Source organism: Meleagris gallopavo, chromosome 4, assembly GCF_905368555.1.
Source record: "Meleagris gallopavo chromosome 4, MGAL_WU_HG_1.1, whole genome shotgun sequence".
Classification (NCBI taxonomy): domain Eukaryota; kingdom Metazoa; phylum Chordata; class Aves; order Galliformes; family Phasianidae; genus Meleagris; species Meleagris gallopavo.
This window is the reverse complement of record NC_139407.1, coordinates 18,420,152-18,926,616: the sequence shown is the minus strand read 5'-3', so window position 1 is coordinate 18,926,616 and position 506,465 is coordinate 18,420,152. Positions and strand designations below refer to the sequence as shown.

Sequence of the window (506,465 nt, the reverse complement as noted above, 5' to 3'; positions counted from 1 at the left end):
TTCATAGACATCGCTGGTCTAGAAGTGAGCTCTTAAAATTTAAGCAATAGCAGATTTTTCCAGTGCCTCACAAATTGGACACTTATGATAAATGCTTGATAGGCAGTCGTTTAACGAAACAGAGCTTCCTTTGTCCTATTTCTGCATTTGATGGGATACATGGTACTGAAAACATGCACAACAATAACAGGCTTCTGGAGACAAAGCAGAATATCTGCAAACATTTGTTATCATGTAGCATAAAGCTATTCCCGTCGCCGCTCACGCTGACTTCATCCACACAGATGTGGACCATAGCATCAGCTCTATCAAAGTTACAGGAACAATAAACTCAGCCCTTTTAGTTCATGCTTACTCAGTCATACATTCTTTATAATTCTACAAAGAGATTTCTATTTAAAGCAGAGTTGTTTTTTTGTTTTGTTTTGTTTTGTTTTCCAGGACAATGCTATGTTGCCATCACAGGATTTCAAGGTGCTTAGATGCAAATTGAGTAAAACCAAAAGCCCTGTGTTACTTGGCTTGGCACATCTAATTGTGCCCACTGCTATACAGGCAGTACCAGGTCCATTCCCCATCACTCCTGTTTGTGCCAAAAATTAGTCATCTAAGCTTTAAAAGCATCCAACCTTTTGCTTCCTCACTTTGACCACACTGCGACATCAGAGAGCAGTGCTCAGATGAAGACTCGTGTGTGACTCATTTCCTTAAAACACTCTTTCTCCATTTCACGTGTAGGGACTTGTTGAAGAAAAGAAAAAGGAGAAAAAAAAAAGGGCTAAGGCAGAGAATAAGCTTTGGAAGGGAAGTTGTATGTTGGAAGGATTAAACAAATCCTGGCTCACTAATACCCTCATCCCATCCTTTTCTGCCTCAACACCTGTCAGTCATTTCCCTGTTTTCTGGCTGACCTCAGGACCCAGCAGGCTCTCCTGCAGCTGACTACTGAGAACAATCCCACCCCAGATGAACAGCACTATTGATCTTAGCAAAGGTGATCCCATCCAAATGACTGGCTTAGGCCAAGGACCTGACACATGACTCTTTGAGGGCAGAGCTGACACGGACCTGTCCCGCATCCAAAGAGACCTAGCATTTAAGTCAGTTACGCAATATTCAAAGCTACAAGCCATGACCAACTGTTTCTGCTGCTTTCCTTCTCTTTCCATTGGGCCAGGCTATTTTTAATGTCTGGGAGAGGATTCAAGTCAATTGAGGAAAGAGGAGAAAGAAAAAACCAACCACTTCTGTGTATATTTGTACAACAAGCAGTTTTTCTTTTTTTTTTCCCCTCCTGGTTTATTTTTACACGCGATGTGTATCCTGCATGGGACTTTTCTTCCAAGTTTTTTTGGCTTTTCTCCTTCAAAAGAAGCCAATGAAAAAAATCCTCATCGTTGTGGCTGATAGCTATCAAATTGGAGACAAGATAAAAACCAGAAGGGGTGATACAGCTCTGAATACACACACAGGAGTGCTGCGCCCCAGAGCTGAGCTAGTGTGCAAAGCAGGGTGCTGGCCAGCAGCCCTCTGGCATTCAGCCATAGCTCTACCTTTGACTCTGTACTGCTATCTTCCTCTACAGAAAAAACATTTTAATAATATCATAATTAATTTTTAACATTACATTTATTAACATTTTATTTAGCCAGTTTTATTTAGCTGGCAAAAAAAAGCCCAAGTTTCATCACTCTAAAGCGGAAGCCATACATTCATTTTTCAAGCACATGCTGACCACTCTCCTGCATAGGAGACCCAGACTCGAAGTCACACTGGACACAAGCTGCCTTAACACATTCTTAGATGACATTTTAAGCATCATTTAAAGCACAGGAAAAGAATAATAATTTAAAAAAAGGAACTGTTTAAATCAGCTACACAAAGGTAAGATCTGTTCAGATAAGTGTAAACGTGACTGCAGAATGTTCTTTGGTCTTCTTTCTATCAAATCTGAAAAATTATTTTTAATTGATTCTTGAAGCACTTTTGAAGTTCAATAAATGCTTCAGAAATCAGTTGGGAGTCCACAAATGTTAATAGTATTTAGCTCATTTCAATAAAAATGGCCTCATTAACATGCCAGCTGCTGAAATGTGTGATACCAACTGTGTCCTTCTGCTGGCCTGCAGGGAAGCATTCCCACTCACCACTCAGTTCTATTCTAAAATAAATTATTTACGAAACATTCCTATTTTATTGTATGCCTCCACTCAGACTATAGTTACTTCAGCACTGTCCCATCCCCCAAATGTCTGTAAAAGCTCCTTTGAACAAAGTGAGCTTGGCCTGTCTTTCCTCATGGATTTTTATTTTTTTTTTTCATAGATCATAGAACTGTTTGAGTTGGAAGGGACCCCTAAAGGCCATCTAGGCCAACCCCCTGCACTGAAAGGGATATCTACAGCTCCATCAGGAGCTCAGAGCCCCTCCAGCCTGACCTGGGCTGTCTCCAGGGATGGGGTATCCACTGCTTCTCTGGGCAACCTGTGCCAGTGCCTTAAAAACCTTCTAAAACACATCTTCCTTATGTCCAATGTAAATCTCCCCTCTTTAAGTGTGAAACCATTTCCCCTCATCCTGTCACAGCAGACCCTGCTAAAGAGTCTGTCCTTTTCCTTCTTACAGCTTCCCTTTAGATACTGAAAGGCCACTCTCAGGTCTTCCTGGAGCCTTATCTTCTCCAGACTGTACAGTCCCAGCTCTTTCAGCCTGTTATCATATTCTTTCTCAGTAGTCAAGTAGAAGCTCATCCACCTTTTCATGAATCTACATGGGAGGAGACAGGTGAGCTCCACTCCTTTTCAGGCACAAGATGCTCTTCATTATGACTCTGCTCCATTGAAATAAAGAACCTTTTCTGAGCTCTGCCACTGCCAAGCTGGTCCACTTGTAAGTCCCTGACCCACAGCTCAAAAATCTGAGTGGCATCACTGCCTCCAGAGACGCGGTTGGCTGACACAGAGGATACCCTGCACTTTGGCTCTATAAGCACTTTCTGTAACAGTGCTCTGAGGACATGGCTACCATGTATAAAATTGCTGTCATTAGGTTGCAATGCAAGTAGTACTGTGTTAGTATCTCCAGAGAAAATATGATCCTTTGTTTGATGAAGTAGGATGATAAGACAAGATAGGAGGAGAGGGAATGGCCTCAAGTTGTGCCAGGAGAGGTTCAGGTTGGATATTAGGAAAAAAATTTTCCAAAAGAGTGGTGAGGCATTGGAATGGGCTGCCCAGGGAGGTGGTGTACTCACAGTCTCTGAAGGTGTCAAAGCAATGTGGAGATGGGGTACTTATGGACATGGTTTAGTGGGCAACGTTGGTAGTAGGTGGATTGTTAGACTAGAAGATCTTAGAAGTCTTTTCCAACCTCTGTGATTTTATGATTCTAAATACCATTCAGGCCAACAAGATGGACAAAATGTAAATCAAAGTGTTGCCAACAGGTGGTAATGCCAAAAAAATCCTACATTAATATACAGTTCTAGGTTGAGTTAGTTTTTCATGCATACATCTAAGCTCAAGACCAACAGCACACACTGGCCTTTAAGAGTTATGTTTTGTTATCAGGACATAGTGTGTGCTTCCCATTCATTGTCTATATTTTTGAGCCATTGTGGAGGTGGGGACACAGGAGGCCTTTCCAGTCCCAGGACAGGCAGGGACACACTGGGTGATCCATGCCACTCTGCGGGCAGCCTCAACAACAGAATCACTTATTTAGAGTCAACCTTTCCCATGAAATCATTGATGCTTAAACCACTCCGCCACCCCTCAGAAAGCCTCAATGACATCCTAGAGGATACATACCATGGCCCACCAGCAGGCACACACAGAATCATGGAGTCATCAAGGTTGGAAAGACCAATAGGATCAGCTAGTCCAACCATCAGCCTATCCCCACCTGCCCACTAAGCCATGTCCCTCAGTGCCACACCTACACAGTCCTTGAACGCCTCCACAGATGTTGACTCCACCACCTCCCTGGGCAGCCTGTGTCAATGCCCCATATCTAGCTGGCAGTCTGAATGAGCAGGCAGCTGCCTTCTCCTTCCCCTCCCTCCTCTGTTTTATTTCGGGTCAAACGTACTTCGCTGCAGAGGTCAGAGTGTGGCAGCACAGCCGCAGCTGAGGCCATCCCAAAGGGAGGAGGTAGCACACAGAGCTTTTGAAGAGATGATGAGAGAGTGGTGTAATTAGGACTTTTTCTTTTTTTTTCTTCCCCAATTTTTCTGTCAAATTTGCATTTTAAATTACTTCTTGCTATAATTGTTTCATCTTTCTTTTCACTACGACTTCTATAACGTTTGTTATTATTTCCCAAGGATCTTTAGAAATAGTAAAGGACTACAATACAAAAACAAAGCAAAACAAACAAAAAAATAGTTTTATATCAGTATGCCTTTTTTCCCTAAAATATTCCTTTGAGATTAACTATTAGGAAGGGAAAAAAGATAAGTCAGCAAGGAGAGTGTGACACTGACAGGGATTTTGCCATGAGGAGAGGCCTGTAGGTTCTGACTCATCACCCTAACCACTGCACAAGGAGCATAGCAGCTTTCATCCCCACAGGGGGGAAACCCCAATTACTCATCTCTTTCCCCTGGGGCTCATGGCTGGGCCCCAGCTCTAAACCCAATTATCCCCAGGCCCAGTGAGCAAAGACACCTTGACAGCTCTGCTGTCAGGAGAGATTAGCTTGCTGAGGAATGGCTCCAGGACCCTGTTGTCCCCCTGGCTCCAGTTGCAAAAAGTCAGGCAGCTCTGTGGTAGCTGAGGTTCAGTGCCCAGTGGGGCTGTGGTGGTACTGAGCATCCACAGCACACAACAGGAGAGACAGCAGTGGTGAGAAGATCTCCTCAGCTGCCTTGATAAACCAGAAAAGCACATCTGGATCTCTCCAGCAAACAGGGAAGAAAAGCTATTCAAAAGGAAGATGCACTCAAATCTACAATAAAATAACACTGCCACTGTTGTCAAGCACCTGAATGGCGATGTGGATGTTGCAGGAGTCTCTGTTAGACTTAATTCTGCTGAGCACTGCTTGAGTACATGGTGCAGCTCACATTGCCACCACATGCCCTGACTGCCAACAGCTTGAAAGAATCAAGGTCCTAACCATCGTGGGCCTAATGGGCAAACTTCTGCGAGCTGCAAAATCTGAGTTGTGAAAAGGATGGAGACTTTGTGCTTGAGAGTCATCTCTCATATATCACATTGATTTTCCTCTTAGTACCCTCGTCTGGATGCTAAAGCTAGGTGATTGCACTGGTATACAAAACCAAATGCAAGCAGCTTTAAGTAAGAGGGCACCAACTTATGCCCCATCAGGAAAGTATTGTGTGGATTGATTGAAATAGCCACCCCAAATTTGATCCGAGTTAAGCAGATGTCAATTGAAAGTATCTCCCTTAAAAAACAAATAGACCAGTGTCTGGAGTTTTTGGGACTGTTATTGCCCAGCACATCTCCTCCCACAGCTGTGCCTCTGCAGAGATGAAGCCTGGCTGGACACATCCGTCCTAGCCAGCACAACAAGGCTAACTAGGATGTCTCAGCAAGCTGCTGCGTGCTGTTTTCAGCTAGTTTGTGGGATTTTTCTTAAACAATCTTAAAACAATCTTATCAGTTTTATATGCACCGTGTTCCTGGCAGAGGGGGAGGGAAGCAAGACAGGGGTTTTCCCTCCCTCTACGCAGCAGTTTCACTATTTTTAGGTGTTGTTGTTTAAACAAACAAAGTCTTTTAAGGCAAGAAAAAGAAGAAATAGCTCAGTAAATCAGTGCTTTATTTTATGACACTGGCATCATGAAGCTTAAAACGATGTCCTTAGGATACTATTAATTAACAATCCAGCTCCTCTGGCTTCACTGTGGTGGGATGACACTTGGCAGAACAGAGAGGCTCCAGATGGAGGAAATTTTCTGCATCAGATAAGACCTTGAGTGACAAGCCCTTGTCACTCACATTTAGGGCCAAAGACTAAGCCACTTGTTCTGTTGCAAATCAGCTAAAAATACCCCAAATGCAACCCTTTTTCTTCTTAAAGCTACCTGTTGCATCAGATGTACTCCTAGTCCAACTATCTACTGATTTTGGCATAAAAAGCACTTTAATTGAAAGGAAAAAGTACCAGCATTGAAAAATAAGGCAGGAAAGGATGAACTGCAGCCACAGCCCAGCTTCAAACACATTCTCTTAAAAGTTGCACAAACCCAGCAGAGAGTCTGCAAGCTGGGTGAAATTTTAAACTGAGCAACTTTTTCTCCTGCAAAAACTGTGATTTATTCCCTATTCTAAGTTCCCTTGAGAAATGAGCTCTTGTGGGTTTGATGCCAAGTACACAGTACTAATAATATCAAACCAAAAGCCACAGAAAAGACATCAGAGCTCTCTACAAAGCCCCAGATCACTGGGCTGGAGGCATCCTAGCACCTGGAAGGCTTCTTGAAGCAGAGAAAGTTAATTGTAAGGTCTGTGCAAAAGAACTGCTTTCAGCAAATTAAAATGAAGGACATATAACAAAAATATACAGTGTGCCCATCAGTTCATCACAGCAAACCTGAACAAGAAGGGCAACCTTCTGACACTGCCTTGACCAGTGCTTTAGTACTGCAGGGATGCATACACCTTTGGCCTCCTCCACTGGTCCCATAGCCCTGGGCATTCTCAGTGCCCATGCTTAAACTCACCTTACAAGCAAATACATTTAAAGGAGCAAAAAGCCATCTCATTCCTCTCATCCCAGAACTTCTTCCTGGCTTACTTATCCTCATGGTGAGAGACCACAGCTCATGTTCCCTCTTGTAACTCTGAAGATAGGAAGCCAGTTGTTAGCCCAAGATGTAAATCATTGGCCACGAGGCTACCTAGCCTACTTCCTCTCCTGAGGGATGTCCAACACTCAGCCAGCCTTAAAATCCCTGTTCACATCTTTCTGCTCACAGCTGCCCCTTCTCTCACCGTCACCATTAATTAGGCCGCAGCAATGACTTGCACTCTTTCCTCAAAGTTATAGAGTTTGCTATGTTATTGGAATGGCCTTTTATTAACTGATTAAGATTAAGCACTTCATTTTGCCTTTCTAAATCTATACTCCGTATCTTCTCATGGTTTTAAAATGCCTGCCAGGATTAAACTTAAGACTTTTGTCCATTGGGTCCATTAAAGCTGCTGCAATTTGAATCTGTGCTTTTTGATAAGACAAGAGGATACCGCATAAATCACCACAGTTTATTATTTTTAAACAAACCCCCTCATCTACACAAAGGAAAGGATAATTTGAATTTTAGATTTTAAATGTCGATCTCACTTGTGTCTCCTTCTACTGCAGATAGTGGTGTTACCCTTACTGTCTAATTAAGGAAGAGATGGATTAAGCAGTAGATTTATCACCTACCTTGGAAATTACCATAGCCATTATTATAACAGTAATGTCTACATCCTGCAGGATCTGAAAGTACGTAGCCAGCTAAATAAACCCTTTTTCCTTTGCTCATGCATAACAGCAGTAGCATCTGGAACATCTCCAGGCTAAAATGCAGACCTGGATTCAGCCTAATGCACATCTGTGTTAGATGTAATGTGAGCAGCCCTCCTTCCTCCAACCTGTGATGGTGTAATGCAGAGGCTTAAGAGTGTATGAAAACAAAATGGAACAACAGTACTCCACACCCAAATAATTTATATATATAGCACTTATCTATAGGAGGATAATTTTAGGAATCCAAATCTACTGCTAAGTTATTAAGTACCTCCTGCAGATGTTGCTGAAGCACTATGTACATCTTTTTAATAGCTTATAGCTCCCCAGGAGCCTTCATCTCTGCTTCTGGAGAGAGCAGTGATAGAGCAGACCATTTTGGTGCCTTACATGCACCAAAACCCAAGTAGTACGTAAAAAAGTAATGGCAGGTAAGTGCTTTTGTGTCTGGATAGGACAGCCCTGCACAGGCAGCTCCTGTGCAGAGGGGAGTTCTGGGAGGGCTTCCTACTGACTTATTATTCCTCATCCTTCAGGCAAGGAAATACATCTTTGTCTGCTGCTCTGCAAAATTTGAATTGCTGATTCATTTCCAAGAATCCTTGCAGTAACTCCTCAAGTCAGCACCTGCAGCTACTTTTGGACAAATACTTAGGCTAGGATTAAAAGCACAAAACTCACCCTCAGAGCAACAAACCTCCATAGCACCGGTAGCAAGCAAGCTTAAGACTGACAAGGTCTCTGGGGCACAGGCAGCCCTTGCTCAGCCAGGCTGACCTCAGGGCACACTGAGACAACTCCATTAGGAGTGCAGTGCACCAAACCTGTTCACTGCACCTGGAGGAATAGATGTTTAAGAGGAAGAGAAGAACACAAACCTTACATTTCATGTTCTAAAAGTTGATGAATGAAGAAGAGAACTGGGTTTTTAGCAGGGCATGGGATTGAATGCACCCTCAGTAAGCTTTCAGAAGTCACCAATCTGTGTTTGTGCAGTTTACACACCTGAGGGACAAGGTGCCATCCAGAAACACCTAGATGGGTTCAAGCAGTGGGTTCAAGTGAACCTTGTGAAGCTCAACAAAGCCAAGTGCAAGGTTTGGACCTGGACTGTGGCAACCCCTGCTATCAGTACAAGGTGGAGGATGTAAGGATGAAGCACAGCCCTGCCAAAAAGGACTTGAGGGTAATGGTTGATGGTAAGCTGGATGTTAGCCAGCAGTGTGCACTTGCCCAGAAAGCCAACAGTGTCCCAGGTTGCAAAAACAAAAGCATGGCCAGCAGCTCAGGGAGGTGATCCTGCCCCTCCACTCTGCACTGTGAGACCTCACCTGGAGCATTGTGTCCAGATATAGAGTTCGTGCAGGAGAGTCGTAGATCTGTTGGAGTGCATCCAGAGGAGGGCCACAAAAATGATCCAAGAGATGGAACACCTCCCTGTGAGGATAGGCTGAGAGAGCTGAGGCTGTGCAGCATGGAGAAGAGAAAGCTCTGGGGAGACCTGAGAGGCAGCCTTTCAGTATCTAAAAGGAGGGCTGTAAGAAAGAAAGGGACAGACTTTTTAGCAAGGTTTGCTGTGACAGGACAAGAGGAAATGGCTTCACACTTAAAGCGGGGAGATTTAGTTTGGGCATTAGGAAGAAGTGTTTTAGAAGGCTTGTGAGGCACTGGCACAGGTTGCCAGACAGGCGGTGGATACTCCATCCCTGGAGACAGCCCAGGTCAAGCTGGAGGGGCTCTGAGCTCCTGATGGAGCTGTAGATATCCCTGTTCAGTGCAGGGAGTGGGACCAGATGGCTGTTAGGCATCCCTTCCAACTAAGATGATTCTATGATTCTATGTAAACCACAGCACTTCGCAGTTGTAGCCAGCTTTATTGTGTCATATATTGATTTGGTGGTTCTTGCAGGCCAGGAAGAAGATTATATGGTAAAAATTGCCATACTTACAAAACAGTGCATTAATTGCTGTGATAATTTGCACCAGCTTGGAGTCTCCCCTGGGAGCTGTGTTTACCACTCAGCTCTGTGCGCACATCATGGCGGCCTCTGACAGACCTGGGGCCTGTGGTGCCCCATCCTGCCCTTCTGCCTTTCCATTCCTCTAACCAGGTCCATGTCACTCCAAGAAAAAATTTTAAAAGGCATGGGGAGCAAAGAAGAAAGCATCCCCAACACAGGCCCTGCTATGGGGATTGCTGTTTGTGCACTTCACAAAACACACCCTTGCTGGGGCTGATGGAAACAATATAGTGAGTGCATTGAAGCAGCGAGGTCAGAGCGTTGCTCTTCTCTTCCCTTTTGTTTAAAGCATCTACGAAGAGGCTGCTATTTTTTTTTTTTTTTCCTGCCACAGTTTCGGCTTTCTCAAGAGCTGCAGGACATGGCCAGGGTCAGGGCAGACACAGGACAGCACCTCTGGGAGGGAGCAATGCTCACCGCAAGCACCAGGGGCTGCTCTCAAAAGATCTGGGTGTGAGGGGGATGTTGTCTGCTGCAGGGCCATAAAATTGGTTGCAACAAGTTTGGGATTTATTAGGGTGGCCTCATCCTAAAAGAAAAAAAATCAGTCCTGTTCTTCCATACAACGAAGACAGGATGAGTCCTCACTGAACCAGAGAGATATTTGTACAGAGAAAACTCAATTTCTAGCATAAAACATCTGCAGTTTTGGTAAGTTTTGTAGCATGCATAGATACCACAATTATAATTATGTTATACCTACCTGAAAAAAGATTAGATCAGTCTGTAAAAATGCTTCAACCATATCCCTGGTTAATTTCAGTGCAGCTCAAATTTCCTGCACCAGTCTGCTAATGGAAATGCTGGTGATATTTTGCTGTAGAACACAGCTTGCAGTGGCTCACTGTCACACATAATACCCATAATGTCCGTTTCCATACCAATCTTTGTAGAAGCAGCAAGTTTTCATTGAAGTGTCTGTTCCCTCACACAGAATCCCATGAAATAAAACAAAGGCATCTTGAAAAGACCCCAGCTCTCTTTGATTTGACAGTTCCTCATAAACTTTAATGAGGATGACTCTCACCCAGACTGTAAAACAAGCCAATGTGCTGTGAAGTTTAGTTACTGGGGGCAGCAACACAAGCCACCAAACCTATGAATGATAATACAGTTGGCCATCAATTAAACTTAGTAGTTAAAAACAGCATTAAGAACCCCTTTTGACCATTAAGGATATTAGTTCTTCCTCATCAGAAAGTCCTACTGACCTTCAGAAAGGGAAAGCATCCTGCAAATGTTCCTGCTGTGGCCAACCCCTATCTTCCCCACCCTGGATTAGAGCAGAGCAGTACCAGTTCCCATTGGCACCTGCTGGACATCACATCCCACACGCAGTGACCCATGCCCACCTGTTCCGCTGCCCATGAGGCAGCCCCCCTACTGCTGGAGGTACAGATCCTCTGCTTCCATCAGGTCAGCTAAAGGAAATGTCTCATGGAAAAGACCATTTCCCTGTGTCCAAAAAAAGGCTTTGGCTGGGTAAGATACATCTGTGGTAAGTCTGTCCAATGGATGCAGAAATTTGCTAAACGTTTCCATCTGCTATAGAGTCTGGCCATCAATTTGTCCTTGTAAATTCCTAAGTGGCATTGATTTTCCAATGCTAAAAAAAGGGAAATGGTGTTTGTGGGGATACTTAAGCCCATAAATACCACGCAGCCATGCATACACACACTCAGAAAAAAAAAAGCATGGCACGTAGTGCAGAAGCTTGATGTTGCCAATTAGTAAGAGGATTTTAGGAGTGCTCACAAACTCTTCATGAAAATAGCCTTGTAGGCAGGCTGACATCACCCAGATGTTTTTAATTACATCGACTCTGGGACTAATTTCTTTGCTTATCTGTTACTGCCCTCCAGCACTGGTTCCTGTTGATTAAATCTGCCTCAGAAACAGAATACAACTTTCCTTCTGGACACAAAATGGCTGGAGATCTTCAGTTTCCTGGTTATTGTGTGTTAACGCTTCACTGCATTTTCACATACACTAATGATGCAGTGTGACATGAATAAGGGAGATCAAATGCAGAGAGTATCACCTCCTTCACCTCATCTTGGATCAGTTCATTTTCTTCTCTGTACTCAAAAATGGCCCTGAATGCACCCTATCTGCCCATCACTGCACGCCAGAAGCCAGTGGCTGCAGTTTACAGAGGTGACCAGGACCCACGCCTTCATGCTGAAGGGCAAGATCACCTTCAGCTACAAGGCCCTCTCATGACGGGCAGCAAAAGTGGCTGAACAGACAGTCCAGTATGAAAGCAAAGGCAACAACAGCAGAGAGCAGCTCATGGCCCCTGCAGCACCCCAGCTTTTGGGCTTATTAAATTAAGGTCTGCTTATTCTTTGTAAATCTCTGGGAGGACATCAAATCAAAGACCTGCTCTCAAGAAGTGTTTAAGGTTATTAACTTTCTTTGGCTTCAATGGAGATGTGCACAGTGCACGCTGTACACATGTGGTATCCAAGCAGCCTAAAGAAAGCCACTGGGAGCAACATCCCCTGTCTGCAGGCAGGCCCTTTGTTCAACACCTAACACAGGTCATGGTGCTGCCTGTATCTCCACCGCGTCCCAAGAAATCCCTTTCCATAGTAACATTATTAGCTTTTATGGACTTCCCTTTATGTATTTGAAGTGAATGTAGGTCCACTAATGACTATAATTGTTCCAGGCATCCATTAATTTTGATTTATTAACTTATTCAGTTTCCCATATTGTAGTCTTGCCCACTCTATGAGGAATTTACTGTTTTAATATTGTGGGTCAATACTAATCATATAATCTGTAAGTTGTTTAATTAATAACAATTAGTACCTCCCATCAAGAGCTCATTTTCCTGCATGAACACCATTAATGTGATTTTCTGAATAAATCTACCTGTTCCCTCCCCCGGTGGTCTAGTCAACTTGCTTCTATAGAAAAGGTGCTTTAAACAGCTTACCATCTTCCATGATTTTATCAAGTATCTTGTCATATTTGCTTTTCCTGAAGCCTTGGGCACTTCACTGAGTAATATCATGAAAACCTGTGTTCCAACATAACAAAAAATGCTACGTAACAGGAAAAGCCTTTGCAAGCATGAACAGCAGTCTCAAAAAAAAAAAAAAAAAAAAAAAAAAAAAAAGGAAAGACAGAAAGTAGTAAGGACAAAAGAGATGTAAATATTATGCCCTAACTTCAGTGATTTCAAGCTGACTTCTGTTTTTCTGAGCCCACCATTATTTTCTGACATTAGCCATTGGCATTACTGTAGTGTTTAGCAAGGAGTGCACCAGTAGGAGAGTATTAATGGGACAAGGGAAAACTAGAAGAAGGTGGATTTAGCCAGTACATAAGAAAGAAGTATTGTACAACAAGGCTGGCAAGGCACTGGCACAGGTTGCTCAGAGAGGCAGTAGATACCACAGCTCTGGAAACTGCCAAGGTAAGGCTGGAGGGACTCTGAGCACCTGATGGAGCTGTAGGTGTCATTGCAGGGAAGTTAGACCACACATCCCTTCCGACTCAAACAGGTTTATGATTCGATGATTCTATTTAAGTTTCTCCTATAAAGATCTCTGCAAACCCTCTACATCATGGTCAGCACAAAAATAAACAGCAGGATTTAATATTCAAGTTAATTAATGTCTATTTACAATTACTCTTCTCCTAACTTTTTTTTCTTTTTTCCTGGAAAGAAGTTAAGCCTAACTTCACCAATTAAGTTGACTTTGCTAACTCCTAACCAAAACTCCACCAAGAATATTTTCACATGCACTATTATGCTCCTCCACCTACTGCTGCCTGTGGTTCCTCTAGCTGTTTTCTTGTGTACATTTTTAGCAGCAGAGGTGAGGGCACCAGTTACAAAGTCTTGTTGGAGGACGTGTGCTACCCAACTGACACAGAAAGGGACCACTAGAAGAAAGTCCATCAGCAACAAAGAAAGCAAAATCAAAGAAAAAAGACCATGATAACCAAAGTGACTGTTCCTCATCCCACTTCCTACCAACATTTCACTATGAAGAGGACACTCAACAGATGTCACCAGCTCAAGCCACTTGCAAACCACACACTGCTTTTGGTGTTGCGTCAGCACAATGCAGGACTTTCCAGGTGGCCAGCAAAAAGGCTCACGGGCAGCACGGAGAGCAGCTCCCACGCTCTCATGCCTCCCCAGCCAGCACTGGAAACATGGTTACCCTGATGTGTGGTGTGGCCTCCAGCCCAGCAAGCAAAACAGCGTGGGAAAAGAAACACTGATATTCTTATTTTTATACTGATAAGTGACACAAAAAGGTGAAGTGAGAGCTTGAACCCTGACTGTGACAGATGTGAAGTGGCCTTGCTGGCTGCCCTCCTTGTGGTGCTCCCCTGTGCAGGAGATCTGAGCCCTGTATGGTTCCCTGCAGCCCCTCACTTTCTCCCTTTCTTGCTGGGGCTGGTGTCCGTGCTAGCCAGCTCTTCCCAAAGGAGTGAGAGGCAAGCCAGCAATTAATGCAAATACACAAGGTTTCAGAAAAATGCCAGATGTGGGAGATAGCATTAAGTAACCCCAGGAAGATTTAACTCTGTCCAAAAGATGTTTACTCCAAGATAGCTGGAAAAGGTGTTACAATACAATCCTTGGCAGTTGCTTTATCTTAATCTTCCATGTTAAAAATTAAAGACTGTATTAATACAATGTCAGACTTACTTAATAGTACTCTTTTATCAAGCTGATATGATGGTAGCTAATTATTAAATGAGTTAATGTATGTCTTGTTATTTAATCTACCATGACTGATAATGAACTGTGTCAAATACTTATTAGACACTCATTCCCTCTACACCTAGCTGACACTAACATGGCTCACAATTAAACACAACTGCTCCTTCACTGCCAGGCACAATTACGCCATCAAACATTATCCCACTCGCTATTCTTCGGTCTTAAGTAGGAGATGTCATCCTCCATTTGTCTGGTCCCAGAAACCATCCAAGAAAGGAGAAAACAAGAGGAAGTCTAACGCGAATTGGTCAAACTGGGTTAGATATGCTCAGAGGTAGCCAGAATAATTGGTTAAAGATCAGTGGGAGCCACCTCCTCACAAAAGATGGTCACCCTTTGGTGGCTGTGTGCTGCTGCTTCTTCACAGGGGGTGGCTGTCCATTTTCTGATGGTAATTCCAGGCCTCTGATAGTGAAAGGAAATCTCAAGCTTGGTAATGCATTATCCTAATTGAGTTTCTTGAGGAGGTGCTGAGATGATGTCCAGACTAAGACAGGAAATGGCTCACTTCCGAAGGGCATGGACTCATGGGGACACGAGATGAGCTCTCCTTCTCCTTGGGCAGCAGGGGCCTTGGGATGACCCCGAGGATGAGTTTTTTGCCACATTGACCAACAGCAGGTCTCCTTGACTGAGCTGGGTCAGTTTGCTCTGCAGCTTGTCAGGGGCACACTGGCAGTGGTTGCTAAGTCCGATGCCAGGGGCTGGAAGCAGTGCCACCTGACTACATGATACCCAAACTCTTGTCATGCAGCGGAGACTATCCTCCACAGCCCTGCTGCTCTCAGCCACCAGAGGGTCCCGCCTGGAGCTTTGTTCTCTGCTCTAGTTCCCAGGACGCTGCAATTTCATGTGGGCATGGATTTCAGCCATCTAGTGTTCAAGTAGCCTTCTATCGTGCTCTTTTTGGACATTAGAATTAGGATGCATTTACACCCTTCCCTAGCAGAAATCTCTAAAATTTCTTGCAATCACCTTGAAACACAAATACAGTGGGGAGATTTCAGCCACAAAGAGAATTTTCTCAACAACCGTGTGGGTTATACTGCTAGTTTACCAATCTGCCCACCATTCTGTCTTTGTTTCAGGGAACTGAACCTGGGATATCAAACCATTGGCTTCATTGCTTAGTTATAGGACAGGTTCCAGCCTGCATCCACTTCCAATACTCCTGATCAGGCGAACGTTCCTGCTAGCAGCCTTCATTGCAAGTCAGCTTGCTAAGTGTGTGGGGTATATGGGGTTTAGCAAGGCATTTATATCTCTGTTTCTACCAATGGAAAGTGTTCCAGTGGGTTTTCATAGCAATCTGAAGGCTGGAAAAATAAAGTTTTGAGTTATTCACACACCATTCTCACCTCTCTGGGGAAGTTTGTATAGCAAATGGTAGAATTAGGACAAATCTTGAGCCAGGCTTTTGGCCCCAAACTTGCAATAAGGGCTTGCAAGATGCCATGGCATTTTGAATTTATTTTTTACTGAGGAACATAAAGAATGAAGCAAGAATGTATTTCATTTTATTTGCTGATTTACTTAGGGAAAAGAGCAAAACTCGGAAAGTGTAATACTAAAAAGAAACCGTAACTTCAGTCCAGAAAAAGTCACTGGAAAAGATTTAGTCCTAAAAATGAAAGTCATTTGTTTGCTCATCAAGAAGTGAATTGAAAATAAATTAAAATACAGCCTGTAGTCGAACTTCTTCCCACCTGCTTGTGAACGCCTAAGGGAAATTACCTGCAAATGCAGAAATTGTTATAAAGATCAAACAAAGGCACTTATCTATAATTACTGGACTTATCTGTTTGTCTCAGGACTGTCAGCAACAGCTCCCTTTGTTAGGAATAAATTTGGTGCCGTGATTTGTATTTTTCTATCTCTTCCACCAAGATCATTCAGGAAAGGTTCCGTTTATAATAGAAAGCGGTTTCCTTAACTTTACTAAATAAAGGCAGATTGAAGAGTTCTGGCTAGGTAAATGAGGGAGAGAAAGAGAGCAAGAATAGCCAAGAGCTCTTCAGAGGAGATATTCTTTTCTTTTAATGACTTTACAGTTGGCCTTGTGAGTATCTCAAACAGTTTGGAAAGTCTCTTGGGAAACATATTTCTGCCATGTCCCGGCTCTCTCCCTACCTATTCAGTAACTAATAATTAAAGTTTAAAGCATTCACAGAAGAAACTTCCTGTTGCTAAGACCCCGCAGGGTCCTGCCAACTTGACAAGCCAAGAGCGCACTGATGGTACAGCATCAAAGCCAGAGGATAATTACCCAGTTTATAGGAACTGAAGGAAGTGGGTGCCCCTACTAGCTTGTAATCATTTGCCCTTGGCCAGTGTCCATGAGGATTTGTCTTCATCACATGCTCTCAGGTTTACAGCCTCCTCCAGGGAGGAGCCATGCCCATGATGGTGGTTGCTCACGCTTTGCTAATTGTTGGAGTCAAGGAGGCAACCTGCAATGAGGATCTTGCAGATGGGTGAGCAGCTCAGAGAACTGAGTGCAGAGGAGCTGGAAGGACCACGGGACGCCAAGGGGATGGGCTGGAAATGGCCAGGCAGGTAAAGCACGTGGCATAGAGATCAGAGCTATGCGTCCTAAGCCATGAAGATGTCACATCAGACAGGACGTAAACACAGGAGGAATTAGGGTTAATTGCTAATCACCAGGAGATATATCCATTACACGTAAGGGAAAAAAAGCTCTATCTGCAGGGCTCCTAAAAAAATCAATTACTGGAAAGGGCCTGCTGCAGCCCTTTGGAACTGCTGTTGGCTTAACCGATTATTTCTAATTTAACACAAGCCATACACTCCTCACAATTCCATCTGCCCACTTCACAGAGGTCAACCTGAAGCCTGTGCCTGGATAAAATATTCAATGAATCCCAAATCAGCTATGCTGCTGCTTTCAGAGAGAGAAGTTTCACTTTAAGGTATTTCGGAGGACTTGCTTATGCCTTGAGGTGCAATGCAGAGTTTGTTTTCCAACTCTCTGTGGAAGAGTAGATCCCAGGGAACACTCCATCGATTGTCCCTTTCACATCCCAGGATGGCTGCTCCTTTCTTCCTCCTTTTTCCAAGGTCCAAGCTCTGCTCACCTTCCTTCCATGGTTCTGCTCTCACAGTATGTGCCCAGGGCCAGAAAATGAGTGTGTTTGGTAAGAAAATGGGTGTCCGAGGTCCCTGTCCCATCCCAGCCAGGTGCTGCTCACCAGGCTGCCTGCAATACCCTCCTGCTGCAACTGAAACCCTCTTTTGATGCAGCAGCATCAAAACATTGGATGCAGCTGCACAAAATCTGTGGCATCCCACAGCACGTCCCGCTCTGATGAAAACCATAAGCCAAGACTCTGGGGTAGTGGTTGCTAGCTGAACTCCAGCTGTGGAGGTCTCCCATCATTTTTTCCATACCCGGAGGCACAGATGGGTCGGTCCTGAGAGTGAGCAAGGTGCTGGGGGGGAAATAACCCCTAAATCTGAGTAACAAAGGGAAGGGATTAAATATGCTTTGCAGCTCTGCTCAGCATCGGCCTTCCAACAGCACTGCTCTTCAAAACCGAGCAGCAGGGTGGGTTTTAGCAATGCAATGCTACTCTCAGCCTCTTCCACCTCATTCTTACACTTGCACTACTTGGAAAGGAAGCCACCAGGGAAAAAACAATATGAGAATAAAATCTGGATCCTGATGGCTCTTGCAACTTCACAGGCACAACTGGTATTCCTTTTTAAAATGCTAAGTGCACACTTGCTCAGATAAATGTGTATCTGAACACACAGGCGATTATCCTATTTTCATATAATTAATTTTTTGGAGCTTGCATGTGCATTTCCTGCTTGTTTGACCATGTTATAATTAATTAGCATTAATTATATTAGATTACACCTTTAGAGTCTACATGCACATTCAATTAGGAAGGCAGGCTTTTTACAGCGCTCCTATTTTCAGAGGGGAGAAGTGGGCATCCATAAGCTGAGAAAGAAGCAGGGGAGGCAGATTGCACATCCACCTGTGAGGATAACTACAGAAAACTATTGCCCAAAGTATTCTATAAAAATGCAAAGGTGTCCACTGAGCAGTGTGGGGCTCCTTGAAGCCTGATGCCCACTCCTCCTTTCCAGGCACTGACCACTTCCAGCATTTTGTGGTGCTTCAGTTTGGGGCATAAAGAAGAGTAAATTGTAAAGCAATGAGCACAAGCAGCTGAGATGGTAGAGGAGGAGGAGAGAGGTGGCCAGGTCCAGCCACAGCAGGCAGTGCCCTGAGGCTGAAGCTTTTGAAGTATCGGCATGGGCAGATGAATCATCTGGGGATTGAAAGAAAAGAAAATAGAAAAAAGCAAAAAGCTGTCTAGGCTGAGAGTGTGCAGATGAACATTGTGCTGATGCTGGGGATGAATCATCCCCACCTGCCCTGACTCAGAAAAGGGATGGCTGCATGCAGAGCAGAACAGGCAATGCCCGCGCTCTAGCTAAAATCCTGTGCATCCATACAGATATACTGTTATATGAGTACATATACATTTCTCCTGTTTCTGATAGTGCTGGCAGTGCTGCTGCCTTCCAGCTTTGGGGTTTGAAACTGGGACATACCCCCCAGCTCTTTGCAGCAGCACTAGGACACTTCGATTTCACCACCTCTTTTTCAGATGTTGTTGTTCTTTGCTGCTTTCCTGGAGGAAAGGCATGTAATTTCTGCAGCTTTTCCTTTTCCACTCCTGTTTCCCCTTCTACCTTATGAACTACCGCCTTGCTAAAGCTGGCAGGTGATTTCTCCTTGGTCAGAGCTTGGCAAAGGGGGACCCTTTGTCATGCCCAAGAGGACTCTGCCTCATCCCACCATTTCTTGTTAAGGGGACCGTGAGCGCAAAGCAAAAAGCGGAGGAATTGAAGAAGACCAACTCTGCATTCACAGTACAGCAACACTTCCTCCATACCTCTCCTTCCCTAGGCAGGTTTGGTTTATGCTTGAGCCAGACCAAAGCTCACCAGCAGCTCTTGTAAGCTATGAAAGGCTGAGGTGCAGATGGAGATGAAGGAAAGAAGGAAAAACAAACCCATCCCCAATGTTCTCTCTCAAACAGAAAAAGAAAAGCCAGAAAAAGCAAAACCCCTAACTCAAACACTCTCATACATTTTGGAATGAGAGTTTAAATGTCTGTCAGCCTATCTGCCAATAGCAGAAAGCAGACTGCAAATGTAAAGGGATACAATCGAGACAGGTGATTGCAAGGATAGCACCAGAAGGCTTCGTCTTGGGACTACTGGCACCCCCAGCCTGCAGTTGTTTGGGCTGATTTGGCTTTGATATGCAGAGAACATCACTTTCTCTATAGAACTATAGCGAATTATAGAGATTTTGGTGATTTTACCGATTATGTCATGGCTGTTTTTTTCATAAATACATATTCCCAGTGTCTTAATGTTAAATAAATATGTCGAGGAAATGAACAACAATAAAAATCAAGTCTCTGGATCACACACTCAACAAAATGGGCATTATATAGGCAATTTCCTACGCAGCAGCATTACTGTGGAATATGCAATGGAGGTGATAGGCTTCCATGCTGTCTAATGGCAGCAGAAAGCACCAAAAGGTGAGAGGGGATTCTGCTGCATCCCTCCGAGGGGAAGCCTCTCTCCAAACTGAAGAGCCCAGATGTTTCAGTGGAAAGCCTTTCTCCACCCTTGGGATTTGATGGACAAGCCTGCCAGCAGCAAGTGCTGAGAAGAAGAGAGTCTGCTGATGGAATAAGAGAAGCATCCGGACAAGAATCTCAGACACAGAGTTTGGATTTTGGGTGGTCTGTGTGGAGTCAGGATTTAGACTCGATGATCCACGTGGGTCCCTTCCAACTCAAGATATCCTATCATTCTATGATTATCAGCAGTGAAAACCTGAGCATCGTGCTGGCCACACCTCAGCTTTGCTTTTTTATCTGTTTGCCTCTTATGGGGCCCACACCAGGACATCGTGGACCACACTATGATTTCAGGGGTCACGATGAGGTTTTGGGGCTGGCTGGTATGGAGAGGGCATCTCCAGCCCAACACCTGTACTGCTGCAGTGAGCCATCAGCCTCCAAGACTTCATGTCTCCTTCAACAGCAAAGAGGCATCAAGTGGCACCAGGTGTGTGCTCAGGTTTTCCCATCTGCTGCTGGCAGCCTTGCATACCCAGAGGTATATGGCCTGTAGGGGTGGCCACTGTCCTTCCTTAAGCTCAGCCCTCAGCCCCAGCTCATCCCCCACACAGAGGCCCCAAGCTGCAGAGAGGCCCAGCCCCAGCCAACGCTGGCTCCAATGCCGCTTCGTTCCCGTTAATGCAATTACAGCAGATTAATATGGGTGAGTAGATGTGAAAGACAAACACACCTCGCTGTTCCCGTGCCGCCCGCGTTTATTAATTAGAGCCCTGCCCTTTTCAGAAACCGGCTGCTCTCCTGACCCCCCATTCTAAACCTTCCCTGCCTTGAAATTATAAATAAGTGAAACTTCTCTGCATCTCTCAGGGGTAGGCAAGTATTTTTGAGCCCAGAAAAATGGCCAGGAAATGATGGCAGTCTGCTCCAAGCCTTCCCAACCTGTTGCTGTCACCTGGACGTGCCCCCCACAGAGGCACAGCCTCCCAACAGTTATGGAGGGTTGCCGCCTCCCTGTGTATCACCTGTTGCAATCTAACTTCTTTCATCTTTCTCCATATACATGCATTTTTATTATATTGAAGATATTTTACATACTTCTGAAGCTTGCTTTTGCTGGACTGCCACCTCTGTAAACCAAAGCCACTCCTCAGTTTACAGCCTGTCATGCTTTAAGATGTATTTAATAGCTCAGGTTCAGCCCATTTCTCAGCATCCTGTAACAGAAACGCTGGGAATACTGCCCATGGCTGTGTGCGTATGGCCCAATAAGAGGCACATCTCTCTCTCTGCACCCTACGCATGGTACCCCAGCTTTTAGTTTACATTCATTCTCCGCTTGGGACCGCTCTGGCAGCCCCATCTGCTCTACTGGATTTGCTCACTTTCCCTGTGCCCTTCCCACCTGCGCTGCCCCCCACACCCCTGCAGTGCCACTCACTCACTGTGAGAGAGCTCTGCAGCTCTGCCAGGACTCTCAGTGCTTCCTGTTTATTTTCCATACCTCTGGCACGGTTTCTGAAAGAAATAAAACCAAATCTGTTTATCTTTTCTAAATCCCTCTGCCGATAAGGGTATTGGTGATCTTATTTACTAATGGAAAAGCACAGCAATGCAGGACAAGAAGGGAAAATTTCCTAGAGCAGATCAGTGACGTGACTGTTGGCCACAGGTGGCATTCAGGGCACGAGATGGAGCGGCCCTGAAGACCACTGCAGGCTGTCTGACAGCAGGAGCAGGGAGAGTCGGCTTCAGCCCTGAGCAGCAGCCGGGATCTGCGCATACTGTTGAGAGCCCTTTGCTGTGAGCAGCCTTTAGCTCCTTTTGGAAGAAAGGTGACTGAGATCAGAAAGCTGACTGAGACTGCTCCTCAGGAGAACCAGGCTACCCCCAGAACAGGGCAGGGAAGCTGCAAAAATAAGAGAGAGAAGGCAAAACATAGAGCAGCACACCAGCCTCCAACAGGAAGCACTACAGAAACGCACGTGTCTCCCACCCTCCTACATGCGGACGCGTGGGTTCCCTCAAGCAACAGAGCCGCGACAGAGCAGCGAGGCATTGCCCAGCAGAGCAAACGCTGCAGGGATGGGAAGGGACGGGACCACATCCTGCTGAGCTGCACCTTGCAGCAGGGCAGTGAGTGACCCTCCCCGCACACGCGGGCTTAGGGAGCTGGCCGCCTGGGAAGAGCGCTGCGAAGGTGCACAGAAGCCTGTGGCAAATCTGGGAGAGACCTTCCTCGGTCTCTGCGTTGTTCCCAAAGGAGACGGTCCAGGCTTTTGGCACGGGTTCGGGTTGCTGAGGGCAGCGGCACGGGAGCCAACGCAGCGGGCTCTATGTGGGAGCTCCACGCACTGCAACAGGGGACAGAAGAGCTGGCCAGCTCCTCTCCTGGTGCCATGAGCAGGGGCATGGAGTGCGAGCACTGTGCGGCCGGGGGGCATCTGCCTGCTCACAGTAACTTGAAGCAGAACCAACCCCAGCAGCAAGCTCACAACGCGGAAAGCACGGCGCTTTGCGAGAACTCGGGCTTCCTAAAAAGCACTGTGTCCTCTGTGAACTGTAAAAGACCAACGGGACGTGACACCCTCACGCCTCACTGCACGGCTGGCGCTCCACTTCCCCGGGGGGAGGGTAAGGAAGGGGGATCAGCCAGCCCTCAAAGGCCCCAGTCACCCCCACTACACCAGTGTGGGGAGGGCTGCTGCAGGTGGGCTTGGGGACACAGAGGCGACATTTTAGGGGGCACCTCTTACTTGTAGGGGGAATGGTGGGGCTATTGCCCTCCGGTGGGGCTCTCCCAAAGGGAAAAATCGGGCGTATATGTCAGTCGGGGGCGCGGGGCTCAGCAGCAGCGCTGCAGGGTGCCCGCACGTGAGTTGAGGGCACAGGGCTTTCCTCTGAGGAAACGGGGGGCGGGGGAGGAGGGGATTTACTGCTGATTTATGGGGAAAAGAGGGAAAAAGAAGAAGAAAAAGAGGGAGAGAGGGGAAGAAAGAAAAAAAAAAAAGGGAGAGAAAAAAAAAGCAGCAAAAGGCGTTTCAAAGAATAGCGCAGAGCGGCTCCACAGCGGTGGCGCTCGGCGGACGGGGGCCGGGGGCGCTCGGGCTGCGCGGGGTCGGGGCGCGGGGGTGCGGCGCGGGGCGGCGCGGAGCGCGGGGCGGGCGCGGCGCCGACGTCAGGGCGCCGCGTGCATATTGATGCGGGGGCCCGGCCGCTTTCGTCAAGGAGCAGAAGGAAGCAAGATGGCGGCCCTGTAGGAGCGGGGAGCGCGGCGCCCGGCTGTGCGTGCTGGATGTCGGCAAGGCTGAGGGACGCGGCGGAGGTCAGAGCGGCACCCCCGCCACCGGCGGCTCTCGCCGGCTGCCCCGCGGCTCCCCGGGGAAGGGCGGGGAGGACGGCGGGGGTCGCACCGCGCGCCCGCGGGTGGGTGGGCGCCGCGGCCCCCCAATATGGCTGACGGCTGACAGAAGCGGTGGGGCCCCCCACTCCGCCCCGCCGGGCCCCGGCTTCGGCCCGCCGCGCCGTCCCCGCTTTTTGTGCGAGCGGGGGGCGCGGGGCGGCGCTGCCCCGGGGGATCGGCGCGGCTCGGGGGCTGCGGGCTGTCGGCGGGGGGGCGTCGGGGCCGGCTTTGTGCCGCTTCCCGGCCCCGGCGGACACAAAGGCGGGCACAGCCCCGCGGGGACGAGAAGAGGAGGGGGGGCGCGGGCCGGGGGGGCGGCGGAGGGCAGGGGAAACGAAACCGGGGCCGGGGGCGAGAGGAGCGTGTGAGTGTGCGTGTGTGTGCGTGAGGCTGGCCGCCGGGCCTTCCCTTTTTTCTTTCCCTTTTCTGGTTTTTTTTTTTTTTTTTCCTTTTTTTTTTTTTTTCCCCTTCGTGCCCCCCTCTCTCACCTCTTCCACCGGCGGGTGACAGCGCGGTGCTCCGCGGCCGCCCTCGCAGCGACGCTCGGGATTGGGGCAGAGCTGCTTGCCCCACTGCGGGGCGGTTTCCCTTTCGGGAGGGCGATGCGAGGGGCAGCGTGCCGCACCGCGCCGCTCACACGCGCTGTTTCCACGCACGCGGGCGGCAGTGAGAGCGGCGCCGCGCCGCGTTCCCCGTGGCGCTCGTAACGCGGCACTGAGGAGTTTCAGAGCGGAGGAGAGGCTGCCCCGGTGAAAGCAGGTCGGCGGGGGTCGTTTACCGGCTGATGAGGCCGTGCCGCTCGCGTGCTGACGGCGGACTGCCTCTCTGAGGCGGGGGTGCGCGTATCCTCAGCGGGCGGCCGCTTTTCCCGCGGCTGTGAGGTGCGCGCGGGACGGGACGCGCTCGGGGTGGCCGCGGGCGTCCAGCCGGGAGAGCCCCGCGCTCCGGGGCTGTAAATCATCCTTCCTTATCTCCGGGAGCCGGGGCAATTTGCCTAAGCGGTGCGCGGTAGCCGCCTTAGCTCCCGTCCTTCGGGCTGCCCCTGCTTTTCCCAATCGCCTTGGTGTGCGCGTTTCGGGTTTCTAGGGGCTTTTCTTTTCCTCGTTGCCTCAAAACCTGCTTCCTCTCACCCTTCCACGTCAAGGTAAGCCTGTGCTGTTTATATACAGTTCACCATTTGCGCGTGATGACTAAGAGCAGTCGTGCAACAGGTTTTGATAGACTGTGGTGCAGAACACTGCCTCTTTCAGCTCTTTCCCTCTCAGACAGGCGGCACCGAACTGTGCTGCCCTCCAACACCTCCCAGGCTCCGGTTCTCTGGTGCTGAGTACTTGGTGCTTTTCTAAAGACTCAAATAAAACTCCATACAAAACATCAATGCTATTTTGCTACATCTGTGTTAAAGACAGTTAAAGACAGAGTGAGACCTGTCTCACTCTGCTCAGAAGTTGTGTTGTTTGCATTGTGCTTATTTCTGTTCTGTCCCCAAAATGCTGGTAAATCCAGCAAGGCAAGGGCTCCTGGTCTATCTGATCTGTTGCTGTGAGCACTAAAAATGAATATAGGTGTCTTGCATTCTTCCTGTAGAAAAAGCCCTTTGGAACCAATGTAAATAAATCACTGTGGGGCATTGTTCTGAATCCTTTCCTTAGTGCTGTGGAAAGCACAGTGTGAGCCCTACTAGTAGGTCCAAGAGGGATTTAAATCTGGTGTTAGGAAGAGAAGAAAGGGAGGGCAAAGATGTAAAAAGTTGAGTGTTAAGGTACTGGGACTAAGCTGCTGCTCACCGAAAAGAAGAACTCAGAAGTCATGTTTCACAGGTAATAGTTCTGTATTGGTCTGGGGAGTGATGCTGAGAAGCTTTGCAAATGTTTCCAGGGACCCCAGAAACCGGTCTAGCGTTTCCTGATGACAATGGGTTAACAAGTACTCAAGAGAAGAAAAGGTTGAACAGGAGGCACTGGGGCTCCTGAGTTTGCTGAGCTATCACTGCTTGCGGTAAGGTTTTTAACTGAGGCTTTGGCATCACTGGTTCCTGGCTTTTTGCCAGGGAGACTGGGATTGTTTTGATGCAGAGTGCATGGTCCTAGACTTTGGTGTGTCAACGTTGTTTAAAGAACACAAACACTGTGCCCACTGAGGAGCGGTATTATGACGGACAGACTTCCAAGGTCTCGTGCTGGCACCAGCACTGCGTTGGGTAACAGAAGTAGGAGGCTGTCGATGTTTGGGTTTCTGCATGCAGAGTCAGGAGGCTCTCTGGCTGCTGCTGGCACCAGAAGGGACCATTCTCTTATCCTGCGTGTTTCAGATGTGCTGGGATGTGGTGTCCCATATGGTTCTTTTCTAGATTAGCAATGGCCAAGTGGCTCTAAAGGAAAAAAACCATGCTTTGGAACAAATCTGCTGTTTGGATGTTGAAAAAATTGTGGAGTTTGGGTTGCAGTGATATTACCGACCCAGCAGAGTGCTTCTTACAGAGCGTGGCTGAGCTTTAAATCACCTGCTCTGTTTCGTTCCGACTTGTAGGCATTGGGCTCCTGTAGAAATGAGATGGTGGTTTTTGCGTTGTCTGCTTTTCATGGTGGAATTTCAAAGGAGCTGTCAGACCTGGCTTATCAGGGTGAGCCTCCTGCCTCACTCAAGGAGCACTGCACAGGAGCTGGAAGCATGGTAGCTGCCTCTGTGAGCCAGCTTCACAACTGGAGCCTGAATGTGGTGGGACGAGGTTGCCAAGTTTCAAGTAGAGTTGGTGGTTATCTTGGAAACAGTGCTGGGGAACACAACCACAAATGATTTTGCCAAATAATATACAGTATTTGTTTAGTCCAGCTCTCAGATTGCTGCTAAGGCAGTCAGCCAGCAGCAGTGAGCATTGTGACATCACTTTGAAAGGCAGCGTGCTGGTTCTGAAATGGAGTGGGATGTACTATGATTCATGTTTTATTTTTTTTTTTTAAAGCTGTAGTCTGAATAGAGATAAAGCATATGACTGCATCATGGCTGAGAGCCAAAAAGGGAATTATATGAATCAATCACACTTGCAGCATTTTTCCCATCTCATTCTCCGTAAGGCAGTGAGTACCTTCTTACTCATGTAATGATATTGTGTAGGAAATGTATCCTTTTAAACACTGAACAAGTAACTAGTAACAAGTTGCCACAGTTCAAGCTGGTATGCTTTCAGATCGTCACTGATTGCATGTGCAATTTGAATAGCTTGTCCCTATATCCTAGGCAATGAAGTGTTAGAAATGGAAAGTACCATGAGTAATCATCATCTCAGTCACCCATTGAAAGGAAATCACTTCTGCCTTCCCTGAGGGCAGACAAGCCTCTTAAAAATGGAGAGGAAAAAAACAACCACCCATTTCTCAAGGAATTGCTCAGTGTGTGGAGGCGGAGATGGAGGGGTTAAGGAATAAAATGGTGAAGCTCCAGCATTAGCTGGGCTAATCCCAAGGCCAGCTGATGACTGACCTGGAAAGTTGTTTGGATTAGAGTACTGGGAGTATGTCTCGTGCTATGTAGCAGGGGCTGACAGAAGGTAGAGAAAACCAAGGCTGGAAGCGTAGGAATAGCTAGCAGCTAACTTCGTCCGCATCTCTCTCAGTGCTCATGAAACAAAGGAACAAAAATGTCCTGCCTGGTAAGAGCATCAGAAAGCACTACTAGTTGTTGATACTAAAGGATTGTAAATCTGGTGGCACCAAAAAGAGTTGCTGTACTTTGAAAAAGTGGTTAACAATTAAAAGACTTAAAAGATTTAAATTGCTGGCTGTCTTTTCATGGATGCTTGTTCATCTCTGTCAAACACCTTCTAAAAAGCTGAATCATCTCAGCAACCCAAAGAGAACTCTGGCTCTCCTTCAAAGCCCAAGTTTCTGGAGGGTAGGGGGTGTGCCAAGTTGGAGTGTTGTTGCCTTATAGCATACATATGATGAGAAACTCCAATAGGATTATTCTCACAAATAAAGGCTTGTAGCATTGAGGCTTCGGTTTGACCTAATTCTTATGTGTTTGTGCCTCTAGAAACAAGCAACAAGCTAACCTTGTATAAAAATAAATGAATAAAATACATACAGCATTTCTATTGCAATCTGTAGAAGAACAGACTTATCCTATACTTGAACTGAACAAGATGGGATGGAAATGCTGAGTTTTCCTAACCAAGTAAAGCTTGGCTTTTAAGATAGTTTCTCCTGCTACTAGTATATAAAAGGTCTGTTTCTTCAGAAATGTATCTGAATGCTGAAACAAGAATTCCATGATGAGGTAAAGGCTAGTGCTTCCACAGTATGATTCTGTATGATTCCATTTACCAGAGAAACTTTCCAAGCTTTGCTATCAAGATGGAACTCTGGAAAAGCTTCTATGGTCCTGGATGAGAATGTGATTTTTGTTCGTTTGTTTGTTTTCTTTTTCTTAGTTGTAAAAAAAGAAATGAAAAGGGAAATCTGATTTCATAGAAAGCATATTGTATTAGGAAAAGTGTTTGTGTTCCTCCCATATGGGGGAGCAAAGCAGTGAGTTAACATAACCAAGAATAACTCGATAACCACAAGGTACCCATTGGAAACCCCTTCCTCGGGTACAGGGCAGTACCCTGGGCCTTTTCTAGTTAATTATGATGATGCAATTTAGGCAACATGAAATACCCTCATGTGTTTTATAGCATCACTTCTGACCTCTAACGTATTTCAATGACTTCTGCATTCTTTACTTTTCATGAGCTATGCTATCTTGAATTTTACATTTTGGTGACTAAAATATAAGCAATTCTTCTGCTTAATCTTCCCTCTAATAACGCATGAAGAGCCCAAGCTCTGTCTTCCAAGTGTCCTGGCACGAGCTGCTCCAAGTCCTGTCGCGCTGGGGAAGGATTTGGCGCCAGTGCAGTGATGCTGCCGCCTACCCAGTGGGTAGGTGCTGAGGTCGGCGATGGCTCCACGCGGCCGTGCGCACGTGGCTGAGTGTTTACAAACAGTGTCCCAGCATCCTGGGTAGCTGCCCTGACGCAGCCCGGAGTTCTAGGAACATCCCCGCTCCTCGCGGGAGCAGGGGGAAGAAATCCAGCGTGCGGAGCTTAAGAAAACATTGTAGCTGTTTTTTTGGCTGGGCTTGCTGCCTCTGTGTTCCATTCTAGGTCGTTGGCTCCTTTCTCCAATGCCCCCGTTTTCCCCTGCACTTGAACGCGTTGGAATGGGCTGACCCAGAGTACGAGACATGGTTAAGGGAACTGTTACCAAGGTTTCAAATGATTCTTCTCCCTTCCCTTTTCAGAAGCTTATGAGGAATCCATTCCCAAAAGCTTTCAGGACAAACAGCTCTTAGCGGTACATGAATCCCACTGTAAGTTGTTAATATATTTTTTTCATTAATTAGGCATGACTCCCTGCCTGCTCAAGTAGTAGCACTTTAATTTTTTTTCAAGAGGAAAAAAAAAAAAAAAAGAAATCATGAATGCTACTAATTTTATAAGTAAAATCAAATAGTTGAAAGTCTTTATTACTTAATGAGATGTGTTGACACAAAGAGGTGTCGCTATTACAAAAGCCGATACCACTGCAAGGCAAGTTTGAGATCTCCATTAGGCATAAGAAGCTCAGTGGAGATTTCAGCACTTGCTCAACCAGAAGAATCATGCCACCAATCTGCTGGGATTTTTTTGTTTTAAAGTGTTGGTAATTATCGGGGCTGTCTTGCAAGATGGCTTCAGGAAGCACAGACAAAAATGCATCTCATTGTCCAGAAGCACCCAGCTGGCAATATTCCTGGTGCCATCTCCTGTGGACCTAGCCGAAGCTGTCAGACAGGTTCTGATCGGAGGAGACTATTCACACCCGTGCCATGTGCACTGTATTTCATCCTGTGCACGTTTTTCAGGCTCCCTCGTGCAGGTTTGCAGTGAGCGCTTGGGAGGGCATATAGAGTACATCATTCCCTTTGCAAAATGTATCCCAAGAGCTGTTTCTTTTCCGTACAGAAAGGTTGGTACAAATGTCTCTTCCTTATTCTGAGTTTGTCTACACGAGTCACTGCATTCACTATCATACAACAGAGTTTGAAGGCCAGTGCATTTGTGACACGTGACTTTTGACATTAGTTGTATGTTTGCGCGAGTTGCTTCATTTCACACAAGCATTGATTATGATCAGCGTATTTTGTTACTGTGCTCCACTGATTTCTTTCTCTTCAGTCCTCTTCTTTGCTGGGCACAATGCTTTGTGTCACATCCAGCATGTGCTTTTATTTCACAAGCTCTTTACCTTCTTTTGTTTTCTTCTCTGACTTTTTTGACCCACAGTTGCCATTACTCTTGCAGCCACTGTGCTAGCAGAAGGCAGCGAGCCAAAATAGAGAACAGATAAGAGAATATATGAAAAAGGCATTTCTGAGTTTGCATTACTTGTTCCTCCTCTTGCCACTTTTAGCCCTGTTAGGGGATCAAAGGGCAAACATTACCCCTGTTCCTGATGCTGACACTGGAGTTTTGCCCTCAACTTCAGTGTCCTTTAATCACCTCCCTCCCTATTTGTTCCTTTGCACTATACACGAGTGTTCATGCAGCACTCACCCTTGCGCTCCCGATACTTGTTTCATTTTTGTTTAACTTGTTTGTTCTCTTGGTGCTCCTTCACTTGTGTCTGAAGTCACGTACTTTGCAGTTATCTAATTTTTATGCTTGTCGAAGGACATACAACTCCTTCTGTTCTTATGTAAGCAGAAAGGAGAAAAGAACAACTGCATATTTCCTCCTGTGCAAAAGCAGCATTACTGACCTGGTAAAACAAGGAGATTGAGCTGCTGCAGGAAAGTTGGAGTTGCCAAAATCACTAAAGTTCACACAAATGAAAGATTTCCATGAATGAAGCTTAAAGTGAGTGTTTGGCCTAATAAGAGGAGTGCAGTTCACCTCTGAAAGAGAACACATGAAAGCTGGAGGATTTATTGGACCTTCTTTTCCCTGGGACTGGGGGATGTGGGGATGTGTGTGTGTATTAAAGACCCTCATGTTTTGTTTATTGATTTGTGTTTATATAAGATGAGCCTTTCATTCCCACTCTGCTCCTTTGCTGTCTTTTCCGTTTTGCTTTCAAGGTGAGCAACTGGGAAAGGCTGGATTTAACCCCTGTGTATGTCCTGTAACTGGCAGACATTTTGGAGAGAAAAAAAAATCAGTGCTAGTGAGTCCACATTTCACACAGTCAGGAGCGACTGAAAAAGTGAGCCAAGAGGGCAGTGCACTCTTGGTATTTATAAACATGAAAAATGCACAAAAGAGAAAAATGGTATTTCTGCTTTTCACCGTTTCTGTGCCACTCTCCGTTCTTTCATTGGAGCATTTGTGCTTTTTAAAAAAGTCTAGACCTGAGCTCTTCCGCTTCTGCGTAGTTCTTATTGCACAGAAGAACCTTTTGAAGGTGCGGGAAAGAAGTGGGAAGAATAAGAACTATGCTGATGCATTTCCTTTCTCTCCATTATTACATGTAGTGCCTGAGAAGTGGAAGAGGTTAGGTAGGGGAAAATACATCTTATGCAATTTTCCACTGTGCTTGTGTTGTGCAGTTGACAATATGTTAGGTACAGGTGGCTTTTTTCTTCCCCCGCCCCCGGTGCTGTCAGCTGACTTGTGATCCTGAGAACTGATGGCAGCCCCTGTGCTTTGCAGAGCTGTAACAGTTGCCCAATGCAGATACAGTGGCAGGAATATCTCCTTGCACTGTAGCAACTGAAAAAAAAAAAAAAGTCTGGGGGTTCTCTTCACCCTTTTGATGGTAAGGGGAAGGAAATGGGTGGGAAAGTGCATACAGAGATGGATTTATTTATTTATTATTATTAAAAAAAAAAAAGTTTCCAAACCATTTGAAAGTTAACAAGTTTCCTAGAAAATACATACCCTAACTGATGGGGTGAAAAGAAGTTCTGCTTTTGGAAGGGTGAGTCTGTAACTACCTACTGAACAGCTGCTTTTTCTTGAAGCAACTGCTACTGGCTGCTTGGAAGTGCTTTGTTGGGCAAGCTGCAGCATGAGTTGCATTTGGGATGGCAAATCTGATGCTTCTAAATACAAGGAGAGCGGATAGAGTGAAATTAATTATTGCGCATTAGGAGGCACCTCATATCCCAGCCACAAAACAGAGTCCCATTGCGCTCGGGGCTGTACAAACATAAGCAGCAAAAGGGAACAAAAGTGACTTAACTCGATGAAGGAGGCAGCGACAGAAAAAGGAAGCCTGGCAGTGCACGAGGGCCAGAATGTCAGGATGTCAGAATGTCATTTGTTTATAAAGCAAAGCAGAGGCAGACAGCTGGCTTCCAAAAACCTAAATATTTGCAGTAAATAAAGCTAAGCTGCTATTGTGCCCTGCTCTGTGCGTGCGTATGAAGAGAAGTCCCTAAACAGCACTGCACAGTCTTTTTGCTGGGGTACTATTAATGAGAAGGCAAAACATGCACGGAGTAAGAGAAAGTGTGTAAAATTATTAAGCAACAACTGAGAGCCAAAGCTCACAAAATGTGGCACAAACTCTGCTGGAGTCATTCATGTCAGTACTTTAGAAGAAAACCTAAAAGACATACAGGAAAGCTGTGGTGTAGCTGGGAAGTGAACCCGTATCTCCTATGCCCCAGTGCTCTACCCATGATACCCTCCTTCCTGCTCATTCAGAGCTTTACAGATAGTTTTCTCTGCTTACTAAGATAACAGAAGTATCAATTCTAAGAAACAGAAACTCGAATCAGAAACAAGCGGCTTTTCACTTTCTTCAGAAGCTGTTTTTCAGTAACATTTTCTGTTAATTGACAACACATTCGGTTTTTTAGTTTTGGTGTTTTTCTTCCGTTGTTGTTGGTTTGTTTGTTTGCTTTACTAGCCAAGCCTCAGAACCTTTAAAGCAGCAGCACTTGTCCTGCACAACCCAGCAAATTCTACCTTGAGAACTTCATTCATCTCCTCAGGAAAGAGGACTGCTTTTGTGCAGTGCTTTGTCCTGTGAAACCCGTGAGTGAAGTGAGAAAAGGTGCAGAGAAGGGTGTTAGCAGCCTCACTGGTGCTGCAGATGTTTCCATGCACCTCCAAACAAACAAGCAGAATATCACAATGAGCTAATTTATAATTAAAAATAGTATGTTGCGTCGGTTAATTGCAGTGTGTGGGACGGAGTTGTGTAATGCCATTTCAGTAAGTAGGTACTCCAGTAACTCCCATTAACCTTTAGTACCCCTGATCCTCCTATTCATTCAGGCAGGATTTCCCACAGTTTGCAAACTGCCCTATCTGCCAGCCCCAACCTACCACACGAGTCCCGTTTTGATCTGCTTTATCAACTAATGGCTCATCAGAGTTCACAAATCCTCACACTGACCTCATACTTGGTAAAGGAGCTCAAAGAAGAATTAAAAAAAAAAAAAAAACACAAATGTAATTTGCTGCCAGAAAGCCTCTCTGCATAGACCTGTGTTGGTGACAGAACCCTAGGAGCATTTGGAATTTTCCATGCAGCAGCCTTGAATTGAAGATGGTAAATCGTAATGCTGTCCTTTTGTCGTTGGAAGTTCTTTGCCGTGAGCAGCCTTAGCTCAGGCTCCCCATTTTGGTCCATAGCAAACTGAGCCAGGAGCCTGCCCCGGAGAATTTCAGTGCCTTCAGAGACTCATGATATGAGCCATGATGAAGTGCTTTCAGAAATAAAATCCGCTGGGTAATTTAGCTCGGCAGCGTTCCCTTGGATGCTGACAGAAGCGGTTGACCATGAAGGACAGATGGATTTTCCTCACCATGTTTACAGATCCAGCCGTGCGGCACGCTGCCCCACAGAAAGATGGGCAGGTAGCACAGGGGGTTGCCTGCTCACTCCCCCCAGTTCTCTCTCATCGTCAGGCAGTTTTGAGGTTTGGCAGCTGGGTCCCACGTGGCTCACGCACGTGGTGGCGGTGTTTACAAACACTGTGACAGGCTGGAGGGTGCCACACGGCTGGGCCTCACTGCCGCAGCACACCATGTGCCAGCCCATTTCTCTCCTGCAGCAGTCATAGCAAAATGCAGCTCTGACGGAGGCCACTGGTGCCTCTGGGTTTGCTCGTTTTATGTTTAGGCAATGTACAGTCCAACGTCTTAGAGCAAGGTTGTCCACAGAGAGTCAAAAATAGAAACTTTATTGCTTGATGGAGTAGTAGCGCTGGAGAGCGCTAGCTAGACGCACATGCAACAGTGAGGAAGGTACTTTTCTGCTTTCCAGAGACGTTGCTCAGGAATTGGGTAACACAGTAGGGCAGAGTTTCAGAAAGGAAATGAATGAGTGCCTTTTCTTCTTCCCCTTAACGAGCCTGGGTCCTCTTTCCCTCCAGACTGAAGGGACAAGTCTTGACAAAATGCAAGGTGCTTGGAGCAGCCGGTGTTTGAACCCACAGTTGCGGTATCCTTAGGAGAGGACTGCTTGGTTTTGCTTTGTTTTTTGCAGGCCAATGGCATTCAGCAAGAAAGAGGTTTGGACAGCTGTGCGTTGTGGTATTAAATGGCCTCCCATAGCTGGGTCACACAGAGACAAAGCATGCTTATTTCTAGGCTCAGCTGAAATGTATTGACTTACTTTTTGCCTCTCTCCTCGTGAGTTCAGAGTTCAAGGACTCTTGTATCTACTGTACCTTGAGTTCAGATAACCAGATAGAACACACAGACAGAAACAAACAGAAAAGCCTGTTCTCTTCAAAGGCAGACATTTTTCCACACCGGTTCCCCTGTTGTGTTTCGGGGTGTGCACTATTTGTTCTTCCCCTTTTGTTTCACTCCCTCCTGGCCCCCTCTGCAGTGCTGCACGCTTGCCCGCTCACAGCCGCCGCCGGCTTGCCGGCCTGAGAAGTGCAAACTCAGCAGGGGCTGGTAACACTTTAACTCTTTGTCCTATTCTCAGCTCTCCCAGCAAAGGTCAAAGCAAACAAGACTTACAGCTGCACTTGAAACGGTAGAAGAGGGAGGGACATCTGCCATGGGCTGTTCCCCCTCCTGCCTGGTTCTACTCCAAGCACGTGAAGTGTGCGGCCAGGGTGAGATGAAACTTTCCATAGCCTTTGGGAATCGTATCTGCTAATTTCTCCCAAAGAGGAAATGAAAGACTCATGACTTTTGTTTGTGCTGGCCATATCTGGCTTTGTGCAACCTCTGCTGATAAACAGGAATAATTTAGGCGTTACTTCCCCAAATGCCTGAAACACGGTCTTAGTTTCATTGGTGCAAAGCCAGCAAAAAGCTATTACAGACACGACGTCTCAGTTATCTGTCCTTGAAGTCATTTCAGAAACATTGGCAATGTGCCCCTATACAATTCTCTTCCCTAACAGCCATAATTTTGCATTGTGTTGAGGGACCACGCTGGTCCCTCAGTTTCATTGAGGGCAGAAATTAGTTTTGTTTGCCGTGAGAATGTTTCAAAGCCTTGCCATTTGCTCACCGCCAAGCAAAGGAACGTGCCTTGACACCACCAACGCTAGCACGGGCCCACCTGTGCCACACACAGGGAGAAGGTTCCCGCTGTGCCCTCCTGCCAACCCACCAGCCCATCCCACGTGGCCGCGAGGGCAGCGTGCCGGTCAGAGAGTTGGCGCAAGAGAGTTGGCGCAGGCCGGCTCAGTGACATCGATCTGGCGCCAAGGTTTGCCTCTCCGCCTGGCGCCCTGGCCGGTTTTGATGCTTCGCCACGTGCGGACACACGTGGTTTCAGTGTTTACAAACATGACCCCAGAAGTCTTACGGGCGGTGAGGAAAGAGCCAGCAAATGCCGCATGGTCTGCGTGAGGCTGACCCGGCCTGCTGGCGCCAGCAGTGAGCAGCAAGGCGTGTGTACCGAGCGCAGCCTCTGTGCACACACCACACACACAGACGATTTTGCTTCCAAATTGTTTTGAAATATCATTGCCACCATGAGAGAAGTTTCCGCCATAAACTAAAAATAGTTACTATTAGCTAGCAGGAGCAAGCAAGTGATTCAGAGACTCGAGGATAGAAGCGACTGTGTTCTTCAGCACCGTAAGTTTGTTTCTTTGCCGAACTGACTCAGAAAGTAATTTCAGTGGTAAGGAAGTGCAAAACTGACTTACTTTGGCTAAAATAAAAGAACACTGCTTGAACGTGTGCTCCTGATTGACAGTTCCACTTTTATTCCTTTATTAACACTTGCACTCAGGCACTAATGAATGCTTTGCAGTTGGGAATCGATCGTCTGTTTAGGAAAAAGGTGGCTTAGTAGTTCCAAGTGACACACTTTCTACAAAATGTAAATGCCACTGCAAGGCTGACTTGATTTTTGGCACAGGCCTTGAAAGAGAAATGCATAGCTGAAATATCCCTCTAGCAAACCAGGCATTACACTCAACTGCCAGATGTCCACATTTCTTTTCTATATGTACTTTCTTAAGCACTGCTGGATATAGTAAGTGTTTATTAAAAAATAAAATCTATTTGTCTTTTCCTTATCCTTGAAGTTCTTCAAAGAAGTTTGTATTATACTCCCAATTACTTGAAAACAGTTTCTTTTCTAGAAGTTAGCAATTTATTGTAAAATGGAAGTACATAGTCAAATGATTTGTTCTTGACAGGCTCCAGTGCTCTTGAAGTTCTCTCAGAAAAACATGTATGTGGAGGAAGACAGGCTATACAACTGTGACTGGTTGTCAAAGATAAACACAGCTTTCTTGCAAAAGCTGCTAAACTAGCAGAAATAACCCATGTTTATTAATAAATCACTTCCAATTTTTACTTTTGGAATCAAACAAGTTACTCCCAGCTTTACAGAAGCCTACTAAATGCTGAAGGATTGTTTGTTTTTTTTCTTTCCAGACAGAATGGTTGACCTTTCTGAAGTAGACAAGGTAGTAGAAAAATCATAGTTCTATTTTGTACTTGTTACTATGATACATCTTGATGTTTGTAAATATCGTAATGGCAGAGCCCTTAGGAAAGACACACTATGAGCTTCTCGGTGCTCTCTTCCAAAATGCTTCAATCCCATTACTGAATGCAACTTCTGCAAGTATAAAGCCAGCCCAGAGTCTTCACCTTTTCCATCCATACCCATAGCAGCTCTGCATTAGTCATCAAAGCCACTGCAGATATTTTTTGTTATTTAGACAACATAAAGCAAAGAGGCCAAAGCATACTTGCTCTGGGCTGGTCACTAGCTCCTTTCATGCACTCCAGTAGCTCTCACCAGTGCAGGTGAAGTGCTCTACAGCTCTGGCCCTGGCTCAGTACTTGTTTTTGCCATCTCCTAGCTAGCTGAATGTTGCATTCAGCATGTGAGCAAATGCATTTCTGCCAGTTACTGATGGCTTTTCTCTGCTAAACTTCTGAATGTTCATTATGATGTTCATTACAGTGTGTACAATGGATCTAGAAATAAGCATGGAAGTACTGAAAACAGGTCACTGCCGTGTTACTATTTTAAGAGTTCCTTGTTGCATATTTTCTGCCTGAGGAAAGAAAATACACCTTACAATGAATCTGTATGAGTATGGTCAGTCTCAGAGAAAGGAGACCCAACAGTCTTACTGTAAAACCTCTAAATATGTATAGGTTTTTTCTGGGTACATCATAGTACATCTTCTGGAGTCTTTCTCCAGAAGTCCTGAAGCATTTTTCAAGATGTTCTGAATCAGAAAGCATTGAGGTTTACAAGGACTAGTTTATTAGTATTTATGATGGCTGTGGGCTTTATCAGAACATTTGACTTCACCAGGGAGAGGGCTATACAGATACACAAATAATGCATCTAGTGCATCTTTGACTCACAGATCCTTCTTGCTATTACTGTTAATGATATTTTCTTAAATTATAAGACCCTCTTTCAGTGAAGAAAATATAATGAAAGAAATGCTGCTTATGATGAAGATTATTTTATTCAGTACTTTCAAGTTGGAGGCAGGAGGTAAAAGAATACTGTAAGATTTGCCATTGTATGCTACAGGGTGAGTAACCACCATTGTGTCAGTTTAGATGAGTATCTCAAAATAAATACAGACTCTGTCATGAGTTTGTCCTCTAGGTAAAAAAGCAATGGAAATCTTGTTTAACAAGTTCAGCAAAAGGCACGCCTAAAATTTAATTATGCCTTCAAATGCATAGATACAATTCTTAGTAAAGAGTTTTGCCCAGCTGCCAGGGAACAGTCTCAGGACTGTAATTTTTCTTATATGTAGAGCATTTACTAATAGATAATCATGTCAGTTCATAGTTATGGGAAAAGAATTCCTCAATGAAACAACTACTACCAGCCACAGCTTTCTCTGCCGTGGGTGTGGTATGAGAGATTCCTGACCATATTATAACTTTCTGCCAAACTCCTCTTCCCTACCACCAGCAAAGCCAATCTACCAAAAACCAAGAGAATATGGAAAAGAGATGAAAAAACACCTGTGGTATTTACGACAGGGGTTTTCCACTAATATCTTTTAATAGGATGGGGGCTGGGAATCTTGGATAGGATCTGAATTGCTCTATCAAAATTTGCAGCACCAGATGGAGCAGAGGGAGGACTCCTTGACTCAGGAGGGCAGAAAGGGACCACATTTTCCCTCTGTTTCCTTTACTAATTGTTTTCTCAGCAGAACAAAGTTCCTTAGCAGACCAATAGCTTATTATTTTTGCACATGGAGAGGAGAATACACAGGACACCTGTTGGCCAATACATTAAATTATGTTAACAACTGCCTGTAGCATTTGAAGGCAAGGTAGGAACATCAACAAACCTGCAGAGTATCTGCTCAGTACAAACCACAGGCACAAAATGCTTTCCAGAACTGCTTAAAAAAAACAAAAACAAAAGCAAAAAAAAAAAAAAAAAAAAAAAACAACCTTCCCAAAAGGTGTATGAAATAGCCAAGGAAAAGCCCATTTAATCCTTCTCCTTTCCCCCAAGCCAGATGAATCATAAGTCTCTTGCTTTTGATAAGTAAATACTTGGACAATTTTGTCTTGAAGACCTCTACTACCAGAGATCCTATATTATTCCAAGTCTCCTCTTTTTGATCAACTTTCTTCTTTCTGGACAGATACAACATTCCAGCTGAGGCTGTGCCAAGGCTGAGAAGACAAGTAACTTTATGCCTGACCAAGGTGCAGAAATGGGACCATAGCCTGGACAAAAATTGTCTTTTTTTCTCAGAAGTTTTTGACATCAGCTGTCCAGCTTGATATCCACTGTAACTTCCAGAACAGCTACCCAGGCAGTTTCTGACTCAGTGTCTGCACTTAACACTGTTCCTGCCTTTTGAGATACTGCCCTTGAATTAACAACACAAGAAACCCCAGAACTTCAGAAGGGAGATTACCTTGTGACAGCAGATAAATTCTGTCATCAAGTAGGAGGAAATGAATACAGGATGAATTGCAAAATGTGCCATTATGCACTTTTGTTAGGGTCTGTTGACTCACTAGGCTGTACATTTCTTGAGCAAAGACCACGTCTTCATTACATTCATTGCTGCTATTTCATGCATAGCAAAGAGCTCTCTTGCAGAAGACTATCTAATTCCCTCCTGCAGACTTAAAATGAAGAAGCTGGCCAGTGATAAGACTCATGATAAAGGGGTAACACTATATAAGCTGGAAGCCAAACCAATGGGTTGTTTTGTTACACTGCTCTAAGAGGGTCCCTGCCTCTATCAGGCATTAGGTGGTCAGATGCATTATTGTCTTCCAGCAACCTCTTTTTCTCATCCTTTTCAGTTTCAGTTTATGCCATACCCATAGCCTTACTTCAGTGTCATTCCTACCCCTTTTATCTTTCTCCTTGAGTCCCTGTGACATCAAACACCTTCATGGGCATTGTGTCTTTGCCACAGACTGATAGATTGTCTTGATGGATATATTACTTCAGACCAAACCTCCGCCCCTGAATTCTCTCATTAAGACCAAATCCTTCCAGTGATAGCTTTACTTGTTCATGTTGTTTATTCTTAGTTGGGAACTGGAGTTGGACTTGATGATATTTATGGATCCCTTCCAACTTGGGCTATTCTGTGATTCTGTGATCTAGGCAGTACTGTGAGCAGCTGAGTGTAGGTACTTGCACTACAGGGCACCAGTAAAGAGAGGTGGGAAAAACAGATGGTTTTACATTAAGCTGATGGTTCTTAATCATAGTGTGACGTATGGTTTCATTATGCTATACTGAATGGAGATAGAAGCGTACTTTGGAGAACCTGAGCACTAGAAAAGATTTTTTTCTTTTGCTCAAGTGCCAGAGGTCTGTGGTTTTGCAATGGAAAGATCTGAATTCTCCTCTTTTGGTCCAGTGAAACTTTCAGATGAAACTGGCACATTCTGCACATTCTCATGCATCTCTGCTTTGATTACAAGAGCCTGCTCTGGGTGTGGGCCTCAACATGGGCAGCAGGGAACTAGGGAGGAGCAAGTGGAGCCCAGCAAAAATAATATGAGGGTGAACTCTGGGTGCCATGCACGAGCAGAGAGAGAGCTAGCAGAGCTTTCCCTTCAGCTGTGCTGTTACAGTTTGAAGGAAGAGAGTATTTGGAGAAGTAAAAACTGACATTTTTCAAACTGCTAAAAGGAAGCAAGTATGATCTGTTGTGCGCAGTCCAAGGACCTTGCTGTTGCTGATGCAGGTTCCTCTGAAGTGGCAGGCATTTTGATGAATTAGGGCAGCATCCAGCATCCAGGCTCTCACTCCTAGGCATGCTTTGGGAGCTGTGAGCTGCAGGTGGTAGAACCCTTTACCATTCATACCTTCCTCCAGGCATCTGTCCTTTAGAGACAACAGTAAAACAGTGCTTGTTCCAGTGTGGTGCTTCTCAGCTGCTGCTGGCTATTCCCCTCTGCTCCTTCCTCTAAAGACTTCTCCACAGCACTTGGGAGAGTACTGCTGCCAAAGCAGGGCAAAGAAACTCTGTTATTAGGGTGAGCATGCTCAAAGCAATCACCTACTCCAAGAAACTGTTTTCTTCAGTTGTTTGTTTTTGCAGCACCCAGAAAGTTGTAGTTTATGCCACCAGCAGCTAGTGTGGTCACTTAAACAGTTATTTCTAAAGCAGTGGCACGAACTGTTAAATTATCTAAAGCAAGCAAGCCAGTGTCGTGTTTTTTTTCAAAGATTAGATAGAAGGAACAGGAAAAAGTTCTCTCCTGTCATTCTCTCCTTTTGTTTCTTGTTTAAATGTTTAATGAACATGTGATATTGTTTTAAGCTAGTCCTGATGGTCTTGTGAAGTTAATATTTAAAGCAGATGGCTGCAGTGCTTTAATAAGACGGTTGCTATAGAAACACAGTGCTGGGAAAGCAATAGTTTCTGTAGCGCGTGGTTTCACTGAACATTTTAAAGGCTCTCAATCTCCATGTAGCAGGCCCGAAGAGGACTAACCAAGAAATGGAAAGGGAAGACAGTATGCCTGCGTGGAGTATTTACTTCAGCTGGGTTCCTCTTAGAGCTAGCTGGATAGCTGACATTTTTGTGGCTTGCTAAAGAGCTGTTTGAAACAACAAGAAACATGAGAAGAGAGATAAGCAAAAATATTGATGGGGGAGGACTGTGGGCAGGAGACAGATCATTGCAGTTATCTCTCCTTTGGAAGGTGAATTGGACGCAGACATTAACACAAATGAATTTAGAAGCACAAAACACCCGCAAACAGTTCGCCAAAACACCCAAATATTTACTTTGCAATCCTCATGCTTTTTGTTTACTTCATCCTTGCATATCCTTCTAACCTTGCCTACCAACAATGTTGCAGCCTAAAACATAGAGAAGGACACATCCTGTACTTTCAGGATTTTGTTTCTTCATTGCTGCTTCTGGTTTTCTTTATTCTGCCAAAACTGTTTTAACCTGAAAGTACCTAAATTCCTCTGTGTGCGCTGAAGAATGTTATAGGCTGTGATGCAGACTTTAGAATCTTTTTTAAAATGTTGATTGCATATATAGCTATGAATTTTCGGTATTTAGGAGGAAAAATGGCAGTCTTTGGGAAGGGATACTGCTTCTTCAGTGCAGAAGTGGACAGGAAAGTGTAGTCTCATGTGATCGTGGCTTTCCCTCCAGGGAGTTAAGTAGTTTTCAGAAGTTGAGTGCATACACAGAGATACTGATTGTAGAACCATGAAGCAAGGAAAGTTTCAAAGCAGTCATGAAAAAAAAAAAAGAAAAAAAAAAGTAAAAATACCGTGGAAACATTGTAATCTGATGTAAAGATAGCACTTGTGAGAAATAGCCATCCTTTCATAAAATCTGGCATCTTGTTGGATCGCAAGTCTTGTGGTATAGCCAGCAATGGTGCTGACCTGGACTAGGTTCAGAGGGAACTGGAGACAGCTTGGTTATTTTCTTTGCTTCATCCTTTCTCTTGTTTCTTTCTGTTCTCCTAAACTCAGCAGATGTTTGTGCTTGTGTGGTTTTGCTTCCCTCTACACTTTAAAGCATCTTCTCTAACTTCACTTAATCTGGGTGGAAGGAAGGATTGGGAAGCAAGAAAGGAAGAAAGAAATAGGAAGAAAAAGAAAAAAGCTGTGATAAACACTCCAATAATGGGGTTTTCCTCTATCCTGAGACTTAATCTGTTTCATCAGTGCCTATTTTTCTACGGTCATATCTGATTCCTGTATGGGCTTTTCCTGTGACTTAAAACTTTAGGAGGAGGAAAACCACATATAAAATACCTCTCACTTTTCTACTTTGTCACCACAGTCCTCACCACCATCATCCTCTACACATAGCCAAAGTGCACCTTGCCTACTTTGTGCCCTCCTTTAACGTCCTTCCTTGGCATTTGAACAAATGTTACTCTTCACTCCCCCTCATAGGGCTTGGTTGTGTTTTCCTCTCTCCTCCTCTGCTGTCTTCCAGTGAATAGCACTGCTTTGCAGGAGAGGCTGAACAAATTGAGAAACTGGAGGGGTGTCTTCTGCCCTGCTTTTCATATCCTCTTCTTTGGTTTGGGATCACCGATAGTGCAGCAGTAGGGCTATGGACAAGTACTCTGATATAAGCCCTTACGTAATTCTTCAGTACAACATTCACGCTCCATGGATGAGGCAGCTCAACCTCACACCTAATCCACATGCACTTACACTAAACACAGACACAGAGCACAATAACAGACATAGTATCTCTGCCTCTATTTTCATAACAGGAATATTTTTAGGCATGACAGATATTATGAAGGAACTCTGCCCAGCTGCATTCAGGATGGATGAGGCATGCTATTTTAGGTTATTACATAGCAGTTCTCAAAAAAGAAAGTTTCATAGCAGGCAGCCAAATGTTGGCAGGGAAACCATTCCCTAGGACACTGGGAGGAGGACCACGAGGGGAGCGGGTGACCCGGTGGCTCCACGTGGATATAGCATCAGTGGCCTCAGGAGGGCTTCCCCCATCCTGGAGCACCTGCTGCCAGACCCCGTGGCTGCTGCCCTGGGTAGGATTGCAGTCCTTGCTCTGAAAAGCTTCTCATCTTTTTCTCTCCCTTAACTGTAAACCTGATGAGGAGCATTTTTTCCACAGTGATGATGAGTTGATCTGACATACAGTTCCACTGACTGCAGGGCAATCACATGTGGTTTGAACTGTGTCTGTGTAAGAAGCTCACAGTGTAGCCTTTTGAGAAGGAACAGATAACAGTAAGGGGAATCAAAAGCACATCATGTGTTGTTTCAGAGTCTGCTAGAAGGAAGCCCCTTGCACAGCTGATGCCTGAAGACATTCTTGCAGTAAATAAACAGCAGATGAAATCATTGTCCTGCATAATTTGTTAATTAGTTGTAAGTGAAAGTACTGGTGGAGGTGCAAAACTCAGGACCTGACTGAGTGAGTCAATGTACTGTGGAGAAAATCCTTGCACCTTTGAGCTTCAAATACTGCTTTTGTGGTAAATACAAGAGACAGAAGAGGCACAGAGCTCTGTATAGAAAGGTAACAACAACAAAAAATCAGACTTAGCATGGCTTGCAGTTGTAACACATTGCCACTTGTCTGCTGTGTATGGGCTTATCACTCACTCTCACAGAAGCAGCAAAAAGTCCAATGATTGTAACCCCTGGGAGCACCAGTGTGCTGATTATCTCATAATGTTCTGCATGAGTGCTACGAAGCTGGAAACATTTGACGTTGGTGCAGTCATAACTAAACGTGATCCCATAGCAGTCAGCAGAGCTGTTTGTGGGATGAGCTCATCCCCTGTATGAGTAAGGGGCTCGTCACTCAGCCGGTAGCTGCTGTGGGAAACCTCTGTGGGCTAAGCTGAAAGCTGTTGAGAAGTGGTGGCATTTAAATGGCAGACACGGCAGTTCAAGAACACGGGGAATGAGAAACTCTGCTTCTAACATTTCCTGGCACATGACAGTTTTGATAAGGGGATTACTCTAAACAAAATTCTCAGTCTCGAGTGCGTTCATCGCTTTAATTAGACCTAGCGTAGATGGAAATTTACAGTCTGCTTAAGCTTCTATTTAAATCTCTCTTCTATGTTCCCTTTGCACACCTGTCTGAAATAAAGTTGGAGTGGAAAGAATAACCTCGTGGTACTCTTTCAGCTTCACTCTACCAGAGAGGTGCCTGCGTCTGGGTAAGCTGCTGGTATTTAGTATTTAGGACAATTTTTCTACTATATAAGTGGCATCTGTGTGTAAGCATGCCTTTGTGCGGGTGTAGTGGGCAGCCAAAGTAAGGGGCTATGTGAGGGGGCTGTAACCTTAGGAGCATGAAGACCATCCACTAACTAAGTTCCTTGAAGTTGCCATGATAATGTGCTACTGGTATATAATCCTGTGTCAACTCTGTCTGTAAATTACATTTTCTCACATAGAAATATGCCACTGACTCTTCTGAAACCACGTATTTGAATGCTACAAGCTTTGAATGCTACTTCTGATAGGCAGGACTGCCCTTGCAGTGAAAGTGTGAATATTGACTCCTTAACGCGATTTCACATTGACTGCTAACACGGTTCATCACTTTGTCTAATCTTGAAAACCCATATGCAGTGGGGCCGAAGCTCTGTCCTCTTAAACAAAGCTTCACCCTGCAGGGGTGAAATGAAAGGCCCAAGGTGGCAGCGGGCAGCTGGTGGAGCAGGGGGGGCTGTGTGGCTGCACCACCACAGCCCTGACCCAACCAAGGGACCGCAGCCCACTGCCGCTGTCCTACATTGTAGGCACTGTATACATGCTGACACTCTTTTTGTACATAAACTCCAAAAAAACCTTCTCACAAGAAGACGTAACCACATTAGAAGTCTCTTGAATCATCCAAAAAAAAAAAGAAAAAGAAAAACAAAAGAAAACAAAAGAAAAAAAAGAGCACAGTCCTTAAGCACCCCCACCACACTCCCTAAAAGTAGTGCTTTTTATGACTTAATTGTAAGCCCACAGGAGTGAATGAAGTAGATCTGATTTCAGTGATCTTGGAGTCAAATCATTAAGTTTGATTAAGCAAGAGCTACATAAGCATACAGATATGACTTAATTGGAAAGCTTCCTTTACAGTCCCACCTGAATTATACCTGCAGTGAGGAAAGCAAGCCCACCAAATTTCTGGATCAATGTTTCTGATGATCTCTGTTCTAGCAGCAAACTGCCTTGGGTGCTGAGTGATAATCTCTTTTTCTCTGCTTGCTGACTTCCCTTCCCCCTTCCCTTCCCCTTATTTACTCTGTTCTTTTCCTATCAATACGTGCCGCAGTACTGTACGTGCAGTTACATTACTGTTTATCTGATGGAGCTGAAAGCCTAGATCTTTCTCTATAATTTCTGTGAGCCAAACTTTAAAAGCCTCTCCCTCTCCTCCCCCTCCCAGATCCCTTCAGGGGAGAAGCAATATGAACAAGAATACGCACAGATCTCTTGAGAATACAAATTATGTTCTGAACAGAAAGTTGGCTCATGCATGTCAATTACTTGTTATAAAGAATAAAACGTTCACCTATATTTAACCTTTAGAGGGAATGGAAAAAATAAAGTTATTGCTTTTTCTGTGCTATTTACTAAAGTGGCAACTGGCAGGAAGAACTGCGGAGGGAAAAAAAGTTGCTTGGGAGGATTGTGGGAGAGTAATTCCAAGCAGGCAGCGAGGGAGAAAGTCTCACAGAGAAAGACAAAATTGATTTGTTGCCAGGGTGTGCAGCATGGGAAAAAGAGACATGCTCAGCAGTGGTGCTTAATTGTCCTTTTTATCCTCAGTGCACTTTTTGTAGCTAGGCAGAAAAAAAACCCAACCCAGTCCTGAGTCAACTAATGCAAATGTGCAAATACAGAGGAGTTTCAGCCTGCCTGTCCCAATGGCCATTTCAGCTCCTTTCTTATATGTGTTAATAAAACACCTGTAGTTTGGGTCACTAGGACATGGGCCATGGATTATTTGTTTCAGGAAAGCTTGTTTCTTGTACATCTGCTAGTTAATGTCTTTTTAAAAACTCTGTAGCTTCATTTGAGGTTGTATGTATTTATTTGCTAACTGCAAACTTTTGTGCTCTCCTGAGAGTTCTCGGTGTCTTCAGGAGAAGATTATATTGGCCTATAGTAGCAAAGCTGTAAATCTGCCACTCTAATAAGATAGAATTAGCATATTCTGTGACTTCAACATCTAGCAAGGTAATAATTAGAAGGAGACAGGGAATAAGAAATTGGTCAGTAATAAGTGTCATGTGCAAGGTAGTGAAATGTGGTGCCAAAAGAAATCCGGCGAACAAACTTTTTAGTGAAGATGCATAAATGTGAGAACCCAAGCTTAAATTCTTTTTTTTGCCCACTGCTCTTGAAAAACGGGACCCTGTGCAGTTCTGCCCTCTGCTCAAGTCAGTTTAGCTCCAGAGCACCAGGGACAGCAGGCACTCCTTCATACCAGTGTGCTGTCCTGTTGACTCCCTCATACATAACTGTTTAGAATATCCACTGCATTTTATCTAAAGTAAATCTCTTAGGGCACACTTTAAGCAGAAAGTGGCTTTTTTTTCTTTTTTTTTTTATCTTTTTTTTTTTTTTTTTTTTTTAATACACACAGCAGAATTATTATTTGCATAGACCTCTCTGGCTTCTGTGTACAGGTGTGGATTAATACCAGGAGCCAAATGCTTATCTGTGCATGGCACCTATCCAAGTGGGAAGCTGCCACGTAAGTTGTTCAGCACCCAGGTCCTGGTCTGGTGATGTGCGTGTGCCTCAGGAGGCACAAGGGGCAGCTTGGCCCCGAACTTGTGCAGACACACTGCTGAGAGAGGGTCTGGTGGCTGTAATACTATCTGTGGTAGCAGTCAGGTGATGGGGATGTGGCTGGTGCTGCTTGGGTCTTAAATACTGCTCTTGATTCCTGCTCACCCTCCAGAGGGGAACGCAGAGCAGTTGGTGCAGCCATCCAGCCAGACCCCCAGGGTATCGAGGGAGGTAGGCACTGCTGTAAGTCATTCCTGGTTTGTTTGGGGAGGGAGGTGTTAAATGAGGGCATTTCCTTCTTCGGGAAATGGGTACATGCAATAGAAAGTTATTTTTAGTCCCTCTGCTTCAGGAGCTGATACACAGAGCCCTGACCTGCCTGCTGATAACGCATTACCTCATTTGCAGCTCTGCTGCTGACACGCACTCGCTGTGTCCTTGCCTGAACCTGGCAGGCCCCATGTGGTGCGGTTGTCACAGCATTGTTTGAAGAATGGAACTGCGGCAACGAGGTTGCTACCTGCTCCAAGCAACGCAGGAATCCAAGCAAACCCAGTGCAAATGTATCTTAGCAGTAGCAGGTTCATGTTTATGTTGAGCCAGAACTATCTGGAACCGTAGCTTTGTGCAGCATGGAACAACCTTGTTGCACTACTGCCATCACTCAGGCCTCAAGCCCAAACTCTACAGATGTAAATCAGCACGGCTCTGCTGAAATCAGTGGAGCTACCCCATCTCCAGCAGTGCGACATCTGCCCTCGGCTGCTCTGTCTCTTGCAAAACCACCAGACATTCTGGCCAGAGCAAACAGGCTATGTCCGGCACGCCGCTTGCTTCCTTAGAAAGCTGGGCGCGGATGGCCAACAGGCTGCCTCCCTCTTGCACCAGTGCCAGCGGCTGCCTGCGCGGCACCGGGCCCATCCGTGCACGGGCCGGCCGCTCCCCTCGGCGCTGCCCGCCTGCCTTTCCATGAATTGGCGCAGGGCCGCAAGGCCGCGTGCTGATGGGCTGGAAGCCTCCCGCCAGGACCACGCGTCACCGCCGTGGCACGCTCGACATCCCTTGGCCTGCGGCCCATGATCTGCAATTCCGAGTCAACACTCAGACGAGGCTCGTCACCCAGCTGACAGCATAGTGACCTTACTCCATGACACAGATTCAGTTCCACGGGTCACAGGGAAGGTATCGGATAAGCCGTTAAATAATTTTGAATGGGAATTTGTTCCAGCGATTAGAAATTAGCTAGGTGAGTGACATCATCCTAACCTCTTCTACCGGGTCACCTGTATTTTTGGATATGTCGTCACCAAAGACCTTTACATTGTCACATGTGTCACTGTTACTATTAGGTCACACCACAGTAGTCTAGAATAGGTAATCCACAGAAAGCCAAATCTTATACTTTTGTTTGTGAGATGGCATTAAAAGAAAGAAAGCAGAAAGTCTTGCTTCTCCACAGTCTCCTTTCTTGGCTACATAAACTTTGTTTCACCTCTTGCTTGCTCTGTTCACTTTCTATAAGCTGTAAAGCATCACTGCTTTATTTCAGAACTTGCTTTCATAAACTTTTTCTTCTTTTTCGTCCATAACCACTTTTTTCATATCTAACCTTCCCCACTGCACATTCTTGCTCATCTGTTCCTGCCCTCCTTAGAGATCCTTCTTTTCATCTTACTGCTTTATTCCCTGTGGCCAAAGAAGACCAGACATTTGATATTTGTAATCTAATCAAGCGCTGCATCTGTATCTGGACACGAGCAGCACTTTCCTCGCTCAGTTCTTTGCAGCCCTATGTGTTCTGTTCCTGTGACTGCTCATCTTCCATTCACATCCCTCAAGCCTCTTTTTTCAGTTCCTGTCACCAAACTTTGCAACCACCTTCAACTGTTTCCAAAACAGTTCCCTTCCTAAATTAGAAATTAGGAAAGGACTTCCCCCAGCACACTCCCAGTTTCCGGGCCTTTTTGGTTCAGAGGCTCTCAAGCCTTTCATTTTAACATGTTTGAAGTTATTCTGTGGGAAAAATTGTTGCCCAGCACAAAATCATCATCGTGCAGCTGCACAGCTCAACCTGCATCAAGGCAACCCAGCATTGTTCTCAACTGCAACACCTCTCAGCGCTCTCCATTTCTGCAGCATTGCTCTGGGTGCATGTCTGATTTACCTTCCCTAATCCATCAGCTGCCAGAAAGCTGTCAATCCAAAGCATGGCTTTTTCCTGCCAGCACTGCATGACAGCTGGTTGTAACTTCTTACCTTCTCACCTGTCTCAATAACCTCAGACAGGGAGAATCTCTCACCAACCTACTCCCATTGCCTCCTGAGGAGCGCACCATGCAGTCCCTATCCACCCTACAGAGTTCAGGAGTTGATGGAACAAACTGTTCTCCAGACTTGCTTAGGAATTACGCTTCCCTGTTGTCTCCTCTCCACTCACAGCTCTTACGGACAGTGCTCCCTAGCTTCTCCATCTGACTTGCAGTCAAGCTTTCTGCCCTTTTGCACACTTTTCTTTCACCCATGAATATCAGTGACCATTCTGCCTGCTGTCATGAACTACTACCACCATACATCCATCTGGGACTAGCAAAATACATGTTAAGCTGCTTGACTAGCAAAATGAAAGAAATGAATAGTAAGTGATGATACCATGCCTATGTACCCATGCACTCCTCACAAAGAGTCGGAGGCAGCTAGGTTTAAGCGGTGTGGCCGTCAGTGCTCCTACTGTTTGTGACAAGCGAAAGTCGGGTGGAGGAGGAAAGCCCTGTAAACATTCCCAGCGAGAGAATGGCCGATGCGTAACTTCACATGTAATGAAATGCCAGACATTCCTCATGGGAGAGAGCCCTTGTGTGTGTTCCAGCCATGGGAAAAGCTTCTGCTGAAACTTGCAGTCACCAAGGAAAAGCAAATCCTAAGGATCCACAGGCTCCATGAGCTTTGCTGCCCTAAGAACAACCTGGCTGGAGAGAGTGTTGTGGGGCCCAAAGTGGGAGTGGTCACCATTCCATCCCAAATCACTCAGCATTTGCTTTTAAACTCAGAAAGAAGTAGTTCACAGTACTGTGTTCTGAAACTCAGAGTACAAACAGCAAGAATTAGACGATTTCTGTGAATGCACAAGCTAGCAAGAGTTATTTATTTCTTAGGTTAGTGTTGGGGACTAACAGCCCTCCAAGAGATTGAGGATGGAGACAGGTAGTGGTTGTGGAGAAGCCATCAGCCTCCCGGTGCATTGATATGCTGACCCTCGTGCACTTCTACTCTCTTCCAGTAACAAGTCTTTGTATAACCTTCTCACTGCAGAATAACCTATGTAATGGGAGATTTACAATAAAAGCATTTATTCAGTGGAGACAAACTGTGAGGTTCTGAGCACATAGTACATGAGGACATAGTATTCACACAGAGATAACTACCATAAAAGGGAAGAAAAATGACTTCAGATAATGCTCAAATGATTTAGAATAACCTATGCAAAGCTGGAGGAGGGAAGGAAAGCACATGTCTGAAGACATTTGGGAATATTCTGGCTTGCACACAGCGTCACGCTCACTAATACAGTGACTCACATTGCTATATATAGCTCCGTGTATCCCAAAGCCTGTCAAGGTGTTCTGAACAGTTTACATGAATCAAACCCCAAGAAGTGAAGATCGCTCCTTTCACTCCCTGCCCTTTCCTTACCCCAAACAAAAAGTAGTTAACCATTTCGGAGCAAGACAGGTTTCTAGGTGAGTAATCAAGTTATTCTGTCCTTGTGCACTGAGGTCTGGCTGCCAGCATACGGAGATGGTTTTACATCAGGAAATGTGAGTCCTGCTTTTCCTTGTAACTCTGAAATGAGTCCCCCTGTGTAGTGAGGGAGGTCCAACAGCACAGCTCCAGGTGCGTTTGCTATTGCCCGATCTGAGTCTGTAAGGCTGCTCCTGGCGGCTGTCCACATATTGCTGGGATCTTGTGGAGGTCAGCAGCAGTTCCACAAGTGGCAGAGGAGATAGCTGACCACATGCCAGATGTGTTGGAGAGCTGGCTGCTGTGGTGGGGTGAAGCAGGGCTCAATGCCTAGCGGGGAGGACCTGTTAGCATCTGGTCTGTGCCCGCCCAACCTGCGTGCCTGGCTCCTGCTGGATCGGGCCCTAGGACCGTCCCTGCAGGGGCACTGAGAGGTTCAGCAGCTACTCCTGTAATTCTCGTAAGTTTTTAATTATATTAACTACTGAAACACTTTCACAAATCCCTACAAGATACCCAAGACCCGCATGACTATGTGGTTAAACACTGTTTCATCTGCTCATCTCTTGAGCCCTGTATTGAGTTGTATTAAGGTTTCCCAAGCAGCTGCCAGGAAGAACAAAATCCAGCTGTTGCCTGATGAGCTCAGATCAGTGTGGAAATCGTTCTGCTGCCAGTTGAGCCGTCACCTCGTTGTTGCTTTCTCCTTCTGCATTAGCTGGTTTTCCCCATTACACAACCCACTTAGTCTTCCTGAATTGACGCTACTCCCATTCCTTGCATGTTTCCATGCTTACGCTGCGGTCGCCCATGATGTAATGAGGCGCTGTGCCGGTCTGGCACCAGGCTGCTGCTTGCGGAGGCTGCGGAGCACAGTCACACAGCTGGGCAGCTGGACCGAGGGGTTCCCCAGCACAGACCCAGCTCTGTGCTGCCCTCAGCTTGCTCAGCCGCTCTTTACTTGCACAGTGAATGTCCAGAGGACTTCAGGACAACAGAAGCAGGGCTTCTTCCTTGAGCATATTTCTTCCTTTTGTCCTATAATTCCAAGTTGTTGGGACCAGCCCACCTTTCCCCTTTCACGACTTCCTCTGGTTTCCATCTTCCTAGCACAGCGAGCTGCCATCGGGGTGTGGGGGAAGAACAGGACAGCCTTGGTGGTATTCTGTCAGACAGAACTGCTCCTGAAGCACTCTTTCCTTTCTTTATTGTTGTCCATAAAATAATGAAAGGAAAAACGTGCCTAAGTTAACTTGTTGAAGGAAGGAAGCGGGGCAAGAGACTTGTTTTTAATTAGTCATTTTGTGAACATTTGTGCAAGGACGCAGACTGCTGCCAAACAGCATCTCAATTAGCACAGCCCCGTGGGCAGACCTTGGCTAGAGTCGCAGCTTTCAGCCGTGGCAGGGGGAGAAGGCAGAGGGGGGATTTGTTTACTGTAGTTTGCTGCCTGCTCCTCTGGCTTTGCCGGGAGAGAGGACTGGGCCAGTGGGCACTGTCTGACTGGAAACAGTGACCACCCGTTCAGTAACCCTGGCTGGGACTCTGCCGGACACAGAGCTGCTTCTAGCGCAGTAGGGCAAGAAAGGATCCAGGAAAGTGCCAGGGCACCACGAAAATGCACACAAAAGCATTTTTTGTCACTCTCTGTTTTTATTTTGCAAAGCCAACTGCATGTGCCAAGTTCCCTGAAGTACAGTGGGTTATTTTTGAAGGAGGGGTTAATGGGAGGAATTGGGACAAAGAAATAGTTTTTCCTCTATAATAAAAAAAATAAAGAATTGAGGGGGAATACTTTTTTCCTGCTGAAAAACAGATCTGCCCCCAGGCTTCAAAGAGCACAGGATGGTTTAACACTGGCAGGTTTCAGCCTTTTAATCAGGCAGCAATCCGGAGCTGTGCATCGCGGGAACTCCCCGAGGAGTACGGCAGCATTTCCCAGCACGCTAATTGTCGCGTAAGGCGCCCGGTAGCTTCTGCTGGGGGGCAGGGGGAGGCGGCGAGGAGATTAAAATGATGATTCAATCAGCAGGCTCACAGAAATCTGCCTAGTGACAACTCTTTTTTTTTTTAAGACTCGGGCTCTGTGCCGTAGTTACAAAGGAGGACTCTTAATTAAAATTAGCAGGCAGATGAAGCGTTTGAATGGGCATCTTTCAATTCTTTTCAGCTCACAGTAAACCCTCTTCTCCTTTTCTGTCTTTTCTCACAGCTAGCAGCTTAGGTTTGCTTCAACAGTTTCACTTGTCCATTTTCTTTCCATCACAAAAAAATTCCCTTAAATTATACTCTCTCTGGGATGTGATGCAAATAACTCACATTTCTATGATTCCTTTCAGCTACGAGCTATTTAAGAGGCAGCTCTGCTTCTTATCAGCCTGTGAGATAGCCTGTGTATCGCTCGCTATCCCCTGGCTACAGCCCACAGAACGGGACAGAAGCAAGCCAAGGGTCTGCACCAAAATCAGCCTTTGCTGGGTTGCATGTGGTTTATTTGCAAGTTTATCAGATCAGAACAGGAATCTTGTACAGCCCTGGCTCCAGCTGCTTCTGTTTCTGACACCTGTTGACAGTTAGGGATAAAATTTCCTGCTCTGAGAGAGGCAAACAAGAACTCGGACTATGCAGATCATACAGCATAAACAAGTGCTTGGGCATTTCTGTATATGCATATATATGCATCTACGCATGCAAGATTCTACTCTTAGTCGCAAAAACCATGTCAGACCGCATGAATTCATGCTATTGCTGTATAAATAAGGCTAATTAACAACTTAATTTGTGCTCTCTGTCTTGTCTATCCCATTAATTGTGCATGAGAGCAGGAAATGGCCATTGCCTGCTTTCTCCAGAGAAACGACACGGGTTTGTTGTTTTTTTTTTCCACTGTGTCACATCCTGAAACCACATTGTCCTAGCAGAGAAGACAACAAAGAAAGCACGTATTGCTGAGCTACTGGCAGCACTTAAAGAACAGACCAACAGAACTCAGTTCTGATGGTGACCATCGCATGATTGAGCAAAGCACAAAGCCAGGTAACTTGGCATTAAAGCCTCCAACATTGCTGGCATTTGGAACAGCTTTGGGTTCAGCAACTCGCCATGTGTGTCCTCTGCCAGGCATAGCAAGCTGGCTTGCTTCATTTCTTGCTAGGATTTGAAATTAAAGTGTAGATTCAAAGCAGATGGGGATGTTTCTGCAACAGCTGAATAGAAATGCACAGAAATGAAGACAGCTCCCTCCCCCTCCCAGCAAAGTCAGCGATCACTCGCTCAGACAAAGGCCCATTCTTCTGCAAGCACATAACATTATCTCTGGTGACCGTCTGAATTTATGGACTACTGGGGCATTCGGTGCAGTGCTAGGAACCCCGAGGTCAGCAGCCCGGTGCTGCTGGCAGTGCACCCTGTGGGAGGAACAGGGTGACCTCCCTTCAGGAACTCCCTGAGCACTTGTTTTCCATACAAATAAAAGAGAAGGGAAAACAACAACAACACACGATATCAGCAAACAGCGAATGACTTCCTAGATGGCCTCTGCGGCATCCAGCCCAACCTGCCCTGCGCTGGAGCTGCTCAGCACAGCCTGGATTAAGGCTAGTGAGCAGGGACAGCTGCTCAGCCCGTCCCTCTCCCGCACTGACCTTGCGGAGGGAATCCCTCCCTCTTTTATCCTCAGATAAACTCCTGTCGGCCGCACTCAGAATAACTGTGCCAACCCTCAGGCACGGCGCGCCTGCAGCTGTCACGCAGCGGTGCGGAGTGCTTTGTTTGCAGCGGGGAGCTGCAAGTCATTACCTGCCTGCAGCAGGATCTATTCAGGGCATTGGTGCCTCAGAGATTTCTCAGCCCGGGTGAAAGGTTTCCTGCATTTGCATTTTTCTTCTCTGTTAAATGAACATTTCATTGGATGATTAGAAAAAAAACCACCCCATTCTTTCCCTAGAACAGAAATTTCAATCTGAACACTGATCTCTGCCACTTCATCCTTGGTGAGCACATTTTCCTTCTCCAGACTTTGGATCCCCTCACAGTTCTCTCTTTTCTTAGAGTTTTTCAGTGCAATTGGTCTCAGCAGTGATACTGTGCATTTTCTCCTTCCCCTGGAAAACATCTCCCCCAAATGGCTTCTGGCTGTTCCTCCCCCCCCTCCTTAAATAACTCACCTTTTAGGAAAACACAGTTCCCTCTCCTTGTGATACCATCCTAATCTCCTCAGTGCACAGCAAGAACAGGAATTTCTACTTCTTGGGAAGACACCCATACACTCAAGGAGAGAAAAGCTCAAAATCATAGAATCACCAAGGTTGGAGAAGACTTCCAGGATCATCCAGTCCAACTGTTCACCAATATTTCTACACTAACCATGTCCCTCAGGACAACATCTAATCATTTCTTGAACATTTCTCCAGGCACAGTGACTCCACCACCTCCCAGGGCAGCCCCTCAAGGTCAGCTGTGAAAAAGATTCTGTGTGTCTGCAACTCCCGTACCAATGTAGAAGGATTCCTGCTCTCTGTCTGAACTGAGCACTAATACAGGGCTTACCTTTGGAAAAACAAGCATTCTGCTCCACTCGCATAGCCCACTACTAGCTGAAGTTACTGCTTTTCATTATGACAGATGTTTCTGTTGCTACATTTCTAAGACACTATAGCTACAAAATAATCCCTCTCCCTCACCCCCAAAAGATGGTCAGGATTATGGTTTTAAAATTCATAAGAACGAACAAAAAATGCATACAGAACTTTTGCTGCAGGACAAACAGTATGAGCACAAGATTTGCCTATATTTTCTTCCTTCCTCAGCAGCTCTTAATGTTGAAATGAAAACAATAAAATCAATTCAACTGCGAGGACTGCCGAACTGAGGAGAGAGATTTCTGCCCTTCCACTGCTGATTTGGTTTCCAGCTATAAAACATTCTGCAATTCTGCTCGTAAGACAGACCGACTGTGGTCTGCAGTTGTGTGAGATATGAAAATGCAGACTTATGGCTTTGGGGTGTCCTGTAGGAGTAGCCCTTCTATAGAAGACTTTGCAGTGCCAAATCCTCAGATGCTGAATCCTTACATGCAGCAAGGCAGCCACAGATCCACGGGTGGATTTGGGAATACATTTCAGGAGTACCATTGTACAGGACTTGGGACTGCAATGTAGCCACGTGGTGCATGTTAGTTTTAAATGAAGAAATGTACAACTTCTAATCTGCCATATGCCATGACTCTAACTATGCTTGGTGCCATGACTAAAACATAACAAGTGAGAGAACTGTGCAGCTCTTCCCAGCAGGTGATCTATGTGACAGCATGGCTTTGTCAACCGCACTTTCCAGTTAGGGTGAAAGAGAGGATTGATCTTTGCTCTTTGGACAGGTCAGGTACTTAATACTATGCATCATTTTTTCTTCAGTTAGAAATTACAAGTTTATTTTTTCCCCTTTGAGAAGATGTGAAATATAGAAAATCGATCTTGAAATTAAATGTTTACCAAAAAGAAAGAAAGGAAGAAAGAAAGAGAGAGAAAGAAAGAAAGAAAGGAAGGAAGATAGAAAGAAAGAAAGAAAGAAAGAAAGAAAGAAAGAAAGAAAGAAAGAAAGAAAGAAAGAAAGAAAGAAAGAAAGAAAGAATGAAAGAAAGAAAGAAATGAAAGAAAGAAAGAAAGAAAGAAAGAAAGAAAGAAAGAAAGAAAGAAAGAGAGAAAGAAAGAGAGAAAGAGAGAGAGAAAGAGAGAAAGAAAGAAAAAAGCTTACAGAAGAGTTTCCCTTCAAGCAAAGAACACAAAGAATGCAAATAAACATCATCATGCAAAGAAGGGCTCAGTATTACAAAAGAAGAGCACAGTGGGAGTTACTGGGGCATGACCAATATGAAAAATACCACCACAGCCTACTTTTCCTGTTATGGAAAGCAGCACCTCTAAGTTACTAGAGTCTGTAATGCTGCTGGGTAAAATCCTGCCTCTAGTCTAGCCAATAGGAGCTTTCCTGGCCACAGCAACAGATGCTACATTTTATGGTCTGCTTTTCCGTGTACACATAAATAATAGCATAAATAGAGCAATAAGTCACTTTGCACTTATTTAAGTAGCTGTGTGTTATGTGAAAGCTACCTAAAGCGAAATCTAAAACAACGGCAAAGCCACAAATGAAGTGCAAAGGGTTAACAGGAGCTGTTACAGCTGCCCCCTCTTCAGTCAGACTATCAAAAATCCACTAAAATCTCAAGTCAGCAAAGTTCGTTTGACACTGAGAAGTGTAGCTATTTCTTCTACAGTGTATATGACTAGCTCATCCCTGAATTTCTGGTCAGAAGAAAATCCTACATGCTGTGCTACATGCTGTATGCTTTCCCATGTAGAGCTGCACACAGTCTGTGGGCAGTGCCTTATGCATGCGCAAGCTGTAGTTCAGGCAGGTAGGTGCACAGGCTCTGCTCCACATGCAGGGCCATCCTTCTGATTTAGGTATGTAGAATGAGAACCATGCAGGTATAGACTCCCCTCATACTCATCAGATGCCCAGAGAGGCACTAACATTTAGCAGATTTTGTTCTCCAAATGCTGGGTTTTCTCAGCATCATTGGTGGTGACCTGTATGAGCAAAATGATTGGCTAGGGCTGGTGCCTGCCCTGTTCCAGCTGCAATGCAAAACAAAGGCTAAGAGTGGTTACGTGTGACCGCAGCATCCCAGTGATCCAGGGCTCTCCAGGGACAGCCAGCCTCAGAGCAGTGCCTTCAGAAATCCTGCAGCTGGTACCCAGGGTCAAATGAGCACATCTCGCAGAATCATAGCGTGGCTTAGATTGGAAGGGACCTCAAGGATCATCAAGTTTCAACTCCTCTGCCACAGACAGTGCTGCAGCTGCTAGATCAAGTAAATGTGGAGTTGCTCTGCACTGGAAGATTGGGAGGGTCATGTGGGAGAGTTCCTCTGAAGATTGATTGGGATCAAAGTATTTCAATTACTTGAAAATGAGTGCTGTAGTTGCAAAGCAAGAGCTTAAACTTTCAATTAAGAAGGGAGGCTTTTCTCATCAGCTGTCTCTGCAGGAATTAGCTGGATTCTCCTGTCTTCACTGGGCCTTTGAATTGCTATTAAAATTCTAAGCAATAGACAAACAGAGAGCATAGAAATAAAATGCTGCAATCGTTTCAACCAGAACTTCATTACGGTCCTCCTCTGACTCCTTGTTACTGACAGTGTTCTTCTGTAAGCATCCCTTTGCTGGTTTTCAAAGGAAAGCTTTTTATAACACATAAAAACAGCACCAGCTGTTAGTTTCATCCCTAGCCCCAGGTACTTGCTGTTTCCCAGTTTATATCATTTCCTGTGGCTGCTTGTTCCAGGGAGGCTGGCCTGGATGGGAGCTACGCACTGAAGGGATACCTGGGCTGGGTCAGCCAGCCAGCCCCAGTCCTCTCAGCCCCAGGACTAATTTCATAGTCTGTCTCGAGCTGCAGGTTCTCATTTCTGTGCTGCCTTCCTTCAGCTTCGGCTTCCTGTAGCCCCGTGGAACGCATTCCCCCATCCCCATCCACTTCCTCCTGTTACCTTGTCACGGAAAACCTCTCTCAAAACCTCTTCTTCTTCCTTGCTGCTATTTTAAGTCCACAAACTTTCCTCCAACACAAACACAATAGACTGAGAGTTATTACTGCTGACCAGATATTTTCATCTTTTTTAGCAATGTCCTTTGTAATCCTGATCAGACTTTTCAGCATTCAACAGATGCGAGCTCTATCCAATGGGTCCCTTGTAAAACAGAACGCAAATCCCTTCCCACCATCTGAAGCAACAACAGTGCTTATCAACATCTAATTATTTGCCTGATAGCCAGTTTGGTCAAACCAGATTTAAAACACTAACATCAAAGAACACCTCTTAGTCTGTCATGGACATGTTGCTCTTCTGCAAAGCCGCTCATCTTGTTGTAAAGCAGTCCCTCAGCCATCAGCCCACAGTACAAGGCTGCTTCTAGCAGGATCTCAGTGTCCTGAACTCACTGGCAGTAGCACTGCTTGAGTTAAAGTGGTCTGGTTTTCTGGCTTAGCTTTTTGCTGATTTCTGAGTATCCTCTTTTACAATAGCCTCCTTCAGGCAATGGAGGCCAAAGCAAAATTTAATCTTGAGAGTGTATAACAAAAGAAATCAGTCTGAATTACCAGAAGATCATTAAGTAGTAGCAGCTGTTTTGAGACGTTGAATATTTTCAATGAAGCCAGAAGAGCTAAGGCACAGTCTCATATTTTATGCTGCCTAGTTATATTGTGGTGTGTGAGGGATGGGACACAAAAGAACAAACAAGTATTTTAACTGGAGCAGCCAGTGTTCTAGTCATACAAGTCACTCGTCCAGGTTTTCCTGCAATCTCATTTTTAATTCTAATCGTAGGTGCAACTAACATTCCAGAACATTATGGACTTGTGGGAACGGGTCCTCCTGTGGAGGTGTATATCTGAACAGCAAACACAGGCACCTGACCTCAGCATGCTTGCCACTCTTCTGAGGAACAGCGAAGATTTAAAATGCTTCTATTAATTTTCATTGTCTGTAGTGAAGATGTTTACCTTAGCTGAAAAAAGTTGCAAGCTACGATAAATGAGTTCCATTCAAAGTAGTCCAGTATCTCAGATCTGTACGTTTTCCCAGCTTTCTAAAAGAGGCCAAGCATGCACTGCACCATAGCGAGCTCTTTGCCCACACTGCTGCTTTGTGCACTAAAAGCATGGCTATGTTATGGATGGACAATAATCAATTAGTGAAATGCTATCTCGTGACTGGGAATTTGAGGCAGGCTTTGCAGGAACTGACAACGCTTCCTTTAACTTACCCGTTCCTCTGTAGCTCTCTGTATCCCCAAATATCAAAGGTCTTTCATTAGTCTCAAACTCTCTCAAACTCGCTTGGCTACTGGCTACAGGAAGCCCATGAACTGATGGGAGCCGACAGTAGCTGATGGCAAGTCGCCAGAATGAAGAACGACCAACTGTTTTCAAAGCTTTGAAAATATTTGAAAAGGAGCGACAGGGAGAGGAGTGTTGAAGTTCCCTTTAGGACTGTTCAAATACCGCTCTTCCAAGCGTCAGCTGCGTGTATCTAAGAGTCTTAACAAGAGTTAAAACACAATCTGCTGGGTTTTTTCCTTCTCTTTCAGCTTGGCGGCAGAGAATTTTCTGTCTCTTCGTGTTGCATCTTGCCATAAAGAGGAAAATTTAAACAGGAGAAAGAATGTGCTTTGAATTATTGGAAATTAAAGGAAAGTGGGAACAGCAGCTTATTCTGGCACTCCAGCCCTTTCTCAGTACAGTAATCTCAAATTTTTATGCAATCCTATAAGCTGGTAGAAGGGGGAAGCCTTCATGGTAGAACTCTGCTTTTAGACAGGAATCCTGCTTGTGAAATCTCAACTTGCTCCTGGCTTCCAATATCCCTGAAGCACAGGAGAGACATTCGACAGAAAGGCAAATGTAGTAGGCCTCCCTGCAGTAAGCCTTCTTCTCTAGAAGCTCTCTAAATGCTTCTTGCCACAAAATGAAGTTACTTGCATACTGTCCATTGACTTTTGAATGTTAAGGAGCTTTTAATGGCTATAGATAAAATATGAGTTCTGTGGAAATGAGGATATAGCAGTACAAGAAGGAACTCTCAAATTGCCCTAGTTTTGTGTAAGAACAAACTAGAGCCCATAATTTGATCCCCAGGACGGATTAGTAGCAGCCTTGTAAAGAAAAAGCTAAAAACTCTTTCTAAACAGTAGAAAGATAAAATTAGAATGATGTGGTGCGGGGGTGGAATTACTGTAGCCAGGAAGGCAACTACAGAAAATCTGTTTTCCAGGCCAGCCTGAAGATGCTAGGCAACTACTGGCATGGCATGCAGCGGGTGTCTCTTCCCTTACAATTTGTTTGGGTCCCAGGCCATTTTATCTAAGACTGGTTGATGACCAAGATCTTTCCAAACTAGCCTGTTGGGTATTCAGAAGCAAAGCTCCATCCCAGCTCTCCATCTCCAGCCCACAGCCAAACAGGATGGTGGCTGTATCCATGCCAGGCATTTACATGCTCAGAGCTATGGAAAGGCAGCACCAGCTCCCATGTTTCTCTTCCAGAGCTGAGCTTTTATCAGGGTGAGATCTTCCACTGCTCCCGGGTCATCAGCTGGCTACAGTCATGAAAAACACCTTGCCTTTCATCTCTTGTACATCTGGAGAGGCAACTGTAGCTGTTTTCCCCGATGTAGATTTCAGCATGATAATCCACACCATTGTTGCCTGGAGATTGCAGTAACCCACATGAAAACTTCTCCTGAAGACCACACACAAATGCAGAGAGAAGCTGAATGGCAACTGTAGCTCCAGGCAGCATCTTCTGATAGACCTCTAAAAATGCATAAGATTCTTATCTTCTGTGGTGCCTCAGCAGCAGTGTAAATCAGGAGAGATGTTTGTGCCAATAGTTTGTGGACTGTAATGTACTGAAGTCAGAGGCTTCAAGGAAGGTCTTTAAAAGTCTTTAAGGAAGCAGCCTCTGGTGTAAGGTACTGCTTGAAATAATGAATTGGTTTTGTTGATTTCAATGAAATTTACACCATCCCTCTCATGCTGAGGGAATAAAACTGAGACTTTAATTGCCAAAGGAGAGCCAAGCTAATTCACACTGGATTCTAAATGGTCTACAGGCTTGTATTATAGCTGCTTATATATCAGATGTTGTCAGCTAGGGAAAGTGTAGCAAAATGTAGCATGTGCATGAGCACTCCAAGGAACAGACCCTTGCATTTTGCTGCGTGACCTTGTCGTGTCTGGTTGGGGAACAACTGCTGTGCTGTGATGCAGTTGGGCAGGAGATCAGGTGGCACAAACTGGGCTGTTTGTTTTGATTGAAGGGGGAGCGTTGATAAGCCTTCAGTGGCACAGGGAAAACAGCCATAGCACAGGAGGAAAAACTGTCCTGCAAGTCACTGATAGACAGGAAGAGAGTTTGAGTTTGTTTTAAATGAGAGAAGCTCTCTGATACATAAGGTCAATGAAGCACTGTGTGTAACTGGGTTATCAAGGAATCTGCATTGTTTGAGACCTCTGAGAACACACTGGATTGGGCTAAAACAGGTCTGGCCGGTGTTGTCTAGGGTGGAGGAATGGGGCTCCTGAGGCTCCTCACAAACCTGCTTCTCCCATATGCTTATGAGTCATTGGTTTGCGTATCATACAAGGCACAGAGGAGAAAGAAAACATTACACGTGGGCAAGAAAACTCAGTTTCCAATCTAATCACACAGTGATTAGAACAGCACAAGATCCTTCCAAAGCATGTACCCTTGTTTTGGCTCGGCTCCTCAATCATCTCCATCTGGAAGCAAAGCCGCAAGTGAAGCAGGAGCCCAGCAGCACTGGCACGCAGCATCTTACAGATGGACACACCGACATCTCATGGCTGTCTGCCCAGGGATTCCCAGCACTGGCCTTTGGCACACTGCGATAAAAGAGGAGTGCTTGGAGTTACAGGCTGCCACGAGTGAGCCCAGCAAAAGGGACGAATGCTATGCTTTGTCACCTGAGGGCATCTGTTGGAGCAGTGGTTGGAGGAACTGCCCCCACTATGGTCACTACACTCTCCCTGGCCACAGCGTCCTCGAGCACGGTCTTCACCTCCAACTTTTGGAAGAAAAATTTAAGATAACTGCACTTCAAGTGATCTTTAAGGGTCTCTTCCTACTCCAAAGACTCTTTAATTGTATGATTCATCCAAAGTTCTGTTTTCAGCAAAACCAGGAGACCCAACTGGATTTCCTGATTGAAGTTCAAAGGTTGATGGAAAGCAGAGCTGTGTAAACGTGTTTTCTGAGGACGCTGCTGCCTACAACACTTTTCTCTCTTCTATTGCTTTTCTTCTCCCCAGATGCCAAGCAGGACCATTTCTGTTCTCATTTTCCATTGTTACTGACACACCACAATGAAATACTGAAATCTGTAGCAGGTCTTTAAGTCTATCAGTGTTTTTTCCTTTGGATCCTTTCTTCTTTGAAGAAAGGGGTGAAGAAAGCCAAGAACATCTCACCCATTGCTTCTGGTTTCCAAGGAGGATGCACTATTTAGCAGGGCTGTGATGAAATCATTATGGACAATCAACCTTCAGCTGCTGTCAGGAAGCGATCAACTAAAGAAATCCATGCTACATCCAGGTCTGAAGCCAGATGGACAAAGATCACAGAAACTGGAAGATAGTGATGACGCTGACCTCTCGGTAACCTTCCCTAAACGGCAGGTTGATAACATCAAGTGTGTCTTGAAGAGCAGTTCAGCCACCAACGCTTGCTTGTTTTGGCAAGCTCTCATGCTCGTAGAGGCACGCTGACTGCAGAGTTCAGCCAGAGCAGCATCAGCACTTAGCTATTGCTTTCGGATAGTTGATATTCTTCAGCCACAAGTATCAGCATTACCACTTGACACATGGGGTAGCTGAAGTACCCAACAGAAAATCATCTCTCGCATTGTACCATGTTTCAAGAAATAAATTCAGTGCCTATACACTTGATAACTTTACCCACTCTACCTTGCCAGCCGTAGCTTGACATATCTAAAACTAGCACAACTGGCTGAGGTAAAGGTAGAAAAAAAGAGACTTTGCTTTACTTTCTTACCCCAATATTTCTCTTGATGTTGAATGGAAACACCTCACTTTGAGCATGCTTACGTGAGCATCCCCAGCTTTGTGGTGCAATGTGATGGTCTGCCAGCACACACCAATCATATACACCAGATCTAAACCACAGAAACATGGTTCCAGCCAGCAGGAACAAGAGAAGGTAGCAGCCTTGACCTCAGTGTTCTGATTCTTGCAGCAGGAAGGTCCTTTTGTCTCTTACACTCAGCCTGCTTCTGAAGATCAAGCTTTTGGGAAACAGTTCCCATCTAGTGATACTGGGTTGGCATGGCAAGTGACTGGGAGCGCTGCATGCTTCTGTTAGAAGCACTGCTTGGTACCATCAGGTGCAAAGCTTGTCTGAAGTATTAATGAGAAAAAATAGGAACAGGAGAGCTATGTGAGGTGACATTATAATTCCTGTTTACTCACATTTCGTATTCCTGAATTAATTCCCTTCACATAACTGTTTTTTTCTACTCATACTGTTGAGGCATTTAATTGTCACTCTTCTTGATTTTATGCAATTGTCAGGGAGTGCAGTTTTTCATGCCTGTGTAGGCATTATGCAGTATCCAGTCTTGGTGATGGGCATATAATAGGGCAGGGGGAAATCACTGTGCAGACCAGTTCAGCTTTACTCTCTTGCCCTGTTTTAAGGTCAAAAATCAAACTGATTCAAGAGCTTCTGCATTAGATCATTGCACCACTGAAATGCAGGTACTGGTGTCGATAAATTGAAGAGGGTTAGCACTAGTTGGTTTAAAAATGCATGAATTATGAGACTTCTGGCTTGGATAAGATTTAATGAATTATTAATCCTCATATTTCACAAATCCCATGCCCTTCATTCCCTTATGTCTGTTTATATCTATATTCACCAGTCACCATTTCCCCCGTAAATTAAGGATAAATTAACTATAAATGAGGTAACACATTTTTACCATCCCACCTTTTCTTTCCTGTTTGACACAGATTATTTGTATATCTAAATACCAGAGAAGACAATTACATTCATGTAATATGACCTCCTGCAGAATGCACTCACAGAGCCTCACCCAGTATTTTCTGGATTAACCCCACAACTGCTACATAAATCTACAGTGAGAAAACAAGATGTATATTCATTTTAGAAAGAAATGTGATCTTAACTCAAAGGCTTAAAAGGACAGTGAACGCACTGCATCCCTAGACAAGTTTTTTTCCAAAGCATTTTTAATGCATTGAATAAATACACCATCCAAATGAAGAGACAGCTGAACGTGGGGCAGAAAGACCCCAGTGTCAGCCACAGAGCGCAGCCGACAACAGGCTGCCTTTGTCCTACTGGGGCCTCCTCAACGTCTGTGTTGAGGTTGCACTGCATTCCTCTGCTGCCACATTGCAGTGAGAAAGCACTGGTGCTGGTAGGGAGGACAGCAAATCCTTAGGGAACACCTTCTTCACGGGCCAACATGGCATCTGGGTTTTTATGGCATGGGATTTATTACAAACTACCAGCAATGCTGGCTTGGGAAGAAGGTGTTCTGTGAAGGACAAAGCCCCAGAGTGTGGGCAAGTTGGTGTTCCTGGTCTTGTCTTCCACATAGGTCTCCATGGGAAATCTTGTTTTGCTTCTCAATCTATAAGCACAGTGCACCATAAATGCAAAACATATACAAAACTCATTAAACTATACAAACAGTTTCCATATGTGCAACAGTAATAATGAAAATGTCTCCCTAATAAGAAATCTGGATGTGTTGCATCACCCATAAGGGATCTGAGTTAATGGCACATTGTTCCTCCTCTAGTGACCTTTGTTGCTCACTTACAAGTACTAACCCAAAGCACAGCTGAAGTGACTGATAATTAACAAGGCCAGAGGAAAATGACATGTCATAATATCCACACAGCTATAAATCATGGGGCTGAGCATCACAACCCCTTACACATCCAGAATTAGAAAGAAAAAATTCTGGTGCCAAGATAACCAGCAGGAATATTGCATGTATACAAGCCCAGAAATTTTCAGTTTTTAGTGCTGAAGTTTTTACAGTGTTTTGCCTGCAGTCTAATGGATTGTACTTGGGCTGGTACAGAGGGAGGTGGTGGAGTCGCCATTCCTGGAAGTGTTCAAGAGGTGTCTGGATGAGGAACTACGAGATATGGTTTAATAGCTTGTGGTAGCAATGGTGATGGGAGGATGGTTGGACTAGATGATCTTGTAAGTCCTTTCCAACCTTGTGATTCTGTGATTCTATGATTCTATGATTTTATTTATTTCTCAGAAGGCATCAAGGCAGAACTTGGGGTTACAGGCTTCTCAGAGTTAAAACCTGAGGCATATCCTATTTGTCTGCCGACTGAGCTTTTTGATATTGCTGTGTATGAGTGGTCGTATGTAGGAAGTACTTTGCTTATGCCTTTTCTCAAGTTTTCGTTCATTCATTCTCAAATCAGGGGAAAAAAAACAAAACTCTATGCTTCAGAAGCTTTTCCACTCAGCAATTCAAGCTTTAGACCTCTTTGCCGACAGCATGATCTTCTCAGGAGGCAAGTAAGCAGGGCATAGCAGTACATAGCAAATTAAGCCAGTAGTGAAGCCAACTGTTGTACCCAGATGACAGGAGCAAGAGGGTGTAATGAGAAAGTACCAAACTGCACTTTAGCAAGACACAAAGGTAAATTCACTTCCCTTGTGTATTCCTGCCCAGCTGTGCAGAATTCTGTGCTGCCCTGCAGCACCTCTTTGTCCATTCGATCAACTGAGCTGCTTTGCACTCACAGACTCCTGAGGTATGAGCGCTACTCAAAACGAGGTATGAATCTCTGGGTCTGGTTTAAAGTAAAGATTTTTCAGGAAAGAAAATCAGTGTAGCTATGAGTACTTCTGTTGCCATGTGGATAACAGCACCTTACACAGCTTTTCTGTTTTGATGTGTTGATAGAGGTAGCAGAAATACACCAAAGTTGCCCATAAACCAAAGAAATCTCTAACTCTCTTTCAGTGCCTGGTTTCCAATTTGCACCCCACATGTGGGGAGAAATAAATGTATGTACGTGGCTTGTATTTGAGAAAGTCAAGCAGCAGTGGACTGAATTATAACCTGAATGCATATCAGTGGAATGAGATGCTGATCCATTTGCACAGTAATGTGCTATATTTAAGTCACGCATCGTGGCATCTTCAAAGAGACCAGTCATAATTATGATGGATTAGACTGCAGAGTCAGTCCTAGATGCAGTAATTGTTTCACAGATGCTGCTGATGTGACTTGAATTTCTAATGAATTATAGCTGAGGAAGAATACGTATTGCTGCTAAATGGCCTGAATAAAGTACAGTTATGGGAAGAGAGAAATGCCTAACTGCTGTGCTTAGGGAAAAGCAGGTTTCCTTGGAGGGGCAGACCTGTCACCCCACACCGATTGTGAGGTGCAAAGAGCTCGTATGAGTGCAAAGACTTCGTATGGACCCCAGGCCTGCTGAGCAGCAGCACCAAGACATCTTTACAGCGCCCTAGGTAAAACCAGTAAGAAAGGCCCAGCTGCCACGTGCCAGTTTTAAATTACGAATAATTGCTGTGATCTGTAACTGCTTGAGCAAGAATTGCACCAAGATGCAGCTCGAGAGGATTGCGAATAATGCAGACAGAGGACAAAGCGTAACAACCCTAGCTGCACTTTGAAGAACATAAACGTGGCATTTTTTAATGAATGAATTAACTTCCTATTTTGAAGAACCAAGTACTTATGTTGTCTTTCACAATGCCTAAGGTAATCCCTTCTATGCTGGAGATGAGCAGAACTCAGGAGAATGGGTTGGCTCACACTGTGAGGCTTTTGCCAACACTGGGAATGATCATCCTTGCCACCTACGGAAAATAATGTTGTGGGTTTTAGGGACGGCACGCATCTCAGACTCCCTTTTGAAGCACAGATGCACTTCTTGAGGGCATCAGAGCAGTCAGGTAGCCCCTGCTTGGAAGCAAAAGGTGGGCTTACCTGTGCATAAGGAACTGAGAAGAAAGATTGTCCGGGAACATTCAGGGAGAATTAAGCTGTAAACCATACAATACTCTAGAACACAACAAGCTAGACTAAAAAAAGAAACAAAATTTGTTTCTTTTCTAAAAAAGAAACAAATATTTTAGAAACAGTTTGACAGCATGGTGTTAATTACCAGAGTTCCTTTTATTTCATTTCATACTTGTGCAGTAGAGCAGTCTACACGCTCGTGTCTGAGCTGCGGGTCAGCTACAGTTCCTATCTATGAAAGGTGTGAAGGCAAAGAATGGTTTTCAAATTAGGCTGACGTTTTATTTTTGAGATACTGTGGGATCCTAATTCTGCTGCCTCTCCTGGAATGACACATCAAAGGGATCCTTTTTGCGCTGCTTTCCTCGACAAAGAGGCAAAGGCTCGTGTCTCAGGGTACTTTAAAGCTAGCTGGGGAGATATAGTGGAATACATGTAGAAGGGAAGAAACCTGCCTTACCTTGTCAAGAAAATAGAGAAGATGCTCAAATATTCCATCTTCCTCTTGCATCTCCTTATTCGTATCTTCCATTTCAAAACCTCTTTTTTAAGTACTGTTATTTGCAGAGAGAACCTCTTCTGTCACACAAAAGATAAATTCAATACAGAAGAAGTGAACTTTGGAAGGTGAAAAGGAAGTGTAAGACCTGGTTTGGGACAAGGATGAAGTGGATCCACGTTGTCATATGGGTGCTTGCCAGTCAAAATTTATGTTTAAATTGTCCTGATACCAAGATTGGAGCCACAAGCAAGGATGTTTCTGCTGGAAATAACCAATCTTGTGAAATACTACTACTTTAAAAAGCACTTTAGAGTCATATTGATTGAGCAAAGGAATACTGCACTGAGAATCATATAAATTAGATCTTCTTTAGGTGGTTGTTTTTTTTTTTAACATTGGTGTAAGATAAATACATGAGCAGAGCAATGTGATGACAGAAGTTTTTGTTCTTGGGTAGTGGCAAAACAGCCACGTGCCATGCTTGTGTTGACTTTGCAGTCCAGCCAGGCATGACCTGGTAATGGGGAAGCCTTCCATACCCCTCGATGCAAACTAAGTATAAAGCCTTCAGGGCAAAGGCATGCACAATTCAGATTTTCTCTGGAGCCTCACATCTGGAAAACCCTCTGCCAGTCTGTCTTCTGTCATTTGTGACTGTTTGAGAACCATAAAGCCAACAAAGAATAAATTACATGCAGAGTCAAACAATGGCTTTATCAGTGGGATTGTGCATCTTGGGAAGATCCATGTGAACAGGATTAGATTGTCATTCTATGGAATTTATTCACTGTACATTGTCAGTACTGTTATTCAAAGAAAAACTCAATTTTATAAATAAAACACATAGTTTAAAGAAGAAAATGGGACTTTTTGTCCAAACAAAGGAAAAATCCTAGTTCCACAGCTATGGGGCTCAGTTCAAAACCCAAATGCAGAGTTTAAGCCATGCCTGATGTCTATAGCCTAAATTTAAAAGGATATCTGAAAAAAAAATACAATTTCCTTCAAACTTTTCAGAAATCTCTTAATTTGTTTCTGTCAACATTATCCAGACATTGAAGTGTAAGAACTCCTACAGATACCAACCTGGCAAGGTTTTGTCTTGCGTGTGGATTTTGCCACTTGTGTATGCTTTTGGAATGCTAGTTTTACAAGGCCTTGTCAGACAGCTGAAGACTGAAGAAGGGAGGTTTTCCTCTCTAATTGGCAAGCTTGGTGGCAATAATCCCTGAAGTCACACAAAAGGGGTTTGGCACACATCATCAAATAACAGGATTAACACCAAGTCTGGGAACCAGGGTTTCCGCGTGACTTTTCTGCCTTACCGAGGAGAATGGGTGACAACAGAGGAGCCGATGCAAATAATTCAAAAGCAGATAATACTTTTTTTCACCATTATGAGAGATGTTTTGGTGAAATATTTGTTTGTGTGCTCAATGGTGGTAAGGAACCGCACTGTATTTTCTCTCTTTTCATCCTGAAGAATAAACCCGCAAGGGGAAAGGGAAGGCACAAGGCTGCAAAATCTGATAGGGTAGCAAACCTCCCCAAGGTGTGCCTGCGATCTGCTGCTGTGTGTGGAAACCAGTTGGGATGAAGGTGTGGGAATGCTGTGGGAGTTGCTGGCATTCTGCTATCCTGAGTGAACCTGCAGCTGACCTGGGCTTTCCCCATTTCTTCTCTCTTGCAGATACGTTCAGAGGGCAGCCTTGTGGATGGCCCCGGAGCAGGCCAGATGGAACAGGACAGAACCAACCATGTTGACGGCAATAGATTGAGTCCATTTTTAATATCACAATCTTCTCACATTTGCCAGGCAGAGCATTCTGCAGTGAAGCTACAGAACGGAAGTCCAGCAACAGAGAGGCCTGAGGTCGAAGTCAATGGCGACCACAAGCGGCTGTTCAATAAGAGCAACTACGGAGAGCCCCACACAAAGGGAAGCCCAAACCACCGCATTAGCCCTGACCTTTTACAAGAGAAGAAAGCATGCTCCAAATATATGCAAAATGGTGGGATAAAACGCACTTTTAGTGAGCCCTCTCTGTTTGGACTTCAACAGAGCAAGAAAGTGAAACAAGACAAAGAGGTAAATGGAGAAAAAGCTGAGCCAGAGGATAACTATGAAAAACCAAGCATCTCCAATTGCTACAGTGAGAAGAAATCTGAGATGAGACAAGAAAATGAAGCTTCGGAGTTGATGCCGTCTACAAGATACAACAGTGGTGGTTCAGAAGACCCTCGTGAACTCCTGATTCAGGATGAGCAGGAGCGGGAAAACATTAATTGCCACAACAGGGACATTGTCTTACTACTCAAGAACAAGGCGGTGCCAATGCCTAATGGTGCTACAGTTTCTGCCTCTTCCATGGACAGCATGCATGGTGAACTCCTGGAGAAAACACTGTCACAATATTATCCAGAACATGTTTCCATAGCAATGCAGAAGAACACATCTCATATCAATGCCATTACCAGTCATGCTACTAATGAGTTGTCCCACAAGACAACGCATTCATCCCATACCTCAGGGCAGATCACTTCCCCACAGACCTCAAACTCTGAGCTGCCTCAAGTGCCAGCTGTAGTGGTTACTGAGGTCTACGGTGCTGACGATTCCAGTAAGCCACCTGTATTGCCAGGTAGCTGTTCACTTCAGAAACCAGAACTACAGCTACAGCAGCAGACTCCAGGCTACGATACACACCGATTACCTGTAGGAAAAAGTGCTGTTCATGGAAGCGTAGGGCAGGTTCCCAATCAAGACCTCTCTCTAAGTTCCAGCAGTAACCTGCAAGCTCAGAACACTGCACCGGAAAGGTTTTCTGAGCAAGCAGAAAAAAATGGTGCTTTCTTTACACAGAACTCAATGTTTCACAAAGATTCCTCAACTCCTCCTGCTCCAGAAATGAACAGTGCATTGTCCATCATGGTGCGAGAAGGACGCCATTCCTATGACAACAGATGCGATGAAACTCTTCCTGGAGAGATCAAGAATGAAGGGCAACAGCAGGGACCAATGCCAGAAAGTCCCAGCCTCAGCCAACAGCAACTTCACCTCCAGCAAAGACTTCCGCAGCAGGTGCAAACGTCGCAGCACGAAGTCAGCCAGAGTGATCCCCGAGCTGCTGCAGCCACCTCCATTCAGCAGCACCCAGAAGAAATGCCGCCGCCGCCATCAGAGCCTCCCCTCCAAAACCTGCGTGCATGCGGAAGCGATGGTGAGTTGCCTCAACTGTGTCAGCGTTTCCCAGGACAGAGAGAACCTGAGATTCCTCCTGACAAAGAAAAGGACCAAGTGAAAGAGTCTGTGCAACAGCCTCAACGTTACTCAAAGCCAGCCTGGATAGAATTGGTTTCCACGCCGTTCCGGCATGGAGAGCTTCCCCACAAGCCCAACGAAGCATTACTGAGATCAATTCTTCAGTACCGGGCAAATACATCCAAAGCAGCTTATATGAAACAGTATGCTGGAAGTCCTGATGCATTAAAGGGGCCGTCAGGACAGCCCCAGAGCCAGAAAATAATGCAACAAGAACAAATTCCCCCTCAGTACAAAAATGAGAGCTCCCAGCTGCAGCCGCATCCCACAGCTGACCCACAGCTGCTGTTCCAAAAGCAGTCATCGCAGCCACAGCTCACAAAGATGGATTCCTTGCTTAAGCCCCGAGTGCAGCAGCACCCTCCACAGCAGCTCCATTTCCAGCAACACCCTGAACAACAAATTGAACAGCCTTTAGGGGCCCCGCTGAAACAGCAGCACTTGAATCCCCAGCCAGGGGAAAGCGAACAGTTCTTGCATTCACACATTTTGCAACAGATGCTCCAAAAGCAGACACAGCAGACACAGATGCCATGTAGTCCGCAGCTAACTCCAAACCAGCAACAGGCTCTGCAAATGAAAAGTAAAGAACCGCCCCAAACTATTCCCCACTCCCAAAACAATGCAGAGCAGCAGCCAGACAGGACATCCTTCAGTCAGCCTAAAGCAGATGAGTGCTTTCAAAGTGGGAATAAGTACATGAAACCAACTGCATTCCCACTGCATAGCCTTCAGCTAGGGCTAGAGCAGGTACAGAGCATGAACAACAAAACTCCCCTTTACAGCCAGAAAACGAGTGCTGGTCTGCAGCATCCCTGCCCAAACAATGTGCACTTGATATCAGAGAAGAAGGAAAATGCCACCAATCTTGAACACTTTGGAGCAAACAAAGCGCGTGACTTGCAACACATGCAGTATTTCTCAAATAACTTGCCCCCCAAGCAAGATGTGAATCACTGTTTTCAAGAGCAAGAGCAACAGATGCAACAAGCTTCAGTTATACAGCTGCCACAAGGCTATGGTGGTAGCCTCAGTCAAGATCCCCCGAGCCAACAGGCCGCACCGATGCCCCAGCGGTACTTACCGCACAGCCAGCAAACTCCTGCACACTCACAAGATCAGAGAGGCTGTCATTTGCAAAGCCAAACCCCAAAGGATTTTCACAAGCACGCCGCTCTAAGGTGGCATCTCTTACAGAAACAGGAGCAACAAGCATACCAGCAACCCAAAACCGAGTCTGGCGCTGGTGCAGCACGCAAGCCTATAAAAATTGAGGCTGGCGCGAAGTCTAACATTTGCATGCGCCTATCAGCTGGGCAGCTGGAAAACAAAATGTGGAAAAAACCAATTAAACAAGAGAATCAGCACTTCGGCTGTGAGAACATACAACAAAAGAGCATCATTGAGACAATGGAACAGCAGCTAAAACAGATACAGGTCAAATCACTGTTTGATCACAAGACTTTTACTGTCAAGTCGCCTAAACATGTGAAGGTTGAGACAGCAGGCCCTATTACCATCCTATCTAGAAACACCAGTGCTGCAGAATTTGATACTCACACCCCAATCTTAGAACAGCAAGCAAATGTGTCTGCTGAGAAAACCCCGACCAAAAGAACAGCTGGAACTGTTCTCAATAATTTTTTAGACTCACCTTCCAAGTTATTGGATACTCCTGTAAAAAATTTATTGGACACACCTGCCAAAACCCAGTATGATTTCCCATCTTGCAGCTGTGTTGGTAAGTGCTGAGAGATGTACTAAAGACATAGTTGTTCACAAGAAAACCAGCCTTGGTTTCAGATTGCAGGGTTAGTTGGATGTTTCTCTTGGAGGTGGACTTTTTGGTGTCTTGTTTGTTTGTTTTTGTTTTTTTTTTTTTTAGAACAGCAATTAGTAGGGATTTACAAAAAATTTTTCTACACTGCTTTTACAGTCAGAATGTGTGTGGACAGTCATGTATTCCCTCAACTTCCATTCTCCTTGAGCAGCAGACGTAATGACAACACGCTGATAAAAAGCGGGTCATAACATTACAATCTAATTATTTGTCAAGGTTAGATATGGCATTTACAAAACATGTCTCGGGTCCAAACCTTATGATCCTTACTCCATTTTTTGCTCTAACAGCGAGACTGTTGAAGTTTGCCCCAGTAAAACCTAAGCAAAGAGGGGAAGACAGACTATTCCTCACTTGTTGCATGAGTTTACCATCCCCCTCACTTACTTGTCTACTGCAAAGCTAAAGAGAACAGCAGCTCAAAGAAGCCATACAGGCAGCAATGAAAGAGCAGCAAGGAGACCCTCAATATTTCTTCCCAGCATACCCAGTCCCTGCAAGCTGGAAGAATAGAGCTGAGGGAAGAGAAGCAGAGCGTGAGGCATAGCCCCATAGCCTGAGCTTCCATGCACTTACACTGCACATGGCCAAGTGTGACAGGCACGTCCAGGCCCTACAGCTGGAGGAATTACTCAGACCGAAGCAAAAGATACAAGTGTCTCAGCAGCAGCCAAGAAAAAAGTAAAAGCTTTGCTGTAGTTTCATGTACTGGTCCTAACAGCTTGGAATTGCATATCAACTAAAAGAGGCTGAGTTTTGGCTTCTGCAAAACTGCCAGATTTAAGAACTGCCTTTTCAAATGCTTGAGATGATACATAGAAGCAAAAAGGAGGTAATACCTTTCCAGAGCTCCTTGTTATTGCTATTTCTTTTTGCTTTAGAAGAAACACCCTACAGCATGTAGCTTTTTTTGAAAACTCTGAAGCTGTTTTGTTTTGAAGACCATTTCTCCAATGTAGTTGGCAAAACTTTTTTTCTGGCAATTATTTCATTCTTCCGGGTTTTGTCTTTTTTTCAGCCTGCTAACTGCTAACTAAGCAAGAAGAGCTTATTTTTCACTCATGTTTTAATTCTTAGCTTACCCCTTAGGAAATAAAGGAGCACAAAAGCCAGATCCTGTCCTCTTTGAGGAACCTAGTGCCACAGAGCAACTGGTAGAGCTTATTGCTCTTTCCTACCAGTATTTCTTCATTAAGGAGGTGCAAGTTACACCATTTCCCCACTGACACGTCCAGGCTTACAGCATGCCTTCGTTGTGCTCCCAGAATCTGTCAGCAGCATCACCTCACTCAGCCTTTTGGAGAAAACAGCACAGAAAGTCACCCCTCAGCCACATCTGCACACTCTACTGGCTGCCCCTGAACCCAGGCAGTGCCCGGATACTTCCTTCTGGCTACTGCACCTTGCCTCCCAGTGTCAAAACCAACATACAGCTGATATTGCCAGTGCTGGCATAGCCTTACGCATACACAGAAACCTGAGGCACCATTCACAGTATGCAAGCAGTCTGACTAAGCCTTGCGCAGGATTTCTTTCAGCAAACATGCTTTCTTCATTTCTGTAGGTGGCAGAAATTCTGTGTAGCCTTAATGGCACTTTCTGGAGCTGCAAGTTGCTGCGTAACACGTCTGCTGAAAAGCAAGTACTGTACAGCTCACTAGTGTCAATATTTACCATTGTTATCCTATTTATCCTCCTTTCTAGATATTGTGAGAGGAGGAAATGGGAGAAGGAGAAACAATTGATCAGTGATAACAGGAAAATGGCCTTTTGAATCTCAGCATGAGATTCAAAACATGCTGAGATATGTGCAACAACTGCTTGTGCTAGTAAAAAGCACACAGTCTATATCACAGCTATTTGCAGAGTTAGCTGTGTGCTTTGTGTGTTTTGTATGAATTGCACGTGCATACTTTAAGACGTAAGTGTTTGCAAATGGACCCGAGAAGCGTACAGTAGTTTTCTAACCGGTTAAATGCAAACCTTGCAATGTTACTTTTTTACATTAAAGAATGAGGCTTCAAAGTAATAACCTTTATTTTGTTTTAAACAGAGCAAATTATTGAAAAAGATGAAGGTCCTTTCTATACCCACCTAGGAGCCGGTCCTAATGTGGCAGCTATTAGAGAAATCATGGAAGAAAGGTAATTAGTGCAAAGGCACAGGGCAGATTAACGTTTATCCTTTGGTGGATGTCAGAATTTTTCCAGCTTTTGCACATAAAGAAATAAACAATTGCAAATCAAGTAATTACTTGTAGGCTTAGCGACTCCAGTGTTGCCAACATGACGCACTGTGCTATTCACCAGAGAGTCACAATATTTGACAGGGCTAATAGTCTGCTGGCTGGCATGGGCTGCGCACTTGGAGACAGGCGCCAGCAAACCCAAGCAGGAACAAGTATGCACCAGCCTGCCAAGCCAGGCAGTTGGCAGTGGCTGCAGGAACAGGCACAGACCTGGTGTTCCCTCTGCTGCGAGAACGCCAAGGTGGAAGTGAGACGGAGAGCAGGATACCAAACTGCACAGTTGTCTCTTTCTTTCTGTCCCAGCTGTTAAGTATAGGCACAACCCTAAGGGGCTAAATCTAACTCTGTTACTTCCAGAGAGGTGAAACAAAGTTATTGATAGGATCTCAGCCCAAGAATCAATAAGTGGTTTTGTGACAAAACATTCCCTCCCTTGGAGTATTGCACAAAAACAGCCTTATCTCGATTGTGGATAATCCCCATATCATGTTGCATCCCTTAATAGATAAATAGCACAAGTACAAAATCCACCAGCATTTCTAAAGTATTTAAATTTAAAACTGTCACACACAAAAGTGACCTTGGCACCGTGAATTCTGCATTAGCTGTAGATTTTTGGGAAGCATAGATGATAATGGCCAGATTTTTAGAGGTATCTGGGAATTCGGTTCCCTCGTGAACAAACAAGGAAACAAAAAAACCTCCTCAGTAAAGTCTGAGACAGATGGCAATTTGATCTGTTAATACCTTAAAACTCTGAACATCGAAAGCAAATAGATGTCTTTGCGGCGCTGTGTCTTGAGCTAAGAACAGCCTCTCAGCGGGGTCTGCTAGCTTGTACTCACAGAGCATGGACCACTAGGGCACATTAAATCCCAAGGATTATCTTTTAGTGATTAGCCCTAAAGTCCTTTCTCTTAGCACCTCTTCCCTATAACTCCTGTCCTCGGCCCAGCACTTGTTTTCAGCTCTGTGAGCAGTTGGAACACGTAAGCTGCATAAATCAGCTTCTTCTTGCAAAGGAGGAGTGAGCACTGACCCTCCTGGGAAGCTTCTTACAATTTGTTATCTCCAAAGCTCTGACTGATTAATTCTTTAATATTCACAAACAGTAAATAAAATTGGAAAGTCGTTCATGTCATCACATCAATTATTAGAGATGAAACATTTTTCATTTCTTGACTTTAGAATATGATGTTTCATCCTTAATACTGACCTCGTCTTACCTCCCTCCCCATTAATTTCATTTCATGTTGGCAGAAGGAAATCCTGAGAGATTACAGATACCATGCATATATACTTGGCCAGGCTCAGTAGAGTGTAACAGCAATGAGCCGTGGCTGGTTTACAGCTGTTCATATGGCATCAACCGTGTGATGCCATGACAGAAGAACTCCAGAGCTCCTTCTGATATTGAAAAAAACACTCTAAAGATTCTCTCAAACACATGTGTGCAGTTGGAGACATTAAGCACAACTTAAGCACTTTTAAACTGGCTTCCTGCAAATATGAATCGACTTTTAAGGTATTAGCACTGCCAAACAAACCAGGATTTGAGTTTATTCTTATAGTTGATATTTTAATTAAAACAAATTTCCTGCAGAATCCATGGTGGATACGTGCTTTCTTCTCCCACTTCTTACTTCATGGTCAGTGAATTCTGTTCTGATTTTGGCCTGAAAGCAGCCATGAGGCACAAATCTCTCTGTGACAGCTGAAAAGATTTGAGATGAGGCCTATTTCGTTTGCAGGGTGCAATGTACAAGACAGATCTCTAGTGGCATCCACACAGTTGTCCTGCAGTCCAGATTAGCAAACCAATAGAAAATGTTAAGATTAAAACGTATTTTTTTTGTGGCTAATTAAAGAAACGAGTGTATGCTAACATCCAAGACCAAGTAGGAAAAAGTGATCTAACAGCTGCCTGCAGAACATGCATAGTACAACTTGATATTATTTGTATAATTTCCTGTGACACTGAAATTTCACAATGAGATCACATCTAAAAATAAGTATTTTTCATTTCCTTTACAGGACAGAAGTTTAAATACAAGTATTTGATCTTAAATATGTCACCAAGATTTTAGGGAAAAAACAGAGGGATGAAAGGTCAAAAGTTCTCAAGGCAGCATTAAATGGCTGCACAGTGAGAAGAAGCTAGCTTGATTGCTGCACAGGTAACAGGCAAAGAATGAGAAGATTATGACTTAGTCCCCACATATGGTTATGTTAAAAAAAAAAAAAAATTATCACCAATGGGAGCAGCGGGATTGAAAAAAGGGAGCTGGAGGTGGAATTTGCCCAGTCTTTAAAATGCAGCCAAGCCAGCATCACAGCTGGATCTGCAACATGGATTGCAGCCCTCGAGGTGTCTGATAGACAGGTTCCTTTCAGAAGGCTCACTTCAGCCTGGCATGCTCCTCCCTTGGCTCTGCAGGTGGGGCACCCCAGCTGCAGCAGCCCTGGGGGGAGAATAAGCTCGGAAACACTCAACAGGTCTGATGATCTTTGCTAACATGAGTCTTGCTTTGCTTAGCATTTGCTATATATTTCCACTTGGCCCATCACAGGATATAAAAGGTGTCATTTGTCTGAGCAAAGCATGACCTGCCTTTGGGGATAGGCCCTGACAGCATCAGCACCTTGACTGAATGCTAGAGTCGAGCTTGCCTGCTTTGTTTTCAAAAAGGCACCCACAAATGGCATCATCTGGGGGCACCTCATGATCCTAATTCAGTACAAAAGTCAGGCAGAAGTAAATAAGTAACAATTTATGACCAAATGATAAAGTAAAAGAAATAGATATGAAGCAAATTAATCATAGCTTAACTGATTCATACTGTATCTATGCCAGAAACAAGCACAGAAAACTTAATAGAGTGACTACTGCATGCCAGCTGTTCCACGACAATTATATAAATTTCAAAGTCATCACTTTAAATTTAACCCAGAAATTGAAGAAAAACAAAATGAAACAAAAAGAAAAACAAAAATTCCCAAAATGGAGAGACTTCAAGTCCACTTTTCAGGATGTCATTATCTGTAACAATTTTTTTAAGGAAACAGTAAAAACTTTTGTTTGGGAATATTAATGTGATATGGATGATTTTTACTCAGCTGTGATGTATGAAAGCCATTTGCCTCTTTCAACGTATCGATCCACCGCCACAATAAAACCAGCAAGATAAACTGCACTGCACACCCTTCCCCGTAACTCACAGTATTTATTTTTTAAGATAAAACTGGCAAATGTGCCCACATAGAACGAGGTTAATCTGCTTACTATGCATATTTTTGTCTGTTTAAGATTTGGACAGAAGGGTAAAGCTATAAGGATTGAGAGAGTTGTCTACACTGGGAAAGAAGGCAAAAGTTCTCAAGGATGTCCAATTGCTAAATGGGTAAGTGATGTCCACAGATGTTAACGCTCATCCAGTTTGGCATGGTGGTACATGTAAGCAAACAGCAGTGATGGCCTTCTGTTAGCTGACACTGGGAAACCTAAAACAGCTCATTGCAGGAGGCCTACAGCCTGCTCCCACCGCTGTCTCACACTGCATTTGCTCAAGCTGTCTGGAGAACAGCAGGAATAAAATGTGGCCCAAGGGTATGAAAACCTGAGAAGGAAGGCAGTTACATTTGGATTTAAGATTCACAACATCAGATGTTCTCGCTGCTATTTAATTTTAGCTTACAAATAAATCTGGGAAGTACACTGCTGTGATATTTTTAAAATATGCTCCCAGTTCAAGAGGCATTAGTACACCCTCTTAGCAAACACTGTCTTGCTTTGGCACAAATTACTGAGTGGTTTGGGTAGGCTAGGGAAAGACAGGATGAGGAAAAACTGATCCGTGATTATAGTCTTTATGCATGCCAGCCTGCACCTTTATAGAAATACCCGCAGTGGCACAAGCACTGAGAAGCAGGAACACTTTTCTTTGAGCAGTGTCTGCTGCTTTCCTCTCATTGATGTAATGTTTCCACGTAGTAGGGGCAGGCGAGGCCACACAACTGGGTGCGGATTACAAGTTTAGCCATTCAAGTAAGGAAGGAAAAGAGAGACAGCTCCCACGTCAGGCTGTTTGGTCTCTTCCTCCTGCCCTAAGTGCAGCTCTGCACACGTAGGCACCTCACTCCTGGCTTTCTTTTGCCCTCTAATCAAACTGGGTCACTTGTACCACTGTGCCGATCCAAGAGGATGTTTCTGCTAAATCAGAAAAGCTGTTTTCCACCACTGCGGCTTCACAGAATCACAGAATCACAGAATTGTAGGGGTTGGAAGGGACCTCTAGAGATCATTGAGACCAACCCCCCTGCCAAAGCAGGTTCCCTACACCAGGTCGCACAGGTAGGCGTCCAGGCGAGACTTGAATATCTCCAGAGAAGGAGACTCCACAACCTCCCTGGGCAGCCTGTTCCAGTGCTCCGTCACCCTCACCGTGAAGAAGTTCTTACGCACATTTGTGCGGAACTTCCTATGCTGTAGCTTGCTGCCCTCTCCGAGTCAGATTCATTAAACAGAAAGGGTTATACTGGCTTATACTACCAGGTGGGAAAAATGGTGTGTTACCAGAAACAAAGAGGAAGACAGAAGTAGAAGTAACCTTGCACGCACATGAATGCTGTGGTTCCCTATTCTCTCACTCCTCACATTAAGAAACGCTTTGTTTGTGTTGGGGCTCTGGGGCGTGTGTTGCTGTGTATGCAGGTAGTCCGCAGAAGCAGTCAGGAGGAAAAGCTGCTCTGCCTGGTGCGTGAGCGGGCGGGCCATACGTGTGAGACGGCGGTGATTGTGATCCTCATCCTGGTTTGGGAGGGAATCCCAACCAGCCTGGCTGACAAGCTCTATTCCGAGCTCACCGACACTCTGAGGAAGTACGGCACGCTCACAAACCGGCGCTGCGCCCTGAATGAAGAGTAAGTGACACAAAGGGTGTGCTCACTGACCTGCAAACCCACCTCCAGCCTCAGAGCTGGCACCCCTCCTTGCTCCTTTACCGTAAATGCACGTACCTGCCAAGCTATTTCAGGCAGTCTGAAAGCCCACAAGCCTTCAAAGAAAAGCAAAGTAAATGTTTTGAAAATCAGGTGAAAAAAAAAAAATCTCAGAGGTGTGAAGCTTCTCAGTGTGGAAAATGGAAGAAAAATGATTTAAAGGAAGATCTCAGCTGCGCCCAAGAAGGCAGATAGTTCTGCCTTGAAATGAAAACTAGATGCATTAAATCATATGATTTGCTTACAGAAGCTAGCCTGAACCCAAAGTAATAGCACATTTTCCATGTCTTTCTGACAGTGAAGAACACATAGATTAAAATAACCTAGTTACCATTGTATTTTACTTACTTTGGCTGCATAGGTACAGCCATGTTTCAGGAGTCTTTTGCCAAACCCTCGTCAGAGAGCTCTGCAGCCTTGCAGTGCCATCTGCATGTACTCCTTTGAGGTACTGTTGATACCAGTATTTATTAGGGCACCACAGAAACATCCCCTCTTTTGCACAAATCCAGGTTTCTCACATAAGTATATAAAGCTTATAGTCTTTGCTTTGCAACCATGAAATTTCTCATTGCGATGAATTCCTCTGTTGTAGCACATGTGTCTCTTTATTTCTTCATTATTTATGGGTGGAAGAAGATCGAAGGCCGGTGATCCCCACGGCACCGGCAGAACTGACCTGCCTGCTGCTAACAGCCATATTCTCTTTTTCTTTAGACGGACTTGTGCATGTCAAGGGCTGGACCCTGAAACTTGTGGTGCTTCATTTTCCTTTGGTTGCTCCTGGAGCATGTACTACAATGGTTGTAAGTTTGCCAGAAGCAAGATTCCAAGAAAGTTTAAGCTGATGGGGGATGATCCTAAAGAGGTTGGTGTCCATTTCTAAAATGAAAACCCCTCATTTGCAATGAAATGCTTTCTATTGCTCTGCAAATAAGAGATACATTACGAGAGGCCAAGGGCCAGAGCCCTGCTTGAACTGCATACATGTAGGGTAATTGAACAACTGCCAGTAAAACTGATTGATTCCCATCACTGAGCCAGCTGAATTGACTGTCTAAATTTTGACAGCTGATAAAAGCCCTGAGACTTGAAACCATGTTTGCAGGCTTTCACAATTAGAAGAAAGGGCATGGCCTGAATAATTATGGCTGCTTGGGGCCTGCAATTGGGCATTCCCTAGTGGCAAAGCGGAAGGGTTACCAACTGAAGGCATATAGCATTGCAACTGGAAACCAGAGCAGATCGCATGGAGGCTAATATGATGAAACTCTGAAATTACAATAGGAGTAAGAGGGTAGGAAGACTACATACAACCTTGCCCCTCTGATAGTTTCCAGACAGGGCTCTGTGTTACAGCAAACAGGCAACTGTTTAAAATGAGTCAAACAACATTGACCTTAGCTGGGGCACAGGATACCTTTGAAGTTATGATTGCAGTGAGTGCTGGACACCTCCACGTGTCTGGGAGCTTCCAATGGTCTCATCTGTTTTTCAGCACGCCTGTGCAAATTTAGTTCTAGGACTGCTGCTCATAAACTGATGCATAGGTCCACAGCTTTCACTCTATTCCGGCATCTTATGTAAACCCAAGCATTTCTTGTACGTGATCAGTCAGGCATGTTTGCATCCCATGGGCTGGTGATCATAATCACCATATACCTTTCCTTCCTCCTGTCCCCTATCTCCCTAAGAATGATAAAATAGTTCTCCTTCAGTCAGACTGTGGCACAAAGCTTTCTTTATCATAGCCTGCAATCCTAAACCCCCTACATTTTCTAAGCTGGATACCTGGCCAGAGCCCACCAGGGCACTCTTCCAACTTGCATTCTTGGATTTACTTCCCATGCTAGCCAAGACTGGGCAGAAAAGACAGTTTTGCCCTCTAATCTTGGCCTCAAAGTCAGAGGCAGTCAAGGCATGCATCCAGACCAGTCTGGACCACAGCATAGATACTGTTTACAGACAATATAGATGGCACAAACAGTATCCTCACCAACAAAAAACTTGAAACTACACTTAAAAATGGTAACCTTCCTACCATACAGAAGCTCCAAGTTTTGGCAGCAGCCACAAGGTTGCAACAAGATATCTTTGATGATTTTACAGTGTCATTTTGGAGTCCCAAATTCCAGTTTTATGAGGAGATACTAAATTTCAAAGCACTGAATATTTCTCTCTGACAAAGCCATAGGTTTTTCACAGCTCTTCTCACGTTGATGAGAAATACAAACTCCTAAAAGTGAGTACACCACTCCATTATGCCACTATTCTTCATGAGATTTAAGTGAAAAATCATGGCCTCATGAGTGAGGTTGTGAATTCAGGATCCTCCTCCTGACAGAATGGAAAGCAACTCTGGAATTTGCTACTGGAGTACAGCGTTTTTAAAAGGCTCTTCATTTTGAAAGTGTGTACCTCTCCTAACAGAAAGGAACACAGTCATTTCTACCTCCACAGCACTGACTGCTAGATACATCCACAACTTGGGATTGCTTAAGGATTGGAAACTTTTGAAGTCTGAAATATCACAGTAATTTTAAATTATTGCACAAAAAGATAATTTAAATATGTTGAAGTACTGTTATCACAGTGTGCAAATCCCTTAAGTTAGCCAGATTAACTTGATGGAGCATTCAGATATTATTTCTCTCAAGTTTTCTAAAGGGTATTATTTTCCCAAAACTCCAGTAGAGAAAATAATGAGGATCATTGCATTTCGACCTAAAACATCTTCATGTTGAAGAATGTGATTCTTTTTAATATAAACCAAATTAAGATTATAGTATGTGATGTCCTCTTGCAAGGATCACACTACACTACTAGCATGCCACTTTCAAGACTGTGAAACAATATCATTAAAAAGGAGATTCATGATAGAGATTGTCTAAACCATAGTGACAATGACCTAGGCCTTTACACATCTATCACTGCATTGTAAGAAACCTTAACATTTTAGGTCCCATACATACAGTATGGGAATGTCATTGAGCTGTATTTCATCTTCTAACAGGAAGAAAAACTAGAATCCCACTTGCAGAATCTGTCAACCCTGATGGCACCCACCTACAAGAAGCTTGCACCCGATGCATATAACAACCAGGTATGGTGGGGAAAAGGGGAACCAAAGCAGTCACACAACCTGACTTTAACTACACTTCCCACAGTGCTTCATCTTTGAGCCAAGTCATTTATGTACATTTTGTACCAGCATTCCTTTGACACTGGGCTAATGGAAGCAAAAAAAATCCTCAGCTCCTCTTGAAATGCTTTCATAAGTAAAACCAAATGAATCTTAACTACTAACTACAGCTAATCTTTTCACCTATGTAAATGCAGCAAGATTACTACTGAGCAGAAATCCTGAGCTCTGCAACACAGGGTTTCTCGACTTAGAATGATTCACCAGCCAAACTTGCAAAACAGCCATAAAGATGGTGCAAGGCTGGCTGTAGCATCAGATGGTACTGCATTATATTGCAATAGAGTCTTGAAACCAGTTTCAGGTCTGCTCTCTCAAGTGGCTATTATAGATATGCTTTTAAAACAAAGCTTCCTAATGGAATGCACTCAGCTCTGCATATGCACACAAGCGCCTGCACCAGCATTCTCGCACATGGGGCTAGTTTATGCAGTGTTCTGTTGGGCCATATACATAGATGCTAGCACAGTCAAAGCTGTATGAGGTTCCCAGGTGTGATTGCCTCCCACCTCCATTCCTTTACCAAACATCTTCCAGATATTTGCACCAAAATTTGATAGAGCCTTTGAAATGTGTAACGGTTGGCATTCATTTTCATTGTTCAGGCTCACTACCATTACAAACATTCACAAAACATACAGCCTCCAGGCTATCAGCATAATTGCAAACTGTGACACCTTTCTTTTCCACTGACAACATTAAGCCCAGTCAAAACACTTACTTGCTGTCGCAATCAGCATAGAACAGATTTTCAGCTGTAATGGAAGAAGTAAGCTATAAAAAACTGTCCATTTTTACTAGCAGTTACAATTACTCTTTTTCTGCATATTTAACAGCAATCAGACAAGGTAAGCAGGTTTAGCACAGACTGATGCGATTTCATTTACCTGATCAGATAATGCTTGGAGACTCATTATGGAGGAAATTGTGGCCATGTGCCCACTATTGCAGTTATCTCTCCAAACATCTGAGACATTCTGCAAGAGAAGAAAGGTGGAGGAAAAAGAAAAAATGAGGGGGTGGTGAAAAATAAAATGTCTCTTTGCTTGGGCTGCTTTCTTTTCCCATGAAAGCTCTCTAGAAATTTTTTCTTCATATAAACCGTGGTTATGCTTGTCACTAGTTGACAATACATGCTTTTACAAGTTTCAGCTTTTACCTTAGATAAGAAGTACCATGCATGGCCTGGGCCATCTCAGGAGTTCCATGTAAGCCTTACATTTTTGGGAAAGACAAGATGAAGATACTGTCAGAGAGATGATAAAGGCCTAGATCGTATTGCACTGCAGTTGCAGTGAAAGGTGGAGAAAACCAAATTGCCTTAATGCTAATTAGAATTCCCAAATTTGTTTTCATCCCAGTTTGGATTATAGCTTGGATTAAAATCTAGAATTGGTAAATTTTTTCAAACTGGACCCAGCAGAACATCTCATAGAACCTTCACATCAATATATTTTAAACATACCCTTTAACGCTAACCAAATTATAATGCGGACAACATTTCAAGCCACTCTCATTTGATTCCAAAGAAGTTTACATGTTTCAAGTTCTGTTTAGATTTTGTTTTTAGATTCCAGTGAAGGGAACATTCCGAATACTAAAAACAAAATTGCTGTGAGCAAAGTGGACATCTATTTAATAAACTTGGATCAAGACTTGGCAAAATTTCTAATTTCACATCAACTTAAAATAGGATCCATTAAGGTCCATCAAGTGTAGTTCTTTTGTATTCACTTGAAAGGCTCAGGAATTTCAGCAAGGCATTTTACAAATGGAGTTTCATTTTTTATTTACTAAATAAGATACGAAATGGTCATTTGTAAGACTTGATGTTTGATTACCAAGTCCTTTCCTTTTGCTTAGGACTTAATGTTGCATAATAAGATATTTGTAAAGCTTCGTAACAGTGAGTACACATATAAAAAATACTGTTTTGACTGCGTTATCTTTTTGGTCAGGGCTTAGTACTGTACTAACACTAATGAAATTTACTTTCAGTGAGCCAAAATAGTACAAATAGAAAAGCAAGTTATTATTTTTCCTGAAGTCATTCTGAAGTCAGTTTTCTCAAGTAATTTTCTTGTAATAGCTTGGTATATTTCCAGTCTAAACCTACGTATCACTCTTACAGTTCCAGACACCAAAACCATACACTGTATTTGTCATGTAGAAACACAAACCACTGGCAGAGAATTAGAAGTAATATGCAAGGAAAAGTATTATTGGCCAATTTTGCAATCACAGCAGAGTCAGATTGGAGCAGGGAATCAAGCAGCAAGGAGCAAAGTAGACATCATATGAAATTATCACAGAACTGCTTATTTGCCTGAGATCTGTACGTCACCACCTCAGAGGTGTCAGCAGACTGGCATGTTGCTCAATGCTAAGTCCATGAATTGTGGTGCCAGGGCAGGCTGTGGTGATACCTGTCATCTCTTCCCAGATCGAGTACGAACACAGAGCGCCTGAGTGTCGCCTGGGTTTAAAAGAAGGCCGCCCATTCTCAGGGGTCACTGCCTGCCTGGACTTCTGCGCTCATGCTCACAGAGACTTGCACAATATGCAGAACGGGAGTACACTGGTAAGTCAGCAATGCACATAGCCTCCTTATCCCAGCAGTAATTTCATACATTTAATTCATTATCTTCAGTCTCTTTAAATTTATAATTACATAAGGTAGACTGCTAAAAAAAGAAACATTAAGTATTAACTGAGCTATCTTATTACCCCCTACATCATTTTTCATTTAACTGAATGAGACTTATGATGTACTAAAGAAAGGTTTAATGCAGAACCAGTAAAAGAGAAACCATGGAGACAATGGAAAGAAGACTCTATCAGGCCTGAAATGCCTGTTTCAGTGTTCCTGGCACAAAATGTTGTATATTTGTCATCTTGATTTTTTTATTTTTTTATAATCCAACTACTTTGGATTATATCTTCCACTCCATTAAAATGGAAAAAAAAATAGGGTGGCCAGCAGGCTGAGGGAGGTGATCCTCCCCTCTGCTCTGTTCCACTGAAGCCACATCTGCAGTTCAAGAAAGACGGGGAACTGCTGGAGAGAGCCCAGTGGAGGACCACAAAGATAATGGGGGCCTGCAGCATCTCACATACAAAGCTGGGGCTATTCAGCCTGGAGAAGACAGATTGGAACTTAGAAATACTTATAAATGCCTAATGGACAGGAGTCAAGTGGATGGGGCCAGGCTTCTTTCAGTGGTGCCCAGGTGCAGGACAAGGCGCAAGAGGCACAAACTGGAACAAAGGAAGTTCCACGTGAACATGAGACAATAACTTTTTTACTTTGAGCATGGAAGAGCAGTGGAACAGGCTGCCCAGAGAAGTTGTGGAATCTCCTCTGGAGATATTCAAGATCTCCCTGGATGCTTTCCTGGGCAACCTGCTGTAAGGAAGCTGCTTTAGCAGTAAGTTGCACTCGATCTCCAGAGGTCCCTTCCAACCCCTGCCATATGAATCTGTGAAACAAATGATTTTTTTCCACGACTTTCTTCTAAGTAGACTTTTCAAAGCTGTGGATTTCATTCCTGCTTGGGATGAGGATAAAGTCTGCAAGTCTTACTATCGTTTGTAACATGCACGCTCACTTTACACTTTTCCATTCTGAACTCCAGCATTTATAGCAAAGGTTCCACAAATGATAACAGAAAAACTGGCTGTTTTTCAATGCATACTGGGTGATTTCTGTTCCCTGCATAATCTCTCTGTTGACCATACAGTCAGAGTAAACATGAGGCAAAAACAAACTTCAGGTCTGAATAATCTTCAGTTGTGATTTGAAGTAATTCACAGTGCAGCTCCTATTACCAAAGAGATTATCTATTTTCTTTTAATACCAACGAAATTTGCCCTGTTTCCAGTGTCTGACTTAATTGAAAAGTCAACCACCAACAACAGAATATGTATTTTTAGCTGAGCTTTCTTCATAAGATTGGCTGATTCCATTATTTTACTGCAGAGTATGTCTGTATCAGCATCTTTTTCTCCACTGAGATATTCCCAATACTCATTTTAGCTGGAGCTAACACAATAAGCATGCTACAACATACACGGTGCTAACTTCCCAAAATCTTTATGCCGCATTAACATGACTTGCTGCTTTGCAAATCATCCTAAGGGGGAATGAAGCACAATGGCAGAATGTTATATGTCCCACTACCTCTAATAAGGTACCTAGTTAACCTATTGGAGTAAAAAAAATTTTCATCTGAGCACAGTTTTCACTGCTTTAGCTCCCTGATGCTATGGACCACACTGTTTCAGTTTAGGTGATACGCATCTATAACTGCTCCTTTCAGCACAGGTACAAGAAACATAGATATTTACACTTTGTGTTTCTATTTACGCTGTCCAACAGAGCAATGGAAGAAATGAAATTGCAGACTTCTTGTGATAATGTGTAAATTGCACAAAAAGAAAGCTTACAAGTAATTTGCCAGATGCTGATGCTGACAGTGCCAGGGCAAGGTAAAACACACAGGCTAGCATTTCAGGCAACTCGTAAGACTGGTTTGAGAGTTACTCTAATACTCCTTTCTGACAGGTTTGCACACTAACTAGAGAAGACAATCGTGAAATTGGCCAAACACCTGAAGATGAACAGCTCCACGTGCTCCCCTTATACAAAGTCTCTGATGTGGATGAGTTCGGAAGCACTGAAGGCCAGGAGGAGAAGAAGAGGAATGGCAGCATCCAGGTCCTTACCTCCTTTCGTCGAAAAGTAAGGATGTTAGCAGAGCCGGTTAAGACGTGCCGGCAAAGGAAGCTAGAAGCAAAGAAAGCAGCTGCAGAAAAGCTTTCCTCCTTGGAGAATGGGTCTAGCAAAGCTGAAAGAGACAAGTCTGCTGCAGCTCGCAACAAACAAGGCAACTCTGAGGCAGCAGGTCATGCAAAGCAGCTAGCAGGTAAGCACGTGAATCTGTTCATGTGGTAAGTGGTAAGCTTCCTAGAAATTACAGCCATTTACAGTGAACCTCAAGAAAAGTATTTGTTCTCAGCACATGAACATTTTAAATAAAAAGCAAACAGAATTCTTGAATGTAAATATCAATATTGTATATTTATAAATGCTAGAATGCCAAATTGTGGTCAACTCTGGAGAATGAAAGAAAGAAAGAAAGAAAGAAAAATAGACATACCAAAAAAAGACATCACAGAAGAAATCCTTTACTGTTGAATAGCTAATCCCTGTAGAAGTCACGTGCTTCAGCAAACCCTGCTTGCCATCCAGTGTATTGCAAAGCACCTTTAAACAACTACTGGTACTAAAAGCCATGAAGAGAAGAGTGTGATATTACTGCCAAAGAGCAACCTACAATACTCACTGTTGCTGCTATTAAAGCGATCCTCGTAATTGGAGTGGATTCTAGCCTAACCTAACAACTTTACCAAAGTTTATATACTTTGCTTTGAGACTAAAAAGCAGAGTGGGTGTTTTCATAGTGGACAAAACACAGTTAACAATTGCTGGCAGTTCTCATCACTAGATTTTAGAATCCTGGGCAGAGGTATTCATGACTATTATTACAGTAAATTCCACCGAGAGGAATAAAGAGAGAAACACAAGGCTATCCAGAAGGTCACTGAGATACCTATGAATAGAAGTCAGCTGCCCTGTGACCCAGGGCAGGGTTTTAACCATTAAATTATACTTGAATGAATGATGTATTTTTCCTCATGTCTTCAGTTAACCTCACTGAACTGTTATCACTGTCAGTGAATGTCACCATTGTTGTTTTTTACATAAAGCTGGAGAGATATTTTTGAGACAGCTCTCTTAATGCAGATGTAGAATAATTTATTTATTTATTCTTGGGGAAAAGGTCACCTTGTGCGTGGCTATTTGTGAGCACTTTGATGCTCCATTTCACGCACTACTTAAGTGATGATTCAACTCTTCAGACTTTGTGCTTGTGACTCTGAACAGATTGCACAGTCCTCTTTTCCCCATTTCAATTAGCATCTGATCTCACTGGATGCATGCCAGAAAAGAAGAGTAGCCTTAGTATTTTTTCAGCTTCTTAAAGCATGGTATTTGATGTATCATATGATACACTTTTCTTAAAAATATCAGATATATTTATCGAGAAGAGTGTATGAAGTTTGCATTTTAAAAAAAGAAAAAAGCTTGTTTTTTTCTTTTCACATCTACAGATCTTTTACGTCTTTCAGGACCAGCGACACAACAACAGCAGCAGCATCCACAGCGTACTCTCCCTAACAACCCTCAGTCAAATGCTATTAACACTTACTCGGGTTCAGGTTCTGCAAATCTGTATGTAAGGTTGCCTAATCCAGTCAGTGCTTATCCAGGCTCTTCATACACTTCAGATCCCTATGGAGGGTCTGGTCCCATGAACCTCTATACCACCTCATCACAGCCTGCGGGGTCTTATTTGAATTCTTCCAGTCCGATGAACCCTTATTCTGGATCATTAAATCAAAATAACCAGTGTCCACCCTATCAATGCAATGGAAACATACAGATGGACAACTGTCCCTCTTACTTGGGCTCTTACCCTTCCCAGCATCAGCACATGGACTTGTATAATTGTCAGAGCCAAGACCCTATGTCCAAACTAAGCCTACCACCCATTCAAACATTATACCAGCATAGGTTTGGAAATAACCAGAGTTTTGGTCCCAAGTACTTGAATTACGGAAACCAAAATATGCAGGTAGACTCTTTCAGTAATTGCACCATTAGACCAAATGTACACCACATAGGGTCTTTTTCTTCTTACTCCACCCACGAGGCTGACGGTCATTTTATGGAGGTTGCCTCAAGGTTAAAATCTAGTCTGAGTAATCCAAGCATGGACTACGCCTCCATGAGTAAAACCACTGAACACCATCATGTGCAACCCCCTCCACATTTAGCACGTGACTACCATTCTGCTTCGACTATGTTTAGCGGTCCTCCTAATTCGTTGCATCTCCAAAATAAGGATAGTGAAATGATTTCACATGCAGTAAATGGCTTGTCTACCACGATTCCAGGTCAGAACCACGATAGGACTACACCCCAAGGTGGTTTAGATAAAACAGATGTGCTGAATCCTGAAAAAGCTGAGGATCCCGATGAAGTCTGGTCAGATAGTGAACAGAGCTTCCTGGATCCGGAAATTGGAGGAGTGGCAGTTGCTCCATCTCACGGGTCAATTCTCATAGAGTGTGCAAAACGTGAGCTCCACGCAACGACCCCCCTGAAAAACCCCAACAGGAACCATCCCACCAGAATATCCCTTGTCTTTTACCAGCACAAGAGCATGAATGAGCCAAAACACGGGCTGGCTCTGTGGGAGGCAAAGATGGCTGAGAAGGCAAGAGAGAAGGAGGAGGAATGTGAAAAATACGGTCCAGACTACGTGCCTCAGAAATCTTATGGCAAAAAAGCAAAGCGAGAGCCTGCTGAGCCACACGAACCCTCAGAACCAACGTACCTGCGCTTCATCAAGTCTCTTGCACAAAGGACACTGTCAGTCACCACGGACTCCACAGTAACTACATCTCCATATGCCTTTACACGGGTTACAGGGCCTTACAACAGATACATCTAACTTCACACCTTTGTTGGTTACCTCATCTGAAAAAAACAATTCGTCAGTAGGGTAGCTGTCACTTAGGTTTTGGGGAAGGCAAGGGTGGAGAAGAAAACAGTGTTTTTATTAAACTCATCGGTGGAAAAGGCCTCGGCACACCAGCAAAAAGAGGTAATCTTGCTAGCGCACTTATTTTCCACTGATTTTTAAGTGGTCACAGATGGCACGTAGGAAACAAGACCAAAGCATCCTATGCAAAAACAGAAACAAAACAAAACAAAGTGTTTCACAATTTACATTTGAAAACACTGGCCCCGTTGCTGAAAGAGATAATCTGCAAATGGATTTTTTCCTTCTTACAGTTCTGCACATCTGTGACCACTTTTAATGTCATCAAGTTTGCATAGTCATGGAACAGGAGCAAAAAAATTCCTATTAAAAAAATAATACTGTAGTGTTACAACTGCAGGAATCTTAAAATAACATCTGGTGCTGAATCTACGATGTACTGAAATACTGGAATTACGGCTTTTTAACACGCAGTTTTTACTGTAACATTATTAGTCTCTTAATTTTATTTAATGAAGTAGATAACATGTAAAACGTTATGAATAGACAGCAAAACACTGAATTTGTTTGGATATTCTAAAAACCATGGTGCTATCTAAGAGAATGGTGTCTTTATTTTAACAGTCAAACAGTTAATGCCTTTATAAAAATTAAAATGTCAATGATGTATTCAAATGTTCTTCAACAACAGAGAGGACCTTTTCATTTGTGTATGTATTGAATTTACCTGGTGTTAAAATAAGCTTACTTTTTAGCGTATGGAAATTATGAGGACCTCTGGATGTTGCTCATCCAGTCAAGTCCTAGAAAAGGACGATAAAATAGAGAGATATTTTTTTTTAAAATAGTGTTTCAAAAGCACTTTGTCTACGTAAGCTTGGCAACTTGATCAATGCTAAGGTACTGAGACATTAAAAAAAGAAAAAAAAAAGTTTACTTTGATTTTAAAACACAAAGATAGTTTTTTTAAAACAAAACAAAACAAAAAAAGCTTTTAATACTTTTGTTTTAGCCATGCATCTGCTAGTGGGCTACATATCCATTTTTAATACAGTCAGTTATGGTAAAAATGGGGCTTACTGGATATAAGGGAATACTTCAGTACACAAAACACACGTTTTTCTGGTGCTCATCTCACACAGCTATACTGTAAACTGTTTTCTACAATTATTATGACAAGTTCATTGCTCAAATATGTACAGTTTTAAGGAAAGAGTTTTATACTAACCACAGGTAATAATTAGCAGCATGCAACAGACTACAACTAGTTAGCTTGGGCTTCTGCTGTTTTTAAAGATCTGTATGCTCTTCAACTATTGAATGGCAGATTGCTTTTGTGTTGATAATTATGTACATTGTGGTGTAAGTCATTTCCCGGTGCAAGCATCCTCTTTTCCAGGAAGATTGAGCAGACCGAGCCTACACAAGATGAATGAAACAGGGTTAGTTCTGTGTGATTCCGTTGATTAAATAGAAAAAAAAAAATAGGCAGCTGGCTTGCTGTGGTGGTTTTAAATCATTAATTTCTATTAAAAAAAAAAAAAAGCAGGAGAGTTGTATAGTAAATTAAATTGTAAACAAGACTTTTTTTAACGCAATGCTTTAGTATTTTAGTACTGTAAAAATATTAAATCTATATATATTTGGGTTTTGAGCTGAATTCACATCATGGTGCTACTCAGCCTGCTACAAATATATCATAATGTGAGCTAAAATACATTAAAAGGTTTGAGTGATGTTCCTACTTGTCATATACCTCAACACTAGTTTGGCAATAGGATATCGAACTGAGTGTGAAAGTTTATATATTGTATACCATCTTTTTCCCCCAATAGCCTTTGAAAAAAAAAAAAACAACAAAAAAAAACCTCTCTCAATACTTGACATTTTCGCAAGTGTAACTTGAACTTCAGCTTTTTTTTTTTTTTTTTTTTTGGTTCTAAAAATTCAGGGATATTTCAGCTCATGTTCTCCTATGCCAACGTGTCACCTGTGTGTATGTAAAGCTGTTGTAGGTTAAATATATTATTCTTGGTTTTTTGGTTTTTTTTTGTTCCGTTTCCTTTTTTCCTTCAGGGATTTAATGCTTTTCTTTTGAATCCCTTCTCTAATTTCTCTTGTACATGTATTGATGTAACTAAAACTAATTTTGTAAATTTGTTAGCTCTTTTTATCGCGATGAAAGCGTTTAAGAGATTTAGAATGTTTTGCCTGTTTCAAATGAATAAACAAAAGAAAGTAGAATGCACTGAGCTGATTAAAGGGAAAAACGTAAGGCAGGGGTTTGGCAAGTGACTGTTTGCTAGAGTTTTTCAAGTCACTCTCTAAAGAAGGCTTCTCGGATACTGTAATGAATGAAAGAGAATATAAAAAGGTACAGTCTGTACAAGGGCTTCCCTAAACACGCAAACCTCCACGTCCCAGATATATCTTGTGCAATATACTGTAAGATTAAGTTTGGTTGAAAGAAATTTTATCTAAGAGAATCACAAGCTAATAATGCAAGGAAATCAAAGGAGGCCTTTGGGTTTAATGGTCAGATATTTATTATGGCAATTTTGCTCTTTTTTTTTTTTTTTTTTAAATTCTCAGTCTGTGACTTTACTCACTGCATTGAAACAAAAGTTTCACCTTTTTTAAAAAAGTTTTTTTAATGATGGTTATGTTTCAGATAAATTAAATCATTAATCTTCACCTGTGGGTGATTTTGTATTCTCCATCCAATCCATAGGAGACATTTGGTTAATAGGCCGTGCACCGTCATTTGCCAAACTGCTGGCAGCAAGAGCGGGAAGCTTAGCTGGCGAATTACTTCTGTATTGTAAATACCCAACCTGTAACTTTGGTGTACAGAACCCTGCCTCAGTTGGAACGAATGACAGAGCGGATATAAAATTGCTTGTATAGGATTATCAGGTTGACTATAGCCATACTTGAAGATGCTTCTGAGTGGTGTCAACTTTACTTGAATGAATTTTTCATCTTGATTGACGCACAGTGGTATAAAGTTCACTTCTAAAGCTAGTGGTTAACTTGTGTAGGAAACTTTAGCAGTTTGACACTAAGGTAATGAACTTCTGTGTGCATTTTCTATGCTTATGTTCTCCTTTTTTTAAAAAGAAACTTTAGTTTCATTCATTTTCATGAAACGTTTGGTATGTCTATAAAAAGAATCCAAGGATGGTTATAAATACTGTAAGTATTGTAATGTAATGCAGGTTATTTGAAAGCTGTTTATTATTATATCATTCCTGATAACACTGAGATGTGGGTGTTTTTAATAAAATTTATATTTATTTAATGCACTCTAAGTCTGTCTTACAGAACCTTGTTTTTCTCTGCCACTTTTATCAGATAACAGGAGCGTGCTCAAATGAAAGCTCTGGTGACAACCCCAGCCCAGGAGCCCCACAGGGAGTGACAGCGCTCACGGGGCTGGGGAAGCCGCCAGCCTGGAGAGATTAAAACAGCACTGTAACAAACTGCATACGTCAGCAGTTTAGAAATTGAATATGTTGACCGATATATCAGGACAAACCCTTTCCTGAGTGCCAGCAGCAGCAAGCTCAAACTGCTCAGCAAAGCAACACAGACCACATTAGTTTAGCCACCTCCATCCTCCTGTGCTGAAAAGCTTAGATGAAATGCATCATTAGAGACCCTCAAACAGGAGACCTGGGCACCACTCTTACTCCGAGTTACGCTTTGACTCGTGCCTGCTGGCCTCCCCCTCCTCACCACAGAGGAACATGGTTCATTCACTGCTGGAATTTCCCTGCTGCTCCAGTAACAGCCACAAACGCACACCTGGCCAAGGGCAGAGGCAGGGCAAGGGAGTGTCAGGGGCTTTGCTGGGTGTGTTGGCAGACTTCTTCCTACCCCCTTGTGCATTCTTTAATTTCAAATTACTCCAAAAAACAGTAGGATGCTATAGAAGAAAGAGTTAAGAAACATCAAAGTGATAAAAACACTCACATATAATCTAAGTCAAACAATCTAGAAAAATAGCAGAAGCAGTTAGAAAGAGTATTTTAATTAACAGCAAGACCTGCTGCACTTGTGGGCACTAGACAAAAGCATATTTTCTTGGTCCCTTATTTTACCTTCAAGGGATATTGGGACAGAAGCCTGAAACATTCTCTTCTGTAGAAAGAGGCAGAAATTGCTCTCTCCATGGCTGCAAAATGTTGCTGTGGCAATCAGCACTTTAATGCTTTTCAAGCTTTTTTTCTCCCAAGATCTCAAGCCTGCTGTCAACCCTGCTTTACCCCATCCATCAATGCCATACAGCTCAGGAAAGCCTCCCTGCTATATGCATTTATATGACTAAGTGTCTTGGGGAACTGGAGATTTAATATTCCAAAGAGCCACAATGTTCACCCCTGGCTCTCGTATTCCCAGATGGGAACATCATGATGCAGACTAACCCACTGCAGCAGCCCAGTTTCTCTATTCCATGCACTCTTAATGCACCAGACAGTTGTACCAGCTCTGACAAAGGTCCATCACCCTGCTTCCTTCCCAGGAAGAAGTCCTGCCCTTAATGATCATTCCCGCCAGCTGCCTTTTAACATAAGCTGCTCTCAGCGCAATGCCAGACAGCTCTCTCTTCTGAGGTGCTGCTAACAGAGCAGCCTTCCCTGGTAAGCCAGCAGTGTGCTCCCAGTCGAGGCAGGGACCTTGGTGACTTCCATGCTGTGTGACAGCCGTCACACACCAGACTCAATGAAGCTTGCTGATAGTCTATCAGCACCAAGTTTAAAATTGGCAGATATCACATCTCAGTAGTGACTTAATCATCTGCTATCTAACTTGCATAGTTAGATATTTTCTTCCAGAAGAACATGCATCTGTCAAATTCCAGCTGTCCTCAATTGATATTTACCTAAGCCAGATGTAACTAACAATTTTAAGGTATGCAGCAGCCAACCACTTTGTCTCAGAGGACTGATGGCTTCAGCCCTCTCCTCCAATGAGCCAGTGACAACTCTCCCTCCATTACTCAGCTTATGTATTAAGTGGGTCCCTTTAATCTGTAAATGATTCTCTAAGTTAGCTTAATTAGGGCAAATACCGTACTGGCAACGATCCTTGCAGAGAAGTCAATCGGCCCTGTGTTTCACTTGCCTCACCTCTCAGCTGCAAAAGGAGTAATTGCTACATATGAATTCAGCTCAGAAAGCTCCACTGATTAAAAAAATCCTTCTGTTTAGAGGGAAAAGCAAACTTACACTAAGGTAATAAAGTGAGAAAGAAGTAGGGAGAGGTCTGTTAAATACCTACTATCCTTCCTGATCAGAGAAACCTGGGGCATGAAGCTGCATACTCCAGCTCTGCTCCTTTCAGATGTAGGAAGGAGGTCTACAGTACCACTCCTTTTTCCCCCGCTCCCCCCCCCCCCCCCGGAGCATTTACCCCTTAAGTCAGTGCTTTGACTGCTCACAACACTGACATTCAGGTCCTCTCTGCCTGAGCTAAATCAGAGCATTACTTTCCAGGATGCAAAAGCCTTACAACACCCTGGGAAACATGCAGGCACATTGTTCCCCTCTTTCCACATTCTAAAAATACTTCAAGCCACTGTGTGACAGAGCAGGGTGTGAGAAAACCTACTGTTCCACTGCACTTTACAGATGGGTTTAATCCTCAGCAAACAAACATTGCTGTCAGAGGAGGCCATGAGAGGGCTCCATTTTTGCCTTCCAGATCCAGCCAAACTCATCAAAGTGAGCCTAGTTCTCCCACTCCATTTGCTGCATCTAGCATATTAAACACTTCATAGTGTGTTACAGGAGGAAAACTATCATAGGGTAAGCACACTTCCTTCTTATGTCGTGGAAGCATTGCATGCACTCATCAGTCACTGCTGAAAACCAAGCCCACTGTCAGGCAGTAACAGCTTGTGACTGTGCTTCAGCTTTCTTTTAGCTTCCACTGCATTAGCAAGAGGAACCTCATCGGATTTTCAGGCGTAATCATCACCCTCTTATTTTTCTGCTCCTGTTGTGATTATTTATAGAAATGACAGCACCATTATCTTCCTGTATGTAAGCCTTCATACAGACCACTTTGGTAAAGGGATTTAACTGGAGGGGATGGTTTAAAGTGCAGTCTACTCTGAAAAGGGATGGGGAAAGTGGCATCCTGGGGCTCCCAGGCTGCATCTCAATTATCGACATAGCTAACACGGCTCATTTAGAAGGAGGTAGCACTTCCCCATCTCTCCCCCTCCAAAAGCAGGCAGCAGTTTTCCTGTGAGCAGCCCATATCCCCCAGCTGCTCAATTTGAGCTCCATTGACATTTGCACAGATAGAAAGTCGGTCAGACGGCAGGAATTTGGGCCTAATTAATGGGAACAAATGCTTTGCTATAAACAGAGGAAGACTTGGCGTGGGGGCAGGTGACAGATGTCCAGCAAAGGGAAAACATCTATTAGCTGTTCCATCCATTGCCACTCCCAGCACATTTGTTTCGCTTGACAGCTCTTCAGCCCCAGTTTAAAGCACCCAGACTATGTTACATCTTTACTGGAGAACCTCTGCAGCAGGATAGTGAAAGGGCCCGTATAAGGAAGAATTTTAAACTTTAAGCTTGTCTGCCCTTCAAGAATTTAAGTGTCTTATAATTGGTAACCCTAGAAAATCTCCCCTCCACACACTGCTCTGCTGTTAGCACTCCCCATACCAGAAGCTTGCCTTTTGTCAGAGGGCTGCAGTTTGCATCTACCCTCCCAGCTCTTTCTTCAGATGAAAATAACTGCTCTTTTACGCCAAAGCACACAAAATCTCTGGCATAGGATGCAAAGAAGAGCAGCCCATTTCCACACTTACCTATGCTTCCATGTACCTTTAGGCAAGCTGCACAAGTTCTCCACCTGGACTGTTCCAGGTAAGACAGGGACTGAGGCTGTCACACAACACACACCAGCCCCACTGAAGACACCAACCTTTCTTCTGCCCAGAACCCCAGGAAGAAACACCAGCCAGTCCAACAGCAGCACATCAGGAACCCACCTGCATCAGGACTATGACCACTATGAGGAGGTGTGCCTTTCCCACAGGACAACCAAGAGCACATGGACAATGCTCTTCTGTTGCACATTTATATATAGTAAGGTGCTGCAGAACTACTCACATACATAACTAAATATCTCTGTAGCTGATGTTTGAGCAGTTGAGAATATTAGAAGCTGTTTTCTTCCTGGAAGAAGCTCACTGCTGACACTGGTCAGTACTCACCAGCTACATGTGGCTACTAGATTTTCCTGTAGGTAGATTTCTAGAGCACAATATATCAACTTTCACACAAGAAAAACAACTGCACTCTTTCAGAAGAGCTTCTGTGTTATACCCTGTGCTGATAAAAACAAACCAAAGATAAGTGCTATTTGATGCCTGCCCGCTTGCCACTGAAGCAGGGACTAAGCAATGAGCAGACACTGTCTGAACCAAGGAGGGCCCTGCTGTTAAAAACTTGTTCTGTTAACTCTGATCAATCAGTTACAGATAAAGAGAGACATTATATGTTACATATGACCCCTTGCCACAGCGACTGGAAGGATCTTCCACCCACCAACCTTGCAAACGCCTTCCAAAAAGACAACCAGGTTCCTTCTGGGAAAGTACAGTCACTGTTTTTAAACTACAGCCAACAGATATAAGTACAAAAGGTGGGGGAGAGAGTCCAAGACATCCCCGTGCTGGAGGAATGAGATTGCTCCTGCCACTCAGTTTAAATCACAATAACTTATTGGCTGGACCAGAGGGAGAGAACAATGCCTAAGGGAAAGCATGACTTTGTAGTAAGCTCCACTGCCTGTTCTGATTTCTGCTTATGGATGTGATCTTAATATTAAAGAGCACATGAAAGACAGAGCTCAGTGACAGAGCTTGACCCCAGCCTCTCTCTTCATAGGCAGGCACCTTCCCCACCAGGCTCTCCCCTCCTCCACCTAAGCTTTAAAAATGGCCAAAGCAGAGATGTGATGCTCATTGGAAGCTCAGTTCTCCTGAACAATGAGCACGTTCTGATCACAACTTGGGCACAGGAACACTGTTTTGGGGTCAGGTCACACTTCTTTATGAGCCAGGCAGTGGGACTCCTATTCTAAGCAGTCTGGGGCAAGGATGAAAGCAAAATCCAGTTGTCTGTAGATGTCACAGAGATGTATCACCTGCAGAGGCAAGTGAACAGGGAACACACAGATAACAGTTACAGGCTTGAGCATCTAACTCTGCTTAGAACCTGCTTAAAGTACCTTGTTTTGTTACTGAGTTTCTAGGTCACAGTTTCCTTGTACCAGTCTGCTCCAAACCAGACAGGAAGGTTACAGCAACAAACACATTAATAATTTAGGTATTCAGATGCTACAGTAACAGGGCCTGAGGTGTGTATCCTTGAACTGAGAGAGCTCATTGCCTTTTCTTGCTTATGTGAGTGTCCTTCTTTCCTGCTTTACACTTCCAGCCCTTAAGAAATAAGCCCTATAAGAACACTTCACTTTTCTGTTTCTCTCCCTTAAAAACAACTCTGTTAGTGAACCTTTCCATTGCCAATGGAGTTTATAAAAAAAAATAAAAGAAATGGAGGGAAAAGAGAAAGAAAGAAGGAAAGAGACAGCTTTCTATAAAACTTTGCAGTTCATCTAGCCCATATCAAAGCAGGTACAGACAAGAATAGCTGCTCAGCATGCGTGGAAAATTGTTTTACTAAATGTAGAAGGAAAAGCATTGATTCAATCTCATGGACACGAGAAGTCAAAATTGCACAGTTGCCATTAGTGCTCTTGCTGCTGTGAAGTCTGAAAGGAGTGGAACGGCTGCACAGAGGACAACAGAATGGCAATGAAGGAAGCCAAAATTACTCTTCTGAATTTCCTCTCTCTGCTGCTGTAATTGGGCACCCCAAGGTATTCTCTTGTCAGCCACAATAGTGAGCAGTCAAACCTGTCGCTGCATACATAGTAGGCAGCAGAGAACTGACAACCAGAGCAACTATTTCCATTGATTTTTCATAACACGATCAATAAAATATTTCATTACGACCCACACAATCCTATTTGCATCATCAGAAGACAAGAAAGATGCTGTCATGTCTACAATTTTATTTTATTTTTTTAATAAAACCCCCAGAGATGTAGATCTGCTGACTGGTTTTCTCCCTCCCCCAGTAGAGATCCATACATAATGATTTCTTTCTCTATTCCAATTAAATCATATCAGGTATTGGATGGCTAAAACAAAAAAAAAAACCACACTGGTCCAAAGCCAGTGCTTTTGCTCCTAGGCACTCTCTTTATCTACCAGGGTTGAGGTAGTTTGAAGCAAAGATACTTAAATTCTCTTCCTTTAGTTCACCTCCTTGAGTGTGAAAAGCAAATCCCCACTCTTTTTATTCCGCCCCCCTCATCACTAGGGTCTAAGAGAAAGAATGAAGCAATATCTTGAAGCTAGTAGAGAGTATTTGGCCACACATGCTACAAGGTTTTGGAGCCTTGCAAGTTTTTCCAAGTGCACAGCTTGAAACCTTTTAAAGCCACCTGATGATTAGAATATAAGCACTCCAGCTTCTTTTAATGTCACCTATTAACCATCCACCACTCAGCTAGCCACTTCGAAAAGCTGGAGTGCACACCAACTGTAGATCAGACTACATAAACACCTATTTCAATACTTACTAAAATATTTCCTTTTCCACCCCCTCTCCCCAGCAATTTACAAACAGAGCATTTTTGCACAGTGTCTGAGTGCCAAAATAGTCTAGGGCACACCACAAAACCTGAAATATAAGTAGTTATAGGTACACAGAGACAGTTTATGAAATGCATGATTTTTTTCTATAAGCAGAGCCTTGCTGATGAGGCCCAGCTCAGAATACAAGAGCTATTTAACTGTGCTGCACTGAACCTCTCACCGTTTCATGATGCCACAAGCCTCTCAGATCTCCAGAGGTCCTCCCCAAAAAGCAAGTCAAACTTTTGGAGCACTAAGATTACAATGGTCTCTAGCTTGCATCAACCCTATCCATGAGCCAACACTGCTGTTCTGCAGACTACAGAACAGCCAAGAAGGCATAAGAAATGACGACAGAAGTACTTTCACCTGTTCGTTAGAAGTAATACAGTAATCATGCAATTTTGGCTGAACTCCAGCCTGGCCAAATGCACTTTTTACTCCAAGATGCAGACAAGCCATACAAGATGGTACTTCTTGTTGAGTAACTACTAGCAATTGGAGTAAGACAGGGCATGGTAAACACTGAATGTACCATACGTGACAGAGAAAGGATTAGCTGGAGAAAGTAGCAAGCTTTGTGTAATTCAATCTTCTCCTTAAAAGAAAAAAACAAGTTGTGAAAATCAGCATAATCCTGGCATAATGCAGAAGGAGGAAGGAGGGGAAGGCCAGAGAGGAGAGGGATTTCAACACTTCCTTGCTGCTGGTAGGATTTTACAGGCAACACTGCAACACTGAAGGAAGTCAGGTCAAGACAAAGGGATCACAGTAATCTCCCAAGGGCCAGGTTTCCCACTGGTAACAGAGGCCTCCATCTGATAGTCTCTGCAAGCAGGGACCTGAATGTAAACCCTACACAGAAAAAGCTACTGACAGAACATGCCCTTGGAACAGAGCACGAGCACTCGGGTGTCAAGTCAATGTACAGCAAGTGGGGAGAAACTGACTGGAGAAAGCTCAAGTGCAGTATTCAGAGCTGGCACCACATTCAGTGGGACTGCAAAAAGGTCAATAGTGACCATAACCCTCAAACTGTACCCACATTCCTGCAGGCTGTTACCTCTGTTTGGGATGCCCACACTCTCACGCAGCAGTAACAAGACCTCTGCTCTCCTCCACAATCTCAGCATTTTAAACCTGACCAGCAGCTGACTGCAGATTTCCAGTAGCCATCATACCTTCTCAGAGGCCTCCACTCTTCTAACAGGCCCACCACCCTAACTGCCTAAAACCCATAAAGAAGTCAACAGAAATGCTTTTGTCATGAAATGGCTGGGAATGGAAATGGCCCTTTTGCCCATTTCATGAAGAGAAGCATAAAAAGAGGAACCTTCACTTGTGCTGCTTGCAAAAGCAAGTGGATGAACAACACACTGGCCACACCAGCTCCACGTGCTCTCACAGGGTAGCCACACCCAAACTGCAGGGTTTTCCACTTGATTTTAAGGCACCTTGGAAATTACAAAATAAGAAAGGGGCTGGAGATGACTAATTCCCTCAGGCTGAAAGATGGCACAATGACTGGATCACTAATAAAAACAAATAACAGCCAGGAGGTCTAGGGAAAGAAAGAGGTACAACACTTTAAAGTAACAAGCAAACAGGAGGTGAGGAAAGCCCAGGAGCAAATGCCAGTACACAGAAGTCACTCTCACTCCTTTTCACTGTCTTTCTCAATAAGACAGGTACAGCCGCGTAACCAAAAGAGACGTTGTCAAATGTCTGGATACAGTCAGCATGCAAGTTTATCTATTTGGTTGGTAAAGAGTAAGCTGTTTAACTAGTCTATGATCATCTGGTTCCTCCACCTGTCCCGTGCCAGCCTTGTCCATAACAGGTTTGTCCCCACTGAGGTGCAGAGCCAGACAACTACAGAAAATTACCACTCTTAAGGCTTCACCCAGCACAGCTCTGGAGCCTTATCTGGAACTGTTACACTTCTAACATGGCTTGCTGCTTATCAGCTACAGGGAGAGGTTTCACAATGCAAAGTAAATGCTTGCAAGCTCCACAGGAAAAAAAGCAAAAGCTATGATTTCTTGCCTTGATGCATAAAAAGCTTTTGCAACATGAGTAAACAGAGAAGAATGTCAGTCACAGCTCATTAATAAACCAATTCACACTTCCTAGCTGGAACTCAGCCTCTTAAAATTAGCAAAATCTAGTTGAAATCTAAAATGTTCCCAGATGCAGGCAGTTCCTCCTTTGCTTAAAATCTCAGATTTCTTTGGTAACCCAGGATAGAACAGTCTTGTTCTTCTCAACAAGAAGTTTTACCTGCTTGCTAGGGCCCCAAGCCACTAACCTAGTTTAGACATTCAGCAACCCCATGCTCAACTGCATACGCTTCCAAAATGTGCTATTACACTAACACAACAGTCCTATCAATGGTATGTTATAAATCCAGGCAATCTGTGAACTGTGAGAGCATTTACTTGCAGCCTGAGAACTGCACAACTCAGGAACAGGCGCCACACATCAAGACAGTTCTGTTTCCACTAACACCACACAGGTCCTTTACTTTCTCGTGGCAAGTCTCAAGAACCCTATTTGCAGCCTCACTTTCATTCTCCTGCCACATAAAAACATAACACACCCCATATCACATCTAATCTACGGCTCTGTTTATGGAACACCTTCAGGCTGGGAGCCAGGGACGTGAGATTAAAGACACCTTCCTCTCTCTCAGGTTATTTTATCACAGGCGGAGCACTTAAACAGCACGCACATTTATACCACAGGATGCAGCAGCACAACCCAGAGTACTACTTTTTCCATTTTTAACTGGATTACTTTCATTTAAACATTTAGTTTTAAGTCTTACCGTGAAAACAAACAAAATGAAAGTCCCACTGTCCCCTGAATGTTGTAAGATACTCTATTATACCAAGCATCCACTCACACAAGTTTCAATGGCAGGGCTGACACTAACAGCGAGCAACTCAAGCTCAGAGGGGGTTGGCACTGCAGCACCTAACACGACCACGAGGCAGAACATGGCACTGCATTAATACAATAACTGCACTAACAGGGGCGAGCAGGGAGCTCAAAAGACACAGGGGTGGATATGCAACACAGCCTGGGATTCGTGGCAGAGCTCCTAAGCTTGCCCTGGACCTTCAGAGGTTTATGAAGCAGCAGCACTGCTTTGCGCACAGCCTCTGGTTAAAAACTAGCACTTATACCCCTACTCTCAGAGCAGGAATCATCACCTTCAGATCAACAATTAGGCATTTATCTGAAAAAATATACAGGTGGTAGATTGAGCCTCAAACCTCATTCTGGAAGGGAGCATGAAACACTCAAGCCTCTCATTCTATTTCAGATATGGACACCAAAACTACAACTCTCTCACAGCTGCAAGATTAATACAAAGAGATGAATGAAGACTACTGCCACCGAACAAGAAACTGATTCTATCTTGCTGGAAAACTCCTTTGAAAGGCGTAGAGGTAGGGAATCCAAACCCTTAGCCGAAGGAAGAACTCAGTTTCTGTATCATCACCATCACCTAATATCATGATCACCTTCCTCTCATGAAGCTTTGCCTTTCGTTCCTGCTGGGCACTGTTTAGGTACAGTAATCACTTTATGAAAGGAATTACAATTTGATTGTACCACAGCAGCCACCTTTGAGATGGCCATGGAGAACTACAGTCGTTTGTTAAGTTCTGCCTGTTCAGTCATGCTACCAGATAAACTAGTACATACTCTAAGCAGCAAACACAATGGGGGTGGAGGAAGAGGGAGAAAAAGGCAACAGTAAGACAGCTGTTAGTTTCCTCAAGCGTACACTTAAACTCCTGCACTTTCGAGATTTCTCCTTAATGCTTTCCAGACTTGTCGGTAGTTCAGCCATCCCCTTCTTAAAGGGAGCCCTACCTTTACCTCAGCTGATTCGAGATCATTACAAACTCAGCAACGTATTCAAAATTACTGGAGCTTCATAAAAAAACAAAAGCACAAAACCAAACTCACCTCATAACCTCCTATTTCCCTGAAGTCTGCTAAGGTCTACCTTCAAAAAAAGCCTTTCTTTCCTCTGCCTTTGTTTTATAACCTAACATCAGAAACAGCTGGCCTCTGCAGCCCAGCCAGGGCACTCTGGGAAGGCAAAACCCTACACCTGTGGAAAGCAGCACCCACCCTAATAGGAATTAGTGCCAGTCCCACCCACCCTGCTCAGCTGTGTGTACCCTCTGCAAGCATAACAGAGCAGGCCCTCAGGTGAACACATCACTACCAAGTGTAGTACTGCACCACCACATCAAAGCCTGAGTGGTGTCATTTGGATGATTTTGATTTCTACCTACAAACTGGAATACTATGCCTTTAAAAAATTCTGTCTCATAAGCATGCCAATTTACCTTTAAAAAGTGGATATGACAGAACCTGCTTTTGCATTCCTACTGGTTAATTGGATATAACTGGGTGGGGAAGAAGGGAACCCTTCCCACTGGTTTGGTTGCTTTCTTTGTAATGCAGTAATTTAAATTTTCTATGATAACACAGAACCCAACCATCCCCTGATTAATAACAAACTCCCATTTCTACAGTCCAGGCTGTTTCTGTAGCTCCACAGCAGGCTGTCTGCGATTTCTGTCTTGGGCATAGAAGCATAATTAGGCTAATTATGAGAGAGAAAAGATAACAGATACAGAAGTTCTTTTCCCTAATCAGCTCTAGGTCAAAGCTCTACCTGTAGCTAACAAGAAAATAATCTATTAATGAACCCACAACAGGAACCAGCATAGCCACAGCAGTGGAAATGTGGAAAGCCATAATTTGCAGCAAATGTAGTTTTGCTTTTTAGAGAGTGGGGGAAGAAACCCTTGCACAGATTGAAATGATGACTGACAGGTGTGCTGATAGCAGCCTGCAGTGCAGGTGGGACATAGGGTTTTGTTAGCTCCTTTAATTCTGTCCACTTTAGCTGTCAAAATTATACACACATTGGGGGTGCATATTTGATATGCACACTGCTGCAGGGAAGGTTTGGGAAGAAAGTAACATCAAATGTACTTTTTCCCTGCAAAGGAATACACTACTCCTGAGAACTGTGGTATTAATACACCCTAAGGAACAAACTATTAATCCGTGCACCCAGGTTTTCTGCACAGCAGGACTGCACAGAAATACTTACCAGTTTTAGGCTCTACATTTTACAGCAGAATCAACAGCTGTGTGTTAAGCAAGAAGGTCCCCCGTGCAAAGTACAGGAAAGGGCTTGATGCTTCAGAGAGAAATCCATGTAAAACAGCTCCATTCATGGTGAGCTGCCCTGCCTTCCACTTTGCTCTGATGAAGGCAGCATCTTTACTACACAGCATGGCCAGAGGAAGCAACAGTTTCCTTGCCCTTTCTTAGCAGTTAGAGCACTCATTCAGGATGTGGGAATTAGACATAGCTCCCTGTCTACTTGTTGGGACCCAGATCCATTTGTTCTGCTTCACAGGGGCTGAATTTCCACAGAAACAGGAGGCCTGAAACTCTAACACAGGTCAAACATACCAGTGTGCTAAAAGACAGCTTAGAAAGCTCAAGGGCAGCTGGGAGAGCAGCCTATGGTTCAGGTGAAAAGAATATGCCATGCCACTTCAGCCTGAAAAGCATATTCTGAGAATTCCAATAGCAGGACAAGAGTGTCTGGGGAATTAAGTATGAAAAACTAGCATTCAACAGTCTACACATCTAGATGGTCACAACTGGGTTGAACTGTGGGTGTGCTGCACCTTCCTGCAGCCCAGTGCTCCAAACAGGGGGCAGGGAGAGACAGCAGTTCTTGTCTACCATAATCAGACTCGCTGGAATGGTGCCCAAATGCACTGCTTCTCTATAACTGAGAAATAAATAAACCAAAGGCCTATCTGCTCCTTTTGGAAACCAAATGAGCAATATCCAAGGCTATGCTCACTGTCCTGTTACTTACTAAAGTTTCTCAACAAAAATTAGGCTCGAACTCTGAATGCCTGCTATTTTTAGTTGCCCATTTCCTCCCACTTTGTTGATTTGCTCACACATGTGAGAGCACACAGTTTTGAGTGTTTTACTTTCCATCTTCCCTGGGATAGCATTCCATATTTTATGGCTGAGCAGCAACCCAGGATCGTAGCCTAAGAAATGCTGATACTATAAAGGTTCTTCAGTTACTGCCATCGTTTTTAAAGACTTCATTTCCAAATGTAATGGGGAATGGCTATCCAAAGCAAAGTCCTATCTTATATTAAGAAAAGTCTGACAACCTCACGTCAAAGACAGAGGTCATAGCTGTTTTGTTCATGATCACATTTAAGAGATCAAGATCAAATAATGAAAGCATTCAATGCAATGAAAGTATAAAATTCAACTGTGGGGAGACGGAGAACTAGCTTACACTCTAAACAGGATAAACCAGCTCACACAGGTTTACATGAAACACCCTAAATAACAATGCCAATACTATGTGGCAAAGCACTGAACCAACAGAGCATGAGATCAAATTGCTGCTGGATAATCAACAAGCCCCTGAGACTGACAGTAGTTATCTTCAGAGAGCTGGTAGTCCCCTACAATTCCTTAAGGTGTCTCACACCCTTATGCCATAATTTTCTTTATAAAAACTTGCACTGTTGAAAGGATGGTTGAGGGGAGGGACAAGAACGACAGAAAATGTGATCTCTTTTTAAACTGCATTTTTTTTGGCTATGGCTTTCTCACTACTCTCCATGTATACAAGCTAGTGCAAAGCACTACTCTCCTGCCAACTCCCTTCCTTTTGACTGATGTCTCCACTTCTCACATCATCTTCCAGATGCCCATCCCATGCAGTCAGCCAGCTGAAATGGCTTTAGCTGCTGTACATGTGAGAGTACACACATCACCCTGAAATTACTGTTGCTACACACAGAATGCGAATACAGTTGCAGTGCATAGGCTTTCTGGTCTAACTAGATCTGGCAATTCTATCTCAAAATGTTTCTATTCTTTTATTTCTGTAATGCAACAACAATTCAATCACAGTTCTGATCTCAAATGATTCTCAAAATGACATAGTAAAAGTCCATTTTTATTTATCCTAGCAATTACAGATCACAGCTTCCTGCTTCTTAGCTTTTGGGGTAGTTTGAAAGATACCAAAAACTTGGGCTCTATCAGAGCTAAGGTTCTGTTGTTATGTGAAAGCAGGAAAGAAAAAAAAAGGAAAGTAACTGTTAACCTTAAAAATCTGAACATGAAAGTTCAGTGTTCTTTTTCAAGCAATGCATGTTATTTCCTGCCTTTTTATTTGCGATTGAATTTATTCTTGTGCTGATAATGTAGGAGTCAGAAGGCAATCTGCATGCTTTCAACTATGCTGACCACACAAAGCAGATTTTAATCTAAACAATAAGCATATTCAAGCCAGAAATAGATATGTTAGTCTCCCAGTAAAGGAAGCCTTCAGGATATTCTCAGAGCAAGATTTTACAGGACTGGTTCCACGGACAATGAAAATAGCTCTTTTATTGATCACAACAAAAAACACCAAACCAACCAAAAAAACCTAGCAACTACAACCATAATAGGTGTAGAAGTCCTAACATATACATAGGCCACCAGTTACTGGGGCTTTTTTAAACTGGCTACAAGCTATATGCACAGTTAAGCATATACCCAAAATGTGTCTCTGCATTACTCCTTGCCATTACTGCATTTCCCCTGGCCTGTTTCCTGAAGAACAGACCGCAATAATCTTTGGCCTTCTTTGCAATTTCTAATCCTCTCTGATGCTGGCATGCTCTGACCTCTCTTCCTCTGTCTTCCCACATTTCTTCAGAGAATGCCCAGCAAGGTCACAGAAAAGATGATCACAGGAGGTCAGATGAGGATGTGAGAGAAGGTGAGATCAGGAAAAAAAAAAAAAAAGGCCAGAAAAGACAAAAGAAAGTCAGAGATGGTCAGAAAACATGGGGAAAAGTATTGTGGGTCAGAGAGGAGAAGGTCAGAGCAGAGGAGGTCAGCACTATTAGTTAGAATTTTATTTGCATAATTCAGTTAAGTATTTTTCGGTGCTGTTAATTATTACAGAAAAAGCAATAAAATTTAAAGTAGTGTTATCAGGCAGTCACTTGCATTGCAATGGGGAGAAAGGTGAAAAGCATTTAGCATTTTTGAAATGTCTTCAAAGTAGGTCACTTCCAAACATCAACTCATTTGTAGCTCCTATAATTCATAAACCCCAACAAAGCATTTAAGACATATGCAATTTTAAGATTTCAGTTTTTGATACCATTAGCTTAAGATTTTGATGAGCCACTGTGCAGGTAACAGATTTAGAAGCTGAGCTTTACTGTTGCAGGAAAAGCAATGAACACAGCTGTTCAACATGCTCAAGAAAAGATTATTTCCCGTGACAGGTCAGAATGGAGGATTTTCTTGCTGTTGTTTAATACCTGCAACAGCTGAAAAAACAGCTGCTTAGTTTGAAAGTTTCAAAATTCCCCAATGGAGAAGTAACATTTGTTTTTGAGTTCAAGACGAAAAAGTTGCAAAGCCCTCAACCAACTTGTCCAGGATCTCTCAAATACAGATAATCCCACTACTCGTCTACCAAAACACAGCAGTTCTTTTGTGAAAATAGCAGAGGAGGCATGTTGTAACAGCCCCATCAAATAATCTAGGCTGTTCTAAGTATATTCAACACACAGCAGTGAAGCCTTGGAATACTTCCACAGCATCAGAGAAGTATTACGTTGCCAGCAGTGCAGAGCCTCTCTTACTTCTTCTGCCCTTTGCCAGTAGCAGACAAGGCCAACCTTGAATTGGTAAAGCAACAGCCTGCCCTGTTGCCAGCACAGCTTCATCCATTTAGGATACCCTCTGCCTTGTAAAAGATGGATTCGGTTTTTTTTTTAATCTGAATCCTGGCCTCTAATACACAAGTTTCCTCCTTCCTTAATTAACTGAATGAATTGAAACAAGGCTGAATTCCCAAATGACTCCATTCACATACTTTCTCCAGGAGTTGCTTCATCACCACATCCAACCATGGGCACCTCTTCTGAACCACATCCTCTTCTGATGTGTTCAGTGAACCCAAAGGATTACAGCAATAGAATTAAATTAGCCACCTCACTGTCTGCTTTCCCTCCTCTACCTGTTTTTTCCAATTTCTTTTGGATTAAGATTTGAGAAAGCAAATACTGGGTCTGATTCAGCACTTGCGCTGATAATGAGATAAGAAACACCACCACTGTCTTGCTATATTTTATCAGGAACAACTCCTTGTAGAGGCAGCATTCACATATGGCACCGTAGTGTCAAACAGGCTTGAGAGCCATAATTCACTGGCTTCCCTTCATCTAGGTCAGGATATCCCAAACTATGGTAAGCATGTCATTCATGATGTAAAAAGGCAGTTGAAAGTGATGGGTACTAAAACCAGAGCCATTTACAGTTGTTTCTCTGGAGGAAACAGGGACAGTAGGTACTGCCCAGGCAAACTGAATCCTTCTTTCTGTGACTGCTAGCTGCCCCAGACCCATCACCTCACCTCTTTCTATGAAAAAGTCAATACTGATGATGGAAATTAGTAACATTCAAGTATTTACTTGCCTGCACTAGGATTCTTTGTGCTTTGTCCCCTAGGCTTGGGTTTTCACAGAACAAGGGTGGTTTGTGATACAAGAAGGGATTTCACTGTTCCCAGCAACCCAGCACAAGACACAGCACCATAGACCCTACTGTGCCACATAACACTGGGTCCCAACAGTCCCTGCCTTTGCCTTCCCAAGAGTAGTCTTATTGAAGTAATCACCAAGTCACTGAGTCAGTGATGATGTGAATGTTATGACCATGCAGCTGTGCTCAAGTCATCCAACTACCTCGTAGAGTTAAACAGGAAGCTGATCTGGATGAAACTGTCATTTCTCCTTATCTTACTCCCTTGTTCTCATCTTACCCCCTTTTCTCTTCCCTCACCTCCTATAAAACTCCTAGAGATCCAAATGGCACATTTCCACTCAGGATACTCAAACATTTGTCACAAACTGATAAGAAAGCAAACCTCAGAACATTCAACCAAGAGCTCTGTAATCAGGGGAAAAAAAGGGTAGTGACAGTTAACTCCTATCCCCAGCACACATCCATAGGAAACAGCACGCTTCCAGGAAGGCAGAGCTGACACACCACCACCACTTCCTCTTCCCTGTCCCCATTCTAGTGCATGCAGTGAGAAGGAGAAGCTCTGTGGTTGCAGAAGATCAAGAGAGCAAGTCAAGGAAGAGCAAGGAAAGGGAAGGAAGAGGACTGTCAGAGAAGGCAGCTGCTTAGCTACCCCTGCTGAGGGCAGACAAAAGTGCACGGTGGTGGGGTGGCTGCCTCTGCCCTTCTGCATGGGTCTTGGCCAAGCTCAAGCAGCACATGGGGAAGCTGCAGCCGTTTCTCATTGATCAACACCACGCTCTTTATGTAGGTGTTTAGCCAAGAGTCACTCAAAGGTCACTAAAAGACTCAGTCTGCAATAAAACTTGAAAGTCCTCATGATGCAAGTTCATCTCTTGTCATAACCACTTAATCACATGTAGAAATCAACATCTGTAATAAGTCTTGGGGAATTGAGTTTCACAAAGCATGGCTGCACTTTAAATTTAGACTCTGCAGTGCAAGAGACAATTTCCCAACTATTTCAAGATTAAAAAAAATAAGCTTAAACTTGTTTGCTGTGGACAACATTTTCATTTTGACTTAATCTTTATGTTTGAGGGGATGGGGAGAAGCATATTTTAAGATTTGAACTCATTTTCATTTGTCAGCATCACTGAACCATGTTTTCCAGAAGACTTTCAAATGTAATCACCTTAATGAAAAAAACTTTGTTCTAACTCATTGCAAGAAATTGGACCAGTTCACTATATAAAGGGCAAGAAAATCAAAACTATGAGAAAACTATGGTAAATGCACAACCAAATGTGAAATTCCTGCAAATGTGGAAGTACTCCTTCCGTTCTTCCTGACATTTCCAACTACTGCTTTTCTTCTTGGGTCAGTGCCTGCATTGTACAGATCTTTTCTTGAACAGACACTGTAACTAGGAAAATAACACAAGATAACTCAAGAGCTGGACGGTCTAAAAAGTGAATCAAATGTTCTCATGCTCATCTTCCTTTCAGATTTGGCTGGTGCCTAGAAAAACTGGGAGAGTTGGGGCAACCACTACATAACCCCTTTCTGGGCATCACCACAGGCTGTACATATTCTCAGAATGAGAAACAAGCTGCTGTAGGCCAAGTGTGTGTCACAGAGTTTTGCTGAGTGATACAGAAAAGCTGGTGGGCACTCAGAATAAACAATGGAAAGAGGAGTCTCTTTCATTTGCTCCCCTCCACAAGTATAAAATTAGAGTAGTAATGCACAAAGTAGAAAAAAAAAAGATACCTCAGAAAATCTGTCTTTACAGCTTTGGAACAGTACTTTCTCCCTCATTTTCATTCACTTCAACTCCACAGCATGTACGGTTTCCTCTTGCCCTGCAGATGCACTGCAGCTCCAACACTCCCACCAACAAATCAGCACCCCGCAGAAATTAATATAAGTCCCCCGTTGTCTGAACTGTCACCATCCTCAGCATCTGAAACATGAGGTCAGCAAAGAGAAAACTGACTACAGTCTCTATTGCTGCCTGATTCCATGTGGCAGATCAATTTTTCCTCTGTTCCTTGGCTTTTCATTCTCAATTGCATGAGTCTGCTATCTTCTTGTCTCAACAAAGAAGCAGAATTCCTCAGAGGGTAAGCTGTATTGAGTACAAAATGCATATGGGATGCAGAACTCCATCTCTGCAGAGATCACTTGTGGATGAATCACACCATGCTGCTAACTCCCTCTCAGTCCTCTCCAAGATCATCTGGAATGGGTCTAACTAGAATTAACAACTTTAAAAGAGAGAAAGGAGGGGGGAAAAAAGGAAAAATGGCCGAGTGTTTGCCAACAAACAAACCATAAAAGTGTTGCTGAACTTCTCATTTCTCTGATCCTCAGATGGCTCTCTTTTTCAGATGGAAAGGGGAACTGTAAAAAGAAAGCCTTTTCTTATCCTCTTTCCAAACTAGCATCAAAGATTTTCAGATGAAGATCCAGGGTTTAAGGTTGTCACAAGGGGATTTTTTTGAAGGCTGAATGCTTATACAAAGTCTCAGCTTCGTGTTCATGTCCTATCACTATTTGTGACTCCACTAGAAAAGGAATCACTTGTTCATTACCGTTTAAAACAAAGCAGAGATTTCACTCCTGCACTGCAGTCCCAGTTCTGACACTGTCTATAAACAGACCATTTCCCCTGTCTGTAATATTGCTGAAGAGATGTCCCTCACTAACTGTCCATGCCACACCTTGCTTGTTTACCACTTTCTCAAATCTACTGACTTGAAACATGTGGTTATCCCTCCATCAGACATTTCTATCAGAATGTCCTTGACTCTCTTATTCAATCAGACAAATGAATCTTTGCAAGCCTGATCTGAAAGGTGAAAACCTCATGAGGCATTTGCTACGGTTATACACTGTACATCCACAATCTTTGGGGAAATTCACTCCAATGCCATGTGTTACTTGTAAAATCTCTTCTAGAACTGCTGTTTAATTTAATGTAGCTTAATAGCGCACTGTCAAAAGAAAACGTAGCATTTTCTAGTCTCCTGACAGGAGAGAGAGAGTATGGAATAAAACCATGGAAATGCTTTCCTATTCCTCCCTTTCAAGGGTTTCATGGAATGAAATGCCTCTTGAAACCCAATCCAGCCACACCAGGATTTACCGTAGTAACTAGATCACAAATTCCAGTGAGAGCAGATATGTCTGAACATGTTTGGAAAATGAAAAAGCAAGAGATCCTTCAATTGATTATCACAGCTGTTTTTTGCTGATAATGCCATAATCCCCTTAATATCGTTGCAATCAAGTTTAACTTGGCTCTACATCTTTAAATGTAAATATTTTGTGGCTGCCGGCATTAAACATGTTAACACTTAAGCATACGGTTGAAACACCACATTTTTACTGAAATGAACATCATCACATCGAATTAAAAACCAAATACCAGAATTCCTTATTAATGGAAAGCTACTAACAAATATGGTTTGTTATTGCGGCTGTACGAACAACTCAACTTAAATGGCTATGGTCCCACCACACAAACACTTTTAGTCACCCTGCTGAAGAAGTGCCTCTAGCATATGCTTTCATCAACATGACAGGATTGGAAGTAAGCAGAAAGACCGGCCTCTATAGGTCTGTATTACATGCACAAGTTTCTCCAGGTAACAAAGAATTTTAACCTCTTACCCATGGCACCAGGTGTAAGGTGACAGTCCTCCATCAACTGCTTTAAGTATTTTGCATTAATGTAGGGTAGGTCAGTAATCTCCAAATGCCAGTTCAAACAGTTTGCAAAAACAATCAAGGAACATTAGCTTAACTCACAGAAGGGAGTAATTCTTCACAGTTTGGCTGCACATTAGAGAAATACATCTTGGCTGGCCTCATTCATGGAAGCTCTAGGATTCAGCTGCCAGGACACAAACGGCAGTTTTTTGTCCAGGGAAAAGTCCTTCCTCAAGGTGAGTTGTGCTTTTATATACTTCTCTCTCCTTTGTGAATACAAGGCTTAATTTTCTGGGCCTTAGTAACATCTGGTGCTTAGACAAGCGAGACATTAATACACAGCAGTGTAGATTTAATGTCCCACTCTATCCTATGTTTTTAATATTTAAGGTATGCTAAATCTATCAATTAAACTTTAGTCCTGCTTAAACAACTGTTTTGTGTTACAGCCGCTGCTGCTCCAAATAATATACCATTTCATCAGACAATAACGCCATGCCATTATATGACACAGCCTGAGAGGTCAGGATAAGCCTCAGAGAAATTCATCTCCCCCACATGTAAGGTACTGTCCCTGGTTAACCCACCAAGGTTCAGGGCTCCACAAGTTCTCTCAACAGCACAGCAGAAACAGCATTTAGTTCTTCTCCCAGTTTTTATCTGCATTTTCTACTTAACAGTATTATCTCTTTGAGGTGCTACATATATGTAAAGTACCAACTATAATTAGCTCTGATCATAATTACCAGTTCTACTAGATATAGAAAATGGTTACGGTTACAAAATAAGCTTTTTTTTGTTACTCATATTCTGAAAAAGAGCATATTTTAAATCAAGAAAAACAGCTTCCTATTTTTGTAAGGAGTTCTCTGAGTTCTCTGTCTTTTGATTGGTCAGAAGACTTCAGTACAATGCTGTTTCAGAATGAAACCTTTAAAAATGAGGGTTTTTTTTAATAGGAAAAGTTACAATCGAAAATTTACATCCAAGATTCAGAGAGTAAAAACTGATCATCATGGAAGAAGACTGAAAATGAGTCAGCTACTTCTATCCACTATGTAACTAATCATCAGAAATAGTTTTTGCTGAACTTATTTTGAATAAATCTATATTTAGAAAGGGTCCAGGCTTTTAAGTCAAAAGAAAAAAATGCTGAAGTTTTAAGAACTGTTGCACATACATTCATTAATTGCTGCATTTAGCTTGGTCTCTTTCTGGTAAAGAGCACTTTACCCCTCCCCCCTCCCTTTGCTTTTTTCCCTTCTCTCAAAAAATAACTTTTGTTTTCACATGAGATCACAAGACCATTCAGTGAAAAATATCACATGCAGTGCAACTTGCATACATTACACTTTCAGGCCTTGAGCTTATTGGTATGATTCAAATTAGCTATACTACGTATATAATAAAGAGCTTGCATGTCACAGAAACATCATTACGGTATTTTCAAGAATTGTGTCACTTCTTCCAAGAAGCATGAATTGAAAATAGACTTGTAAGGTTCATTTGCATTTCAGTTAGTGGTCCCACAAGCCATTCCAGCTCAAGAAAGACAGCTAAGCACATTGAGAGAGCTGCTTTTATAAAGCAGAATATCAGAATCAGAAAATAACAACTGTATGTAATTTGCAGTTCTGATGAACTGTTCTGTTCCACAGAAACATGAAGCTCAAATTATTTTCAGCATTAGCACAACAGATGCTATTTCCTTTTCCCCATTTGGGTCCCTCCATTCTGCTCTTCTCCTGCTTTCACTATCAGCTATTACTTTTTCATGTGCACTTTACAATGAACCTTACTTAGCTACTCTGCTCAACTCCTTTTCTCTTGCAAGATTTCTCTTTCACACACTCTCAGCTACAGAAACTTGCTTTGACTGGATTCCAGAATTCCTCATCTGAATGCTTAGAAGCTTTGCTCTGCCAACCTATGGGATTAGAGGGACATCTGTTAATAATAAGGCTTCCTTGGTGTTAAAAGTTTTCAAGCAACTAATGCCCACAACATTACCGTAACATAAACACACACTGTCCCCGTTTTTAAAGACAGAGAGAAAGAGAGAGGTTTATGTGATTTAGCTGAGACATAAAACCATCCAACTAAAATGCCAGGAATTCCTAAATTCTTGATTCCCAAATTATCACATAAAAGGTGTATATAATCCAGTTAAAGCAACACAGTAATGAGAGGCAAAAAGCAAGTTTCATTGAACAGTCCCTGCCAGTGGAACTCTGTCTTAACCAGATTGTGCCTTCCCTCTCACCTCAGCTCTCCAGGGAATGCAGGCTGCCAACACCGCTCTATTAGACATGATTTCTCACCATATAGCAGGACTTCTAAATAGCAAACACTAACAGGATATTTTCACTTTGACTTTTAAACCAGCTTTGCCCCCAGGCCTCCTATGATTTAAAGTTAAAAAGTTCAGAACTCCCAGGTGGTCACACATTACATTTTGAAATTGTTTTTTTTGTGCTCCAGACACACCACACATAGGCCATTGAGGACTTAAAGACCTGCTTATGAATTGTGCCCAGTCTCCCATACAATTCAGAAGACCAAGATGCCACTTTACACCTTGAAAACTTTCCCACCATTTATGCTCTTTTCACTCTTAGGATAATTACACCATCAAACAACCCAGGCAGATGAGCCTGACCAGCAAAAACCACATCTTCATCAAGTCCTTCAGAAACTGTGTCAGCATAGCTAATCTCACTGCGAACAAAGCTGAATGTGCCCTACAGTTTCCTTGGCATTGGTAGGAATTGCTCTCAATACTGGAGAAGTGTCCAGGTCTGTTTGGTAAAAATGTAACCTCTTGGAGATGAAATTTTCCTGTTCATTTTACAGATACCATAAAGACTATGTGGTCTGTTCAAGCCCAAAAGATACACTAAGGAAAAGTGGTACCTGAAGTTAATTCTTCAGATTCCAACCCAGGCTTCTGATAATGGATAGGTGTCTACTCTTCAACATATTTAATTTTGAAATAGAAAATGCTTACTAAAAATACACACAAAACTGCAGATGATATAATAGCAGTTGATAGCAGACAGATAGACAGATACACAGGGTAGATAAACCAGCTTCATAACATTCTGATGCCTGATATATGCATCAATAAAAGAGTACAAAGTTGATAAAGTATAGACATTTCGGTAACTGCACTTACTCTCTTCACTCTGAAAGAGAAGCTGAAGAGACCATTCAGTGATCTATCAGCACACAAACCTAGGATCTTCAGGTCTGAACATATTCTCATTTCTGGAAAAAAAAACAACTCATATTTTCCAGGCAAGCATTAATGCGTATATAGAAGCAAACAACAGGAAGGAATAAAATGGAATGAGCAAATTTGCATTTGTGTTGTGATACCTGAGCAATGCAAGTACATGCTCTTGCAAAGACAATAAATAAAAAAGTTACTATTAAATGTGGTGACATCTGTAAATAATCTACAAGTCTTATGAGGATGTTCTAGGGGAAAAAGCTAACAAGCAGCACACAAGACATACCCTTTCTGCACAAAGTAGTGCAAGCCTTTCTGGCTTCTACATTTTCCCTTACAAAAGATAATCCATTTTTGACCCTTACAGCAGCCAAAATCATCATCAAAAACCTTACTTCTGACTAAGCATAATAAATCACTGGTTAGATTGGTTGAATTACAATGAATTAAATCAATTATGACTACGACATGCAACACTACCTGAGCTCACCCTGAAGCTCCAGAACATTTAAAAGCTTTTGTCACAAGAATTAGTAATAAATTAATAAGCCAACAAAGAAAGTAAATAATCACAAAGTGGTAATCCACTGCAAAGATCTCGGCTTTTTTTTTTTGTGTGCCCTCCAGATGCAATCTGTAGATTTTAGAAGAAAGACTGCATACATCCAGCATACAACTGCACAGAAAAGCAGGCCGTGAGGAATCAAAGACTGCATGTGGACAAGTCATTCAACCTTTGCTAAGCACCCAGGTCATCCCTGCACAACCCAAAAGACTGTTAGAAAGTGAATTCAACAATAATTACAATTGTTGCCTTCTACTGTTTTCTCACACTCAGGGAACCAAAGATTGAAGTCCTACTTCTAGGCACTTCAGAGATGCAATTCCAACTTCTACGCTGGAGGTAAATGTTCTTCTTCCTTGGCAAATACATCCTATTAATCTCTCCCCACACATGAAATCAGCATTAAGTACTGCTGCAATATTTAGGAAAAATTGTTTTAAAGCATTTCATTTCAGTCACTCCTCTTTCATGATTTATTCTCTACCTACCTGCACTTGCCTGCGCCTTCTAGAATGAGCTTTCCCCTTCTGTTCTCCTCCAGCTAATGTTCCACCTCTTTGTTCTCTAAATCCCTGACCTCTCATCCTCAGGGCGTGAACCAAGGTTATCAAGTCTGGTAAGAAATCACCTCAAATTTTATGGGAAAGGCAGAAAAACAACTCTTCCCTCTACTAACCCAAAGCTGTTTTTGCCTTGTCATTTAATTAAAATTGGAAATAAAATCCATTAAAAAGTTCAATCTCAGCCAAAGGAAATGGAAGCACAAATTAGTGCTTGGGTCAGTTTAGGAGCACTTCATGCCACAACCCTCAAGTGTTAATACAAATAGCAACCACAGATAAGCTGTGGCTAGGCACTGTCCTCACATAATGTCTGTACACAGATCTCCCAGACGCACTTCAGAATTACTTTCTATTCTTCTGTGGATTTTCAGAAGATGTCTGTTGTTACTACAAATATGAAAATAACATCTCAACAGTGACAAAAGCATATTGTTTTCACACAACCCTATTATTTTCCCTCTTTAAAAAGTAACATGCATTATTTCTCTTTAAATAAAACTCCAGCCCTGTTCTTCACTGGGTGGACTAAACATGGGCTCCAGGTCAGTAAAAGATACCTAATGATTTACACATGTAAAAAAAAAAAACCTTCAGAGCAGTGTTTAAAAAGTAAAAAGTAATTCTGCTTTCTCTCCAAAAGGGAAAGAAAAAAACATTGGAGATGCAAAGTAACTCTTGGAAGAATTATATACATTATATACTCTTATTCGCAGACATTCTTTCCACGCCTGTTTCAGAACATTTCATTTCTGAATCCTACATCAGTGACATTTGGTACGTTTTAGCAGTGAGGTTACACCTAACTGTATGTCCTTCTATTCCACTTGGGAAAAATCTGCAGAAAACATATGAAAGCAGACGTTGAAAGTGGTCTAAGGACAAGACAGTCATCTGTTTATACACTCCTTATGAAATAAGCATTTTAATGTTTTCCAATTTATGATAGTACTGGACATTTCTGGCCATTTAAATTGTTCATTTGCCCAACCACTCTCTACTGTTAGTTTCTTGCACAAAGTCTAATCTGTCCTACAGATTTATTTCTGCTTAATTCCTCATCACATGCCATTAGTACAGCTGTTAATTGAAAAACACCACTAAAATTATTTATGGTAAAAAATGTACTAACTTCTGATCTATCACTGATAGTTCAGCATGGATAAGTTTGTAATCAACACCTGCTATTCACATGTACAAATTTTCATTTGATGTCTCAAAAATCAGAAGAAAACAGCAATGAGCAACAGATAGGGAAAGTAATTTGATTTTACACAGTGCTCTGCATTGTCGAGCTGTCCCTAAGCACTTGGCAGGACAAGTCCTAGACATACCACCATATAGCTACACACAGCAGCTGTTTTGCACTCTAGAAGAACTTACCTGTGACCAGAATAATTTCACAGTGAAAGGCAGAACATAAACCAAGACAGGGCAACCTTTACTCAATTAAGAAAAAATAAAGGAAAAGAAAAAAGGCCGTTATATCTGTAGGTACGGTGCTGTATGCTTGGAATTCTGAAGTGTAACACAAAGTATAATTAATTGGTACTTCAAAGGTAACTGTAAAAAAGGAGAAGTTCTTAGTATCTGAGGTTTATGCTGCATTTCTCATACATCTAAACCCGGTATATTTAACAGTGCCATAGGCCAGATAGAACACTGCAGTAAAAAAAAATACAGCAGATATTTTTACCACAAAAAAACAAAGCTCAGTTCTACACAATTTATTAATCTTGTCCCACTGCACGAGGAACACGAGGAACTATCATAAGCCTTCAGGCATACACAATTCTAAAAATGGAAGCTTTCCATAAGGAAAGTCCTTCCTGTGTGATGAAACACATAACTTATCAAAAACAGGATGCAGCACACAGAGCACATGTGCATCCTTGCTTCAATTGTTATAGCATTCATTAGCCCTTCCTAGCTGAATTACTCAGTACAGTTGTATTTGTTTTTGTAAAAGCAAATCTACTCAGCCCATAACTCTGTGAAGCAAGCAGAGACAACTGGGCACAAAAATGAATACAACTGAGGAAACTAAGCACAGCTGCATTTTAAAGAACATGGTAAACCGCTAAGCCTATTACATAAAGATTATTGTCTGCTTGAAAAGGATTACAGACAGGGTGGCCAGACAAGCCCGAGATATCATTTAACACAGTCTTCTACGCACCCAATGACTGGATTATTCCAAAATCTGGAGAGCAAAGTTGAAGCCAACTTATCTCCTATCTCATTTGACATTACATGTCATGAGCGGATCAGAACAATCCTGGAGGTCTACGATTCAGAAACAAACATGCAAGCAAGTCCTCCTCTTCCCTTTGCTCCACCCTTCACAAAGACAGACATAGAAAGGAAACATTAACTTCATAATGTCAGCATTTATTTACATGATCAAAGGTTTACATAGTTTGAAAAGTTGTCTCAACGGGAACCCAACCATTAGTGCCTCTCTTCAAAAATGAGATGACTTAAGATTTGAAGATGTGGCTTCAGAACACTTCAATGATCACGTGGAAAAAAGTACCAGGAATCAACTAAAACAAAAAATACACATCAAGAATGACATTAATTCTATACAACCAGCCTGAAACAAACACTTAAAAAAAACATTCTGTTCCTCCAATAATCTCCTCTCTCATAACAATACTTCTGGGCAAGCTCTATCCCTAGTCTATGTAAAGTTTGTCCTCAAAATGTTATCTGTTCACTTTAGCAGTTTGCCTGAAATAATTTTGAAACAACTCTTAACATACTGACATGACCATCCTTGGAAAAAAATCAAAGATTACGTTCAGCTGTTTGTCAACGATCTGAGATGCAAAACTCCAGTAAATAAAAGCTATTTATTGGCAAGCCATATAAGGGCAGATTGAATGCAACTTGCTTTCCCATGACACAGACTACACAGATGTTACTTTGCAAACAATTTGGAACTTGACTCACGGCTAAGTTTCTCTTAGTGCTTCCTTCCATCTCAAAAAGTGCATGTCTTGTCTGTAGCTCCTGCCAGGAGAAAAATCTCTCTCTCTTTTTTTTTTTAATAGTTAACAAAAATGAAAATCTAGAATTTGCTTTTATTTCTCGACTAAAAACACGTTCCATTAACATGAAAACCAGCCAAAAGTAAAAAGAATTTTGTCTTTAAAAATTACACTTGAGAAGCGTGGTTGCATCACTTTTAAGAAAAGAGGTTGTTTATCCGATTAGTTAGCTACTGTGAAGGGCAACAAAAACGTAAGGCAAAGCAACCTTTCTCCTTTAGAAAGAATAAATGTCATGCATCTATCTTCCATGATCAGAGAGATGAAAAAATATTTAGTCTTCTCATCTATGTGAACTATACTTTCATTCACCCTTAAAAGCAATCTCCCACAAACAACTCAGAAATTGCTGCCCATGTTCTATTTAACAGAGGACAAGCATCACAGTCTGACAAAACGATATTCGTCATGCTTATGTGGACAAAAACACCTTTTTCAATAGGGGGGTTTTTAAGTTAATTTTTAAAGCAAATCATTAGAGTAATTATATGGTATTTGGGGAAAAGAATATACCTTCTGGGCAAACAGAATCTCCATTCGCAGGCACTGGTGCCTAAAACAACAACAAAAAAACACTGTCAGTGTTTTGTTTGACAGATAACACACAAAGCTATTTTACTGCTGAAGCCAAGAGGTAACAATAAATGACAAAACAGGCAAAATAATGAGTGACAGACTAATGCCATCTCTAGTATATATCTATTCTACTACATTGTCTTAGAAGATAACAGGATTTTCCATTTACATGCTACAGAATAAAAATGCCTTTCCAATTACGTTATTATACATTTGTACATTTCATTATGAGGTACATATAAGAGGATATGTGTATATGCACACACATACACAGTTCGTATTACAGGTAGGCAAACATTTTAAAATAAATACGTAATCATACTCTTACAACTACATTTTGACAGAGGAGTCAGTTCTGTGCAGAGGGACAAATTGTTTTAAAATATAGGTCTGTCACTCCAGGTTCATTTCAAAGCTGGATACACTCTTCAATCACAGTATTACACAGCATGTCTTATCCTACTACTTAAGGGATGACATTAAAGCTGGTTTTAACACCAGCTGGAAGCACCTTGCTCACAATGAGGATGCTAGCCACTCTTATGGTAACAATTCTCTGTCCATCATCCCTCAGCTCCTCACAAACGGGCAAGTCTGACTGATGTGGAAGAAACAGCATCTCAGAATAAGGAATACTGCAACATTCACTCCCCCCCATACACAATTAGAGTACAAAACAAAAGGAGGACATTGGCAACTGACATGATACAAGCCTGTTCCAAAAAGACCTACCCAAACACACAACCCCAGGACTACTGACTTGGCTGAACCATGCAGCAAAGAGCGCCTCAGAGCTTTAAGTTTGAAGCCTCAGGAGAACAAAGCTGCAACATATCATCTGCATTGCTAGGTGGAACTTCCTGCCTTTGTAGCAGCATGCGAAGACATCAGTGAAAGCCTTGCAGCATTCTGCAGGCAGGCTGACCCGCAGGCAGTGCAGGTGGGCTGAGCACAGGGCAGCACTCAAACTGAGTTCACAGGCCTGACTGTCTCCAAGCAGGAGCAGGGCTTGCTCTGCTCAACAGCAAGTCAAAGTCTCTGAGGAGGAAAGGGAAAAAGCAGCATTCTTTCTCCTGCTTTACTCGGGGTTAATATGTGCACAGAGAGGTTACATGACAGGTCTGAAAGGATGTGCTGACCTTATCAACAGACCACTACCTTTTTTTTTTCCACAAGGCAGGGAGAACCAGTGGTCACCATCTAGAAGCAGATGCTTGCCACTTCTGCAGCAATTGCTCAGAAAGTTTAAGACAAGTACTTGGCACCTTCCCACCAAGAACAGGTCAAAAATTTATTACACTGAATCAAGAACCTCTTCGCTACAGAATATCCCTTTCATCGGAGACATTGCTTCAGATGACCCTGCTTAAAGCAAGGGGCTTGGATTAGATGATCCCAAGCAGTCCCTTTTAGCCCAACCACTCTGTGTCATTTTGTTTAGGATATCACCTCTCCACGCTCAACTCTCTGGGTCACAACCTGGCACTAAACTGAAAATTCTGCTTCTCTGAAGTCCCAAATGGAAAAGACTGCTCAGAGAGAAAAGAACTACAAGACAGGCGGTTGACAGGCTTTCCTGGTTAGATCTAAATTACTCCAAACATATTAGTAAATACACATATCCAAACACCGTTGGAGGTTTTTCTAAATTAAGGAAAAGTCAAATGTAAGACATTTTTCTGCATTTTAATCAAAAGATACCTCATCCAGCAGAGTGATCTTAGTTCATTTTCTCTCCAGCATTATAAGGGAGGAATTATGTGATAAGTCTGAGAAACTGCACTACCAACTATATATAGATTGCCTTGGAGATTTTCCAGCTTCAAAAGTCCTCAGTGGCTCCTTTTCAAAGCAAGTGAGCAAGCAGTTCTCAGGATTAATGTTAAACAAAGGTTTGGCTGTCCCGGTCAGTTTTACAGATGGCAACACTTAAAAGCCTGAAATAAACAGTACATCTTAGACCTAACACGTTCAGCTACAAAGCTCTGTTCCTCCTGGGTTTAGTTTTCAACATGTACTAACACTGAAGCTGAGAAAGATGAAACAATTTTCAGATGTTAAGAAACAGCAGAAATTTTAATCACCTAGAGTGTTACTACCCAAGTGGGCTTGCAGTTGCAGGGGGACAGTATAATTCTGGCTGGTTCAAACATTCTGTACGTGGTCCCACATGCACATATCATCTTCCGATCTCTTCGGAATTGACTGGACATGGCAACTTCAGCAGCTGCAGTTATTCCTAATTTGCCATCAGTACAAATGACAGCTCCCTATCTGTAAACTAGCTAAGCAGAACAAAAATTCCCTAAATTCAAACCATTCTAGTCCCATATCTGTAAAATAATGGAAGGTCAAATATCAGCAAAACAAATCCTATCGATTTGAATGAGATGATCTTGGGAATTATCCCAGCAAAAATACATGATATTCTCATTACAGCATGATTTGGTAAGCACTTCTTAAGGATTTGTTTTGTATCTTAGCTACAGTTCTGCTTACAAAAAAAAAAAACAAAAACAAAAAAAAACCACCTGTTTTACAATAATACTGAGTGTTGAAATTTCTTTTTTTGCTTAACATTCAAAATATCTGACTTAAGGCAAATATCCCATTCAGAAACTCCATAGTGCAGAAGCAGAAGTGTAGGGAAAAAACTCTCAGTGCAAAAATAAGCTCAGAAATTTTGCAAAAGCCAAAATAAGTTTCTTACTGTACTTGCAGATAAAAATCTCTACCTCCGCTTTTGCTCTTCTGCTATTGCCCAGAAGTTAGTAAATGAACATAAATTAGAAGGAAAATGTATCTGCTTTCAGTTGAAACAAACAAACAAACAAAAAAACACAATCAGAAAAAACAAGCAAACAAACAAAAAACCCCAAACCCCAAGCCAGACACAGGCGGCTTTCATTTAAAACTACCACAGCCATTAAAATTCTGCAGCCAACACTCACGTACTTTCACTTTTGTGTGAAAGACATGAGTGCCTGACAACCAAAGTGGGCAGTACAGTGTACCAGACAAAAGGATATCTGCTTAAAATGTGCAAGTCAGCTTCCCTGCTTGCATTCTGAGCTTGACTGTACACCATTCTTACTTAAAGAGCGTTTGTGCTTTTCTTAGTTACTGCAGACTGGAAATTGCATGCGGTAACAACAGCATTCAAAATAGAACTGCTTCTATTTTCCCCATCTGAAAAAAAGCAGTAAGAGATGGTAGCCTACAAAGCCAATTAAAATGCTTAGAATGAACTCTAACTGAACGATGAAGTTTGTGATAACTTCAAGAAAACAATATCACTTAAAGAAAATGCCAGACACAGAAGGGCTGGAAATGATAACATTTGATAAAAAGGCAAGTGTGCAAAACAAGGAAGATGTTAGAATTTGATACAGAGATTTGTTTTATAAATGGGACTTAATATTGCCTCCCTTCCCATTAAAAAAAAAAAAAAACAACAACAAAAAAGCAAAATGCAAAACAAAACCAAAAGAGACAAAATAAAACAGGAAAAATAATTATTTGGTGATTAATTAACTAGTGAATATTGCTGTTTTAGACAGATAATTATTTAGTCCCTCAATTCAAAAGTACAAGTAGCACAGAACTTGAAAGAAAAGGTCTGACACCATTCAAACCAAGAGTACATTTGAACTTGAAATCTGAGTTGCATTTCAATGCCCTCAAAATATGATTTGTAAATTTCAAAATATAAAAAAGGCAAATACTTTCTGACAGCTGTGACTGACATATCTTAAATGTCTGAAGTCCAAAATCAATTTTTTTTTAATTTAAAACTCAAAGTCCCATTAATCAACATGGACCCAAACACACATACAAGTGCAAGTACGTAAAGGTATTTTCAAGGAAATGGTGAAAGCATGTGACATGAACAAGTTTTGATACTTCTTTGTGACTTAAGCTGACTTTTCTGCACCTGATCAACTTGTTTAAGATAAAAAGGCACTGAGGACAACATTCTAGCAGAAATTGTGTTGGAATGTTACCAGCACAGACAGTGGACATAATGTCCTTTGACATCTGAACTTCCACCACTGCTGTGACTACTTGGGCAAAATACTGACTGTGCACAGCCCGAGTCAGTTAGCTACCCAAGCAGTTATGCATATCAGCAAAACACTTGCCACAAGCACTGACACATTCATAGTGTATGTAAAATAATAATGATTTTTTTAAAAGCAATACTTGGAGGTATTTTTCTCCGTTTAATTTCTGAAACTTTGTTTAAATTCCAGCATCCAAAACAGCATATTTTAAAGTAGAAGAAATTCTCCTCCGCTAGCATTTGCACATGAAAAGTATCAGACCTGCAGGACATTTTCCTCGCCTGAACAGGAAACCTGCATGTTTTAATTTTATGTTAATTTGCAAAATATGACAGGCATTCTTCACAAAACATTCAGAAAAGCACTCCCTTCTTTTACAGCAACGCACTCAATTATGCAAGTAGACAAACAAAGGATCCCTTTAGCGATTAGGGACTACAGTCAGCTAGTCAATGAGCTCTAACACTGGGTGGTAACTCCTGGCAACAGGGGAGACAGAGAAGACAGTGGGCTAGATACAAATAGCAGTCCATCTTGCTATCCAGGATCAAAAGGAAAAACCAACACATCAGAACAGTAATGAACCTGCCAGAAAAATGCAACTGAAGCACTGCAATAGAAGCTTTCTGTTATGATGCTTACACTTACCCCACAACATTTGTGTTTCTTCTTTCAATTAATACCTTAATTTTTTATTTAATTAGGGACCACATCAGTTTAGGTATTTTATCTCAGTTTTGGAGCACCGAGTGTTTTTTTTTTTTTTTTTTTTCTATTTATTACTTTTTAAAAAGGGTGAAATAAAGTAAGAACTGTCCTCACCGACTGCACAATTGATCGGGCCTCCTCCTCACTGCAACAAAAAGGGCTGCCACTCACCAGAACATTTGTGCTGAAAAATAAAGATTAAAAAGTGTTTTATCAATCAATGGAAAAGAAACAACGCACAATTAGTACCTATGGAAAAAAAAAACAAAACATCTTCACATACATACAGAGCTCAGAAATGTATTGCTCATGAAATGAGGAAGCCAAAAATGCAAAGTAACAAGTAACACTGGAAGGGAATGAGAGTTTCTCTGGGTTTGGGTTTTTTTAGGCTATAAATTCTACACTAATATAAGCAGTACTCACACTTCTGGCAGCTCACTTGGGTACAGTTCAGAGGACTGCAGTTAATAAACTAAATCCCCTTGAAAAGTCAACAGAGAAACTGGCATTTCTACAGGGAGCTGAACACCACCTAGATGGCTAGCAGTGATGGCATGAATCACCCCTTGTCTCTTGTGCTTTAAAGGATGGCCAAATTCTACAGCAAGCCACTCGTATATTACAGTAAACTGCCTGCAGCATACAGCAAGGAGAATTAAAACAAAAAGCAGGTCAAAACTCTGCTTTTACATAAAGCAGCAGATATCGGTACTTCCATAATGCAGACACAACTTCGGGGCCAACTATTTTTCAGACAAGTTTCTCTGCAGACTATGAATATGTATCTGTTCATAGCAGAAATGAGTTTGGTCATGAGTTTTTAGGGTCTTAAACAACAAATGGCATTAATTCTCAAAGCAAGACTGAGTTTTTAGTTATTTTTAAACTACATCAACAAGAAGTTCAAAGTGGCCCCGAAACAATCAGGACTCAAAGTCTGAATATTTCCTGTAATATTCTTGTAGTCCTATAGCAGAACTACCAACACGTGTTAAGTGCTCAGCCACTCAAGAGTCACATTTTGCCAACAAAGTACAAGAGGACACAGCCTCCCCCACAGCCTTTGCCCTCTGGTTTAGTTAAAGGTAATCCACAGCCCTTGAAAATCACCAGTCCAATAGCTCTCCACTATTCTAGGCCACTGGTGCCAGAAATGCCAACACAAGCCAGCTTGGAAAGCTTAATGTAGTTCAGTTTAATTTAGATGAGGTCAAAGGGGGGTAATGAGCCATGATGTGGCAGTTCAGAGAACAACTAGATAAAATTATGGAATCTGAAGCTGCAAAAGAACATCACAGCTATACAGCACCGAAAGACAGAACAAACACTGGCAAGATCTGCATGGGATTGCGTGAATCTCCCAAAATGATATCAAACCCTCCAGAGTCATTATTAGTAAGTTTAAATAATCTATGTCACTTTGACATAACCAAAAAATTTCTAGAATCACTTACAGCCAGTTAATCATTATCGTACAAGGTGCAACTAGTCAATGATAGTCAATTATCAATCAAAACCACGGGTACTTTTGCCACCTCAAAGTAAAATTCAAGCATTTGAGGCACAGCTGCCACATGCAGAATACCAACAGCCCTAGCACAATGCAAAGAAAAAAAAGAAAAAAAGATGTGGCTGGGTACTTACCATTTAACAGTACCTCCTTCCGTTTTTTTATGAAGCAAAGCTTTCCAGTATTCATGGGTAGATTTAATAATTTCAACAGCAAAATCCTAGTTTACATCAAGGAAAAATGTTATGATTTAAAAGGTTATTAAACAGAAAAAAAAAAAGACATAGAACTAGTTTATTAAGACACACTGGCTCATGTATTATTTTAAGGGACCTCCTTTGAGGCCTCATTAAATTTCTGGGAAATATAACAGCATTTTTTATGAAAAAACTGAGCTTCGCTATCTGTCAAACACACTGGCAACATATTCAGGACTTTTCCTCAGTCTGCAGCCAGAAAACAGGAAAGCTGCATGAAAAAACAAAGTCAGCACTAGATGTTAAACAGACACCTACAGCTGCAGAAAATCATACCAGGTCCTAAATGGGACAAAGTGTGTGAGATATGACTCTTCTGTTATGTGTGCACATCAGGGTCAGAGTTAAGGTTTACTCTCCAGTGGCAAAATGTGCATTTACTTCATTAATTGCCCAACCGTACGCTTAAGCATTTGCGACAAACAACGTAACTTTGTCGGCTGCTTAACAATTTTTGTTTGTTTAAAAACCAAAGTAATATGAGGAGGGGAAGGGGGAATTAAAAAGTCTTAAACTTTTTTTTAAAAGCCCTCAGTGTTCAGATGATGATATCTAGACCGAGTAACAAAAATCTGCCAACAGAACACACACTTCCTAACAAGGAGTGACTTGGCAAAATGCCACTGGAACACTGTGAACTTCACCAGAGCTGCTGGAGCGCAGCCATGGCTGCCTCACCACATCCTGGGTCTCTAGAAATGCTAGAGAATTATTCAAGTGCTCCAAACCAGCTATGTCAGGGCATTTAGAGCCTCGAGCCTGAACTCTGATGGCCTGACAGGGATATACCCCCATTAAACTGTCGCTACAGTAGAATTACAGAGCAGGAAAATTTGAAAGAGTAGCTCCTGGGAGAACAAGTGAGAGATCACGTTATCCATCCTTACAACTCTACATTTGATTGATTTAAAAGACAGCTTTAGTGTAGAGGGGGGTCGGAGCATCTCTTTAAACAGACAGAATGCACAAAGCTATCTGTGCTGGTTAAAAGGCATTTTACAACTTTGATAGCACACTGCAGGCTGAACTCGCTGTCACATGAACATCATTCATTAGAAACCTATGATTCTTTGCAAAAAAAAAGTCTGCAGAGCGTACAGTACATTGAAAAGCATTTTTACTCAGATCACATGTGATTTCCTCTGGAAAAATCTAGGCATTTTATTCAGCAAGGTCTGCTCCCAGGCCCATTCTCCTTTCAAACTCTGGCCATTTTTTCCTATAGGATGTCTAAACAATCTTTCATTTTTTTCTAAAAAAGGTCAAAATATTTTTTAGCCTTGAAGCCAAAAACAGCTCAAATGTTCATAGACAGAATTATCCAGAAAAACCTATACCTTGAGCAAATATCAAATATGAGAAAATCCGCAATCTATTGCCTACCTTGAACTACACAGCCTTGAAAAATGTCAGGAAAATTTATCAATCAAGACTGAAAAAATATCTGAAAAGACAATCTGTTCATTTCTCTGACAAACAGAATGAAAAAGCTGTGACAAGCAATACAAACCTACACACGTATGTGTAAGTCATATCAGGGCTGGGACTGAATGCTTTCTACAGACTTCCTCTCATATCAAATGAATTTTCTCTGAATAAAGTGAAAGATAGTAAACATTACTTATTCCTATTTGAATACCTTCATTTAAAAATTCTTTTTGTTATTGCTCCTCTCTCTTTCCAATTCCAACAATTCTAGAATGTAACAAAGAGGTCACAGAAAAATCCAACTTTAACTTTGGATTATCTTCACCTTGTCTTTAAATTCTCCATTAAAAGCGAACTGATTTTCCAGTTTACCATCAGGGACTTTATAACACCGGAACCAGTCAATCGTAGCTTCAAGGTAACCTGGTTTGTGCTTCCTGACATCATCAATATCTGCAGGTTAAAAAAAAAAAAAAAAAAGAAAGAATATGGATCCTTTTTTTTACTAAGAATTTTTTTTTGCAATTTTCAAAGGCTCAAAGGCTTGCTAAGCAATTTGTTTTAATTGAGTACTTTCAAAATTATTGGGGAACTCCACTTTATTACATTAGCTATCCATAGTTGATATTTTATGATTTTAGCACCACACTAAACAGGGAAACCAGTTACCTCCTGCTCTTCCTTAATTAAGACCCAAGGGGACAATGAATAGAAAGGCCATACCCATGAAACAAAGAAGAAAACTCCATATTAATAGTTTTCATCTCAATAGGCAACCTCTTGCAACAATCAGGTTAAAATCTGTGTATTTTAAATCACCACCTCAAAACAAAATAGTCTTCGCTCCTCAAAAGTTACATTAAAGGCATCTCTTTGCTCATTAATTCTAAATTAAACCCATTAGATACAAGAAGGTTATGTTCCAGGAACATTAAACACAAACTTTGCTGAAAATCCCATGGTATCTGCAGACAGTGATAAGCCAGATAACCCTATACCTCTGCAGGTCTACTGTGCAAAGGTGGAAAAGGACACATAGAGCACGTCATCTGTGGAGCACCCTTAGGAGGCAGAAATGAACACTGTCTCAGTGGGTACAGAGAGAATAAGTACTTGCACAGCAATGCTGCTTGAGGGCTATACTGCTACGCACTTTGCGATCTTAAACACTTCCTATTTCCTTCTGCTGCACGTATCCAATTTTACCTGGTTTTCCTGGGAGGCTACCACCACTCCTGTCACTTGAAGTGAGGTGGTCTTCGTCCATATGAGTATCCACACTCTGGCAAATTAACTCTCTGACATCATGTTTAAATAGAAAAGCCCTCAGTGCAATTTTTATTCATTGTGATACGAGGATTTTGTCCTTTCTGGAAGCCAACCACTTTTTTTTTTTTGCTGGTGTAGCCCTTTTCTTCGCATTTAATTCTCTCTTACAGTCACTCCTGATGGAAATGGGAGCTGACTTTTTACTGCTGTGTGTTATACGCAGTTCTCCATCTATTTCATAACCTCATCTACCCAGTCCATCTTCTATGGCGTTATTCTCCTCTGGTGTTTTGCAAGTGACTTGCTCCCTTACTACCTTCCTAGCATCTCAACTTTCACCACACTGCTCAGCTACTTCATTTCTCCCATAGATACATCTCACTCTAAGACAGCTCCTGGCTCACAAACACTGCTGGTAGATGCTCCTCTGTCTGCTCAGCCTTACTCACTGTAACAGATCTCCAGAGGTGCTCAGTCCACCAGATTACCAGCTAGTTGTGTTCTTTTTGTCTTCAAGTGCCTAAATGTCTTCTTAAAGTCTAGTCTGTGAACCCAAACAAGGACATTTCTAAAGAGAAAACAGCATTGGACTTTTTCCAGTCTCTTAGTACAGACCTCTCAATTCTCTGCAGACTGCTGAGAGAGATGACATTTAGACTTAACTGTGAGTCCAAATGTGCACGGGAACATATGCTAAGTACTCATAGGCATCTGATAGATACCACTCCCAAATTCCTCTGGATCATACATTATCAAAAGAATGAAGTACAAAACTTTGAAGAACCCAAGGTACATTTTTGCTTCTGCACGCACTTAATAGAGCTATGTGTTTATGGACTTAGAGTAAAACACATTTTGAACTTGGCTGCTGGCCATGTGCCTGTAGAATATTAGGGAGTTTCACTGGCAGAATCCCAGAGAAAAAGCAAGGGCACATAAGGCTGTGCTGGAGGCAGGTCTTCTAAGCTAGAATGCACATTTAAGAGTACAAAACACTTCCACAGCTGCGAGATCAACAAAGAACAAATGATTTAGAAAACAGTCATCTTGTTCGGAAGCAAGATGCTTCATTCAGGCTCTAATAAAACAACAGCTCCAATTCAAACCAGGCTCCAGCACATGATCCTGTTCTCTCTCTGAACAAGCGAACGTCCTTCCTCCCATCTCGACCCCTTGTGATTTCCTCCTCTTGCAAGGTCTGAACTCACGTTTTCTAGTACTTACTGAAGTGACAATAGATACTGTAAAGCCTGTAAAGCAAACCAGGCTGCTGAAGCAATTTCCTAGACTCCCAGTGGTGGATGAACTCCAGGTTTCTGTCTCCGGACACTGCTTAAATTCAAGCATGCTTTCTCAGACTGCTGCTCCTTTTTTCTGGTTCCTGTTCCAATAAACCTTTCACCTAACTCTGCCTCTCCGTTTTTCTTACTAGATCATTTGCCTCCTACTCCCACAAAAATTGTTCAATAAAAGTGCTTTACTGTTTACTAAGTCACATGTGAGCCCCCTCCTATATGGCATTCCGTATTTATAGGCTTTGTTTATGTTTGTTTAGAGGACCCAAATAACAGAATAGCCTTTGGAGCAAGCTTTCATTACCTCCTTAACACAAGGACACTGACCTTCATGGGCAGAATCGTCTCTGTGAATTTCACTTTCTCACTACTGGAAAATACCTGGCATAGGTAAAAACAAATCAGGCCCATACAATGCTGTACCATCACATAGCCCCTGAAGTACTAACTGTTGTATATTGTGTTTCTGAGAAATTAAGAGGGATAGTGGTTGCTTGGATTTCCTTGGCTTCATCCAAACTACTCTCCAACTCAGCCAACCCTTCCCACGTTTTATTTATCTTTTCCTTATTATGATTGCTAGCTCCAGGGCACTAAATGGATCTTAAACTGTTGACTAAAAAAAGAAAATTGTATCATAATGGGAGCTGGTGGGCAAGCATCAGGAAAAAATACAACTAAACAAAACAAAACAAAACAAAAAAACCAACCCTGTTGCTGTGGAGTCCACACACAGCACAAAACACAAGGCAAACTGCAACTCTCCCATCACTCAACAGGTACCTCTTTGGTTTATTAAAAGGCACCACGGACAAACATGAAAGTCAACCTGCCTCCCACTTTCTTTGAAATCCAACCAGCATGTTTGGGGTACCAAGTGGAAGTAGAGAGACAAATATCTTCAGATAACAGAAGAGCAAGCAAAGAAAGGTGAAAGGAAATATAATATTCTGTACAGAGATTTTGTACATTAATACCGATAGAAACAAGCTGCATATCATGAGAAAGATACAAACAAATAAGAGATAGATGTCTTCTCCACAGCAGACACTGTCCTTGATCCGCTTACCTTTCCTCTGACTTGGGTTAGCAAAGGAGGCTAAGCACGAATGAGAGCAACAAGCATGTACTTGGTCAAATGTGATTTCATCTCTGCAAGCAAGCCCTCAATGTGACAGAAGACACGTCAAGAAGACAGGTCAAGCTCCCGCAGGCACATTTTTAGCACATATGTCCACCAGGTACTATGAGGAGATTTCTTTATACTGCCTCCATTTTTCTGGGCACCAAAATTAAGCAACAAGGATTAAAAAAATGGCTAATCATGTTAAGGGCTGCAATTCAGCCTCAATAAGAAAAATCTCGAGAGGCTGGCACAAACAACTGCTGCTAGCTCTCTGTCAAAGGAGCAAGCCAATGCAAATGCAGCTCCCAGTTCTATCAGGCTTTACAAAAGGGAGTGACAAAAGCATTTGTACAAAACTACCATTTTTAGTATGACAGATGCTGCTTCTTGCAAGCAAAGCTAACACAACATGCTAGCAGCAAGCTTTCTAAACAAGGTCTGTAGGAAGACAGGACATATGTTTTTAATAACATCTTATAAACATTCACAGGAAGCAGCAGCTACATTCCATATAAAGGCATTTGGTGTATTTTGTGCAGCATGGTGTGAGGGAGTGGGAGGGGGAGTCCTAGTACAGATAATTAATTCCTTTATATTTAATGTTTACACAAATCCACAACAAAGGTTTTCATGGCCTCTGTTGCTGCTCTGCATACAAATACACTCAAATGCAAAAGTATGTAACAATATACGGGACAAAATGTGCAATATACTTGATTTTTGCCATTTTGGGTTTGATCATGTAAACTCAAAAAGGCAATCTTCCATTGTACATTGGGAAAGAAGCATGACAATGTATCACAGTTAACTACATCACTACCAGCAAATTGCAATACAACAAAGCTGGTAGAAATCACCAACTTTTGTTTAATGTATTTAGGGATCTTTCCACCAAGCAATAGTATATAACGGTTGCTAAAATCCCAGGCCAGTAAATCACCTCAGAAATGCCATCCAGCATACACAAATGGCCCAATTCACGTTGGGCAGGCAAAACAACCTCTTGAAAGTCAGACCTTTCATAAGTTGCTTCAACTGTCAGTCACTTAAAACCTCTTTTCCAAGATGAAGATGCTGCATACATTCAGGCCAAATTACCGCACCAAAATAGGGCTCATTCTTTCTAAGCCCAATCTTGTAAAACACATCAGATATACATGTGAATTTCAGAGCATTAAATTCAATCCAAATTATGCGATGAACAGACAGGCAGCCTTTTCAGTCCAAGAATCTGCTTCTTCTCTTGGCCGGTATGCTACATTAAAAAAAAAAAAAAAGCCAGGTCTATTATACTGCCAAGATTTAGTGTTTCAGGGCACAGAGAGCTTTTAGGCCCTCTCCCAGATCCTTGTCTGAAGTAACTTCGTTGGTCTGTTATTAACCATCTGGCCAGCAATTGCTTGAGCAGAAAGACAACACAGTGGTTTCCAGGTATCACAAAGACAGATCTTACTGAACCAGATAAATACCTGAACACGTCTAGATATTAGACTAAATGAAGGTTTCTCTATATATAGACAGCTGCATCTCATGTGCAGCTTGTATCAGGAGATTGTCCTTGCACCCACCCATATTAAGTCCTATAAAAGCAAACGGATTACCTTCCAAAAGTCAGTCCAAAAAGACACTAAGTCTCTGCTCTTCCCACTGATGACACAGCTCCCACTCCAGCAGGTGTTGAGCATTGCTTACCATTCCTGTGTACTGCCACTATAAACCAGAGCTTTTTACTGCTCTGCATGAAATAGGGAGTTCTAGGCAGGGATTCCAATTTAAAACAGTATTTATCCATAAATGCCTGCAGGATAAAATACAGTGGAGAGCTATGAATAAACAATGAGGACCGCTCAGAAGTTGGGACTGCTCAGTTTTAAGTTCTGCGAAGTCTCAAAAAAATCAATTGCACTTACGAGAATGATCACAGTCCCTGAAGGAGAACATACAGAGTACCTGGGGTGTGCTTAAAGCAGCAAGTGAAGTTAACACACTGCGTGGGCTCAGGATGGGGTTTACAAGTAATCACCACTCCAGAGCCTTAGAATTATCTTCTCCAAATGTTCACTGGGGGCTGTGCACATACTGAGCTGAAAGCAAATGTGATGATTCTCTGTTCAATTCAAAATGTTTAGCAAATGATGCTAAAATGACTGGACATACTTAGAACGCAACACTTGGCCTCATCTTCCCCTAGGAGGCCACTACTGATAACATAGCAGCACGTCAATTATGAGGGAGATATCAGTTTTATCCAGACCTGCTGTCCCTTTATACAGAAATAACTAACATCTCCAGGAAAGGGAAAAAGACACATATAAAAGGATATATTGTATTGCCTACTCCAACAGATTTGCTTGTTTTTAGAACAAAGAAGGATTGCTGTTAAATACTGCAAGCTAGTCATGTTTTTTTTTTAAATACAGGACTGTAACTCCAACCCTGAAAGGAAATCATGTTGAACTAGATAAATATTTTTCCATGATGTGAACCTCAGAAAGGCAGCTCTTCTTGAAATTTTGCTTCCATTCTCTGATAAGAAAGCATACGCACAGCAATTACAGGTGAGGGTTTGCATTTAAAAAAAGACAAACTCTTACTCCCTTGCCAAACAAACCAAAGCTAACAGCTAACACAAATCAGTCATAACCTGTACAAAAACAAATACAATACAACCAACCTTCTGTTTTAGAACAAAGCTACTTAATCCAGTGGTATAAACTCTCAGTTTTATTCCTACTACTCAGTTGAACTCCTTTAAAATTCTTTCATCCACTTCTCTGATGAAACTCCCACAGATTATTAAAGAAAAAAATACGAAAGTAAACAGAATAAAGTACAGAAATAAAATGCTAATTATTTGTCTTTAAACTACTGACAATTATATCACATCCCAATAAAAACTACAGAGAGGTTTAAATTGAAACGAACAGTAACAACAAACTATTAATTACTCTTTCCCCAAGCTGAACTTCTTAATCTCTAACTGCAAAAATAGTTAAGTCATAAGAACTATGATGTAATTTATCTGCCCCACGATTTTAATCAGTATCAACCCAAGAGTTTCCTTTTCCTCATTTCCTCTTCTCCCCTTTTTCCCCCACAAGTATTCTCCACCTCAAAGCAACCTGCAAGAAAACTGAGAATGAAGGGCCAGGCCAGTGATATAGTTACTTTACATTCAGAAACCGGGAAAAAGACTCAGTGGCTGAGAAATACAATTCCTCAAAATTACTGGATACCCCTACTCCTAAAGAAAGGCCATGCTGTGCCTTGGTGAGATCTGCCAACAAAGAACAGGCTCTGACCATGAAGACTTAATGGTATATATGATTTTTGATCTCTTAACAGCCATTAACTGCCAGATAAAGCTCACATGATTCTCATGAATCTCAGAACAACTGCACTCAATAAAACGAAGCTCTGTTTATCCAGAGGAGAGTTGCACCTTATCTGTGCCATAAAAACCTAACTCCCTCTATCTTTAATATATTTACATCCTCTTCTTAAAAAGAGAAGCAAAATTATACCTCTCATTTTATTCAAACTGCTGCACATACATTTTACTTATTGAGTTTCATCTGGATACCAGAAGCATGATCATAAGGAGGAAGACTGCATAGGATATTTCATCCTGCAAAGCCAATCATCAGCAAGGCCAAGAGAAGGCTGCATCAAAAGTTCACTTTCCAAATTTCCAAGTTAATACGAGAAATCTTACTGTTCATATTAGCAACAATCCCTGGTAGTTAACGCAGTTACAAGTCACAAAACATTGGAAATGCTTTGTCAACAAGGAAAACAGCAGTGTGCTATGCAATCTGAGTGGGTAAATATGTACTACTACAATGGAGATACGACTAATTTTAAGAGATCTCTTTCAGAATGAATTGTCCCTGAAGACAGAAGACTTTCACTATATCAAGTCCTTGCAAAAATCCCCATCAACCTTTCCAAAAGTTCAGTATGAAAACATACATGCCCACTTTGAGGGAAGCATCTGAATTTAAACAGTGAAAAAAGAAAATTTTTGTCTCTTAGCTGTCTGTATCCTCTTGTCCTGGGTGGTGTAAACTCAGGTACAATCATTCAAGTGGGTGACACAACTTGCATTAAGAAAGGTAAAAATGCTTACCATGGATTTTCTGGGCTTCTGGGTCATCCACACCAATGGCAATTATCTTCCAATCTGTCTCTCCTTCATCAAGAAGAGCTAAAACACCCAAGACCTTCACTTGAACAACCTCACCAGAAGAGCGAACCTAGAACAGAACATAATAAAAATATGTGAAAAACGCTTTCTGGAATTTCTCTTCCAACAAAATGGTTTCGTATCTGTTTGGCCAGCAGCTAACAACATTGCAAGATAGACCTTCAAACCCAGTACCCAGCAGCCTTGTCCCACCCTTGCTTATCTTAAACTCTCAATTCTCCAGCCATTATTTATTTAAGGAGATAACACAAGCCAGAATATTTTACTTCTCCTCTATCCTACCTTCCTCATTTTTGTCCCAATCTGCAAGTTAGAAGTATCTCTCAAGCATTTCCTAGCTCCTTCCTGCTTAACCCTACTGTTAACTCCCTGCTTTCTCTACTCTTGGTTTTCATCTGTCTCTTGCTGTTCCCTCCTCTAGACTGGAACATATGCACACACACAGACACACACTGTAGACTCTCCTACCCAAAAATATTAGCACAACTCTTTTTTTCATTTTCCTTGGACCTTCTAACAGATAACATTCCCTTATAACACTCTCTGGACCCCTTGAAATTCAGCTTCAGGTTCCCTTCCTCACGTGAAATTACGTTTGTTGAGGTCACCAGTTAAATTTCCTCTTGCCTTAGGTAGCCCAAGAGATCCCTCTTTCAAACTCTTTTGTGTTATTATCCCATCTTTGGTACCCACAGCAGATTAATCCATTCTTCGCTGCCTCCGGATAAAGAGGATTTTATTTCAGTGCGCTAAGCCTTCCCTCTATACCTACTAATAGTGTTTACGGTGCCTCTTTTTCATCCACCCACTCCATACCTTGTAACTGCAATGGGTTCTTTTCCTCTACAGAAGGAGGGTCCATCTCTGTTCCACCCATGAGAAAACTCAAACTTAACTCCTTTGTGGGTCTGACCTTTTAATCTTATTTGCGTGACACTGCCATATTTCCTCATCTTTTGGTAACTTAGCTTTATCTCTAGCGCTGCTAGCTGGGGAAGAAGGAAGTCCTCTCCTTCCTTCTTCAAAATCTTAACTCTCTTTTCCTTCCTTCAAAACTCTCTGCCCAGCCACAAATCTCAAAGAACTCCAATTTTCTCCTTTATCCAGCACCCAGACTTCTCCAAATATTTTCCTACTTCACAAAAAAACAAGCAAAAAAAAAGAATAAACAACAAGAAAACAAATACTGCTTTCTTATCTATTATCAGATCTATCAGACATATTTTAGTCATCCCAAGATTGACTACTATCACCTTTTCTTGCTTCCCACCTGCTGTTCTCTCTCAAAAGCTGTAGCCAAAGCATGAAATTAATCTTGACAATGACAAACCTTTGAACCTATCTCACAAACATCAACGGGATCATTATCCCCACAGCATCCGGTAATGTTATCTGTATGGTTTGGATCTTCCCAGGTCTGTCAAAGGAAGAAGAATTGAGAGTTACCAACTGATCTGCAATTACTATTCATCTAACCACTAAATTATTAAGTGGTTATAATAACACCAACTGAAAAGTCAACTGAGAGCAGACTTACTCAATCGGAAAAGAAAAAGTTAAACCAATCAACCAACCAAAACTGTGAACAACCAACTGACTGAGGATAGATAACAGCAACAAATAGATCAACTCTGTTTAAGACAGAACAGGCACTTCAGCAGTGATTAAGCCAGAAAAGGACCTAGAATATATATATTTTTCTGTTACCAGCACTTCTAGGCTTAAACTCAGACACCCTACAATCAGACTCTTATTATATTCTTTAGATGTACCTGCACTAGCGTAAGTTCTCTTCAAAATCATCTAGACTTTGAACTAGACTAAGTTACTAGGTATGGTACTGTCAGCATCCAATTTTTTGAAGTTTTGAATTTAGGTCTGAAATACTTCTGAGTGTTTTTGCATACACAGATGTACACATACCCAAGAACAGCCAGCAACTGAGACTAAGGAAGATTCCCTGAGACGTAAATTCAAATCTCATACCCACATTAGTATAACCTAATTACAAGACCAGTACTTGTTTTGTCTCTTAAAATGAAAGGCACGATTCTACAGTTGAGAAGTTTTTTCTGGCAAGAATTCTAAGACAAATGAGCTTATGCTGAAAAGGTGTTAGAAAATATTTTACATGGTGAAGCCTTCAGCTCATATTCTTGTTCTTGAGAACCTGACTGATGCTAAAAGGTAGAACTGAAAAGCAAATGCTCAAGTATATAGATAGCAGCATTACAGAAAAAAAAAAAAAAAAAGTCACTTAAGTGGAGTGAGGAGAGAATTTCAATCTAAAACTTATTTTTCCAGTACTCTTCCAAAGCACTTTTTTTTTTTTTTTTTTTAAAGACCTCATTATATCAATGTCATTCTCCAGCCCAGTTGTACTTCTCCACCTGCAGTTCCCATAAAAACAGAGGAGTAGACCAGGAATGGTAGTACTCTCTGGACAGGAAAGCAATTCCTGCAATAATGATAATCCTAATGACATTTTCCTTCTTTGTTCTAGGGTGTAAAACAGCAGTCACAAATACATATCTCTCCTGTACATGACAGTGAAATGTCTGGCAACTGCTGACACTGATGAAAAGTCCTCTGGATTTGTGACAGCTGCTACTAAGAATCTGGAGGATAATCTAGACTTCGACAATTGGATGTGTAAGGATCCAAACGACCTTTTAAAGTCATTACATAAAAGAAAAACTACATCATCTTCAGCCCTGTTACTTACAAGGTAGTAAGGGGAACTAAATGCATTTCCTAGGGTCTGTTTTATCAGTCCAGCAAAATGAACATCATTCAGGAGATTATTCAGATGTTTAATTTTAGTTTTGTACCAAGGAGCAAACAAATTTCAAAATGTTAAATGGATTTTTTTGTTGTTTTTAGCAATACCTAACTGGAAACTATCTACTGAGAGTGCTAACTGGATAAGGACTTCATTGCTATGCTCCACCCCCTACCTAGTATCTCCTTTTCAGGGATGAAATACATAAGTACATTTTCAGGAGTAAACTTTCACTGCTTTAAGCGTAATAAAAAGAAGCTATCTTTTCTAGCTCCATCGTGTCCTTCAATACTGGCTTAACATTAATGTGCTATTCAGAGAAATGAAAACCGGAAAAAAAAGTTTAAAACTTTATGTCAAAAACTTCAGCCATTAGTTTTTGGTTTGTGTGTGTTCAAGAAGGCTCAAACACAGTTTTGAAAGTGCCACAATCAGTAAAGTCTTCCAGTTCAGAGCAAAGTTAGCTAAGGCAGTTGAGGTTTAACCTAAAGAAAGATAAGTGTTCCTCTTTCTTAAAGATATTAAGAAATCCTGATTATGCTGCAATACATGGAGATCCTAAATGAGGTTGTTTTTTTTTTGTTGTTGTTGCTGTTGTTTTTTTTTTAATGTCTTGCTTAAACAGGAAAGGGCTACTTGAAGAAGTATTTCTGACTTGATTTGTCAGATTTAGAGTTGCCTAAGGGCCAGAGTTTATGTTCTCATAATACTCAAGAGTGGAGCTAACAGACATCTGGCAAGCAGAGCTGTAGGAATCAGGCAAATATTGTAAGGATGAGGAAGGTGCATGGGAATGCTTCATTTACTTATTTTGAATGATTAGGACTACTTTCTCAGCTGTATTCTTTGAGCCACGCCTTTGCTGCTGGAACTGTGCTTAGACTTCAGCACCAGTAGATTCTCTATGGACTCACTGCCCAGACAGGCGGTGGATGTTCCATCCCTGGAGACAGCCAAGATCAGGCTGGAGGGGCTCTGAGCACCTGATGAAGCTGTAAGTGTCCCTGTTCATTGCAAGGGAGTTGGACCAGATGGCCTTTAAGGGTCCCTTCCAACTCAAACGATACTATGATTCTATGAGGAAGTTTTCTTGAATGGCAAATCATGATAATTTAATTCTGTAACTACATATCACAGATACAAACTGAAGATTCAAAATTTCTTGATCATTTAACTCCCTCCTGAAACAGCACTCATATTTACACCCACACCCAAGTTCTGACCAAAATTTATGAAGATAATAAAGCCTTACATAAAAAAATTCTAATTTCCAAATTATCAAAGAGAAACATCCCTCTTGCAGCTGATCTGCATTCAGGCAGTATTCAAGATTTACAAGGCAATTTACACAGAAGACAGAAAACTTTCACCATTATAACAAAAACATTACCTGAGGGAGGGCACCATAATTCCATATATAACCCTTGTGAGGAAAGATATTTGCCACATATCGAGGCTTGCCTTTCTTTGTATCTTGTTTAATGGGATTCAACGGCTCCTCAGTGGCAATCTAAGCAGATCATGAAAGACAAAGAGAAAGAGAGAACTGTAAAACAAAAAGCAATTCATTCAGTATCCAACCATTTAGCTTCATCCTGGAGCATGTGCTTGTGGTTTGAGGAGTATTAAGAGTCTGATGGTCCCACAGTAAATCTCAAGGGTCATGTTCAAAAAGTTGCTTATTAAGGTTTTAAATAATGCTGTGAAGCATGCAGAGGAATTATTTCTAGAAGAGAAAGACATAAATTTATAAGGAGACTGTCACGGTCAATCAAATACTGAAAAGAACTTGCTCTTTATGGTACAATTTCAACAGAGATACAAATGGTGGAACAAGTTCTTCAGATAACAAGGGCTTTGACAGCAACAGGGGATTGTTTCATCATCCCCACACCCCTTGTCTCCATCACTTGTCTCCATCACTTCTAAGCATACAGAAGCTTTTTGGTAAGGACATGTTCTGCATGGGCACCACATGACAACTTCATGTTAGGTTTGGAACAAATTAAATTAGCATTAGAAGGCATTCTTACACCTGAAGGAGCCCTCCTGGAAGGACTGGACTAATTATTACAAAAGAGTTTATTACTGTCATAATCCTTCTACTACCTCAAATATAAACCCAGCAGCCTATCTACTTAATTCACTTGAACTGCCCTTTTGCTACTCCACATCACAACAAAAATCCACACTAGCTTGACTCACCTGCATGTTGTCATATCTGTTAAGGGCTTGGAGCATGTGCTGGTTCAGGCCATACACATGGGCACACAGCACTTAGTTCACATCCATTTTAAAACATCCTTGTAATTTAACTAAAACACCAAAAGCAAAGTCATCCTAAAGGAATTCAAACTGTTTGGGCCACAATACCCTATCAGTAACACACATTTATTCCATGAATAAGCCCTCCCACACTTATTTTCACACCTGGTATCACTGCTTCTGGTCATAACCAAACAGGGAAGATGTGGAACCTGAGATTATGACAAAAATGGAGCTCAGTTATGGTTTTTCTTGATATAAACTGAGGCAAAGAAGATTAAGTGACAACAGTAGGCAGAGGGCCAATAATGTCTCATAAACAGCATCTTCAGTAAAAACAAGGGAAGGACAAAAGAAATGCAACAAATGTAGCAGTGTAATACATTCTTTCAACAGCAAGGTTTAATTTCTTACAGTCTCTCCTCCACGCAAGGGAGCCTCAGCACAGAGACAAAGAAGGGCTGGTATTGTCACCTTACCACAGTCTGTGCTGAAGGACTTACAGGATACAACAGCAAGGCAGGTCAACTCTCTGCCCTAATAAAGAAGCCTCCAGGTATACTAAAATGTATGTATTATGTCTGGTATGCTATCAAGCCAGAAAACATCCAAATCCAGTACTTCTGAATCTATCAGGACAATAAACGTTTCTCCCCTCAAAGTAACATACCAAGAGAAGGGGAGAGAGAGCAAAACTGGAAAACTGAACTCAGATTCCTCAACAAACCTTCATCTTATAACACAAGCCAATTATCCTAAGTAATCCTACTTCTAAAATAACAAATCAGGTGATAAAGACAGTTCAAATGATATTCCAGCATCAGGGAAGAAGAGAAAAGGTTCTGAACAAAGAGGCTGGGGAGGTTCTTCGGGGTTATTTTTAGTAATCAAAATAGTTCATCAGCTAACCCACAAAATTTCTTGAAAGCATCTGGAAAACATTTCCAAAACTAACATAAATGTTCAGAAAGACAGAAAATACCCTTGTGAGATACACTTTCACAAAATCTATAGATGAAGCATTACTTAGCTTCTACATTGTAACAGCAGAGGAACAACTCACTGGGCTCTACTTATAAAATAACTGCAGAAGGAGATACTTGGTATGAGTGAGGGCCTAATGCAGTTTTCTGTCAAAAGGAAACTTCCTTCACTTGTCACTTCATTTGTCAGGATGCGGGCTATCATACAATAGGAAGTGAGAGAAATTCAATCCTAGAATGGTTTGAGTTGAAAGGGCCCTTAAAGGCCATCTGGTCCAACCTCCCTGCACTGAACAGGGACACCTACAGCTCCATCAGGCTCTCACAGCCCCTCCAGCCTGACCCTGGTTGTCTCCAGGGATGGAGCATCCACCAGCTCTATGGGCAACCTGTGCCACTGCCTCAGATCCTCTGACCTGAGTGTTTCATGAGTGAGCAGGACTAAGGCTAAGTGGTAAGACAGTGTTCTGCAGCCCAGCGCCCCAGTATCTGCTGCAGGTATACAGTATCCTGCAGTCAGATGGCTGTCAGGAAGGAGTACCTGCAGAATGGGAACAGAATTCCAGCCTCAGAGGCTCTCGTAATCACACTGGTAATTGTCTATATGCACAACTTCAAGTTATTATTTTAACAAAGGAAAAAGAATATCTATAAAGAGCAATCCACGCTGATTAAACTCCAAATACTGGAACCCACTGTATTGTCATTATTTTCATAAATACCTATATATTCAAGTATTTTTCTTAATTACCTCCATTTTTGCATTTGTCCAACGAGGCACTTCTACAACCATATTAAATAGGACCTAAAATAAAAACAATTAAAGAACTGAAAATAAAACCCACTTAGCAAGTAATATTTTTCAATTAAAAAAATTCTCTACGTTCAGCTGCAACGTACAACAAATCTCTCTATTGCAGCTGTTTTTACTTAAGTACAATTAGTTTAGCTCCTCACAGTAATATTCAGCCTCTTCAGTTCATCCTTCACCTATTCACCTCTGAGAATATGAATAATGGAAATACACAGTTTTCTTGTTGCAGTACCAGTACTGCTCTTCACACAATGTTAAATAAGCCCATAGAATAGTTCATCACAAGGCAGTATTCTGTCCTCTAGTCAAAAAAGATTGGGCATTTCTACATTACGAGTTAGCTTTTTTCAAGCACTGGAAAGGACAATGCATTCTCTCACAACCACCACGAGGATTAATTTCTTCAGGTCTTCTTTTTTGCCTTTTTTTTTTTAAATTAAAAAAAATAGAAAACACCTAACAGCTACTGACATAGTTGACTGTCAGTCACATCTATTTGAAGTGAGGCACAATGAATCCAAAAGCAATGGCAGAGAAAGGATGCAGATACCTCACCTTAGTGTAAGAAACAAAGTAAAAATTAACAATGGAAAGAAAAAAAAACACCTAAGAAAAGCTATAACTGCTGTAAGGTTTGCTCTTCTGAAGCTATCAGATTTAAACACTAAGGAGAACAGAGTATTAATCAATGTGGGTAACTGGACCAACCCAGCAATGCTGATAATTATTTTCTCCATGAGTAATAATCCCAAATATCACATTACCTGAGACACCTCTTCATATAAAAAGAAAACTTGTTGTATTATTAAAAATGGCACCAAATCAGGAAAGGTCAAAATATGTTTTTGAAGACATTTGTAGAAAAAAAATAAACCGACTGAAAACTGTACTGACTCTCAAACTATACCATTAGTAAAGCTGTGGCAGACACTTAAATATTTGGATTTTTCCTATTTGCCTTCTCCAGTTACAGCAAAAATATATCACTAGCAGGGGCAATGCCACAGTCTGATTAAGGTCACTCCAATGGTTTTGTGATCCCCTCAAAAATGGAATGCAAGAAGCAAGAAGGCAGCTTTCACGGTTACCCACTGTCTTTCCCATGAGACCACAAGCTATACACAATCCTGATGGCAAATTCCAGTAGATTTAAATGAAATTTGCCATCTCTAAGTACCGTGCCCATACTGTAATCAGTGGCATTATTACGTAATTATTAGGTCATAAATAAGCACATTAAACAAGAGGAAAAGTTAAAAAAAAAAAAAAAAAAAAAAAAAAAGGAAAAAGATGCTCCAGATCACTTCCATAAAGCACATTTTATGTATACAAGCATAGTTGAAACCGAGAAGCCCTCAAAGAGAGTTCAAAGACATCAACACTAAGGAAGTAGATGCAGAACAAAACAAAGAAATGCACATGCAGCAGCAGGTAAGGGCAAGGCTGGAAAAGAGCCAAAGAAGGTTTGCACATCCATCTCAGAAACATTTGGAAAAAGAAATGCACAGCATGGAAGCCAGTGCTGACAAGAAACTGCCGGCAAGTGAAAGAACTGTTCTGACTGGCAGCTACAGGCAGAAGGAGGACAAACTTCCCCCGCAGTTACACACGACTCGTTCTCCATGAAAATCTTGTATTATGAAGAATGCGACTGCCTATTTTCCTCACCACCTCAAATACAACAACCTGTAAATGCTGCCTGGAACTTTCATTGTTCCTCACTAGAACAATTCTCAGGGCTAGACCACAGCTGGACTGAAGCGAACTACAATGCTTCTCTCAAGTTGGATTTGACTTGGCTTTAAGACGAGGCCTTCATAATTTGTGGTGTCAGTCAAACATGAATCGTCAGGTCTTAAATGTGACAGCCAGACAGATTAATTCGTATGCAAAAACCAAACCAAAAACAAAAACCCAGCCCCAGAAGTACTCTCACTAATACTAAGCTGCCACAAGCATTTACAAGAGATTAATAACTTCATGCAGTGATTACCTTTAAAAATAAAGTTTTATTTATAGGGCAATTACATTTTCACAGTGATGAGGCAGAATTCACCGAAGTGGAACGACCACATATTAGACAGTTTGACAGACAGAAAGAAAGAAGTATATTTCTCTAGGTTGTGGGTTTTGTTTTAAGGTTGCTTTTCTTTTTTCCTCTGCTTTCCTACTGCCTTGTTTCCCTGCTTGCCTAAATGTCATCCAGGATTCCTTTTCCTTCACTCTTATACTCTTTTCCACACCAGGTAACTATTCCCTCCATCCACTACAATGCTATCCCTCAAATGCTTGCTGCAGAACACTCCTGGCCCCAGCTGCAAACAGAAACATCTCAGGCATCATGTCTCCACAGATTACCATCTGCCTATGCCAATCAGTGGTTAGCTTTGGCTGGTCAATGTGTCTGGCAATTGATATTTTTATCTTTCATCAGTAAAAACAAAAAAAATTTCACCTCAGGAAAAAGCCACATGAGCACTTCTACCCCCTCAAGCAAAGGTAAGATTGCTCCAACAGCCCATGGCACACCTTCCAATGAGACAAAAAAAAACCCCAGAAGCTAATTTCTCATGAAACAAAAACTATTGCTTTAGGAAGTTTAGCATTTAGTTGCCTTTACATGCCAGCAGTCAGCTGGTCTGCCTATGAGATCACTGCTTGCCAAAGTCCAGATTTTATCTAGATTCAAAAAAAGGGAGAGAACTCATAAGTTAGGGAAAGTGACCTTATAGGGTCCAGAGGGATGTTTAACCCACGGTGCCATGGAGCTTGTTTGACTTTGGGTTAACGTGAAGAGAGGACATACGTTTGTATTTCTGCTCTATTATATCTGGAGGAGAGAAAGGGAAAAAAAAAAATCAGCATGGAAAGATCAAATATATATTTCCCAGTTCCTCAAACTGAGTATGAAAATCATCAGAAAATTACATCAGAAAAAGAAACTCTCTAAACAGAATTCTTTATTATCTAAGGACACTCAAACTACATCACGCAGGAATTGATGTAGGATGTAAATAAGTGTTTGCATTAGCAGGGTGTTTTCTTCAAGAAGGCTTGGCAACTTACTGCATTCCATTTGAATTAAATTGTTTTTAATGTAAAATCATTTCTACTTCTATTATTCAATAGAGACAATAGGAACAGGGAGTGTTTTTTTCTTTCCTTTTTTGTTGCTGTTGTTTGCCTTTTAAGCACAGAGATATAGAAATACTCTTCAGAATGCTCATACAATTATTGAGAAAAGCAAGGAAAATCCACACCATTGTACCTAGGTAAACTGTGGAACACTTGTCTCAACAAATGACCAATGGGAAAAAGTTACTGCTGGCCCTGGTTTGTTCTAAGAAGAGATTCTTAGAGAAGATGGCTCATTTTGATCAAGGCTTGTTGTAACAAATTTGAATATCACAGGTAAGCAGAAAAGAAATTAAGCACATTTCTGACACTGTTTTTGCAACCCATCCTTCTGAATTCCTATTAATCATTCTCAGAAACGGTTTTTCTTCCTTGCCTAATCTCTGTCCCTCTTGCTCAACTATTTCATTTCTCAGTCTTCCTAAGTTCCTGTCTTGGTGTATTTGAGGGGCGGGTTTTGAATAGGTACAGTTGTGCTCAAGGATTGCAACATGTAATGCTCAACTCTGAAGTGTCAGCTTATTTGAAGAAGTGGAGCAACTCATGCAGAACAAGAAGAGTGACAAAATGAGAGATACGAAGAGAAGAAGAGAAACTCAGTATAATTATTATCTTTGTAATATGCTTCTTAAGGCCTGACTGCATTCACCATCAGTACTGCATGAGGTAAGCTGAAGACTAATCGTTACATTAGTCATTTTTATAGTAGAGTACTTTAAAAAAATGTATCTGAAAGTATTAAAGGCTGCATTTTGGGGCTACTGACCCTCCTCATGGAGAAACGTGGAGCTCACAAGACAGAGATAAGAAAAAAATAGCTATGATTTTCATTTTTATCTACCTGCTCATTTGCAGTCTTACAGGGATTCTCACCAGCAGTTTGCATTTGTGGACTAAGGAGAATGAAAAGAATGAACTGCAGTCCAGTGCTAGCAGTCTGAACAAAGAATAGTGTTTTCAATAACATGAGTTTATAAGACGACAGAAAGACAAACAAAGGGAAAACAAAAAGAAAGAAAAAAAAACGAAAGTACAGACTGGCTTGAAATACAACCAGAAATAAATGAAGCGGGTCTTGTTCATAAGATGACACCCTGTGTTATAAGCATTTCTGATATAACACTTGCTATGAGGCATCTGCCAATGAAAACAACAAACTAGATACCAGTAGCATCTGGAGACCAAATACTTTATCTAAAGAGAAGTCAGCAGAACTTTCCCAAGACAAGTTAATAGAGCACCTTCCAAAAAAGGAACACAGTGCCCACTGTAAATGTGAAGTGCCTTTAAGCTCTTCACAGTGTTCTTCCCTCATGTTATAGTGCAATGAGAATCGAGGACATTGTGGAAGAATTTTTATCCACAGATATATAAACAGTGATCAACTAGTTAGCAGACACATTCACCTGCAGAACTACTCAGGATAGAACCTTGACAAAGATGCAAATAAAACCTCAGATTTCAAGAAATCAATTCTCTAAAGTCAAGCCTGACCACTGATACAGCTTTCACAGTAAACCAACTCCACTCCAATAAGTTTCTTGGGCAGATGAGAGAAGATTAATAAGCACTGAGAAGAACAGACGTAATCTACAAGAACACAAAGCAAAATTTGCAGCTACTGGAGAGATACACAGAAAAAAAGCTAGGCAATTTCACACATCAGGGTGAAACCTTCACAGATAATCTAGATTTTGGAGCACACAGCTCTTTGAACACATGTAATGGACCACTACAGCCCAAGTTACACACACCAAAAAAGCATCTAACATAACTACAGAAGGTTACAGAAGCCGTAATTAAGACAGAACACACAGCCCAAGTTTGCACCTGCACTATATGGGAAATAATGCCAGCTTTTCCCTGCTTATGGAACACACTGACATTATCATAAGACAACTCTGACACCACAAATGGGAACTCTGTTGCAAGCATCAGGCCCTCAATCAGACTGCCTATTCAGACTACATGACCACAGTGATGAATCGTTGTATCTCATCCCACTGCCTAATCTATCAGAAGGTTTTGCCTGACAGAAGGAATTCAACTTAAGTCCACAAAGGCCACAAGAACACAACAAAACCAAACCTGTCTTACTTCTCTCTGCTATTTTTCAACTGCTTTGGTGGTGCCTGCAAGTTAGGAGTATAAATTTCTGCATGCTTGGACAGATTAAGGCCAATGTTTTAAATAAACCTTTGTATTTAGGAACACCTGAGTCCCCTGAATGAGATAATGTGAATACCAAAGACATATACAACAACAATAGATTAGAAACTCTTGCACTACAGCGGGGAAGCAATACTTTACATTAGTCTTGAAAAGAAAACTATGACCTCTTCAAACCTCTCTGCCAGACTTGTAAGATTGTAGTCAACAGTCCATCCCTGACAGTTTTGACTGTAACCACAATGGGAACATCCATCCCTTTAGACACAAATGTGAGACTTCAGGTGCCTTTCAGCAAGATTTATTCAAGAAGAGCAGATTCCAAGAGCTTGCAATGCTAAAGACAAAGCAGAGGTTCAGACTGCAGGCTGGCAGTTCTGGGACTGAAGCTGAATATGATTTCTTCCAACATAGCTTCTCCCTGAAAGTAAGTCCTTCCAAGTCTCTGAACAGCCAAAAGATCAGTTGTCAACAACAGCTGCAAAACTGAATTTAACAGAGATTTAGGAAGGTCTAAAATGTTGCAAGAAAGAAGGGTTCCTTACAAGATTTAATACACAACTATCACAGCTTTTCCCTTCAAACTAGAAGCTGAGACTGCAGAACAGTTAACAGACTTATATGAGGCACATTCCTTTATCCCATAAACAGACTCCTTTTTTGAGACCCTTTTCCCTCTGTAAGAAATGCAAAGAACAATTTAAAGTTAGAGAGACTGAGCAGACTCATGCAGAAATTGCATCTTTTTCCACTTCTGAACATATTTGTCTATTAAGTGCCACCCTGAGTTTTAAAGTAAGACCATGAGTTTTAACTGTGTTCCTAGGGCAAGCAGAACTCGCACCTTTGAATTCTGGCCAAATGCAGAAAGGAATAACTCAACACCCAGTAACAACAGTAGCCTTTGCATCCCTAGACCAAGCTATGGAATACAGTGCTTCAAAGATCTTCAGAAATCAGTACACAGCGTTATATTTCTCATTTTCTCTTTATACCCTGATTGAGCTATACTTTCCCTGATCACAAGCATGCAGGGATACATTTCTCCCTAGGCAAGAGTGGCAGTGGAAGACAGAACACTGCTTTCCTGAACACAAAGATCCCTTTCTTTTCTCTCTTCTCCTCAGCTCCCAGACATGGTGAAAAAAGGTTTTCTAAATGATTTGCATTCTCCCCTTTCGCCACTTAAGACCAAACAGATTTGGGAAGCTTGCAGATTACACATTCATTTGCGTACTCACATGAGATGCTCAAAGACCAACATCTGCATTTGTCTTTGCTCCTTTTCCACAGCTTTATGCAACCACAGCCCAAAGTTCTCTCACAGTGAGAGGTAAGTGAAGCAGCTCTAGAGTCTACACTGGCCCAGAAAGTAAGAGCTGCTCAGCTTCTCAGGTTTTTTTTTTATTATTTGTTTTGCCATAGAGTGATCCAGAAATCAGAAAAAGGGAACCAGAAATACTGTTTTAAATGAACTACCATACTTCCCTCCCACACAGGCAAAATTTAAACACTGCACAGACCAGGGTTTGCATTTTTTGTAAACAGCAGATAGCGTCACAGTGTTTAAGACCAATAATTAAGAATTCATGTTGTAAAAAGGTCAAGAAAGGCTACTGGAACATATTTCTTCTCCTTGTCAACTTATCTGTCAGGTACAATTCTACATCTACCACATAGTACTTAAATGGGCATCAAGCAGCAGGAAACCCACTAAGTATCATGCAGCTGGAAGGTGGAAGAAACACATTGTGCAGGACTGTGTGGGGACTGGTGTACAGTACAGAAACCAGCGTGCCCCATGCTAGCTGTAAACCTGTAAGAAGATATTTCAGATAGTTCTTTAACATTGATGGATAGTTACAGCTTTGTAATATGACTGGTCAAACAGATACCGAGAAGACAGAGGAGCACAGGGAAAAGAAAAAAGGACACAACAAAACACATGCCTATCTTTGTTTATTCCACTGAACTTTATCCCCCGCCAAGGAAAGCAAAAAAAATACATAAATAAATAAAGCTACATTTTGGAAAACACACTTGCATAAACAACTCTGTTTCACAGAAAAAACAGACCTGCCATATTTCTTTGGGCTTCTCTAAGATTCAACTTTAGTGCTGGTTAATATTGAATCAGTAGCAGATGTGATTTTCTCTCTTTGGGTTTACTAGATGAGCACAGAAAATGATACAACTTCAGGTGTAAAAAGCAGGAATAGTAATTCTAATTTCTGCCCTACATACTTATAATCTCTTAAGTTTTGTATATATACCAAAATTAACCCATGGTCAAAGCATCATGAATATTTCACTAATGGAGGTTTTTTACTGCAAATGCTTTTGCCAAAAAGAAAATATATCTACGCTGTAACAGTTATAATGAAACTTTGAAAGAGTGGTATAAAAGCGTTTGTCTTTGAGAACTTTTTGATGAATAAAAGAATTCTAACATTTCTGACCCATTAAAAGAAGAGAATATTAAATCCCTGTAAGTATTCTTTTCTTGAAAGACTTGATTTGAACATATGTTAACTATACTCAGTAAAAGATTACTCTGCAGAACAGCAAAATGATGCAAAGGAGGGAAAAGAAAAGGAGGAGGAGGGAAAAGAAGAACCCAGCTGTACCTCATTTCCTGTAGTCTTTGACCTCTTTGCAGGAATCTCTTTATCCTATAAGGTAAGGGTAAGTAAAGAACATTAGAGAGCAATCGTGTATTCACATCAGTACAGATATTACTAGTTTTAAATGCAAATGAAACACTCTCTTTCATGTAGGAAGGCACAAACAGTAACTTTAAAAAATAAGTTGTTGATCCCACCTTATTGTGAAGTTACAACATTCCCAATGTTAACAGACCAAGAGAAAAATATACATCTCTGCTATGCAGAGATTGTAAACAGCAGTTTAGGCATCAGCTGTTTAAAGCACATCAGTCATCCTTCTGCTCACCTGAATAGAATAAAAAAAACAAAACAAAAAACAATATGGAAAATAGGCGTGGAGTTATCCACCATAAAATTAAGTTCACAAAGCTTAGATTAGAAGAGGCAAAGAATATAACACGCAAGTCCTAACCTCCTCATTTCGAAAAAAGGGTAAAAATAGCACAGACCTTCACAACAACTCTTTTCTGGTGCTCACATCCCACAGGAAGCTCTTTCCTTGCTCACACAGCCAAAATTAAAGACTCTCTGCATTAATCAGTCATCACTGTACTGTAATTTAATCCACAGAAAACTCACAGACCATAATCCTTCTCGCCAAACCTTAAACTCTTGAAGCAGACCCAGCAAGGCCTCCAAACAACGTGCGGCTGAAAATGCCCCTTGATTTTATATTAATAGCACCCAGTCCACAGAGCATCTTAGTAATGACAGTTTAAATAATTCAGGAGATTGGGTCACTACTCAGATAGAGACTTCTGAACACACTACAGCTGTTGACTTATCTCACCAGTCCCATCACCCATAGAGTCCCAGCAACAAATCAAGAGAACGGCCAAAACCCTCCCAACCCGTTTGTGTAACAAGCGTGCCATAATAAGCAAACTTAAGTTTAAACCAAAGACTGTCAGTTTGCACCAGTGACATATAAAACAGGCGTTTCATTATTGCTATAATGAAACTCCAGGGAACGTGGCTAACAAGACGTGAAAGTGCTCAGCTGCACCTCACGCCTCGTAATTCTCTAAAGGTGCGATTACCACTTCTCTCTTGGGCATTATTGTTGGCTTCCAATTATAATCCTCCTTTTGGGAATTAAAAAAATACACCAGAAGTCACATAAGTATGTACTGTACGCATCCCACAGCAAGGAAATGCACGTTTAACTGCAGACATAGAAAAAATCCATTTTTTAAAATAACAATAGAAAGTGAGTTCAAAAACCTGTGAAGACAAACTTTAAATGCAGAGAATTATTACATGGTACTGAGACGGCTCCCCGTACCATCAGTCACCTGAAGATTTAAAAGGACAAGTGGTTTATTTACAAAGTTGTGATGCTTCAATACAAATTACTGAACTTCACTGAGAAAATGAGGTGGAGTTACCTCGCTTACATTATTATTCAGACTGGATTAAAATGCCTCTTTTGGCACTACAGACTCGTCTCTTAATTGTTTAAAAAATTCACTTTTAAAAGTGCATTTATATCTAAACAGTACTCAAAGCAAAAATATATACCTCTTTGGATCCAGCAAAGAGTGGAATATCGTGAAATGGGGAAATGTATTTCCCATCTGCGTTCTCTGAAAAATAAAACAACGAAGTAACATTACAAATCTAGATACACATGCCGTAAGATGTCTGCACTGATAACCACTATTATGCAGTACAGAAATCTATGATATGACAACATACGCATCAATTAAGCCTATTCCTGAAGTTTAATTCCAAAGACTGAAAAATAAGCTACATGCAGGACAACGTATTTGATTCTTTGACAGTGACTTACTGGAATCAGAATTACTGCTTTAGTATATTAAATACCACACTTCTCTTTTCTAACTAGCTGGCAATACAAGCTATGGAAAGATGAGAAGATCCCTTCCTTGTCTTTTCCTTTCCTTCCTGGAGATACACAACTATTAACAGAGGGAAAAAAAAAAAAGTGTGGAATACCAAGGGAACCTCAGTTCCATGAGTGATCAGTGAATCTCCATAGCCTTCTAGTAGTATAGCCCTAATGACTTTACTGTATTTCTAGTGAGCTAAATTTCACAATCACAAAGAAAATTCTTCAGCATGCTGAAATCTGATGAAGAGAACATACAAGAAATGGTATAATAGCTCAGGCCCTAGATATGAAACATGATAACCTCAAATCCTGCAAAAATTGACATTACCTTAATGGAGGCCTAGTCTGCACCTCAGCCTTGCTTCCACTGTAGAAAGGAACAAAATTTACCAGAGTAAATGCTGAAGCATTTCAAATCACTTGGCAACTCTTCAGTATACCAAAGCCCAAACATAAACAGAAACATATAATAATATGTTTATATATAATACAAGGCATTAATTAACACTGATCTCAAGGAGTTCCTCCTTTGTTAGCACTTTATGGTAAATGGAAACACAAAACTATTTAGCTTTGGACTACCTCAACAAATAGCAATACATGCTGGCTGTTTTTCATAGAATGGCTTAGGTTGAAAGGGACCTTAAAGGAACCCTGTTTGAGCTGCCACCCACTAGATCAGACTGCCCAAGAGACCATCTAACCTGGCCTTAAAATTCCCTAAGGATGGGGCAACCACAGCTCTGGGCAGCCTGTTGCAGTGCCTCACCACTCTGAGCAAAGAATGTCTTCCTAACATCTAACTCAAATTTTCCCTCTTGTAGTTTAAAGCCATCTCCCCTTGTACTGTCAGTATCAGGCTGTGTAAAAAGTCACTCCCCTTCCTGCTTGAGGAGGATTAAGGCTGCAATGAAGTCTCCCTGGAGCCTTCTCCTTCCAAGCTAAACACCGCAAACTTTCTAGGCTGTCGTAGTAGGAGAGGTACTCCTTGTGGCCCTCCTCTGGACCTGCTCCAACAGCTACACATAATTCTTGTACTGGGGAATCCCAGGCCCAGACACAATACCCCAGATAGACCTTAGAAGGTCAGAGCAGAGAGACAATCGCCTCCCTCACCCTGCTGGCAATTCTTGGAAGCCTCTTAGACCATCCTCCTAATGGATGCAAAGTTTAGCGGTGGGCTGCTTGCTTCCACTGACCGACATGCCTTGCAGCTCCCTGGGGACTGAGCACAAGGAGCCCTGGCAGAGTGCTGCCCACAGGGCACACGATGACTGCAGACGTCAGAGGTAACTCCCGAGAAGCCGACGAACCAAAGACATACACAACAGCAACGGGCTGTAAGGTCAGTGTAGTTAGTGACACGTGTAATGCTGAAGCTCCCGCTGCAAACGGGGAGGCCTCCTGGAGCCCTGCCCACGCTCTCCCAGTGCCACCTTGCTGCTGCTCAGGCTGCAGCCCTGCTGTCTGGATGCCAGTGTCTCCTCAGCATGACGTCTCCAGGAGGGCTGGCCTGGCCACAGGGTACAGGCAGTACTCCCACAGAGCTGACACAAGGCTGAGGCGAGGCTCCTTCTGCCAAACCCATCCTTAGGCTCCCAAGTGCCCCACGTGCCCCCAGCACCTCCACACCCTTCAGGGAGCTTTGCAGGGATCGTGCAGCACCGGCTCTTAGGACCGTGCAGGTCCAGCATGTCCTCCAAAAGGCAGATCTGCCGAGAAATCCCCTCACTTTCCACGCAAACCGCCCCCTCGGGTAGAGGGGAGCCTCAGGGCCGACCCCTCCAGCAACGCGAGAGGCCTCAGCAGGAGCGGCAGACGGCTGCCGCCTCTCCCCGCCGCGCCCCGTCCCGAGGCGGAGAAGGAAGGAGGGGGGAGGGGAGGTCACCGGGCCCCGGGTGCTGCTACTTACTAAAGTAGAGGCGGTAATCGGGAGAGTTGGGCCGCCCCCGCTGCTCCGTGCCGTAGCGGGCCATGGCGCTGAGGCAGCGGCGCGGCGGCCACCCCCACCCCCGCGCCGCCAGCAGCCGCCCCAACCCCGGCAGCGCACGCATGATGGCTGCGACAGCCTCCCTCCCCTTCCTGCGGCCGGCGGGCCTGCGCCGCGCCGCGCCGGCCTCCTGCCCCCTGCCCCGGCTGTTTCCAGCGGTCCCTGCCGGCAGGCCCGGCCTGGCCTGGCAGACAGGGTGCTGCTGCGACAGGGTCCGTTCTCCTCCTGCCGCAACGACGCGGACGGACAGCAGCAATACGTACCGCCACGCTGTGTCTGAGGGGAGGCGCGGCGCTGAGCCCCGAGAGGCACAAGATGGCGGTTTGCCCCGAGGTAGCGGTTGTCGCCGGGCCCAAACTCTGGCTGTGGGGTCCGTGAGATGGCTGCTTGCTCCCAGCCTTGGGAGAACGGGACAGAAGGGAGGAAATAGGGGTATGGAAGGAGTGGTGCCATGGCAGGTTTGTCAGCAGAGGTGTGACGATTGCCATCCTGCTCGCATCCTGGCAATAAAGCGTTCCCTTCTCAGCACACGGCTCCCACACCTGCGCCAGGGTAGCTGGGCTACTGGCACTGATTCCCACAGATAGATAATGCTTGTTATATTGAACTTTGCTGACACATAAATTAGGTTATCATCTGTATTCTCTTTGTAGTGGTTTTGTATTCCTCTATGGACAATGTTCGTGCAGCATTGGTGGCTTTGAATTCTGGTCTCTTTCCCTTCATCCTCAAGGAGGGTTACAGATGGATTTTATCCATGGATACAGGTTGCTTCTCATTCTCTGCTTTTCAAACATTTCTGAAAAGGGACTGCATGCATTTCACTGGTGGAAAAGCAGGCAGAACAATTAGTGTTATTGTTGTCACTCTTCAATCTCAAGCCAGTTGTCTTTGGTGGTCAATATCAATTTTGGATTTTAACCCTAATCTGAATTATGCTGGAAGATTTGTGCAGGATAACTGCATATTTCCCTGGCACATGGTAAAATACCATTACATGGTATTTTAAATATTATTAGGGTGCATCAGGTCCCTCAGTTGGGAAGGCCTCATGGTGGCTCACAGAGAGCAAAGGGGCAGTGCTCAACTCTGCTCTATGGGGACAGAGATGGGGCCTGAAGGAACAGCATGTAGCTGTGTGATGTGAGGGTCAGGGTGCTAGGAAAAGGTTCCTCAACAGAGGGTAGTGGGCATGGCATAGACTCCCCAGGACAGTGGGCACGGCCCCAAGCTGCAGGAGTTCAAGGAGCATTTGGACTATGCTTCCAGCTATAGGGTTTGGGGTTTTGGGTGGTCCTCTGTGGAGCCAGGAGTTGGATTCAGTGATCCTGTTTGGTCCCTTCCAAGTCAGGATATTCTTCTATGATTCATCTTATGTGTGGTGATAGGTAGATTTTTCATGATAGCAAGGGCTCTGGATAAAAAGCTGTGATCTCCTTTCCTCTCTCTCTTTTCCTTTTTTTTTTTTCTTTTTTTTTCTTCCCCTTTTGTATGTGTGTATGCCATTGTTTGCTAAATTTGTCACAACAGGCTTATCTTCAGGAGAGTAGAAAGGGTCTAGGAGTAGACCAATTACCTATATCCACAGAAGCTGCTAAATAGTTGGTGTTTTGTCAGAGGTGGCATCTTTCCCCAGTTCACCAAATGCCAGATTTTCCAGGGTAACCTTCTGTCTTGGACACTTGGGGGTTGAAATTTATCATATAAGGTGTCTGTTTGAAGTTCTTTGTGTTTTGAGTGTGTAAGGAGGTGAGTCATCCATTTTTCATGTGGGGGGAAAAAAAAACAAAACAAAAAACACAACAGAAGAGAATCTTCTCTATTATAAAAAAAAAAAATAAATCTGTTCTGCATTTTCTTTGAGTTGGCCTGCTGCTGAAACAGACAACGTAACAAACAGACATATGCCATGTGCCCACTCCCCTGCTTGGGTCTGGCAAATGTGGGGTTTGTTTATGAAAGTTCAGAGCCTTTGAAAAATTGTTTACTGAGTGCACATGCAGTATTTTTACAACGTTGGCAGTTGGGTGTAGTATTGTTCTAGGAGGAACCCAACATATTTATCTCTCCATACAAGCTGGGAAGTAAAATACACAGTTGTGGTCAAGAGTTGCTGTAAGATGCATGAATTCCGAGTGCAGAGTTCTCCTTTGTCCTGTGAAGTCTCATCTGAACACTTGGAATTTATGAAATATAAATGACTTTCTATTCAGGCTCTTTTTAGGTGAATAAAAAGATGCCATCCTGTTACTTTGCAATGGTGAATGATATGGTAGAAAAACACATGCAAGCCCTGTTAACACTGCCAGAGCAGAGGCCTTACTGTTTTAATACTCCAATGTATCAAAAATTCTTCTAAAACTACAGAAATAATGATGATAAAGCCTGAAATAAATTTGATACTGTTTCTCAGTATTATGCATTACATGACACAGAACATGACAGAAGTATGTACAGTATTCCTAAAGTCAGATTCAGGCAATAATGAAGCTTTCTTACTTAATATTATTGAATCTTTGGAACAAATTCATGTTTTGATTTCATATTTAGATGATGCAAATTCTCTAAAATTACTAAAGCTTTTACAGGCAAGGTTTTTGGTTTTTTTTTTCACTTCTTTTTGTTCCCAAGCATTTTACATCCAAATCCTTGATAGGATTCGGCCAGCAAAAGGTACGTATAGGACTGATCCCATTCACTGACCTTGAAACAGGTCCCACTGAAAGTCGATGAAAATATTGCTATTTATTTCAACGGAGTTAGAAGCAGGTCCATAAGACTTAAGTAGGGTTTACATGGTACTTAGGTTTTATGCTTGCCCTCTGCACAGGGGTGAATCTCATTCCACAAGAATGCCACTGGTGTATAGCAAAAACTCAGCAGCAGTATAATCACCTAAGCCTGAAGGACATCCTTCCTTTAACAGTTTGTACTTGGCACTGTACATTTACTTTTTTTCATATATATGCATTATGTATATGTTTTGTTGGTGAAAATGCCCTACAAATTAAGTGCAGAAAATAATTTTTTGTGTTATAAATAAATAATGATTAAAAGAACAATTTCCCTTCCTCCCAAATGAAAACGGTTTTCATCTTTTCAACTAATAAGGCTTTGCAGACTGTCATTAGTACCACAATGTGCTATTTCAGCGCGTTAGCTCTTGACCGGTGATTACATCATTATCATTAACTTTGCTGTAGCATAACTTCTATCTCTACTGCTTATCAAACCATTAATCGGAAGGAATCAATTCCTGTCAGCCTTTTGCTTTGCTGCTCCCCACTGCAAAAGGGCAGTGCTCATGGGCAGCTGTCCCCCTTTCCAGCCTTCCTGGTGAGCACGTACCTGCTTGCCCTTGCTGCTCCCATGTTGGGGCAGCACTGTTGCTCCCTAGTTCAGGTTGCATCAAGTGAGGCCAGCTGGAGCAGGTTAAAGACAGCTATGTTAGGCTGCTTTTTCACTGAAGCAGGTTAAGGAGTGTGAGCTCCTCTACCTACTTGCAGACCTTTTCAGTGACAGACTCGAGCAAGAAGAGTAAGACAAGCTCTTGGAGTCAGTAACCTCTCTCAATGGCACAGCTGGATTTGGGAGAGGATGTCAGTGCATAGCCTAGTCACACAAGCATTTGTGCTCTACATGCTGACAAATACCTGATGGCAGCAAAAGTCTACATCATCTAATTATAAGGAACAAATTGTCTATTTTGGTAACTAGAAGAGATTTTATTAGGTTACATTATGTTCCTAGTCTTCTAGAGACTAGACTTCCAGAGAAAGTCTTTTCAATGCACCCTTTCCCTCTCAATTTTCAAATTGTCAGACATAGAATTCTCAAAGGATTCCTTAAAAAATATTTTACCTTTGGTAATTCCTACACTCTCTTTTTTACATTAAAACACAATAATGAAGATTCAACCTCCTGTACTTTTATCTGCCTCTCTCATTTGCATGTCTTTTCCTCGTTAGCTTTGATATCACAGTGCCATCTACTTGATGGACGTAGTCAGATTATTTCCCTTAGCAAACTGTCACACAGCTGTAACCCTGCAGAAATCCAACGTCTGCTCAGTTTGATCACCAATTCTCCTCCACCCCTCCAAGCCCGCACCTTGGAAAGCTGGCCTGGCTCCATGCATGTTTTCTGAGCTAATAAAATGCTCTAGTGGAACAATGACAGATCCAACAGCACACTAAGAGCAGTTCAAGCCCTGGTGACCCCTCTCCTTCCTGACAGGTGTTTTGTTTTAAAGCCGGGTCCTTCTCTGTACACATAGAGCACTTCAGCCCTTTGGACATGTAAACTGGGGCAGCAGCTTTGTTGGGAATCAGAAGGCTTCATGGTAGTCAAAGGAGCTTGGTTGCAGAGCCTGGTAGATTGAGCTGTTCCCTCTTAAAAACATCCACAGCATGTTCTGAGCCCTGGAGCTGTATGCTTTATTAATTTCTCCAACAAATATTTAGAGAAGAAACACTAGAGACGGCTAAAAGAAACGATCACTGTGTGCTCGCTTCCAAAGACCTGTTTCTCTACTGGAATCACCAGTCTGGCAAGATCAGCAGTCAGAGGCAAGGTGACATTGCCACACAAAATTACTTCTCACCTACAAGACAGGCTTTTTTCTTGGTCTACACTATGGAAAGGTTTTTGAAGTTTTTTTTTTTTTTTCCTATGTATATTTCAAAGTAGTTTTGATTCATTCATTCATTTGAAAGATGAATGCGTAGTAGACTTCAGTTTTACCTATCCTTAAGTCTTCCATTTTTATTGCTTTTATCCTCATCTGTCAGTCTTTTCTTATCTTACAATTACAGCCCCAGACAGATAGGGTGAACATCCTCACAGCTTCCCAGAGCTCAGAGTCCTTGGTGGGCCTTTCACGTGAGTGCTCTTATCACCTCAACGTTTTGTCTCTCAAAAGATATCTTTGCTCTGACTCATGCATACAAGCAGAGCGAGAAGAGGTACAGGCTTGCTTTTATCTGCACCCAGGTGTGTGTGTGGAGACTGGGGGCTAATAGAGACATCTGAGCCCGTTGCTGTCACCTCCCACCCGTGGAGGGGGTGGAACAGCTCTCTGTAGCATTTCCTTGTACCATGCTGATCCTCTGCTACCCACTAGGTGTAATCGCTTTACTGTGCAGAGGAGAGAGCTAATTCCGAGGATGTAGGGAAGCAAGGATGAGGAGCATCTGTGGACTCATCATTAAACATACTGATTAATCTACCGTTAATTGTAGCAATGGTTCTCAAGCAGGGCCCAGAAGGGAATGTGGGCACGCCATTTCCCATCCTGAAAGATTTCTAATGTTGGCATTGAGCTAAATTTGTTTGCTGCAATTTCACGCTGGCTGGTGGGGGCATGGTGCAGTGCATTAGGAGGCTGTCTTTTTATTGGATGGCCATTGCGCTGAGCAAACCTGAGGTGTTGCCTGGTGTCACTGCCACAGGGCTGCAGCTGCAGTGCTTCCTTCCACTGGTAGGGAACAGCATGCTAATCAGCCCACAGCAGCACATTGAGTATGGGCTCTGGGATACCAAGCTATAAAGAAATATTCCATAACAGCTGTGAGGAACTACAACAAAACAAACAACTTCTTAATGGCCATCAGTCTTGATGGCGTTCCTGGTTCATTTATAGCTCAGGATGAAGATAAAGGTTAACATTGATCATACAACAATAACCCCTTATGTGCAACTACTACAGTTGCTTGGGAACACAAAGCCAATATTTTCCATGTTGACACCAGCACCTGTTCTGTCTTGTGAGTGGAGAGGTTCCATGTAAATATCCCGTATGTGAATGCTAACATCCTCTGGCTTCCAGTTTGCTTAGGAGAATTAAATAATCCAGAGGTCAAAGAGATATTTGCAATGATTGTAAAATGAGCATTTTGTCCACACAGATGCCAGATATTTCTTGTCTTAGAGTTTAGTAACTTTGATGCAGCTCAGCCATCAGTTGCTACCACGGCCAGAAGGGAACAGGAGCTGTTCACTCATTGAGAGCTGGTTGCTAGTGCTATCTGAGTTCTTCATGTGCAGTTCTGGTAGTGCTTTCTCAACTGTTTTATTATAGTTCAGGTGAAGTACAGCAAACAGTAGTAAGAATCTATAGGGATTACATCTGGTTGCCTCTATATTAAACCTCATGTGGAACATGACTTCAGACATGCTATTTTCAGCGTTTTCCATGCTAAGTGGCACAGAGGAGATGTTTTGAGGCTTCAGAAGGGACTCTGCATTTCCAGACTGTGTTGTACACTAGCTTTGGGCTCCCTGCTGCCCCAGAAATGCTGCTGTTGCCTGGACTCAGACCACTACAAGCTCAAAGGCAGGAGCAAACCACAGCTGGCTTTCCCTGCAGCCACTTCCTTGCTGAATGAACACAAACCTTGTCAGACTGCGAGAGAGTGGTGGAGGAAGAGGAAGACACCTCTTGCATGTGGGTAGATTGCTGTCGTAATAAACACCTGAACAAACCATTATATCTTGGCTGGAACTCTTCATGTGTGGCAAAGAGCCTGCAAAGCTCAGAATTTAATAAAAGTTGTTCCTCCACCTCCACCCAGCCAAAGTATATTCCCCAGTTTTCCCTAAGGCAATCTTAATTTAAATAAATATAATAAAATCTCATAGAGATGATGAGATCTGTGCTTTCAGAAAAATGCAGCATGGTAAAATCCTTGAAAGGGTGAATAACTTCTCTGGACAGTGCCAGCTTAAGCAACTACGTGTAAGCAACTGCTCACATGTACCCGTGTCTCTCCCCTGCTGCAACTGCTGGCAAAGCTGTGTGATGAACTAAGCGGGAGAGCAGATTCAGACGGAAAATGGCCCAGGGGGAAGGCAGGGGGCTTTCAGCCAGATCACCTCCTCCATCCAGCTCAGATGCTCAGCTTGCACCCTGCCACCAATAATGGGAACAGGATTGCGGGGGGGGGGAAGGGGACACAAAGGGTGGTGACCGTTTAAACCAGTTTTGCCACCCTTGCTGAATGTCAAGCCATTGCTTGGATAAAAAGAAAACAAACAAAACTCAGGAAATCCCCAATGTAAGGAAATAGGGCAGCCAATTTCCCTCAACTCCCACCCTAATCTGTTTATTCCTTGCTGTGATGCTTGTCCCTGCTCCCTGGGTACCCTTCTCGCCCTCACCGCTGTGCCTCATTAGGAACTGTTGTGGTCTGTCTTACAACACACATGGGTTTCTTGGGGAATAGCAAAGGGGAGAGGAGATGCAACACATGGGCTGCCTGCGTACTGTGTGCCTCCTCTGTGCCAGCACGAGCTCTTCTTGGTATCCTCTGCTTTAGTCATTTGCCAGGTTGTGTGCAGACCGGACACTTTGTGCAGCACTGGCACTGCACCATAATTTGGCATAGAGAATTGCTTAATGGTTTCTTCATCTTTTCCTTACTCTGCAGGGTAGAAATGAGGGGCTTTGGTCAGGAGGCAGCTCATAGTGGAGCAAGCTCTTTTTGGATAAACACAAGTTGGAGATGCATTATCATTGCTGCATTGTATCCCTATGCTCATCACTTTGTCTCGCAAAGTCCTTGGGGATGCAGCATGGCAACGTGGCAGCAGGGCAGCTATGACTCTCACCCACTGGGCGTGTGGCCGCCTCACGCAAGCAGGCTGCCCACAGGGCTCCTGATGCACTGATCCCTAAAAGCAATGGGGCTGCAGGGCCAGTGTCACCGCTGCGGCCATGATTGCTGCTGACGGCTGTTGGAGCTCTTGCCAGGATAAATCGAGTCCAAGCTGAGATGCCAGCAGCTCCTGCTGTTTTGACATGAGTTTGATTAGACCGGCATGACACGGCATCCACAGGCAGTGCCTGAGTGCCAGGGGCCATTGCTTGCAAATAGGATAATAAGTTCTCTCCCAGGGACTGAGCCAGGGGTACTGCGAGCAGCTGTTTTGCTGCCATCAGACCACAGCAAGTTGTCACAACAGCCGCTCCAGGTCCTCCACATGCCTCAGTGTCCCCTTGGTGTGCACAGGCCCTTCTCTGCTCCATGCCTGGGCTTCTACCAGTGTCCCTGTGCAAGAGGAACACAGCACTGTGTGGCATCAGAGTGGGTCGCACGCTGTTTCTGACCTCGCTGAGGGGTTATGACTGCCCTGCAACCAAAGGAGCTAAGGAGCGTCCCCTGAAGTAGGGAAAGGCAGTGGCTGCAGCTTGGGCTGGCTCTTAAACCGGCCCCGTAGGGCTCACACACACGCAGTACGTGAATGCAAACACCGCCTGGGGCGGCAGCTTCCCGGAGGTGGAGCCGCACCGGTACAGGTGGAAAGGCTGAGCCTTCCCCTGAGCAGTGAGCTGCCTGCCCAAGATCACCCCTCATCCCCTGCCCCACACCAGCCTGGCCATGGCGAGCACGGACGGCGTAGGGGGCCGGAGGAAGAATTTGGCCCTGCTGCGGCACAGGCTGTACATGGGGGAGAGGAGGAGGACGGAGCCCGTGTTTGAGAGCAGCGGGGCTGGGGAGCACGGTGCCTTGCGCAGGAGTCAGTCGGACAGGACGGAGTACGGCCAGAAGCTGCAAGGTACCCGGGAAGCATGCTGGGTGCTGCGTTGCCCGCGCTGGGTGGGAACACGGTGCCTCTGGGGTGCTGTCTGGCTCTGGAGACGGGCACGGCAGACTCTACCCAGGCACCTGTACTGCAGGACTGAGCGATTTTCCCTGCTCACCACTCACGTTTTCTAAATCCCATCGTGCACACAGCGCGTGAAATGTAACTGAGGTCAGTATGGAGGTTCTGGTGTGTTCCTGTGTAATGCATCTGCAGCAGGGGTCTTTCTCCTCTTCTTGACCAGAACACATCTGCAACACAGGCAGTGACTTGAAAAGGCCATGTCTCCATCCTGGCTGTCTTTTCTTATCGCACATAGTGGGCTGTACACTGACTGATCAGAAGCATCGAGGGCAGTTTTGTCTTTCAGTTGAAAATCCCAGCATCTCTAATGTGTTAATCTGTTGCTCAGATTGTATGAGCCTGAGATGAAATATATCCAAATGCATGCTTTGATGGATATGCTGGTTTGAATTATACCATTATAAAGAGCGTTTCTTTTCGAATAACCAAGTTGCGCCTGGGCCAGGAATTGCCAAATTATGTCAGTACTGGGCCTGTCAATTACAAATTAAATGCAACACCACAAATGGAGGAAAAAGGACGAAAGATGTGCATAGCTATTTCTGGGAGAGCTCTCAAACACAAGCTGATGGATTTCTGTGAATTTTCAGGGTCTTGAACTACAAGATCTCATCACAAATGCGGGGTTTGAGAATTATCACAATATAAACATTTATTACTAATAGTGATATAACTGCCTATGACAATCACTCTTGTGGCAGTAATCCTTTATGGGGAGGTAAAGTAGAAAAATACCTTAGGTTACTGTATTATGGTTTTGATGCATTTAATTAGGAAGCAATTTTCTTTCAGAGAGACAATAAAAGCAGAAAATAAAATAATAAATCAGAAAATAATAGGATTTATATGGGGGCTGCATATGCTGACAGCAACTGAGAGGTTCATTGATTACAGCGTTGCCTCCTCGTGACAACTAATCAATGGGAAGATGAAAGATGTTCAGTTAAGTCGGGCATGGCTCTGGCAGAGGTGCTTCGGGTGTGAGTGAGAATCAATGCGGCCAGGTGGCCGAGCTCCCGGCACACGTACACGTGTGTCACTGGAACAGCAGTTTTGCTTGTGCAGTGGGCTGCCCATGTCAGGTCTGGTTGTAGAGTTGGGAACCAGCCAAATACACCAGCCCTTCCCCTCCCGCATGGTGCGCTCATTCCAGGACTCTCTCTTGTTAGAAGTCTGGAGCAAAGGAGGCAGGGAAGCCTTGGCTGGCATGACAGTGTGTGAGGTTATGCGGATGGCCACGGGCCAGCATGGTGGTAAATCCGGCTTTGCAGCTCCCACCTCCAGCTGAGGCTGCTGCGGCCAAGAATGGCAGAGTGCCCACCCAGTGCTGGCTTGCTGTGCATGCTTATGTCTGCACAAGAAAAATGCTGGTGGGTTACGAGGCACTTGCAGGCTTTGCATTCAATCAGAAGTTGGCTGTCCTCAGAGTAAAAGTACAAAGTGGGTAGGAATTCCTATGAAGGGTATTTATATTATTAGTAGAAAGACATGGAGCTGTGTGTAAAGGCCTGATCTGGATCTAACTGTGGTGATCCAGATGTGCCTGAATGTGATGAAGATCACAGGTCCCAGACCTGATCTGTTACCCACTAATGCCAATGAGATACTCCTTTTATGTTTTCCATTTTTTTTAATCAGTGCTTAAATACAATTAGTATTGAGGGAAGTGTTTTTATTTCTAGAATCATAGAACAATTTGAGTTGGAAGGGACCTTTAAGGGCCATGTGGTCCAACCCTCTGCAATGAACAGGGATACCTACAGCTCCATCAGGTGCTCAGAGCCCCTCCAGCCTGACCTTGACTGTCTCCAGGGATGGGGCAACCACCATCTTTCTGGGCAACCTGTGCCAGTGCCTCATCATTCTTAGTGTAAACCGCTTCTTCCTTATGTCCAGTCTAAATCTCCCCACTTTTAGCTTTAGTTTGAAACCATTTCCCTTTGTCCTGTCACAAAACTTTTCAGCTCTTCTACCTTGGTAAAAAAAGCAAACAGTTATGTTGGTGATGCAAACACTCTGTTGCGTATTGTCAGGTCTGGAGTCTCTGATGGCTCTGAAATGGTAAATGTTTTGCAAAAAGATTCAAGTGACAATAGTTTGTACTTGGATCTGGTCCTGCATGAATTGGAGACACATGTTTGGAAAGCTCCGTGTTCAGTTAACTCCCCATAGTTTCCTGTTAATGTGTTTTCTAACAGGTGGTCTGCAGAGCTGTAGCAGGCACTGCACAAACAAGGATGTGGAGGACAGGGAGTAAACTGTGCAGATGTGAATCTCGCATGAGTAGGACAGGTTTCCAGTGAGAAGCAGGGTCCTGCCAGAGCCTGCAGGACCCTGCTAATGAAAATCAACCCAGGTTGAGCATGAGGAGTTAGATATCTTTGCACCCCAGTGGACTTCCTGCAAATTTTGTTCTTTTATATGGAATCAAACTGCTTTCTAAAAGAGGGTGGGGAAAGGGATCTACCAGCCAGATACCCATGGCAATCAAAGTGGCTTGCTCTGTAAGTCTACAAACATAAGAACAATAATAGCATTGTCAAAGTGCAAACTTTTGCAAGTGTTTTTCATTTCAAAATGAAGGATTCGTTAAAAAATGCAAGTAACCATTTTCAGGTTGATTATTATCCTAGATACATCTATTCAGTACCTTAACACGTGTGAATGCCTCCCCTTTTTCCTCCTGTTGATAAAGGAAGCAAGGTGCAAAGTAACCATTATATTCTCCAAGAGCTTGACTAACCTGAATGCACCCATTTCAGCTCATCCTGTGAGATAACCAAGTGCCACCAGCTCCATTTTAGATAAGGGGAAGCAAGGTGTTGCTTTCAAATGGCAGGTTGGTGAGACAGCCATGCAGCCACCTAGAGCTCAGCTGGGATGAGTCCAGACACACCTTGATCGAACTCTTCTTGGCACTCCATCAGCTGGAAGCGAGCATCACTTTCCTAAAGAGGGAAGAAGGGGGTTAAGGAAGATAAATTCACTAGGACTTGAGACAGATATAATATGGAGGGTCATTTTAAGAACTTAGGTCCAGCTTCTATGATATTTCTACAGCTCTATGTTCGCTATTTCCTGTAGTGCAGGATTTTCTCCTGCAAATATGCTCTTTCTACTATCCTTAAGTGGCACAAAATAATATTTAGCAGCTGTTTTCAGAAGTATTACCATAGCTGTTCAGCTGGTAGGTGCTGGTCTCCTACAGCTGAAAATCCATCAGTAGCAGATGGAAAAGTAACAATATCAGTATCTATGTATTGCATTAATGCTGAGATCAATCGTGAATTAACCTACAGCTGTCATCATCCTGGTGCAGTACCTATATGCATAGATGTACCTATTGGCATATACATGTTTGCAGAATCAGGGCAGACTGTGGTAGATGACTAACGGGGATAGACACCATCAGCCAGAAAGGACAGAATAGTAAACAGAGGTTTCAAACATAGTTCACTTCTGCTAAGGTTTCTTGTTCATTTGTTTGTTAATAAGCACATGAAAAACTTGTGCTTGGTATGAAAAACAAGCTATAGAAAGAGCTGAGTTCCCGGAAAGAGCTGGAGATGAACATTCACAGTGTTCACCAAGGTGGTATGTGCTTTAAAGATACTCCTTGCGTTACAGATCTATGACATACTAACTTCTTTCTAACTAGCTGGGAATGGGTCATCTGTGCTATCAAATGATTTGCACATGCACTAATTTCAGTGCATCAGTATTAGGTACACTGATGCAAATCATTCAGCTATCACAACATATTGCCTCAGTTCTGCTAGCCGAACCCTAGATTTTGCTTTTTGCCTGTGTCTGATGTAGTTCTGAGAAATAACTGACACCGCAAATGAAGCCAAAACCCACAAAATCATAACAATTCCTGGACAGCTGCCACCCCTTGGTATCCTAGAAGGACCCTCATTCCATCCTGTCCTGCCCGCCCACAGCTTGCCACTCCTTCCCACCAGGCACCTGATGACCTGGCCTCTGCATCTCCTGCCAGCAGCAGAGATCCTCCATGTCCCTCCCCAGTTCCTTGTTTGCTTTGTTCTGTACTTACTGATTAACTTTCTGTGTGCTAAAATGCAGATGATTTCCTGTTGCAAAATGTATTGATTTTTGGAGCATCTGGTTTGCTGAATGAAGTACAGAAAGGAGGAGAAGTCCGGATTATTTCCTGATGTGTAGGAGATGGCTTGATGAAAATATGCCCCCATGTGCAAATTTGAACTCGGAGGATCTAATTCTGTTAACTTTTACTGTAATAAGCCTGGAGGTATTTCTTGACCTTACTGCAGTGACAGCCGGACTGGGAAGTGATCTCATCTTCTCAGACCAGAATCCATTTTGTGCTGCTGTGTTTGCACAGCACTTAGCACAGTAAAGTCCTGCTGTGTGCTTCAGGTCTGGAGGTGCACGTGTCCCCAGTGGGAGCAGTTCAGAGATGCAGTCCTTCCTTGGTTCTCCCATTATTAATATACTGTGGCTCAGTGCCACAGGAGCGGTGTATTTTTATCAGTGTATGACGCTCTGGGAAGGTTTGTTTGTAGGTACTGGTGCTAACAATGAGGGCATTCTTCTGTCACCTGATGATAAGCTTTCTTCCCTTCCCCTGTGGTCACATGGGATCTCTCTGTAGTCCTGTCAGCACATATATAATTAAAGCAAGCTGCTGTCAAGGAATTGAAGAAAGAACTTGAATATTGAATGTAAATATTTTCTGCACCTTATGGAACAAGACATGATCAAAGATGGAATGACCTAATTGCACGTAAGTCTCTGGCTTTATGAGCAAACCTGTTGCCCTGGAAGCCTGCTGCAAGGTCATACTAGTCCCACAGTATTCTCCTCCAAGTTCCATCATTGGGCATTTTGCACCTGTAACAGCCATGCAACAAACATGCCTCTGAGCAACAAACCTGTTCCTGAATAATGTTGCCAGCATATATGTGTGTGCAGGGAAAAGAATGGTATTTTCTACTATCCTTTCCTAATCCTTCTTTTATTTCCATGCCTAAACTGCCCGTGTCTCACTTGCAAATCCAGCTGATAAAAGTGGTGTAGATTCCTGTGTACAGTCTCTGGGTTATCTGAGGGTACAGGCTATCTGAGGGCTTGCTTTCACAGAGAATAATTTTATCTAAGGTGGCGTGAGGTTCAAGTTTCACTTGTGAAAATACAGTAATGCTGTAATTTGTTTGCTGTTCCTTGATAACTTATGCCTCGTGCCAGGCAAAATTCTCTCACCTGCACCATGTGAGAGCTGGGCTTACTTTGGAGTCCTCCAAATGGCACCTGAGCAAGAAAAAGGTCACTTGCCCCCTTCATGCATTGATGTTGTACTTGTTGCTATATTCCGTGCCTCTACTTTCACTTCCAGATGAAAAGCTTTAGGTGTGGAGAAGCCTCTGTCCCGGCCCCCATGGCAAACTTAATATCCACCCTGAGCATTTCACCCAGGGGAATGAGGGCTGGACCAGACTATAGAGCACCTGGGAGCTGCTCTCTATAAGGCGGAAAGCCTGGGAAATTTGCAAGCATCTGTCTTATAAACCAGCCCTGACTGCTTCTGCAGTCTGTCCATGTGCCTAAGAGATGCTGTATTTGTGCACTGCTGGTCTCCCAGCTTTGCTGGATTATCTCCAGCCGAGGGATGATATTAGTCTTCACACTTGTAAGAAACTGCTTCTGCTATACACGCAGCTGCTTTGTCTGTGGCATTGCACACCGAGCTTCTCTTGTCCTATGAGTAGAGCTGTGCACTTTCATGGCTCAAAACCAAAGTCATAAGCTCCCTCACCAATGCAAAATCTTCCAGAAAGGCAGCTCATGCAGATAACTGGCCATGCAAAGTAACAATTGCAAATGCTGCCTTCCACTTTACATTTTTATATCTACTAAAAGTACCAATTACCTTGGCGTATGTCTTAAGAAATACTTGTGTAATAAACCATTCAAGAGAGACCATTTTTTTCTTTTACACCTGTCATTTCCAGGGATGAATGAGCTGAATTCTTACTATAATTGTTAATTCTCAGCAATGTCTCTTCCTGCCAATCCTCTCTCTGAGCTGTTCCAGGACTGGTACACATTACCAGGTAGAAACAAGTCTGCCTGTATTCCAAATGTTCACTTGCTGTTTGTGTATTCAATAAACTTTCACTTACTCTGCAAGGATTTCAGCAGGCTACTAATGTTCTTAAACTGGTCAAAAGCAATCAGCTGAACATAAAATCACAGGTTTTGGCTGTAATTATCATTTCAGTATCTTACTCTTGCATTCTACAGAGACAGACACGTCTAAAATGAAAACGTGAATGTGTTGAGTGAAAATGAAAAATTATATTACTAGTGAAAAAAAGGGCACTTTTAGTAAAAAACATGTTTTCTGTAAGGAAACAGCATCTACCTGCTATTTCTCACTGTTATTTCTTCGTGTTGAGAATAGTTTTTATTTTCTGGCATTATTACCTATCATGAAATAAGGATAATAGATGAGCCCTGACATAATTCCTGAATCAAATTTGATCACGGTGACCTAATGGCATAAAATGAAAAAAAATCCAGCCTCTCTAGGGATTGTGATTTTGAGCCCGAGGTGTGATACAGTGCCTTTGTTTTGTTCCTGTAATGCCATCCCTGCCACCATATAAAAGATGGAGAAGTTCTTCTACAGAGCATCTCGTGTTCACCTTCAGGTTCCATCTGATACCATAGTGGTACTGCATCTAAGACAAAACATTTCTAAGACCTTCCTCCTGAAGTCTCACGTTCAGTCTTACACATACAAACTATTTCACACCTGATTTCAAGAGGAATGTTGGTTTTGGTGCAATACTGGAACTAAATTCGATTGTTTGTGTGGTTCCTTGCAAATTTGTAATTGTGGTTACTACCTGCCGTGTTAGCACATAAGCAGCAGGCAGGGAGATCTCATTCCACAACCCTAGCAGACAATGGCTCAGAGGGAGCCATTGAGAAGTACTAGAATATCTTTCTGTTCTCCACACTGAAGTGAGGACTGAGTCCATTTCTTTCAGCACATTGCACCTTTGGGGGTGAATACCCATGCAAGACATACACTCACAAGCAGGAATTCTCTATGGGAGAATTCAGCTTAAAATTCTTCCAAGGTCCAAGGCCTCGAAGAGGGAGACATCCTGCTTTTTTTTTCTGTTCCATTCCATTGTCTGTGTACAAACACTAGGACAAAATGTTTATGACTGTGTTATAAAGAGATGTAAATACTAAGACTCAATGGTAGAAAGAAGATTTGCTTTAGAGAAGGGAAGTACATTGAAACAGAAAATAGAAAAAAAAAAAAAAATGGAAAAGAGCTCACCCCAGCTTTGTTCAGGCTCCTTGTCCTCCCTGTTGAAAACTACCAGGACAGAAGCAGAGGTGCAGTCCCCAGTGCAGCTATTTAAATCAAACTGTGGTCACATCAGTTTGACTAGAAGGATTAGTAACAAAAACATCCTTTCTGAATATCAGCTGTCAGCATCATTGTAGAAGGGCCTGAGGCTGATGATGCATTACATTTGTAAGATTTTACAACTCTTGGTGGAAGACAGCTCCAGGTCCTCCCTCCAGAAGGTTGCCTGGCTTTCTCACAAGTCCAACTCCAGGTTATCATCTGCAGCGTTGACCTGCATAATGTGAATGAGCTGGGCTCCATCTGATGCTCACTTTAGTGCTCATGACCTCGCCCTCAACAATCAATTCAAACAACAGCAATCTATTCAGTATTGGTTATCAGCCAGCAAGGCATCAGATCCTGCTTGCTCGTGGCTCATTCTACAGTACGCTTCCTACAGGGAGCTGACATCAAGGCATAACAGCCTGATCCTCAGCAGAGATTCCTGTCCTTTGCCGCTGAGAGAGAAAATCCAATGCTGTCAAGCCACGACCTGGGTAATGCAGAGATGAGCACAGTAATGATCCCTCTGTCTTTGCTGGTACTCTGCACCATCTTGTGGCTGGCAGGAAAACACCAGAATACCCTCTGAAACTTTCCACTTTTTCCCCCGGTGTTTTCCCTAAAGGAAAATACAGACTGTCAGTGTACACTGACAAAATTCTGTGCCCTTTGTGTAGCTACCGTGAGTGCTTGCAGGTTGCCTTCAGAACCAGCCTAAGGGAAAGCCATCATTACAGATAAGTAGGCTGTGTGCAGATCCTGTAGCATACATAAATTACCTGTCTGTAGAAGATTCCCATGCATTTCCATGTATTTGGAACAAATACAGGTTAGGTTTTAAATGTGGAAAAAAGTAGATAAGAATCTCATGGCCCCAGTGATCTCTGTTGTCACAAGAAGTGTTTGTTATTGATCACTGAAGGTTTTCCCATATTCTCCTGTAATTCCTTTGCCTTCTTAACTCTTTTAGCAGAATTACAGATTTCATCATCATCCGTACCTGCAGACCCATGAACAGACCTCCGTAATACATCGTATAGAACAATGGCTATTCCAGTGAAATTTACAACAAACACAGTCTTTTCCTTCCACAGAAAGGTTCTCATCCTTCACCAAAATTTAATAGACTTCAGCCTGAGACTATGGTTTTAGAGGGTATCAGTTGTATTTGGATTTCAGTGTGATGCAGGACTGTGTTCAGTAGGGAAGGCACTGAGAGCACCTGGGGTCTTTGTGTTTCAAGCAGTAGAGGAAGCATGGCCGGGACAATGAAATGATGATGTTCCTTACAGACCTCCCTCAATACTCTTTTAAACAGAAAAAATGGCCCCACAGTCAGGATCCACATCCTCTGCCACCTTGCCACGGGAGGATGAGGAAACTACCAAATGCATGATGGCCAGGAGGGTAAAAATCATTGCAGAGCTCATGCAGACAGAGAGGGACTATATCAACGACCTGGATCTCTGCATCAAGGAAGTGATTCAGCCTCTGAGAAACAAGCAGGTAAGTGCCAAGGGTGGAGGACCTGGGCGTGACGTCAAGATCCGAATTCACCTACGCTCTGTTTGCAGATAATCTTAAGGCAAGCACAGATGGCAACTTGAAGGGTGGCATGGTGCCTGATGCAGGTCCAGAGCTAGCTTTCCAGAAGGCAGATGTGCCAGGACTGTAGTGAGGAGAGTGGGAAGTCAGATACACTTCTGATCCTTGGCATTGCAAGTGCGTAAAACCTTTGCGTTGAGGTGCTTGCTCATAGGGCAGCTTAGGTGCTATATGCCTGCTCCCAGGCTTAGGCTGCAATGGCAGCTTCCCCTATCCATTTTGCTGTGCACGTAACCGCTGGCACATGCCCCAGCAGACCTTTACTGGCACCTCTAAAAGCAGTAAAAAACAATAAGAAGAAATATTTTCCATGGCAACAGCCTGGAATGGCATTAATCTTCCCATCAGAATAAAGTTCCATCTTAAAAATTACTTCAACCGGCTTCTCTGACAACTGTGGTGGAGAGACACCATGCATGACAGACAGCCCAGTGAGCGCCTTGGAAATTTGCATTCCTCACAGAAAAGCTAAATTGAGGAAGGAAGGCTCATAAGCTATCTTACAGGCTAAAGATCTTATTAGGCCAATGATACTCAGTTTCCTTTTCAGCTGGGACTTCAAAGAGCACCTTTTCCTCAACAATATTTCAATTTCTAAAAAAACTGTGCAGTCTCAAGCTGGGAGTGGAAGAGCTTGTCCAGAGAAAGACTTAAATTCATGGGGCTTGCAACATAGCGTTCACAGAAGATGCACAAATGATATCTGCTGCTAATAAAGTGTAGAAGTGATTTTAAACAGACCGTAAGCCTGTGTTCTGTATCTGTGATTCCAACAACTGGTCACAGAATAGGAGTATTGGAGATGAACATGCTGCCTTCTCAGGGAACTGTGGCCACTGAAATCCATGTTGTTTAAAATCCTGCAGGACCATCCTGTTGTTTCCTAAAACTGTCAGAATTTGTTCCAAACCATTTACGGAAGAGCTGGCATCTGCTGGTTTAACTTTAAGCAGTTCTTGACTCCTTTCTCCTCTCAGTTGTTCATCTGCTTTGGAGTAGTCTCTGCTGGCTCCCAACCAGTACCCCGTGAGGGCACTCTGTGCTCGAACTCACTGAGATTTTTAATAAACATGCTATATTCTCTTCTGCACTTGTCCAACCAACTGAAAACATATGTTTTGATTCTGTCCTTTGTCATCGTGTTACCATGTGTGTCTAGTCATGACATAGTTCCAAAAGCAATGTAGGTATTGTGCTGGAGTGGAGGTCAGAAGTCCAGTGACAGATGAATACAAACAAAACGTAGAGATTATAACTATCTTAATGTAATAACCTCTGCAATTTTTGAAAGGCTTTCAAAATATTGTATGAAGTCAACTTCTCAGATAAACTACCATATTTGAAAGTTTGTGATGTGTTTAGAGAAGAATAACATTTAGAAAATTGACCTAGGAATGGATCTGTTTCATATTTCTAAATGGATAAAAAAAGTTTTAGCCCTATAATAATTATTAAAAAATTCACTATGGTAGAACTGAAAGTATATTGCTGATTCGGTTACAGCAGCATGCGATGTGATCCTCCCAGCATCTGGAGAGCTGCTAGGCATGTAAGCAGTTCTGTTTCTAATGGAGAGGGATATTCAGTGGGAACAGATATGGATGTCAAAATCAGTCTTGTTTTTGTTCTCAGTATTAACACATCACCACTGGCTATCCCCAGTTGTCCCTGAATATTAACTATCACACAGCTGCACAAGGGAGTATGTTGTATGAAAAACATGTGTCCTGAACATTTTTTGTTTAATATGAGTAAGGGACACAATATGATGCGGAGACAAATTTTTTGCTGATGTAAATTGAACCAGTTCACTGGAGTTAGTGCTGTGCTCCTGGTCTCTGCCTTTGATTATATTAATACTCAGAATTTTAAAGTGTTAGTTTTAGTGGAAATTGTATGACCTTGATTGAACTCTTCAGATTTACAAGACAACTAACTTAAAATGGTACCATCATTTGAAAGTCTTCGTACCTCATGACTGGCACTACAGCACCAAGGTCCCAGTTCATGTAGCAGCCTCCATGAACAACAGGAAAACAAGGAATCAAATCCCCTGCCAACTATTCTTCTCAGTGGGAAAATCAACATTTTAAAGCCAGCTAAATGACTTTTCTTCATTCAGATAATAATATTATTTCCTCCCTAGCTAAACACTTTCAGATTAGGAAACAGTAGTTCAAAATAGCATTAAAATCACTTGATAAAAGCTCTTTGTTATCTGTGTCAACACAATTCTACTGATCTGAAAACTGTATGCATCCCGAAAGTCACAAGGAGGATGCTTATATTACATTTTGCAGAAATTATGCTTTCTGGAATGCTGAACACGAAGGCCTTATCTAGAGAAAGTCTGTAAAATACAATGTCCTTCTTTATCCTTCCTCAGTAGCTGCTTAATATTTGTATTCCATTAGATTGCTCGCTTTGATGTGGATGGCTTGTTTAGCAACATCGAATCGGTCCATCAGATATCAGCCAAGCTGCTGTCACTGCTAGAAGAAGCCACAACAGATGTGGAACCACCCATGCAAGTAATCGGTATGTTTACTATCCTCTTGAGTTCTACAAAGCCATGTGAAAGAATAAACATAACACTCTCCTGTCCTATACCTTCTTCAGACTAAATCAGCACCACTCTCAGAGAGTAATGTGCTACAAGCTGTCCACAGTAATACAGGAAAAAGGAGATGTGAAACCTGTACAGTGGCTCTGCTGTGCTCATGTCAGGCTTGATCATGGTGCTTGCTCCTCTGGATGTTGAGGGGAAGGAGAAAGGGAGAGAGTAAGCTTATCATGAATGAAAACTGCAACACTGAGTTATGCTATGGTAACATCGTTTTCATCTAGTTCAGTATTACCTACCTAACTGCTTATGCATAAACCAACTTTTATATTGCATGTTCATACCTGTACCATTTGAGAAATGCATTAAGATCAGTTGGAATATTAAAAATGTCACCAAAAAAAAACCTACCCAAACATCATAAACATATTTACTTACTTTAATTATAAACATATTATTAATGTAAAATGCGATTAACGGAGACATGGTCAGTAAAAGAAAGAAAGCAGTAATCAATATGGAGCTTCTGTGAATCTGTGTAGGAATGCCTGTAGGAATCATGAGTATTTTTAGTAAATAGATTTCCCCTGGATATATCGCAGCAATCATACATTCAGTAGCTCAGGCCATAAATGTTATGGCTGGGATCTATTTACTATTCTGGCACAGGTGGAGAGATTTAAGAAGTTTCCATTCATCAGTTCTTCTGTAATTGCTTATTCAGTGCAGAAGTGGCAGGTGATCCAGCTTAAGAAATCAAGTGAGAAATCGTAATTTGCTTGAGTGCAAAGTTACCCAGTTTAGTTTAAAAAACTTTCAGCTATGATTCAGAGGTCAAAGGGGTTATTTTTTCACTACACTGACCATGTACCACAGGTTACTTGTTATATAAAGAACCATCTTCTTGAAATATAACAGGGTAAAAAATTGTCAGTTGCCCTTTGGCGAGGGAACACAACATTAAAACTTGGGAAAAAATATTAATCCTAGCATGTCTCAATCTGGTTTGCCAAGGCAACAGCTTAACGTAGTTTGATGAAACTGTGTTGTTTGGCAGTATTTCAATAAAAGTGCATCATGATGAGTCATACCGTTAATAAGCAATGTTCTATTCTAGCAGGAAGTGGCTTTCTCAACAGCAGGGAGAATCATTCTTTCAGTTTGTTGCCATATCCAGAAGTAAGGACAAATAATTTAAACAGTTTAATACTGTGTATTTCTCCAGAGTCAGACAAAGGACCATTAAAATGTATAGGATTTTGGAACAGAAAGTTGGCTAGATTATGGCAGGGAAAAAGATGGAACATAAGATGAGAGCAATTCTTCTAAAGACTGAGTCTAAAGCAGGGAGAATAATTGCATCATTGTAAACAATAAGTTACTAAGTTTGTCACCTTCAAAAATAGAGCAGATTATAGTTGTGTCTTCAGAATCCTCCCTCATATTCATTGTAAAAGTTGTTAAAGCCAGTTTACAGAAAAAGCAGGATGAGAAACTGTTTAGCACACCCATTGTGTTTGTGGTATTTAAACATCTTCCATTGACACATCTTCCTTTGGAAGGAAGCCCAGTGATGGTGAGGCTGAGGAGAACTGCTGTTTCACGAGTTAGAAACCAAAATTATGTAGTTACTTGTATTGATGTCTAATTTTAGTCTCCACATCTTAGGCTATACTTACATTGACAAGTTGTAGTGCCCATAGATTCAGACTCGTATAACAGAACAGTTGGTGCTGAGGACCTGGTATATACAAATTTCAAGAGGTCTTATTTCAGATTAACTTTAGCCTATTTCTACAGATCGAGAGGTACACTTTATACTGTGCCCTAAGAGTATATCTTCTGGTAATTAACACCTCAAAAGGATCCAGTCTATGTGTCTGTTAACTGTTTCTCCACACAGCCAAGTCATGGGAGATGAGGCACAGTGAGAGACTGGCTTTAAAAGCCCCCTCCTAATCTGCGCTAAAATGCTAATGTAACTTTGGTGATTGGTAGCTTTGGTTTAGCTTCTGAAGCTAAAAGCAGTAGAAGACAAATGATCTTTCTAGATCTCCCTTGTGTTTTTTCTCCTCTGTATCTGGTTGCTGTACACAGAGGAATATGAAGACTTAGTAATTTTACTCTGCCTTTAAATATTGGGCCCTTTCTTCCTCCGTCTCCCACTGCTGTTCATACAGGAAGCATCACTGAAAGCTGTAAGGAGAAAGTGTTGCTGCCACTGAAGCCTTCCTCCTACGGTTGCCTCTTTGAGACTGTCTGACCACCATGCTCAAGAAGAGGCAGATCAGGCAGATGTGGATCTGTCAGAATGCTCAAAATACTCATTATTTATAAACCTGTGCTCAAATATGATGCATTTTTAGTCCATAAAGCAAGTTACCACAGTGATATGCTCAGTGCTCAACTGACTCAATCTATACATCCCAGAACCAAGAAGAAATTTAGGCTTAAGGACCCCAACTGCTTTTAAAAGATCCCATCCATGAAATTAGTACACAATTTCTCTCATTATTTTATCATAAATGAAAGTATCTATCATTATGGCACAATACACCAATGAATTCTCATCTTTTCCATTCTGGAGGAGAGAATGACTATTTCCAGGCTCCAGTATATGCTGAAGGGAAGCCTAAGTGTACAGTTTGCATTTTTTTGCTGCAGAAAATATAATCTCTCTTAAGAGCTCCATGTACTATGGGCTGTGCTAAGCACTCTGCTTAAAGTTAATGATAAGTGTGAGAGTTTAGCATCTCTGCCAAGGGCACAGGATCAGGAGAAAGCTTGTTATGGTTTCCCCTTACACTGTTGGCTAAATAAGGCCCTGTGTAGAGTTTGCAGGGAAGTCAGGATGCAGTGTGTGTTGTCAGCCATCAGCATTACCATTTAGCACAAGATAGAGAGAAAAACAGAGATGACAGCACCCAAAGAAGATGCAGCTTTAGGATGCAGATGCTTTTCTGACTGTGGTCTTACAGTAACTAAAATGAACTTCTGTGTTCTTAACTCGGTTGTTGTTGTTCTCTTGTTCGCACCTTGAAACCAACATGCATTAGACAGCCCAGTTAACCTTCTCTGCTAGGGAAGAAACCCAGAGCTGTGTTACTGTGGTAACTGAATCATTTTTCACTCTAAGACAGAGCAGTTCAATGAAATGTATTATGAAACAGCCGACTTCGGTCAGGATGAAAGAGGCAGGATGCCTGACAGCTTTGTGCTCACTCTGTGAATGAATAGAGCTCCCAATTAACGTGGTTCTCAGCTTTTAACTTTAATAATCATGGCTATAACTCAACAGGAGTGTTTATAAAACATCTGACTGGTTGCCACGTAGATGTAATTTTTCTGTAAATGCCTGCCTGAGACAGTAGTTTTTACCATCACTATTGTTTATTATGTGCATTTCCAAGGATGCTGATCAGGATGCTGCTACATTAGGGTGTGAGAGCCTAATGAATATCTCAGCAGAAGAGATGAAGCGTGCTTTCTCTGCCTGGATAATATTTCTTACATACACAGAAAGCAGCACAGGAGTTATAAGCTGAAAGAAACAGGCACCAAACTTATATGAGAAATGGGTGCAGGACTACTTCAGTGCCTCTAAAATTCCCAACTGTTTTTCAGGAAAAACAATGCAACAGAGGATCAGAAATGTAAATACTTTCCCCTTTCATTCTGTACAGAAATGCCTGCAATCCACAGTGGTTTTAATTCATTAGAGGAAAAGGTGAAGGTTGTTCTCTGTCATGTGAGGAAGATTCCCCGCTCTAGGCCTTAACAACTGCCATTTCAGGATGCTGCAAAACAGATAAACATGAAATGGCTAATGGGAGATGGAGTCATTATTCCTGTTATAACCCATTTAAGTTCATATCCAGACGAAAAAAAAAAGTCAAAAGGAAAATGAATATCCTTACACTTGTTTCTCCTGCCAGCCCACAGTCATTCCTTAGCAGCAGAGCTCTCCTGTTTGGTTCTCACTGCAGGAGTGTTAAGGTGGGGCAGTGAAGTAGGGGATTGTATATGCAGGGGTGCAGAGATTCTGTCCCTGTTCTCTGGGGAATTTTTGTGCATTAACACTGGTATAATGGTGCCTGGCTGTGACAAAGATGAGCAGCTGAGAAATGCATGTAATAAATAATGCACATAAACACACAAGATCATTTCTAAGGGAAGTAAAGTGGAAAGCAGCCTTTTTAGCTCACGGCTAATGTGGTGGAATAATAAAACTCCTTCTGAGATGCTGTTGTCTGGCTTGACATGCTTTGTTTTTCTCTTTAACAGGGGAAGTGTTCTTGCAGATTAAAGGCCCACTAGAAGACACATATAAAATCTATTGCTATCGCCACGATGATGCACATACCATGCTGGAATCCTATGAAAAGGATGAAGAACTGAAGCAGCATTTAAGACACTGTGTACAGTCCTTAAAGTAAGATCTTTTCAAATGATGATTTCCGTCCATAGTCAGTTGCCTGGCAGGGAACATTTTAAATGGATGCAGATGAAAGGTCCCCTGTAAATCCAGAGTTTTATGAGGCTTGCTGGAAGCTCTGGCTTATGCTGCTTTCATGAAAAGATGACAAGCCAGGGGCCATGATTAGATTTCTTTCTCTCTAAGATGGCCAAAAATAGCACAAGAAAGGTTTCTCTTCCCTTAGCTTCAGTGCCCCATACCGGCAGAAGAAATGCTGCATCATATAATGGGCTGCTGGGAACACCTTGCCCAGCTCCTAGGAAACGCACTGGCCCCATTTTCAGTGATTCTATTGCCTGGATTAAAATGGCACGCAGTGGAGCTATTCACACATACTGGTGTTTCTAGACCCCCACTGTAAGGCCCCAGAGATCTGCAGCTATGCTTGACACCTCACGATGAGGGTATTTGAAAGTGGCCTATGTTGAAACAAGCTGTCAGGTCCCACCAGTGGAATTTCCTTCATGCCATTGCCTTCAGCACCAGCCCCTGGGGGAAACGTACTGGGGATGCAGCAGAAAAATGGCTCTGTCTTTCCTCCAGCGTGGCTTCCTCCTGCATGCTGAGAACCAGCTCGCTTTCTCTATGAGGAGCGCATCTCTTCACTTGCGAGCTCCCTTATTCCCTCACTTTCTCAAAAATCTTGCACAGAGCTGTCAGGAGGGAGCATACCCCAGTCCTTCAGACCATAGGTCTCCCTCCAGCTCCAGAAAAGGCTGGTGCTGTGCACTTCCACAAGAAATGCAAAGCTATCACAAATAATTAATAGAGTGTACATCAGCAACAGATAGTTCAGTTATACCCTAGCTAGTGATCAGTCAGCAGAGATGTGTTAGGAGATGGAAAGTATAGCTGAGTGAAATCTGGGAATAGTAGCAGAAGAAAACATGAACAAAATTAAAAGATAAATGTTTACTTTAAAGACAGGTTATACAGAAAATAAGACTTTGTGTACCATGGCCAGGTAGTAAATACATAACCAAATATATGTTCAGAGTACTGAGGCTTCAGTCACTTTGAAAGCTGAAAGAAATAGATTTTCATATAAACTCTGGCTTTCAGGCTAAGGGATGGCCAGGTATCTCCCCTAAGGGGGTGTTTCAGTTGCTGACTCCTACAGTATTCTTTTCTGGCTAATCAAGAAAAGTTGTCCCTGTCATTCACTCATTCCTTCTGCTGAGGCAAGAGGATATGGGAGGAGATAAACATAAAAGACAGCATCCGTGTATGTGCTGGGGTGGATGCTGCCACTTGAATTCCAGAGGCAGTAGGAGAGGCTTCTGTTCCATCATCGCGGGTGGGATTTGTGAAGAGAAAGGATATTTTATGCTGAACCATTACAGCCTTTGGTAGCAGGAAGCAATGAATCTTCCCCAAAATGAAGCCTCATTTTGTCTTGTACTTTTCTGATTGGCTTTTAAAGAGGAACCAAGGAAAAATGCCATTTCATGTATACTATGTTGCACTTTTCTCCCAGTGGCTAGAAATAGCAGCCAGTTCAAATATTAAGACTTGAAAGTGCACACTCAAATGCACAGTTGTGGTCACCTAAACCTTTTATTCTGATGAGAGAGTACTTGTCCTAGGAAGAAAATTAGGTACGAATTTTACCAAATAAGTTACAGACTGTTTTATATTGTAAGATGTAATATATGGGGGCCAGTGACTATTGTTCTTGAGAACTGTTTACTTCTTACATCTTTTCTTTTTTCCTTGGGAAGAATACCATTACATTGAAAAAAAAAAAAAAAAAAAGAGGTCTAGCAAGAGACTTCTGTTCCTCAGCTGAGTAATATTCTGCCTTATAAAAAACAACTTCTCTATCAAGATGAATTTGCAAGTAGCCCTCTGCACATCTATACAGACAAATCAGATTTAATTAGCCATGCTTAGATTCCTACGCCTCCTGTTGACTAAAGGGGAGAAATTCCATCCCAAAATGTAGGTGTCTGCATGGAGACATGTGCAAATCCAAATTATGTAGAAAGCCATGTTTCAGCAGTGATTATGCAAAACGGGAATGTTGTTTGCTAGCTTAGCCAAAGAAATGCAGCTGGTAAAAATGAAAGGATGCTGGCAACTACCTATTGTGCTCTCAGTCTGAAGTATCTTGGTCAACTATTACAGGGGCAGAGGGATGTCAGAAGTACTCAAAGAGCTGATGGTGCAGAAGCAGTGAAAACACCAGCTTCCAGATGCTCCTCTGGCTGCTGATAGGCAAGGAGATTAAAGTGCAGGTGGTCAGAAAGCAGTGGCTGATTATATGATGTCAACACTCAATACCAGAAGAGTCTCATGCAGAGGTGAAGGGACATTGTGGTTCCACAGAATCACAGAATCACAAAATGGCCAGGGTTGGAAGGGACTTCAAGAATCATGAATCTCCAACCCCCCTGTCACATGCAGGGCCAACCAACCTCCCCATTTCATACTAGTTCCCTTGCATTTGGGTGAAGTTCTCCAAGTTTAATTGTACCATGAGGAAAATATTCTCTGTGCATGTTTGCATGTTTCCAAAAAACAACAGTACATCTCTGCTGCTTTCTGTATGCATATCAACAGTATCCTACTCTGAAGAGATGATCTGACAGTTGATAAATAGCTTCTTAAAAAGTTGAACAACTTAATTGATTCTCTATCCTAAAAGTCTAAAATGTATTTTTTTTCACATAAAAATAATGTAGGAATGACATTTAATTTTGCTCTTTGTGCTAAGGATTTGATGTTGCTAGCACAGTTACTCAAGCTGCCTTCTCTAATAGAGTTAGGAGAAGGCTGGGTGAAATCCAGGTTCCTGACAATCCTTTCTCATTTGGGGTTGTCCTTTCAAAAAGATGTAGGGCCAGATTCATTGGTACCCTCTGGCTGTTTTGTGCAGTTCTGCTGACACACAGCAGCCATAAACCTAAGTTAACTGGCCAGTTACAGCTGCTCTTTGTCACCAAGGTGTATCTGAGAATCTGGCCCATGATCTGTATAAGTCCTTTTAGGAGGAGCTAATATATATTTCTGTTCCTTTTCTTTTGCAGAAAGATGTATGAGGAAGAGTAAGTACTATGTCTTTTTCATGTGTAAAATAATCTTTTAAATATCTTTTATTTATCTTAAGTATGCTTAAAACTGTACATGTGGAAATTTTAAGAACACTAAGCAATATCTGTAGAATGCATAGACTTCTTCAGCACGTATGTGATAAAACACTCTCAGTTTTAATTTCTCTAAGCCTGTCTGGTTTTCTAATTACTAACTGCACTGGCTTTGCAATGTCTTTCAACACTTGTGGTTTATGAAACAACTTAATTTGGATGCCAATTCATTCAGAGCCCTTTACTACCACCTTGTTGTCTAATAAATGTGCTTAGAGAGCTCCAAGCTCCTCGGCAGTGCTTGTCAACAGTGCAGTGTCAAATCTGAAAATCCAGGCACTCTTCAATTGCTTTGCATTATGCATCTGTAGGCCTGCTCAGTACACACCAGGCTGACAGGTAAAGCTATTTCTAAGGTAAGGACACTTTTGGTAGCCCTAAATATATTAGAAATCCATCTTTCTGAGAAGCTTCCCTCTGACAATGGCTGTAGGAATATCAGAAAAGAACAAATGTCTGGCAACACTTGCCAGAACACTCAACCAGCTTCAGATACCTTCTGCTTAAGGGACTTCTGTGCCAAATGTGACATTTTTGAAAAGCTTTAAGGGAGGGTTTATCAGGGCTGTGGTTTTGGATATCCAGCAAGTCTAGATCCTTGAAATACAATACCTCCTAAATTTACCTGCAGGGAGAGGTAAGAGAAGGGGTTAGCTGAACCGAAGAAAATGATTACAACCCAGACAGAAATGTTAAGAGAAAAGAGAAGCAGGTGTGCTTTATGTGGGTAGGAGAGAAACATCTGTAAAATCAGAGAATTAGTCAGTCGGACATCATAAATAGGTCAATGTAAAATAGACTTCAAAGGATTTACGTGTTGAAATCCTAGGTTGGGGTTTTCAAGATTTATTCTGTGATTGAAAGTACTTTATTTGCACTGGTTTTGATAAAGGATATTCTATACTCCTTTCTAAAAAGGGGTGGAGGTCCTAGGAGGAACACCAAACACCCAGAGTAACAATAAGTAACAATAAGATAAGTGTGTGTAGAAATAACACAAGACTGGCTGCTCTGCCTTGCACTACCCTCCCAGAAGTTAATGCCTAGCTTTCTCCTTCAGTTTGCAGTGGAGTGTGGGATACAGCACACTTCTTGAGCTGAAACTAGCTCTTGTAAAGCTGCACAAGGAATGATGTTCAGCTCAAGAACCCTCCCTGAGCTTGGCTGCCTTGCATGACTTGGTGGCATTTGTGTTCACCCTGCAGGCACACAGGCAGGGCATGCCGAAATGCCATCTCTTGCACTTCAAAAGTTGTGGAGTCACAGCAAGACGTGGGCAGAACTGCACCTGAAAGTCTGTTCAGTCTGCTCTGTGTTCGAGTTGGAAAGCATGGCATAACTCCCCTCAAACCATCTCCCAGGTTGTTTTTCATTCAAGTGTGATCAAGAAAACAATTATACAAATATCAGACAAAGCTGCTCATTGCTATCAACTAGATTGGTTGGATTCTGCTTGGATTAATAACTGTGCAGCCTCAGTGAAATCCCTGGGTTTGCATGAGAGCCTTACAGCACAGCAAATTATTTGCCCTGCCTGTTTTGTGCTAATATGAGCTCACACATAGTAAATTGTAAAACTCAAGTCTTTGAGACGTGCTGCAGCCTGTGATGCGTGCACACAATTTCAGAGCTGCCAGGCTGAACACAACACCATCCTCAGCCCTGCGATACCAAACTGGCTGTCACGCTCACCACAGGACCTACCTGCTAGACAGCAAAAGTGTGTGAAACTAAACCCTGGATCCCCTCTCTTTGCACAGCTCACCACCATGTATTTTTTAAACTGGTGGGAGTCCTTCTGCATCTGTGAGCTTGCTTTGTTGTAAGGAGGGAGGCAGGGTATGCCATGAAGCTCACTGCAGCTAAGCCAGCTGCATGCTCTGCAGAGCTACACTGAGAATCTGCGATGAGATTAGCGCAGCTACTTATAACCTAGAATACTTGCTAAATTCATGATAAGATGGGGGGAGAGGCAGAAGCAGCACTGCAAACGAATTACCAACTTAATTCTCTGCACAGTGGATGTCACAAGCCTGTTTTGGTCGTGTGGTGGGGCCACGTCCTGCCTGGCTGCCGAGTGCGTGTTTGCTGGGCCCACTGGAAACGGGACTCATCCAGGGAGAGTGGAGATCAGCAGATAATCTCACTGAGGAGAATTAGAGGAGTTGAACTTTGTGGCAGTCGGTGCCCCAGGGAGTCATTATCTTACAACAAACCTACTATCTCTCAAACCATATTGCTAGACTGTGTCATGCAGATACGTGAACAGAGGGCTGTTTATCACTTGGGCAGCTGTCCAAAGTGCAACTATATAAAGAGAAGATACTTGAAGATTTTTCCATTCATGAGGCAGCTTCTACAGATTTGCATTCAAGGGGCTTTTTAGAGAAAACAATAACAATTTAAGACTTTTTTCATTATTGCTGCCAGAAGCTGAAAGAAGGGAAAATAGCTCTATATATTTAATGTAGGATACGGGGGAAACGAGGGGGATTGAAATGATAAGAAGGTTTGGGGACATCAAGAAGCTTTAAAAGGCATCTACTGTTAATTTTTTTTCATGCAGAACTTTTTGCAGATAATGTCTGTGCAAGAGAGATGGTTTAAATATGCAGATGTCTCTTCTCAAAGGCATTCAAATTGTTAGTTAATTAGTCAGCAGTAAGGATTGGCTCTTGTACTTTTCATACATATAAAAGTGGGAATGAAAGCCTTTTTTTTTCCTTCTTCTGCTCTTTCTGCTCACAAAACAATAGATGTCAGCCTGCAAATCTGAGTGGATCTTCTCTGCTTTTTGTACTTTCCTTCTATTTTGTTTTATTCTGCCTTTCCTCATTCGGAAACCCTTCTTTGCCTAGCATTAGCTTTTGCACAGTTATTGTCAGACCGGCTCCTTCCCTCCAAGACAGCCTTTTTGGGCATGCAGATGGAAGCCTTGCTCTGCTCTACTGTCTCACACCATTCCCACCAACTTGCTCGCAGTTCCAAGGGGCAACTGTGAGTCTGGGGTAGTTCATGGGAGCGCTGGTGATGCTGCAGCATTCCCAGGTTTGCTCAGGAGAATGCTAGAATGAGGAGAGACAAGGACTCCTCTGTCCTGCTGCCAAAACCTCAGTATTGTGATGTCACCTCCTGAAAGCCAGCACAGAAAAACAGCAGGTAAAGGATGGCAAAGCTTATACTGGCAAACTGAAAGGTGTTGCGAGAAGGGATGCAGCAGTGAGCAGGCATCTCAGTTACTCACAATGTGGAGATGTTGCAATTTTAAGGCTTAGGGGGCCAGAGCAGGATGTAGTAGCCCCATTTGCTTGTATTTCTCAAGCTTCCTGTTATTTGCTCTTCCACCTACATCTCCCTTTTTGGGTGCCGTGCAAATTGCACCATACACACCCCTCAGACTGAGTGGGCCAGTTTCAGAGCCGATGTCTAAGCAGTATGGCAAATTGCTGAAAATACAGAAAACTCAGACCTGGTGTGTATTTCTCATTGAGGGGGCGGGAGGATGGTTTCATTTGCAACAGCCTGTGTTTCCTGACAGATGTATCTTATTTTTTGACTTAAGTGGTGATTGCACTTCTATGACTCAGTGCAAAGCACTGCTCTGGTTTTGATATTTTCTGTAGTTGAAAGCTCAATTGAAGGATATAAAAGGCAGCAGCTTCAATGACTAGACAGAAATACAAGAAGTTTTTGTCTCCAAGGAGTTTCTCCTTATGTGACTTTTTCTTGGTATAAATTATAGAGGAAAGCCAAATCTAATGGACATGGGATCCCTGATGATCAAGCCAGTACAGCGGGTAATGAAATATCCCTTGTTACTCTGTGAACTGTTGAATTCAACTCCTGCTTCTCACGCTGACCACAAAGCACTACAAGAGGCCCTTTCTGCTATGAAAAATATTAACGTGAACATCAATGAACTCAAAAGGAGGAAAGATTTAGGTAAGGAAAAAAAACAGTGAATTTTTTTGTCAGTTTGGGCTGGCAGTTACAAGAGAGGTTTCAACTCCAGTCATAATGCCACAACAGTTTTCGTTGGTGTTACTTAAGTTGTGCAATACACTGGGTTTCAGCAAAATAACAGATGCCTTAATGTCACTTGTCCTCAGCCAGCTATGTTACCTGACAAAGGATGCAGATTCCCAAAACATGAAAATGATAAAAGGATACCCATGTTCATCATCAGTAATGCAGCTGCAAACACCAATAATAATTAAGATGCAGTGATAGTGCTGTTTCTTATAGACTTGCTGCATTGAAGCCTTGCTTCAATATTCTCAAGGCTAGTATTGATAACAGGGTTTTTCATAATCTCAAGCATTTTGACACAAGATTACAGCAAGTGACATCAAAGTGTCTGGTCTCAAACGGTTTCATATTTGTGCCCCCATTCCTATGAAAAGCCCCATACAGATATATACAGATTATTAGTGTCATGAAATTCTCTGCCTGCAGTGCTGAAGTATAAGAGGAATGATGATGATGAAACCCTTAAAGAAAAGTTTTCTCGACTGAATATTCACTCCATTAGCAAGAAATCCAAGAGGGTCACCAGTCATCTGAAAATACTGACAGGAGGAGAACCTCAGGTACTTAACTCACCCAACTGCAGATTTGCATTGACAGCTTCAGTACTGCTTTTGCACAGGCGTTTCTAAAAACATTTTAAAAATACAGTTTGTGGTGTCGCTTTTTTCCTGCATCATTTATAAAGTCATTTTCTGAGTGTCACATAAGACAGGAAAGATCTCTGTGATTGAAATAGAAAACAAGATAATGTATTCTTTATCCTTTCCTCTTTTATCTAAGAGTTTCTCAAGCTTGTGATCTTCAGCAGAGAGGAAGTGACCAGTATTTTTGTGAAAGTCAGCTTCAGCTCTTTGTGGTTGGACTGGCAATAGTTATTGTTGAGCTATGAACACATGCTGGGTGTCTTACTGTCCATCCCAACCTTCATGCTCTGAGTCCTCTAAGGAAGATGACTTATAGTCCCAATTAGTAAAGATCATAGGGTTTGCCTCTACATGCCTAAGAACCTGTAAACATCAAAACTACTAAAGGCAAAGAACTCTCTGATAAATCCAGTAGGTGCTAGGTGGGCAAAACCAAAATGCTCCTTCATAATTCCAAGTTCAAAACCTACCAGGATAAACATTTTCAGAAAAACTTCAATCTGAATCTCAAAGAAAATCAATTATAACTGACCTTGAAAATCATCTCTCTCTGCACAAGACTACTGGTTATACAAGGTCATTTGCCTTTCTAGATGTGACTTTACAAGATCTGTGCCATTTTTTCCTGTTTTGTTGTTTACCAGTGGTTTCCTGCCTTTCTCTGACGCAAACTACCCACATTTACTTTTTTTCTGCTCATTTATTTGCACAGTGGAAATTTCTGTATTTTTGCTGGTTTTCCCACAAAACCCCATGACAGACTGGAGCACTGACAAAGCTATAAATTCAGAGAAATGTAAAATTAAATGGGACTAAGAGGAGAGGTATTTTTTTCTTTTTTTAAAGAAGGTTCATTTTCCATTTTTTTAATTGAGCTTAAAATATTTGAGAATCATCTTAGACTCAAGATGTACGTTATAGATTCAGCCCTCTCTCCTGCTTAATTAAAGTTTTCAATTCACATCTCTGAAACATGCTGTGACCCTTACAGCAAAACCCCTGAAAAATAGGTTTGAGATTTCTCAAATTCCTTAACTAAAAGTTAGGCAGAAATAAACGTATTTTCAGGGTTTCTATAGACAGCATTAAAAAAGTAAAAGCAGCCTGTTTCCAGCTAGTGAGGTTACAAGCTGAAGAGCTGACGTTGCTCTAGAGGTAACAGCTCCACCTACAGCCTGCCTGGGAGAAATCTCTCCATTACACACATGAGCACTAAAGGAAACAATACCGTGACATAAAAGTATATCATATTTTATGTCATATTTTCAGCATCGTTTCCCCAAATGCAGCAAAAATATATAAAAAAAGATATTTCTATTGATACATGTAGATGTGCTTATAATAAAGCAACGCCCTGCTTCCACAAGGTTTGGCAGAACTTAAAATCTCTGTCATGTTGTCCAGTGCCTTTGACTTTTCTTGGATTCAGATCAGAGTTTGGGAGAACTAGGGACTAATCTGTTCTATTTTCAAAGGGAGGAATTTAGGGAAGGCTTGAGGTTTTTCCAGCAGAGCTCTAGAGATTTCTTTCATTAGCCAGACTCCAAAATAACAGTAAAAACATCTGATTTAGGTGAAAGATCAGACATTCAATAAGGAAGAAAAGTTGTTTCGAAGCTTAGAGAAGACTGTGAAATCATGCGTGAAGAACATTTCATTATCCTTACAGCACCTACAGGTAGGTACATGGTTTTATGCAATCTGGGGCACAACTTTTTTCAGTTGAACATTAACAATTTTATCCTTCAACAGTTTGCATTGAAAATAGGTAAAACACAGGAAAATATTTTCACAGTAAACAACCCCCAAATGGCTGGAAACTGCACAGAAAAAAACAAATAGGTATGAGAGATGGAAAATATTTCTGATTCCATCAATATTACTGCAGTATCTACATGAGCGTGTGCAGCACATTATATAAATCATAAACCATTTTCATCTTCCTACCATCTTCTCGTTTAGGATTCCATACATCTGGCTGCACAGAATATAACTGGGCTTCAGGAGATCTTGCAAGAGAAAGACGACGAAGCTAACAAAAACTCAAAGAAAATGAACAACTCTGCAAATCTCTGTGAAGACCTTGTGAGTTTATGCAATGTCCAACATTACATAGATAACAGTGTGACTGAGAGTATGCGAGGAAGACTCAGGGCAAGAAGGAGCAAAAAAACCTTATCACAGAATCACAGAATCGTAGGGGTTGGAAGGGGCCTCTAGAGATCATCGAGACCAACCCCCCTGCCAAAGCAGGTTCCCTACACCAGGTCGCACAGGTAGGCGTCCAGGCGAGACTTGAATATCTCCAGAGAAGGAGACTCCACAACCTCCCTGGGCAGCCTGTTCCAGTGCTCCGTCACCCTCACCGTGAAAAAGTTCTTACGCACATTCGTGCAAAACTTCCTATGCTGCAGCTTATGTCCATTTCCCCTCGTCCTGTCTCCACGTACCACTGAAAAGAGACTGGCCTCACCGCTATGGCCGCCACACCTCAGATATTTATAAACCTGGATCAGGTCCCCTCTCAGTCGTCTTTTCTCAAGGCTAAACAGACTCAGTTCACTTAGCCTTTCTTCATAGGAGAAATGCTCCAGGCCCTTCACCATCTTTGAGGCCCTCCGCTGGACTCTTTCCAAGAGATCCCTATCTTTTTTGTATTGGGGAGCCCAGACCTGGACACAGTACTCCAGATGAGGCCTTACCAGGGCAGAGTAGAGGGGGAGGATCACCTCCCTCGACCTGCTGGACACGCTCTTTTTAATGCAGAGTGCCATTGGCCTTTTTGGCCACGAGGGCACACTGCTGGCTCATGGCCAACCTGTCGTCCACCAGGACACCCAGGTACCTCTCTGCAGAGCTCCTCTCCAGCAGCTCATCCCCCAGCCTGTATTGGTGCATGCAATTATTCCTCCCTAGGTGTAAGACCCTACACTTGCTTTTGTTGAACCTCATCTGGTTTCTTACTGCCCAGCTCTCCAGCCTGTCCAGGTCTCGCTGAATGGCAGCAGAGCTTTCAGGCGTGTCAGCCAATCCTCCCAGCTTCGTATCATCAGCAAACTTGCTGAGTGGCTACTATCCCCTCATCAAGGTCATTGATGAAGATGTTGAACAAGACCAAACCCAGCACAGACCCCTGGGGGACACCACTGGTTACAGGTCTCCAGCCAGACTCTGCACCGCCAACGACAACCCTCTGCGCTCTGCCAGTCAGCCAGTTCTCAACCCACCTCACTATCCACTCGTCTATCCCACACTTCCTCAGCTTTGTTATAAGGATGTTGTGGGAGACAGTATCAAATGCTTTTCTAAAATCAAGGTAGACTACATCTACCGCCCTTCCCCCATCCACCCAGCATGTGACAGCATCATAGAAGGCCACCAGGTTGGTCGAGCACCACATCCCCTTGGTGAACCCATGCTGATTACTCCTGATAACCTCCTTTTCTTCCAGTTGTCTGGAGATGGTATCCAGCACAAGCTGTTCCATCACCTTTCCAGGGACAGAGGTGAGGCTGACAGGCCTATAATTACCCGGATCTTCCTTCTTGCCCTTTTTGAAGACCGGAGTGACATTGGCTATCCTCCAGTCTTCAGGGACCTCCCCTGTTATCCAAGACCTCTCAAAAATGATGGAGAGCGGTTCGGCAATGGCATTCGCCAGCTCCCTCAGCACACGTGGATGCACCCCATCAGGTCCCATGGACTTGTGGACCTTAGTACTGCCTAGGCGCTCACGCACGTCCTCTTTCCTGACTAAAGGGAAATCTCCCATTCCCCAGATCCTCTCACTAACCTCCAGGATGTGGGAAGCCTGAGGGAGAGCCTTTTCACTGAAGACGGAAGTAAAGAAGGCATTCAGTATCTCTGCCTTCTCAGCATCCCCCATTACCAGAACCCCCCCCTCACTTAGTAAAGGGCTCACATTCTCCCTAGTTTTCCTTTTGCTGTTAACATACTTGAAGAAGCCTTTTTTATTATCCTTTATCACTTTAGCCAGATTCAATTCCAGGCGAGCTTTAGCCTTTCTCGTTGCATCCCTGCAGGCCCTGACTACATTCCTGTATTCTTCCCAAGTGGTCAGACCCTTTTTCCACATTTCATGGACCTTCGTCTTTCCTTTGAGTTTGTGCATGAGCTCCTTGCTCATCCACACAGGTGTCCTGGCACATTTTCCCAATTTCTTGCTCACAAGGACGCACCGATCCTGAGCTTAGGAATCCACTGGGAAAGATGAGTGTTTCTTTGTATAAGTTGCAATAGGAAATAAGAAAATTTAGTCCAAGTAAAATGTATTTTCCCTAAAAAACTAAAGAAAACTTTGCAAGTTCCTAGGATTAAACTAAAATCATCATGCTAAGTTTGCATGCTTCTGCTGAGCTTTAGACAGGAGCCGCAGATCTGTTTTTTCTAGTTTTCTTAACCAATATTCACAGTGTTATAGTGATTTTTTATTTTTTTAATTTATTTTATTTTTTTAAATCTTTGCTGCATAGTCCTGATCTATTAGTTCCTGGAATCATAGATCCAAGAAAATTTCAGCTTTATTACCTTTTCAAGCAATTTACTATCCTTAGTATAGGGAAAATGTGAACAACTTGGATGTAGCCTATAACAGTTAAAAAACAGTAACCCAACTCTGAAAAAACTTCAAGCTTTTCAACCAGTCTCTTGCTTTCAGAGTCCAAAGGAACTCTAATATCTGACTCTACTAAGATAGACTGAAATGTCTCTTCAAAATGGGGCAGGCTGCTGCTTCAAACAGTTCAACCTGGTAAAGTTCAGAGGTGGAGGTTTTCTTATGCTTTCCTTAGTCTGATGAAAGGGAAGTGAGATGGTGTAATTTCCTTTTCTTTGTAGTTCCAGAATTTACAAAGAAACTGAAAAATTAAACTTAATAATCAGAAATATCTTTTCAATATCTTTAAAATGAATGAGTACATGAAGGGAGGAAAAGGAATCCCTCTATCACACTGAATGATGAGCGTGCAGTATGGAAGACACCCTTCCCCACCCCACTTCCAGAACCAGCAAAGCAGCAGAAGAAAGTCCACAGCAGGTGAAACATAAAACCATTTTTCAGGAAGACACTTTGTAAGACACTGCCTCAGGACCCATCAGGCCTGAAGTCTGACTTAATTTTAACTGTGGAAATTTTTAATAACTATGTTAACTTGTTTTCTACTTGTTTGTCTTACATTTCATACAGTCTTTATCCTATATATATTTAAAAAAAACTAATAATGTCCTCACTTTGCATGGTGAGCAGATGTTTACATGTATGTTATCAATGGAGATCTCAGTAATAGGCTCATGTTAATTTTTTTTTTTCCCCTTTCTGCATTTGTCAGTAATGGATACTTTCCTCTCTCTCGTATTTTAGGGAAAACTTTAGGGCAGAAATCCACAATAGCCCCTTCATTTCTGGAAATCAAGAGCAGCAGTTTGGAAAAAACTTTTTCTTTAACACATCAAAAACTGCTTTCAAGTGGAAATAAGACAGAAGCTAGCAGCCAGTGCACAGCATCTTGGCCATGGGAGAGCACTCCTGGTCCTAAAACAGATGTGCCCTGAACCGTGGTGTGCTATGAAGGGGAAGAGGGATGGCTTCCTTTTTATTCCCACACTTGATCCAGCAAGTTATTTCACATAGAACATTCAGGGGCTTTAACTTGACAATGAGGTTTACTCATCAAAAGTCTGTGCTATATTACAACATGTGACTATCAAAAATATATTTTTTAGTGCAATATTAATCCTTTGAGACGATTAGAGGCTATTAGGAATGTGTAAGAAGGATTTTTTTTTTTAATCAGTGTCTGTGTTTGCTTAAACAGGAATTGATTTACTGCTATTTACAGGAAAAAATAAAAGCAAAAAAAAAAAGGAAGTTTTGATATCCTTTGAAACAACAACTATCATTGCCATTTAACAATACCTCTAGGGTTTATATTAACTGGAATTCTCAGTTTTACTCGAGTGCAGCACCACAAGGCACTGAAAAGCACAATCATCTACTCTTCAGTTTCAGTCCTCATGGTTATCCTTCACTGATCTTTGCTTGGTCTTTCCTCCATGCTATCACAAAGGACAGTAACACAGGCTATGGGCTCCAGGGGACCATTTCCATTATCAGACACTGTAAGCTGCAGATCTGTTATCCCCTACCCCTCCTTTGCACCATTACGAAGGATTTCTAACTCATGCTACACCCTGTGCTGTGAAGCTGCCTCTGACAGCAATGCTTTGGGAAGGGTCAATAACAGATTCTTGATGGGCTGCAATCAGGTTGAACCTGTTACTGTGTCTGAAGAACTGTGAGAATGAAGTAACGTGTGGGTCTGTTATATATCTTTCCAGATGACTCAACTAGACAAGGTTGTTTTGACTCCTCTCTCAGCACTACAAGCCTTGTTTTCAGGCCCACAGAAGCTCATCCAGAAGCGCTATGACAAATTGTTGGACTACAACAGCTACCTCCAGAGGTCACCAGGAGAAGAGCTTGATCTAGCAAAGAAAGACTACGAGGCTTTAAATGCACAGCTAGTGGAAGAACTTCAGGTATTCAACAGAACAGCCAAAAAGATTGTGTTGAACTGTTTGTATTGCTTCATTACTCTCCTCAGAAGTATTATGTCTGCAGCACTTCAATCAAATTCTGCTGTGGTGGTGCCTGTTCCAGTAAGTACATTATAATTAGGCATAAGCCCTATTTATCTCTCTTTTTTTCTTTCTGTATGCCTTGGGTACGGTGTGTAGGACACATGCCTAAAAGCTACTGTGATTTTGATTGTTTTGCTGAGCACAATCAATTTTTTTTTTCTTCCCTTTGCAAGCTCAGCAAAGGTTAAGTTCTCAGCTTGAATTTTGTCAGTCTTGCACCTTTTATTGAGAATGACCATAATACAGCTGCTCCAGCAATATCAGTGGAGAGACAATAGGGCAAAATAGAGACAGTTAGTAGCATTTAAGCCTTGGTTTCTTTAGGTCTGCCCTGAACAGCCTAGAAGACACAGGAAAAGAAATTCTAGGGAAGTGCATGAACTCTCCTCCTAGTGTTAGAGCTGCAGAGTCACGCAGAAACCTGCAGGTGTAAGGCTAAGGAGATCTGATGAAATAATTTCTATGGAAAACAAGTTGCTTTTAAATCCAGATACGCTGCAGAAGCTCCTGCATGGCAGGACAAGTCAGTAAGGTATAGTTCTGTCTGTGTTGGCAGTTTTAGAAAGTTAAAGTAATTTCTCTTATGTAGTCACAGCCACCAAGGATGCCTATTGGAGCTAAGATAACTGCATCAGTTCTTCCAGCCTACTCAACTCTTTCTGTGCACTGTAAGCCTTACCTCAAGATTATGGAGCTATTATTAATTTGTGTGAAAATTACACAAAGTTTCACTCCCCTGGAGGACTTGCGATCTGAGAAAAAGAGCTATGACAATACCTCCAAATCCACTCACCTGAACCAGAGGCATGTTTAGGCACTGTTTGGATAAGATTCTGCATAAGAAACACATTGCAGTGAGGCCCTTCTGGAGTATCCTTTTCCAAGGGCTGACTTTAGAGGCAGGAAAGGACTGAAAAATTGAGAAAAGATCAGGATCAATACAGAGCTGCACTGTTCAAAGAGAATATAAAGGCTTTTTCTGCATGAAGAAATTGGATCCCTATAATTTGACCATTAAGTATTTTGGAATATGCTCTGTCAAGCATTGTTTTCTATGGTGCATTTCCTAAAAAATTAATTCTTCTCCCTCCCCTCATTTTTTTCCTATTTATATCAGCAAACATATTTGGAGTTAGGTACACATCAAAAGCACTTACCCAGTGCCTCAGACAGAGTATCCATGTGTCTTTAACCTGGTATCAGCACAGTTTCACAGAAACACAGCTGTGGGTTAAGCCTTGCAGCACATGGGCCACTCTGATATACATTTGCATCTGAAAGCAGGTGGCTCAGTACCATAAATGCAAAGCTGCTCATTTACATTTTTGTTGCTGTTTAGAATATTTTTTTAATGATTCAATTTAAATCACTATGTCTTGTAAATCTAACAGTAATCATTAGTTACTTTTCTTAAACAGATCTTTCTTTCGTCTTGTGCCTAGCATGCTACAGGCTCTGCAGGAAACAGTGGTACCTTGTCAGATTTCTGAAGCCTAGTCTCGAGCCCATTAAGCCAAATATGCTGTCTCAAATCTCATTACCATTTTGTTCATGAGATCTAACCTACCTTTATGTTTGCAGCTGTCTTCCTCAAGCATCTGTGAAGTGCAGCATCAGTTGATGGAGGAGGTTCACAAGCTGAATTTCATGAAAGAAAACAGCAGTGCAACCTTCATTGAAAGAAAATTGAGCTTGGAAAAAAAGAAACCTGTCCCCTCTCCAGTGAGTATTATACATCTGAATTGTTTAAAGAATCCTTTTCTGATCACTTTTGAAACAAATCTATGTTTATGTCATTCAGAGGTCTGGGTTTTGGCCCTTCACTAGGAATCTGAATTGTGTTACTGGAATGAAGCTGTTCCATTGACCAGTAACTTCTTAAGACTTCACACTCTTTTTTTGTTGTTATCTTGGAAATCCACTTGAGATCACCTCTGATTATCCTTAGGTCTTTATACATATGTTAATGCTGTATATGTAAATTGGATTGCTTCTCTTGTACTGCAAGAGTTCTTAACATTTACTTACTCTTATTCAGAACTTCTCATCCTGCTTTTCTATGTGATTTGTGTGTATACACAAATTAACACGTACACATCCCAGAACAGAAGATTCATAAAGTCCACTAAGAAATCCACATGCCTGTGGTTCCTAATCTTATCAGACATTTACAGAGCATTCAAGGGGTCTACTTGACCCTACAACATAAAGTCACCTTTCAGGAGAAGCCAAGGAAGCTGCAGGATTCATTTTTGCATCAGTGAGGCAGGAACACATGCTCTTGCTACCTCACTGTGTTAGTCACAATGACGTATGGCCCCTCTCTTTCAGCCCTCTAACCAAACATGCTTCCAGCAATTCATAGCACCTTGCCCAGATATAGCAAGGAAGTTTTGTACAAAAAGCAGACCATTCTGTTTCTACTCATTTTCTGCCCCAGTGCCTTGCCATGCAAGTTGCTACGTGACCTTAGCACACCTCTGATAATTTTTGATTACACTTTTTGCAACTTTACAGAGGAATTCAAAGATCATTGTTCTGGAAAAACAGTTATAGCAGTGACAGTTCACATACAGAACACAGGCTCATGAGAACAGAGTACTGGCTAAGAAGTACTTAATTAGTTATACTCCTATATATCTTTCAAGATCTGTCTGTTATTGGCCAGCTATTAACATAGCAGTTGGACACGTCCCTTCTGCACATGCAAAGGAGATTTGGTTACATACAGCTGTGTAACTAACTCTTTTATCTGCGTTTAGAAGTGTAGTCAGTTGCCACATGAAGTATGTACACTGGTTCCTTTTATGCATCTGTGCTGCTCAACAAACAGCCTGGACATTATTCCTACTGAACAATTTTTACTCTTTTCAGCTCGAATCCCCACGTCAAACAGAAGATCACAGATCCAAGCTACTGTCTACATACAGCGCAGAACTGCTGTATCAAGCTAAGCGCAAGTGCAATGCCACACAGGAATTTGATATTGATCTGCATGAAGGAGAAGTGGTGGCTGTTGTGGAGCAAAAGGATCCCTTCCAAAGTACTAGCAGATGGCTCGTTGACACAGGAAGTAAGTTCTGCACACAAACATTCCAATAACAGCCTCCTATTGATTTCTTTTCATTCTGGCCCCATCTGTCTGCTTATGTTGTACTGACAGCTGCATAAAATGGTTTAACAGCTTTTTTTTTTTATTTATTTTCTGTCTTTTTACTGTGATATCCAGTCCTCAAGGGATATGTGTATTCCTCCTTCCTGAAGCCTTTCAATCCAGCCAAAGCGCAGAAGGACATAGCAGAGAACAACTTCTGTGATGATGATTTTGATAATATCAGCCTCTTTGTCTCTTCACGGCCATCCTCTGACAGCAGCTCAAGTTCAGGGCACAAGAAGAGTGACAGCAACTCATCTCTTCACTCCTGTGAAAATCCCACAACTAATAGCACAGGGGCTGGAGATTCTCAGGATATGGATGATCAGCATGTAAGTAGGATACCTGCTGTGCCCGTCGTCTTATTTTTCTCATCTCAGATCCACAGTTATAATGGCTGTAATTTAAATAGGTCCTTTTTGCACTGGAAAATTCTTGTACTAATCTGTCAGAATGACATGGCGAATTTGCTATCCTCTGTCCTTTAGCTTTTTTAAATAGCTACAAAGAGGTAAAAGATAATCAGTTCAACTGCAAATCTTAGTCTTGTCTCACAGAAAACACACCTTTGCATTACACCACCATACGTACAATGTCTCACAGTTCTCATTTGAGCTGCTTGGCGATTTTTCCCACTTACCTTTAAAAAGACAGCTGTAGCAAAGATGATCAGCAAGGCACAGAGGTGCCCAAAATTTTTGTAGATACCATCTTCAGATCAGATCACTGCAGATAGGATCTCTAGCAGCTGAGAAGATGGTTTAAGAGATCCCTCCTAACAGCTGCTATATTTAAGAGTCAGAGATTTAGACAAGGTGTTTGTCTCCTTTGAAACCTTGTAAATTCTCCAGTCAATGCAAGGCTGCATGATGTGAGCTGAAAACTTCAGCACAGTGCTCTGTTGATGAGCTTAGTTTGTTCCTTCCTACGCAGAATTCCTAAGACCCTTCAGTTTTACTTATTATTTTGGCCCTGTTCTTTGTATACTGTAAGCAATTGCAGACCATGCAGTTCTGTACATACATGTTATTAGATACATTGTACATACAGAACTCATACTAACACACAATGGCCAGGTAAGACATGGCTACTTTTCTGAATTCAGATTTTGTATTTTGTGACTTTCCTTTTTCAGACCTTCTATGCTGTTTATGCATTTCAAGCAAGAAATGATCAGGAACTCAGTCTTCAGGAGTATGAGAAGGTTAGGATACTTCGGTTTTCTGACGTGAGTGGCAATAAAGAATGGTGGCTAGCAGAAGCCAAAGGTCAGAAAGGATACGTGCCATCTAATTATCTCGGAAAGATGACATATGCTTAGGAACCTAAGTTCAGTTTCTATGAAGCAGACAATGATAATCTACGATGGTTTGCAGAAAACAAGGTAAACTCCCAAGTGATTGACAGAAGCCATGACACCTGGTGCAGCACACACAATATCGAGAACCTCTGGTTTCCAAAAGCCATCACCTTGTCAAGACCTCAGGGAAGAAACATTTAACAGGAAGACCAATTCTGCTTAACGCCAAAGGGCTTGCTTTTCCCTATTACCCCATAATTTTCACTTTTATCAAAATGTGCTACTTCCAAATTCAACCTAGAAGTACACTCCACAGTGGAAGTGATGCTTTTTTTTTTCCCCCACAATATTCAGTAAATAATATTCAAGATGAAGGCAGCCAGCCTTGAAAAAGGACAAATTCAGCCCTTAGGGATTTTGCAGCTCAGACTGAATTGTTCTTAAATCTCTACCTTGATGAACACAACCAGATCTCCAAACTCAAGCTTTTGGGTCTTTTTTATCTCCAGCCACTTTTGTAAAGAATCTTTTTCCTCAATGGTGAATATTAGAGTAGGAAAAGAAAAAAAAAGGTTTTTTTTTTTTTTTAAGAAGCATTTCAGTTTAAACCATACTGATGCTGTTGGTATCAGTAGCTGGACTTAGAGATGAAGGTATACTTAGTTAAATGTAGAAATGGAATGAGGAAAAAAGGGAAGAAGAAACAGGTAACATGAAATAAAGAGATTTTCAAGAAAATAAATTTCATAACTACTTTGTAAGGTAAGAAACAGTTTGCAGCAATATGAATGTGCCTCAGGTCTAAAATGACTTTTCTACACACTAGCTGCTTTTTAGTGCAAGATCCATGTAATGAAACAACTTGAGTTACTAGATTTAGGAAACTCATTAAGATTTAGAAAGAAAGTCAAGCAGTGCCATTCCAAGAATATTTCCTGTCTATCTATCTGATTCTTTGCGTCAGATACAGAGATCATACTATCAAGGGAATACACTAAGATTTAAGATGTATCAACATTTATCTTCCCAAAAAGAAAAAAAATAAATAATTCTCATACTGAAAGCATCTTAACATTAAACAGTGAAGAAAATACTGATGAGCTGATCTGCTGTTTGCAAAACTTGGAGTTAGTTCAGCAAAACAACTTATCTTAACAGCTGGCAGAGTTATTTTAAGAAGATAAAATAGTTTGCATCATACCCTCAGTGAGCATGGAAAACTAAAAAAATCCCAAGGAAAGATGTGATTTTCAAGCAGTACTTTTTGAGTTTCACTGACTGCAGTGACCCTTACTGAGCTTAGGCTGGTGCCCTACACTAGGCTGGTGGGCAATCTAACAATACATCTTTACTACTACCATTGATAACTGTGTTTATAAAAATTTATTACAGGACAGAAATGCCCTGGTCCTCTAGCAATGAGCAAGGACCTTCTTACGTTAAGTACTGCAAAAAGAAAACAAATCAACAACCTAAGAGTCTAAGCCTGAAACAGTGAAAGAAACTCCTTGTAGATATTTTCAGTACAGCTTCATAATTGTTTATAACTGACTGACCAATAAAATGACAAATTGATGGGGGGGGACAGGAGAGTGTTGTTGATCAAAGGTGAGCATATACAGAAATTGTTCTAAAGCTGTTGTGTCAGTTTCTACTTCCTGTAGCTGAAGCACAGGGTATGAAGGTAAAAACAATCCAAAGCCTAGCGCATAGCAAGAAAGAGCCAGTCTGCAAAGAACGGAGAGTTACAATAGTTGATGCAAGCAATAGTTTTTGCTGCACAAATGGAGCTACTTTCATTTTCTTTGGAGCTCGATATTTGTGTTTTGTTTTGCTAAAAGATAGAGAATGTTTGAGTTTTGCTCAGAAGATGTAGTAGATACACGGTGGATCACAGAGCTGAGATCCTGAAATTTCTGTCAGATTAAAGTTAGAGAAACTTGTAAAGTCCACTGAGGTGGACATCCAGGAATCAGGATATGAAACTCTGAACTATTGCAATCCAATGACCAGTAAGAACAGATATGTTCAAGGTTACTTAACTTGCACTATCATCTTGTTGTTTCATAGCAAGCAAAAAAAATAAATCATTCATCCATGGATGAAGCTTTTTTTTTTTTTTTCCCCCAAAAAGAAAACTTTACATTTAAGTAAATCAAGAAAATAAAGCAAAGGAGGGGATGGGGTGCATGACCTTGGATGAATGAATCATATGGATTACTATCAATTTCACCCTACTGAGACTGCATTGCTCTGGTACTTGAACTTTAAGATTATGGGAAAGATGTAAGATATGCTGAAAAGCTTCTTGTGTACATTTCAGAGTATTTTATTTGGTGATGTTCTATACTTTGCAGTAGTTGAAAGAGCTTTAGAAACAACTGAATTGTATTTAATAGTGCTTACATAACTGCATTACGTCAAGGAATGTTTTATATTTCAGATAGAGAAATTAGGTAAGGGCAAGAGTCAGAAAATAAAGATTTCTGTAGTGTTGGTTCTCAGAACTTAGCTTGAGTCATTCAGAAGGCTCTGATTTTGAGTGTTATGTACATTCTCCATGAAAAATCAGGCTCTGTGAAGGTGTCTCTAAGCAAGTTCAAACACTGCTTTCCAAAGTGTTCAGTAGGGATCCTGAAGTAACAAGAAAGATGAAGTAACAGTGACAATGTTTCTTTAAATATGTGGGATTTCAGAACTTCTAGGAGGATTCTAATAAGCTATGAAATCCCACTTGATGTTTAGCACTCTTTAAAATGTTGTACTGCAGGCTAATTTATGTGATTTCATTATATATATCTAAAATCTTTACATGATCTTAGGATTCACTAAAAATAGACAGGTGTTCCAGTGGATTAGCTTATTTAACCACCTCAGAAATTCCAAATCTTGTATATTAAAATTTGGTATTACAGGTGTCTCACAATCTTTTCTTTTGCTTAAAACAAATAAAAATCCAACTTCAATTATTGCAAAACCAAGAGATGCTCTTTGAATTAAAGCCTTCACACAATAAGTAGATTCACAACAATTCAAATTAGACTTGCTCAGATGCATTTTTGTTAAGGTCCTGCTTTCAGTACTACAAGTTCTGAGCCAGGTTAGGACTCCAGACATTCTTAAAAGCTACGTAATGTTTTCACAACTGATTCAGTAATATAAAGAAGGTTACAGTATTCTAAGAATTTTCTTGTTCTAATTAGTGACAAAACTAATTATTTTTCCTGAAGCAGGAAAAGGTTGCAGTTTAATCCTGCATGTACTCAAACATGCATTTTAGTTACTTGAACCATCATGATAGTAAGTATGTACTACCAGGACTGGGTCTGTTCAAACTGAAGCATTTCTCCCCTCATGGATGTATTTTTAAGTGTTGACATTGGTCACCTGCAACCCTGCAGACATCCAAGCCAACAAACAACACAATGTCTCTCATTCGACCTTTGACAACTGTGTTGCCTTCCCTCTTAATCCTTAACTGAGGATTTACCTTTGCAAAACAAAGACACATTGAAGAACTCTTCCTTCTGACTTCTAATTAAGTAATTATGCCCTTCAAATGCTAAAATATACCTTTGCTGTCATTTTAAGCTAGATTGTAAAAATGCCACCTCTGGACTAGAGCTGTAAAAGAAAACAGACAATGCTTGTGACTGTAACTCCTCCTACAATCATCTTTGTTCAGAAATGGTGAAATTAATCTTTTTAAATTATTGCAATAATAAAAAAATATTTTTCTAAGGCTGTTGTCTTTTTTTAAATTATACAAAAAGACCTATTCCAGAAGTTAAGAGCTATGTATGCTACCCAAGATCTGCCTCTTGTTGTCAGCTATAAAAAAGCATCACTGCAAAATTAGCAGAGCAGAGGAAATGGATCAAATAATACACTGCCTTTTTAGTATACATCTTAGCTTCTCTATTCACATATTAAAACTTGCTCAGTACCTTGATAATATGATGAGCTTCAAAATACAATTCAAGTTTGCAAATACTTCTATGGTTGTGACCACTACTTACTGCCATGTCCAGCCAAAGTTTTTCCTGTTACTGCTTGTGACAGAAAAGCCTGTAACAGAAGTACATTACAGAACTGTGTGTTAGATGCCGGCATCTTTCCTGTTAGACCCAGATACCACCAGCACCCTAGTCCAGCCAGAAACATTCAAGGCAAAAGAAATAAATTGCCTCACATCACTAAGGAAATCAGGATTTGGGCATCTATGAAAAATACCATATATAAATGGAAGTACATTTTTATACTGACTTATAAAATGGGTAAGAAAAGTCAAGAAGCTATATTTACAGTAGATCACAAAGCAATCTAGATTAGGGATTAAAAAAACACACAGGACTGTTTTCCAGTTACTTTTTTCCCTAAATATGAAATATATTTTCAAAATTCAGAAGGCCTTCCTTCCCTTCTGCCTTACACTAAGTTCTTCAACTCCAAGTGCAAATTCAGTTGAACAATGCCATAGAACAGATTCCTCTCCTGAAAATACTGTTAATTCCATACTAACCTCAAAGCAGAAAGCAATTGTTACCTTCAATATACTCTGGCTTCCAGCAGTGCTTATTTTATGTATTCAAACTAGACTGTCGATTTAAAAGCCCAGGTCTGTGCTATAAATCCTTATTGATATAATTCTTCAGAGAATCACAATCCTGACATTTTTATACCAACAGAAGAAGATTTGAAATTTCATTTCAGAAGCTGGAAAAGTTGCAACAGAAAAAAATTTTTGATGATATTAATTGCAGCTCCACTGCAAATTTTGCTAAATGTATGGCAAAAGAAGTTGATGACAGTGCCTTCTAATGGGGATGCAGGCTCTACGGAGCAGCAGCTCACCTCTTTCCAATGGCCCAAGAGGAGTGCAAGAGTTTGTGCTACAAACCCTTAAATGAAGGTGAGGAGTGACTTTCAGTCACTCAGGTGCACTGCTTGCAACTGTGCTCCCCAAGTTAGCCACACTTTCTCACCTGGTGCTCAGCCACTCTTTCAGGCTGTAATCAGGTAATTCCACTGCCAATACTGAATCTGTTAGTACAATTTCAGCTAGATCTGGCCTTACTAGAAAGAAGGCAGGGATGCACAGAAGGTATAGCATGTTTTTAGATCTCAAGGGTTATATTAAGTTCTGCTAGCTATCACAGTTAAAAAATAAAGACCAGTTTTTCTCCCTTTGTTCACCCCATATGTAATACCTAAAATGAAACAGGGTTCATACATAAGCTTCTGAACTCTCACAAACAAAGTTGTTTATTTGGACACAAGACACAGGCAACTTTTATCTAGAACCTCCTGTGGGAACAAGTCCTACTATTAGAGTTTATACCTTACATAATAGCACTCCAGCCATTGAAGGAAATCTAGCTTAATGCTCTGCTTCATAACATGAGCAACATTCTTCAGAATAATATTTAAGAAGAAAATATGCCTTTTAATTGCAGTATCTTTTCCCTTACTATACCAACATTAAAAAGCTTTGTGCTAGAGAGTGAGAACAATTAGCTAATAAATGGGCAATAAAAGTTCTGTATTCTCTCTCCTAGTACTGTCACTTTTGAATTGCCCTGGAAGAAGCATGCACTACAAAGTTCTTCCTTTTTTTACCACACAAGAAATGTTAATTGAAGCAGAAAAGAAATTCTCAAAGTAGCTAAGGCAATCCTGAATAAATGAAGCTATTCAGATATCCAAAAACAAAACAAAATACTTTGCTTAAACTTGAACAACAGAGAGGGGAAAAAAAAGTGAGGGAAGTAGTTGCATGTATCAGATTTGCTCATCCCACATTTCAAACACAAAAGGCTGTGGTTTTCACATACCTCCTAAACTGAAACATTTTCATGGTTATAGATGCTCCCCTCAGCAGAATGGAGAGGGGATCGCTGCAGGCTGATCATAGACAGCAAGACTCAATCCTTCTCCAGTTCTTGAGAAACATTAAATAACAGAAAATAGAGACAGATACAGCAGTCCCCATGAAAGCCGTGTGGAACACTCAGTATAACAAAGTTTTCCTATTCGGGGCTTAATTTTTTTTCCTTATTCTTTAAGAAAGAAAAATATGAGTGCTCATTTTCACAAAAGACTAAAGGAATACATTCAGATCTCAGAATCATCTCCTGTATTTTGAAGTCTATGCTATTAGAAATATTTTTAATGTACTTCAACACAACATGCTCCTATTGCTATTTTAGATACTTGCAAATACACAAATGAGCTAATAGAAAGGAAAAAAAGTCTGTGAGTTGGGAAAAAACAGTTAAAGAGACTAAATCTCATTTTCCAAGATAGGTTGACTAGCATGCAATACTTTTAAATTTCATAACATGGAATACCTAGGTGATCAAACCTTTTTGTTTCAGGTGCACCAGAGAGAGTGCCAACACCAAGACACCTAATGTAATTCCCTTCATGTTCTTCCAGTTTTCCTTCCACATTAAAACAATACAGTTCAATGAGATTGCACATTCAATTAAAATATGTGGTGGACAATTATCCATTCAAATTACAACAGGACAATCCTAAGGTTCTCTTTACTGATTGAAAACACCATTTTGGCTCTCTTCTACTCTTCACAGGCTAGGGGTCATTTCTACTCTTTTCCCTCAGAGAACAACTAGAAAATGACAAAGAAACTTCTTAATGCAGAAAACCAAATTAGGCTACTTAAAATTCTCACGACTTGTGCAACCTGCAGAGAACTCCATTAACTGCCCAAGAAACAACTCATAAAAGCTGAAGCATTTTAAGGATCAGAAACCTGGATGAAAGAAAGTGGCAGTGATTCCCCAGATTAATAATACTTTTATTCACAGTCCTGAAGGATGACAGCTTAAGTTCAATTTGTCCACAAATTGTTCTCTTAAATACACCAAAATTCCCAATGCTTACAATTTCACATTCCATTGCTTTGAGCTAAAAACCAACAGCATATAATAGTGAATATTTCTCTAACATATTGAGCTTTCAGATTTATACAGTCAGAAGGAATATTAGGATTACCTAAGTTTTACCTCCTGTATAGCACAGATTTGGGACTTCCCTGATTACTGGTTCAGTCCAGTAACTTGGAGATTTTCTTTAACTGAAAGATAAATGCTGCTGTTTTGCAGATCACAGCCAGCAAGATCAGCAAGCAGCTTTACTACTTCTTGAGCTTCTTTTGAGCAGCCTTCTTCTTGACCATTTGTAGCCTCTTCATTGCATTGAGCTGAGATTCCTGAGAAGTTGGGCCTTTCAGAGAAGCTGACTGATTACTGGCATCTGTTGTGGTTTTGCTTGCATTGCCCCCACTGTTACCTGCAGTCCCACTGTTGCCATTCCCACTGCTCACCTGACTGCTGGTACTTGGTGCAGTGCTGCTGGGACTAGGAAGACCTACTTTGCTAACATTGTCACTACTTACCGAACGACTAAGAGTGGTTTTCCCCAATGTCAGAGGTGGAGGTGGTTTCAGCTGAACAGGGCTTGTGCTATTGTTAGCAGAAGCTATTTTTGACCCTAGTCCTGTTTTGGAAGCTGCCAACCCTGACAGACCTACAGGTTTCTGGTTATTTGAAGCTGCTGCAGGTTTCCCACCGGTGCTCTGTGCTGTTGATCCCAGTTTGGCAGTTGATGGATTGGTAGAGGAGTTTCTGGCTGCAAAAGCAGCCCATCCTGTAAGGCCACTGGTGGTTGCTGAAGAGGAAACACTTGTACTGGCTGAGTTCCCCGAAACTGCTGCTGAGGACTAAAATAAATAAATCATTCTTATTATAGCAGCATTTATTTGTATAATGCATCACAGCAGGATGAGATTAAGTCTGTTTTAGTTCTTTATCCAGAAACACACAGGGGACAATATTTAATCACTGGTCATTATAGTTAAAAAAAAGCAGTAAGAGGAAAAGGATGCAGGCACAGATAACTTTAAATTTCCAGCCAAATAAAACCAATACCTTTTTTTCTATACAGGCTATTATATAGCACTGAGATCCCCCCCATAAATTCTAAACACTGGTTTTACCCAAATAACTACAGTGCAGATTTGTGAAGTATAAACAAGGGAGGCAAGCCAGTATCTTTATCGCTTGCCATTAACTGGTGTCACTTTTTAACAAGATAACAGATCTAAAGATAAAAAAAATAGTTCCATAGTAACTAAGTATTGCATTATTTTGATTAAAGTATAAGCATCAAAAATCTCCTCTTCCCATCTTGGTTCTTAGCAGCCTATATCCCACAGACAGTTTTAAAGAAACTGAGCCATTGGACTTCTTTCCTCTAGTCTTTCCATTCAGGCAGTGCAAAAGACAAGTTTTACAATCAATGTATATACAAATGTTATAGTATAGCAGAGAGCTTGGCTACATAGTTGTTACACCAAGCAGAAAACAGGAAAGATAGGGACACTCACCCGTATCCTGGGCTCACATGGGAAACTCCAGTGGAGTGGATCTCCAGAAGAGATCCTTCCCTCCTGGTAGCCAGCTCTTAAATGGATCTAGGAGAGGTGCAGCCAGGCTCCACCCCTTCCAGCAGCACAGGTGAATTGCCTTCACCTGTGCTCCTGTGGCTGACTCAGTGCTCACCTCAGGTGATCAATTAGAGGTTCAGGCCATGATTCAGCAGTTCCCATATACAAGTGTTCTGCAGACAAAGCTTCCCTTGAATGCAAAGCACTGTGCACATCCGCTGCAGTTCACAAACCTCAATCAAACCCCAGTTTTCAGCTGGGGATAATACAAATGTTGACTTATTAAAACCAGAGTCGTACCAGTTTATGGCCAAGGTGAAAAGTTATTCAGAAGTGTAAGTGCTTGAGCCAAAGCCATTGTTTCATTCACAGCAGTTTCCATCTAAGCAGCACAACTGCAAATTTACCTCTGAGAAGATGAATGATTGCTTTGATTCTATGTTACAGGTGAGTTCCTTCAGTAAGCATCACTGTTTGTTAGATTTCTTTGTCATTCATTGTGCTACTTCTGGTTTATCATCCTAACCAACTCATAACAACGTGTATTAAAAACCAACATTTATGAAATAAGTAGGAAGCTGATATATGTTGTCTCATGTTTCTAAATTAGACCCTACAGGATCAGCTGGATTTCCCTACTGCCACGAGGAGAAGCCTAACTACCAAAATATATGTATGTTACTTGGCCACAGAGAATAAATATTATCTTTTATAGTGTTCTGAGGATCTGTATAAAATTCTGCTTGTATAAAATACTGTTAAGAAAAATTCTCAGAGTAAGTTCTGTTCTGTCCCTTTTAACATAAAAATACAGTCAAGAGCTGAATGCTTCAGGGACTTACTACTGAATAGACGTGTTTCCCCCCCACTCTTATGATGCTAATGCAAAACCACTATGCTATATTATCACTCAGTATAAATAGTACAGCAGACTACTTTCATTTATTGTGCTTATGAGAAAATACGTCTAAAAAATAGAAATATACAGTGAAATGTAAACTATAAATTTTCCAGAAAATAAGTATGTTACCTTCACTTCTGTTCTCTTGAATGCTAGAAAAGTTGTTTGTGTCTCAGGTTTCAATTTAATTTCAGATTTCTTGATCAATGGATCCTTCACAGCTGGTTCAACTGAAACCACTGCTGGAGCTGGTTTCTGAGGTGGTTTTTGCGTCTTCTGAGCCTGAATGGTAGAAAAAAAGAACCCCAAAACTAGTTAAAGCTTCTACAATACTGTTTTAAGAAAGCATGAGCATTATCATATTGCAGTCTAGCCATCACAATTTGAATCTGAAAAGTGTCTGAGAAAAAGTAGTAATAAGCTGCAGTTGAGATGGCCATGTCAAATATAGTACTGGTGATAAGGAGTCCAGCCAAAAAGCCACATTGAATAGAACTTTATTTCAGCACAGAGAGAGGCAATGTTGAAACTCAGGAAATAGGAAGGCACTGGGCCATCACAGAAAGAAGGCAAAGACAGGTGAATTTGAGGAAAATGTGGATATGATCCAGCAGTATTGGGATGTAGACTGTACAAGTCTGCTAAAAAGTTGCAGTATAAAAAAAAAGATAGAATTCATGCTGAAACAAAAAAGTTAGAAATGAGCTCACTGAAGGGAAAGTTTGAGTCACTGCATAAGCTATCCAGTGCATTATCCTGTGCTGACCTCAAGCAAATACTCTGCTGGGTTCAATGTTCTGATGATCATCAGAATAACCATGTACTAATAACTCCTAGGAAAGGATCTCACATTGGATTTTTCTTGTTTATTAGCAAGATATTTCAATAGATAACCACTTGCTAAGTTACCACAGAACAGCTCCAAAACACAGCATATTTTCTGTTGTATAAAGGGGTTTGATTGAAAAGAAAATCAGAAGTAGGGATATGTGAACAAAGACGCTTTCTTCACTGTTTGTTTCTCATGATGAGATGAGAGGAATCTCTGTGGGATCAGAAATAATTACCCTGCTTAGTCAAGAAATTATCCTGCAGACAAATCAAAATGAAGGTTTTATGGGGGGCGGATGTGCAATCTTTCAGCACTTAAGATTTGAACCAAAATTTTTGTTCTCTTGTTGCAAAAACAATCATTCACATCTATACCTATGAAGAAAATCAAAATTGAAGGGAATATTTGGTAAATACGCACTAAAAAAAGTAATCAGCATCACCTAAAATAAAAAATGCTTTAAAATACTACTTACCAAGTGGTAACACTTCTTCACTCACATTTTGTTCTTTTAAGAAAAATTTAAGAACAAACCCAAATAATCCTTGATACTACATTAAAAAAACACAGCTGCAGCAAGTGAAGCACAGCAGAGGAAAGTCGTTCTCCAACATTCTTCCAGAGATTTCTGCAACCTAAAGAATACCCTCACACATAAAAAATAACCTGCTCCATTTCAACAGTGCTCAAACTAGACAAAAAACTGACTCCTACCATTCTCTTCATCTGTCTGGTACAGCGAGCACAGTACCATACAAGTCGAGGATCATTCACTTCCTTGTCTGTCACCTGAGGTTTATGGCAATCCTGGTGGTAGAGATTATGGCACTCCTGACACTCTACAAGCTGATTCCCAGAAATAACTGTCATTTGCCTGCAGAGCAGATAGTTAAGAACAGATTATTGGGAAAAGCACTTCAAGGATTATCCAACTGCTGTAAATTTTGCAAAGCTTAAGATAAAAACTAAAAATATTTTTGCTTTTGTTAACATTTTCTACCTGTAGCAGATGAGCTACACTGATTTTTCTTCCTATCTGAGTTCTTCCTAATTTTAGAAACTCAAAATTGTTACATTTTCATGGGAGAACCAACATTAAAAAACTTCAATATCATCAGACATGCATACATGATATTTCCTGTTCCTCTGTTTGATTTTTATGTTAGAAACTTAAGTCTCATCTATCTTTTTCACCTAGAGATTTTACCACTATTTACTTATTATGACTGTCTCATTACAGTAACATCCAAAGGCCTACAGCCTACATTTGGATAATTTTGATGTAAACTGTAGAGCAGTGCAGTTCAAGAACAAATAATTTTGCATTGACTAGTATGAAAGAGTGCTTTCTTCTAAAGAATTTAAAAGCATCACCATCCCAACTCTATACTACTTTACTGATGTTTTATTAGCTATCCTTCTGGTCCCTACAGACACTTGGAATTGGAGATAATACCAGAATCTTGAAAACATGGAACACAGAGGATTAACTTGCAGCTCTGCCTTGAAGCAAGTACAAAGCTGGTGACGAGGACTTAATTCTGCTGTGGGTCTCTCTTGAAAGTAATCATGCAGTATAAATGACAAAGTAGTGATGTACACATTACTGTGAATATGTCTAAGTTAGCCAAATATCAGTTTTCTGATGATTTCTTCTTTCAGATAAAGAATCAGGCTATTTAATTGCTAAGCTGCTTTTGCTCGTAAGCCTGAGGAGCAGGTACCCAGATAATCATGGAAACTCTATTTGTAGATGGGTAGAGAAAGGTAATACCTTGTTTCTCTATAAGAAGAAAAAGAAGGTATTGTCCATACAGACACTAGAACATTTTCTAAGGAATATTTCTCTTTCAAATGGGCTATCAAAAAAAAAAACCACAAAACGTTTCTGAAAGTCCACCACCCCATTAGAGATGCAGGAAATTTCATGAGGCATTTTGTTTATGATTCCTAAATAACCTGGGTAAGAACAAAGCAGTGATGCTTTAACCCCATGTCTCAAGCAAGGAGATTCGCTCTATTTCAAGAGTTCTAAAGACAATTGCAAACTAATTTAAAAAAAAAAAACTCTTCATTCTCAGAATCAAGTTAAACCAGTCTTATTTTTAAACTATTTGATAAATGAAAAGCAAACTTAATGATCTTTTAATTTCAGAAAACAAGTATTCCTAAAAAAAAGTCACTCTTTCAAAAAAAATGGGCTTTAATTTTTTTTTTTTTTCAGGGTTCACTATCAGCTGCAAATTGCAAGTAATGTTACTTCTTCACATGACCAAGAATCCCCGTATCCATTGAGTCATGGTTTTCTAAGATCTGAAAGTACTGAAGAGGGTGAGGTTTTTCCAGATTCTCTTTGTGCCTAGTTTGGTATAGCAGAACATGGTTTTAATTTAAACAACCCACAGACATCAAATTTCAATATCCCTGATGATCATGCAGACATCTCACATTTAGCAAATCTTGAAGAAACATTCCATGTCTTTAGTTTCTACATCTATACAAAAAGGAATAGTTAATCTACAAATGTAATTTTTTGCATTTGTGAACTCATTGTACACAAGTTGATAACACTTGTCAACTTTTCTTCAGCAGTATAAACCATTGAACTACAAAAAAAAGAACCCCGCATACTCTGCAACTGGACATGGTATTCTCATTCACAACTGTCTGCATGTAAATATTAATAGCTGTCAGCTTCCAAATGGTATTCATACCTACGTTACTTTACAGAAGTGCTTTTGTATTTCATATGTACTGAAATGCTAGTATTTCAACTCAAGATGCCCAGCCCCAGGAAGGGACCTTACATTGACAGCTGAGCAGTAAATAGCGGAATGCAGTCCTAACAACTGTGCTGGACTTAGAAAGCCTGAAGCATAACTGTTCTGAAAAACAATCCATCCAGATTAAGTTGGAAACTGAGAATCAGAAGACACCAGTTCCAGCAGTGTTCATGCACAATAAAAACAAATACCAAGTATCTGGAGACTGCTACCATCCCTCTTTATATGCTTTTTCCTCTCTCCAGCATCACTTAAATAAGAGCTATTTTATAGTCACTATTGCAGGAAGAAAGGTAAGACTTATTTATTACTTCAGGTGTTTGAACTGTTCTTCCTTTTTCAGTGTCTATAATAAAGTTAAACATTTGAGCTAACACATGGGAACAATACGACAGGAAGTCTTGTCACTCAACAATTGGTTAACAGTATAATTAGCTCTAAGAATGGGAATTCCTCCATGAACCAGAGACACCTTGAGAACACAATTTCCCATGTGGCTTAAGCTGAGCTAGAATACAATAGTTCTACCAAGGGTCTGGCCAGTCCCATAAATGCCAGCTCCATCTTCCTCCCTGTCCTGATCCTATATATATATATATATATATATGCATACATGAGGATAAGTACACTCACTGAGCTGACTGAAACCTATATCTGCTGAAAAACCTGAGCAGGGAGCTGATCCAGAGGCTAGTTCGTCAGATCACACACTTACATAAGCAAGACACCCTTGTCAGAGGTAGAGAAGTGGGCAACAAGGGAAGCTTACAGGGATATAAATCACCTGTGAAACACAATGCTTATTCAAGTTATCTGATCACATAGTGGATATTCAAAAGTATGTTGTTAATTCTTTCACAATTAGATATATCGTTAACAAAATATTACTAAGATCTAGTTTTAGAAGCCCTTTCTGAAAAATAAAAACCTGTTTCACTTGCAGGATGTAACATATATTTAGAGAATTAATTGAAAAAACATGGTCACGTGTAAAGTAACATCAAATGATTATGAAGAAAGTGAGCAACACACATAGAACTCATGCTAATGCCACTAAAAAAAATGTACTCAGAACTGCTTTTTTACAATGCTGCCTAACATTAGCTATTAATATTTTAACTTGTCTTCCAATATTTAAAAGACAGTATCTGTCATCTGCTAGGCTTTTCATTTTGTCTGATTTTATTAATTCTCACTTGCTCTTTTCTAAAGAAAAATCATTTTTACTCATTAAAAGCTCCATTTAAAAAAAAAAATCTTGTTTGTGAAGAATGCTTAAATGCATTAGTAGTTTTGCATATGTACTTAAGTAATTTCCAGAATACAACTGCAAGGTAGCATTAATTGAATGCTACATGGGCAAAAACCAACCAAAAGCAAATACATGACTGCAATGAAACACTTAATTTACCTGCAAACAACACAGGCCAAACCCATTTCCATAGCAAAGTCATCAGCACTGGTTTCCTCAAAGTTAGACAAATCAGGCATGGATAAATCTTTACTTGTCTGAACCGTAATAGGAGAGGAACGAGCCTCTTGCTTCTCGAGTCTGGGCTTCTTTGGCACATCACCTCCTTCAGCAGCCTCCCCTTTCATCTATGACAAACACAAAGAATATGAAAAAGCAGAAAGCTGATGGACCTTCTAAAATGAGAAAATGACTGAAACAATTAAAATATAAGCATAAAAAGGAGTATATAAAACATACACAGCATATTTTCCTCAGATACATCTTCTCCAAAATATTCATGAATTAGAAACTCTAGTCCACCTTTTGTGCTTCACCACAAGAATCTCAAAAAAGCCTTGGAAAAACCCACATTTCAGGCTGCTACATTTTATTAACTTGTCATCAGTGTATTTAAAGTATTTACAAAATAATTTTAACTAGACCTTTGCTAGATTGCCTAAACAACAACATGATTTGATAAAACAGATTGTAGGCTATGTACTATTAGCGAGAACAGTCACATGGGCTACATGGGAAGAGAGTTTTCACTAAAACATCTTCGAATTTGTTAGCCTGGTTATGTCACTAGAGAACAAAAATTAGACTCACTTTATCAGCAGATCTCTTTTCTGTTTCTTTTTTCACCTTTTCTGATGCATTAGGCTTGCCATTGTTGTTACCAGAAGGCAAACTAGAAGAGGCTTTAGGGTCTTGCTTACTAGAAACAGGCTTGGTAACACACACTTTTGGTTGCTCTACTTCCTAAAAACAGAAACAAAAATTGAAGTCAAACCCTACAATCTACTTCCTGTTTTGTAATTAGATCACATGTTAGGCAAACATTACATAACACTGTTCACCTGTACATACATTCTTCTAAACATTTCTTAAGTCATTTTATAATACATCCACAAATAAATGTGTTTAAACTACAGTTATTAAAATCTCCCTTAATGCTAATCTTCCAGAGGAAAAGATTTATGCTAAAAATATAAGCAGACATGCTGTCTCTGGACATCAATATATCATTCCTTTATGGAGGTAAGTCAATCTCAGTTCATATTCACCTACCAGCTTAATAATTTAGATCAACAGAAACTGATAGTTCTTATTAGTGTTGCATTAGCATCAGCAATGTATAATAAAAAAATGAGTGTTCAACCATAGCAATGTGTATGAGAAAGTTATCCCTCCAACTTGGTAATAAGTGAGTAATTCTCTGCTGCATAGTGAGATGAGTGCTGAGCTTCACTTCAGCCCCACCAACTTTCCTGATTTCCTGTTGCATGTAGACAGTGACAACCAGCCAAGTTGCTACTGCAATCAGCTTTCTAAGCCTCTCTGTGATATTATTTAGCTCTGACAGAAGGCTCCTGGAAGTCATAACACCTGCATTACTACAGAGGTGTACAGCTGTAATTTAGGTTTCAGGAAGTTAACGATTTGCACAGAGAAGTATTAGACTGTGTAGTACAAGCATCATGTATGCCACAAGGTAATACTATCTTTTTGATATTTTAAGAAGTACCTGTAGAAAGAAAAAGTTAGTGTGTGAATACAGACCATCGTTAGAACATACTGCTGACTTGTCAACATCCCAAGGGAGAAAACTACCTCATTAGCTATATGGCAATACGTAGTTGTACATAGTACTAGTATGTACCCACATGGTTTTTTTCATATGCTAATCTCAGATTCAAATATTCTGTCTAGCAGGTGGTTAGTTATTTCCAGCAAATGAAAAGTTATGTATTTCTATGGGATAGCAATTTTTGCCTGCAAATCATTTATGTTTCAAACCATTTGGGAAACTTTTCCCCCCATTCCCTACAACTTCATCAAACATATTGATAAGAGAGATCCAGTTTCATCAGTTGCTGGTCCATGAAAGCAATGAAATTGCTTCTGGTAAGTTCTTTGCAATAGGAGGCAAACTGTCATTATGAATATCGATAACCATATACAGGAAAAAGTTGACTCACCTAACTGGTGATAGGGTCTCTGCCTACAGAACACTCCCTCTCAGAAGTGGTCCTCATCCAGGAGGCATTCTCCTATTGGAGACTAGCTCTTAAATGAGCTCAGGTAAGGATGGACCTGGACTGCTTGCACCAATGCTTCCTGAGCCAGCCACCCCTCTTCACCAGATGCTCAATCATCAGATCAGGCCATGACATAACAGTTCCCTTACGTCAGTAATTAGCTTTTAGTTTAATAATTATCTGGTCACAAGAATATCTGCATTTGAAAGAGCTTTCTATCTTTGTTTATAACTGTGTAATTTTGGTTCCCCCTTTTGTGATAGTTACTAAGCAGAATGCCAAAACCAACATAAAACACAAGAAGTACCATTAAAAAAATCTTGCATTTGCAATATAGTACGGAACAGATATTATACATGTTTGGATACATCAAGATTTTTTTTCCCCTCATTAACTTAACTGAATGCACTATTTTGCAAAAAAAATGGGAAATGGTGAATTCGAACATTTCATAATTACTCATAATTTTTCCAGCTTCTAATTCTCTTCTAAATCTTCAGCTATAAAAATGAACAAGGAATAGCTGGGGCTGTAAAGGCATGTGAAAATGGCCTGCATTATTTAATACTAATACCTTCTGAGATGGACGATAACTTGAATCAGCTCCTCTGGCCAAAGAGTCATCAAGAAGTGCTTTCAGCTTTTCTGCAGAATCCTTGCTCTTGGAACGCAAGAAGCCCAGGGCTTTCAGAAAAATAGGATCAAGCTCCATGTTCACTGCAGCAGCCATAGTGGTGTCTTTGTAGGAAGACAAACAAAAAGGAAGAACTACATATATGAAGTTAAACAGCATGTAGTTAACTAGACTGCAAAATATTTTTTGTAAAATAAAGTTACACTGAATCACAGCAAAGGTAATAAGTGAATTAATTATCATTAGAAGATGACTGTGAACTTAAAGAGCTGAAGAACTTGAATTTGGCTTCACATCTGAAGGGACATCAACTCTGTTCTTTGGACATCTGATGTTCAGAAATTCAACTCATCCTTCTTACGTAAATGGAACAAGTATTTCATATTCTTGATAATCCGGCAATGTAGAATATAAATGCAATTAAGTGTAAACTTCAACAAGAGTACCTACTACCCTAATCCTTATTTAGATTCACACATGATTTTTAACACACTGATCATTTAAGAGCAAAAGAAAAATTTGGAAATGATGTGAGGAAAAGCAAAGAATAAATTAAAAATAGAAGTTGCATAGCAGTAGTTACCTGCACTCCAGAGCCTTCACAGAGCTAACTTCTTTAACAAAAGTTGCATCAGAAATTCTGCTCTCTAATTTAATTATTAACAATAATAAGTTTGAGAAAAAAAGCCAAACACAAAGTTTTCTGTTCTCTTCCAAAATGGATAATAAACAAATCTCATTTAAAACATATCAGGATATTTTGTTTCTTATACAGTGATCTAGAAGTGTTTTCATCAATTCTGTTCAAAAGCACTACCCAGACAGTATTTTTAGGCTGGAGCTTCCAAAGTTTTGTCTGAAGAATTTCTTTTGTTATTCAAGGCGATGAACTTTTACCTCTCTGGCCATACACCAGCAGCAGCAGCCTACTCCCTCAATGCCTGCCTAAAAGTCTCCAGGAACCTTTATCTCACGCTGGGCTTTCACGAGACACCAGAGAATCACTCTACTGAGATCATCAAGGAGTTCAACATACAGTAGACTTCATAGGGATTTCATCAATGGAACCAGCAGAGAGTTAAGAAACTTCTTCAAGAGCTCATTCCCTATTCTTTAATCCACTCATTAAATCATTTTCCAGTGGCCGCAGAACTTATTCTACCAAGTACTATACAGCAGGAACTGCCTCACCGCTGATCACGCAGACTACTACAGTGCGAGCCCCATCCAGACAATTCAGACTCTCCCTAATGTTTACAGAAAGGGAATTCAGTGTATGTGGAAAGTATGTATCCACTTTTTTTTTTATACATAAATGCATTTGTCTACATCAAAAATTCTGGCTGCTCTTGAGCTCTATGGTTAAGTTACCATTTCTTTGGTCTGTGAATTTGGCTTCCAAGCTTCAGTGCAACATAGCCTTCAATTAAGAATGCTACACCCTCCATTGTATAAAAACAGTAGAACAAAGACACTAGTTGTAGGAACTTGGAATAATTCTTAATTCCCTCTTAAAAACAAAGAAACAGAAACCCTTAAAGCTCATTTCTGAGGCATCTTCAGGGAGTACATACATGTGTGCATAAAGAATAGATAGCTTCAACTGTCCTTAGCAAACAATTCAGCATGGTTGTAGAATTTAGAAAACAAGCGTAAGCCTGCTAAATCCATTTTTCTCTTCTGGAAGATAACATTTCCCAAATTATTTTGAGCTCTAGCTTTTTAAAAGGCAACTATTGGAAAGTAATTGTTTAATTCAGACATGTTCAGAAGCTTTCTGTATACTTGGTCTTTCATTTGCGCATGAAATTGTGGCAGTTCTTTCTGCTCTCAAAGGTAAATTGTAATAATGTCACAGGCTACCACAACCATTAACAAAAAGAAATTTCTTACATAAAGAGAGGGACTTCGTATGGAAAATAAAACATCACGTAGAAAAAATATAAGAAAGAAGTATACGACACTTTGTGTAGTGTTTAATTACACAGCTGCAAGATTGGAGAGCTGTAACATAATCCTTGAATCCAAGGTAGAAATGGTTTTCCTTGCAGCCATAAGTGGATAGGACACATAGATAAGTTGCAGAGCAGGGTCAAGAATACACCAGCACGCTCTTGCAAGTGAGCATGAAGTCATCAGCCTAGCCTTACAAGCACCCTTCTTAAGTTGCTCTCTGATAGTTCTTCATCTTCCAAGTATTTAATGATGGACAGAGAACACCAAATTGATGATAACAAAGCTGTCTGATGTATCTGTGATTTATATATGAAATCTTTCTATGATGGAGAATCATCAACTAACTTCCCAGCATGTTTTACACTAAGCAGTTTAAATATCCACAGGAAGAAAATTGTTAGTTAATAGGCTGTTCATCTCAGTGTCTAAGAGTTGTTTTCTGAATCACTCATTTCTAAACTATTTTATTCTGCCAAAACTTACACAAAATTAATTGAGCACATATATAGAATATGTAGTCTTTCAACTTAAGTTACTCTTCCCAGGGTATTACAGGCTTTTACTGATCATTGAGTGGCCTGCTACTATTTTGCATAACATTATTATCAAACTTTTTTGTAAATTTGTAAAATTGTTGAGAATTCAGCTAGTTATATCTTTCCACCGTCACTGATTAGGAGGACCTTCACCCACATATCCTTTGCATCTATTTTCAACACTTGCAGTAGTTAACTTAGAGCCCAGAAACACGGATCAGCAGCACAAAATAGCTTTCAGCATGCTACACCATGTTTATCAATAATTTATTTAATTCGCCACCATAAAAATCAATTAATCCTTTTTTTTTTGTCCTTTAGAATCTCCTTTTCCTCAAGTAGAAGAGAATTCTTTTTTCCCCAACTAAAGCTAACAACTGTGACAGTGGTAGATTGTGTATTTACCAATACTGCCTTTTCCAGATCACTCTCAGATTTAACGCAAATCTTGATGAAATAGATCAAGGAAAGCAGGAAAAGCTTAACTTCCATTTTCAGTTTTTACTTTAGTATCATAACAAGGATTTGATTCATGACAACAATTTCACAGTACCTCCCATGAGGGATATTTCAAAACTCAAGCACTTCAGCAGTCCCGACAACTGCATTAATCAGAGCAATTGTATTCATCAGTTCTTATTTATGTGACATCTTTATGTGAAATTCAAATAATTTCAGAAGATTTGGGTAAAATCTTCCATTATAGTTACTAGCGTGAGTATCCATAACTTTATATTCTATCCCACAGCATATTTTATATCATTATTTCCAATCAATAATTCAATCTATCACAGTAACTTGCTTATCTAACATTTCTACATTACACTATTGTGTTCTATTTGCTGTTTTCTACCACTCATAAATAATATATTATCTAAGAAACATAGAATATCATGGCTTAGGCTGGGATATAGTTCATTTTCTTCATAAAGGCTGACAGGGTCCTCTGCTTTTGATTTTTCTTTTTTAAATGAAAATAGTACTGATTACACACTGATGCTTTAGTTGTTGCTGAGCAGCGCTGTGCAGAGCAGTCCTGATTCTGTCCAGCCAGGAGGGGTTAGAGGAGAAGAGGGAGCTGTGAGGGGGCAGAACCAGGACTGCTGGCCCAGACCAGGCAGGGGACTGGCACATACCATATGGTATCCTGCTCAGCAATAAAAACTGGGAGACAAGAGGAGGAAGAGGGGATGACATTCTGAGAGATGGAGTTTGTCTTCCCAAGAAACCGTTATATGTAACGACTTCTGCTTTCTTGGAAGTGACTGAACATCTGACTGCCAATGGGAAGCAGCAAAGGAATTTCTTGTTCTGTTTGTGCATGCAGATTTTGCTTTACTTAGTAAGCCATCTTAATCATAAACAATGAGTTCTCACACTTTCACATTTCTGATTTTTTCCCCCACCTAACGTGCAGAGAGTGAGTGAGTGGCTGCATGGTGCTGAGCTGCCTGCTGCATTACACCACGATACACAAGCTTTTCGTTTCTAAGAGACCTGCTCAAAGCAAAAGTCAGCCATCAATTCAGACAAGCTTTCCCAGGACACCATCCAGCTGAACCTTCAAAACGTACCAAGACAGAGCTCAGCGCCTCCTTTCACTTCTTTAATTCAAATTGGCATCTCCCCTGTTTCAGATTGTGCTCTCACATAAAAGGAAATACAGGCTCCATTTTATCAATCTCTTCTTAGGTACAGAAAGGCTTCTATTTAGGTCCCTGCTTGCCCCTCCTCAGATGACGTTCTCCACTCCTCCTCCCAGCTTCAGAGCTAGTTATTTTGCCATAGAGGACAATCCAGTTGACCAGGCATGACTGATCCTTGGTAGATCCCAAGCTGGTTATCCCCAGTCAACACCTGCTCCTCCCCATACTGCGGTGGCTTCCTTCATAACCTTTCCATGGACTGAAGGAGGGAGGCTGACCAGCCTGCACTTCCCTGGATCATCCTGCTTGCCCCTTTTTGAGAAGGGACATATGACCTGCTTTTTTCTAGTCCCTGGTGATTTCTCCCAGCCTCATGATCTTCTTGTAGAGAAAAGCAAGTGGCTTCACAACAATATCACCAGAACACAGTTCATGTAGGCCCATGGATTACCAGGCAACCAACCCACGCTTCAGTCCTCTCCTTGTTGCAGAAACAGAGGGCTCACTGATGAGCCCTGAAGCAAAGCAGATTGCCTCAGATTCAATGGGAACAGTTGTTTTCCTTCACAGTACCTGATACAATGCTATATTCTGGTTTTAGGAGAAAAACAATGATAACACACTGATGTTTCTATTTGTTGCTGCATAGTGCTGTACAGTGCCAAGAGTGTTTCAGTTTTCTCAGCTGCTTACACTGTCCTGCCAGTGAGGAGGCAGAACCACTTTCTTCTGGTTCTCTTTCCCATCCCACTGCGAAGAGGAGAAACGCATGAGTGCGTGGTTAAGCCACAACACACACTGAGTATCTGCCCTTATTCGTGCTCACTGACACTATAGCACTTGCCCCACTCAGCAGCTGCTCCACATTTAAGTTGTGCATTCTGCTCCTGATAATTCAGCAGAAGCATCCCACTGCCGTCGCCGTTTCCTCCTCGTTTTCAATCTAGCTCGCCTTTGATTTTGCTACCACGACCCTCACGTGCCTAGGCAACGCTTACATACCCCACTTTACAGCCCGTCGCCACTCAAACCCCCCGCCTGCCTCCTCCTCGTACCACCACGAGCTGCCTGTTCAACTGAGCCCTCCTCCTGCAATACCACCTCAAATCTACTCACACCGGGCCACCCTCCACCGGGCGGGGCCGGGCAGTTCCAGCGGGTGGACTCACCGAGCTCAGCCACACGCGTTACCGCCGGCCCCGCTCAGCGAGCAGGGGCGGCCGCTTCCAGCTCTGCCGTAGGAGCGCCCACAGGGAGCTCAACGCCCGCCCTCAGGGCCGAGGACGGCACCGCGAAGCTCCCGCCGCGCTCTCACCTGAAGAGATACGGCAGCCGCCGCCGCTCAGAGCCCTCAGCCGGTACCCAGCGGCCCTTCCGGCTCGCTCCGCGGGCGGGAAGGCGGAGCGCTGCGCGGGTGAGGCGGAGCCGGGCGGGACGCGCATGGGCACACGGCGAGAGGTGGAGTCGGGGCGGAAGCGGCCGGGACGTATCGTGCGCGGGGCCGGGTAAGCGGCGGGGAGCGGCTGAGGGAGAGGCGGACCCCGACAGATCAGTGCTGGCGGCGACCGGGGGCCGTTTATCGGCTCGCGCGGCGGTGGGCGGGGCGGGAGGTGCGTGAGGCAGCGCGCGGGCTCGGCGGCCTCTGGAGTTCGCGCCTCGCTGCTGCTTCCCACGCGGGCTCCCCTCCCGCCGGTTGCTCCATTCCTGAAGCGCGTGCTTGAGGTGTTTGCCGACGGAGACCCGCGCTGGTGGCGGGAAGGCACCATTCTTTGGATACGCTGAAGGATGCGGTGGCCCTAAGCACCCGCAACGCTTTGATCGTCTGGTTGGAAATATAGCTCAGCTTTCCACGGTTGTCTCCCTTAGAGCATAAATATTAACGTCGTGCAAAGTTAAGTATTTCCTGGGGGCACTTGTCTTTCTAAATGACTTGTGATGAGCAGCGTATCTCAGATGCTAACTAAGATGTTAGCCAAGCTGATTGTAACACCGAAGGCAAACCGTGTTATTTATCTTCAAGCTATGTTGCAAAACCTGTGATATTCATTGTTTACGTTCAGCTGATTTCTGCCTTCCCTTCTTTTAATAGTGGCTACTATTAAAAAGGCCAGTATAGGATAGAAATCCATCTCACAGAATGCAGGCTAATCAGAGAAGGATAAATGCCAGGGGAAAAAAAAAAGTGTTATGATTAAATGGGTGCACAATGTTATGTCTCTAAGGTTTTGTTAGTTCCATTCTTTATTTTATTATCATAGAACAGTAAGGGTTGGAGGAGATTTCACAAGATCATCAAGTCAAACGCCCTGCTAAGCAGGTTCCCTCCAATAGACTGCATAGATTGGCGTCCAGACTGATCTTGAATATCTCCGTAGAAGGAGACAAGCTGTCAGGAGGAAATCTCTAAAGCAGACATGGGAGAGGAGTGGGATGTGGCAGTGTGAGAGCCTACAGTTCTCTGAAGTGAAAGAAAAAGGCCTTGAGTATATGCTCACAGGAAATAATTTAAGGAAATAAAAGTCATCTATAGATAGGTCCCAGATAGATTTATGTTGCTTTATGTCCTGTGAGAGACTAATATGAATACAGTTGGGCCAAATCTTATTCCATTGACTGGATTTCAGAAGCAGGTGGTGTGTCATTGTTCACTATCTGAGATTGGGAAAGACAATTTCCTAGAGAAGTGTTTGGAGTAGTCAGTGAATGACTTTTGATTTTTTGTGTGTGTGTGTGTGTGTGTGTGTGTGATAAGGATGTTTGTGATGTCTAGTAAGACCAAGAGAAATTTCTCAATTAGTCTAAATCTTCTAATTTCAAAGATGAATAAAAAAAATTTCTATTTCAACAAGCAAGGTCTGTTTTTTGGCAGCTGCATAGGCTGTGTGACAGTTCAGAAATTATGCTGCCTGTTTAATCGCTTTGTGAGAAATAAAAGAACTTTCAGTATGAATTTCTGAAGAAAATGGTGAAAGATGACTCGCAAAATATTTCTGTACCTATTGAGCTCAGGCCATTTTATTATCCACAGTGTAATAAAATGCTCCTAAAAGATTAATATTTCTTCTGTGTTTACCCCATGCATTGAAGCTCCATGGTTGCAATGAAACCGAGTCTAGACTTGACTTATTCAGATTGTCATTTGGCTTTTGAAATTACATAGCTGTGAACAAAGTTAACTTCATTGCTACTTTTTGGCCATCTGAAATCTCTTATGTGAAAGAATGGATGTAGTGTAGCTGGAGAAAAAGCAGGAAGTTAGGGCTTTAAGGAACAGATAGATGGTAGAAGAGTGTGGCTATTGTCATTTATGCTTAGGACAGATCTGGAAAAGTGGAAGGAAAAAAAAACAGGCTGATAAAATGCTTGTGAGTCCAGCTGCAAGTTTGGAAATAGAGCAAATGATAAAATGCCCATGGTATACTACAGACTACATAGGAAAAAAAAAACCTTGCATTTCTTTCTGAGAAGTTAGAAAAAGAAACACAGTAATATGACAAAATAATTTGAGTGATTCTCTGTGTTTAATAGCATGAATGAAATGTCTGTGGCTCTTCTGTACATTTAAGTTGGTGAATAGGTAGGATTTGACTGTGATGATGATAGAATAAGAACAAAGTATTCATTACATTGGTGAGGATCACTTTACCATCTATTTCAGGAAACCTCGTGCTGAAACAGAATAGAAAGTTGCCAAAGGTAGCGCTTTTTGCTGTTGCTTCCCTATTTCTCATCTTCACACCTCTTCCAGGTGCAGACAGGAGAATTTGAGTCAGTGCAAGCAGTGTATAATCATTATACATTCCTATCTTGTTTTGAGAGGGAGTACTCTCCCTCCCTAGATAAGTACAATCGTCAGTGCTTCAGCACTGTAATGTTCAAAAGCTGCTACTTTCAAGTGGATAAAATGCAGTGAAGAGTTAAATGTGAGTGTTAGAAGTAGAGGGAAGAGCAAATCTGAACAAAGTGACAAGTAAATCTTAACCCTCATAACATCCATGGATAAAGCTTTAAAAAAAAAAAGATGTTCAGTTTAAAGTGTTTGTTAAGACTTTTCTGGAATTTAGATGCAAGTTCCTTAGCGACTACAAAGGAGACAGTCTCAATACAAGTATATAAGATTATGGGTTAGGGTAAGTGGGGTACATGCATATTTCCCTTCTCTGACATTGTCATAAGGCTGTCAAGAGACTGGAGTATGCATTTATCCTGCTTCAGGGAGATTCAGCAGTGTTGGCATATGTGCTTTGTGTGGCTTCTGGATTTAATAGTTTGTAGCTGAGGATAAGAATGGTTGAATTTGTCTGGCTAAATTTTGAAGACCAAGGAGACAGATGGATTAATAGGATGGTGTCAGCTGTGGCATATACGGGGTTGAGTACAGAGCAGACCAATAACCAACAAGTCATTATTTCCAATCAGTTGCTGTCCCTGGGACAGACTGACAGTTTCTATCTATTACTCATCACTACTGGGAAGAAGTCATTTTGTTCAGTGGATTGGAGTAAGATTCACACTGACAGTGTTAACCCATTCATCTACCAGTTTTCAAAGCTGAGCATCTTTAATCAGTAGGCTGATCAGTTGTACCTCTATTTTTGCATCTTTCTAGAAGTTCTGTAGGAAAGGATTTGAGATTAAGTGGTTATATATATGGATGTAACAGATAAACTAACTTTTCTCTCATCTTCTCCTCAATTACTTTCACTGAACTGTTTTCTCCACAGTTGTAGTTATGGTATTGTATCCATCTTGATTTGTATGTTTATCCAAGCAAAATAGCCTTTAGGAAAGTATTTTATGTACTTTCGTGTACTTTATTATTCTTCGAGTGCAAGCTGTGTTAATTAAAGAAAAGCAAGAGGATTTTTATGGGTAGGCACTCTTGTTTTGAGACAGCCATGTAACAGAAAAGTTGAAAAATATTTCTGTATAACAGTCATTGTGATTCTTATTTAATGCCAGGTGGGCTTGATTTTATTTTTCCACTGCCTGTCTTTGAGCAATTGGTCTGTCTGAGATAGATGATATAAAATAGTACATTTGATGTACATCTCCATATATGAAATGTCAGAACTTTTTGTTGTGTATTGCTATCATGTCCCTGTAACTGTATAGAGATGTTATTAGATAGTTATTTGAAAGATTTTGTCCCAGTGTCACTTGTGCTCTACATATATGCGTATAAACTATATGTAAATAACCATGCTGCGTTTCTGAGCAGCATTCAGAGTTCTTCGTATTATAATGAAGCTTTGTTCTATATGATTGTTTTAAGACTGCCATCTAGTGCCCTATGCTTTTCAGTAGGAATTGTGATTTTTAAGTTAACAGAGAATGTTATGTGGTGGTGGCACAGAAAAACTATTGCATTATTGTTTTATATTACACTAGTATGGAATGGCTTAATAAAAAAAAATAGACTTTCAACAAAGTATAAGGAAAAATAATTTAAAATTTTAATATAATGACATTAATTTCAGCTACGTCACTCTTGTATTTCACTTTAAAACAGTGTCTCTGTGTATGTATGTGCTTTAAAGAGAAGCAAATGTATGCATGATAAAACTGTTTTAGGTGCTCAGGAACATGTTTTTTTAATATTGTATGATAAATGTATGTTTATGGGAGGTTACCGATTTAAAAATGAGCTTTGTTATAAAGCGTCTAAACCTTCAAAGTTTAAAATAAAATCTTTTCTTCTTTTTATATGTTTTTCTTAGTGTCAGAAATCAATTCCTTGTCAACAATGTGTATGTGAAGTGACAGGCTATATGTGAAACATTTTCCTCTCAAAGTCCCACAGCCTACTTGCTCAGGCAGGATGTCTTTAATAGTATCTTATTTTACAATCAGTTTTAGCAGATAATGGTACAACCGCTGTTTCAAACCCTCTGTTTTGTTCTCAATTCTGTATTCTTTCATGACTGTTGTGTTCTAATTTCTATTTCAGGAACTTCAGCTCAGGAGGAAGATGAAAGACAGCATCCCTGAAGAACATTTGTATTTGGGTTTTTCTCATCAGTGTCAAGATAGTATCTTTCCTCTTCATACGTCTATTTCACTCTTCTTGCTGTCCTACTGTGACTGCAAATCATTCAAAATTTTCTTAGTGCCGACTAATGAAAATGCAAATGATCCGTTTGTGACAAAAAACCTCCTTGGAGATCTTGAGGTCCATTTAATCCCCAAGTGTCAGCTTCCTATGGTCGTGCAGAGCTGCTGTTTACCTGCTGTTGTCACGAAAGATGGCAAGTTCTGTCGAGCTGGGCTTTCTGTGGTCTTAAGACATATAGTACAGAAAACATTTGAGGCAGATCCATCCAAAAAGAATGTTTTGGAACTCCTAGGCTTTAAGAAGACCTGCTTAAAAGCCTGTGCAGAAGTGAGTGCATCTCTTTCTCTTAGTTATATTAACAGGATTTTAAATAAGAATGGAATACTCTTATGTAAACTCTTGATATTTACTGTATGAAGAAATGTCTGTATTTTATCAGAAGGCAAAAACTGTTCTTTTTGAGGGTATAACTTCAGCAGCACAAAAAGTACCTAACAATTAAAAACTGGGTCAGATATTTGCTTCATTTTGGCAGTATAGTCTCAGTGGGTTAGTACTGTGTCTGTTCCAGTTTTAAGTTAATTAAAAAATACCTAATTTAATGATAATTTTTCACAGAATGCTACTTTCTTTATCTGATGAAATCAAATATCTAAAGGTGGAATGTTTTTATGTGAAGTCATAGATGTGGCCGTTGCAGCAAATACAAGATCTTCGAGCATGTCATTAGGAGCTAATCCTGCATACTTTGCACATGATGAATTTTATCTGACGAATGTGAAATCTGATGAGAAATAAGTGAGGGACACTGCTGGCTTTGTGGAGAATACAAGAATCAAGTTGTAGCCTTGCAAAGATGGTGATAGAATTTTTGAATGTACGCACATGTTATTATCAATATTAATGTAGGCATTTAAGAATTTAAACTAGTAAAGCACTTTTCAAAGTTTTGCACAGGACGTGACCTTTGTCACAGCCCTACAAATGTAATCCTGTTCACAATAGTCACTGCTATATTTGCCTTCTTATGCTTATTTCACACCTTATGAATAACCATATTTCAGATTATATCACAGCTGACTATTGCCTATCTTCATCCCCTTTCTGATACTGATTTATGAAGGGACATTGCCTGTATATAAGCTTATCTTCAATCAATCCATATAGATAATGAATTACTTGCCTTGAGATTATTCAGAACTTGAAATATATGTTCTGATAGTTAGCTACTTAAAGGTATAAAAGGTAACTGGTCTGCCAGGAAACCAGTAAAAGTGAATTCCTATGTAGCAGAGGTCTTTAACTGAAGACCAAATGAAGTTTTACTGGAACAATTTGGGCATTGTAAATGGTTGTCCAAAGAAATGAAATTATCCCTGGAAGATGTTTCTTGGTAAACTAATATAATGTATTTTTATTAACTAATTCTGAATGATAGTAATTACAGCTTTTACAGTGTGCACCTTTGTCAATAGTGTGTTCCCTCGGAGAATAAGGGAAATTCGATTTAAATGCACGATATTTGGGAAAAGCTAGAAAAAGCAAACTAAAGATTTTGACAACTATTATTTAAAAATAAATAAAAAGGTTATTGAATACTGAGTTTAATGTACAGTACTGGCATGCTGTGCTGACTGTATCTGTGAATTCAGTAGCATTCTTGGGGAAGACTGCAATTGATTTGATATCTCAGCCTAAAGTAAATAATAGAGAACAAGAATAACATGAAAAAAATATTTAAAGTTATTGTTTGGTCACACTACAGTTTCTTGATGTTGCATACTAAGAAAAAAAATAAGAGAACTAATTCAAAGCATTTCTGTAAACTAGATGCTTCTCGTGGGTTACACAGCCAGCCTCATCTTATGCCAATAAAGGGAAGTAAAAACATACTGTATTGGATAACACTTCATCCTGATATATATATAACATTTTGCTTCTTAACTCAGCTGTCACAGAAGTAATACAGAATATTTGGGCTCCTAAGATTATCAAAGGATATAATCGAAGCCAGAGTTGCTAACTTTGGCTGAAGTTTCCTTGTTTGAAGTAGACAGAAGGTAGCTAGCATTTTGTTTCTTGTTGTATTTATTAGATAAATTTATTTGACAGGTTAGCCAGTGGACCAGACTCTGTGAGATCAGCATACCTCTGGCTGTTGAAGGATTTTTGACGGCATCTCCTGAGCACAGTCAGACTATTCCTGCTGACATTTTACGGCTTGAAAGAAAACTTGGAGAGCCTGTCCGAGTGCATAACGATGACAAAATTCGAAGGAGAAAGCTTCAACAACAGAAGGCAGGTGCCAAGGCTGCAGCGTCTCTGCTTGAGAGAGAAGCAACAGAGAAAGGGAAAACAGTGGAGGTGCATGAACACCCACTTCCAAGTTTGGAACTGAGTGTAGCTTTCTCTAAGCTACATGTCCAAGAGGTATCACGTGCAGTCAACAGGGAAGGCCCTCTCGTCAGGAGAACAAAAACGTCTGACCTTCCACCTTTAGACCACGTTTTTGCAGAGGGGCTTTATTTTACCTTGGCAGATATAGTGCTTTTACCATGCATCCATCAGTTCCTGGTAAGACATCAAATTCTTCAAATATTAAGCAATGTAGATGGGCATTTGTAAGAGCTGGAAAATAGTAAAATGTGTTCATTTAAAATATGTTGCAGCATTTGCAATGTGAGCATAACCTGAAACAGACAACTTGCCTTTGTTTTTATTTTTGTACAATCAAATACCAGGGCTTGGTGAGATCTACAACATTAATTTCAAGTAGTACTTAGTAAACATTCTTGACTACTCAAATGTAATACTGAAATACTTTGGCAGGAAATACTTTTGCCAGAAAATTCCTGCATGAAAATATTTAAAATAGACACTTGTAGTACATTACAATGTGCATAAAACAAAAGTAGGTAAATGTGAACCTCTTTCAGTTTTAGATACAGTGCACTGGGAGAGTATTAGACAAAATGGGTTATTTGGCATTTTGTTGTTCTATTACTGTATCAGGATGATTTGAATTGCAATTCTTTTCACCTAAGGCTTGAAACTTTGTTACTTTGTCTTTACATAAAATGCTCCTTTAGGGAGGAGATGAAAAGAAAGAGATTTAGAGACTATAGTGGCTTTTCAGAGATGTAAACGTTCGAGTTTCCTTGCTGTATCAGAGCTAAAGAGATACTTGAGTATTGTTTAAAAAAAATTATGTGACTAGCGTATAGTTTCTTGAGCTTTTTTTGTGAGGATTTTTTTTTGTTATTTACAAATATTTCCTTTTAAAATATAGTGTGGGAGGATTTCTGATTTACTCATTTCTTTGCATAGTACGTTAATATCCTTAGTCTCTGCTCTTGTTTTCTTCTGGTTCTAGAAATAATTCCTTCACTGGGGACAAAACATTCCTGTGTAGGCAACCCTGTTTTATTCTGTCTCAAATGGATGTTTTTATTACCAAGCCCTCTCGTGATGTAAGCCAGTTTCTTTACACAAGTAGATGAAAGATGGATGTGTAGACAGTATCATATCTTCATATCAGCAAACTTTTTATTTGTTTGTGCAGTACTGTGGTGATTTTGTTAGGTCGTTTCTTAATAAACTTTGTGTTCTCCTCCTCCAAGCAAGGTCTGATCACTGTGACCAAGCTCAGAAGGGAGGTGTTATGTCCAGGAAGCCAGCTTCTGTAGCTTATGCTTCAGCCCCTCAAACCTCAGTAATCTCTAGTTTTGTCATTTTTGCTGCTAAACTGTTTTCCACAGTTTGTGGAAGATCCTTTGTTTATTACAGCATAAGAAGAAATTTCCCTGGAAAACATTACACTGTATAAGGTCTTGGAGTGGAGTTTGTAACTGAGAAGTTATTGTCCTACTTGCAATCCAGTGAGAAAAGTTGTTCAATTTTTTTTTTTTCCATAATACAATCTTATGTTGCCTTTATGATCAAGTAACATCCTGAAGAAAGTTCACATTTTCTTTTAGGAAGCTTTTTATTTTTTCATACTTAAAAGCAATTTATATTTCCAATATCAGATTGCACAAACATTTTAGAAATGCCAATAGCATGGTCTACTCAAAGATGCCTTTGCGTCTTCTCCTTTGCAATCAACCTGACATGTTCCCAGCATCAAACAACAGTAGACTGTTTTCAGTTGTCTTCATCCTTGTCTTTTTCCTTTGTATCAAGAATTTTTTGCAGCACAATGAAGAAAAGCAGCACATATTAGCAAAATAATACGGACACTCTGAATTGATACTGGGTACATGCCAAGCTTCATTATGTAAGACTATTTTGGGTCTTGTAATGTGATGAGAGTTTAAGAGCGCTCCCACCCTGTACAAAGATGTCAAAACCTTCAAAATGTTTGAGACAAGCATTGCAATTAGTAACAGGTTCATTCCTTTGTACCTTTAGATTAACGGTAGGTTAAAAGCTCAGTTCACACTTATAGTGAGAGCTTTAGTCACTTGGATAGTGGAGCTCACTTTGTACAAAACTTATACGGGCCTGAGAAAGATTGTTTGCTTTTTTTCCTGATAGAACTCATCTGGTAAGTATCAGCATATTGCAGATTCTGGAGGTGTATAAGCAAGTTCTATTGTGCAAATAACTTAATATCTGAACTAGGAAAATTTAACAAAACATGGTTTGAACCCAATGAAGCCATCAAATTTGATGATTTTATTATTCCCCATCTCTCTTCTTCTGCCCTACCCTTTTCCTCACCTCTGGACAGAGGCTTGGTAGTGCAGGGGACTTGAACTCTGCTTCAGTATTCCATATGCATCTCTACTTTGTCTATTTTACAAATCACAAAACTGAGGATTAACAACATCTGTATTTCATAAACAAAATCAGTAAGACAAAGATTTAAAGAATTCAAAATATTTCAGTTTTTATTTTTGCAAAGCCTTTTCTAAATGAGTATATTTTCTTTTATAGTAATGTTTGGTTTACTGAGGCTTGAGAAGAATCCTGGATGAGATGCTTAATTGATTTCAGCAGTCCAAGTGAAATCTTTATGTAGATGTGCCCTGAGCTGTATCTGTATGCTCTCCTTGGGTGAGCATTGAGTCCTAGCACCTTATAAGCTATACGAAACTGGCCTTCAGTTTCATTTCTGTCTGTGTTACAAGAGCTCTAGGATAGTGTTATTTTATCTCTGAGTGGTTTAGTTTCTAAGAAATAACACCTCGATTCTTACAGTTAACATCCAAATTTATTGATATGCATCTGAAGCCATCTTGTAGGCAATTAGTTGAAAGCAGTTCTCTTGCTAGTGTTGATAGAAGTTGTGGAGTTTGATTTATATAAACATGATTCTTGTCACTTGTATAACTGGAAATTGTCATGAATGTCTACTGTTGACCACCCACCTAGGGGGTTAGGATGCACAGGAATAGCACAGAGTTACACCAGAGGAAGTTCAGACTGGACATTAGGAGAAACTCATTTACCATGAGTACAGTCAAACACTGGACCAGTTAGATGGTTTGTGCCTTTTGCCTGTCAATGGGTGAAAGGCACTTGGATAATGCCCTTCATAACAAACAGGCTTTAACTTTTGCTTAGTCCTAAAGCGATCAGGCAGTTGGATTTGATCTTTGAAGGTCCTTTCCATCTAAACTGCTGTATGCTGTCCTATGCCTGGATTACATTTTTAAAAAAAAGTTTACAGTTGCAATTCCACTTTGTATAAGGGTGTGAATAGTAATGAAGTCTTCAGTGAATATACATCAGGAACATACCATACAATGAGGAAACCTAGCTAACTTGACTGGAATTATAATTACCAAAAGTGAGATAATGAAGTTGAAGAGCTTTTCTTTCCCCATTACTCCTTTCCATTTGTTATCTTTCTGAGGTTAGCCTTGTTGCACTTTCTATTAGCTGTAAACGTTTAAAATTAATAGTTTAAAATTAATATCAAAAGCTCAGATCTCAATCTGGGAGGAACTGCTATTCACTTTTCAAAATACAATTTAGAATATTTGTTATCAAGTGCAACAGCACCTCTCAGAATTGCTTTCCAAAAGGACTTTTTCCTTTTGGAAAACTAGTTAATATTTTTCTGTCAATAACTTATAAATATATCAGGATATTGAACTAGATATTAACAGTACAATTCATTCTCCTTTTACACCTTAAGCTATTACTAATAACATTTTTACCCTAAGAACATTATAAACACAGGATGTAAGAAAGCTGCTTGAAACTCGTCATGCGTTCTTTAACAATTTGTATTTCTACACAGTAGATAGGTGTGTGGAAAAACACCACTTATGCATTGCATGGTCTTTTCACGTAAGCAGGTTTATCATTCTCTGCTTGAAGCATGCACAGCATTAGAGGCTGTTGGACTTAGAAAGGGCCTCTGCAGATCATCTTGTCCATCCCTCCACTCAGAGCAGGACCACCTAGAGAAGGTTGCCCAGAACCACGTTGAATCAGGTTTTGAGTATTATCAAGGATGGAGACTTCTCAGCCTGTGGGGTTTCAGAACCCCACAGTTAAAATTAAAAATTAAAGCCATATTTGGATAAAACAGAGACACACATGTAAGCGTAGGTTTGCTCTTGTCCGACTTGTAGGCGATTCCAGAAAAATCAACGTTTCAGCTTCTCTTGGCAGCTATGTCATTCTACATTCCTAAACTTTACAAACTGAAGATCATTGCACAGGATACTTTTTCCTTATTTTTGTAGTAAGAACTTTTTTAAAATCAATGTGCCAGGATACAAATACTCTTAATGCCTAACTATAACTTTACTTAATCTATGTTTATGTTATAGCTTCTGTAATCCAGCAAAGATCTAAACAAATAACATTTTAGAAATCTTAGTATATGACAGCTACACTCTACTCTTCACATATAGACGTTCCATCCAAATTCCACAGGAAGATAGGTTTTGAAAAAACTAGCACACACAGCCATATAATCTCATTAAGCAGTCTGCCAACTTGCTGTAAAATAATTTTACCTCAGTTTAATTGTGTACAGCTATGCATGCAGGATTTTTTGTTTATAGGTGCAGCAAACTCAGGACCAGAGGAACCACAAATATTTGTCTTTCCTGGCCCTTTCATTTTAAAGCTTTTCTTTCCCACCCTTTAAAATAAAGGCATTTCAAACTGCTATTTCAGTGTTACAGGGGAAGAACTAGCATAGCAAATTCACAACAGTGAGGCAGATCAAGGATGCCTCCAGGGTGATTGCACAATTGCATTATTTTAGAGCAATTAAATAGCAAAAATTAAATACATTTTATTCAGTATCTATTTCTGCGTTTGTAAGATATCATCTTATTGCTTTTTTAATGAGATTTTTTTTTGCTGTGTAATTTTTAAATATTGAGCTTTCAGAAGTTGTTGACTTAACATATAGCACACAAACTTGGTAAAGCCAGCTCCTGGCAATAGGTACGTAGAGAATATTTTCAATTTCACTGCACGTTTCAGCTGCACTGTAGAAAACTATCAGAATTAAAAAAAATTGAAAATACAATAAGGTAAGGACCTTCATATAGCCTTTTATAACATACTGGAACACAGGCAGAAGTTACTTTAGTTCATCAGAGGCATTACTTTAAAAAAAACTAGGTGGTCTTCCTGTAAAAATATGATTTGAGTATATGCATATTTTTGGTGTATATGTATATAATATTTATATTTAGATTTTATTTGTTTAACACTCAAGATTTCAGTTTTTATTTTTTTTTCTTTGCTTTAAGTCCAGCATTCGTTGCTAATTACTAGGTCTTGTGATTATTATTTAAAATGAGTTATTCCCATGTTAGAAAATAACAAATAATAAACAGTGTTATTTAAGTTATGTTTTTGCATTACTGACTGAAGTTATGACTAAAGTCGTTCATATAAATATTTTCATCAAATGGAAATTGCAGATAGCATTTAAATGGCATTTCTACCCACAAGCAGAGCTCCTAACTAGTTAGATTTTTGCAGTAAGCAAACACGTTGAGATTTAACATGGAGCTATACTCATTGCCCACAGGTTATGTCTTTTCCATGTTGCTTGTAGGAAGAAGTGTACAATAGCAAGTTACCTTTCCATTTTGTTTTCCTAGGTTTACAGCAAAAAGCAAGGCAAAGATCTGGTAAACTTACCTCTGATCTCCAGCTGGTATCAAAGAGTTCAGCAAGTACCTAGAGTGAAGGAAGCAGCTGGTAAATGCAACATGCAGCTTCTCCAGCTTCCAGAGTTGATACCTGCTCCAGAGGAACACCTAGAAGACTTCTTTCCAGTTCCTGATGATTTTGAAGAAGAGCATGAAAACAGTCAATTTATAGGTGGTCCAAGGCCAACGATGACTAAGTTAATGGTAATTTAAGATTTTCAATCAGCTGTCTTAGTTATCTTAATTTATCTTAATTATACTTATTTTGCAACAGTTGAAATTTATTAGAATCACAGAAGCAAAATCTTCTATAGCCTTAAACAATTTAATATATTTTGTCTGTCTTCTATCTGATGTGCATTGACTTAAAAGGGTTTTTAGTCTTTTCGTTCAGTTAACAATATTTGGTTGTTCAGGGATTGAGTAAATGTGCTATGGAAGCCCTATAAATGACCCTTAGTAACTAAAGTAGTCTTCTGTTTTATTTATGATATTTATATTCCTCTTCTAAAGGTATGTATAAAAAAATACAAATGATATTGTATGTTTAGCTTTAGTATTTTGTTTTTTCTGTTGTTGCTTTTTGTTGTTGTTACTTCTGTAGATCTTTGAATGTCTGAGACACTAATAAGTTTTCTTAAAGAAAGTTCTTTATTGTGTTCCATAGTTTTCCATATTTTATTTTACTTTATTGTGTAGAGGTTACTACCCTCTTCTAAAAAGAACAGACAGGACTTTCTTGTGAAAATGATAGAAGTGTGTAGTTTGAACTCCATAAACAGTAGAGTCACCTGCCTGTAAGTTTCATTTGGGCTGAAAGCTATGCAGTGTGATCTGATGCTATTAAATCTGGTGGGAATTTTACTACCAGTCTCAGTGGGTAAAAGATTGGGCCCCTTTTTTTCCATTTCCACATAGGAGAGGGGTATTGAAGCAAAGTTTTCTCCTCATCCATGCCCTGACTGGACCATAGACTGGACCAGCCTGCCAGCAGCAGTCAATCCTGGAGAAGGTAAGGATTTTTAATGTATTCATAGTGCATTTTTTAGTGATGCTACTTGACTGTATCATAGGAAAAGATGTCACTTTTCATGAAATGTATTCAAAAGCTGTGTTAAATAGGCAAGTAGTTTTAAGTCTGTTTTAGATTTCAGGCTGTTTATAAGACGTGGTGAGGTGACTTCCCTCAAATCATCAACAATCAATGACCAAACTGTGAATAAAAACTTGACCTTGTTTTTGCACTTTTTCTCTACTGTTTCTGAGTTTCCTGAACATTTCTTCATACTTAAGGCAGTAATCTTTGACCATGTGATGTTCCTGTAATCAACATGCATGTCCATGTGCAAACTGGGTCTCCCAAAGCAGTAGCAGCAGATTTTATTTTGATGGAAATGGATTGCATTAGCAAAATTTGGAAGCTACATACCAGTATTCCCTTTTGTGGCAGGTTCCCCTGCTCTGCAGTGATGGTTTTCTCTCCTGGATTGCAGAGCATTCTGCTACCAAGTCACTACAGAGTTCTGCAGAGAAAAAAGTGCGTTACCACAATGTTCATTGTTTTCATTGGCGTTGTGAATAGTGAATACCTTTCATACCACATATGCACACTTTAAACATCTATGAATACAAACACATATTCCTGCCTACAACGTGGAGGCTGTAAAAATAAAATTTGAAGTTCATTTCCTCTATTTTGGATCTGTGTGTTGTTTGCAGAGTCCTGACAACTCTCGTGTATTGTGAGCATCTGTCAATATTAAGTCATGCTTGTTTAGACTTCATGTGGATATATTGGATCTACCTTTTATGTTAAAACAGCTTCATAGTCTGACAAAAAGCTTTGGGAGGGTTGTTTTCTTGAAATGCCAGTGACTGCATTCAATAACGAATACTCATTTTTGCTTCCATCTCAGATTTTTGGCTATAAAGCTTAGTTACTACTTCTGTTAACATACCTCTTTTCTTCCATAAGCTGCATAACGTGCAAAACAATGTGTGCATTTGGAAATTTTATTTTTTAAGTAATCTCTTATACTTGGTTTGATTGGTTGGAGTTAAAACAACCCCTGATTTTTGTGTTTATATGCTCTCTCTCTTTTTTTTTTTGTGTTTTTTGACACGGTTACTGATAATATCAATATCTGAAATTAGTCTGCAGCCCAATTTTGGGGAACGAATATTTGCTGGCTCAACAAGGGTGGCAGGAGAGGGAGACTTCACCCCCCAATTCATACCTCCCATCCTGACAGCAATTATGCTGATGCTATTCCGTGATTTAGGGAAACTCCAAATGGTTGTACTTTTGTCTGGGACCTGTAGTGTCACACAGGGCAAAAAGAAATTTCCTGATAGAATTGATTTCTCTTTTCAGTTGGATGCGTGCATGTGGTTACCTCTGTTGTTCTATGTGGGGCTTGCTCTTTATTGCTTGATTCTTCTGCTAGTAAGGCCTTATCATTGTTTCATGAATTTAGTTATCTGTATTTTATTAGTAAGTCCTACATGATGTGCTAAGAAAACAGTCACTGACAGAACCTGACTGAGTTTTAAACCGGGTTTGGGTAATTGAAGCTTTCAAACAGACTATTGCTGTAGTTGGTAAATAAAGTTCTTACTAATACTTATGGAAGACGAAATAGTGAAAGTTTCACTTAAAACTCACCTTGGTTTTTATTTACAGTTAACTTGATTAGCTGGCAAATTGTAATTTAATGTCATAGATAATGTAATTTCTTTGCTCTGAGATTAAATATTTGCACTTCTTGATAGAAGTATGTGGAAATTCTTGAATTGTTCAGCCTGTCTGTAAGACTAATTAGACCACCTTGCTGTCACAGCTGTTTGCTACAGAAAATAATTACTGATGATTGCATTTATGATGTAATCATTTAGAAAAAAAGTTAACTTCATTTAGTATTTTTATTTATTGTGAATTGTTACTTCAGATTATAACATCATGATACTGGATGGATATTTTAGTTCTTACAGACTTTTACTTCAGGAAGAAGTTTAAAACAAAATATTTTCATTTTAAAATATATTGTAAATGCTGATGGCTGTTTTAATTAACTGCATACAAACTTGGTCAGTACTTTTTTAATTGGCTTTTTCTTTTCCTAAGCTTATTTCTCAGATCTGTAATGAGGTCAGAAATATGTTGATATCATCTATTAAATAAAGGAGCCAAAACCTCTCAGCACTTTGTCTGCCAGATAGTGTAACTGACCCTCAGTCACGTCTCCTTTCTTCTTCTCTTGTGAGTTCAAGTAAGTTAAGTATTTATAAAAAAAAAAAAAAGAAAAGCTTTATTTGTGATACTTCATTCTGAAATGAAGCTTAGACTGACAGAGTGTGCTTGTGATGGTATTCACTTGAAAAGGTGGTGGTTGCCTGTGAACAAATTTAGACTCATCTTTCTGGGGCGTGAAGATGCTCAGAGTATGAGCACAGCATGTATTAATCTGCAGTCTGTAGGCTCGTAGTAATGCTATTTTTTCTTTTAAAAGTGTTTCCTATATTTGCATTCAAAGCTTTAGACTTTTAAGGAGATACTTAGGTTTTTAGAATACTTACTCAGTTTGTAAAATGAGACGGAATTTGAAGAGGCCAGTGTCCAATATTCAGACTGTCTCTGAAATGGTTATTGAGAAGAGATATGTTACTTTAATATATAAGACACAAAATAATTGTTAAGGCACTGTGAGTGTGGTTTATTTTTTGGGAGGAGAAAAAAAACCCACAAAAAACAAAACTGAACTTGTGAAAAACATGTAAATCGTATATTAAAGATTGCCTTTGTTGTCTTTTTTACATAAATAATTTATGTCACCTAAGAATCTGATCCAGTGCTTTTTCTTTGAGAGGTCTGCTTTTATTAACAGGTATATTTTAATAGTTGTATGAATATAAATCTTAGTGTAAGTGCCAAACTTGGTTATTTATGTACATATAGAGTACAGAGTATCCATATAAGAAATAGCTTTTCTGAATTACAGAAAAAACAGTGACAAGAGAAGGAAACTGCTCTTACAGTGCCACTTTTCTTTGTCTGATAGCGTAGTAGCAATCATTCTTTTTTTATTATTATTTTTCCAGAAGAAAATGCTAGACCAATTTTTTTTTTTAAGGGGTTAGGATTTTGTTCTTCTGTAGCAAAAACATAAATGAAGTGGTTTGAATGTAATTTTTGATAACTAGTTATCTCAAACCATTAGGGAATGTTAAGAAACTGAGTTACTCTGGCATGTTGATTTGAGAATTGACATCACAATATTTATGACTGGATGAAGACAAGACGTTTTAATAAAATCTTTTCTAAACCAATTTTTTAATGAATTCTGAATATAAACAGATGGAAATTTCTGCTGTTGTTATATAGTTCACTGACAAAGCCCCAGATTTGATGTATGTCTGCAGAAGAGTTTGTCAAAGTCACATCCTCCTCAAAAGCATAAATAAAACCCTAAGGTAGTGAGACACACTTCCTTTTAGAAATAAAATCTTTACGTTCCATAATGGCTCCATAGAGCTAGTGCTTGCATTTTCTTTATGGTACTAATTATTTGCACACTAGTTTTTGTTCTGTTTTTTTTTTTTTTTTTTTTTTTTTTTTAACCCAACTGTCCAACACAACTTAGGGTTACTGTAATACAAATCTTTTTCTGGAAGAAAGAAAAATGAATGACAGATACTTGGCTGACACTTTGTTGCACTGGAATTGTTAAGATATATCTCACAAAGACAAGAGTGATTTCCTTCATTGCCAATAATAAATCTGCTAAATGAAAATTTACTGGGATTTGGATGTCAAAATGTTTTTTATAGCTGGACAGCCATTGATCTTGGAGATGCCATTTATGGTTTTTTTTTTTTTGTTTTTTGTTTTTTTTTTTTCCCAAGCAGTTGGTTTGTCCTCTGAGATAAGCTCTCAAGGACTCTCAAAGCATTTACTGTTTGGTGTGAGTGCTTTGCGAATACTGAGTACTGTGTCAATAACTTGCTACTCTGCATACTCTCCCTCTAATTAGAGTAGAATAGAGTGTTCTCAAATTTTATAGGACATTTTTTATGAAATTTGCATTAGACTTTTAGGAAGTTTTAGGAAGCAAAATATGCAGATGAATTTATTTTCTTGCTGTGAGACATAACATGCTTCCTCTTCCTTCTCCCTTCTTTCCCCCCATCAATGATACAAAAAATAGTCTGACTTAGGAGCTGCAGCTGTTTTGTCTAATAGTAAATTAGCATCACCAAAACAAGTTTCCTTGTGATGCTAGTTTTTTAGGTTTGACCCATATAATTGTTTGGTGCGATCTCTGATCTTAATTTTCAGTGTGCATAACTTGTGAGTTAAGGTGTCAGCTATTTTTAGCCTACACTTGAGATAACACCTTTGGTCTTTGAAGACTAAATATGCAAGTATATGTCATCCTATCTGTAAAATTAATTTACCTATTTGCTAGGATGTTGCTTTATAAAATGTTTTCTCAAACTCCCAAACTCTCCCCAGCTCCCCTTATGCCACCCAGTAATATTTTGCTCTTCCTCTGGACAGGATCTGAATGCTAATCAGGTAATAAATGGCTTTGTACTCTGTTTCTTCAGTTCAGTAAGACTCTTGAAATTCATCAGTTTGTATATTTTGAGGTTAGAAAGACAATATGATCATGTATACCTGTTGGTATTTGATACAGCAGTGTTAGTGGTATACCTGACAGCAGTCCTGGATGATTGGTGTTAGTTTTTTTTCCAGAACTGATATGAAGATACTGCAATTTGCTGTGGCCTTTCCATCAGTGAGATGCAGAGACTTTGTAACTCAGTACAAAAAACTTCAAATATTTTTTTGACTTTATAATATACAAAAGTAGTGTTAATGAAAAGAAAGGGGAAACATCAATGAGCTATGATGATGTACTCCATTTGATCCATCAATCATTGAAGAAGGCAGCTTCCCACTGAATTCCATGTATACTGGGCAAAATGTTGGTTTTTTGGCTTTTATGCTTGTACTAAATGACTCCATAATTGTTCTCTAATTTCACTTTTATTAGAGAATACTGATGTTTTAGTGACAGCTGATTCTTTTTAATTGAAGGAAAACAGGATTAAATAATGTAATTATCTTTTAGCCAATTTCAGTTTTTGATATTGGGTCTATATTAAAATTGTTTGTAATTGCTAACAAAACTTGCTACCATTAACTTGTAGAATAAATGCTTTATTATATTCACAGCTGTTTGATTTGAAATTGTTAGCAAGATTGATTAAATATATCCAAATTTCTTGGATTATTTTGTGAAGGTAGGCCATGGTTATTTTGTTTTGTTTCACCTTTTATATTGGTATTAACTTCAGACTATTTTAGTTTTGGGAGATGCTTTCTGAGATGTGAATATGTGATGCTTAAAAGTCAAAACTGTTTTAAGAAGTCTGATATTTTACTAAAGTTCTTGCTAATCAAGAGATGCAAATTGTTTTATTTTAAATGTTAAACACCTCAGTGTTTCTAAAATGAGGTCCAGGCAGTCATTTATTCTATAAAAGAAAAAGATTAAAAGGAACACTTTAAAGTTTTTCTATTTCCATTCCAAGCACGTCAGAACTTTTTTGAAAGACTTTGAAGATGTATATTTTTTTAATACTTTTGTAGCCTATTTCAGGATCTCAAGCATCCTGAAGCAGGAACTCATCCTTCTTCATCTGATTTTTCCATATCAGACAGTTCTTTGCCTGCAAGCCACATGGGTAACAATCCAAGTGAACCTCAGCTGAAGCTGATTCTCATTAACCTCTCCTTACAGCTATAGTTCAGCTGCACTTGTTTAAAAGCTTAAACTACATTTATGATTACACTGCATTTTGCAATTCAAGATTTGGAAAACCTGAGATGGTGGTGGAGCCATGTTGCCTCATATTCTTAAAAAATAGTTGAGAAATGAATAATTTCCAATAGCAAAGAGATGTTGGCTTGAATATGAGCAACATTTGAGGTTGTAAGTGTATGAAAAGGAAACTTATTACTGCAATTTTGTTCTTCTGCGTGGCTTGTCTTCAAAACAGTGTTCCTTCAAAACTTTAGATTTCTTGTGGCTTTTTTGAACACTTTTTGACTGCTCTAGGATGTAGCATTGCATAGTTGACCTGAATCCAGTTTTGATGGGAGTTTGAATTAAATTATTATTTTTTTAATCTAAAAATCAGTATATTTGTATGTAACTGGAATCTGTAAGTTACCTGTGCTACCAAACCATTTAATTTGTCCATGGCAATATCACAGAATCATAGAATGGCTTAGGCTGGAGGGGACCTTAAAGATAAAAATCTAGGACATCACATGATTAATGTGATCCAAAAAGACATTTTCTTCTAAACATGTCTCAAAATCATCTACAGGGGATGCTTTTTGGGAAGCCAGATTATATAGAAATTCACTGTTTTTAATGGTCAATAAGGAGTACTTAGGAGTTATGCTGTGTACACAGTAATGCTATGTCTGAATAAGACAGTGGTGGCACACTGCTTCCTCCTCTTTATCTGGAAAATGCTTGCATTAACTGTTTGGTGATTTGGGGTTGGTTTTTTTTTTTTTTTTTGAGTCCTGTTTGTAACAGGATTGATTCCATACATGCCATCCAATACAAAGGACTTTGAGAACTGCATAAATAGAGACCATTCATGCACTGCTGATACTCACGAGGTCCTCATGGCAGCTGGATAAATAGTTATTAAAAAAAAAAAAAAAAAAAAAAACAAAACCCACAACCTTCCTATTTCAGAACTTCAGCAAAACTATAAACAGATAATGAGCTAGAACAATGTGATGGTGATAGTTGTTGTTCATGTTCTTTTTCTTTTTTTTCCCCCTCTTGCTTGGTTCTACCAGTTTAGAATAGACCTTTCTGCCATTTTGAGTAATAACTACTTGTCAGTTTGAGGAGTTTTGCTTTGTACTGATACACGTGAGCTTTCTTACAGAGCATGAAGCGTTCAGACTTGCAGCACATTCATTTTTCATCTTGTCCTGTGCTAAATCTCTATGTTCCTGGTTTTCAGAATACTTTTGTAATATTGGCCCACTTTGGAATATGAACAAACAACAAACAACTTTGGATATTTAAAACCCCGGTATACAAATAAAGAAATTCTGTCCTGTTTCTGCATAAGTAAAAATTCAACATAAGTACAGATTGCCATTACTTCTTTGGAGATCATATTTTCCTTTTTGAAATATTTTAACTCTCCAAATATTTTAATCAAATTTTGTAGTAATAAAATCCATATGCATTAGCCGACTTATAGTAGTGACAAAGATCTAGGATGAGGGAGAGTTGATCCCTTTCTCTATCTCCAAATGTTCTGAATAAGCTATTGGATAAATTGCTGATGACATTAGCCTTCATAATTAGTATTTTCTAGAATTGCTGTACGTCTTGAACTGGTCTCTTGTAGTATCAGCATGGTCTTCAAATGAGATATTTCAGTTATCTTGGTGTTCCTTGCTGTAGAACGTCTTCACTGTTTTTTCTTGAAGATTGTTCTGTAAGTTTTTTCCTTAGACTTGTATCCCACTACATCTGTATTAGTGTGAAACCACTGTACAGCTTGTGTCCTTCCTGTGTCATCCACTTGCTATACGTGAGAATATTAGGATTCAGACTTTATAGATTAGCATAGCTATGAAGCATAATTGACAAAAGAGTTTAAAGCTACTTTTTTCTCTCCTTTTTTTGCAGTGTTTTTTATAGCTCGTTTACATTATTTGCTACACATGATAGCTGAGGGACAGCTGAGTTTGAAGTTTATCAGTCTAGCTGTTAAGTGAGCATGACTGATGTATTTCTGCTACAAAGCCTTAAACAGTCCTTTCAAGTGAACGTATCGGGAGATCTTTACCTCTGCAACATCATTTTTGACTCTTACTTTCGTTAATGCCTAGCACTGATCTGTGCAAATTTGTCTTTCAAGACAAAAATGTGTGCTGTTTGAGCTGTGTGTGTGTGACTTGTAGACATCACTGGCCACAGGAGGGCAGCAAAATCTGTTTGGATCCCAAATTGTAACGGAATGAATGGAGCTGTGCCCTGCAACCAAGGAGTCACCCAAGAAAAAGGTAACAGGTCTGAGAACTACCACATGAAAAGTGCCCGATTCCTAAGTTCGGGATGACCAGCTGGAAAATAGTGGTTTTAAAAGACTTTCATCTTATCATTAGATTTGACTGTTGAAACATTTGTTGTATTATTTGGGCCCCAAAAGCATTAAGGGCAGAGCACTGTCTGATTTGCTGGGCGCTGTGTAAACAGATTGCAGAATGTTGCCTGTTTTTGTGAATGTTTTCTGTTGTAAGAAAAGAGATAAATTGAGCAAGGGGTGACAGAGGGGAAAAGCTGATCAGCTCAACCTCTTCCTTGGGAATTTTATGTTGTATTGTTGTTTTGGTGACAAAGGAGAATGCTGGTAGCTCAGTGGAAATTTCTGGGATTTTTTTCCCCAGCATATGTGTAGAAACACAAGAGAAATTGTGCAAGTGATTTTGTTTGTTCATTTTTTTCAATAGGTCAATAAATGCTGCCATTGTATAAGGACCAATCTTGGTAAATGAAAAAGAAGATATCATGGAAGGACAGGTTATTGCTACAATTCAGAGTAAAAAGAAGTAGCGTGTTTGATAGAGCAGAAGGAAAAAGTAGGCAAATGAAAATGGTGTAAACAAATGAATCTAAGGAGCTAACCACTGTGATAATGGTTTTGTCTTTTTCATTTTTTTTGGTAGCAACACTGAGCATGTTACCTTTTTCATTAGGAGAGTAGGGCTACAGTCAAGAGCAAACTTACATTACAGTGTAAGAGCAAACTAGCCTGTGCAAACATTTTCAAATGTTCCAAAGAAACAAGTGAGAGGTCCAGTTAAGAGAGAAACACTTTTCTCACAACTTGCTTCCGAACAAGGAAATGTAGGCACTGAGTGGTTAACATCTGAAATTAACTAAATGTGAGAAGTAAGGTATAGTTTATGTGCTTAGCTAACAAAAAGACTGCAGCCCAGAAGATGATTGAAAACCAAGGCAGAGTTTGTCTTTTTCTCCTTTTCCCATGTTACTGAACACTGCAGATACACCAAAAGAATTTGTTGTTCTCACTGAAATTTATTGATGTTTGCTCATATTCTGTTCTATGGATAAGTCTTTAAGAAAACATCTTGTTGTTTGGGGAAGAAAAGAAGATGATGGGGTTGGTTCGAAGTTGATATGTTTCATAGATTGTGACCTCTTTTATAATGGTCTTCAGAGATCCTATTAGATTATTTATAGATGGTGGAAACCTGCATAGTTTGTTGCTTAATCTTCTGTCTTTGAAGTCAGAAACAGGATTGGGGTGGCTGCTGTCATTTATAGTACTAGGCATTTTTAATAGTGTTTATGGTTACCTTATTATGGAGCTTTAAAGAAAACTTTAAGAATTTTTTATTTGTGGAATGAGCAATTCTAGTGTAGCTGTGTTGTAATGAGGAACCAATATTTCTACCTGATTTCTTTTAAGATCTTTCTTAAGAATGAATTGTGGATGTACATATCAGATGACTGAGATTGTATGGAGTAATTTGAAAGTTGATAGGAAGTTTCAGTTCAGTCTGCAAAGGGAACTGGTAAATAGCAAAGACTATTCTGAAGCTTAGTATGGTTTTAGACTCCTGATCTACTGGCTATTCTGATGGTATCAAGCACGGTTCTGCTGCAAATTCAGGACCTTGCTGTGTTTCCATCATTTATCTAAGCTAAAAGGCATAATTTTGATTTAGGTGTCAAATTCCAAGCAGAGTTGGAGCTAAAGAACTGTAAACTTCTGTTTGCAAGTGGTTATGTTGTAAGATGTTGAGAGAGGTTAACTGTCTATCTATCAGCTCTTTAACAAGATTAACACATCAGGTTGCTAGATAACTGCTGTTAGGAGTCTGTTCTGGTCTTGGAGCTTTTTTAATCCCTCTCTATTATATGTATTAGTGAAGTATTCAGTACTGTGAGGAGACTGTAGCATTGATGCTGACTAGTTATTATGGCACATTTAAATAGAAGTCTTCAAGCAGCAGTTTATATCATTTGAACTTAAAATAACTGATAGACTTCTGGTGTTTTTCAGATTTCCTAGATCAGAGTAAAAGAACGTAAACATCAGAAAGCAACTTTAAAAGACCATTGCTATTTTTTAAAAACAAAATCTTATTTTGCTGAGATCTGCATTACATTCATGATACTCTATTAAATATTTAAAAAACTAAATACTGAGTTATTTTTGAGGCTATTAATTGTTTCCAGAGTTCGTGGTTGCTGTGATTTTTTTTTTTTTTAGGTCAATTAACAATAAGGTCATAATAAATAAAAATGAGATTTTTTTTTTTGTGTAATTATAAAGCTAGACAGCTTCTTTCAGAAATGCGGTCAAACATTTTGAACAACTTAGCAATTTAAAAGCTGTGTGTACTAAGGATGGAGGTGGAGGACTGCCTCACTTTAATACAGAAAACTTGTTACTGTTGAGATACTGTCAAGTTATGTGCTGCTTTAGTGGATTTCTGTGAGCTCTTCATTTATATTTTATGATGAGTTTCTGGATCACAACATATTGTGGCAATACGATAACCTTGTGTATGTGAAACATACTTTGAAACTAATGTTTCTGACAGGAACAGTGTCGTGTACTACCATTACCTTTAAGATTGTACAAGTAGTTGGACATACCTTCTTCATTCACCCAATTTTTATCTATTGTTGAATTCAGGTACAGATTTTATTTCCAATCCATAAATCATTTGTGACAATGCATGAGATAAGAAGGAATTTTTCTGTCTGTTGAAGTTACTTATTGCTTCCACCTGTACTTTCAGCCCATGTTAAGAACCATGAAGGCATTGCTTGGTTTGGATACAGTCCCACTTTGGACAAGGTCAGGAGTTTCATTTTAGCTCTTGCTGAAAGTGGGCTCTTGGGCTGCAGATAAAGTACACTTAAAGCTCTAATCAGCAATTTGGAGGAAGACGGCACTGCTGTATGTTAAGGGAAAGAAAACTACCTAAACTGAATATTTTGTTGTGAGTGATTCATAATCTCTTCTGAGTAGTCTGATACTTTCTAAGCTTTTAATTACATGAAGGGAAGGCCAGACTACTGTGTGGTTAGTGTTTTAGTGAAGGTGGTATTAATTATTTTGTACTTGAAATGCATCTTCTCCAGATGGTCTGGAATAGCTTCTGAAAAGTTAATTTTTGGCGCATGTCTTATGTCAAATTTCTGGCCTCCTACCATAACAATATCAAAGGAATTTGCATCCTTTAAACATTTTAAAAATTTTGAAAAGCAAAAGCAAGTGGAAATTCAGCTATTTGTAGAATTATCTTACAAGTGTAGAAATATTGGAAAATAATCCTTTATATTAAAATCAGTCAAATCTAATCTAAGACAATAAAACCTTTTTTCTTGCTGTTGTGGAACATGAACTTAAAAAAAAAAAAAAAAGTGTTAGGAGGATTTATTTCATTTTGTCTCTGAGCTTTTGGTCTTTGTGTCTGTGCTTTAGTTGCATGTATAAGTATAGCGAGCAGAACAGTTGAGACAATATTCACTTACTAGTTCCATAAACAATCCTTACCTGGAATTTACTAATGTGACTCACTGTTGAAGTACTCTTAATTCTGCTTAAATGCTTCCCAGTATCCTACTTGCAGATCTTTCCTTTGTTCTCGAATGTTTAGTAACAAACATGAAATGAAACAAAACTGTACCCACCTCCAGAAGACCAGAATGCCCTTTAATTGTATAGACTTAAAACTGTTCTGAGCACTTTCATAAATGAATAGTAAACTGGTCAGAGTTTTCATCTCAGCTCTTCTACTTGCACTACAGTCCTTTGTTTGTTAGGAAGAGTATGCTGGAAAAAATAAAAACGAGCTCTTAAATTTCTCAGTGTTACACAGACCCTCCTTGCTAGTCTAGACTTTGTGCGTGATATTTTGAAGGCTGCACTGAAAGTCACATAAGTTTCTAAATGGTTCTAGGCTCCTTATATGTCATTAAAGGTTGAATATGAAAACTATCTTTTCTATCCTTCATCATCTAAAGGCATTGCCGTTCCTATCAGTTGATGCAAGTGCAGTGGGACCTAATTAGACAGTATGTTGAGGAAAGGTGTGTGGTGTGAAAGATGCATTTTATGTAAGAAAGAAGGGAATTTCATAATACTTCCAACCGTGCTCCTTATTTCATTTGTGTATTATAGTGATACTGGGTATATTTTGCTTGAAATGTGATCTATTTATCTGTGTCATACTTATGTTTCTGTGTCATTGATAGAATTTATTGTAAGAATCACATATTTTATTCCATCTCAAATGTTGAAGCTTTCTCCTTCTCTGTAAGCCCTCTGTTTGTTGTGCAGTGAATCTTCTTGAAGGCATTACCTGGAAGTGTCCTCTTTTGAAAAGAGCGCTACAACATATTTTCAGTGTACTTTGCTGCAGAACAAACCGGGTAACTACCTATGAGAGACTGCCTTAGTCTCATGTCACCATGACTGTTATCATGGGTGCTTTTGGTGTGACTTCCTTCACTTGCAGTTTGTGAATGCTTTCTTCAGGTTTCTAATTGTATTGAACGTCTGTTGGACTGTAGAGTACTGAAGCCAGGGACTGTTCTCTTTTTGTATTCATATAGTCCTTACAATTCTCAACAGAAGCAATGATTTCATTGCCAGATCACTTTGTAGTACAAATCTGATCTGAATTAGACATTGGCATACTACTGTAACTATGACAAATTAGCACACAATTTGGAATTTTTGTTTAAATACTGCTATGCTAGCTCTGAAGAAACACCTGAAACCTGAATTGGCTTAAAAAAAAAATCAGTGCCATGGATGAAATATGTTATCTAGATTAAAGCTTTTATGCACAAGCTAATCAGTTTTTTTTTTTTTAAAAAAAAAAAAAAACACACAAAAAACTGCCTTTTGAGCCCCCAGAATAATATCAAACTAATGTTTTGCAATAAGAGGAAGCTGCATTTTTGGCCTGGTTCTGGAAGTTCTCAAACATAATCTAAGAACTTGTCTAACATCCACCTGATCTAGAATCCTCTCTTGTGCTTAATTTTATATATGCCCCCAATTAGAGACCTTGTCCTTCAAGAGCTTGCTGTCTGGGGATTGTCCAACTTTCTTCCTAGGAGGATATGACTCTACCACTTCCTTCATATATTGCCTGGTACTTAGATTTCACTTGGATCACTTCCTGAATATGAGGATTTAGAACATGGCAGAGAGTTATGGGTATCTAGTCCTAATATCCAGTCCTTCTTCAAATATTGACAGTCTGAAAGTCATTTTCCCCATCCCACTACCATCAAGTTTATTTTCCTCAACCTGTGAAAGCCTTTTGAGCCTAAGTCTGGGCTCCTAACATAGAAGCAATGTAGTATTTTGATCTTAATTCAGTAATATGGCTATGTTTGAAATAACTTAGCTGAGATGGCTCTATCTTTGATAACAGTAAATTATTGAAGCTTAAGCCCAAGATCATACTAAGGGTTACATTTTTGTTTTTTGTTTAGTTGGTTGTTTTTGCTTGCCTTTTATATCAAGTGTGTATGTTATGGCAGCAAGTCTTCATGCTGTTTTATCCAGGCAGATGCATTTGTTTCTAAGACAATAACATAACTATATCTGCATATGTTAATTTAATATAATTGCTTGGATATGCATTTTTTACCAAAACTTACTGCTGGCTTTCACTTCTCTTGAAAATCTCAATTAGATTAAATTTGGCCTAGCACTTGTCTGTGACTTCTATGGTAGTAGGAGGAAGAGGTGGTAGAATAAAGCAAGATCTTATTAATCATGCAAGCATAGAACAGTAAGAAAGTACTATGAAGGGTCTTGCAGCCAGGATTCTAGAGTTATTTTTTCCTATGCAACTTCCAGAATCAAGATAATGGGTTAGGAAAGACTGCTTATCCTTGAACAGCTTCTGAATACGTACTTGCAGCTGATTTGGTCCGCTACTTGAACCATAAAGTAGATCTGCAGCTTTATGGTTGTGTACCAATTCTGAAATTATTTGCATTCTTTGGTGGTTTCTGTAGTGGACTGAAATAAGCAAAAATAAATGTTGCTGTGCTTATGGGGTAGGAAATGTGGAAGCTAATCCCAAATTTTGCACCTAGATGCTGTAGTTTCACTCTGAATAACTTGTGGTGGTTTTTATTTCGAAAACATTTCATTTTTTAATCAATATAAATGGAGTTTCATTTTCTTGGTGATGCAGTTTGTCTGTGAAAAAGTGGTCTTCTAACTTCTGTATTTTTTGAGATCTGTAGAACTGTTCATCTCTTCCTTGCAATGACTGATCTTCACTGATGTTGTTGAGATGTTGAAAAGGAAGTGTTACATTTTTGATTTACGCTGTCAAAAATGAATATTCATTGATATCCTGGTTCAAAATCAAGCTAGATATTTTGCAACAAATCTGTCTGTAACTCTATAAGTCAGATAGTTTTGGTCCTCTTTGTAAACATTTGTTAGTTGTGCTAGTTTTTGAGAGAAGGATGTGCATTTTGAAGTAATATGCAATGTATGTGGATGTTTTATGCTTAAATTAACCACTGATCTTAGTGACTTTTTAATGATATAAATTTAAGCAAAGATCTCTCAAGCATCCAATTGCTTGTGTATTGCTAGACTTATTCTTTGTAATTCAAGTTTCTCCTGTGAAAATGTGTTTCAGATTTATGCAAAGTAACCACAATTTCCAAGTCATGAATAGGTTTTGTGGAAATTTGACAAGAAATAAGTGTTCACATGGTTTCTTTTAGTTTATCTGCTTTACAATATGATAACCAATATGAATCAGTAATGTAGGCATCATGCTAAATTTGTTGTTGTTCCTATGTTCTCTCATGTATCTTATGAACTGAATCTACTGCTGTACAATTTGTGTGAAACAATTTGTGTGAAACATTCCATAACTTCTTCCCTACATTACCTACATTTATTTTTTTGGTTTTTTTTTTTGGTTTTTTTTTTTGGTTTTTTTTTTTTTTTTTAGAAGATTGGAAATGATTTCTTATTTAAAATCTGATTTTCTTAAAAAGAAAAATAAAGTAAAAGCAATTTTAAGGTAACAAAACAATTCTTAGGACTTAGTTGTATGCTTTCTTAAAAACATCTGCCAAGTGTTTTACTTTTCATCTTATCTACAGCACGTATTTGACATTCCTCCTCTTCTGCTTGTTACCAAATGCTTTGGCCTAGCTGTGATCCCACTTGATGGATTTAATTAATTTTGGATGATAAGTAAAATGTGGAAAATAAATCATATCTTCAAGAAAGATTTATTTTTAGAGCGTTTTAAATCCTAGGTGCTGCTTTGTAACCAAAGGTGAGATTATGCTCTTCCTATATTCGCACGCTTATTTCCTTCCTTCTTTTCTTGATGGGGGTGGTGGGAAGGCAGGGAAAGGATAATGGCAATACCAGACTGATTTATGTGGAGTATCTCAGATTCTACTGCACTTTAGAAAGATAAGATGAAGTCACAAAGCCAGGCCTTCCTGGTTTTAGAACTTTAGGTTTTTAAAGGTGTGTAGTTATTCTAAATTCCTTTAAAAGAGGAAATTGTGCATTCCTGCATGTAAATTTCAATTAAAATTAGAGAACTGCAATAATAGAATTTTCTGAGTGGTTACGAAAAGTATTTAAAATTATTTTTATTATGTTAGATAGTAACTATTTTAATTGGGTCATCAAAGTAATGATCACTTAAAATTTTTCTTTAATATATATTTTCCCAGAGATAAACATGTTCTTGGAGATGGGATGAAAAGTTCAGGAGAAAAAACAGTCAAGAGATTAAAAAGGTCCTATTTATAGTGATACAAACATGCTGTTGAAATTAGCCTAATAAGCATTTTTTAGGGTTTCCCTTGGTAATTCCATCTAGTAATCAGTGGCCTTCATCTTCTGGCTTGTTGCACTGCACTCTGCTGAAGTCGTATTGTCTTTGGTGTATTCCATTTGAAAATATTTTCCTTTGTTCCAACTTCAAGCTGGAGTTGGGACTTAAAGGAGCTTTCTGCTTTTAATATTGTTGACTACATTCTGATCCCAGTTGTACAATGGGTTGATTATTTGCATTATGAACTTTAGGAATTTTGTCTTTCTACTTCTACTTGTAAATATAAGCATATCTGTCCTGTGACCAGAATAGAAGTTGTGTTAAGCAGTTTTTTTTCTTGTACTCAGAAAGTATGTCAATAGTTGGACTAGCTGAAAGCTGGTAAAAACAGCATCAGCCAACATGGTAATTTAAAAAACAAACCAACTGCAAGCGTTATAAGCGTCCCTTGTTTAAACAGATTGGAGAGCATGATATTATTAAAAATAAAGAAATTAGAAGTGAATAGAATGTAGTTGAAATAGACCTGATTAAATGCTTCTTTAGAAGAAAAAGAATCAGGGAACATATGATCAGCTTTCAAAAGTCTCCAAGAGTTTGGATATCTGTCATTAAGTTCATAGATTTAAAGGAGGGAATAATCTATGGCTATGCATATTCTCAACATAGTTTAAAAAGCTGGTGAGATTATTTGGATATCTAAATGAGGAAAAAATATTTGAAGTTATGATATTCAGAGGTTGTGTCACTTCTGAAATTTCACAAAGAATAAATGAATATAGAAAAGGTTAGGCGACTTTAGCATTGTTTATTACACAGAACTTGCCATATAAGCCAAATGTTGCCTGTGTAGAACTTGTGCTGTGTAACAGGTTCAAATTTGATTTCAAAAGAATTGATAGAAAAGGAAACTAAAATTAGAATGTGGGAAACTAAAACAATAAAGCCTTGGTTCTAAGCATGTGCCTGTGCAGAGCCTAGAAAACCTGTTTTGTATCTACATTTCATAGGCCCTATCTGTATAATTTCTGCAGATTTTTAGGTGTTTCTTTAAAAAATACAGTTCAAGCCAACTATATGTTTCTGCATAGTTTTTGTTTCAGCTACTTTTTTTTTAACCCCAGGTATAATTTTCTGTGAAGATTCTGTTGTAAAGTATTTATTCCTCTTTCTGAAGAAGAGGAAAAAAAAAAAGTGAGCTCATAGAATACTTCAAAGAAAGAAGCTGTTTTTTTTTTTTTTTCTTTGTTAGTGGATTTTTACTGGGGAAGGTATGTCTGCCACCTTTCCAAAAATAATTTATTCATCATCAGGAAACATGAATCATAGAAGCAGATCACCTGGCAACACCCTGTTGTTTGACAATTACTTTGGCTTGCTTAAATGATTTGTTTAGGTGTAAGAATGTACATCTCAAATTTTTATAAAATGCGATAGGTTACTGAACTTGCATAGCATGAAGTATAAGTGGGGGGAAAAAAAAAACTTCCCTCAAAACTCATTTAATACCAAGCCAGAAGTATCTGTGCTCATCACCCTTCTAAAGTTGCCATAAAAGAGGAGAAATGCACTTTACAGCAGCTGTTGGTTGTCAACAGATACTGAGCTCCTTTGAACCTAAGGGGAAATATGGATTGAAGACCATTGATAACTTTGTTAAAAACTCAGATTTTAATAAACAATAGACTGTTTATATTGGACATTCTTGCTGTTGTTCACCATTAAGCAGACACACAATGGGGACTGCAATTACTATTACAGCTCATGTTTTTGTGGGTTTTACAACTGGAAGTACCCCCTTAAAACTTCTGAACGTTCACTTATAGATGCTTCTGTATTCAAATATAGAGGTTTTTGTTGTATTGTAAGAAATAAGCATTTTTTCCTGGGAATGTAGGGCAATTCTTGCAGTATGGAGATGGTTGTTCTGGCTTCATGCCTTTTAGGTTTGGTTTACTCAAGAAGTGATAACATCCATCTAAAACAGACCCACTAAAATAATGTCAAAATAATCTCACTTTCATACCAGAAGTACTCATTTATTTTACAAGGGCTGCTCTGAAACGAATGCCTCCTGTTTTATAATACCGGCCCACAGTGTAATAGGTGGTGATTGGTGGTATGGCAGTAGAGGTTGAACCTTCCCACCAGTATTCCATTATGTTTTGTTGCTGTGTGACAGATGGCAGCAGAGCGGTACTCTGACAAAATGGTATTTGATATGGAAGTGTTATATGAAGTGTAATTGAATTCCTCCATACAGCAAAAAAAAAAAAAAACTGCATCCACTAAAATCCATTGATGCTTGCTGAACGTCTCTGGAGATCAAACAGCTGTGAGGTGGTGGGTGGTGCATTTCAGCTGTGGTTACAGTGGGTCACCTCCACAGGTGCAGACTTTTGAGCACAGCATGCAGGCTTTTGTTTATCACTGGCAAAAATGCATAGCTGCTGGTGGTGACTACTGAAAAAAGGTGTCTTGTAGCTGAGAACTTGCTTAATCAAATAGTGTTATACTCTTTCTATATGTTGCAGTTTCCAAGGATATAAATAGGAGACGTTACTTTCAGAGCAACCTATGTATTTGTCTAACAGTATTGCTCTGATTGGTGACGCTTCTCTCTGTAGTTTAGGCTTTGTGCTATGCTGTAGCTGTGTTAGTTACTCTCAAAGACTTTTACATCCTTGTCATTGAGGAGAACTTGCTTGCAATGTCAAATAAGCTCACAGTTACCAGAAATATGTAAGTATGTGTGCGTATATATGTACGTGTGTAAAGCAGAAGCACTGCTGAGGCATAATCTAAGACCTGGCTTGACCTGACCAACTGTTGATGGTAGCTCTAATTTGAGCAGGAGTTTGTAACAGCAGATCTCAGAGAGCTCTTCCAAAAACCCTTTGCTGTGATGATTTGTAATGCCTTTTTCTTTATTATATTCTATACTGCTCTTGAGGTACTTTGCTATTTTCTCTCATTATTGTGATCATATGTTTTACTAAGGCAGATGTTTCAGAGAGCCTGTTTTCCGGCGCTTAGAGATGTTTTCTTTTGAAATTTTTGAAGGCAGATGTTGCCTTAGCTTGGGTCGTTGGTTAGTTCACTGAAGTTTCATTTGATTATTTTCTGCTGGAAAAGAGTTCATAACTTTTTTCGTTTCTGTTGGCTTCAGTACTGAAGTATTTATGGAAATTCAGCAAGCTGTTTGAATGACTTCAATCCATGCTATCCGTTTTTTCTCTTTCCTTGACAATGTTTGTCTCATTTTGTTCAAGTATAATAAGGTAATTAAAATACATCAGAAGACAGAGGAAAGAAAAACACTGATGTCTTTACTTTTGCAAGACGCAATGTTGACAAGAGAGAGTGGGAAGATACTATCATAGATTTCCTGCTCTAAATTATTTAATATGGAGTTCCCATGCTGGAGATAAGTTCATGGATGACCTTACTGTTTACTTACAAGGCCTTAAGTACAGTGATAGTTTAGATGTCGTGTCTGTTTACTGTACAAAGTTAAGCTGAGAGCACTGTTGTTTGTCCAGCAGCCAGCTGGTCAGTTGCTATGTAAGGGCCAAATGAGTCATGTCTTTGGTTCCTAAGGCTCTTTAAATGTAAGGCCTAGGGGATTCCAGTAGACTACTGGGCTGGTGCCTGCTGTTTCATTAACTTTTTTTCCATTTAAATTATGCTTTCTGTTTCAAAGGTGGTTGAAGGGATTTATGCATTATTCCCGGCTATTTGCTTTCATAAGCTAGAAAGAATAATACAGAAGGCCACCCTGCAAAAAGCAGCTTAAAGCACAAGTAAAAGGAGGTTTTTCGTTATTAGAATCATTGGTTGGGCAGGAAATGCCTACTGCAAATATTCTTTGCCTTGGAAGCTCAAGTTTTGCTGCTACTTCCAGATTTTTAGGAAAGTGAATTAACCTGTGACAATCCTTGCAAACTGGAGTTACATTTATTCATTAATAATATCAGTAGGGAAAAACTATTTTTGTTCCTTTTTCAGTGGCATTATATTTGTATTACAGGACTGTATACCTGTTTAGCTTTTCAGTGGTGTTTCTTTATAGTGATTTTACTTTGGATCTTAGTTTGCCATCTGGAGTTAAATTTTTTTTCTATCTTTGGGCAGCTAAAGATGGTTTGAATTGATAGACCCACGTTGTCTCTGTTTAACTAGCATTTTGCATGTGCTCTGTGCTAATGTTCTCACTATATAGTGTAAGCCACTTCTTCTGTTTTATTAGACAGAGCTCCTCAAAAGGAGAGCCAACAGTTCTGAAGTAATGTGCTGATTCTGATCCAGATTGGTTTCCCAGAATACCACTAAAATATTAGAAGACTAACAGTGTTCTGCTTTACTATGCTACCTTCAAAATGTCACTGCTGGCATTTAGTGACAGTAATTAGTGATGTCAAAGGGACTGGCATCTCTATCTGCTTTTGGCTTATTCATTTGTGCTCATCATATGAGAAAGCAGTGGAGGGAAAAGACTGTGGAAAGAGAATTTCAAATTGTTATGCTAACGGTCAGCATTTACAGACTGGTAACCTGGCTAAAGCAGATACTGCTGTTAGATATGAGATATTCAAAGTGCGCTTACCCAAATCTGATGATCCACTTTAAAAGTGTGTAGAAAGCATACTAGTTAGCTAGGTAGTCAAAGGATTTAATTGAGTTTATTGTCTAATCTGAAGTTCATTTAGTTTTTTTTCCCAAAACTTGGCTAAGAAAAATGAATTTAAAAATAAAAGTGAGAAATGGAAAGAAAATAGTTGAGTGGTCAAACAGTTAATATTTCTGAATTAAAACCTTATGATGGAGCATTCTAATTCCTGTATTTCCTATGAACTCTTGAATGTTTTTTTTTTTAACCCTTTTAACTAACATAAACCACATGAATACCAGAGGCATTCATTTTATGCAGTAAAATGGATTGAATTTAATAAAATTTTCAAAAATTCCAGGTTTATATAAGATCAAACTTCAAGTGCCATGGTAATTGCAGTGTAGATAAGGCAGTGCAGAAATACACATTTGACCTTTCCTCATATAACTAAAATCCAGTCATCTTGAAATGATGTGGTTACTTGTTTATTAAAATGTCAATGAATTAGAAGTTGGTCGTCAAACCCTTTGCAGCATAGGAAGTTCTTTTTCATTAGGATAAGTGTTTTGGAGGGATTCCTGCAGACATTAACCTCTGTACAGTAAACAGACATGATGTGTGAAGTTAAGCTGAAAGTAATGCTTTCTGTTCAACAGCCGTCTGTTCAGAAGCGCTTGCTGCATAGAGGCCAAATGAATCATGTCTGTCCTAAACCAGATTTTTCCTGTTTCTGATTTATTAATGCAGGCTCTCTCTTAATGACAGGCAAACCAGAGAAAAGAGTGTTCCAGATACTTAATTATTATTATTTTTTTGCTTATTTAGAAGTTGCGCTGGTAATTGGTGATACAGTGCACATCAGAAGTTGTGGGTAGGTTGGCACTTCATTTACTTGTGATTCACTACTCCTTAAATGGCACAATCATTTTGTCCTTACTTTTTCTTTCTTGATCTGTTTGAGATGTTGAACATAAGGAGCTCAGAAAGGGAAATCCAGTGTGTTCCTTCCTGCGTTATGGATAGGCTGCTTCTTAACACGCAAGAGTTGGTTCCCTGGAGGCAAGGTCCTCTGCTTAACAGTTGTGAGAGTGAGTGGCAGGTTGGGGCTTCTGGCCTTTGTTCTGACCTCAACCAGCCTGTTTCTGGGTCCTGCTGGGGAAGGAGGTCTCCTGTTTCTATGAGAAGCAGCTTCTCTTAGCCCCTGGTGAGCACTGAATTCAGTAGGAATTAGCCAGACCTCTTTCTCAGCAAGACAGTAGCTGTCCATCAAGATATTATGCTTACAAGAGATAATGAAACAAGAATAAAATAGTATCTTTATTAGACAGTGATGATTTAATATGAAGAAATTTTGCAGAAAAGGAGCAGCCGATTCTCATAAACCTGGATGTTACTGGTATTTGATATGATATTGTGTATAAGTAAAACAGCACTCCTTTCGAGTTTAGAGACCTTTTTCCACTCTTAAGCACAGCAGAGATTGTTTTTCCCTTTCCTTTATTCTCCCCTGCAAGATGAAGGCTTGTATTGAGATATTTTCCTCCTTGTCACATTTCTTAAGCAAATACTTTGCTGTAAGGAATAAGTGAGTGTAGACACAAGGAGTGGAAAGTAAAGGCAAAAGGGCTGACTGCTGAGGGGCAGTAAGATAATGGAAAAGGAAAAGGAGCAAGAGAAGAGGTGCAGTGATGGCAGGAGAAACGTGTCAACAAGAGGTACTGCTGGTACTGCAGGAGAATTTAAGATACTTGAGAAGGTGAAGGTTTAAGGAAACAAAAAGCTTAGAAAAACTGGTAAGGGGAAACCATTTCCTGGGAGTGGCACTCAGAAACGTACAATGGAAAAAGGGAAAAAGTGGAATTTTAAGTATGAAAAGAGCAAATAGAACAAACACGAGGTGTAGTTAGTTCTAATAACTGAATGTTAAATGCTGCATGTAAAATGCATAGAATTGACACAGATAATTGTTTCACTGTTTATTCCTGTTACTGTTAGTTTATATTCTAATCATCAAAACATTTGACTTCAGCTTCAGATTTTGCTGCTGTCAAGCATAACATTGAATAGCTTTGTAAATTCTGCTCCATAAAAGTAAGGAGTTCTTAAAATAAAACAACAAAGTGACCAAAAAACATCAGCAAAGTGCCTTTTAATCTACTGTTTGCATTCGTAGGGCTGGGTAATCTGCTTGCTTTCTAATGTTGTTGCCATTTCTGTTAGTGGCAACTCAAAAGTGAAGGTGAGAGCAGTGGTTTTATACAAGATTGTGGGAAGCTGTAAATCACCTTTGCCCTTCCCCAGAAGCAGCTGTTAAGTTATGGGTTGTACAAATTCACAGGATAGTACCTAGGTGGCTACTCCTTGTACTAAACTCCTCATGTACTAACTACGCTGCTCTTCATATTACTGAAGGCAGTGATCTGCTCTTAATCCATTAGCAGAGCTAACAAGGTGATCTGATAATTTCAAAGCATAATATTTTCTTAATATTTCCAGTCAAGATGATACCAAATCTTGAATATTTTTTTCCTTGAGTGAAAAATTACGCAGTGTTGTTTCTATAGACTCGTGAGATGTTAGTCTACACTTAAGAACAGGGAAAGAAAAATTGGAATGTATTTGTTATTAAGTTAACTAAATGGAGTGGATTCACCTGAGTTGGAAAGAAAGCATGCAGTTTATAAATTGCTAAGTAGTGTGTAATTACTGCACACTGTCTGTAATTTCTATCTGTAATTAACAGAAATACTGTTCTGTATACTTAAAAATGCATTTCACCATTAAGTATGAGAATCTTGGAAGCATACCATCTAGCAGATACATCCTTTTTGCAAGATTGGCGACTCCTGTAATGCACAATGTTCAGCCTGTGGTTGATTTTGAAAAAGGAAGGATCAGTTGAGTGTGCAACTTGTAAAAGATTGGCAACTTTTTCTTGCTATAGGTTTCTTTACACCGCAGGCTTTGAATTTTCTCCTTAAAAGGAAGAAATAATTACGAGTTTAAGAAAGTGGCTGAACAACTAAAGAGCTAGGCAATTTTCAGTGTTACTTTTGATTATTTTATCACAGACTTGTAACATTCACTTGCTTTGAGTAAAGAATTGAAGTGCATTTTAAATGTGAATATCTTGTGGCTATGAAGCATAATATTTAAAATATTTTCCTTTTTATTTTTAATCAAAAATTAGCACATCTATCTTAAATATACGTGTACTTTTTTCACTATTGGTTACTTCTATTTGCTTGAACATCTTCCTCTAGTTTATGGGTCTGTCTTGAAAAGTTTTTTTTTTTTTTTTTTTCCATAGAACATAAGCTGATTAAAAACTAATACCGTTTTCCATATTAAAAGAAGAAAGTGCTGTGGAGGGAATATGATTATATTAGAACTATTGTTAAGTATAAAAGAGTGCTCAATTTAGAGTAACCACTGCATGCCAAACTTTGTGGATTATGTGGTTTGTTAATCTTTACAGTCTTGGTTGTAAGATTCTACAAAACTTAAGCAAATGAGAAGGGAGATGGGTGTAGTCTTGATATGAAAGGTGCAACCCTGGTCACTTAGTTTCCTTCTAACCATACTTTCATAGATGTAAATTCAAAATTCTTATAAATCCATCTGCCATCTTGTTTGCTCTGACATCCACTCTGAGCAAGGTATCTAGCAATCCTACTGCCTGTACTTGATCAACTATATGGGGTTCGATGGGACTTCACAACCTTACCTGGTTGTGTAATCCAGCAAGGTCAGTTTTGGCACAGAAGAAATGAAAGTAGAGGAGAACGATGAAGGAGAAAAGAGGAGCATAGGAGAAGCAGCCCAAGGAGGAAAGAAAGTAAAGAGAAAAAGAAGTAGAGGAAGGGTAAATGTCATTTCATCTTTTCTCGCAGTTCTGTAATGGCGCAGTGTTTGGCATCTTTCTTAAAATCCCTTGATTGTATAATATTGTCTGCTTTCATTTTAGAATTATAATTCCATAGCCCCTGGGATTCTGGAAAAAATAGCTTTAAAATGTGAATCTCAAGGCTTCAGAATGAGTAAATGAATGAATGGAGCATATGGTCAGCTGGCTTAAATGTGCAGAAGCTCACAGTTTTAAAACTAACCTTGTGTTTTGGAAGAGGGGCTGATACATAACTTTTCTAAACCATGCTTTTGGCAATATTATGATATGGAAAAAATCAGAGGTAAGCATGGTTCTAACAAATTGATACTCATTAATTTGGATATATCTAAAGGCTTCAAAATCTAATATAAAATATATAGTTCAGAAAGGGTAAATCATGAATCATGTTTGAAAACGATGTTAGCTGTTTGTGTCTGGATTGATTTTTGGTGAAGATTTGGAATGTAAGTTTTGCTTTACAAATTGGTTAAAAAAACAAAACAAAACACGAAGAAAAAACCCACATGGAACAATCTAAGATTTTATAAGTAGGACATAGTTGTATTCACTCAGAGGCAGCCCAGCATTAATTTTCATTTCTTTTTAAGGGCTGATCTGTTGAGCTTTTTTGTTTTTTTTTAAAAAGGTGACATTCTCATGATGTTTAACTTCTAATATAAAAAGGGAAGCAGGCTAAATTCCTGCTTAACTTGTCAAAGGTCAGTTTTCATATCTGTCTGACCTTTTTAGACTACACTAAGATAGTGTGTGTGAGATAAAGCTATATTTTTATACCTAAAATGATAAAACCATTTTGCAAAGCTTTGCCTTAATAAAGAACAGATTGGTTAGTAAGACAGGAGGAAGGGACTCCCATCTAAAAAGCAATAGAATGTTCTCGTGGAGTTCAGTTGCCTTTCCTGTTCTTTTTTTGTTATTGCCCTATAATTTAAACATTATATAAACTATGCTTTTTTGCATTCTGTTCTCATACTTCCTTGACTGTAGCTAAAATGTCACCACATTCGATCATAAAAGCCTTTTTATAGTGGAAAAATGGTGAATACTTTGTGATTGTAATTTCTGGCTTTGTATATTGACTGAAAGCTCATTCTATACATACTCCAGAACAGTATATAGTCTTTATTGGTTCTGTTTGACTTTGGGGATGTTTTTGCTTGTCTAGTTGTTTAAGTCTGTCTGTTTTTTTTTTTTTTTTAATAGTGAATACTAAGGCCCTTATTCTACTCCTATGCAGATTAGTAAGTTCTTGAATGCTGTTAGTTCTTCTAGACTTGCCAGGAACATCCAAGTGTGCGAAGTATGGTCCTTGCAGGATGAAGGCTGGTGTGTTCTAAACTGCACTGCATGTATCAGCTATGTATTCCTAGCAGTGGCAAGACTCCCTGCAATGGATGCTGGCTTTTGTCAGTCCGTTAGCCTCATCTTTATCTTTTAACACAAGAGAGAAAGACAACTTTCTTTAAAATTGGATTATTTGTTGTGATGCTAAGCTAAGCATGTTGTGTTGGAATAGCTAAGACACAAATTAACAATGGAAATATCTGCTGATCTGTTAGGAAAAGGTGAATGGACAGCATGCTGAGACTATTTAATAGTAGTTGTCTTCATTTACTTAAGATTGCTGCTTTTAGGAATGCATGAAGCTGTAGAATTAGCAAATGTACCTATTCCATCTTTTAAAAAGTGTCAACATGTCCTATTACCTACAAGTAAAGGCATTGCAGCTCTTAAGGGGTGTTTCCAAACTTCATAGATCCAGAATATGTTCTGATAAACATCCATTCAGGGGACAAAAGGGAAGAAAAAAAACAAAAAACAAAAAACAAAAACGTTCCTGATAACTGAATGCTGATTCCTTCTGTTGATAATAACCCACTCCAGGTAGTGGGATATCTTTCTATCTGCTTGAAACAGGCATATTGTAGAATGAACTATTTTAGAAAAACCTTAGCAGTAAAAATAGAGGAAAATGAGGTTTTCCTCCATTGCAACCTGATCTGTAAAACATTGTTTTCTCTGGACCATTTAGTTCATAGTTTATTTTTCCAAGAGTTAATTGAGAGAGAGTTGAAAAATGGAGGTGAGTTATGGAAAATAGTAACAAAAGGGCTGGTTGTCAGTGAATATTGCTAGTTCTTATTATTTACTCACTCTCTGTTTTTCTCATGCATGTGATTTTAAAAAAACAAACAAAAGAAACGTCCTAGGATGTTCCCTGATAGTATTAATGCATTAAAATTCTGGTACAGAAGCAAGGAAATGGGCAATCGGAGACAGATTTTTTCAGTTGTGGTTTGTTTGTTTTAATTTTTATTATTTGGCCCTACTCAGTTACTTTTGAAATTAAATCAGTGGGAATACTGTTTTGAGAGGAAATCAAGTTCAGCCAATGCAGGAAGTCCATACTGAAACAGCATGAGACACTGGAATACTTCTAGTGTACCTGCATTAACTTATGTCCACATTATATTTCCTTAAAATAAAACGCATATAACTAATATTTGGTAAGAGAGACCAGAATAACAATTTCCAAATGTTTACATTTGGAAGAATAAATGAGTCAATACTAACCACAAGCCTCCTGACTGAGCACACAGTTTCATCTTTAAATAACTAAGATGATTGAAATATGGTAGGAGGCACTGGAATGGGCTACCCACGGAGGTGGTGGAGTCGCTGGCCCTGGCAGTCTTCAAGAGGTGTCTGGATGAGGAGCTATGAGATATGGTTTAGTAGCTTGTGATAGCAATGGTGATGGGAGGATGGTTGGACTAGATGATCCTGTAGGTCCTTTCCAACTGTGGATGGTAGAATGAGCTCCTGTATCTCTGGCAATTAAAAAAAAAAAAAAAAGTAGTGATAACTTTTCTTGAGTCATCTACGTAGAGGAGTTAAGAAGCAGGTGATTGCTCATCATGAATGCTATGAAACTTACGCTTTACTAACACGTTATATTGGAAATTTTACAACAAGAATGTTTACAACTCAGCTATGAGCTCCTTTTGACTGTAGTGTAGGATTCTTTTAATATTAGCTCCAGAATTAGAGAAAAGGATGGCTTATGTTATGCATTGGTGATTAAAAAATAATAAATTGTATTCCCCAAAATAGAGTAGAGACAAAGGAGCTTGGTTTTGTTGCTTCATAGCTGGGGCTGTTACCATTTCAGAAGTCAGTTCAGTTCCCATCAACTCGTATAACTGCATCTTTTTGCTGCACCTGGTAGAGATGTCTCTTGAAAACAGTGTGTTTGGTTCTCCCAGTAGTCTCTGGAGATCTCTGCCCCCTCAGTCTTTATATCAAATTATGATTTGGTGAGATTTCCTGCAGAATCAACAAGAATGTACTTTCTCCACCTTTTGCATATACCTTAGGAAGGAGGTCTCTGGAAAGCCACTAAGATAAGAAAAATGAAGTGGAAAAAAATGTATTAAGTTTTCCTGTTGTTTTTTTCTTCAATAAAACACTACTTCCAGCATAACTGTGTGATACTTTGTGATGCTTCAAAAATAAGGGTGTTTTTTCTTTTTTTCCTGATGATTATTTTTCCTGGCCTTTTGAAATGTGAATTTGATTCTTAAGCCTTTGTACGCTTCTGGAAATAGGACAACCAAGAGAAATATCCTCGTTATAATGTAAATGATCATTAAATACCTATTTTGAAATTCTGCGAAGCTGCTCTGAGTTGAATGTTTCCGTTCACTTTTCAATGAGAGTGATTTGGAAAATTCAGCTATTGTAGAAATTGGTTTTGTTGTATTATTGAAGGGAACTGATGCAGTGGAAAACAAAAACAGTGGGACTTTTTCTTTGAAAATACATCTGATGTTTTCTTTGTTACAGTCAAGTTATTTATTGTCTTTGCTAATTATATTTCTTGCAAGATTTGCAGAGTTGTTTTTAATAAGATGCTCTTATTTCTGGCTAGTAAGAATGTTCATTCTGAGCTGGCATTCTTCATCAAACATCATGTTTGAATTCAGCTTTTTCTAGGAGCTGTATGGAAACCACTTTTTGGATGTATTAACCTGACAAGTATGGTACATAAGAAGTAAAAAAAAAATATATATATATAATAATAATAATAAAATAATAATAATAATAATAATGAGTGATGAGAGAGCCCAGCAAGCTCCCTCAAACTAGACAAGCAAACAACCCTCTTGCCCCCCAAACTGAACCAAAAATAATGTAGCAGGAGATACCCTTCATCTTGATGGTGATATGAGGTGATATGGGAACCGAATATAAAGAAATGATTGAATATGCTGAATTGTCAAAAGAAACCACCAGAAGAAAAACAACCTTGGTTTCAGAAAATCTTTCTTGGATTAGCATAAGAAATTAAACTGTCTCTCCTGGCTTTTTTGATAGTTGCTGAGCCTTTTGGTATAATTATGATCAAGTCTCCTTAAACAATATAGCAGTACGTATGCTCTATGCTCATCTCAGTGAGAAGCAGCCTTTCTCATTATCATTCAGTTAGTTGACGATTGTGGGAAACCTAATTAAAGATAACATACTAAAACAGAAGTATGTAACAGTATAAAATAGTAGAAAGTATGCACTGTGTGCTTGTGTCCTTGTTTTGGTAGCTGCTTGCTACATTATGCTGACCTCAAGATGAAGTGAGGGTAGGGCCTTACAGGTTGGGTTTGGATTTTGCTGCAGGAAACTTTAATGGCTTTTCAAGTTTTACTTACGGAATTCTGAAGTATCGTTTGAGGACTGATGGATTATATGAACTTGAGCACTGACAAAAGATGACACAGAAATAGAGGGGTACTTGCTGGCTGAAAAATGACATTTCTGTGTGCAAGAATGCAAAAGCTGTAAGTGCCATAGAGAGTTTAAAGTCCTGCTTGACAAGGACTGAATTAGCAGTAATGTTAGATTTACGAATTCAAATTAAATATTTTCATTTCAACCATTAATCAGAAATGAAATTAAATCTTTCTAAGACTGTCTGGCAATATGTCAGCTGAGTTCTTGTGACAGGAACAAAGCACTTCTTAATGATTTTTCAGTGTACTGTAGGAAAAGGTCACGTTCTTCAAGGTTTTGCCTTGTCAGGATGAACTATCAAGGTGCTATATCTCATTATTCTTGAAAACAGTGATTAGCATTATTTATCATGACAAGAGTTGAGAAATGCACAGTGAGATGCTGTATTTTAGATGTAGAAGCTGTAGTTGAATTTAATGTCTATTTTCTGTAGTGGAGGACGGGCACACGCAGCATGCTAACATTCCCTAAAGGCTATGTTATGGCTCACTCACTTTCTGTAATTCTAGCTACTGCACATCGAATACAGGGGTAGACAAAAGACCTATTGATTTGAGCTTGGTTTTCTCTCTCTTAAGGGAGTATGTGCTACTTATTTTCTGCACAGTAAGGATTAAACCTCGTCGGTAACTGTGAAGAGTTGCATTTTAGAGAGTTTTTAAAGGCTATCAATATACATTTTTGAAAGTATTTTGTATTAACTTACTAATAAGCTGGTTGTCTAACTGAAGATTAAATAGTGGATTTGTTGCTGATGAAACCTGTTAGCTTTTGTTTTGATTTTAGACACTAGGGTCTGTTTTGCTGACTGCACAGAATGAGAATTCAGTGTTTTTTTTCAGTAGGTGTACTTGATACTGATAAATCCCAGACATGTCAGAAAAACCTTAGGGTTGAGGGATAAAAACAGAATTTGGATAAGGCAATTAAGGGTGTTTTTGTGCAGGGATTTATGTGCTATTTGCTGCTTGGCAGGTGTGGTCTGTCTTTCAGTCTGGCACAAGAAAACAACATTTGTGCTGATATGTGCTGAGAGGTAGGGACTAATAACAAAACTGTCTGCCTGGTCACTCTCAAAATTAAGAAGATTTAAAGTTGAAAGCAGGTATAAGACCGCAATACAAAAGTTGCCAGGGAAAAATGCGGTTACAAAGAACCCCATTAAATGAATTGCGGAGATAACTTGAGTTCAGAGTTGAATTCTGAAAGCTTTCCACCAAGTAGATTTGCATTTTTATATCATGAATGAGCTTTAAGTACTTGCATTACTTGTTTTTACCAAATAGAAAGAAAGAAAATTTGTGAAGGTCAAACTTAGCTGTGTGTGGTAAATACTTAAGACAATGCTTGTGAGAACAAATGCTTGTTAAAATCAGTTCAGTGTATATGAAGGGGGAAGAGAGAAGGCTAGTTGGCCCTAAATGCAGAGCTGTCATAGCAGTGCTGCTATCGGTGCCCTCAAAGGGCTGTTGGGACAGCTCAGGTTTACCAAACTGAGGTGCAGTGGCACCTCTTGCTGCGGTGTGTTTGTAGCCAAACAGAGGTATTCTGTGCAGAGAACTTCTAGTGGGGATCTAAGGAAGCTGGATGTGTTGGAAAATCTGGGCTTGTTTGACTGCTTGTTTGCTTATCAGGTGAAAGAATTCAAATAATCCAGTTTCCTGCTGCCTCCGTATAGCGAATCTGATCAGTGCTTTTGGTTTTAGAGCAGCAACTAATTTTAATAAATACTTTATGAGATGGAATTGAAATTGAAACAAAGACTGTAAGAGCTGTTGATTGATGAAAATAAACCCAAGTAAAAGCCTATGTTATCAAGATAGATGTCCTCGCTAAATGTGCTCTCTTTATCACAGTTACGTTTCATGTATGTGAGATACAGAGGATAAATATAAATAGTATTTTTTACTCTTTCCATTGTTGTAGGCTGTTGTAGCAATAGGGATCAATGTATTAGCTAAGAACCAATACATTACCATTTACTGCATGTGCCTGACAATAGCTACTTTTAAAAATTAAATCCATTGAGATTGTGTGGACATGTATGTGCACACAGTGTAGTTTTTTTAGGTACGGTATTTTGTATGGGTATTACTATCACAAAATCTGCCTGTTCAACCTCACAAACTGGATTTCTTGCTTAGGTATGCTACCAGCCCTTGAGTTGCATATGCTGAAATGCTGCTGCTTCCACTGGATTCATTTAAAACTGGAGGTGTTTCAGGAAGAGATGAGAGAATTGGAGGCAGGCATAGTTCTTGTAGGAGTTTGGCGTATGAGGAATTACAATTTACAATACAGTCTGTAATAAAGATTTTCCAAGCTTTTGCTCTCAAACAAAAGAAATGGTTCGTTAAAATGTTATTATCTTGCACGATGTGGTAAAGATTTCATATCCACATTCCTTACATACCTTCTTGTCAAACATTCTTGTTGTATTTTCTAGACTCATAGCATAATTTGAAATGTAACGATGGTTTTGATTATGTAAAATGTACTATTTTATGATGACAAAAAAGAAGGATGTAATATTTTTCTAATAGATGTTGGAGGTTGTATCCAATCTCTTAATATCCATTAAGCAGTGGTACACATTTTAGTATCACAATGCAGTAATTACTTAAGTACAGCCTTTTAAAACAAGATGCATAAGGATACTGCATGCATTTGTTTTGGCAGCAACTACTGTTAATAGGTTTGAGCCTCGTTTCTGATTAATTTGCAGGTTTGGTTGTTTATTCTCACATGTTCCTAAGGATACATTAACAGCAACAACTGTAAGATTTTTGTGAAGGCAGAGAGAAAGCTCTATGAATTACTTGTAAATCTAGCTGAAAGTGGTTTTGGATGCCCAAGTTTTCTAGACATTTTCTTAGTTTCAGCCATAAATTTCAGATATCCTGTGCTTTGCTGTTACCATCTGAAGTAACCTATGTTGAGAAGTGTTCATCACTGTTCAGTTATTTTCTCTCTTATCCTCAGGAAAGATGTCTAGAGATCGAGCTCTGAGGAAACAGCAGCAGTTGAATAACTTGGTAGCAGCAGTGAAAAAGCTTGCTAAGCCTGGAGATGTGATTGTAGATTTCTGCAGTGGAGGGGTAAGGTATATTTTTTCATGTGTTGCAATTTCTTTTGGTTTTTGTCTTTGCGGTTGTACATGGATGCTGCTGCAAAGTACAAGTACATATGCTGAAATTTTAACTGCTTTTGGGTGTTATGTCAGTTGTTAGGGGATACTCAGAATGAAATGACACACCAACATTGAAAAATGACTCAAAAATTTTAATCTGTTTTTCTTTTCGCAGGGTCATGTTGGAATTGTGCTTGCTCACATGATGCCATCATGTCAGGTAAATTCTAAATAAAAAGTACAGATGGTATGAGCTTTTGTTCCCTAATAATCATATTTAAAAAGATGTGCAGCTAGGGAGAATAACCTTGAAGACAAAACTTAATTTTTAGGAAGGCTTATGCTCTACATATATTTAATTAGTACCTGTATTTATCACATTGTATTAGTAGGGAGTAGCACAGATGTCATCACTGAAAAGGAAAGCTTAAAAGTTCCTCTTCAGAAAAAGAATAAGAGGAAAAACAAACAAAAAACTAAATGTACTTAGAGTACAAATATGTAATTGAATGTGCATTGAAAGAGCAAAATAACTAAATACAGTGTATGGATGATATTACTGCTTTCTAACAAAGCCTCTAAGCTTGTGTTGTAAAGTTTGTGTGGAAATGAAGCCCTTGTAATGAGAGGAGTGTCTGGCGATGCCTCTGCACTTCTTTTTTTAACCTCAAGTAAGAAAGCATAAGTGTGATATGATAACACTGTTGCTATTAGAAATCTTACTGAGGTTATTGTTTCACTTGTGTACTTGTATACATCCTCAGTCTGTAGTGAATTCTGCCCAATCAAGGAAGTGATTGAAGAGGGTTTTTTCTTGGCTTTCTTCTTCTTGTAACTTTTGTCTTTGTAGTGTTGTGTTGTAGAAATGAGGGCCAAAAGAAAAAACAAGATTTATTTATTTTTTTTTTTCCCCCCAACACTGCACGCTGAATTGGTGGTGACTTCACTCTCCAACTCTCTCATGGTTGGGGAAATCACTGAGATGAAATTCAATGAAAGGAGCAAGAGGCTGGTTTCTTCTTTAGCTGTGTTGCTAGGTATGCTTCTGGGCATGGCTTGGGCAGGACATGCATTTACAGACTATGGCTGTGTACCAGCAGAAAAGATCCTGTAGGAAGGAGATGAACTCCTCAGAGAACTCAAGGTTTCACTCACACCTCTTGCTGAGTTGGCTGGTAGCAAGCAGCCTCATGAAATGACATAAAGTACAAAAACAGTTACTTATATTACATATGCTTGTTTTTCTCTTCTGTCTCATCCAGTTACTTTATCTTGCCTTTTAAAAAAAAAAAGTTTTTAGGTATTTTAACCTTTCAGAGACAACCTTTTGAGTTTAAAGACTTTTCACTGGCTGGAGAGTGAAAAAAAATTGTTTGGAAACATTTGCCTTAGAGGTCGTGCTCTGTCATTGATGTGTACCTACCAAATTCTTTTCACTGATTAGGAGAAAAGTGGTTTTTCACTTTCAGAACAAACACGATGCCAAAGTCAAGAAGCCAGCAGTAGAACTGAGCCATCCAGTCTTGCTAATGTGACCCAGACTTCCATCAAACATAACTTTAAAAAAAAATCTTTATGGCAGAGTCTTGAAACATGCAAATTCTTAGTATAATTGCAAGTATGTGAGGTGCGTGCCTGGGAAAAGGAATTTCTAGTTGGAGGGAAATATAAAAAATACTTGCTAACTGATTGATATTGGTAGATCTTTGATGCCTTTCATTGTTATGTCACCTGCTAATATTCTGTAGATCTTACAAGTAGAGGAGTTTTCTCAACTAAACAACAAAGTTTAGTGCATGTTAGTATTGTTGCTCTTTGATTTTTCAGTATTATTTTGTCTTACTGTGTTGTATGTGTGAAATCTAGGTGGTGCTCATAGAAAATAAGGAGTTGTCTCTGATGCGTGCTAAAGACAGAAGTGATGAACTAGGTTTAAACAACATTTCATTTATTCAAGCAAATTTGGACTATTTTAATGGCACTTTTAACATTGGGGTAAGTGTTTATAGCTTTTCAACTTCAGAACATTAATTTCAATATCTGATTAATTGTTCTTAACACAATTACGATATTTGAGACAAGAAAATTTTATATTCATACAAACAATTATTTCTGATGCCGTGAGAAGAATCCTTGTTATTTTAACCTTGTTAGGTTGGGTTTCTATTTATTATTTGTTGCAAACTGACATCACTTTGGTCATTAGATGAGTGAAGAAGGAAGAGTCTGCTCCAATCAAATACAAAAATGAGTGCTGTCGGAGCATGTTGAAAAATAGCATGGTACATTTTTGGCTTAATCACGTGATTTTGAAATAAGCAGCTTGCTGATGAGATAATCTGGAGAGGGTTTTGAAGGCAGAAAGAAAAGACTGCTCATGGTCAGAGTAAGCCTGAGTACAGTAAAATGAGATCTGAAATGTAGGAAGGAGACAATAAAAGATTTGTTAAGATAAAACAAAAACTCAGGATTGTACAATGCAAAACTGACAAGAAACCTTGTGGAGAAATGCCAACGAATTGGATGGCTGGGTAATCACCAATTGGATGAAGTTCAACAGGAGCAAATGCCACGTTCCTCACCTGGAGTGAGGCAGCCCTGGCTGTGCATGCAGAGGGACGAGAGGCTGGAGAGCAACCCTACAGAAAGGGACCTGGGGGAGTTTTGGCTGATGGCAAGTTGAATGAAGAAGAGGGGTGGCTAGCAGGGACACAGAGGTGATTGTCCCCCTCTACTCTGCTCTTTTGAGGCCCCATCTGGAATACTGCATCCAAGTGTGGAGCCCCCAGTGCCACAAAGACAGGGAGCTGTTGGAAGGGGCCCAGAGGAGGGCCACGAAGATGATCAGGGGGCTGGAGCACCTCCCCTGTGAAGATAGGCTGAAGGAGCTGGGCTTGTTCAGCCTGGAGAAAAGAAGGCTGCGGGGTGACCTCATTGCAGCATTTCAGTAAGTGTCCAAAGAAGGGCTATGAAAATGGTGAAGGGTCTAGAGGACAAGATGTATGAGGACCAGCTAAGGAGGGAGGCCTCATGGTAGCTGCAGCTCCTCACAGGGAGCAGAGGGGCAGTGCTGATCTCTGCTTTCTGGTGGCAGTGACAGGACCTGAAGGAATGGCATGGAGCTGTGTCAGGGTCAAGTCAGGTTGGGTGTTAGGAAAAGGTTCTCCACCAGAGGGCGGTGGGCACAAAACAGGCTCTCCAGGTCAAATCAGCATGGCCCCCAGCTGCTGGAGTTCAAGGAGCATCTGGACACAACTTTTAGACATAGGGCTTGGGTTTTTGGGCATTCCTGTGTGGAACCAGGTGTTGGACTTATAGTTTTTCCTGAGTCTCTTCCACCTCAGGATATTTTGAGTCTAACTATGATGACAGGGAGAATGTAATACTAATGATCTAGGTGGCTATTCTTTGTGAAACACGTACTTGAGCTGTGTTCATAAATGTAAAATAATATCTCAATTTTTTTTAAGACTTATAATGAGCACTTCTGTTGCAGCCAGTGGGTGATATTTTGACTCACTGTGACTCTTAGGGAGACCTGAGAGGTGGCCTTTCAGTATCTAAATAGGCAGGCCAAAGCAGGACTTTGTTCTCCATTTACCATTCAGAGAGAGGCAGGCTGAGCTGTGGACCCAGGTGAGCTTCATGAGGCTCATCAAAGCCAAGTGCAAGGTTTGTACCTGGGTTGTGGCAACCCCTGCTATCAATGCAAGCTGGGAAGTGTAAGTCCTGCTGAAAAAGACTCGGAGGAAATGGTGAATGGCAGCTGGACATGAGCCATCAGGGTGCCCTCACAGCCCAGAAAGCAAACTGTATCCTGAGTGGCATCAACAGAAGTGTGGCCAGCAGGAGGTGATCCTGCCTCTCTGCTCTGCATTGTGAGATCTCACCTGGAGCACTGTGTCCAGATTGGGATTGGGGGGTCTTCATACAGGAGAGATGTGGACATGTTGGAGTGTGTCCAGAGGAGGGCCACAGAAGTGACCCAAGGGATGGAACACCTCCCTATGAGGACAAGCTGGGAGCTGGGGCTGTGCAGCCTGGAGAAGGCTCCAGGGAGACCTGAGAGGCGGCCTTTCAGTATCTAAAGAGGGGCTGTAAGAATGAAGGGGACAGGCTCTTTAGCAGAATCTGTTGTGGCAGGACAAGAGGAAATGGTTTCATACTGAAAGAGAGGAGGTTTAGACTGGACTTGAGGAAGAACTTTTTTACACTAAGGGTGGTGAAGCACTGGCACAGGTTGCCCAGAGAGGCGGTGGATGCCCCATCCCTGGAGACAGCCAAGGTCGGGCTGGAGGGGCTCTGAGCACCTGACAGAGCTGTAGGTGTCCCTGTTTATTGCAGGGCAGTTGGACCACATGGCCTTTAGGAATCCCTTCCAACTCAAAAGATTTTGTGATTTGAATACTGATTCAAAGTGTCTGTGTTAGACCCAGGAAGTAAATTCCTCTCCAGAATTCTGCAGTGCTGGTGAAGTGTAAGGCATAATGCTGTAAAGATTCCTCTCTCATTTTCTGTTAATGAAATATGAACTTTTACAGCAAGTTTCCATTTTTGGATGCAAGTCTGACTGTTCCTTAAACTATACATCCAAGGGGCTTCTTCTGCTACATCTTAAAATGTTTAATGCTGAAGGTTTATGGCACATAAGTCCTCTAGATTTGTTAAACAATTTGTTTGATCAAGAAAATGAAGCACAGTGCAGGAGAAGGGGGAAAACAAATAATTTTAGCACAGTCTTTCCAACTGCAATTTTCCAATAGTCTACCTTTAATTTCTGTTATATTGTTGTTTAGATCTCATTTAATGAAGCAGAGATCTGTTAAAAAAAAAAAAGAAAAAAAAACCAGAATAATGAATAATTTAGTGATTGGCGAGTGTGAAATGTCTAATAAATTGTGAGAGAAGTTTGCTTCCAGTTTTGTGGCCATGGGAGTTTTAGATCTTTTTTTGCTCTTTTTAAAGGTTGATACTAAGTTAAACATCTGTCTGAAGTTTTTATTTAATAAAAGGATGTTATATTCTCTCTCAAATGTTGTGATAAGTTTAAATATTTAAATAGACGTCAGTAGAAAATCACTCAAATTCTTCATTTCCAGGCCTGTGATTTCAGTGTACTTCGCTTGATTCTCTTGATTCTGTAGGCTCTTTGAGAAACAAACCTGCAAATTTCTCTTTTTGGAGACCTGAATCAATCTAAGCTATGGAATTAGTTTATCTCATATAATGATTCATTCTTCTGGATGTGCTCACGTTTTCTTTGCAGCTGTATGTAAGGGAGGAGCTGACTGCTTTTCTTAGCAGTAGCCCAAATGCCTGATGGTATCTTGGAAGTTGAATTATGTGAAGTTTAGCTACCTTTGAATCATTGTCACAAATGCTGGTCTGTTACAAAAATAACAGTGTAATGATGCATAGATGTGTACAAAGTTTGACAAGGTATCATTCCTAAACTGATCTTCTGAGACTGGTAAAGGTGATCTTTCATTGCACGATTTCACTCCTGTCAGTGACATAGTACAGCACGAGTATGAGAGTGCACATGACAAAAAATTCATGGATTATAGTAAACAAAATTTAAAGACATGGAAAAAATGAACTTGACAGAAATCTTCACCTTGCTGCTTTTGGTATTCATTTAAAACGTGTGTATATGTATCTTTAGATACTATAAAATGAATAACTGCATTATTTGGCTATTTTCTTAAGTGTTATGTGTAAGGAGCTCAAAAGCAGGTTTAGAAGAATTTATCAAGCAATTCCCTTTTGCTCTATTGGACCATCAGAGAATAAATGCAGATCAGTGGTCTCACACTGCATTAAGTCAACAATTGTTGTTCCCTTCAGGGGCCGCTTTCCTTTCTCCACAAATGAATTTGTGAACAAAATGCATTATCTGCATTTGTCCGCATTCTCTTTGTTTCAGTTAGCATGTTTGTTATATAGGATGTCCTAAAAGAAACTGCCTTGAATTTTATTTGTGATTTTTTCGCTTCAGTAAGTTGATTCTGAGGAACCCAAAGAAGAAACCAATAGGCTTTAAGTCCACTTAGGCTCAGCAAAACTACTGGTTTGATGGTTGTTATATAACCAACACGGGATTTAGGTCTCCTTCCCAAACATGCAAGCAAAACAGAGATCTTTGGAGAAATGTAAAAGTAACTATTCCCTGATAATCTAATAGTTGCAATATTAAAAATTGTTCTAATCTCAAACCAGGTTTTTTTGTTATTAAATTCATAAAAACAGAAAAAAATAATTGAAGTTACTACATTTATTAATTTGAAAGTTCTCCTTGAGACGAGAGTATTTGTTACCATCTGTATGCAGTTATAGTTCAGCTCACAATTAATAGTCTGCTCAGCTTGGCTTACATCGAGCAGCCGGCAAACAAAAAAGTCTTTGTTATAATCCACATCTGAGAGAAGTTTTTATCTTCCAGTTGCTGTACCTTGAAAAACAGCTTTGAACCTTGAAACGTGAGCTTTGCAGTTTTAAACGTTTTCCCTAAATTTACAGAGAAATAAAAGCATTGAAAACAATGCAGCTTTACAATTCTGAACCACTGTATAAAGTAGCAGGCAGAATTTTCAATTAAGGGAATGGCAGACTGTTTCCTCCAGAGCTGAGAGACCATAGAAGCAGGTCAGGTGAGGCTCGTTGTTGATTTTTGTTTGATGTTTGGGATTGTCTGGTATCTAATAAGGTACAAATGGGAATGCGATTCTTTTTTGATATTTCTAAATCCTTTTTGCTTGAACAAAAATTTCTTACCAATCCCCATAGCAGTTTCTTTTAGTGTTTTTCTGGAACTTTGTTTTCCTTTGAGTTGATATAGCAGTGTGGTGCACCCAGGCATGCATTTATATTATGACTGTTTCTGGAACCTTTGTTTACTATTGGTGACTCCCTTGTGAAGTGCAGTTGGTCATAAAGGTTAATCTGCACAAACAGGAAAGAGAGAAATGAAAAGCCAAGAATTAAGTATCAGGCCTCGGCCTTTGGCTTAACAGTTTTCATTGCTAAATACTCTTCAGATATCTAAGTAACTCAATCAAAAATATGCAACAGGATTGTATGTAGGATATTGCTGTAAAGAATTTGCTTATTCCTGTTTTTGTTGTTGTTGTTGTCGTTTTCAACATTGTAGGTGGCTCTTCATGCATGTGGTGTGGCAACAGACATGGTGATTGAACATTGCACCAAGGCCCGAGCAGCCTTTGTCATCTCCCCTTGTTGTTACGGCTTCATTCAGAACACTGTGAAGTTTAAATATCCAAGAAGGTAAACTAGGGCTAACAAGATAAATTTAAAGATACCAATTTAAATTCAGAAAAGGAAATGGTAATGGAGTGCAAAATTAGTCAATCATTGTAGGTGTCCAGGCTAAATTGTTCTCAATTACAATGCAACTAACTTCTCTTTCTACTTGCAAATTCATCCCTGAAAGGGAGATTACCCTGAAAGGTAATTTCTGGGTTATTTTCCTGGATTTATCTATTCATTGAAGTTCACAAAGGCTTTACACTATCAACGTAGTAGATGGAGTTTGTAGAAATCGCTGTAATATGCAGACCTCTTACCTTGAAATCACTACATTAATAGAAAGCTCATGAAAAGAACTGTAAGAAGGGGAATTGACATTTTAATGCTGGAGAAAGATGTAAGCAATCAGTTTAAATAAATGAATCTGCTTTATGCTGCAGTTTATTGCTTGTGAAACTGTTCTGATTTATTTCCATGTAGATCAGCTCTCCTGTTTTTTTTTTTTTTTTTAATTTGTCTTTTGGAACATATTTTTAATACTTTTTCAGTGAACTGAGTAGCTATTCTGTTCTCCAAATTAGCCATGTTGGAGATGTTTATGTATCTTAGGCTTAAGAATTTTAATGCCTCTTGTTGATACAAATAGAATGTAGAATTCAGGCAAAAAGTGGCAGAAGGCAAGATGCTAACTGCTTTCCATATAGAGCTAGGTTGGGGAGAGGTTTATTTTATTTCCTGAAGCTGAGCTTTGCCTGTTATGTGTCCAAGATGGATCAGACTTAATCATACTAGGAATTACAGCGTTGTCTCAGATCCGTATTTGCTACAATAAGGAGCTGAAACACACTGTATTAAAAGGGATCAGAAAATCTAAAATAATGCAAAATATTTTTCATATTTTTTTCCAGTATTCAAGTGTGTTGTCACAGAAGTGTTTGAAGAAAAAATACTGTGAAATTTACTGGCTTGATGAACTCTGCATTTAACAGTGCTTTCTTGCTCAATTTCCCGTATCTTCATATGTGTCCCTTTTGTTTTCTCCACTGACAAAGTACAAAAAAGTAGTATTCTTAAGGAAGGGGCAATAAAATTTTAGGCTTTCTGAAGTTAACGCTTAATGCAACTTCTCCATTGGCTTGTTAAGCAGCAGCTTTTGACAGTTATGGTTTTAGGTCATGAAGACCAGAAATGCACACTGCTAGAAATCTTTTATTTCTATAGGTGCTGCAAGATGGTAAATTGTTGGCGTTTTGTCTTTGCTAAAATTATGAATCTTGACAGTGTAAGCCACTGTAGGAAATGATGTGGTTCATAACATATCAAACTTTTCTTGAGCTATCCTTTAGAGCTTACTTTAAAAAAAAATGAGGGGGAGAAAAAAAGATTATAAAACATACCAGACTGCCCGTATTACTACGTGACTCATTCTCTGTGTGGCCCTTTTTTCCCCACTCAGTTTCATCTTAGAAACTTATTTTAGTGATACACAGAAAATATATGCGTGTCTAGAGGTTGTATACCTGTATAATACCTAGTAAGTGAAAATATGGAAAACCTAGTAAACCTGTGTTAGCATTTTTAATGGTTTAAAGGGAGGGTTTCTATGAGTAATTCAATAGAAGAGAAAAAAACATCAAATGTGCTTTTTCTTTATTTGTAAATGAAGTGTCTTCATGTATAGTTTTTTGAATGTCTTCTGGTTTGCTACAGATAGTGCTGTTCTGTTTAGAATGTGGTCTGGTATGTGAGGATTGCTTTTATATTCCAGCTTGAGGTTTTAAGATGTTAATTGAATTAGTCTCTTTCTTTTTCCAGTCATCAGTTCAAGGAAATTTTATCCTACAAGGTATGTAAAATAAACAGCTGTGTGTTGTGAACGGGGGGTGTGTTGTACCATTCCTTGCACTTCGCTGGGTCTTACAAATGAAATATGAGTATTTATCTTTTAATTGAGAAGGAATGCATGTGTTATGTAGTAGTGCAGATGTCACTGCGTTGCCTTCTTTCCACCATACTTTTTTTTAAATTTCTTTCCATAAATTTAAGTATTATTTTCCAGAAAAGGTCTTTTTATTTTCATCATAAGATGTAGAAGAGCTATTGCTAAGCCAATCCTAAAGTATCTCCTTCGACACGTATCAGTTAAAAGTTACAGGATACCAGTTTACTTATCTAGTCTTAAATACTAAATGTTTATAATGTAGAAACTTGCAATCGTTTTTAGATACAATTGTTACTTTTATGGATACTATTTTCTGGTAAGATCATATTTCTGCCTCTAATTTATGTCCAGAAGACCTCATACAATGAGCAGGAAATGATAATTCTCTTCATCAATAATTTTGTGCAGTACTGTTTTAAAAACTTCATTCAAAATTATTTTAAGAAGATTCAAATGTTTTGATCCTGGAGAGACAAGGTCTATGTGGATGAAGTCTGGGAGAAAAGTGGGAAAAAGAAGCAACGAAGCATGCAGGTCTGTCAAAATGAAATAACAGGGGAGTAAAATAGGACAAGGCAGTGCAGTAGTCAGGAGATGACTGGTACTGATTTATTAAGCTTTGTCCAGTGTGTTTAAACTTAGTGATGAGCAACCAGGAATGCAAACGTAAGACACACTTAATGTGGTATGGAAAGAGAATATTTCTATTCAAGAGAAGCAAGGTTATATAGAAACTTTATTAACACTAATTTATCACATCCTAGGCGAAGTCTCAGTTTTTAGAAAAGCCAGTGAATTCTGGAGATGCAGAATAGTCTTCTATTACAAAAATATGTTTGGAAGATGCTATTTTTAATCTCCAAATGTGCCAAATGTGCTTTGGGACCCTGAGCATACTGAAGAATGCTGTATATAGCAGGAAGATTGTCCTTTTTGATCCTGCCATAAGAGGACATTTGAAAAAAAAATTAAAAACTTCAGCCAGCTTACACAGGGAGGTTCAGTTATTATAGTCTTTGTGACAGTCTGATCTAAGTACACTTCATTGACTTGCACAGAAATAAATTTCCGTGGTTTGAATTGATAAAAGGGCATAGTGAGATTTGAATCTGAGATTAGTTTTTGCATAGATTAACATTCCTTCAGCACGTTTACAAGAAAAATTCAGGTTTGAGATTAGAAAATATTTGCTCACATGTTGTTAAAAGTTGACCTGTTGACAATACGGAGAGGTATGGTGACATGTGAAATCAAGGAAGCCTAGGTTAGGATAGTGTGTGTAATATTATTTAAGTTCTGATTTTTTGTTGTTGTTGTTGTTTTTCTGCTCTTTTTTTTTTTTTCTTGAATCTATTAATATCTGGATATTTGAATTGCATGTTTTATCACCGCTTTAGAAATTTCAGCATCGTTTTTGTGTTGCAGAACTGCATAGTGGCCAAGGACAATGCTAAAAAAAAAAAAATATTTCTGTTCTTAATAATGTAAGGGTTTGTACAAATGATCTAGGCTGGATGGTGCCTCAAGTAATCCTAGTTATAAATAACTTTTGTTATACAGCTAGCTGTATGCATTTTTATATATTTCATATTAATAAACTGTTACAGGATGCTGGCTAGTAGCCAAAGCTACCATGTGCTAGCCAGACATTGTCTGTGTCACCCCCCCCTCCAGTTTCCATTTGAAATTCATTTCTCTTATCTCCCATTTTAGTGAGATCTAAAAAGACATCCAGAAGTCTGGCAGTTCTAAAATGTTTCTGATGAGAACATTATGCTGTAATTCATTCGTTTACAGTTGCAAAGGTTATGGTAGCTCTAGATGTCTACCATGATACATTTTTTTTAAAACTCTCTTTGTCAAGATGCTCTCCCTGTCAAAGACTTAGAAAGAAAGAATGAATAACTTTGGACATAAAGCTTTGAAAACTTGATAGGCATTTTTGTGGGTATTCTGAAAAGCAAGTTAACAGCTTCTGCATGCACAAAGTTTGTGCAGTTTAAAGTGGTTATCCTAGTTACTTCAGAAATGCTTTTCTGCTCATTTTTAACCAACAGAAGATCTCACAATTTACTGGTTCTGTCATAGGAAAAAGATGTGGTTGTAACTTAAACTTTAATTTAACTATGAGGCTCATCTCTGGTAGGAAGCTAAGGCACTGGAGTCAGTCCAGATTTCCAGGTTAAGTGGCAAGTCTTTTATTCTTTCTCTCCTACCAAACCCAACTTTTTCTTCCCAAGCTGCTTATCAGTGTTCCCCCTCTCCTAAAAACAGCCACATTGCCTCTATCTCTTTTTTTTTTTCTCCTCTGTTCCCTAGTACGTACTTCTGGGTTAAACATTTTCAATCCTTTCATACTATAGAAATAGCCATATTTAAACCAAAAAATACAGCGAAATTACCTGAGCAAAACATATTGAGTTCTAATCATGTTATAGCATGTTCTCATTTTGCTTGCACGTTTATTATGGAGCTGTGAGCTGAAAACCCTTGTGTGTGTTAGCTATAGTAGGGAACTGCCTCAATTATACCATATGATTAAATAAATAAAATTTGAGTTTAAAGGCAGGCAAGAAACATGCATACTTGAGTAGAAATCTGCTTATAGTTGCGCTTGATTTTTCAATTTTTTTACAACCCAAAGTAATATAAATTAGGATTTGCACACTGATTTTTTTTTTTTGAACACTGTTTTCTACATGATAGTGTTTTTTAATACATCTGAATAGTAAATTAGAATCATAGAATCACAGAATGGCTTGGGTTGGAAGGGACCTTAAAATCATCTAGTTCCAACCCCAATTAGATTTTTCTTACTGTATTCAAAAGAAAGAAACACTACTGAACTAAGTATCTTTACTTCTCCTTTTAGGAGCACATGATCCTTTGTAGGTTTGCAGATCAGACAGCTGTTCATCTTCCACCTGAACGGAAGCTGATAGGTATGATTTTCTACAGCTATTACTTAAAATATTTCAGTAAGGTCTTTACATTGCTATATAAAGGAATAAACAGTGCTGTGAAATCTGGGTTTCTTCACATTATTCTCCTTGCTGTTCTGAACTATGGTATTAAAACTGAAAACTGTTTTCTTTGTTCCTAATTATCAACGTGAGCTAGAGGGTTTGCATTTTACTTTTTTCTTTTTTCTTGCCTCTCCACATTTTTCACACTCTATGAAGAAGAGTGAGGTTTTTGTAAACTTTACTGAAGTCCTTCTATTGCCAGTCCATATCACATTAAAAGCACTTGCTATTTGTAGCAGTGATTTGCAGTGTGGACCTTTTATGCTGATTGTAATTGCTGGTAGTAACCTGTTAGAAGGGCAAGTACATAGCACCAGCTGTAAACAGCAAAACTGCATCACAGAATTTAGGCTACGTTTGATACAGACAAGCGGTATGGCATACAAACCTATTTTGTTCACCTCAATATTAAATTTGTAATAATTTTGGAAAATATCCTGAAGATTTTCTGGGATTGTATTTAAATGAGTAATTTTAATTTGACAACTCTGACCCGAGCACAATTTGGCTTGCCCCTTATCAGGGTTACAAGCTTTCCCATTGTGGGAAAGCATATGCTATAGCTTCAACAGTGCATGATTAAGTTTTCACCTTTCAGTAGTCAGTTCTGTTTCAGATTTCTATATTACTGCAGTTTTGAATAAGAGTAGCTGCCTTCTTTTGGGTTATTTCCATGCAATTAGTGGCGAAAGCAATATCATCCCTGTAATTTCAGATCATTGCTTAAGTGTTTTCTGAGATAAAGAAATGCACAAGGGTGGTGGTAATTTCATTACTACAATAGACAGCAAAGTATATAACATAGTATTTAATAAACAGAAACACAGAAGTTCATATTATGCATAACTGTACATCTCATTGTCTTCCATTGATTTTTCTATTTTTTATCTGAAGAAATAATAAAAAAAAGACTTAAGATTTTGGAAATATGGAATAAGCAAAGCTGTTTCTTTATTACATATGAAATTCTAGTTTTTTTTTATTCATAAGAGGTTATAATGTGCTCCTGTTCTAATGTTCCAGTGGAAGCTATAAACTAGATTCCATGTCAGAAAAGACAGAAGGGCTTGAGAACTCTAAGGATATAACAGTGGATTCTTGGTTCCTGTGAACCACACAATCACAGCATGACAGGGGTTGAAGTCATTCTATGACCTCAGCAGATCATTGGTGCTGCTAAAGCAGGTACTTTACAGTAGGTTGTGCAGGTAGGTGTCCAGCCGAGTCTTGAGTATCTCCATAGGAGACTCCATAGCCTCTCTGGGCAACCTGTTCCAGAGTTCTGTCACCCTTACTGTGAAGATCTTCCACGTGCTAGTATAGAACTTTGTGTATTCAAGTTTTAGGCCGTTAGTCCTTGTCCTGTCACTACACACCATTGAGAAGAACCTGGCCTCATCCATTAGCCTCCCACCTCCCTTTAGATACTTATAAACATTTATTAGATCTTCTCTGTTGTCTTTTCCCCAGGCTGAACCAGACCCAAATTATGCAGCCTTTCCTCATACAGGAGATGCTCCAAGCCCTTTATCATCTTTGTGGCCCTCCACAGGACTCCTCCTAGGAGGTCCTTGGTTGTTTGTTTTTTGTTTTATTTTATTGGTGAGCCCAGAACTGAATGCAGTAGTCTACATGTGGCCTCACCAGGACTGAGCAGAGGGGGAGAGGATGTTCTCCCTTGACCTGCTGGCCACAGTCCTTTTAATGCACCCTGGAATACCATTGGCCTTCTTGGCAACAAGGGCACACTGCTGGCTCATGGCCAACCTGTTGTCCACCAGGACCCCTAGGTCCTTTTCTGCAGCACTCCTCTCCAAGAGGTCATCCTCTAACTGATACTGATGCACATGATTATTCCTCCCCCACTTACTAAATGTATGACAGCAGTGAAGCAAATAATCATGTTTTTCAATAAGATTTGTTCAAAGAATTTTGATTATTTCCTTTACTAGCTACAGAAAAAGAAAGAAATACAGGTACAAAGATGACAGTATTTTACAACTTGTCTGCTCTTCTGCTATCATCATAGTATTTGTGAATGAAAAAAAAATCAGCATTTGGGTACCAGTGTAGCACCAGGAATTTTCTCCTGCTGTTTACTAGGTGGACTGAAAGTTGGAAGAGGACTCAACAACATCTTTTAAAGATCATAATTTTTGCCTTTTCTCTCTCTGAAACAGTAACTTTTTTTTTAATCACAAACATAACTTCTTATGTCTTTTTCCTGACAAAAACCAAACACAAATCATTTTTCCCCTTTCCCAGACAGGAAATGTCATTGCTTTTTATGTTTTAAAGAATGATTGTTGCTTTATTTTTCCCCTTAAAATTCCAGTTAACACTTGTCAGTTTAATTGAAGACCATTCCCGTTCCATTTAACTATTTCAGCTGTGAAATTTGATGTTGTCTTGTTTGCAAAAAAAGCTTAGGATTGACTTAGATTAGTGTTGCAGCCACTGTGAGTTTTTGTTTGTTAATGTTTGTTAATGTTTGTGCAATGCATAATCAGATATTGAGAAATCTCTGCAGATTTCATTTAATACGAATATTTCTAAACAACTGAAGGCTTTTATTTTCAGTTGTAAATGGTAATGGCTTGTTCCACTTTTAAGGATAGTATTGTAAAATGTATTTCAGCAATTATGCAGCCTCAATAAAATAACATACTTTTGTTTAATTACCTAAAAGCCCCTAAATAAGCTGCACACAAAGTGCAGCATTCTGGCTGCCGTCACAAATTGGAGGCTACTACCAAAATAGAATCAAAATGTCATTATCTTGATGAAGTCAAAATAGTGAATTTAGTTGAGAAGGAGAAAATACTTCTGGCCATCAGTTCACTGTGGAAAGAGAGGGAAGACTGGACTAAACATTGTATTGAAGTGTGATATGCACCAGCTGTCCTGAAATGTAAAGATACTAGGGGACATGTTCATGCCAACTACCTTAAGCTTGCACAGATGCTTACCAGGTGCAACCAAATTCCATATATATTGAAGGGAAATAAATAAGCAAGTAAGAGAGTAGTTTAGAATACCTGACTTATGTCCTGATGATGAACTGAATATGAATGCTCCTTATTAGTACTCATCTCAGTCCAAAAAATGTATAATTTTGCAATTCTTTCAAGAAAGAGAAAATGGACAGTAATATTGGCTTCGAGAGTGGCTTGGTGACTGTGTCAGCCAGTTCCCTCAGGACTCAGGGATGCATCTCATCAGGACCTGTAGACTTGTGGGTATTCAGGTTCCTCAGGTGGTCACAAATCTGATCTTCACTCACAGTTTCATTTATGTGTCTTCAGATCACCTACACTGGATAACTATTCAGTATTTTCTTCTTTCCTTGCTTATCAGTAAGCAAAGATTTTCAGATTTTAGATGAAACTGTGACAGGAAAACAACTATGGTTATAAAGGAGTATGACTTACTGATGTTTTGTCTTAAAATTGAGTCCATATTTCTGATAATGCTTGTGTATTTTTAGACTTTGTGCTCTCCTTTCCTCTTTCTTTCAGGAAAGCAGTGTATGGGGCTTGTGGATCTCGATCGAGCATGGGCTGCGGAAAGATGTAACTACTCTGTCCAAGTTACATCTATGGAGCCAGAGAGCTGTTCTCCAAAGAACAATATGTTTGTGGGCACTCCAGTTTAGAGAATGAAACTTGCACTTGATTTGATCATAAATCTTCAATGCATAAAAACATACAGCAAATACAAGCACAATTGGGAACCAGACATCATGCATCTTGAACCCATTGTGTTTAGAAAAGGAAGCAGCATGAGAAGTTTTAGAAAGTGGACTGCATGCAGAGCATTGCAAATTGTACTTGTAATGTATCATTAAGCAACTTTTGGTTCTCATAGTGAGAAGTTTCTCTAACAATGATCCATAGAATTGCATCCATCTGCTGAAGCTAAGAAAAAAGGGGAAGAAGGCTTAGAAGGGAAGGTCATTTCCTTTTCAGTAAAGCTGTCTTGGCTGCTTCAAAATTGCATTCATGTTCAAAACTTCATTTGTGCTCATGGGCAGAGCAGTTATCAGCCAGTAATGCAGTTCACTAGAGGGAGCAGATTTATGGTGTTAGTGATGAAAACTGTTGCAACAGTGATGAAACAGTGATCAGATGAAACTGATGCATCAGGTATTGGCTAGATTTAGCTAAAGAATGCCATACTATTTCATCAAGATTATTAATACAAGTTCTTCAGAATGCTTTCAGTATCATTCTGCATATAATTTGTACTCCAACTTAATCCTTTTAAAAATGATGTAAAATTTTTACCTTCAGATATTACACAAGAATTCTGTATCCAGTCATTGGAAAGTGTGTGTGTGTGTGTGTGTGTGTGTGTGTGTGTGTGTGGCTAAAGAGAGCAAACCCTTATTTCTTTGTTGTCCAGATTATAGGAGCTGACAATGATGTCAGTGAATGGTTACTTCACTGCCACCTCTGCTAATTGAAATGGATTACCGTCCATTTGAAAGAGGCTTCCTTTCAGATACAATTTTTAAAAGAAGTTCTTGTGTCCATATACATAATCTTCATTTATTTTTATATTCTGTTTAAATTTGGAAGAAGTTGCAGTTGTGGAACTATTTGAAAAGTTCAATCATAGACATGTTACCATTAAATGAAAAATAAAATGTTCTTCTGTGTTTGGTTAGTATGCAGTTTTCTACCCTGCTTTAAAACTGTCTGTTCACACTGTCACAGCAAAAAAAGCTCGTAACAAGATATTTTTTGTGTGTTTGTGAGTTTCATACGTTTCCAAATTCTGCCATGGTTTAATTTAAATATATCTGAAGTTTAATCAGCATATGTGGGAAACAGAATTACAAACAGCAACAGGTATTGGAGGAAAAGAAAGGATCCCAATATATTTTATTCTTTCTGAAAGCTCTTTCTAAGATATCTAAATATTTGTTTTAATGTGAAGATTGAAGGAAGCTGCACTCATATTTGGAAGCACAAAGGTAAGCAAATAGGTATTCATATCTTCACTGTGAATTCTTGAAAATAACGTAGTGTTTTTTCTGCAATTTTTTATAGTTACAAGAGAAGGTAGGAATTGCAAGTTTGTGTAGCTAGTATAAAACACATGGCAGTAGCAATTGCCTTTGGAGGTTTTGCTCAGAGATACATTTGCCAAAGAGAACTGTTTTTAAGTTGTAACTATGTCAAATCTGAACATTATTCACGTTAATCTATTTGGAACTCCAGATTGTATATCTGGAGTGAGAAAATCTCTTCATTACTTTTTTTTATGATGGAGAAAGAATAATATTATAATTATATGCAAATGGTAAAACTGAAACCAAGTTTTTTTTTCTTTGTTTGCAGCAATTTCCCTGATAAGTCATGTATAAGGAAAAGTATTTAGGCTAGTTTTATAACAAATCATGCAGGTTATTTCTGAGTGAACCAAATAGTTTTAAAACTTTGTAAGTGTCAAGTATTGTATTTCTTAACTACTAACTCAAAATTATTTTACTTAACTATTTGAGTTTCTCACATGTGGTTTTTTTTTTTTTTTTCAGATATGCGACTTGAATGCTTCAGTTTATGCGAAGTGAGTGATACTATTGGAGATTTCCTTGTTAACTGATTAAATAATCAGTGATTCTAGAGATTGAATTACTGACTAATGGTACACTGTTTCCTGTTTAGACTATATCACTTGACTGTGCTGATTTTTCATGAGTTTGTACAGCATCAGCTGAGATGGAGCCCTTGGAACAGGGCTAGATGATACAGTTGCACTAATAATGAAGACAACTATTAATTTTAGTGTTTACCACTTTAAAGATAAATATTTCATGATCATAGAAAAACATGAACTTGTTACATGAACTGAAATGTACCTTGAATTATTCTTTTTTTGTTGGTCAAGTTCTCTGTGATGCTGAATACATTACATTTTTATCCACTGACTTTAATGTATGTGGCACCTGACTTTTTAATTAAAAAGTGTACTGAGCCATTATTATGTTTACACTCCAATATTTCTTTAGTTCACAGCAGGTATGTAAGCACACAGGATTTATTGCCAATTGTTTTTTGGCTGATATTGCCATATTTTTTTCTTTTTAATTTAAAATGATCCCTTCTTTTCAGTGGGTATCTTTTTGATTTTGGAATTTATTTATCAACACTAGTGCCCCATCTGGTGTTTGTAAACTGATGAGGATGGAATTATGTTTCTTGAAGTTAGAAAAAAAAATCTACGTTCTGTCTGTCTTTGGAATCACAATGCAACTAAATGAGTGGTGAACTCAGCAGAATCTTAATATGTGAGATCTAAAATAATTTAAATAACGGTGTTGGTTAAAAAGGTGGTTGTGAAATTTGGGGCAATTGCAGGCTAGTTGCAGAAGGATTAGGAATAGATAAAACGTACAAAAGAAACGGCATTTTCATTTCTTGGATGTGTTCCCTTCATTGGCAGAAACCAAGATCTAATTTTAGAAACTGTTCTTAATATTTCTGAGCACTTTATCCACCATAAACATTAGTTCACATTATAATATTTACACTTTTTTCAGTCAATAATAATTATTTTATCTTTCTATTAACATATCATTATACGATATAATTTACTCTCTCCCGGTGCTAGTTTTCCAAAATTGACTTATTTTTGACATTCTGGAACAGCATTCCATACATGCTTTTAATTGTTGACAACAACTTCTGAGCGTTAAATGTCGACTTAAAATAATGTGCTAGTGTAGTTAGTGCTTTTTGTTAGAGTATGTTGTTGTAACTAAAATTTCTAACATTTATATTATATATTTGCTGCGTTAAGTGTTGTAACATTAGATGTAATTTAACGTAGCATTTTGACAAGATTTTGACAAGAAATTTATGAAGGTACAATAAGTTACTATGAACTGTTGTCAGTATCACTAGTACTTAGATCTCAAACACCTTCAAATGCAGCATTATAATCCTCAGTTAAATTAAATAGGTGCATCTGTCCAATAATGGATGCAAGAGACAAAGGAAAGTCTGTTTCATTTATTTTGTTAAAGCAATAATGAGGAAAAGGCTTATTTAGGTGAAACAGTGTAAGAGTTAATTTATCTCTGCCATGTAACAGTCTTGATTACCAGATTTTGATGTGTTTCCTTGCTGTTTTTTTTCTTATGCTACTGTTTAGAGACAACAAAAATTATGTTGAAGACCTCAGCGTGACTCCTATTACAGGTGTATCAAGCAGCAGTTTTTCAACTGTTTGGGATTGATATGCCAGAACAGATGTTCCTAAAATAAGGTTGCAGGTAAGAAAAGGGAGAGATAAATCTTGTGGTTTTATGCCTTGTGTTTGCAGTTGATAGCTGTTTACTAGGGACGCTACAGAGTTAAATGGAAATAAGCCATATCAGGTTGGAAATCTTCCAAGACTACTCGTTCTGTGATTTTCCAGGAAGGGAAGTGAGGGTGCCCTGCCTGGGATTCCTCATGTTGTACTTCTTGCTTTAGTATTTGCCTTTCTGAAGCCATTGGGGAACCTCTCCTGTTTCACAACCTATTAGAAAGGAGGAGTCTCACGAAGGTTTCAGACAGTTCTCTCCATACTATCAGATGCATCCTGTTTAGTCCTTTGGACTTGTTTTGGTCAGAGAATGGTTTTCAAGAGGGAGAAACAGGTTAGAGCTATGGTATGATGGGAAATGTTAAATCTGGAGGAAATTAAGTTATCTGACATATGAAATAAATATGAACAAGACTAGAACTCACTTTTAATTTACCCGTTCAAAAAAAAAAAAGCTACGGAGTAATTACACTGCTGAAGAAAGTCTGATTCTTATCAGATGTTTTGCCTAATGCTTTCAATACAGCCAAGGTACGTTAGTGTAAGCAGAGGAGCAGTGCAAATGTGGAAAGGAAGTTTGAGTTGAGTAGGCAGTAGTTATCTGAGATGCTCCAGCTGTGGAACTCAATCCTTCTAGTAATTTAGTTTAGCTCCCCATCCCAGCATGTTTTAAGAGATTTTTCTGTGTTTTTTTTTTTTTCTGGATTGAGGACCACTTCTGGTTTACCTGTGGCTGTTTGAACTAATCTAAAAACTTCTCCTGTTTTTCTCCTGATTTGTTTTTGTGATAAGCTGACCTACTCCTTGGTTGCGTTGACCGTATAAAAATACATATTAGAAGACATCCAAGAGGCCAAGAAAATCATGTAGGTGATTTTAACAGCTTATAGACAAAGAATCCTATTGTTTTGCAAAGAAAATACAAAACTGGTGTACTAGAATAATGTTATCAACTTAGAGCTTTGCACAGAACTCCAGGGATACCAATAAGTTTGTAAGTGTCTGGGTATGCATTTTTATAATGTGTATGTTTCTCTGTGGCATCCCTATTCAGCCAGTGGAATTCCCCATCACAAATTCTCACTGAGCCAAGATTTCAAGATTTAAATCACACTTTTAAATGGAGCTTTTTAAAAACAAAACAAAAATGGATAATTAAGTTATCCATAGTTAAAAGAGACAACAGTGAAGGATCATGGTGGATAGAAGCTTCCTGTTTTAGACCTTAGGCCAACAACTTTGAGCCACCCACAGCTCCTTCAACAGCAAAGTTGCCTTTTCTTTAAGGTCTCTGGTCTGGACTGGTATTGGCAACCAGAACAATCAGAGTTGTGAATTGCTGTTTTGAATCCCTGTTGCCACCATTTAATTAAGTGACCGACTTCTTAAAATTAACTTTTATTCAGTCTTGTTCTTCAGCTAATAAGAGACTATTGAATTGCACAGCTTCTAGTTATTATGGTTTTTCATCAGCTAATGTTGTTTTTCATGCACTTTGGTATAAACTGTAGGTTTATTTCATGGATAGATAAGCTGATCTCATACTCATGCTATGTTAACAGCTCCTGCATTATGATGCATATATATTACTGCAGCTCAATATAAGGTTGGATGACATCATGAACAGATGATAACTTCTAGTCTGTTGTACTGACATTGCTCTCTTAAACAAAATCACATAAAATATAGACAATTCAGATTGTCTAAGAGGCCAGGAGATGAAGTAGATATATATAGATATAGATATATATAGTATTTCTGCGCACTGCTTTTGCATGCTTTTAGTTAGTTTTGTAGAAATAGCTAATGTTTGGCACCATGAAGGTTGTTTTTACTCATTTGGCATGTTACCATTCAAATACCCATTTAGTGTGGTCACCAACTATAGAAATAATTAAACAATACTGTAAATGGGCATGTTCTCTTTGTTAGGATGATTGCTGACACACTGAGTTCTTTTCATTAAGTAATTTGACCACAGCCATCTCTTTACTTTGGAAAAGACAGAGGAAAAAAGCTCTCGCAAATATGTTTTTCTCTTGGTCTTCATATTTGCAGTGCTTGTATAGGGGAATATAATTAGAATTTCAGGATAAATTACTGAAGGTATTGGATGAAAATCAAGACTCAGATAAACATTTAATTCCTCCTTTTTTGCATTTGACCATTACACACAAACATTTGGTTATAAATGCCTCGTCCTTGTTAGAGTAACATTTGATATTCAAAGTAGGAATCTGGAAAAGAAAACTTTTAAGTGATTTAAGCAATTATGCAATTTGAAACCTTCGGTTAGTTTATGAATCTCTTTTACAATTGGATTACTTTTATATGCTCTGTCATAAATACCAAAAAGCCCTCAAAATAAAACATGTTCCAGCTGAATAATCCTTACTGAGAGTTTCCAATTGCAGCTTTTAGCTCCTAATAATCTTAAACTAGCAGGATATCTATACACGATTAGTATACACAATAGTATTTATTCTTGTAGCAGCACCTATTGATGTGTATGCTGTCAGTCTGGAGGCCGTAAATCTTCTAACTGATTCAGTGTTAGCACCTACCTTGCTTGAAAGAAATGAGGACGTTCAAGTTCTGAGAGTAACACAGCCTCGCTCTGTGTTCTTACTCAGAATTTGCTGGTGTGTGTGGAAATTACTAGAAGGTTTAGTTTTAAACTTTTAAAGGGTAGTCAGTTTTGTTAGCATTCTTCAAGATTAGGTGCACATCTTTTTCATCTATCTATGAGGATATAGACAAATATGTGCAAAAGATTGCTATGATGTAATACCTGCTTCCACATACAAAGAAGAGTATGCAGTGCAGAAAGCACTGTTTTTAAGCGGGCTTAATTCAATTGCTTTCTGTTCCAACATGTTTTAAATGTGTTCCTTTTTCTTCTGTGACCACTGCTTTTAGTTTCACTAAAAGTACAAACTGAGTACTACAACCAGTCTAATTTTCTGATGGCATTCTTTAACTCCACTCAAGGGAAAAATGGCAGCTTGTTTATCTGTGGATCCCTCTGCCTTTGGGAGCTGACAGTTCAGAAGGTGCACTGTTACAATACTCAGACCATTGCAAAATATTTTTGAGTAGTTTATGCTATAATTCTTGAAAGAAGGTAGAGCTTTTTATAGACACTTTACTATTTGTCTTTCAGTTCTAATGCCTCTCCTGCTAGACCAAGCTCAGTTATCAGAGTTATGCATGTATTAGAAGTAAAAAAGACAAGAACAAAATGTACTTTCTTGAATGTGTCAGCAAGCAACCTTTATCCCTTTGTTCTAGTTCACAGAATTCTTTTATTAATTCTTTTATTAATTCTCTTACCTGTGTATTCTGCTATTTAAAGCTCAGTAGAGCTCTCTAAAATTGGGTTTTTTTATTTGTCCTAGAATATTTTGTCATTGCCTGTAAAGCAGTTTTGATTGAAAAACTGATAGATTTGTCTCTTTCTTAGATTTTCGCTCTCCTTTCATTAAAGGAGTCATAATTCGTTTTCTGTTCCTGAAATTTTCTTTCTTTTGTTATTACAGAGTTTCTTCAATCCTGATGCAAAAAATTTCTAGTTTGGAGTTCCCAGTCCATCTTAGCCAGAGCTACTGTGTTTCTCTACCTTAAGAAAATCTCAGTTAAGGAGCATGTTTGCTTATTTAAGACTGTTGAAGTCCGTATCCAACTGTGTATTAAATACTGATCCCAAATTAATTGTTTCCTCTCAAAAAGTATCCATAAAAACCTGTACAATTGTTTAAAAGTGTTATTTGGAGTTGCATACTGGTTTTGAATATAGAGTTTTAAGAAGAATATAGTAAAAGTAAGATTGAATGCTACTGCGTCTTTTGAGCAGACTGTAGAAGAATCAGAAACTGTTTACCAGACCAGGTAGATAACCCTGAAACTCCTTAATTTCCTTTCATACTGAGCACTTAAGCCTATCTTAAATCTTCTCCATCCTCTTACCACTCACATTGTATTCTGAACACGTGAATTTAATGGACTTCTTAAAGTTTTTTAAATGCTGCATAATGAAAACCACAAATAAACTCTGTAATGCTCAAAGGCATTAAAAGGCTCACAAGCAATTACGTATGCAATAAATATCGTACCAGTCCTGTGCTGTATGCAGCTGTTACTAGACTATACTTCTACGGGATCTGTTTCGCTTTTGACTTTAAGCGGAGAGAAATCTTAGTGATATATGTTGTTAGTTTCACTGAGGTATTTAATTTTACAGAATCTGAGGACCTGACCCAGGATTATCCCAGTCCATTGCTATTATATTTGTTAGAATATGTAATACTGGACTCACTGCACAGAGGAGTAGTCTCCCTTCTTGAAGGTGCTCAAAATCTGTTTGTCTTGGGCAAGCAGATCTATATAGCTATACTTGAGCAGGGGTTGGGACTGGATGACCTCCAGAGATCACTTCCAATCTCAGCCATTCTGTGGTTCTGTGAAACAATAGAAGCAATAGAAGTTATAATCTGTCCACCTTGTTTGAACTTCTGAAAGTTCTTTTGGGTATTGCAAACATCTTTTCACCACCTGTAGTAGGTTTTCTTGCCTACTAGCTCTGCTTGCCCCACATCTCAGAATGTACTAGGAATTTTTCATATGTCAAAACAAGATGGAAATTAAATAAGTGATTCAATGAAATAGACAAGCAATTTTTTTTCCTTGATAACAGCAATACTAACTCATTTATGTCAGTAGCTCTAGGTTGAATTATAAGCAACTAGTAACAGAGGATGCATCTCATTACACAACTATATCTCAGCTCACACAAGCAACGTGACAACGCCTGAAACCAAATGAGATGGCAAATATGAGGACCCAGAGTATTTTATATAACTTGACCTTATTTATCCCACATTTGTCAGAATTTGTAAAGCAGTTCAGGTTCAGTAAGAAAAAGAAGAACAATCCAGAGAATCGGGTTGAAGTAGTTCTTTATCATTTCTCTCTGGAAAGGCATTGTCAGGCAGCGTATCTATATTAATATGAAACTGCAACTTTTTTTCACCCCTGTTTTTGGCAATGAATCCATGGCATGGAGAAAAACCAAGTTACAGAAACTGTTATAATCAAAGCTGATTTCTTAGCCTACTGTAAATCGTTTTCTTTTGGTTCTGTCATTACCTGTGGTTTTTCTTGTTGCAAGGAGTATGTTTCATGACCAGAATCATTTGAATCCGTGCTGTGCCAGATTAATTTCATTTGCTTCTTTTGACAAAAAAAACCAATTCTGATTACTTTTCAGACTGATTTACATTCTTACATTCTTAAGCAGCCCAAAAAAATCATAGCTTGCTGTCTTGAGCGTATGAAGACTGAGCAGAAAGAGAAAGCTCATGAAGTCCAGATGCACTTCCCTTGAAGTTCAGATAATATACAAAAGAACATTGTTAATTAAAGATAGTTCACATTAGAACTGAAGTTGAGGACGTCTTCATGGAGATCTCAAGTTAGTAATGCATTTTTCTTTTGTTACAGTTACAGCAGTAAGTACGAGGTTAAGTTTGGTTTCAGCTCACGTCCTTGTGGTTTTTGGATTCTTAGCAGCTCTTTTTATTGTGATGTTCTGTGTAACATATGTGATGCTGTTCCTGTTTTGTTTTCTATATATTTTCACTTAGTTACAGATAGTAATTTGATGTGATTTTTTTCTTTTTCTTTAAGAATCTGTCATCAGCATTTAATATTGTTGAATGGAATGTTGTTATGCACTTCATGCCCATGAAAAAGACAGTAAACTGTTGATTATGAGCATTCCATAGTATGTATTTTCTTATCATGTAAGTAATACTTTTTATTAACTGCTAATCATCCAGAATGGCTTACTTTTGTGTCAGTTCTCATCCCTCATGCTGACCACTAGGTGTGCATGCATGTAGCCCGTGAAGGTGATGATGAAATTGTGATGCATATAACGGTTTTCTTGCATTGCAGTATTCTGTTTTCCTAAGGAAAGAAAACAATGTGAGGCATTGGCTGCACAGGGTAAAACTAGACTTTGGGAGTTGTAGTATGACCTGCAAAACAGGCCATAATCTGTAGGATTTGTATTCAATTTACTCTATTATGGGAACAGTAGAATCTTATACCGATGAAAAATCATGTTACAGAAGCGTGACTGTCAAGCTGCTTGGGAATCAGCCCTGCATCCTTTTCAGCAAACCCAGCTGGTTTGTTGTGACAGCTTTTCCAAAGGCTGATTGAACTGCAGCAATGAATGGGAGCTAACTGGCTGAACCAACCTGGAGCAGACAGCAATGATGCTAATGTATTGTTGGAGGCATTTTTTTCAGTGCTGACTGCACAAAATAGTGTGTCAGTCATTAATTCAGCCTAAAGCTTTCTCTGTTCTTTCTCCTTTTTAGATAGTTCAGAAGCCATATGCGTGGTTTTTCTGCTCAATCTGTGAAGGCATTCACAATTGTTTTGCTCAGATGTAAGGACTCATCTTAGTTCTGCCTCTGTGCCAGTCTGTAAAATGTGGATCAGTGCTAAATATTTCTCAAGTTCTCTAATATTTCTCATGTTCTCTAATAGTTGCATCACCTTCATTCTTTCACTGCTGGCATTACTGAGAGGTGTAGGATACACAAGGCTTCCATCAGTGCAGGCATCATTTTCTGAAGCTGACTGTGCTGCCCTTCCCTGTTCTGATGAACGCGTCTCTTATGTCAGTGTCAGATTTTTCTGCATTCAGTGATTGTGTCTTGAGTAGAACCAATCTCTTAGGGTAATGTTAAGTTTGGGGGATACTTCTCATCCTCAATGCAAATCATCTTGGTACAAAAATTGATCAAATGGCCATATGTTCAAAATATATATGCAGACTGGAACAGGGAAATTTTCCATTCAAAGCCCAGAAACTTATTGTGTGTTTAGAGGGGAAAATTAGCACTTCAACCTATAATAAAACGCAGGAAACTTCAACACAAATTCCGCTCTTAGTTTTAAAGAAGGATCAAGTCTGTATGGAAAAAGCTTGCTTCAAAAAGCAAATTAATAAGATGTGACATGGGCGGGGGGGAACACTTGGGGGCTTTTGAATTGGTATTTCCAGTGTCATAATGTCATTTAGTGACTTGGAGTGGTGTGGTATTTGTAGTTAAGTTCCTTAGCTTCAATGAGAGTGAAATACTCGGAAAGAAGGATGGATTTGTGGTTTAAATGTGGAACTGGAAAACAGGAGATTTATTTCTGGTTAGATAAGAGATAATTTGATTTAGGGGAAACATCACTTTCTGTTCCTTAATGTCTGCTTATGAAAACGAGATTCACAAAGATTATTGCCTGATTCATCTGAATAGAGGATTAATGTAATGTATTTTAAAACTCAAAGAAGGAAATTAATATTAAAACGAGTTAACTAATGCCAATAAAAGTTAGTTGACAGTAGATTGGCCTAAGGCAGCATCTGTTACTATTGTGATTGTTTAATTCACAGCTGCCTGTAACAAATGAAGGTAAAATTTGAAGCTGATTCTGTGATATTTGCTATACTTACTGCATTCTAATGCTTACTGTATCTAGTAGTATTTGCCATTTAAACGTATCTACCACTGATATCTTTACAACTCTTTTTTTCTTAATATTGTCTGTTCGGTAAATACTAGAGAATATTCTAGAAACTCTAAAAAGCCAAAACAAACAAAAAAACACAGACCCAAACCCAGCCAACCAAAATGAAAGCTAAAAGGCAAACTGCCTTCATTTCAGTAGGTGTGTGTCAGACTCTTCCTCTGCTCTCAAAATAGCATATCTTTAGCAAGTGTAGGGTCTTGATATTGAAAGTGGAGTCTCAATCTGAACCAAATGAATCTGTGACACTGGAAGTCCAAGATGAGGATCAGAGCTGATAGCATGGTTCCTTGTGGACAAGATACACAAGCTCTTTGTGATGTGGCATCACAGGATCTTTATAAGGGAATGGAGAAGAGTAAATCAAGTATAGTAAACATGCATTCATTAAACACCTTTTAAGACCTGTTTGCACCTTCCTTTTTTGATTGATGCATGCATTTTGAGTCTTTCATATACAGGAGAACAGCATTATTGTTCGAAATACTTTGCATCTTCCTCCATGTTTCTGCTTTTTTGTTGCTAATTTGCAGTGAAAATCATGGTTCATGTTGCACTCAACTCGTCTTTGAAAGAGATTCCTTGGACACTCGTTCCTTTGTCCATAATCCTCCACTTCATCTGCTTGGTATGTGCTAGTCATCTGTCTGAGTGCTTGATGCATTCCTATTGGGCATTTATTACTAATGTCTTGCTGAACATCACATCAGCCAGCCCTATGACTTCAACATTTGTGATGCTTTCATGCTGCTTCGTTAATCGTAAGGTATGAGAGCATTTCTCTTACTGTTTCCACAATTTCTCCATCTCTTATGCGTTAGCTTGATACACACCCTCACAGCACTATGTATGTGTGTACGAGTAAGAGTATGGAAGGCAGCTTTGTACACTGATAATTTGTCAGAGATTTGATTCCTATACTTATTCACTCAGTGTCCTGAATATGAGTAACTACACTGCTAAGAAAACTCCATTTAAATCAATAAATCATTGCCAAAACAAATGAATTCATAAATGGCTGGATGTCCACTCCTGCTGGTGGGTATGGAAGTGCAATATGTGATCTTCCAGTGACTGGTTAATTGTTTTTTCAGACTGGTATTCCAAAAGCAGCAAAAGTTAACCAAAAGCAGACAATCATAATTGAAGTAGGCACCATGTCTGACCAGCACAGTTATTGACACACAAGAATGCCAAAGAGACTGCGGAGGAAATCTTAAATACTGAGTGCAGCCTGGACAGATTAAATGATCTTACTACCATTTGTGAGTATACGTGATTTTAAAAAGTAGCATGTGCTTTAAAGTTGCTCTGTACTTAAGTATCACTATGCAGAGTGATGGGAATGGGTTTGACTTTACGACACATCCTTTTGGATGCTGGAAGGAAAGTGTCAGGTTGCCCTAGACCTTCATTCACAATGAAGCCAAAATGTTGCTTTTGGCACCTGTCCTGAATTTGGCCGCAGTGTAACTTGTGGATATTTTCTTTCTGCGTGTTGGAGAGATCTAGCCGGATGCTGGTACCAGAGAGAAATCCCTGTGGTTATCTTAAGTAGGACTTCTCCCTTTTTGCCTATAAAATCTTGACAACAAATTAATCCTGCAAGGGCTGTGGGCTGATGCCTCATCATGTATTTGAGTGGGAGAAAAAAAAAAAAAATAATTCAATCAGTCATGAGCTGGAAATCAGCTCTGTTTCAGCAAGAATCTAATCTAAGCCACATGCTCCCCTGTCTTTCCTAAATGCTACTGTGTTATTGCATGGGTTACCAGCTTCTACTGATGTGAATGGAGGGAATGGTATTGGTCTTCAGTGTAGTTTTCATGTCCAGCCTAGTCCTCCATGGGGTTTGTTGTCTCAGCACAGGTAGAATTATGAGCTTTTTACATTTTTTTTTAATCTATCTGAATGGTATTGGATTGATGCTGTGGACAGGAGGCTTAGCACGGGGAAATTGGGGTCCTGAAAAGATAATGGAAGAGTGAAGGGTTTTCTGCTGAAGATTTCAGTAAGTGGTAAAACTGCTCTGAGAGATGTAATTTTATAAAACTCACTAGGTCAATTCATATCTTGTGCAAAAGGTCTTTACTACTGTCGTAACCACAGTGTTTCTAGTATATCTGTGAAGTGTTACAAAGGTGCAAAATACTCTGAGCAGAACTTCCAGCTCAACTCTGAAGCCTGAAATCATATTTTAGGAAGCTGGTGTCTAAGTGCTCCCTGAAGGGTTTGGCTTTGTGTTACGGCGCAAACTGGAAGATCTTTGTTTTCTGGGTCTAAGCTGTGTGACCTTTGTAACACCAGCTGATGAGATTGGCTGTGTTGCGTGCACACATCAAAACCAATGCTACACTCTACTCCGAGCTATTGGCCCATCTGTCTGTAATAATGAGAGCACTGTGAGTGGCTTTGACCACTAAATTGGAGACAAATTGTTATTTAGTGTCCACTAAAACATCCCCATGGCAGTAGTTCATAGAAAGCAAGCAGACACAGCTGCCGTCTTTTGGTGCTTTAATGTGGAACAGAGCTGGAGTCATCCCTGTTGGTAGTGCTACGTGGTGCACAGGTCCTGCTTGAACCTCTGGTTTCTTTGGCCGGGGCCAGGGGCACCTGGCCACACATGCTAACATCAGAGAGCTATTAAAGGAAACTCTGAGCCAGAACAAAGCAAACAAAAACTTGTAATCCTCTTGAAAAGCATTATTCTAGAAGAACTGCGTTTGGCAAAAGAAGGCTGAACCTTAATTCTCCTATCTATCTATACCGTGGACTCTGCTCTTGGCGAGTAGCGAGTGGGTGTCAGACCTCATGGGATAACAGCTTATTCACAAAATCAAAGCTCTGTCTGTACCCCGCCGTCGCTGCCAGTTGTTCTCTCCTTTTCGTGCGAGGAAGGGTTGGGGGGTCGCGCCCCCCGCTCCGCCGCAAGATAGGGGCGCAGGGCGGCCGGGGGGACGAGGCGGCGCTGAGGCGCGGCCCCGCCGCCAGGTGCACCTCAGCGGGAGGCGGGCAGCCCGTCCTCGGGCGCCCCTAACGGCTGCGGGCGGCACGGCCGCTCCTCGGCAGCACCTCCTCCGCCCGACAGCGAGACGGGCGGGCGGCGCAGAGGGGCTCGCCGCCTCCACTGCCGCTCCGAAGCTCTCGCGGCGCAGCCGGGGCGTGCGGCAGCCGTGGTACCCTCAGCACCGCGGCTCGCCTCTAGCACCGCCGCTCCCCCCGCAGCGGCCGGCCCGCGTCGCTGGGGAGCCCCGCCGGCCATGGAGCTCTCCGTGCGGCTGCTGCTGGCCTCCTGCCTCTCCCTGGGGGCGGCCGGAGAGTTTGACAGAAGGTAGGGGCCGGCCGCGCGGGGGTTGCAGCGGGAAGGGAGCACGGGCCGTGCCCCGGGCGGGCTTCGGCGGACCCGGGGTGTGAAATGGCGCCGAGGGGTCCTCGGCACACCGGGGCCGCTCCTCAGCCAGGCGAGGCGCCCCGGAGCCGGCGGTCACAGGACGGTGCCGGGGGGGCGAGCGCGGGCACCGCATCGCTCTCCCCTGCCCGCCGTGCTCGGCTCCGGGGCGTCAGCGCCGTCACAGCTGTAGAAAGTTGGTCGCTGCAGCAGGGGCCGCGTTCTATCAGGGTTAAACGCGAAGCGCTTCACGTGCTGTGAAAATAAAATCAGTTTATTGACGCCTTGAGGCACTCGAAACAGAATACGGCGGAGGACTGCGACTCAAGTTTTAACACGAAGCCGAGTGAGAGCGGAGAGCCGAGCCCCTGCGCGGGGCCGGAGCGTCAGGTGGGGCGCGCGGCGCGGGCTCGTGCCGGTGTGCGGGGCAGCGCCCTGCTCGCTGCCTTCCCGCCTGTCGCTGAGGCGCGCTGACAAGTCACGACAGCGCTCTGCCATCGCCTAAGGCTGCGCTGCCTCTTTCCCTTTAGTTTTTATTTACGGTCTCTCTCGTTCTCCCTTTGTATTTATTTATCGTGTAACGTGAAGCTCGTGTTTTGATTTTTTTTTTTTTTTTTCTTCCTCCCTTCAAGTTTCAGTAAGAAAATTTGGTGATATATCGCGAGAGAAATCAATGCTGAAACTCTGGATGGTGGTTAATTGCATGTTACAGATAATTTCACAAGTCTGCAACAATTTAATAGCGACCTGTGAGCGGCAGCAGCGAGCACATTGCGAAACGTGTCCGTTGTTTCAGGTTGTGCAAAGTTACGCCAATTATCTTCTGCCTAAAGCTATGTCCAATGTCTGAACAAGACGCTTCATTCGTAACAGAAATATCACAGACTCAGGTCAGAGCACTTTACTAGGAAAAGAAGTGTTTTGTTATTTGTTTCGTTGTTGTTGTTAATACAGTATGATTTTAGCTAGCTACTTCCAAAATGTTTCACCAGCTGTCTTTGAACTGTCTCATTCAGGTGGCCCAGACAAATAGTCTCCTCTGCAGGGCTGTGCCGGTTTGGAAGCAGAATTGACTGCTGCTGGGGCTGGGCCCGTTTGGCCTGGGGACAGTGCCAACGTGAGTATCATTGCTGCTGGGGCTTCTAGTCACTTATAGGAGAGGCTTGTACGTGCACCTCACCATCCTTCACACAGTTTTATAATGGATGGCCAAGGCTTTTGCACGTGTGAGTCTGGCTTAATTAAAAGGATGTCATCAGGTCAAAATCCAGTCTGTTATTAACAGTTCTGAAAATTATTTCAATCAAGTAAAGTAAACTTTGGCTAAGGCAATGAGAATCTGTGAATTTCTGTTTTGTTTCCGCTTCATTTCATTCCTAATAGCCTGACATAACACTTCAGTGTTATGTTACAGGCAGTGCAGGCCGGAATATTTATATCTGAGAAAGAAATCTAAATAATTGACGTTTCATTTTTAAAGTCAGTGGATATATTCAAATTGATACTAAAGATCAGATATTCTCACAGTGATCTCAAACTAAAGGTATGTAAACCAGCCTGACAGCATCCTTTTATTGGGCCACGTATGAAGAAAAACATCTCTAAAATTATTATTTTCTAATAGTATATTAGAATCCTATTCTAATATGCTATTTAAAATCCTTGATAATGGCAGGATAACAAAATAGATAAGTTCATCATTCAGGGCATCTTCTAAAAATACTCTATGGTAGCAGCTAGGGTGATGTAGAAGTTCAGGCTGTTAGGAATCACAGACCTCAGCTTGTTAAAATTACAGGCTTTGATTTTGGGAACACTGGCTCATGAGCCTAACAGTTCACACGAATGATTTCTCTAAAGTTTTTGCAGGACTGAACCTATAAATAGTACTTTCTGCTTTTTTTAACTAGGATGCAAATGACTAGATTATTTTTTGCTAAGCCACTTTTAAAGCAGAACAGGTGTTGAATATTGTTAGATGCATAGCCTGCAGGACAGTGACATAAACAAGCAGCAGGCAGAAAGACAGGCAAAAGATAGAAGTAGCACTGACAATGCAACTGTATACTCTCAGCAAAGGTTTTGTTCAAATCTGTGAATGGCAGCACTGGCTCCTTCCTAAGCATGTTAAGAGCTTGTAGTGTTTAATAGGTATATAAGATGACTGGTAAAAAAAGCTGTACAAAGTGCTTTTGGAACATAACACGCCTGCTACTGTTATGAGATGAGAAGATCTCAGATTGGTATCTCTGAGCCTGTATCATGAGTCATTTTGAGTTTTAATGCTATAGTAGTTCGTAACAGAAATATTTTTTCCCCTGGGATGGATGCTTATAGAGAAGGAAGAATAATGTGAGGCAGTTGATTCCATCTATTCCAGAGGTGATAGAATCTATGTCTATCTTTTTGAACTTGTATTTGGAAATTGTTAAGCATTTAAATGTTTGAGGCTACAGACGTTTAGCTGACAAGTATCAATAATTTGCACCGAAGTAAAAGAGATCTCACTGTGGCTTTTCACTTAGACAAGTTATCTCCTGTGTGATGGCCATAAATTTAAGCTTGCATTTAGCTGGAAGTCAGCTACAAATATACGTGCCCTTTAAATTCTCTCTCACCAACTCTGATTTGGGGTTGCTGTTTTCAGAGTCTTGGGAGGTGGCAATAGCATTAAAACACTAGCAAAAAACTCATAACTAAAAGTAAATATATATATATATATATATATATATATATATATATATATATATATATATTTGTACAGAGGGTTTTCATTATTTTTCTTACCCTGAATTTTGTCAGTAAGATTATTTGTAGTGATTCGGCATCTTCTTCAGATACTATAAATGTTCTTTTTTTAAGGCTAAATCTAAGTGGATTCTCCATCTACTGTTGAAGTACATTATTCACTCTTTGAAGGAGTGCAGAGATCGATTCTATATGGTCATCTCCAGTAGTTGGGACCAGATTTTAAAAGGAATACAGTTCTCACCTAAGTGTATAAATACTTTGTTTCCTTTTTTTAAAAAAAAATTTTTATTTCAAAGACTACTGAGAACTTAGAAGTCTCAAATGTGTGGGTGAAGACCTTGCTAAAAACTTAGCAGTTAATTTTAGTTCTGAAACAGAGGTCAAACTCTGAGAAAAGTATAGCAAGGAACTCTGTTCCAGTTGTGGGTGGTGGAAATTCCAGTCATATCACAGAGTGGGAGATTACACCAGACGAAAGTGAATCTTTCTAGTGCTGGCAGCCAAATAGAATATCTGTAGTAAGCTCTCTACCTTGAAAATGAAGCATTCAGCGTAAAGGATTAACCTTACACGCAAGGCAGCATTCCTGGCCTCAACTGCAGCCTTGAGTGTTTGACTGTATGAAGGGATATTTCTGAAAAGGTTCCAAAAAATTCAAGTATATAATAGAGAAAGGCAAGCCTCTTACTCCTGTCCCCAGAATGAGTGGCATAAATGTTAATTTTCCTTTACTAGATGTGTGTTTTCTTTGCCATTTCTAGAATAAATGGTAGTTATGCGATGAAAACAAGTATAGAATCAGACTTAAAAACAGGTTGTGAGACCCTGTTTACTATGAGTTCAAAAATGAAGCAGTACATATTCAGGCAACAATGCTGAGCTTTTTGTTAATGGACGTGAACTGCTGTACTCAAGCCAAGCAGTTTGAATTATCTTTGCTATGCTTGCAAGTGCTCCAGCACATTTGTACTCTCACCTGTTTACTCGTGCATAAAACATCTTCTGACTCTGTGAATGAATTATACCAATCAAGATTTCTATGTGTGCTTCCTTACACGTACATCTGATATCTGTAACTTGTAAAAATAAGGCTTTATTGCATTTTTATGTGTTATTGTTATGCACGTGGCAGAATTGTAAAGCAGAGTAAAAGTGAGGATAGAAAAAGTTTCTTCTGGAGTTCTTCTTTCACAGTAAATGATTTTGAATTTCCAAGGCAAAACTTTTTTGGTCAGAACAGGTATGAACAGTATATTCATAATTGTTTTTGTGCTGCATCTGTGGTACCGTGTTGCCTTAACCCAGAACCCATTTAAAGTGTGCAGATGGATAGAGAAAAAGTGTACTGGGACATGTATCATTGCATGCATCTTGCACAAACGTACTTTTCTCACATACCAGCTGAAAAAAAAATGCGTTCACTCAGCATCTACAAATACATATTGGGCTCTGGAACCTGGTTAGCATATCAGGAAACTAAACTATGGGATAGGAGAGGCACTAATTTCCAAGGTGACCTGATAGTGGCCTTTCAGTATATAGAGGAGAGCTACAGGAAAGAGGGGGGCAGACTCTTTAGCTGGGTCTATGAGAGTAAGGAGAGATGGCTTAAAGGAGGTAGATTTAGGTTGGATGTAAGGAAAAAGTCTTTCACAGTGAGGGTGGTGAGGCACTGGTACGGGTTGCCTAGAGATGCAGTTGATGCCCTGTCCCTGGAGACTTTCATGGTGAGACTGAATCGGGCCCTGGGCAGCCTGACCTAGCTGTGCTGTCCCTGCTCATTGCAGGGGAGTTGGACTGGATGGCCTTCAAAGACCCCTTCCAACTTAAGGATTCTGTGACTCTGATTCTATGATATATGTGAGAAGTAATGTGATGCTTTTTATTCTTCACTATGAAAGTGGAAGTTTTCCTTCCAGCAAGCCATGCTAGGGGCTATTTTAAACTTATTTGTTTCTTATTTGTGGATGTTTTTGCCACTGATCCATCTAGGCTCCTTGAAAGGTATCCTTAGAACTAGTGGTCTACCTGCCTTGCTATAGCTGGCTTGCAAAAAGCTCTGTCGTTCTTTTAAAACTATTAAAATGATTTCCAAATGTGTGTGCCTTTCATGAACAAAATACACCTGCTTTGTACTTGGCTGCATGCCTGTTTGTAATTCACTTGTATGCTAGTTATATGTAGTGAAACTACACTAAAGATGTAGGCTCCTTTTTGCTTCATAATTACACTTGCAATTTAACAGCCCAGAACTAAACCTGTTTTATTAAATAAGAGCTGGCAGAAAGAGATACCACTAATTTAATGTAGATTATAAAAATTGAGTAAGACTTCTTAAGAGAAGCAATAGCAAACTGCTTGAATTCTTATTCTAGATTACGGTTTGGACAACTCCTTTGCTAGAGGCAATAGCAAGTGTGGTTTTGCTGCATTCCCATGTACAAAATACAAGTTTAAATCTACAGCTTCTGTAAATTGATGCTGGCCTACTGTCAGATCCTCTGTTGGCGTGAGTTTGCATGGTTGGTGAAGTCAACAGGGCTAATTCTGAGGCTTTGTCTAGTGAACAGAAAGCTGTGCCCAAAGTGTTTAACAGGAATATAATTTCACTGAAAATGAATTTAACAAGCTTTGCTGTTATTTGATTATTTCACTTATTTCTACTCTGAATCCTCCTTAAACATTAACAAAATTAATAAAGTCTATCTTGAGAAGGGATTGTGAAGATGAGTGCACTCTTTTAGAGCATCCGTCTGTTGCAGCTCAGTCTGGTTATTCCCTGTGCTGACATTTGACTGTTCTGCCTATGGAAGAAAAGCAGAGCAAGTCAGCAAAAATTTTTATTTTTTTCCTACCATCTTACAATAAATCCACAACTAACATGAAAAGCCTAGGGACAGAGCAGTCAAGAAGCTGAACAGTAATCCGTTAGTAAAAGTAGAAGTCAGGCAATCAGTTTACACCTCATTTAAGCATTGCACCAAAAAAAAAAAAGTCAGTTGGAAGATGTCAGATTAGCATTAAGATTTAGTCCAACCTAGTAAAATGCATGTTATTGCAGGAGGTTCTGCAGGTGACCTGCAGTTAAGATGGGGGGAGCTTGTGCAAGCTGAAATAGCAGATGCAGACATAACCAAATGCTTTGCTGGAAATTGTGCATGCTGCTGCCTTTTTACGAGTGCTACGGAGAAACTTACACTGTTTATGCTGCTGCTTCTGTGTATCTATGCTGTGTGGTTTATTTACAGCGGTGCATGGTGGTGGGTTGGGAAGAGGTGGTTATGCTCTCATTGATGCTGAGATGATTTTGGGTAACCAAAAAAAAGCAGTAATGTTGATGGGAGTTCACCCACGTAAATCATGTCGTACATCAATGGGAGACGAGGCTGTGTGTCCCAGGGCTTCCGTTTCTTGCGCTTCGCGATGCTTTAAGTGGAAATGGCAATTCTGTATAATCTGAGATGCACAAATCTTGAGCGAAAAAATTTTCTCAGTAATGAACCTTGACAGCATTGGCTTCCACGAGGTTGGCCCCCTGGCAGAAACCTCATAGGCATCAGCAAGAGTTCTGTTACTAAGTTTGTGATTGCAACAATGCAGTCTGTGTTAATGCATTGTGTCAGCAGTGTTTAATGAATATTGATGTGCAGTGGATCTTATAAAACAGCCAATAGTTTTGTGCATTTTTGAATGTCTTTTCTGTGAAACATACCTATACAGAATTGCAGTACTGTGTTAATTTTGCCAAGCAATAAAAAAAATGAGGTTTTGCTATTTTTATTCAGTTACAGATGTGGGGATTGTTTCATTTTAGAACCTTTATGGTTCTAAAAGCAGTTATGACTTTGCTGTGTTAAAGGTACAGTATCCTTTTCCACTCCTCCATTGCATCTCTTCTGCATAGAAGTTTTGCACAGTTTTGCAGTCCAGTTTGTCCCCAGGAAATGCCAGCAGTAGTATGTTTTGTCACTTTTTGGCCATACTGTCAATTTGAATATGGAGCTTCTTCAAAGCCAAACAACAGCTCCAGCCTCCCTCCATTGAGGGGTTTGCTGGTTAAAGCAGATTTAAATTGATAAAAGTGACAATCAGAGCAAACCCTTAAATGTTGGTCGGTATTACTTAAAATATGAAGAGCTGCCGTTGTTAAGTCCCCACCTTTGATAACAAGGTTATGGAGCCTAACAAGCTGTGCATCTAATATTCATTTTTATTCGCAAATAAATTGTTTTAACGTGAACCCAAAACATAGATCTGTTTCCATCTTATTTAACTTTTGTATTTTATTTAGTTACATATGGTAGGAAGAGCTGAAAAGGTCTCTTAGTGTTAACTGCAGACGATCAAAATTTAAACATTATAAAAATGGCCAGTAAATGTATGTGCCAGTACAGATGTTCAGATGTTTAAAATGAGTGTAATATTAATTACTCTCAAATTAACATTATCCTGATGCAAACCCTTTATGTTTGTTTTTCGTTATGCAGCATTAGCGATACATAAATGCGTATTTAAATGAAAGGATACTGTCTCTTTAAGAAAGGCATTTATGTTCTCTTGATGGAAACATGGGATCTAAACCCTGAAACACGAGAATTTGTACAATATTGTATGGCAAAGTAGCTCCTTAGTTGGTTGAATAAGAATAGCATCACGTCATGGTGTTTAATTACTCTTATGTATCAGAATGTGTTTGTTAAATCTCATAATGCAATGCAGATGTAAGGTGTTTCTATTTTTAAATGTGTACCAGAATTTTTTTTATTTCAGAAAAGCTCTGAATGTTGAATGTGTGTAAGTCTCCAGGAATGTAACAAGTTGATAAAAGCCCCAGCCAAGTCCATCCTCCTTACAGGGGAAAAAAAAAAGCTGGAATTTCTTTTTTTTTTTTTTTTTTTTTTTTTTGGATATTTGTTTTACAGCTTTCTACGTCTTAAGGCAGAGAATAGCCAGCCTAAGGTGCCAGCCCAAAGGTTAGCCGAACATATTTCTTGAAATAATTTTGGAAAGATTATGGCTTGGAGTTGTGGCCTCTTAGTCATTAATTGTTCATAAAAACTATAATACATGGCAAGAAGATGTAGATGTTCTTTTTTTTTTTTTAATATATATTTTTGAAGCATCTGATTTGGGGAGGGTGGGGAAGGGTGGGAGAGGGAAGAAAACTAACAAGGCTCTTCATCCCAGTCACCTATCTGATGACATGCATCTTCTCTCCCAAACAGTTGCACTTTTTCCTTTTTTCCTTTTTTCCTTTCTCTTTTCTTTTTTCTTTATCAAGCCCCAAGGAATAGTTTTGCTTTCCTGCACGTTGTTTATACTCCCAGCATCACATTTACAAGCTGTCAGATCTGGGAGGCCTGATTTTGCTTTCACAGTATAGAATTGTGCAGCAGGAGGCTGGTTTGGGATGGCTGAAACACTTACTGCCCCCCGTTGTCTGCTTTGCACCTCCACTACATACAGGTTGTCATTTTCACAGCAGGGAAATGTTACAGCCCCTGGCCTACAGCAGTGCACTTTAGAGCAAGATGAAGTCAGTGCTAGTTTAGATTAGTACTCAGGGCTGTAGTCTTCTGCTGCTTAAGAACTGATATGTCTTGTTTACTTATGCCCGAGGTGGGAGCACCGGTCTTTAGAAGGGGAGTAAAGCCATCAGCTGTGCATTAAAGTTGGCTTTGTTACTGTAGTACAGAAGTTACTGCACTGAAGCTACTGGGTGCTATGTGACTATAACCAAGTTAGTGGTAGGGCCCTGTTTCTTTTCTGCCGCCACGTGTGCTGACACTCCTGCTAGCCTGGAGTTGGGTAGAAACACAGAAAGATTTGGGTAACGAACCTGCATTTGAGATGATAAATCGCTGTTCTTTAAGGAATTGTTGTGAGCCACTTGAAAGACAAACGTGAAAAACATGGCAAAACCTGAAATATTTCTTACTGTTTTCTGTGCGTTGTGTTGACCGGATTTCCACTGGCTTTTAAACAGTTCTAAAATGGACAGGTATTAGATTAACTTTCACCTGCTTCATTAAATCCTGTTGATCTCAGTGGTAGCTAAGTTTGTTTTTAAATGTTGTTCTGAGCAGCAAGGCATTCATGAACCAAGGTCTGGGTTTGGTATGCAGTTGAGAAACGCGTTTGAGTGCAGTGTAGGCAAGCAGAGAATTCACTTTAATGAATAGCCCTCACTGGCTGCAGTTTGTCATGTTAATGTGCCATTACCACAATCATATGTGCAAACTGAGTAACTGATTTATGCAGGCAGAGGTGAGAGTTGTGTGTGTAAAATTAGGATCCACTTACCTAATGGAACTATATATTGTACGTGGGAGCTTGTGTGAATTTTAACCTGTTAACATGAATGCAAGTCACTTTAAAAAAAAAAAACAAAAAACACAAAAACCAGCAAACAGCAAAACACAACTCAGGCATAATATATCACCATTTTATCTGATGTTATTATCAATCTCTAGTTACAGAAGTTGGTCAAGCACTTTTATTATCTTTCAGTGGAAGAACATTTTGCACGTGAAATTATCTGAAAGTTGATACCTGCTGACTGTAATCAAGCTTATTGAACTCTGCAGGGATGTATATTGTGACTGCTTGTGCACTTAGCTGGGAAGCATTTTTTTTTTTTTTTCCATAGTAATTCTGTAACGTGAGTTATGGTTATCGCATGGTTTTAGCACCTACTGATAACTACGTAGGGGTAGCTTGAGGTTGAGCTCTATGCATTCCTCTGTGTTTGTATGTGATGGAGCAAAGAAGAAATATGTAACTGTAAGAGTTTGTGAAGATGAATGGTATGTAATAATCTATGGGCTGATGCATAAATTACTTCCCGTGTTTGGGCAAAATGAATTTCAAGAAATTGGGATTTGGGATCAGGATAAAAAAGGAGCTATGTGTTACTTGGAAGGAGAGAAGCAAGGCAGATGGTCAACACAGATTGTTTCAGATGCAGGCATTCTTGTACAGTTTTGACTTCAGAGAGTTGAAAATAGAGGTTGGAGAACAGATTGAACGCGTGTGGTCTGGCATTTTGAGGCAGATGTGAGTGGAGAGCTGCAGAAAGAGCAACTTCTGAGGGCAACTTCTGTCAGCGAGACACTCTTGTGGACATCAGTCGAAGAAAGAAGGTGTGTGGAATCAGGAATTAACATTATGGAACAAATTCAGCAGCAGAACAGGGCAAAGTGTGATAACATTCAGGAGTGCCCTCACATCATTATAGTCTTTTGCTGGAAGACGTGGCTCAAAGTGTTAGAAAAGCAGATGAGAATTAGGATGGTAGAGATACTCCTCTATGCAAGTTCAGGATTTTTCACTGTTGATGTCTAACGAAGGAGTTAGGTAAGAATTAAGCAGCGTGACTGTCTTGTTAGGACTGCATCAAGCGGCACTTGGTAATGGATTAATAAAATGTTAACATCAACATTCTAGGGAGCTGAGTGCAGGGAGAAAATAAAGGTGAAAGAACCAACAGCAACGCCTCCCGCTGCCAACACTGCAGACCCATCGTGAACTAATTGAATGTATACTTCATTTGTGTACTTCTGCAGCAATTAAAAAATCATAATTCAGAATGATTTAGTCATATTCGGGCACACCAGCTGTTCCTGGTGTCTGGGAAGATGGGTGGCTTTGAGCTTTTACGCAAGTATAACACATGCTGAGAGCATATGCATTTCACCAGGAATTCTTTCTCCCATGCTTGAGGAGAAAAACCCACAAAAACAACTCTAAACCCAATTCACTCACTCATGTTTCAGTTCTCTATTGTTTTTACAGGGTTTAATTTGTCCTGAATTTTACTTGAAACTTAAAATGCAGTATTTATCATCTTATTTTGGAAGAAAAGGTAGTTCTTGCCAACCTTTAAAATAGGTACTTTGTTAGATTTCTGGCTAAATAAAAGGCTTGAAAGATACTTCCTTGCCTCCCATTAAAGTCAGTGGGAGCTGGGACAGAGCAAGTCTTTGTGTCTGGTCCCAAAATAATTTAAAATGAAAAGATTGAAATGAAGTGGTCACATGAATAGTTTGGTGAGAGTGATTTGATTCCTTGTAGGAAATGCTGTGAAGTTTGGAGGTGTTGGCTGAATTAAATGCATTGCAAAGCTTGTTGCAAAATGCTTTTCTCTTTTATATAGAAGTTCTTCCGTTATTACATGGAACTAAAATTGAATAGAATGCTGTATTTAAGCTGTGTAACATTCAAGTAGCTGTGGCATACAGAATACATTCTAATAAAAGAGATTTCTTCAAGTACCGTGTTTGGCAGCAAAAGCTGGTTTCCAAATACCTCTTTATGTGCAGAAAGCATTTTGTAATGTCTTTGGCTTTTTGGCTAGTGGGTAGGCAGTTGTTAGAGTAGGGATTTTTAAGCTGTGGGCCGCTGAGGCACTGACATCTCCTTTAACTGAGACTTGAAAACAGAAAAGATTTAAGTGCTCTTCTGAGTTTTATCTTGGGAGTAGGAGATAGTCTAGATCAGGACTTATCCACCTGGATGTCATACAGGACAGCAAATATTGCAGATAATACTATGGGGCTAAGCTGGTTAACATGTATTAGGCTATTATCTGTTGAGGATGCCACAGATCCCATCATCCATGTCTTCTGTCTGTAATTAGTTGTTCTCTGTAATTTGCTTTAGATGTTTATTCATGCTACTGAAGTTTTTTTTTATCTAGTACAATGTCCTACTTGGTTGACTGAGAGAATACTGAAAGATATTGGATCTTCTGAATTAGATACACTTTTCCATTTCTAAATTCTAAATTGTGAAGTCTTTTTGTCTTCAACTGTAAGATCATCTTTTTGCAGTCTGAGCTGCTGCTAATGTATGCTTCATGCGTTTGAGGAGAGAAAGGCATTTTAGTGTCAGCTAAACTAAAGTTGCAGCATGTTCACTCAGGGAACTTTACCACTTCATTCTAAGCTGTTATCTAGCTGATGGTGCTTTGTGTTCTTCTAAGAAGTTGGTATTATCTGATTGGGTCTCGCTTTACAGTATGGATTTTCTTTGAAGGACAGTTGAAACCTTATGGAAGCTTTTGCAAACATATTTGTAGTCATTTCTGTTACTGGTATGGATATATCGTATCTCTTTTTTTCCCAATGATGAGGTTGGTCTTCATGCTCTTCATTTTTGCCATCATCACCTTAGGTAGACTAGGGCTTATGATGACGGGAAGACAAGAGATAGGGCATCTAAATTAGCCCTTAAAACAGAGCCTATTTCTTTGTGACTGTAATGATTAAAAAAGCAGCAATTGTTTCCAACTACAATGCTGTAGAATTTTGTGATATCTCAGTTGCTCCTCTGACAGTTCTGCCCATTACCCAAGGACACACATTTGAAACTTACCTTCTAGTAGTTCACTGAACTACTACAGCTACTTTCACAGAAAAAGAAACTCCATTAGATAGCTGGTGAATCTGAGTCCCATGTCTTTGTTTCTGGCCGGTGTTTATAGGAAAGATGCATCTTGCATTAAATAAAACCACCCCTCTCTGTTGCTTTTTAGCAAATTCCCAAAGACAGAATTAAAAGAGATGCAGCAGTGTTAGGAAGATCCACCAAGAGCAGTACTACAGATAGAAAACAAGGTCTTATGTTCTCTGGGGATCACAGGATGCATATGTCTGATTTTTAAACAAAAAAAAATGCCCTGAGTAGAGAGCAAATACAGTCCCTGAACTGAACCAAACTCATTCTGTGCTAACTGTTGCTTCTGTGGATGCAGTTGTGGGAACTGCTGATTCTGGATGCTTTGAATCTTAAGGAAAAGGCTTTGGATCATTAGAGATGTATTTGCAGAGTTCTTTCACAGCTGCAACTAATCTCATTTCTGTTTTAATTTTAATTCAGCCCTGTTGAACAGCCTGGCTGGAATGCAAGCTAGTGCCTTCTGGCAGATTTCTGTTCAAATAGATCCTTAGTACATACAATTTTATAATATAGGCTGTTGTCAGATCAATGAATATTACAGCTGGATCTAGTTAGTGACTTCGCAAATTGCAAATGATACCGATAGTTTAGAAAATTAAAGTCAGGGTAAATAGTAAATCCTAATTACAGAGTATTTGAGTTATGCCACCCTCTGTTTTCTTTGTAATTTGTGTCTGCCTTACTTAAACAGTAAGCTCACCACAATTTTACATCTGCACTCTGTCACAGAATGAGAAAAGCTAGGGCATATTCCAATTTACCACATTTAATGATGTGAACCACAGTACATACATACACAGAGCAAGTGAAGGCATTGTGTATGCGGGCTGATGAGCTACTAAAGGAGCTTAATATGTCGGAAACAGCACAACCTCCTGTTGTACCCAAATAGAATACCAGTGAGTCCCACACGTATTGGGGTGGCAATTATTTTTGAAAGTGCACTCGTTGTTCAAACAGTGGTATTTGAGACACAACGGTGCTTAAAGGAAGAACATAAATGGTACTATTTTTGTTAGGTGGTTGCCATTTGTTTTAAACTAATGCACTGTCAGTCATGACTGGAACCAAAGAATAATGAGTGGTGTTCTATTTGCAGCTATATGTCAACCAGGGTGCAAACACGGCGAATGCATTGGGCCAAACAAGTGCAAGTGCCATCCAGGATACACTGGAAAAACGTGCAACCAAGGTAAGAAAGTGAAGTCCAAGAAAGAGAATTTGTTTGTGAAATCACAGAAATATTGTTGACCCTTGCAAATGCTGTGTATGTTGCCTGCAGGCATAGGATAACAAACCCATATACCACGTCTGTTATTGCTGTAGCTTCTTTGAAATTGAGACTGACATCTGTAGAGAAAATGGCATCTGCAGTGGGATGATACAAGGAAAACAGTTGCTTTTGTTCAGGTGAAATGAATGAGATTAACATAAAGCGTGTATCCACATGCTGTCCTCAATCTGAATCAAGTAATTTAAATCTTGTGGTCAGGATTGTTATTTCATAAAATCACAGTTCTCGGGTTTTGATAGTGAAATAGTATTTCTTCAATTAAAAATGATTTCTTAAATACTTTATCTTTTTGTTTGTTTGTTTCTAGTCCTGAACTAGGTAGCTTAGCGATAAGCTGCACTGCGTAAATAAGAGTTGAAAAGATGAAGTGTTCTTTCTTTTGAGTTAGCATCTTGGTTCACTGTAGGTTATATTCATCAGATATTCATGCATGGTATTGGTGACAGTGTTGCTGTGGCAGATGTCCGTGAGGTTTTTGAGATTCCTGCTGACAGCAATGTCCCAGACATCTATCAGTCAGATCAAGTCACTACAGCTTATATCAGTTCTACCTCAGATGGCTGTTCCTGGGGTCAGAATATGCATTCTTGACGTGTGCTATTTCCACATTAGGTTGAGACCCAAATGGTGTGTACTTGATGCAGAGTCTGCTTTTGCTGGGAAGATATCTGAATGTATGGCTGGGAAGCGGGCTACAGCACAGCTCAGCCCCACCCCCAGTGTAACAACTGGGTGGATTAGAACTGCAGGCATCCCGTGAAGCCCACTTATGTACAGGATAAATGTGACCCGTGTTACTATACTTTAAAATAGCAACTATTCTGTTCACTCCAGAGGCTATCTTTTTCTTTTCTGTTCCAGAATAATAATTAGTAATAACGAAGTAATGGTATAGGCAGAAGAAATGTTGGAATTTCCCTGTGGAGGTGGAAGTCTTTCTAGGATATGTGAATGGTGCTGGGCTATGAAATGTGAGTTCTAATAAACAGGCTTTACATCTCGTCTGTTCGTGGTCCTCAAAGATAAAGCCATGTTCCAGGGATCAATCCAAGAGAACGATGGAACCTCACAGCAGAACTGTTGCACTGTGACTGTTTGAGGATGCCTGAAGACTGGTCCTTTTCCAGTGGCAATCACAGAATGGCCCGGGTTGGAAGGGACCTCAAGGATCATGAATCTCCAACCCTCCACAACAGGCAGGGCCACCAACCTTCCCATTTAATACTAGATCAGGCACTCACTTCAGGTCACTCAGGAATTAGGATTAGCTGATACTATCTCTCTTATTATGTTGCTATCATCAGCAGCCAAATGGCAGTGAAATTACCCAAATCTTTCAAGTAACTTTAGTATTTCCCTTCTAGCTTTTTAATCCCAGGTTAACAGCCATAAGCAGTTAAAGGGAAAAAAGAAAAGAACATTCTGAAAGAAAATGCCTCATGCCAGCTCTCAAGTTTATAGCAGTAAGAACAAAACTAAAGCTCCTTTCAAAACGTGTTGAACAGTAAATTGATACCAACTCTTCATTAAGACCTGTCTTCATAGATAAATGTGAATAGTTGCAAGCTTGCCATTTTTACAAGTGTATGCAGGTTTCTTCGTGTGACTGGGAAAGGTTGTCTTCATGTGAAGAATATAAAGCATCTGTTTTGCATATTGCAAAGATTTGGTCATTTCGTTTTTTAATTATGCCTTCTTCCCATCATGTGAAGATGAGCAACTGTATTCAAGTCCACCTGGTCAGAACAGTGAAGCACATCTATTCCGCCCCCTGGAGCATCGTTCAAGAAATACACCTTCAAGGGGTGAGACGGTCCCTGTATTTCAGGCAGCGTGCTCCTTCTCCCTGCACGGCTTGAAATGATAATAAATCTCTTGCAAAGGGGTTGGAGGCTAATGGACCAATGGCTGTGATGCAAAGGCTGAACTTGCAGTGTCATTAGCATGCAGAGCAAATAACTGATTGTATTCCCTTGATACCGTGTGTCTGTATTCTAAAATGTCTTGACTCTCCATCACACTTAGTATTGTAACCTGCTTTTGTTTCTTTCCTCTGCTCTTCCTTCAGGATCTGCACTTAATTTATTTCTAAGCTCCTTTGTGAACTCAGAACAATGGGAATTGTTTCTTGGATCAAATAGAGGCAGAAGTTGGTGCTTGCTGGGAATGAAAGCTTGAACTCTTTTTTTATAGTATGAGTGATAGTTAAATCCTTGACTTTGTGTTGGGTTGCTGGTATTCTGTTGTTTCAGTCTGAGTAAACTTGGTATTGAATACCTGACGTGTTTTCTGATTCAAGTTGGCTAGTAGGCAGAAAAAGGCAGAATAGATTTGAGTTCTGCAGCCTTCTGCAGGGACTAATTATAAAGAAAATAGCAGAGTGCACTGTGTCTTCCTAGGAAGTTGTGCTTATGTACTCACCAACTGTTTGCAGGCTGGTTCGGCCTGGTCCGTGCCTAGTGAGGTGGGGGAACCCAGACCATGCTACTGCTGGGTGTGCACCAGAGTTGGTAATTATCCATGATGAAGTGTGAGGCTGTGCAGTGGTCAAAAAAGTCCCCCTAGGTTTGCCAGTGTAGTTCTGTTGTCATTTCCTTGCATTCACATTTTAATTTCTTTTCTTAAAAATTAAATACTTGCACTCAGCAGCTTTGCTTCTGTTATGGAGCTTCTTTCCATAATACCTAAAGCTTTCACCCTGCTTTTATGTGCACGACTGTGTTCTGTTACTTTGAAAGTAAGAATGCTGGTTTTGTACTGTGTAATTTTAGTAACTGTAGTAACATGTCAGCGTCAGCAGTTCAACAGCAAAACTTCAGGTGTGGGACAACAAATGGAGATTCCTGCAAAGAAATTAAAGGGATTCCTAAAGGCCAACGCTATGAAAAGGATTAACATTTTAAATTCCAATGTGAAAATTTAGCCTATGCATTTAATACATCTTAGATAACTTTTTTTTAAAGAGGAAACGACTGCTGTTTTCTCTTTGCCTCTTTTGATGCACTTGTACTGAGATGCCTCTATAGATGTTGTTTGAAGTATGCAGTTGATATCTTTGGGTAAGTAACTTGACCTTTTAAAACCAGCATATATTCAAGAGGTATGTTGCTGTAGCTGATTATTTGACCGCTAACAGGAGCCTGAACCTGTTCTTGAAAAAAACAGTCCTTACTTATAGAACAAGAAACCCATCTGAAGCAGACAGAGTATATTAATAGCAGGAATGTTTCAGTGCTCCTGTTTATGTGCAGTATATCTGGATTCTTCTATGGGAAGCACGCTGTTGCAGATTATGGGAACATGGGGGTAGATAAAGGGAGCTGTCAGCATATTCATACAGGCCTGTCTAAAGAATCTGCAAGACTTGCCAGTAATTATCCAATATACCTGTTAGGAATCTGAGTGTGCTTGCTGTGTGGTTTCCGAGTACGTGCCTGCATTGCTGAAAAGAAGTAAAAGACAAGTTGCACTTCAGGGAAAATAAGAGGGGCTGGGCAGAGCGCTTTAATGCAACCTGCTTGGAATGTGGTTTTGTTTTTAAGTAGCCAGGGCACTGCCAGTGCTGTTTTCCTGAACTGGGGCATTTCTTAGGACTCCATAAGGTTAAAAACATCTTTCAATAGCTGATGTCAAGGGCTGAAGTGAAAGCCCATGACATGTGAGTTTTAGATTTAAGTGGAGCTGTGCTAACTCCTAGCTTATTTCTGATGCCTTGTGACCTTAGCTTTCTGTTATGTCAGCCAAGGTTAAAAAAAATCGACTGTTTAAAGGCACAGGCATTTTATTCACAGCTATGTATTTTTAGACCTGAATCAAAGGGGTCAAAAGCTGATGCGACAGCATTTACTTACAGGCAGAAATAGAATGCAGAGAACAAATAATTTAGTCAAAATTTTGAAAACAAAACCTGTGTGATGTAAAATCCCAATGATTGTTGATGGCACCTGCCTTTTAAGATTAGGTTATTCTCAAGAGTGTCTCTGTTTGTCAATACCTGATCTTTCATTTCTGTACTAAGAATATTTTGTACCAGATGGTGGTGTACTATTCAGGTGGGACTCCAGTTATTTAAGGGTCACAGCGCAATCTGTGCATTATGGAAGGCAGCAGATTTTAAACTGAGAACAGTCATTAATAGCCTTTCAACTTTGATCCGTGTCGTAGTTCTGGAAGCAGCTGTGAGAGTCTGTTCTTAAGGGTAAGAAGTTTTGGAAGTGTAAGCGAGATGTTAGTGCAACTTTAATATCTGTCAGGAGCTACCTGATGTAGGAATTTCCACAGAAGGAAAAAAAGCAGCCTGCTGTGCTACCTAGAGAACTTTGCTTCCCCAAATATTTGCCAGTTAATAATTAAGCATTCTTATGCTTTTTTTTTTTTTCAAGAGTAAAAAATGTAAGAGTAATTGTCCTCCACTGTCATCATCATCTGTTGCTCTTCCATTTGACCTGTGCCTATATTCTATCAACTCTTAGCTGACGATCCCTGTTTCGCAGTGGGAAATGTATATCTCTTCTACATCTGTTTCTCTTTTAACAGAGCAGGTACACTTTATGATTCTGCTATTGGTACCTGCTGGGAGAAGTATGTTCTCCGAGCAACTTCAGAAATGTGTTCAAACTCCTGAAGTGTGAGTTGGGAAGGGAAGGGATGCTGTTTCTGCAATGCATGCTCTGCAGGAAGGTTGCAGAGGTCACTGCTCCTTGTTTCCAAGGCACAGGTTCATCCCTCCTGGCAGCCTTTCCTTGCTGAAGACATGCCTATGCTCACCTAGTCTTCCTCGCTACTGTAGGAGTGCACGTTGCTCTTCAGGCTTCCTAGGAAGATCTTGTTCAGCCTTCCAAAGGGAGAAAGTAGAAACTGTAACCCTTACTATTACCCTGTTCCAGCAGAAGGGGAAACTTGCTGCTCTCCCCAGGACCATGGAAGATGAGGTCGGGTGGAGAAAGGTTGTGGGATGTGGGAGACATTTCTCTGCATGACATCTGCTCTTCCTTGGCTCTGTGAAGATGAAAACGTAGCTCCAAAGATGATAGGTTTTTGTTCACACAAACGCTATTGGAACTCTCAGAAACAACGACATTGTGTTCTCATTTCTAGGCATCAACAGAATCCTTGAGTCTGATTTTGAATCATATCAATGACTTGGAGTCCAGTGTGTTTATTTTTCTCGATTGCTCGACATCACATTGATCATAATGGAAGGGAAAGCCCTCCTCATTTGTAGAATAAACAACTGTGTCCTGAAAAGAATTGCCCTCCAAAACTAAGTGATTGCAACATTTCAGGATGAATTTCACATCTAAACACAGGGAATTTAGAGAATGCCACATACAGCTAATGAGGACCAATATTTTCATCGACTTCCTTTCCGCTGTGAACCCAACTTCTCATTTTCTTTATAGCACAGACCTTGTCTAATTGCTGCCTGTAGTCCGTGAAGTAATCAATGAATTACTGACTAGAGGCTTATTTGTCTATCTGTTTTAATATCTTAACTCTAAACTTTCACACTCAGTCTGTAAAAGCAAGTGTCTTTCTCAGCTGGTGCCTTATAAAGTGACTCCATTTGTGCGCCTACCAATTGCTGGGAGCACCAAAACTTACCTTTCTGCTGTGCTGATTAAGGGGAGACACTTGATGGGAATGTGTTTAAAAGTGGCGATGGCTGTTTGCAAAGTTCCTGGAAATAAGTTGCTGTTATACTGGATACAAGGACCTGTCGTTAGTTAAGTGCTTGCTGGCTGGATTTGTGAATATATTTATTGTGTTCACCTGCGTTGTCATCTTTAGTCATCCATGCACAAATAACTAAGTTCTGTAGTGAATTATTCTGGTCCACCTGATCACATCAACACGTGTTCCTGGAAGAGAATTGTGAAGGAATTCCTGACTCCATCTTTTCTTGTGGGCTTAGTATTTTCAGTTAAAGTCATGAGTTCTGTATTATAAATCTGAAATAATAGCCTTTGGCAATAGTTCTTAAAAATATCACTTTTCTTTCCAAGAGATTGTTTTAAGGAGATTCTCATCAGCTTTTCTGCCTTCTGCTGTAACTGACTTTGAAGCATGACAGTGAATCACCAAATTGCTTTCAGACTCGCCCCAACAGTGACTGCAGCAGTGATATGTGCTTCTTCTCTTCTCTAGAGTTCTGATTTGGGCAGTCTGCGCTTATACATTTGCTAATGAAATTTGCCAGTGCTTAACTTAATGATAGTTCTTTGTTTTTCACTCATTTTTATGGAGAGGTACCTGAGAAACAGAAGTACATACTCCACATGGCAGGAAGACAGAACAGTACTTTGTAGAGTTTGTTCTAGACGTTTGCTGGGCTGCACATGTAAAGCTAATCGCCATATTTTTCCTTCTTTCTCAAGGAACTTGTTTTAACGGGCTTTTCACACATAGTTGCTATGTTTTTTTTTCCCTTCCCCTTCCCTTGTACTCTTTGTTTCAGATCTAAACGAGTGTGGACTGAAGCCCCGGCCGTGCAAACACCGGTGCATGAACACCTACGGCAGCTACAAGTGCTACTGTCTGAACGGCTACATGCTTCTGCCAGATGGAACCTGCTCCAGTACGGCAAGGCTTGGTGCTTTCTTTTTCATCTCCTCAAAGCCCCTGCTTGGGTTTCCCCAGGAAACTTTTGTGAAATTAAGTTGTGTCCCATGCTAGAAGATTTATCTTGCTGGAAATTAGGCAGTTGTACAAATTGAGCTGAGCTGCTTTTTTTTTTTTTTTTTTTCCCCTAATGAAATTAGTCTGAACAAACCAGGAGCAAATAGTTTAATTTTATTAGTTTTATTACAAGCTTTCCCAGAAGCATTCTTCAGAGCTGTAAATCACTGTTAATTGGCCTTCAGGGACAAGTGCTTGCCATTTTCATTGCAGCAAGACACCTGCAGCTCTGTTGTATTACGTCCTTATAAATGTAAAATCATTTAAGCTGCAGATGTTGGTTGTCTGACTGGTGTAAAATCGTACTGTCATCTCTCTGGAGATCAGGATCCTACTTGCTCCCATAAAAGTGGATATTTTGAGTATGTGGAGAGAGAGAGAAGGGAAAAGAAATGACTTTAATTTAAAAGATACTCCTATTTTAAAATGTCGATAATGTCCAGGATGTGTTATATGAAGTATGTACTGGGATTTATTTTCTTCATGAGGGTTACATCCATTACTCGCTACAGTTGTAGGGCTTTTTTTTTCCTTTTGTTGTCATTTTTGGTTTTTGTTGTTGTTTCTTATAACCACGTGCATTTGCTCTTTAAAGCCTGAGTGACTACCTGTGGAATTCTACAGGTGTTTTCTTTACTTCTATCATAACTACTATGTCTCAATTCCACAGAGGTTACAGTGATTTTCTGTTACTGGTCAGTGTCATTATCTAAATGCGTTCCATTATTTGTCCCTAGGTGCCCTTTCTTGCTCAATGGCAAACTGTCAGTATGGCTGTGATGTGCTGAAAGGTGAAGTGCGCTGCCGTTGTCCTTCTCCAGGCCTGCAGCTGGGGCCTGATGGTAGAACCTGCATAGGTAAGTGATCAGTTGCAGATTTAATATTTAATATATATTTTTTCCTCATAGAATTTTCATCCTTACACTGAATGCATTTAAAAAGTTCATCAGGTGTATTTAGAGTGCAATGTAAATGTAGTTTCAAGAGGTGACTAATGAGGATGGAGATGTATTGCTCAGCTATTCTCAAGTGGTCTACATCAGAGATCCCCAGTGCTTTCCTCCAGTCTTGCAGGTTTCACTCGCATCCAAGCCCCTGGCCCTTACTACTCTCTACTGTTCCTGGGTAATTTTAAAGTATTGCTAAAGTCTGAGCAAGAGATGGCTTTCCTTCATGAGTCAAATAACGCTCAATCTCCCTTTTTTGGTACAAAATGATTGGGATGTATTCTTTCTAAGTAGTTTCTCTGTCAAGCTTAAGTTGTGCTAAACCAGTAAATACCTCCAAGAATGACAGTTATTTGTGGCTAGAACTTTGTCTTTTCCTGACATGTGATCAAGCCATTCGCTGTTGGTGAATTTGTCAGCTCCAGGGAGTGTGCAGATACTGCTGCAGTGTAGATGCAGTAGAGAAATAACATTGTAGATGTAGTAAGAAAATTGAAGTGTGCATTGACTGCAGCTCATGAAATCCTAGTTTGAACAGAGTTTGAACGACAGTCGGAAATTTAATGCTTATTTTTAGCAGAGGTTTAAATTCCTCTAGACATTACTCTATTCTTAGTTTAACCTACGGAGATCATTCTCTTGTTAAAATGTTCCTTCCAGCCAACCAGTGTAGAGCAACCAAACAATTCAGGTAGGAAAGCAATTCATTTCAAATAGATAACAAAGAAGTAAAAAAGAATTCAGCAGAGTATTCATTGAAAATAGGGATTGACTAATTAATGACTCTCAACTCAATAAATGTGTGTTCCCTGCTCTTTGGAGTGGGTTTGGTATACATTTTAGCTTTAAAAGGTGTGCAGCTGTATGAAGACTGAAAATCACAATTATTTTCACTGCAAAAGAAAGTCTGATTAGATGTTTTGCTTGTGGATGGAAACTTAAAAATATATCCTTGTAAACTTAAAAAACCAAATTATTTTAAAATCAGCATCATAGTTAGTTAGTACTTGGGTTGGTAATGCGGCCTTATTCACAGCAGGACAGAAGCAATCCTGTTTGTAATCCTGCTTCTCTACTGAACGCTGGCTCTGACAGTCATTGGGTGCTGCTTGTAGTATTTGCCTTAAGAGCAGCCGCTGGCACCAGGTTTGGGAGCGTGCCTGCATTGCAGACCAATGATTCTGAGGTCAGAATGCAAATCACCCCTCTGTGCCCTGGTTTTCATGGGCAGCAGGCGTGAGCCACAGCCTGCTGCAGCAGGCAAAGGGGAACTGCCTTACAGTGTTGGGGCCCAGGTGCAAATTGGCACAGGTCTGTGGGTTTGCAGGAAGCTGCCGTCAGTGTGCTGTGTGAGAGCTGTAGGAGGCCAGCCCTTACCTTCTGTCTTCTGCCTAATGATCAGTGTTATTCCTACCAGTAAACAGCATCCAATCCACTTCCCATGTTACATGCGAGCAGTAGACATGTGTCAGTTTTCAACAAAGTATTGATTAGTAGTTCAGTCCTATACCTTTAGGATATATTATTGCCTTGAAAATTTAACAATGTGACAACATCCAACATGCTAACTTCCTTACATGAATTTGCGAATACGTGAATTTGTACAGAAGGAAGTTCAGGCCTCTCTCACAAGCAGGAGGGTATGAATCACTCAACTTTGTTTTGCAGCCCTGACACTTGCAGCTGAAATATTCCTTTTCAGAAAAAAAATTGCACAGAGAGCAAAATCTCGCTTTCCCATAGATTAAGAGCCTGATAGAGGTGCAGAGCAAAGGCCTGAACTGAGCCCTGCAGATAACTAGCAAACATCAGAAGCAGTGTGCGTCAGAGGCAGCCGTGCGTGGCAGGTCCCTGCATCAGAGAAGAACTAGGTTTCAAGTACTAAGAAGACTTCAGCTCAGTTTTCAAGGGCTACAGAATGAGTGGTAGTGCAAGCAGTTTTTGAGTATCAGCCTGCTTTCCTGCTGAGAGCCCTGCACACTGTGAGAGCAGGCTCTGTTGGCATCTGCCTGATGTACTTAGCATGAAGCAGCAGCTTCAGGGAGCTGAGAGGTGCCATGTGCTGGATGAACATCCCACATCTTCCCAGAGCTCTGTCCTTACCTAGATGTTGCCTGGTGAGACACTACTTTAGGTGCTGCTGGCAGGGCAAATATAAGCCATGCGTCTCAGCACCTTTGATATCTGAAGGTCACCTTACACACATCTCCATGAAAGAGGGATCAGCTACAGTGCAGGGTAAGAACTTGCAAAGCGGCAGACAAAGTGTTCGGACTGTAGTGACCAAGTGGTAGTTGACCCAGAAACATTGCACCTTTGGCCTCAGCTTGAACTCCTTGTTGAGAGCAAGTCCTGAACAGATGAGAGTTTCTGATAAGCTCACTGAGCAGGCCGTGGATTAGGGATGCTTGAGATCTTTATAAAAGCAAGTGACCTTCTATCACATGATGATGTATTTTGAATAGGTACATATGGCCTGTGCTACAGGAACAATGTTTCAGGCATGTTTGAAAAAACAATTACTGGGGTATTTTTTATTATTATTCCTCACCTATATCCAAGTGCTATCTTAGTAACCATGCAGGGCTTAATGGGAGAAAAGTCATACAAGTAGCATGACATAGCTTTTCTTCAGCCAAACACCATTAAGTTTTAAGGATGAATATTTTCGGGCCTTGAAGAAGGCATTCTCTTGTCACTCATAGGGAGTTGGGAAGGCTTCTGGCATGGGAACCATAAGAATCTGGGCATGTGGTTAAGAGCTAAATTGAGGTGACACAGCTAGAAGTGCTTAGGTGTTACTGCTGGCAGACCGCCTTGCATTCAAAATAACAGTTTCAGAAGTACTTTGGCTATTCTTCAGTTTTCACAATGTGAAACATTTCATGTGGGTTGTATAGCTTGCATTTTACCTGTTACTAAGAGTAATGCAGTTCCTCTGTTTCCACAGATATTGATGAGTGTGCTACTGGGAGAGTTGTCTGTCCGCGATTTAGGCACTGCGTCAATACTTTTGGAAGCTACATGTGCAGGTGTCATAAAGGCTTTGATTTAATGTACATTGGAGGCAAATACCAATGCCATGGTAATACCACCATATTTCTTATTTGCATGTAACCAAGGTGTATTTAATAAACTTGAATTAATGGTTTAAAGAGGAATATTTGCATATGGCTGAAATGTTGAAGAAGGTTATTGTAGGTTGCTCTGCATTTGTATTTTAGGAAAGGGTGAGTAATAGAACTAAGTAGACTGAATGTGAAACTGGAAGTTTATGTTTGACTCCTCTTGCAACTGGTTCTCCTGCGAAAGGTAGCGGGAGTGCAGTGCCGGTGCTGCAGGAATTCCTTTCTAAATCTTCATCCCCACAGGTTTCACTGGGCAGAGACAGTTGTAGGTTTGGAGCAGCATGTCAGCTTTGGCTGTGTCTGAGCTGTCATGCAGTTGTGATCCATTGCGTGCCCCAAGATCCGAGAAAAGAACAGTGGCTGGGGTACACCCCTACTCCTTCCAAACCAGGCTGCAAAACCTGCTTACTCTGGAGACAGGTGGGAAAAGGTGAGGGTTGGTAAATAACCTGTCTTTGTCTCCACGCAAGACTGGAATGCAGCTGGTGTATGCCGTTCAACAGAGATGTTCCTGATCCCACTGCCTTAGTTTCTCATTGCCTCAGCCAATTTATGATCCTTTTTCTGAAAAACAAGTAAATAAAAACAATTATGTAGAAACAATAAGGCACTGCTTTATGTTTAAGCATAGTTTTAGAGAGAAGTTTTTGTGCAGAGGCCTAAAACATATAAAGGTCATGTATGTAGTTTCTATCTACACACAATAGGTACAATAAAGAGGAAGTGTTTTATGTAAAAAGGTAGTTTTAATACCTGGGTGTTTAAGAATGTGGATATTCTAGAAGTCACCACATTAACTTCCAGCTTCTTCCATTTCAGTTCTTTTGAATTTCTTGAAATTTGCATTTTTTCATGATCGTGCTACTGTTCATGTTTTTGCAAAGATAAGTAGGAAGAAAGGTTTCTTTTGATTTTTGATGTAACTTTCTGTTGCAGATATAGATGAATGTTCCCTTGGCCAGCACCTTTGTGGTAGTTATTCACGATGTTACAATACGCCAGGATCGTACAAATGCAAATGTAAAGAAGGCTACAGAGACAATGGAACAAACTGCATACGTACGTAAAGCTCCTTTTCCAAAAGAAGTTCTGAAAGTAAATGTGTCCATGAATCTTATGTTGTACCTTTTCAGGTATAACGCTATCAGGCTTAATTTATCACAGCTATTTTTAAAAATTAATGAAGGTCCAGGGAACGTAGTCAGAGTTGTGAGTCTTAGCGTGCTCTGATAAAAATACCTCTCTCTCAGACATTTTCATAATTAGAAAGATATTCATCTCACCCTATTCAGAGCTTCATTCTAGAAGTTGCTTCACAATGAAGACAAGTGAGTAAGTGGGGTAAATCTGGTCAGACAGCACATATTACCCATATGCTGTTATTACGTACACTCTGCAATATGCCCCAGTCAACAGTTTACCATGTCCACTCCCCAGATTTTAGCAGAGCTGAGAGAGGATTTCTCTGGAAGAGCTCCCTGTCAGACAATTCATATTTGTATTAGCAGAAGCAGTCATCCCTCTTGGTACAGAATAGGCCATTCCAGCTCCTTAACATGTGATGTCTCTCAGGACTACACAGCTCTATCTGCACGATCATTTTGAGGACCTGTGTTCATATGTGGGTTCTGGTTGTTGGTGACTCACCCGTCTTTCTAAAGAGCAGTACCACTGCAAACTTGTTTCCTTTGGCTTTAGTCATTATGGCTATGTGCTCTCACTATAGTGATCTTTCACAACACAGATGCTTATATATACATATAAGTTATATATGCTTATATAACTTACGTTATATGTAGACACACTTGACATGTTACTGGGACGTAGTCCTATGATACATTTGATATTTTAATATGCCACAGGGTAAAAACAACAGGCTATTCAAAAGAATGGTAGTAAGCAGACGGAAAACCTTTTAACCTGTTATCTTCAAACAGTTCATTGTTTAACAAACAGTATCTTAATTTTAGCTCTGTGTTATACTTCAAACACTTGTATGTTCACAAAATAAGTAAGTAGAATTCTTACTGGGGCTTTTAAGATCTCCAGTGAGATCAAAAGGTTTATTAACAAATAGTAAAATACAAATAACAAAACAGATGTTCTTGGATTTCATGTCTATAGAAACTCTCCTTATGATATAAATCTAAAATTTGTTACTCTTTATTTATGAAATATTGGGGAAGGTGGTATTGTAGGCAATGTCACTGCATTATAGGTGGAGCTCAGTTCATCTTTTCCTTTTCGTGGAGGATTAAAAAACAAACAAACCTCCATTCACTCATTTTCCTGGTGCTCAGCAAAGAAAGATTTAAAAGACAGCTAGTTGGCTTTGGTTTGTTGTCTATAAAGTGATAAACAGTTGTAGACAAGGAGGAGTGTTTAAAAGAAGTGGAAAGATTTGAAAAGTACTTTCTTAAACCAAAGGTATCTGCCCCTCCATGACTGAAATGGTTGTAACATTGGAGTATTACTAAATTCCCTCTGAGTAAAAATGCGTGCAGTTTTACAGCTTACGAGACACCTTCATGTCCATGCTATTTTACTAACAGCTCATTGTTGACTGAAAGAGAGTTGATGCTTGGGAAGATGTAGGCGCTGTGTGCCTGCCTCTGGTCATGCTAAATCATCTCTAATACACTGTAATGAGAAGTACTCATAATTCAGTAGTGTTGATGCTAAGGTGTGTAATTAGTTAGTGGAAACATTCAGAAGAAGAGGCATTAATTCAGCAGATTCTTCATGTCAGTGAATTATATTCGGAAGTTTCTGGAACGAGGACTCCATTTTGTTCCCGTCTTTATTCTCTTTGCAGTTACTCCTAACATTATGATTGAACCATCTGGTTCATATCACATATTCAAGGGCACCGGTATAACCAGTAGGATTCCTGATGCTGGATGACAAGACAACCCCTCAGTCCACCATGTGTCCTTGCTTTTGTTACAGAAAAGCCGGTGACCAGACCAACAGCTCGACCCACACCTGGGCCAACAACTCGAACCACATCAAGGCCAACAACTCGACCCACACCAAAGCCAACCACTAGGTACATACCTGTGACAACAAGGCCAGTAACAAAACCAGTGACAAAGCCTCCACCTCCAACACCACCTCTACCTACAACGTTAAGACCTACACTGCCACCACAAAGAACTCCTCTGATAACCACCACACATCCTTTGCTTGTTCCTGCTGAAACCACGTCTTCCCAAGGAGCTACAGATGATAACAGGATACAGATAGATCCTCAGAAACCCCGAGGGGATGTGTTCAGTAAGTTGATTTACTTCCCCTTTCATTTATCATAATTGTAGAAATGATTTAGTGTACTGTTTTGGTGTTTTGGAACATTTTATCAATGAGAATGAAGGCATGGAAGTGAAAATGGTCATGCACTAAAGCTGCTTAAATAACTGATTTTATGACCTAACAAAAATGTGTTGAAGAAATTCTGGATTAATTAAACCAAAAATTTCAATTAGTTACATTTTCAGATGAAAATTTTGGAGGGAGAAAGGAAAGCCATTTTGTTTGAAAAAAGAAATATTGAAATATGTAATATAACTCATACTTGTGCAACTCAGGATGGCTCTCAAATCTGATTTTTTTAGACAGTGTATTTCCCTAGCTTTGAGGACGGTAAGAAATAGAATCATGTCAGGTTTCCTGGAGGGTCTGTTTTGTTACTGATATTCCATGAATCCAAACAATCTTTGATATTTATGACTAAGCAACTGTAGAATTACATAAAAATAGCATGGAGGTTAATGGTATGGATGCATCTATGAAAACAGATATGTAAAAGCTGAGAAGGCTAAAGATTCTTCTAGCACAAGGAGGAGCCTTTTTAAGAGCTGCTCCAAAAGATGCAGCACTGTTTCTGTGCCAGCTGTAGCGCATGCCTGAGATGGCATTACTGGCACGTGTAGAGTTGCACACATCTGCCAAGAAGCATTCAACACCCAATTTTATCTTTAGTTCTGCTACAGATCTTAGAGATGGGGAAGGTGTGTTAGAGCAGCCTTTTTCCTTCAGCGTGATGTACAGTAAAGCTGCTGAACAATGTAGGAGGAGGAGGAAGTGTGCTGTCTTGCAGCAGGTGTACAAGCAATGTGGGAGTTTTTGCTTCGGCATCTATGTAGGAACTTCTGGGGATGTGTTCTCTTAGATCATTAAATAATGAAATATTTTCATCCTTATTAAAAATGGCTTGTTTTCCCTGTTCACATTTTGTCTGAACATTATTTATGATAGGAAAAAAAAGCATGACTTGGAATTTGGAAATATATATCCCGGTACTGCTCAGAGTTTTCTTTTGATGTTTTTCGGGTTAATTTTAAACAGTCCATATAATACATTCAGTTAAAACTGAATGTTTTAACTATTTTTATGTAAGAATTTAAAAAGAAATACACTAAAGACTCCCAACACTTAAATAATGGGAAACATAATTAAAAATACAGAGTTCTTTGGAAATTATTTTGGACTATAGCAGCACATTCTAGACTGCAGCAGTATTCCCTCTAGAGGTTAGATTTAGAAGCTCGTGCTTTCAGTATGAGTGTTTGGGATACACTGTTGTACAGCCAGCCTATATATATAGGAAAAGTTCATTTTTGAAGTGTTCACTTTCTGTTTAGGTTAGCTGTGACTTGTGAGGGTTGTGCGTAGCTTCAAAGGCGTCAGGGCACAGTAAAGTAGGATTCCAAAAGGTGTCAAATAGAGCAGTTGTTACTGGCTTCATTTGGCAAAATGGGGATGGATAGCTCCTCAGATCAAGTTAATAAGTATGTCTTTAATCCCACGTTATCTTTTCCTCTATCTCCTGCTACAGAGATGCCCGATATACCTGTGTGTCTGATGGGTATAACTGAAATACTCTAAGTTTGCTCTAGAGGATAGGAGTTAGCACTGTTGTTCTCGCCACTTTTGGCTGCTTTGCAGGTATCATTGAGGTGGGTATTCCCTCCCACCTGACTTGTGTCCAAAGGGATTTAATTACCGAGCACAAAAAAGCATTTGTTTAGGATTTGAAACCTACAGTGTGGTGGAAAAGTTTTGTTCTTAGAGAAGGTGTCTGACGCAGCAGTGTGTCAGTACCCACTGCTTTGCTCAGCCATCTGAGTACTTCCACTGGACAGTCCACGACCAAAGGAGTTGGTAGTGTGCTTACACTGATGGAGGCCCCATCCTCTAGGCCAATTACTGCAAATATAGTGGCAGGCTAGAACGAGAGAGGGAATGAGTTTACATGAGCACACGTGCTTTCTGCAAGCATTTCTCAATTTTTAATTTTTTGTTATTTAACATTTTTCTGAGCTTGCTCCCAGTGACACGTTCACGCTTTTCTCCCTTTGTTGTTACTTGTCCTGCCATCTCATGCTTAGTAAACCTCAACTAAGCTTTCACTTCAGAGCTGATCAGCTTGAAGTCAGCTGGGGCTCAGTGAAGTTGATCTGTTAGCGGCCACAGAGAGCACAAAGCGTGCTGCTGTTAATGTTCTTTAAATACCTTTGCAGTTTTTGACAGATATCAGGTTGTTGCATTTCCCTTGACACTCTTCCCCTTTTCTAAACATGCCTGTAATGGCTTTAGGGATCTGCTTTTCCACAGAACAAAAAAAAAAAGAGAGTGTTTTTTAAAATGGAATTCCTACACTTGGCCTTTGAACCACTCAGTCAGATGCAGACAGTGGAATCTGGCACCAAGGATAATCTTCTCCTGATATGGGTATGGGGGAATGGAAATGAGGGAGGAATGCAGCGATGGCTTTAATGTTTAACTGTTTCACTGCAAACTGTAGTGAAAGAACCTCTCCTGTTTACTAAGATGGATAAAGTTTGACAGATAGAATATACTTCTCATTAAGAGTAGGAATTTCTGTTACCATTGGGATCTTAAAACAGATCTTAAAAACATAAGCTTAAAGACAAAGCTTAATGCACTGGGTATCAGCATTAAAAGACAGTTGAGCAAGTTTCTTTCTTAGTCCTCAATGTTGCTGAAAAGACTGGAACTTGGAGTCATTTCTCGTAATAGCTATTAACAAGATTTTAAGATGGGATTTTTTCTGCTGCCCCTTCCAATGACTGGAAAGTCCTTAGTGTAGTAAATGCAGTTATGTGATCCTTGAAACTGTAGAAATAAGGGAAGTGCTAAAAGTAAAGACTTGGGGTTGGTTATTCCATGATATCATGGAAACAGCATTTTACAGTAGCATTTTACTTACCTTCACTGTTCTGACAGCTATTAAAATCTGTCTTAATATTTAAGCATTTGAGATAGGCACTTTGTTCCTGTTTGTATTTTGGAGCTAAACCCTAAGATGGAGGAGCTGATAGTTTAACCACAGAGCCGATACGTGAGCTTTTGAAACAAGTTGTTTTAGCTGCGTTTCCCTCAGACTGAATTGCTACTTTCCAGTGCTTCTCTTTTCTCTTTAGAAAAGCACATTGCTTTAAAAAAAAAATCTTCTGGAAGTACATATAGTAAGATGTTTGATTTAGGTCAAAGTTATGAGCTTTACAACCACCTGAGAAATGCAAGAGTAGACTTTGGAGTGGTTGCTCATCTGCACCATTGCTGAGGAGGGTGGAACAGTTCACCAAGACCCTTCCTGAAGTAATTCTTACTGCAGGATTGGGATCTGCAGATTTAGGCTGTGCAGCCAGGACGCCAGGGATATCTTTTTAGCCTGGGATAAATCAAAGTCTTCCCTGGGGGAAATGAGGATGCACTCTTCTCTTAATGACTGTGGAGTCTGGCTGACCTTTGGGCTACCCTTTCCTATAGCTGCTTTTTGCCAGTTCGTGTGACATCTCATCACTTCGGGGGAGTTTTGGAAGTGGAATTTAACAGCTCTTGATCATAGCAACTATTCAGGCTGAAAAGCTTTTTTCTTGTTTTGTTTTGACCATGAGTGGGAAGTTTGGTCGTGATCATTGTGTGGAATGGAAATGCATAAGAGTGCAGTGCTCCTTGTAAGGCAAAACTCGGTAGTAACAGTAGTAACAGTTATTGTAACAGGAAGCTGCACTCCATATTTTGCTTCGGTTTTGTATCACCAAAGCAATGTTTGGGCTGTAATTAAAACAGTGTGATGTGTACAACCATCTCTCACACTTCCAAGCTCAGTAATTAACAAGTAAATGAAATGCTTCCCCAGGGATTATAGAGCTGAAAAGAAACCAGTCCTGAGCAGTTGCTAAATGTTCCCTCCCTGCCCATGCATCCACGAAGTGCTCCAGCTAATTAACGTGAAGGATATGGCAGTGTTGATGTATTGGCTCACTCAGAGCTTACAAAATTCTCCAAGAAGCCAGGTTTATATTTAATGAGCTTTATCAAACTGTTGAAGTTAAGTGAAAAACACACTTGACGTGCTATATAAAGTACACAGAAGGGGCCTGGAAAGCTTGCAGAAAATAGCTGTGCCAAATACTTGCTCCCATGATCACCACTCCACATACATGTTGTCGTGGCACAATGAAGGGAACACATGGAGCACACGGAGAGTCCCGCATCGCTTGTGGTAACTCTGGTTTTGGATCGAGTGCACATTCCTCTCATTAGGTTTGAGCACTGAACGGGCTGTTTGAAAGCCCTGCAATGTGCTTTTCTAGGAGCACATAACAGCACTGGGAGAGGACTTAAGGGGAAAGGTTTGAAGATTTTTGTTTCTAACTTTCATTTTTTTAAACTTTTAATTATTGGCAAGTAATGTCAACTTTAATTTGGAGAATGTGTGTGTGTGTGCACAGACAGAACGGATTTTTAGAGAATAGCATGAACATAAAATATAAAGGAGTTATGGAATTTTAAGTGTATGAGAAATGGTGTTGTACTAAGCAAACTGAAATAGTTTGTAAAACAAATTCCTAGTATTTTCTGCAGTTTGTTCCTGCAGTTTTTTGCTGCCTGAGCTGAAATGTTTTCTGTTATATATGACTATATTATTTGTGCATAGACATACTGAAGAATGTTTACTGAACTAAGTGGTGTAGGTTGTTCAAATTCATAAGACTTCTCCTGTATTAAATCTCACAGGAGCAAAAGAAACCCATTAAACAAAATAGGAAAAATATAATTGCAAACAATGTATCTTAAAAAAGAACAGGCTGACGTTAAGGCTGATCATGCATTGGTATCATAGACTGCAAATTGACGTCTTCCAAAATCTACAAATGATTCTGAAAAGAAAAAAAAAAAAGTTGTAAGAATTAGAGTAGTTGTAGAAATTAACAAGTTTCATACAGCCTTTGAGTTTATTTATATGCTATAGATCTTGTAGAGCATATAGCTTTTAAAATAATTTGCATTTCATTGATTATTTTGTCCCAAATGTAAGAAGCACAAAGCTACTGTATTGTTTTAATGTTGGTCTGTCTTCTGGATTTGGAGTTCTTACAAAGTGCTATCTATGTATTGTCCTCATGCAAAAGAATCTTGGATTTGATTTCTGGGTTAAGATGGACAGGATAGCTCCTTTCACATAGACCTCATTCAAATGCCAGTGCCTTGTGCTAAGTTGTCCTATGAAACATCTGTGGAAGGTGAGTGGATTGGAAACTTTGAGCAGGGGCTTTAATGTGGCTGTATGTTGTTGAGAAACCGCTATCTTAAGAAGTACATTTGGAGAGGAATTGTGTGCTTCAAAGTTAGAGATTTCTTTTTTTTCTTCATTGAAAAAGCAGCTTTCTTTAGAAGAGCCTTTAGCAGCTTTGCAATCACCTTTTACAGAGCTCAGATAAATGTTACAACATAAATCACCAAGGCATAAAGTTTATGAATCTTTGCGTCAACTGTAATTAAATATATTGAATTTTCCAAGAGAAGCACAACGCCCAGAGCTGCTCTCTGTTTTTTATTATAGATAAGGAAGTGGGTCACTATCTTTATCTCATTCATTTCTGAAAACCTACTTTTCTCACAGTTCCACGCCAGCCCGGAGTGAGCAATAACCTGTTTGAAATACTTGAAATTGAAAGAGGGATTACTGCTGATGAATTTGAAGCAAATGATGACTCAGGTAACGATCACATCTCCTGTTTGGGGCCCAGGGTTTAGGATTGTTTGAGATTTCTTGTGCTTGTACACAGTTTACAGGACTTCTAGATCTTATGCCTCCTGCTTAGGCTGTGCTTTGTAAAAAGAAAACAACTACCTAAATGGGCCTTCATAATCTATTAGGAAAAGGAACTAAGCACAAAAATAGCACAAATTGTTAGTAATAATAATTGTATCCTTTTTAGTTCTAGTATTTTTATATGTTCTTTTTCCTAGTGCTCCTTCATTTTTGTATTTCTGTGCCTGCATCAGTCACAAGTGCTTTAGTTCCCCAACCAAAAGACTGAAATCTCTCTCTTTCACCTTTTGGCTGTTCTGCCTAGGCATGCTGGTACACAGCTGTAATTTTGACAGTGGCCTGTGCGGATGGATCAAGGACAAGGATGATGGTTTGCACTGGGAGCCAGTTAAAGACGTGTCAGGTAAGACTCATGCATACGATCTTATCCTGTAGTTGAAGAACTACCTGGTCTTGAGGTTGATGACAGTTCTTGAGTTATGACAGATTTACACAGATTCTGTATCACGTTAGTTGTGGTATGTATTTATTTCAGGCCCACACCTCTTCTGTGTATAAAATCAGAACTGAGGATTCCAACATGAGAGGTCATTTGTGCTTTATCTTAGCTGATGTCTTTACAAGAAAAATGGCTCCAAAAGAGGAATAAGTGTGTTCAGTAAATGATTGTACGCAGTAAAAGATCACTCAGAGGGTGGTGATGCACTGGAACAGGCTGCCTGAGAAGGTTGTGGATGCCCCATCCCTGGAGGCATTCGAGGCCAGGCTGGATGTGGCTCTGGGCAGCCTGGTCTGGTGGTTGGTGACCCTGCACATAGCAGGGGGGGTTGAAACTAGATGATCATTGTGGTTCTTTTCAACCCAGGTCATTCTATGATTCTGTGATTATCTGTCTTAAAAAAAAAATCAGAAAGGACAAAAAAAATCAGAAAGGACTAGAAAACAACTTTTACTTATGGAGAAATAAAGCTTATTTCTCAACCAATGATGCAAACGTAATGATTTCCGTGTTACCAGTAAAATTAGAAAGTGCTGCAAATAATCTGTTCTGCTGTTACTTACAGTGCTCCTGTTTTAATGTGAGCTGTTTCACTTTATGAAATTCAGTGCGAAGTTACGGAGAGCTGTGTATAGAAAAACCATTAATTAGCCGGAAGGAAGGAAAGTCAGGCTGCTAGTGCACAGCAATTTCTGAGAACAGGGAAGGCTGGGGTAAGAAAAAGAGACCCTGAAATGAAGCAGAGCAGCACAGTTGGCTTGTGCAGGACAGGAGGAGGCTGACAGCCACAGCCCTGGGGATTAGACACACAGCTCTGGCTGCCTGTGACTACGGGATTACCTCATACCCAGAAGAGGAAGAGCAGCCTTTGAATACACAATGTTGGCATTATGTGAGCGGATGGAGGCTGACGAAGGAAAATGCTGTCAGGCGGTAAAATGCTGTAGGTGGTAAAATGCAGAGGGAGGATGAGGGCACTGAGAGCTGTCTTCCTTACATACCACCTTGTCAGAGATGCCCGTGCTTACATTTGCTACCGCAGCATGTGCACCCTTTTCAGGCTGTTAATTATCTATAGTTCAAAAATTGTTGTTAATACACGTTAAGTTCCAGTACTGTGATTTTGAACTAGCTTTTTCTTTTTTCCTTTTTAAAACTTTTTTTCCTCTTGCGTTGAGTTCCAGTCAGGGACAATCTCAGCTTTCTGTTTCCTGTGTATGCTCTGCTGCTGTTGACACAACCTGTTAAAACCAGTCCCCCGCTCCCTCCTGGCTAGAATACCTCGTTTCAGAGATTTATTTTCACAGCTTGTGCCTGAGTGTTTGCTTTCACCTTTCAAAGTTTGATATTTATTGGCATTTTGAAAGGTGCCATGCTGGAGCTGTACAAGCTTATCTTGCATGCAGAAAATGCTGCTTTGAGGGGACCTTCACCTGTAGGGGCATGCCTAGAGATAGGCTGGCTTTATGCCTACCTAAATCTGTTTCCTATTGATTGGATTCAGTCACTGTAACTATCTGAAACAGATGCAGGTAATGAGTCAGATCAGTTCTTTCATAGTGATGTAACTGTATGTACAACAAACAAGTGCAATTATTTCAAGTATCTAATTTTAGCAGTTGGTGACTTTGATACAAAAACAATACTACAAAAAAAAGCAAGCTTTAACAAATACTTGGACAAATGTAACCCACTTTATGCCCAAATGCAGACCTGAGACCTTAGACAGCAAAAAAGTACTTTGCTTAGTTAACACTCTCAGTGAAAAAAAAAAAAAGGAACTTTAAAATGGATGTAGGAGTAGAGAACTGGAGAGGAGGCTTGCTCTCCTTTGCTTCAGAAGCCCTGGTACCTTATTGTGGGATCTCACAACCTTAGGGGGAAATAATTGTGGCTTTCAGAAGGAACCTTTTAAGAAAATGACAATTTTGAGTAGAGTAGAGGTTGAGTAGAAATATGGCAAAAATTTAACTGTAAAATAGTATTCCATTCTATAGTGAAGCAAAATTGTATGTCTGCAGTATTTAATAATAATAATAAAAAAGAAAATCAACATTTCTACATCATAGGTTTCACTTGGGAAACCTCAATGGCACTTTCTCAAAAGCTCTTAAGGTAAATCTGCTCTTATATAAATAGTGATTCTCAGGTTCAGAGCAAGAGAATCTTTCTCTCTTTCTTCTTTACTCATTTTCTCTCTTTTCTTTATGCTCTTTTTTTCTCCCTTCTTGCTATTTTCTCTTATTCTTCTTCTCTTTTTTCTCTCCCTTCTCTCTTTTCCCTCTTTTCTTATTCTCCTTCATTTTTTTCTCACTTCCCTCTTCTTTCTGTCTTTTCACTCTTCCTACTGTTTTCTCTTCTCTCTTCCTCCCTTTTCTTCCATTCCCTCGCTTCTTTTTCTCTTGCTCTCATCCCTCCATCCTTACTTCCCTATGATATCATCTACTTTTCTGTGCACTTGGCAGTGTTTTTATGAAGCCACTCACACTTTCTCATGATCAAAGGTAGTAATTTTTAATTAAGCGCTTATGTTCAGTAGCAACTCAGTATTGTTAGAAAAGACTTCAGCAAACATATCAGGCTGTCAGCCTTTTAGAAATCACAGCTCTATCTAGCTTTCTATGTCTTGTCCAGATTAGGAGTTTAAGTTATCATTAAATAAAAAAACTGTTCATGTGTGCTAATGGAAACCCTGCGAGACTTCATGTTAAGACAGTTCTCAAAAAAAAAAAAAAAAAAAAAAGGAACAGAGCTGTGGGTCAGTTATATTGTAACATTTATGCAGGCCTTCATGTAATGGCAAAACCCTGCAGCTTACAATATGCATAAATCAACACTGTAGCTTTAATATCAATGGGAATTTAAAACCAACGTAGTCACCCAGGGGATGTGTTAAATGAACAAATATATGAGCTTCATTTTCAATAGATACAATATTTACTTTGTAAAAAAGTTATAGGAAAGATCAAACCTGGTATCCAATATAAACAGGGGACCAGCACTGTAAATCTTACCTTGTGGAGGGAGATGTGGCAGTTCCAGTGCATATTCCAGCTATAATACACTTTATTGAAGACTTGCTGGACCTTGTGGAGCCCTGTTTTGTTTCTTTCACAGCGCTTAAGTGTTTGGTCCTGAAATTTTAAGAAGTAAAATGGTAATGAAGGAATTGCTTTTTGTTTTGCAGGGGGACAATATCTTACCATCTCTGAACCCAAAGGCATAGAAGGAAAAGCAGCACATCTTATTCTTCCGCTGGGTCACATGGCTCAGGCTGGGGACTTGTGCCTGTCGTTCAGACATAAAGTGCCCGGGCTGCATTCGGGTGCCCTGCAAGTCTTTGTGAGGAGAAGTGGTGCTCATGGACCGGCTGTGTGGGGAAGGAACGGCGGCCACGGCTGGAGGCAGACACACATAACTCTGCGAGGACTGGGCATCAAGAGTGTGAGTACAACTGCAAGGCCTGTACTTTTTTTCCCCATGAAAATCTGAAGACACTTGGTTTGTGTAGCACTTGGTTATTTGCTTCCTGAGTCCACTTCCAGACCTTTTTACTTCTGCATTTATCCTTGCCAATGGAATCACATTTCTAATTAGTTCTGTCCAAAAAAACAAAAACAAAAACAAAACAAACAAACAAAAAAAACCAACAAAAAAAACAAAAACCAAACTCAGGGCAACCAACTCAGAGCACTCATAGACCTAGATAGCTAGAAACCTACACAATAGCCAGTACTGAGCTACCTTGTATGGCCTTGTAATTTATTATAACCACTTACATAGGTGAGAGCAACCTACAGGACAAAAGCATACTGCCAAGGGATTTCCAAATAGCCTGTATCAGGATGGCTCATGAAGGATGTTTTTTAAAAAAATACAGCATCATTGGAATACGAATAGTCATCCCTTGGTGGATAATAACTGGTTAAAGAGGGCAGGGATAGTGCAAGCAGTCAGTTCTGACAGTGCAGGTTGCTTACCTGTGCAGCTGCCCATGATTTTGCTTTTCAACTAAACTGCTGCTGATCTGGATAAGGAGATGAATCTAAGATGCCAATAACATAAAACTGTTTAATGTTATCAAAAGCAGCTGTCTTAAAGTACCATCTTTTAATCTTAATCTTAAAGTAGCATCTTTTAATACCTGGAGAATTTAGAAACACTGGCTGATTAGAATGATGCATCAGAAGGTCAGCAACTTCTTCAAGCTCTGCTTTCTTTGAAGGTAGTTTCTGTTCCAGATCGGAAGAAAGGGTATGGATGCTTTAAGAGTGGAACAGGCTACAACACACGTTATAGTGGTCCTAAAATTAAGGCTGAAATTACTGCAGATAACTGTCTGAAAACCTGCCTTCAGCAACAATCAAAATGATGCCCAACGTTCTGCTGGCTGTAAAAGAATGCCAGACTGAGAATGCGGACATTTGTAGCAGGGAAACAGTATACTTTAGCCAAAAAAAAAAAATACAACGACAGAGTAACTGTAACACTCTGATCCTCAGAGGTAGGGTGCTTCATAAGGTCTCTCTTTTTAAGAGCAGCTCTTTAAATAAGTGTGTGTTATTAACATATTTTCATTTTTCTAAGTAAATGATTTATAGACACCCCCACGCTTGTAAACAAGAGTTCCCTTTGCAGCAGCCCTGCTGCAGCAGCAGCTGTCAGCATGGCGCACAGCCCCTAACTGAGCGCTGGGCAGAGCAGCGCTGCTCTGCAGCTCCTCACACAAACGTCAACCTGGGAACTTTTCCAGCTGGGGGGCACAGCCTAGGATGCTGACCTGAACCCTTTGTGTCATTCATCTTGAGGATCAGGGATTGAAAGCAAACTCTTGTTGAGCAGGGAAGGCCCCAGCCGCAGAGAAATCAGGAAATAAAGACATATTTCTAGATATTTAAAAAACAAAAGCAACCAACTGCTGGTGCTTTTGGGGCACCTGCTGGAAACTTAAGGAGAATATAAATGAAGGCTGGAGTGCTTTATCACACTTCCTAATGAATAAGCTTTGTGTTTTTCACCACCATTTTTTGAGGACAAATTATAGCTCCTGCAAAGTCATAGTAAAGTACAGGATGAGTGTTTCTAGTTCCAACTGTGCTTGGCATTTGGACTAAGTCAGCGTTAAGGTGTTTTAGGAATGAAGGCTCTTCTATTAGACAACATTTTTTGTTAAAATAGACTGGATTTTATGTTTGCCGTGAGGACAAGAACAGTGCAGCAAGGAGCTAGAGAAAGCACCACAGACTCTCACATGGAAATTCTCACCTGGCAGTGGCACCTGGAACAAAGCTTCAACCAACACCTTGATTTGTGTCATAACTCTGTCCTGAATTGCTGGCACTTCATGGGGATCCTGCCAAAGAGAAGAGGATCAGAGAAACAACAGTAATTCTAAGTAGAATAGATTGGCTGAGTTTTCTTATGCTTTTACATTCTTACTGTTACGCAGTTGCCCTCCTACCCAAAGATTCTTTTATCCTATATTGGCACTCCAATTGTTCTGTTTATTTTCCCAGGTTATTTTCAAAGGAGAGAAAGGAAAAGGAAGAACTGGGGACATTGGACTGGACGATGTAATGTTGAGAAGAGGACGCTGCTCTGAAGAGCATTAGCAAAGACAGCGGAGTAGCACAGCCTGCTCCTGCAGCCCTTCTCGTGCTATTCTTACTGAGCTTTGAAACAGAACAGCATGAAAAAGGAAAAACAGATGGAGAATGACAACTTCTTAGTGGTCTGCTAAGTGCAGTCTTGCTGAAACTTCAATTAACAACATGAAGACCTCCTCCTGGAATTCAGGAACTGTAAATCAGTGCTGGTTGTTTCTGTTAATCCTTGCTTCTAACTCGTTTTGTATGTAGTAACTTTATCCCCTGTTTAACCCGAGTACTCATCCAAAGAGCACTTGTGAAAAAGGAAGAATTAATTACAAACAGTATGAAATATCTGGCTTGGAAAGTCTTAGTATTAACAGATATTCATTATTTTCCCATAGTGCTACTCTTCTATTAATTAGATTTGATAGACAGTGGGATTGATCTGGCTTCAGAGCTATCCGAAGCCTGAACCTGAACTCTGGATCACTGCCATTGACCTTTGAAGAAGGGTTGCTCCTTATTAAACAGCATTTATTTTGGTCTTGCATCTATATCAAAAAGCAGCTACATAGAGTAGGCACTGCATCCTGTAATATTGCTACTGCTGTGTTTTGTGTATATGTGTATGGTTGTTAACATATTTATGTTTTTAATATTTACAGACTCTAGTTGCAAGATAATTTGGCAGTCTGTGCTTTCTTACTGCACAGAAGAAGAGCTCAGCACACTGCGGGATCCCGCTGATCGTGCCAAGAAATAGGTTACCAAAATCAGCTAATGGTGCTCATTGAAAAGTGCCGGTACAGTTTTCATGTGGTAATATGCTGAAGGCAAAAGACCAAATCCTTACCTACTGTAAACTGGCACCTCATCATGCTGTGCAGGTCTGTCTTTAGCTCAGGAGCCAACCTTCAATCCTGCCAGCAGCTCCTGCGCAGCCTGCAGAAGGCCACTGGCAGACGGTACGATTGTGCCCATCGAACCACCAGGAACGTTCCCTTCCATATGGGGCACGAGCCTACGCGTAAGCAAAAGAGGGCAGCTGTGTTACTGCTGTACAAACAATTCAGACCGTGAAATGCCTTGAGTCACCTTTGTATAATGTCCATATTCTACCCAACTGTTCTGTATATAATAAACATCTAACTGTTTAGAACTAGAACAAATGTTAGCTCTTGCTGGCGATAAATATTTATCAGAACTTTGGGGTAACTTTCTTAGCTTTCTATCATGCACGTGGTCTGCAGGTTCCCAGGGAATTCTTCCATTTGGTTTAGGACTTTTAGATGAGAAACATCATCATTGGTGTTAAGGATTCTAAATTTGACAATAGTAACATTTCAGAAAATAACAGAAGATGGATAAAGTATTCTTAGTGGCACAGCCTTAAAGCTTAAAAAAATATATATGTAGCAAAAATAGGTCTCAGATCTTTTAAATACTTACATAAAGTATAAAACAAATGTCAGCTTTGTATCTTGTTACAGAATTATCACTAAAACTAAGTCAAACTTTGCAGCAAGGCTACAGCTATGAGAGGCCAGATTCCAAATAGCTGTTTCTGCCAAAGTACTCTTTTAAGAACATTTTTCCAGTTTGTCCCTTAGGACACCATCAGCATTGTGTGTACAGCAGAAGCCTATTTGACCAAACAGATGGATATTGTCCTGCACAAATGCATCAACAAACATTCTGAAATGGAAGCGAACCACATATTTGTAAAAATTCTGGCAACTATTTTGCTTCAATTATGATCATGATCTGTCTTCTCTTACGTTATTTTGCAATGTGTCAGAAATATTTGTGAATAGTTGAAATGACTTGTCCTTATTTTAAAGTAATCAGTAAAGAAGGCTGTTACTTGATACTGATGGGAATATCTTGTTTTCATTTCTGGATCAAAACTCTCATTGTGATGGAATGAACCAAGAGATGACAATGTAGTAGTTAAATACATAACTATTATCAAATTTTAAACTAAAAGCGCATTTAACTATGTGAGAGTGGTATATATATTACTCAAAAGGAAGACTTACTTACAGTTTTCAGCCTAGCTTTTAGAACAGTTTCACATGTAAATAAGCATTTTCAAAATATGAAGTGTGTATTTTAGAAATGGCTACCACAGTCTCCACACTGCAGCACAAATTGTTACATTCTGGGGCTTCTAAGAAAATTAACACACTTGGATCTGTTTCTTATACAGTGGAAGAAGTGGTGTTTCACCATGTATTACTTACTCTAGGACTGAGACTCACTGGTTGAAATAAAAATCTATGTAAGTAAGGCTTATCGGTGTTTGCCCACAAAATGGCAACTTCCAAATGGGCTTTAGAACCCCAAATTTGAATGAATATTGATGGTAAACAGAAGTACTCAGATGACAACGGGAGGAGTTAGTGTCTTTGTGTTTATGAATTATTTCATGTACTTCACAATCAAACAAGTAACACTGTAAAGCACTGTGAGAACTAACAGTGTAACAGAGGGACAGCCCTTGTCAGTCTGGCACTGAAAGAGCTACTATGCTGTAAGTCACTCACCTCTGCCCTGACTCTGCAGTGCCACCATGTTGTCCCCTTCTCTTCCATTCTCACTCTATTTCTGAAGCGCTGAGGTGTGAGGGGTTGGATGGGGTGATGCCACTCCTCCAGGTGCCTCTGTGCCAGTCAGGACAGAGCAGATGCTGCCATGTTCATGCAAGCCTCAAGAAGAAAAAAAAAATAAAAAAATTAAAAAAAATGGCCTGAGTTGGTCTTACAAAGTAGTTCATCACTGCCCTTTCTGTTTAGACCTTAAAAAATAGATGCCAAAAAAAAATAAAAGCCTGCTTGTATATGCATAAGCAAGTGGAAGAAATGTGCACAACGTGAAAACAGCTACCTGTATGACCTTTTGACAGCTTACAATATTGTGTGTTAAAAAGACATGGTAAAACCTTTTCCCCAACGAAGATGTCAAAAAGGCTAACAAATGACACACACTTGACTAGTGACAGCGTGCACACGCATGCTGCATTTGCTGACATGGAAGTGACTACAACAAAAGAGACAGATGCAAGGCTTTGGTTCCACTTTCCTTTCTAACTTGCCACCTCACTTCTCATCAAACCCATGTCATTAAACCCCAACTACACATATATTATATGTATGTGTATGGTAATATGTAAAACTACCATACAGTAAAACAGTAGCAAACACACACACACGTATACACATACACACATGTGTATACACCAAAGCCCAAATTATCAGAGCTTTCCTGGCAGGTTAAAATGCACTTACCTGCTGGTTTATCCTGATGTCCTATAGTTTTATGACTTCAGTTTTTCCACAGCAAAAAAAAAAACAACAACCACCATCCTAGATGAGCAATATGCACTAGTATAAGCCTGCAATGTTAGAAAGAAGTAGCAGATATTGCAGTATAGGATCCCATTAGGTTGCCATTTTTCTCCCAAGAAATGTTCAACTTTGCTCCAGAGTGCCAGATTGGATACCATGCTTACATCTGCTTACACATGCTCAATTCTCATGGGCAGTGTAGCTCTACCCCTCATTTTCTTAAAAACATGCCAAGCAACAAAGCAAAGTGGACCTGCGCTGTCTGGGTGAAAAGAAAAAATTCTCTGTTCTCATGTTACTTAACAGTACTCAACCAACTCTTTTTTTGCTTTCAGTAATGTTTAACCTCATTCTGTAGTATTTTTGTCCCTTTACTGTTTTTCCCAGTAGTTCTTCCATTACAGGATTCCTCAAGCCCCAGGAGCAAGTCTCCACTGCTATCAAACCACTCTTCTGAGCTAGCACAGCTGCCAACCACATCCTGAGAGCAAAAGGGACATTTCTAAGGTGTGCACTGCACCTAGTAGGCTGAGGTCAGTATTAAGTGGTTGAGAAAATAAGCTAGGTATTTATCCAGCATGGAATAAGGATGCCCATCTTGGTCTGGCATAGCCAAATCCTGCTTTCCTTTGCACAACAGATACTATGGCCCTTTTCCAATAGTTTTTGTTACCCTGCTGTTTTATGATTTTTTACCTTCTATTGAGGCCAGGAATCCTTCACATTCTTCTCCCAGTTTTTTCCTCACCTTGCACTTCAGCAGTCCAGTGTTGCATTTCTGACTTTCATCCAGAATCCTTTTGCTTCAGTTTGCATTTGGCAAACGCCTGTGAAGGCAAGGTACAGCATGTAGCCACACTGACTGACTGCACTGCATTCACATGCACTGCTAGTCCCGAAGTTTGGGACTGCCACAGACATGGGATTACAGTGACACACGGGCTGCTCTAACTCTAACCCCCCCCTCCCTTAGCTACTGCCCCACCTCACAAGCTCTGATTTAGGCCATCAGGCTGGCTGAAAGAGTGCTCTCTGAGGACATACTGGTGCGACACAGACAACAGAGCAAACCCCTTCCTGCAGCAACACCCTGCCAAAGCCTCAGATGGATGTGTGCAATTTATCTCTTAGCTAGCACAGCTGGCTAAGCATGGCTGCTTTGCAGACCTATGCATACAACAGACTCAGCAAACACAAAATCAGCTGCTAAAAGTCACAGCAAGGGCAGGTTGCACTGAAGTGCTTTGAAGTAGGATGGTATTACAAAAGTGCTCATGAAGGAAATCCTAAGGATGCTTGGATCCAAACCCCCTATATCACATCTGGTACCTACCAAGGGTTGCAGCTGCTGTCCCTTGCACCTGCTCATACCCTCAGGGGAAAGCATTGCTGCTGACTGTGGCTACAGCCCTCAGATCCTCCAAACTGGTGAAGTCAACAAGTGGACAGACAGCTTTGCTTCTGACTGTACCTGTAGGATGCTCCTGGCTCAGGCAGCAGTGTGACATGGTCACCTCTCCATCAGCATCTCTTTAGCCTGCCCCTCCCAGGTGGCTCCCAGCCTTGAAACTCGTCCATCTCACCCCTTTGTCACAATGCAGCTCCACAGCTGTCCTGCCAGAAAAGGAAACACTTTCAGCGTGGTTTTATATGAATTTGCTCCCTGGCAAGTACAGCAGTACATGTGCAGCACAACTGCTCAGAGAAAGAGATAAAGCAGCCCAAATAATATCTCGATATGACTGGGAACAGATCAAAGGCAACATCCAAACTTAGAGGAAAAAAGCTGGTTAACCTTAAAAGAACAAGTCTCTTCTCCACGATTTTGCATCAGGTAATGTTGGAATTTATTCAGTGGATTTTAATATCAGCATATGAGGATGCCAAGCACAAGTAAGCCTTCTCTTTTTCCAGCTCTCCCATCTAAATAACAAAAGCGAGAGCAACACAGTCGCATCCCTGCCTTCAACCCAAGCACAAAAGTAGGAGTTCCTCTTTTGTAAGGTCACAGAAGTGTGCTCTCTTCAACATGACTGTAAGGGCTGGAGCACCTCTTCTGTGAAGAAGGGTTGAGGGATTTGTTTAGCTCAAAGAAGGCTTTGGGGTGATCTCTCTGCAGCCTTCCAGTACTTGAAGGGAGCTTACAAGCAGGAGGGAGAGTGATATTTTACACAGCCTGATAGTGTTAGGGCAAGAGGAAATGGCTTAAAACTATAAGAGGGAAGCCTGAGGTTAGACTTTAGGAGGAAATTATTTACTCAGAGAGCAGTGAGGCGCTGGAACTGCTGCCCACAGCTGTGGGTGCCCCACCCCTGGAGGTGCCCAAGGTTGGATGGGCTCTGGGCAGCCTGAGCTGGTGGGGGGCACCCAGCCCGCAGCAGGGGTTGGAGGGGCTTTAAGGTCCCTTTCAACCTAAGGCATTCTATGATTCAACATCAAATACGCATGATTCATGTTATAATCTAGGGGATCCTTTCAAGCAATGCATCCCACATTGTATAAACAGGACTCTATAACATTTAAACTGCTTACTAATATTAAACCCAACAGTTCTGTGGTGTACAACAATTTACATAGAAACCAGACACCTTTATTGCACACTTAGAGGTGTTATTAAACTGAGCAATTCAGTCACCCTCCTGTCATATGCCACCAGTTTTATCCTGTTTACACAAAAGATATTTTAATTGGCTCAACTCCATCACTGAAGGCTGACTGCTAAAACCGAGTGACATTTAATTACCCACAAGGAGCAGGGGGCCATTCTGTGGAGTGTTGTGGAATCTCAGTGTTCTGGCAGCTCAGTTGCGTGTCAGCAAACTCACATGCTCACTGTGAGCTCCTCTGCCAGCTTTTCCAAATGAAGATATGCAAGTGGGGCTTGAAAAAACATTTTATTAATACCAAAATAAAACAGGCAGAAAAAGTACATCATGTATCAAAGGATGCCTTCATCATTATACAGTCTTTGGTTGACTTGAACAGGTGGTTAGAGGGCTAGACAGGAATGGAAAGCGTTAAATTTGGCTTGGCCACAGAGCTCCAGGCTCTTAGCAGTGTCATTGCTCACCTTATGCTCATCCATCCTCACCCACAACTCCTCCTACTTTTATGAGCAGGTTCAGCATCACAGCAATCACATGGATGAGGACTTAAAAAGAGCATTTGCACCATCACTGAACCAGGAAAGCAGGGTAAGACAGAGTGTTCCTGGGGCCTTGCTTCTCAGCACACTACAGTTCTGCTGCAGAGCCCCCAGCCTAGCCCACATTGACACCAATTTAATCAAAGCCCTTGGATAGACCCTACCAGCAATTTTATAACCACAGTAGCTAAATGCAGCCTTACCTGAAAAGTACAACCTCCTGAGCTCCTTCCTCTGGTTCCTGAATTCCGGCTGCAAATTCAGAACTGGAATTTTCCTTTGTCTTGCCCACGGTGTATAAACTTTGGAGCTGGATGCTCTCCTTGCAGTATTACATGAGATCAGAGTACAACTCCTTATCGTCTGCATGGAGAGGTGTGCTTCCTTCCTCTTCCCCGATCTTTTCCTCCTCCTCAAGTGGCTCTCCAAGTTCTTCACAGCTGCACTTGTGTCTTACCCTCCCAGTGTGTTTCAGAGCCCCAAACTTCTCTTGCTCTTCCAGCTCTGTGTTGCTGCTGTGATCTCAAGCTTTTGATGAGAAACAGACTATCATGGCCTTCATCCTCAGCTGCATGCTTTCTAGCTTAGGCCCCCATCTGCAGAAAGATTCAAGTTAGGTATATAGCACTGCACCTGGCAGTGTTTGACAGATCCTGCCCAAAACATAATGAAGTTTCTTTGCCTCAGGACCTGCTGAACCCAAAGACTGTTTTCTCTGGCACCAGAGACCAATTTATTTGAGATAAATATTAAGCAATCAGAAATGTTTTACTTGAGGAACTATGAATTCAGAACTCTTTCCTGCAGCTGTAGTCACACCCGTTGTGCCTGCAACACTGAGTTAATTAAAAATAAATAAATAAATAAATAAAATTCTGTGGTATTTTCTTAATAGCCATTAATCAGCAGGGCATTCTGTTAGCCACACATTCACATCATTACTCCATCTATGCCTCTTGACTAGAGTATTCCAAACTCAGAAAGATTAGCCAGCTGTCAAAAGAAGAACAATAAGTTCTTCCCTGTGCAACTCTTATTTTATCCTTGTTTTCCCTGGGCAGCAACTTAGGCCCAGCAGAGCACCACCTTTCAGTTCCTGCCCCAAGGCTCTGTCACATCTTGAAAGTGTCCAAGCCCTGTATGTTTGCTGCAACTCAGACCTTCCACATACTAAAAGAAAGAAAAGAAAAATTTGTAGCTCTTCCAATGTTTCAACAAGCAGAAACAGTGAGCCAGAACAAGCACTGCTGCCCATCCACGTAATCATGACATTTTTTGTACTCGAAAAATAAAATTACTTAAAATGAGCAAGGAGCACCAACACAGCCATTCCAACAATCACACTGCTCCGTTCATCTGAGGAGATGGCAGACAAGTTGAGTTTGTGACTCACTTGTCTGGTAACTCTAATGAGAGCACTAAGTCCATATAAGCTTGTTAAAATACAGTATCCAGAGCAGCCAGCTGTTCCCTGGTTGAAAATCCAAAGCAATATTTTTTCTAACAATCTGTAAAGAAAAACAAAGATTAAAATTAGGGGAAATATTTTCATCCACCGATGTTGCTTTCTAAACCTTCATTAAACTCCTCAGTAAGCAAGGTCAGAATACATCTGTCTTCTATTCACAAACACAATTTATTTCTGCTTGCTCACGGTCCCTGCCTGGGGAGAGCACACCCAAGCAATCAACCTCTTGCTCCCAGCTCCTGACCCCATTTCTTTCTCCCATCCTTTTACATTCACTGCTCTTTGCTGCCTGATCCAAGAGATGAGGCAATGGCATCGCACCATCATGCAGAAGAAATTGCTTCCTGCCATGTTTGCTATCTGCCAGAACACATCTGCAGCTGGCTGTCCTCCTCTGCTCTATTGCTGATGTGCACAGCTACACTTGCAGGGTCATAAGGTGCAGAGGTGTGGAGACTCAGAAACAACCACAAACATTTATGTATGTGAGGGCAGGGAGGGCAGACTTGCTCTGGCAGGCAACAAACATGGCAAGATGCAGTCTCTTCTTTGTAAAGGCATGATGCCACTAGATATGTATTCAAAGGTTGTCTGAGAAGAATCCAGGGCCTCAACCTCTCCTTGGCACCAGTGTTTTTTGTGATGTACCGGTGTGTCTAAGGATCAGAAATCTTCTGTGGCAGTTTCCACCCAGCTCACAGGTACAACATCTCAGCAGGTTGTCAAGCTCCCTTCATTTTAGCAAAAGCCTTCAGTCTCCTGATGTTTTACAAGAGTTCAGAGAAACAAAATGCGAGCTAGTTAAACATTATGCAGTGTACACACTCACCCCACTCTAAGCCAAAATCACAGAAAGTTTGCACAGCCTAGTAGCTTGTATCCTGCCAGTTTCCTCCATAACAATCTCTGCTCCATTGCCTTGCCTTGCCCCAGGGTTACATTGTAATTGTCTGTCCAGACTTATTTCTTTTGATCTCCCCGGGTCAATCAATTATCTCTGTTCCCAAGCTGTTTTTGATGCTTCTCGTGTACTGCAGCCTCCTCCTGCCTCTGCCAGCCACAGAGCGCCAGGCAGTGTTACCATTGCACATAGTGGCACATTCCCACAGCCAGCCCTGTGAGGAGCAGAGGGCAGACATCCCAGGGTACTGCTGTCAGCACAGGTAGCAGTGAAGTGAGGTGGGTGGGCCTGCTTTAAACAAGCTGTGCTGGTGAAAAGGCAGTGGAATATTCAGGCAGAGCTCACCACGAAGACAGGTGCTGGTGCTGAATTTCTTGCCTATTGCTGGGCTGCTTTAGAAATTTCAGCTAGGTTATGTCTGCCTGTGCTGTGCTACAGCTTGATGTTCTATTATGAAATCCATTCCAAAATATCACCTCTATTTCCCACACCCTGGGGGAATCAGAAGCAGGGACTGCTACGGAAAGAAAAACAAAATGATGAGGACAAATGACAACATCCAGCTGATGTACATAAGCCACCACCTTTTGAGGTATTGCACCTCTTTGTTACACAGATTTCACATATTCCAAGTTTTTGCCAATACTAAACAGGTGCAGAGCACTATTTTGTATTAAAAACGTAATGTAAAGTATATCACCGATGGAATGTATAAAATAACAGAATGTTAGAGACTGCACAAAACATTGCCAAGCAATGAGACTTCTCCCATGATGCTTCAGCAGCATTTTCACAATGTACCAAAGCCTGACAGTAGCCCTGGATTAGCAATGCCTTTAGACTGCTTTTGCACATGAGTCATTGCCATCCTATTGTTAGAACCAGCATGCTCTCAATGCCAGGAGCTGAGTTTTGGATCTGGGGGTGTTTCATTCTACCTTTGTGCTGATGCAAGGAATGCCATAAAGCAGAGGGAGAGAAGGCTTGTAGCTCTCAGACTAGAAAACATAAAAAATTGATGGAAGATATCCCATACCACTATAATATATCAATTGCTTTTGAAAAGTCTAAGGATGATACTATAATGATAATAAACTGTCATACTGTGCCATATGGAACCATGAGCTATCTTATATTAGCTTATATTAGCTACACAGTCAGGTAGATTCCTATTCAGGGGAATCCCACTTATTATGACATTTGCTAAAAACAGACAAAAACCCCAAGTAAATGTTTTTATCTCTTTTTAGGATATGCTGCATCTGAACAGCTTCCTTTTAGGGAAATAGTGCTCTATTACAAACTACTTTAACTTGCAGCTACCTTCTAACATTGGTACAGTGTAAAATATCCACAAGAAACCTTCCATCTGGACAAATTCAGTATAGTCCACTGACAGTACGTACAGTACCACTCTCTTCAACCATCATTATAAAAATGTCTCTCTCCAGATTGGAAGTTTCATTTCAGGACTGGCCAAGGCTAATATATGCAGGACAGATACTCTTTTTGCTCTTGGTCTAGTGGGAATACTCTTAAGCACCTCAAGTTTGCTGTGTGACACCAAAACAAATGTGACAGCCAACATACCATATGCTAAAATGTCACTCTTCAGAATGCAGGCAGGATTTGATTTCAGCTGGTTACTGTTCTTGCTCTCCCCTGATCCTGAAAAGTTGTGACACCTGAGATACTTTTGGCTTGAGATACTTGAGAACAGAAATCAGCACTATAGGAGCTGTTGTGAGTAGAACAATGCTGTCACATCCACCTCCTTTAGGAAGGGTTAAGTGCCAGGAACTGAAAAGGAAGGGAGAAAGACAGAGAGAGGAAAGGAAACAAAAAAAAACAAAACAAACCAAACCAAAACCAAAGCAAAACAAAAGGAGAAAAGCCACCAACCACTAACCCTCCCACCCCAAACAACAAAAATAGATCCATGTTTCCTAACGCTCTTCCTCAGAATATCTTCCCTAAGAATTATTTTTCACTTAAAAATGGATATATCTTTAACAATAACAGCAGTGTATATCTCTGTTATCACATTGCCAGTGAAAACATTGGGCCAGTTTGAATATTTAATCTGTTCTCCAAATGGATCTTTAAGTTTTCACAATGGTTGGCCCAAAATGTGTATCTGCTCTGATAAAGTGCAACAACATATTTTGTGGAGATTTAACTACCATACATTTTACTTGGCAAAAATGTGGAGTCTCGTAGTAGAAATTGTTTATAATTCAGTAGTCTACATAATCCTTAAAATGTCTTTATTACTCAATTAAGTTCATAATGAAAGAGAAGCAGTTCGCAGTTAAGCTCAGAGCAGAGAACTCATACCTGAAGACAGACTGATACATGCAGGAAGAGATTGCAAGCTCACCCCTGTTTCACTACTTCACTATAGAGTGACTGCTTTCTGGAAGTGCCTCTTCATGTTCTCGGATTACCAGAGAAGCACCCGACAGACTTCTGACATGGTTCTTTTGAAAAATGCACCTCCAGGATTCATCCGCTGCACAGTACCTGTAGAGTTTCTGTGTCACTCTCCAGTTTCACCAGCTACATTTGGTCCAGCTGCTCCTGTCTACTCTACAAAGATAGAACCAACTAATTAAGTCTAGTTAGCTCTGAATCCTGCCCTCAATGTGTCCAGCAAGCCTTCAGTTATGGGAAACTTTGCCCATTTTCATTTTCAGCAACAGTACATGTTATCGAATCCTGGCAGAGATGCTGACATCTAAATATGCTTCTCAGTTTTGACTGCTTCACTGTATTTCCTGAATGCTTTATGCCTGCAGTTCTCCCTCTCTGAATCACACAGCTCATCCATGTCAAAACAAATTCGGCACCTATTAATTTCCATTTGTCTGTTCACAGTTACAAGCACCTCCAGCAGACAAGGGCAATGCAATGGCAAGGTCTCAGGGTGCTAATGTGATATAACAGAGAAGGTTACACTGTCTCCCCTCTGCAGTGTGTGCATTCAGTACCCTTTTGGTTAGAGTAAAATATAAAAATTATAAAGCAGCTCTATTCTTCTAGTCTTGAAAGAGCTCTTTCTTGAGTTCATGGACTTAGAAATAAAGACAATTTTATTTCATAAATATTGAAAAGCTGTCACCTTTGAAAAAACCCTTTCCAAGAGAAGTACTGCAAAACAAAAACAAGCTTATTTTCAAGTGTCAAGAGACAATTCCTAAGGAAACTAAATTGGTGGATCTCACACAGCACTAGCACGTTTAGCTAGAGCTCCACTACTTCACCATCCACTTTAAAAATTTGAACTGAAAAAAATTAAGGGGTTTTCTAGTATGGAGTAACTCAATCTCTCACAGGAAAGCTCTCCATTTGTATAAAACTCTGTCTCTCAGCCAAATTAAACTCAGTTCTGCTTTAATAGTAATTCTGATTTATGATGCTTCCGTATTACAGAGTGGGCGTATTTTTCTACGAAGCAGCACTGGCACAGCCACAGAGGAAATGTACTTATCATCACACTTCCACACTTACACCTGATTAAAGCAGCTGTGTCAATCCATGGTTTTCACTTTTGGGAAATGAGGTGGGCAACACATGCTTTTACACAGCCAGACACAACTTGGCACTGCAGCTGCTTGCCAATGGGAAGCTCTGCTTGCCTGCTGGGAGAGGCTACTGATTTAGCCCAATGTCTGAACAACATCTAACTTCTGCAAGAGAGATTCTTAATTAAACATATCTAAAACCAGACAAAAGGCAAGAAGAAAGGCTTTCAGTATACTAATACAGTTTGATCTTTGAATATATGAGCTCCTTGTGGTCCTGCCACTGAAACAGCATGCAAGCTCTCAGTCCTCCTGACCATACACTGCCTATAACACACAATAGACAGCTTTCTTCCCTACCTCACACTTACTCTGCTCAACAGTAGCACTTTCTCATCCCCAAACTACTTTGAAAAGGTGATTGGTTTCCGGAAGTAACTTTTAATGTCCTTGGATTACCAAAGAACTGTCTAAAGGACCTCTGACATGGCTCTTTTAAAAAGCACACCTCCAGGGTTCCTTCTGTAGCACCTCAATAAGAGAAGGTTAAAGTGTTGGGCACTTGATGAATGTGAGTAAAATCTTCCTCCCAAAAATCCTAAGCACTGTTAGATCAAGAGATTTGCTTTGTCTTTACCTGTCCTGGCTGGGGCAGCACCCTTCTGTTGCATCCATGATTCCCAGTCAGTATCTCTGTGACAGCCACAGCTGTAAGCTCCTGCCATTATATTTACATTGTTAGGTAATGTAGCAAACAGGTAAATGTATAGTTCAGAATCTCCACAGAAACAACAGGATGATTTAACCAGTGGTGCTATATTTCTCTGCTTACAAACCATACTAATGGAGTACTAATTAATGACTAGATAGATAGTCCTTGTATTTAATTGCTGGACATACTAACTTACAGGTTTATCCCCAAAAAAACATAATACATTACAGTTAGCAGAACAGAAGTAAACACCTTGAAACTGTGTTCATATATTAAATAATGAATGTAATATATTTATTGTTCTAACTACAACAGCAACCTGAAAATCAATTGCAGTTGTATCTCACCTGAACATAAAGTAAAACACATCCATCTCCCAGATGTTTTTTTTAAAGAGTGCACTCGGGAGTACAGTAGAAAAAAACACAAAGATTTGATTAAGCCAATTGAGCAGTCTCAACTCAGTGGCAGAGGCCAGAATATACTTTCAGTCTCCCCAAAACACTTGCTCACGTTGTCTCTCTAGTTACAAGAAAAGGAAGTGAAGCTTAGCATCTTCAGCTCAGCACAGCTTGAGAAATAGGATTCTCACAGTTCACACAAACATCATTTCATAGTACATGAGGAAACTTCAACATTGCTCCTTAATATCCAGTCTATTATAGTTTCACGCTCAGAGAACTCTGCCAAAATCATTGTATCAAATGACAAACTATTACTTCACCCCACTGACTTGCACTAAAATACACCCCCTGAAATACACTTGAGAAATGCCATAAATGCAAGTACCCAAAACCTGAAGAAATAACAACCCCATGGAACAAAATGAAGGAGATAACAACAGCAGAACTGACTGCAGGAGCAGCAGCATATCAGAGCAATGAGAGAAGATCAAGTCCTAACACCGTACAGAAGTCATGCAAAACATACGTGACTGCTATCCTACTAAAAAGCAAGAAAGAGAGAAATCAGACACTGGAGCACACTGCCAAGTTTCCTCCTACAGCCCAGACTTCAAGTTTCTAGAAAAAAAAACACTGTTATTTACTACTAGTTTCACAGTCTCATCTCCTAGTGTTCCTATAGGGGCAGGCTGGATTCAAACAGTCAAACAAATTTTTATTTACCATGAATACTAGTAAGAGCCACAAGGAATGAGACATAACCAGAAAAATCCCAAAGGCAGTAAGGGAAACAGCAGAATATGAAAGCTGGATAAAAAGAAAACCCTAGGCCTGATAAAATAACAAAATGCTGCCATTTGCAATACACCTAATAAATAGTAAATGAAATAACTGATGGTTACAAAAATGGAAACAAAGAACCTGAAAGGAAGAATCTGCTACATTATAACAAATAAATTGCTTATTTCTTAGAATATGCACATGTGGAGTGTGCTACAGTACCACTGCCACACAAAACAACTGTCCACACAGGCATAAGTATGTATCTGATAGTCTTTTCTTTTGCAGGAAATGTACTGCACAGCATACTTCAAATGGTTTCTGAGAACTTAGGTTACTGGCTCACTGCAGGAAAAGTGTGTGGCACATGGCTGTGCCCAAGATTTCACAAAGAGGCCAGATCTACCTGTAGGTCACTACAAAGCAAACATCAGCTTCAGTAAAGGCAGTAAACACGCGAATACCTCTTAAACAAATAATTACACTACCCCAATACTAGGAGAACGGATGCATTCCAGACTTACATTCAGTTAAGAGTTTCTGGTAACAAATTTGTTCAGCAGCACTTGAAGTTAATCCCTTTGTTCTCGGTACATTGTAAGTTGCTCCTATATGTTATCCACAGTTAGACAGATCCCTACTGTTCAACTGTTACAATTACAAGTCTTCTGAATACTGAAGAAAGATCTCAATTTACTTTTTTATTCTATTAATGGTTAAAAAAAAAAAAAAGACTGTGCACTCTGAATGCCTACATAAACATTTTATTTGACTTTTTCATGTTCTAGGTTCTCTCTTAATCCTTCCTTCCCTCTAAATGAGTCTGAAGTTTTCACTCTCCCAAGAATATCTGCCAGCAAACCCTGCCAGCACTGTCAATATTCTCCAACCCTACTGATATCTCAAGAAGCCCACAGGGAACAGTGGATCTTTTGGAGTAAGCTACAGTAAACTACTCTTCTTAATTAAGCATAATCTTGTATAATGAAGCTGCAAAGAAAGCATTAATTTACCTTGCTATCTCAGATTTCCCCTGAGAAAAGCCTTACAGTTCAGATGATGCCCAAGTCTATCAATATGAATTATCACACCTTAATAATGCAGCCTGCAAGTACAAAGAGTTTCCCACAGACTCACTCTAATCAAAACAGAAATGCTGCGATACCCAGCATACACATGAATCCCAATCTTAAGCAAAAGCAAACCCTGACAGAAGACAGATTGGCTCCACAGAATATCATCATCACTGAGACTCTGAAAACAGCTCCAGAAAGACATCTTCCTCCAAAAAACAGATATTAACTTTGGTCTCTGTTGAAACGCTTCTTTGTTCTTGAGTCTTGACTTATCAGCCATGAGTTCTGGATAACTGTATACCATTCTCCAACAAAGTAATTTGGCTTATTTTTAGAAAGCACAGTGGCATAATGAGCCAACTCAGTAATGAACTATGATTCCAAAAAGCACAGGAATTACTGCTGATCTGGCCAGTATTCACTCTGAATAGCTGCCATTTATACAGGTGAGAGCATCTTCTGGCAGGACTGCGGGTGTAAGGCTAGTTGCTTTTAGAGTAGACTGTTATCTACAACCATCCTACTACAAAGCAGGGGAGTTGTGCTTGGACATGTACAGAAATAGAGAATCTTACATACTACTATCTGGTTTGGCAAGGACACTCTTCAGCTTGTTCAAGACACAGATTTCCAGTTTTGAGGAGATAATCCTGAAGAAATGCAGGAAATATGAGGTTCAAATTCTCCTTCCTTCCTTCTCCTGTATGAGAGTTTTAAATTTGGTTTCAGACAATCTGCCATTTATGGTTAATTGTTATGTCATTATGTTTGGAAGTATGTATGTCTCAGAAAAATAAATCAGTTGCTGCTTGGAGTAATAGATAACACAATGTATTGCACACACTTTCTAAAAGTATCATTTCTGCTTTCAGGACCACACACACACCTGGAAAGACAGGCATAGGAGGCACGTAAAGAGAGATTATGTATAATATGAAAACTGGGTTCTTACAGGACAGGCCTGAGAAGGAGCCACGGCTGAGCACTCTGAATCATAATTCTTTTCTAAATCTCACAATTTTGACTCACCCACTGACAAATCTGGATATAACATCTGTTCTACTTTATTATCTCTTTTCTGCATATTCATTTGTTTTCAGCGCTATGAGCTTTCCAAGCTTTTAATCATCTTGGTGAAAATAAAATAACTTCAACTTCCTTAATGCTTCTCCTTTTTAAAGGTAAAATGAAAAACAGCTTTTGCTCCAAGTACATTTTTCTTTTAAATATTTCAAAGTGTGCTTGCATAGCTGTTACTAACAGATTATAAGCACACCACTACACTGGATGTACTATACCTAGGTAGAAGAAATCCCTCCACTTACCAAGTTCCATGGTTATAGCATTAAAAAAAAAAACAACAAACCAAACCAAAACACACACAGAAGGAAAGAAAAGCCATTAAAAAAAGTGCTCCCCCCCCAAAAAAAAAAGGAGAGGAAAAAGTTTTGCTGAAATGCATTAAGTATGTATGCACTCATACATAGAATTTCACTACAGGATGATCCTTCAGCAACTTAATTTATATTTTTGGAGAGCTGTATATGGCCAAAGGTTATGAACCTCTCTTGCAGTGAGACTTTACAGTCTCTTCAATAGAGCTTGTGCTGAACTAGACTGGAGATGAGGGAGGATGATAACTTACTGTTTTGCACTCTAACTGGGGATTGACAGGCAGGTTTTCAACATCAGCCAAAAAGCAATCAGCAATTATAAATTGTATAGTGTGACAAAGACCATGCTGTGCACATATGGACTGCTCTGGCTGCACACTATCTCCTCGCCAAGAGTTAATGAGATAATTTTTTTCCTTGGAGGCTATGCAACTGCTAAAGCCAAGAGCAAAGACAGCCTCTGCACAGGCAGTACCTCCCACAGAGCAGGCCCCTGAAACAAAACATTATCTAGCTGTAGACTGCAGCTCAGCAACTACAGCCAAGACAGGCTCCTCCTCTCTCTGACAGTAACTGCTCACAAGTGGGACGTGTTATGTGAATGAGAGCAGTTCCAGGGCTTGTGTGAATACTACTGAGGCTGCTTACATCCCTTCAACACATCACTGGTGGGTGGCCTTTCTCTATTTCCTTTTTGATTGTTTCTGCTCCCTCATCTTTCTGTTGAAGTACCACTATCATTATTATCTGGTATTTCTTAACCTGATTAAGACTTCCCAGCAACAGGACGTATTTTTAATTTTGATTTAATAAAATAAAATAGCAACACAACAGAAAGCCTTCCAGCCTTTGACTGGATTCAGGCAAAGCCTGATGTTTTGATCATACCTGATAATTTTTTCAAGCCAGATCTGAATAAAGTATTTAAGGTATTTAAGGCATATGCCTAGCTTAAGCTAGCAGTCATAACATTACCTTCAATCCGATGGAGCCTCTGATCATCTGTATAAGTATCTTGCTGAATCAGTAAAACAGTGTGGGAAAAACTTTATGCTTGCTAATATATGAACTTGTTAAGATTTCCTCTGAAAATGAAATCTGAAACAGGCAGCAGAGACTTTAAAAGGATTCTGTAGCCTGCCTAAGATTTCAGAATGAAAACAGATGCAGGAGACACCTTTTTTTTTTTTTTTTTTTTTTTTTTTCACCCTATCAGCTAAGAGGAATCAGTAATAATAATCTGGGCAATGAACGACCTGTTCCATTTAGGTTTCTTCTATTGCATCAGCAGAATGGGTGGCCCGCAAAACAGGTTAACAATTAATACTAAAGGGATGGCTCTGCCAGCATTTCCCACTGAAACCATTTACAAACAAGCTCTATGTAAATCCTGATCTTTCTGAGGATGAATTTTCCAAGCTCAAGTCCAATTTTTTTAGGTGTTTAGAACTCAGTGTGAAGGCCAGATTTTCAAGAATCTGGGTCTCATTTACCATCAGGTTCAGGTTTTCACAAGACCTATATATAAACAACTGAAGATTTCTAAAAATCAGCTATGCTACAGCAAGCAGCTGATGTTGCACAAAAAAAAAACTTTACTTAAACTTGCTTACACCAAGCAGCTCACAGAAAGCTAGCAAAGTTTTGCACAAAATAGCAATAAATCACTACTATAACAATATACAAGGATATTACACATCCAACAAGTGAGGCTTTGCAACATGACAAAAAGAACATTACAGCAACTGAACAGATGTACAGTGGCCCTGGCGTCTCACAACAGGCAAAGGGATGTGGCCTGTTTGCCTGGACTATCAATTCTCCTTCTGCATTTAGATATATGCCTTTTTCCTCCTTGGATGCACTCTCATATGTGCACATAATGTACAAGAATGCAAAACACATTATTAATGCACATATTTGTGTTTGCATCTAGACCCAAAGGCAAAGAAGTTTGAGGACTCAGCAACAGAAAAATTGCCATTTGCCAAAAGAGTAAAGTTCCTTTCTGTAAGGCAGCATCATGGTGAACAGCCAGTCATCACCAGAATGCAATATTTATTCAGCTGTAAGTACTCTGAACTCTCAGCAAATTTGACGAGCACACGAAGTCTGTTCTACTGCAAGCTTAACAGAATTCATTCACATGGAAGGGTATCACATAGAACAGATGAAACAGAATAGGAAGAAGCATCAATTAAGCGAAAAGATATGGAAGAAGGGTTGTTTTTTTTTTTGGCATTTACCCTATACCACCAGAAACAATGGGAATCTTCAAGTTCAGTACATTAGGTTCCTAACATCCATACGCTCAGATTGCTAGCTACTGTGACTGCTCATTGTGCAGCTTTTATGTGTAGCACACACAGCAGGGCTGCTTGACTTCTTTCACTTTTTTTCTTTTTTTTTTCCCTTACTTCACACACACAAAAAAAACAGCCATCTTATCATTGCCACAGTGGAAGGTGACAGTTAAAGACATTGTCTTAGGGTGTGATAACCCAAGAGCATGGGTTATCCCCCATGGGGGATGCTGGTGCTTCTGTAATGAGCAGAGTGCAAGAAGCAGTAGTTTGATGTACAACCCTATGTGTCTGTTATTCTACCTTGTCAGGAAAGAATAATTAGAGAATAACTCCCTGTTGCCTTCAACTCTCTCCTGCCACCCCCACTGGTCCCCGTCCATCATCATGAAGATTTCTCTTGGTGATTCATTATGAGAAGGCTGCCTTTGCAGGGGAGGCACTGAGAGGAATTTTCCATTTCTCTCTCCCCCCTTTGCATGGCAGCAATCTCCCTTCATTACAAATCTGGGATGCTAATGTCAGTGGCTTTGGGCATCTGCTAATAAGGAACAAGCAATTTCCAGGAGTAGGTCACACAATGAGAGCAGTAAAAACTCTTTGAGAAAGAAAATCTCTCACATGCTTCAAACAAGGAAGGTGAGCAAAAACTAAGAGCCCGTGAAAAGTTAAATTAAATCCTGGAGAGTGAGTGGGCAGGCTTGTAACGCGTCACTATCAGGCAGGGTGAAAGAGCACAAGGAAGCCTAGGCAAATACTGTATACTTATGAAGACTTTAAGAAGAAATGCAGAGCAAACATACATACGCATATAGAGTATCAAGAGGCACAAGGCATTTCAAAAGCAGTGAGAACAGTCTGAACAACTGATACGTTACACTTGCATTACAACAGCAGTGGCATCTAACCCTGCTTTGTCTTTCAGAAGTAATTGCAACTTTCGACGGTGCAATTTCTCTCTGCATGAAATGACAAGAACACTTACTTTTGTAAAGCCCTCAAATTTATATATATATCTCTTAAATTCTGCATGCAATACTTAGATATGTAGATACTACAAAGGAGGAATTTCTATTGTTCTAATTCTTCCTAGCTATTCTAGCTGGGTTCAGAAGTCACTACAAAAAGATCTGTGAGTTTTTAAGAGCCTTGCTACTTTAAATACAGTTGTTTGATAATTATATTGCTGGAAACCATAGTAAACTAAATCCTTCACATTCAATCTTTAGGTACTCACTATAGATGCAGTATCTGGGGCAGAAACGTCTCAATTCCTGAAGAATTGATACAGCTGCAGAACTCTGAACTGGTAATACACTGAGGACATGTAATATTGAAGAGATTTGCCAAGTTCCTCTCTAACATACTGCAACTGATGTCATCTGCATCTTTGAGGATAGAGAAATATAGTCAGTAAGAACAACTCCCCCGGAAATAAAGGATTAAAATCAGATACCAGCTCATTCAGGTTTCAAGGGGACTGAGAAAAACTGAATTTTGGGTAGGAACTGAACCACAGCAAATCAAATTAATCAATACAATGGCCAGAAATTTAACTATTTTGATGAAGTTGAATACTGTATGCTCAATAAAAGTATGCTTCTGAAACACCAGGACTGAAAAATTAATTTGAAGTAATTCTAATTGCATATCAGAAGATAGACTATGTCGCTCTTGTGCTTATCAGTGTCAGAATTTTGCACTAACCTTCCAAACAAGATAAAGTACTCTCTAAGGATAAGACTGAAATGAAGCATAGCTCTGACTTGTTTTCAGTCACTTTGCAGTGAAAATGACAAATGAAAAAAGATTAAGGCTAAAACTTGTTTTTCAACAGCTGTTAGAACATGTCACAAATACCCAGAATATGTACGTATTCAATTTGTATAAGAACACTGACAGTCTGAAACTATGGAAAACTGAGTAGGACACCATCTGCTAATTTATTGAAAATGATTACTAGCAAAGGCTAAACATCATGCAACTGACTCCATGCATGTATTTCAAAAATTCTGGTCTAGATTTAAGACAAGAAAACACAAGTGATTTGTTCTTTTAACAGAAATCTGAAGTAGAGGAAAAAGTGGATAGGAGAGGAAAAGAGATCTACCCAAAAAAGATTGATGCTTCCAAGTGTGTGATATTTTAGCATAACATATAAACCTGCCAGTAAGATTAGTCCCCTCACTACTAAGCCCTCATACTGGCCTCAGTGCTTATATTTCCCCACTGAGAAGCTGTAAGAAAACAAAAGCAAAAAGAAGCTGGTGTTTCAGTACTGCTGAGGTAGTGGTTTTATGCCTTAATAACCGTAGAAGGGCATGAAAGAGTTATGCAAACTGATCTGCTTTCCCTCTTCTACATGTAACTTCCCTGCACAAAACAAACTTACTTGAATTGCTAAAAGAGAACTGAAGTTAGTAATAGAAATATTTTTATTATGCTTCTGATCTCTGCTTTATAAAGGAAGCTATGATTTTACTGTTGATATTCTAGGGCTGTAAAGCTTGTTGTTAGGTAGTCTTACAAAAGGTTCCAATTTTGAGTAACATTAAAGAAAAATATCAGTCATTGACAATTGATCAGATTGTATTATTCCCTAATTGCACAAGAATATTTTGTATACACTAGCTGGATATAACTAATCAAGTATAGTAAGCTTTGTAATACAAAGGCTCTTTCGTATATATCCTGCTATCTACCAATAATAGTAATGAATACATGAATAGTTATTACAGTGAATAGTTCAAGGGGGTGTTGACACATATTCATTAGTAACACTTACTAGGAAAAGGATAGTTTACATAATTAATCATGAAGAATTCATTTTTATCACCTATCTTTGGCCTCCCAATGAAACTGCTCAGTTCCCAGGAAAGTTATTCTAAGTTTCTGCACTGTCCTGGTACCCTAGCATTCTAATTGGTCATGGGACTTGCTGTATTTCTTTCTCCCACACCGAGTAACATTAGAAAGTGTTATTAGCCCATTTTAGTCAGGGGAATGAGTCCCTCAGATTACCTAAGTCATGAAAAGTTTGTATCAAGGCACACATTAATAGCCCACCAACTCGAACTACTGCCACATTCACTCAATCTCTCTCTAAAAAAGAAAATAAATTGTTCAGTATACCTGTTCTGTACTCAGAGGAGTTTATTTCCTTGGTCAGCTCAGCTGGAAGAGCTGCTATCACCAGATGCTACGACTCTTTAAAGTGATATAACGTCAGATAACCTTAGATTAAGATAGAAGAGAAAAAATTAATACTGCTTTAGTTAGGAAATATTAAACAATACAGATGTATACAACATTTCTCTTGGTTATTCCCATTAAATACAATGATTTATCACCTTGATCTCTGGGTTGCTCAACTGTGTCTGTTCTTTCATACAGATTAGTGTGTCTGGAAACTCTCTCAGTATCTATACACTATGGGACTAGTGCTTTTGGCCTAGAGAACAAAAAATATATATTCTAACAGTGCACACACCTGTGTCACTCCATCAACACATGCAAGACCACTACCAGTGATTAACTTGAATATCCATTTACATTACAATTAAATCAATATTGGAGAAAGCTTTTCAAGACCTAATGACAACTTGATCTAATAGTAATAATACTCTTTTTTTTTTTTTTTTTTTCCAACTAGTTTCTCTTTAAACTCTGTGTAACACTGGTCCATTTAATGCTGATTATAAAAGACAGTCCCAGTGCAATACTGAGATATGTTCAACATGATGATGGTAGTACGAGATGTTTTTTTGAACCTAACTTCACAGAATACAGATGCTGTTGTCTCAGAATGCAGACTGCTGTCCAACAGGTATTTAGAGGGACTGCTTAAAAAGCACTACCATTAGCAATCTTTAAATCATATGGTGGATGAAAGGCGGATGAAACACTACTTCCAAAACAGAACACGTTTTCTGGCATCACATCCTTACCAAGACTGGAAATTTAAAAGAATGACAATACTAACATTATACTTGAGATTCAAACAAATAAGAAAGTCTATAGTTTAGCTAGTTGAAAACACAAATCTGGTGCCTGCTCAGCCAGTACACATTAAGTTTCACTACTTGCTTTGGAAAGAAACACTTTTCTGGGAGAAATAATAATTCTTTCAGTCAATCTTTGCAAGTTGGGCCAGGACAAGGAATCAAAAATAGCAAAATGACTAATGACTAATGACAGTAATTAAGCTTCTAACATAACAGTGAGAGTGACCAGTATGACTCTTAGCAAATAAAAGATAACTAGAAATGGGAGTCACAAGAAATGGCCACTCTTATTCCCACTCAATTCCCAGATTAAAAAAAAAAACAAAAAAAACATCAACACTGACAAAGTCAAAGAAATAGTTTTCATCTTATAAAAAGAAAGCCTAACACATTATCCAAACTGCCAAGTATTGCAAAGTAACAAACAAAAATTAAATCTCCAAAATGGATATTCTGGACAACATCAATACCCTGCAAACAGGAATAGTAAGTATGTCTCAGGCCACAAAACTAACGAGCTCTACCATACTACCTTTGTGAAACATTATTTGAGCTTGTGTGATGCAGCTCTGAATTCTATCTAAGAGATATTCCAATATTCATCTTCCTTAGCTGAATCGAGCAGCAAGAGTAGCCTCACTGATTGTAACATACAAGTACCTCATAAGAACTAATCACAGGCACTCTTACAGCAGGTTCTTAGGAAGACAGCAAAGGTGGGAGAAATCAAGTCCTCCTATGGAAGGTAAACACAAAGAAGGGATGGCAGATCTAAAAATTTGGTAAGTATTCAACTATATCTAGAAGGTCACAGAAAAAACATTGCACCACATTGCCTGTACAATACAATGATAGCTTAAAGCCTTGAAAAAGACACAAGGAAAGGATGTTGATCACAATTAAACCTTTGTCCACTCCAACAAATTAGTTAGTCCATCACACTTGTATAAAACATTTAGGGATCAGAAAAAGAAATCACTTAAGTACAAGAATACAAACCTTTGTGTACCCAGATGCTGTGGTTATAATTTTTGTGTCAGAAATATTAGAAAGACTGTCTACCAAATACCCTATGTTGGCAACAGGGAGAATAGAACTCTAAAATAGGAAACATGCTAAAATTTAAAAATAACAGTTAACTACTTCAGAAAGAACAAAAAACAAATGACACAGAAACAAAGTCTAATAACATTCTCAAAAGACACCCTAGTAAAACAGCAATTATTTGTTTGCAATGATAAACAGATGCAAGATTGAGAAAGGAGGGTTTAATCTCCTTTGGCCTGTTGTCCCTAGATGCGCTCCTGAACACTCTATGGGAACCTGACTGCCCCAGTAGGAAGCTATGGGCTAAGGGGGTGGGGCAATTTCAGAATGTTTTTAAAACATAGGACAAAAAAAAGTTTGGGAAAGGCTACATTTTCCAGCCCAAAAGATGGGAAATATTTAGCTGGGATATTTTTCTTCTAGCAGTAGAAAACATCAACTCAGAAGACTGGTAGTTATTTGCCCCTTCTAGATCTCCCTGGTATATAGCTGTGGTCTAAAACAAAGAATGAGCACAGCATTGCTGGTCAAGCAATGGTACCAGAAATACACATGATAAAATAACCTGGCCTCCAGAAATCTCTCAAGAGCTCTCTGAAACCCGACAACTGCTTGTTCCACCAGAGTACTGCCAAAATTGGTGGAATAACAGAGTAAAAGCGTTTTGACACATTTCTTAAACTGCGCAACCACCACAAAACCAAGATAAATTATCTAATGAGAAATTACCACAAAATACAATAATTTCCCTTTTCTAGGGTAAGGAGTTTAAAGTTAATTTTGTGATTGTGCATCTGTCTAATTTAACTGAATCCAGACATAGTGTGCCTATTTATAGGCACAGTTTCAAAAACGCTGACTAAAGTGGTAAGTATAGGTATACCAGCAACTGGCAGTTCTGTAATGTTAGCTACAGAACTTTCCAGGTAGTTCTATTAATGTGGGAAAAGTCAGTGTTGTTTAGTAGTTCTTGACATGTCCTGCTTTTCACATATATTCTCTCACAACTTCTCATGAAAAATACATATAAACATCATTTTGTGACATAAGCTCTTAATGGTAGCTTTTAAGTTCTATGTCAAAAATATACCCATACAAAAATGGAATATATAAGACTCGAATCTTACTTAGCTAAATTCAAAGCTAGAACTGAGCAGTATTATGGATGAAATCTATAATGTTAAATATTTAAATAATAAAAACATATGCAGTAATCAAAAAGGAAGTGCTGAAACTGTTTAAGTATTTTTCACTCAAAAGATAATTTGGCTTCCCACTCTAAATACTAGCTGCAGGAAATATTGAACACCTCCTACGTTTCCTACTAAAGGAACGAGGAACTGGGGACACAAAATATCCTATTTTCTTAAAGACATTCTATTCTTGGGGCTTGCAGTCCTTTTCTGAATACCTGTAACAAAGGAGAAGGAAAAGACAAGAGGGCTTAAATATATTTTTTATATAATTATACATATATTATACCATAATATGTAACTTAAAACGTTATGTTTTATATCTATATAATACAACCTATTTAATAAATATAATGCCACCTGAACTGCTGTATTAGGTATATCCCAATATTTCTTAAAGGCAGATGCTTGAAAAAGGAATTCAAGAAACAGTGTGAAATCTTACTCTGGTATATTCTCTCAGTCTCAATTAATCACAGATCAAAAATTCCTTGAGTTGAAGACTGCTTATAAAATATTGTGTTTAACAGGCCAAGACTCAGCACTCCCACAAATCTCTAATCCTTCCATATGAGTATTTTTACACTTTTGGTCTCTTCTGGTAACAAATTCCACAATTTAAGGATGCACTTATGGGAAAATGGAGAATGTTCTGTATTGGTTGCCTCTTTTTAGAACATGATGTTCTTATGAAGACGATGTTTTGTATTGTGCAGTTGTGTTTTTTTTTTTTTTTTAAATTATAACGCCACTGTGTTTATTTAAAACATACCATGAAGTGATAGAGTAACTTGTTTTGTTCATTCCCTTCATTACAATCACTGATACTCTGGGTGAGCTTTCCAGCTGCTGTTATGCATTTGAGATGATATTTTTATCAATGAATTCACCACAGACTACGGCTAGAACTGGTTCTCCAGTGCTTACCACACTTCCATACTTATTTTCTGTCACTGAGCACTGCAAAGTCTTTTTCTTTCTCCAAGTAGCCAAACAAAAGTTTGATCAATATGATGGGTTTGTCCTATTAACAAGCGTGCTGTTTGCCCGCTTCTCCCTCTTTTGCATTACTTTTAAAGTTAACCAAGCTCAAAAGATCTTGCCAGACATTCTTGCAGAAAGCTTTTGCTTACGTAGAAATGTGATCAACTGTCTCCCGGGTTTGTCTTCTTAACCAGTCGCTCTACCAAAGATCTTAGATTTTTAAAGAGTAAAAACTTCTTGAAAGCTCCAGGATATGATGCTGAGCCTAGACTTAAGAAAGTCCATATACACATTAGCATACTGTAACGCCATGTTGTTGGTTTTTTTTGTTTGTTTGTTTGTTTGTTTTTAAGACAAATCACAGCTAAGATAAGGAGCAGTAAGTGACGTTTTTTTTTGCCCTATATTCTTTTCACTCATCATACTTTTCCTCTATGGTTTGCAAAGTAACAGCTGCAGTAAGACTAAACCTCTCTGGAGACAACACCAACTCCAGAGAGACTAGCTTCTGAAGGTTCAGATTAAAATCTTCTGGTCATCGCATAGAAGAAAACAAGACTTCTTTCAACACCTTCCACAAGGCCTCGTATTCCATGGTATTCAGTTACACAAAATAACAGAAAATACCACAAGTAATCATTTTGCCTGTGATCTACAGAGAATGTTCATGAGCTGAGTTCACAGCCTTCTTCATGACCTCTTCTCCCCTTTCACAACTGTTTTGTCTTGGAAATCTATTGTAACAAATTAAAATGAAATGAAGTTAGTTGATGCAATGTTCTTACTTGCCAATCTATAAACCAATCACAACAGAAAATCCTCAATTAAGGTGTATGATAAGTAGCCATAACTCTCAGGGCAGATCCTTGTTATCCTAACAGTGAAGTTGTATTAAGTCAAGTACTATCTCACAGTTTTTGTTTTAACAAAGAGCATGGTGTTAAACTCACAATGAAAACTAATGCGCAATTGTAACCAGGCTTTTTACAAATCATATTTTCTACTCCAAGTTTCATGCTTATTAAGCTTTATACCAGCGTTTCTAAACTTGAAAAATGTAGAAACAAATGGAAGAGCTTCTTCTTACTGCCTATCTAAAGTAAGTGAGGATTGGGAAAAAATTAAGTTCAAAGACATACTGTCTATCTTACATTTTAACAACCTTGTTTTCCTGTATTAAAGATTTCACTAAGCTGTTTCCATATGAAAATTAAAAGTGCATTGTTTCTCTTTAAGGCGTGAGCTTCTAACACAGATAAACTCTATTATTTATGGAGTAACCAATCTATTGTCACAGATACAGCGTTGTCAATAAGCTGTTGTTGTTGTTGCGTCAATTGTCTAAGAAATAGCTGTATTTGCCATGTTTCAGGAAACTGAATGTTAAATTCTCCGCTTAACAGCAAGTCTTCACCACTTCTGCAGTACACGATACAGTTTGGATTGACTTAGCAGCAGCTCCTACAGCAATCTCCAATCTAGGACATATCTTTATTTCCAATCCAGATGAAAAATGCTTTCAAAAAAAAAAAAAAAAGTAAGAAAAAAAAATAGATCACAAGATACAGCAATTATTCTTTAAAATGAGAGAACACATCTTTTCTTTCTTTGATACACATGACAATTTCAGCTCATTACTTTCAATATTCACAGTAAGATACTTTTGAAAAACAATTTAAGTACAGCTTAGGGCAATCAATTGCCAGTTTATGTCATTCTGCAGAAAAACTTCTAAGATACCGAATACTAACTGAGTTCAGATGAGCTCAGCCAGTTTTGCACTATATCACCACTGAAAGAAGTTTCTCAGAAAACTGGAATATTCACATTTTTCATCTGTGGCAGATGAAGCTCTATCAAAGAACAATCATAAAACTTTGCTTTTGATGTGCAAGGCGAGATACTGATCACCCAGAAACTGTATAACAGAGTCACCGAATATTGATGCTGTAGTTCAAGACTTGCCTATTCAGACAAATCATCCTGAACATTTACAGTCACTTATATTTGTGGAGAAGGAACAGTGAGGAGACCAGTTGGTTTGATCTTGTTGATTCCGCCATCTAAGATGCAGACCCGTGGGTACTTGCTCTTCACCAGATGAGCTGAAAACTGAAGTAGGCATATCATTAGCATGACATATGTGACTTATGACATATATATGACTTAATTCAAAATGACACTATACTAAGACAGACAAGTTACACAAAAGGAAAGTTCATCAGATTCTTTAAGTTGTTTTTTAAACCAAGGCGTCCTACATAGGAACTCTAGGCTTGTCTGTTGCAGCAGCTGAAATGAATTTAGAAGTCATGAAAATATCACATCTGAACATTACTTAGCTTTGGTTAGGTAGGATTTTCCTAATTTTATCAGTTTTTTTTTTTTTTTTTTCCCCCCTCCCCCCCCTCCAGAATAATCACTGGAACTTTTCTGAAATTGTGAATTAACATGTATTTTCCTCTGGAATAATCTTATTCCCAGGTGTTTTCTACAGGTTCCCAAATATACAAGCATCACAGTTTGATGAGTCAGTCATTTGCTTACCTGTCAAACTAGTCTAACATTACTTCATTTCAGAGACATCAGATAGTAATTTGGGGCCCAGTATTTGTATTCTCTTTCCCTCCTTTCCTTCCCTCCTCCCCTAGTCCACCCATAGACAGCCTACAGAGAGCAACCACAGACACAAACTATTCCTTGAAATCCTCCATTAATTTATTCTGTAAACCAAATACTGGAGTTGTCTGTTTCCATGTTTTGTTCATTCAACAATGAAAAATTGCTACACTTCTGAAGCCTATAAAGGAAGAGCAATTTCTGCGTAATATGTCAAACTTGCCTTTTGAATAGTGATTGCAGTACATTAAAAAGCAAGCCACTAAAATTGATTTATTGGAAGGAAACAACAACAATTTTACTTTATTTCCAATAGCTGTAAGAAAGACTGGCCATGCTGTTCTAGTCTTTCAAATTGTTGCTTTATATCTGTTTGACAAATTAGTACTATCTGGAAAATGGCAAGAGTTTCCTAACGGGCTACATAACATACTCAGACTTACCATTTCGACTGTTTAAAAATGATTTCTGATATTATTCCAGAACAAAGTGCAAGCCTGATGTCCAAATAACTAACTCTGCAGAAACAAATAAATTACCAACTACAGAACAGCACCAAGTGCCATGTCCAACATACACTGGTACATTGGATCATGTTTTACATTTCTACTGTCACAGCTAATTAGAATGAACATAACAGATACTAAGGCAAAACAAGATATACTATGTGATTTCCTGATGAAGTACAAGAACTGAAATAACTTTTTTAAAGTAAGAGTTCACAGTGATTTTAAACCCCTCCCACAGCCGGAAATTTTCTTTCACACTGAAGGTATTTTATATATGCAGAGAATCCATTTTTGTACATCTACATGTCAAACATCTACTGCATTCCTTTCTCTTGTTTCAGGATAAATTTAACCAAGCAGAAAGTAGCCAGTATGTGATCTGCAACCACTGAGGACCTGTGAGGCAGACTAAGAGGTCAAGGCAGAGTAAGAGGCCCTACTGGATCCACTGGAGAAATTCTGGCTTTCATGTTTGTTTGAGGTACTTGCCTAAGATAAAAGGTAAATTTGATAATCTCTTCATGTTAGTTTGGAAGAATTCAAAGCATCAAATGGAAGAAAAAAAAAAAAAAAAAAAACAACCCACAACAAAACCAAAAAAAAACCCCAAACCAATAACCAAACACCACAATAAAGTAATAAAAAAAAAAAACTAGTAGAAAAGTTAAATCATATGCAGATGCCAGTTTGCATGAGAAAAGTAAATGCCATGCTTTTATAAAGGCTTTCTGATGCAGAAGTAGTGTACCGTGCATAGTCAAAACACTAAGAGTCCAACTACCTCTCACTTCAATCACAGTTCATAAACATGCTGTATGTATCTTCTTCTTTTCAGGAATAGTGCTTGGCTATGCCTATCATGTACTACAGAAAGAGAATATATTCAGTGAAATAACTCCAACTGCACATCTCTAGTTCAAATGTAGATCTCTATCATTTCACAGTATTCTCCAACTGTGGAGATTCGATAGAGCTCTATGTTGGACTCCATTCAATTCTGCACATTTTCTGATGACAGAAATAATAAATGACAACCAATGTTTGGAACTAACAGAAAGCAGTCATGCTGTTGGCTCAGTACAACGTCCCCATGTATCAGCAGAGAGATTCTGCTTCTGAGAGTAAGCCATAAACTCTCCACGTTATTCAATGCTGTAGACATAATGTAATTACCATTCCACCTAACCTGAAAAAAAGCAAACAACTGCTTTGTATTTCAGATTTGAGCACTATGGTTTATGTCCCACCATATTTTAGAACAGTTTTAGTAACCAAGGTATGGATAGAAATAACTTTCATTTACTGCATATGACAATATTTCTTTATAACTTTATAGTGTGGAATATGTCAATGAGTCTCACAGACTTTTAGAAATTGGCACTGCAGATTCTGTGGTTGTTGGTGAATGGTAAGTAGAAAGCACAAGAGCACAAAACAATTATTTTCCCCCTACATTGCCTTAAAGTACTGTCTGTTGTTGTCTACTATGCAAATACAGCTCAAAATACTGGAAATACAGCTCAAAATATTGTGTCTGAACATTCAAACAGGGAATGTCCAGCAAGCGCAGGTTGCACTATGATTGATACCTCACTACTGTGGGAATTAGCTGCACGTCAGAGGCCCAGAAGACTACACACTGCCATAAGCTGAGAGCTGCTATTAAACTCCAAATATCAGCATCCAAGAACTTTGCAAATACACCTGCCACTGCAAAAAAGAAGAGTCAAGGTTTTACTCATAAGTTAATTCAAACTGACCTATTAAAGACTTTCTCACTTAATCTTTCACATTCCTATACTGAGTCACTCAAAAATAGAAATAGTAATTTTTGGCAAAGTTCAGATTTATAAATCATCTAAATAACATCATAATCTTCACTTTAACTAAAGTTTTGACTTTTTACAGTTTTGTTCAAGTACGTTTTTGTGTCTTCTCTCCCAGACAGGAGTTCACTGGCCACAGATGAGAACAGGAGCTTGTTCTCCATGTTCCTGAAACATTCCAGCACCACCTGGCATCTCTCCCTGCCAAAATACCCTGTTGAAGTTGAAAATACCAAAGCTAATACTTTCAGAAGATATAAAACTGTCACTTTTTGGTTTGTACACTGACACAGAGGCATGAGAGGAAGGACTATCTGGAACAGCTACAACAGAATTCTCTTCCAACATAATCCATGTTTATGTAGAAACTTGGAGCCAAGAAATTAAGAGAGATAAGGGAAAAAAGCTCATTGTGCCCTTCAGAGTTAATATCACAGGCTGTTTCCGAAGCAGAACTGTCATCTTGGACTTCACATATGAGCTCTGTTTCCCTCAAAAATGATATCTTGAAGTGTAAATTAACAATCATCCGAATATGTAGATTTATTTCAGTAAAAAACCTGATATGCAGAGGTACTCTTAAGACAAAAGATAACACGATGAGGAAACAAGCATGTTACAGTATCTCTGGTAACCTATAAGCTATCTGCATTTTAAGTAGAGATTTACTGAAACATAAAACTAGTTCACAATTTGATTTTCATTACACTGATTGATTAAAAGAGAAAAAAGAACCTCAGTCATTTAGATGGTGATTACACTTGTTCAACTTCATCAAATACTTCTACTGACATTACTTCTGAAATGTATCTGTTTCTCCATACCACCAATAGATCACAGACCCCTATAATGCTTCTGTTTTCATTAAGACTACAATACTATGAGGTGTTGTTCCCTTTACTTGGGGAAATGGTGTTACTGCTTATCTGAGGGAGAGGATTAAAAGGATGCTAGAAGACTAAGCTTTTTGAATTCTGCCTCAGGTGGCCTTTCCTCAAAACATAGTCCCCAAGAAAGTTAGGTTACTGTGTTTTTACTGGCTACATCTAGAGATTAAATTGGACTTCCTTTCCTTGGTTTCATAGAAAATATGAAATATGGGAAGATGAATATGTAGGTGACGTGTTTTACAACTCCTATGGTATGGCTTTGGAAACACTGTTCCTCAATTAATGTGTCAGTCATAGACATCCTTCCAGTGAGTGAAAATAAGCCATAAAAATGTAATCTGCTTACAAAAGCAGTAAGCTGAGTCTTTTTCACTCACAAAGTCAGGCTTTCAAAAAACACAGACAACATCAAAGCAAATTTATATCAAAATTTGGGCATACTTAAAACATTCTACCCTGCATGGATGTTGCTCTTGAAACAGCTTGTCAGGGCTGCTCCTTTTAGTACCATTAAGTATCAGGAACCTCAATAATTTAAGGTGGTAAATTGATATTCACCAATGGAGCATTTATCAAAGTGTTTCTACTACCGTGTTCCAAAGCAGCAAAATCACAGCTTTCAAATTCGCTGAATGTATTACACTAGGCACATCACACTTTCAGACTGAGTATAGAATAGAGCCTAATAACACCACACAGCTTGAGCAGCACCATTCCCAGCTCCCTTTAGGCCAGCCATAATGATTGCTAAGTATACGTTATTCACTTTTGCAGACATTCTTGTGACAGCTAGTAATTAAAGGGCAAGTTGGGAGGGAAGGAGTAACTTAGTGTGCTAGAATACCAAAAAGGACTGCTGTGATCAATGTTATCAGGGTACAAAAGTAACGTATGCCAAAAGAAAGAGAAGAGGCACAGTAGAAGCTGAAAAAGGAACCTTTATCTAATTCAATAAACACTCACCCATAGCCACAAGATTATCATCATTTTTCCATTTGTAACCACGTACTGCACCAACCTCTCAGGAAGCGCAGTCTATTTTGCCATATGATTTCAGGCAAGAGCTCACCATTCTGAAAGCAAGGTGTTCAATTCAGAGCTTTTCCATATGTCACAAAGCAGATCCAAAACACGATTATTCTTAGTCAGGTACTTCTTCTATTAAAAGGTTCTAGATAAATGAAATGGCACTTTAACATCAAGGTGGAAGACCAGAAAGTTTCCCAAAGCAACAAAACCGTGCCTAATTAACAGTTATGGTATTCACATAAACTGAATGAAGTGCAAAACGCAAGGTGCACAACTTGGTGCAAGCATATATTACATATATTGTATTTAAAAAAAAAAAAAAAAGCAGCAGCAGCAGCTACTTACTTTTCTAACAAGATCAAGGAAAAACAAGGAAAAATTCTTCCTGCTGACATGGCCAAAAAGAAACGCTTTCCATCCCATTAGTACAAAAGCACAGCAGAAACTTTAAGCACTTAACGTGCAAAGATTTGAAAGTAAACCTAGACAAAGGGGTATTTAATAGCATGAAAGTAAGAGTGAATACTCATATTTCTTTGAGTAGTAACTTTTTAACACCTGCCTTTTAAATTTTTCCACTTAGAAATGTAATATTGCACACACACACAAAAACCGCACAGCAGAAAGTGAGAACTTGAAAAAACTGTAGAAATTTGGCTGTTAGCACAGTTTATACTAACCAAAATAAATGAAATGCATCCAATACAGCTGAACAGACTGTAAAATTATAATGCAGAAAGCAAATCTATTCTATTTTTGATTGAACAGAAAATAAAAGAAGCTGTTAATGAACAGAAATACACATTTTTTAAGAGATGCATAGAACAGTTGGTCCGAATACAAAAAAAGAGTATAGATCCCTCTGAAAGATTCTCTTTCACCCTTAAGTGTCAAAAGCAACTGCTCACTTCAACTTCTTTTTTACGATGGCTTTGGCTCTTTTATAAAATCTTCTCAAGTCTTCCCTAGATGTTGCAAAACATTCAAAGAAGTCCTTGGTAATACAAAATCTTTTTTTTATGCTTTGGTTTACTTTTTACTAATGCTGCTCAAATTGAAATCTCTTTCAATTGAAAAATAGGCTGATAAAGCAGACTATAACAAATCCATATACAAAGTACCAACTCTTAGATGATTCTGAGGGCATGCCTACACGGCCAGTTTTGGCCTTAAACTGTCCTTCACACCAAGACACAAATCCTTGTACCTTCTTCCTCTAACAAGCAGTCAGTTCTCTTAAAAAAAACTGACTGACTGAAAGTTTCAGGAAGAGTAAAACAACATCTGCCCCAGAGAGGTCAAATGGATACTGGAAGTGTCAAATTCACCCATACTGTTCTAGCTGGCGGTATCCTTATTTATGTACCTATAACACACACTTACTAGTACATTTTCATCTATATTTCAGTTATTGCCATTTCACATTATTTCAGATTGTCTGAACCCAAATACCAGAAAATACCAAGTAGTTTCTGAAGCTGTTCTGTAGCTCTGGGTCTAATAATTCACTTTTGTTATGCAATAGCCCTGAATACTGCGGATATGACCTAATTCATGCAAGCACATGCAAGGACAAGGGAGCTCTTTTGGAGGTGCAGCCTACAAAGACAGTAGAATCATGGCCAAGACTGACAAGCCTGAAGATAGTACTAGAGTCTAACAACACTACTCGAGGATTCAGGTTCACCATCTCCAGCCTTTCCAATCCATACAGATCTCCTAGATGGTTGAGAAAACTTGAGATCTTGCTTATCAGCATCTCCCAGAAGTCAGACATTTTTTTGATAGGAAAAGCTATTCTACAATTGCTCATCTCAGAAATATTCAAACCTCTGTGTAGTAAGGCAGACAGATGGACTAAATATCTGAATTTCTACTCCAATTTCCCATAACTGTAACTGTCAGTCTTAACGTGGATTAAAGAACAGAATCTATCTGGAATTTTAGAAATAGTCTGCTTTCCTTGGCACCTACTTCAGAAATGGAAGGGAACATTACAGTTCTGCTGCTGAGTCTCCTTTCATTTTCCCCTCTTCCTGTTGTGAGAAAAGGGAATACTAAGGTTATCTCTGCAGTACTTCAGGCGTGCAAACTAACCAAATACACTGATGGGGGCAGAATTACAACAGCAGCACAACTGCTGGCTCAGAGCCCACGCTTCTTTCTTGGGCTGTACAAAAAGCAATGTCCTGGCAGCAGCAGCTGGGCTATCTTTCTGCCAACTGGAGAAAATCTGCATGCACAATAACCAAAACAAACTGAATAAAATAATACAGACTTCACAGAATAATTTAAAGAAGACACTTCAGCTTGTCTCGGGCAGAGATGCAACCAGGATCGCTGTTGATTAATGCAACCTATCTCTTCAAAACACAAACTTAATCTCCTCCTTAAAAGTGGAAAAAAAGACACCTGATGATGCCAGTAGGCTCCGAGTTTAAATTCAGTGTAGGGTGGTGACTTAACAAATCAACAGGATGGAGGAACCATTCCGAGAATCAACAGGAACCCACCTTTCTCTACAATCACTTTTCTACAAAGTAACATTTGCAAGGAAATGAAGAATATAGAAGACATAGTGAAAACATCTCAAGAAGTTACTTGACTGATTTCTACTTTCTTTCACTCTGGAAGTTTGATTAGGTACTTCTGTCTGTCCTTATAAGCACGTATGCATCTGCCCTTGACTATTCTACGCAAAACCCTAATCTTCAGGCCAACCAATGAAATTTTGCAGCCATCCTTTTTTTTTTTTTTTTTTTTTAACAAGACAGGTTTGCAACAAGAAATCAGCATGAGCATGCAAGACCTTGCTTTTCACATAAAAAAACCTAAATACGAATATGTGAAGACTTATTAGTTTTACATTCTCTAGACTTTTTTTTTTCCTTAAAACATCATATCCAGTTTACAACCGCTGTTAAATTATATATAAAAGAAAAAAGCAACAAAGTCATTTTCTGCCTCAGTCTCTCCATACCATAAAACAAATGCTTTCTATTATGATATATATAAGCAAGAGAAAAGATTTTATGTTCACAGATTAACACCTAAATTTAGAGAAACTCCAACGCAGAAAAAACTAGTTGGTGTTTTCAGGCTAGGACTGTGTCATACAAAAAGAATCTTTAACTTGATCCTCTCTCTTGCTTTGAAAAAATTCAGAAAGATCTCACAGAAAACCATAACTGCTTATCTTAGCTTTAGAGATAATTTATATATTTTAATTATTAGCTACTCTATGACACAATGAGAACTACAACTCTACTTTAGTTGCTTGTAGAGCTTCAGTTACATGTAGAAATTGTCTAGACAATCTATTTATAGCAGCATAACTTAGCCAGATTAAAAAAAAAAACATTCAGGAATGAAAACATCCCAATTTAGATTTATTTATTTATTTATTTTTAAACCTTGATATAAAGATTTTTTATTTTTCTTTAAAGTTTGATTCACAGGTTCTCTGTGTTCTCTGAAGGCACAAAATAAGTGAGTTTCTACTTACTCGAAATATTGGAGTCCTATGTCTTTTATTCTGTTACAGCATTTGAATGAAAAAACAAATGTATATTTATCATAATTAACAGATACGTTAATATTAACAATATGATTAATATTAATCTTAGCACACATGATACAGCTAGTCAGTGTTGAAACTGAGCTTCTAGAACATGACTTAATGCTAAATAAATTATTTCCCCTGTTCTAGTTTCAGTCAATTTGCAGTATTATCGACAAAAAGGTGGAAAAGGAAGCAGGTAAAATAACACCTTGAAGTATCTTGAAGGATTGGAAATGATAAACTAATGTCACCTTTCCCAAAAAAACAGACTAATTCCTACATATGTGTAACAATTATTCATCTTTTCACTATATGCTATCATAGATTCCAAAAATTACAAAAACCAGGAGACATGGATTAATGAGCACCAAAATGCTATTTGCCACGCATGGGAAAAAAAAAAAAAAAAACCAAAAAACAAACCTGCTCTTGAGCATTCAGATAATTTTACTCCCAGTTGTGATGATCCTTTCCCTGAACTGGAAATTTCAAGGTAATTACATTTTTTGTGGGTATGTGAATGGAGAATTTAATTCACTTTAGAGATGCTGCCACTTCATATTTGTAAGTTAAAAATCAAACCAGAATCTGGCTGGTTAATTCCAGCATAACACCTATATGGCTCAGTAAGGCTTTGGTACATCAAACAATCCATTAACTTAGCTTTTATACCTTTGAATGGCTGAACAAGTAGGATTTACCCTGTTTTTATTTTTTATAGGAAGTGTTCAACTAAAGCCAGAGCTAGACTGATGTCTGTAGTGCTGGTGGCTTCAGTGTCTCCTCCTGGAACTGAGCCATTATGGAGTTTTTGTTTTTCCCCTACTGCCTATTGAGTTTCAGAAAGTCTTTTCTTTCAAATTTCAATGTCTTATCATCTGGCCCCAAATCAAACACACAAGGCAGAAATAGAAAAAAAGGTGTGAAAAGGGCAAAAATGAATTTTCTGCAAGTCCATTCAGGACAGTCAATTTTTTTTTCTTTTTGATTACTGAAATGATGCCAGGTTACTAACGCAAAATGCTGTTGAGAGATTTTCTCTCCTAATTACAAATAGCCTAATAAATTACCAACAGTTATTTCTTACACTCACCCCTACAGACTTAGTGCTGCATGAATTTGAGTAACACAACTAACACAGCCAGTTTCTGTATTTTTAATGGTTTAAATATCAGTCAACATTTCTTACAAAAAAAAAAAAATTAAAATCTCCTTTATGGTGAAGGACACAGTCTGTGGCAAATTCCAGTTTGAGATACACAACTGTATAGAAAAGAAATGTTTTAGGTCAGATATCTCACAACATTTCTTTCAAAACATTGTTTTTGTTTCCACACATTCACTTCTGCAATTTTTCATACTGTTAGATTGCTTAACACAATTTCCAAAAATTTATTACTTTCCTTATAAAAAGCTGCATGTAAACATACATACTTCTTCCACTGTCTCAAGTCTAGCAAGTCGGGTTTAAGGATAGTGCAACATCCTCTTAAGTGGCTGAAGTGCTTGGACTCATTAAGCACACTAGGTTTTCTACAGCAGCACAAGCAAAGGAAACACTTAATTTTCCACCTACTGAAACATTTAAAAGCTGCAAAAAAAATACAAGTTTGCATGAAAAGTGTCTGTACGTTATAAGAGAAATTTAGCTCTTCTTAGGTATGGTGTAACCCACAACCATACTGTAAAGCCTCTGTCTTTCCTTTCCTACAGATACTCATTTCAGGTTATTGCTTCCTTCTGGTTTAGACAGATCAGTCCTGGAAAACAACTCCAAGAAAATTACTTGCTAGTAAATGGGCTATCTCCCATAATGACACTTATTACTGAATACCAAAGCAGTTTGTCTTTCCTGTTCCTACTCCTCAGGAGGTTACTGAATGCTAAGACTGTTACTGAGATAAATTAGTATGTTCAGTAACTAAAAAAGTAATTACTGAAAGCTGCTGCATAACCCACCATCAAATGTGTCAAGCATCCATTAAATCATCTCCATTTAGCACATGGCATTTTATGCATTTTGTATTTATTCCTTTAAGGGGGAATATATGCATTCAAAATTTTGTGAGCAAGAGTAATTATTCAAATTGATTGATTTCTTGTGAAATATTTATCATGGATTCACCCAGATCCAATGAACAAACCTAGACTCAATGGCTGAAACAATTCAATGTGCTTTATGATCTGTTTTCCACTACCTCTGCTACAGTTTAAGATATGACAAACAGCAGTCAATTTTTTAACTCATGAAACATAGGTTAATGAAAAGAGACTCAGTCGAACTAAATGTATACCATACCTAAAGCACACTTTTAAATAAAAAAAAATTTCCGTTTCCTGAGATGAAGATTAGCAGAAGTAATAATTCTACTAATTATTCTGCTGGTTCACAACACCATTAAATATTTATAGAAATGAGTAGGCACGTCTTAGTATGGTCCCCATCCACCCAAACTGCCATATGGAAGTTACATGTACGAATGAGCAGAGTTACTTACTCTAAATAATAAAATACAAATAACGAACACATTGTTTCTTTCTTACTTGGAGTAACATGAACTATGTCCTATTTCCCTTGGACTTCATATCACACATGCTGTTCCCTACTTACCTTGCACTTCATATCACACATGCTGTTCCCTACTTACCTTGCACATCCTTAATATGACGGCAAAAAACAACTGTTAAGCTCAAGTGATTTTTGAGAAATAGATCTTACTGCTAGACTTTAAGAGTTCTGATGTTGCTTTCATAACCCATCAATAGAAAGATTTTAAAGGTGAAAACACACTAAATGATTCATTTCAAAATGTTGACTCCCTCTGATGACTACTTCAAATGTTTTTGCCTAGAAGTAGAAATGAACAAAAGACTCCCCTAGATCCTATAGTGATACCATCCCCAAGTTATTAATATATAAATTTCTCAGAATGTGGTATTTACTACCACTGCATGCATTCATTTTGTGATGTATTTCTACATATAAACATATACATGACATCCATTGTATCTACAGACTTACAGTAGCTGTGTTCTTTGCTGCATTTCCTACAATCACTACAACTCTTCCTTTAAAGCTCTGGAGCATGGCAGTTGCTGGGCACTGGATGAGATCTCCTTCTGCAGTAAATGCTGACGCAAATGGGATGTTGATGCTGCCAGAGATGTGGCCACGGTTAAAGCTTAGGAAAAACAGTTAAGGATATGTGCAAGGCAGAGAAACGCACTCTGTGCACACTGTAGAATGAACATGCTCTTCATCCTGGCAGATGAGATACTGTTTTTTTGTGCTAATGTATGTTGATAAACTTCAGTTACCACTTACATGGAGAGAAAATAATGTCTGAAACTACACAGAAAAATGGAGAGAATTAAGAATTTGTTTCATAGGCACTGCAAAAAAAGAGCGTATAAATGAAATCATGCTCCAGACCTAACATCCAGAATATGCACATTTCAGGGAATTTTACTTCAAACCAGTTCTACTCTGACCACAGGAATCAAATACCAGTGAGCAGCTGGGGCATCTCTTATAAAGGAATACTATGCAATAGTACTTACAATGAAAACCAAAACTAAATAGGGATTATTGGGAAATTTTCTTAAAACCTCCTGCCAACTTCTCCCAGGTCCCCTACAATTCTGACCCAAACCGAAATTCTAATAAATAAGCACTCAGATCCCCAAACAAAGACCACTATTTACATTTACCTGCACTCCCACTGTTATCAAGCTATTAGGAAAACTACGGAAACACTTAAGCGCCTTGCCTTTGATCATGGTTGTAATACAAATAAATCCATTCCTGTACACAGATGATAGCACAATTATTATAGTCTAGGCATTCTGTATTACTTGCTCCCTACCTGCTTTGCCTTTGATAATTTCTAGTAAGTGGCTTAAATAATTAAAAACACAATGATGCATGCAGTAATAAAAACATTACTTAAATCAGTAGCATCAAAGCTTTTTCATACAGTAGTAATAAACTTGTAGATCATTTAATTCCAGGACCTTCTCTTTTTAACTGGAATTTAAAAATTATCATCTCTTGATGGAGAAATCACCTTTTAGAACAGAGCCTCAAAAAAAAGCAGACCACATTTTCAACAACCTAATTCCAGGAGATAAGTAAGACAGGACTCTAGAAAACAAAGTCGAACTAGTCAGGTAAATGAATCTCTACTTAATTAGAAATCTTGAGTGAGGTAGGAAATAAAGGGATGCAAGGCAAAGAAGAAAACATTGTTCTGTATTTCTTTGACTAATTTGTGTAGAAGAACACAAAACAAGTTTAAGTATGGCAAACAATAAAATTACAAAAACTTATTTTCAGGTAGTTATTTAATTAATGTATATTATGTCTGTACTATGTATGTAATAAATTTATCTCTATTTCTGTGTTAAAAATGATAATTGTTTTTCTACTTCACCATACTTTGTCACAAATATTGCTCAAATATTTGAGAAAAATACTTTTCTAGATATAAAATAGTACTTCAACAACCTACACAGTGCTAAAAAATCAAGTATAATGGAGTTATTTACATTTTTACTATCCATTTTACTTCAAATGTTTGGCATCAATCCACCATTAAAGAGAAATAACATGATCAAGTGAAGTGCCTTAACACTAACTGTACTTCTTAAAAACTATGGAATAGTTTTAATATTTATATATTTGGATATATATATATATATATATATATATATATAGGATATATTTTTTGTTGTTGTTGTTTTGTTTTAAACTGTTCTGTTATCACATTCCTGCAGACAAAAAGAAGGTAATTGATACAAAGCATGATTTGGCAAGTTTAACACTTGGATTTGAAGGATACTCTTCACTGTTACGGATGTCCACCACCAGCAACTTTGGCTTGCTAGACTTTGTTTTCTTTACAGGTGTTTTGGAATGACTTGGTCCTGTCAGTTCACAGAGATCAATCAGATCTTCTGCTGAAATCCTTGGTGACACCTCTGCCTTCAGGTCATCCAACTTGATAGAATCCCTAGACTTCAAAAAAAGAAAAGTAATAATAAAGATGATTAAAGAGTTAAAGACACAACATTCTTTGCAACTTCTGCTTATTTGACAACCTCAAAGTATGACAATTTGGTAAGATGGAAATCAATCTTCTCCTTCCTAAGTTATTACAACTAACTGTTAATTAATTAACTGTTGAAAGTGCCTATTTTTGAAAACTTTCATACATTGTGTAATTAAATATACATCAGCATGCACAATGGTGTTAAATAGTAAACGAACAGATTTATAACCTTTAGCAGTAAGATTTTATTTTCTGTTAGCATTGTTGTCTCAATATGAGAATTCGCAGGTAAATTTTAGAGCATTTTAGAGATTATGCTTTAATTCAGCAAACAGAGACTTAACAGGTTGGTTATATATACAAAAAACCATTATGGAACTTAGCTTACTCCAAGTTTGATATATCAAAGATACACTTACAGAGCTTAGTCATCTTACAACAAGACTGGTTTGTCTTGTGCAACCATTAAAAGCTCCTATTGTGCAGGAGATCAAACAGAGGCAAAAGTTGTTTACGACTAAGCCTTCAGCTGTTTCTAGTGAACTCTTCTGTCTTAAGAGAAACAAACAGAATAGATAGGAATTGTTACAGGGAGCCTCTTCTGAAAGACCTTCAGACTTTGTTGACATCTTATTCTTGTGGAAGAAGACATTAATAAAAAGGACAGTCATTTCATCATGAATCATTGAATGAATGGCCAGGGTTGAAAAAGACCACAATGATCATCTAGTTTCAACCCCCCCTGCTATGTGCAGGGTAGCCAAACCAGCAGACCAGACTGCCCAGAGCCACCTCCAGCCTGACCTTGAATGCCTCCAGGGATGGGGCATCCACAACCTCCTTGGGCAACCTGTTCCGGTGCATCACCATCCTCTGTGTGAAAACTTCCTCCTAATATCTATCCCGTCTCAGTTTAAAACCATTCTCCCTAGTCCTATGACCATCCACCCTTGTAAACAGCCATTCCCCGATGAGATGCTATATTAGTTCACTGCTCTGAATTACTACAGAATTCATGTAAAGTATCATGAACCACACCTATTAGTGAACTACAATGGGGTAATTAAATAAATCTGAGTTAAAGGAATAGAAAGAGCTGGAAATGCAAGGACAAATTAGATGTGAGTTTCCTTGAGGTATCTGATAACAACTATATTTCACATCAGATATTTTCTCACAGGATTTCTCTGATGGCTTGTCAGTTGGCTCAAACTAAACAAGGTTGACACCAATACATCAATCCTTCTACCAGATCCTCCTCACGCCTTGTCTTCCTATCACCATCCTGGTAAACAGACCTGCAATTTTGCACTGGACTTGAGTTCAGACTTCAGGGTATCACAGCCACTAACAACCCAAATCTCTCAGATTATTCTGAACCTTTAACACCTTTCCTGCTCTTCATCTGTTTGAGCTGTTGTTTTCCACACCTCAGCAATTACTCTCTTCACTTTAGGCCAGCCAATCATTTAAGAGGAGCTGACACACACAAACAGATTTATTTTAGCATTTACTAATTTCAGTGGTGAAAATTAATTTAGACTAATCAGATATAAGAAGCTGTTCATCAGAGAAGACTGCTCAATCACTACCATCTGATAGCAAAAAACCAACCAAACAAACAAAAAAACAACTTATACTGAAGCTTAAGGTCTAGTTACCTCCCAGAAGTTTCCCTGACGATATCTTAAGAACTTTAAGGGTAAAGAAATTATTCTGCTCCCCTCACTTTTAAATAGTCTGGGAACTACTAAGCCATATCCATTTACTGCTCTTAATAACAAGAAACAGTCATTAACAATTTTGATATTTTTTTTCTTTTTAATATTAGAATCAAAGCTGCTTAAGCATCCTCAAGTTAGAAGTCGAGCTTCAGAAAGATTAAAGCACTTCAGAACACGTGGCTAGTGCAATCATAACTCTGATCTATTTTTCCATTAGCAGTAATCTCTTACAGGCGTTTCATCCATGCTATTAAATGAAGATATACATTACTGAGAAAATAAGCTATAGTTCTGCTAAACTTGAACTTAACAGTCCCATCTGATAAACACAGGAGCTATAAAGTAACTTTTTATCCTCATAAAGGATAGCTTTATCTAAGTAGGAGCAGGGCTCCCCAGCTTTTGTCTTTGAAGTTGGCATAGTTTACTGCAACAAATTTAATACAGAAGGAACTTCAGCCTGAAAGTCAATATAATTAAAAGCTAGGGTTCAAGTAAAATACTCATTTCTTAGTAAGAGTCCTACATGAAGAAGCGTTCTTCATAGACAATGTCATTCCCTTCCTTTGGAATATAATGTTTTGTTTCTGAAATCAATGTGTTAATGTACAACCACAAATAAGACAGAAATAATATTTTAAAACCAGCTTAGAAGAAAAGAGTTTTGGAAGATATCTGAAGAATTGATCAAACAAAACCAGAAAAAAGCATATTCACAGCAACCACAAAAAAGATGCAACTCTGAATCAAGGGTCACATTGTTTCTAGCAAATACATTGGTTTTTGTGCTTAATTTTAGTTGCCAGTAATGGAAGAAGGCTTATGTATTGCTATTCCATCTAAATACAGTATTCAAGGTCATGTTCCTGAAGAAGCTTTGCGGTAAATATATTCATACAGAGTAGCACTATTTTATACAAACTAAAACATAGCAGTCAGATGAAAAGAGGTAGAAAGAAGAGGAAGAAAAAGCAAGAAATGAAATTTCATGCAGACTTGTAGCTGCCTTGCCAAGTAGGTGAAGTCATTGCTACCATGTTTTAAATCAAAAATAGTTTTCCTGACAGACAATGCCAATCTTCAGGAACTATCTGAAAAGGCGATCAATCGAGATGAAGCAAGAACACTCTGGATTTTAGCCATCTAACCATCATCTAGAACAATTTCATGACTGAAAACACTCACATCCACAGTTTCCACTTATATTTCCCATGCAATTGTTTTTCTTTTTATCCTTGATAAACGAGTAGGTGAATGCAGTAATTAATCCCTAAAATCACCGTCCTTTGTACATTTATTTTTGCTGGATTTTTTTTTTGTTTGCTTTTAAATAAACAGAATGACAGCTCTGATAGTGAAAAGTATTTTACCCCTGTACCCCCACAGAAAGAATAATGCATAAATCCACTGCTACTGATACAAAGCCACCTACAGAGGCAAAAGAGTAGTCTAATATTAAGAAATAAACAAGGTACATGTATGTTGTCTCAAGCTCTCGCTGCCACAAACAACTTTTTTTTATGACCACTATTAACACAGAGTCAAAGAATAAGGCCTCAACGTCGTTCTTTTAAATTTTTCTATGCAACCTCACTAACAGACTTACTGTTATGCCTCAGACTCTGTTCTCCCTTGCCATCATACTCAGATCTGCAGATTTCCAAGTGAAGTTGCTGGTATCCCACCTTCTCTATGCTCCCCATCTCCCCACACTCTCCATTTGCAGTGTCTGCCCTGTTCCTGTACTCATCCTCTCCATCTCACAGAGCTCCCAGCTCCAGATTCTTCACCTTTTTATCAGAGACTAAAAAGACACACAGCCTCGTGCTTTCAGCACTGTTGCTCTGCAGCTGATCCAGTCTGCAGAATTATGTACCACAAAAACATTTTATAGGCAGACCCAGCCCACCTTGCAGCCTGGCCATCTCCTATCCCTCTCTGTAAGAGCTGATGCTGCAGAGAGAGATGAGAACAGTGGCTAGGGAGGATTAGGGAGGGAACAAACAGCAATGCTTGGCTTGTCATCATTCATAAACATCTTCCATATCTTATTACACAATTGTAAGCAGCCTACAAAATTGTCAGTGGGCTCTGCTTGCCTAAGTAGCTAGTTATCAAGGAAACCTCACTCCATCTCCCTCGAATAATATAATTGAGTGAATCAACTGAGTCAGCAGAGCAGAAAGACAAAGTTATTCCCTGCATGCAGCCAGCCAGACGTGCTGCAAGGTCTCCTTTGTTATTCTCTCTGGTGTGATAAAACAGGTAAATACTTCTCACCACTGCAGGGAACCACTTTAAATTATAGCCATAATCCAGTTGTGCCTGAGAACACCCACAAGGTAGTTTAACATGACAAAAATAGAAGCAACAAGAACAGTCTTGCATGCCTTCCTCAATTTCTATCAGTGCGTGCAATTTTCTCTTGATAGATACGGTCTCTTCAACAAGAAATTGTAGTGTTTTGTGGAAAACCAAGTTACTGACTCTAAAGAACACCAGCTGCCAGAGATACCCCTAAAAACAAAAACAACAGGAACTTAGTATCACATCTTAATGTAAACTGCAACCAGAGAAATTTATTCTCCCTCACAGTGTGATCACGTCTGTGACTTTGGGGTCTGGAAACTTTGATTTAAAAAAATAATAATTAAAACAAAAAAAAAACAAAAAACCAATCTTTTTGGTTGCTATTATTTCTAAAAGAGTATTATCAAAGGATAATACTAGGATATTTGGAGAAGAAAAAGATAGGGTATGAGAGAAACCTGGGGTTTGGATTAAAAACAAATCAAAACCCAAAGCTTAGGCTTTTCATCAACATAAATACATTTGTCTCCCACATACTACACCCCATCCCCATATCCTGAAAATTCCTTTTTATTATACTTTTTTGGTATCACTGCTTACACAGCAGCATGCTCTAAGACAAAACTTTCGTAGCAGTGATATAAGGCATACACAGAATTCAGTGTAAGATGAAATTAGTGCTGCAGGGACTAGCAGAACGCAGCTGTGCCTGTGCATTTCATAACATTTGTGTGCAAAAAACCCCAACATCCTTGAATTTACTTTTCTTCCAAACCCAGCTTCAAATATTTCTGCCCAACTCCATTGCCTCCAAATGCTACAAGCACACAAACAGAAGGAAGTCATAGTAAGTGGACCATTTCTCTCTGCAGTATCTAATTATATTAATTGGAAGCAGAGTAAAGTACAAAGCTTTTCAGAACCAAGCTGGTCCTAAAGTATGGACTTAGTACATTCAGTGGATTCATTCTGAGAGTTGCTTCTCTCCCAAAATAAATTCACAAGCATGTTACACTGCAAAAATCATATGCTGCTCTTAAAAAATATGGATTATTTTCAAGAAATATGAAATAAAACCGTTATACAAGAAATTCTACCAACCATTTATGCTGGCTGCAAAAAGACACTTCCAGTGTAGTCATGTAGTCTTCCCACTAGAGAAAACCAAGACTGGGGCTAAAATGTGTAAAAAACAAAACAAAACAAAACGGATAACTGCTTCTTCAGACAGACAGCTTGAAATTCAGGACAGGACATCTCTGGCCTGAAATTTCACTTTCCTTAAGAGCTCACAAGCTGACTCCTTACTCATTTCTCAGAGGAAAATCTAAATGATATCTTACATCACATAGTTAAGAAAACTGATAAATAATTACCAGTGAAATTATTAAAACACTGAGGTAACTGCTTCCAATTATTCTCCATGCATGGAAGGTTAATTAAAAAAAAAAAAAAAAAGAAGAGGAAGAGTTTGAAAAATAAAAATACTATTATTGAATTTCAGTGAGAGAAAGCAAGCAATTTATTCTTGTTAAAACTTAGTCCCAGGGCCAGGATTTGCTCCTGCACTACTTGTGGAAAGAAACATTCATGCAAGACTGAACTCTCAAGAATGGAGCCATATCAGACCGCACAGCTCGGAGATCACTCATCAGTAATCAATACAGAAAATTGGCATCTGTCAGTGCTGACCAAAGAAGCACAGATAAAAGTAAAGTGACACTGTAGGAACTGCCAGCAGGAGCTGAGTGGTGAGCACAGATGGGAAGGCGTAACACCACCAGAGACACTTTGCAAACTCTGCTTTTCCTATGCTTTTCTTTTCAATATCCTAATAACTTACTCTGTTAATCACTGACCAGAGGCTGTTTTATCAGTGTATCACATGCATCTCCAACAATGGCTTTTCATAGAATACGCGCCACTGGGAGTTACAATCAAGCACCAAAGAGGAAACAGAGTTAGCTCAAATCCAACCTTTTACCATCAGTGGCAAAACAGTAGCTGCCATACTCCTGAATTTGCCATACAGAGGCTTTGCTTAAGAATTTTTAAGTGGATTTATTTTCTTCAGTAACATGGCAATGCTAAAAAATAAAAATAAAAGTAAAAATGACACTCCCAATACTTAATAAAAATGGTTATCAATTAAAATGATTATCAAACCTCAAATTTGATTTTAAAATAAATTTCAAGACAACAAAAAAATGATTTTAAAAACATCGTATGAGAACGATGTTAAATATGAAGAACTTGCCTGCAAGATTCAAAGAAAGAATTGCTTACTTGATTTATTTTATACTTAAAAAAAAAAAAAAAAAAAGGCATATTTGTTAATCAGTCACAGAATCCCAATTGTGAGAGGTTGAAAAGGTCAAAGACAATCAGCTTTCAACTTCAAAGTGTGTATAATCACAAGGGTTTGTGAGGAGGAATGGGATGGGAAATCAGTGAATCCAGAACCTGAGGCTAAGGCTTGCAGAGAGCACTCTGGCTGCTCCAACCGCCCCATTTATATTCACAGCTGATAAACACGTCCCAAGGAGACTCCTAAAACGCAAACTCCTGTACAAAATGTTTACAATATATGAATATGATCTAAACGAGCGTTTAACAAACTATTATAGTCTCATCTAAATAATATTTACACTCTTACAAACATACTCATTTAATTCCATCTCAGCTACAAAAATAGAGCACATTTGTTACAATCAGCTTACATTCAATTAAAATAATTACTGTTTATACTAGAACTCAAATAAGCAACCACAACACTCATTACAGACTCTAAAATTAACATTTATCATCACTTATTTCCTAAGTCAATCTATTTCTTGCTTTATCTACTCCAGTAATTGATACAATGCTTTATTTTCTATTGGAAAAAGTCCTAAAATGTAATAAAATACATTCATATTTTTCAAATCAAGCTGAGTGAAAGAAGTTCTACAAGACTTCCTTCAGTAAACTTAATCTGCAAAAGCAGCATGCTGGAAGCAGAGGTTTCCTTACACTTATGCTCCTCGCATTGGCTGACGGCTGCCTAGCTTATAAGTTTCATCACAAACAAGAAACCACTCTTTTGAAAAGCTACGAAATATACAGGAAGTCTTGAAGCTTTCAAAAATTCCTAAGACTATTTTCCAGAATATGATGAGTTAATTAGCACGTGCCTAGTTAGATATCTCTTGCAGAAAATGATATTTTAACCAAGCCATTTTGAAAATCAAAAGGAAACCCAAATCCTCACTACAGCTATTAGCAGGAAATCAGAAAAACATAAGCAGAAGCATATTCAAATTTTATATACATATAACAAGAAACTAATTTGTATCTTGATTAGCTAAAACTTTACACAACCTGTATTAACAGCAAATTCAAAGTACAATCTTCTGCTGAGTTGGAGAGCAACAAAAGAAGCCCATATATAAACCTGGAACTGGCTGTGGCAGACAGAAGACCCTTGAGCCTGAATACATTTAATAGCAAACAGCACAGACCTTGCACTTGGATATTTACTGGTCTGTACACAGAAACTGAATGTTGGTATACACACTACTTACTGTGCTTCTCTGATGGAGATGGACTGCACACAATGATTATTGCACACAAAGAACTTATATTATAAACATAGCCAACAGATTTTATATGGACAACTATATCCTATGTGAATACTGGAGGAAATGATAGGCAATTGATCTTTAGCAAAATACAGCATAATAGCAATAGCACATAAGCCTAAATTGCCATCTGTGAGAAGTCTGGCACACAACCTATCCGGTTACCTTAAGAAAATGTGCTTATGCTATTTTGGATACAAACTACAGCTTTCCTGTTTGTACTGTTTCATCAAAACATTAAGTTGCCTTTCCACAAAGGTTCTTCTCCTTCTGCTTCATCAAAAAAGGAAAAACTAAACTGATGACACCTGAAGATCAATAATCATGCAGTAGCTTTTCCCCTGCTGAATGCTTTCATTCCTCAATATTTTACCAAGAACTCACATCCCTGAAAAAAGGATGGGCAGTAGAAGAAAGACAAAGGCACAGTGGTAACAGCCAGGAGACTTCTGAGAATTCATCTGTCACACTTTAGCACAGAAACAGAGAGATAAAGGAACTGCATCCTGCAGAAGTATGCAGGTAGCTGGAGAGAGTGTGAACATCTATCATGTCAATAAGAGAGATGGAGGCACAGCAGAAAATATCTATATGACAAACGGTATTTGACTCTGACTCCTTGATGTTTAAGAACATGCCGGGATTTCCTAAGGCATGAAGGCAGGTTTCATGCATCAGGATAAGAAGGAAAAAAGTCAGTGTACTGGTCAAGAAGTTAAAGACAAATCTGAGTAGCTTGTTATTAAAATTTAAGAATAAATTTAAAGAATTTTAATTCTTGACATCCTATCTTTCTCAAAATACACATACTAACTCACTTAAGATGTACATTCATTCTCTCTGAAACTATTTCCTCCTTGAGATTTTATTTCAGTAAACATATCCTTATTGGCTCAAAGAGCAAAAGATTAAGCAACACCCAAGGCTGGGAGGGAGGAGAGCACCCGAACCTATTTACAAAGCTGCAAACAGACGTCACTAAAATGAAAACTAAGCAGGGCTATAATAATAATAATTAAAAAAAAAAAAAAAAAAGAGTCAAAACAGCCAGCTTTACTGGCTGCTGATTCAGGGAGAAGAGTGCTCACCCAGGGGCAAATTCTTCTCATGCTATTATTAACCAAAGAACTGTAACATGCAGATATACACAAATATTTGAGTAGCCAATAAAAAGCACTTAAGAAAAAAACTGAATCAGCTTAAAAAGAAAATGCAAGTACATGAGTAGGAGAAAGATAGTGTTTAGAACTAAATTAAATAAACACTTTGTTTTCAAAGGAATTATTTCCTGCTCTTCCCATCCTTAAATACATAGGTGGCCATGAATATAAAACTGGGGATATAAGTGTAGTGCAAACTGCTTGTTCCACATGAACCAGCTAACCAGATGAGAAAACAACAAAGTACTTTTTTAAGAGCTAGAGTGACCAGCAAGGACACAGTGAGGAGTTTTAGAGAACTCCTTTAGGCTATGTGTACTGAAGATTAAAATCAGACTCCACCACTTTCAAGTAGAAAAAAGTTTTCCCAAGGCAGCAAACACTAGTAGAGGACATGACTGTAAGAAACACACAGTTCCAGGATTAATAGACACACAAAAACACAACCAAAATACCCATAACCTTTGGGTATAAACAGTATATTTCAGTAACAAGAACATTAATATAAACATACATGTCTCTAAATCTGACATACAAGTATAAGAAATGAGAGCAAAAACTTTTACCCCAGATCATCATGTTTGAACCTGCTTCCTTCCTGTCCATGAGATTAGGTTCCTCTTACTTACAGAAAAAAGCTAAAATGTTCACATATTTCTGTATAAATAACAGAGCACTCCTCCAAGTAACGAGCTAAAAAACCCAACAATTCCAAACTACAGTAGATCTCTAAAGCTTCAAAAGAGGTTAAGCCATTGGTTATGCTGCAATGAATCACAAATGTTCCTCTGCTAAGGAAAAAGCAGAACCAAATTTGAAGGCAATAAGAGTTGCTGTATTTATTTTTCTTCCCCATGAAACAGTGAAAACATCAGCTTAATTTCTTGGAAATCATGGGATGGAAGAGCCTAGTTACCAGCCTTATAAACAAAAATCACTTCTGGTATGAAAATAAAATTATTAGAAAAAAAGACCCCAACACATCTTTCGGGAAACGGAAGAAGCTTTGCTTGACCCATCCATTGTTTAATGGATGTTTTTCTCTGCTAGAGATAAAAATCTTTGCTCTATTTACCAATTCAGAACATCATTGCTGCTTTCTCCCTTTCACCTCTGTGCTGCTTCCAAGTCTCTTCACTCTTGCCTAGACACAGAAAGAAAGGCACAAGCACATACCAGACTGTGGAAACTAGCCTATTTACTATCTTGTCATACATTAAGAAAAGCTAGCACATAGATGTTTTCATCTTCACATTAAAGACTGCTAGGGATTGGATCAGGCTATAAAAAGAGACTGCATAATCGCTTTCCTTGGAAGTTTTTGTGATATGACAGCACAAAACCCTTGGCAAGTGCATCTAAATTCAGTGTTTTGTCTGTTTTCTGCTGGAATTTGTACCAGATGACCTCCTATCTGAATTATTCTATGAATTTGCAGTACTTAGCAGCTTCTGAAATCCCCTTCGTGCATCACCAGAACAACATAGCAGCAGTTGTGCTGGCTGAAGTTTCTGTATGACAATCACCAGTACTTGTGCCATTTCATTTTTCTTCCCAATTGCCTTTATATCTCACCTACTATTTTTTTTTCTTAAATCTCATAAGTTCTTTGGAGTTTCTTTTTGTTCTGCATTTGCAGATCTAGTTCTTGGAGTCAGGATTCGAGGCTAAGACTTCCAGAAAATACAGTAATAGAAATAAGAACAAAACTGCACTATAGGAAAAAAGATGACAGAATATCATACTCAGGTTTAAGAACTATTTAAGTATTCAGATATAGTTAAGTGACAGTACAAAGCTTACATTTGTAGAAGTTGGGGAAAATCTGACAGAAAGACATAAACCTAATGCAACTGGCAAAACAGACGCGGCAAGTCTATACTATGGATATTGTCCCCCTACTTTTGTAATGTATCCACGACTGAATTTGGATTGTAGAACACAGAAGATAAAAAAAAAAAACAAGACATTTAATTCATTTAAAAGACCGACAAGATTCATAGTGCTGAGAGGAAGGAAAGAAATCATTTCAAACCAGCAGCACCCTACAGATAACATATTTGACAAAAGAAATGAACATCAGGTCTTAGTAGAAAAAAAAAAAAAGGAATAATATTTGTGTTGAAATTAATAGCTATACAGACAATCTTATTCACTAGTTTTTCCTTGCGAAGACATAACTCTTCTACCACCTCTCAAAACAACTTGAGCCATATCTTTAAACTGGCATGCTAAGATGAAAAAAAACTCAGGGCTGCCTGCATCACTTTAAAACTACCCAGTTCTTAGTGGGAAACTGTTCTTTTTATTGTTTTTCTCCTGAGACAAAAGGCTGTTTGTAGTCCTACAGGTAGACTGGGACAGTGGTCTGTTGTGGTTACAAAAAACACCATGCAGCTGAAAGCGAAGTTGGGAGAGGCAGAGATCTGGCACAAAAAGAAATGATTTCATTGGCAGGTACATCAAAGACATTTAAGTTCAAAGCAGTAAAGTTTAACAAAACTAACAAAATACCCTATGTGACCAAAAAACCTTTTTACTTTCTGTTCAGAAAAACAAAACAGAATAAAGAACTACATTTCAGAGCAGTTAAATTCACTGCACTGGATTTTTCATCACAATTAATAACCAGGCACAGACTCTAATCCCATCACTAGCTGATAAATAAATCAGAGTATGCGATGAAGGTGTCCAATCCTTGTGCTTGGTAGTGAGAATCTAAATACCTGTGACTGAGGTTTAGCAGATATTTCCTTACTGCTTTGTCAAAAGAGCTAGAAAATCAGTGAAGAACTAAGAAAGTGAAAAAGAAGAAAGTCCACAGCTGCAAGAAACCCCTTCATAATGCAAGTGAAGTAAAAAAGCTAGCTCTAGAGCAGTTGCAACATCCAGATCAAAAACATATTAGTGGATGGCAAGGCCCTTTCGCTATACAACTGTAAAGCAAACTTGTTCTATTATTAAAGAAAGTACAGAAAACAAATGATGAAATGTCACAAAAAAAACATTCATAAATACACACACAGGCAATATCAGCACTAACAAGACTCCTTAAACTTGTACTGAGTTGGACTACCTTAACAACAGCAGTTTTCCCCCCATAAATGTATGAACTACCAATTGCAATTCTTACGTGAGTACTATGGATGCGAGAAAGAAACTAACAGATAAGGCCTATAGGAAAGAAACAAGCATATGTAACATATGAAGTTTTGCACTAAAACAAGGTAAGGATAAACACTGCTGCATTTGATAATGGGGGAGTGGAAAGTGGTTTTCTCTCGTCAGGCTGCATCACTCAGCTTCCCCCCCTCCTACATTTGTTAGGGCACTTACCAGGTCACCTCTAGGTGCTTCCTGATAATCTACAGAAAAGCAGGACATTGAACTTCTTGTGCTATTGCTCTCACTGGCTTGCCGAGGAGGCTGTGCATATTGCCTGTACGTAGCACTCTTTGGGGTCCAGCGAAACAGGTTGATTGACTCACGAACACAACGCTCAATGTCAATCTCTGGTCATGGAAAAATAAAGAAGTGTTAAAAAAAAAAATTGGTAAAACCAAGAAATCTAGCTATAATATTGCTAGGTAAATACATACATATCCATCTCTTGTGCTGTCCCTCTCCTTTAAAAAGCAGAGTTTTCAAAAACACCTCACCATTCAAATACTCAGCAACTTTTATGAAAAACTAGCAAAGACATTTTAAGCTTTAGTTTTATGCCCAAGTATGCATGATAACACTGCAAGCTGTTTAAGAGAAGTGTAACAACTATTAACAATACAACAGAATATAACTGAAACAGTCACTGTAATGCATCCTCACTAAATTCCTTTGCAAAGCAGGCTACTGATTCAAATATAAATGCATGCAGCACATCCAAGGTATATTTCATGCAGTGTATGGAAATTAGGATTTTTGGATCAACACTGTCCCATTTGTCAGATATATACCTGTTACAACTCTGACAATTTTGCTGTGAAAGCATGCAGTGTTGCTGAACTTTGTGTAGCCTTTTGACAAGGTTATATGCTATCAGTTGGGTGGAAAAAAGGGTATCTCAACATTACTTTTGCTTGATGCATACAGCGCTGCACACAATGTACTTCTCTTAGAGCTGTGCAGTTGAAAACCCAACTGCAACTTAGAGTGAAAGACTCTGAGCTGGAGGAGCAAAGTGTAATATGTGACAAAATATTACTCAACTTGGGAGGAAAGTAGATAATCATTAAAGGTGAAGCATGCTAAAAATAAGCTGCAGTCAAAGAAAAAATTAACAAAGCATATTGAAAAAAAGAAAAAAAGAAAAAAAAAAGGAGAAGCTACAATAAACACAATCTTTGTAGCAACAAACATAACAAAAATCCTTCACATATCTTCTAAGAAGGATAAAGAAAACCATTTACTTTTCTATCACTGTAAGAAGACCAGTTAGCTAGTCCATATTCAGGTAGGATACTGCGCTTTAGTGTATGCTTTACTCCCAGCGAAGACAATACATTTGTGTTAAAAAAAAAAAAAAGTACAAGAAAATTTTTCTTAAAAATATCAGGTTCCCTACCTACTTGGATAATACCAGAGAGAACAGTGTGCATCTCCAGGGTAATGAACAATTTTCTCATTTTGTGATGAAATCCTACTACATTTTTCAACACTCTGTAATAGAACTTTGATATTTAGTATTTTTCCCAAAGAAAATCCTGGCAACTGGAAAGCGACCAAGTGATTTCAACATTCAGTATGAACAGCAGGGACCTTTCACTGGTTATTTCTTCCGGAGTTCAGAATACACACCGAAATACTAATTACAGTCACACTTTCTCTACATTATTCTGAAAATGACTTCTAAAAACATGATCATTTTAAGACTGTACTTGCTTTTCTGTTTTATTCTGGAGCGAGTTACAGCAGTAACTCAGTATTTTTGCAGTAAGTGAGCTGAATGCAGAATTTAGATATTTAAAAAAAAAAGTATGAACAATAATTACTAGCATGAGCAGCTTTCAGCTGTGAAAGGACATAATGGTGCACAAATACCTGAAATTGAAAACAAAGAATTGGGGGGAATGGAATAGGAAATTCACATGCAGTAGAAAGTTACGAAAAAGATAAAAGCAGGAATTGAGATTGACAGAGTTCAGCATTGACACAGACTACCAAAATACCTTTCCTAGAAACAAGTTCTAGAATTCCACAAGGAATCCATGTTGATAAATAAAAAACAACAAATTCTTCTTATTAATAAAATAAAAAAATAAAAATCTGCCCTATTTCAAGGTGTGAATCAAAAAATTTCTGAGTCTGCTGTTCTGTGATTCCTGGCTGCTTGACTCCGCATTTCTTCCAAGCAGCAATTCAGGTGGACAATGGCTATGCCTAAAAACAAAACTCCATGGAACAATAGGGAATTTTAAATGGTTTGTGAGGCCATCCAAAACCTAACAGCAATTTGAAGTCTGCCAGCAAATTAACAGCTTTCCAAGTAACAACAACAACAACAACAACAAAAACAGCAAACAAACAAACAAACAAGGAGATTGCAGTTTCCACAGAGAACAAAATGTTTATGTACTCATACAGATATATGCGAACATGCAAATATAGGAAGATCAACATCTAGCACTCAACAAGGCAAAAAAGACTATCAGTAGCAAAACCATTTACTCATTTCTCTTTTATAAAAACTGATTACTTTCGGGACAATGGAACTTAGGAAAACTTTAAAGTGGTGTAAATAATTTACAAAATATTTAATTAGTCCCAGCACATGAACTAACTTCACACATGAGTAACCTCCAAGACTTCAACCCTTCTTTGAAATTTTGGTTTAAGAAAGATCACTTCCGATCAGTAAAGAAAGTGCAGTGCAGTCTCCTGCAGCCTCACTGAATAAGATCTCTCCCCTCACCTTTTGCTAATAAGGGTCTACAGCATTACTTCAATTTTTGATTTCTTCCCGTGCCCTTACAAACATTTGGAAAATGATTCAGTCAGTTAAATGTTCTTTCTTCTTATTATTTCTATTTTCACACCAAGGATTTGCATCTGCATAGTATTAATCTTTCTTGCACTTTTCCTGTTCTCAAGTATTACTCTGTTACCAGTGAGAAGCTTACAAATTATTAAACATGCTGCCAGTAAGTCAGATGTGTAAATATATGAAGTCAGTACATAGACTCTTGATCAGGACTGTGAACAAATGAACAGAGAGTACTTCACCAGGATGCCAGACTACTTGTCATATGCAAACAATTCAGAAGAACATCCTTTTGAGAGAATAAATCTCAAAGTGGCAGAACAAAGTGAACAAAAATATCTAGAAAGAATGGGGAGGGCCTCCTCACTTACAGAGATGAACACACAGCATCTCTGTGCTCTCTTAAGGTCCCCAAAGTGGTTTGTTTTGCAGTTTAAGCAGAACGTGCCTTCCATTTCTACTCTGCAAGTTACTCTGCTGGAAAATCTATAATCAAAATGTGCTGACATAACTTTAAGCCATTAACTGTGAAATAAGCCCTGAAAAAAAAATTAAGTACAGGTTTAAAAACATAATCTAAATACTATAAAAATAAGTTCTCATCTCAACTTTAAATACATCTCAAAGCAGCCTGTTTTTCATAAAGTACAAAGCACCTGCACTTCAAAAAGTCAAAACTGGCACCAAGTATTTAGAAACTAAAAATCACAAGTTTCATTTCAAAACACCAGTCCTAGAGTTCTAGATCAACTGAGCAGTCAAGCAGCAACCAATCTTAGAGGAAACAATTCTGTGGTACCAGCCAGCTACTCTACTGCTTGGCATCAAAAGCCTTTTCCTTCCTTATTTTTTAAACGTGCAAAACCCATGGGAATTGGAAGAGGTGTGTGGGTGGGGGGGGAAATAATGTAACATTAATATCCTAGGTTTGTTACTATTAAGCCTATTGAAATGCCTTAGTTTTCTGAACTAAACTTTATTGCTGCTTTAAGATACTACCCATTTTTGTCTGTTCATTCTAAAATACTACACTATATAAGAAGTCTGCCTTGCTTTGTCAACAATCTCAACTGAAATGGCCGGCTCACCTCATTTACCTGTTCTATTTAGTATTTATTATTATAGATTCAGCAGAGAAGTAGACCACTCTTGAAATACATATTTTAATGCATCAGTTAAGAAACACTTGTGATAGCAGCACACGCAGAACTTTTTATTTTTACAGCAAAACTGGGTGTGCAAATTTTCAACCCACCAAGTGAAAGCAATGAATAGGGAAAAATGTTACATGAAAAACTTGCTTTTAAGAAAAATGTATACAGACCAAATCTTTGTGTGTAGTTAATGAATTCCAGAGGCCTTTCCTTGGGTAACAAGACATGAGTTAAGAAGTTTGGCCAAATTAAACTGCTCCTGCATTTTGGATGCAGCCCAGAATTATGGGCTTGGCCTGACCTCTCCATCACAAATACTTCATTACTACTCTGCCAAGCAACATCAGCTTTCCACACATAGCCACATAAATAAATAGGAAAGTAGACCTCTGCACTGTATAAGCAGGGAAGCTGAACAGGGCAGTCAGTTTGATCTCATGATTCCTGTGCTCAGAAGAAATAGGGGTGGAAAGGCCATAAACCTTAGATTTTTTTTTTTGCAACACATAAAAAGATACACTAAGCCTAGATAATTAAAAGGATACATCTGGTAAGAGAATTGACATTTCCATCCAATATCTATCCATTACTGCTAAATGGTTGTTATAAATTGAAATGTCAGTGCAGAATTATTCTTTTCATAGAATTTATTTCATAGACTACAGGATAATTGTGCTGTTTCACTGTTTCATGGACCGTCATTTACTCTTACATCAGCATCCCTTTCGATGCATCCTGAGAAAGGAATTTCAAAGGCAACATAAATATCACTCATTTATTTTAAAAATCTGTCAGGTAATAAATTACAATGCTATGCTTTTCTTTATATATGTATGCAAGGTGTGCATATTTCAATATCTGTCACAAAGAGAAGTGCTGTCAATCAAGAGACCACCACATTTCTTTATGTAGCAGAGCAGGTTTACAGAGGTTGCACTCAGCTAGATAAATGGTTGGATGCAGAAGCCGAGGCAAAAACCACTGCACTTTTTCTTCAGATTATATTTTGCAGGGCTGTAATTAGGCTCAATCATTTCAATGCTGCACTGACAGGCTATCTTGCCTGGGAGTGCATTACTCTGTAATTTCTTTCTGTACCTTGAATAAAAAAAAAAAATTCTCAAAATGCTACATCCTATGCTCTACTGAGAAGGAAAAAAGAAATAGAATACATACAGTCTGTAATACAGTTTGGTTCATTGTTACGCTCCAACAGAAAATTGTTTTAAAGTGTTATATGAAGTGTGCCAGGGCACACAGCAGAAGTTTCTACAACCCAACAAATGTACAAGACATCTGAACCAGCCATAACATAACATTAGGATACTGACTAGTGACAGAAATGGTTAGAATCAGCACTGTAAAATGGAAATAGATGTAGGCTGCTGTGCCAACGGCAAGATACACTTTAAGAGTAAGGAAGAATATAGCCAAATAGTAAGGAAGAACATAACTTCACTGCTTGATGATAATCACTCAGAAAATGTACAAAAGGACATGCTTGCAACATATCAGGGATCAGCTTAGAGGAAGAACTTGTTAGAAACACATGGAGATGAAGAAGTTTTGCATTCTCATACAGATGTGAACTCAAATATGCAAAGAAATAAAAGAGAAATATAGATAAACAGAATCAAGAGGCAGATGCAAATTAAAAGGCAAGAGTTTAAATTCTTTGAACAGTAAAGGAATCCAACAGATATTCCGAACTACAAGAGAGCTGAGAACTGTCTTAAAGTCACCTTATTCCTCATTCTTACAGAAAGATTTTGCTGGTTCTCAGACTGCACTGCCATTTCAATCTTGTATTTAAGAAGTTATGCGTATAACTATTAACAAGGCTGGATTTAAAAACACACCACAAGTGTATCTATGAAAACATAGAGATATGCTGCTAATGCACATTTTAATTTTAACACTGCAGTACTTCCCAGAGCTCACCTCTCAGCTCTGTCTAAGCACAGCAACAGCTCAACAAACCCACGTAAATTCTACTCTGTTTCCACACTGAATAAATGGTACTGAGTTTTGTTACTCCCAACATTCTGGAAAGTCACCTTGACAAGATTTGTTAATTCTATTTGTGCAGCTCAATATAAAATACTCCTTAATTAAGAAGTAGAGAACTAAAGGTCATAGGGAATAACTGTACAGGCAAATAAACATTCAGCACTGCAAAAATATTAGCAAATACCCTATCGGCACCTTGCTCTGCCAGCAGCATTTCCCATAATTGAGGAAAGAAAAAAAATAATCTACTGCATTCTTGCTTTCTAAGCACTGATCCTGAGGCAGTTGGCATACAATCCTAATGAAATCAAATAAGAGGGAAAGATGTTCCCAAAGCATGTCCATAATATATATATATATATTTTTTTTTTTTCTCCACTTCATTTAGAAGAAAACCTCCAAGAAAAGTGGCTTAAATATTGTCTCTGCCTACAAATACTTGATAGTCTAACTACACGTGCTTACATTTTATTCCAGAGTAAAAGCGCATGAAATCCCGTATGACTAACAAGTGTATTATTCAAGTCCCCTTTCACTACGATGAATACATACAGCTTCTATCAAGAAAGAGGCATAAGCTGTGCATCACACTGATTAAGACATCAGGATAAAGTTCTACTGATGAACTCTTTTTTTCCTCTTCTTTGATAAAATGCAGCATTAGACAGTTCTTTGCTGAAGGATATATATTCTGTTTTCTTCTATTACTGCCAACCATAGTAGCAAGAACACTAACACGATCAAAATAAAGAATTTTTTCTTTAGTATTTCACCCATCCCAGCATTTCTCTTCAGTCTCAACACAGTGGAATCTATAAATAGAACTGCATGCTGTTCATGTAGCTACAAGTGGCACGAAGTGAATAATTAAAGGTAAAATGATATCAACAGTACAGTTTGACACAACCAAACAGCCTTGGTGAGCAGGTGTGCCCTACCAAATTACTCTGCTTCTGTACCAAAGCCAGCTCCCAACCCACCCTTGGCTGTCAGCCATTAGAAAAACAAAAACAGCCAAAAAAACCCCAACAACCCACAGTTACTAGCAGCTATCCAGGCTTTCTGCTTCATCTATGTCATTATTTAGTGACAATATGTATCTTCGCAGATTGCAGTGTAAAATACACCTGACACCTACATCTTAAAAAGCCATCTAACACAATGACAAGGATGAATACACTGAAAAGATATTTCCTTAAATATTGATCTGATCTACATCTTTAAAACAAACAAACAAAAAAACTTAAAAGCAAATTTTTTTAACTTTTTTTTTTTTTAATTTTGATACCTTTTGATGTTTTTAATGTAATTTTTTTTGTTGTTGTTATGGTTACAGCACCACTATAACGCACAACACGTGACAGAGACCAAATGGTTTTTCTTCAGATACATAGTAATTTGAAAAAGCAGATCAACTTCACTAATGCCATGAAAAATCAACTTCCAAATCCCCTTCCATAAGGGACAACAGTTTTGGAGTTAGGCAAGCTAAAACAAAGCCACACACATCAATATTTTGACATGCAGTTGAATTTATGAAAAATGACCTCTTTTCCCCAGAGCCTTAATCTGAGCCATCCAATGTTGTCAAAACTGCATGACAAAAAGCAAAAACTTATTCAAAGCAGTTTATTGCCTTGGTTTTTCTATTTCTCACTCAAAGATGGAAGATATTTTTGTGCATCTCTTCCCATCTATTCAGAGATGGTGTTTGACCTCAAAGTTAACATTTTTAGTCAACAAGTGGTGAAACAAATGGAAATAGGCACCATGCAACCACAAGCTTAACGTGGGCTAGGTGGACAAATGCAGTTTCTTTTGTCTGCCAAGTCTTAATTAAAAAAACACTGAATTACCAGAAATTTTGTCAAGATAAAGGTGTACGAATTGCAGGTGTGGGTAGAAACGTATTTTCATAATACAAAAACAATGAAAAGTAAAACAGTAGCTACCCAGGGGTCGGATATGTATCTAAAGACACCACTCAACACTAATACAAAATACAATGCCAGTGTAGAATTCCCACTATTCTTTCGTGTTCAGTCCATATCTGAACTGGATATAATCATTCTAAGCATTTATACAATTTTCACCATCATGGGGTTACCATTTTGGCACATTGCTACAATGGAAAGATATAACTGAATCTCTTCCTTGGAGAATCATTTATTTTTGTGGTGTTCCCATAGTTATATATTCGATCACATGTTGCAGCTTAAACCCTCACGCCTGTAACTCACAGAGACAATTCTCTACATTTCCAATTCAGCAGTTTTACTGTAGCTTCTAGTTGCACCAGATTTCTTTCCTACAGTTAGCCCTCCTGGGCTCTATCTGAGGCTGATCTTCCCTTGAAAGCACTGCTAGCCTGAAGACAGCAAAAAGACACTGTCCTAAGGTATGTAGAAATAAAACAAATACTCCTCATTCCTTAAAGATGAACTAACCTGCAATATCTACATACATGACAGCATGTTTAGACTCATGCCTGGGCTTTATGATTACTTATTCTCTATAGCATATGTCACCATCATCTACGTTGGTGCATCCTTTCTCAAATCTGAAATAAATCTCCATGTTTCAGTTAACTCTATACTCCATGGACCTTTGGAAGAATATCTGCTTGCTTGCCAGAGCCTACACTGCACTAAATCAGTGAATTTGTCTACATGATCCTCCAACCATTTGCAAAGAGCTGTATATATCTGAATGCTTCATACTTTGGTCTGTTTTCTCAGAAGATGCCAGTGACTTCGTGACTTGTGCAAGATGCTAGTGACATGTACAGTGGGTGACAAACTCAGTAATCAAACAAAGCTAGAATGTAGCTAGAATCATAATGCACATCATGCAACTCAAAAACACAGACTAACAGTTGAGATTTTAACAATTATACCATTAAAAAATTGCACATTTTGGAGTAAAGTTATTTATGCAGCCAGTCCTCAGTGCATGGGCATGGCCACCTAGGTTGTGGAATTTATACAGAAGATGCAGCCACAACCGAACAGTAAAGGTCAGCACTGGTCTGAAAGGAGAGTCCTGCTTCTCATGTTGGCATCCCATCAGTAGTACCGTTCCTATTTCCCCTGCCATATTCTCCTGCTGCGTGTCAAATAGGTAACAATGTTCTAAAGAATCTAATTTTAACTAAGTTTTTGCAGTTGCTGAAATATCCCTTTTGTACATCCTCAACAGGGTCTAAGGCATCTGTTATTACAATAGAGAAATTTTATTGTGTTCCTAATTAGCCAATTATTTTGACAAATATTAGGAAATCTATATGAACAACACTGCAATATTGTTAGAAATAAATACTACTAAAGCACATCAAAATTATGAATGATGCTATTGCTCCTAATATCTGGAATTATGATTGACTTATGAAGAAAGCTAAGTCCTCTTTGCATAGTGACACATGTAGTTTTTGTCCCCCTTACAAGTGTGGGTATAGACAACAGGTTACAGGACAAACCCTAGAAATAAGAGTGCCCGTTCATCATAAAGAAATGAAATTACAGAAAAATTCAAAGTTTGTGATCTAGGAGACTCTAAGGCAAATTCCCAATTTTACACTTGAGTGGGCCACAAGTAAGAGTCAGCTTTCACAGTTAACTGCAATTTTTTTTTGATAGCAGATGGGACACTTGTTTGTACTTGTATTTGTTTGATAAGTCAACAACAATGCTCATGTAGCCTTCCATCTGGTTTTTTAGGGTTTTTTTTGAAAGCCACACACTTCAAATGCAAACTGATTTAAAGTGCCAATGCTACTACATTGCTTTTCATAATATATTAATTTTATATTAACTGTTCTCATAGCAGAACTTTGTTTTTTAAAGGAAAACATGCTTGTATTAGCATCAAAGTGGTAAGGTACAGGTAAGAACTCCCATACTTTTTTTCACTAAGAGATCCTACTATCTGCATTTTGTCTAGATGTGGTACGTCTATGAACAGTAGCTCATAAATTATTTAATATTACTCTAAATTCCACAAGGAATTGTTGCAACTTTCCCCATGAAATGACAGGGATCTCATCCACTTCTCGGTGATGACAGCAAAAAGACTTCTGCTAACTTGGTCAAGTTGCAGGTAGGCCCTACACACAGGGAGAGGGAGTTCACCTAAATCTAACGTTATTTCAACCCATGAAAGATTTGTAACATGTATTCAGATGAAAGCACAAAGAGAAAAGAAAAATAGTTTCTTCTATACCTGGTAAGTCTGAGAAAAGGAGAATGCATTCGTTGAACCCATTTGCGAGAAGACGATCCCTCAGTTGTTGAAGTATAGCCACCCCTATGCAGAATGGGAAGGAGGAATTTCCAAGCAATAATGTATCCCACAAGTGAAAAATTTTATGCAAAGGAAAGACATCTGCATAATGAACAGACACATACACACACAAAAAAGGCAGAATTAATATAAACACTCTTAGGCAATCATACACATTTTCTTCTCCTATCTAAGGGTAATTTATTTTTTATTTGAGAGCAAATAAGAAAACCTGTTTAAATACAGGTTTATTTTCATACAAAGACTTTTCCAGAAACAATCAGTGTTTTCTTTCTTTATTAAATGCCTTGAAGTATGCAGGTTTTCACATTTCAAACACACATGAAATTATGCAATTTGTTTTCCTTTTGGTATAGCATAATTATGCATGAAGAAGTAGGTATCAGTTACTTCCAGCAGCATGAAGACATTAATGAGTGAATCAATAAGCTCAGCTACTTAAAACTAAATGAGGAAGTGAGCAGAAAAGAGCGAAAATTGACAGAATAAGACAGGCAGACAGGCATCAAGGCCTAACAAAAACAGCACCACTTGAAATATAACGTCAAAAGGTAGCTCTTCTGAAACACATTATCCTTCAACTAAATAGTTCTAAAATTTTGTTTTAATTCATTGCCAAGAAAACCACCTCCTCAGTTTTCCAGAGGTAGTGATTCTCATGACAAGTTTTTCAAAGGATGGACAACTGCAACAGCCTGTGCTTCACAGTCAAGAACTCTGTCAAATGCAATTGAGAACCTCACATCAAATCCTTTGATATTTCAGAGAAGTAATCTGCTAATGCTGACATGAAAATAAGAAACATTAGGTATTTGAGGAAAGAAGATCACAAATTGCTTTACTAACTCCCTCGTCTTTTGTTGAAAGCTCACTGAATCAGAAAGCTCTTCTTGCTCTGAATATTCATGAACAAATACCACAACATGGTAAAGTGCATAAAGCTTGTTTTGCTGGCCTTAAAAATAAAAATAAATTCCATGTTTCTGAACTTAGTGGAGTGAGGGAAGGTGTATATTAATATTATTGTAATTCTACCCAGTAGATAGTTTTTTACATTTCACCATTCTTAAGTACTGCATGCATAATATAACCAGTTCAAATTTAATATAGTTCTTTTTCAGAAATAAGAAAGCTGAAATTATTGTCAAATAATAGCAGAAAGTACAATGTGACATAGACTGTTGAGTCTCAACTCACAAGTTCACCCTGCAAATTACAAAGGACCTATCAAATGACACATGCCACATCAATTAGGAAGGATTCATCTAACAAAGTGAGAAAAATTATCCTTAAGAAATTCAACATTTAACTGGAAAAAAAAAGTATATACTCACGTGTGAACATTGTAAGAAACCACGGAATAGCATAGAGCTGCAAAAGGTGGGGGATGGCAGGAGGGAAAAGAACAAAAAGCATATTTTTAAGATCTAGGTTTTTTGCTTACGTCAATTGTTAACTGCAATAAAAATCACAATGCTTGACATTAACACATTTAAAACAAGAAATAACTGCCGTGGCAAAACTGCTAGGATAGAATCACAGAGTCACTCAGATTGGAAAAGATCTTAAAGCTCGCTGAGTCCAACCATGACCTAACCAAACTACTCTAACAACCCTCTGCTAAATCATGTCCCTGAGCATCAAAAGAAGCGTTTTTCACCCCTAAGTCACCATTCTCATGCCTTCCACGTTATTGTTTTGTGATCCTCTAGTGAAAACGAGGACCATTAGCATCATGGTCAGCTGCTCCTTTAAACTGCCACAGTTCTCCCCTTACTCTATATGCTGCTAAATAAAAATTAGTGGAGAGTGCCTGAATAAGCATAAAACAACTTGACTCAAGGTATCTTTTTGACTCAGGAAAAAATTTTTTTTTATTATAAGTAAAAGTGCAAATCACAACTTCCAAAAGAAAAAGGAATGATATCTACATCTTTTGCATATGCTGGCATGTATTCAATTCTCCAAAGTCACTCAAGCATACAATGCCTGTTACCAACAACTTATGCATTTACGTGGTTTTAAGATGACCTTTAATGGTACGTGCCATATGAAGAATTTGAGGCTCCACTTCTATTACTCTGAGACTGTCTAACTTCTGCTGCTGTAATGGCTACAGAAAACAGAAGGTTTCCGCAAGCTTTCTGTCAGAATTCCTACAACACCACATATAAAACATTCAGAATGTATTAGAATAGACAGTCATTTGTGACACCTTCAGAGTTTCTTAATCTTTAATGAAACATTTAGTTGGTTGAAAGCAATATAATCTATTTTCATGAAGCATCACTCTATAGAAAGTCCCAACACATTAGGAATGCAAGAGCAAGTCTATCTTTGTTAAATTTTATTCAACTGCGCAGCTCATGTGCTCTGTTTTCCATTTCTGAAGATTTATAGTTAGACATAAAGCTTAATATATTACTTTTTAGCTCATAAAAAGTGCAAATTAGTACTCCTATTAAGCTTGCCCTGAAAGTAAGCAAATGAGCAGCAGAAAATATAATTGATACTATGTTAATAAATGACTACTTATTCCATCAACTCCTAACTGGATTCTGGCACTGATGAAATGATGCACACACATGCAGAAAGGTTCCCTAGCACAGCTCTCTAAATTTGAGTTCCACACCTTCATTTGAGTATCTACTAGCACCTAAACCGTACTACACATAAAACTACAAGCTATGATGAACAGACTTTGCTTAGCCTACAATCTTCCAAATGATTTTAAGGGTTCAACAAAACAAAACAAAACAAACAAAAAAATCACTATATGCCATTATTTCAGATTCATTATACACTCCTATTTCCCTGAGTACATCTCTGCAATGTTTTCAGTATATGTCTATCTGTGGAATAACACCCTGTTCCCTAAAACATGCCCTGTGGTGTTTGTGGTCAATGAATTCCCATTTACTTGCTTACCTGTATGCATTATACTGCTTTCCATAAAGCAGAAAAATAAGCCTAATGTTTCTCTCCTATACATCTGATTACAATGTTTTACCCTAAGCAGCTCCATGCTTACTCCTAATGTCACACACAGACATCTGTATCTCGAACGCATATAGAAAAATACAAGAAGAGCCACCAAAACTGAAATAGTGAAGATATTATTAGAAGGTAACTACAAGGCAAAGCACTTTTTCGCTCTAAATCATCCTCACTAAACCTATCAATGGTAACATGAAAACTAAGTCAAACTATTTAAGTTAGAAGGTATCAGGTAAACATTTTGTGAAGAGATTTTCTTCTCTAATTTTCAAAAATGTAATATTCTATGATAAGGAGGTCTAGGCAAACCTGAGGATGTTATGATTAATATTACTGAGTAAGCAAAGTAAAGAAAACATTAGCACTATTTCACCATGCAAGACAAACTGAAAAAGATGAGAAAAAGAACTGCAAAGACTTGAAGTCCTCAAATAAACAGGATACAAAATATTTTTAGATAAATGACTGCATTTTTAATATATTATTAGTACATACTGCCCTCTAGCAATCATTAGCTAGAACAGCATTTTGCCATGCTTCTGTAGTAAAAAAAAAAAAAAAAAGAGGTTTCCAACCCTTTACTACAGAACCATGACACATAATAAGGTTGTGACTTTTATTCACACTTAACATTACATATGTTTCCTGACCACACTGAGCTTTTTAAAGCAGCATTTGAACTACTAGAACAGCATGGGAATAAGTCACATTAAAATGGAAGCCTTTAAAGTCAATACTTCATTTTTCAGAGCGACCTTAAGATCAGCAGTGCTGTAATTACCATTTTGCTTTGCTAGAAATATACGAGTTCTTTTGTACTTTCAATTAAGTACCAAGACATCTCTTATATATGAAGAACAATTTGAATAAAACCATTACAATTTTTTTAGTTAAAAGTGAAATCTCTTCTCCTCCCACTTTGTTTCATTCTCAGTTTTTTCCATTAACCCTACCTGAAGCTCCAATAGTGTGCTGCTATGACAAACTGCTCAAAATCAGAGCTTGAAGACTCAGTTCAGTGCTTTTCAACAGGGTGAAGTTAGGTAATAACTGTAGGAAAACAATCTATTTCTGAACTAGAAACTCAAACCTCCTGGAAAGATAGACTCAAATCCCAATGAAAGCCTTTTCCATGATAAATTACTGTTATTTCTCTCTGCATTATTTCATTCTTTGACTTCTCCTCTGAAAGATGAGCTTCACATGTTTTTATCTATAGAAGATGAGATTCCTGCTGTAAAGGCAATAGTTTCAAAAACATTCAGATTGAGAGGCTTTTGTTTCTAAAGATAATTCAGAAGAGCAAGCAAGGCAAAAATGCGCACTAGTTTTTGTTGGAGGAGATCCTAGGGAGTGTTAAGAAATAACCACAAGGCTCTTACTGTTTTGAAAGTTTGTAACAATAATGTGGCCAATTGGCACAATCCAGGAGCAGGTTATGAACATAGTAAGAAAGCTACTGTGAAACTATGCATGTGGTTTCAGGACCAAGAAAACAAATTATTTAATATTGAAGATCTGAATTTCCAAAGCACTGAAGATGCCAACATACTTCATGTTTACTATGTGAGTACATAACATTTAAGTTTACTACATACTTATAAGGAACAAAACACTCTTCATTTCATTGAAAGGTTCTGAATTCAAAATACATGCACACATACCTCAAGCCTATTAGATAACCCTATGTTCAACTGCTACAGAAAAGTACATAAATGTTTTGATGTCTAGGGATGCCAAAGTAATGCAATTTGAGACCAATTTCTAAATTTAGATTGTACCTACCTACATGCACTTACATAGAATTTGAAGAACGATCACTTTTCTCACAAGATCAAAATACAAGCAAGAAAATCTCTCCCCTACATTCACCACTAGCTAACAGTAACAGAAGAGACAAATGGAGATGAAGTACTTCAATCACGGGATTTTCACTTCAGTTAGATGAAGCCATATTAACAGCACCTCCTGCGTATCACCAAAGCAAAAGTAAGCCTGAGACAGCAGCTTATTAAGCAACTGCAACCAGACTTTGTCATCTCTTTTACTGGCCTGCAACTGTATCTACCAGCCATAATTGGCAGGTGAAAGCTATTTACAATAATTTATGCCTATAGCTACCCTTTTAGTAAAGTAGCATTTTTTCCTTCTGTTTAAAATAGTCTGCTTTTTATGTCAGAATTGCTCAGTAGAATATAGAACAGATGCTATAAAATATTATACGGAGTGGTGGAGGTTATCAGCTTCAGGAGAGCGAGCAAAGAAGAACTAAGAGATTCACCATACGTATCTCTCTATTTACATGTAAATCACACAAGCCACTGCAATGTACTTAATTCAGGCACCACATCATCTAACAATATTCACAATTATTGGGGTTTCAGTACTGTTCAATATTCTGAGAGCTACATGACCCAAAGCAAATGGGAAGGGTGCCAGGAAACACAATCTTTCCTGCAGCAGGAGCCTGCATTTCGATGATGGAAGATTAATCAGAGTTTACTTTGATAGGATTAGTACTCAAGCACAAAACTCAGGTTCAGATCTCATTACTAAAGTGGATATCCTTCACCTTGACACATCCTGTGCAGTTAGAGGTACAAAAAACTTTCTCCCAATAATCTGGAAGGCAAAACAACTTTTCTTTTTTAATGACAGGACTCAGAAAGGGCAACTTCTCTTCAGAAGTTAGTGTTAATTTTAGAATTAGCATTGGTATTCAAATGCAGAATTCTTCATTTTTATTTTTAATCATACTCCTGTTTGGTAATTATTTGCTGCATTACCTACTCATACCCTCTTCTAGGCTGTAACACTTAAGATACAAGGCTCACGTTTGACTACATGCTGTCCAATGACTACCATAAAACAAAAATACAAAATATACCCAAAAAAGTGATTTTTAACTATTCCATCTGACTTGCATTTTGAAAGTTTATTAGAGCAAATAAATATCAGGTGCATTTACATTTGCAGGTGATGCTGCAAACTTGATCCTCCCCCAGTAACTTACTCACGTCCTTCATTTTGTCCTGAAATTTATAGGCTTTCAACATGTGAATATCCTCCCAACTCCCCACCATTCTCTCATCTTCAGCTTTTTCCTCTTCAGATGTGGATTATTAGCAATACATGCAGCTTCTAAACACCTCAGATTATATTGCAATACACTGGGTTTTACTTTTGCTCCTTTAAATGCCACAGTATCTTCTTTTACATTTATATTATAAACATTATTACATTACAAAGGCCTTTAGAAGTTAAAGGTATATACATTTTCTTTCCCTTACAATCTTTGTAAACAATACTAATGAGCACCTGCCCATTCTGAAGCAAATTTACCCAGGAATTGCATGCGACAAATGATTTTCATAGGCTTGGCCTTCCCACCTGAGAGAGCATTATGTTGGTTTTCTAGACTATACATGGCTCTAAATGAAGGATAAAAAAGTTTCCCTGCTAATTGCAATAGATAAAAGTGGGGCCCCATAAAGAAGGCCTTGTTTTATTTTTTTCATTATAGCCCTCTCTACTACATTTTGGATGTGACCACAGTTTTCATGTTTCTCCATCTTACAATGAAGGGATAAAACTTGCATACAAGCCATAATCTTTCTAATGTCTCTGATAGATTCCAACAAGTGATTGCTAAGCATTTTCCAGAATCTGACGTATCTACAGATTAACCATCACTTGCACATGCTTTCTGTATTATTTGCAAACAATGTGTCTTTTGAGTTAATCAACTGCATTTAATTAGATGGTAGAAAAATTTCTATTAGCCATTCTCAGCCAAGTTCTTCTTTGTATACTAGTCCAAATTTTTAAAACAAATTTCATATCTATTTTAAGATCAATCTAAGTTAAAAATACTTATTAGTGGTATTTTTATTGTGTGTACCATGTTAACAAAAGGGCAAGGATTGACGTACTTAAAACAATAATCAATACTTAACTATTTAAACAGCATATCCAGAAAATCTCATTAATAAGCAAATCTCCAGGTAAACTGCTGCCAAGATAGTTTTGAAAAACATCTCATCTTAACTGTCCTAATTTTTCCTTCTTATACTTCGAGCAATATTTATAAGAATGCTCAGCACTTACATCAGGAATGAAACCAATTTCATTAAGGTGGTTGCTCAGCTCTGGATCATGGAATGCAATCATCTGAGAAAACACCGTTAGGTACTCTGAAACAACAAATAAAGTTCACTGTCAAAAACACAAGCCAGAACATCCTGTTGTTTTGTATAGTAGCTGTAGGAAAGAAAGGACACATTCTTAAAACAGAACAAAAAAAAAAAAAAAAAATCAAATTAATACCACTACTGTCACTATTATATTCAAAACAGAGCAAGAAACACTTCTTTCATTTTCCTTAATATTTCTCAGCTTGTATTTTCAGCAATGAGTCGCTTGATTCACAATCAGGTTGTGATTTATACTTGAAATGCAAAATTAAAGATTTTTTGTATGAATACAAGCCACAAGATATTGACGGGAGCAAGTTAGAACAAGAATGTTTCAAGAATTTTAAGAGTCAAACTGAGTGAAATACTCCTTGATTGCAACAATTGTATTTATTTTCAATAGTTAAATTTTGTCATCTAGAAGTCGATGAGATTTTAAGGCAGCATCTGCATCATCAGTAATTTCTTAACTTGTCTTCTCTGGAATAAAGGGGAAAATACTTACTGTAAAAAATAAAATGTAACAGATCTTCAGCATAGCACATCATGCTGAAGGGTACAATTTAATTAAGTTGTCTAATTAACACTTGCTTTTCATTGGAACAGAAACAGACAACAGAACAGAGACACTGACAGACTTCTCTGTTTATTCTAACCTTCTCTTAGTTTTGTTCCTATTGTCATATGCCTTGTTAGAAGGAAGATGAAGAGTCAGTAACACTGCAATTTCAAAGCAGATGGCAATTGCTTTTTCTCTATGCTCTCAAGCACAGAGTAATTAGGGCCCAGACATCAAGCTGAGTGAAGGAAGACAGACAGGGAATGTTACTCTGCTCCCAATTTTGAACGCGCAAAGTTAAGAACAATCACTCTGTAGAATAATCATACTAGGTTTAGAAATGTTAAAAGCTGCGATGCTATCTCAAGAGAATTGATAAACAATATTCCCATTGTAAGAATGCAAAGGGAACAAGTCACAGACCTATTGCAAATTATACCTGAAGGAAAAAGATGCCCAAGTCCTCAAGGTAAGTTACGGTAAACATTAGGAACCTCCTTCAGAATTTTACATCCACTTAGCTTGCTTTAAGTTGGAAAGATAAAGCCACAGTATACTGAACCTCTAAGGTATTACTGCCTTGGGAATCAGGCATCTCAGGAGTGCCAGCCTCTTCCCTTTGATACTGCACCTTTGTCATATTACAGATGTCCTGGCAGCATCCTGCTGTGTAGTTAAGTGGGTAAACAGTCCCATGCTAAGTTCTGTGTCACCAAGGCCAGACTACTTCAGAGCTATTTACATCTCTCTCCAGTGTTATCTCAATTTCTAGACAGAGAAATTCTTATTTATGTGGACACAAGCTACAGATTCTATCTCTTAAATGCAAACCTCAGCATATGCTGACTCTAAATGAAATTAAAACCATGCATTTGTGAGGCAGGCTTTGCACCAGTTATATCCTCATACAATAGCCAGTAATAAAAAGTCAAGTATAGCAAACCAGTAATTCTACCCAATCTTGCACATTCATCTGTGCATTGATGAAACAACTTCACAATTAGTTTCTCAGAAGCACACCTATTTTAACATGAAAATTTATGTCCATGGTCATTCTTTACACCTATATAAGAAGGCTGACAAATACTATCTTTATTTTACTAGCCTGTCTCATGAAATACAATTACTGTGTGGGATTACATGGTACTTTAAAGTGTCTTTAACAGAAGCCATCACAAAAACATTATCACTCGTCCAGCCAAGTGCTGTCAGCTAAAATTTCATTAAAATACGTTTTTTGTTGTTGTTGTTTTGCTTCGCATAACTGTGTTCCATATCCAAACACTTTTGGCTGCTCTTGTTCTCTATATCATGTGAAAAAATACACCTGATATGCTTAGAAAAACAACACATCGATCTTCATTGTTTAGGACTGGCTCAGATAGGAGTATTTTGAACTTTGTAATTCAAACAATTCCTTCTCTCAGCCTCAATACAGAAGATACAAGGCAGCTAAAATTGCAGTAAGCAATCAAGTGATGCACTCCTGACACTTTCTTTCAACCCAGTAAATGTGGAAAACTATTAAAAAAAATTCTTCAATTGTGTTTATACTTTGTTGTTTGACAGAAGTCCCAAGAAAGGATTAGATCAGAATATCAAAAAAATCATATGAGGTCCAGATGACAACAGATGCTGCAAAGTGACTAGGAAATGCCTACACTACTTTATTTTACAGAATCCCACTGAACTGTATTTCTCACGTCAGCTGATATTTTTGTAAAGTACCATGGGAGTAGCAGTAGGGAACCTCGGGAGAACAAAATTATTACAATTTAAGTAAGAACAAACTCCCCTTAGAAAAGCCCTCAGCAAGTCATTAATCTTAATGTCTGAAGCAGTTGGCTCCAAAGGACCATCAGATATAATACAGCTACTCTTTTCATCTTCAGACTTTCCCCCCTTTATTTTTTTTTCTTACTTCACAGAAAGAAAAAAAGTATGCAAACACATCCTCTTGAATCACTTTTTCAAACTATTCCTTATTTTACATTGCCAGTTCATAATGTCTGTCTTCAGACATTAGGCTCAGCTGGGACAGAATTCCTTTTTTCAGAGTTGGGTATGATGCTATGTTTTGGTTCTAGGAAAAAAGCAGTGTTGATAACACACTAACGTTTATAGTTGCAGCTAAGCAGTATCGTACAGAGCCAAGGCTGCTCTCACAGAAGGGCCCAAGGAGCTGGGAGGGAACAGAATCAAGATAGCTGACTTAAAGTGACCAAAGGGATATTCCACACCATATGATATCATGTGGAAGGATTTCTGAAGGGAGTGGGATTTCACTTCGCTCTCTTCCATTGCTCAGTGGGCTACCTGGGCATCAGCTGGGGGGTGATGAGCAATTGCTTGTGCATCACTTGTTATATACCTACATATATATAACAGTTATGACTACAGCTATAGCTGTTCTTTTTTCTTAGTAAATAGTTCTATCTCAACCTATGAGTTCTACTTCATTTTGGCTTTTTTCCCTCCCCCAATTCTCTCTCTCTGCCCACTGGGAAGGGTGCAGAGTGAGTGACTGTGTGGTGCTTAGCCACCTACTGGCTTAAATCACAATAGTGTCTCATCTGTAGTCTTTCACACAGAAAGTCTCCTATGTTCACTCCTCATGTTAGCTCTCTCTCTACTACACAATATGTTAATTGCTTTTATGTCTAACAATATTTGGTTGACCAGTTCTCAATTTCCTTTTTCTTTTTAAAGACAAAGAAATAGCAGATACTGTATCTAAGTTGAGAAGTTTCACAAGTTATATACAAAAGAGAATTTCTGAAAAGCACTATTTGATAACATTCTACTATCAATTGCTTTTCAAACAGATTCTTTCTGTTCTTAAAAATTGTTTACAAGACAAATTATCTAATCACAGACAGTAGTAAGGTGAATTAACAGCTCCAGAAAATTCCTTCGTTGTATCTTTCTGATATTTACAACTAATTTTTAGGTAGAGCAGACATTTACATCCCAGCAATTGTTTGAATTTCTCTGAGACACCTGCAGAGCTGTTGAAGACCCAATTATGCAACATTTTTCTTCATGGATACCCAAATCCTGTCTTGTATTCTGTTCAATAACAGATTCCTCTCAAGTCTCCAAGTAACCGAACGCCAATTTCCAGGGAGTTTCGAATTTGTACTGTTCCTGCTCCTTACTGTCCCTCATTGTAAAGATAGATCCTGTAACATTTATATGATTAAAATCATGCTGTTCAGTTTTTAGTCATAAAGCGTTGTAAGGACCTTCTCATCTTACAACTTTGCATAATCAATTGATGGTCAACTTCGAAACAAATGGAGCTTTTTTCCACCTCCCTGCGCAAACAGCATTGTTCCCAAGCATTTACCTGTTTATCTTGTTCCCACTTCTCTCGCCCAGTTGCTGGTGTTTTTTGCTGTTAGTTTTGTTTTCTTATTTTAACCTTACAAACCTTCTAAAATACATAGGTGAATATTTCGACAGCAAGTTCCTAACCTATAACCACCTCAAAAAGTGTATTTATAAATGCAGCCGTAATTCAACCCGTCTTAGAACAAATAAAAAATTAAAGGCACTTACCTTGGATAACATGAGAATTATCCTTCAGAAAGAAGTTATACAAATACTTGGGTATAAAAGCAGACATGCAAGCATATGCCAGAGCTGAAACAGAATAGAAAAATGGATGCAGAGATAGAAATACAAGTACCTAGAAGTGCTTATTATTAAGCAGATAAAAGGTACACATTTTAAAATTAACCCATAAAGAAAAATGATTGTAAAGGAACATAGGAAGTGCACAACCCTCTTTAATGAATTTTAAAAGCTTCTGTTGTCACTTAAGTAAACAAGACAAATCTGATTGGAATGCCCTTTGTTCCCAGTTTCTTTCCATAATTCTTAGTGACAAAGCCATAGTGATGTTTGTTTTGAAAAGGGAAGCTCCCTGATGGAACAAAGTTTTATGAGGTACAGTTTCAGACAACTGCATTGTTGCATTCTTCTGTTTTCTCCCATGGAATTTAGACCCAGTTTACACCCCTATGAGACTTTGATCTGGTCCCCTTCCTCAGCTCAGAGTCTGAAGACAGAATTCACAAAACCAACAGTAGAATACTATTAAAACATTTCTCAGCAGCTCCTCACATACATACCATGTAAAGATTAGAGGGTCAAAATGTAATGTTTCCCCCTTCATTAATTCCTGAGAATTTGGCTGAGAGATAGTCTACTGATTTTAATACAACTCTTAGCCATGTTGTTAGACCACTGATTTGACAAGAAGTCTTAGTAAGAGAATAGAAATTGTCATAAATTGTTTATCATTTTGGAAATGATAAGTAAAGCATCATATTTATAGCATTCATTAGAAATGAATTCGAATTTGCAAATTTTCTGGCATTGAAACCACCATTATCTGAGCCAGATGTATTCAATTAAATTAGTAAACTAGGACACAAGGAATTGTATTTTTCACTATCACACTTTGCTTCAATAAGAAAAAAAACAGTTATAGAATCAAACCATATGGATGCGTTCAGGAGCAAGAAAAACCTGTTGATAGAAATATGTAAAGGTGCACAGTAGGCACACTGTAAAAGTTACTGTCCCGAGAAACTACCTTTCACCCACACGTTATAAAAAAGTTGTGTACAAGAAAAAAGAAAGTTGGACTAGGTCTGTTCTGAAGTCATCACAGTCCAAAGCTGATCTCTGATTAGCTTTTAGGCACTTAAGACCAACACCAACTTTTCTGAATACTGCTCAGAATGGTTATGATAGGTTAACAAAAAATACATTCACATTACCAAAGGCTAATCCAGAGCTTCACTGAGAAGCAAAAGTACTAGATATGCATGTCTTGTTTTTATATAGCTATTTGTGACCATTTCTTTTGAGTCATAGCAAAAACGGCTTCAAAATTCCATTTTATTTAAAGAAAGTTTTCATATATATGTGGTGCACAAATATCTGCAGACATCTAGATGAACAGATTGTCCTTCTCCTCACTCCCAGCAGAAAAAAGTACTCACCTTCATTGTTAAAATTCAAGTATAGGAATGGTGCACAAAGAGAATCGAGACCTAAAAAGGGAAGAGCCATGAAGAAATATCATAAAGATCTCATTTAATGAATTTGTCTTATTCAACACAGTAACTTAACCGTGACATTTTGCATACTTTTATAATACCTGCAATGCCAGGCTTCACACAGTGCTGAGAAGAAGTGTGAAATCAACACGTGGAAACAAAGAGGATTTAAACTTTTAGAATGATAGTGCTGAATTGACTATTCTGTCATGGTTTTCAAGAAATCAATTTACAGTCCTACAAAATTGCCTAGTAACTTCTCCAGCATTATCTTTGAACTGATCAGTGGAAAGAAACAGACTTTGTTTTTTTTAAGTGAAATGATCAAAATTTCTGAAGAGTGTATGGAAGAGGCAGTCAATTTGGCATTACAAATTAAATATAAATTACTAGGAACTAAATTTGCAGTAATTCACCTATTCATTCTTCAAAAGAAAGGAAAAGGAAGTTCTCCAAACAAGATTTTTGTTCGGTTGTTTTTTTTTTTTTTTTTGGACATAGCTTTCCCATTAATATCTTGCTAATTACTCAAACCCACCTTGCCAGTATACCAAATCAGGATGGGAAACAACCCACGCCTTCAATACACGTCTAAACTTTGCATGACCCTCTGGTGATGACAGCAATTCATCATACTGATGGCAACGAGGAATATCAACTTCAATCTGTATCACAGCCAAATACACAATATAGAGAGAAACCAGGGTAAATGAAATAGTACTACAGCAGTTGTGTAATAATGCAGGTGGAAGGGGTGAAAGTTAGCCAGACAACTGAAGTCAGATCACGATCAAAATCACAGTCTGTTTCTCCCATCGCTCTCAAATCAGTAACTGAGCTGGGACAGGAACAGGGCTCTAACAGCTGCTTTTAAAAGGCTTTTAAATAAATAAAAGCACACATTTTAAAAACAAAACAACAGCAGATTGCAACTGTAGTATTATCTAACTCAACTTCTGGGCTAATTTCAGCTGCTAGCACCCCTTTTTCTTCCACAGGATAATATAATCAGAGACCTCAGAAAACTTGATGGAATCTATTTAATTCAGCCATCTGATTGATGAGCTGTTCCTTGTGAAAATTATTTACATTTGGTAGTACTTCTTGGAGAATTTAATTGCTCAAGAATCCATTTCTGTACAGTTCATCTTACTGTTCGGAATGTCAGCGTACTTGACACTATCTGGCATCAGGTCCAAGAGGCACAAAAAAGAATTGACAAAGACAGAACTTGAAACAACACATCAGTTATACTGCTTATTATACTGCTTGCTGTTGCAACAGAAACATGATTCTGAAGTAAAAAAAGATTTTTGCTCCTCAGAGGTTATAACCTACTTTGGTTATAATATAAACTAATGGTCTCAGTTTTTTTTGCAAGATTCTTGCAACAGCATGAGAGAGCAGGGGAAACCTCCTAGTATTATCAAGCACATCTGCTATAATAGACAGAACGACGCCAAGAGGCTGAAAAGATCTTTGATTTACTTCAGGCAACAGTATTTGGTAAAAACTGGAGGTCTTACTTGTCTGTCTGTAGGAATCGGTGTGTCTTTATCAATGGCATCATATTTTGCTTGAATGGCACCCTGAATGTGGAAGAATATTTCAAAATAGAAAGCCCTTACTAATGTAACAGCATATTATAATGTACATACCTATATACAAAAGCTGTTTTTATCAAATGTTCCAGCTATCAACTTTTTTTCTGAAAATATATTTTAGTGCATTTCCCAAACAGAGAATTTCTCAATGCTGAATTTTAACAAAATCTTCTTCCTTTGAGTGTAACTCAGGATATATAGAGCTTTCAATGTCATTCCCACTATCTTCAGTCACTTTCTCTGGCTTATAAAGCAAGGAATATACTTGATCTAGTTTTCCATTTTTAAGTTAACTGAAACTTCCAATTTAAATTCAAAGTATACCTCTGCTGCTGTCAAGTATCATCTGCTTTCAGTATCATCTGTGAAAAGGCTGCCTATTAACTAATACTGATACTACCAACATACACTACTCTTAAATAGCCAGTTCTTGCCTAAATACCAAGGCAAGTATTCTAACAAGTGCATCTTAATGTTATGGGACTGCCCTCATTGTACAATACTAAGTTGACGAAGTAAGCGAACTCACTCACTTCCCAAGGGACAGAATACACTCTTGACCACCAGTTACTCTTTCCTACAGCTTTTTTTGTCATATGAGAAGATACTCAGAAGTTCACATCCTAAGCTACATCCTAAAACGCAGGATGTGTAATCTGTAAGAACCTCTTTGCTGCACAACTGAGGATTACAACCAGAACAGATGCAGAAGTTGGGTTATCACGTAACTGATGTCAATTAAGAGGGGCCCCCATTTCTAGGACAATTTCTAGGATAGTCCTTTCTAGTCCTTTGTCCAGAGGGACTACATTTCATTTATTTTTTTCTCCAATCTTTGGAAGACACATATTGGATAATAGGTGAAATAAAATACATTTGCTGCATTTTACACTGTTTTATCCAACTTTTGCCTATTAGGGCAGAAGACTGTAACTGTATTTGTCAAAAATAATTTAAAAAATCCAAAAAAAGTTAAGCAGCAGTTGCATTTAAACATTGTAGCAAATTTTGGTGTATGTGCACTATTTTTCTATCCCCTAATCAAAATTAAATATAAAGGCAATCAAAGCCAATATTCTTTGATACCAAATAATACCAGAATCAAGAATGAGTCGGAATATTGTTTTAGTTCATATGATTTCATGCATCCTTTTGTTTAAATTTGCACTAATTCTAATGCCAAAACTTCACTTACTTTCCAGCTTCCCTGTCCATTCTATTCCTAGCCAATTCCTTCCTCAGTCAATAATAGAATTTCTGCAAATGGCCTCCAATCACCCTTACCTCAACACCCAACAGAGCAGCCCAGGTCATGCCTCTCAGGAGAGGAGGGATGTCAACTCTGGCTTCTTTCCAGATTTGGTTTTTCTTATATGGGTAGGCCTTCAAAAAAAAAAAAAAAAAAAAAAAAGAGATTAATAGCAAAAATATTACCATGTGACTGAAACAAATCTAATCCCAACTCTGGGAAGGTGGTTTCTTCAGAGGAAAAACTGTCAGTTAAACAGTGATTGCAAGTTTTGTTTCAAGCAAGTTTCATTCACTCCTAACAGGAAGACCTAGATGGCAGATGACTGTTAGATACTGAAATACCCACTGCTCCACACGAATGCATTCACATGCCTTGGTATATATTGAACGTATAAATGTAGCAATCCAAATCATTAAAATTGGTGTGGGTTTATTCATTACATATTCCACCCTCAGCAAGTTTGCTGATGATACGAAGATGAGAGGATTGGCTGACACGCCTGAAGGCTGTGCTGCCATTCAGCGAGACCTGGACAGGCTGGAGAGCTGGGCAATAAGAAACCGGATGAGGTTCAACAAAAGCAAGTGTAGGGTCTTACACCTAGAGAGGAATAATTGCATGCACCAATACAGGCTGGGGGATGAGCTGCTGGAGAGGAGCTCTGCAGAGAGGGACCTGGGCGTCCTGGTGGACGACAGGTTGGCCATGAGCCAGCAGGGTGCCTTTGTGGCCAAAAAGGCCAATGGCATTCTGGGGCGCATTAAAAAGAGTGTGTCCAGCAGGTCGAGGGAGGTGATCCTCCCCCTCTACTCTGCCCTGGTAAGGCCTCATCTGGAGTACTGCATCCAGTTCTGGGCTCCCCAATACAAAAAAGACAGGGATCTCTTGGAAAGAGTCCAGCGGAGGGCCACAAAGATGGTGAAGGGCCTGGAGCATCTCCCCTATGAAGAAAGGCTAAGTGAACTGAGTCTATTTAGCCTTGAGAAAAGACGACTGAGAGGGGACCTGATCCAGGTTTATAAATATCTGAGGAGTGGCGGCCATAGTGGTGAGGCCAGTCTCTTTTCAGTGGTACGTGGAGACAGGACGAGGGGAAACGGACATAAGCTGCAGCATAGGAAGTTTTGCACGAATGTGCATAAGAACTTTTTCACGGTGAGGGTGACAGAGCACTGGAACAGGCTGCCCAGGGAGGTTGTGGAGTCTCCTTCTCTGGAGATATTCAAGTCTCGCCTGGACGCCTACCTGTGCGACCTGGTGTAGGGAACCTGCTTTGGCAGGGGGGTTGGTCTCGATGATCTCTAGAGGTCCCTTCCAACCCCTACGATTCTGTGATTCTGTGATTTCTTATCATAATATAAAGCCAACTTTCTTCTGTTTGACATTTCTAGCTTACGCTTCCTTAAGTAACACTACCTATTAACACACTAGCCCTTTTTCATTCCTAACCAAGAATTCATCTTTCACCATACATGTAAATTAGGGTTTGGTATTTTAACCCTCTCAGTATAAAACCCACGTTTCTATCATGGTGTCATTACAGTAAATAGCCGTACTGTTTTCAAGAACCTTACTGCTTGGAAATGCAAAGATGATGCTGGTATATTTATACCTATAATAGATTAGTTAGGAATTACAGATACAGAATTAGTTTCTTGAGTAAACAGCAGTTATTAGCTGCAGCTCTCACATTTTTAATCTCTTACACTTTTATAAGTTTTCTCTCCCCTCTCCACTGCTGTTGCTTGCATCTCTGCTTCTTTTTCAACTATTCTGTCCTTCAAATACCCTCTAATTAGCAAACCAAATCCAATTAACCAACATCAGAGAGATTTCATACCTTCAGCAGTCTGTCAAACAGAACAATTCTGTTTAGCTGATACTCTGTGTCCCTCTCCCGGATGATCAGAGGTAGATTGGCAGCTGCAGACAGCTCACTACTACTATTTGAATGAGGTAAAGTTGACTGGCTGGAAAAAGAATTAGGATAGTAGTAGTAAAGAGCAAAATATATAATTCAAAGTGCAAAATAAATATTCAGCGATGCATTTTTGAGTCAGAAGTATAAATGGATCATTTTAAATATTCAGCACAAACAGCTGATTCACAGCACATGGAAAAAGGTTAAAAATTTCAGGTTGGGTTCAGAGCCCTAAGTTCACCAGTGCAGAGCACCTATCAGCTCTCACTGATTTTAAGGGCCAAACAAGGACAAGTAAGGTTTGCTCTTGGAAGACAGCTGTCTTACATTGTATTGTGCTACTCAAAACTAACACTGCAACAGTGGGTCACTTAGATGGGAACAAATTTACACACACTTACTCATCTTCAAGTAATGGATAAAATGCTTCCCCACCAACATCTTTCAGTCTCTGAAATGGAGAATAAGGACAATTTATTATCAGAATGATGCTCAGAAATCCTGTGAAAATATTTAGTGGAATCTGAAAACAGTTAATTCGCAATTCACTTCTAAGTTTAGTAGTTCACCCTGACATCTGTCTAAGCATTAGCTCAGTTCTCAATCAACAAAGAAACATACAACCTTTAAGACTAGGAAGTTTTCCTAGTACAGACTATCTTATTTTCTTTTCTTAAGACTTTGTGGAATGTCTTCCATGTGAAGAGAACTCTCGTCTCCTGCACAAAGCCTATCCTCTGCACACACAGAAAAAGCTTTTACGGACCATGAATAAATCAATCAACAGTACTAACATTGCTTCTTTCTTTCCCTCATTTTTCTATATGGACTTCCTACCTAAGTAGCTGCACAGCAACTACAGAGCTTGGTTTTACTTTTTTTAATCAGCTCAAGAGTTACGCAAATTTGAGTTCCTTCTTGTATCGGCATCTGAAAGCTGCACAGAATTACAGACGCTCTCTGAAAAAGTGACAGACAAGTGTACCTGGACTCTTGTCTGAAATTTTCAGATATCTTTGCTGCACTGTGATTAATGTTTAACATTATCCTCCCTGCAGTACTCTGCTATTTCTATCTTAAAGGCATACAGCACACAGGCTGCTCCGCCTGGGAAGTGACAGAACAGTTCATTCTCGGTTCATTCAGACGTGATCCTCTTCTGATTTCAAACATCATGCTCTGCTCCATGAAAGCTGTTTGAAGAATTGCTTAAGTTCAAAAACTTATTTCATCTAACATTGCAAGGTTCTCACTTATATTCTCCCTAAAATAAAAACTCAATATGCATTTATTTGCTGCTGCATTTATACATTAAGGCACCAGTATAAAAAACTACAGATTAAAAAGTTCAAAATAAAGCTGTAAAAGCTACCCTTCTATGGGAACAGAATTAGAAGCTGTGGTGTATGCTACCTTTAAAATAGGCATTGCATAACGTAAAACACAAATAGCTATATATTCCAAAGCTCCAAGGAGCTCCAAGGATAAAGATATTAAGGAGCTGCAACTGAATTGAGTTGTTCTTTCTTCTGAATATCGTGAGCCACCTACAGGAATAAAATGAAAGAAGACACTCACTGTGCCAGGCAGTTCAGCAATCATGCAGAATATCAGGTACTACCAAAGTATTGCAGCTTCACCAGAAAAAAGCAGGTAGTAAAAATATGGGGATGGAGAATGGGAAAATTAATCAAATTTAGTAAGCTTTTATGGGAAATACGTTTTGATAGCGTAAATCAGAATTGACCTCAAACACCAGGAAGTTTTCTGAGAATCAGTAACACTGTCCCTCTGTAGGAGCAGAAGTAGGAGCTGCTGTTCCATATTCCCTTTAAACAAATGTTTCCACAGCAAGGACATACGAACCTGCGCACAGAATTTGACTTACATTTCGGAGCTGGCACAGAGACAAAGTCACAGTTGTGTCATCTAGAAGGGAACTTCTATCTCGTCCTTGCCCAAAGCTTTCACCATCTTCTAACACAAAGCTTCAAAATGAAAGAAAAAAAAAAAAAATAAAATTCAGGTCATTTTATAACATAAGATTTGAGTTTGGAAAAATAAATAAATAAATATCTAACATCAATTAGTTTCTTCTTTAAAACAAAACACTAGCTCTTAGAAGTATAACAAATTGATTCTGCAAGGCATTAAACCTGCTATCAACGGAATGTACAATCACCTTAAATTATTTAAACAGCTTCTGTCTAAAAATGCACATTTCACGTTTTCCACAACTCTAGTTTGCGCACAAAGGAAGACTAATGAGATACGAGATTAATACTCTCTTTTATTTCTTGAACTGGCAGAGACTGACTGCCACTTAATGTGAGAACCAAAAATAAAATAGCACTGTCATTTAAAAGCCGTTTCCCACAAAAACAAAAAAACAAACAACAACAACAAAAATCCCAGACCTTATTATTATTATTATTTTTTCAATCAAAGGGACTAACAAATGCAACCAAGAAAGAGTATATACAAACTGCCTGTTCAGCGATATTTTAAAGCAGACAGGAAATTGATCTCTTCAAGTTATGCTAATGTGCTCAGGATGACTTAAAAGATAGAATAAGATTGCATTTTTAAATGGCCACTTCATCTTCTTAATACTTACATTATTAAAACTGTTATCCCCACAAACTCAGAAACCCAAGCTTTCACCTAAGTGGACAGAACAGGCAGTACCTCAAAATGTCACACTACTTTTACTATCATGTGATCACTGAAGATCAAGTTCTTTTTATTTTTTCTGTCCCCAGATATTGCACTCTGGCTATTTTTATGTGATTTTAAATCCCAGGCCTAGCAAATTTATCTACATGAAAACATAATTCTGTTTGTTAAAATCAGACTGGAGGATTAAGGTATCAAAACATTTAAAAATGCTGTATCAAATTGCAACAAGTGCAGCAGGAAGATAAAAATAGTAATTCTGTAACGGCACTACAATTTTTAAAACTATAAATTTAGAACAAAAACACACACATAAACATAAATCAGCTGATCTGCTGAAGAAATGAATGACCATTCAGCACTGCTGCTCTGTGAAATTGAACTCCAAGTGTGAGAATTTGCTACAGAATGGATTACTATTAGTACACAGTATTCAAGCACAGTGAGACTTTTTTTTTTATTTTAAAATCAAAGTTTAGTGACAATGGAAAAGATGCTAAATTTAGGATCTTCCAGTTCAGTGTTTAGCACTTAACCTTTTTTTTTTTTCCCCTCTGGATTTCAGAAAGCAACATGAAAAGCAGGTAAATAACAAACATGAAGTGTTCAATAATGCCTTAAACTGATTAAGAAGAGCTGTAAAGTGATTTCCTGCTGTTTAAGAATGTTGTTTTAAATGTTTTTTAAAATGTACACAGGTGTTGAAACCAAAAACCAAATCAAAACATTCTTTCACAACCACTTCTCCATACATCCTCCTTCCCTCTAAGTGCTTCTCTTTTCTTACTTGGGAAGTGTGCAGACAGGAGGTTTTGATCGAATGATTTCCTTGTTGACAAGTTCTTTCTCTAAGTCTCCTCCAGCCAGACACCAGAGATAATAAACCTCTTCAATTGATCTTTCTGCAAGGTAATCATTATCTTCATCTACAAGGAAAAAAAAACATAAAAAATTAATTACAGCTTTTTAGGCAGCTTGTATTTCTTCTTATTGCTCTGAACAAATCTTGCTGAGGAGAAGTTCCTACACTTGAGAGGTTCTAGAGCATCATGTGAAGTTAGAGGCAAAGGTGATCCTCTCTTTGAGGGAAGGTTTACAGAAAGCATCAGAAAAAAAAAAAACCATAACAGTTTGCAGTTTGCCTTTATGTCCGAAAATAGAAATATTCAGATAAATAAGTTGAAGGATGGACTTCTGCTTTCTGTATGTTTTTGTTTTTTTCCCCCTGAAACAGAAAGCCCACATTACTTTGTTCACAACAGGAGCACAACGAAGAAACTGATGACTCATACTGAGTAGTTACAATGTCTTTCCTTCATGGACCAAGTACATTCTAAGAAGATACAAAATTTCGGTCCCCAAAAACTGTACAATGAGATTTGCTAAATATGTAGCTATCTCAGAGTTCAAAATGTTAATGAGGGATTAAAACATTCAGCATACCGTAAACTCAAAAAATTCTATCTTCTATAATAGAATACAATCTTTTTCATAAGAATTTAGTTTGCCAGTACTTCCAAAAATAATCTCTTCCTATCACTAAACAGAATCCAGCTTCTAATTGACAATACATTGGGGAGGGGGGGAGAATCAGTACCTTGTACACAACCAAATTAAAAAGGCAGATGATGATACAGGTATCTCAACGTAAACTCAAACACTAACAATAACTGTTTACTCCTTGAGACCAAAGCATAAAAATCCAGATACCATCCTTGATTTGAACACACCACTTCTAAATATGCTTGCCTCTATCTTCACCCCCTAAACAATCTACTACAAGAATGGAATATTAAACCATATAATAGTTTATAATGCATTCAAAGAAAATGCAAAAATATTGCATATTCCTTCCCCATCCAACGACATTTATCCCACTGTCTTTTACCTTTGCATAACTGACTTATGTCTTCAGGCAGCGTTAAGTCAGCACACCTTGGAGAGGACGAGAACAGTCCAGCAGGTTTGAGAAAGGGAGGGTATGCCAAAGATACTTCACTGAACAAACAGTCACGCATCAATTCCTCCGGAGTTGGCCTTAAGTGAAGATAATACAACGTTGAGAGTAAAGCACTTCCAAGAAGTGCTTGCTTTCAGTAAGAAGCAGTCCCAGTAACAAATACTAATAAGTTACGTCAAACCTCAGAATTCTTTTTAAGCAAAGAAACCTGGTAATTTTGTTCAATCCGTAAATTGTAACGTGCTGCAGTCTGCTTATGCCCTAACTTGGTATCTCATGTGAAATGAATATACGAAGCAATTATTTTCTTTATTTCTCTAAGCAAATATGGAATAAAGTGCAAAGCTTCAGTTGAGGAACAGAAGCCTACTACAGCTTTCAGATAAAAATTGTGGTGGACTGCCATAATAAAAAAGTACTTTGGAAGAAGAGATTTGAAGGAAGTCCTAAGTCTCATGAACATACAGAAATAGAACCATTAAAGCTGAGAAATCTTAACCTGAACGTGACTGAAGAGCTTTCCTACAAAAGTATTCTGCAACAATCTCAAAGATTTGTACATCTGATGTTTTTTTCCAAAACCACTTCTTTCAAATACTGCGAAATACTAAAACCAAATAGCTATCTATTATAGATAATAGAAGCCTTTGGTATTTCAAAAAACATTCAGCAACTGGTGGTCTTACTCCAATGGAGTTTATTAAGTATTCAGATTGAATACTTACCTCATAGAAGGTTGGAATGTAAGGCATTTTTTCAGCAGAGTTACGACATTTTCAGAAAGATCCTGGAACATAAGAAAAAATATGGAGGAGGTCCATTCATTACTGCCCTAATTCAGCATGCTGCTTAACTCATACTTAGCTTTCAATATACAGGCTTGTCTTGGAAAGCAATAAAATTTCATGCCCACACGTATGAGGTTAGCTGTGTAAGACCAAAATGGTGTGGGGAACTAATTCCACCCCCTACATTGGCTATGGGGAAAAAAAGCCAGATACACGATGTTTTAATCTAGACATCCTGTATCTGGCTTGAAATAAGGCAATACTTGGGAACTCCCTTCTGGTAACAGTCAACCCTTTTTGCACAATGTTTCAGAACATTCAAAACAGACACCAAAATTCAGTGATTAACTTTGTGGATGGGGAGGACCTGAGCTGTATAGAAAGAAAATTAACCTGCAGTATTTTAAAGAAAATTAACAACATGTGAACAATTCAGCAAGTATTAAAATTTTGACTGATGATAAGTTTAGGAGAAAATGAGCATTATTGGCACTGGGTACCTGAAAGGATCTTACATATGTATTGCAGTCTATTGCAACTGTATTCAAGTGATTAAACAAGTTTGGTTTCATAAAACGCATGTGTGTGTGTATATATAATTACAAATTGCAATTATTTTTTACTTTACTATTTATACTTTACTATTCTTACTAATGACAATATTTTAATACATTTTTATAAATCACTATAAAAACATTATCTATTTCATATACGTAAATAATCTTTTCTTTCCAATGAGTAAGTGTAAACAAAGATTTCTTATATCGTGTATTTTTTGCATACATGAAATAGAGAGAGATGTATGTATATAATATATATTTCATATCACATGAAATCCAACAATAATAATGAGTTTTGGATAAGATAGCATGGAAGAGTAAACTAGTTTCACAAACCTTAATAATATCAAGGCAACCATGTTCTTCAGCTAATACAGTTACAATATCATCTACATAACCTTTGAAAAATAAACACAGCAGTAAAAAAAGTTAAAGAACATGAAAAAAGTGATACCAATTAAGCACGATATCAGATAAAGCCCCACCTTAAAACAGAACATTTTGTTGTTTTGTTTCTTTGTTTTTTAAATTGACATTGCTACATCAACTGAAGGTGAACTCTCAAAATCAGAAATGAAAATCACATTCTCCCCTATGCAGAAATAAAACTGAAGCCTAAGAAAGTTAGGTAGTGAATCTGATTTGACAGCAAAAAGAGGTCTTCTTGGCAGGCTTAATTCAGAGTATTAATTAGTAATTCAGAGTGCCAAATAAGTTCAGTCCTTGTGCTTATTAAAAAAAAAATATATATATATATTAAAAATACCTGCACAGAGAAGCTCAAAGTACTTGTTTTTATTTTCTATTTCTAGTGCTTTTTCTTTGCAACTAGAAGCAGTATTTTACAACTTATTTTCAACATATTGAGATAATAATACTCAGGTGAGGATATGAACATTTTTCAGTGATGAAGGTTCATAACAACTTGCTTTCAACTTGAAGGAAATTCAAACCCTTCAGAAAGCCTTGCTAATACACTGCACAGCAAAACAGTGAGAATTTCAACACCAAAGTACTCACTGCTCAATGAAAAAGACATTTGTACTGACAGTAACTATCTTTAAAGGTATTGCTCTTTGTTCTGAATAAATTCAGTAACTCACTCATAAAGCTTCAAATTCTGAACATTCCTTCCTTGTGGCTTATACATAACATCCACATCAAATCAAATTTAAAATGACACAAAATAGTCTCAATTCTTGATTCATTAACATCACTACAGACTTGAAATTTTGGCTTAATGCTTTTCCAGTGTGTAGATGAAATCAAAAACTAAACTCTATATCCTAGTAATATGCTTCTCAGCTCTTTTTTTTTTTTATTTCCTATCTTCCTGCCAGAGTCCTGATTTTCCCTGCTTGCTATTGCAGAGACAGTTTTCTTTAGTGTTACACAATTCCTAAGTCATTTCAGAGATGCCTACAACATAGAACAACAATTAACTGACAAAATTACCTGAGCACGCTTTTCCATATCTTGCCCTCAAAGATAACATGACTCTTCTGCAGTTATTTTAGCTGTCACCCATCTCTGTCCCTTCCCTAGGCAGGTAATTATTCTTCAAATGTATTCTGAACCCCAGAGATGAAAGCAGACAAAAGGTAAAGTGCCTTAGGTCTGAGCACCATAAGCTGACTAGTTTGCATAGCTCCAGTTATAACACTGCCCAGAAACTAAAAAATAAAAAAGTTGGTTTTGCACTACTTACCTAGTGTAATTACAAATTTTAATCTTTCTGCTATCTCCAAAGCCTGGAACAATTTTCTCCCCTAAATGAATAATATGACCAAATAAAATCAAATAAATAAATAAATAATCAATATTACTACATAAAAATATTTAGATAGCATACACAGATAGCATCCACCTCTATACACAGACAGTGAAATAAGCTTCTAAAATTAATTTTGGAAGATTTGGAGAAAATATTTATTCGAATGCAAAACATCATCTACATCAAATATACCAGACATAGTTTCATGTCATCACAAAGAACAACACATAATTTGTAATGTTTCTTACCTGGAACAAAGGCAAACCAAACAAGAAATGTGCAAGACAAAGTCCCAAGTTGCCTTAGCAAACCTACAAATGCACTATGAATTCAGCAACTCAATTCAAAAACTATTTTTTCCAACATGATCATAATCAAAGGTGATATTCATGCTCATTACACATTTAAGAGTCACAGCTTGTATTGCACTGTACTTAAGAAAAATAATCTATACTTTGTTTCTAAAATGTTTCCAAAATGTCCTGATCAGATTTTAAGAAAACGTACATTTTAAAGGAGTAACAACAAATGATCTATGAACTTTGAGAATTTACAGAAGCACAGAATATACATGAGTCCAATTCCCACATCCTGATGTACTCACTACATACAGCATGTTCTTGATCACGTCAGACAAAATTGTCAGATGATTTAATTATGTAATGAGACTATACATCAGCACTAGCGCATTTGCTAGATCTTGTTTCTGTGTAGAATGTTGTTTTTGAATGAAAAACTGCAATTTAACATTTAGAAGTAGTAAAGACGTGGGCTTAATTTATCTCAACTTCTAAAGCCAAATAACCATTTTCAAACTAAGCCTTTTATTCTTCACTGAAGTTCCTTAGATTCTGGTAATAAGGTAGATGTACTGCTCTCATAGTAAAGAAACTTTATTGACTTTTCATTCTTTTCAAAGAGAATGAGGGCATGACACCAACAGCTACCTCACATTTGGAAGTATAACTAAAACAACTAAAAAAGCATTTAGAAATATTTCTTGGTTTAGAGTCTACTACTTGCTAAGAATTACACCTTGCAATTGCATCATCAGGTCTTAACAAACAGCTGTCCTGCACAGTAACACCTCTACTCATACCAAGCCAAGATGCATGCAGTAACTTCAACCACCACCACCAATACTTATCAGGTAGAAAGGTTAATGTAGTGTGATATTTGGAGTCCAGTGACAGGCAAAGTGCAATCATGCTAACGTAACCATTCCCCAAGAGTCACAATGAAGAAAAATACCCTCTTACATACCACACAAAGCTCAAATAGTATTATGCCAAGAGACCAGAGATCTGATTTAGGGCCAGAAGGCAGAGGCTTCTCACACTGAGTATGATCACGTGGTTTGACTATTCCCTGTGCAATTACTTCAGGCGCCAGATAAGACGGGTACCTAGAAAAATGCAGTAACATTAAGTAATGATCTCTTTGTCCAAAAAGCTACCATTCAGATACAGTAATCAAAATTGTTTTGCATTCTGAGAAATCACAGTTTATACCAAAATGCAAATTGTTCTATTTAGCCAAAACAAACATTGAAGCACTTTCACTTCCAACTGCACATGAAAGATCAAATTTTAATTACTATGTTTTTTATAAGAGGAAGTATCATCAATTCTCAAAATAGTATATCTACATATCTCAAAGTAAACATACATTGAATTTTAGCACTAGTACATTAAATAAATGTAAATAGTACAATAAATGTACTAGTACAATAAATATCCTAGATACATTGTTCTCCATTATCATCGTTCCCATCAAATAATTATTGATTTAGCAAAAAAAAAAAAAAACCCAAAACTAAGTGTTACACATTCTACCTACTGCTAAATCAATCTAAAATATCATTATCATTTATCCCTTCAACTATTCATGAAAATACATTAAAAAATAAAATCTGAAAACAAGATTCAAAGGGAAGCATCACTATTATTTTTGTGTACCCAAATGAATACATCCCTAAAATGTTTATACTGAGCAGCTACATTCTTACCCTATAGGAAAATCAACATCAACACCTTGAGCAGTCATATGGTAAAGTCCAAATTTAGCCAACTTGACATGTCCCTGGAAAGGAGAATAATAATTAAAAACAAAAAAACAACAACAACAAAAATCAAGAGCATCAGTATTAGACATAATAAAAATATGTATTAAAGTTTTTTTTAAAGAATCACTTTCATGCAAACTGCATTAGCTGTTGAGACAGACACTCGTAAGAAGTCAGGTCTTTCTGTTTTTGTTTCATATCCTAAGCAGAACTCCGCTGCAAGTTAGTAAGGTGCTTATTTCCAATGCTTTTACTTACTGTGAGCATGAAGTAATGACTCTGGAGTGCATAAGGAAGTCAGAACTTTGAAAGTTACAGTATATTCTCAGTACATTTAAAAAGCTTAAATGTTCTATTGAACATAATTCCTGTTCCAAATCTCTTTGCAATCCCATTTGAATCTCAGAACTCCTTAAGCAGCCCCACTATTCTCTCACTTCTTCTATTTAGCTAGTCTGGCTCCTTCACCAGTCTTGACCATCAACTCATTATTTTGCTCTCCTTAACGGTATCCATACATATTTCAACCAAACATGTTTTGCAGGTGTTGGATTTTATTCTTTGAAGGCAGAAATGCAACACCAAAATCAAAACATAAAAAATGGCACAGAATTTAAACTGGTATGTTTCTGCTGTATTTTGAACTGTGTTCAGCCAGCCTGCAGATGGTGCAACCGTAAAGGCTACATCAGCAAGTAATTCAGCAGGGAAAAAGCTTTGAATTCTATGGCCTCATTACTCCTTTTGTTCTTTAACTGATTTTAGGACTATCTTCAAATTGTAAGTATTTTGCTTGTTAGTGCATTATTATGATTTTCACTTGCTTACAAGTAATTTATACAAGACCATACCAATGAGCGTTCCTCACCTCCTTTCTCTTCTTTTTGCCTTCCAAGGAAAGAACTAGCTATTCTATTTAAAGCAAGTAAGAAGGGGAAGGAGAGAGGGGTTGTTCATGTAGGCTAAGCATTTTAGCTGTCAGTTCAGATATGGTGATGGCCCTGAATAAAACAGTAGCTACTGGTTTTCTCATCTTTTACGAGGGGAACCTTTACTCCACACTGCCAACCCAGCAGTCTGTGACAGAACAGAACTGACAGACTGCAATTTTAATAATTTAACATGACAAAGAAATATGTTGATATTTGAAAGTAACATTTCAGATCAACATGAAACATAGGGAATTACCAGGGAACTGCAAACTAGCTTGGAAAAAATACATGCCTATTAAAAAATTAGTAAGACCCTGTAACTATAATGCTGACAATCAAGGAGACTTCCATCTCTACCTTAAGAAGGATAAAAAACATGGTTTGTGATTAAAAAACAAAACAAAACAAAACTGGGAACAGAAACAAATCTGAACTACATCTGAGATTTACGAAAAAGGGGAAAACTAGTAAAAACCCCTACACTTTTCCCATATATACAATTGCCCCACTCACCATAATGAGAAGGGCTGCCACAGTCGAGTCTCCAAATACGACACAGCATGCTACTTGTTGTCAGTAAGAAGAAAAAATAAAACAGGTTCATTCATGTAGCTGTACCTTTCGATCCAAAAGAATATTGCGAGGGGAGAGAGCTCGGTGGACCATCCCATGTTTGTTCATATATTGCAAACCTTGCAAGACTTCATATGCAATGCATAAAATTCTTGAGGAACTGAAAACAAAAGAGAAGAACATAAAAAACATGCACAACAGCAAAACTAATAGGTACATTACAGAGTGGAGGGAGTGGGAATCTAACTTAGTTTACCTAAGACCAAAATGAAATTAAGTTCCATTATCAGCTATTCACTGCTATCAAAAAGCCAGAATTTTGTCATTAGAGCAAATAGCTGCATTTTGACAAAAGCCTCAAGTTCAAGAAATGCTCACAGGCTACTACAACACAAAAAGACTGAGAAGACTAAAAATAGGCTATTAAGATCCTTCAGTTATCTTGCATGGAGTTATTTTCTGGTCTTTACCCCTTTCCTAGAAGGAATTCTGTACTACCACAGCTGCGAACACAGACTATTCAATCAAATTTTAGGCACAAGAGAAATCTATCCTACCATATATCTACACTACTGGTACTTGGATCGTAGCATTTGGAAGTGATTCTCAAGGTCTTAGCAATTCAATCAAAACCACGCTGCTAATGATCACAAAAACAAAACAAAACCCCACAACCACCTCATGCCTTCCTCACTGGCACTTTTTCTTCCCCCTCCCTCCTCTCCTCAATTTACACCACACGTAACAGCACTAGAAGCTGTCAGTTATGTAGTGTGGACCACAGTAATTTTTAGGCAAACATATAACCATGGTAAAAATCTGCATTGCAGGCTTTCAGTTTTTCTGTCACTTTATTTCTACCACCTATATTACCAGTAATGATAGCAAATCAAATCTTCTTTCATACTTTTGCACAACTTTGCAAATTCTTTGCAGATACATAAAAAAAAAAAATGCAGCTGTGCGCCTGAAAGCTGCAGTACCCGCTGTTGGCACGAGGAGGCCTCAGCTACCTATTCATTCTCTGGATTCTCTCACAATTCATAAAACAGAAACTGTGCAAAGACACGAAAATACTGTTTTTGGATTCTTCATTATCTACGATACATCCTCTATGGCACTGCACTGACAACCAACACATGAATGATAAGCATTTTTTGTTACGTAGGTTTCTCAGTCTTACACTCTCAATGCTATCCTCATATGGAGAAATGTTCAGTCCAGGATATCATGTCAAGTTGAAGCAAGTACACCTCCCCAGAAGAAAAAGAATTCTTTATAACAAGCTATTCTATAGTGCTGTTGCCCATTAACTACTTCTAGTTTCATTTATTAAGAAGAATACATTGTTTGTTGCCTGTTACCCAGGACATTTGCATTTAATTGCAAAGGGCCTGAAACTAAAAAACCAAATTGCTATTGCTGAGCACGAGATCCATCTCTCTGCTGCAAGCTCTCCTCCTGAGAACAACTAAGCTCAAGTGAGCTCCCCTGCCTCACAGGAGGCTAGACTACCATCTAGTTTCACAGTTTCTAAGGCCACCATGTGCACTGAAGCAAGTTTCTAGAAGTGCAGAAGGTACTTGAAGTCTTGAAGTTGCCTTCAGGCATCAGGTACATTCATCCTTTAAGGAAAGAAAAAAGAAAACAACAGAAGCAAAAATAAAATAAAAAAAATCAAATATGTAATCCTAAACAAGGAGGACATTTAGGTCATTAAACATAGGGAGTGAAGTCTGTGCTGATTCTTAAAGTTTTTACTCATTACCCAGAAGCCTATTATTCAATAGACCAACCAGTGAAATAATATGATTTATAAAATAATAAAAAAAAAAAAAAAAAAAAAAAGAGGAAAACTGGCATATTAGGTTTGATACCAACAGCTGCTACATCACTGACCTAACAAGGGCCTTCATCCAAGTTATGTGGTACAAAAAACCTTGTTCATCTCATCAAGGTCATGATGGCAACTATAAACTGTGGTGAACCAAATTATTCCATTGCTCAAGCCAGAAGTGGCAGGAGGCACTCAGTAAAAGCACAGTCTGACATTCACTTCAAAAAGTCACCTGAAGATCTGAAGGGATACCAATCATCTTCAGCTTCTACTTTTCCTAAAAACGTTTTAAGCTTCTTCTCTCCACTAACAGGAAAAACAGAGAGAAGCAGCAGGAATTTACCTGCAAAAGAAACACTTCACAGACAAGGGGGGGAAAAAAAAAAAAAAAAAAAAAAAAAAGATCTTTACATCTAACAGTACTTTTCCAAGGAATAGGCTTCATTTTTAATTCTCCTTTTTTCTTCACTTGCACACCAACAAGTCTACTCAGTTACAAGCTACTCAATCACTTTTAAGAAAGGATTATCTTCATGTGAGAGGACTGCATACTCTCATAAAAATCAAACTTGTTGATGTAATCATTGTCTTTTTACTCCTGTTTCAAAGAAAATAAGTAGTTATGAAAGGGGGGTAACCTGTATTCTTCCACTTTAGAAATGAAGAACTGAAAGATTCTATAAGGATTAATCCAATATTGGGTTTAGGTTTGGAACTTGAAGGTATAGAAGCATAGGAAAGGAAGCAAAAAGGATAACTCAATTCCTTCCTCAGATATTCCCTTGCTAAACAGAGAAAAAATACTCTAGAAATCGATACAAGCAAATTCAGGCAATAGTACAAAACCAGCACGGTTAAGAAAGGCATGTGCATGGCATTTGTGGGGGAAGACAGAAGAGAAGACTTAAAAACCCACAAAAATGAGCACTGCTTTATTACCTCCAGGAATTTGTCAGACCAAAAGCTATACCAGACAAATGACTAATTTCCAACACTAATAGTATACAGGTGGCTTTACAAAAAGAAATAAACTTTTCCATTTAGCAGGCAGCCTGATCTCCAGTCTGTTAAATTCTTACTGCTAGGGAGGTGTAGCTGTTTTCTCAAAGTTTGCTTCAATCAACCTCATGTGTCACAGGAAACAGATGTTCTAGCAAAGTTTCAAATTCTTGTGGTGCTGCAGACTCACTGATGCGATTATCTGATTTCTTAGGACACTTTTGTCACTTTTTGGATTCAGACAGAGGAAAGCAAAAAAAAAAAAAAAAAAAAAATCCCTTGTGCAAATGTTCTTGCACCCACTGCAATCTTCCTTATGACTGAGAAAAGTACCTGGGCCAGGATGAAAGGGAAAATATGTACTAGTAGAAAGTGGCATACTTACACCCTTGTCTTTCTTCAAAGGATGAGTTATTAACAAACGGAGTGAGGAATAGAGATTTATCAGTGACTAAATAAAGACAACACGCTCCAAAAATAACTGAGAGCTGAGTGACCATACTCATTCAGCAGTGAATGAGCTCTACTGTGAACAAATGTATATGGAGAGCTGCCCAAGCCATAAGGCAACAGCATAAGTACAGGAGTAAACTAAAAAAAAAATGTAAATATTTACATTAGAAATCAGAAACTTTAAGACAGAAAGATTGTGAATTTTTGAAAAAAAAAAAACAAACAAAACCAAACTACAAGAACCATGTAAGAAACTGAATCAGAATCTGCAAGATATGATGCTCTGGTAACAAGTTACTGCAATGGATTATTACCATTTTAGGCCAAAATCAATGGTCTTTCAAACCTCACACTTCGGCATACTAGGTCAGACCCCAAACTTATTTGAGTCCAGTATCCTTTTTCCTAAGAAGATGATAGGCAGATGCCTAGGAAAGGATTGAGGGGAGGGTACAGAACAAGTGTATATGAAATATTCCCTGATACTTCCTGACTTCCAAACAGAACGCAAAAAGCAAACAAAGAACACAACCAACCAACCAAAAAACCACCGAGAAAAAAAACACACAAAAATACAACAAATAAGTTTCCCCAGGTATCATATCTGATAATGTCTGACTATAAAGTAACCGGTGCATGCTTCAACAGATTTTGTAACAGAGTATCCAATATTCCAAGCCTTTCATCCACATTCACAGGAAAGGACCCGTCAATTGCTGTGAAAATCCACAGCCACCAAGTATTCTGTAAGAATTCCTTGCTATGTTATCAAGGGGCAATCTTCATAGTGTCCTATTGCTCTCAATTCCAGATGAATAATTTGAAATTTCAGCTTGAAGCAAAGAAAATGATTGCCAAACTATGGAGTAGGAAAAATCCATTTGACAGCCAGCAGCAGTAGTCCCTGTGCATACCACAGACTGCTGAGGGGAAAATAAAAACTAATTTACTGCCTTGAATACTTAAAAAAAAAAAAAAAAAAAAAACTGTAGATCATACAGCTGGAAATCAGAGGTGAGCGGTGTTAGGAGACTTGACCTATTAGACTGTGGAATAAGAGAATTCCAAAGAGAAAAAGAAAGAATGAAAAGAAGAGGTAAAAGGTCAGCATTCGTTTCAATATCATAGAATTTAGATTCACTCAGGTTTCCTTTCCTTCAGTTGAATGGCAAATCAATGCGCATCTACGCAAGAACTCACTGTATTCATCTTCAACTGAAGTGCATTCAGAACATTGGGAAAGATGCCTTCTCCATACTTCTTTACTGCTACAACAAAACCGTTTAAAATGAAAGAGTAGTCAAGTAGCACACAAGACCTTCTTGCCTGCTTACTGATTACAGTTACGCTTTCTGCTAAAGAAAGCAATCTCCTTTTTGGCAAATTCAACACAGGCAGCTGTAGCTGTTTCAGGGTGGTGAAAACAGAACACGCATTTATACCTGAACAGCAATTGAGGGAATATAGATTTCTGGGACTCGATGCAAAATGGAGGCAGCAGCATAACTTCGACACAGGAGAAATCTTTCTGGTTGTCACAAATGCATTTGTGGTATTTTTAATTAGTGATGGCAGCTTTCGGGTTTTCAAATCTACCAAAAAGCTTAGTGCACTATTCTGAAAAAGCGCTCCATACAGTGAAATGAACGGAGGTCCACCTAGAATTTGACAAAGGACTGGCAACACAAAAAAGCCTTCCTATCTAGATAACTGTAAAGAGCTCTGTAATTTTTGTACCTACTGGACATATATATGTCAGTTGGAGTTAGAAATAATGCTTCTTCATTGTATTGGCAACTCAAGGCAAGAGGAAATTTATAACAGCTGGAACTGGAACTATTTTGACTGTCCTCTGGAAGGCACAACAAAACCAAGAGGAGCAAGGTATGCTGATTATACCACGTTCAAGTGTATCTGTTTCCTTAAACTTCAAACATATGGAGACATACATAGAAATGCATGCTTAAGAACCCCTTTATCCCACCTGTGCATCTTTCTCTAACACTATATTATTGCTGAAAAAGTAAAAACTGGAGGAAGAACATCTCAGCCATCAGGAGTGTTAAGGGACTTATGACACTGGTATACAGGAGCATAAAGACAGATTCCTTTTCCAAAGAGCAAGGTCAGACAGGGTTTGCTCTGAGGAAATACACCAGTGTGACATGAACCAGCAAAGCCATCAGTAACTACTCCAGACCTTGTGAGACAAACAAGAACATGGAATTCAGGAAGGAGACTCATCCCAACAAACTGTGCCTGTTCAAAGTGGAACAGAAGCAGGTTGTGAACAGATGTAATGTTTCCGAACTCATAAAAATTACAATACTTTAACACAATCAAAACTACAAACCAAAGAAAATAACATTTGGAGTTCTACTACAGTGAATGATGCAGACACATTGGTTAGGAGCGGTGAAGCCAAGTGGTTACAGCAAAGAATGAAGTTTGGGTATAATCCCAGCTGAGACAACCACTACACTGACCTCAAGAAAGCCATCCGACCTCCTTATGCCTCAAACGACCAGCTGGAAAACTGGATAAAAAACAGGACTTGTTGAAAAACAGATGTGCAGATGAATTGGGTCTTCCTGGATAAATAAATTACAAAATATCTTATACAGAACATAAAGAGTTTGATGCAGGTGGGAATGGTTTATTTAGCACTTTATTACATGTTTGATTAAAAAATGGCACTAGGGATTGAGATTGTAAACACTGCCAATTTACTTGGAAATGCATTCGCATTATCAGAACGAAATGAACTGGAAGGGAATGTAACAAGCTGAGAGTACAAGACAAAAAAAACTAATTTTATAGACAAAGACCTCAGGAAGTCTCTAACTCATGCACAGAGGTATTTCACACAGGATATCTTCAACAAGTTTGCATTGCTCATCTGAGGAAACTCAGAAAGCCCTTTCATTCCTCTTTTAGAGTTTTAAACTGGAAGCATGACTTTAAAAGCAACACAATTGATGTTACATTTTTATGAAAGTCTCAACTTGTAATGTCCAATAAAAAAATCCATAAAACAGTGGATGAAAGCATAGATAAAAAGAACTTCATATATTCAGCATATTGCAAACAAAAACGTTTAGACATGATTTTTCAGATTGTTATCGCTTTGAATCATTTCAATGCATCTTCTCCTCTTAAAGCACAAATTTTAAGCCACAGCACTTGAATTCCTTTAAGATATCCAGCACTCATCCTACATGCTGAGGGAGCAAATGAACAAAAGACCTTCTGAAAACAATAAGCACACCTCATAAAGCACTGTCTTAATGAAACCAGTAGCACCATCTGCTTTAATGTACAGAAAGAGAAAGATGAATTCAAACTCCCAGATTTTGATCTCGCCACTGATTAGCTTGTGAGAAATAATTTTTTGTCCCTCAGGCCTCAAGTTGGTTCAAGTATAAAAGATAGAACAACGACACTTCTAATTTGACCAAAAAGCACTATGAGAAAGTTTTAGTCACCATCTGATAAGATAAGGTAAAACAGTCCTCATCTGAAACCTGATCATAGACTACACATTAGTAGATACACAGCACAGTAGAACTAGATGCACAATGACAATAAAAACAAAAACCAAAAAACAATAGCAAGTGGAATGAGTTTACTTGCCTTTTTTGCACAAAAACAAACAAAACAACAACAACAAAATATCAACCTAACACAATGACTTCTAACTGGGTAATTCAGAATTTAGCAGAGATTATACACATATTGCCAACATTTCATTTAATGTAATGACATCTCACACTTTCATAGAATCATAGAATCATAGAATCACCAAGGTTGGAAAAGACCTAAAAGATCATCCAGTCCAACCGTTCACCTATTACCAATAGCTCCCACTAAATCATGTCCTTCAACACAACATCCAGTCTTTCCTTGAACACCCCCAGGGTCGGCGACTCCACCACCTCCCTGGGCAGTCCATTCCAGTGCCTGACCACCCTTTCTGAAAAGTAATACTTCCTAATGTCCAGCTTGAATCTCCCCTGCCGTAGCTTCCTCTCCTCCAAAAAGTTGACAAACTGTAAGAGTAGAATTAAGATCAACTTCAGTCAGATAATAAAAATTTTTGCATCTTCTGAACAAATACAAACCTCTGAATGATCACATGCTTTGTGATCAATAATCCTGACAAGATCTATCACAATCTGACAGGTATAGAAAGCCAATCTGACAACACATAGAAAGGCAATAAAAAAATTAACTGCAGTCAGGATATTTTCCTTTAATAAATTAAAAGGTAGCAATTAGATATTCAGCTGCTCAAAAACACATTTCCATGACAGTTCCAAATTTGAAATCAAAACCCATGTTCTAGGCAAGGATAATCACTCATTTGTACCTGAAGGCACCAGTATCTAAACTTTTAGGCACAGAATATGTTCAATTTCAACTCCCCAAACTACAGAGAGCTTGACATTTAAATGTCTACTATGCAGTAAAAGGTACAATTAGCAGCACCACCAGACCCTTAAGTCATTGAAGGAAAAATAACTTCCAAAGGATGCAGGACTAATAGTCACACTGTCGGCACCTGTTATTTCCTCCACCTTAGTCTATGCTAACGTGAAGGACAGATCTGAAAATCAATTGCTAATTGCACCCTGAACTGTCAAATCTCAGCAGATCAGTGTTTGATTCATGCCTCTACACTTGTGAAGACAGCTGTAGATCAAACTTCACCTGATTCACAAATCTGTCACGATCACCCCGCCACATTACAATACTAACAATCTTTTCAGACTTAAATACATAAAATTGCACGTTTCAATAGAAAACAGATGTCTGCAAAAGTAAAAGAGTTAGTAAAGATGACAAATGCTTTCAGCTTTGAGAGTTGACAGTGAAACATGATCATGGTTTGCAATCCCCTCTTACATCAACAATCAAAAGAGCAAATTCTCCTATGTCTATGAAGACACTCTTCTCGATAGCTGAAGCTAGCATGTTAGTCTATCAAATCCAGGCATCAGTCAATGCGCTCCCTGGGCAAAAATCTTATTCTGAGCTGCTGACATTGACCCACATTAGTAGTGCATTCGCCTAAAAGACAAAAATTTGGTCTACTACTATTTTCTACTACCAGAGAAGTTTCAAGACGCTTCTAATAGACAATGGTGTATTCATGAAGATGAAATTTAAGGAAAACTGTTCTTCCACTTTTCTCCTTCTCCCGAATACATTCTTGATTTAAGAAAGTCACACAGCTTATGTGATTATATAATGACAATTACGACAACACTGTGTTGTACATTTAAAGTGCTCCTACAAAAGGAAGAACATAAAATTATTTTTCTATTCACCACACTCATACTCTATAAGCATTTTAAGAATATAAGAAATTTCACTATCCCTACATTTCCAGTCAAATGATAGCTTTAATGATTGCTTAATCTCTGCTAAGAAACAAAAATAAAGATAACCAATTTCCAGGAATCAATTTCTAACTGAATCAGCAGAGCTATCAGAAACCATAGTAACCAGCATGAACTGCCCATCCTGTATTGTTAGTCCACTCAATTAATATCCAAAAGTTCCTCAAAGGTTCCAGTGCTGCTCTTAGAATATACACTACTATGTCACTTGTTCAACTGCAATGCTGTAAAGTCATTAAGTGTCCGTGCTACTTACATTAGTCACTTAAAATCAGTGCTTTTCAAAGGTTTGCTGTCAGGATACAGCAGATTTGTTCAATCCCTGCTTCTCCCTTTCCTCCAGTAACAGAAAACATTGCACAGAATTAGCCAGCACTGTCTTTGCCAGGAAGAAAGGGAAGCAGGGCGGATGGCAGAATATAACCAGATCTGTCATTCCACGCTACAGTTAACTTAGTGCAGCTTCCTTCTGTAGGCCAAAGACAGAAGGAAAATATGCTCTTAACGAAAAGACACAGCCACATATATGTGAAAGAACTGTATCAGCACGAGACTTTAGATGCTATGTTTGAAGCACTGTTTTAAAAAGATGACAGAAGAGTCTTCTGTCACCACTGCCTCTATCTAGGCAGAAGCCAACTCTCATAAACCAGAATCCATAAGCCTATATCCATCTTATAAGGATAACTGTGATTTTATTGGTGCTGTGAAGATTATCTGTCATAAAGATTAATCTCACAGCGGGATTTCCGCACAAGTTTTTATTCTGAAAAGGAGTGGGTCATCATCTACGTTTACTGGTAGGAAAAACTCTGCAATCACATTATTTAAAGAATGTAGGACTTGTCAGAGTTTCAGCTGACAGCAGAGGAATTATTTTGAGATATAATTACAAAGAGGGAGCTTTCTAAGAATTAATTTGCTTAGAGTGACATTTTTCACAAAAATAAAATTTAAAACTATGGTACTTTCAGTTGAGTCTTTGACCAGGGGCTTTCACTTCTATATTACACATACAGTCTTTGGGTTATAGCAAATGCATGGGCTGAATTAAGTGCAAAAGAGACACACAATTCCAAGTGTACCTGAAGTATTTCATATTTAAAAAGCAAAAGAAAGCAAAACAAACAAACAAACAACAACAACAACAACAACAAAAAACCCAGCAACACAAAAACCTTCCCCTTCAGCAAACTTGCTTGCAAGCCAGCTTCTCATAAGAACATGTGTATGCACAACATATACTGCGGACTGTAACACTTATTTTACAGTGTTAGATGTTCTTTTCAGTTTTAGTAAGGCAGCTGAAGAATATTTAAGAAAGCTTTTAGGTGTTTGAAGAAATAAACCTGGTAATTTCTGCCAGTTCACAAATAATTTGTTGAATATAACAGAAGTTCAGAGCCAAAAAATAGGAAATTTTGTTGACTGAATTGTGTTTAATGCAAGATCATAATGCTTTTTCTCCATAAAGAAAAGCAAAACCAGGTATTATTGTACTACTTTAAACATGCCCAAAGTAAAACAGTAGAAGCTGACTCGTATGTATTTATCATGTTTGATCAAATTTTAAGGGAAGAAAAACTCACGAGAAAATAAAATGATTGTCTGCTCAGGATTTGCTGGAAATTTTGCACCAGAAGGAAACAAATAGTTAACCATATCCTAAATAAAGACACCTCCAGTGCTTATCTTATTTTTTCACTGTCATCGTATGTAGGTCTCTGAAGATTTCCTTTCACACAGTTTAAATCTGAACGATTTCTTTTAGAGACTGCAAAATATTCCTGATAGTAGTCAGGAAAGAATTCATGTCTGCCTTCATATTTTCATCATAAAATTGCACAAGTTTCAGTCATGTCTGGCAGCCAAAGATAAATTAATCACAGAACAAGCAGGTACTGCACAATACAGCATTTCCCTTATCTTTGAACCTTTCCCAGCTTGGACAGATGCTGCGTTCTTCACTGTGCTGGAAGAAAGCAGAACAGATGAGCTCCTGGAAACACAGCTTTCGCTTCCAGGCACCCAAAGCAGGGCACCATTAAAGTATTACTTGAATTTAGAGATCATGTATAATAAAGTGGCTTTGACTGTACTAAACAGTAAGAGAAAATGTTAGTAACAATGAGATTCCCAATACTATCGTTTCTGTTCCTGAAAAAAATCCATTATTTTTTCTCCTTTGTTTTGAGATTAAACTAGCCCAAAATCACTGCTCAGTGCATGACAAGCCAAAAGAACAATCTCAAAATGCTCAAAACACAAAAGAAGCAAGCATTCTTCTTCTTCAAAAACATAACAACTGAAGAATTGACTTCTCTTAAAGAATTCAGCTTCTCTCAACAAAATAGTCTTCTTAAACATAATCTAGTGCAAGAAGCACTAGTAATTTCAAAGTAACACTTTGTATACAACCACTTATTCCAGTAAGTATCAATACTATGCAACAATAACCAAACATGCTTTCTTTGTAAGAGTTACTGAATAGCAGGAAAAGCAAACAAATCTTTATAAAACTGCATCAAAGCAATCTCTTTACAAATCTCTTTGCCTGCACTTTAGCTTTCTTTGCACGAGATCAAGCATCAGAAACAAGCCACATTCCTAATTTAAATAAAGGAGAATACAGCGATAAACATTTTATAACGGTGCAGTAGAATTTTTAAACCTATGAACCAAAATGGCAGCAGCGCACAGGTTTCCTCTAAAAGCCAGACATAGATTTTTCGAGTGCTTTTCTAACAGTTCAGTTTTCTTGTTTTTGTTTTTTAATCTAAATATCTTAAGGTTAGGAGTCAGATACATTTAAGTAGTTAGCTCAAAAGTCTGGATCCTTACATCAATGGTACAGATGCTACGCAAAAGTGAAATAGAACAGAAAGTTCCAAGTGAAGAACGTCTGCAAATGCAGGTGATCAAAGGGACTTTGCAACTAGGCCAATAAGCAATGGTGCTGTTAGAAATTTCGTAGCTAGCAACTAATATTCCTGAAGGCATTAGAAGTGCATCACTTTGATCTATAGTCCAGTCTGCATCACTGCAACAGGCAGGAACCACCTATCGAGAGGTAACAATAAACTCACATGTAGCCAAACCAGATGCCTGTGACTAAAGGCTATAAATGTACTAATTGGCATACAATTTGTATCAAACTGCCTTTTTAACTAACATAAAAAACATCATCAAACAGACAAACAGAGATTGATGCAGCTGAATGTAGAAGAAATTCATTTAACAGAAGCTGTCAGACAGAAGGACAGGGCACTCTGTAATCATGCACAATAACTCCATTTGAAAGAGTAGTTTCTCAGCTACAAAACACTATTTTACAACATAGGCACCACAGTTAGCTGTGCATTTTTGCACATGTGATAAAAAGAGCGTGCATGTTGCATTCACAAAACATGCATGGCCATCCAGAAGGTGGCATATTTTTCACATTGCTGTTGCCACAATTGAAATTAACCACCATCCCATTGCCGGTTCACATCCACCGTTTCAGCAAGTGTTCAGCAAATATTGATGAATGTTAGTGGGTGCAATTTTTCCATATTCAGGAATTCAGTCTCACACCCTTGCTCCATACGCAGACTTCCACATCAGATGCCCTTCTGTAAGACTGCACCCTCTGCTGCCGTCTATCGCACAGCAACAAAAGGTAATGGATTATTGGTGGGAAGGTTCAACCTATACTGCTGTCACTGACATCCACCTTTAATGTCGTAGACGAACATCATAAAATGGAAGGCATTACTTTCAGAGCAACCCTCATACTTACAGAAATTAAAATGTTCTTATGTTGAGAAAAGCAGCATTGAGTAACACACAAATGAGTCAGGACTAATGTCTAATCTTTCATTGTAGTTTTTGGAAACACCATTGGCAAGAAACGAAAGGCAAACAACAGCCACTCAACACCCAAAATACAGATTCTCACACATGCCTTGGAAAAATCTAATTTTAATAAGTTTATTTATTAACGCCACTCCATTTTACTGCTTGACCATTTATCCTTGCTAAATGCAACCTCATTATGACATATGGATTTCTCATGTGAAATTCCAGCACGGACTTGATTCAAAGCAGAATGCACTCTGCCCTTGAAGTTTTGCTCATACGCAGCTCTTCAAGTCAAATCATGTAAAACCATCAGGCTTTTGATGGTTTGCACCTGACTTACAAAATATTTGAGGAATCCCTGGCTACTCAAAAACTGCTTTCTCCATGCCCTGCATTTACCACTACCTTCTATTACATAGCTTCACTTCAAGTTTGCCAAAAGTACACTAACAGCAAAGACGGCATAACAAAATTTAATCAATGTGCAGACAACTGTTTAATACAGTCCAATAAAATGTAGTCATCCGGATCAGTCAGCTCATGTTTTCCGCAAACTAATAAACAGCTGTGGACACTGCCTGCATCCAATCAAATGCTGCATGCATAACAAACTATACCTTGCATCTCTGATGGTTCACTTGTAATTTCTGAAAACCCTGACTAGCAAAACATACAACTATATTTCACTGAAGACAGGAATAAGCATAGACTGCCCAAGCCACAAATTGAAAACCAATTCAGAAACTCAGCTGTAGGTGCCAAGCCTGCCGAATGTCACTGTTTGCTGGCATTTTTATTATTATGAATACAAGTGCAGACCAGCTTCCTGAAAGAATGAACACACTTCAAGTGTGACTGAAAAGGCAAAACTCCCAAGTCCTCTTCTAACAGCACAGAAGCAGAGAAAATAACTCCTTTAACGCTGTCTGGCAAAGGTATCCCGCATGAATAGTTTCAGGTGTGTTTAAAAGGCAGAGAATCTTAAAAATAAATTCACATGCTACATTCTGGTCTGTGGTATCACCAGGGCTAAAAGAACTAGTACCTTAGCAAATCTAGTCAAGTTCTGGCTACCACAAACATGAAAACTACCCCTAGTGAGACTTTTTAAGTACAACAGTTTAATCCTTCATCATTTTTTGTGACTTATGTTCGATTCATTTACAATAAATCCTTGCTCAAGGAGACACAGAGGAAGTGAGCCAGACTTCAAGACACATTTTCAAATCTCCAAACAGTACTAAACTACTGCATGTTTAAATTAGGTATTTACTATTGTGCTTTGCTATGTACATGAGTTCCTAGCTCCTTAAGAAATTAAAACTCCTCAACATATGTCTGAGAGCTAGTTTTTGAATAGTATGACTGTTACTTGGTAAAATTAAGTACTTACTTTCTCTGACTCACAATAAAAATAAATAGGATACTAAATTAGGAATAAACAATAAGGGAACAATGTCCATGTGGCCACCCTCAGAAAAACAAACAGACACGGAAGACACAGAAGAACTGCTAAATTCCTCTTCTGCATCTTGTTACATACAATTAGAATCACAAGAAGTCTGCTCATTTCATCCACTGGAGAATTACTGAAATTTGGATGATAGATGCAACCATGGCATGTGCTACTTTTAAGACCCCAAATATACGTCACTCAGAAAAGTTATCCAGCTATGAGTTACCAAACACTTACTAGCATTAAATTTTGCAAGTGAAGTTGAGCACATAAATTTTAAGGACAATTGCAAATCATCACTGCAATTCCTAGAGCGTGCTGCCACAGTATTATGACTGAATTCCTGAGTATATCACAAATCCAGATTCTAGAAACTTTTGGTGGTATGCTCAGGAATACAACTTACTGCCCAACAACAGAGCAAGTTATGCTGATGATTAGAGCTCTGATTTCCAGTATTTGGCCCCTATGTGCACATGATTCACTAGAACTGGAAAAGCTGATAAAACTCTGAGGTTAATTACTCAGCTGTATTTTTTTTTTAAACCATAATTCATATATTTGGGAATGTGTGCTACACTTGATGCATGACTTCAGACAAGATTAGCTGCAAATAACTACCAGACAGCTGTATGGCCTGTTTTCCAGTATGTATGGAAAGATGGACAGTCCATAACATTACATCTTGAATTTCAGCACTAGCATAATAGAAGATTTCCTGCTGATTTTACATCAGCTTGTGGTACAGGTGCAAAGGACTTAGGTTACTGGCAAGCATAAGAAGAATTAATCTAGAGACCAGAAGAGCAGCTTTTCACGTTCCATAAACAACTTATAAAATTAATTGCAATAGCATACATATGAAGGCCGGATGTGTAACCAGGTTGGCTATCACTGACAAATGCAATCAAAATACATAGAAATACCTCTCCAAAGGTAATTAATACTGACAGTTCAGATAACCAATAACTGGGAATTAGTCCATCCAAGTTGTTTCCAGAAATTTATAGGTCTCACAAAAGAAACAAAAAAGGTCTGTTTTAATTTAAGAATTCAAAAAAAAAAAAAAAAAGATAGAGGGAAAACCACAGAATCACAGAACAGTTTAGGTTGAAATGGACCCTTAAGATCATCTAGTTCCAACCCCCCTGCTGTAGGCAACGACACCTCCCACTGGACCAAAGCCCCCTGCAGACTGGCCTTGAGTGCTTTCATGGAGGGGGCAAATGTCAGTCTTGCAAGAAACTTCATTTTTCAATGAACATAATTTATCTCTTATGTACTATCACAAAGGCTGTTATTTACAGTAGATAAATCACTGATGTCTGAAAGTTAGGAACATACATAAAGGCTACACGTTACCCAATGCGTTGCATACTTCCTGAAAAAATCCTAGCTGACTCATAGAAACACAGATCAGAGAGTCTATACTGATGTATATTATTCCACTATATCAAGTCTAAAGGAAAAAGTAATGCCAGGCTTTATGCATCTTCTCAACAGAACAACAGCCAAAATAGCCAAGATAACTATAACAGACTAAATACCTTATCTTGACATGCCAAAACAAGAACCTGTGTACCTCAACAACCCATCTAAAAATATCTCAAAAGCCTTCCAGGTTGCCACAGAACACATGCTGATACAGAGGGACATGACGGATGTGCATACAGATCACAACTGTTGTGTGATAAAGATTCATTTATAGAATTTTGAGAAAGAGAGAATTTTTTCCCCCCACAGCAACAAAACATATGTATGAATTGTATCAAGCAATTCAAAGAAAACTGAAATAGCTACATGCATGTGTTTTCAAGAACAGTCAAGAGACAGCGGACAGACTGGGCTGATTCTCATCCGACACCAAATCACACGTGTTCAAAAACCAGTGTGAGAACTGGGAAGAACAGAGCTTCTGACGCTTTCACTATTTCTGGAACATTGCACAATAAGAACCTGATGCAAAACTGTGTGAAGGGCTGCAATTTATATCACACATGAAAAGCCCTTTACACATCACCTTTAAATACCTCTCTATCTGAAAAAAGAAAATAGAAGCCATATTCGCCTAACATTCCTCTGCAACATAGAACAAGCTGTCATTCACCAAAAGCTAACATACTGGCAACAGAGCATTCTGTATTTAGATTTACCATTTACATTGTTAGCATTCTATTTAGGGGCTGCATGGCTAGAAAGTCAGAGTCAGTACCTACTCCTTATTTCAAATCTCACTTGGGATGAATCACAGGAATTCTACCTGGATACCATTTCATCAAACACAGCTCACTTCAGATGCCTAATGCTAACTGTACTTAATTGGGAAGACACACACACACACACACACACACACACACACAAAATCAGACATTTTTCCTAAGTAAACATATTCACTAAGCTTACATGAATGTCAAGAGTGTGAGATCTAATATGTGGTATAAACCTTTGAGAAACTGAATTGAAGAGACTGGATTTCTCCAAACATGTTACATTTGTATTTTTGCATTCTAGAAATAACCAGCCAACACATTTGGGATAGCAAGACTTCACGTTTCTTCTCCTCCACTCTTCATGATTCCTGTGTTACTTACTCTTCAGGAGAAGGGTTGTCTTTGCTCCAAAGGCAATATGGATAGGTGCTTTACATTTAAAATCAGAGTTAAAACTTCCAGCAACAAGCCTAAAACAAATTATGTTTGCTTCTTTAAAGATAAAGCTCAACTATTCTATACATTCTAGCATGAAAGCTAGGGTTCTTAACTTTTGACCAGTCTTGCTGAAGTGGCTACATTAACCCAAATTAAAACTCCTGATTAGCAGCCTGGCATAGGTATCTTATATCCTGTCAAGTCTCTAGTTAATAAGTTAACAGATGTCTGCAAGCATCAAATTCTCTCCCTTCTAGTGAAAGAAGAATTTCATCATGAGGTAGACAAAAAAATTCAAATTAATTCTTAGGAAGATACTGACCCCAAAGATGTCTGATTGTGTTCTAAAAAAGAAAATCCAAAACTACCATTACAAGTAGATTGAGTTACAAAGTATTTCAGTTGCAATATAACCCCCCATTAACTCCTCTAGCTTCTTGAACTGTACAGAAATGTGTACGCCAGGCATGCATTCATCTGATAAACAATGTTTATACACTGAGCTCCAAAGGAATACAATTTATGCAACCCTGCAAAAGTTTAAATTAAAAAAAAAAAAAAAAAAAAAAAGAGGCTAAGAATTTGCCACAGATATGTCAAACTTTGAGAAGTTTAATTTGACACTTACCTGACTGGTTTTCCCTCTCGTAGCAAATCTTCCAGACTATTTTCACAGTGTTCAGCAGCCACAACCAGTCTCTCTAATAGGAAAAAAAGAAAAAGTGTGTAAGAATCCAAGTTCAGACCTCTCAGTATCCACTTGGCAGACGTTACAGTATTTTGACATACACTGTGCATAAAATTACACATATTGAGTTATTATGTACTGCTTGCATACATCACAACCATTTACATTTATGAAATACAGCAGAAAACCTGACTGAAACAGATCTTTCTTGTTTTTCTGTTTGTTTGTTTTTTACACAAAAGTACAAAATTTTGAACCCTTCAGCCAAGGACAGTCAGATTTGGTTGAACAGAGGTTTCAAAGATTAGCATCCGCACGTTTGCAGAAATCTCCAGTCAGGGTGACAAGAGAGAGATTTAAAGTAACATCAACTTTGAGGAAAAGGTGAGGAAAAGGATTCAGAAGGAGAATGGGAATCTCAATCTGATCGACCAGCTAACACACTGTCAGCTGTAGTTTTTCTTGCCTAGACAAATAGCGCATATTCTAAATACTGATGGGCTGGCTCTGAATACAGAGAAAAAGAAAGCTATTCTTACACTGAAGCTATCAAATATTAAAGAAAGATGATGGTACAGGACAGCGCACAGGGGAGAAAGTTTACGCTTTTGCTACTCACAGAACAGCTAGAAGTGAACTTTCAAATTCAAAACCAAACCAAAGTTACTATCCCAAACATAAGTAGTCTCACAAGACTTACAGTAACAAAGATAGTAACTCAAGGCACACAAGTCATAATTGACATTTTGAAGAAAAATAACATCAAATCATTACACATAGGATTAACAAGAATTCTATCAGTATCAGAAGAATAAAATTCCCCATCAGTGTTAGTATGTTTGCAAGAAAAGCCATATTTTTGAAATCAATTATTTGTTATTCTAATCACTACAGTGACTTCACAGTTAAATGTTTTACTTGCTTTTCTGCAAACTGCTTTCAGTATCAAATATTTTCCTTTGTATTTCTATGCACTCAAACCTTCACGTCTTCACTGTCAAACAGGCAAACTTGGCCTGTTTATCTCTTGCATCTAATGCTTACGGTGGCTAATGTTTCTTAATCTCTCACCTTGAACACTACAATAAGTAAATCCTATTTTCTGCTTCGAGAGGTACTAGCAAAATTAAGATCAAATAAACAATCTTGCTAGATCTCCTGGCTACAGAAATCTAAAAATTTATGAGTTTGAGAGCAAATGAAAACATACTAAAAGAACTTCTGCATGCTCCCTTCCTCACAGTCCCTCAGAACACTTTACAACATGTTTGCTTGGCATTATCACAATTCTCTAAAAATCTGAAACATCCTATCATTTTGCATTCTAAAGGAAAATACATTACCTGTTCTACTTTATGAGACAGTGTAACTGATCAAACAAGTTCACACAATGCACTTTTATACTGGACCACTGTTGGCTTAACAGCTGAGGCTGGCAACTATATAAATTCAGTCACAGGTGTTGCAGACTTTTTGTGGAAATTAAGTGCTTTGTCCCACTGAGCTTGCAACAGAATGAGATCATGTGGAACAGGGAAAACAACTGAAGCCTTATTTGAGCTAAAAATACATGTGACAACAGTTATTAAAAAGAAACCCTCTGTACTAGAATAAAGTATTTTTTAGTGGGAGAGATCTTAAAACAGCTAGAAATCAAAAAAAAAAAAAAAAAGAAAGAAAGGAAGCTGAGACACTAAGGAAAAGGAAGCTGAGACTGAGACGCTAGAACAGCTGCAACTGTATAAGAGATCTAACCATCATATGAAATTGATCACACAAACAAAGCGTAGGAGCTTGGCATAAAAAAAAATAAAAGATGTATTTCAAAGTCACAGTGCAACAACTGAGTACCAGAATTTTTAGCTTTTATCAGTTAGCATGATGCATAACAAAAGAAAATGCGATGAGCCTCTGCCTCAACTCTGCAAAGAAGAAACAAAGGCACCAAGATCACCAGTTACAGAACAGTGTGCAGTTATTTTGAGTCCGCAAACCAGAAACCTTCTTTAACAGTGCTATAAAGGCAATATTCTGCTCACTCATCTTCAGATATTTTTTCCACAAGATTATAACAACAACCAAACATTAAATATCCTTATTAAACAGATACTCACCATGTTTACCTCTGGTAATATCAACATACTGGCAAAGCCTAGGATGGGTGATTGTTTTAAGGATTTGAAACCTTCCTAAAATTTTGATGGAATTGGGTGTCAGAGGAAGGCCGTTACTTCCACAAACATCATGTGGAAGAGCTGAGGCAAAGAAGGTGGAAGCACCCATCTCAGTATCTCTTAAAGGAAACATTTATCTGCACAATCTTAAGCTCTTCCAAGCAGGCTGTGTTCCTTAAAAAGAAAACATACATAAAAAGTTTACACACAAATGATATACATTTTTGTGACTCATCTTATGAGTTGCTTATTAAATAATGCACTTAAATTTTTTTCTTCGTCAGTAAGGGGAAAATGGATATTTTTGCATAATTAACATGATATTAACAATACAGTGCTGCTGCATCATAAACATTACATTCAAACATGAAAATAGTTAAAACTGGTTTTAGCAGCAGACAAACACTTTAACACAGACAATCTTCAGAGCAATACTGCAATATAAAGGTTCTTTATTTAAAAACCAGTAACTGCACTGAAGAGAAAACATTCCTCTAAAGTACCACCTTGTACCAGCAGGCCACAAATCAAGATCGCCGCTTCTTGCGTGATAATTCAGCATCTACGTACTACAGCATTTCTAATAGTCTAAGCTACAGAGTAACAGTCTTCTGTTCTACCAATATTTCTTTCCTACCACAGGTAAACTACTAGTTCCCACACTAATAAATTACGGAAGCAATCTACAGAATATCAGAGTGCAATTCTGTGTACTCATGTATAAGAGCACACCCACAATCAGAGATGAAAAAGCCAAGCTCACTTTTCAGTGAGCTCTGGTCTGCAAGCTGTGACAGAGAAGCATTCCCACATAACATGACACGAGACCACATAACAGAAAAAGCTGATGCAGAAGAGCTAACTTCAACTCCAGAGGCCTCTGTGCATGTAATCAACAACAAGAGCCCACCATCTAATGTGGAAAGCACATCCAGCTCTCTGATCAGTTAGAAAAAGGTAATTATAAGCTCCTAAGCAGAGAAATATGTATAGAGTTGCACCAGGAAAACTGGAGAAGAGGAAGAACCTGCAGGATTTGAAGCCCATAAAAAAAAGTAATAGGAAAAGCTTATAGTATAAAACCAACATAATTCTTTCAAACCAGATGTGATAAATCTTTTATCACCGTAGGGGCTTCAAGAAATAATAAGAAAAGGTTGAAAAATGAGGCCAATCAATAATGAAGCTAAATACTGCTGTTATATCAGCCTTTTGGTCAACATCACAACCTTGTTCCCTGCACAAAATTCCCAGTAAAACTCACTTTCTTTTAAGAATCTTAGCTGAGATTCTGTTCCCATAATGGGTTGCACAGAGATCCTTGTACACCAGACGTATTTACTGAGTCTATACAACTGGAAATTACAGAGCATACCTTCTGCTTTTAATTATACAGTCTGATTTAAGATACAAAACAAATATAAGACAGCTTTCATCTATGTGCATGTGGCATTTCTCCTTTAGAAACAAAGATGTGAGAAACGGTCCTTTAGCTTCTAACAGATACTGACATAGATAATATGAATGAATGCATGAAGGCACCAAGCTTCAAAACAAACAACGACAAAAGTATACAAAAATGGCACAGATTTTGTATAGTGGTATTTTTGTGATCAAAAATCTTTGTAAAGATATAACGTCTATAATATCTTATGAATATTTAGTGTTTTAGGGAAGTGATTTATTTTGTGATTCTCAAAAAGCAACTAACAGGTAGAATATACCACTGGAAAGACATGGACTGGACTGAATGGAAGCACAAAGATTTATGGGTGTGCAGCAAGTTCCAATAGAGAAGCTTTCACTGTGTCTTTACAATAATCCAAGGTTCAGATTCCTGTAAAAACATTGTGTTTGCCAGAAAGAACAACCTGGCTTCAGAAAGAAAATACTTATTAACCAAGAGGAAAAAAGTTTGGATTTGGAAAGTGAATTATAACCTTCCTTGGCACAAATCCTCCAATAACTGTTTTAAAATAAAGAAACATTAACATAACTATAGTCTGGGCAGGGAGGTGCATTGAAGGAGTAAACTTGTGCCAAATATTGTGATGGATTATATGTGTAAATATTTAATAGGTTTACGCAGATGAGAGATGTTTTCCTTTTTAACTGTGGAGAAAGTAATACTCAAAACATTACATCTGCTTCCAGCTGACATTTGGAAAGAAATTTTAACGAAAAAAATTGCTAAATATCAAAAATCCAATGGCCTTTTAAAGAGATTAAGCTCTTCTTGTGTTCTAGATACACTATGCATACAAAGATGAATTAGATCACATGCAATGTTTTTAACTAGACAATCGCACATGCATCGCTCACTTCATTTGGGTGGGAACCACACAGACCAGAAGAAATGAGAAAAGCAGTGTCCCTGACAGCTACTAAAAGGAATCATCGATTTTAGAGGTATGCATTAAAACAAGTCTTCTTGTTACAGACTTAATTCTGTTGACTCCCAAAATGAATGAAAGAAATTATCTCTCATGTTGGAAAAGAGCTGGTTCTGTCAACATATAACTTTACCACAATTAAGGTCTGATCTCTGTCCTTAACTCTCCATTCCCATAGACTACAAGGACTGACTAACTAACTCAAGCAACTCCAAAACTAAAGCTCAGTCCTTCCACCAACTTTAAGAATGGCCACCAGTTACAGCTCAAGTTAAAAGTTCTTCTCAGCTAAAGTACTCTATTCCCTTACCAGACATTTCTAAACTCAAACATAAATGTTACACACATCTCAAAAATTCACCTGAATTTTTAAATAAATTTTCACAAAAAAAAACCTGGTAGAATTATAAAAATACAGAGCACTACATATTCTCTTTGTGTTCAGGGTATCACAGTTCACAGAAATTCATCTCTCCTACACAGAAAAGACGTGCATTGCATTAATTTTATACATTATGAGAATGAATTACATCCTGCAGAGCCTTCTTATTACTGCGAAATAACAAGAGAAAAGGAAAAATAAATGTTTATTATTTTAAATTGACAATAGGAATGGTTAAGGCAAATTTAATTCTAGGATTGAATTCTGGAAATTCAATTCTGATAATCCAAAACAGTGAGGATGGAGGAGGAAGTGATGACTTGTCTTATTAGTGTCATCTAGAATTACCGAGTCCTTTCCCAAGCACCATTTATATAGAAGACAGTCTGCCGCATCTGCGAAAGAGGTCTGGCATAAAGATTAGAAGTGCAGAAGCGGCCTGTTTTGCATCATACCTCTGAATGACCTTCCTCAGCTCGCTCCTCACATCCAAATCTCCCTCAAGAAGCTTTAAGATAGACAGAAATACAAACCAACATTCCCAGCAAAGCCCATCGCAAATAGATCTCTGCAAGTATCTAGTCCACATTCAGATTAGAACTATTTCACTAATCATTCACTTGACCGTCTTCCCACACCAAACACGAAGAAATAAAATACGAAAGGTCCTTTGTTGTCCCTCTGAACACAGACTGCTCTAAGAAAACATTTTTATTCAGAGTTTAGCACTATCTAGCCATCATTTTTCCACTGAAACAGAAGGCAATCGAGTCAGCCGCACACAGCCATTTGATGCTCAGAAGGAGGCAGTGCATGCACAGACAGATGAACCTGAATGAATTCATCCTGTGAATCGTATCTATGATGCAGCAATAACTCAGGTTAATAACTCTTTGCAATTTGAAATGGCAAGTTATCTAAAGGCCTCCTGAGAGCATGGGTGTTCACAATCCTTGCCTTATTAAGATAGTTTTTTGGAATTAAAACGTAATTAAAATCAGTACTGTTACTGAATTATTTTTAAAATCAAAATAATTTCAAGAGAGCAGGTGAACGCACTACACTTAAACTGCTTTTCACTAAACACCAGTATCTCCAATGAAATAGACCATTTTATAAAAAGAAAATATCTTTTGTGATAACTCTTAATACCTAAGAAATGACCAGGGACCCAGTTTGCTCATAACACACAAAGTCTTAAATAAACAAAAATATTAACTTATCGGCTTTATTTTTAAATTTTAAATTTAGTTCACCACAAATTTTTTTTTTTTTTTCATTTTCAAAACAAACATTCACTGCTAACAGCACGGTTGTACAAAAGACATTTTGAAAGACTACCTATGATTCTAAATGTAAGCAACACTGTGTTTCATTGAACATATTCTCCAATGGTATAACAGCATGCTTTTGTTTACAAAATTTCCTAACTACTCTGACACTTTTTTAAGAGGTATTTCACCTATAAATAAGAAATAACAGAGTCAAGGGCAAAAAACTACTGAACATTTAGCATGCTTAGATCTTTTTTGTCCCCTAAAAAATAGATATTTTGTGCTGACTACTGAAGTCTGTACACAAAAGTTAGTTATAGAAATCATTAAGGTTGGAAAAGATTACTAAGATCACCTATTGCAACCATCAACTCATCACCACCATGCCCACTAAACCATGACATTTCCAGGATCACATCCCTAAGCGTGGGCCCAACTAGCCTCAAAACTTTTATTCAGATTCCATCTACAGCAATTCAGCACACCTATTTATATAATCATAGTCAGAATTTTCATTATTATACTGTTATTCAATTTGAGACCAACAGCTAATGCAAAAAAAAAAAAAAAAAAAAAAAAAGTGTTCTGGCAAGGCTCCAAACTTACCTGCAACAAATACACAAATTTTGAGGGGAAAAAAGTAAGTGGCATGGTGATTTTGATGCAAGTGACTGATGAATATTTGGAGAGTTATTTTATGACAATTTTAAACAGTAGTTTCTTTTCCAATCAGTGATATTCAAGCATCACCTCACTCAAGTGAGAGAAATCAATAAACATGAAAAAGATGTTCTATATGAGCAATATTTGAGAAATTTGTTTCTTCTAATCCTGACCTGTTCATCTGTTTACCAGCGTAATTCGCTTTACCATCTCTCTCTTCATGAAGATGGGGCTTGCTACAGTTTCATTTACGCACTATCATAGAATCATTAAGGTCAGAAAAGGCCTCTAAGATGTCCAGCCATTCAGCTAATACCAATACTGCCCACATAACCACGTCCCTAAGTACCATCACCTCTAAGGCCAGTGACTCCACCACTCCCACGGCAGCCTGCTCAAATGCCTGACCACTCTTTCTGAGAAGCTTTTCCTAATATTCAACGTGAACCTCCCCCGGCACAAGTTGAGGCCCTTCCCTCTCTTCCTATCACTGGTTACACGGGAGAAGAAGCAGACACCCACCTCACCACAGCCTCCCCTCAGGAAGATGTGGAGAGCTACAAGGTCTCCCCTGAGCCTCCCTTTTTTCAGACTAAACAATCCCAGCTCCCTCAGCCACTCCCTGTAAGACTCACGCTCCACACCCCTCACAACTTTCTTTTGGACACGCTCCAGATCCTCGACATCTTTCCTGCGCTGAGGAGCAATACTGAGAAGTATACGGGCCCCACGCAGACGGCCACCGCACGCTCTGATCGGGCCGCTTCTCACACACCTGGCGGCCCTCTCTCAGCTCCTTCCGTCACCAGCGGCCACCGAAGGACGTCCCCCCAGCCCCAAACCCTGAGCCGTTCCCTCAAGAGAGCCCGGCGTGCAGCTGCCTGCTCGGGCAGAGCCGTGTGGGCAGGGTCAGGGCTCGTGCAGGGCGGGTACCTCAGCACACAGCACAGGTACCTCAACGGGCGGCGCCCTCCCTGACGTAATTCCCGCCCGCCGGCCTCGCAGGCCCCCCGGCCAGAGGCTCCCTGTGAAGTGCCTGAGTTTGCCTTTTATTTGGGCCTTTAAAAAAAAAAAAAAACACAATGAACCACTTTTTCTTTTTTTCTTTGTCGTGTTGAGCTATGGGAAAGGCTTCCCAAGCAATGCTCGGTTGGGGTGAGGCGCGAGGCTTTTGGCGGGCGGCTTCAGGCGCTCGCTGAGGCAGCCCCAGTGGGCTTCCTCTCTGTGCGAGGCGAGGAGCGCGGCGGCGGCGGCCCGGTTGATGTGAGTGGCGCTTGGCGGGGCTGGGAGAGGGCATCTCGGGCGGTGTGCTGCGGAGAGGGACGAGGGTTTGAGACAAGGAGATGGTGTCGGGCTTCACGTGCGCGGGAGCGTGGCCTTGCGGGTCCGGATGCCTTGGTCCGTAGGGAGGGAGCAGGCAGGTGAAGCAGTTCTTCCGCAGCGTGAGGTGTCCTCCTGTCAGCCCGCCCACTGGAGTGGCGGCGTGGCGGGAGGCTGCTGAAGGAAGGGCTATGAGAGCCTGGAGGCCACAAAGCGCCTGCTAAGCTTTGCAGAGGAGATGGTTTGCCAAATGAGGTTCACGGTGTTTGTGTGGAGATTTCAGCGAGTGAAATGTAGTATAGTAGCAAACTGTCCTCAGTAGAGATAGTTGCAGGACTTAACCTGCAGCACCTGCCTCTGCGTGAGGCAGCATGGAGCGGGTAAGAAGGATGAGCTTATGATTTATTGCTTGTTACAGCAGCAGCACACCACCAGTGTTATGTGGCAGAATTACTGAAATACCGTACAACTTGAGCTAGGCAGTGACTATGTTTCTGCTAAACTTGATTTGCAGTGGTATTTTCTTCATTTTGCAAAATAGCTGCAAAGTTGTCCTTGCATATCCCACTCTTTCTATTCTTTAACTCAGATTTTTTTAATACCCACGTTGTGGCTCACTAATATGTGTGGTTCAGGATACTTTATGTGAATTCTGTAGTAGTTCAAAGCAGTGATCAAATATAGCATCTCAGCAGGGGAAACGGATGTTTACAAGGGTGGATAGTGATAGGACTAGGGAGAATGGTTTTAAAGTGAGACAGGGGAGTTTCCGGTTAGATATCAGGAGAAAGTTTTTCACACAGAGGGTGGTGACACACTGGAACAGGTTGCCCAAGGAGGTTGTGGATGCCCCATCCCTGGAGGCATTCAAGGCCAGGCTGGATGTGGCTCTGGGCAGCTTGGGCTGATGGTTGGTGACCCTGCACATAGCAGGGGGGTTGAAACTAGGTGAACACAGTGGTCTTTTTTAACCCAGGCCATTCCATGATTTTCATATGCCTTCTTCATTCACTTGTACTGGTTACATTCAAATAATAATACCTTATTTCAAGGATCTTTTGGAAAATAAACCACAAATCTGTATAAACAAAACTAAAGTCCTAAAACTGCTTTTTAGTGTCAAATATTATTGAAAGGGATATGATGTTATAATAATCTGTGGGTCTTAAGTAACAAATTCCCCTTACACAAATCTTATCAATTGGTAGAGCATTTTCTTACATATTCAGCCTAAAGAATCTTTGCTTGTCCTATTATGTTCCTTTCTCATCCCATTCAAATTAACACTATGTTCTTGTTATGGTAATCCTGACTTGAAATAATTCTGAGAAGTATGTTGTTGAATTGCTTTGATGTTTTGTCAGTAGTGAATCCTAACGGTGCAAGATGTTGCAGACAGAGTGAATTAAGTCAAAATAACTCTTACAACTAACTTGAGAAAATTTAGTTTGGAGTTTTTTGGTTTTGTTTCTTTTGTCATATTAAGGCAGTCCTTTTTGAAAAAAAAAAAAAGCCCTTAGAAAGTCATAGAACTATCTTGTATATTCTGGAGGACAAGAACTCAATAATGGTGAGGAATAGTTTTTAAATTTTCAAGAAAAAAGTGTAATACACTGCAAAATAGGAGATGAGTTTTATCTTAGATGTACATGGACCAAATCTCTCCTAGGTAAAAAGTAATTGTCCTAAGGATACTAGCCCTAAGTTTGGGTCTTCCAACAGATTTCCTTTGAGTTTCTTGGTGATTAGTAGTTCTTACTTCATCATGCATTTGAACTTCACACAAGAACTTTATTTTCATTCTGGCTTTTGTTTCATCTTATTTTAGAGCTCACTACATTCACTAGTTTTTTTTTTTTAAGGGGGGAGGGGGTTCCACTAGCACCAGTGTTGTGTTGCTAGTGGAAGATGTCTCATCTCAGTATGCTGTAGAAATTGTATTGACTTTGGAGAGTTAAATACTCAATGACACTGAGTAGTTGATGAATAGTAAATTCTCTATTAATTGGAGGACTTAGTCTAATCTAACTTCAGAGAATGGAAAGAGCATTATAAATGCCTAAAAGCACAGTGAAAAATATCTATATAGTAGAAGTGAGCATAAAGCTCACTCAAGAGAAGGAATTACGAAGCATGGAACAGCAAGAATCTGATGCATCATGTTTTCGAGCTTTTCTGATTAGGAGTTTTGGGTTTCATATAACAACTATCATGTACAGGTTTCATTCAAATTTGTCTCTTCTGTAGAAGTATTTTCTGAAACCTAAAGAATTTCAAATGCTAGGCAACACAATTAAAATGAATGGCCAGCATAGAAGACAGCTGCTATGAACATCAGACGTGAGCAAAGTAAATAGCATCTATAGTTTCTTCAGCTGATATGAGTTCTGTGACTGCAGTCCTGCAGAGAAACCCTGGTAACCTATTTAGTTTTCCTTCAAAACAGTTACCTGTATGGTTCTTATTACCATCTCCAAGATACATTTCCCTTGTTAGATTTCCTGTCATACTTGCCCTTTGGGTTTGGCGAAATGAATGTTTAGATTTCATCTCCATGGTTACCTTAGTATGAAATAGTAGCAGAATGTTCCTCTGATAGCACTTCTGTTTTTTTTAAGCTTTTCTTTTTTTCCCTTCAGTGCAGTGAAAACCATGTTTACTCATTATTGAATACAGTCTCAGGAAGGTTTGGATGTTTCTCAAAGCAGCCTTCTGAACTTTTTTTTTTTTTTAAAGATGTAAAGCTGCTTTTCTTTTTAGAAAAAAGAAAACAAGAATTACTGGGTAGGTTTGGTGGCTGCAGATCAGTAAGTCATCAGTTAGTTGTCCCAGTTTTCTTTTCTTTTGAAAAACAAATTGGCTGCTGCATTAGGACTTAAGACATGCACTGACAATTATGCATTTAGTTAAAATCAGTATGAGCACTGTAACTTAACTGCTGCTGTTTTAGGCTTGTAAAACTCATACAAAAGAACCCAAATTAAGAGTTTGGTGTGTCATCCATCAACAGCATATATTTTCTGATACAAAGTAGATACTATGTTGTCTCATTAGTATTGTAAGGCTGTCTTCTGTTGGTCTAGAAGCTGGCAAGAGAGTTAGGGTGATTCTTAAAGAAAAAGTAGCAAGGAAGATTACAGTGATGTGTGACATTTTACTTATACCCTTCCCTTTGAGTGGTACCCTTTTAAAGAAATCCTGATAAAATTCTAGGAAGCAACCAAAGATGCTAGAACTGTACCTAAAAGCACGTGCTCTGTGATAGAAGTGGTAACAGACTGGCTGCACACACTAGCTCTTGCTCATGTATTGGGAAAATGTGATAGAAGAAAAAAAAAGGAAAGAGCACATTAAGCTGTAAAGCTGATACAGCGCTAATATGAACTTCTTAACTAGTTTCTCTCATTAAGAGAGGCTTAATTGTAAGAAAAGGACTTTTTGGTATGAAATATCTGTCGAATAAGTACGTCTCTTTGGTGCTTTAAGGAGTTTAGTCTATTTTAAGCTGCATCCGTCATTAAACTTGTGTGTGTGTGGTGCTGACCTTGGCACAGGAGCACGTGCCTTCTCTGTGTGCATGTCAGACAAACAACAAAAGCCCTATAAGGTTGTGTTTAAGCTAGTCTTTTTTCTGCTCACAGTGGCTGCAAGATACTTCAGACTTAGCCCTCAGGGGTCTGGGATGGTGGCATCCCACACCAGGGCCTGTCCTGTCCTCAAAAGGATGAGGTAGTCCACTCACCAGCATCATACATTTGCAAATTAATTTATAATACCAATTTCTTCAGAATATGAAAGTAACATGATTTTGTATTTCACAGGTGTTTTTTTTTTTCCTGTTTTTCACAGTTGCAAATCTTTGTCCTTCCAAATTACTATACCTGAATACAGGAAGATACCACAATTACAAAGGTAGATTTTGCTGCATATTTTTAGAAGTTAAAACACTGAGATATAAAAAGAGGAATTTTTTTTTTTTCTAATGCTAGATGTAATGAAAAGACCATAGCAGAAAGGGAGCAGAAGACCTCAAGCTCATTCTCATCTACATGTTATACTTACATTGCTTTGGATGTATTTACCTAACCTGTTTTTAAAACTCTCCGATGATGGATATTCCACAACTTACACAGGCAGTCTGTTCAGACCCTTGCTCTTACTTGAAAGTTTTCCAAATGTCTAACTTAAATCTTCCTTGCTTTTTTCTGTCTGCAGTAGACCTGGTGAATAGTTTAGTCCTGTTCTCATACCAACTTCCTTTGTGTTTGAAGAATAAGACCAAGCCTCCCATCTATTTTCTATAGACTAAACAACTTCACTTCTTCCAAGCTTTTTGATCTGCTTTGGAGTATCTTTAAAAAGTTAAGGAATAGGATAATCTGAACATCTGTGGCAATTGTGAAGAGTCTCGGGTATGCATGAGTACAATGTGCATGTCACTTGGGAAGCCTCTTGAGCAGCTGGGACATTTTGTCTCTGATAACACACAGCTAGAAAGCTTTTCTGCTTGTCTTGCCTTTACTTCCGCCCATCTCCTACCTCCTTTTTTAGAGAACTTACAAGCTTGAGCAGATTTTTGTTTTTCAAACTGATGGAAAGGAGCACATTAACGGAATAGATTTCCGGATAAGAGCTTATACTCCTCTAATATGTTTGTAGTGTGGTATTATATTAACTAATCAGCTGGTGACTGAGCCATAAATACATTTAATGGTGGAGTACGTAAGAGGTACGAAGCATTTTTCAAGCACGTATTTCCCCCTTGAAAAATGTCTCCTTTCCAGTTCTAGTCAGTGAACTACATCTGACAAACAGAATGAGAGAAAGCACTTGATCATTATAATTTAAGTGTGATAGTTTGCATGAATAGCTTGATAGCTCTCAATATTGGAGATTGTTTCTATGTTCTTTTGAGTATAAGTATACACATTTAGATTTATATCAGAAAAATCCAGGCACACTCTGCTTCTGACAAGTCCTTATGGTACAACATGGTTAGTTTATGATCAGTTATCACTATAGCTTTAGGTAATTACTGGCAGTCCTGAGAGCAAAATTCAGCATCTGAAAAGTGGCATACCTATCAAGACCAACACACAATGGCTATTCCAGATTTTAGTGTCTTCTTACTTTTGTATCACTAGTTTATACATACAATTTCAGTTTTTCAGTATGTTTAAGTGAATGGGCTAGATCAAGTGGTTCAAATGAAAAACTAAAAAGAGCAATTCAACTTGTTTCTTTATAAGTAATTAACTTTCTGAAATAGTTAATTTATTTAAAGACTCTAATAGGCTAATATTGAGCATTATCAGTAGCGATATCATACTATTAAGGAATTGTTTGCTGGATGATGTATATTTTTCTTGAGTGTCCTTGACTCTATTCTTCTTCTTCTGTAACTCAATAAATCCCACCTACTGTAAGGATAGGTAGTAGGAAACATAGCTGCTTTAAGCCTAATAAAGGTAGCAATCAAAATTTAGCAACAAAGAAGGAACTACTTACCCCCTTTCTAAGGACCAGGACTCACCAAACACTCTAAAGAAGACAATCTACAAGCAGAGAAGCTTCCCTTGTGGCTGCCAGCCCTTAAATGAGGCTGGGGGGGGTAAGCCAAGGTCTGCCCCTTCCGGTGGCACAGGTGAATTGTTTCCACCTGTGCTCCCAGGGTTGGTTATATATGGCCCTTCACCAGCTACTTAATCATGTTATTTAGGTTGTGACCTAGTGATTTCTGGGCACTCCCTAATATGGGGTCAGGAGAGGTGTAGGAAGATGAAGGTAGTTAGGGTGATAGGTCAATTTCTTCACTGAGTAATTTGTTGAGATCTTGCACAGGAGTACTTTCCCATGTTTTACTTTAGTGCTTGGGAGTTGTTTTTTCTTTGTTTTATTTTATTTTGTTGGGGGGTATTGTTAGTTGTATCTTCTTAAAGGTAGATTTTTTCATTTTGTCTAGAGAAACTGTGAGAAAATTTTTAGTGTCCATACTTAATTTGAACATTATTAATTGAGATAATGAAAAAGTGAATTATTAAGGATGTTGTCTCTGCCTATGGAGTTGAAGGATAAGGTTTCTTTTAAAAGATGCTCATGATTTAGAGAGTTACGGTAGTCTGAAATTTTTCTGTTTTAATGTTTCAACTCATTGGAGAAGGTCTGCAACAGCAGCTATAATTGCTTGTTGATGTTTGCTATTTCTGAAGAGAATAGTTGTTGGTACTCTAATGAAATGCTAATCTCAGAGAATTCCTGTCTGGAAAGTGTACTGAGCAAAGAAAAATTCTAGGAAAGAACTACTTTCTATTAACTTAGCTCTTGCCTTTTGTTACACTCAACATCTTTCTCTCAAGTTCTTATGCCAACTCTATATAACTAAACAGCATAGAAACTGGCCTTTGGCTCCAGAAAAACAGCAGGGAAGCTTGAACTAGGATTGATTCTGGAAAGCCATCCATCTTGTATTTACTGATTGTTAGTTAAATGCACTTCATGTATAAAAACCCATTTTTCTTCCCACAAAATGCTGGGGAAAAAAGCCTAACAGAGATTCTGTGTTGGATTAGAGGAAAATTGAATTCCTCTCATAACTGTTTCCCTGGTGTGTTGTCTCATATCCTAATTATCTGAAGGCAGACAGATTCTGAGATGCTTTTTACATTGGAAAGCAGTTGGCAATACATAAAACATCTCTAAAAACTGCCTTGTGCTCACAAGTCTCTTCTTGAGATTACTTGGTGCAATTTTTTGGCCTAAGTTTTTCCATTACAGAAGACTTCTATTTCCATTTCCTTCTCATCAGGAGCTTTCCCAACATAGCATGGACTGTGTATGGATTGATAGTTTAAAGATTAGGCTCTTACTTCGGGACCCTCTCGGAAATGATCCATGGCTATTGGATCTAGTTTCTATCCCAGTGTGTTTCTCAATTACACTTTAATATACAGCTTTGTAGTGGCATCGTATTTCAGACTCAGAAGATAAGTGAGCAGATCATCTCAGCAGCTCAGTGGGTTGGGGCAGCTAGGGACTGTTATTCCCTCAGGAGCAGACATGTTTGCTCATGGCATGTAAAAGGGACTATGTTTGGCTTAGTTGCAGCTGCTCTGGAGTGAAGGCTGTAAGTTCATGTACTTGCTCGTTCTCCTGTAAGCTTTGAAACCTTCTGTGTGAAGTGGTCTGCTAATTGGTAACAGTCACATACTGAGGAAGTCACCATTGCCAACTAGGATATGACACTGAATTGTACATTGGGGAAATTAATCTGTTCTTAGGGGTTGAATTACCCTGCTACATCACAGTGGGTAAGTAATTTCGCATCCATATGACCATCTATAAAATAATGCTAACGATATGAACTTAGGATGAGTTTTTTCCTTTGCACGAATAACCTTTACTTTCTCTGTAATTGTATTTTACTGAGAACTTGCTTGCCAATTTACATCTTTCAAAGTTCTTATGACAGGTTATTTGATTTTAAAATAATTATTTGAAATGGTTGTTTTTTCAGTAGATTAATTTGTATTACAGTGAAAGCATAATTAGCTCAATAGTAAACTATGGAAATAAGAAGTGTTTACTCCATAGATGAAAAACTGCCAGTCCCCAATAGATACTTCAAGGATTTTACTCTTGTATGCTGTTGGTCTTAGTAACTGGTGTAATTGCTTTTTGTGTCCAAGATGACTAGAAAATGTTTTTTGTTTGTTCTTGCTCTGCACAGGTCTATGTTTAAAGAGGAAAAAATAACTTGCCTTCTCCAGGTTTTAAGAGATCTGATCCTCTTTGAAAGCAGTCACTTCAAGCCAGCTTACTTTCTTGGTATTGTGAAAAGGTGCAATTTTTGCTGTGCTTTTTCTTAAATGGTGCTTAAATATTTATAGATAATGTGATTCAGAAGTTGACCTTGGTTGGCATACTATTCACTGAGTAGTAACTGTGTTGGTCTGAACTGAACCTGGAGAAATATAGTTGCTTGAGTACAGTTACTTTGGAATAGGATTAACAAGTGCTTGTAAACTCAGATCGTTAGTAAAAACTAGTCATGCTAGTTCTTTTCAGCACCAATGCATGAACTTTTTTGCAAGAAGTGATTCATGAATGCATTTAATATTAGATTAACAGAGGGAAGAAGACTGGGGCAATGTACTGTAAGAGCTACAGTTGTCCAAGGGATGGTAGAAGGTGCCTCAAGAAACGCTTGATCTTCCCCTCTGGATTAGAATGTAGAAAATAACTCGGATCTTTGAAGAGTGGCACTTCAAGATGGCCCTCTTTGTGATATAGGAAGGTCAGCTAGAGTGACTAGCAAGTCAAATAGAATCATAGAATTGCTCAGGTTGGAGAAGACCTTCAATATCATCAAGTCCAACCACAACCTAACTGTACTGCCCTAAATCTAACAACTCACCGCTAAATCATGTCCCTGAGCACCACATCCAAATGCTTTATAATAAGTAAAAAAATACCTTTTGTTTTCATGGTGTTCACATTTAATTTATCAGTTTTGGCAGCTGATACGGTCCAGAAAATAAACATATAAGATCTGAACAGTGGCTCTCTGTTGATAAGAATTAAGTGATTCTCATTTTAAAAATAAAAAACTTAAATGTAAGCGTTTGCCCAACAAGAGAAAGTGTTTGTTATTTTTTTGTATTCAGGCAGAAGGCATCTTTCTGTAAAATTTTGTTTGACATCAGTGGTAGATGTGATGTAACTGTGTAGTAAGACAATGCTGTTCCACTGTTTTTTGTATCTCAGCAGCAGCAAAGCTGTCACTTCTGATTTCAAGTATCTTTTCTATTGTTAATTCCTGGCCTTCATTTGGAAATTATTGATAGTTGTTGTACAGTCGTTGCTTCAAAAGTTTGGTGTTTTTTTGTGCTAAGAATAGGAAAGTCTTCATTTGCACAGATGGAAATCTTCTGAAAACCTTTTTCTTCAAACTTCTTTTTTATTCCTGTAGGGGAAAAAAAGTTCTATAGTTTTCTATCACCCCAAAGTTAAAACTGATCCAAAAGGGAGAATATTTAGGTAGCTACAAGACCTGGTAGTTATGTGTGGAAGTAATTGCTAGCAATTGTAACTCCCTCTGTATGTGATTAAAGGGAGAGACCTGTGTTTTGGCTCTGATGTCACAAATATGAGGTGGTATATACTATTCCAACATGCTTTTCAAGTGACATGTAACTGCTTCTGGCTGTTGAGGATTAGTGGCTGTCAACCCACTTTAGATTAGAAAGTTAATTTAGGCTTTTCACTCCACAGCTGAATAATTATTTTTTTCTCTGCACTGGTTAAGTTAGTATCTTTATGAAAGATTTTCATTAAAATACTGTTCTGCTGTACTCAGTGATGAAATTCAACTCTGGAAAGTGCAGTTAATTGTGTGATGAATGAAAATAGGGAAGTCACGTGTGGGAAGTTTTAGTTTAGGTAAATGTTTCTGTGGCTGAGTTCAAAGGTCTGTAAGGACCGACTGCTTTTCTCTCTCAAGGCAGCTTTGTTGATTCCTGTTAAATGATGATTGCCATCGTTCTTGCGTTGGTTGCGAAGACACATACATACATACATACATGCTTTCAAGTTGAATTTTCTTCAGCTTTTATTTGGCTCACATAAAAGAGTAGCTGGAGTTTCTACCTCAGTAAATACAAGCAATTGTTAATGCAGTTGTAGTTTAGAGCACTGGTCCTCTTGCTGTACATCTGCGTGGCGTCTGCTGAATGCTTTTGTGAGTGAATAATGATTATTTTTAACCTCTGTGCTTCCATTTGTGGAATGATTAAATCCTGCTTTGTCTTCTCACTGCTGTGAGATACTAATTCTACACGGTGAGAAGCTAATACTGAGGTAAAAGTAAAGACTTTAAAGATTCCCTGTCATTGCAGTTGAACTTTGTAGGGTAATTAGCAGGTGGCTTTCTGACATTGTGAGACTTAAGAATTGAAATTTCATGACTCTAAATTGAAAAGTCAGTCATCCTGTTTACTGTCCAATCAATGCAGTGGTTTTGCACCCCTTGCAAACAGTAAGAATGTTGCTGAATGATGCTTTTCAAACTCTCCAGACTTCTGAAAGGCTGTCTTTAAATTGACATTTTGGTGGCTAAGGTTTTTGCCATGTACTGCCCAAGCAGACCCAAAAGAAAGTGGACTTTGAGAGGTGTTTTAAAAATGTATGTTTTCAAACAAACATGGGAGAGGGGTAAATATTTCTTCTTTACCTTATTATGACTGCTGTGCATGTTTTTTAGGCAAGTAGTGTGAACAATCACTTTTTTTAGTATAAAGTTACAGAAAACAATAAAAATTATCCAAGATCAACAGGTGGCAGAAAATCCAGAAATACAGTGCAGTCTGTCTGATTTATGGGTCGTTTACCCTCTAGTTATGACAGTAATCTAAAGCTTTCACTCCCCCATAAAACCCCTGAGGATGAGCAACAGTGCGGATTCTTGGAGTTCTTCTGTGGCATATGCTGACCCTGCAGACTTGCTCAGATGCAGCTGAGTCCACTTATATTTCTGAATGTATAAGCATATGTGTGTGTAATTGTGAAGTCCATCACCTGTCAAGGAAGTTTTATGGGGATATTTTGAGACGTATGTAGCAGCTACTTTTTATTTATTTGAGTACAGTGGTATCCATTGGATACATGGTGCTCTGGAAAGCTAAGGTTTTATAAATAAATAAATGCAAAAGAAATGTGAAAGAGCTTGATGGAAGCTTTTTGTTCCAAGGAGTTGGATGCATTTGGGGTTTGGAGTTCAGTGCTTATAGCCCAAGAAACAAGGTACCAAGTTGTACGTGTTCTATCTTTTCCATTGCAGGAGTTATGTAAGAATTCCTTCTGCACGTGGTGATCGTTTGCTGTATGATTCTTATAGTGCTATTAAAGCATTAATGCAGCAAGATCCAAAAGAGACTGCTGAAAAAATACATGAGGTTATCCAGCTGTTCTGGCATAAAGCTGCTCCTTAAATTTCAGACTGCTGTAAAGCACAGTCAGATGAATCTCTGGTGATCGTCCAGGGGACCTGGCAGATGCAGTGGACGCGTAATTTGTTGGAGCTTAATTCAAGCAGTGCAGATAAGTTGCTTTTCTTGAGCAACCCAAGAATTACTGGCCGTTCTGCTTAGGAAATTAAGCTGCATGTAACTTTGTATGCAGTCTTTATTGTGACTGAAAAGTTTTTGGTAGCGGTGAAGAATTTTGTTGCAAATGATGTCTGTATCTCATGACTTTTGTCCTAACCTGGGCAGTCAAACCTGCTCCTGGTAGTTATGTCTCTGCTTTGTTTAATCCTTGGGGTGCCTGCTCAAACATACGAGTGTGCACAAAGATCATTTGGAGTTGAAACTTGCCAGCAGTAGAAATTTTGCGCAAGCTCATGGACAGGATACAAATGAAATTGCAGCTACTCTTCACTTTCCTTAAACCTTTGAGTGCTCCAGCCGTGGAGTATTAAGATGCGATGCAGTTAGTTAATATGTTGTAGCATCTACTTTATGTTGAAATGAAACTTGAGTGCAATATCGGAATGTTTTTTCTTCTAATGGTCTGTACGATACAGATCTGAAGGACTCACTTGAATTCAAATTAAACCTGTTGTCCTGCATTTGAAGGATTTCATACTTTTGCTTTTATCTGTCATAACAAATAATTGACATTTTTTTCATGCATTCCTTCTGATAGTTTTGGTTCTGTTTGTCTGACTGATGCTATGGCTCACCCATGTCTTTGGTGCATCCTTCTTTCAAGAGTGACTTGCCTTCATATTTAAAAATAGTCTTGAATAACTTGCCTCAAAATTGATACCAGTGGTTGAGCTGCTTGTAGTATGTTCCATCCCATTAAATATATATTTTTTCATACTGTGTTTTTCAGTATGCAAAGGTTTGGATTTGTGTGTTTTTACTCTTTCCAGCCCTTTAAGATAGGGAGGAGTAAGCTCTTAGGACTACTAGAGGTCCTGTCTACAGCTGATCTGGCAGCCATCAGCTGAGAATGAGCCTGATTTATCTGGCAGCCATCAGCTGAACTGTGTTCTCCAGAGCCAGCAAATCATTTGCTAGGGCTGGCACTGCTTCTTGGATGGATGGTGTTAGACATGTTAGTTGTTTGGAAATCTGCAAAGTAATTGTTCTGAGCCTCAGTGCAAAAATGTGAGTTGAAATAACATATGGCAGAAATCTACGACTGTGCCTTATAATTTTCTGCTTGGCAATTTGCTTTCAGTATGGGCTACACATTTGTTTACAGTTGATGAATATTTTTTAAAGTGTACTTAAGTGCTCCAAAAATAACAACAGCAATAATAACAACAGTTGGACTATTCAAGTGTTTAAAGCCCCAGTCAAACCAATTGCTTGTCGGGCAGAACAAAGAAAATAGAATTCTTAAGTCTGTTTGCACTAAGTCTGCAGAACTTTTTATTCCCTTGCTTTACAGTGTTCTTTTATGACTAAGGTTGTAATTCCATGTTTATCATATCAAAAGCAGCATTTGTTCTTTTAGCAAAATCTAAGACGATAATTGAAGTTTCATTTGATGTTTTATGCTTCTTTCTAGTACTTGGTAAGTGATCGCTGATCTACTACAGTGAGCCAAAAATGAGCTTCTGGTGTGATTTAGTAATCATGCCTTGATTTTTGAAGTGTTAGGCTGAAATGATGAATAATGCTCAAAATGTTGGCATTGTAAACAATCCAGCTTTATTTTAAATGTTGTCGTTGCTGGTTGCTATTCAAGAGCTTGCTATCATTCTGCGAGAAATACTTTCTGTATGTCTCCTTTGCTGTATATGAAGAAAAGCATGGGTGCAGATGTACTTTTTGGTCATTTGCATGTTTAGTTTGGGATTTCAAAGCATGTTTTTAGTCTTGCAAACTTTGACAATGTGAGACTCAGAAAACCTGTGTTCTTTCCTTGCAGAGCTAACAGTTCTGAAAGATGGGTGGATTAAACCGTAATATGTACTTGTCTTTTCAATGTAGGTGAAATTATATTTAAGTGTAATAGGATGCATTATGTCTTCTTACTTATATTAGAACTAAGAAACGAGTTTTGATTGTCCAGTAATTGCAAGCAATGCAACAATTGTATCCAATTTGCATAAAGACTTTAAAAGCAGATTTTCTTAAACCTCTTGGTTTGGAAGCTGTGTGAATGGCTTTTTGTTCCGCTTTAGTTTGCGACTGAGGAACTATATTTTTCTATGGATGAAAGTGTATGTGATCATAGTGGTTTCAGATAATTAATTCTGATTCCTCTTTGTCTCTCAAAGCCTAAAAATCCTTCTTCCTTTACAGCTGCCTTTCCTGAGAAGGAATACTTGTATGGGAAAGGCATTACTGCATTTCTCAGTGTCTAACAAAAATAAGAATCTTGTTCAAGATCTTAACTTCTTGAGAAGATAATTGAATGGTAGCAATAGACATATGCTTATTGAATACAGTTTCCAAAGTGTCCAAGCAATAGAAGTGTATCACTACAGGTGTGCAACTAAATGCAATAGCGTATTGCCTCCCCAGTGACAAATTGGGCTGCTGCACATATTCTGTACTTCTGTGACTGAAGTAGGGAGGTGTTCAAGTGAAAATAAAGATTTGATGTCAGAAGTAATCAGCAATAGCCTACTTCTGTTGTTTAGGAACTTAAATTTGTGTAGTTCTGAAAAATGAAGCCCTTTTTTCATACCAAAAAAAGGTGAAATGAAATTAGACATTGCAAATCTTATCCAAAAGTATTTACAGTATCAGGTCTAGAATAGTTTATCAGAGATAAGGAGGAGACAATAAGAGAAAATATGTTGTAAAGCATGAATTCTGCCTCTGTTTTAAGTTGCCCCATATTCTCATTTCTCAGGAACATCTTTATTGTGGTGATCTTTCAATTGAGCAAAAGATAGCATACCTTCACTCTCCTTTTTGATCACTACTGTTCCTTAGTTTGCAGAATAAAAAGGTGTGATGTGAGATTCTTAAATCTGTTTTGCTGTGTGTCCTGACAGTTCATGGAAGTGCAAAGCACAAGAAAGCAGAATCTGGCGAACAGCTGGCATGTTCTGTTACATTTATGGGTTTTTGTGAGATTGTCTGCCAGAAATGACCATTTCAGAAAAAGATGCTCGGAGAGAAGTCTTTGAACACACTTCGTGCAGAAACAAAAAGGTTGTTGATACTTGTCTTTTACAGAAAGTAGAATATGTTGCAATACAAGCTGAAACTCTTGGCACATCTTGAGACATCTCATGAAAGAAACAAAGCAGTTTCATTTGAGAACTACTTGAAACTCAAGATCAAAAGCTTAAGAAGAAAAATTGCTGTAAACATATTTTGCTTTGGAGGAATTTTGTTACCTTTGTGTTGTTGGTAACTCTTAGAATAAGGTTGATCCCACAGGTTCTGCTTTGTAATGGCAAGCTTTAATGTGAATAGAGCATTTCAACCAAAAAACAAACTTATTTCTATCAACAATTGTTTTTTGTTTGTTGTGTTTCACACCAATGACCAGCTGAACTTCTCTCCCAGCTGCTGTTATACAGCAGTTTCTCTTTTCTTGCATCCCTTTCTCCCAGAGACACAACCAGCATTGCTCAGGGTTCGGCTCCGGCCAGCGGCAGGTCTGCTTCGGAGCCTGATGCAGCGAGCTCTGCCAGTTCAGCCTCTGATTGTCTTTGGGTGAGTGAGTATAGGTATGAGAGAGGAAGAGGTGAGAAGCAGGCAGTTGGGATAATGTGTTTTGACATTATTTGTGGCAAAATTTGACATTTCCTTTGTCTCAACATATGCCCAAGTGCAAATGGGATGTGTTTGGTTGCGTTGCACCAAGACCTGTAAGAAAGAATAAGGATGAAAAATAAAATGCCTGTTAAGAGTGTAAAACTTACTGACTTTGAAGTGGTAAAATAAAAGCTATCTTGCCATTACGGATATACTCGGTGCATACACAGGGAACAGCAGACTGTAGTTCAGATCTCATACAGTTAGCAATCTTTCTTTGTGTGCTGACATTAAAAAGCATTGCAAGATAAGTTGAGAGCTTTAAAATACTGGCTTAAAAAAAAAAAAAACAAAACACAAACTTGCAGCTGGAAAATGGAATGCTTAGAGCTAATTATTGTAGGTTTTGGGAGTCAGTTGGCTTCCAATTTCTGTTTTTTGGTTAAATGATTGCTTTTCCATAGCGAAAAGTAATTGGTTCCATGTCTGGACCATGGATAGATTCCAAAAACAATTTTTAGTTTGTTCTAAATCTTGTCATTAATTTTATGGGGGGTTTGGCTTTTTGTTTCTTTAGGAAACAGATAATATAGAAGAGTAAGGTGCCACAAAGTTTAGATTTTTAGTCCCTTATTGGTCTCTTCACTTTTTTTTTATCTGAATGTAGTCTGATGTCTAAACCAATGCTGATAAACTAGCATAAAACATGGACATTTGGGGGTAGTTTGTGCTATATGGGTAATATTGATTTATAGTCAAAAGCCTTCCACTTTTTGGAACCTTCTGCATTGGGTGTTTTTTGAAAACAGATGCCTGTTTTATTATACTAGGGGACTGCAAATACTTTGCAGACCACAAAGAGCAGTGCTTTCTGTTGAACTAGAAAGATAGACAGCACTTTATAGTCAGGAAATAGAATGATGAGAAATTAAACAATCTTTTCATACTAATACAACCCTTACAATTATTTGTGAAGTTAGATATTTCGTTTGGTTGTTGAGTTCCGTTACTGGGAAATGGTTGGTTTGGAGGCAGCACTAAAGATCTTGTGGGTAACAAAGTAGGAATCGGAGCACTGAGGTTAAGCAGTTTCTCTTAGCTAAACGCACCCAGGTAATTCTAGGCAGCTACTCTTGTCAGAAGGTTTGTCCCACTGCTATGGCTACTCAGGACTTGTTTTTCTCAACTGTTTTACCCTATCTTAGGGTAAGGAAAGCAGCTCGTAAGACACAACTGTAAGAAGTGACTTTACTTTCGGTTGGCTCAAATGTTTTCTGTAACAAAAACATGCAATAATCAAATGAAAATCTATCTGTAAGAAGTTAAGATTCTTTTCTTTGATCTATATTGTTCAATTTTCTTATAGTTTGTACATCACCAGTCATTTTTCTTCTGGGATGGATGGAATAACAGAGGGCAAAGGAAATAAGGAATGGGAAAAAACACTGCGGAGTGTAGACTTCGATTGTTCCAATAGTAACAATTCTAATGTGCTTTGTTTTGTAGCAAGGGTGGATCTTAAAGAAACAAAATTGTGCCCTTTTTGGATACAGTTTTATCACACTGCTTTATGGATTCAGGTGCCTGCACAGCACTTCATTTCGGCCCGTTGGCTCTTTATGTTAGTATCGGAAATACCTATTCCTTGTGTTATTGCAATAGAGGTCTACAGAAATTTATTTGACAAGTGGGAAAATGTCTACCCATTGTAATCAGGTAACTTTATTTCCAGATCTTCAGTTCGTTAGCCAACTTGGCTAAAACCTGTAAAATGTACCAATTCCATTCACTTTGAAGTTTTAGTAGCATCTCTGTTGTTGTTGGCAGAGTTTCTTCTGTTAGTATTGTGTTCCCCTGAGAGAGCATGTAGCTTGTGAGAGTTCTTATTGGTATGCAGACAGTAATACCCCAGGCTTTGTGCTGTGCTATAATATTTTTATGTTTGTTTCCAGTTGACATCTAAATCAGTAACTTATTGGAGTCACTTGAAATGCCTGGTTTTCTTTCAGACCTCAGAAATAATGGATTCTGCATGCTGCACGTGGAAAAAATATTTTCTCAATGCAGAGATGTTTGAATATTAAAATTACTTCAGTTGTCCTGAGGAGATGGTCCTTACCACTTCTTTCTCCATAAGTTTTTCTTGCTTTTAAAGAAGAAATCTCTTGTGGACTGGCAGGGAGTGAGATAACAATAATACTTTTGTCTTATGAAATAGATTTGTGTAAAAAACAGGCTTGCATTGCATAAGATTACAAAGAAGGAAAAATATATTCATTCATCACTTGCAGGAAGATTAAAACATATGTACCATCTGCTTAGACTACAGTCTCTTTGTGAATTTTGCATTGAGAACTTTTAATTGCACTACTGGCTACCAATTCAGTGTCACCTTTGATAGTTTGCTCAAAAAAAAAAAGGGGGGGGAAGAGTGCTATGTAGCTGCTACATAGCTCTGAGTTCTTATGTAGTTGTAGATAGGGCATGAAATGTTAAGCTGCCAGTGAGAGTACAGCTAAAGTGCTGCATTAATGTTATGGAAAGTGTGATTGTGCCTGTTTACCTTTGAGTTATTTTTAAGCTGTTTTGTCAGCCCTGTGGCTTCTGCTGCAAATCCAGCAGGGTGTATTCATATGTTAAAAACAGTCTTATGTCGCAGTGTCAGAGTAATCTCACAATAAAATGGGATCCTTTCTTGCCAATTTGATACAAGAAAAGGCTTTTAGGGGCTTTGGTAAAGGTTTGGGAGCCAACGCAGTGATACAGATCACTGTTTTCTTACTAGGTCTTCCCTCTGTTGCATTTGATGTGTAAATTCACAGGAATTATATTACTGTTACTTGTGAAAATCGCCAAGGCATCTTTTTCTTCCCACTTAGAATGTTTTCTTGGTTGATTTGTGGATAAGGCTGTTGTCAATACAGAATATTTTATCCTGTAGGTACTGGACAGAGGGTAAAAGCACAATCTATTGCAGGTATGAGTGTCTGTGTTTCATCATTCTGTTGATCATATTTGAGCCTTTAAATTTAGATGCAAATGGTACAAGGAAAGAAGTGGACCATACTTCATAGGGTTCAACAAATTAAGATTTCACACAAGGCATTGCTTGTTTCTGGAGCAGTAGAGAAAGCCAATAAAAGAAGTAGGATGTCCTGAAGGAAAATTAGGCAGCATTTGTTTGTTTTTACACTTAACTGTTGTTTTGTATTTCCTGTTCCTTGAATTTGTTACGTGGGTGACTGGCCTTCCATTTCAGTGGAAACAAAATAAGGCTAACAAAATCAGTGCTAAAATAAAAACTGAAGCTAGAAACCTGCAGTAAAAGTTGCATTAATCAGAGATGAATGTAAATGCTGATGAGTTCTGTTGGAAAAAAAAAGTAATTCCTTAATGTATGTGTATCCACAATGTACAAAGAATTCAGTACATTCTGAATCAGTTTATTAGAGAGTTTTGTAAATTTGAGATGTTTCTATTTTCTTTTAATGAAATTCTGAGTGCAGTTAATTTTTCCAATAAAATGAGGAAACGTTTTATAGTGTAACCTTTTCCCTTCTATTTCCCTTTTTTTTTGTGTGTATTAATACATACATATCTTTAGACCTTTCTCATTCAGAAGGTAGAATTTTACCTGTTTTATCAGGCAAGAAGATGTTTTCTGCAGTAGGAAGAAAAGTTGCTTTTCTTCTCCAATACTTAAAAGCAGCTGTCAAACATTAATTTTGCTTTTTGTTTGAGCTTTGCTTCAGGAGGGAGAAGCCCATTTTGTTTGAATTGCAGATTTTCTTACTTAGCAGCTGATTTCAGAACTGCTTCTTGTGGTAAGAGATGGGACATTAATTATCAATTAAGAAGTAATTAATTTTCAACTCTTGTTTGTCTAGGTTTTTAGCCCGTTTCTTGATGAAGATGGCAGCTAACAATGCAGTGCTGAACAGACTGGAGCAGAAGGGTGCAGAGGCTGATCAAGTTATTGAATACCTCAAACAGCAAATTGCCCTGCTCAAAGAGAAAGCTAGTAAGGAATTCTGTCTTACAATAAACTTGTTAACCAGATGGTTAAAATGAAATGCTCATAGGAAAAAATTGAAGAACGTGAACAACTTCATTAATGCTGTCAGCCCTTTAAGTTCTCAGAGATAAAGCTTGTAATCGTAGCACCTCTTCACTGCCTTGTGGTTTGTGAGTTTCTTGAAGCTGCTTATTCTGAAATGCAAAAGCATGGATGAAAGAGTAATGATATAAACAGATTATGGGAATTTGATAAGACACTTCTCATTTTTTAGGAGTGAAAGGCATTTGGGACTGATGTGAGACTTATGCTTTGGCATGCTTCTATTGCTGCTTTTCACCATTATGGGATTCTCTTGTGTGTATCATAGTGCCGAATTTGATAGTTCATACAAATCAGCATCAGTGAACGAAGATGTTCCATATTACAAACATGCGCAAACTTGTTTTAGTAGTTTTCTTGGAATTTCCTCTTAGGAATCAATTTAGGAGACTGAAAAAGTAGTATATTGAAAGGTAACTCAAGTATATAAGTATTGTGGATTTTTTTTTTAAAACAAGTTTCAGCCAATGAAAAAGCAGATTCCTAAATACAGCTAGTAATATACTCTTTTAAGGTTTTTTGATGCTTGGCACATCCGGTTTCTTTCTTTTTTTTTTTTTTTAACAAAAATCCTAATTATTCAAACATATTGTTTTTAACTTTGTGTGAACTTCTAGTCTTGCAGGCATCTCTCCGAGAAGAGAAGAAGCTCCGTGTGGAAAATGCAAAACTGAAGAAAGAAATTGAAGGGCTGAAACAGGAGCTGATTCAGGCTGAAATTCGAAATGGAGGTGGGGACAAAAGTTCTGTCTTTGGGCAACAAAGATCTAGTTAGTTCTTATATGTGTGTAGTTAGTTCCTGAAGGGGATAAACTCTTTAGGGTGTGTTGTGATAGGATGAGGGGAAATGGTTTCAAATTAAAAGGGAAGATTTTGATTGGATATAATAAAAGCGTTTTTTATGTTAAGGGTGGTGAGACGCTGGAGCAGGTTGTCCAGAGAGGTAGTGGTGGGTGCCCCGTTCTTGGAGACAGCTGAGGTCAGGAGAGGCTCTGAGCAACCTGTTGGAGCTGTAGGTGTCACTATTCATTGCAGGGGAGTTGGCCAAATGAACTTTATAGCTTCCTTCCAATTCAGATGATTCCATGTCTTGTGCTATCTTCTTTTTCTTTTGGTATGTGTGTCTATGGCATCTCTTACAAACTCTGAATTTTCCTAGATTCAGTGTCTATTGCAAGGTACCTACTTCATACGCTTCAGTAAGCTGCAAGCATAATAGGTGTATGTGCCAAATCTTTATCAGATGTGGAACTGCCTCTTTGCATGGTCTTTTCTAACATCACCTTTTATAACTAGTCCCAATCTTGAATGATGTCAGTAAGTATTTATAATACTTTGAAAACTGATGAATATTTAACACTTAATGGTCTCATATTTGATCTAGCCTGACTGAAATCCCTATAGAAAACTATGTAATTGTTCAACAAACAGATGGACAATGACTTACTAGAAATCTGTGGCAATATAAAATTAGAAACTGTCTTGAATTTTTATCTAATGTTCTGGTAAGACCAGCCTTTCATTGCACTGTTTTTCCTTCTTTGCACTCTTCGGTTCAACTCAGTTCAGCTCACACCGTAAATTCTGTATTAGAAAAGGAAGAAGTGAAAATGAAGCATTACATATGTGGCATGGTTTCTTCAAAATTATTTTGAAATAAAGCCTCTTCCACGTTAAACAAATATTAGTATTTTTACCCAAATGTCAGTGTTATAAATTGGGTAAGGTAGTACCCAGTGTGGATAGATGCTAGCATTCAACCAGAGTGACTTTTACTGCAAAACACATTAAGTTTTCCAAAAGTCTAGTGTTTTATAAATTCATGGTATTCTTTTTCTCCTTCTGAAAATAAAACCTTCGCATGTACTAAACCACATAATTAGTTGATATTTCTGTGATCTGTTATTCTGTATGTTACTTCATAAGTGGGTATGGTTTATTTGGCAAAACTTGTTTTAGGCTGTAGAGTGAAGTTCTGAGGTGCATAGTTCTTGTTTTTCAAGATGGGGTTATACTAAAGTAAAGTAAGCAAATATTTTGCTTCACATCTTGTTTTTTGTCTAGTTTTTCTGAAAGCCAGTAGAAATAAATTCAGATATTCTATTTTGAATTAAACTTGTATGTTCTAGCTTGCAAGTCTGAAGCATTTGAACAAAAAAATCGAGACAAATATAGAATTTTTGAGATACTGTCTTTCCACAAGAAGCAATTGAGATGGCAAGTAGCTGTGCAACAAAATCTCAAATTCAAATATTTAAAAAAAATAAGTAATTGGTGCAAATCGTTTGTGTTGAAGAGAGCACAATTCTTCAGAAAAGTTATTAAATAATTAAAAAGTGTGTATGCAGCATGTAGAACTATAGTGACACAACATTTGTCACTGTAGTCGATCACTAATGATTACACAGTGCAATGATGTGTTAAGTGAGATATTTGAAGAGTGTGAGGTAGAAGAAATGGGTTTCTAAAGCTTGATCTGGTGAGATAAATAGTAAGGTGGGTAGCATTTTTCCCAATTCAAAAAAAAAAAGTATGTAGTCAAAGGCTTCATTCTTGTCATCAGAATAAGTCATCAGAATAACTGCATATACAGTAAGTTCTGTTGTTGGATTTGTAATGCACTTGACTGCTCATTAGTTGTGAGTTTTTAGGGGTTTAAAGCAAAATTTTCACATCTCTTCTTGATTTATACTGGAAACTTAAAGTGTGGTGTTTCTCCGAGTTTTTGCACCCCTTCTAATTTATATATTCTTAATTCTTAGTAAAACAGGTCACAGTTCCTTCTGGTACAACTGTTTCTACAGCTTCATTTTCAGAAGATGTTCCACAACCCACAGCAGTTGCATCATCTGGTTCCAAAGATCACATTAAAGGTGAAGATGAAGAAAAGAAAAAGAAGGAAAAAGTAGAAAAAAAAGGTATTTTGCTTTTTCTTAATTGCGATAGACATGAAAATTGTTGGATTTGTGCTTTTACATCGTTCTGGGTAGTGGCAAAAAAAATAAAATGCTCATGATCACATGAAGAAGAGTCATGTGCTAACTCTTAAAGCCACAGAAGAACTTGTAGCTAGCAAAGACTGTGAAAGTGCAAGTTCTTAAGTGAGATACATTAAACCAAATTTTTTATAACTGAACTCCCCTATTTAAAAAGTTACAACTATATTTACACAGAGAAACAAGCCCCACCTCCCAAAACCAAACATAATTTATCTTTAATTACATGTACCTGTAGTACACATAATTATATTTTGCTGTAATTGTTAGCACTTTTGATCATACATAAACTAAAATAGATTTGAAGAGCCATTACTTAATTTAAACAAAAACAAAAATATAGAATAATGAAGGAAAAAATCAGTTTTTTTTTTTTCCCCAAATGTTTGAGCACATGATATAATCTCATCCTTGTACTGGATTAATGACAATGTAATTTTCTTCTCTGCCCCCACTCATAGGAAGGATAGCTTAGTTCACATCAGAGAAGGGAATTTGGCTTATGGTGATAGCTCAGTTTTCATGAATGTAAGAATGATGGACTTGCTTATTTTAACTTTTTTACATGTTTTTTTTATACCATATGTATCATTGTTCATTCTAATCATAAATGTCATTCAAACAAGACAGTCTGTATAAACTGGATATAACTTCCTTCTCATGAAAAAATTTCTAAGAAGTTGTGTGTAATACTGCTTCACTTCTGTTTTATGGTATACAGTGTATATGCAGGTGATAACAAACATCTGTTGTGACTGAGTAAATACTGTTATCAGTGAAATTTCATGAGCTTTGAGCATACAGTTACAACAGTGTGTTTGTATTTGTGGAACAAGTAACGTCAGTTAAGGTCATCTGGAAGGGTTGCTTTGCAACTGTAATACTGCAGTTGCAGTGACTTAGAGCTAGCCCACCCTCAGGAGCAGTAGTTAAGCATTAGTAACCTCATTACTTGTCTTTGACTAGCTTTGAGTTTTTCATGAAGCACCAAGGCAAACTTAATGGTAATTACAAATTATTGAAACTACTCTTGGGCTTATCAGTGTGGCCTTTGGCAGAGGGTACTTTGCATGTTAGCCATGTTTTAAATCTGAACGACTTCATTAAGAAAACAACTCTGCCTTAGGGTGGAACTCGTAGTAACAATCTAAATGGGAAGGTGTAAGATCATTCTTTTCTAGAAACTAGTAATAGAGGTGCTAAATTTTACTGTTTATTTGCATTTTGCACTGAATTTACGTTTGATTCTGAGATGGTAGCTCACTTTTCCCCTTGTAATTAGTAACATACATGAGTTTATGCTATTTTCTTTAATGTTTCTTGAACTAAATTTCAATAGGTGATAAGAAGGAGAAGAAACAGCAGCCAGCTGCTGGAAGTAGCGATTCAAAACCTGTAGATGTATCTCGTCTGGATCTTCGTGTTGGCTGCATTATTACTGCTGAAAAGCACCCAGATGCAGATTCGTTGTATGTTGAAAAGGTGGATGTTGGAGAAGCGAGCCCAAGGACTGTTGTCAGTGGTTTAGTGAAATATGTTCCCCTGGATCAGGTACTAACAATATTTGTCCATAAACCATACTTTCCTGAAGTATCTTGTGACCATTGACTGTTGTTTGTTAATAAGTGTTTTCATTCTGCTAAAAGATTTGTACAGTTAAAAACAAGAAGAGGTGAGAGTAGTCTTTAGCAAAAAAAAAAAAGTACCCATTCCTCATGTCAGTTTTTCTCATTACATTGCTTCTGTCCTGGGACCTTATTCTGACTTTATTAAGATACCTTTGGTATGCAATTTGCACCTAGATTAAACAGATCCCTGTTGATAGAAACATGCTTCCATTTGTGTCATTTTAAGAATAGAGATTTGCCCTCTTATTTTCAAATACAATTAATTTTTCTAGGGGAAAAAAAAACACATGGGCAAGGAGACACATGTTTACTGTTGTTGTTTAATCTGGTGGGCAGCTAAAAACCACACAGCCTCTTGCTTGTTGCCCCCCATCACCATGCCCCAATGGATGGGTGAATTGGTGGAGTAGGGGGAAAAAAGGGGAGAGAAAAGAAAAATAGAATTTGTGGGTTGAGGTAAAAACTATTTACTAATACACAAAAGGAAGAGAGAAATAATAGTAACAATAAGTGTGTGTGTGGGGGGGGGGGGGGGGGAGGTTAAGGAATATCCCTTTGACCAGTTTATGTCAATTGTCCTGTTGCTATCCTCTCCCAGTTCCTTGTGTTCCCCTGGCCCTCTTGCTGGCATGGCAGTATGAGAAGTTGAAAAACTGAAATGTTCTTGGCTGTGTGCAGCACTGCTCAGCAACAACTAGAAGATTGGTGTGTTATCATTGTTTTTCTCCTAAAGCCAAAACATAACATCATACCAGGCACTGTGAAGAAAATCAGCTCTGCCTCAGCTGAAACCAGGACAACTGTTTGTCTTCTTCACCTGCTTTTCAGTAAAGCTGTGTTTGTAATAGAACTTGTTACATACTTACTGGGAAAGTGAGTCAGGTTTCTGCTCATTTTCTCTCTACCCAATCTTATCTATTGGAAAGTCCTCCAATTTATTTTGTGCTTGTTTTTTTTTTCTCAACCTTTTCTATATTTTAAGCTTCTGCATACTCAAACTAGTGTAGATGAATTTTCTTAGTGAAATAGTATGGTTTTTTTATTGATTTGCCCCTCTCTATAAATTCTGAATTCATAATATAAGGTTATATTACAGTTCTTACAAAGGTCTCCATGTATTACAGCACTTCTTTTCTTAGTTGAATTAAAGCTTTTGCATTGTTAGAATGCATTTATTTAGGTCTGGCTTCTTTTTCTTCTACACAGGAGTTTGTTATTTTTCTGTAGACACTTTAAAGATTGAGCCATTTGTGATTTAAAAAAAAAAAAAAGCAAAAGGGAACAACTTGAAATAGCAATGTTATGGTTTTGGCTGATCATCTTGTTTGTTGTTGTTGTATAAAATGACTGTATGAATCTTGCTGGTTTTCTTACCATTTATCCATGAAATCTTTTGTTGCAGTACACTGAGAGTGTACTGAAGTGGTGTCTTAGGTCAAAAAAAGATGGAATGTGGGTGAAATGGTTTTATCTGGCTCTTGGACTTCTGTACTGCACACTTTGTAGGTTTTTTATAAGTGTCACAGTTCACCCTTTACTCCATGTTGAATGTTCACAAACTAACCCTTGAGCAGTTTACATGTTCTCACTAGTGCAGTCATGAAAATTGTGCGTCTGTTGTTTTGTACTTGATGTTGAAGTATCTTCATTGTAATTCATTCTGTTAGAATGAAATCAGTCATTTCCTCCCTCTCCCCTCCACTCCAAAATGCCACAGCATGTGGCATTTAAGTACTCACATCCTTCTGTTTTCCTTCCCCAAGATGCAGAATCGGATGGCAGTACTGCTCTGTAACTTGAAGCCTGCGAAGATGAGAGGAGTAGTATCTCAAGCAATGGTGATGTGTGCCAGCTCCCCAGAAAAAGTGGAAATTCTGGCTCCCCCACCTGGGGCAGTAGCTGGGGACAGAATCACTTTTGAAGGTTTTCCAGGTAAGCAGTGGATACTTGGGAAATAAGGAAATTGAAGGAAATAGGAGACAGTTCACATTTGCAAAGGTGACATCACTTCTAAAGCAGAGAGAACAATATTTTAAGGCCAGTTCAATGTTAGTTGAAACCATCAGAACTTGTTATATTAAAACTCTTTATTAGCATGCTAGAATTTTGTAAATAAAGGACTGAAAATATTCAACCAAAAGTTTGAGAATACAGGGAAATACTCCTAAAAGTGATGCTGTGCTGTAGTATTAAAATTATTCAGTTACTTAAAAGTTAGTCTTAACAAGTGTTTCTGTTTTGCATATGTTTGAGCAAACACATTTTCTTGTTGTAATTAGCAAGTATAAAGCATAGAAATATAAAGTAATTTATTCAGTGTCTCAGCTTAAGTTTCTGACTCCAGGCCCTACCTCTAGAAAAAGTGTCATAACTTTGTTGCTCAAAAATGTACTTTTTCTCTTACGTGTGAAGGATTATACTTTTGTTTTCAACATATAAACATATCAACCTCATTACTAAAACTGATGCTTGTCTAAAAATAAATATTTTGGTTGGCATATGATGATGAAAGCAATGTCCTATCCAATTTCTTAGGAAATGGGAGGAAAGCTAAATTTTCTTTGATTTAATGCTATGTTTGAAAATAGCTGAAGTATACTTTGTTTACTAAGAGTATCAATCTTGAAAATGAAAAATACTGCCTGTTTTAGAAAGACATGAAACTTGCTAGTTTAGATGTAGAACTGGTTAAGCTGGATGTGTGTAACACACTAAATTTTGAGGGGCTGCAGTAGTTGCAATGGCCAAATAGTAGGAATACCCATTCAAAGCTGTAGAGTAAACCCTGCTAATGGATAAACCCTACTATGTGAGATGTCATTTAATATCACTGCTCAGTTGCAATTGTTTATATTCTGAGACAGTTCGTAACTTTGAAATTTTAATCATTTACATTCTGATGTAATTTTTAAGAGTGGTTTTGAAGTGTAAACACTGAGTCATTGAAATGAAAATAGTAAGGACATCAAGGTCTGATTCTGGTTTCAAGTATGGAAGCTTATGAAGCAACTGGAGCAGCAGCTGTCTATCAAGCACATTGCAATCAATATGTTTTTTAAATCTGCTCTCCACCATACAAAGTATTAATGAGAAATAAGCTAATTTTCCTGTTGATTTTTTTTGTTAAAGAAATAGTGTCTTGTTTCTTCAGAGAAATTAACAATTAGTTTGAAGCTTGAGAATTTTCTTAAAATCACTTTCTGTGTTTTAGAGAGGAAAGATTTGCTAACTAATGCTGTGGTCTGGAGAAGTACTCTTGGCTTACTTAACGTCATTGTCCTCAGGGAAACTTTAACACCATTTTGTACTCTAATACATGAATCTTCAGGATCTGTTGGGTCTTTTCTGTGTTAAGAGCTTTACCAAATTTATATCAAACACGAGTGGAAAAGATCTGACTCACATAAGCCTGAGAAAAATTATTCATTCGCTTGTCTGTAAACTATGCACTCCCACACAGGAATTGCTGTGTGAAAGCAATTACAGGAGCTTTCAAAGCTAACTAAGGAATCTTGCTGGTACCAGTATAATTGATGCTTTGGCAAAATTCTTAAATGCAAAAATGCCACAGGAACCGCAAGTTATTATGTAAGTTATTTGATATTAGTTCTGGTCTAAGAATCTAGCATTTTGATCAATATCTAGCTTTTAGAAATAAAAAATAAGGTGCTAATACTGGAGTGCAGTGCATAGTCTGTATTCAGCAGGTTTCTTTAACTATGCTATCTCTATATGGATACAATTGTGTGATTATATTCCATAGCAGGGTGAGCAGTATTAACATTTCATAAGGTCATTTCATAGGTGAGCTGTTACAGTGTGAAGAGGTTTCTTGCTTATTATGCTAATTTTTTCTGTAATATTTAAACTGTGAGACCAAATGACAAATTCAGCAAGAATTGAGCCCTTTTATTTGGTTCTTTTTATTTTATAGTGTGAAGCTCATTAAGCCATTGCAAGATGGAGTTTAATTTTTAGAAACCCTTCTAATGAATATTTTTGGAAGGGAAGAAAATGCAATGAGGGGAAAGCTTAGAAAAATGCACAGCTTAAATCTTGAGTAGTATTTACAATTGGTGCCTATACTGATGTAATATGAGCTCACCACAGATCCCAAGAGTTGATATGAAATTACAAATGAACTTATTAATATTCAAAATGTTTTTTATAATAAAGGTCAGATTTTGTTCTTAAAGGAAAAAAACTTTCTATATTTGACAAAGGAAGGAAATGCCCAATGGATTGTTTAACATTCAACTTAATGATTTTTATTTTGTATGCATTCATTGTGGTCTAAGTCCATCTTTGTGAACTTAAATATTGAACAGAATTTTAATTTTTGTGAAAATGCACATTTAGCTCCAAGCACTTAGCTTATTTTTTTCTGTTTTTGTCTTAAGTGTTACATGCACTACAGTTGAGAAGAACTTGAATACAATTAGCAAATTCTACGTAGGCAACAATAGTTTGCGTAACAAAGAAGTCGGTCTGGTGTGCTTCTCTGAGACAGTTGCAGGTATAGAAGCTACAGAAGTTAGAGCTGTCTGCAGGCTGAGGTAACTTAGTATTACAAGATTTGAGAATAGTAGTAGATTGCACCACTAAAAACCTTTAAAGAAGAAAATAAGAGAGGTTGGAATTAATGTGACTTGTTTACTTGTGTTGGTCAAAAGCCACTGAAGAATACTAGAAACTAAACATACCCCTCGTACTATAAGGCAGTGGGATTTTTCTCTTCCAGAGGACACTGATTAGTGGAAGAAGGAAGTATTTGACATTATACTTACCCAGAGAGCTTGTCATTTGCCCATAGGAACTTCTGGCTCCCCTGAGATAATCTCAGAGGGGATATATTACCTAGGATTGGTGGTTTTATTCTTGTTCTTGTTTTTTTTAAATGTATTTCTCACCTATAGGGGCACCTGCCAAATTTCTTTGATATAAGTTCTAAAAATACATTAATTCCTAAAATTAAGATATAGATAAAGCTGTGTCTTATTAAGCAATATATTGCTCTACATTATGTTATGGTCTGCGTCTGCTTAATTCTTAGAAATCCTTTTGCTTTTAGGTAAATTTTATAAATCAACAGCCAGCAACACTTTGATTTCTTTAGACAGGAGTTAAGGTCAGCTACTTTACAGTGCTTTTTCCTCTGAAAGAACATCATTTTGAGAGATGATCTGGAGACAGATTCTAAGTGGTCCCTAATTAAAATTAAAGCTTTTGTTTTGAGACTCACAGGTAATATTTCTTTCCCTTAAAAATTTGTACAGAGATTCTATGTGAGCTCTCACTAATGTGTGCTCACATAGAGCTCTTGCTATTTCTTATGTGTTGTGTGCTATTAGGTTGTTCTTTGTTTTGAAACAGGAGATCCTGAGAAGGAACTTAATCCTAAGAAGAAGATTTGGGAGCAAATCCAACCTGATCTTCATACCAATGACCAGTGTGTGGCTACATACAAAGGAGTTCCATTTGAAGTGAAAGGAAAAGGAGTCTGCAGGGCAGAGACCATGGCAAACAGCGGAATTAAATAAATGGTTGTTAGCTGCTTGTTCAGATGTTGAAATGGAAAGTAATGCAAGCACAATAAAAAAACCATGAATATTATAACCCTCTGAAATGCATGTCTAATACCTTTTTTTTGTTTGTTTGATTCCTTTCCCAGAGATGCATAATGTTATACCTGTAACACTAACAATTCACTCATTTCCATATTGACTCTCTTTGAGGTTGTGTTCTGTGAGGTATTAACCACTCAGTGATTGATTACCAAGGCTCATTCATGGAAGGACTAAAGGCTGATGATCGTATTTTCTAGATAACTGAAAAGTTAGGAGGATCCATGAAGCAAGAACATCTCAATAAGGAAAACTTTCTGCCCTATTCCTTGTGTGCTAACCTCAGTGCTAACAGTTGGTCAGAAGACTGCAGCTGTTTTCATTCTTAACATCTTTCAACAGTTTCAGTCCTCTTTAAGCATTTTTCAGATATATTATAAACTTCTGCAAATTTGTTTTTGGCTGTGTTTTCTGTGTAGTCTGCAGACAGTGGTAATGGGAGTATTAAATTATGGCCCCTTATACCTCAGAATATGCAAAATGACATATGAAATATGTTGCTATAATAGTTTTGGAGTTTCACCTTTTCCACCTCAGTAGTTCCTTCCTAGTGAGGGAGATGTCTAATTAAGGATGAGTAGCTAATAGATTGTCAAGAAAATGTAGTCAAATATGAAAGAGCTGGTTTTCAATGCTCAAAACACACAAACCTTTTTTCCATTTTAATATATACTTTGAATAATATTTTGTACAAAATATGCTTTGATTTTTTTTAACAAATTACTTCTAGGTTTTATTTGAATTATTCATAATGTATTTAAAACAGGCACAACAACTATGGTGATATCATTAAATTGCTCCTTTTTAATTCTTGCCTTTCAATAATCTGAAAATAACTCTTGGAGCTCAATTCACAATAAAACTTGAAAAGTAACTATTTAGAAATGCTTCACATGTTTCAGCATGTACTATTTAATTAACTGTCTACTGTCTAACTGCTCACATGGTAAGCACTTATCTAACCACCGACGTAAGAAATTTACCCAACCTGGATTTCGTAGGCTTTGAACTTATATAGTAAGCTGGGAGATAAAAAAATCGAAGTGGTAATGATACAAGATTAAAAGGAACCAAACACAAAAGAAAAAATTAACAGATAACTCTATCAGATGAGTTCTGTATGTGCCTATACAGTTAACTGTGTTAATTTTTCTTGTATCTGGGAATAAGCAGCAGAAGTTGTTATTTTAAGTCTGCCAAATAGCATTAAGCACATGGGGAGCTATTTTAACTGGCCTAAAACAGTGTGTCCAGTAATACTTATTAAACAAAATACTTCAAGTATTTTGTTTCTCATGCGATTGTAGCATGAAATCTTACTATTGACTGCACTCGCATTTAGAGCGTGATTTGGAGTACTAGCTTGTTCTCGTGTGGTTGAAATTAGGATTCCAGATTCAGTAGTGTGAGGTACTCTATGAAGGGCATGCAGTTTGGTAATCTAAAGAGATATTTCCAGATGTATGTTCAGAGGTATTTGGTAGGGATCTTGAAGATTCAAATTGCTGTCTTACCTACTGTTTTATAAGATGCTATATAGCGTAGAAAATAGACAAATGAGCACCTGAAAGCTAATTTTATTCCTTGTCATGTTTAAGTAGCACTCGATAATTATTTTGTCTTATAAAATTCAAGAGCTTTCTTAAGACAGTAGTTCTTTCCTCTTTATTTATGCTCTTTTGATTGTCTAGGAAAACATATTTGTTCTGTACTGAGCTCAGCAGTGATAACAGGGTACTTGAAGCTTTGTGCAAATATGTTTCCTCACTGAATCCAGCTGCTTCTGCCTTGTCTGCGTGAGTAAGTAAAACTGCAGTGAAATCCTTCCATGTGGGACCTAGGAGTTCCTGTAATGAAAAACAAATCTCAAATTCTTTTATTCATTTTTTCTACTCCCACCACATAATTTTGTATTAACTGATCATCTTATGTTTTGTTTCTGGCAGTAATCCAGTTTATGCTATCTGAGTTGCTGAAATTTTGGGGGACTTTGACCTTTAAATACCTAGGCATCGCCTTCTAGTGGAAATAGGTAGCTGTGCAGTGAAAACAGTTGACCTGTTCTGCAGATGTTAGAGTTTATTCAGTTAAAAGTGTCCACATGTAAACAACAAAAATTGTTGTTTAGCTTCATCACACATCATCAGAAATAATATGTAAAATTCAAGTAGCTTACATTATTTTCTACATATAAATACTTGTATGCTATCTTTAAGCTCTTCGAAAAAAGATTTCTAAATCACCTTGCGGTGAATAAATAAACAATTTTATGTAACACTGATTTCAGTAACAGCTGTATCTTTTTAAACTGAGCTGTCCTTGGCAGCACAGGAATAATGACAGAATTTCTTTGACTACAGTTCTTCATTTGATAGAAGGGAATGGGGGAACCAAGCTAGCTTTTTGTCAGTATGAAAGAAGGTAATATGAGTAAGAGATTGGGCTTTAAGTTACGATTTTAGAAAATTAGCAACTTCAGTGCAATCATGTGAATACTTGTCTGTGTGAAAGGAAAGCTACTGTATTCAAGTTCACCTTATAGTTATTTCAAAAACTCTGTAAACTAAAAGTTTAAATGCATAAAACTGTTTTAAAGGATATCTTTGTATTCCCAAAATAAATAAGGAGTTAGACAAAGGATTATGTTACCTTAATAGTGATTAATCTGTTTTAGATGTTAGGAGTGAGAAAAAAATAAACTGCAAAATAAACTTTATTTTGGTGTAGACTGTGGAAGAGTTGAGAGGCTAGTTTTAGAGGAAGAGTGGTGCCTTTAATTATCTGAGGACTCGGGTAAGTCAGTGCTATTATTAGTTATGAGATCAGTATCTGCCACTCTCCTAATACATTAGACTATTGGATTAAAAAATGCAGACTTAAATGCCAGTAGTCTTCTGTATGCACTACTGATAGACCATCCCTAATATGTAGAGGATTATTGTGAGATCTCCTTATTGCTAAAAGTGTAGTCTTCATGATAGTTTCTTCTTGGATTGGCATAGTGAAACACAACCATAGTGAAACACAACTGTTGTTCATAATCCCAGCACTTGGACGACTGTCCTGCCCCATTTGTTCGTGGCTGATGAAATCATAGCATGATAGCCTTTTAAGGAGATAATAAATAAGTTATAATTAAGAAACAAGGAAGTGTTTTCTTACTGTTTCTGTTTTAACATGTTTTATTTAATCTCTACTAGGGATTTTTAAACCTCCATTAAAGGAGAAGGGTACGGGGTCATCTACTAGGCTTTTAACAGCCATGTGGCCTTGATCCAAAACAATCTAAAGATGATTTTTCATTGGCTTAAAGTAAAAATTCTAGATGAAAGTATTGATTCCTCTTAAATAACATGAAGTTTAGAGAAATGGAAAAGTAGAAATGTATAAAGAAGGGTAACAATGAGAAAATATATATATGGATTCCATTGAAGGCAAAGACATTCATTTTCAGTGTCACCTCCTCCCATAAATCTTACGTAATTACAAAAATTCTCTTCCACAAAGATTCAAAATATTTGCTTCAAGTGAGTAGTGCTAGATTTCCTTTGCCAGAATAAATCTGTTAACTTTCTAATTTTTTTCCCCCTTGAATAGATATAGCATTAGTTATAGTGACTTTCTGTATGATTCTGGACCTATTATTCTCTGCTTTGGGCTGTGTTCTATCCTATGCAGAGCACAGGAGCGTGAAGCAACTAAATTTTTACTTCAAATAGCAAGTCTCTCCAACAAGCTAGAAGTGTCATAGTAAACCTTAGACTAATTTCTGTGAGAGAAGCTTACTGTGCTAGGTAAATTTGATTCCAGAAGTGTCTAGTGTTGAATCAAACTATAGTATAGCAGCTCTTGATTCTCTTCTCTCAGATTCAACGTGTGTGATGATGGTGTACAGTGTTAGAGCTATGAATGTAATTACATATTTCAGCCGGTGGATTGGAGAGTGTTCCAATTTTTAGCTGCACTTCTCTAATTCATATCTGCAGTCAATGTCTCCATAGTTACTTTCAACCAAAGACAAAAGGAGTTGTCGTTACAGTAGAAACTTCTATTTATTTCTTACCTGGATGAACAGAATTGTTTGATCATTTTCATCTGGACACAGAGGCAAGTCAGCCCTAAGGACTAAAAGAGCAAGATGCAGACCTTCCTCTCTGAAGTGGTGAGCCAGTGCAGATCTCACTGTGTGTTTCACCTGCTCTTTGCTCAGGCTGCTGTGAGGGTAGCTTGGAGTGTCAAGTACCCGAACGCGGAGAACTAGCTCACAGCCATTTCTTCGTGTAATCCCCAAAATACGGCAGCTGCACCCAAGGCTGCAACAAGTGGTCACTGAGCTTGGAGAGAGATGGCTTTCAAAGTCCAAGCTGCCTAGCAGGCTGTTCCCAGCAGCACTTTTGCCAGTCTGAGTTCTTCCAAGGACCGCAAGGTTGATTGTCATCTCATTACTGTCTGCCATTGTCTTTGGTTTATGTCTGCAAACCTGTCATTAAGTGAAGATGGAATAACATGAGCTGTTTTAGATCACAGACAATCCAGCAAAAATGTAAGAATATAGTCTCTTGAGTGCCTTTCCTTGCCTGAAATCTTTAAGGACTATTTGCTCTAGACATTCAGTGCAGCTCATGCATATCTCTAACTCAAGATCTTTGCTGTCCTTCTCCAGTCTCCCACTCAGAAGAAGCAAGACCTCCTGGCAGTTCTCACAAGAAGGAGAGCAGCTTGATAGGCTGTGCTTCTGCATTGCTGCAGGCTGAAGAGCTGGGAAAGAGACAGGTTTCAGAAGAGATTTAGGAACATTGTGAGGCAGATAAAGCTAAAGATGGGCGAAAAGAACAGAGGGGAAAGGAGCTGAGAAACAATTGTGGAAAATGCAGAAGAAAGTGATGAAGAAGGAGGAAAACTAGGGGAGGAAGAAGTTAGAATAGTGATAACCACGTGCTCCTGTTACTAGATGACTATAAATCTTTACCTGTTTTTTGAGGGGAAGTGAAGATAGTATGGGAGAAGTAGCTTTTAAAGGAGTGTTTCTGCAGCAGAGAACAGCTTAGAAGCTGTTAGCTTTTGTCAGCTTCCATTAAAACTGCAATAGGTAATGATCCAAAAGGGCATTCTGATACAGGCAAATATAGGAAGTATGTCTTAATTAAAAAAAAACAAAACAAAACAAAACAAAAAAACAGTGAAACTAGTTAATGCTGCAGATTCAGTCTCCAAATTTAGACTCTAGGCATTGGAAATATACGTTATCATATAGACTTCTGTAGCACAGTGGGGAAGAAGAGTGTAGGCTAGTGGTTAGAGAAGGGAAATGACTTCACAAATAAGCATCTTATTTTCTTCTTTTCTGTATTTATCTAATGGATTTCGCTGCACATTAATTGTCTCAGAGGAATTTTGATTGATGAAATAACATTCTGGTATTTCAGATGAAAAAGCAATTGGTGAATATGCAGTTTTCTTATGTGATCTTTTCTTGGAGCATTTGGTATTTTTTATGAAACTTTCCATTATCACTTCACTTTTAAGAATGCCTGCCTATTCTCTTTAAAAAAGACACTTTATGAAGTTACTGTTATCAGTTTATTCATTGATCTAAATGTGAATTGTATTCATCTTCTGTAACATAATAATATTAGATGGAGGACATGAATTCGTGCGTTCCTTCCTTCTACCTCTTTCTTCCTGCTGTTATAACCAAGGATTTTTCTTTTTTTTCCCTATATGCAGTCTACATTTAAATGCTCAGGTTAATTTCATAATTTGTCACTTACCTTATATTTTCTGAAAGTCTTTTTTTCATTCAAGCTTCATTCATAAACCGTGTGAGCTGAGCAAGAAGTTCGTACATGAACTTTGAAACTTACAGCAGCAATGTACCACACTGAGACTGTTACGTACACATTAATCTGGTTAATCTATTACTGATAGATCCTCACTCAATTTGTTGTGTTTGGTCAGTACTTAGCACTGTCTGATACAAATATGGTTTTATATATAAAGTGGGTATTTTTGAAAGTTGATTAATTTCTACCAGCAGTTTAATGTGAGAGCGATAATGGAGGTAGTAGGTTATTTTGTGTTCTTGAATGTGTACATATATGTACGTGAAGAGTATGTGCACTTTCTTTTATTCTTATAATGAATTGATAGCTGCAATATCTTCAAAATACAGTGTGAAACTTATACAGATGTAAAGCTATTTCTCTAAAAAGGTAGATTAAAATAATCTGAAAATAGATAAAAACACAGAAGTCATTTGTGAATCTGGAAGAAAATTGAAGAAAAGAAGACTGGCACCAGTGTCAATCGTGTTCATTTGCTGTTGGCTAGATAGGTGCAATCCTTTCTTTGATCACATGCTATGCTTGGTATGTTTTGCTGGCAAGTGTAATTCTTTGCCATGCTATAGTAGTACTAAAAGCAAAGTTAAAAAGATATCCCGGAAAAAAAGATCTATCGCTTACTTTTTAGGCTTTTTCCCCCAGGTAAGAAAGTAACTAATTTGTATTTCTGTGCCATAGTGGGAAATAAATCTACATTTGTGTTTTAATGACTGATTTCTGGTAGCAGAACAGAGGAGTGCTTATCTGTTTGCAGAGAAAGGTTCAGCTGTAACTCCTCTCTGACCATAAATTCTAGGTTGATGGAGAGATGTGTTTAATCCAAGAATCTGGTAATGAAAGAACAGGAATCTGGTATGTAGGCTTTCTGTGGTGGGAAGAAAAGTGAAGACACTTTCCAGAGCCCATTTGGATAACACTGTTATCCAAACTGTAGCTCTATGTGGGAGCTCCTAAGTCGCGGTTTAATGCAATACGAGGTCTGCTTCAGCCTGCAGCAGTGTAGTTAAGGCTTCGGTTCTTCCAGAAGTCTGAGTTCCATTATGGTCCCACAGGTGGAGGGTAGGAGCTAATGGTGCTTTAACAGCCTCCTTGGGTAGCTCACATTATTCTTCACGAATGAGTTATTTTGTGTTGCCTGGCTTTAGACACCCGTGTACAAATTTTGTTGCTCTGTATTTTTAAGAGCACGTACACAAGTTAGTTGCCTTTAGACAGCCTCCTCTTCTTCAACTTGCCTATTTTGATGAGAGGTGAGACGTTAAATCTTTCCTTGTGTAAGTAGCTGTGGCATCTACTGCTCCTACAGTTCCTACTGTGAAAAGCCTAGTGTGAAGGTTAACAATGCAGAGTGCATACAACTCAAGTCCTACACAGGTTCTATCTTTATATATAAAGTGTATAGCAAAGTTCCTTTCTCTGCTGCTGGAAGCAGAATTGAAGAAGAGTGCTTATAGGGTGACGCTTGAAAACCAAGAGTAGGTCAGTTTCATAGAACTATGGATATTTCCAAATACAAAATCTGGGTGCTTCACTTGATTTGACTGGAAGTCTTGACTTTGGTTAGATTGTCACAATCTAGTTCAGCACATTTGTTAGGCTGTTGTTATGCATGGTAATGCCTCTCGTTAGAGCTAAGGCAATGTACGTCATCCAAGCAGTCACATTAGTAGCCCACCAGGGAGACAGTTTAAGCTGTGCATGAACAAGGAAGGATTGATTCAAAATATCAGGAAAGCTGGAATTCTAGGAGAAATGGAGTCTTGTATGTAAAATACAGTTTGTTCAGCTTTAGGTAGATCAGAGCTCTTACACTGGCAAAACTGCGATAAAATTAAGAACACTGAAAGCAAGGCAGTGTTTAAATGTTAGCTAAAAGTTACCTGACCGTTCTTCCCCACCAAAAAATGCAGTTTCTTTCCATTAATATTATTACTGTAGCATAACCTTTGACAGGATGCATCTGGAATGTCTTATGTCAGCATGGACAATGGATTTTAAGAAGTCATATTCCAAGCAAGGTAAGATGGGAATCAAACTGTTTTATATAACATTTGCTTAATCTCCTTGAAGTACATGAAAAGAATCCTCCCCAAGGTGGCAGTAGCAGCTTACTCCACAGGTACTGTAAAACTCAGCTGGGGGTCCCCTTGCTCTAGAATCCAATGCTGAAATAAAATACCAGGCCAGAAATAAGCTGAAGTGTTAGAAGTACAGAGCAATTAAGAGAGTCTTGAAACATCTGCTGAAATAATGGAGATGTGGAAAACATTTTACGACATTTTTCATTGTCGTAAGGGATTTTTATTTATATTTATATGAGACATGTTTTCTTTCTCTAATATATAGGACAGCATCTTAATGAGTTTGAACAGCAGTAATTCAAAGGTAACACTTAAGAAACTGGAAGTTTTATTTGTTCTTCTTTACATGATTCTTCTAAAAGAGATCTTTTTTTCTCTAGCTTTTGATTGAGTTGGTGACATTTACTGGGGGCTTTGGATCTGAGATCTTACAGTCTACTGGCAAAAGTTGAATTTGCAAAGAGCAAGTACAGAATGTAACAAAATTCTATTTGATGCTTTTTAGCACTACTCACTGTCTGTGGGTAAGCTATTGTTTGGTTTTCTTTGTGTTTGTTTAACTTTATTTCCAAAATGGCAAAGAGAAAACTGAAACTGAGGTCTATTATGGATTGGCAGGCAAGAAAGCTCCTGGAACTTAAAAATGAATCTTTTACTGCTCCTGTAGAAATACCGTGCAAGTCTCGTAAGGAATTGTTAAGAATCTAAGGAAGTGAGGCTCCTAATCAAATTGAAAATAACTGGAGCTTGGGCATGCTGCTTCTTCAGATTTTGAAACAGTGCTAAAAGCATTTCCAACTTTCTGCTGGATTTGTATGTGTGTACAGCATTAACTAAAGTTGCAGTACATTTTTGTCACATTACCCTGTCAGCTGTTGTTCTGTTGTATTCCTGTGATCACCCAGTTGGTCTGAAAGCACCCTGAGCAAGCTCTCCACCCTCCTTGTTAGTGTGTGCTCCAAACAGGCTACTCTTATAAACTGAAATGACAAAGGTTCTTTTGAGGCACCACTTCTCTTACCATGTGTCTCCTTTCAGTTCCCACGCCTTCCCATCCCTTAAAGCTTCTTTCCCTATGCGGGCTCTCATTGGAGCCAAAGATGATGCCGTGGTAAGTAATTTAAGATGTGCTTTGATGAAGTTCTCTTACTTAGAGAAAACTCAGTGAGGCCATTTGGTGGATTGCCACACACACAGGCAGGCTTTAAGCCTTCTCATACAACATGAGAAGTACAGAAAGGTATGCAGGCCATGTAGTTGGTGTGGATTCAGTTCTGTTAGGCATGTAATTTCAAAGAAAAGCCAGACATGTCACTGCTAAGAGAAGGACGGTCTAGTGATGCTTTATTTCTTTTACACTGCATTCTCTCTCTTGATCCTAAAGGAGCGCACTCATAATATTCCCTAATGTTTCCTTAAAACAGACTTTTTTGCTTGCTTATTCCTATCTTTACTGTTCTTGGTATTTTTGAAATAATGAATTAGCAGCAATCTTCAAGATGCTTCTTTATGTGGTATGGATGGCTGTGTGAGTAGATTGGTTTTGCCAAGAAGAGAGAAAGAGAAGTATAGCTATAAACTAATGCAATTGCACCTGCTTTGGGACACTGTACATCTGCAGAACTAACTCCTTAGGTTCCCACTGTACCTCTTACAGCAGAATATTGGTTCAGGGCAAATGCTCTTGGTAAAACAAGAACTCTGTGTTTTAAAGGAGATGGAGCAGAACTGTCAGCATGATTAGAGCATCTGCCAGAAGTTATTTCTATATTCTCCCACTGAATCACAGAATTCACAAGATATCCTTTTCCTTTTTCCTCTGCAAAAACTTGAAATTAGATACCGTTATCTTTGACATGCTAATCTGGTAAGTCTCTCTGCTGTGGAAGTATTGTCTTTGCTCAGTTGGCAGGAGTGATGTTCTTCCAAAGCCTTCGCTTTTCAGCGCTTCTCTATAAGAAGCTACTTTTCTTTTTTCCTGTTAGTATGACATGGGTTTGTGTGACATGGCTCTGCAAAATGCTCGGGGATGCATTGTACAATGGGACATATCCCATTCACTGTCACAGGCTGCCAATTTCCAATTCTCTTACTAATCCACACCTTCTTTGGTTTTACTAGCGCTTTCCTCTTGCACCATATCTTTTTTTTTTTAATATAGAAGGAATATTTTTGATACATTTTACTGTACTATGCTGCCTTTTGAGGAGATTCCTTGGAGATACTTAAACTTGTTCGGGTCTTGTTTCCATCCATGGTGCCAGGATTCATTTTCTCTAGCATAAAGATTAGACACGTGCTGCTAGTGCCCAGGACTGGCTATAAGGCTAGACAGCAAGGCTGATATTTGTCTCTGTGTTAACTGATTCAAGTGAAATAGGCAAAAAGACGAAGAAAAAAAAAAAATTAAGACTACATATATAAATAATAGTAAAGGAAAACTAATGAAATTGTAAGCTTTTGACTTCAAAGGCAGATGCTTGGGTAATACACAATATCTGGAGAGCATGAAAATACAGACTTAATGAAACCTATTTCCCTTACACATACTTATCTGGATAAACTTTGTGACTGGCCACGTATATCTGTATTGACAACATGAGTCAGACTACTATGGTTGTTCACTTTCTTCTGATTAATCTTGAGTTCAGCCTCATAAATAAAAGTATTTTGTCTCTGGAGCATATGTCCTATGAATGGAGAGAATACATGGAAGCTCAGGAAACCTAGATCTGGCTACTGTTCTTGTAACTCTCATTCCACTATTTAAAGAACCTGCACAATTTCTCTGATTCCTCATCTAAATAGTGGAGGGAGTCTTCACCTCTTTTGGTAATGTATAGTAGGAGTTATTTAGCTGAAGGCCACAGATTTTTGCCGGGCAACAGCAACATTATCACTACTTCTTTTTAATGTTATCATTATTGCAAAATGCTCAATAGGAACCCAGATAACTTGAGGCTTACTTTCCAAAAGTATTCCCATGATGCCTGGAAAGGCTATAGCCATAGAAGTTGCAATTCTACACAGGGATGTTTGTTTGCAGTGCTACTCAAATGTACTCTGATCCTTAAGTAGTTTTTCACAGAATGTTGGGAATACGAACCATAAAGTTTCTACTTAAGAATGTAAAGATGATACCTTTCTACTCAATAATATCCATAGGTTTTCAAGACAGCTTTAGATATTTCATTTCTTATTTTCCAGGCTATTTAGGGAGAAAGAATACAACGCATGTTGAGGAACTCTCTTAAAATACCCAATAACTAACAATTTGCTATATTTGTATTCTGATTGTAGCTCTTTCTTGCCTTCTCTCTGCATACATTTTAGAGGCAATCTGCTCGGTTGCTAGCAACTTTTGTAAAAAGTACAAGTTTAAGAAACTGGAATACTAGCTAGAAATACAACTACCCTTTCTTGTTTCTGATAGTCATGATAGCTTATTAATGTCAAGCTTTGAATAGGTCCTTTTTTTTTTTTTTTTTTTTAATTTTAAAACATTTCAAGCAAATTGAATTTGAGAATATCTTCCAGGATGTTTCACTATGTCAAGCCACTGAATATGTAGTGTCATTATTAAGGTGTAAAAGTCATTTTACAAGCCAGTGTGGCTTGCTCTGGCAATATTTAGAAAAGTAGAATTGCTGTGTCTGGTATATTAAAACTTTTAATAGTGTGTGGGAGGGTGCAAAGTATATGGTTGTAAAGTTGGTGTGTGAATTAGAACCACGAGCCCCAGACTCTGTAATTAATCCACTTTCGTGATTTGAAGTGTGATAGACTGTCTTCTTATTTGGTGGCTGGAAATCTGCCTGTTAATGTAAAATACAGAGCTGCATCACCACTTGTTTCCCTGAAGTTAATGTTTTATAGCTATAGACAAGAAAAATGAAAGTATGGAAACATTACAGACTTAGTTTTGGTAAGCACTGACATAACTGGGAGCAGAGGAAGTATGCTTGAGCTTTAGGTAGAGCAGAAAAGGAACAGCAGAGGGGTGAGAAATTTCAGGTTGTTGTTTTTTTGTTGCTGATTTTTTTTTCCTGGGTTCCCCCACTGCTCTTGTATCGCTGCTCTTGGCAAATTTCATTTTGCCAGATGCCTTCAGATGCAGAAGGTTGATACTCGCATACAGAAAACTGTTTCCTTCAACTATGACTGTCTTTACACACAGGAGGAACTGGTTGCATCTTCTATCTGTATGGTTCCTTAGTTGGAGAATGTTTTTTTCCCCTCCTGTATCAGATATCTCTGTTTTTTGCCAGTGCTTTCTGAATCTGATGCAATCCTGAGCTCTCTGTATTGAGGATAACTGGGGGCAAGAGAAGGCTTATGAAAACTGTGTCAGGTTCTATGTTCTGATAATGTAAGTTGGAATAAAAGTATTGTCTCTTGGTTTTTATCCAAGTACCAAGTCCCCAATATATTTTACAGTACAGAACAGTAAGACATGGGAGGAGTTTAAAATGTGGTGTCATGCTGTGGCCAGCTTCTGTGGGAGAGATGAGAGCGTTCCATTTTTAGCACAATGAAAATGAAGCATGGCTGGGGGAAGCTGAGCAAAAATGTATTGTCATGTGATTTTGAATAGGCCTTTTATCATCAAAACAAAGATGTATAGGACATAGCAGCTCATAGAGAGCAGCCATATAGCAGAGACTAAATGTTGACTCCCAAGGAGGTAGCAGAGGTTTCTGCCTAGCTAAGTGAACAATGGAAAGAAATCGGGGCTTCCAAATACAGCTAAGTACATTTTTTTCCAATTAAAAACGAATGTACAGGGTTGATGTTGTCACATCGACTTCCTTGTAGCTAGAACCGTGCTTGCCCAATATCATCGGCTAATATTTTACAAAATCTTTTTTGGTCAGCACAAAGTAATTTATGGCTATGAAGAACAAACAAGAGCGCTAACTTCTTTCAGTCTACACCCACAATTCTTTTTTTAGAAAACATATTTGTCTCAAGTGAGAGAACAGATTTATTTTTTAGAAACAGAACTGTAGAGAGGGAAGAAAATTCACAGCTGTCAGCATTTCCATAACCTCACAAGACCCAATTTGTTGTCTTAATTTATGGGGAAAACACATTGTTTTTCTGCTTCAGGTTTGCGTAACTGGATGCTTATATATACACAGCATTTGTGCAAAAGATGTGCTGCTTTTAACATCTGTCAGAAAACAACTCCTTCCTGTTACTGTCTTTTGAATGTTTGGGACTTTAAACTGTTTTTGAGGGCTCTTACACTAGGAAAAGGGTAAACCCATCCTGATTTAAGAAAGTGCTTCTTTAAGACATATAAAATTAGGCTAAATTATCAGTTTCTTTAGAAAAGACCAGCTACTGACTAAGTTAAGCAGTCTGATCTGGTGCTTCTGAGGGGCCATCAAAGAGCTGCAGTCATGTCCTGTATGATGCCTACTGAAAAGATGGCTGTAGGGAGACAGCCTTGAATAAATGGTGGAGGGCAAATCTTCATTGTAAGTACGAGAACTCTCAAGTCTCAGTGATTTCATATATCCTTGATATCACTTAAACTGCCCGGACATGAAATACATTGTCTTCCGGCAGCAAGTGACAGTGTTCACCAAATGCTGGAGGGGTTTAGTAAAGGCTTCAGTCACGCAGTAAGGACTTTAAGCACAGCAATATTCTATTATTTTCTCTATCCTTCAGAAACATAACTTCATTGTAGTAATTAAAAAAAAAAAAAAGAAAAAGGCAGTTTCTCAAAAATAGTAGGAAATAGCTTTGTAAATCTGCAGTTCTTAAGTTGCCATAAATAGAGTACCACTGACACAACGTGGAGCTGACAGGCTTTGTATAGGAATCTGCTGGAAAGGGCAGACATGAAGCACTGCATGTCAAGAAAGCGTGAGAAATAATATGGAAGATATTGGTTTTTGGTGTTTTTTTTAATAATTTTTTTAAAAGTCCGTTTAGAAGATGTGAATTTCAATGGCTACATGAAATGTGAACTATATGTCAGTACTGTCTTATTTTTATTTAGTCCACAAAATCTGGCGTACTATCTTATTCTGCATGATAATCACTGTTATGGGACACTCAGCTTGTGGACCCTGGCAGCTGAAAAGAGGAGTTGCACAGATGACTTCACACTGTTTAGAGTTTCTGCATTTGGGGAATATTATGGAATTGCTAACAAATTAGTTCTTTTTAATTGTAGTGGCATGTATGCATTTCCTGTCCCAACAGTCTTATTCATAGCACACCAAAAGAATTACATGATTTTTTTTTTCCTTTTGAATGCAAACAGCATGAAGAAAAATTGTTTTCTAGACATCAAAGAGACTGAAGTCAAAATGACCAGTTCAGATGGCAAGCAACGGAAATCTGAATATTGGCCTGTTTTATACCTTTAACAGTAATGAGACCAGCTATTAAAGCAGAGGAAAAAGGGCAGAGGGGACTTGCCCACAGTTTGTATTGATAAAAGAAAACAAGTTGGCTGAAAAATTGTAATTGGGGTGACAAAGTAGTGAAATCAGCCTTTTCGGTCCTCAGTATAAGGATGATGTGTACATTTAGATTGTAATTTGGGTAAGACATTGGATACTTCAGTCAGTCCATGCACAGAGTGACTTATGTAGTGTTTCACCTTTCAGATCTAGAGATATAGATATAGATATTTAACCTTACTGAAACGTAGATTTAGACTTGGGAGTCATTTCTATAATTTCTATCCTGCAGCCATGTCTACAGTGAAACATGGCAAACACACAGTTTAGAGCAGGAGGTTAAATATTTCAGAAGAAACAGTGAGGGATTGTAAAGATGGAGCAATTTCTGACATGGCATGTTGCCAGGAAACACTGGTTGTCTGTTGGCAAAAATGTCATGGGAGCTTTATTCTGCTAATCCCTCTTGTCCAATATGAAGTTTAAACCTAATATCAGTTATGATTATTTAAATCGGTTAAAAAAAAAAAAAAAAGGATGCAAGCCCTTGTGCAGGCCTAGGAGAAAGGAAGAAAACATTGTGGCTCCTGTTCTAGACTAACACAAAGTAAGGCAGAAGCTGCAAAGTAAGTTGACTGAGTGATGAAGGAGAGTGACTGGTTTGTACACTGGTTGGTTTATTGTTTGGAGAGGTCTAGCCTGAGTCTGAAGAACTTATAAGAGTGATGAAAGAGATGTAGTGAAACATAGAAAGATTGTACAGCTTTGCTCAGAGCTTTTGCTCTGGGGTCTCCAAAAGTGAACGTTGGTGCGGCTGCTGATTGGGCTCTCTGAAAGTGAACATTTGGTCCTGGAGCAGAAAGCAGCAGTACCTTCTGTGGCTTAGGACAAGATGAGGCTTAGGTCACGAGCATCACAGTGGAATTGTTCAAGTAGGCTATGTCTTCCTTGTCTTAACCTCTAGATGACAGTTCTAATTTCTAGAAGTGTTTGGTGTCCAAGAATGTTTACTGGATTGGTGGGAATTTCAGCAGTTAATATTTGGCTTCTCCAAATCATGCAGTTTTCATTCGTTACTTGTTCTTTCAGTTTTTCTTTTCTTTGGCAAGGTCTTGGAAATAAGCAGCATCCTATGGCTGTCAAACTGTTCTTTTTGACCTTCTTTCTGCATCTGTCTGTCTCTTTCGTATTCACCTTGAACCTGGTAAACACTGTTGCCTGCAGCGTTTTAGATTCACTGACTGCAAAGAGTGTAGAAATAGTTGAAAGCATGAAACTGTCATTGTGAAAGTAGCTTAAGAATACTGATCGGGCTTTAATATGTGGAGGTACTGATAAGAACAAAAACAAGATGGAGGATTTGTTAAGGCGCTGTTAAATTTAACCAAAAAAAAAAAAAAAAAAAAGTTGCTCTTGCATTGAGCCTCTAGAACGTGACAATGGTAAAATGTCATTATAATTAGATTTACATGAATCACAGTAAGTCATGATTCCTGCAAATGCAGGAAATCAAATTTCTTTCTGCTGTACCCCAGAACAACTCAGTTCATTCTAACAACAACAGTGCTCTTTTAGTTGGGTGTACTTATAAATCATTTGAGTTATGCTGGTTAAAACTGAAATAACATTGATGTAAGCGAGACGTTTCACTTCAAATTGAGATGGCAAAATATGTTCAGCCTCGTGAGAGGAAATGACAATGAGAGCTATGGCATACTACAGAAAAGCTGAGCATTATAACTCTTGGGGTCACATTGAGAAGCTCTTTGTAAGGCCACAGCCTCTCACTTCATATTTTCCAGTGTCCAAACTGACTTTAACTCTGTTTAAAAGAAGGACACTCAGACTTTTATTTTTCCTGAAAGTTTGCATTCTCATTTCACTCACTTTCACAAAGAATGTTACCTCAGAAACAGTAAATGGAAAACATGTGCTTCAGGCCTAATGGTATTGCTGTTTTGTATGGTCAGCTCCAAGTTCACAACATAAAGGCTTTGTTAATCTAAACTGAAATAAAAGCAGCAGTCATAAAGCATGTGATATATAAACTCTCATATAAAGTTGTATTATATTTCTCTTATTATTTTTAATAGTTTGGATTGAGAGAGAGAAAAATGTTTATTGAAATGATAAAAAGCAGCACTTCTCTAAACATTCCTTCTCAAGAAAGGGAAGACAAGCATTTTGTCACTGATAGAAAGTTGCAATGTTAAATGTCTTTTTTCTCCTGGTACTGATTACTCTTAAGTGTTGTGCATTTTGCATACAAAAGAAAAAGAAATAAGTGAGCACTGGAAATAAGATAATTTCACAGCTTTTTAAAGGAGGAACATTTTTCTGCTCTCATTAAGTTCTTGTTCTGTCACTCTCAGTCATGGATTTAATTTGGTTGGTTGTGCCAAGGAAAGGAGTTCTCCCATGTCCCTACTTTGATGGTGTTTGAGTGCAAATGTAAGTTGCATTTGTCTTCTGCAGAGTCCTTTTTTGTCTACCTTGCAACTCACTTATGCAATTGATGAGGTTGAATCCCTCAAAATGTTCAGTCTCTGCTAGAACAACATTAGATGTTGTACGTTGAGGTTCAAAGGATGTGGTTCACATAACACAGGTTTCGTGTTGGATAGGCAATGGGAGAAAATTACTGGCCTTACTGAATTGTTTGACAGACAGCTGCAGTTATAAAATCCAGAGATTCTGACCTGCTAGAATGTAGGTGCTACGTCTAAGCAGTAATCCCAATGCTTTCATTTTGGAATTGTACAGCCAGCTTTTAAGATGCACAATGTTTTAGTTATTCATAGGTATCATGGGAAAACTTGCTTCTTTTTTAGGATTATGGATCACTGCGTGTGTGTCTGATTTTTCTCTCTGAAAAATCTTTTTGGAAAGGTGTGTATTAAAAACAGGACCCTCAGAGGTAACCTGAAGGCTAAACTATTTCAACAAGAAACTAAAGCTTCTTGACAAAGGTAAACTGTGAAGCTGAAAACCAGAACTGCATGAAAGTGTTTCGTATATGTTTTTTCTGAGATGCTGATGATCATTTGGCCATATTAAATTACTTTATAGAACAGTGTGCAAGAGTGTGAAAAGTTTTTAAGATCTTGATTTGGAGATGTGCCTTTCAGTTTGTCTCAAACTATGTTTTCTTCACTTCCTTGCTGGTCCTCATCAAGGCCATTACCTTAGCATTTGAAAATAATGTAGATATAATATGTACCATGCATATTTATTCATTACATTTTAGCTGTTTTCTTCTTAAGGCACAGAGGGTGAGTTAATTGTTATAAAGTGATACGGCCTTTGGGTAGGTTAGTCATCAATTTAAAACTAATGATTTTGGCACTCTGCAGAGAAAATAAGAACAAAAAGTGTATTATTGGAAAATGAAACTAACAATTCTGTGACTTGTAAGCAACACAGTGCTTTTGCCTTCAGTTTCAGCTGTCTTCCCATTTCCCTAACTTCAAAATTAATTCCTGACTTTATTCTAGGTAATATATTTTGTAATTTCCTTCGGCACCCCTAGAAAAAAAACCTTCAGCATTCACAGTAGATTCCTTTAGCCAGCCAAGTGTAACTTTAGGACATTATTAAAAAAAAAAAACATTCTCATTTTCAGTGTTCAGTTATGGCTGCTCTTTGTAGAGCCTGTATCCATTTCATAACATATATCTTACAATACTTGTTTTAGAGGACTTTAACTGGGATATCCTCAAATATATCGCTCCTCTTCTCCTCCTCTTGAAAATCACAGTTTCTCTTTTTACAGTTGTTCAAGAAATCAGAAACCTTATTAAAAACTGTAAAAATGGAAAAAATGTGTTCTGTGAAGCCAGAATATCTGTCTAAGTAGTTTTTATGGTCCATTTTTCCTTTTGCACAAGATCAAAGCATCAAGGGACAGGAAAATAGGGTGAGAAAAGTCAATTCAAGCTTGCAGAAATCATGCTCAGGCCAAATATTTATCCTGTGATTCATCAAAAATGTTGCAAAATACAGTGCTGGATTTTTAATGATCTAAGGTTTCACTGCCAGTTCTTGTAGGACATCCTGTTCTGGTGCAATTCTTAAAGGAAAAAAAAAAAAAAAAAAAAAAAAGGAAGCAAAGAAAAAAGAAGAAAATGCATTATGTTGAACCTTGGAGAGACCTGGAAGCCACTAACAGATGGGCATTTTTCATCATGAAGTGGTGCTTTTTAAAGAATGTAAATAATTATGTTACTGGGGGTTTTGACTCAATTTTAAAATTGATAGAAGAAAAATTTCTTGTAATCAGACAAGTTACTGTTTCTGCTCTGAAAGTAAAGGGAAATCTTCAAGAGTGAGGCATGTCCTGAAAGTAAGTGATAAAAGATGATAAGAATAGCATCTTACACTTGAATTCTGCTGATTTCAGAACTTAAAATGACACAATGATGAGCAAATGACTCCTTATTAAAGGACAGTGATTCAGTCCTTTAGTACTTGCTAAAGGAGCCTTAATATGTGGGATAAAGGATGTCCTGGAGAAGCAAACAGATACAGAACTTTGTTAGGTTGAATGAGACACTGTGATTTAAAAAAAACAAAAAACAAAAAACAAGGCTAAGGCTGAGATGAGTAAGTCAATATATCAAAGAATTTGAATAGACTTGTTTCCTTTTATATAAGGAACATCACTGAAAGAGGAGCTCAATCTGGAGAATAAAAGGGGATCTGAGAGGCTTTCGCTCCTTGGGCACTTTCCTGAGGTGCAGTCCTCTGAATAAAAATGCAGGAGCCTGCCCGTACTCCACTATTTATCAGCCTCACACAGGTACAATACTTCCATCATCTCTCCTACTATAAAAAAACATAATTTAAAAAAGAAAAAAACAAAAACAAAAAGAAAAATGTAGGGCATATGTAAACCATATCACCTATATAGAAGTGAGATAAACATACATTCCTGATGGACATGGTCAGTGGGGTGTCAGTGAGATGCATCTCATTGTCCCAAGGGAATTGACTGATGCAGTTGCCAAGCCATTCTCAACATTTGAAGAGTTACAGTGGTCAGATGAAAGAGGATGGAGCACAGCTCTGCTGAAAAGAATGTGGGGATTTTGATGGATGGCAAGCTGGATGTGAGCCATCAGTGTGCCCTTGCAGCCTAGAAAGTCAACTGTATCTTGGGCTGCATCAAAAGAAGCATGGTTAAGGAAGGTGATTCTTCCTTTCTGCTCTGCACTTTGAGTCCTCACCTGGAGTACTGTGCCCATATGGGGAGTCCTCAGTACAAGAGAGATGCGGTCTTGCTGGAGTGCATCCAAATGAGGGCCACAAAAATGACCCAAGGGGTGGAGCATCTTCTCTATGAGGACAGGCTGAGAGAGCTGGGGCTGTGCAGCCTGGAGAAGAGAAGGCTACGGGGAGACCTGAGAGCGGCCTTTCAGTATCTATGGGTCCGGGGGGGTTGAAGGAAGGAAGGGAACAGGTTCTTTAACAAGGTCTGTTGTGACAGAACAAGGGGAAACAGTGTCAAACTAAAATATGGTAAATTTAGAGTGGATATAAGGAAGAAGATTTTTACAATAACAGTGGTGAGGCACTGGAAAGGGTTGCCCACAGAGGTGGTGGATCGTCTGTCCTTGGTGACAATCAAGGTCAGGCTGGAGGGGCTCTGGGCACCTAATGGAGCTGCAGGTGTCTCTGTTCATTTGTTCATTAAGGGAGTTGGACCAGATGGTGTTTAAGGGGCCCTTCCAACTCAAAGGAGTCTGTAATTTTATGATAGTGAGAGAAAAGGATGCTAAGACCTAAATTTAGGAAATCATTCTTGTCTTTGAAGTAACAGAACTTGTAGTGAAGATAAGTTTTGCTAAGAAAGCATAGGGTGCCTCTTATTTTAACTTTGTATCATGTTTCTGTTCCACAGCTCGCTGTACAA

The 506,465-nt window shown here is 39.3% G+C and overlaps 9 protein-coding genes and 1 long non-coding RNA gene across 71 annotated transcripts; 5 read left to right on the top strand and 5 right to left on the bottom strand.

Annotated features, from left to right (window-relative positions):
- The first annotated feature begins 23,064 nt into the window (after nucleotides 1-23,064).
- On the top strand, nucleotides 23,065-93,897 carry TET2 (tet methylcytosine dioxygenase 2). The gene is made up of 10 exons (XM_085222313.1): nucleotides 23,065-23,217; nucleotides 69,036-72,408; nucleotides 74,561-74,651; nucleotides 78,063-78,156; nucleotides 79,467-79,675; nucleotides 80,471-80,621; nucleotides 82,767-82,856; nucleotides 85,399-85,536; nucleotides 87,520-87,880; nucleotides 89,130-93,897. Exons 1-10 carry the CDS (start codon nucleotides 23,188-23,190, stop codon nucleotides 90,533-90,535), a joined length of 5,943 nt encoding a protein of 1,980 aa, XP_085078439.1. The 5' UTR covers nucleotides 23,065-23,187; the 3' UTR covers nucleotides 90,536-93,897.
- A 26,489-nt stretch (nucleotides 93,898-120,386) lies between these two features.
- On the bottom strand, nucleotides 120,387-156,639 carry PPA2 (inorganic pyrophosphatase 2). Of its 2 annotated transcripts, none has more exons than XM_085222385.1 (12): nucleotides 156,435-156,639; nucleotides 153,848-153,912; nucleotides 152,288-152,332; nucleotides 144,294-144,347; nucleotides 141,685-141,804; nucleotides 138,843-138,929; nucleotides 137,435-137,561; nucleotides 129,941-130,068; nucleotides 128,065-128,150; nucleotides 126,532-126,601; nucleotides 121,583-121,622; nucleotides 120,387-120,562 (listed from the first exon to the last, which is right to left on the bottom strand). In XM_085222385.1, the coding sequence occupies exons 1-12, from the start codon at nucleotides 156,622-156,624 to the stop codon at nucleotides 120,528-120,530; spliced, it is 1,047 nt and encodes a 348-aa protein (XP_085078511.1). In that variant the 5' UTR covers nucleotides 156,625-156,639; the 3' UTR covers nucleotides 120,387-120,527. The 2 variants fall into 2 exon arrangements, with proteins under 2 accessions (XP_085078511.1, XP_085078512.1); XM_085222386.1 differs by lacking the exon at nucleotides 156,435-156,639 and adding an exon at nucleotides 156,094-156,275.
- LOC146544427 (uncharacterized) lies at nucleotides 130,078-137,428 on the bottom strand. The gene is made up of 2 exons (XR_014882888.1): nucleotides 134,907-137,428; nucleotides 130,078-134,560 (listed from the first exon to the last, which is right to left on the bottom strand). It is a non-coding gene; the product is annotated as an uncharacterized LOC146544427 (long non-coding RNA).
- A 7,771-nt stretch (nucleotides 156,640-164,410) lies between the features above and the next one.
- On the top strand, nucleotides 164,411-203,574 carry ARHGEF38 (Rho guanine nucleotide exchange factor 38). Of its 4 annotated transcripts, XM_085222367.1 has the most exons (14): nucleotides 164,412-164,727; nucleotides 173,574-173,761; nucleotides 176,275-176,398; nucleotides 180,708-180,855; nucleotides 183,930-183,947; nucleotides 187,789-187,988; nucleotides 188,502-188,635; nucleotides 190,293-190,397; nucleotides 190,682-190,804; nucleotides 195,077-195,397; nucleotides 196,961-197,101; nucleotides 198,254-198,452; nucleotides 198,609-198,865; nucleotides 199,669-203,574. In XM_085222367.1, the coding sequence occupies exons 1-14, from the start codon at nucleotides 164,550-164,552 to the stop codon at nucleotides 199,852-199,854; spliced, it is 2,322 nt and encodes a 773-aa protein (XP_085078493.1). In that variant the 5' UTR covers nucleotides 164,412-164,549; the 3' UTR covers nucleotides 199,855-203,574. The 4 variants fall into 4 exon arrangements, with proteins under 4 accessions (XP_010708096.2, XP_085078494.1, XP_085078495.1 ...); XM_010709794.4 differs by lacking the exon at nucleotides 183,930-183,947 and having other exon boundaries at nucleotides 164,411-164,727; XM_085222368.1 differs by lacking the exon at nucleotides 190,293-190,397 and having other exon boundaries at nucleotides 164,411-164,727.
- Nucleotides 203,575-206,632: 3,058 nt separating this feature from the next.
- INTS12 (integrator complex subunit 12) lies at nucleotides 206,633-222,528 on the bottom strand. 2 transcript variants are annotated; one of them, XM_010709792.3, is made up of 7 exons: nucleotides 222,402-222,528; nucleotides 216,889-217,052; nucleotides 214,882-215,034; nucleotides 214,231-214,418; nucleotides 210,751-210,910; nucleotides 209,334-209,486; nucleotides 206,633-207,577 (listed from the first exon to the last, which is right to left on the bottom strand). In XM_010709792.3, the coding sequence occupies exons 1-7, from the start codon at nucleotides 222,526-222,528 to the stop codon at nucleotides 206,993-206,995; spliced, it is 1,530 nt and encodes a 509-aa protein (XP_010708094.2). In that variant the 3' UTR covers nucleotides 206,633-206,992. The 2 variants fall into 2 exon arrangements, with proteins under 2 accessions (XP_010708094.2, XP_010708095.2); XM_010709793.4 differs by lacking the exon at nucleotides 222,402-222,528 and adding an exon at nucleotides 222,256-222,392.
- On the top strand, nucleotides 222,460-293,985 carry GSTCD (glutathione S-transferase C-terminal domain containing). Of its 5 annotated transcripts, none has more exons than XM_085222371.1 (15): nucleotides 222,460-222,591; nucleotides 227,037-227,468; nucleotides 229,254-229,715; nucleotides 235,226-235,480; nucleotides 236,195-236,288; nucleotides 268,514-268,629; nucleotides 268,837-268,881; nucleotides 270,528-270,656; nucleotides 275,812-275,945; nucleotides 277,743-277,773; nucleotides 280,742-280,811; nucleotides 284,414-285,873; nucleotides 286,438-286,469; nucleotides 288,057-288,177; nucleotides 291,752-293,985. In XM_085222371.1, the coding sequence occupies exons 2-12, from the start codon at nucleotides 227,058-227,060 to the stop codon at nucleotides 284,548-284,550; spliced, it is 1,884 nt and encodes a 627-aa protein (XP_085078497.1). In that variant the 5' UTR covers nucleotides 222,460-222,591; nucleotides 227,037-227,057; the 3' UTR covers nucleotides 284,551-285,873; nucleotides 286,438-286,469; nucleotides 288,057-288,177; nucleotides 291,752-293,985. The 5 variants fall into 5 exon arrangements, with proteins under 5 accessions (XP_085078497.1, XP_085078498.1, XP_085078500.1 ...); XM_085222372.1 differs by adding an exon at nucleotides 289,005-289,078 and having other exon boundaries at nucleotides 284,414-286,469; XM_085222374.1 differs by having other exon boundaries at nucleotides 229,254-229,439; nucleotides 284,414-286,469.
- A 4,850-nt stretch (nucleotides 293,986-298,835) lies between these two features.
- NPNT (nephronectin) lies at nucleotides 298,836-340,502 on the top strand. 4 transcript variants are annotated; one of them, XM_085222375.1, is made up of 14 exons: nucleotides 298,836-299,142; nucleotides 300,216-300,316; nucleotides 306,873-306,923; nucleotides 312,509-312,601; nucleotides 314,416-314,508; nucleotides 319,161-319,280; nucleotides 320,119-320,238; nucleotides 323,279-323,413; nucleotides 324,393-324,515; nucleotides 326,406-326,732; nucleotides 332,392-332,487; nucleotides 332,849-332,947; nucleotides 336,231-336,487; nucleotides 338,560-340,502. In XM_085222375.1, exons 1-14 carry the CDS (start codon nucleotides 299,072-299,074, stop codon nucleotides 338,653-338,655), a joined length of 1,782 nt encoding a protein of 593 aa, XP_085078501.1. In that variant the 5' UTR covers nucleotides 298,836-299,071; the 3' UTR covers nucleotides 338,656-340,502. The 4 variants fall into 4 exon arrangements, with proteins under 4 accessions (XP_085078501.1, XP_085078502.1, XP_085078503.1 ...); XM_085222376.1 differs by lacking the exon at nucleotides 306,873-306,923 and having other exon boundaries at nucleotides 298,837-299,142; XM_085222377.1 differs by lacking the exon at nucleotides 314,416-314,508 and having other exon boundaries at nucleotides 298,838-299,142.
- Nucleotides 319,486-456,810, bottom strand: TBCK (TBC1 domain containing kinase). Of its 49 annotated transcripts, none has more exons than XM_085222349.1 (44): nucleotides 456,570-456,801; nucleotides 451,023-451,256; nucleotides 448,849-448,921; nucleotides 431,628-431,742; nucleotides 430,021-430,094; nucleotides 429,276-429,417; nucleotides 427,947-428,007; nucleotides 426,575-426,636; nucleotides 425,616-425,677; nucleotides 424,819-424,967; nucleotides 423,718-423,856; nucleotides 422,143-422,242; nucleotides 420,656-420,705; nucleotides 420,174-420,303; nucleotides 418,366-418,464; nucleotides 417,004-417,066; nucleotides 416,016-416,142; nucleotides 415,421-415,471; nucleotides 413,967-414,050; nucleotides 409,761-409,846; nucleotides 403,991-404,027; nucleotides 402,576-402,737; nucleotides 392,553-392,728; nucleotides 380,193-380,368; nucleotides 378,374-378,533; nucleotides 360,821-367,028; nucleotides 358,926-359,076; nucleotides 352,079-352,253; nucleotides 351,657-351,737; nucleotides 349,086-350,084; nucleotides 346,520-346,634; nucleotides 345,330-345,722; nucleotides 343,453-343,595; nucleotides 342,678-342,808; nucleotides 341,922-342,028; nucleotides 341,181-341,342; nucleotides 339,488-339,655; nucleotides 338,309-338,396; nucleotides 336,247-337,275; nucleotides 336,058-336,177; nucleotides 333,607-333,668; nucleotides 332,992-333,433; nucleotides 331,582-331,648; nucleotides 319,486-324,020 (listed from the first exon to the last, which is right to left on the bottom strand). In XM_085222349.1, exons 2-26 carry the CDS (start codon nucleotides 451,213-451,215, stop codon nucleotides 366,918-366,920), a joined length of 2,682 nt encoding a protein of 893 aa, XP_085078475.1. In that variant the 5' UTR covers nucleotides 451,216-451,256; nucleotides 456,570-456,801; the 3' UTR covers nucleotides 319,486-324,020; nucleotides 331,582-331,648; nucleotides 332,992-333,433; nucleotides 333,607-333,668; nucleotides 336,058-336,177; nucleotides 336,247-337,275; nucleotides 338,309-338,396; nucleotides 339,488-339,655; nucleotides 341,181-341,342; nucleotides 341,922-342,028; nucleotides 342,678-342,808; nucleotides 343,453-343,595; nucleotides 345,330-345,722; nucleotides 346,520-346,634; nucleotides 349,086-350,084; nucleotides 351,657-351,737; nucleotides 352,079-352,253; nucleotides 358,926-359,076; nucleotides 360,821-366,917. The 49 variants fall into 49 exon arrangements, with proteins under 49 accessions (XP_085078475.1, XP_085078456.1, XP_085078468.1 ...); XM_085222330.1 differs by lacking the exons at nucleotides 332,992-333,433; nucleotides 333,607-333,668 and having other exon boundaries at nucleotides 336,247-336,642; nucleotides 337,024-337,110; nucleotides 337,188-337,275; XM_085222342.1 differs by lacking the exons at nucleotides 332,992-333,433; nucleotides 333,607-333,668 and having other exon boundaries at nucleotides 336,247-336,611; nucleotides 337,024-337,110; nucleotides 337,188-337,275.
- A 105-nt stretch (nucleotides 456,811-456,915) lies between these two features.
- AIMP1 (aminoacyl tRNA synthetase complex interacting multifunctional protein 1) lies at nucleotides 456,916-486,210 on the top strand. Of its 2 annotated transcripts, none has more exons than XM_003205496.5 (7): nucleotides 456,916-457,057; nucleotides 475,731-475,864; nucleotides 476,578-476,691; nucleotides 478,723-478,878; nucleotides 480,296-480,507; nucleotides 482,348-482,516; nucleotides 485,958-486,210. In XM_003205496.5, coding segments are annotated over exons 1-7 (954 nt in total). In that variant the 5' UTR covers nucleotides 456,916-457,055; the 3' UTR covers nucleotides 486,125-486,210. The 2 variants fall into 2 exon arrangements, with proteins under 2 accessions (XP_003205544.1, XP_010708103.1); XM_010709801.4 differs by lacking the exon at nucleotides 456,916-457,057 and adding an exon at nucleotides 464,185-464,421.
- A 645-nt stretch (nucleotides 486,211-486,855) lies between these two features.
- Nucleotides 486,856-492,086, bottom strand: GIMD1 (GIMAP family P-loop NTPase domain containing 1). Its single transcript, XM_003205497.5, has 3 exons — nucleotides 491,980-492,086; nucleotides 490,272-490,688; nucleotides 486,856-488,055 (listed from the first exon to the last, which is right to left on the bottom strand). Exons 2-3 carry the CDS (start codon nucleotides 490,662-490,664, stop codon nucleotides 487,786-487,788), a joined length of 663 nt encoding a protein of 220 aa, XP_003205545.1. The 5' UTR covers nucleotides 490,665-490,688; nucleotides 491,980-492,086; the 3' UTR covers nucleotides 486,856-487,785.
- Nucleotides 492,087-506,465: the final 14,379 nt, after the last annotated feature.

Coding starts and splice junctions, on each gene's coding strand:
- TET2 (XM_085222313.1), top strand. CDS start 23,188: ATGTCGGCAAGGCTGAGGGACGCGGCGGAG. Junction 80,622..82,766: donor TGGGGGATGATCCTAAAGAG/GTTGGTGTCCAT, acceptor ATCTTCTAACAG/GAAGAAAAACTAGAATCCCA. Junction 82,857..85,398: donor CCGATGCATATAACAACCAG/GTATGGTGGGGA, acceptor ATCTCTTCCCAG/ATCGAGTACGAACACAGAGC.
- PPA2 (XM_085222385.1), bottom strand. CDS start 156,624: ATGGCACCACTCCTTCCATACCCCTATTTCCTCCCTTCTGTCCCGTTC. Junction 126,602..128,064: donor GAAGGAGGTACTGTTAAATG/GTAAGTACCCAG, acceptor TTTATTTTTCAG/CACAAATGTTCTGGTGAGTG. Junction 120,563..121,582: donor AGATTCTGTTTGCCCAGAAG/GTATATTCTTTT, acceptor TTTTTGTTTTAG/TTGATTCCTGGTACTTTTTT.
- ARHGEF38 (XM_085222367.1), top strand. CDS start 164,550: ATGGCGAGCACGGACGGCGTAGGGGGCCGGAGGAAGAATTTGGCCCTG. Junction 187,989..188,501: donor CAAAAGGAGGAAAGATTTAG/GTAAGGAAAAAA, acceptor CTCTGCCTGCAG/TGCTGAAGTATAAGAGGAAT. Junction 190,805..195,076: donor CAAATCTCTGTGAAGACCTT/GTGAGTTTATGC, acceptor ATATCTTTCCAG/ATGACTCAACTAGACAAGGT.
- INTS12 (XM_010709792.3), bottom strand. CDS start 222,528: ATGCGCGTCCCGCCCGGCTCCGCCTCACCCGCGCAGCGCTCCGCCTTC. Junction 215,035..216,888: donor GTTATCGTCCATCTCAGAAG/GTATTAGTATTA, acceptor TTCTGTTTTTAG/GAAGTAGAGCAACCAAAAGT. Junction 207,578..209,333: donor TCAAGAGAACAGAAGTGAAG/GTAACATACTTA, acceptor TATTTATTTTAG/TCCTCAGCAGCAGTTTCGGG.
- GSTCD (XM_085222371.1), top strand. CDS start 227,058: ATGAAAGACAGCATCCCTGAAGAACATTTGTATTTGGGTTTTTCTCAT. Junction 268,630..268,836: donor TAGATTTCTGCAGTGGAGGG/GTAAGGTATATT, acceptor TTCTTTTCGCAG/GGTCATGTTGGAATTGTGCT. Junction 280,812..284,413: donor ACCTGAACGGAAGCTGATAG/GTATGATTTTCT, acceptor TCTTTCTTTCAG/GAAAGCAGTGTATGGGGCTT.
- NPNT (XM_085222375.1), top strand. CDS start 299,072: ATGGAGCTCTCCGTGCGGCTGCTGCTGGCCTCCTGCCTCTCCCTGGGG. Junction 314,509..319,160: donor AAGAAATACACCTTCAAGGG/GTGAGACGGTCC, acceptor TCTTTGTTTCAG/ATCTAAACGAGTGTGGACTG. Junction 324,516..326,405: donor CAATGGAACAAACTGCATAC/GTACGTAAAGCT, acceptor CTTTTGTTACAG/AAAAGCCGGTGACCAGACCA.
- TBCK (XM_085222360.1), bottom strand. CDS start 451,215: ATGTTTCCTTTAAGAGATACTGAGATGGGTGCTTCCACCTTCTTTGCC. Junction 424,968..425,615: donor ACATTCCAACCTTCTATGAG/GTAAGTATTCAA, acceptor TCTTCACTTAAG/GCCAACTCCGGAGGAATTGA. Junction 378,534..380,192: donor GACATCCGTAACAGTGAAGA/GTATCCTTCAAA, acceptor GTTTTTCCTAAG/CTTTAACCGTGGCCACATCT.
- AIMP1 (XM_003205496.5), top strand. Junction 480,508..482,347: donor AATATGTTCCCCTGGATCAG/GTACTAACAATA, acceptor TCCTTCCCCAAG/ATGCAGAATCGGATGGCAGT. Junction 482,517..485,957: donor CACTTTTGAAGGTTTTCCAG/GTAAGCAGTGGA, acceptor GTTTTGAAACAG/GAGATCCTGAGAAGGAACTT.
- GIMD1 (XM_003205497.5), bottom strand. CDS start 490,664: ATGGCAGACAGTAATGAGATGACAATCAACCTTGCGGTCCTTGGAAGA. Junction 488,056..490,271: donor AAACAATTCTGTTCATCCAG/GTAAGAAATAAA, acceptor TTTTCATTACAG/GAACTCCTAGGTCCCACATG.